Source organism: Diprion similis, chromosome 10, assembly GCF_021155765.1.
Source record: "Diprion similis isolate iyDipSimi1 chromosome 10, iyDipSimi1.1, whole genome shotgun sequence".
Lineage (NCBI taxonomy): Eukaryota > Metazoa > Arthropoda > Insecta > Hymenoptera > Diprionidae > Diprion > Diprion similis.
Window position 1 is genome coordinate 12,223,337 of NC_060114.1, and position 555,811 is coordinate 12,779,147.

The 555,811-nt window shown below is 38.5% G+C and overlaps 72 protein-coding genes and 1 long non-coding RNA gene across 168 annotated transcripts; 35 read left to right on the plus strand and 38 right to left on the minus strand.

The window, feature by feature from the left end:
* Positions 1-13,147: 13,147 nt before the first annotated feature.
* On the minus strand, positions 13,148-16,555 carry LOC124411314 (pyrroline-5-carboxylate reductase 2-like). Its single transcript, XM_046890387.1, has 6 exons — positions 16,304-16,555; positions 16,171-16,241; positions 14,636-14,809; positions 13,982-14,194; positions 13,733-13,898; positions 13,148-13,663 (listed from the first exon to the last, which is right to left on the minus strand). Exons 1-6 carry the CDS (start codon positions 16,371-16,373, stop codon positions 13,542-13,544), a joined length of 816 nt encoding a protein of 271 aa, XP_046746343.1. The 5' UTR covers positions 16,374-16,555; the 3' UTR covers positions 13,148-13,541.
* Positions 16,556-20,330: 3,775 nt separating this feature from the next.
* On the plus strand, positions 20,331-24,460 carry LOC124411961 (zinc finger protein 260-like). Its single transcript, XM_046891539.1, has 4 exons — positions 20,331-20,962; positions 21,044-21,388; positions 21,911-22,177; positions 22,313-24,460. Exons 1-4 carry the CDS (start codon positions 20,822-20,824, stop codon positions 23,777-23,779), a joined length of 2,220 nt encoding a protein of 739 aa, XP_046747495.1. The 5' UTR covers positions 20,331-20,821; the 3' UTR covers positions 23,780-24,460.
* Positions 24,461-26,475: 2,015 nt separating this feature from the next.
* On the minus strand, positions 26,476-34,042 carry LOC124411962 (transmembrane and coiled-coil domains protein 2). Of its 10 annotated transcripts, none has more exons than XM_046891542.1 (12): positions 33,995-34,042; positions 32,693-32,901; positions 31,490-31,685; positions 31,235-31,400; positions 30,877-31,105; positions 30,705-30,749; positions 30,417-30,499; positions 30,220-30,228; positions 29,685-30,013; positions 29,201-29,601; positions 28,514-28,674; positions 26,476-28,413 (listed from the first exon to the last, which is right to left on the minus strand). In XM_046891542.1, exons 2-11 carry the CDS (start codon positions 32,827-32,829, stop codon positions 28,518-28,520), a joined length of 1,752 nt encoding a protein of 583 aa, XP_046747498.1. In that variant the 5' UTR covers positions 32,830-32,901; positions 33,995-34,042; the 3' UTR covers positions 26,476-28,413; positions 28,514-28,517. The 10 variants fall into 10 exon arrangements, with proteins under 10 accessions (XP_046747498.1, XP_046747496.1, XP_046747501.1 ...); XM_046891540.1 differs by lacking the exon at positions 33,995-34,042 and adding an exon at positions 33,369-33,940; XM_046891545.1 differs by lacking the exon at positions 33,995-34,042 and adding an exon at positions 33,369-33,939 and having other exon boundaries at positions 29,685-29,974.
* Positions 34,043-34,949: 907 nt separating this feature from the next.
* LOC124411964 (GSK3-beta interaction protein) lies at positions 34,950-35,420 on the minus strand. Its single transcript, XM_046891551.1, has one exon. It carries the CDS (start codon positions 35,349-35,351, stop codon positions 35,001-35,003), a length of 351 nt encoding a protein of 116 aa, XP_046747507.1. The 5' UTR covers positions 35,352-35,420; the 3' UTR covers positions 34,950-35,000.
* Positions 35,421-36,442: 1,022 nt separating this feature from the next.
* On the plus strand, positions 36,443-38,731 carry LOC124411746 (F-box only protein 39-like). 2 transcript variants are annotated; one of them, XM_046891117.1, is made up of 7 exons: positions 36,443-36,809; positions 36,896-37,128; positions 37,206-37,370; positions 37,436-37,662; positions 37,798-37,956; positions 38,041-38,205; positions 38,290-38,731. In XM_046891117.1, exons 1-7 carry the CDS (start codon positions 36,618-36,620, stop codon positions 38,439-38,441), a joined length of 1,293 nt encoding a protein of 430 aa, XP_046747073.1. In that variant the 5' UTR covers positions 36,443-36,617; the 3' UTR covers positions 38,442-38,731. The 2 variants fall into 2 exon arrangements, with proteins under 2 accessions (XP_046747073.1, XP_046747074.1); XM_046891118.1 differs by lacking the exon at positions 37,798-37,956.
* A 392-nt stretch (positions 38,732-39,123) lies between these two features.
* LOC124411424 (gastrula zinc finger protein xLCGF3.1-like) lies at positions 39,124-40,260 on the minus strand. The gene is made up of 2 exons (XM_046890518.1): positions 40,250-40,260; positions 39,124-40,165 (listed from the first exon to the last, which is right to left on the minus strand). Exons 1-2 carry the CDS (start codon positions 40,258-40,260, stop codon positions 39,124-39,126), a joined length of 1,053 nt encoding a protein of 350 aa, XP_046746474.1.
* Positions 40,025-46,433, minus strand: LOC124411751 (gastrula zinc finger protein XlCGF62.1-like). Its single transcript, XM_046891126.1, has 4 exons — positions 46,410-46,433; positions 41,854-41,937; positions 40,498-41,407; positions 40,025-40,165 (listed from the first exon to the last, which is right to left on the minus strand). Exons 2-3 carry the CDS (start codon positions 41,889-41,891, stop codon positions 40,507-40,509), a joined length of 939 nt encoding a protein of 312 aa, XP_046747082.1. The 5' UTR covers positions 41,892-41,937; positions 46,410-46,433; the 3' UTR covers positions 40,025-40,165; positions 40,498-40,506.
* On the minus strand, positions 43,611-99,344 carry LOC124411743 (zinc finger protein 37-like). Of its 13 annotated transcripts, none has more exons than XM_046891099.1 (6): positions 98,961-99,343; positions 98,329-98,502; positions 97,340-97,694; positions 96,973-97,156; positions 55,810-57,458; positions 54,524-54,732 (listed from the first exon to the last, which is right to left on the minus strand). In XM_046891099.1, exons 1-6 carry the CDS (start codon positions 99,090-99,092, stop codon positions 54,662-54,664), a joined length of 2,565 nt encoding a protein of 854 aa, XP_046747055.1. In that variant the 5' UTR covers positions 99,093-99,343; the 3' UTR covers positions 54,524-54,661. The 13 variants fall into 13 exon arrangements, 12 of the variants coding, with proteins under 12 accessions (XP_046747066.1, XP_046747060.1, XP_046747061.1 ...); XM_046891102.1 differs by lacking the exons at positions 54,524-54,732; positions 55,810-57,458 and adding exons at positions 68,331-70,159; positions 70,226-70,413 and having other exon boundaries at positions 98,961-99,338; XM_046891103.1 differs by lacking the exons at positions 54,524-54,732; positions 55,810-57,458 and adding exons at positions 71,973-73,632; positions 75,340-75,627 and having other exon boundaries at positions 98,961-99,329.
* On the minus strand, positions 47,426-49,770 carry LOC124411750 (zinc finger protein OZF-like). Its single transcript, XM_046891125.1, has 2 exons — positions 49,648-49,770; positions 47,426-49,296 (listed from the first exon to the last, which is right to left on the minus strand). Exon 2 carries the CDS (start codon positions 49,203-49,205, stop codon positions 48,213-48,215), a length of 993 nt encoding a protein of 330 aa, XP_046747081.1. The 5' UTR covers positions 49,206-49,296; positions 49,648-49,770; the 3' UTR covers positions 47,426-48,212.
* On the minus strand, positions 59,557-61,772 carry LOC124411748 (zinc finger protein 37 homolog). The gene is made up of 2 exons (XM_046891121.1): positions 61,703-61,772; positions 59,557-61,057 (listed from the first exon to the last, which is right to left on the minus strand). Exon 2 carries the CDS (start codon positions 60,997-60,999, stop codon positions 59,920-59,922), a length of 1,080 nt encoding a protein of 359 aa, XP_046747077.1. The 5' UTR covers positions 61,000-61,057; positions 61,703-61,772; the 3' UTR covers positions 59,557-59,919.
* LOC124411747 (oocyte zinc finger protein XlCOF26-like) lies at positions 64,234-70,011 on the minus strand. 2 transcript variants are annotated; one of them, XM_046891120.1, is made up of 3 exons: positions 69,920-70,011; positions 64,589-65,716; positions 64,234-64,291 (listed from the first exon to the last, which is right to left on the minus strand). In XM_046891120.1, exon 2 carries the CDS (start codon positions 65,623-65,625, stop codon positions 64,615-64,617), a length of 1,011 nt encoding a protein of 336 aa, XP_046747076.1. In that variant the 5' UTR covers positions 65,626-65,716; positions 69,920-70,011; the 3' UTR covers positions 64,234-64,291; positions 64,589-64,614. The 2 variants fall into 2 exon arrangements, with proteins under 2 accessions (XP_046747076.1, XP_046747075.1); XM_046891119.1 differs by lacking the exon at positions 69,920-70,011 and adding an exon at positions 66,347-66,542.
* Positions 93,529-107,713, minus strand: LOC124411745 (heparan-alpha-glucosaminide N-acetyltransferase-like). 5 transcript variants are annotated; one of them, XM_046891113.1, is made up of 13 exons: positions 107,601-107,713; positions 107,078-107,269; positions 106,897-107,009; positions 106,438-106,541; positions 106,242-106,363; positions 106,070-106,167; positions 105,338-105,445; positions 104,953-105,232; positions 104,548-104,827; positions 104,326-104,450; positions 104,063-104,246; positions 103,771-103,976; positions 93,529-93,539 (listed from the first exon to the last, which is right to left on the minus strand). In XM_046891113.1, exons 2-12 carry the CDS (start codon positions 107,213-107,215, stop codon positions 103,795-103,797), a joined length of 1,734 nt encoding a protein of 577 aa, XP_046747069.1. In that variant the 5' UTR covers positions 107,216-107,269; positions 107,601-107,713; the 3' UTR covers positions 93,529-93,539; positions 103,771-103,794. The 5 variants fall into 5 exon arrangements, with proteins under 5 accessions (XP_046747069.1, XP_046747068.1, XP_046747067.1 ...); XM_046891112.1 differs by lacking the exon at positions 93,529-93,539 and having other exon boundaries at positions 102,956-103,976; positions 107,605-107,713; XM_046891111.1 differs by lacking the exon at positions 93,529-93,539 and having other exon boundaries at positions 102,956-103,976.
* Positions 101,132-103,120, plus strand: LOC124411749 (DNA polymerase beta-like). Of its 2 annotated transcripts, none has more exons than XM_046891123.1 (6): positions 101,132-101,413; positions 101,490-101,714; positions 101,845-102,005; positions 102,134-102,428; positions 102,514-102,709; positions 102,787-103,120. In XM_046891123.1, the coding sequence occupies exons 2-6, from the start codon at positions 101,499-101,501 to the stop codon at positions 102,879-102,881; spliced, it is 963 nt and encodes a 320-aa protein (XP_046747079.1). In that variant the 5' UTR covers positions 101,132-101,413; positions 101,490-101,498; the 3' UTR covers positions 102,882-103,120. The 2 variants fall into 2 exon arrangements, with proteins under 2 accessions (XP_046747079.1, XP_046747078.1); XM_046891122.1 differs by having other exon boundaries at positions 101,515-101,714.
* On the minus strand, positions 102,956-115,581 carry LOC124411754. The gene is made up of 2 exons (XR_006929707.1): positions 115,452-115,581; positions 102,956-103,794 (listed from the first exon to the last, which is right to left on the minus strand). It is a non-coding gene; the product is annotated as an uncharacterized LOC124411754 (long non-coding RNA).
* On the minus strand, positions 106,689-114,521 carry LOC124411753 (BLOC-1-related complex subunit 8 homolog). 3 transcript variants are annotated; one of them, XM_046891130.1, is made up of 3 exons: positions 114,146-114,495; positions 113,683-114,062; positions 106,689-106,700 (listed from the first exon to the last, which is right to left on the minus strand). In XM_046891130.1, exons 1-3 carry the CDS (start codon positions 114,195-114,197, stop codon positions 106,695-106,697), a joined length of 438 nt encoding a protein of 145 aa, XP_046747086.1. In that variant the 5' UTR covers positions 114,198-114,495; the 3' UTR covers positions 106,689-106,694. The 3 variants fall into 3 exon arrangements, with proteins under 3 accessions (XP_046747086.1, XP_046747087.1, XP_046747085.1); XM_046891131.1 differs by lacking the exon at positions 106,689-106,700 and having other exon boundaries at positions 113,460-113,802; positions 113,890-114,062; positions 114,146-114,494; XM_046891129.1 differs by lacking the exon at positions 106,689-106,700 and having other exon boundaries at positions 113,460-114,062; positions 114,146-114,521.
* On the minus strand, positions 108,489-112,611 carry LOC124411742 (protein inturned). The gene is made up of 11 exons (XM_046891097.1): positions 112,278-112,611; positions 111,850-112,192; positions 111,512-111,784; positions 111,355-111,426; positions 111,024-111,283; positions 110,827-110,916; positions 110,419-110,746; positions 109,977-110,317; positions 109,539-109,861; positions 109,277-109,446; positions 108,489-109,165 (listed from the first exon to the last, which is right to left on the minus strand). Exons 1-11 carry the CDS (start codon positions 112,499-112,501, stop codon positions 108,689-108,691), a joined length of 2,901 nt encoding a protein of 966 aa, XP_046747053.1. The 5' UTR covers positions 112,502-112,611; the 3' UTR covers positions 108,489-108,688.
* On the plus strand, positions 114,618-116,432 carry LOC124411752 (translocon-associated protein subunit beta). Of its 2 annotated transcripts, none has more exons than XM_046891127.1 (4): positions 114,618-114,745; positions 115,034-115,183; positions 115,782-116,096; positions 116,181-116,413. In XM_046891127.1, exons 2-4 carry the CDS (start codon positions 115,037-115,039, stop codon positions 116,295-116,297), a joined length of 579 nt encoding a protein of 192 aa, XP_046747083.1. In that variant the 5' UTR covers positions 114,618-114,745; positions 115,034-115,036; the 3' UTR covers positions 116,298-116,413. The 2 variants fall into 2 exon arrangements, with proteins under 2 accessions (XP_046747083.1, XP_046747084.1); XM_046891128.1 differs by having other exon boundaries at positions 114,627-114,749; positions 116,181-116,432.
* Positions 116,433-117,380: 948 nt separating this feature from the next.
* On the plus strand, positions 117,381-129,931 carry LOC124411741 (cleavage and polyadenylation specificity factor subunit 1). 3 transcript variants are annotated; one of them, XM_046891094.1, is made up of 21 exons: positions 117,381-117,549; positions 117,619-117,833; positions 117,904-118,214; positions 118,316-118,566; positions 118,674-118,855; positions 118,948-119,346; positions 119,445-119,618; positions 120,074-120,211; positions 120,312-120,461; positions 120,545-120,706; positions 120,825-121,060; positions 121,155-121,365; positions 121,450-121,616; positions 121,791-122,034; positions 122,116-122,301; positions 122,381-122,629; positions 122,718-122,870; positions 122,951-123,127; positions 123,222-123,495; positions 123,632-123,761; positions 123,879-124,601. In XM_046891094.1, exons 1-21 carry the CDS (start codon positions 117,381-117,383, stop codon positions 124,063-124,065), a joined length of 4,365 nt encoding a protein of 1,454 aa, XP_046747050.1. In that variant the 3' UTR covers positions 124,066-124,601. The 3 variants fall into 3 exon arrangements, with proteins under 3 accessions (XP_046747050.1, XP_046747051.1, XP_046747052.1); XM_046891095.1 differs by lacking the exons at positions 123,632-123,761; positions 123,879-124,601 and adding an exon at positions 129,918-129,931; XM_046891096.1 differs by lacking the exons at positions 122,718-122,870; positions 122,951-123,127 and having other exon boundaries at positions 122,381-122,641; positions 123,336-123,495.
* LOC124411740 (nuclear pore membrane glycoprotein 210) lies at positions 125,569-134,322 on the plus strand. The gene is made up of 15 exons (XM_046891093.1): positions 125,569-125,795; positions 126,031-126,302; positions 126,670-126,893; positions 127,162-127,302; positions 127,416-127,714; positions 127,878-128,168; positions 128,273-131,039; positions 131,138-131,473; positions 131,618-131,836; positions 132,289-132,544; positions 132,653-132,894; positions 132,991-133,143; positions 133,633-133,759; positions 133,869-133,925; positions 134,103-134,322. The coding sequence occupies exons 1-15, from the start codon at positions 125,614-125,616 to the stop codon at positions 134,297-134,299; spliced, it is 5,763 nt and encodes a 1,920-aa protein (XP_046747049.1). The 5' UTR covers positions 125,569-125,613; the 3' UTR covers positions 134,300-134,322.
* An 859-nt stretch (positions 134,323-135,181) lies between these two features.
* Positions 135,182-137,109, minus strand: LOC124411755 (mediator of RNA polymerase II transcription subunit 8). Of its 2 annotated transcripts, XM_046891133.1 has the most exons (6): positions 136,815-137,109; positions 136,487-136,732; positions 136,410-136,418; positions 136,018-136,188; positions 135,786-135,894; positions 135,182-135,605 (listed from the first exon to the last, which is right to left on the minus strand). In XM_046891133.1, the coding sequence occupies exons 1-6, from the start codon at positions 136,977-136,979 to the stop codon at positions 135,526-135,528; spliced, it is 780 nt and encodes a 259-aa protein (XP_046747089.1). In that variant the 5' UTR covers positions 136,980-137,109; the 3' UTR covers positions 135,182-135,525. The 2 variants fall into 2 exon arrangements, with proteins under 2 accessions (XP_046747089.1, XP_046747090.1); XM_046891134.1 differs by lacking the exon at positions 136,410-136,418 and having other exon boundaries at positions 136,815-137,104.
* Positions 137,110-141,251: 4,142 nt separating this feature from the next.
* LOC124411686 (TAR DNA-binding protein 43-like) lies at positions 141,252-149,251 on the minus strand. Of its 4 annotated transcripts, XM_046890961.1 has the most exons (6): positions 149,101-149,251; positions 148,792-149,039; positions 148,347-148,516; positions 146,181-146,321; positions 143,257-144,299; positions 142,094-142,236 (listed from the first exon to the last, which is right to left on the minus strand). In XM_046890961.1, the coding sequence occupies exons 2-6, from the start codon at positions 149,027-149,029 to the stop codon at positions 142,227-142,229; spliced, it is 1,602 nt and encodes a 533-aa protein (XP_046746917.1). In that variant the 5' UTR covers positions 149,030-149,039; positions 149,101-149,251; the 3' UTR covers positions 142,094-142,226. The 4 variants fall into 4 exon arrangements, with proteins under 4 accessions (XP_046746918.1, XP_046746917.1, XP_046746916.1 ...); XM_046890960.1 differs by having other exon boundaries at positions 148,792-149,250; XM_046890963.1 differs by lacking the exons at positions 148,792-149,039; positions 149,101-149,251 and adding an exon at positions 147,555-147,791 and having other exon boundaries at positions 148,347-148,482.
* Positions 149,252-149,894: 643 nt separating this feature from the next.
* On the minus strand, positions 149,895-155,527 carry LOC124411684 (transforming growth factor-beta-induced protein ig-h3). 3 transcript variants are annotated; one of them, XM_046890957.1, is made up of 13 exons: positions 155,118-155,527; positions 153,543-153,641; positions 152,853-152,917; positions 152,635-152,780; positions 152,304-152,483; positions 151,919-152,222; positions 151,607-151,816; positions 151,385-151,522; positions 151,123-151,238; positions 150,820-151,010; positions 150,546-150,726; positions 150,264-150,386; positions 149,895-150,123 (listed from the first exon to the last, which is right to left on the minus strand). In XM_046890957.1, the coding sequence occupies exons 1-13, from the start codon at positions 155,207-155,209 to the stop codon at positions 149,917-149,919; spliced, it is 2,052 nt and encodes a 683-aa protein (XP_046746913.1). In that variant the 5' UTR covers positions 155,210-155,527; the 3' UTR covers positions 149,895-149,916. The 3 variants fall into 3 exon arrangements, with proteins under 3 accessions (XP_046746913.1, XP_046746912.1, XP_046746914.1); XM_046890956.1 differs by having other exon boundaries at positions 151,123-151,241; positions 155,118-155,526; XM_046890958.1 differs by lacking the exon at positions 153,543-153,641 and having other exon boundaries at positions 151,123-151,241; positions 155,118-155,526.
* A 1,644-nt stretch (positions 155,528-157,171) lies between these two features.
* LOC124411685 (excitatory amino acid transporter-like) lies at positions 157,172-161,130 on the plus strand. The gene is made up of 9 exons (XM_046890959.1): positions 157,172-157,939; positions 158,501-158,636; positions 158,759-158,957; positions 159,135-159,348; positions 159,422-159,712; positions 159,793-160,026; positions 160,102-160,296; positions 160,377-160,511; positions 160,594-161,130. The coding sequence occupies exons 1-9, from the start codon at positions 157,875-157,877 to the stop codon at positions 160,811-160,813; spliced, it is 1,689 nt and encodes a 562-aa protein (XP_046746915.1). The 5' UTR covers positions 157,172-157,874; the 3' UTR covers positions 160,814-161,130.
* LOC124411687 (ER membrane protein complex subunit 6) lies at positions 160,925-162,521 on the minus strand. 2 transcript variants are annotated; one of them, XM_046890965.1, is made up of 5 exons: positions 162,357-162,521; positions 161,968-162,128; positions 161,763-161,855; positions 161,306-161,325; positions 160,925-161,225 (listed from the first exon to the last, which is right to left on the minus strand). In XM_046890965.1, exons 1-5 carry the CDS (start codon positions 162,394-162,396, stop codon positions 161,195-161,197), a joined length of 345 nt encoding a protein of 114 aa, XP_046746921.1. In that variant the 5' UTR covers positions 162,397-162,521; the 3' UTR covers positions 160,925-161,194. The 2 variants fall into 2 exon arrangements, with proteins under 2 accessions (XP_046746921.1, XP_046746920.1); XM_046890964.1 differs by lacking the exon at positions 161,306-161,325.
* Positions 162,522-162,767: 246 nt separating this feature from the next.
* Positions 162,768-165,754, minus strand: LOC124411166 (hsp90 co-chaperone Cdc37). Its single transcript, XM_046890113.1, has 5 exons — positions 165,542-165,754; positions 165,033-165,166; positions 164,455-164,902; positions 163,691-163,996; positions 162,768-163,525 (listed from the first exon to the last, which is right to left on the minus strand). The coding sequence occupies exons 1-5, from the start codon at positions 165,572-165,574 to the stop codon at positions 163,337-163,339; spliced, it is 1,110 nt and encodes a 369-aa protein (XP_046746069.1). The 5' UTR covers positions 165,575-165,754; the 3' UTR covers positions 162,768-163,336.
* A 670-nt stretch (positions 165,755-166,424) lies between these two features.
* LOC124410994 (ero1-like protein) lies at positions 166,425-170,392 on the minus strand. The gene is made up of 8 exons (XM_046889792.1): positions 170,260-170,392; positions 169,615-169,818; positions 169,374-169,531; positions 169,063-169,248; positions 168,910-168,956; positions 168,368-168,719; positions 168,001-168,294; positions 166,425-167,932 (listed from the first exon to the last, which is right to left on the minus strand). Exons 1-8 carry the CDS (start codon positions 170,368-170,370, stop codon positions 167,881-167,883), a joined length of 1,404 nt encoding a protein of 467 aa, XP_046745748.1. The 5' UTR covers positions 170,371-170,392; the 3' UTR covers positions 166,425-167,880.
* A 263-nt stretch (positions 170,393-170,655) lies between these two features.
* LOC124410995 (protein arginine methyltransferase NDUFAF7, mitochondrial) lies at positions 170,656-172,977 on the plus strand. 2 transcript variants are annotated; one of them, XM_046889795.1, is made up of 6 exons: positions 170,656-170,738; positions 170,835-171,058; positions 171,158-171,265; positions 171,724-171,987; positions 172,066-172,185; positions 172,362-172,977. In XM_046889795.1, the coding sequence occupies exons 1-6, from the start codon at positions 170,723-170,725 to the stop codon at positions 172,869-172,871; spliced, it is 1,242 nt and encodes a 413-aa protein (XP_046745751.1). In that variant the 5' UTR covers positions 170,656-170,722; the 3' UTR covers positions 172,872-172,977. The 2 variants fall into 2 exon arrangements, with proteins under 2 accessions (XP_046745751.1, XP_046745749.1); XM_046889793.1 differs by having other exon boundaries at positions 170,723-171,058.
* Positions 172,978-173,186: 209 nt separating this feature from the next.
* LOC124410949 (regulator of nonsense transcripts 2) lies at positions 173,187-177,338 on the plus strand. 2 transcript variants are annotated; one of them, XM_046889699.1, is made up of 2 exons: positions 173,187-173,334; positions 173,451-177,338. In XM_046889699.1, exon 2 carries the CDS (start codon positions 173,501-173,503, stop codon positions 176,999-177,001), a length of 3,501 nt encoding a protein of 1,166 aa, XP_046745655.1. In that variant the 5' UTR covers positions 173,187-173,334; positions 173,451-173,500; the 3' UTR covers positions 177,002-177,338. The 2 variants fall into 2 exon arrangements, with proteins under 2 accessions (XP_046745655.1, XP_046745656.1); XM_046889700.1 differs by having other exon boundaries at positions 173,207-173,252.
* A 174-nt stretch (positions 177,339-177,512) lies between these two features.
* On the minus strand, positions 177,513-179,934 carry LOC124410951 (methylosome subunit pICln). The gene is made up of 6 exons (XM_046889701.1): positions 179,653-179,934; positions 179,153-179,279; positions 178,680-178,825; positions 178,379-178,555; positions 177,959-178,048; positions 177,513-177,857 (listed from the first exon to the last, which is right to left on the minus strand). The coding sequence occupies exons 2-6, from the start codon at positions 179,269-179,271 to the stop codon at positions 177,769-177,771; spliced, it is 621 nt and encodes a 206-aa protein (XP_046745657.1). The 5' UTR covers positions 179,272-179,279; positions 179,653-179,934; the 3' UTR covers positions 177,513-177,768.
* A 231-nt stretch (positions 179,935-180,165) lies between these two features.
* On the plus strand, positions 180,166-181,628 carry LOC124410896 (adrenodoxin-like protein 1, mitochondrial). Its single transcript, XM_046889596.1, has 4 exons — positions 180,166-180,356; positions 180,448-180,499; positions 180,615-180,862; positions 181,404-181,628. The coding sequence occupies exons 1-4, from the start codon at positions 180,242-180,244 to the stop codon at positions 181,505-181,507; spliced, it is 519 nt and encodes a 172-aa protein (XP_046745552.1). The 5' UTR covers positions 180,166-180,241; the 3' UTR covers positions 181,508-181,628.
* A 2,996-nt stretch (positions 181,629-184,624) lies between these two features.
* Positions 184,625-189,041, minus strand: LOC124411603 (sprouty-related, EVH1 domain-containing protein 1). 2 transcript variants are annotated; one of them, XM_046890826.1, is made up of 7 exons: positions 188,202-189,041; positions 187,071-187,413; positions 186,781-186,949; positions 186,253-186,278; positions 185,500-186,074; positions 184,830-185,182; positions 184,625-184,737 (listed from the first exon to the last, which is right to left on the minus strand). In XM_046890826.1, the coding sequence occupies exons 1-6, from the start codon at positions 188,219-188,221 to the stop codon at positions 185,026-185,028; spliced, it is 1,290 nt and encodes a 429-aa protein (XP_046746782.1). In that variant the 5' UTR covers positions 188,222-189,041; the 3' UTR covers positions 184,625-184,737; positions 184,830-185,025. The 2 variants fall into 2 exon arrangements, with proteins under 2 accessions (XP_046746782.1, XP_046746781.1); XM_046890825.1 differs by having other exon boundaries at positions 186,253-186,314.
* A 748-nt stretch (positions 189,042-189,789) lies between these two features.
* On the plus strand, positions 189,790-192,720 carry LOC124411602 (general transcription factor IIH subunit 4). Of its 3 annotated transcripts, XR_006929688.1 has the most exons (8): positions 189,793-190,486; positions 190,878-191,002; positions 191,317-191,522; positions 191,635-191,808; positions 191,905-191,991; positions 192,072-192,287; positions 192,434-192,579; positions 192,661-192,720. XR_006929688.1 is itself a non-coding variant. In XM_046890823.1 (7 exons), the coding sequence occupies exons 1-7, from the start codon at positions 189,973-189,975 to the stop codon at positions 192,513-192,515; spliced, it is 1,404 nt and encodes a 467-aa protein (XP_046746779.1). In that variant the 5' UTR covers positions 189,794-189,972; the 3' UTR covers positions 192,516-192,720. The 3 variants fall into 3 exon arrangements, 2 of the variants coding, with proteins under 2 accessions (XP_046746780.1, XP_046746779.1); XM_046890823.1 differs by having other exon boundaries at positions 189,794-190,486; positions 192,434-192,720; XM_046890824.1 differs by lacking the exons at positions 192,434-192,579; positions 192,661-192,720 and having other exon boundaries at positions 189,790-190,486; positions 191,905-191,995; positions 192,072-192,245.
* LOC124411606 (cyclin-C) lies at positions 192,649-194,930 on the minus strand. Its single transcript, XM_046890829.1, has 5 exons — positions 194,710-194,930; positions 194,513-194,619; positions 194,207-194,413; positions 193,857-194,108; positions 192,649-193,251 (listed from the first exon to the last, which is right to left on the minus strand). Exons 1-5 carry the CDS (start codon positions 194,739-194,741, stop codon positions 193,049-193,051), a joined length of 801 nt encoding a protein of 266 aa, XP_046746785.1. The 5' UTR covers positions 194,742-194,930; the 3' UTR covers positions 192,649-193,048.
* Positions 194,931-195,216: 286 nt separating this feature from the next.
* LOC124411608 lies at positions 195,217-212,201 on the minus strand. Of its 2 annotated transcripts, XR_006929690.1 has the most exons (3): positions 211,886-212,201; positions 211,772-211,794; positions 195,217-195,228 (listed from the first exon to the last, which is right to left on the minus strand). XR_006929690.1 is itself a non-coding variant. In XM_046890831.1 (2 exons), exons 1-2 carry the CDS (start codon positions 211,977-211,979, stop codon positions 211,574-211,576), a joined length of 315 nt encoding a protein of 104 aa, XP_046746787.1. In that variant the 5' UTR covers positions 211,980-212,135; the 3' UTR covers positions 211,250-211,573. The 2 variants fall into 2 exon arrangements, 1 of the variants encoding a protein (XP_046746787.1); XM_046890831.1 differs by lacking the exon at positions 195,217-195,228 and having other exon boundaries at positions 211,250-211,794; positions 211,886-212,135.
* On the minus strand, positions 195,723-205,821 carry LOC124411601. 3 transcript variants are annotated; one of them, XM_046890822.1, is made up of 13 exons: positions 205,588-205,821; positions 199,357-199,495; positions 199,154-199,284; positions 198,790-198,924; positions 198,542-198,706; positions 198,347-198,435; positions 198,078-198,270; positions 197,772-197,997; positions 197,508-197,672; positions 197,209-197,366; positions 196,730-196,965; positions 196,400-196,616; positions 195,723-196,253 (listed from the first exon to the last, which is right to left on the minus strand). In XM_046890822.1, coding segments are annotated over exons 1-13 (2,106 nt in total). In that variant the 5' UTR covers positions 205,589-205,821; the 3' UTR covers positions 195,723-196,002. The 3 variants fall into 3 exon arrangements, with proteins under 3 accessions (XP_046746778.1, XP_046746777.1, XP_046746775.1); XM_046890821.1 differs by lacking the exon at positions 205,588-205,821 and adding an exon at positions 200,305-200,705; XM_046890819.1 differs by lacking the exon at positions 205,588-205,821 and adding an exon at positions 199,997-200,705.
* Positions 206,782-207,533, plus strand: LOC124411607. Its single transcript, XM_046890830.1, has 2 exons — positions 206,782-206,978; positions 207,121-207,533. The coding sequence occupies exons 1-2, from the start codon at positions 206,918-206,920 to the stop codon at positions 207,516-207,518; spliced, it is 459 nt and encodes a 152-aa protein (XP_046746786.1). The 5' UTR covers positions 206,782-206,917; the 3' UTR covers positions 207,519-207,533.
* A 535-nt stretch (positions 212,202-212,736) lies between the features above and the next one.
* On the minus strand, positions 212,737-216,502 carry LOC124411604 (chymotrypsin-like protease CTRL-1). Of its 3 annotated transcripts, XR_006929689.1 has the most exons (8): positions 216,343-216,502; positions 216,115-216,176; positions 215,943-216,037; positions 215,518-215,779; positions 215,166-215,312; positions 214,230-214,440; positions 213,541-213,624; positions 212,851-212,983 (listed from the first exon to the last, which is right to left on the minus strand). XR_006929689.1 is itself a non-coding variant. In XM_046890827.1 (7 exons), exons 1-6 carry the CDS (start codon positions 216,485-216,487, stop codon positions 214,237-214,239), a joined length of 915 nt encoding a protein of 304 aa, XP_046746783.1. In that variant the 5' UTR covers positions 216,488-216,502; the 3' UTR covers positions 212,854-212,983; positions 214,230-214,236. The 3 variants fall into 3 exon arrangements, 2 of the variants coding, with proteins under 2 accessions (XP_046746784.1, XP_046746783.1); XM_046890827.1 differs by lacking the exon at positions 213,541-213,624 and having other exon boundaries at positions 212,854-212,983; XM_046890828.1 differs by lacking the exons at positions 213,541-213,624; positions 214,230-214,440 and having other exon boundaries at positions 212,737-212,983; positions 216,343-216,501.
* Positions 216,503-217,815: 1,313 nt separating this feature from the next.
* LOC124411426 (probable glutamate receptor) lies at positions 217,816-221,974 on the plus strand. 4 transcript variants are annotated; one of them, XM_046890520.1, is made up of 11 exons: positions 217,816-218,236; positions 218,307-218,407; positions 218,482-218,565; positions 218,737-219,039; positions 219,457-219,563; positions 220,173-220,343; positions 220,427-220,656; positions 220,948-221,162; positions 221,268-221,524; positions 221,595-221,688; positions 221,782-221,974. In XM_046890520.1, the coding sequence occupies exons 1-11, from the start codon at positions 218,026-218,028 to the stop codon at positions 221,959-221,961; spliced, it is 1,953 nt and encodes a 650-aa protein (XP_046746476.1). In that variant the 5' UTR covers positions 217,816-218,025; the 3' UTR covers positions 221,962-221,974. The 4 variants fall into 4 exon arrangements, with proteins under 4 accessions (XP_046746476.1, XP_046746479.1, XP_046746477.1 ...); XM_046890523.1 differs by having other exon boundaries at positions 221,595-221,667; XM_046890521.1 differs by having other exon boundaries at positions 218,740-219,039.
* A 152-nt stretch (positions 221,975-222,126) lies between these two features.
* On the minus strand, positions 222,127-225,559 carry LOC124411461 (flavin-containing monooxygenase FMO GS-OX-like 4). Of its 2 annotated transcripts, none has more exons than XM_046890566.1 (6): positions 225,279-225,559; positions 224,568-224,709; positions 224,125-224,282; positions 223,646-223,849; positions 222,882-223,167; positions 222,127-222,611 (listed from the first exon to the last, which is right to left on the minus strand). In XM_046890566.1, the coding sequence occupies exons 1-6, from the start codon at positions 225,494-225,496 to the stop codon at positions 222,267-222,269; spliced, it is 1,353 nt and encodes a 450-aa protein (XP_046746522.1). In that variant the 5' UTR covers positions 225,497-225,559; the 3' UTR covers positions 222,127-222,266. The 2 variants fall into 2 exon arrangements, with proteins under 2 accessions (XP_046746522.1, XP_046746523.1); XM_046890567.1 differs by having other exon boundaries at positions 222,130-222,586; positions 222,878-223,167; positions 225,279-225,555.
* A 3,766-nt stretch (positions 225,560-229,325) lies between these two features.
* On the minus strand, positions 229,326-240,985 carry LOC124411531 (serine/threonine-protein kinase 10). 10 transcript variants are annotated; one of them, XR_006929670.1, is made up of 12 exons: positions 240,569-240,984; positions 240,305-240,469; positions 239,959-240,157; positions 239,709-239,839; positions 239,313-239,636; positions 236,649-236,733; positions 236,349-236,509; positions 235,573-236,156; positions 234,868-235,457; positions 232,303-234,617; positions 230,759-231,761; positions 230,186-230,404 (listed from the first exon to the last, which is right to left on the minus strand). XR_006929670.1 is itself a non-coding variant. In XM_046890692.1 (12 exons), exons 1-12 carry the CDS (start codon positions 240,725-240,727, stop codon positions 230,301-230,303), a joined length of 5,187 nt encoding a protein of 1,728 aa, XP_046746648.1. In that variant the 5' UTR covers positions 240,728-240,985; the 3' UTR covers positions 230,186-230,300. The 10 variants fall into 10 exon arrangements, 9 of the variants coding, with proteins under 9 accessions (XP_046746649.1, XP_046746648.1, XP_046746646.1 ...); XM_046890692.1 differs by having other exon boundaries at positions 231,383-231,761; positions 236,349-236,506; positions 236,649-236,727; positions 240,569-240,985; XM_046890690.1 differs by having other exon boundaries at positions 231,383-231,761; positions 236,349-236,506; positions 240,569-240,985.
* On the plus strand, positions 236,645-263,256 carry LOC124411545 (gonadal protein gdl). Of its 2 annotated transcripts, XM_046890726.1 has the most exons (4): positions 236,645-236,655; positions 236,857-236,864; positions 259,883-259,892; positions 262,451-263,256. In XM_046890726.1, exon 4 carries the CDS (start codon positions 262,532-262,534, stop codon positions 263,054-263,056), a length of 525 nt encoding a protein of 174 aa, XP_046746682.1. In that variant the 5' UTR covers positions 236,645-236,655; positions 236,857-236,864; positions 259,883-259,892; positions 262,451-262,531; the 3' UTR covers positions 263,057-263,256. The 2 variants fall into 2 exon arrangements, with proteins under 2 accessions (XP_046746682.1, XP_046746683.1); XM_046890727.1 differs by lacking the exons at positions 236,645-236,655; positions 236,857-236,864; positions 259,883-259,892 and adding an exon at positions 262,245-262,393 and having other exon boundaries at positions 262,480-263,256.
* Positions 242,569-245,503, plus strand: LOC124411547 (NADH dehydrogenase [ubiquinone] 1 alpha subcomplex assembly factor 2). 4 transcript variants are annotated; one of them, XM_046890731.1, is made up of 2 exons: positions 242,569-242,800; positions 244,145-245,503. In XM_046890731.1, exon 2 carries the CDS (start codon positions 244,180-244,182, stop codon positions 244,624-244,626), a length of 447 nt encoding a protein of 148 aa, XP_046746687.1. In that variant the 5' UTR covers positions 242,569-242,800; positions 244,145-244,179; the 3' UTR covers positions 244,627-245,503. The 4 variants fall into 4 exon arrangements, with proteins under 4 accessions (XP_046746687.1, XP_046746685.1, XP_046746684.1 ...); XM_046890729.1 differs by lacking the exon at positions 242,569-242,800 and adding an exon at positions 242,948-243,105; XM_046890728.1 differs by lacking the exon at positions 242,569-242,800 and adding an exon at positions 243,887-244,028.
* Positions 245,052-253,351, minus strand: LOC124411536 (poly(U)-binding-splicing factor half pint). 10 transcript variants are annotated; one of them, XM_046890705.1, is made up of 10 exons: positions 253,151-253,351; positions 252,774-252,840; positions 250,397-250,462; positions 249,844-250,055; positions 248,253-248,311; positions 247,441-247,654; positions 246,855-247,341; positions 246,515-246,735; positions 245,978-246,371; positions 245,052-245,782 (listed from the first exon to the last, which is right to left on the minus strand). In XM_046890705.1, exons 1-10 carry the CDS (start codon positions 253,169-253,171, stop codon positions 245,673-245,675), a joined length of 1,851 nt encoding a protein of 616 aa, XP_046746661.1. In that variant the 5' UTR covers positions 253,172-253,351; the 3' UTR covers positions 245,052-245,672. The 10 variants fall into 10 exon arrangements, with proteins under 10 accessions (XP_046746661.1, XP_046746666.1, XP_046746663.1 ...); XM_046890710.1 differs by lacking the exon at positions 253,151-253,351 and adding an exon at positions 252,292-252,430 and having other exon boundaries at positions 250,397-251,857; positions 252,774-252,819; XM_046890707.1 differs by lacking the exon at positions 253,151-253,351 and adding an exon at positions 252,285-252,430 and having other exon boundaries at positions 250,397-251,857; positions 252,774-252,819.
* Positions 253,691-255,929, plus strand: LOC124411542 (histone-lysine N-trimethyltransferase SMYD5). The gene is made up of 5 exons (XM_046890722.1): positions 253,691-253,955; positions 254,195-254,487; positions 254,564-254,885; positions 254,958-255,135; positions 255,231-255,929. Exons 1-5 carry the CDS (start codon positions 253,911-253,913, stop codon positions 255,569-255,571), a joined length of 1,179 nt encoding a protein of 392 aa, XP_046746678.1. The 5' UTR covers positions 253,691-253,910; the 3' UTR covers positions 255,572-255,929.
* On the minus strand, positions 263,177-268,172 carry LOC124411534 (lon protease homolog, mitochondrial). 2 transcript variants are annotated; one of them, XM_046890700.1, is made up of 10 exons: positions 267,737-268,172; positions 267,362-267,589; positions 267,099-267,271; positions 266,622-266,875; positions 266,350-266,541; positions 265,886-266,190; positions 265,663-265,802; positions 265,298-265,580; positions 264,315-265,218; positions 263,177-264,233 (listed from the first exon to the last, which is right to left on the minus strand). In XM_046890700.1, the coding sequence occupies exons 1-10, from the start codon at positions 268,021-268,023 to the stop codon at positions 264,003-264,005; spliced, it is 2,997 nt and encodes a 998-aa protein (XP_046746656.1). In that variant the 5' UTR covers positions 268,024-268,172; the 3' UTR covers positions 263,177-264,002. The 2 variants fall into 2 exon arrangements, with proteins under 2 accessions (XP_046746656.1, XP_046746655.1); XM_046890699.1 differs by having other exon boundaries at positions 266,622-266,926.
* Positions 268,173-268,551: 379 nt separating this feature from the next.
* On the plus strand, positions 268,552-269,873 carry LOC124411541. Its single transcript, XM_046890721.1, has 2 exons — positions 268,552-268,927; positions 268,998-269,873. The coding sequence occupies exons 1-2, from the start codon at positions 268,554-268,556 to the stop codon at positions 269,848-269,850; spliced, it is 1,227 nt and encodes a 408-aa protein (XP_046746677.1). The 5' UTR covers positions 268,552-268,553; the 3' UTR covers positions 269,851-269,873.
* A 313-nt stretch (positions 269,874-270,186) lies between these two features.
* On the minus strand, positions 270,187-272,428 carry LOC124411543 (very-long-chain (3R)-3-hydroxyacyl-CoA dehydratase). Of its 2 annotated transcripts, XM_046890723.1 has the most exons (5): positions 272,240-272,428; positions 271,978-272,094; positions 271,425-271,683; positions 271,155-271,259; positions 270,187-271,016 (listed from the first exon to the last, which is right to left on the minus strand). In XM_046890723.1, exons 1-5 carry the CDS (start codon positions 272,321-272,323, stop codon positions 270,451-270,453), a joined length of 1,131 nt encoding a protein of 376 aa, XP_046746679.1. In that variant the 5' UTR covers positions 272,324-272,428; the 3' UTR covers positions 270,187-270,450. The 2 variants fall into 2 exon arrangements, with proteins under 2 accessions (XP_046746679.1, XP_046746680.1); XM_046890724.1 differs by lacking the exon at positions 271,155-271,259.
* A 570-nt stretch (positions 272,429-272,998) lies between these two features.
* LOC124411548 (40S ribosomal protein S15) lies at positions 272,999-273,871 on the plus strand. Its single transcript, XM_046890732.1, has 3 exons — positions 272,999-273,021; positions 273,229-273,314; positions 273,484-273,871. Exons 1-3 carry the CDS (start codon positions 273,013-273,015, stop codon positions 273,830-273,832), a joined length of 444 nt encoding a protein of 147 aa, XP_046746688.1. The 5' UTR covers positions 272,999-273,012; the 3' UTR covers positions 273,833-273,871.
* Positions 273,872-274,089: 218 nt separating this feature from the next.
* On the minus strand, positions 274,090-277,238 carry LOC124411540 (NAD-dependent protein deacetylase Sirt6). Its single transcript, XM_046890720.1, has 7 exons — positions 276,778-277,238; positions 276,536-276,663; positions 275,819-275,937; positions 275,592-275,715; positions 275,290-275,463; positions 275,063-275,186; positions 274,090-274,953 (listed from the first exon to the last, which is right to left on the minus strand). Exons 1-7 carry the CDS (start codon positions 276,841-276,843, stop codon positions 274,351-274,353), a joined length of 1,338 nt encoding a protein of 445 aa, XP_046746676.1. The 5' UTR covers positions 276,844-277,238; the 3' UTR covers positions 274,090-274,350.
* Positions 277,239-277,305: 67 nt separating this feature from the next.
* On the plus strand, positions 277,306-281,972 carry LOC124411535 (nuclear cap-binding protein subunit 1). The gene is made up of 10 exons (XM_046890701.1): positions 277,306-277,588; positions 277,931-278,894; positions 279,053-279,224; positions 279,322-279,527; positions 279,678-279,781; positions 279,918-280,153; positions 280,284-280,462; positions 280,554-280,809; positions 280,919-281,032; positions 281,196-281,972. Exons 1-10 carry the CDS (start codon positions 277,549-277,551, stop codon positions 281,307-281,309), a joined length of 2,385 nt encoding a protein of 794 aa, XP_046746657.1. The 5' UTR covers positions 277,306-277,548; the 3' UTR covers positions 281,310-281,972.
* Positions 280,770-285,296, minus strand: LOC124411544 (fructose-1,6-bisphosphatase 1). The gene is made up of 5 exons (XM_046890725.1): positions 284,948-285,296; positions 282,804-283,271; positions 282,372-282,561; positions 281,911-282,113; positions 280,770-281,039 (listed from the first exon to the last, which is right to left on the minus strand). Exons 1-4 carry the CDS (start codon positions 285,121-285,123, stop codon positions 281,922-281,924), a joined length of 1,026 nt encoding a protein of 341 aa, XP_046746681.1. The 5' UTR covers positions 285,124-285,296; the 3' UTR covers positions 280,770-281,039; positions 281,911-281,921.
* A 1,133-nt stretch (positions 285,297-286,429) lies between these two features.
* LOC124411551 (V-type proton ATPase subunit e 2-like) lies at positions 286,430-287,756 on the plus strand. The gene is made up of 4 exons (XM_046890736.1): positions 286,430-286,624; positions 286,943-286,990; positions 287,211-287,298; positions 287,530-287,756. The coding sequence occupies exons 1-4, from the start codon at positions 286,527-286,529 to the stop codon at positions 287,548-287,550; spliced, it is 255 nt and encodes an 84-aa protein (XP_046746692.1). The 5' UTR covers positions 286,430-286,526; the 3' UTR covers positions 287,551-287,756.
* A 466-nt stretch (positions 287,757-288,222) lies between these two features.
* LOC124411538 (T-complex protein 1 subunit eta) lies at positions 288,223-292,085 on the plus strand. Of its 2 annotated transcripts, none has more exons than XM_046890714.1 (6): positions 288,223-288,376; positions 289,299-289,559; positions 289,837-290,166; positions 290,251-290,723; positions 290,808-291,077; positions 291,232-292,085. In XM_046890714.1, exons 1-6 carry the CDS (start codon positions 288,374-288,376, stop codon positions 291,521-291,523), a joined length of 1,629 nt encoding a protein of 542 aa, XP_046746670.1. In that variant the 5' UTR covers positions 288,223-288,373; the 3' UTR covers positions 291,524-292,085. The 2 variants fall into 2 exon arrangements, with proteins under 2 accessions (XP_046746670.1, XP_046746671.1); XM_046890715.1 differs by lacking the exon at positions 288,223-288,376 and adding an exon at positions 288,410-288,623.
* Positions 292,086-292,358: 273 nt separating this feature from the next.
* Positions 292,359-299,132, plus strand: LOC124411532 (insulin-degrading enzyme). The gene is made up of 14 exons (XM_046890698.1): positions 292,359-292,498; positions 293,762-293,961; positions 294,032-294,532; positions 294,661-294,863; positions 295,056-295,304; positions 295,410-295,802; positions 295,895-296,004; positions 296,247-296,391; positions 296,534-296,644; positions 296,775-296,895; positions 297,239-297,445; positions 297,541-297,833; positions 297,945-298,154; positions 298,264-299,132. The coding sequence occupies exons 1-14, from the start codon at positions 292,431-292,433 to the stop codon at positions 298,510-298,512; spliced, it is 3,060 nt and encodes a 1,019-aa protein (XP_046746654.1). The 5' UTR covers positions 292,359-292,430; the 3' UTR covers positions 298,513-299,132.
* A 2,074-nt stretch (positions 299,133-301,206) lies between these two features.
* Positions 301,207-309,276, plus strand: LOC124411425 (insulin-degrading enzyme-like). The gene is given in 16 exon segments (XM_046890519.1): positions 301,207-301,275; positions 303,528-303,557; positions 303,560-303,657; positions 303,751-303,917; positions 303,986-304,486; positions 304,617-304,819; positions 305,791-306,039; positions 306,216-306,608; positions 306,701-306,810; positions 307,053-307,197; positions 307,313-307,423; positions 307,534-307,654; positions 307,802-308,008; positions 308,141-308,433; positions 308,541-308,750; positions 308,879-309,276. Coding segments are annotated over 16 exon segments (3,159 nt in total). The 3' UTR covers positions 309,131-309,276.
* A 2,182-nt stretch (positions 309,277-311,458) lies between these two features.
* Positions 311,459-316,274, minus strand: LOC124411549 (astakine-like). Of its 3 annotated transcripts, none has more exons than XM_046890735.1 (3): positions 315,825-316,274; positions 312,989-313,161; positions 311,459-312,131 (listed from the first exon to the last, which is right to left on the minus strand). In XM_046890735.1, the coding sequence occupies exons 2-3, from the start codon at positions 313,128-313,130 to the stop codon at positions 311,872-311,874; spliced, it is 402 nt and encodes a 133-aa protein (XP_046746691.1). In that variant the 5' UTR covers positions 313,131-313,161; positions 315,825-316,274; the 3' UTR covers positions 311,459-311,871. The 3 variants fall into 3 exon arrangements, with proteins under 3 accessions (XP_046746691.1, XP_046746689.1, XP_046746690.1); XM_046890733.1 differs by lacking the exon at positions 315,825-316,274 and adding an exon at positions 315,608-315,765; XM_046890734.1 differs by lacking the exon at positions 315,825-316,274 and adding an exon at positions 313,493-313,581.
* Positions 316,275-316,438: 164 nt separating this feature from the next.
* Positions 316,439-320,186, minus strand: LOC124411539 (mannose-6-phosphate isomerase). Of its 3 annotated transcripts, none has more exons than XM_046890717.1 (6): positions 319,976-320,186; positions 318,807-319,140; positions 318,413-318,728; positions 318,166-318,333; positions 317,795-317,997; positions 316,439-317,718 (listed from the first exon to the last, which is right to left on the minus strand). In XM_046890717.1, exons 2-6 carry the CDS (start codon positions 319,122-319,124, stop codon positions 317,512-317,514), a joined length of 1,212 nt encoding a protein of 403 aa, XP_046746673.1. In that variant the 5' UTR covers positions 319,125-319,140; positions 319,976-320,186; the 3' UTR covers positions 316,439-317,511. The 3 variants fall into 3 exon arrangements, with proteins under 3 accessions (XP_046746673.1, XP_046746675.1, XP_046746672.1); XM_046890719.1 differs by having other exon boundaries at positions 319,725-320,186; XM_046890716.1 differs by having other exon boundaries at positions 319,699-320,186.
* Positions 320,187-321,145: 959 nt separating this feature from the next.
* Positions 321,146-323,583, plus strand: LOC124411333 (nucleoporin Nup43). Its single transcript, XM_046890416.1, has 7 exons — positions 321,146-321,368; positions 321,952-322,059; positions 322,207-322,331; positions 322,444-322,565; positions 322,691-322,842; positions 322,923-323,169; positions 323,307-323,583. The coding sequence occupies exons 1-7, from the start codon at positions 321,255-321,257 to the stop codon at positions 323,477-323,479; spliced, it is 1,041 nt and encodes a 346-aa protein (XP_046746372.1). The 5' UTR covers positions 321,146-321,254; the 3' UTR covers positions 323,480-323,583.
* Positions 323,584-346,590: 23,007 nt separating this feature from the next.
* LOC124411855 (putative pre-mRNA-splicing factor ATP-dependent RNA helicase PRP1) lies at positions 346,591-351,818 on the plus strand. Its single transcript, XM_046891352.1, has 9 exons — positions 346,591-346,764; positions 347,234-347,583; positions 348,158-348,852; positions 348,966-349,196; positions 349,271-349,490; positions 349,782-349,904; positions 350,207-350,397; positions 350,597-350,759; positions 350,851-351,818. The coding sequence occupies exons 1-9, from the start codon at positions 346,715-346,717 to the stop codon at positions 350,976-350,978; spliced, it is 2,151 nt and encodes a 716-aa protein (XP_046747308.1). The 5' UTR covers positions 346,591-346,714; the 3' UTR covers positions 350,979-351,818.
* Positions 351,819-354,989: 3,171 nt separating this feature from the next.
* LOC124411856 (glycerol-3-phosphate acyltransferase 4) lies at positions 354,990-365,608 on the minus strand. 7 transcript variants are annotated; one of them, XM_046891354.1, is made up of 10 exons: positions 365,427-365,608; positions 359,743-360,048; positions 359,170-359,310; positions 358,790-358,924; positions 358,421-358,657; positions 357,375-357,608; positions 356,495-356,610; positions 356,272-356,413; positions 355,874-356,082; positions 354,990-355,722 (listed from the first exon to the last, which is right to left on the minus strand). In XM_046891354.1, the coding sequence occupies exons 1-10, from the start codon at positions 365,577-365,579 to the stop codon at positions 355,635-355,637; spliced, it is 1,761 nt and encodes a 586-aa protein (XP_046747310.1). In that variant the 5' UTR covers positions 365,580-365,608; the 3' UTR covers positions 354,990-355,634. The 7 variants fall into 7 exon arrangements, with proteins under 7 accessions (XP_046747310.1, XP_046747309.1, XP_046747314.1 ...); XM_046891353.1 differs by having other exon boundaries at positions 359,167-359,310; XM_046891358.1 differs by lacking the exon at positions 358,421-358,657.
* Positions 365,609-366,364: 756 nt separating this feature from the next.
* On the plus strand, positions 366,365-367,307 carry LOC124411862 (ATP synthase subunit e, mitochondrial). The gene is made up of 3 exons (XM_046891365.1): positions 366,365-366,497; positions 366,815-366,971; positions 367,081-367,307. The coding sequence occupies exons 1-3, from the start codon at positions 366,444-366,446 to the stop codon at positions 367,113-367,115; spliced, it is 246 nt and encodes an 81-aa protein (XP_046747321.1). The 5' UTR covers positions 366,365-366,443; the 3' UTR covers positions 367,116-367,307.
* A 4,141-nt stretch (positions 367,308-371,448) lies between these two features.
* Positions 371,449-374,222, plus strand: LOC124411858 (tubulin alpha-1 chain-like). Its single transcript, XM_046891361.1, has 3 exons — positions 371,449-371,613; positions 372,298-372,520; positions 372,926-374,222. Exons 1-3 carry the CDS (start codon positions 371,611-371,613, stop codon positions 374,050-374,052), a joined length of 1,353 nt encoding a protein of 450 aa, XP_046747317.1. The 5' UTR covers positions 371,449-371,610; the 3' UTR covers positions 374,053-374,222.
* A 1,193-nt stretch (positions 374,223-375,415) lies between these two features.
* LOC124411859 (tubulin alpha-1 chain-like) lies at positions 375,416-378,701 on the plus strand. The gene is made up of 3 exons (XM_046891362.1): positions 375,416-375,573; positions 376,817-377,039; positions 377,552-378,701. Exons 1-3 carry the CDS (start codon positions 375,571-375,573, stop codon positions 378,676-378,678), a joined length of 1,353 nt encoding a protein of 450 aa, XP_046747318.1. The 5' UTR covers positions 375,416-375,570; the 3' UTR covers positions 378,679-378,701.
* Positions 378,702-381,382: 2,681 nt separating this feature from the next.
* Positions 381,383-383,891, plus strand: LOC124411860 (tubulin alpha-1 chain-like). The gene is made up of 3 exons (XM_046891363.1): positions 381,383-381,538; positions 382,037-382,259; positions 382,589-383,891. Exons 1-3 carry the CDS (start codon positions 381,536-381,538, stop codon positions 383,713-383,715), a joined length of 1,353 nt encoding a protein of 450 aa, XP_046747319.1. The 5' UTR covers positions 381,383-381,535; the 3' UTR covers positions 383,716-383,891.
* A 2,030-nt stretch (positions 383,892-385,921) lies between these two features.
* LOC124411861 (tubulin alpha-1 chain) lies at positions 385,922-388,622 on the plus strand. The gene is made up of 3 exons (XM_046891364.1): positions 385,922-386,099; positions 387,030-387,252; positions 387,362-388,622. Exons 1-3 carry the CDS (start codon positions 386,097-386,099, stop codon positions 388,486-388,488), a joined length of 1,353 nt encoding a protein of 450 aa, XP_046747320.1. The 5' UTR covers positions 385,922-386,096; the 3' UTR covers positions 388,489-388,622.
* A 1,649-nt stretch (positions 388,623-390,271) lies between these two features.
* Positions 390,272-395,968, minus strand: LOC124411091 (3'-5' RNA helicase YTHDC2-like). Its single transcript, XM_046889972.1, has 8 exons — positions 395,839-395,968; positions 394,743-394,971; positions 394,474-394,667; positions 392,265-394,350; positions 391,733-392,119; positions 391,222-391,472; positions 390,797-391,140; positions 390,272-390,522 (listed from the first exon to the last, which is right to left on the minus strand). Exons 2-8 carry the CDS (start codon positions 394,934-394,936, stop codon positions 390,511-390,513), a joined length of 3,468 nt encoding a protein of 1,155 aa, XP_046745928.1. The 5' UTR covers positions 394,937-394,971; positions 395,839-395,968; the 3' UTR covers positions 390,272-390,510.
* Positions 395,969-396,598: 630 nt separating this feature from the next.
* On the plus strand, positions 396,599-398,888 carry LOC124410999 (2-(3-amino-3-carboxypropyl)histidine synthase subunit 1). The gene is made up of 4 exons (XM_046889804.1): positions 396,599-397,248; positions 397,374-397,681; positions 397,759-398,142; positions 398,301-398,888. Exons 1-4 carry the CDS (start codon positions 396,933-396,935, stop codon positions 398,529-398,531), a joined length of 1,239 nt encoding a protein of 412 aa, XP_046745760.1. The 5' UTR covers positions 396,599-396,932; the 3' UTR covers positions 398,532-398,888.
* Positions 398,889-399,912: 1,024 nt separating this feature from the next.
* Positions 399,913-401,894, plus strand: LOC124411000 (protein dimmed-like). Of its 2 annotated transcripts, XM_046889806.1 has the most exons (3): positions 399,913-400,295; positions 400,704-400,942; positions 401,008-401,894. In XM_046889806.1, exons 2-3 carry the CDS (start codon positions 400,718-400,720, stop codon positions 401,323-401,325), a joined length of 543 nt encoding a protein of 180 aa, XP_046745762.1. In that variant the 5' UTR covers positions 399,913-400,295; positions 400,704-400,717; the 3' UTR covers positions 401,326-401,894. The 2 variants fall into 2 exon arrangements, with proteins under 2 accessions (XP_046745762.1, XP_046745761.1); XM_046889805.1 differs by lacking the exon at positions 399,913-400,295 and having other exon boundaries at positions 400,633-400,942.
* LOC124410998 (DNA polymerase delta subunit 2) lies at positions 400,045-405,014 on the minus strand. Of its 2 annotated transcripts, XM_046889802.1 has the most exons (7): positions 404,579-405,014; positions 404,106-404,407; positions 403,724-403,934; positions 403,355-403,589; positions 402,979-403,271; positions 402,731-402,876; positions 400,045-400,173 (listed from the first exon to the last, which is right to left on the minus strand). In XM_046889802.1, exons 1-6 carry the CDS (start codon positions 404,799-404,801, stop codon positions 402,758-402,760), a joined length of 1,383 nt encoding a protein of 460 aa, XP_046745758.1. In that variant the 5' UTR covers positions 404,802-405,014; the 3' UTR covers positions 400,045-400,173; positions 402,731-402,757. The 2 variants fall into 2 exon arrangements, with proteins under 2 accessions (XP_046745758.1, XP_046745757.1); XM_046889801.1 differs by lacking the exon at positions 400,045-400,173 and having other exon boundaries at positions 402,632-402,876.
* A 50,679-nt stretch (positions 405,015-455,693) lies between these two features.
* On the plus strand, positions 455,694-458,707 carry LOC124410864 (acyl-protein thioesterase 1). 2 transcript variants are annotated; one of them, XM_046889548.1, is made up of 7 exons: positions 455,694-455,937; positions 456,254-456,285; positions 456,792-456,857; positions 457,181-457,228; positions 457,390-457,636; positions 457,709-457,873; positions 458,014-458,707. In XM_046889548.1, exons 1-7 carry the CDS (start codon positions 455,890-455,892, stop codon positions 458,059-458,061), a joined length of 654 nt encoding a protein of 217 aa, XP_046745504.1. In that variant the 5' UTR covers positions 455,694-455,889; the 3' UTR covers positions 458,062-458,707. The 2 variants fall into 2 exon arrangements, with proteins under 2 accessions (XP_046745504.1, XP_046745505.1); XM_046889549.1 differs by lacking the exons at positions 455,694-455,937; positions 456,254-456,285 and adding an exon at positions 456,698-456,719.
* A 698-nt stretch (positions 458,708-459,405) lies between these two features.
* Positions 459,406-463,215, minus strand: LOC124410862 (ribonucleases P/MRP protein subunit POP1). The gene is made up of 3 exons (XM_046889545.1): positions 462,965-463,215; positions 461,243-462,700; positions 459,406-460,937 (listed from the first exon to the last, which is right to left on the minus strand). The coding sequence occupies exons 1-3, from the start codon at positions 463,086-463,088 to the stop codon at positions 459,892-459,894; spliced, it is 2,628 nt and encodes an 875-aa protein (XP_046745501.1). The 5' UTR covers positions 463,089-463,215; the 3' UTR covers positions 459,406-459,891.
* Positions 463,216-463,417: 202 nt separating this feature from the next.
* LOC124410865 (2-iminobutanoate/2-iminopropanoate deaminase) lies at positions 463,418-470,146 on the plus strand. Of its 3 annotated transcripts, XR_006929629.1 has the most exons (6): positions 463,418-463,641; positions 464,644-464,804; positions 465,058-465,126; positions 465,217-465,272; positions 465,586-465,756; positions 470,131-470,146. XR_006929629.1 is itself a non-coding variant. In XM_046889550.1 (5 exons), the coding sequence occupies exons 1-5, from the start codon at positions 463,574-463,576 to the stop codon at positions 465,649-465,651; spliced, it is 420 nt and encodes a 139-aa protein (XP_046745506.1). In that variant the 5' UTR covers positions 463,419-463,573; the 3' UTR covers positions 465,652-465,791. The 3 variants fall into 3 exon arrangements, 2 of the variants coding, with proteins under 2 accessions (XP_046745506.1, XP_046745507.1); XM_046889550.1 differs by lacking the exon at positions 470,131-470,146 and having other exon boundaries at positions 463,419-463,641; positions 465,586-465,791; XM_046889551.1 differs by lacking the exons at positions 463,418-463,641; positions 470,131-470,146 and adding an exon at positions 464,149-464,302 and having other exon boundaries at positions 465,586-465,791.
* On the plus strand, positions 465,897-473,094 carry LOC124410863 (FAM172 family protein homolog CG10038). Of its 2 annotated transcripts, XM_046889546.1 has the most exons (7): positions 465,897-466,283; positions 466,476-466,591; positions 466,777-467,109; positions 467,215-467,334; positions 467,536-467,640; positions 472,016-472,100; positions 472,273-473,094. In XM_046889546.1, the coding sequence occupies exons 1-7, from the start codon at positions 466,160-466,162 to the stop codon at positions 472,371-472,373; spliced, it is 984 nt and encodes a 327-aa protein (XP_046745502.1). In that variant the 5' UTR covers positions 465,897-466,159; the 3' UTR covers positions 472,374-473,094. The 2 variants fall into 2 exon arrangements, with proteins under 2 accessions (XP_046745502.1, XP_046745503.1); XM_046889547.1 differs by lacking the exons at positions 472,016-472,100; positions 472,273-473,094 and adding an exon at positions 467,821-468,137.
* Positions 473,095-555,811: the final 82,717 nt, after the last annotated feature.

Sequence of the window (555,811 nt, forward strand, 5' to 3'; positions counted from 1 at the left end):
TCCAAAGGGGTTAGCCTTACTGTTTTTGCGATTTTTGGAGCTGAAAATTTCTGGTCTCCGAATTGGTTTGTATGACCGTTCCTAGGCTAATTGGGACCCCAGGAACTCGAAAAACACATTTGAAAGAGCGTAGGACCAACAGCGGAGAAATGACGATGAAAATCTGCAGTTTTTTCGCTGTAACTTTCGATCCGTTGCTCGAAGCCTATTGGGACTGCGCTCAATCGATTTCTCTCGCAAAATTACGTCGGAATAGGGCCCCAACGAAATAATTGCAGCACTTTTCAAAGTCATCGAAATTTTTGCCAAAAATCCAAAGGGGTTAGCCTTACTTTTTTTGCGATTTTTGGAGCCGAAAATTTCTGGTCTCCGAATTGGTTTGTATGACCGTTCCTAGGCCAATTGGGACCCCAGGAACTCGAAAAACACATTAAAAAAAGCGTTGGACCAACAGCGGAGAAATGACGATGAAAATCTGCAGTTTTTTGGCTGTAACTTTTGATCCGTTGCTCGAAGCCTATTGGGACTGCGCTCAATCGATTTCTCTCGCAAAATTACGTCGGAATAGGGCCCTAACGAATTGATTGCAGCACTTTTCAAAGTCATCAAAATTTTTGCCAAAAATCCAAAGGGGTTAGCCCTACTTTTTTTGCGATTTTTGGAGCCGAAAATTTCTGGTCTCCGAATTGGTTTGTGTGACCATTTCTAGGCTAATTGGGACCCCAGGAACTCGAAAAACACATCAAAAAAAGCGTAGGACCAACAGCGGAGAAATGACGATGAAAATCTGCAGTCTTTCGGCTGTAACTTTTGATCCGTTGCTCGGAGCCTATTGGGACTGCGCTCAATCGATTTCTCTCGCAAAATTACGTCGGAATAGGGCCCTAACGAAATAATTGCAGCACTTTTCAAAGTCATCGAAATTTCTGCCAAAAATCCAAAGGGGTTAGCCTTACTTTTTTTGCGATTTTTGGAGACGAAAATTTCTGGTCTCCGAACTGGTTTGTATGACCGTTTCTAGGCTAATTGGGACCCCAGGAACTCGAAAAACACATTAAAAAAAGCGTAGGACCAACAGCGGAGAAATGACGATGAAAATCTGCAGTTTTTCGGCTGTAACTTTTGATCCGTTGCTCGGAGCCTATTGGGACTGCGCTCAATCGATTTCTCTCGCAAAATTACGTCGGAATAGGGTCCTAACGAAATAATTGCAGCACTTTTCAAAGTCATCGAAATTTTTGCCAAAAATCCAAAGGGGTTAGCCTTACTTTTTTTGCGATTTTTGGAGCTGAAAATTTCTGGTCTCCGAATTGGTTTGTATGACCGTTCCTAGGCTAATTGGGACCCCAGGAACTCGAAAAAAACATTTGAAAGAGCGTAGGACCAACAGCGGAGAAATGACGATGAAAATCTGCAGTTTTTTCGCTGTAACTTTCGATCCGTTGCTCGAAGCCTATTGGGACTGCGCTCAATCGATTTCTCTCGCAAAATTACGTCGGAATAGGGCCCCAACGAAATAATTGCAGCACTTTTCAAAGTCATCGAAATTTCTGCCAAAAATCCGAAGGGGTTAGCCTTACTTTTTTTGCGATTTTTGGAGCCGAAAATTTCTGGTCTCCGAACTGGTTTGTATGACCGTTTCTTGGCTAATTGGGACCCCAGGAACTCGAAAAACACATTAAAAAAAGCGTAGGACCAACAGCGGAGAAATGACGATGAAAATCTGCAGTTTTTCGGCTGTGACTTTTGATCCGTTGCTCGGAGCCTATTGGGACTGCGCTCAATCGATTTCTCTCGCAAAATTACGTCGGAATAGGGTCCTAACGAATTGATTGCAGCACTTTTCAAAGTCATCGAAATTTTTGCCAAAAATCCAAAGGGGTTAGCCTTACTTTTTTTGCGATTTTTGGAGCTGAAAATTTCTGGTCTCCGAATTGGTTTGTATGACCGTTTCTAGGCTAATTGGGACCCCAGGAACTCGAAAAACACATTGAAAAAAGCGTAGGACCAACAGCGGAGAAATGACGATGAAAATCTGCAGTTTTTTGGCTGTAACTTTTGATCCGTTGCGCGGAGCCTATTGGGACTGCGCTTAATCGATTTCTCTCGCAAAATTACGTCGGAATAGGGCCCTAACGAATCAATTGCAGCACTTTTCAAAGTCATCGAAATTTTTGCCAAAAATCCAAAGGGGTTAGCCTTACTTTTTTTGCGATTTTTGGAGCCGAAAATTTCTGGTCTCCGAATTGGTTTGTATGACCGTTTCTAGGCTAATTGGGACCCCAGGAACTCGGAAAACACATTAAAAAAAGCGTAAGACCAACAGCGGAGAAATGACGATGAAAATCTGCAGTTTTTTGGCTGTAACTTTTGATCCGTTGCTCGATGCCTATTGGGACTGCGCTCAATCGATTTCTCTCGCAAAATTACGTCGGAATAGGGCCCCAACAAATTAATTGCAGCACTTTTCAAAGTCATCGAAATTTTTGCCAAAAATCCAAAGGGGTTAGCCTTACTTTTTTTGCGATTTTTGGAGCCGAAAATTTCTGGTCTCCGAATTGGTTTGTATGACCGTTCCTAGGCCAATTGGGACCCCAGGAACTCGAAAAACACATTAAAAAAAGCGTAGGACCAACAGCGGAGAAATGACGATGAAAATCTGCAGTTTTTTGGCTGTAACTTTTGATCCGTTGCTCGAAGCCTATTGGGACTGCGCTCAATCGATTTCTCTCGCAAAATTACGTCGGAATAGGGCCCTAACGAATTGATTGCAGCACTTTTCAAAGTCATCAAAATTTTTGCGAAAAATCCAAAGGGGTTAGCCTTACTTTTTTTGCGATTTTTGGAGCCGAAAATTTCTGGTCTCCGAATTGGTTTGTGTGACCATTTCTAGGCTAATTGGGACCCCAGGAACTCGAAAAACACATCAAAAAAAGCGTAGGACCAACAGCGGAGAAATGACGATGAAAATCTGCAGTCTTTCGGCTGTAACTTTTGATCCGTTGCTCGGAGCCTATTGGGACTGCGCTCAATCGATTTCTTTCGCAAAATTACGTCGGAATAGGGCCCTAACGAAATAATTGCAGCACTTTTCAAAGTCATCGAAATTTCTGCCAAAAATCCAAAGGGGTTAGCCTTACTTTTTTTGCGATTTTTGGAGACGAAAATTTCTGGTCTCCGAACTGGTTTGTATGACCGTTTCTAGGCTAATTGGGACCCCAGGAACTCGAAAAACACATTAAAAAAAGCGTAGGACCAACAGCGGAGAAATGACGATGAAAATCTGCAGTTTTTCGGCTGTAACTTTTGATCCGTTGCTCGGAGCCTATTGGGACTGCGCTCAATCGATTTCTCTCGCAAAATTACGTCGGAATAGGGTCCTAACGAATTAATTGCAGCACTTTTCAAAGTCATCGAAATTTTTGCCAAAAATCCAAAGGGGTTAGCCTTACTTTTTTTGCGATTTTTGGAGCTGAAAATTTCTGGTCTCCGAATTGGTTTGTATGACCGTTTCTAGGCTAATTGGGACCCCAGGAACTCGAAAAACACATTAAAAAAAGCGTAGGACCAACAGCGGAGAAATGACGATGAAAATCTGCAGTTTTTTGGTTGTAACTTTTGATCCGTTGCTCGATGCCTATTGGGACTGCGCTCAATCGATTTCTCTCGCAAAATTACGTCGGAATAGGGCCCTAACAAATTAATTGCAGCACTTTTCAAAGTCATCAAAATTTTTGCCAAAAATCCAAAGGGGTTAGCCTTACTTTTTTTGCGATTTTTGGAGCCGAAAATTTCTGGTCTTCGAATTGGTTTGTATGACCGTTTCTAGGCTAATTGGGACCCCAGGAACTCGAAAAACACATTGAAAAAAGCGTAGGATCAACAGCGGAGATATGACGATGAAAATCTGCAGTTTTTCGGCTGTAACTTTTGATCCGTTGCTCGGAGCCTATTGGGACTGCGCTCAATCGATTTCTCTCGCAAAATTACGTCGGAATAGGGTCCTAACGAATTAATTGCAGCACTTTTCAAAGTCATCGAAATTTTTGCCAAAAATCCAAAGGGGTTAGCCTTACTTTTTTTGCGATTTTTGGAGCTGAAAATTTCTGGTCTCCGAATTGGTTTGTATGACCGTTTCTAGGCTAATTGGGACCCCAGGAACTCGAAAAACACATTAAAAAAAGCGTAGGACCAACAGCGGAGAAATGACGATGAAAATCTGCAGTTTTTTGGCTGTAACTTTTGATCCGTTGCTCGATGCCTATTGGGACTGCGCTCAATCGATTTCTCTCGCAAAATTACGTCGGAATAGGGCCCTAACAAATTAATTGCAGCACTTTTCAAAGTCATCAAAATTTTTGCCAAAAATCCAAAGGGGTTAGCCTTACTTTTTTTGCGATTTTTGGAGCCGAAAATTTCTGGTCTTCGAATTGGTTTGTATGACCGTTTCTAGGCTAATTGGGACCCCAGGAACTCGAAAAACACATTGAAAAAAGCGTAGGATCAACAGCGGAGATATGACGATGAAAATCTGCAGTTTTTCGGCTGTAACTTTTGATCCGTTGCTCGGAGCCTATTGGGACTGCGCTCAATCGATTTCTTTCGCAAAATTACGTCGGAATAGGGCCCTAACGAAATAATTGCAGCGTTTTTCAAAGTCATCGAAATTTCTGCCAAAAATCCAAAGGGGTTAGCCTTACTTTTTTTGCGATTTTTGGGGCCGAAAATTTCTGGTCTCCGAACTGGTTTGTATGACCGTTTCTAGGCTAATTGGGACCCCAGGAACTCGAAAAACACATTAAAAAAAGCGTTGGACCAACAGCGGAGAAATGACGATGAAAATCTGCAGTTTTTCGGCTGTAACTTCTGATCCGTTGCTCGGAGCCTATTGGGACTGCGCTTAATCGATTTCTCTCGCAAAATTACGTCGGAATAGGGCCCTAACGAATCAATTGCAGCACTTTTCAAAGTCATCGAAATTTTTGCCAAAAATCCAAAGGGGTTAGCCTTACTTTTTTTGCGATTTTTGGAGCCGAAAATTTCTGGTCTCCGAATTGGTTTGTATGACCGTTTCTAGGCTAATTGGGACCCCAGGAACTCGAAAAACACATTAAAAAAAGCGTAGGACCAACAGCGGAGAAATGACGATGAAAATCTGCAGTTTTTTGGCTGTAACTTTTGATCCGTTGCGCGGAGCCTATTGGGACTGCGCTTAATCGATTTCTCTCGCAAAATTACGTCGGAATAGGGCCCTAACGAATCAATTGCAGCACTTTTCAAAGTCATCGAAATTTTTGCCAAAAATCCAAAGGGGTTAGCCTTACTTTTTTTGCGATTGTTGGAGCCGAAAATTTCTGGTCTCCGAATTGGTTTGTATGACCGTTTCTAGGCTAATTGGGACCCCAGGAACTCGAAAAACACATTAAAAAAAGCGTAGGACCAACAGCGGAGAAATGACGATGAAAATCTGCAGTTTTTTGGCTGTAACTGTTGATCCGTTGCTCGATGCCTATTGGGACTGCGCTCAATCGATTGCTCTCGCAAAATTACGTCGGAATAGGGCCCTAACAAATTAATTGCAGCACTTTTCAAAGTCATCGAAATTTTTGCCAAAAATCCAAAGGGGTTAGCCTAACTTTTTTTGCGATTTTTGGAGCCGAAAATTTCTGGTCTTCGAATTGGTTTGTATGACCGTTTCTAGGCTAATTGGGACCCCAGGAACTCGAAAAACACATTGAAAAAAGCGTAGGATCAACAGCGGAGAAATGACGATGAAAATCTGCAGTCTTTCGGCTGTAACTTTTGATCCGTTGCTCGGAGCCTATTGGGACTGCGCTCAATCGATTTCTCTCGCAAAATTACGTCGGAATAGGGCCCTAACGAAATAATTGCAGCACTTTTCAAAGTCATCGAAATTTCTGCCAAAAATCCAAAGGGGTTAGCCTTACTTTTTTTGCGATTTTTGGAGCCGAAAATTTCTGGTCTCCGAACTGGTTTGTATGACCGTTTCTAGGCTAATTGGGACCCCAGGAACTCGAAAAACACATTAAAAAAAGCGTAGGACCAACAGCGGAGAAATGACGATGAAAATCTGCAGTTTTTCGGCTGTAACTTTTGATCCGTTGCTCGGAGCCTATTGGGACTGCGCTCAATCGATTTCTCTCGCAAAATTACGTCGGAATAGGGTCCTAAGGAATTAATTGCAGCACTTTTCAAAGTCATCGAAATTTTTGCCAAAAATCCAAAGGGGTTAGCCTTACTTTTTTTGCGATTTTTGGAGCCGAAAATTTCTGGTCTTCGAATTAGTTTGTATGACCGTTTCTAGGCTAATTGGGACCCCAGGAACTCGAAAAACACATTGAAAAAAGCGTAGGATCAACAGCGGAGAAATGACGATGAAAATCTGCAGTTTTTCGGCTGTAACTTTTGATCCGTTGCTCGGAGCCTATTGGGACTTCGCTCAATCGATTTCTTTCGCAAAATTACGTCGGAATAGGGCCCTAACGAAATAATTGCAGCACTTTTCAAAGTCATCGAAATTTCTGCCAAAAATCCAAAGGGGTTAGCCTTACTTTTTTTGCGATTTTTGGAGCCGAAAATTTCTGGTCTCCGAACTGGTTTGTATGACCGTTTCTAGGCTAATTGGGACCCCAGGAACTCGAAAAACACATTAAAAAAAGCGTAGGACCAACAGCGGAGAAATGACGATGAAAATCCGCAGTTTTTCGGCTGTAACTTCTGATCCGTTGCTCGGAGCCTATTGGGACTGCGCTCAATCGATTTCTCTCGCAAAATTACGTCGGAATAGGGCCCCAACAAATTAATTGCAGCACTTTTCAAAGTCATCGAAATTTTTGCCAAAAATCCAAAGGGGTTAGCCTTACTTTTTTTGCGATTTTTGGAGCCGAAAATTTCTGGTCTCCGAATTGGTTTGTATGACCGTTCCTAGGCCAATTGGGACCCCAGGAACTCGAAAAACACATTAAAAAAAGCGTAGGACCAACAGCGGAGAAATGACGATGAAAATCTGCAGTTTTTTGGCTGTAACTTTTGATCCGTTGCTCGAAGCCTATTGGGACTGCGCTCAATCGATTTCTCTCGCAAAATTACGTCGGAATAGGGCCCTAACGAATTGATTGCAGCACTTTTCAAAGTCATCAAAATTTTTGCGAAAAATCCAAAGGGGTTAGCCTTACTTTTTTTGCGATTTTTGGAGCCGAAAATTTCTGGTCTCCGAATTGGTTTGTGTGACCATTTCTAGGCTAATTGGGACCCCAGGAACTCGAAAAACACATCAAAAAAAGCGTAGGACCAACAGCGGAGAAATGACGATGAAAATCTGCAGTCTTTCGGCTGTAACTTTTGATCCGTTGCTCGGAGCCTATTGGGACTGCGCTCAATCGATTTCTTTCGCAAAATTACGTCGGAATAGGGCCCTAACGAAATAATTGCAGCACTTTTCAAAGTCATCGAAATTTCTGCCAAAAATCCAAAGGGGTTAGCCTTACTTTTTTTGCGATTTTTGGAGACGAAAATTTCTGGTCTCCGAACTGGTTTGTATGACCGTTTCTAGGCTAATTGGGACCCCAGGAACTCGAAAAACACATTAAAAAAAGCGTAGGACCAACAGCGGAGAAATGACGATGAAAATCTGCAGTTTTTCGGCTGTAACTTTTGATCCGTTGCTCGGAGCCTATTGGGACTGCGCTCAATCGATTTCTCTCGCAAAATTACGTCGGAATAGGGTCCTAACGAATTAATTGCAGCACTTTTCAAAGTCATCGAAATTTTTGCCAAAAATCCAAAGGGGTTAGCCTTACTTTTTTTGCGATTTTTGGAGCTGAAAATTTCTGGTCTCCGAATTGGTTTGTATGACCGTTTCTAGGCTAATTGGGACCCCAGGAACTCGAAAAACACATTAAAAAAAGCGTAGGACCAACAGCGGAGAAATGACGATGAAAATCTGCAGTTTTTTGGTTGTAACTTTTGATCCGTTGCTCGATGCCTATTGGGACTGCGCTCAATCGATTTCTCTCGCAAAATTACGTCGGAATAGGGCCCTAACAAATTAATTGCAGCACTTTTCAAAGTCATCAAAATTTTTGCCAAAAATCCAAAGGGGTTAGCCTTACTTTTTTTGCGATTTTTGGAGCCGAAAATTTCTGGTCTTCGAATTGGTTTGTATGACCGTTTCTAGGCTAATTGGGACCCCAGGAACTCGAAAAACACATTGAAAAAAGCGTAGGATCAACAGCGGAGATATGACGATGAAAATCTGCAGTTTTTCGGCTGTAACTTTTGATCCGTTGCTCGGAGCCTATTGGGACTGCGCTCAATCGATTTCTCTCGCAAAATTACGTCGGAATAGGGTCCTAACGAATTAATTGCAGCACTTTTCAAAGTCATCGAAATTTTTGCCAAAAATCCAAAGGGGTTAGCCTTACTTTTTTTGCGATTTTTGGAGCTGAAAATTTCTGGTCTCCGAATTGGTTTGTATGACCGTTTCTAGGCTAATTGGGACCCCAGGAACTCGAAAAACACATTAAAAAAAGCGTAGGACCAACAGCGGAGAAATGACGATGAAAATCTGCAGTTTTTTGGCTGTAACTTTTGATCCGTTGCTCGATGCCTATTGGGACTGCGCTCAATCGATTTCTCTCGCAAAATTACGTCGGAATAGGGCCCTAACAAATTAATTGCAGCACTTTTCAAAGTCATCAAAATTTTTGCCAAAAATCCAAAGGGGTTAGCCTTACTTTTTTTGCGATTTTTGGAGCCGAAAATTTCTGGTCTTCGAATTGGTTTGTATGACCGTTTCTAGGCTAATTGGGACCCCAGGAACTCGAAAAACACATTGAAAAAAGCGTAGGATCAACAGCGGAGATATGACGATGAAAATCTGCAGTTTTTCGGCTGTAACTTTTGATCCGTTGCTCGGAGCCTATTGGGACTGCGCTCAATCGATTTCTTTCGCAAAATTACGTCGGAATAGGGCCCTAACGAAATAATTGCAGCGTTTTTCAAAGTCATCGAAATTTCTGCCAAAAATCCAAAGGGGTTAGCCTTACTTTTTTTGCGATTTTTGGGGCCGAAAATTTCTGGTCTCCGAACTGGTTTGTATGACCGTTTCTAGGCTAATTGGGACCCCAGGAACTCGAAAAACACATTAAAAAAAGCGTTGGACCAACAGCGGAGAAATGACGATGAAAATCTGCAGTTTTTCGGCTGTAACTTCTGATCCGTTGCTCGGAGCCTATTGGGACTGCGCTTAATCGATTTCTCTCGCAAAATTACGTCGGAATAGGGCCCTAACGAATCAATTGCAGCACTTTTCAAAGTCATCGAAATTTTTGCCAAAAATCCAAAGGGGTTAGCCTTACTTTTTTTGCGATTTTTGGAGCCGAAAATTTCTGGTCTCCGAATTGGTTTGTATGACCGTTTCTAGGCTAATTGGGACCCCAGGAACTCGAAAAACACATTAAAAAAAGCGTAGGACCAACAGCGGAGAAATGACGATGAAAATCTGCAGTTTTTTGGCTGTAACTTTTGATCCGTTGCGCGGAGCCTATTGGGACTGCGCTTAATCGATTTCTCTCGCAAAATTACGTCGGAATAGGGCCCTAACGAATCAATTGCAGCACTTTTCAAAGTCATCGAAATTTTTGCCAAAAATCCAAAGGGGTTAGCCTTACTTTTTTTGCGATTGTTGGAGCCGAAAATTTCTGGTCTCCGAATTGGTTTGTATGACCGTTTCTAGGCTAATTGGGACCCCAGGAACTCGAAAAACACATTAAAAAAAGCGTAGGACCAACAGCGGAGAAATGACGATGAAAATCTGCAGTTTTTTGGCTGTAACTGTTGATCCGTTGCTCGATGCCTATTGGGACTGCGCTCAATCGATTGCTCTCGCAAAATTACGTCGGAATAGGGCCCTAACAAATTAATTGCAGCACTTTTCAAAGTCATCGAAATTTTTGCCAAAAATCCAAAGGGGTTAGCCTAACTTTTTTTGCGATTTTTGGAGCCGAAAATTTCTGGTCTTCGAATTGGTTTGTATGACCGTTTCTAGGCTAATTGGGACCCCAGGAACTCGAAAAACACATTGAAAAAAGCGTAGGATCAACAGCGGAGAAATGACGATGAAAATCTGCAGTCTTTCGGCTGTAACTTTTGATCCGTTGCTCGGAGCCTATTGGGACTGCGCTCAATCGATTTCTCTCGCAAAATTACGTCGGAATAGGGCCCTAACGAAATAATTGCAGCACTTTTCAAAGTCATCGAAATTTCTGCCAAAAATCCAAAGGGGTTAGCCTTACTTTTTTTGCGATTTTTGGAGCCGAAAATTTCTGGTCTCCGAACTGGTTTGTATGACCGTTTCTAGGCTAATTGGGACCCCAGGAACTCGAAAAACACATTAAAAAAAGCGTAGGACCAACAGCGGAGAAATGACGATGAAAATCTGCAGTTTTTCGGCTGTAACTTTTGATCCGTTGCTCGGAGCCTATTGGGACTGCGCTCAATCGATTTCTCTCGCAAAATTACGTCGGAATAGGGTCCTAAGGAATTAATTGCAGCACTTTTCAAAGTCATCGAAATTTTTGCCAAAAATCCAAAGGGGTTAGCCTTACTTTTTTTGCGATTTTTGGAGCCGAAAATTTCTGGTCTTCGAATTAGTTTGTATGACCGTTTCTAGGCTAATTGGGACCCCAGGAACTCGAAAAACACATTGAAAAAAGCGTAGGATCAACAGCGGAGAAATGACGATGAAAATCTGCAGTTTTTCGGCTGTAACTTTTGATCCGTTGCTCGGAGCCTATTGGGACTTCGCTCAATCGATTTCTTTCGCAAAATTACGTCGGAATAGGGCCCTAACGAAATAATTGCAGCACTTTTCAAAGTCATCGAAATTTCTGCCAAAAATCCAAAGGGGTTAGCCTTACTTTTTTTGCGATTTTTGGAGCCGAAAATTTCTGGTCTCCGAACTGGTTTGTATGACCGTTTCTAGGCTAATTGGGACCCCAGGAACTCGAAAAACACATTAAAAAAAGCGTAGGACCAACAGCGGAGAAATGACGATGAAAATCCGCAGTTTTTCGGCTGTAACTTCTGATCCGTTGCTCGGAGCCTATTGGGACTGCGCTCAATCGATTTCTCTCGCAAAATTACGTCGGAATAGGGCCCTAACGAATTAATTGCAGCACTTTTCAAAGTAATCGAAATTTTTGCCAAAAATCCAAAGGGGTTAGCCTTACTTTTTTTGCGATTTTTGGAGCCGAAAATTTCTGGTCTCCGAATTGGTTTGTATGACCGTTTCTAGGCTAATTGGGACCCCAGGAACTCGAAAAACACATTAAAAAAAGCGTAGGACCAACAGCGGAGAAATGACGATGAAAATCTGCAGTTTTTTGGCTGTAACTTTTGATCCGTTGCGCGGAGCCTATTGGGACCGCGCTTAATCGATTTCTCTCGCAAAATTACGTCGGAATAGGGCCCTAACGAATCAATTGCAGCACTTTTCAAAGTCATCGAAATTTTTGCCAAAAATCCAAAGGGGTTAGCTTTACTTTTTTTGCGATTTTTGGAGCCGAAAATTTCTGGTCTCCGAATTGGTTTGTATGACCGTTTCTAGGCTAATTGGGACCCCAGGAACTCGAAAAACACATTAAAAAAAGCGTAGGACCAACAGCGGAGAAATGACGATGAAAATCTGCAGTTTTTTGGCTGTAACTTTTGATCCGTTGCTCGGAGCCTATTGGGACTGCGCTCAATCGATTTCTCTCGCAAAATTACGTCGGAATAGGGCCCTAACGAATCAATTGCAGCACTTTTCAAAGTCATCGAAATTTTTGCCAAAAATCCAAAGGGGTTAGCCTTACTTTTTTTGCGATTTTTGGAGCCGAAAATTTCTGGTCTCCGAATTGGTTTGTATGACCGTTTCTAGGCTAATTGGGACCCCAGGAACTCGGAAAACACATTAAAAAAAGCGTAGGACCAACAGCGGAGAAATGACGATGAAAATCTGCAGTTTTTTGGCTGTAACTTTTGATCCGTTGCTCGATGCCTATTGGGACTGCGCTCAATCGATTTCTCTCGCAAAATTACGTCGGAATAGGGCCCTAACAAATTAATTGCAGCATTTTTCAAAGTCATCGAAATTTTTGCCAAAAATCCAAAGGGGTTAGCCTTACTTTTTTTGCGATTTTTGGAGCCGAAAATTTCTGGTCTCCGAATCGGTTTGTATGACCGTTTCTAGGCTAATTGGGACCCCAGGAACTCGAAAAACACATTCAAAGAAGCGTAGGACCAACAGCGGAGAAATGACGATGAAAATCTGCAGTTTTTTGGCTGTAACTTTTGATCCGTTGCTCGAAGCCTATTGGGACTTTGCTCAATCGATTTCTCTCGCAAAATTACGTCGGAATAGTCCCTTCAAAATTTAATTGTAGCACTTTCCAGAATCGTCGAAATTCTCGCAAAAAATACAAAGGGGTTAGCCTCACTTTTTTGGTCATTTTCGGAGCCGAGAATTTTTCGTTTTGGAATCGATTTGTGTGACCCTTTCTTAACTATTTGAGACCTTTAGAACTCAGAAAACGCAGCAAAACGAGCGTAGGACCAACAGCAAAGAAATGACGAAGAAAAAACCTGCAGCAGAGACATTGAGAAAAGGATTGTTCGATCTTAGGCTGCATCTCTTTCTATGTTGCTTGCAGCATATTCTGACGCTTCTCAACCGAGTCGTTTCGGAAAACGTCATTGCTGGAGTGCACCCAAAATCAATGACTCCTACTATTACATTTGACGCAACAGTTGCGCAGATAAAACAAAATTTTGTTGTTCTACAATCAACCTTGCGGTCGAGGGCCGCTGCGACTTGGGATTAGGACCGGGACCTCGTGCAACAGTTTTTTGCACAAGAAACGGCAATAGAATATCTGAAATTCTCAGTCACGTCTCTTGTCTAAAGAGATCCAAACCTTTTCGGAATTGACAAACTATTGTGATATCTGCAGTCCCAAAATCTCTTTCAACCTGTTTTTCTAGAAATTTTAATATAATTTCCCGACAGATTGTTCCGAGGGAGATTGCAGCAGTTGTAGTTGCTCATCATCTCTGTAGGTCAAATTCAACACATATAGCGTTTCAAAATAGTTTATTCTATAACCACCATGTCAATCATTATAATTTCTTTAGCAACAATTATGCCCTCTTAAGTACTACGTACATGACCTGCTCACACTGCACAATTAAACAATAATTTGAACCGTGTCTAACACTCATTCGTTAACCTCTACTATGTCATCACACCAACGGTCCCTTATGGCAGTCGAGAACGCTTGCAAAAGCCCCACCCTTCTGAAGTCACTGTCCTACTGCAGTATAAATAATAATTGCAATTTCAAGCGAATGTTCGTCGCGGCCTATAATAAGTAGGAGCTTCAAGACCCTCGAATATTCTGACTAATGCGATGAACGATTTCCTGAACAAAAAACGGGCGTTTTGCTCAATTCACGTTCTGCATTCATCCTTTACGAACGCTTTAATTCGGTTTAGCAGCCGCGGTCACCTCTCTACAGCGCTCAGTAGCAGCTTCAACAGCGCCAATGAGGGCAGACCTCAAACCATGTCGCTCAAGGTAGTGGATTGCCGTGATTGTTGAACCTTAAAAAAAAAACGAATTCTCGTATCGAACGTAAAAATATATCCGTCAAACCACCTCTTCTTGCTTACCTGCTGGGGATGCTACGTCGTCTTTCAGCTTCCCCGGGTGTTCATCCGTGTCCCGAACCATTGTCGCTGCTCCCAGAACTGTTTGCGCTGCTAATTTGTAAGCCAAGGGCCTGGTGAGGCCCATTTTCACCCCTCCGTCGGCCAAGGCTTCAATCATCATGTAGACCTGGCGAATACAGACCACTCGTATAAAGGACGAAACAAGTATGATGTAAACACAATACTACGGTCATCGATATTGCAACTCACGTAAGCGGGACCGGAACCGGCTAAAGCTGTGACAGGATCGATCATAGTCTCCGTCACCTCCTCGCATACTCCAACACTGGAGAAGAGCCGTTTCGCTATCGCGACATCCTCGTCGCCCACGTTAGAACCGCGTGCATATACCGTTGCACCGCAACCCACGAGCGCTGGCGTATTCGGCATCACCCTGATGACCGGGGTACCCGACGGCAGAGCCTGGAACATTAAAATAATGGCATATCGATAGGCTATTCAATTGGTAAAATAGAAGGAAATAATCAAATCCAATTTTGGACAATCTCGGATGAAAGTGTAATTGGCTTCGAAACTAACTCTTGAACAACTTGCTTGAATACGAATATTGGCCTATCCTGGTGGAAAAATATTTCCAACTCACAGTATTCCACTCACGTGAAATAAAACGGAATATTTTCCTAGTTAATTAGAGATTAGATTAATCAGACTGAAGTTAGTAACATTATTGTAATGATGTATCTTTAGAAAAAGTCGTTATTTTGCAATTTTAGAATTACATGAAATTTAGGCAACCGTTATTCTCTCCATTCCGTTCTAGTTTTCCACTATAGACATGTTGCGTTTCTTTTCTTCCTTTCGAAGCAGGATGATTGATAATAGTAATAAATAGATTAGGCAAACCTTTTCTAGGGCAGCCAAAGACACACCCATCGCGATTGAGAGCGTTAGCTTCCGCGGGCTGTTCTTCAACTCTGAAAGTACCGCAGGGGCAACCTGTGGCTTCACCGCAAGAATCAGAACATCACCGTGTTCAGCGATCGTCCGGTTTTCGAAGATAGCTCGCGCGCCAATATCCTACCAAAAAATCCTGTGTCATTAGTTATAAGCAGTCAAAAAGCTCAATAATAAAGTAACTATTATTGATAGTCACCATTACAAAAATTGCTATTTTATGATCGCAGTAACGTGTTGCACAGTCCCGGATTAATCGTAAGGCTAAGGCTATAGCATTGGGCCCTCGAAATTTTCAGCCCCTCAATTTTGACAATCAAATTTTTCAAAATATGTAGTACCAAGATTTTCAAACATTTGGATATTTGAACTATCAATCTTTGCCAATAATGGATTGCACGAATATCAATGTCTCGCTGCAATCCGATACCGAAAAATTTCCTGCATGAAGTTCGAGAACTTTGACCACACGTGTACAAAATATCGGAAGCCGCTAATTTTTGTATCGTATCGTAGAAAAATCTAAATGCTTTGTCCCTATTCAGCATAGAGGGTGAAATCGCTCTTGACATAGATTTTGAAAATGTAAAGGCTGATTTTGGCAACGTTAAGGCGCAAAAAAAAATCAAACATAATCACTTAATATGGTAATACCAACTGTGTTTCCCTATACAATTCTATTTTATACAAAGTTAATTATTACACATGAGAGAAATATAATAATAATAATGTTTTCTTAAGCTTACAATTAATCGATTCAATTTTCTGTAGCCACTTTTTAAATTTAACCTATTATACCATCTTGCAGGACCGAAATTCGGCCTTTTTTGTAGAGTAACTGAAGGTATCGTGCCCCCTTAATGCGGGCCTGGTGTTGCATCATAATTTGGAACAAAGTATTAATCTGCTATCATATCATACGATCATACTGCTATCCAATATGATAAACAAAAGAGTCCAGTGTCTTATCAATCAGAAAAAATATTATTGTTCGTTCGAATGTTGTACGAATGATACTTTCAACGTTGAATAATGGTTATGCACTATATGATTCACGTATAGTGAACATCACTTGGCAAACATACTTACAATTAAAAGTAGTAATCTATGGATAAACACCCTGAACCTAAGAGCCATAAATATTGTTTCACAGGGACTTGACATTGGTGAGTTCAATGTCATCGCGAATTTGAATCAAACTTAGTGATTAACTCCCAATAGTGTGCTGCTGCTCTGCACCTACTTCGTTTATGATACTAACTTCGATACTTTGCACTATTAAAGGCCAGTAATTTTAGAAAAAAGTGATTACTGATGAGACCAGAAGGCGATAACGTTTATAACAGATAATGTGAGTAACATATCACTCTAATTCAGCCGCTTCAGTAGATAGACTTCATTATCGGAGGATAAATCATTTGTTAATAACAGATCAGTAGGATAGATTACTCTGACGCAGTAGAAAAATCTAAAGACATAATAACCTGGAAGGCTTTTATGCTGTCAGTGTCGTTTGGGAGACAACTGGCCAAAACCAACTCTGCCTTGGTCAATCCTAGACAGAACAAGAATCCATTATGACTCGGTATTCAAGAAACGTTGAAACTTGGACCTCACCGGCTCCTATAAACCCCTTCACCAAAGCTTGAGCCATTTTACCGGCTCCACAGAACCCGATCTTCAACATTTTATAACTCAAATTATACTGATCGTAAACCAAAATCAATAGTCAAACACACGAGAACTGAGCGCTTCAGTAACAATTATTCTGAACGGGAGCAATAATCGTGTAGCAAGTAGAACTGCTCGTGGATAACTGAACCTCAAGGTCTGCGATGTGTAATCTTACTGTTGTGGAAACGCTGAGCTGCTCTGCTGCAGCAGACTGTAAAGTAGTAAATTCATCTGTTCGATGAGCAGCATCGTGTAGCTTGAGTAATTTAATCAATTCCAATAACATGATGATTGGGTAACAGAACATCGTCGTATAATGTAAAACTCACAAGTCTTGAACTGGAACTATAATATTATCAGGCAACAAATACAGGCCAAAATGTTTCCATTTCTATTTTAGCCAACATAGCTGCTCATTCTAAGAGGAATAATTATTCCTATGCAACCCATATAGCGTTACTCCATTATTTATCGAATTATATTGATAAGCTGTTATCTGAGAAAAGCGACGAGCAGAATTTTTAACCCAATGGACTGATAATGAGAGCCTCTGAGTTATCCGTTGTAAGGAACCCCTGCGCCCTCGGCGGGGGATTGCTCAGCGGTACACAGTTTAATGATACACATAAATAAATGACCGATGACATTTTGCCCCCGAGCAATGTGTTGCACAAAAATTGCTTTGTAGCTCGTGGAATTCTGGTACACTGGAAATATTGTACACGGTGACTGTTATACATGAAAATAGAATAAACTGAAACTATTAAATGCCAACTAACAATTTTTAGTTTCTACGTTCAAAATTCTCGCATTTTACCAAATCAATTTGTACAACATTAACGTCAAAATCATGCGTTATGATTTGCTTCTTGCAAATACAACGTACTCCGAGAGATTAAGCTCAATCGGTAAAATCAGAATCAGGCGATAAACATTAATGTCAAACACTAGGGAAACTTATACTTGGGAAGTTCGTAATTTTATGGGTAAAAATAATATCTGGGGCGGGGGTAGGGGCTCCTAAATGTTAATTATCGTTATAATTTCGCTATGAAATATTTTTATTTATTATTTTTATCGTCCTGTTTACTTTTTATACCATTCCAGATAACAACATGCGTGTAAATTTTGCCGCTAAAAAACATTGCTAGCAATATTAGAAAAGGTGTATTCTCAGTCGGTATCAAAAGTCAAGCAAATAATTTCAATCAAAAGCTCTCAGCAAAATATCTGCTGAATGCAAGCAATAGTTACTGTACATCAAAATAACAAACAATTATAGCTGTACATTTGCTGCACAAATATTACTCTGCAAAAATTTTCGGTATAAATGCAACGACAATCGCAGTAAGCAAAACAGACTTGTTGCACAAACACGCTTCGTTATCAGGGATGTGTCCCGTCTGTACGTAAATCCTAGCACTCAATTATACTAAGGCAAAGATCCCTTTTCGACACCACCCGATAGGACGAAAAAATCGGAAGCTGTGTTGGACATGAGTTTACGATTGGTTTGGTACCCAATAACGCTGGTGTGCAATCGGGTCGTGTCAAAACAGGCCCGGGTTCACTGATCGTTAATTCTTGTGGTCAAATGCCTTGCAAAACTTGCTATTTGAATAATTAAATTCAATGTAAGGCAATGAAATTGCAATTATTTGAACTTCTTAACATTCAAATGTTTGGATTAGAACAAATGAACTCGTTCAGTTCACGTCTTGTTGCGCCTTAAGGGGGGGGTAAGGGTTTCAGCGTAAAAAAAAAAAACACTTTTTTTGTGAATTTTTTTTGAAATTATGGATCGAGCAAATTCATTGAAACCTTTTGTACATTATTAAGCATACTTTTAACAATATTCTGTAATTTTTTCATGCAGAAATATTGCAAAACAAGCCGGTGACAGAGCTTGCCCCAGAACGTCTTAGAAAAAAAACCATTTGCGGTGTTCACTATATCTCGGTCGGAAATTATCTGAAATCAAAGTCCATTAAAACTTAGTCAAAGTATTATCAAATCCTCCCCCCAACGTTCTACGATTATTTCTTTTTTCATTTAAAAATTTTTGGTGGCCATCTAAAGTGTAAACTGCTATTTTCCACGAAAAAGTCTGCCATTTTGTGGGTGGGAAACCCCCTTAATGTAAAAAAAAAAAATTTAAACTAAACGTTGGGGGGAGGTATTTTATATATAGAAAATGTGTACCAAGTTTGAATGAATCGGTCAAGTAGTTTGTAAATGGCAGTGAACACGGACTTTGAAAAAGTAGTTTTGAGAAAAACGCGTTTAAAGTTTATTGAGCTAAAAAAGTGAAGAAAAAAAACTCTGTCACCGGCTTGTTTTGCAATATTTCTGAATTAAAAAATTACAGAATATTGTTAAAAGTATGCTTAATAATCTACAGAAGGTTTCAATAAATTTGCTCAATCCATACTTGCAAAAAAAATTCACAAAAAAAGTGTATTTTTTTACGCTGAAACACTCCCCCCCCCCCCCCACTTCAAGAGTTTTGCTCAGATCGACTTAAAATTTTGAGAATATATTCTTGAAATGTTTAACAATAAGATAAGACAAAAAAAAATTCGATTTTTCGAAAGTGTAAACCCTTACCCTCCCCTTAATCTAGGCAACTCAACATACATTGCTACGCATTGCTGAAGCAGACCAATGGGGCAGTCTAACCCACACCCTCTTGGACTTAGTCCACGAAGTTTTGTATCGTTGTTCCATCTTCGAAAATCATTTCAATTTTTTTTAGATTTTTTCTACCCCCAGACGCCCCAAGAGCTCCTCAAATGATATTTTTATAACGTTTGAAAAAACCAAAAATATTTCAACCAAAATTGAAGTGGATAGGCGAAAAGGTAATTTTTTATTCATTTTTCTCTAATGAATAATTTTTTTCAGTTATTTTGATTTTTTCCAGAATTTTCAGGGTTTGATATATCTTTCCTAATACAACAACAATATGGAAATTTGAATCGAAATTCAAAATTGAAAAAAACAAAACATCTAAGAAAAAAAAGTTACCCAAGTATTAATTTTTAAAAAATCTCAATTGCAACTTACAGATTGTTATTATGTTAAAATATTAATAAAAATAACCGTTTTACCTGCCTTCTTCAATTTTCAGGAGAATATTTTTGGTATTTCAATTAGGAGCTCTGTGGGCGCTAGAGGGGAAGTTAGGAAAAATCTGAAAAAATCAGAATGATGTTTGGATTTGGAACAATGTAAAAAAAATCGCGGACCAATCCCAAGAGATTAAGAGTCAGACCCGAGTCGAACTAATGTGGAATGTTAAATATAAGATACAATTTAGTTCGTACATACATTTTCAGAAGTTAAATACATACACCAGATTGAAAACTACGGCACATCACCTATGCTAACAATAAAATATATCTGTATCTTATGAATTACAGTACCTATCTTGTAGTGGCTAATATTCGTAATCATATACCTATTTTTCTACCACAATGAAAAAAATATATGATCTAGTTATTTTTATTTCCTCTGCTTTTTTGCACACATGAGAATTGAAATTTTCCTCGTCCGAACGGGGACTCTACTGAAACTTCGATAATGCCGAGTTTTTAATTTTTGAAATCATTAGAAATAGATTTACTGAAAAATTCCGTCAAGATTTAGATTACGCTAACATGTGTCCGAAAGTTTCAACCTTCTTGCGATGAATTGTATACGCAAGGAATTTTTAGTAGACTGCAGCCGTACGCATACACTTTCCGCGTAGATGACTGAAATTTTTTCTAAATAAAAGTTAATTAACTAATTGTTAACAAAATTTCACAAGAGACCCGGTGATTAGAACATGTGGCATAAGTAGAACGCCTGTGAGACCCGCTGAACACTACAAGCTATACATAGTTCAGTGGCGAGACCCCTCGCCACCGTCTAACTATCGAAAATGAGCTTCCTTTTATACCGACAACGCCCAGATGGGTATCCTAACCCTAGCCTTTCGATAGGGCGGTTCATCTTTTCACGGTATATAACCAATGTCTGCCGTCCGCGACCGATGTCCGTGAAATCGGAACCTGCATCCCTCCGTAAAGAATTTTTTTACTTGAGAGCACTGGCCTACCCGGTACCTCGTCGTCCGGTGCTTAGGAAAATTAAGAGGTCCGTGAGCCCACCAAAAGTATCATCAGAAAAAAGAAAGACCTCATGTCGTGAACGATATGAGCCTAGGTTGACAATTTGGCACATCGCAGACAGAGAATTTACATGCAGATACAATCGTGGGTTAGCGTGGATCGTCTGTCAAGTCTTGAACTGGGGATGAAGATGTTTTCCTCGCGCCGTCTTCGTCAGTTTGTGAATTATGGGCCCTGAGCGGATGCAAAGTCGGCTCTCGTTCCTGGTTCGTAGCCCGAGGACTGCGACAAGCGCAACGTTGAGAGGTCTTCCGAAGGAATTTCGTGTCTTGGTCTCTTGGTCAACATGGCCGTGATCGAGGAATTCAGCGAGCTTTGCCGGCTCTGCGCTGGTAAGACGAGCCTCAGCCTCGGTCTTCCGATTTTCGAGACTGAAGGTGAGATGCGGCACATAGACGAAAAGATCTCCGCCTGTCTTCCTGTCCAGGTAAGTGGCGACTTTGGCCGACCTGACTTCGCATTAGCGCCTAACCCAACTCTGAATTGCCCTAATTGCCCCACTCTCCAGATCTCCATGACGGACAAGCTGCCAAAATTGGTTTGCCAGGAATGCGCCTACAAGCTGGATCAGCTGTACAACTTCAGAGAGAAATGTCTTCATACAGAGGGGATGTTCGTCGCCATGCTCAAGGGTGTTCATGTCGACGAGAGTCATTTCAAGGAGGGTTGTGGAGAATCGGATCAAATGCAGGCCATGCAAGTGATGGATGATATGGATCTCGCCGGCGGAGAACAGGTAGTTTCTCAAGAAGAGATGTGTCAGCATGGCGGGGAAATTCAAGTTGCTGGTATAGAGCTAGACGGTGATACAGTACGAATGGTTGACCAGCACATACGTGACATGCAGGATGAGGTAGGTAGGAAAACATTATAACATTGAAATGCTCAAAACAGCTTGAAAAAGAAGTGGTTCACATCGAACAGAACTCTGAGCTATGCACTTTTTTCATCACTAATCACTTGTTGTATAAAATACACTTCCAGAAGTTGATTTCAATGTGAAATTTATTTACAATGACAGAGTAAATTATGGAACCACTCTGTTCCAAAATCCAAGTTTACATATTCCTCAACTTGTACTACTTATTATCAATGCCATTACTTAAGAAGCTACTAATAGGATTTCAAGAATTAGTTCGTTATTTTTTTTCCAACTAATGTTTTTCCTAGGATTAATTATTATTCTACAGATGCATATACAAAGAAATAAGGAAATAGTTTCAGAGTTCATTACGTAGCTCATACAACTTTTTTTTTAAATTCTGCAAATTTAAAGCTCCAACTCCCTACAACTACTATTTTTTTTTACTGATGAGCCAACTTCGTACTAATATTTGTTCAAGAAGCTTGGCAATCTTAAAACTACCCATTACAGGTCTCTAGTCAGCAGATTACGATGCATCTGGAAGGAGATGTGACGGTTGTGAGTAACCTGACTGTTGGGACCGACCTCAGCCAGCTGGACATAAACTATGTGACATCAATCAGCCCACAGAATCAAGACTGTCAGGATACATGCCAAATGGAACGGGTACAATTCTGCAAAGATATAAAATTTGAACCTGTTATTGTGAAGGATGAATATCACAGGCTGCAAGAACGACTCTCTACAGAATGTTCGACAGAAGCTAATGAGACTGACGTTAGTGTCAATAACATGGATGCACCATTATATGTACAGAAAAACTTCTCAAAACTTATATTAAATTTCAGTAATAAATGATTTTTAGAATCAATTGAAAATTTTCGAAACTTCATAAAAATTTTATAATTACAGGAAAGAGAAAATGGCATGCACCAACCAGAAAGTGATAGTGATAGTGAGGTGGATGCATCGGTCGAGAACGAGAACGAGATGGAGACACGAACTGAGGATGGAACTGAGGATCCCTTGCAATCCGGAATAGCCCCGTCAACAAGTGGACATAGTAATCTAAGTAGCAATGCAAGTGAAACGCCTGTGGAATATACTAAATCAGCTAAAGCATCACTGCTACAAGCAATTCTGACCAATCCTAGTATAGATGAGACAGGTAACAGTTGGTATGTCTGTCGTTTGTGCAACGAAGCAGCCACCGAACCTTCCAGCCTTGCGCAACACTTTGAGGTTCATTTTTGCAGCTGTGCATGTGGTATATACTACACAAGCGTCGAGGCTCTGAATATCCATAAGCAGCACTGCCAGATGAGTAAGAGCAAAGAGGTATTATGCACAACTGAGCCATGCAGTGATATTGCAACAAATCCGGAGGAACAAAAAAAGCCTGGAACAACAGCTAGGCAAAAATGGACGCCAAAAATTTGTACAGAGTGTGGAAAACAGTACAGAACTAATTACAAACTTCAAGAGCACATGCGAAAGCACACTGGTGAGAAACCGTTTCAATGCCTACTCTGTGAGAAGGCGTTTCGTAGTAAAATTGGTCTCGCCCAGCACACGGCAACACATACGGGACAGTTTGATTATACTTGCTCAACTTGTGGCAAAGGATTCCAGTGCAAAAGCTACCTCATAGTACACCAGCGTGTGCACTCAGACCTAAAACCCTATCCTTGCAGTACATGTGGTCAAAACTTCAAGACGAAACAGTCGCTGCTAGATCATCAAAATCGACACCTGGGTGTCAAACCGTACATGTGCGACATATGCGGTAAGGGATTCATAACGAAAGGACTGTGCAAAAGCCATCAGAAAATTCATTCAGGAAAGGATAATCGTCAGTATCCTTGCATGGTCTGCAACAAACTGTTTGTTAGTAAAAGCTACCTGAATACTCACCTTCGTATTCATACTGGTGAAAAGCCGTATAAATGTGAGGTATGCGGAAAGGGTTTCCTCACGCGGGTTGACCTCAAAATTCACTCCACAATGCACACCGGTGAGAAGAGTTTCGTATGTGAGATGTGTGGCAAAGCGTTTGCTCGTCGTGCGGCTCTCCGATGTCATCGCCGATCGCATACCGGTGAGCGGCCCTACAGATGCGACGTATGTGGAAAAACATTCACTCAGTTCAGTCCTATGGCGATACACAAACGTCTTCACACTGGTGAACGTCCATACGAGTGCGATATTTGTCGCAAAGCATTTGTATCCAGGTCTACTATGATGTGCCATCGCAAGAAGCACCATCTTCCATCGACTACAGATCAGAAGGAGGAGGTGTCTGACCAAGTCATGGAAATTATATCGACTGAGATTGTGGTCAGAGGGTCCCACGATGGAATACAGATAACTGCTGATTGAACCTGTGTACAGATAAACTGTAAAAAAAATGATACAAAAATGGGGGTGATGAGGGCAACAGCAAACTCATTGTCAGAGTCAACTCCATGTTGGAATCATGTCTCTAGAAGACTTCAGTATCTGAACGGAATTTTCTAGTAACGTGACTTTGCTACAATATGAACTATCATTGAAAATATCATCATGTTCAAAATAAGGAATTTGTAAAATATTGTCCTCATGTTTCTGCCAGAGTTTAAAGGTACTGATATTTTGGTTAGCCAATACTGAACAGTAAAAACTTATGCATATAACTTTCCAGATTGAAAATTTTTCTCTCTTGAGATACATATGTTGGCGATACTGTGTCCCATGTTCTTAAAAAATTATTTTACGAGAGATGTGACTGACGAATAATTGGCAATGGTTTTAATATACCGTGAATGTCTGTTGAAACAGATCCTGTTAAGTCACACAGTCACCGCAGTAACCGTGTGGCTTGGAATGGTCTATTCCAACAAACATTCACGGTATGCATAGAATGTTGCAGGAGTGGAGCTTAAAATTGGTAAACCTACCGCAAACCGAACACAAATTTCCCTGCCAAGTCTGCTTATTTTTATAAAAACCAAGTTGTGTGTATTTTCTACCTTCATATTATTAAAAAAAATTCTTATAATTGGACCTCAAACGTATACATATGTATAGTATGTATCGTAAATAACTCAAAGTAGTGAGAGAGTAAAGTAACAATAATAATAACAACAATAACAGTAATTTTGAACTTGCACATCTAGCGATAATCTCTAATATTACTATGGTTCTGAAAATCGAAAACATGATAAACAAAATAATCATAAAACATAAATGGCAAAACTACTGCTTATGGTGTGATAACTATCCACATTCATTATTTACTCAAATGATGGTGAATTGTTTCAGAAGACAAAATGAGATTCACTACATTTGAATACATAGGAATCTGTATACGTAAATTCCTTGTACGTACATACATACTGTGTACAAATGATTTGCTACACAAGCAAACAAACTCATCATAATACCTAATAGCAAATATAAATTCATAGAAATGGCTTCACAGATTTTATACTAGTAGATATTTTTTGCGCATATTCCCCGTTTGTTATCTTGCTAACAATATAATACAGTAGATTGTGTACCAAGGTGGCAAAGTAGGATTGTTAAGGCCAAGCATATGTTTACAATATCAGTGGTAGGTGAGCGTGTGCGCAAGCCGAAGACGAATATTGCAAATATATATGGCGAACAAGACTTTACCTCCATGGTGCTCACATTATTTTACGTAGCAAAAGTATGGTTTACAAATTGTTTTTTTTTTCATAGCGGGGTACAAGAAAGAGCACTTTCTAGTATTAGAACGTAAAAGTGCACTTTTCTGTACTCCAATGCATTTTTTTTTGGACTGTTGCTGAAACGATTATTTTACGTACGTAATGCAGGAAAAAAAACCGTGTAAACAATACTGTGTTACATAAAATAATTTTCATACGTCTATACAGTTAACGATATCACCTAAAAATTGGTCCCTTCAGGCATCGCGGTAGGATTTCTTTAGATTTTTTTTCTTTTTTCCATTGTTATCGTTATTTGTAACGCCAAATTTACGAATTGTAAGATTACCCAAGGCACAAATACACGGCTAATACCTGGGGCACTATATAAATTTTACGAACCAGTTCTACACTTTTTTCTGCTATCGCAAATTATGTAGCAGACATACATTTAAAATTGATAATGAAAATAAAGACTCGACCATGTACTATTTTTAAAACTACCACTGGTTTTTCAATCTTGTTCATTTGGTACATTCAATTAATAAAAGTTGCATTTTGTCTTTTTGTTCGAATTACAGATTCATCATATTCAGCGTAACAATATAGACGTATAGTAATGGAGATGATCAAATGTTCATAAAAAAATATGCAACTAACGAGAGAAAATGATGCTGAAAAAAATAGCTTCTCTCAATAAATTATGTTTATTTGGTGATAAAACTCAATGAACTACACTAACTAATATATTGATTTAATAATCGTCAACTTCTGGTCATACTTATCTACATTATCTTTAGGCAATGCGATGCTTTGTACAATGCTTTTTCTTTCTTTTTTCATTAAACATACACATGTATATGAATACATTTATGCCGCGTGTATGTATGTGTATAGGTGTCCATATGCATATTGTTATATATATAACATTTGTGCCACACGGTAATGAAGTGAACATCATATCTGAATAGGAGCTTTTAGCATCCAGCAACGCGATTCTGGTTTTCACTCTGGAGTTAACAAGTAATATTGCTAGTACGTAACATGCATTGTGGACTTGAATTAACATCGCTCACTATAGCATTAGTGTGATCCAGAGTCACAATCCAGAGATTGATGTTTGAAGGGTAGCTACTGTTGTTAAAAATATACAGGCCCAAAAATCCTTGCAATTTTCAATGATTTTCGTTGAATTGTTGAACAACCCCTGCGGCCCCTAAACATTCACGAAAATTTTTTACTACACTGCCTAACTGCATCGGTAGAACGAGTGTACATAGTCTCGTCCAATGGTGCAAAGTGCGCATAACTAATCACACTACAATGTACGACTTCCGCTTCTGATTAGTTTTGCGTGATGTAATGGGAAATGTGAAATTACGAAATTTGGTGTAAAACATTTCACCATTCTTTCTGGATATATAGAACGTGCGAGTCTTGATATCATATGTATATGCTCGTTTGTTGGTCCAGAAAAATAAATATCCTCACGTTGTCATTATTGATTTAAAAGTGGCAGATATTCATATTAAAATAGTAAATACTACACCCGGTATTGCAATTATTTAAAAATACGACGTAGAAAAGAAATTACGAATGTTTTGTACACTGGCGACAGTATGTTGGTAATCTTGTTGTTGAAGACCTTGATCAATATTTACTGAAACATGTTATGTTATAATCGTGACGCAACAACACAGCAATAACGTACACAAGGCAACACAAATGAATTTAAATACGTTACGCGAATCAACCGCGGGGTATGTAATCGGTAACGCAACATTAGCCCATCAGTCTTTCTCTCATTTCACTCATCTGTCATGGTTCATTTCCTTTTAGTACTCAGTCATATACCTAATACACGCGTATTTTATGAAAACTTCTATCTACAGCGACACTTGCCTCTTGCATACCTACATAAAAAGCTCCAGATAGCAGTGTTGCTCATGCTAGATTATACATATATCTATAAACTACTATGTGACACCGAATATATAAAATGATAAATCAACGCGGAGTAAATCTGACCGCGTATCACGACGACGGTGTATTAAAATATCCTAAGGATAATTGAATCTAATATAACATACCGGCGGCAAACACTGCTTTCCTGTTACTTTTCTCCTATACCTAAGTTTATGTCAAAGTATTACAGTCAATAGTCTTAATTTTCTATAACATGAATAATATTTTTACCTGAACTTAAACGTCTTATAATAACAGACAGTGAATACTAGTATGCAACAGTAGCGTAAAGTTGAAGGCGAGACTGAAAAAAGACTGTAAGTTGCATTTTTCGTTAACTGGCACTTACAGCCTTTTCAATTTCCTTTTCAATTTACAAAAGTCGTTGATATTACGTGTATTTGCTGATAGATACCTATCTTAATCAATGGATTGAAATGAGATTGTTTTACTTCATTCATATCATTTCAAGATTTATCAAATAGATTCTTCATAACGAACGCGTACCGTTTTATCGAAGATTGAAAGGATGCAGAAAAAAAACGTAATCTTATTTTTGAACGGCTTTCGTCCGCAATCGTAGTTATCGCTATAATGCATCGTAAATGTAGATAATTGAAACGTCAATCAATAGCAAATGAACTATGTTCTAAGGGAATGAAAATTGTTGACCTGTGTATGTAACTTAAGACATGCAGCTAACTGAAAAGCGATAAGCCAGTGAATTTTTTCATACGAACGGTACCGATCCTTGAAAAGATATTTATTTATTTAACGAATCAGCTTTAGTTATTTCAACCATTTCATTTTGTAATCTATAACCTCGTTCGAATGTCGAATTAGAATCTTTGAAAATATTCAATATTCCTCGAGTTGGGAGGATTCACTTCACTTGCGATCACCTACAACCATATTGTACAAATTATCATTATTACACCCAACCCGCATAAACAAATAAAGCTCCTACAAGTGATAATAACAATATTTAACTAAAACGACACAATTCCAAAAAAATTTCTGTCAATAGCGTCGCACCATAGTCTATCACGTTTCATCGAATCATTTTGTGCCCCGAGGATGAGGCACTCTACACATACATTTGATTCAATTTTTTTTGTTTTCATCGATACGATCAGAGAACCCGTGGACTGAGGTTGAAATCATTGATCTCAACGTGCAATGAACATTTAGTACTACATAACGCCCCGAATTTCATGATATGACGCAACAGCGTCACACGTCATTGGGCACCATTTTTATTGCTTGGAGAATAGGCCAGCAGAAATAGGCATTTACCGACGTGAAGTAGAGCGAGGTACGTGTTCCTTCTTCAATTCAGCAGTGGGGGATACTGGTGATTATATTGAGCGTGCTACCCTGAAATAAATGAATATAAATTCATTTATTGCATTTCGATCATGGTCTACTTAGTCTTTTCATTGCTAGATCGACCATTGAATTAAATTAATCAACTTACAATGCTACTTTACCGCCAAAGTTTGTTTGAGGCGTCGCATTAGATGACTACCAACATCGTGGACCTCTGGCCACTGCTTTAGTACGAATACAATTCCGAGAACGACGAGCGTCGTAGTCAGTATGCGCACCCTGCACATGAAACAATGAGGCTTAGTACAGCTGGAACAGACACGTGAAAATATATAGAAAATGGTAAAGGCAATATTCTAAGGTATACGACTGACGTTGAGTAGAGCTGTTGTTCTTGTTTTTTTTTTTTTTTTTCAATTTGCATTACAGTAGAAATTCTATAATTCAGGGACTATTAGGTTCATGATCAAAACACTTCATATTTTATGGGGATAGAGTATTAAGTAGGAACTGTTTAGTACTTAGTAAATGTATTTTTTAATTATTGATCTTCAATTTTTTGAACACAGACATGCTCTGTTTTTCTGCACCAGAACAGTAACTAGATTGTAATAAAATTATTGTCAGATGAAGCAGAACAGAGCAGAACAGTGCAAGCTGAAAATGCTATGAATGACGTACATGCATAACAGAGAAAATTTGGGTAACGATAATAGCAAGTTCTCTACAAGTTAAATTTCAAAGGCTTTTTTAAAGTACAGTGTCAGACTGAGAAGATGAGAATGATAACAATGAGGACGTAATTCAATTTAAAAAATATTTCTAATTAGTTTACCTGGTCCTCAGGAATGGCATCATTATGCCAGCACCTGTCGCAACGAGAAGTAAGACAACTTGTAGGACTGTAAGAACAACGTTTATCAATTTGACCACCAAAGCTCGTGCGTTGCTGTTGTCAAGCCCTTCCAGTGTGACGTACTGTTGGTGCTGTTGTTGCTGGTGTTCCATCTTCCAAATTTTCGTCTGACAACTTTCCAACATCTCGTGAATATCCCGCAACCGGTCTTCACTCTGATACTGAACCTTTTCTTCCATATCAGTTATTGTCTGCTTTAAATTCTCAATTTCGTTCTGATGGAGCTCAGTGAGGTCGTTAACTTGTTCTTCCAACCGCTCACATCTGAAGCGTTCCTCTTGAAGTGCATGCGATAGATATGCCACTTCTTGCTGAAGAACCTGTCAAATGAAATAAAGCTCACTATTACAAATGATCGAATCCCTGCATGAGAGAGTGTAAGGTTCACAAAATAGAAGCGCACCTTGAATCCTTCAAGCTTTTCTCGCAGCCTATCATAATTTTCTCTGTTTTCTTGAAGCTCGGAGAAAATCGGCTTGAGACTGAACGCAGCACTGTTGCTGTGGCAAGCATGTGGCTGCCCTCTGCTGCCGGGAGCGCTTTCACTGGTAACGCTAGAACACTCCGAGCCTTCTTCAGATGGGAATTTAATAGCAGCGGCACTATGCGTAGAACCCAGACTGCATCCGCCGGGAAGTGTTGCCGAACCATGGTGTGTCTTCTCTTCTTCGACACTACCGTTGTCATCGTTACCTGCACGTGGTGTATCGTTTACATAAAAAGTTGAGCCATCTGTAGACACAGAGGTCGACAGTTAAAATCTTATCATACACTAAAGGTCAATTTAGAAGATACAGTGTAAGAAAAGTACACAAGACAATTTACGAAACTTCTATACAGTCTGTTGACACGAGATGGCATGATCATGTAATATGATTAAAGAAGCGAATCAAACAATTCTAACATCAAGTCACTATACCCAATCGGATGGTACTTACTAGTTTCAACTGCCATGAGCAGCAAGAAACAATTATAATATATTTTAACGAACATTAACACACATTTAAAGCCGTAAAATCTATATTTTGAAGATATTACAATAAAGAAATATATGTACGCTAGTATAGAGTAGGAGAGTAAGAGATATAATCAAAAATGTGAGTCAGAAAGTTGCACATCAGCAGGTATTACTTACGTGATAATGTGTTTATGTTGTCTGCACTGCCAAACTTGTTTTTTATAAGATGTGCAAACTCCCGAGGCTTGGACATGACACTCCTTAAACAAAAACGAATAATTGAAATTATAGTAAAAATTTATAGATGAATTGAAAACAGCAGTGAGAAACTTAATGCATATTCGGATTGTAAATTTGAAGAAAATGCGACATAATATATCAAAAAGGTACCCATAATAAAAGGTCATAGTAATTTTGTGGGTCATGCAAAACCAGGTATCGTAATCTCGCGATTACCGTACTCACCCTGAAAAACCAGTGATTCCATCTCTAATATTACCACCCACATTTCTGAAAGATATTAGATCTCAAATTAGAAGCTATAAATTGAAATCAAGGAACTGCCACAGACGGGATCACAGTATCATGGATATCAGCCTAACAAATGCTGAATTGAAAGTAAAGATCTATGACTTACTTAAGCCCCTGTCCCATATCACGGAGAACTTCTCTAGGTTGTCTATGACTGGTCGGAGCACCATGAACTTCGTAATCTTTCAACTTCTTTGTATAACTCTCCAATTTCTTTTGCAGCTGTGATATACTATGCGCTGACTTTTGATTTTTCTTCTCAAATACAGCCTTGATTCTCATCAGCTGCTGCTTGTCCGCATTAGCAGCTAATTTTAAATACTCGTTTACATTGTCTGAAACAAGTGTGAAAGAAAAAAATTTATTACACTAATCGGTGTGCGCCTTCTTCACAATATACCGCACTGCATAATTCTTGTTTAATGACCAATTATGCTTAGCGTAAAGGATTCTAAGAAGCTCACCGTCTCGCGTCGTTTGTTCTATTCTTATCAACTCTCTGGTTCTTACAATTTTGTTTTGCAAATGCTCCATGGCTTGACGGCCACGGGTGCCGCTTGAGTCAACATCGTCGCTGATTAACTCCGATGATCCGTTCGAAAGGAAGGACTGCGTAGCATGGTACGCCTCCTAAAATTCAACGGAGACCGTCAGAATTGTATATTCTACATGCCTCTCTGGTAAATCTTCAGCCATATTTATCTATATCAATTTCTTACCCCTTCGTCGTCTGTTGGTGGATTAACATTCGATACAAAATCTTCTAGATCAGCTATGGTTCCGGTTGTCCCAGGATCATCTGTACCATCTCCCGAACGTGCAACCGCACCGGGAGATCTTTGCCGTACGCTGCCTTTCATGCCTCCGCCACCGCCACTACTGCCACTGCCTGTGCTTCCTTCACCCGAATGATGTCTGAATAAAAATGAATCTTAGTCATGACTATGAATGCTTTTCATGATTAATTCTTATTCAGTTTGTATCATTTCGATTTCCACGTTACTCTTGTTTTTTGTCCCTGATCAGATTAATTCGTCAACATCGTCTTGGATTTTGTGTATGAAAAAAAAAAATCCCCAGCTAGCACAAATTGATTTGGGAGTAAAATATTACAGCATTTACTACAAAATTAATAACACTTTGATGTTGCTTTTTGCCATGTTGCACCAAACCATTTCGCAATTGGAAGTTGAAATCTATAGTGTTTGTTTACAGTTTCAATTTAAGTTACTTAGAAAGTAGCTTGAACATTATCTATTGCTTAAATATATGTCTAAGTAGAGAAAAATGAGTATCTATGACGATTTCAACAAGTGATAACCACAGTTTCTATATAGATAAGAAATTGAATTTTCCCATCTGCCATATAATATCGCTGTTCTTATCTCAACGCCAAATTATATCTGTTAAGATTTTTTTTTAGTCTAGTAATACGCCGGGAGAGATGCCAAGAGACATATGCCAGCTTTAGCTCAAGCGTGTAAATGAAACATATATTCAAGTTAGAATACTTCCATTGTACAATGTTGAAAAGCGAAGAAAGACAACAACTAAATGAAAATATTTACAAAATCAAGTCTATTACAAATTTGGTGACTTTTCCAGATTTTATGGAAGCATATGAATGTAACAAACGCATTTATGCACATTTTGACAGAGAATATTCTACCGAAAGTAAGATTATAACACAGAATTATACGATCAATGTTTTAGTTTCGTGCTCAATATCACAGGAAACTATAAGATGATCTAAATATCATGACATAATTAAATTTTATCATAGAGCACTGCTCAGAAAGCATGTTTTTGCCGAATAATAGAAACAGTCTAAACTATAAACTGTGAACCAAATTTTCTGTGTACTCTTCGCTCGCCAAGTTTGCAACAACCTTGAAAACATTATCAACCAAAGCAAGACTCACGCAGCGACATTTCGAGACTTTGAAACAGGATCCAGGGTGACTGGGAGATGGTGACGCTGTGCTTGAGTAGTGCTTCGACTTGGCGAAGTGCTTCGGGAGCTGTTCTTGCTTGATGGGGCTACCGAGAGGCTAGCCATTCCTTTTTTCTATCAACGCAATCCTCGCCCATGGAAAGTTCATCGGGCCAAAATCGCGGGTACAACGACAACCTGAAATAACAAACAAAGATTACCCTCAGAGAAAGATGAAAAACAATACATAGCTAAGACACAACGTAAAAATACCGAATGCGGAATACGAGCAGTTCTCTTGCATCCGGATGATGATGATCGCGGCTCTTTAGCTGCGTGACAAGCCGCGATCTGTCATTACTCACAGCCTATTAGTCTTAGCAGCTCATAGCTCATTACTCATTTGTCAAATGCTGCGACAAGGGCAGGGGGGCGACTAAGGGGCGTAGGAATGTTTCGCGCACTCACAACGGTTCGTCCATTGTGGCAGTGCCCGTACACACATGCGTAAGTCTATACGATGCACGCATGCATTTGCGGAACGACGAGTACGCGTACATGGATGTATGATGACACGCATACGCGTGGTAAATTGATACCAGCGAGCAGAGAAACAAACAACGATAGTAGAGACCTACAAACTGAACGAACAACCAAGTGCTCACCTCGTATACTTTTGTCGCGCGCAGTAAATTTTCCTTCTGCCTACTTCAGGTTGGTGGACCCTTCCTTCCTTCCTTTCTTTTCTTGGGACGTGAAGTTCGCAACGAAATTAAATCACACTTACGAGTGTCAACGCAAACAACGCCCGCACAAAACAACGCCAGCCATATCAGAAACTGCAACAACACTAATGACACGCACACGCGGAAGGTTTTCACCCGCGCCCTCCGCGCCGCGCCCCGCACAAAAACACCGAGATATTATTTAGCCCTACCGATTACTTTGACATACGGCTTGACAGTTTATTGTTACTATTATTTGTATTGTTATAACTATCGTTTTCTTATCAACATATCGTCACTGTCACACCCCCGTTCAAGACGAAACGAGCACGAGTCTTATTTTTCTCGTCTTATTTTTCTTCGTCGTCTGTTTTTTCGCGTTTATATTTAATGTATGAAGATGTGTATGCACATAGTATGACACATACCAACCGAGTCCTCTTCTTGAACAGCCGATTCCAAACTTTACTACCGACAATCTAGCCACCTCTTCCTTTCTCTCTTACTTTATCTCTCTCTCTCTCATTCTCCCTCCCTTTCTTTACGTCTCTCTTTCCTTGCCTCACCTTTCGATCAGATTTCGACGAACTGCCGGTATGATTACGACTACTGATAGTGAGTGCGTTGAAGGTTGGATTCGAAATCGCAGTAGAGAGGGAGAACCGCAAAGTAGGCGGCAAACAAAGACGATCGACTCTATCGGGTTGGGGACAGTTTGAACAGAGAGGAGATCTAAATAAGAGGGACTGCCCTATTGGAAAATGTCCTCATGACGTCAGAGCCTGGTTATCAGCGCCACTTTATCACCACACAACCTAAGTTTTTGATTTCAATGGAGGTAAATCGTGATTAATGCGCGTAAATGAATGAAATGCAATCCATGATATACCTGTTCTATCATCCACACGCGAAAATACACGGTCAGCTGTTAGCCTGTTGGCATTAGTTTGATTTTTTTCTACCTGATAAGGCATCACTAAGTGACATTCCAAACACTCCCCGTGTCAAGTTCTGTAATTATTTTACCAAAATCCTCTGGCTCTCCGTCGGACGGCTCACGTGACGAAAAACCAGAATCTAATCTCAATTGCCCCGTTGTTGCAATATTATAAAGTGGGAAAGTGCTGGTGTTACCCGAGTACCAGCACGGATATCGGCATCCGGAAACACCAGTATCAAAGTTCGATGCTCCCAAAGACCATAATTTATTCAAAAAATGATCTTGACGAATTGTATGTGGGCTGTAACTCTTGCGTGGACACAAAATATTCAAAAAGACGCTTTAAATTTTCGCGGGCCGTGGCCTTTCGGCACATCCGACATCTGGACTCGACTTGTGAACTTTGGTAAAATAATCACAGCATCCAGCGCGAGTCAGACCGCCTGATTCTTACACCATGGATCGGGGAGATCTGCATTCTGTACCTTGCTTTTGAGGTTATGATCGACATGCTAACTAGTTATGACAAGGTTATGATGTAATTATCAAAGATTGTAATTGAATCAGCTTTGGACAATATATTCGAATATGATAGCTTTTATTTCGTACGACGGTACACGGTGTTTAATGCATTATTTATGCTGGATTTTGTCAAGTTTTTCGTGGAGCAGTAATCCAAAGGAACGTGTATATCCGGGGCTGATGTAGTTCAGCAGGCTGTAAGGGGTTTCGTAATATTTAGCTTCACGGTTCAAATCGCTGTCGTATGTAGTATCAACGATGCAAAAACCGAGGGGCGACAGTTCTATGCAATATTTTACGTCTTCCAGCGTCGTCAAGTTTAGATACACCCTGTTGTTCGTATTCGGTAGTTTGTCTGATAATTTCAATTCCTTAACGTGGCACTTAACGTCAGCTGTGACCGCTTCTGCCTGAAGTTTCCACTGCTCCTTATCAAATACTCTGTCGTCCCTACTTTCCATTTTAGCTTGTACCTACTTATTTTTAATTTTTCGCCTCCGCAAACGGAACAACAAATTTGACCAACAGACTACGCAACGACCATTGAGGTCAATATGGATTAGGTTAGGTTAGGTCAGGTTACTCTCCGGAGTTCCGATTGGTGAAGAAATACGAAGATTTTGCTGATTTTTCTAATATACGAATTACTGAAATAAAATTACTAATAAATTAGTACAATGAAAAAGAGTGTATCAACAGATATAAGACTTTATCCTCTAAGACTTTATCTTACTGATAAAAACTTAATAAAGCTATAACATAGTTTACTGATATTACTTTTTTTTAAACCCTTATCCTGCATTGCCTTATTTATCTGATGATAAGTGAAGAAGGTGAATCTAATAAGTTGATCTTTAACGGCGAAAGTTGTTAATAATGAGTAATAACTATGCAATGAAATTATTTACATTGCAGTCGTATCAGAGGGGTTCCCTGGTTGATTTGGTCGTTGACGTATACGGTATACATCTCAAAATATCGAAGTCCACGTATCTCAGCCGCGAAAACGGGCTCACATCCTCATTCTATATGCAATTCTCAACAAAAACAATCGAATGCATTTCCATTCGGCGCAAAAATAAAGAAATGGCACGAATTCTACGAAATTCCAATTGTAAATTCGGAAAATTCATGCCATTTCTTTATTTCTGCGTCGAATGAAAATGTATTGGAGTTTTTTCCTTGGGAATTGTATATGGAATGGGGCTGTCCGATCTTTGGAGACATACCTATAGGTCCGTGTCGAAATCGACGAGGACACCCCCTTAATGTAGATTTTCTCTTGTAAATCGTTAATTATAGTCGGAAAGATCAACTTTACTAAATGCAGTTTTATTCGAAAAAACGCTATTGCATTTCTAACCGCAAGAAAGTCGCATTGAATTATAAATTTACGTTCTTGTCGTATTTTTTACTTCACAATAACTATTAAAAAAGATAACAACTTAATAACTTGCCGATCGCTTCCTGTACCTTCATATTCATGTATTTTACTTGACATCACCAGCTACGTAATTACTTCTTTTTTTAGCAACATACTACTGAGTCACACTAATGTTTTTACGTCAAACTATAATTTCGTTCTAAGATTGAATTGCATAAAATTTAAGACACCTGGTACAACGAAGTGAGTAGATACAAATAGCAATGATAACCGATGACAGAAAAGTACTTCAGATGTAACGACGATGAGATGAGATGAGGTCAAGACAGATTGAAGCTGGGAGATGTGGGATCAGCTGCCGGAGCTGATACTTACAGAAATATTCAGGCACCTAAATAGCAGGGACCGGGCAAATTTGGGAGAGGTCTGCAAATCATGGAAACACGCCGTATCCTCTCCTATTCTTTGGCGCTCAGTGACAGTCCTCATAGATCGTGATCTGCGTGGTGAATTACCACTGGCAAAAGAGCTTGCGGTGCTTACCTTGCGCAATGACAATTTTTCTCAGAATTTTAGCCATCCCAATAATACATAAAAACATCTTCAATTTTTGGTCTCAAGGTCAAGTATGGGCAGCACATGCGTCGCCTGGAGCTCGCTTGGTCTAGGCCATATGTAATTCCAAGGGAGACACGGTTTGCACGTAACATTCAGGCAGAAGCGGGTGCAGATTTCCTCAATGTCATTAGAACAAAAGACGTGCAACTGAAGGAGCTCATCCTGGCTGACTGGGTATTCAGTTGCAAGTGGGGTAATCGAGGAAAGCTTTTATGCGCATTAGCTAATTTCTTAGGGTGAGCAGTGTAAAGAACCAATGGCAGGAATAAGAAATAATAAACCGTCTGTCACGAGACATTTTTCATCATCACAGCTGCCAGCACAAACTTGAGACTCTGGACCTGATGAATGCTAATTTAGGAGTCAGTGACGTTTTGAGAATTTTGGGTTCTGCGGTCAGAGCATCTGGGGATCGCCTAGCGTCATTGGATCTTCGAGGTGCTTTCAGGGAGTGGCAAGCACCTCACAGCAACCCCAGGTGATTCTTTTTCACCAGGTAATATAGAAGTGTCGTAAATTCGTTACGTCATATCTACTTTCCAGGTATCTGCGTCTACTTGGTCGACTGGGAGCTTTGGCCACCCTCAGACTAGATTATCCAGCTTTATCGGACAGTGTACTCAATGCTTTAACCAGTGCTGCACCGTCGGCCCTTCGCATACTTCATATATCTGTTCGAGACTCTGATTCCAGGCAACACACAATCACTAACAGAGCTTGGCATGAACTTGCCGTTGCATGTCCTAAGCTGACAGTCTCTTACACGATAGGTATGAAACATAATTAAAACATACATTTTTAAAATATACATTTTTAAAATATACATTTCTGATCTGATACATGATAAACAAAGTAGCGACTAGTTTGTTGCTCGCTCAGCATGAACCCAGTACTTGAATTTTCAGTGAACATCTCGCACTATGAGGACATGTGCTATTTGCTACTGCCCAGTGTTCCACTTGGGAGTTTTCAAATGTTTAGCGGCCATGTCTGGGATCAGAGCAGATCTCGTAACTTTCGGAGTACCGTTGGACTACTCATAACTCACTATACTGACACATTGTGTGCGTTTGATGTGGATAAAATGTTGTGAAATTCAGTTTAACTCACCTTTGAACACAATTTATTTAAATTATGTAAATTTACAGCGGAAGTCATGCTCCAGTTGCGAAACAATCGAGAATTGCTAGATGATTTATTAGTATCTCTTTTGGTTCGCTGCAAACAATTAACACAGTTGCAATACGACGGTGTTCTCAGGAGCTTGGACACCCTGCGAGATATTTGTGAACTTCAGACAGCCAGCAAGACTTGTATGCTTAAAAATGATTTTACGAATTTCATATATATGTGTTTTATTAATTTCTTATCACTATTTTCTTCACTGACGGGTGTAGGTTTTCAACGAATTCATGTGAAACCACGTAATGTAAGTTCACACAATCGTGCAATCTTGGATGACATCGGCTATCAGTACGATCATAAAATGGTGCAGCAAGGAGTTGATTTCTGTATTGAAGACCCTGCTTCAGTTTTGATATTTCACTGAAAATTTCTGTCTCTGTTAAATCTAATATCATTATGCTTTCCAACATCCAACAAAAAGTGCTAAACTACAAATTTGGCACACAAATGATATCTGAATCTGAATTGCAAAATTAGGTTGTCCGGAGTTTATCAGTGCCACAGTTGAACAATTATGTAAATTTAATACCTTCCTTGTATTGCAGTAATTAAACGTTTTTATTAACCGCATAACACATTATTTTGGAACAGTTCAAGTCTCACCACACATATCATGTAATGATAAAAAAATACATTCTACTATGACATTAGAAAAATTAAGTTAAATTAAAGAAATAAAAATAAAATAAAATTTAATGGAATAATGGAATGGAATTAATAAAATGTATGGAAGATTAACGGAAAGCTTTTACTGATAATAAGAACATCATCTGAGAAAATGTAAATATCGGATACATTGATACTAATGTCTTGTATGAAATATGCAATACATATGGAATTACAATAGAAACACATATATTGTTTACAACAAATCAGCTATATGACTTTTCTGATGTATGTATCAGAGTTTAAATAAAGGGAAAGCAAACATCGAATAATGAAAGAAACTCACACAAACTAGATATATAATATTAGTAATAACGTGAAATTGAAATGCAATAAAATTATTATATGAACTCGTTGAAATGAATATCATCTTCTTTCATCTAATGACGACGACTTTTAAGATGAAGATTAAGAATAGTTCGTGTTACAAATCCTTTGTTACATTTGATGCAGACATAAGGCCTTTCACCACTGTGATAACGTTTATGAACAACCAATGTTGATCTCTGTGTAAAAGTTTTACCACAGTCATCGCAGGTGTGCTTTCTTTCCCCGGAATGGGTAATATTGTGAGTTTTCAACAGACCCATAGATGCAAAACATTTTCCGCACACTTCACATGTGAATGGCTTCTCCCCGGTGTGAATTCTTCTGTGTACTTGCATGCTTGCAAGGCTAGTCACCGCCTTGCCACACAAATCGCAGAGGAACAATTGCTTCTTTCTGCGACAATTTTTTTCACCGTGTTCATCCTGCTTATGCCTATAGTACAATGGTTTATGGGAAAAACTTTGGCCACAAATTTCACAAGAATATTTCTTCACTGTATTGCTGGAACACATCTCGGGATGCAATGTTCTGACGTGACCCTTGACGTGATCTTTACTTTTAAATGACTTTCCACAAGTCGTGCACGCAAACGGTCTAGCAACTTCGTGCGATACCAGATGAGCCTTGAGCTCCCCCTGTGCTATGAATCCCTTCTCACAAATCTCACAAAACACTGAGTAATCTTTCCAATGATGTCGTTTCTGGTGAAGGCCGATATTCACCTTGTGCAACGACTTGTAATCGCACTCGTCGCAGCTGTAAACAATCTGGGCTTTGTGAATCTTTACATGCTGCTTTAGCTGCCGTGGTGTGCTGAAACTACGAGAACATTCATTGCATTCAAATGCCTTCGCAATTCCATGCACTATGTTGAGATGCTCTATCATTCGTATTTCATAATTCAGCTCAATATCACAGATGTGACACTTGGTCGACTTTTTCGCATTCTTGGACGTTTCAACTTTTGGCACTGATGTTGCGTTCTCCGGTTTCTCAATTCTGCTCACAGTCAACTGATTCACAACTACCTCCCCAGCTGCTTCGTCTTCAAGTAGCGCTAACTTCTCATTATTTGCCAGTGGCAAGAAACTTCTGTAAAACGACAATTACTATCAAACTCATTTGCACTAACATTCAAAATGGTGATAGTTTTGAAAATGCTGGTCCTGTATTTGCGATGTTGTCATTACGTAGACTGATTGAATAGGGTGGAGGTCAGAAGTTGTTGACAATTTGGATAGAGCTCTACTTAGGGTGTAAGACAAATGACAGCGCGTAGATTTTCGTAACGTCAGGTCACGATGTCATTGAAACATCAACAGAAAATATAACATAAAAGCTAAAAGATATTCACTACCCTCTAACACCAATTTTTATTTAAGTACTCGAAATGGAACGCGATCTAAGTGTGTCATCGAGCTTACCTGGTATTGTCAGTGACAGGATTTTAGATGAGTATTTAGGACAGTGCGAGTGACAAAACCCTTATTACATTTTTGGCAGACATACGGCCGTTCACCAGTGTGATATCTCTTATGCACAACAAGAGTGGATCGTTGGGTAAATGATTTTCCACACTGATCACACGTGTATTTTCTTTCACCCGTATGTGTAACGTTATGTGTTCTCAGTAACGTTTCACAAGCAAAGCATTTTCCACATACTTCACAGGTATAAGGTTTTTCACCAGTATGACTTCGGTTGTGAATTTGAAAGCCCTTCGCTGTTTTCAACTCTTTTCCACATAGCGCACAGAGATACCTACGCCGGGGTCTTTCATAATTAGGAATACCATGAACATCAAGCTTATGTTGCTTCAATACGGATTTAAACTTGTAAGCCATGCCGCAAATCTTGCATTTATGCTTAGAATCTTCAGTTTCGTCCTCTGCTGGCTGATTGAAATGATACAATCTGTGATGCTCCTTGAGAGATTCAACATCATTGAAGGTAATACTACATCTGTTACATTGTTGATAGTCGATAAAGTTATGTATAGCTGTATGCGTTACAAATTGTTCCTCATCCGTAAAAGTTTCACAACATACTTCGCAGTAAAATTTCACTTTTGGCACATGCTGTTTCTTCCTGTGCCTCTCTAGATCCGCATTCGTAACACATATGAACTTACACTGGTCACAGGAAATATTCTTCGGAGTGTGAGACTTTTTAACATGAGCATTCAGCATGAATTGTTGTGCGTATGTTCTCCAGCATGACGTACATTTAAAAGGTTTCTGAATGCCATGCGCTATTCTGAGATGTGCAACTAGCCGTGTTACAAAGTGAAATTTTTCATTACAAATTTCACACGCCTTAATGTTGCTCTCTGATCTGAAAATTTACATGAATATAAATAGACTAGGACGCATGTTAAGGAAATTGTAGAGAAACTAAATACATTTGGACAAGGATTGCTCTAGTATAATGTGAACTATAAGCATAATGCAAACACACGTTCAATTTCAATTTTGAGCATAACAACTAAACGGTCCGCTTCTCAGTAACCTGATTTTCTTTGCGATTTTCTTTTTTGTATATTTCGATGCAAATGAAATTGGTGTTAGAGCGCAGGTGATGCGCACGACTAACTTTTTACTTTCTAAATTAATCTGGAGAATTCTCAATTCTTCTTACACCCTCTGAAAATGATTGAATCCTCAAAATTGCCTACTAAAATTTGTACTGAAGTATAATGCTAAAGAAGGGTTGCATTTAAAAACCATTTGCAGCCCTGTATTTATCTATTATAAAGATGATGATAGGTTTGTTTTACTTACTTTACTTCGGTGGAGATAGGGTCGTTCTCGAGCTTCATCTTAAACTCGGTTTCATCAAACTGAATATGATCGGTGGACCACTGGCTGTAACATAATTTCACGTGACTAAGTATTACTTTTATCAACGTTACCAGAAAAAATTTAGGAATCAGTACCCTAACTCTCAAGCATATACACGTACGTTGAACGCGCATGTCATTAAAGTCTGATTTCAAGCACTCGGCTCTGAACAGCTCGCAGGTTAAACGCTTGTTCCAGATTATGAGAATATATTAGTCTCCTCTTAAAGTAAAATAGGTAACCGCTTGGCAGAAAATAAGAAAATTTAGTAACGTCTATCAATAGAGTCGGATATTAAAACAATATGTGGTAGTATACATTGGGTTGTTGTTAGTTTATTTTCATTCGACTCTATCGCCAGATATTTTTATTTATATTTGTGTCCACATTTATTGGACGGTGATATTTATACTACGACAAAGTAAGATTAGTGCTGTGAGTTTTTTGGTGCTTCTTGAGGAATGTGTTGGAGACAAATCCTTTCTTGCAAATCAAACATTGATACGGACGTTGCCCAGTGTGGTATCGCATGTGAAATACCAAAGAAGTTCTCTGCGTGAAGCCTTTGCCACATTGCAAACAAATGTGCGGTTTTTCCCCCGTATGCGTGCGTTGATGTAGTTTTAAATTCTCTCGAGAACTAAAATGTTTTCCACATATTTCGCAACTGACTGGTTTTTCACCAGTATGCGTCCTTCTGTGTGTTACCAAAACACTTTGGGAGGATACCTGTTTCCCGCAAAAGTCACAGAGGAAAGTTTTCAAATGTTGTTCTACCCCATGACATGATTTCATATGCCGCATCAAAAGTCTTTTGTATGGAAAATTCATGGAGCAAACGGCACAATTATATCTGTCGACAGTTTGCATCAATTCAGGGTGATTTACTCTTTTATGAACCAGTAAGTTATTTTTATAAGGATAGGACTTTGGACAAAGCTCACAGGCATAAGGTTTTTTACCAGAGTGAACATTCTTGTGCTCAACATACTCTTTCTTAGAGAGAAAACCCTTGTTGCACAATTCGCATTTATAAGCGTAATCTTTGGCATGTCTCCGCCTGTGGTATTCCAAATTCGATTTTTGATTACACGTGTAACTACAGAGGTCGCAACCGAATCTTTTTAGTCCAGTGTGTATTAATTTGTGTCTCTTGATGTTCATTGGACTACGAAACGCTTTGCCACACTGATCACATTTGAATGCACGTTCAATCCCATGCACATTTTTCAAATGTTCAATGAGTTTGGTCATGTGAAAAAATCCAGCATCACATTTTCTGCATTCGTGTATTGCTCGTTTGCTTGATTTACTCCATGAACTCCTGAAACAGAAAATAAGCTGAAATGGCTGTTCTTTCTCCACGTCTGTAGAATACCCTATATAATCCCTTATACTCTAATAACTGATCGTAAATATCTAATATTACCTAAAATAACTCTTCACAATACGTCGTGTATCTATCTGCTGCAGGATTATAATTCTCAAAATATTTTCGACAAGTTTGAAAGAGCCTAGGAAATATTTAAAATTTGACGAATTACGACTATAGGGTGTGATTTATACAGATTTTAATCATACCAAGTATATTATTACAGTGGCTTATTCGAACATGCAATTTTATAGTTATACACAATTTTAGGCAGTATAGTGATACCTCGCTTTTGCTATTAAATGAAAGATGTTGTATTTACAAGTCATTTAGTCTCTGGATAGTTTTTGAATTTGTTGATGCAATCTGCTTCAAACTGTTTTAATATTTCCTCAATATATAATGGCGGAAGTGGAGGTAACGGCCCTGGGTGTGTCTTTCTATGACAAATCAATCCAGGCTTTTGGGTAAAAGACTTGCCACAGATATCGCACACATAGGGACGCTGACCAGTATGAGTTAAGATATGCTGCCTTTGAGCACCAGAACGAGCAAAAGATTTCCCACACACAGGGCAAGGGTAGGGCTTGTCGCCAGTATGTGTTCTCATGTGAACCGCTAGTGAACATTTTTCAGAAAATGTCTTTCCGCACTCTTCGCATATCACTTTTTCATTATGCCACTGAACATGCTGGTCCAAATTTTCTTGAGATACCATTCGTTTTGGACAAATAGAACATTTAAACTGTGGCTTGTAGTGAGCAAACTTCTGGTGGACCTTCAAGGTGTGTTTATCAACACATGATCTTCCGCATACGTCGCATACTACAGGTGGGTTCCCGCTGTGATACTTGATCACATGCGTTCTCAGGTCATTTTTTATTTTATACGCCTTTCCGCATACCTCACAAGAGAAATTGTAAACGTCTGTATGTTTTCTTATGAAGTGGGCCTCAAGAATACGTTTATTCTTGCTGACATAATTGCAGACATTACAAGGATATTCCAACTTAACGTCTTCTTGTGATCCATGTGTCTTCAAATGCAGATCAAAATCAGTCTCATTTTTAAAGGGTTTCAGGCAAGTTTCACACTTGTATGTATGCATTTTCACGTGTTTAACAAACAGTGTTCGTTTTGCAAATTTAACACAGCAAATCTTGCATGAATACCTTTCATCGAGCGACTCAACCTTTTCTCCTCCTGCATGTTCAACCAGTTTCAGTACACCGATATCTTGGGGAACGTTACTGGGTGGCTTTTCATCTGATCTTATCAATATATATGATTTTGGCAGCACAACCGCATATTCAGGCGATAAAGGTTTTGGGAGAATCAACTTTGGCTTCGATTGTTTCCGTGTCACGACGGCTTTTGATCTCTTCTCTTGATGTTGTTTTCTTAGTAACAGTGGGTCAGGCATAGATATCCTAGAAAAACAAATTTTTTTTTATCATTTAAATCTATTTGTTGCTACTAGTAGTTGGCTCTTTAGTTGTAAATAGCTAATCAAATTTCGATCGGAATGTGGGACTGACTGCAGCTTATACCCATCCTTTAAAAATCAGATCATGGGAAATATTGGAATTGAAAGAGCATAATTCAATGGTATAAAATGAACCGAGATACATGGTTTTAGATATATTCATTCAACGTTTTATTGTACTGTACAAGAATATTAAGATCAAGACAAACCAAATAACCTTGGTATTGTAGCTTTCAGAATTTTTTATATTCTTCGTCGGTAAGCATGTTTTAAGCACGTGTAATTTGCCAGATGAAACTGTCCTTAAATCTATTCCAGTAGGCGCTGAGTTTATTACACTTCTGATGTACAAAATTGAATTCGAGCAGCTTTGAAAGTCACTAAATTACGTAAAACATAGTTATGTTGACTTCAACTGAAAAACTGTGTTTTTTAATATCGATCAAATCTCTCGTGGAATGAATAAACAAAATAGTGACATGCTTCATTTGACTGTATTGAAGAAATGATAGGTATTAGTGTTTGAAGTGTAGAGTAAATCTGGCATGCTTGGAGGTATTTCAGATAAGACTTTCAGAATCTAGATGAAAGAAAGTTTTGCTTATTGCGACCTTACTCCAAAATTGATCTTCATGAAATTAATTTTATAGATCATTTTTCACTTTGAAAAAAAAAACTTCAAAACAAGTTTTTACTTTGAACAACAATTTTTCAACTCGTTTTCTTCATTATTGTCACCTCCTACATCTGCCAACGAGGCTATAAAAGCACACATCACTCAATCTTGGACCTCTTTTGGATGATCTTTTGTATCCCTAGATAAACCCTGGAGAATGCTATCAATATAAACTCTGGGTAGTGGCGGATGAGAACCGGGATGTGATTTTCTATGACTGGTGAGCCCTGGTTTCTGGGTGAATGTCTTGCCGCATATGTCGCATACATAGGGTCGTTTTCCAGTGTGAATGAGGAGATGCTGTCTGAGAGTATTTCTGCGAGCAAACGACTGAGCGCATACGGTGCAGGAGTAAGGTTTAATACCGGTGTGCGATCGCATATGGACTTCCAAGTCGTACGGAATGTGGAACATTTTACCACATTGTTCACATACGACTCTCTCCTTGGTTTCGTGCCAGTGAAGGTGCTGCTGAAGCCCTTTTTGCGAGACAAGCCGTCGTTTACAAATTTTACAAACATGCTCTGGCTTCTCGTGTATATATTTTATGTGAGACTTCAGTGCGTGTAAATTTTTACTTTCATGACCACAAACTTCACAGACAATAGGTGGATTGCCACTGTGCATCTGGTTAATGTGTTGTTTTAGATTGTTTTGTATTTTAAATAGTTTACTGCAAAATTTGCACGAGAACTGATAGTTGTCCGTATGTTTTCTGACGAAATGATCCTTCAACGTCCACTTTTTATTACTCTTGTATTCACATACGCTGCATTCGTACATTTGTGGCCCGTGAATTTCCTCCATATGAATTTTAAGGTCCCGTTTCAGCGTGAAAGTTTTTGCGCATGTTGTGCATCTGTAAGCATGCTGTTTGATGTGCAATACAAGCTTATTTTTATTAAAATATATTTTTTTGCATAAGTCACATTGCAATCTTATTCCCTTCTTTGTATTCTTACTTTGATCCAAACTCATATCAGGTATTTCAAAATTCATTTCAGCCTTTCCAAGCATTACACTGGGCCTCTTATTACTCTTGTGCTTCTTTTGGTTTTCCATGGTGACCCGATCCATCATCCCAATCATCAATCCCGGTGTGCGCTCATTTTGCAAAAGGTGCACATTTGTAGCAGAAGACACTCGACATCGTGATAATGGAATGCTCAAGGGATCTGATGGTACCAGTCTAAAACAGAAAAAAGGCAGAGAGACGAATTCAGTTATAGTAAAGAATGAGGTTTAATGGCCATAAAATTTAAATACTTACTTGATAAATACAGTAGATATAATTAATCCGACAGTCATATTATACAAATTAATTGTTACTTCATTTGTCAACATATCGATTGATGAGCACCCATGGAAAATTGGTATTCTTAACACTGGAAGTCATATGTTCCAGGTACAGAGCTCAATTAAGGATCAACAAAGACAATATTGATAAAGCCACGGTTTTACTACAATATCACAGAGAGATTTTACGATAAGTGCAAACTTTTTTTCGCGGTTTATTAATAATCCAGATACTATGCCATACATTTTTTTATGGTGATAACAGTCAAAAATAAAAGTCAATTATTGTACCTTTTGCTTTTACAAATCAAGCCGGATTCCTACGTCAAAATTGATCACATGTGCTGCATGCTATTAGCAAATTACCTCTGTGAAACTGCTTCACGTTGTGCTTCAGATGGTTCACATTCGTATGAAATCAGTATTTAAAGATCCTTTCAAACTACGTAGTTTAAGTTTCACACACCACAATTGTATACCTGTGTCTATGTATTTGTTTTGTGTAAATTTCAAGTAGTGCTATCGACTAAGTCTTGATAGGAATTCGCAACTTGCATGTATGCTGTGTTATTGTTCCACGAAACAACATGATCTTAATTATGGAATATGTCGTTCAAGTAATTTTCCAATTCCCATTTTCAGTAGTAGACTCATTGATGTAGGGTTGGAAATTTGTGCCCTTTGCTGCCCAATTGTTGAATTTTAAATTTGTTAAAGTAATCAATACTTTGTAGGTTCATATCGTAAGTGGAAAGGCATGTTTGAGGAGTAAGATGATTTTTGCCTAAAACAAAGTCATTTGATGATTAATGTCATTGCGACAGATAGGGTGTTGATATGCGAAATGAATATACCGTTTAAACGATATGCTTACATACCCAATATCATACGTACAGTTTAGAGCCGTACTACCGTAAGTAGAAAGGTTGAAATTACCCTGGAAAACTATGAATATAAGTACAATCTTATCTAATAATAATACTACTACAGTAGAACAGTTGCAATGATTATACTGACTGTGTTTTCAGTTCGACAGTGATGCAATCGTCATGAATGCGTAACAAAGTGAATATTGCATAGTCTAAAGAAACTTGCTTTTCTCGATGAACATTTATTTCCATATATTTTTTTTTCTTAAGCATGTAGTTTCCATCATATATACAAGATACAAAAGCTAGGAATATTTAACAAAGATATTTCACTAGCCAACCACATAGCTGATTTACTTGCGAAAAACAAACTTAAAAAATGATCATTCTCAAAATGTTAATCACATTGAATGTTTATGAATTAATGTCTATTTATGCATTGGTTCGACAATGGCGTTGAAAACCATTCTATACGCATGGAGCTGCATCAAACGCGAGGAAGCTTGTTAGGATGAAACCTTGCGGTGTGAGAAATTGACTCCTTAATTAATACAAAGATGAACCGGATCAATTTCATCTCGTATTTGTAGCTAGGTGCGTTTATGTGTTCCCACTCAGATCTGCACTGCTGTTTTTGCCAGCATACTCTCTAGCGAATTCTGTAATGATGGTCTTAATGGAGACGGCTGGCAGTGGGGGCAAAGGGCCGGGGTGTCTCTTCCTGTGACATATCAAGCCAGGTTTTTGCGCAAATGCCTGGCCGCAGATATCACATATGTAGGGTCGTTTCCCCGTGTGAATGAGGACATGTTGTTCCTGAGCAGTCTGACGTCTGAAGGTTTTTCCACAAACTAGGCAGGGAAAAGGCTTGATACCTGTATGTACTCGTATATGAGAATCCAAATCACGGCCACGGAATCTTTTCCCACATGTCGGACAAACAATCTTCTCTTTATTTTCATGCCACGACAAGTGCTGCTTGAGATTCTCCTGCGTTGTCATTCCTCGCTTGCAAATATTACACTCAAACTCAGGTTTGTAGTGGCGATACTTCATATGTGCTTTGAGGGCATGTAAATTTTTACTAAAATGCCCACAGACGTCGCATACTATGGGAGGATTTCCACTGTGATTTTGTTTCATGTGGTGATTCAAAGCTTTCTTTATTTTAAACTGCTTGCCACAAGAGTCACAGGAAAAATTAAACGCACTGGTATGAAGGCGAATGAAGTGGTTTTTCAAAGTTCCTTTGTTGTTACTTTTGTAGTCGCACACACTGCATTCATACAACTGAGGTCTGTGTATTTTTTCAAAGTGTGTACTGAGGTATCGCTTCAAGCTAAAAGTTTTCCCACATTCTGTGCACTTGTGTCTATGCTGCTTCAGATGCTCTGCTAGATTGCTTTTTTTTTGGAATGTCTTCTGACAGGAATTACATTCGAACGTTTTCTTTGACCTTGTGACTCTTCTTACTGGCTTACTATTCCTTGTATCCACAATTGTATCTGGCTTTTCGGAAACAGAATCCAAATGTGTTTCCTTACTCAGCAACTTAATGTCGTCTCTGGCTGCTTGTTTTTCAGGCCATATCATATACTCAGGAGTGCATTCAATTCTCACTATTTGTCTTTTTTCCAACACCACTCCGTCCGATGAAACGCTCAAAGGATCGGCAGTTGATACCCTAGAACAAAGATATATTTATTAAACAGCATTTTCAATCACTCGAAATTACTTTCATCAAGCGGCACAAGCTCGAGCATGTCTACTAACTAGATCAGGGTTTAGTGTGTCATACTAGATTGCTAGACGATAAATGGTTCCTGAATTTCATTGAGTCAAATAAACACGACAACTTCCAGTTTAGAGAATATATATACATATATTTCTTGAGTACATTGAATCGTTTGATTTCGATTTAATCTCAGGCAATATCACGTACGTTGTTCCGCAATTCTACTTTTATTACACAGTATTTGATAATCATATTGGTTCCACAGAATGTCTTAAAACTATTTTTAGGCAAGAGACTTACCATTGTAACCCAAGCTAAAGCACATTTCTTTGTCCAGAAAGTATTAGTAATGAGCAACCGTCGAACTAACAGTCATTCTGTATCATTGCGATGTCTTTTTACATAATCTCTTGTGAAGTCGTTGACAATATTTTTGACAGATACGGCAGGCAGTGGTGGTAGAGGGCCAGGGTGCCTTTTTCTATGACATATTAAACCAGGCTTTTGAGCAAAGGTTAGACCGCAGATATCGCAAAGATATGGACGTTTGCCCATGTGAATCAAAATATGTTGTTCCTGTGCAGTCTGACGTGAAAATGACTTGCCGCAGACGGGACAAATAAAAGGCTTGACGCCAGTGTGGATCAGCATATGAACCTCCAATGAATATTTCTCACGAAATGTTTTACCACACGTAGGACAAATCACTCTTTCTTTGGTCTGATGCCGCAGGATATGCTGATCCAAATACTCTCGAGTCGTCATTCTTCTTTTACAGAGTTTACATTCAAATTGTGGCTTGTGGTGGGCGTATTTTTTATGGCACTTTAGGGCATGGATGCTCTTATTCGTATGACCGCATATGTCACAAACCAAAGGCGGATTCTCGCTGTGACTCCGGTTTATGTGGGTTTGCAAGTCGTTCTTGATTTTAAACTCTTTACTACAAACGTTACACGAAAACTTGTATTCCTCTGTGTGCTTCCTGACGAAGTGGTCATGTAGCGACCACTTGTTATTACTCACATAGTGACACACAGTGCATGGATATTTTTCTGGCCCGTGTGAGGATGCTACATGTGCTTTCAGTTCATTCCTCGTTTTAAATTTTTCGTTGCAAGCTTCACAAATGTATTTATGAACACTCATATGCCTGATAAGTTCTTTTTTCAAAGAAAAACTAACGTTGCATGTATCGCAGGAATAACTTGTGTCCACTAGAGCGGGTTTCACTAAGATCTTGTTACAAATTCTAGTTGCATTTCTTCTTCTATTCTTCAGATTGTGTGAATTACTTTCACCGTTACGTTTCTTATTCTTTGCTGTTTTCTCAGCAGTTGCTCGCTTCGATGAGAGTATCACATTCTCAGGGGTGCATTCAATTCTAATAGTGTTGCAAAGCAGATTTGAGATTCTAAAACACAAAATATAAATACCAAAATTAATAAGAGAATAAATATGTACCATGACCTTTCTACGTTACTTACTTTGGCTGTTTTTAACAGAATCATAAAGACTTATGAAACATATTTTGAATTTAAACCCCAATCTTGGTATGTGAAATGTTTCACAATTATCTTAAAATTCATATTCGAAAATTATTGAAGTCCGTACATCCGTATCAATTACAGAAGAAGCACACGCACAAATTTTATCGGACAGCCAGGCCCTGCGCTACATGGTTTCTATTAGAGGAAAATTCACAAAATAACGAAATTTATTTCAGCCATCAATTGGTACACACATTTGACAATGAACCGTCTTAAGCATCTATTTGCACTAAGGTGAGTGTATGATAATTATAACGTTTTCATGTTATAGTTGTTACGCTATAATAGGTAGTTATGTTTTTCCCAGTGCAGTTATGCCAGACACTGAAGAAGCAATCGCGAATACCTGAGAAGATTTATTTCAGATTCATTGAAGGAATAAGGAAGGAAGGAGTAAGTTCATCGTTATAAGTGCTCTCTTATCTTGACCTTCTTTTTCATAACTAACAAGGTATTGTCTGAGCACGCGTTAATGAAAATTGAATGACAAAATAAATTCATTTAAAGGCAACCATTATTCTGACATTGTATTAGTCCTGATTGTCCTTTTTAAACTCTGCAAGTTCGTTGACGATATCACCGATTGGCATCACAGGTAGTGGAGGATGGGTTCCAGGATGAGTTTTTCGATGACATATTAGGCCTGGTTTCTGTGTAAAAGCCTTGCCACATATGTCGCACACAAATGGTCGCTTTCCAGTGTGAATCAAGAGATGTTGTCGTAGTTGAGATCGACGAGCAAATGGTTTACTACAGATAGGACAGAGGTGGGGTTTGTTGCCGGTATGAATAGACATGTGCCTCTTAAAAGAGTCTTTTTTGTTGAATGTCTTTCCGCATTCGGCGCACATGATCCTTTCCTTTTTTTCATGCTGCAGAAGCAAATGTTGGTCTAAATTCTCCTGAGTTACCATTCGTCGTTTGCAAATGTGACACTCAAACTTGGGTTTGTAGTGTGCCCACTTCTGATGGACGTATAACGAGCCGCTGTTACGGCAGGATTTGCCACACAAATCGCACATTGTAGGTTTCTCTTTATGATGAAACCTGACATGAGTCGTGAGGTCCCCTTTCACCTTAAACTTTTTGGAACAAAATTTACACGGGTACTCGTAAGAGTCTGTGTGCTTTCGAGTAAAGTGTGACTGCAGAGAATGTTTGGACCTACAAACAAATCCACACGCCTCACAGGGAAATAGTAGTGATGATTTGGAGCGTGTTTCGTGTTGTCGCTCAAGATGAGCAATGAATGAAGATTTTTTTGAACTCCTGAAATCACATACGGCGCACACATAAGCCCCATTTTCTTCGATGCATACTTTCTTCTTGTGCGTCCACGCGACGTGCTTGCGAAATGCTATTTCCGAGTCAAAAGTTTTTGAACAAACCTTGCACTTGAGGGATCGTGTGATGAAATCTGGCATCGGAGTAACGTGTTCAGAAAAATACTGAGTGTCGGGTTCTTCTGACAATTCGTTATCTTGATTTATAGATTCCGTAACATTCTCAGCCAATTTTTCAATAGTGACAGTATTTCCCTCCATCTTTACTTGATATAAGTCACCTATTGAGCGGCCGTTTTGAACTTTATCGTCTGCTCTTTCTTCATCACTGAGAACAGAGAGCGGTGATTCTTGATTTTCAGTTACTTCCAACTCAGACTCATTCTCACTCCCTGGTACAGGCTCATTTGTATAGCTCTCTTCAACAGTGACATTGATATCATTATCAACTTCAGTTGGCTGCTTATCGCTTACGGTTTCAGAGAAACAGCTCGCAGGGAGAAAGGCGTAACAGGGCTTGTCATCAAATTCGATAATCTGCCACTCTTGCATAATTACAGACTCCTTGCCGAATATAAATATTCCATGGTGTTTTTCTGTGTCCTTGACTGATAAAAATCTGAAACAGAAGTTAAGGAAGTATTATTAGGATTCACATAATTCATATAGTAAAAGCAACTTACTTGTCGTATGAAAGGTACCAGCTTTGGATCAAGAGACGGTATAATATATACATATTACCTAGTGTTGATAATTTTATTTAAAAATTTATTGGGTAGTACAAATACCTGTGAATATTAGATCTCAGATTGGTATCCCAACTACAAAAGAGTTCAGAGTGCACCATCAATCCGGATCACAAATGTATGCAACATAAATAATAATTCTTTGAATATTTTACAAATTTTATTATTTTCATACATCTCTATAATGCGCAGTACATATACGAATCATAAACATAACCATGAGATGTGTAGAAATAATCCAAATGAGAAAAACAAAAAAAATTCACTGAAACATCAACGATAATGCTTGTCTATCATAAATTGTGATAGTAGCTCAGATTTAATCCAATAATGGAATCACACAAAATTGTTATGTTTGCTATAGAAAGTATGATACGCTATTTAATTCGGTTTAATATTGTATTTGAGCACATTCATATTAATTAAGATAAGATAATGTACGATCTGAAATAAAGCGTGGCCAGGCCATAGAACTGGTAGCATATTTATAAGCTACAGCTAATAATGTTGCACTATTTTTTCATGAAATCATTTATAATATGCTCAATATGAACAACAGGCAAAGGCGGGTGGACACCAGGATGCGATTTCCTATGACAAATTAATCCTGGTTTCTGAGTGAACGCTTTGCCACAAATATCACAAACGTAGGGTCGTTTGCCAGTATGAATTAAAAGATGCTGGCGAAAAGCTGTACGACGAGCAAATGCTTTACCACAAATCGTACACGTGTACGGTCTATCTCCGGTGTGAGTCATCATGTGCTGTTTCAGCCTGTGATTTTCAGTGAAAGATTTACCGCACTCCTCGCACACAAAGCTTTCTCGTCTTTCGTGCTGTAGTAAAATATGTTGATCGAGATTAGATTGGGTAACCATGCGACGGTGGCAAATGTGGCACTCGTACTTTGGTTTAAAATGGGCCCATTTTTGATGAACGTAAAGAGAGTTACTGTTCGAGCAGGTTTTTCCACAGACATCGCATATTATGGGTCCTTCTTTGTGCTTAAATCTTACATGAAGTCTCATATCACCCTTGACTTTGAACTTTTTACCACATATCTCGCAGACGTATTTGTAGTCAGCAGCATGTTTTCTCTCAAGATGTTCCTTCAATCGACGTCTACTCTGGCACTTGAATTCGCAGATGTCGCACAAATACTCCTCATGCTCCTTCTTACGTGTTGCATGCTTTCTTGCAATGTGTGAGTGAAGGGTCGTTCTTTTTTTGCATTCAAATTTACAATATGTACAGACAAACACAATAGGATCTTTAGTCTTCTTGTGTTCCATATCTACATGCATTTTAAATGCAATCAACGTTTTGCAAGTTTTCGGACATACTTTGCATTTGTACTTATGCGCTCGATGGTCGTGAACTTTTGTATTGTGCCTTCTCAGCATGATCTCGAGATCAAAATCTATGTTACACGTGTTGCATGAATAGGTACTCTCCAGTTCAACCACACTAGGAATTGCAATCTGTACTCTCGATGGCAATTCGGTATCACTTGAATTACTTTCAACTTTGACTTGGCAGTAATCACTAGGTTCGTTGAGATCTACGTTTGCGTTGCTTTCCTGATCGTTGCTGATAGGAGTGTCTTCCTTATCTGTCAATAACTTTTGAATATCTTCAGTTTCCTCATCCAGATTATGTTCTTCTTCGTCGACCGCAACTAAGTCCTTCAAACGATTTGCTGGTAGAAATGCATAATAAAGGCAACCTTCAAATTCTACAATTTGCCATGGTTGCATGAAGATCGACTCCTTCCCGAATATAAATCGACCACTGGTGCATATTTCCCTAAAACACAAAGACAGTAATTAGTGTTTGTGTATACAATGAGAAAAATACAGATTGTTGACGATAGCGTACCTATAATTTCTCATAAACGCAGATGTTAAGATGCATCTATAAGGATACACACAATAGGATCTTTTTAAACTTCAGACTACATTACCAATATAGGTATGTGCGTATCTTTTGAGTCAAATGGCCCGATTTGCTTATCACGTCCTATTCGAATACAAAATATGTATTAAGCATATATAACTAATCTACTAAGAAGTACACTTGTTATTCATCAATTATATTACATACTCATCTGAATAGTGCCTGACTAGTTCAAGGAATATGGATTCTGCTTGGACATGGGCATTTATGGAATTAATTAAATACCTACCTATTGACTCGTGAAAGACTTATCTATTTACAATCCAAATTTTATTCTTTATAAAACACTTATAATTTACAGCAATGCACGTGTGTAAAGTTCAAATGCTATTCGGAAGTGGATATTCTGTACAATCTGCGGGTGTATTGACACACTTCGCTACAACATCCAGTATGCATTTTTCAGTTTTGCTCATTATTTGTCATTATATCAAAATACTCTAGTCTTTAGCTCCAAACAGGGTACCTGGAATACCTGAAACTAGTGATTGTAAGTAAAGACGTTCGAAGTTCAAATATAATCTCATGAAAATTATTAATTTTCAATTGATTTTTAATCAAATAATTCAATAATTGAACTAATGCAAGTAGCAAAACTTCTATAATACCAGTGCAAATGGTACGATGTTCATAAATAATTATGCTCGAAGGGCAAATTACGAGATTTTTATGCTGATCAAGTCTAGATGTTGGGTCAGTTATTCATAACGTCGTTCAAGATGTGATCTATGAGAACTCTTGGTAGAGGAGGGTGGATCCCGGGATGAGACTTGCGATGGCTGATGAGCCCTGGTTTTTGGGTGAAAGACTTGCCGCAAATGTCACAGACATAGGGACGGATTCCCGTGTGTATTAGGAGGTGTTGTTTGAGAGCTGTTCGCCTAGCAAATGACTTGCCGCATACGTTGCAGGTATACGGTTTGTCACCAGTATGAATTCTCATGTGAACTTTCAGTCGGCTGTTCCGTGAAAACGTCTTTCCACATTCCTCGCATACAACGTTCTCCCGTTTCTCATGTTGTCTCAGCATGTGCTCATTGAGATTTTCTTGGGTGACGAGCCGCCTCTTACAAATATGACATTCGTATTTAGCCTTGTAATGAGCAAACTTTTGATGCACGTACAGAGAATTACTGTTCAGGCATGTTTTGCCGCACACATCACATATAACTGGTCCCTCCTTGTGATTGAACCTTATGTGATTAGTTAGGTCACCTTTGACCTTAAATTTTTTCCCACAAGTTTCGCACGAAAACTTGAAATCATCCGTGTGTTTCCTTGCGACATGCACTTTCAATTCGTACTTATTTTTATTCTTGTACTCGCACTGGTTGCAGTAAAAGTATTCGGTGACTTGTTCTATCCCGGCATCGTTTTTCGTCAGTACTTTGTGCTTCCTCTTGATGTGTGAATAGAGAGAAGTTTTTTTGGTTGTTTTGAATTTGCATTCGTTGCAATTGTAAATTTTCCCATCGATCTCTGCTTTGTGCCTACGCTTATGAGAATACATGGTGCTCTTCTTGAAGCACTTGAAATCGCAAACGTCGCATCTGAACTCCTCGGCAGCTTTATGGTTTCTCGCCGCATAAGAGGCTAACGTGACGCCTTTTTCGCACTTAACTTCGCAGGAAGTACAGGAGAGTGAAGGACCTTCGTCTACTACATCCTTGTGTCCTAATACATGGGCCTGGAGATTTTCCTTCTTGCAGGTCTTGTACGCACAGGTGTTGCAACAATACTCCTCAGTCATCGCATTCACAGTTTCTTCTTCACTTTTACGTTTGTGCTTCCGAGTCACATGAGAGGAAAGTGTACTTCTCTTGAATGATTTGAAACCGCACATCTTGCACGAAAGAATTGAATCGCTTTGACCGTCCCTATGTCTCCACATGTGAGCGTTTAAATTGTCTTTTTTTGAGCATCTGTAGTCACACGTGGTGCATTGGTATCTTTCCGTACAAGTAGCATCACCTTGCGTCTCATGTTTCCGCTTGACATGGGAGGACAAGGTTGTTCGTTTGTAGCATTTAAAACTGCATAAGCTGCATAAGTAAAGAACGTTTTTCTCCCTTAACCTATGTCTTTGCATATGCGTATTGAGATTATCTTTTTTCAGGAATTTAACATTGCACGATGGACAGGTATGCGTGGTCTGAGTTACATGTGAAAAATCCTTGAGTTGTGTTCCACGTCTTTTGTGAGAAATCTTATGCCTCTTTAGCATGTGTTCTACTGGAAACTTTATCCCACATTTTTCGCATGCATAAGATTCCATTGTAATTTGACACAGGTGAGCCAACGACTGTTGCAGGTATCTAGTTTCCTCGCAGGTAGGCTCAGCTACAGTTTTGGTTGGATTGACATCGACTGTGATCTCTTTCTTATCAGTCAGTAGCTCAAATTTAGAATTCTTGCTAATCCTCGCACTGTTTCCAATGACAGGTACAAGAGAATAGCATGGTTTATCTTTTACGTTTGATCTTTGCCACAGTTCCATTGCTACTGAATCTTTGCCGACAATAAACCGTCCATCAGAATCAGTTTTTATTATTCTGGGACCAGCACGTTTCTTGGACCTAAAAAAAAAAGAAATAAATTAAATATTAATTATGGTCAGAATATTGTGAAATGGTAGAATCCACAAGCTATGACCACTCTGTGCATTTATTAAGAGGTTTCAATGTACATAATTATACAGAAACGTACGAGCTGTAAAGTTTGTGCACAATGTAAATAAGTAAATTTAAGTACATGAATATCTAGTAGTCTGATAACAAGCATATGTAACATTTCAAAAATACAATTTATTTACAATCACTGAACAAATTACCACTATGCTGATACGGGGCTTCTAGAAAAGGGCAAGGAGAGGTAGGTGTAAGTCCCCTTATCAATAATGAAACCAAAGTACGAACATCTGTCAAGTGACACACTTTCTGAAACATACACGGATGCAGGTATAAAGTACAAATCGTTCTGTGATTTGGAGAAATAAAACCCACCAGCTCCACTCAATCCGAATGAATTTGTGCAGTTTTTTTCGAAGCTACAAGCCTCATTCGCTATAAGCCGAACGGAAACAAAGAGACGAACATTACATATATCAGCCCAGCTATATTTATTATACTGTACATTACATGTCATATTTCTGTATGTCAAGAAACGAATGATAAAACTATTTCTGCAGTCTTATTACGATTGTAGAGATGTACATGCACGTTAGCGTCTACTAGGCCGTGGATTTCGGTGCAATATTTCCAATATTTCCTCTGTTACTACCCAGTGGTACAGGCGGAGAAGAAAGGTGAGCATCGGGATGCTTTCGACGGTGTTCAATCATGTAATATCGCCTCTTGAATGCCTGACCGCAAAGATCACATATGTGGGGGCGTTCAGCCGAGTGAGTAAGTAAATGCGTATTCCGCATGTGCGAGGTACGAAAGTTTTTCTCACATACGTGGCAGGGATAAGGCTTGACGCCAGTGTGGGTCGTCATATGAGTAGAAAGGTACCGTTTTGAGGCGAATACTTTGGCGCATTCCTTGCAGGTGTATGTCTGGCTGTGTTGCAGCATGTGATTGTCAAGATTCTCCTGAGTCAGGAGTCTCTTGTTACAAACGTTACATTGATACTTGTAGTCATTAAGATGTGCAACTTTCCTGTGCTTGTACAGAGAGTAGCTACTTGTATAAAATCGTCCACATATGTCACACATATGCTGCGAGCTTCCATGTGTACCTACGTGAAACTTTAGATCCCACTCCATTTTGAATCTTTTCCCACAGTGTTCACATGAGAATTTGTAATCATCGGTGTGTTTCCTGATGTAGTGCGACTTCAGGTTATTCTTTGTCTTTGTACCATAGTCGCACTTATCACACCTGTGCAACATGCTAGAGTCAATTGTTTCATGAATCAACTTATGCGCCTTCAAGTCGCACTTGTACTTGAAAGCCTTGGAGCAAATAGAACACTTAAACGGCCTGTGAAAGCTATGTTTACTTGTTATGTGTCGCATTATTTTGCTTTTCTGTTCAAACGTCGAGTGGCATATATCGCACGTATAATTACCATCTGTTAATTTTTTGTAAAGCACGCCTCTTGGCTTTACATCTTCGAAACATGATTTATTACTATTCTTGATAGACAACTTTGAATTAGTCACATTTGTTTCATCTTTCACTCGAGACAGAAGACTGGTAGCATCCTCTTCCGTGGAAACATTGCAGGATCTCAATGATGGACCTTCAATTTCATTGGAATCTTTAATCGCCAATATTCTTCGCTTACAGGTCCTTTTCATTTTTATCCCTCTTCTCATGGGAATCTTTTGTAAAATTCCACTTGATTCTGACGTGTTCTTACTTGGCACGGTGCGATGACAATCCCTTGGCGCGTATACACAATTTGACTGGCTGTTCTGAGGTAATTGTTGCTGATGTTCACCGTTTGTTTCTTCACTTGCCAGCCGTTCTTTGACTGCCTTCCTAATATGGTTATGCGTATTCCTAGAACATCAACAACAAACATCAATAACGTCAAAAAGTTTCAGAACTAATAATCCTAACAAATACAGCAATACGTAATACAAGTTAAAGCAACTACTGTAACATCCATGTGTATGTAGAAATGTACATCAATGAAATGATGGCGTTTTTCCAGTATGCACAACCGCCAAGGAGGAAAATTGCTCCAATTGAATGTTATTTTATTTTTCAATTGTAATAAGATCAGTGATATATTCTCGAGAATACATTATTGTATGATACAGAAATTCTTGCATAACATTCCCTCTGCAGTCCATTTAAAAGATAACATGTTCAATAGACGGATTATAAATATCAAACAAATATCTACAGAGTACAGAAAAGATGAGAAATGAAGAAAAAACATGTAGCTCTTTGAAAATCCTGTATACCCAACTGTTTAAGTAAATAATTGAGAACTTTTTACTTCGGTTATCTGATTAATAAGTTACACTCTCTACGATTGGTCCTGTATGTATAATATGCACAAATGTTTGATATAACTCCAATACTAGTCGGCATTTAGCTTTATTGTCTTCAATATGTTGTTCAGGATGACCGGCGGGGGAGGGTCAATAGCGTCAGGGTGTTTTCTTTTCCAGTGGAGCATCAATGAAGACCTCTGGGTGAACTTTGAACCACAAACGTTGCATACATAGGGTCGAAGGCCAGCATGCGTTAAAAAATGTACTCTCTGTGTGGCCGTACAAGCGAAGGCTTTCCCACAGACAGAACAGCCGTGCAACTTTTCCTTGGTGTGAACACGACGGTGTTTTGTAAGCCCGTGCTTTCGAGCAAACTTCATTCCGCATTCCTCGCAGACAAACGTTTCCTCGTGTTGCTTAAGATGAATTTTCAGATTCTTTTCGCTTTGAAGCTTCTTCTTACAAACCTTGCACTCGAATGACTTCAGTTTGTTTGTGTGCTTGTAGTTTCTGTGATAGTAGAGAGAACTCTTGTTCGCGTACGTCAACCCGCAAAAATCACATACAAACAATCCAGTCTCATGGTCTGCCATATGGACTTTATAATCAGTTTCAACTTTAAATTGTTTCTTACAAAAGCTACATTTGAATTTGTAATCGTTGGTATGTTTTCGTGTAAAGTGTACTTGCAAGTAAGGATAGTGTTTAGTTGAGAATTCGCATATCTTACAAGAATATACAGGTGCGGTATCGTCGTGCTGATCTCTTACGTGTTTTTTTAAACCGGATTTATATTTGAATTTTTTTCCGCACACTTTACACTTAAAAGGTCGTAACTCACTGTGTTTCCTCATATGTTTGCTATACGTTCTCTTAAGCTTATATGAAACATTGCAAAGGTCGCAGCTGTATTTTAATCCTTGTTTGCAAATCCCAGCAGTTTCATTCGTGACATCGGCTGTGCCATCGTCAATCGCCACCTCTTCTTTTATTGCCAATAAACACTTTGATAAACATTTTTCACCGCTGACTTTTTCATCCTTATCAAGAGAAGTAATTTGTGACGGTTGACTCATTTTCAGTACTCTTCCCGATTGCCCTCTCAATTTCCATTTCATACTGTTCTTCATGCTAGCAAGGATTGTCCTTGGACTTCTCATTTGCATGCGTGCACGATGTGTCTTGTTCACATAATTGCAGTCAGATTTTGCAGAACTGTCAGACCTGGAAATAAACATAATAGTCATTTTAAAATGAGGTTTACAATTATCACAAACCGAGGGTAATATTTTACAGTCGACATATGTAAGTATATAATAGTCAGTGACACATGAAATTCTCTTTTACTTTTGTACAAACAATCCTGTGACACCACAGGAGCTGCAAATAATGAGATTAGAATTAAGTTAAATTCAACTTATAGCTAAATAATAAGAACATTTTTGCGCATTGTCGACGACTTGTGCAAGGTTTTAATGATAAGACAAATACTTACGCAAGATATCGCTTTATTAATAATCAATGTTTATTTACGTCTCAAGAGTCGAAGACTGGGAAAATTTCGAGTACAAAGTGTAATTTTTTCGTGTATAATCAACATACATGTCCGCGAATGTGGTATTGAGAAATGTAATTTAAAAAATATGTAACGAAGTGTAAGTTACTCGACAATGAAAAAGAATTTTATAGATATGTACAAATCATGATTACTCCTTCTTAAATTATATGTAACTATCATAACGACATGGTATTCAAAAAATACATTATATGCATCAATACATGACGACAATAATAAATATTTGATCTGAAATGAATTTCCACATATGGTCAAAGTAAACTATCGGACAGTACCAACTTTGTCGGTATCACCATTAATCAAGCAAAGCCCTGTCTGTAATTTGATTAAAAATTCAGTTTTAGTAATATCAAATTTTATGGTGTGTCTCCTCCTACTAAGTGCTGACTGAGAATGGCTTTTTGACAATCTTTTTTTGCATAAGGAGATTTTGCATTTTTTTGCATCGTGTTCGGCATTATTGAGCAACACATATTGCACACAGAAGGATCCCCATCGTGTGTTGTTAGATGTTTTACATTATCTCTTTTTATTCTGCATTTTTGGTCACAATTTAAGCAAACAAAATGAAAATAATTTGCACATTTTCTTATGATGAGTACCTGAAAAATAAGTTATTCGTTATATTAATACGTATGCAAACAGACGTCATACTTGAACAATATTTGATTGATAAAGCTGTACCCTGTATTGTGTATATTGCAGAAACACCTTAAATACGTATGTTTCCATAATTTATCAACTTACATCTACTAAATCTATACCCAGTTGTTGAATATGTTAGGTTGAAACCAACTAGTGTTTCACTAGTAGATTCTTATAGAAATAATAGTTGAGAATGCAACAGCGGTGGAGGTTTCGTCAAGTGAATGGAAGATACGCATACCTACAAATAGGAGAAGTGAATAGTTGTAAAACTGCAGATTTGGTACCCATATATTGGAGCTTCTCCATGGACTTTAATTTCATGCCTTTTTGTGTTACTTTCGTGTCGTGTTTCATCTTTTGCAAACAAACGTCACGCTGAAACGCACACAAATTGTTGTACTTGAAGCATGTGCTTGTTATATTCTGATCCTTTTACACTGAAAGTGATTTTGCAGATGTCGCAAGCGACTTTCTGCTTCTTCTTTTTCTTCAACACTTCGTTTCTACAATACGTTTGAGATTCTGATAACTGAACACGCAGTGTCAAAAGTGTATCATATAGCACCTTCCACGCCATACTTTCATCATCGCTGTTTTGCAGTTTAGGTCTGAAAAATTAATTGGAATATCAAAATTAGTGCATGTCTTTAAATAATAATTGATTATGAAACTTTTTTATCGACATAGCCCGTGTAAGCCCTTTGATAGACGGAACGCAAAAATATCTCGAAGAAAAAATGAGGACAGATATTATTTGACTCCAAAAATTAAGAAAACTATAAGAATGTACAAGCTTTTCGGAAAGGGAGAGAGTGATATAGCAAAGGCATCTAATATACCTATTTTAAGCCTTGTGGAACGTAACATACATGGAAGAATCTGTTGGCATTTAGCTTATCATACTTGAAAAGTTATCTTTAGCCACTGTTAAGTTTGGTATGTTGCAGTTATAGCATCAACATCTCTTCCAGCTTACAATTAGCTTTGTGGTTTCGAAGGGGCGAAAAAAATTAGTAGCACTCCAGAACTAAGCGTTAATGAAATGGCTATTCTGAAAATATTGATAAACTCTCTAAACACTCTGTTACACAAATAAAGAGGGTAACCGTAGTGTGTGAATACTTACTTAATCAACCATCGAAACCCTCACTACGTTCCGCAAAGTATATTGAGAGCTGGGTAACGATTACTTGCAGAATCTGTTTTAACAAGCTTTATTTAAAATATAGTGCTCTCGAAAAATGCAATCAAAAATTGAAAGAAAATTAATTTTCCTTATCTGGATATTATCGACGTTGTATTAACGAGTTAGAATAGACCTGGTCTTTATTTTCTTATACACTGGTGTAGCTATTTTGAGGATTCATGGAAACTTATGGCTATTCGGTAATTGCTTATTTTACCTCTGTTTAAAATAATTTTATCCTGAACATTTAAACGTAAATTGGCTACCTTTGTCAAAGGCAGGGAAAAATTGGTGGGCAGTTATTTCTTGTGGAGTAACAAAACGGAAAACTCGTCATGAAATTCTTTTTCTGCTATTTAAATAGAGTCTCAAATAAGGAGACATGTGCTACAGAATAATAGAATTTTCTACGAATGAAACAAATATATTTTTGCAAAATTATACCAGCAATTTCATTCAAATTGAATTTTGGTATGCTGCAGTCAATTTTTAAACACCACACCACGCCGTCCACATTTTATTTTTTTCAGGTTCTCATTGCCATCTGGAGATTTTGAAACTTCATAGTTATTTTTTTATAAATCAAGCAATTCGAACTTACTGCAGATTGTTAAATTCTGCGTGTAATTATGTATTAGCTGCAACTTTGTAATTTGTTTTCTATATTCTAAAATAATTTCACCATCTTGCTCATTTTTGCCTCTACTGTCACTTCGATTTTCACTCGTTTGTGTTCACCCTCATCTGACATTTCGTCCACTTTTTTCCTCTTCTTTATTCACTTCAAATGTTCTGGAATGTCACAATCTGCCCGGCTGAGTGGTGCTCGTGTTCGATCTTGGCAATCGTTTACACCATCGCAGCTTACATCCATTATATCAATTCCTGCATGAAGGGCTATGCATGTCACTATTGATGTGGAATATACGTCATATATAAGTCATTGTTTGTTTTCTTTGTTGTACCCAGAATTTTCGAAATTGGAAACTGCTCAACGTTGAGGTGCAGTCTCAGAAAAGATAGATCAGGTGTACAGAGTCGTTTCAACCTAAAAATTATAATTTTGTCAATATTTCCATGAAATACAGTTATGATCACTACCTGGTCTGGTCTTGTTTAGACTAGTATAAACAAATGAATTGTCACCTTTCAAATGGTGAAAACTATAGATAAGAGATTTTGAAATCACATTAATGCTGTTTCATGATGAAATAGCATATCTTATTCATTAATTGATAACTTGAAAGATGCTACGTATGGCATATTTGAATGATTAAATATCATCGGCATTAAGAGTCGAAACCAGTGTCAGTCGACTGATTAGTTGAAATTTCATCAAGCACACCTGTGTTATACTGCTTGAACATAATATTATTTGGTATTCTTGTTGACAATGATTTTATCTTGGACTCCGTGCAACAAGTTGGTTATTTTAATAGGTGGAGGAGGTGGATGTGATCCAGGATGCTTTTTTCTGTGCAGCATCATTGGGGACCGTTGCGTAAAACTCTGACCACACAAGTCACATACATAAGGTCGTTCACCGACGTGAGTGAGGAGATGGATCTTTTGCGAGCTCAAACAGCCAAAGGTTTTACCGCAAATGGCACACAAATACGACTTTTCACCAGAATGAGTTCTGAGATGTTTCGTCAGACCGTATTTAAACTTAAATTCCATTCCGCACTGCTCACATACGTATTTCATTTTATGAAGTTCCGAGTGGTTTTCCAAATTCTTCTGAGTCTTAAAACGTTTTCGACATGTCGTACACTCAAACTCCTTGACTCGAGTCTTGTGCTTGTAATGCTTGTGAAAGTATAATGAACTTTTGCTAGGATAAGATGTTCCACATATGTCACATACACAACAAGATTCGGTATCATGGTCCTTCATATGTGTCGTGTAGTCGGATTGTACTTTGAACATTTTTCCGCACTGTTCGCAGTTGAAGTTATAATCCTCCGTGTGCTTTCTGATATAATGAATCTTGAGATAGGGTTTTGTGCGGGCCTTGAAGTCACACAAATTACAGGAGTGCAATTTGGATGGCTCGTCATGTATCTCCATATGTCGGGCCAGGTAGGCACTAGTCTTAAATCCTTTGAAACATACAGTGCATTTGTGTGGCCGAGAATTACTATGCTTAAACATGTGACTGGTTAATTTACTTTTACTGTCGAATGATGTGTAACAAATTTCACAGCTGAATGATTTCTTCAGTTTCAACCGTTTCTGTTGGACCTTCTCCTCGTTGGGTTTTTTTCTGCAAACCAGAGGCGTATCGTCTAAGTCGTCTTCGTCCATTTTGACATGTGTCTCTTTGTTTTTAATACCACCGTTCGACCCTGCGTCATCACCCGGATTCGGCTCTTTCATCATAAACACGCTTAGAGACTTTGGAATTAGAAAATAGTCTTCACCTAGCCGCACTGTCAAAAAAGATGGGCCGAGAGGGTCAAGTGGATTGTACCTAAAAAATTATAAACTTGTCAATTACACCGGACAAACACAACAAACTTAATAATCGCTAGTAGCAAACCATGCATGACGTTCATACATCAAATATCTATGATATTCGGTGAATATTTGTAATCCATATTTTATAATTCTACGTACTACAATAATTCTTTCTTTGCGTTTAACTGATCAGCTGTTTAACAAGGAAATAATAATTATTAATCTCTTGTACAGTGACAATCAATAATCACCCTATGCAAGGTTTACCCCTGTCTAAAATCAACCTCACATTTCAAAATCAGATATCAAAATTAGACAGTGTGAACTGCTCAATTTCCATTAGTAACTGACATGATAACGCATTACTTAAGAATAATACCACACGATATGTAATGAAAAAGGACTATTAGCCATGGAAGTTTTATTTCGAGATGAAGACATCTCATAGATATACAACATTTTTACAATTATCTTTGAACAAATTATAATTTACATACTTTTTAGGTAAGAATAGTGCGTTGCGCGAGTGTATCACTTCAAAGATATAATAAAGCTGAAAAGTAGCGACCTCTCTGCGTCATTTTATATCAAATGACTTCTGGTAATGTTGAGATGGTCAGTCTTATCAGCCTTTAGTACCTACCCATTGCTGAAGTTTCCCGGCAGTAAAAAAATTCCTATGGATAATTGACCCGCCTGTTCCATTGTACAAGAATCCATAGAATAAGTTCCAGGGTTTTTCCTTGAGTAATGCTTTTTTGCGAGACGGTCTAACATGTTCATTGGCGAGCAGAAAAATTTCATCTTTCTGCTCAGCTGTGTAACATCTCAAGGTTTAATGAATCTCGTGTCCAATATTGCTGCTATCATTCATGCTGCCCTGAATCTTTGCGAGTTCCTTAATCTTAGGTTTTATACTTTTTAATAGAAAATCAAGCTTTATCGGAGGAACCGGAGGCAATTCACCAGGATGCTTGCGCCTGTGCAGCATCATTGAGTATACGTCGAGCCACATAACAAATATCACATCGGTAAGGCTTCACATTGTTATGTGTAAAAAGGTGAAGCTGTAGCAGACTGTGCATTTCAAATGTCTTATTGCAGACAGGGCATAAATACGGTCTGTCTTCCCTGTGTACATTGTGAATATGATGGGTCAGTGAATATTTTCCTGTAAATGATTTACCGCCATGATCGCAGTAACAGCTCTTGCCATTGTTATGCTGTTTGAGCCTATGAGCATCAACTGATTTCTGGGAGGCAAAACCGTTGGAGCAAATTCCATATTTGAAGTTTCTATTCCTCCTAGCGTCACCTACATGACGTGTTTTTTTATGATTGCATAGCGATTTGTAATTTGGAAGAATATTTCCACACTTTCGCACACCACAGCACCACAGTGAATCTGATTAATGTGAGTAGTCAGATCTCTCTTGAATCTCAACGGCATACCGCAAATATAACAGGAAGTCACATAGATGTCTGTGTGGCGTCTTACGTAATGATCTTTGAGACGCAACTTGTCTTTAGCATTGTATCCTCAAACTTTGCATGGGATTAATTTGTAGGATCCCTCGTTTATTATTTGCATATGCTTTTTAAGTGCGTTTTTCATTTTGAATGCCAAGGAACAAATTTTGCAGACAAAGGGAGGCGATGACGAATGTACAAATGTGTTTCGCAAGTAGGAGTGATCGTAACTTCAGTTGGTATCCCTTTGTCGATAATGGTCTTTGCTATTTTTGCAGTACCATTCGTCTTTTCGCGTATTAGATTCTTGCTCTCTTCTATGCTATTTGGGTATTTCGAAACTGTCAGTTTACTATCTGCAGCAATCTTTTCAACCCTAAGCGCTGGAGCCCACATCGAATTTTCTCCTCGCTGAACCATAACGAAAGTTTGCATTTGGAGGGGGTCATTCGTGTTTCTGAAACAAAACAAGTCAATCAGTCCTAGTTCTGATGGAAAACCATTTCTTCATTGACATTATCTACACAAAACTCTAAGTGAAATAATTGTAATAGATATGAAATAATATATATGGCTGGTAGCAGGATTCGTAATGTTAGTTGCGTTAGCTTTACTACAAAATTTGGTAATTTCCACTTTCTATGTTCTTATATACTTTAAAATCATATACCAATTGATGGAAAGTCGAATTGTTTCAGATGGCCTCTAAGTTATTGATAATAGTTAACATAACATTCTGACCTTCTTCAACTCCTATCGTAAATACCATTAAATGCTAGATGGACAGAGTGCTAGTATTAACAATTAATATATGATATTATATTAGAATTCTGATTTTTCTCCAGAAGATTTGGTTTTCCATGAGGCTAGCCACAGTAATCCTCAGTGCGAGATGAGTCAAGTACATTGTAGTCCAATACTAGATTCGATGTTTGTCCACCCTTGGAGTCTCCCATGTTTTGCTAGAACTATAAAACAATCAGAACGGACAGTGTAGTCAAATTTTCCAGATTCAATCACCTTAATCCGGTCTGCAATATTATTTTATAGTGCTTCAAAGGATTTTAGACTATTGGTGACGATAAATTTGACCGTGAAATTGCGAGCACAGAAAAACAGAACGTAAACAATGTTAGAATGTTAAGTATTTTCCCATCAATGAAGCAACACTTGTGGACATATTCGATTAATGAAGTTTATTCTAAAAATATCAACTGTGTCACAAAATTATATTGAAGTGCCTCTTATTACCACGTGGCATATATCATTTTCACATTTCTCAAATTAAAACAATCGTGAATATATTTTTCATATCTTTTCATTGTTGTACGACCATAAATATTGTTTAATGTAAATGTTACATGTACCAGTTAATTTTCCTCAAGCATGTGAAAGCTCTTAAAAATCTTTTACCTCACTTTTAATACATGTGATGTCATACAATCTGACCAAATTCGATAGTAGAAAGAATAGTCCTCAACGTGTAGCTACGCTTATCATGGTATTAACATTATGATTAGTTGTTCTGTGATGGTATCCTAATTTTTTGAGATCTCCTTCTCTTCAATATCTTTAACTATTGCGGTGATGTGAATAGGTGGGGGAGGCGAAAACCTTCCAGGATGACTACGCCTGTGTCGCATCATGCTGGATCTTTGGGTAAAGGCTTCTCCGCATAAATCACACTTGTACGGTCTCTCTCCGGTGTGAGTAAGGATATGCGTGCGTAAGCTGCCGTTGCTCTTAAATGGTTTATGACATATGGAGCATATACAAGGCGCCGATTGTCTATGCTTGTTGAACATGTGATAGTTGAGCCTCTTCGTGCAGTTGAATTCCATGCCGCATTCGTTGCAAGTGATTCCTTTTTCATGAACCAGCAAATGGTTGCTTAGATTATGCTCAGATTTGTATATACGCTTGCAAATATTACATTCAAATTTTTGAAAGTCCGTCCGATGTTTTCGCCTGTGAGAGCTCATCGCCGTTCCATTTTTGCATGATTTACCACAAATTTCGCACACCAACGAAGGTGCCTCGGTATGAAGAGATTTCAAATGAGTTGAAAGATCGCTCTTTATTTTGAACTGTTTACTGCACTTATCGCAAGTGAATTGATATTCAGTGTTGTCATGTTTCCTTATACGATGATGCTTCAATGCTTGTTTCGACTTAAATTTAACCTTGCATATATCACAAGTGTACGAAAGATTTTCGTCATGACAACTGGCATGCTTACGCTGATCGTATGCAGTTCTGAAGGTTTTTGGACAGTGTTCACATTTAAAAGGTCTTCGAGTATTGTGGCTTTTAATGTGCCTAGAGAGTTCCATTCTGCACCTAAACTCTCTGTCACATATTATACATTTAAGTTCACTCTGACTGTCCATAATGAAGTCTGGCTCAGGCAGCGCATCAGTTGGCTTAAATCTGTGTTGTGAGATAAAATTCTCCCATTCACTATCTTTGTTTAAGTCCTTGTCATCAGCATTGGGTGTTTTTTGCAATGCACGCAAGAGTAAACTTTTGGCACCCATGATGAATGGAGGATCAGAAGATTTGGAATCCGTATTAAGTTTCTGGTTCGAAGCTTTCTGACACTTACTTTCATCCGTAGCCAGCCGACGGCCATCTGCGTTAGATTTTTGTGGCATAGTACGAGAGCGTTTTCTTAGACTAGCCACCGAACACAGTGAGCGCGAAGTTTTGGTTTCTGTATCAAGTTTCTGTTGGCTGATGTTCTTACCTTTACAATCTTTCTTGGCGAAGTAATCACCATCTAAATTAGATTCCTGTGGTGGGGTACAAGAACGTTTATTTGGTCTAGCCTCGACGGATTCTGTATTGAGTTTCTGATGTGTGGTGTTTTTATTGCCATCATTTTCTTTGGCCAAATGACTTCCATCTGTATTAGCTTCCTCTGTCGGAATACAGGCATGTTCACTCGAACTTGCCTTTACAAATTCGGAACTGTGGGGTTCTTTATCTGTGTGAGATTTGTGTTGGGAGGCGTTATTACTTTGATCGTCTTCTTTGGCCAATTGAACGTTACCTGTATTAGGGTGTCTGGTTTGTAACCGTGACAAAAGTGATTTACTGATTATCACTTTTTTCCCCAAAGTCTTGCTCAATCCATTTGCAATTTGTAGCGCACAAGCAGTTTTAAAGTTAACTCCAAACTTTAGTGGATATTCTTCCTCTGGAAGTTTCCGCCGGAATTTAACACGCCAAGAGTTGACCCTAGAACATTAAATACAAGGTTACTAAATTATAGACAAGATAGTCCCAAATATCAATACAACAAACAATATTATATTCTATTTTCAATTATACAAAGTAAAGCCCTGCCAAGGAAAAGCTACCGGGTGATGTAGTACGATTTTATTAAGCATATATACACTTGACGTAACTTAATGCCATTCATAAATTTATAGTATAAACCGATCTATTTTCTATTTCAACATCAGCTACTGAATATCAGAATACTGACACACCGCAGATACTAAAAGCAATCGAATCTTTCTGAAAATAATTATGTAATACATTTGATTTATCCTTTTGTACATCTGCTTCGATTATATAGTAGAGATATTGCAGAGATCATAGCAGAGGAATCAATGAGAATTCTTGAATGTGAAACATCGCTGTCAGATGCATCTGCAAGTTTTATATCATACTTAATCGTCGACTGAAGACTTTTCCATACAATATTCATACCTGTGGAGCTATTCTATATTGTATCTTAGTGTTCTGAAAATATTTACATCACGTTAATATTTTGCTGTTGCACGATATGAATTCAGAAAAATGTTGGCCTTGGGAATCTTTCGCCACATTCTCAACGCCCAAGTCACTCAAATCACGTAACGCTCGTAGGTTTGATGATATCATACGACTAGTAAAGTCGTGACTGCACCTGTAATTCACGTGGCAACCATCTGTGTTTAGCCCTGTTGAAATGAAAAGTCATTTGAGTTGAACATTTTTACTAAATTTTTCTGATGGGGATCTGTGAATGGGCTGAAACCTCCTTCAAAAATTTTATTCTGTCTGTAATCTCGAGACAATATGTGTGGGCAATCTATTTTGTTCAAAATCTTTCAATATTACGTAATAACAGAGATTTTGTCTTCTCAATTTTCAGCAGTCACAGTTGTTCAGTGGCGAAGTTGTCTGGAACATTTGCAAATTTAGAACAAATTTGTTTAATTCTATTTTAGAATCAATGTCAATTTAAAATCTAGTACAGATTCTCAAGTGCAATTAAAAATCAGCAACATGATGTTTGCGATTTTAGCATAATAAATTTTCTAGTCGCAACATTTGAAAATTTAGATACAAGCAACGTGTAAATTCATTGCATTTGATGAAACTAGCCATAATAACTGTGGTGAGATCAGGGATAACTTGTTTAAATTCCCCTGAAAATATACAATTTCTAAGTAGCTTATGCTTATATTATTTTGGCATCAACCTGGATAGCACAAGAATCAATTTCATTCAGCATCAAGTTCAAACATTATTCATCGTTATCACACCTTGCACATTTGAATTTACCCTGATGCACAACATATAATGCAGTGTCAGAAACACATTTAGTTTTGTATATTGTAGTATCTCATGGCTAGTACATAATTTTTTTAATCTTTCATCAAGTCTTTCTATGTGAGATCACTATTCAATATTCTAACATGGACTTTAGTGTGACATGTCTTACCAACGTGACCGTAATCCGAATTTTTCAAATTAACAACTAAATTCAAGATTGAAATTCTCAGCTATGCACCATCATGCCAATTATGAAGGGCATAATTTTACAGCTTTTTAGTCAATTTAAAATTGAACATATCTTAAAATCTAAAAACTACTCTAATGTAGATAGTACAAAGAGCTATGTAATCCCTTGTCGTACTTCTTGCAAGTTGACGTCATTACAATCGTGAGATATACAAAATCTATTTATTATTTGAACTTCTGCTTATACATAATGCGTGTAATAGCAACGCACAAATCTCAATAACCAAGAATGATGAATTATAGGTATTTAGTAGAATGATAATAACTGATATCTATATTTATAAATCAATATGGTATGTTAATCAACATTTGAAATCAAGATTAACGAGTAAGTATACCTATAATATAATATGATTTACTTGTATAAGATTGTGATGTATGTTATATTATCATGTAACTCAAACGCAGGTAGATTTTTGATGGGCTGTAAGATTGCCCTGGCACGAAAAGCCACGATGACATATTTGACATACATAGGGTCGTTCACCGGTATGACCACGGCGGTGGATAGTAAGGGTTGATCTCTGGGAGAAGGCTTTGGGACATTGATCGCACTTGTACGGCTTTTCCCCGGTGTGAATGCGACGATGCATGCGCAAATTTTCCGAGTCTGTGAATCCTTTGCCACAAATGTCGCATACATAAGGTTTCTCTCCTGTGTGTATACGCCGATGCTTTTTTAAATGTTCGGCACTGCTGAGGCTTTTGCCGCAGTAATCGCATAGGTACAACTTGGTAGGATTGTGACTCTCCTTGTGCCGAAACAGTGATCGCTTCGTCGCCAATACACGCCCACAAATGTCACACGCAGTGCTGGTTACCTTGTTGGCCTTCATCTCCGGATGCATTCGTCTACAATGGGCGGAAAGTTGTCTCCTGAGATAAAACGCACTACCGCAGGTGGCACAAGTAAATGGCTTGTCCCCGGAATGAATGTTGTAATGTTCCTGAAGTTCAATCGCCTTTCGAAACCTTTTATCACATTCGTTACACTTGAATGGAAGGTCTGCTTTGTCCGTGTGCCTAAGCATGTGAATGCTCAAAGCAGCTAGAACCGTTGTCTCGTAGTCACACTCTTTGCACATATAACTTGGGTAAAAGTGGGTCTTTTCGTGTCTCGTCAAGTCTCGAAATAGTCGAAACTTTTTCGGGCAATGGTTACACGTGAGATCGCCAACAGTGTGCCGCAGTAGATGTTTCTGATAGTTACTTTTATGACCGAATACCTTGTTGCAAGTTTTACACAAAAACTCAACGTTATTCTTTTCCTTTTTCACCTTCATTGGTCGACCGACATTATTTCGCTTACTGCCAGCATGTTTTTTCATGTGCTTGCGTAGATTCACGTATGTTCGAAACACTCTTCCACATTGATTGCACGTGTTCTTTCTTTTACCCTTGTGTTCAATTTCGTGATTATTAAGTAGAGTTTTAGTTTTGAAAAATACGTCACAAGTTTTGCAGTGATACGCCAACGGCATGTCTTCCTCGTCATCGTTGGCATCTCGAATTTCTTCCTTGATCGGGCCATTTAATTTTTCCGTGGTCTCATCCAAGTTTTCACCTTTCTGCGCACCTTTTTCCGGTTCGCTCTTGACCAGATCAAGCTTCGATAGCATTAGCATTCGATAATAGTCCTCGGACAATGGAAGAGACGTAAATCTGAAATTAGAATTTAATATCGTCAGTAAGAATGAACACATGACATTTTTCACACTCGTTCATAGTCCAGTATATCAGACACATGTACGTACATACGTAGATTATATCGGACAGTGACATATATACACGTGTACTTAAGCGTTATAACAGCTATGATAATAAATATGCAACCAAGTTGAATTTTCTAAACATATAAATGAAACAATTCTAGCAATTCTTTGATATTTTTCTTCTACAAATTCCCTCGTTACTACATGAGTATAATGATAATTACACACAGAAGTTCTACAAGTCTTCCAAGTAATTCAGTGTTAATTATTACCTAATTTTCTTATATTTCAGGTTTTTTCCAAGCTGTAACAGTCACATGCTAGTCGCGAGGGAACTGATTTCACTAAGAATACCTAAAATTACTTAGTAGAGTTAGCTTTCTGCATCCACGATACGTAGAACGCAGTATTTTAATTTTAATAATAAATTTGACATTTTCGCAGGACTTTATTCATCATACAGAATTATAACAACGAGAATCTCAGTACTCTTCATTGCCTGTTTACACACTACAACAAACGTTTTTCACATTACAATATCGAAGGGGCATCTATACAAATCGTGACGAGTTCATTGCTTCTTTGGATTGATACTCTGTAGAGAAATCAATAAAATATGCAATGTTGCATAGAATCAAACATTTGCAACAAGTGACGTCTTGCACTCAAATGTTTATTCTATTATCAAGCTGCCAAATAATGTTTAAATAATTGTTGACATCACATGAATATTTATTGATTGGTGGGTCGCACTATCGTTATGCTTACAAGGTGAATTTTATTATGGGCATTCAATAGAGCCCTCGACACAAATGACCTTGTGCAAAAATTACACTCATAAGGTCTTTGTCCCGTGTGGTATCGTTTGTGAATAACAAGGGTGGAATGCTGCGTGAAAGATTTTCCACAGGTATCGCAGCTGTATGGTTTTTCTCCAGTGTGCGTTCTCTTATGAACGACCAGGGTTGTGCGTTTGTGAAAAGCTTTGCCGCACACATCGCATATCAGCGACTTCTCTCCTCCGTGAAGACGCAAATGATCTTGAAGCGAACCTTTAGAAGAAACTGATTTACCGCACAAGTGGCAGTCAAATTTATTATCACCAGTGTGGGATTTCACGTGAAGCACAAGGGAATTCTTGTAGGCGAATGTTTTACCACAAAATTCACACTGGTGTTTGATAGGCTTAAAATTTGGCTCGTGGATCTTCGTGTGACGTGCAAGAGTATGATTGTTAGGAAAGGCCTTTCCGCAACTCTTACACACATGTTCATTAGCTTCGTGTTTAACATTCATGTGCCCGTGAAGCTCAGCGTTAGTAAAAAAACCTTTGTTGCATATTTTACAGAATTTTGTGTACTTCTCAAAGTGCCTCCTATGATGCGTTGCCAGCTGAGATGCTTGGACGAATGATCGACCGCATACATCGCATACGAAATTACGTTCATGAGTGTGAATCCTTCTGTGAACTGCAAGGGTGTTCGTTCTCTTGAAGGCTTTGCAACATATGTCACATTTGTATGGTCTGGCATCACTGTGAGCCACCAAATGTCCCTCAAATAAATTCTTGGACCTAAAAGTTTTCTTACAAATCTCGCATTCGTAAGATTTCGCCGAATGGCAAATATCGTTTGAGCATTCAGTTGATAATTCGTACTTGCGGTTCACTTCTATAGTTTCTAATGTTGCACCTGTGCCATGTCGTGAGGTCTGCTGGGAATTTTCAAATTCTTCGCAGGTCAAGGCCAAATCATCAGAACTACACTTTTCGGCATTTGTACTTTGGTCATTATTATTATCCTGCAGTATGTCAGTTCGTACGAAAATTTTTCCCTCAGACTTTACATCGATAACGGCATCGCTGGACCCTGTGATCTCGATGTGCTGATTTTCCAACATCTCCATAGTGTCTGCGGTCTCAAACTTGGCTATCTTCAGCTTTAATCTGGAAATAAATGTAAGGTAAAGTCAGACGTCGCATTTACTTGTAGAAAAATTATAGTATCCGTGTGGAGTCAACGGTTCATGAAAATTCATTCAATTCTTATTGGTATCTTCGTTCTCTGGAATTAAAATATATTTCAACTAAAAAAAAGCCTGAATAATATTGGTGATAAAATTTACAGCCATGGAATATAGAACTAGTGGATGAGTAGATTGCATTGCAAGCGATAATTATGCATTAATATGCTTTCAAGCATAATAATCGTGTGTATCGAGAGAGTTGTTGTAGCAAATTTAAATAATCACGATTTACCTCGAAAATCATTTATTATAAATTATTCCTAAGGTATCACAATAAGAAAACTATCATTACAGGGGATGGGTGTTATATAAAAGTATAAAAATATTTCAACTACATCTTACCACAACATTTGTTTTATATATTATATATATTATATATATGTGCATAGTTTATAATATATATATAATTTATATAAATGCTGTGATCAAGCGAGCCAATGAGGCATTCGATACTCAACTATCACTCTAGACCCAGATATAAATAACACAAATCATTCTGTTTCCACAACCTAATGAAAATTTTTGTACCAGAACAACTGCCCGAGTTTACACACTGGTATTATTAACGCTATTTTACAAGGCTTGAAATACACTAAATAATTTTTCATTTGAAAACTAATAAGTATTTAGTACGTGACAGGTTGACAAATGGCGATGAGACTTCAAGCATGTCCCATATATTCGTTTACTCAGTTTTGCTTGGATCCCCTTTGCTCCCGGAGTTTGAGTTGACCTGCAGGTGATCCACACCCTCAAATATGTCAGGTACGAGGTCAACCATATGTGCACGGTTAACACATGGTTAGTGCTAAGCTTGAGGCTCAACAACAGGAATTCTGATGTAGTTTTAGCTGTGCCCCTGAAACGAATCCTTTTGAACAGGTTGCACATTGGTAGGGTCGTGCCCCAGAGTGATATCGTTGGTGAATGACCAAACTTGTCCTTTGAGTGAATGTCTTAGGGCATATGTCACATTTGTACGGTCGTTCCCCGGTGTGGGTTCTCATGTGAACAGTCATTGTTGACCTCTTTGTGAACCCTTTATTGCAGTAACAGCAAATTACTGGCTTTTGACCTGTGTGTAATCGTAAATGATCCCGAAGTGAGGCCCGACTACGAACCTTCTTACCGCACGTATCACACGAGTAACTTTTCTCTCCAGTGTGCTTGCCCACATGAATTTTAAGGGATTTTTGTGTTGCATACATCTTTCCACATATTTCACACTGGTTGGGTTTTTCGGGAATATAATCCGGTTCGTGGACCTTCAAGTGTTTTTTCAGGGCATTTTTGGAACGAAAAGGTTTATTACATGTTGAGCAAACGTGCGTACTTTCACCATGCTTAGCAAATTTGTGATACTTATAATCACCCTTTGTATAGAAACCCTTGAGACAATGTTCGCAAGTAAATTCGTACTCTGTGGTATGACGTTTTTTGTGGATTGTCAACTGAGCTTTCATTTTAAACGCGGTTGGGCAAATGTTACAAGTAAAGTGTTTCTCATTGGAATGAGTGTTACGATGTACTTTTAGTTCGTTTGATCTTTTAAATTTTTTATCACACAAATCGCAGCTATATTTATATTCCTCACTGTGGACAACTCGATGTTTTCGTAACAATTCTTTGGTAGTGCATATTCTATCGCACTTGTTACATTTCCACTCGCGAACTGGTGCAGTTCTTTTACGAGGTCGTTTTTTGGCCTTCAGTGGATCGACATCATGAATTTTGATCACAGGCTCAGGAGGATCATATTCATCCGGAATGGAATCCACGAATACCAAAAATCTCCCACTATTTCTCACATCAAGCTCGGGGCATGAAACATTTTCAGGTACATGTTTTTCAGAATTAAAATTATCACTTTCATTGGCTATGCTTTTATCCAAGCTGCAGGGTTCTTTCTTAAGTATTGAAGGTTCATTACGAGCCTTTGATCCATCATTTAATTCACACTGCACAAGTTGTGTAGCTGCGTACTCCTCGGGGTTATTCTCTTTGTGTTTTCTTGACCTGAAAATGAACGTACAGTAAATTAATCAACTAGCCAAGTTAAATAATCAACAGCACACATACATACATATGTACATGCTTAGAAAAATAGAGATAATAATAATGCAATAGCATCAATAACAATGTAGCTCCATGTAATGATTTGAGAAAAAGTTATATGAATTCAAGTGCTCATATTTCTTATGGATGGGGAAAAAAAACTGAGAAAGGGTATTTATACTTGGGTATAAATAGTCACCAATGCTAGATACAACAGTGATCGTAGTCTGCCCAGATTTCATCTGATTGAAAAAAAAATATTTTACAAACATCGGGGTCACAGATGTCGTTGTTGATGTTGTTGGGGTGAACAATTGTATAACGATCATTAACTACGAACAGAACGGATGGGGCTTACGTGTTGGCATTAGTGAATCTCGTGAGTCACCTAAGAACTACGGTACAAGATCACAGCTTCGAAGAATTAAGTGGAAACGTGTTGGGACTTCATGTGTAACTTCATGGAGCCCTTCTGAGTAAAACGTTTTGGGCATTTTTCACACGCGTAAGGTTTCTCTCCAGTATGGGTGCGATTATGTATGTGTAAATACTTCCGCGCACTGAATGCTTTACCACAAACTTCGCAAACGTGTGGTTTTTCTCCCGTGTGAATTCTCATGTGAGTTTCAAAGGAGGCCTTGGTCGAGAGACACTTTCCGCACACCTCACATGTCATCAGGTTCTCACCGGAATGTATCTTCGTATGCGTTCTCAAAGATTTTTTCCATGTACTTTCGAAGTTGCACAACGAGCATTTATATTTCACAGGTTGTTCGTGCGACTTTTTGTGTAATTTCAAATAAGTCCGACTTAAGAATGTCTCTCCACAAATGTGACATTTGAATGGTTTGTCTCCATCATGTTCCTGCTTCATGTGATTATTCAATGCCTGTATTGCATAAAAGCCCTTGTTGCAAGTCATGCAAAACATGTTGTACTCCTTGTCGTGCCTACTGAGATGTTGTTTCAGAGAGTGCTTAGATTCCTCCACACAACCGCATATATAGCAAACTACTCGTTGGCCATGTATCTTGGTGTGTTTGTGCAATATCGATTTAGTCTTGTAAGATTTTTCGCAAATCAAGCAGGAGAATGGTCGGTCTTTAAGGTGCATCGCTTTGACATGAAGATCCAGCTTGTCTCTATACCGGAACCATTTGTGACAAACTTGACATGCCATACGAACTCGGTTGACATGTAATCTTCGGTGCCGTGAGAACTGTCCTTTTTTTTCAAGTTTCAGTCCACAGAAATCACATTCGTACATTGGCGGGTCAGATGAATCTTGAGAAAAGTAAGTCGGTTTGTGTGCATTTCTGTGATTGAGTAAATTTTTGGTGTTTGAAAAAGACTGATCGCATAGTCCACATGGTTTCTTGTTTTTGCCACTAGGAATATAGTTAGCATGAAGGCGCATATGATTGCGCAGGTTTCCTCTCCAGTCCGTCTCAAAGGTACAATGATGGCATTTAAATTTCTGTGGTAAGGCAGCACCATGCACCTTGGACACGTGTTGCTTCAACGACGGACCTGATTTAAATCCACAGTTGCAGATTGCACATCTAAAAGGTCCCGAAGATCGTACTCGTCTTGCAGCTCGAAGGAATGAATCCCCATTTCCATTTCTTCCAAATCCCGCGAAAAAATGAAACCTGGAATTTTAAAAGTATAATCAAAAACATACGAACAAGCTAGATTCTTGAGAAACTTGACCGAAAAAAACTATACAATATTTTCGGTTTTCTACTATTTAATTATTTTAAAAAACACACACCAACATTTCATAGAAAACAATTAGAAGTTTTCATATAAATTGTACATTTATTTGTTTATTTATTGTATCCACAGTATCCGATTGATTGCTTGTTCAGATTGGGCAGTAGATATACATACACTCATGTTCGATCCTCGAATCACCTTTGTGTTATAATTAAGTATTATTATGTTTGTTTGAAAGATACAAGGTAAGCAATTTATCACTTTAAATACACAAAATAAAACGGAGTTCAGGAAATTCATGCCCAGAGACTATGAAGTTGATTCAAAGTACTCAGATGCGTAGGAGAAAAGTTTTCTAAGACCACTTTCCATATAAAAGGAAGCGTTTAATGCTTTATGTTGTTCGTGGGCAGAAAATTTGAGATACCCTGTACATAAAAATACATTAGCGTAATTTTGCTAACCACAGATTGCCCTTTTGTAATTACTTTGAAGACAAATTTGTAAGAGCATGAATTTCACGAGTTATACAAGATGACGATGATTTCATGATACATAAAGGTATCCCACAATATGCTCAGTAAAAACGACGATTATTTGTTTCCCTCGATGTGTGACTTGAAGTGAGAATTCATTGATCCTTGTTGCGTGAATCTCTTCTGGCAAATTTTACATTCATAGGGTCGTTCGCCAGTGTGTGTTCGCTGGTGAACGATGAGATACTTTCTTACGCTGAACGCCTTACCACAAACTTCGCAAATATGAGGTTTTTCCCCCGAGTGTATTCGCATGTGAACTTGTAGATAAGTTTTGCTTGATACAGATTTTCCGCAAATCTTACACGTTATTTGATTTTCGCCTGTGTGAATTTTAGAATGAACCTTAAGAGCAGCCTTCCAAAAGCTCTCAAAGTTACATACAGTGCATTTGTGCTTCTCCCGCTTTCCATGCGACTTCATGTGCATATTTAAATAGGCTGCGCTTGCGTATGGGGTGTTACATATCTTGCATGCAAACGGTTTCTCCCCTGTATGCGTGAGCAAATGTCGCTCCAATGTCTGATTCGTATAAAACCCTTTCTTACAAATTTCGCAAAAAGTGACGTACTCTTGATTGTGTTTTTTTTTATGAAGGCGCAAATCATACCCAGACACTTTCGATATGCCGCATATATCGCAGTTGAATCTCTTATTATGCTGTTTTAGATGCGTCTTCAAAAATTCTTCAGTTTTGAAACCCTTTCCACACAATACACATGGAAATGGTCGATCCTCTTGATGGACTTTCACCTTGTGCTTCTCCAATTTCTCATCGTCAGAAAAACCCTTATCACATTCTTCACAACGATTCTCTGATGATTCCCTGTCATGATTCTGCCTGTGTTTTGTGAAAAGAACGCTGTTGCGAATTTTTTTACCACACAGCTCGCACTCGTAGCAGGATGGTTGCGCAGGTAATGAAGTCGACCGGCGCTGCGAGTATTTTAACCTTCGCTTGCGGCCAGTACTTATCCTTTCAGTTTCAGTTTCTGATTTCACCTCGTCTTCTTTTAAAATAGTAAAGCCATTCTCTAGCTCTGATTCTAGTCTCAGTTCCAAATTTGTATCTACATCTGAACCTAGATCTGAATCTAGATCTAATTCTGGTTCTGGTTGTAGTCCTGGTTGTGGTTCCGTTTGTATTTTCGTAACTGTGTCTATAATCTGATGGGTTGTTAACTCGCAATATCTGTCAACGGCACATGCTTGTGTGGAAAATTCTATAAATTCATCCTGGACCAACAGCTCTTCAGACTCGTCTTTTGTAAGAACAGCCGTAACATCGTTGGCATCATTAAATTCAGACCTGTAAATAATAACAGTTGTCAATTTTTGTGTCCTCAAACTTGAGGAAATGTTAAAACAAAAAACTCCAAAAAAGTACTCGATAAAATCAGCATCAAAGTTTACAAAATTTCATTGAAATATTATTCTGTTCATCTCACCACATAACTTTCGGTAATTAGGCTATTATTTCATCAATCATGCACCTATTAAAGAACCGAGGACGACGACGACGCTGATGATGAGACCTTACTTACTAATTGTTTAAAGATAAAAATGAATGGAGCCAAGAAGTTGTAAAGTGACTCATAAGTGCTTACAAGATTGCAATTAGAATGACGGAGTGAAATGATATAAGGTACCACACGTTAATAAATTGAAAATTTCGGAGCTATTAGAAGATTTCTTTAATCAGTAGTGTCGCAATCAAGAAGAAATGACAAGACACTCAACTCACTCACAATCAGTTGCGCTGAATGCACTATATCTGTGTTTGAAACTTTTGATACTGTTTTCCATATGATTTGGATTGTCAATGACGCATTTTTTGTGTGAAGTATATTTATTTCTACATATCCGAGTAAACAAGTACATATTTTCAACAGAATGTTGAGAAAAGGTCGCATCATAGGATTATATAAAAATACTTAAATTTAAGTGAGCAATTACTTATAGGTATAATACTCATATACTCGATGGAAATATTTCACAAGTTGTTTGTACGAAGATCGGTCGAGTCCCTTCACTGGACTCGACAGGAACAACTTTCTATGTATACATAGAGATTAAAAAAATAAACATCATGTAATACAATATTGTAGTATCCAATATTGTCGTAGGAAATAAGTAAACCGGTATTACTAGAATTCAAAACCAATAAATTTCTTGTATACACATGCATTGCACCAGCTTAACTGACTCGTGTAGCATTCAAATAAATTCTAAGGAATGATCAATAAATTATACAAAAAATAAAACTTCACGATGTAATGAGCTCGGAATTAGATTGATATTTGTTTTCTACTTTTTCCTTGGATGTTTGTATATTTTCGTTAAATATAAGGAAAACACGGTGGCCATCTACCAATAAATTTTTTGAGTTGAACAACCCTCAAAATAATCATAGGATTATGTCTTTCATTTTCCATTTTATATTAACTAATCACAAAATTTAATATACCTGTGTGTACACGAATGTCTAAACTAATGGGTCAAATGACGTATTCCAATGAGACTGAAGTTAGTAACGTTGACGTAACGAAACATCAGGGAAAAAATCATCATTGCGCAGTTTCAGAATGACTATCAAGGATTTGGTTTTGCAAAATAGGTGTATATTTTATTCAACATGATTTACTAAATTTCAGACATTTTGAAGGTTCGTGGTATCGATTTTTTCTAAATACGCATCGTTGCATCGACAACTTTATTCTCATGCATTCCATCCATGTCATGATTATTATTCTCCACCTTTGTGCATGAGTTTGAGATGAATTACAAGCTTTCGTCGCAGATTGAATTTCTCGTTGCAAATTGCACACTCGAGTCGTCTATAAGTGTGAGTTTTTTGGTGCTGGACCAAAGATCGTCGAGAGCGAACGACTTTGTTGCAATATTGGCAAACTTCTGATTTATCATTAGTGTGACTACGCATGTGAATTTTCATATAATTTTTACGGATAAGCTTCCCACACACCTCACACGATATATGTGCTTCCCCGGTGTGAGACGACATGTGTAGTTTAAAACTGTGTTTGTAAAATGTTTGAAAATTGCAAGTTTCGCAGATGAACTTCCGCCTTGTTTCTGACTCATGTTGCAACTTTTCGTGACTATTGAGGTAGAATTGATTGTGAAATGATTTTTTACAAACTTTGCAAACATAAGGCCTTTTGTCTGCATGAGTGGTCATGTGGAGCTGCAGTGGCCACTTACCATAAAATCCCTTGTTACATATCTTACAGAATTCCGTGAACTCCTTATTGTGTCTTCTGACATGCACTTTTAAATAGTGCTGTGACCTAGACTTATAACCACATATGTGACAAATGTGTATTGCGCTGTGCAAATCTATGTGCACTTTCAAGTACTTAGACTTTTTAAATGTCTTGCAGCACATGGGACAGGGTAGGCGATCGGAGAAATTCGAATCAGTTTTTGATTGATTTTCAGCCTGACTTTTTGGTAATATACTGATCATGTGGTAGTTCTGACCCAAGCTTGGTGGTTTATCTAAATCAAAACTATGTGAAGAAGGTTGCGATTTGTCTGCACAGGCAATTAGGTTGATGCTTGATTTAGTTTCCTCTACATGTGCAAGATTTTTTTTGCTAGATAAAAGTGGCATTTCCGTCAAGTTCATTGTTTTTTTACTCGCTGAATGATTCGTCTCTTGTGATATACGCTCGGTATCCCGAGCACAGGCAATAACATTACCCAAAGAAATTTTATTTTCTATCAATTTTGCATCTTCAACTTTCCGGCGATCTTTTTTCTCATGGATTTTCAATAGATGTGCCCTCAAATAACTTTTCTTTTTAAATATTTTCTGACACTTATCACATTTTACAAGTTCCGAGATATCGCCATACAAAGCAATTTCATTTTCCCGAGAATAGTCAGGAACATAATTGCTAGACGAAATTTCATTTTTATCTAATCTCATATCTCCAATTTCCGCATCGTCTCTCATTTCATGTATCATATCTGCTGCCAACGATGTTCTTAGAGATGTGTGGCAGTTTAAAGGGTCTGACAAAATCGGTTCAGCTTTCTGTTGATATTCAACATGGTTTTTCTTTCGTGTAATCCTACGTGAGCCTTGCGCTGTATGTGGCTCAAGATCATCATCATTTAAGATTGGTTTGACTTCTGGGGAAGAAGCAGCAGCTCCGTCGATTGATGAAATTTTACCCCATTTCATATCTTCTATTTCCAAATCTGAGTCATGCAGCAGCATATGTTTCTTCAAGTATTGCTTTCTCTTAAAAACTTTGTGACATATGTGGCAAATTACACTCTCTGAGACGGTTAGATCAGTCTTAGGTGTACTATGAGTCTGTCCTTTCTTACGAATAGTTTGTTTCTGCTTTTGCAGACAAGAGCGTGATGGCATTTTTACCGCATGATTGGTAAAATGCAAAATATGCTTACTGACTTTGGCTGGAGTAGTTGCATTCTCACTAAATAATGTTTTAGTTTTAGCCAATGTTACATCTTCAATCCCTAGATGGTTTACCCTCTGAGAAACCGATCCAATTTTTTGCGTAATGATCACCTCGTTGCTGAGTGAAGTTTTCCTTTTTTCCAATCTCATATTCGAATGATCTACTTCCAGTGGAATAGGATCTGTTTCCTGTTTACAGACTGTAATGTTGCTGGACGAAGGTTTTGTATTTACCAATCTTGTATCTTCAATTTCTAGACAGTTTGTTGTTTGCAAATCAGGTTCGGTTTCCATGGGATCAACAATGACGTTGCTGCGGGATGACAATTTCGTATTTGAAAATCTTGTACGTTTAATTGTTGAAACGCTTATCTTGTGCGATACAGGTTTGGATTTTGGAACTGCAGATGCGATGTCAGATAAAAATTGTTTTCTCGCTAATATTGTATCTTTGATTTCCAGGAGACGTTTCGCCTTAATCCTCTGAGAAATACGCTTGGTATTCTCGACAGAGGCTGTAACATTGCTGGACCGTGTTTTTCGATTTGTTAATTTTATATCTTCAATTTCCAGAGGGTCTGTAACCCTAACCCGTCTTTTCTGGGAATTCAATGTAGTTTCCTGTCCAATGTCAACAAACTCGTAGCTAGATGCTTTATTCTCAGCCAATTTTGAATGCATAAGCAACGAAAGGTCTTTGACCTTTAAACTCTGCGTTACATGTTCGATTCCCTGGGTATGGGTAGCGACACGACCATTACATAAAGTTTTCATTTTTGCGATCCTTGGACTTTTTGTCGAAAGACCATCTTCTGTTCTCATTCTTTGAGAAATACATTTGGTGGCCTGGGTACAGTCTGTCAAGTGATCACTGGATAAAGTTTTCCTTCTTGATATCCTAGTAATTTCAAGTGACAAAGGGTCTTTTAACTTTGGGGTCTGAGAGACACTTTTGATTCTTGGAGCGCAACAAGCAGTACAGTTGTATTTAGATAAAGCTCTCAGTTTTGCCAATCTCATACTTCTGACTGCTGGAAACTCTGATAGTCTGTTCCTCTGCAGATCCGTTGTTCTGTAAAAAAAAAAAAAAAAATATTCAGCTGGATGAATGTTGCAGACAGAATTACAATCGAATTACTGTTTTCGCAGAATGAAAGTTCTTCTATTGTAATTTATACATGCATACCATGATATTTCTTTCACCGTGACAGAACCTGACCCACAGAATGAAGGTAATTTATGGTCGGATAACGGAAGTAATGAAAATCAAATCTGTATGCTATTTGATTTTTGTAAGTCTGATGTCCTTATACAATTACTTATGAGAAAATTAATACCAAGTGAGGAAAAATGTCTCAGTTTTTGCTCCTAATTCGCTTGTGATAATTCCGTGTCCGTGGTAAACTTAAATCAAGGTTTGCATACTTAATAGCACTTTGGGTGAGCGATTCAATTCTATCTTTTACAAATTATTTTTCAGAGATAGGCCTCGCTCAAAACCGACTACTCAACAAGGTAGTAGCTGTTATTACGACTGAAATACATCCAATGCACTTCACGTACTTGAATTTCATAGATGTGTTTCTTCCCTATATAGTTGTGCGCAGAAGTGTGCAGCATCACCTTCTCAAAAATTGCACAATTGCTTCGGACATGGCACCTAAATTGCATACGCAAACTATGATGCTCATGTAATGATGTTCATGTTAACACTTCACAAATGTTTACACCTGAACACCTGAACACCTGTGCACGCTTTGCAGGTGGATGAACTATTAGTTTATGATTCTGCAAATGATGATATTATGGTCTTTGGTGGATGGCATGTATGTATCGTAACAATATAATTATTGGCTAGTGGGATTTTTTTTGTGCTGCGCATCATAAATCAATTCGAAATAGCCTGATTATTGTCAAGTAATTCGTCTCCTTTATGATTGAACACATTGAAGTAAACTAAAGAAAAGTTCACCGCTATCAATCGTTATTATTGTTGCGAGAGCACAACACAGTTCTGCAACAAGAACGAACTTTTCTCAATTTGTTTTCATTTTTTTTGTTCCATTTTCATCTTTGAGTAACAAAGTATACACGTGTGGTTTTGTAAGTATGAGTTCTGTTAGAAAAAATAATATGGTAAAAAAAAAATGGACCACTGTTCATTGTAAAATTTATCAGGTTGCACCGATATAGCAATCTTGCTGATTGTTCAATTTTACTTAATTTATTTTACTCTTTGTTGATACAATTGTCTATTTGCAGATACATGTACCGGGAGTTAATCCACATAAAATATAATTGTAATCAAATTGATTAGAAAAATGAAAACACACGTAAGTTCTTGGTTCCGATGTAAAATTGATTGTGAATCAGACAATGAGATCTAAACAACAACCTTACATTTATGGTTCTTCAGCGAAGTCTTTTGAGAAAACGACTTCCGACAATGTTGGCATTCATATGGTTTTTCACCTGTGTGAGTACGGCAATGGACGAGTAAATTTTTCAGCTGCCTGAAGCCTTTGCAACATATTTCACACTCGAATGGCTTTTCCCCAGTATGAATTCTCATATGAATACTAAGATAGTGATTGCTGCTAACAGCTTGCCCGCAGATATGGCATATTACCTTTGCCCCAGTGTGAACTCTCATGTGAACTCTAACGGCTCCCTTCCAAAAACTTGAGTAACCACAGATTTCACAATGATATTTTTTCTCGCGTCCCTTAGGGTCATGGGACGTAGAATGAAGCTGCAAACTTCTTCTATCGGCATATGTAGAGTTACAAACTTGGCAAGTGAATGGACGTTCACCAGTGTGCGATATTCTGTGTCTATCTAATACCTTCCGAGACAGAAAACCCTTTGAACAAATGTCACATCGGAGACTATATTCATTTGTGTGTAGCCGTACATGTGTACGCAGACTCTTGTTATTTTTCGTTTTAAAATCACAGTACTCGCAATAAAAATCCTGATTCTCATAGTGTACCTTCTGATGCACTCGAAATTTGGCCAACTCAGAAGAAGTGAAATTACATTCCGTGCACCTGCGCACAGGCTTAGACTTAGGTTTTTTGTGTTCCGTATTTAGGTTCACTTCACGGGCAGCCTCTGTTCGAAACGTCTTGGGGCAATGACTGCCGAGCTGTTGAGAAGAGTGTGTTTTGCTGAGGTGAGTATTGCAGTCCTTTTTAGTTGTGAATACTTTTTTGCACTCTTTGCACTGATACAAATCAAGGAGGTTATCACGACCGCCGTTTACATGCACTAATTTGTGTTGTGCCAAGTATTGCTCGTTGATGAAAATCTTGTTGCAAATATCGCACCGCTTCGTTACTTGTATATGACCAATGAAGGCGTTGATTGACAATAATTGACTTCCACTAACGGTGACTCCTTCTTTTACAAGAGGGGTAAGCAAGAGATCCTGAACATGCAAGGGTTGAGATTGCCGCACAGACGAATCCCTGGTTGATCCTACATTACTCTCTTCAAGGCAAAGCCTGATGCAAGAAGCAGATTCATTTTCTTTGCCGACAAAGGGGAGTTTCACATCAGTGCCGTATCTGGAAATATAAAATATTCAACTACACTGTAGAGAATAACAAACGATCTCCCAATGTAAAAACCTTTGCACAAGTTTCCTTTTGAATCAGTAACAGATAACAAAATCCAACGTAAAAAATACTGCGCAATATTGACCAACAGGAAATGCAAGATGTATGTAAATATTCTTGGATGCAACTGCAACTGCAATTCTAATATTACACATCTATAATAGCATCATTCGTAGACTGCATTCATTATATGCACAGGAAATATGTTTTGACGCGGACCACTCAAAGTGATAAACAAAGATGGGTGGCGTAACTGAGGCAAGTAGACTTTAATTAAAATTAGTTGAGTGAGATTAAAATAAGTTTAAGAAGATGCGTGTTCTAACAATTAATTAACCAAGTCTACATCCCAAGAAAAAATATTTAATACCTCTTTGTGTGGCCTACGTCGGTAAATATTACCTACATGTCTAAATAACTACAAATTTGTCAATTTTTTCAATATCTAAAATTATGGCAAGGTAAATAATGTTTAAGAAATACATTCAAAATATTTTACAAGTAAAATCACGATGCTTTATTTGACCAATGCCAATACATATTCATATGATATTTGATACATAATTTCAACAAACAGGCTAGTTCGATTATGCCTTTTGATTATCATGAGGCACTTTCTTAACATGCAACGATTGTGATTGGTCGAAACTCGAGAGCACTTTGAAACTGCCCAGAACTAGATCGAAAACCACAATCGAACATGCCTAATATTGTACTTAAGACACATTTTAGTCTGGAGACTTTTGTAAGTTCTTCGCTTTATTCTGAACTTGAAAAAAAGATGCAGTTACTTTTTACCGTGAGCCAATAATTAACGAGAAAATTACTTTAAGCAACTAATAATATTGCTGAGCCAGCAGAAATTGGTAATTTCCCAACGATCCCATGTGTCATGGCTAATAATATTTCCAAAGTTTTCTATCGTAGTAATGGAAAATATGTACTTAAAATTATTTTTAGCTGATTAAGCTAACATAATCTAAAAACAGTGAAAAATAATAAATGATCTTAATAAAACAAAATATATACTGGAGTATGTATATAGAGCTTACGAAGAAATGATTTTTAACATGATTCAACAAGATAGTAAATTGATATTAAATAAAATGTGAATATAATTAACTCATAGGTAAACGAAAGCTGCTAGTTTGAACAATACTTGGATCAGAGCTAGGCCAAGTGTCTGCTTTTAAAATTCAGCACCATTTCTCACGATTTAAAAAATTTAAGATTTTTCGTTAAACACAAAACCTACATTGTGTCAGAAAACAGTATGTCTGAAAACATACCATCACATAACTAGCGTGCTGATTGCAAATGATAATTACTGAAATAAATACCTGCCATTTACAGTACAATTTAATGTCCAGGCTTATAATAACCCAACAGAAACGATAATCAACACTTCACTTCCCATTTCAACCATTCAATTAATTTTTGCTCAACTTGATTCACATAATTTTATATCGTCATAGTTGGTGAGTTATGTATAGGAAAACAAATTCATAGCGAAGATGGCATTACCAAACTCAATTTAAGACGTTCGTAAAAAATGTAAATTAATTGCTATATCCAAACTCTGATGGGAATAAGTATGAGAGCAACACATAAAGTGACAAGAACGTGTCAAATACAAAATTATTGTTCTACCACGTATCGAATTAGGATCAGACTTACTGAGAGAGAATCGTAGACCAAACATCACCAGTTAGTCACGTCAATCCAAAAATTCCAATTGTATTCAGTTATATTCCGCTCGTGTATCCCCCTCACTCTCAGTATGATATAATGGAATGAATGTAAGCAGGACATATCGTTTCCAAAATAGCCTCTCTGGCAAGGTTGTAATCAAAGCTAGATAAAAACACGTCAGAGTAAAGAAAAAGTTATACGGAACTACAACAGTAGTATATTTCTTTTCTTCTTTCATAGGAGGGGGTATCGACCAATAGTGCTGCAGTTATAAGCATGGACTGAATTTATAAGTGATAAGGAACACTTGTAGAGATAATCCGTAGTTAAAGATAATCGCATTACTTCTAGTATGGGACTATTCGAGTATTAGACATAACAAAATTATATTTTACATTGGTCCCATATACAATATCGAGTACCCACTTTTCTCACATCACGAATATTTGGTGCTAATAAAAAAAAAAAAGTCAAGTAAAAAATTGAAAATATACGTGAACTAAGGTGATAACGATGCATCTACGAGGGACAGGCAATGAATGTTGAAACTGAAGAAAAAAAAAATGATTAAAACAAAGCTCGATTGTTACTGAAAACTAAAATATCCTGCACCGAGTTAGTATAACTATATCATACGAGTCCGATGCGCATGTATAAATATGTCAATCCTGTTCAATTGTGCATCATAATATTGTCGGATGAATCTATTCTCTGTTGCTCTTGCTGGGCACGTGCATTCTGTTTAGCATGAGTTTTAAGATGTGAATTGAGCATTGTCTTTGAGGCAAACGACTTTTGGCAGATATTGCAAGGATAGGGACGATCCCCTGTGTGACCCCTCAGGTGAACAACGAGGGTTGTCCTTTGGGTAAACCGTTTACCGCAATGGGTACACTCGTGAGGTCGTTCGCCGGTATGAGTTCGCCTATGGACGCTCAAATAATTTTGTGATATGAAACCTTTGTTGCACAAATCGCATACATGGGGCTTTTCCCCCGTGTGTTTTCTTACGTGCACAGTAAGGTACGTTTTACTCGATACAGCCTTACCGCATATATGGCATACAAACTCGCTCTGTACTGCTCCTGTGCTGTGAGTCTTCATGTGAACAAGGAGGACCTGCTTACGAGAGAATCGTTTATTGCATAACTCGCAGTGATGTTTTTTCTGAGGAGGAACGTAGTCAGGCTGGTGAAGCTTAGCATGAAGCCTTAGCCCTTGCCGATACCTGAATGAAGCTTGACATATCTGACATTGAAACGGTTTTTCCCTGCTATGTATAGTTTGATGTTCCTGATAATTACTCTTCGTGTAAAACCCCATGCCACACACATCACATCGGTACTTGTAGTCAAAGTGATGACGTCGCTGATGATTAATGAGATTAGAACGATGGAGACTCGAATATCCACATGTTTCGCAAACATTTGTTTTCTCGCCATTGTGGATCAGCTGATGTTTCCTCAGTACCGAAGTGGTTTTAAAACTTCGTCCGCACTCGTCACAAGCATAAGGATATTTTTCATCATGCACCTCGAGATGCACGCTAAGCGCTTGTGTCGAGGCAAAACTCTCTCCGCACAATGTGCACAGGTATAGCCTTACGTTGTTCTCCACATTCAACCGATCGTGCACGGATATTTCATGATCCCCGGTAATTTGGGTACCGCTACAGTCCTGCGACATCACCACGCTACCAGGCAAGCTGCTCTTTGTAACAAAATATCTGCAAATAAGAGACACAGGGCATGAATGACGTGAGACTCAGCCAGCTTACCTGGAAATTTAAGTATTCAGCTTAATACTGTGGTGAGAGTATAAAAATAATATTTAGACTACGGACGCATGGCAATAGCAGCTGTGACAATGAAAAGCAGATTGTAGTCAACTCAATGACATTAATGTTCTGCTCACATGTGCACAGTCAAAGAATGTCATCATCCAGTAGAAAGAATTCCTCTCATAGGTCAACTTTATATGTCATTATCATAATCAGTAGTAGACAGTGGACTTCCCATAACTTCTTGCACGCAGACTTGCCAATTCAATTGGCTTTTGGCCCCACACATTAATACGTGTATGTATTTTACCACCAAACGGCAATAACAGAGTCATGGGAAGCGCAATGCGAGAAGCATTCTCAATTGACGCATGTCTATGTTCTTCAACGTTATGATTTTTGGCAAAGTTAGGAAACTAAGTGTTTGGACCCTCCAGCACAGGAAGTTATGAAGAGTCTCCTGTAGGACGATATACGAAAACATGAAAATAGGCAGTCGTACTTATGTGTTCGAAAATATATGACACACACGTCAACAGGATTCTTATTCACACTATTTCGAATCGGAAATTCGTGTAGCAGTGGTACAAGAAGCCATGTGCATTTATCCACTTCCAGCTCCTGGCGCAATGAATATTAATCAATTTTTGATAAAAAAAGAAAACAAAACAATGAAATTATTTTACGACACACCTTGCATGTAGAATCAGATGAGCCAAATAATACATTCTGCTCGCGATAAAACCCTTCGAATCTAAGTTCAAGTCCTTCATCGCACCAAACTCTGTGTGACCAAGGATTTAAATCCAAGCACGTTTCAATTGTCCTCCACCTCTTTGTCGCACCCATTTACAGTATGGTCTGTAGATACTGAAAATCTTGATATGATTACAAGACAGAACATTTTTGTGTAGGTCATTCCAGAATAGGACCTGCTGCCATATTTGACTGCGATTAGTCAGACCAAAAACTTGAACCACACAGTCCCTTCGAATTCTACATTGTTAATAGTAATGGAGCTAAGAGAGACTCGGTAAAAACGATGGATCTTCATCGTCGCTGCTTCGTGGCGCACTGGTGATAAACAATGAATATTTTTTGTCACCAAAATTAACTTACCATACTTGTTATATGTAGGTGGACTAGAGAATGCAATAGTCATCAGCTACTCCGTTACGCTGTTTGATTCTACTCTCAATGCAACAAAGGCTAATCTATTGAAAGAGTGACCATCTAATAGACTTCGTTCATTTGTTTCAGCTTTACTTTGTGGGGATCACAATTTGGGTCCAATGTTTAATATTGACCTAAATATGAAATAATAACTATGGAAGTGAATACACGGATAGATTAGTGTAATATATGGTTATATCAATGAAATACTTTTGAATGTAGTAATATTTATTATTCAACCTACAAGAAGTAAATAACAACAAATATTGATCGGTGAAATGTGATCGGTTCAAGCTGTTAATTTTGGGATACTATTTCTTCACTAAGATATATAAGTTTTGTGTAAAATTAATTGATAGGTAAGTTACTTAATGTAATGTGAAAATTCATAATGCCAATATAAGAATTACCATCCAAAGGAACAAAAATATTTTAAACTATATGCGAACTGTGAGTAAACTGTACTGATTTAATCAAAATTGTTCAATGTAATACTAACATCAGATGTGCATAAAAAAACCAATTAGTATCAGATTGTCTCAAGCATGTATTATAGTTAGATTCAGGCAAAATACGCAAAATATGTGACAAATTTACAAAATTTAATCTACTAAATCTAATATGGGAAAATCTGTTTAGATTGCTTAGTGTTTTTTCATATGATTGAGCATAATCGTACGGGTAACGAATCCTTTACCGCACTGTGTACAAGTGTAGGGTCGCTCGCCAGTGTGATACCGTCTATGTACGGTAAGTGTCGAAGCCTGAGTAAACGATTTACCACACATTGCACACAGATAGGGTCTTTCACCGGTATGTATACGTTGATGAACAACGTAATACTTGCGATGGGTGAATCCCTTGCCACAAACGTCACAAATTAATGGACGCGAGCGATGTATCAACTTGTGCGTAGTCAAGGAATCAAGAGATGGGAATTCCTGGGAACACACTTCACAAGGGAACGAAGATGATGAGGACAGCGCATTTGTGGAGGTAGTGATAGAAGAGACCTCAGCCAAGTTCATATCCCCTATTCTTACACTATCCATAGTGTCGGTTCGCGACATTGATTTATGAGATTTAGCGTGATGGTTGTAATTGTTCCTTGTGTCAAACCGCAATAGACAAAGAGAGCACGAGTAAGGTCTAGCAGTATCCGTATCATGCATTTTAGTATGACGATCCAAAAGTTTTTGATATCGAAACGTGGCAGGACATAATTGACAAGTAAACGGTTTTACATCCGAATGCATTGCCTCGTGCATTTTCAAATGATGCTGAGTTGTAAAGGTCTTCCCACACACAATGCATCCAAATTTTCGCTCCATGTGAGTCCTCATATGGTAATTTAATTTGAAACGATTAATGAATTCCTTCCCACATGTGGGGCAAGCATACGAAGTAGCTGGCAAGGACAAGGACATGTGATTACGTTCAAAAGTCGATAACTCTGGATAGTCACAGCGTACTACTGTGGCTAACGTAGTGGGTACAACAGCAACAGCAGCGTAATTACCACGATAACATAGCTGGTCATTAATGGATATCGATGAGACGGCTGCTTCACCGCACTCGGGGGATGAGGGTGATAGTATTTGTCGCAGCATCCCTGACAAACCCCCGAATACCTCGTCTTCCCTGAAAGGATAAACTCAAGAACAATGGCCGCGATACTGCTGCTAATTCTGACATCAACACGAGCAGGCGAGTGAGATGCTTGCGTTATGTGTTGTGTGGTTGTGCGAGTGCATTGCGTTGCCGTACACTATCTCAATGGTTCCGAGAAACTCTCAAGTATCCCCCACCACTATAAATTTAACGGCTTGCGCATTTCAATATTCATCACCATTTTCAAACTGTCGTTGCCTTCCACCGCAAATTCTGTTCTTCCACATTTTACCTTTTTTATCAGACATTAGAAATCACTACCAAATATGAACTACAGACGCTTGTCTGGTGCCTGTCTTGAACACAGCAGTGTGTCAATTCAGCATCACCACATTCACCTCAATCAAACGTGTAGTGATGCTTGACCATCGAAAACTAAATTCTCACTGATACATATAAGCACAACGTTTGAATATTAATTTTTCTTCGTGTTTCTTGACTTTTGTAACAACACACGTGGCATTGTTTGATGTTTGAGAAATCGGAAAAAAAACTTGTGACAATTCAAAAATTAGTCATTGGAGGAAAAGGAGGTAAATTGTAGGAATGGGATGTATATCGATGGTACCACCAGTAAGAATGAAACCTTAGTCAAGGTTAAGAACAAACAAATTTAATACTAAAAAAAGTTATTATATTCATCTCACCTTCGAATACTATCAGCGGATCTCTGCAGTAATTGAAGCAGTTCGAACATCTTCTTCTTATGCGGTACACCAAATCAAAGGATGAATTCTTCGGGCATAATTCATCACTTTAACTCCTGAATATGCTTTGTTGTAACCACACAAATCACTTCGTTATTTACTCACTTCCAGTAATTATTAAAAATATGTCACGAAATATTGTAGTAATTGATGGCTAATAGTGTGAACACCATCAAGATTCACAGAATATCATAGATTATCACAATTTCCATTGATTAAAAACGATAGATCTATGATGACAGCGTAAGGATGTCGCGCAATTATGCAGCAACAATGCACATGCACATGACATGGCACAAGCTATACTATTTAAACACAATAAACATAATCTCTACACCCCTCAAATTATACAAGACTGAGATATAAGTAATATAATGAACATGTGAAATGTAATAAAATTGATGAAAAAGGAAAGGTACAGGACTTCTAAAATGAATAAAAGAAATACTCGCCTTTTTCTAAATGTTGATATGGTACGTCTATCTGCATCCGAGATTCGTCAAAAGTTTTTGGTAATTGCTGATGACACAATTATCAATGCTGTGTAGATATCTTGAATACCTTCTTCTTTCTTCAATTTTCGTTACAAGCTTTCTCAGATTTTCATAGAAAATTCAGCTACCATTCTTCTTTCAAAATTTTCAACACACGTCTAACACACACATTATACCAGGAGGGACACGCGAGAACTCCGTAAAAATAGGGAATATTTTTCACTTGTATATGCAAAAAGGTTTTCGTTAAACTAAAACGCAACACCTACATGTGGGATATTCTTCGCAATGTTATCGAGGTACGACCGCATCGCGTCTAAATTAATCTTCACGGCAAAGCTCATCATTTTAGAAAAAAGTGTCTCGACCAAAATTGGTCATGTGCGGCATTGAGTGCCTTACATAAGCGTGGTAATGTTATATCGACAACACGTATATGAGATTGTTTTGTGGACAGACAAAAGTTTTAAAAACAATCGAATAGAGAGCATTTGCAATTGGATACAATGCTAGCAGAATTGAAATTGTCTGTCGATTAGATATGAAATTTCTCTGTCCATCAAACAATAATTTCAATATTTAAAGAAAAATAACAAAAAGAAAACTGAGTATACTCTTATGAAAGAATATACATATTCACATATACAGCATCAATTTACATACATTTTAAATATTCTCATCCCTGATCGCAAAAAAGTTTTGACCAACAATGTGCAGCTTGCATTATCTATGCTGTATAGCAACTGATTTCCTTTCATATAAGCATACAAAACCATGCTCTTATACTATGCATACATCATATATGATATAATAAAAAGCATTTAGCAATTTGTATTACCAATTCATTAATTACCTGAATATTAATTTAGTAGCACACGATTCAGAGACTCGACAGATAAAAAAAATGTACAAAGCATTGGTATAATCATCAACTTTTCTTTTTTTGCAAATTAGTATTTTCCAATTTAACAAATTGCTAAAGACCCAGAGCCAGAGATGGTTGTGAGGTGTGTAGGTGGACACATTTCATTTTGTGCCCTGTGCACCTTAACAATTAAAAGGTGACTAACTCTCCAGAGTACCCATCTAGATTGTTTGATCAGAAATTTACATCAACACTGACCGAGGAAAGTACAATAAAAAAAAAAAAAATAAAAAAAAAAAACCTATTCGATTTCAAAAGATGATTAAAAAAAGTTTTCAACTCGTATTGCCAGAATTCCCGTTGAAAAGAAAAAAAACAAAAAATAAAAACAGCCTAATTACTTAGAAGAATGAGTGTTTGCGCATGTGTGTGGATTTCACAACAGAACACCTTTGGCTCTCAATGGTAAGGGCAGTGAAGAAAAAAAAAGGAAAACTCACCCAGACTTGGGATCACCGTCAGTTGTCTGGGGCATGGCCATTTCTGGTATTTCCACGATTTTTTGCTGCTGCAAACCGGACGGACCAGCTTCGTCGCAAGCCAAGGATACATTTACAAACGTCGTAGGTTCAATCGTTCTACTATTATTAGGATCTTCTTCGCTTTCTTCCTTGACAGGTAAACCTGTATTAAAAACGAATTGTTCAGATTAAACACAGACTCCAAGTCACTAAGTACATCCGAACACCATAATAGTCAGTTTGATGCAACGTACATTATTAAAATTAGAAACAAATTCAAAACACATTGAGCATATTCTAAGAATTTTAAGACTATTAGGCAAACAAAATGAATTTCTCCATGTACCATCATCACCATCGCAATCATCGTCAGAGTTTTCTTCATCTTCACTTGTGTCCTCTTCCTCGTCCTGTTGATGCGTTGTTGCATTAGTTTGGGACTGAGTGATCTGTTCGTGTCCAGGTTGACTACTTGGACCAGGTACAGCCTGTTGAATGGGTTGGATGGGTTGGATGGGCCCGGTACTCGTATCCATTGGTACAGCAGTTAATTGCTGCTGGGTTGAGCTGGGAATAATTAAAGGCATGCCCAGTCCCATATTGTCTATTACTCCAATGCCAATGCCAGGCTGTACACCAGTCACCTGTATGGCTGCGCCTCCCAAGCCGCTGGAATTGTTTTCTTCTTGTTTCATTGTGCTCTGTGAATAAGAGTCATAATCACAATGTTAAAACTATGTATTACGGATAAACAAGGAATAACCAAGGTTAATTAGATTTCAATGTGAAACTAAACGCCGGCACAAGCTTTTGATTGAGTTTGCCAACAGATTGCAGATACCGAACACATTCGGAAAAAAATTGTAATATCTCAATACAATTTATTTCGTATTTGAAAGACCGTTCTCAGTAGCAGTGTCACGATCCCTTCACATACATGTTGATCTAACACCTGTTCTAGTTTGTGCCACTCTAAGAACTTATTTCTGATACAAAACCAGTGACAAAATTCTCAATAGTAAAAAGTTTGATGCAAAATCAGATTACTAAAGTTAATATGGACATAAGCCATTCAATTGAACAATCCAGTCCACTTGCCAATAAAAAAAGATAAACTTGATATTAATTGTACTCAAATGTTGGCAGAAGATATATCTCAACAATTATACTGCATTAATAGTTTAATTAAGAGAGTATAAAACATACATGTCCGAAATATTGTGGTCACTGTTTACAACGTTGTCAAGGTAAACAAGAAAAAAAATAGAAGAACAAATATAAATAAGATTGTGCTGTGTTCAAGATCGTGGTGTCAGAGCAGAAGAGTTCAATTACCGGATTTAGGACTCCAGTGACATAGCCTTGTTTGTCTTCCAAACCAACTTCGCCAAGCCATTGGAGTAGCTGCTTCTCTGCGTTTGCCGTCGTGTTCCAAAATTGGTAGAGTAATTCTACTTTGTAAACGCAATCGTCGCATATCTTTTTAGGTAACTTGTCTTCCCGTGCAACCTGTAATAAAAATCATTTGTAAAACACGGTTCGCTCCGAGTCACATCTATATTGATCTATTTATACATGGCATAGTTGATAGAACAATATTCGGCAATTAAAGTGGAATTATATACATAATTCACAGGAATAGAGCCGGAGACGCTGTAGCGTCCCTTTGTTAGGAATGGCGTCGGATTCCCTGCCGTAACGACGCGGCAAAAGCAACGAGGAACTATGACGGGGGGGGGGGGGGGGGGGGGGAGAGATTTAACAACTACACAACAGCAACACCGAAGCGGTATTTCACGTACGAGATAAGAAACTGTAATAGAGGGAACGGTGAGCGACAACCACGCTGTGTATTCGATACGTACGGGATCGATAAATTTATTGTAATTGGAAGGAGACAATAACCGTGACAAAATGGCGACCGTATAGTGGCTGGCGTAGAGCGATGGCGTAGTTTATAGGCTTACCTTGACCGGCAGGCAAGCCGCAATCTTTAAAAAAATCTGCCTGACGTCACCCTCACCCTCGAATATCGGTACGGACACACGATCTTTCATAAGACACAATCTGCACAAATCCAAGTAGTCGAGGGACGACATTGTTCCACGTAAAACGCCACTTCGAGACGCAAGCCGCGCCCGTAGACGCGTTCGTTCCTTGAACTTTCAACAGAGACCTGGCTCAGCGGTGGGAGGCTAGTACTGCCGAGCTGCCGGATCCGTTGACGAGTGTGGCGACACTGACGACATACCTCCCCCCAACCTTCCCCGGAACCGGCTATCGATCGGCCTGCGATGCTTACCGAGCCTTACCGAGACGTCTCGATGCCGAAACGAGTGTCGCGGGACTCGCGAGCGTCGGACTGTAGACGATAAACGGCGATAAGCGCGCTGGCGACTGCTGACGACCAGCGTTACGAGTTTGGTACCATTGTACTAAATCCCATACCTTTTTAAAGTATTTAATAGGTCAGTACGCCATTTGCCGATCTAGTACGCTTTTTAATTTCAGTACCCGACTACGAAAAACATTCAAAAAACGCATGAAACCCCTAAAGAGTAAACTCCTGACTTGCGCCACATGGAGACTGAAGATTGTTGCGTTGTTGTTGTTGAGAAAAAATAATGCGTCGAATAACAAAGCAAGCCAACCAATTCATCGAATGACCATTCAGTGCATTGAGTTGTGTTGGGTTGGAGGAACTGTTATTCGACGAAGTGTTTTAGATGAATTATTTTCGAATTTCCCGCACATCGAATTCAAAACATATTAGAAGTGATATATAAGCGTATGTGATAACTATATCGTTTTACTATATAATCTTATAAGCTAATGCTGTGGCTCAAACGATACGTTATAAATCACAACTGCGATGTTCGTATGGGATTAAAAAAAATAAAATAAAAAAAATAAAACGCCAACGTCTGTACTCATTTGTTATATATTCTATTTTATTTGAAGTGGCGGCCAATTTAGTACGAAAATTCGAAATCCGTTAAGGTGTAGCGCTACCGACTAGTACTAAACCAAGATAATAATATACCTATACCAAACCAGTAAAGGAATAAGGATAGCTCACTGTGGCAACATTGCTGGCGACTAATGGCCACGGCGTTGCAGTTGAATTAATTCATGTATAATGTCGTTGGTTTCGATTTGTCTCAACTCACAACCTCAATGACGCTGCCACTGCGGTATTCTGATGCCGAACAATTAATAATTTAGAGCAACAGGCATTCCGTCGAGACGATTGATCGTCTACTGTAGGTCTATTCGTCTTAGTATCTCCGATTACCGCCCTCAGACGCGCAATCAAAAAATTATGTCGCAACCGATATAGCGCTGTACACTTAATCGATTTCGTGAATTATTCTCACAGGAATATGCACTTGGCGACATGGAGATTAGATTAACACAATCGCTGGTCTCTCAACCCATCAATGCACCAATACGTAAAATAGAAATTATTACGCATGACGGAACATGACGACGCGATAATTGTACGTTTTGATGATCATCCCAATTATGATTCCTTACCCTATGTTCTCGCAGTCTGCTATATGCAAGTGTACAATTTGTTTCCTGAAAATATAGCGTATAGCGACACTGTCATAACTTTAGTCGTAGGAATTCCTCGTTGAAGTTGACCTTGCCAGGAGGCAGCAACTGACGGGCTGGTAAGAGATACGTAGTGCCTTCAATCTTTCGAATTCGTGAACTTTCAAAATAAAATAAATTTCTAATAAGCTGCAGTAGTTCTTCATAAAAATTTAAACGAGAAAACAGTTTTACCTACGTGATAACAATTATTCCATTTCGAATGGTATTATTCCAATAAGAATTCTACTTTCATGAAAAGTTGAATCCACTTCCTTCGAGTGTTTGAAAAAGTATTTTTTTAGCGCCGATGTCTGTAGTGTCAGCAACAAACAGATCGTGGTCATGCTATAGATTGTTACCGACAGAGTACATTAGTCATCGCCACGGATCTTCCGTAATTCTGTTACCGACAGTGTGTGTTAGTAAATGTTGTCAAAGGGCTTTCGTAGTGCCGAGACAACAAATATTGCCTACAGTTCTACACTTCGTCTACTACCATGGTACTCCTAGCTGACGAATACTTTTATGCATACATTTGTCATCTCCAGTCTATCGCAACCTACGTATCTTCATACTCTTGAAAAGGGCACTGCGACAGGAAAAAACAAGAATATAACGAAATTACAGCGTATGGTAGAATTGAAAACTATCGAGGTTATGCTCCAACTTGACAGTTCGTTTATTGCTTTCCACGCGATTGCGGACTAATAATTTTGAAACTACTGTCAAAATCGTGATCAAAGTACATGAAAGATGAGTAAACGAAAGGCACCCGACAACGCCGACAATCTAAACAGTGATCTCTCCGATTTTCTGATAGGTATACATCCCCTAGGTTTCATTGAACTTTGACGCACACTTACTGGATCAAAGTTTAATAATCATTTTATTCGAAGTGAAAATGTATGAAAAAATTTACAGAGCTAGCAAATTACGAGCGGAATGTTAGTAAAAATATCTACAAGTATAACGCCTACCGTAAAGCCGCTGGAACTTTGGCCGCGCTATCATACCGAGTAAAGAATGGTGAAGAAGCAAAAAAATTGCCAGGGGTTGGAGAGAAGATCGCAAAAAAAATAGATGAGTTCCTTCAAACTGGAAAATTACAAAAACTCGAAAAAGTAAGTTATCGTTCAGTCCTAATCTATAGTAATGTGTGTACGTCAATATCGATATCCTTGAACTCTATAGAACATTGAGATTTCATAGTGCAGCTGTATCAGGATACAACCTTGTACTTGTCATTTTCAGATTAATGCTGATGGCATCAGTGCTCCTATAAACTTGATGACCAGAGTATCCGGAATCGGACCATCGAAAGCAAAGGAATTGGTAGATGCTGGCATAAAGACTTTGGAAGAACTGAGAAAAAACCAAGATAAATTAACACATCACCAGAAAATTGGTTTAAAGTATGATTTTTACAGGATTTGGAATTTCCCCTACCATTCGCGTAATCTTGAAATAATTTTTGATGAAGGCATTTCAAGCTTTTTCTTCCTCAATATATTTGTAGTAATTTTTTTTACATTTTTGGCAGGTACTTTCAAGATTTTGAACAGAAAATTCCAAGGGAAGAGGTGCAGCGACTTGAGACGAGTCTCAAATCGGTGATTGCTGATTTAGACAAAGAATATGTTCTTACGATCTGTGGTAGTTATAGACGTGGGAAGGATGAGAGCGGCGACATTGACGTCTTGATAACACATCCAAAATTCACATCCGAATGCATGGATGCGAAAAAAAAAGGCGGTATGCTAAAAAGTGTTGTTGAACATCTTGAAAAGGAGGGAATAATCACGGAGACAATCTCTATAGGCAATACAAAGTTCATGGTATGTAGCTGTATTCACAAAGAACATCTTAATTTGCATCAACACAGACTTAAGCATTGTCAAAATTGGAATTGCTTTCAAACAGGGTGTTTGCAGAGATCCAACAGATTCGAGCAAACCATTTCGCCGACTTGATATAAGGCTTACTCCCAGCGATCACTACTACTGTGCCATATTATATTTTACGGGCAGTGATTTATTCAATAAAAATATGCGAGCATACGCACTTAAAAAGAAATTTACATTGAACGAGTATACCTTGAAACGTCTAACCTTGGAAGGTACGGATCAACAAGCAAAATCCTGCAATTAACTCTAAAATTTGGATTAATCGACCCTTTTACAATGTCTATTGAAGGGTTACCAGGGGATGCTGAAGTAATCACGAGTGAAGAGGATATTTTCAGTAAACTTGGACTTCCATACAAAAAACCGGAAGAAAGAAATTCATAATGCCAAAGATTCACAAAATGATGTGATAATTCCAGGCCATGAAATTATGCGGATCATAACATAGTGTATACATATATGTATGTAACGTTTATTATTAGTTCAATATGTCCTGGGTAGAAATCATGTTAGACCTCATCAGTGTTGAGATCTATATTGTTATGAAATTATTACAAACTAATATTTTCAGCCATATTCTGTATCACAAAGCGAATGCGTAAATATAAGCTATATCTTAATATCAATCCAGTTGCTCCCAATTCTTATTCTATTCTCTTTATATTTCTGTTACTGAAAGATCAATAGTACTTATTAGCTGCAAAGTCTCATTTCAACGATTTGGTTGAAAAAATATCTCCAACAAAAATGAAAATCCGCCACAAGCATATGCATACGTATGAATACGTAAATAGTGTTGGAGAATAAGATAAAATTAGATATGTTATATTTTACTCAAACCACGACCAATAACAAGCATTTGCCCAAACTAAAGGGGATTTGTCTAAATTGGTAAAATAATAATGACATCTAACATAAGTATCGTTCATTATCACGTTAAGCGTGGAACCGACTTTTCTGTGCTTTCCGTTTAGACGGCGTCCTGGGCCGACGCTGGCCAAATAAAAAGTTCACCGCCAGTCTCTGCGACCGACTCCACGCTTATCCTGATAAAAATGCCAAAATATCAGTCAAACCAGTTTGAATGAATCTGACGAACATGGTCGTTTGATAACTGAAACACTTTTCCGTCAAGAATTAAATCTTACTGATTGGAACGAGTCGCTAAAGTAAATCATTTGTGTGGGCTGGTAGAAACAGTGGGTGTATATTGCCCAAAACGAAAGGCTCAAAATTAGATTATCAATTTCTTCATTCCACTTAATTATTTGACTGATGGTTTCGAATTCTGAGTTGTCTATACTGTGAGAATGATTTCTTTCTTGTGAAGCACATAAGCAATAATGGCCCAAAGTGCCGTGGTCCACAAGTTTAGTGATAATACATTAGCATGCGTTCTAACTCCATTAATCGTCCAGGTCCATGGAAATACTCCCATTGTGAAGTAATGCCCCATATACAAGAATATAGCATTTGTACCTGAAAAATAGCAAATGAAATCAACACATATTACTCAAATGCAAAAGAAATCAGAATAAAGTATACCAGAAAAGTTCGTAACTTGCCTGCATAAAAGAATGGAGCTCCATTCCACCAATGTTGAAGATCAATCAGAACATAGAGAATTGTATTCATGGCAAATGCCATACTAGATGTTGCGAGCACATAAGACAACGACATCATCGATTTATTAACAGGAATAACGCCATCTTCTTTGCTGAAGTTGCATAAAATACCAGCCAAAATACCCTGCATCGCATAATAAATAATTCATACAAGTTTTTTTCAAAGAGTTCAGTATCTCTCTGATCAATAGCTGAAATCTTACCGTAACCACAGACCACAAAAGCCAACGAATCACTCGGGATTTTGCTTGGTGATATGTTAGCATAATTCTACCGGCTTGAACACCCATATAAACCAGTAATACGGCTGAAATGGTGCTCATAATTCCTAGATGAGAGATAAGAAGGAGAAAATTATAAACAGTCTGCACTTTGTAGGTGTGTAACAACGATTCATTCGTAAGTCAATAACTGAATATGCACACCTTCAGGGTCGTAGGGTGGGTGTGTTCCATAAACTCCGGACTTCTTCTTCATATATATATGGTTACCGAAAACAGTTCTGTCGATATAACCAGCTGCTCCTGCAGTACAATTAGCATGTGCTTCACGTTCATAAAGTCCACCTGGTCCTAAGTATCCCTTTGGACAACCAGGAACTGGTAGAAGGAACGTCAGGAGCAAGTGTGTTGTTGCAATAGCAATAATAACCAACCACTGCGCCCAAGCATCCAAAATGTCTTGGAGGAATTTTAGTCGATCATACTGCAAAAAATAAAATCCTCAATCACCAATGGTTTGTTAATGTTAGCATAAATATCTCAGCAGATCGATTAAAGATTCATCATGTATATTAAATTATTCGTTCAAAAATCGCTTTTAGAGCCAACCTGAAAAGTTCGTTGCGCCTTGGTGAATATAGCTTCAAGTGTCGCGCAAATAAAATATGATACTCCCAATAATTGTAAGATTCCTGGAAATCTAAGATCGCTGAGTTTTAGAATCCCATAATTCTCAGTTGTTCTACTTAGTGAGTTTATAACCAGGCCAAGAAAAATCAAAGTAACAGATCGACGAAAACAACGTAAAATAATCCTGCTTCGGGATATGGATATCCTAAGTTGGGTACGCAGTGAAATTATTATGGTGAATCCCATGATCCATGCAAAGCTGAAATCAATCACAATATTGGATATTATTCAAGATTTCACATAAAAAAAACCAATGTTGACTTAAAGTAAGGAGAACATTTGCAAAGGTCTGTTTCATGCTTACAATGGCAACACCAAGTCTGCTAGCGTTATTCCATTCCATGGGCTATGATTGAAAAACCAGTATTTACCCCCACCGTTGTTGACGAATATCATCAATAGAATCGCAATTCTGGGAAAAAAATTTATCCATTTAATTACATCAGGAAAAACCGGTTTGCCTTGAATCATTATCTAAATTTAAGATCCTTATACCTAACATAGTGCTTCGTAAGAATTTTATTTTTTATACTAGTGTTACTCTAAAACCAGTATTTATCCTCACTGTTGATGTATATTATGAATAAAAAAAAAATTCTTCCAACGAATTACGTCAGGAAACACTGGTTTGCCCTCACTCATTAACTAAGTTTAAGAAAATCTGTGTTCTTGCATCAAAAAATTCAGTGTTGAACATAGAATTTTCGGAACTTTGTAACACGGTGTTTTGTTTGGTCAAAATGTTTGTAGTGCTACAAAAATTGAGAAAAAATCGCCCCATCATGGACCGATGTCTGAATGATTGGAATGAAAAATAAGATGTTGCAGAATTTTTGTAATTTTCAAATAATGCTAATTATGATAAAGCTAATACTTTAAATAAATTTGAATAATCATCAGACAGTGAAATTAAGAGTTATAGTAAAATATTTTAGAAGTTCAGGAGTGCTTTTGTGAAATTGGAGAATCGTATATAAAAGGGGAAAAACATTGGTTGAGTTGAGACGGAATGCCCCATTATGAAATTATACGTTACCCACGAAAGGTGTCCAGAAATTTTGCTCTAGTGCTAGATCTAGTCACCCTCTCTATAGGCCTAGGTAAAGATTCGTTTTCTTGCAGTCTTCCCAGATCCTGTAAAATGAAATACCAAACATTAGTAATATTAAAGTATCATCGATCACTTCCTTCAGGAAATATGCACTCACACTCTGAACTTCGGGCACATCTCTCCTTAAAAATCTGGTCATTATGCCAGAGCGAGCGACATATGCTCCGAGTACCCACGTTGCCGAGAGGAAAAATATGAGCATGAATGCTGCCAAAATTGCTGCAAAAATATTTATGTACAGAACTTTAGGTTCTAATATAGTTATGTTAAAGTTGCAGTTTTTAATTCCTTACGCATATATGCATTTGGTGGTTGATATGTGGTATAAATTTCTGAGCAGCTATGATCCGTCAAGTTCATTTCGTAATGTCCATGCTCCTCGAATTTAAAAGTGGTACTGAAAAATCATACAGTATTGGAGAATGCATGGAAAATAACATTATGCACGTAAAGATATGGAAATATTTGTCTACCATTTTGAGTGAAATTATATGCATAAAAGAATTTTCACATTAGAACCATTATGTATGTAATTACATATATACTTTTCCTACACCTGGTAATTTACTGGTGCCTGTTGAATTACTGGTGCAGTTGCCCTGTATATTCTGAATAGTTTTTTAATCTTTAATCAATTCTCTACATTTTTTTAACGCTTACCAGTCAGTTATAAATCTCCTGAAATTTTGCTATATAACGGAATCTTGCTGAATAACGGAAAGCTTTAATAGCATGCTGCAAGATATACTCACTGGCAGAATTGAAGACCATCCTGCACATAGTAAACATGATACGGATGCTTTGTGTCCACTGACAGTGTTGTGTTGCTGTTCCCAGGTAAGACACTGCGTAGCACTCCATTGCACTGAAAAGCATTATGATAAGACAATGAGTAATGAATGACAAATTCGATTTTGCTGTTAGATTACATACCAAGAAGCACTCTGTTGTTTGTCCATAAAATTTGACGCTGTCGTTGATGTTATTAATGACACTCAAGCAAGCTACGTCTATTCCAAGAGTTTTGTCATTGCAAGAGAAGTTGCCATTTCTCCCAGCTAGAAGCCCCATGGTGTTCGAATGGTAAAACACAAGGGCTTCAAAGCTGATGTATCTTCTAGCTAGCTATGTGTGAAAATAGAAAAGAATTTGTTACGCATACTTTCTATGATTTCTAATACCCAAGCGGAGTTCCCACAGATCACACCTTGTTACAAAAAATATATGCAAAGCTTATTGACAGATTAAAACTGAAAATGTTATGTTTTCAATCAGGAACCAATAAGAGCGCAATAAACTCCAAACATGAATGGCAAAAAAATAAAATGTGTCATGAAACGTATCTTCGTAATGGCATGGAAAGTCAAATGTCGCTGCGTAACGTTAGAAATGCTTACAACCATAACTTGTCTCTTGGTTCAATTGGCCCAGAATTGTAATATTAAAAAGTTGTTACTTGCAAATTGTAATAACTTCCTCTGCAGCTATTCAGCTCTGGTTCTGCCCCAAACTTTCGTTACTCGGAAATACAATGATACAAAATCAAAAAGTACGAACCTGTCACTAATAATTCACGGATTTCGGTGAGCTCACTGACTCACACGTAACCAGGCTGTCACGGCGTAACTGTTCATCTCAGTTCATGTGTTCAGTGTTCACTGCAAGGCGTTGAGAGAGAGCTACACTCACACTTTTTGTGTCCCTGGGGTTTAGTAGCGCCCTCTAACAGCACGGTCTTACATGAAGAACTGGAAACTGGCCGCCTTTTTGGTGGGAGTGTTCGGCTTATGAGTAGCGAGGTTCATAGTTCGATATACGGCATAGAGCTTGCTGGAGAAATATGAATAATTGTTTACACTGTGAACACGGTTATACACCCATCCTACTACTCCGTGTATACACCACATATGTTTTGCAGCTCAGGGCAGAATTTCAATAGGAGGCAGTGAGTCCATTATGGAAGAAGATTCTAGGTGGCGCTGCGATCGAGGGATGCATAAACATAACCTACATCGTGCGTGTGAACTGCATGTTGCTTTTGTTTACATTTTCTATACTGTAATGTATTTCTTAGTCGCAGCGACGCTAGCAGCTTCATGCTCGAGTGACACGCATGCGTAACTATCGTCATGTCTAATTCTTTCTCGCATCGGGTATCCCCCGATTGCAGCGACGCTAGCGGGTTGGAACGTCAAAAGTGGAAATCCTCAGTTGCAAGCCTACGTGTCATAAGATATGTAAGACCGTAGCCGGCAGATACATTTTTATCTCCGCGCCCTTCTCCTACAGACAGCGCGCCAAAATTTAAATACTACATAACGTTTCGACATTGTAAAAATTTCTATTTTGAAAATATATTTTTGTCTTTTCAAAAATGATCACTAACATACATTACACATTCTGTCGCAATAAGAACTAACTACTATACGTGCAAAAAGTGTACTTCAACTTCAATAGGGTAACCACCTTCAACAGTTTGCATTTAACGGTGAAGCATAAAAAAAAGGTGTATGATAACTATACAATATAAATTTTTACATTGTTTTAGTTTGTATTCAACCTGAATGCCATTTCGATCAAACTTTGGGGTGCCGAGTCCCGATAACAGACATATAGTTCTCGAGGCTGCGGTGATGTATACGAACGTCCGACTACCCAATATGTGTCACCTTCGCACTCAAACAGGACACCGTGTTCCTTGATAGCAATCAAACTCTTGTTAATCACAGACTTGTCCGTATCTTGATTGAGCATTTTCTCAAATCTCACAGTTCTTTGAAGGAGTTTATGAATGACACGGGCAGCGCTGTTGAAGAGTCCAAGAACTTTTGAATCCTTCAAACTCCCGTCGATCCCGACGTTCGAAGATAATAAAACACCTTCAAGTGTATCTAAATGTACATAGTGAAGCAAAGTGTCTTCGGTACCAGCGCTCACCTTTTTTGGCACTATATATTCCGCCTGACTCAACAAATTTTGACGAATGTCTGTTATATCCATTGTACTTGGCTGGCTCTCATTCTATAAAAAAAAAATAACGTTTGAAAAGATCAGAATACGATTGCCTGAGCTCTTATGGTACTGCAGCTCATTATCAAAGCTTTAGCTATTTTTTAAACGCATCTGCCTCACCCGATCATAATCCATGTCGGAGTCACTGCAATCTGATTGTCGAGAATTCGTGTTATTTATTCTCTCCCTTGTTGCCCGTCGGCCTAGGATTGGAGCAACATCGTCACTTGCTTCACTGACTGCTCCAGTCCCCTGACTTGTAGAATCTTCAGATGTTTGCAAAGAATAGACTGTGGATGAATAAAACCACCTAAATTGAGAATATCCCAGAGCATGTATACTATATGAAAATTACACAAACAAGTGCATAAGAAATGCATACCAGACCCTGTGGAGACGGTACTCTGTTCTAGACTTCGTCTTTTTAAAATGGATGATACTTCCAGATTTTTTTTACTGACTACAGAGTTTGTTTTTGGCAGTGTGGAACGAGACTCGTTTGATTTTACCAGACCGAATAAATTTTCGGCGATGCTAGGAATAGATTTGTTGGCTGCCCCATCTTGGGTTAACTCAATTCCTGATCTAGTATTGGCCGCGATCCATTTCTCGGCCAATGTTGGTATACCGATTTTTTGTATATGTTTTAAAGTTTCCTGCGCCTCTTCTACATAAAATACATCAGGGCTGGCATTGTTTTCAAGTCTAGAAGATGTTGAAAAACAGATTTATTCACAAAGTGATGCAAAATGTCTTTCAAAGACAAGGCAGAAAAAAAATTTAACCAGCCCGTCAAACTGTAATCAAACATTATCCTTACTCCGCTGTACATCCTCCGGACTCAAGTAAAACAGCCAATAACTGGTTACCAAAACCAACAACAAGTAAGAACCACCTTCCATTGGGTACAAAGGGTTTGTCGTTTTCACCGTCAGACTGCAGATGACCGCGATTACACGACAAAGGATAGACTTCCTTCCAAACTATCAAAGATTTGACAGGTTCGTTTTTGATTAAATTCAGTAATCCTTTCTGACGTAGGAAGGAATGAATTTCAATTAGATCTTGATGGGGTAGATGAGATCCCAGAAGAAAATCTTTGTGATATAGACAACTTCCAAGAATTGTATAAAGGCGTTGACAATCCATAGGATCTTCATTCTTGAAAGAATTAATAAAATAATTAGTGTGGTAACAATATGACAGAAATTTGGTAAACATTTTCAATTTACAAGAGTGATTAAAATTTATGTTTCAATTACCCAATCTCTGTAGTCCATAGCCTCCATTTCATTCAAAGCTGCATCTATTTGGATTTGAGCATCTCTTGGCAATTGGATAAAACGTGCAGCTGGCAAAGTATCGTGAAAATTTGAAGCTTTTGAACTGCATGATAAATCGTTTTTTGATTCGTTTATGGAAGCGAGATTCGTCGATTCTTTGCTTGGTCTCCAAAACAGCAGTGCAAAGAAATGGTCTAAACTGGAATGATTTTTTTTTGGTGTGAAACACTCACCCAAAGTTCGATAACTAAATTCTAAAACGCGTACAACATCTTCAGTTATTTCCAATGTTTCTTGAAGACAGCAGCTGAAACGTATGCGTATTTACAAAGGTGTGTTAAATTAATAAAAAAAAAAACAATGAAACTGTTTCATCTTCCAATTTACAATTTTTCTGGCAGTGCGAGTAAAAGCAATTCTTCTCCCCTGGATACATAGGAAATATGGATCAATTCGTTCTCAAACCAAGTAGATGTGCTAGAACGTAAAAATTTGGTCAAACGTTAGATTACATTTTAATTTAATCAATTAATGGTCTCTTAAGTAAAGAAATCAAACATAATAAATAGTTACAAAAAAAATACCTTATTGGACGAGGACCAGATATTCCAGGAAGCATATGATCAAGGGTAGCGAAGGCTCCTCTTGCTCGGCACAGAATAGACTGAGTACTATTATCTAACGACCGTGGAAAGGTGTAGAGAACATCCTGTAACTCTGGTCCGGTTTCTGAAAGGCCAGTCGTCTTTACAAATGTTATACCAACAGAGTGTTTCAAAAGCAATTCCATCAATGGATGCGATTCCTCCTCCAATACCAAACGACGAACCATTGGCGATTGCGGCTGTATAATGGAAAGTATGCATCTCAGTCGTAATCAACAGATCCATTTACCTGCGTGAAATCATTTTTTACCTTTTCAAAATTACTTTCCAACGGAGTTTTACCAATTTCACTACCAGCAACTCTTTGCAGTTCTAATTTTACCTAAGAAATATGATAAGAATTGTAAGGATTTTGAACCGACACGAAATCAATTTCATGTATAATCTAAATGAATTCACAATCTTACATTTTGTGGCTCAAGAATCTCAGACAATAAGCTTTCCAAGTTTCCAACATTCACTTCTCTGCCATCCAGGCTTCTCAGCCAATCACCAATCTTTATGTTTTTATCTTTCATGGCTTCTCCCCCGGGAACAAAACCTGCCACCATGACTCTGACATTGTCAGAAAAGGCGCCTGGTGCAATGCCAAGGTAAGCTTCGCACAGAGAAGCTCGTCTTCCCAGCTTGTGTCTTTTGCCAGGATCAACTCTGACTGTAACTTCCTTGATCTCACCTGCCTGAAAATAGCACCTGTATGCTTATCAGGGTCAGGTTCTTTCGCTCAGCGTTTCATACTACTTACTTCACTGTCCCTGAATGTAACTTCCTTAGTAGTTCCTTGGCTAGTGCCGCCTCTTTGAAAGAACTTAGCTTCGTTCGCACCCAAAGTATGACCTTTCTCTCCAGTCACATCCCTTGTCTTTTTGTTCCTGACGCTACACCTTCTGCTTTCTCTTCGTCTTATGAGACGCATGAGCTTGCCAGCCCTGGTACTGCGTCTCCTGGTTAGCTCAGGTGACAGAGATTTGGACTCGCGACGAAGCGGAGAATGGTAATCGCGTGTATCGGTTAAAGTGCTGGGCAGAGATTCGATATAAAATACCTCTCCATTCCATTTGATTGCTGAATCCCACTCGACGATTGAACTGCAATTATACATTTTATCCTGTCTTCATATTGAGGTTATGAAACTAATCGTGAGGTGCCAAAAATCAGCCAACAATCAAATACCTATCATTGTCGGAATAATACGACCCAGTGCTCGAGGCGGCGTCGCTTTCCCACCAGTCATCCTCGTCTGCATCTTCCTCATCCCCTCCGACCTCGTCAACCTCTTCTTCATCGCCATTGTCCTCCCGTTCGTTATCGACGTTGATATCAATAACCACTTGTTGATCTGTAGCCGTAACCGATCTTTCAGATTTTCTCATCTGTTTACTATCCGCTTCATTCATGCTCGCTTGCTTAGTTGGTTTGTAATTCGTGACTTGTTCGCGCAATTATTCATTCAACTTTGTCAATGAGCGAATCTTACCGCCCATTCGCGTTTTTAGAGTTCATTGGCCAATTACGAGTATACATGGTATGCCTAGAAGACCTACGACACGCCCCTTTCTTCAAGGTTAAAGCCTTTAAGTGAGATGTGTACCAACTGTTTAAAGAAATCCCAATATTGTTAGGGAATTATTTTTCTGGCGAACGCCAAAGAGTCTCTTTGGCGAACGCTACCCAGCTCGCTAATGCCATCATGTCAACATGTGTCGTCCACAGATTTCTATATACATATACACACGAGTAGTTATGGTGTGAGTTATTTAAAGTCCTGCTAATTTTTTCCCCCATGCAGATTCAACGTCACAATAATTAATCACCACTGATATAGGGTATTTTAGCACCGATGGTAAACGTCTTACTTAAGTCCAGTCCTGCGCAAAAGAGAAACTTTTTTGAAAAAGAAGCTGTACTCCTAGGCACACCATGTATTGTTACACCTCGTTTTTGCCTGGAGTTGTGATTCTTTAATTGGGCATGTTGGCAATGCAGATTAAAATTCTTGGCCAATTAAGTTCATTCAAGCTGTTTGACACAAATTTTGAATTTTTATTATCTTTTGTTAATTGCCAACATCAATATAATTCGGAATTCTCAAACTTTCACAAGTTTAGACGATGAAAATTATATTTTAAACTTTGAACATGTCCGACGATTTTTAAGATTAACAACAGTCATTCCTCGCTTATACAATAAATTATGCCTAATAGGAGAAACATACTCACTAAAACCCACATCTTATAAAAATTTCCATTACCAGCTTTCATATCCCCTGTCAGAGAAGTACAGATTATGCGAATACAATGTAACAAAAACTATGAACTATTATTACACAGTAAATTATAACAACTATCGTTGTTACAACGAATCATATATTTTGAACACTAAGCAAGTAACGAGGATATAAAATAAGAACAATTCAAGTATCGAAGCAGATGATGCTCTGAATGATTTGGTATGTACAAAATTGAATGAAACCAGCAACAATTCAAAACAGAAATTATGAATTAGAATTCTTCGGAGCATCAGTGGAGTGTCTAGCATGGTTCATCATAGATTCAACTTTATTAGCCGTCTCTCTGACGACGTCTGATATCTCATCAGGTAAGTGTTCCAGAGTTGGAATGTGAGCTGAAAGCCTCTTGTAGACAGAGTCCTTGGAGCCATCTTTCTTCAATCTGCGCTGTTCCTGATACTTTAATTGTTGTTTGTAGAATATGGCATTCTTAATAAGATCCAATGTGTTGTCATAGTTTTTCCCTGCCCCCTCCATCGCTTTGATAGCGCTCACAGCATACTCGGCGTCGTAACAGCGCCCTTGCAGCTGTTGTTGAAGCGCTAAAACTTCAACACGTTTTTCAACCATAGGTGGCAATGCCTTCCTGACATGCTCCTGAAGGCGATAAAAGGCCAGAGACGGCTCGTTAGCCACTATATGCATATTTTCAGATATCCTCTCTGTGGCTGAAAAATGTAAAATGTAAAATATAACGCTGTTTTCAATTAAATTTTATCAGAATGATTGAGCACCAATTTGATTTGCATACCTTTTTTCACCTTAGTTTCAAGCTCCTGATCAGGTAGGTATACCTTTGCCATTTCAGAAAAAATAAGTCTGCGTCAAAAACAGTAGGAACAGGTTATCAACCTGCAGAATCGCAGCCTATGATAATGCGGTTGAAAAAAATATAACAAACATTTTTCTGCCTGAAATATTCCTCTGATTCTTTCTCTCTCTCTCTCGTACACCAACAAGTCTGCAATCCGAAGGAATCAGCTTTTGCGTAAGATCAATCGCATCGCACACCCTGTGTGTATTTATTTTGAGCATTCGCTGCAAATTCTGACATACCGACGGAAATGACACCTGTCAAATGAGCCCCTTGTTGTGGCTGTGTGGCCGTTGTGGCGGATCTACGTTACCGACGGAACACAAGCGTTAGGCGGAAGTGCGTACGGGCAAAAGTGAGCCGGAAAAGGCGCAAGCGTGGATATTTACCCCCGTTTGACCGGCTCGCAAGGAAACGTGGCAGGCGACGCGGCGCCGTTGGCACTTTCGACAGTTTACTTCTGCACTTTGCGGGACTGACGTAGTCGATCCAGTAATTCCATGGTCATAGGCTGGCCATCGTCTCCCTCCGTTAACAGTAAGTAGGGAAAATTACGTTTATCATTAATTATTGAATAAAATTGATCAACCCGTACGATTTTATTGCACGCTAAGATCTGTCTCAATTATTCAACGATTCGAAATAACGTCCCCAGTCGCTATTAGCGGCCCGAATTCATCACACCGATTTCACCACGATTTCGACCTCACCTTTCGCTAACATATGACATACGGACGCTCGCGTAATTTTAACGTATGTGGTGCAGTGAACTGCGGCTATTTTGCGACAAGTAATCTCACGTTTGATGCACTCTTCTTTCCTCAGAACATGAAGTACTACGCTGTGTTACTTGGGCTCGCTGCCATTCTGGCTATCGGCCACTGCGAAGATGAAGTAGATGAAGCTGCTTACCTATTGGTATCCAAACAAATTCTGAATAGGTATCTCGTCGAGACAATGGACATTGTGGTCAAGGTGAGGAACGCTGATCAACTTTTCAGTGTCTTTGGATACCATTGGCACTGACACCTATCGTTCTTCCTACTGTCAAAGGTCGAATCATCTGGCCTTTGAATCAGTTGATTCTTCTGACAATTGTAATGACTGAGCCATTTTACTAGAGGACACATTTTCCCTTGAATCAAAATATAATTAGGCATAAATAATACTGTTCAACAAAATTCTAATATCAAACAACCTGGCATTGTGTAGACTTTTTAATACTAAATGAAGTTTCGGCAACAGAAATCTTCCATCAGACTTTGTTTTGAAGGAAATAGAATTTGAATGAAGTGAAACATGATGTTTCATTCTTGGGACAACATAAGCTGTAGCAGTCATAATATTGCGAACTTTGCAACTTTATTTGGAATAATTATCACAGAATCTCATTAAATAATTTTTCTGAAATTGTGATGCAATGAATGAAAATCCTTCAAACAGTTGCGGGTTTCAGCATTCTCTAATGGTAGAGAATCGTTTGAAATAAAATAAAAAAGGGGAAAGAATTTTTTGAAACGTAAAATCCATGCTGAACAACAATTAATCAAGTCAACTTGTTATCTGATTGTAGTACACAGTTCACAACGTCGGTAGTTCTGCTGCGCTGGAAGTTGAAATAACGGACAACTCCTTCCATCCCGACAATTTTGCACACATTAGTGGGGAACTAAATGCTAGAATTGACCGTGTTCCTCCAGGCACAAACGTCAGCCACACAGTTGTTGTAAGGCCAAGGAAATACGGTTACTTCAATTTCACTGCTGCTGAGGTCTTATATCGCCGCACTGAGGATGCTCCCAGGATGCAGGTTGCCTTCAGCAGCGAGCCTGGCGAAGGTCTTGTTGTTGCTTTCAGAGATTATGACAAGAAGTTCTCTTCTCACGTAGTAAGTTGCCACCATCTGATTGTTCTGTCTCAAACTCCAATGATGTAGATTTCTGCTTTTATCTGACTGGATTTTTTTTTACAGATTGATTGGGTAGCATTTGCAGTGATGACCCTGCCATCATTGGCCATTCCATTTGCCCTGTGGTATTCTAGCAAGAGCAAATACGAGAAACTTTCAAAGAGCACCAAGAAACATTGATCCTCTAACATCGAACTACTAAATTCATTTCAATCGCGGTGTACAATATTTGTATAAACTCTGCGTGATTGTGAGAGGCATGACTGTTTCATTATAAATAATTAATTTTTTTTAAATAAACGCTATTTATGATAATTATACTGCTCGTTATTCTTCAGTGACCCTGTTATGAAATATAAAATTAGTATAGGGCAACAATCGAATGGATAAATCAAACATCAGTACTCAAATACAATGTAACTATCGTTTCTGCCAAATTCTACTATCCTATTTTGATATATTATAATAATTACAGCTCTTGTTTGCGGCTCACAATTGAGCAATTTGTATATACCAATGTTTTTACTGCATCGTCTAAAAGAAAGTAATCAGCTGACTACATAGCGGTATAATATTGTGTAAAAATTACAGACGCACAGCGAACTTCTTACAAGTTGCTAGAGTTTTTTTCTTACATTATGCCTGATACGAAGAATAAAAAATTAAATAAACCTATTGGCCCTACTCTTAGAATAGTACAAAATACGTCCTCACCAAATGGACTCTTTTGACATGTTAGGACCACGTTGGAGTTTCCCTTCTAACCGTATCCTATGGTCAAAGCTTATAATCTGAAGTATGCATCTAACGGCGCAAGTGGGAGTGAGAAAACCAAGCGCTAAAATATGCTATTTCTCTCATCTGCACCGTGATTGGCTGAGTACAAGAGAGATAGCATATTATTGCTGACAGTTGTCTCAGTCTCGCCAGCCTCTGATGTTTACCACCACTTACTATATAGATTTCTAGCATGCTGCAGAGTATAAACTGGTATAAATATATAACCTCTATGGCGTGGATGGAGTTATTGCGGCTTTAGGCGATATCAACTGCCGTAATAGCTAGAGATCGCTTCTTTCAGATTAATCAACGTAGCATACAATTAATGTTATAACGTAAAGAAGCAATAAAACTCTATCCAATCGATAAATCAAATTCATTGAATCGCTGTTGAATCCGTGAGCCGGCGGTCGCTATAACCTCAATGTTTGATTGTTGTTAATCGTACATTCCCCGATAATTTATCGGGACCGATGCGCAGAGATGTATTCAATTTGCAAAAGCACGCACCCAGCTACGGGTGTGGAACACGCGATCACCTGCTGCTTCTTTACTCAAACAGAAAAATGCCTCGTTGTAGCTGGAGCGAACATCATCAGAGCTTTCCGTTTAATACCGGACGTCGACGGCACCAAGAAAGAAAAATACACAGGTCGGTACTTGTGCCAAACCTCTACTTGGTATTACGATTTATACTGAAAGCTAATTTTTGTACCGATAGAATCGCGACCACCAAAAATGAAACTGGAATGTCTCGCCCAATACACACTACACGGCAACATAATGTCCATGCAGGCCGTTCGCCTTGTAGGATCCCAAAGGGATTCTCTTCTCCTGAGCTTCAGAGACGCTAAACTTTCAGTTGTTGAATATGACTTGGATACTCATGATCTGCGCACAGTATCGTTGCATTACTTCGAGGAGGAAGAGATGCGGGTGAATAGCAATGCTCTTGACTGCTCATATAAACACTTCACAGAATAAAATGTAACTTTAATTGATATAGGACGGCTGGACAAATCACCACCATATACCTATGGTCAGAGTGGATCCCGAGGGACGATGTGCAGTCATGCTAGTTTATGGCCGGAAATTGGTAGTCCTTCCCTTTCGCAAAGATCCGATTATCGATGATGGTGATCTGCTTGAAGCCCCCAAGTCATCATCATCACATAAAACTCCAATCTTATCCTCGTACATGATTGTCCTGAAAACATTAGAGGAAAAAATGGACAACATAATAGATTTGCAATTTTTGCACGGATATTATGAGCCGACTTTGTTGATCCTTTATGAACCAGTCAGGACATTTGCAGGGTATACAACTGATCTGCTAATATACAACTACACCGTTAATAAAAGTCTACAGATTTTTGTCAGACATAAAATTTGACTTGACATACTAAATTTCTGTTCAGGCGAATCGCGGTCAGGCAAGATACCTGCGCTATGGTTGCAATATCCTTAAATATCCAGCAGAAAGTTCATCCAATTATTTGGTCCGTATCAAATCTGCCTTTTGATTGCTGTCAGGCAGTTGCCGTGAGAAAACCACTTGGTGGAACTCTCATCATGGCTGTAAATTCTCTGATATATCTTAATCAGAGTATCCCGCCATACGGTGTATCACTGAATAGCATGGCAGAAACCAGCACCAACTTTCCGCTTAGTTAGTATCTGGTTTAATGCTTAGCCACTTAGTTCCATTTGTTCTCCGCTTTTAGCCAAACTTCTGCCTACTTCAAAAGTTGTACTATTTTTTGTTTTTTTTGACAGAGCCCCAGGAGGGTGTTAAAATGAGCTTGGAAGGTGCCCAGGTGGCATTCATATCCTCCGATCGTTTGGTCATATCATTGAAGAGCGGTGAATTGTATGTTCTGTCCCTTTTCGCAGACAGCATGCGATCTGTTCGTGGTTTTCATTTTGACAAGGCTGCTGCGAGTGTGTTAACGTCATGTGTAAGTTATGCCTAAGCATCAAAGGCTGAAAATCGATCTTGTGTTAGCAGTGACTTTTTAACACACAAACTAATTTGCTTTTAATTCTACAGGTCTGCACATATGAAGACAATTATCTGTTTCTTGGTTCTCGGCTTGGAAATTCATTACTGTTGAGGTTCACGGAGAAAGAGCCTGAGAACCTTACAACAACAACAACGACCACTCAAAGAGAGGAGATAACCCTGGACACTGATGACGAAAACCTTGACAGTGGAAGTGGTAATGAAAGTAAAGATCGGAATGTTCACAATGATACTGATGAAATTGATGACGATGGTGATGATAATAATGATGAAAATAACGGTGAGACGCCTGCTAAGAAACTGAAACAAGACTATCTTGGTGATTGGATGGCATCCGATGTATTAGATATCAAAGATCCTGAAGAGCTTGAAGTTTATGGTAATGAAATGCAAGCCTCTATTCAAATAACATCATACATTTTCGAGGTATGCATAAGTAGAAAACAATTTACTTGTACGTGATTACGAAAGAGTAATCAATCCGATAATATTTACTTCAATGGTATCACATAATTTATTTTTAGGTCTGCGACAGTTTGTTGAATATAGGACCTTGCGGAAATATATCTATGGGAGAGCCCGCCTTTTTATCCGAAGAATTTTCCCACAATCAAGATCCTGACGTTGAACTAGTCACGACTTCAGGATATGGCAAAAATGGAGCTCTCTGTGTTCTACAACGTTCTGTCCGACCTCAAGTAAGCAACACATTCTCACATATCAGCTACCGTATTGTTCTGAATATAAGTCAAGAACGATTTTTGCTGATTAAGTCAGCAACAAAAAACTTGTAATTATATTTGGAATAATACGAAAATATAAAGATCTCGATATTTTCAAATCTCAGGGTAAGTTAGTGTATAGATGTTATTATAACCACCCAACCAATCTTGTACATGATTGTTCTATCTAGTCTAGGTACCAGTTATCGTCCTTATCATGTTGAAACCTGTGAATTTATGTATTTAGTTATTTTTGTAAGTCTGCGCAAATGTGCCTCTTATATTATATGCACTCTTAAATAAGGCTACAAGCCTGTTGATCTAATCAAGTAAAAAAAAAAAAAAAAATAAGGTATATGGGTAATCGTTTCCAAAGAAATATTTAATTTTTCAAAATATGGATAGTAAGACGATACAATAATCATTTATAGGTTGTCACTACTTTTGAACTACCTGGGTGCGAAGATATGTGGACTGTGATAGGAGCTGTTAACATCGATGAACAAGCCAAAGCAGAGGCGGATGGAACCCATGCTTTTTTGATTTTAAGTCACGAAGATTCCACAATGGTACTTATACAAATTTCTCTTTAGAACTGTGAAATCGTTGCTGCCATATTTCTCCAATTGTTTCTACTGATATGCACTCTTTCATACTCTTCTTCCTTAGATTTTGCAAACGGGCCAAGAAATCAACGAAGTGGATCAGAGCGGCTTCAGTACTCAAGGCACAACAGTATTTGCTGGAAATCTTGGGGCAAATAAATACATTGTTCAAGTCACACAATTAGGTGTTAGACTAATGCAGGGACTGGAACAGGTGACATTAATTACAAACCCAATTACGATTTCTGAACATGTATCAACAATGACTAGATCATTGCCAGCAAACTTTTGTCACAGATTCAACACATACCCATGGATCTTGGTTGTCCCATCGTACACGCCAGCTGTGCTGATCCATATATAACACTTCTCTCAGAAGATGGTCAAGTGATGTTGTTAACGCTCAAAGAAACCAGAGGTGCGGCGCGACTGCATATTCATCCTGCTAATCTTCTATTTGTAAGTCCAGAATTCATTGTTGCCGTCGATTCAGCCAAGAAAAAGAAGATACTACAGGGTAATAAAGCCTGGCTTCAAGTCATTTCATGTTTCTGATACTCTCAATTCTTTTCCACAGAGACCACAGATCGATACCCTCTGTGCGTACAGAGACGTTAGTGGCATATTCACAACCCACCATCCTGACGATACTGACGACACTGATTCCAGGGAAGAAAAAGTAATCGAGGAGCCTATCCTTGCTGGAAGCGTTGATGACGAAGACGATTTGCTGTACGGTGATGCTCCCGCGTTTCAAATGCCAATTCCTCCTCGTACCAAAACTCAGGATGAAACTAACAAAAAATCTCCGTGGTAATTAGTCAACACTGTCCATTTTAAAGTTCTTCTAGTAAGAATTCACGTTAGTTAAACTTAATCTGTTCAACGGCTAACGCATGTTATTTAGGTGGCAAAAGTCCCTCCAAGAAGTAAAACCCACATATTGGCTACTGGTTTATCGATACAGCGGTACCCTAGAAATTTACTCTCTTCCAGAACTAAGATTATGTTATCTTATTCGTAATTTTGGATATGGACAATACGTTTTACACGACAGCATGGAATCTACAACCCTGCAAATGTCCCAAACGAATGAAATTCCTTGTCCTGAGATGCAGGTATATGCTCGTAGCTCCAGATCATCTCGTCAATCGAAACAAAATCAATTGCAATGCATAACAACAGATATGAATTTTATTTAGGTGCGAGAAATTCTAATGGTTTCACTTGGTCATCATGGGAGCAGGCCTATGCTACTCGTTAGGATGGATTCGGAAATACAAATTTATCAAGCATACAGATATCCCAAAGGACACTTGAAGCTGCGATTCAAAAAATTAGAACATTCCATGATACCAGGGCAGATAAGGTGGGTTCTTTTTTCTTCCGTCATATCAAATCTAATCTTTTCCAAGTGATTTGATATTAATAATAATCCAGGTTGACCTTGTACTTTTGTTTGTACTTCGGGAAACCTTCCCCTTAATTCATAAATTTATAAGAATTAGCAATAAGGTAAAGAATCTTTGACACTCGTTTTTAGGCCAAAGCCCAAGGAGGAAAGTGAACCTAACATAAGCACAACCAGAGTCAGTATGATGCGGTACTTCAGCAATATTGCTGGATACAACGGAGTGTTTATCTGTGGGGGATACCCACATTGGGTATTTCTTACAGGAAGAGGCGAATTACGAGCACACCCTATGGGTATTGACGGAGCCATAACATCATTTGCACCATTCAATAATGTCAACTGCCCACAAGGCTTTCTTTACTTCAATGGGAAGGTGGGGTAATTTTTTTTTAGATTATCAAACTTTGAATAGCAAAGAAGAGTTTGCAAGTATTATGGATTTCAAATATTTCAGGAAGAGCTAAGAATTTGTGTTTTGCCTACACATTTGTCATATGACGCTCCTTGGCCAGTGAGAAAAGTCCCGCTACGCTGTACTCCACATTTCGTCACTTATCATCTTGAGAGTAAAACGTATTGCGTCATAACAAGTATAGCAGAACCTTTGAAAAGTTATTACAAATTCAATGGTGAAGATAAGGTAATTACCGTTCATGCTAATTCTTCATTGTACACCACAGTAATGAGATTAACAATAATGAGAAATAATTATCGCTCAGGAATATACAGAGGAAGAGCGTGATGAACGATTCCTATACCCGGCCCAAGACCAGTTCAGCATAGTTTTGTTTTCCCCTGTTTCTTGGGAGACGATTCCTAATACCAAAATAGAACTGGATCAATGGGAACACGTTACGTGCCTGAAAAATGTTTCACTAGCTTATGAAGGGACGAGATCTGGTCTAAAGGGTTACATTGTACTTGGAACTAACTACAATTATGGTGAAGATATAACCAGCAGGGGAAGGGTAAGAAAGACGGTCTCCCAAAAAAAGATTTTACTTTTCCAATTCCGCAATTCCGAATAATCAGTTAAGCGTGTTATCAATTTAATAGATACTCATATTTGATATTATCGAAGTGGTGCCAGAGCCCGGACAGCCTTTGACAAAGAATCGATTCAAACAAATTTATGCAAAGGAACAAAAGGGTCCAATCACGGCTATAACTCAAGTTTCAGGTTTTCTAGTATCAGCTGTAGGACAAAAGGTGAGCTAAAGCTATGTTTTGCCAATAAATTATTAAATTACACAGATTTAATTATGATCGTCCATCGATTTCACTTCCAGATTTATATATGGCAACTCAAAGATAATGACTTGGTCGGGGTTGCCTTCATCGATACGCAAATATACATTCATCAAATGCTAAGCATTAAGAGTTTGATACTAGTCGCAGATGTTTACAAATCTATCAGTTTGCTAAGATTCCAAGAAGAATACAGAACATTGTCCCTTGTCAGCAGAGTAAGTCACTGCATTCCCATAATTGCTGAGAACCTAAGTAAAAGCTGTTGCCAGTATGTACCTTATTCGCATATTTTCTACATTATTATTCCAGGATTTCCGACCAGCAGAAGTTTACACAATAGAATACTTGATTGACAATAACAACTTGGGATTTTTTGTTGCTGATGGTGAATATAACTTGGCATTGTTTATGTATCAGCCAGAGTCTAGGGAAAGCCTTGGAGGTCAAAAATTGATTAGAAAAGCTGATTTCCATTTAGGGCAAAAAGTCAATACCTTTTTTCGCATAAGATGCAAACTTGCCAATCCAGGCAATGACCGAAAGCATTTTACTGGAGCTGATAGAAGACATATTACTATGTACGGTGAGTAAGTCCAATTCACCGATTGTCGCGATTTTCTACATTTTTGAGGGTCAAAGTATAGATTATGAATTTATTTATTTTTTATCAATATCGTCGGCGGTAACATTTTAGTGTGTTCAATATTTTTTTCTATTAGCTACACTGGATGGAAGTTTGGGCTACGTACTTCCGGTACCAGAAAAAACTTATCGACGACTGCTGATGCTACAAAATGTTCTCGTTTCTCACATTTCACATACAGCGGGATTAAACCCCAAAGCTTACAGGTAGATAAAGTTCAATCACTGTTGAACTAGGACTGAAATAGTCTTGATGATTCATCACGAAACGTGTATGGTAAACGTAATCAGTTACTAATAAGTTATTTATTCGACTTTCTGCAGAACTTATAAAAGCTACATTAGGATGCAAGGAAATCCTGCCAGGGGTATTATTGACGGTGACTTGGTTTGGAAATATCTCTTATTACCCAACAATGAGAAGATAGATGTTGCTAAAAAAATAGGTACACGAGTACAGGAGATAATTGAGGATATCACGGACATTGATCGTCAAACGGGTCACTTTTGAAAAGAAGACTGATCGTTAGGTGTTGGAGTAATTGTAAAAAAGTTGCTAAGGTATTAGCAATGGCACTACAAGATTTTTTACAAGTAGATCCCTGTAATGCAGTATAGTGGACTGGTACTTGAAATATTGTTCGTATATTCCATTGTCATGTATACAAATATCGACAATGAGTATGAATTGTATAACTGGAGTGAATCGCTATCCTATCATTCATAAAATGGAGCTTTATTCCTTCGGATTTGAGAACTCGATTGTTAAACAATATTCTGCGAATCAATTGAGTTCACACATTCACATAGTTCAAATTTGTATCTAACTGACGAGATATTCAGCGATAAAGGCACCAACTTGAACCAATCATGCATTTGTTGAAATATATTTGGCCTAACGCTGTTGATACATTTTCAGAAGCATGTGTACATTCAGTAGAACTATCTCTAATTTGCTATTAACAATGTATGGAACGCGAGTGACGGTACCCATAATATACGTACAAACTACATTCTACAGAGTCAATAAATGATCGATTATTATTTCATTATTCCTGTGTAAATTTCACTTTACACCTCTGCAATTCATACTGCGAGACCGAGTGAACCGAATATAACGTACCAATTAGAATAGATTTCCTTTCACAGCAGTTATATGGGACATAGTGGCGAAGGGCAACACTATTGGCTACTTGCATTAGGTCAAACCAATGATAAAAAAAAGTACAACCACGAAGTAAGAGTATTTACCCGGTTTGCGTCAGAATTGTAGGGTATTAAGTTGACGTTCGAAAGGTGTTACAATCAGTCAAAAAGAGCAGAGAATAAAACCCAAGTACCGATTATAGTGTGATTATGTCCATTATCAGAGTATCTGTAAAATCAATGCGGTACGCAGTTGCCACCTCAATTTCGAAAGTAAAAAATGTGAGAAAACAATTGTGTGTTACAATAAATATAAAAAAAAAAAAAATGTAGTAATAATGAATCACTGGTAAAACTTACATATCTGTTTCACCAAATCTGTTCAATTATATTCGATTTCACTCCACACAAACTTCTTAACATTAGAGATAATTCGTAACATTGCGGGTTGAAGGAATCTACTGTTTTTTTAGGAAGTACTATTCCTATAAACAATCACTGCATAATTTCACAACTGCACGACCACTTTCGCGCACAATCGTCAATTTTACTTGGTGAAAAAATTAAAAACTTTGGGCTCGCCGCAGAATCAAAAAAACCGCGAGCCGACACGATCGGGTCCTACCTTAGCGACTTTCCAAGATGTACTGAGGCTGGAATCGCTCAACGAGTCGGGCCAACGAGTCGAGCGCCACGCGGTGAAATTCGGAAGCTTTCGGAGATTTGAATGATTTAACCAGTTATTTCACCCACATAGCTCACCCATCTGTGAAAATGAATTATTTTAAGACCGCCGATTAAAGATAGATGCAAAAACGCTGGAGCCCGCGCAATACCAAAATTAATTTCCTCTGTGGCCGAAGGATATAAGACTATACATGCCAATACATGCCCGGCAGGGCGATAGGTGATAATGGCAAAATTGTACAATTTGTACGATAAATACTTGCTAGTTATACTGTGTGCTGTGATAACTTCGTTATCAATATGTGTAAATACTCAGCGACTAAACGTACCGAGAGTTCTCCTACCTATTTTCAACGATTTTCCCGTCAATTTTACCCTGGAGGTTACCGAAGGCGGGTGCTACAAATGGTAAGTTTTAATTCAAAATTTGATGTATTTCAAAGAGAATTTGGATCACGTATCGAATACCTTTTCCACTCTAACTCATAATTCGAATATAATGTATCTGGTCATTCTGAATTCCTTTCAAAACAAGTCAACTATTGCCTTTGATCTGTAACCTCATTGTTGGTGTTTTTATCATATATGAATTATTCAGGCATGATTTGCTAGGTTTACCAAGTAAGTGAAATATTGTTTTCAGGTCGTCATCCCGTTCCGATTTAATCAGATTAGTTCCACTCAATGAAAATCTCGACAAAACATGCTCATCTGCCGTGTTAGTACAGACTGTGACCAAGGATTCGACACGCAACACTGCCATAGTATTAGCCGAAGATGTTACCACACGCCAGTTCCTAAGGTGCGATGTTATTGTAGATGCCATTTTCGCATTCAATCTAGTCACAACAACTCGGGAATTGTTCATTGAAGAAGCACCTGAGGTCTTTGAAGTCCGAGCGAACGATGAACAAGGTAAGAATAGATAATTAAATTGAACTGCGTTTTTCTTCTGCGAAAATATCGCAGATACGTGCTCTACTTGATAGACGAGGCTGAAGCTAGCAGCCAGAATCAGCTAAACATTCTGATGTTTATTCGAATAAGGTAATGAAGTCTGAAATTAAAAATGTTGTGAAATACCACGAACCTTCCATACTTTTATAGAATTATGAGGATAAAATTGAAATGCGTTTGTCTTCTCTTTCCAAAAAGTTTAACACGTTTGGCTGTTAGCTCTGACTGCTAGCTTCAGTTTCATGCTTGTTACTCGGCATCACGGCGTGACACTTCATGCATGCAGTAAAACTTGTTATTCCTTGTGTGTTTCGTACTTTCAAAGGCAATGAATTCACGACACTGGCCGGTGTCGAATTCACATGGACTATTGGGAATGTGGACAAACATGGATCCCAGATAGATAGTAAACCGCTCAACAATGTCCTAAGGTTTATGACCTTTCAGGAATCACCATATGAGACCCCCCCAACAGTCGCCGAATTAGACTCTGTTGGGCAAAGAGGGCACATGACTTTATTGGAGGGAATCAGAACTGGCTCTGCCAAGGTTTGCGGTATATTCTTAATTTAGAACTAAAAAGATTTAGCTTCCTAAGATGTCGTTTAAGTATTTGTTCCATTTAGTAGACTTAAAAGGAAACTCTAATCTAAAATTTGAATGATCGAAATTTTAATTTGTATAAGAAAGCACATTTAGTTAGAAGTTACGAAAATTTGAATTCACTGAATATATTTTTATAAGAGAAGGAATTATATCTGACTATTTTAATAAGTCTTGACTTTGATTCACTTGTTTTTTCATAAATATGATTCAGGTCTCAGTGAAGTTGTCACACCCTGAGTACAGTCATGTACCCCCCATTGAGGTGGAATTGATTGTTATTGCAAACTTGATTCTCATACCAAGCGATGTAACGATGATGGCCTATGACAGCTTTAATTACAGAATCATGCAGGTATTCAGTTTTTCCCATAAATTGGAATAGGCATATTAATATTTTTTCGTTTTCTCCTGAAATCTTCAAAAATTGACTGCTAAAATCATTCTAAAGTATCTCCCATATTTAAGGTGCATCAAGGACGGCTGGAAGAGATCAACCTACCATCCAGCCAATACTATTTAGAGGCTGAAAATCCTGATATTCTGAAGATAAATAACGATCATGGCAGTGCCTATGCCGTTGGACGTGGGAAAACTAAGGTTTTACTGCATGACAGAAATGTTAATGAGGAGTATGGTATAGTTCTACCGTCTGCAACAGTCAATATAAACGAGCCTGCCTACATCACTCTGACAGTCTTACCGCATAGAAATTGGGGCCTTATTTTGGGCCATACACACGAGATTGTTGCAGAAATATATGATAAGTGAGTATTTCAATTCATGGTCATTGAAATATGCAACTGGTCAGTTGAAAATTTCAATATTGTGAATTTCTACAGAATAATTAAATTTGCAATTCAGAACTGTGTTCCACGAAAAATGGCAATTTGTTTCATTGCCAATTTAAGCGCTTCATTTATGTCGTAGCAAGGATCGCAAGTTCCACATAGGGGAAGGTGTTGAGGTCAATGTACAGATTGATGAGAAATACCTGAATGTTGGTTCGCGCACTCAGAACGGTACCCATGTAGTCGCCACACCCATAGCTATGGGTACGACGATAGTAGAGGCCAGTTTAATCACTATTATAAACAGGCAGGGAAAGCGGATAAATTTAACGCCACGGCTCACAACAAGAGCCGAACTCTCGATACATTCACAGGTCATAGTTGTTCCTAAAATTTTGGCCGTACCCTGGGATCCACGGAGTAAAGTGAGGTATGTTCTGTAAAATACTCACAACTAAGTTGATAGTGCACTACAAATAATGCATTACAAATGTGTAATTAAACTTTGTAAACGATTTAAACCAATTATTACAGGTCGGAAACTAGCTTAAAAGTAAGTGGAGGAGACGGTGCTTATATTTGGGCAAGTCAGCATCCTAATGTTGCCTCGGTATCTCAAAACGGCCTAGTCGGAGTTTTGCAAAAAGGCTCTGTGAAAATTATCGTGTCAATGGCACGAAATCCACATAACAGGGATGAAACAAGGGTACATGTATTGACGCCAGTACGGTTGGAAATAATTGATTACAACATGGAGGCCGCAGTTGGAGAATCTATCCATATTCATGTGGCGATGTATGGCGAAATGAAGAAAGAAGGAACAGATGAAGTGTACGAGATACCGTTTAACGATTGCCGCGATATACCCCTTGATGTTTACATTCCAGATGGTAACTTTGTGCGTAATAATAGCGAGACAGTTGAGTCAATTGGCATAGCTTGCACGACACTCCATGTTGTTGGCCTCGATGTTGGCATGTCTAGTGTCACAGTTGCGTACAACGATAATGGACAATATTTGATGGACAATGTAAACATATCAGCGTACAAGCCTCTCACTGCCCTTCATCCGTCAACCGGTGACACTCTACTCGCTGTAGGATCATCGCGGCGACTAGTATTCAAAGGTGGACCACTCCCATGGTTTGATAAGAATCAGGGTTACACAAGAGAAATAAAAATTTCAAATCTAGGTGTAGTAAGGTGGAAGGAAGAAGAGTATGTGTTTGATGGAAGTTCTGACGTTTATGTGTACGAAATAATGTGCGAAGCACTTGGCGATGTCACACTTACACTTACGATTTCAAATATCCCAGTATTGTCGAACTGTCGCCAAACTGAAGCATCCGCGTCAGTCCTAGTCACCTGTGGAAAACCAAGAAACATTTACCTGGTACCGGAATTCAAGGATAGTGAGAATTGTCCAAAAAGTCAAAGTATGGATCACTTCATGGCGCGTAGTGGAGAGGATTTTGAGCTGACAGTGATTGTAAAGGATGAGGATGGTAGAACTTTTGACAATGCAACGAGTTTGAATGTCGAATGGGCTTTGAACCCTGCTGAGTATGGCAGTGTGGAAAAAGTATCTGGTATCATGGAAGAGACATATCGGGATATGAATGTGATATTACATAACAGACACTATCAACGTGTTTTACCAAAACAGCATACTGGCATGTTACAGATATATGCCAGGGTAACGGGGTATCAGAAGCGTGCACTAGGGAAATTAGGAATTGTGCCAGAACGGCCACCATTTCCCACCCTAACTGAAAGAGGGTCGGTAGAAACTCCAGTGATCAAAAAGTCTATAAATGTGACTCTGGTAAACCATACGGTTATAACTCCAAACAATTTAAAGGTTCTCCTTGATCCAACTGAAAAATATCACATGCAGGTCAGTCAAGGATCAGGATTCTATGATCTTAATTTAAGCTCCAAGGATATTGCTAATGTGGATTATGTCGCACCTACCAAGACAATAACCATTGTCCCCCGGAATTCAGGTATACTACATATTGCTCTGGTTGATCTTTGTTTACCATCAAAGCCTGCTGAAGCTGCCGTTGAGGTGCAACAACTCGGAGGTATAAAAGTCGAGGTGATAGACAAAGTTGAAATAGACAAATGCATCCTTGCAGCTCTCACACTGCATGACACAAATGGTCGTACAATGGAGCTACCCTCGATTGAAGCTATTAATATAAGAGCAGAAATAGATAATGGGCGAATCGAAGTCATGCGTTTGCCAAACAGCGATCAAGGAAATCCTCCCTATCACGAAATTTTGTATAAGGTTCGTGGAATTAAAGAAGGCGCATCTCAATTATCTTTTGGCAGTGGTAAAGATGAGGAAAAAGTTCACAGTGAACCAGTCACTATTCAAGTTTTTCTACCGCTCAAAATTATACCAAAAAACGTGACAATCCTTGTAGGGACATTGTATCAACTGTCGACCACTGGTGGACCGTCCAATGCAGAGATTGAATTTGTTAGTAATGATGATAACACTCTAGGTGTTAGCAAAGATGGCGTGTTGGACGGTAAATTATTTGGTAGTGGAGTTATATCTGCAAGTGCAGTTGGGCTTACCCCGAATGGTAAACGTGTTGTGTATTCAAAGGATATCATAGAGGTTCAAGTTGTTCCTCTGGAAGGTATTAAAATCACGTCGCCGACAACCAGGATAAAAATTGGAGCTACCGTTCCTGTGTGGGCTTTTGGTATTCCAGACCAACTTACACCCCTTATAATAGGTTCGATGAAAACACCAATGAGATTCTTGTGGTCTACGAGTGGACATCCAGGAATAATAAAACTGAAAAACATGTATGAAGGTACTGGTATTAATATTGGATATGAAAATGAAGCATGTGTACGAGCTGAAGGTCTACAGCCTGGAATAGCTACAATTCACCTTAATATCACAACATCGTGCGAAACATATGCAAAATGTGACAAAGATACAACATTTGTGGCATTTTTGAAGATTGAAATATTCCAAGAGCTCCATTTGGTCGGTGTGGAGGACGGATATGGAAGGCCGGTTATACTGATGGCACCAAATTCAGCCTTTAAATTACAAACAAATCACGACAAGTACAGTTTAAGTTACAAAATTTTGCCACATGGAAGCTCTGGTGAAACGGAGGATTCAAAAGCTTTGAGTTTGACAAACAAGAATGTGACCGTTGACAAAAATGGCATAATAAAATCAGGCGAAGCGATCGGCAAAACTATACTATCGATCACAAGTGCCGAGGCTTATGGATTGAAGCAAACGTTGATGGTTGTTGTCGAGGTAGGTTGAATAATGAATGTTGTGTCGTACACGTAAATCATCAATGCAACTAAATAAATATTAATCACGAAAAGATATACCTAATCTGTTTTTGATAGGTCAAACCGATCCATTACATGATGCTTGAGCTAAAGTCAGTCATGCGTGTGAGATCAGGCGAAGAACTCTATTCCCTACCCAGGGGTATGACGCTGGATTATACTGTAGGGTATTATGACAACGTGGGATCTAAGTTTAACGCTGGTCAAACGAAGTTGTCTGTGTGGACAAACCGTGCTAATTTAGCCTCATTTAGTATGGGATCGGAAAACACAATTTCTGTCCAATTTACAAGAAGTGGACATATGGTTACTAAAGTTTATAATGAGAAACAGCCCACTGGAATGTTCGACTATGTGAATATGGTGATTGGAGATATCGTTTTCCCTTCAAAGGTTTGTAGCGTTTGCAAGAAGAAATGTGTGGAAATATTTCACTAACACTTAACATGTCAGCACAATTCTATATCCTCTGTGTATATCCCTACTTACGCGAGTGGTTTTAAATAAATTTATGTGAGCATATACCATGAAACACAGATGACATTAACGGTTGGTGACATAATATGCTTCTCCATGCCACTACTGTCGAATGATGGGGACCCTGGTTATTGGCAATCCTCAAACCCAGAACTATTGACTATCGATTCCTTGAGTGGTGTAGGCAGAGCTCTGAGCCCAGGACGCATACAGGTCAAGCATAGTTTGGCTGCTCTTATTCGTGGCGAGATTCACCTCGACATTCAACCAATTTCTAAGGTGAGTTTAAGTTATAATAACGATATATGAATATGTACGTATATATTAGGGTGGTCCTTGTTTAGGGTTGGAAAAAATTTTGATGCATTCGCCTCCAATTTGCCCCAGATTTTTTAGCGTCCATAACGTGATAATGAAAAATCTAAAGTGGCAGCATCATAAAAAAGCATTTTATTTAAATGGAGAAAAAAGGCCTCCGGGGCACCCCTTCCCATTGAGATAGAGCGCTGAGGTTTTACACAAATTTTTTTTTTATATAATTGGAACCAATCTGGGAGGCGAACGCATCAAAATTTTTTCCAACCCCAAATAAGGACCACCCTAGTACATACACGGTATAGCCTGGGTATAGAAATTCCCAATTTCTTCCACAGTATGACTGGATATGACTATGATTATGGTACGACACTGTCTCTAAAATGAAATTTTTGAACATTGTACTTACTATGCAGATAAAATTCGTTCTGCCGATGGGTACAAACATGACAGGAACGGAGGTGTTGGGGGTTCCTTTGATTTTGGAAAGTGCCAACGACTTTAACAAGGAGCAGAACATATTGGCGCGAGGGAAAGGTGGTTGTCGTACACATCACAACTATGCTCTGAATACGTTTCCCTTTACTTGTACTGTTCAATTTACTGGGACAATTCCATCTGTTGACATCAAGGACATATTCCTCAGTAAACCAAGCTTTAACATGGAAACAGGTAGAGTCCTTATACTAGGAAAATTTTATCGCAGATTCCATATGAAAATTTAGAATTCAACTGATATTGAAAATTATTGGAATTATGTTATTATGTCCGTTTCTACAGGGTTTTACTACTGTGACGTAATTTCCATGGGTTCCCCCTCAAAGGCGACTAGTACGCTGGATATTTCGCTTAAAATTGGGGCACAAAGTCGCGAAATCGTGGCTACGCCAGTGGTTGTACCATATTTACCAGCCATTTATGTTCCTGTGAAAGAAATTATATTCGCAGTGACACCAACGTCGTCCACTCCATCAGCTACTATTCAAGTACACGGAATCCCGACAGTACTAAACCAATTGATTGTAAGTGGCAGAACGCATCGTTGTGCAGCCCGATTTTTCAATGTGTCAAAATTTGGAATTGTTCAGTTTAAAATGTGAACTTATTATTCATTTTAGACCCATCTACCAGATGGTTTGGCCCTGGTAACCGGGTCACAGGACGCCTATGGTAATGTTATACAGTTAAAAATCCGTTTAACACATAATCACGATGAACTTCAGGGCAGCCAAATCCGGGTGATCAGTGAAATTACAAAGCAGGACATACATGTAAGTAGCTAGCAGTACGATATGGGTACCTAATTAAACCTAAATATATACCATTTTTCCCCATACTGACGTAATTTATTCATTTCTTTTTTATTTCATTGAAACCAAATCGTATAAATGAGATACAATATATGCAACACTTGGGAGCAAGGTGTAACATACACTGCATCCTACTAAGACACCTAGCAATAAAATTACCAGACCCCTGTGTGTAAATGTGGTTAATATAAAATTGAAATTAAAAAGAATAGGAAATAATGTGTTGAAAGCATTCGCGATATTCTTTTCATTCACTATCTTCTTATTTTTAATAATTATACTAGTTACTTTTAACGTGTAATTTTTTTTCCGTAGATTTAATTACATTAGTTGAGCTTACTTTGGCCTAATTTTTTTCCTTTTCTTCAATGAACTTATCTAGTAATTTATTTTGTTCATAATCATTTTCTTCAACAAATTATTCACCACTGTGTTCCTAAACAATTTCAGATACTTGTTCGAGTGTCAAAGTATGATCAGGCTGCCCCAGTCACTGGCATAAATTGGTTGGATTATGCTTACTATCATAGATATACATTTGGGACCTTTGCTGCTCTTGTAATCACCTTTTTCTACAGTGAGTCTAGTTTATTCTTATTTCGAGTAGTAACTTCTCAAGCCGGTTAATGTGAATGTAATATTTTGTTAATCTGCATCTTTTCAATCGTATATATATTTTTTTTCAGTCTATGGAAGTAAAATGATGAGCATCAACATTTCGGTGAAAAATAAATCCATTTTTGGTAAGTATCGCAACCCCTGTTTGTAACTCGATTTAAGTATTGTTTGGCAGTCTTATATGTCGATACAGTTTTATTTTCCGTCGTCTTAATTTACTAAGACTTACGGTTGTTCACAATTCTTGTTTTGTGACTTTTGTGATGTATAGAAAAAATTAATTTTCTCATTTTCATCAATAGCTGAAAAGTGTCCACCACCCATAAAGAAGACGTATACGCCATCTTCACCAAGTGGAAACAAAGTGACGAGCACTCCAAGTCCAGGGAGTGCAAACACATCGCTGAGACCTTTCTCAGCGTTTGAACCTGTATATGGAGATCCTCGGGGATTTTACACGCCTAACGCCAGGCGAAATCGATCCCTACTCAGCCCTTAGTTCTTGAAAAAAAAAAAAATAAACAACTAGAAAGGACCTTTTTCAATACTTTTATAGCTCACAGGTTTTTGAGTGATCAATTTATCAATATGATAGTTCGACAACACTGACGAACAATGAAACTCAGGCCTGATTGATTATGTAGTGAAATTTTCCAGTAATTGCTTACACATGTTAAAGAGTGAACCAATTTGATCTGATATTATTCCCAATTTTGTTTTTATCGCTTTCCTGATCTTATCTGTTGATTGATATCAAACTATTTTAATTTTCTTGTCTCGAACGTTTCCAAAATATTTTGTCTATGTCAAAAATTTCGGCTGATGTAATTATTTAATTAACATTGACGCAACACAACTTGGTAGCTTATGGGTCTGAGTTTCAAGTAGTGACAATTGTTGATCAAAAAGTGACGAATATGTGACTTAATTTTATTTATAATAGACTATATTTTCATACGACAATACACTAGAATATAATGAATGACATGTTGAGCGTCACATTCAAATGGTTGTTGTACTATTCTAAGGTCGTTTTCAAGTGCGTTATGTACGTAAATGTACGTATGGTGAAAAGTAATCGAAGTGTAAATACTTTTTGAATAGTTTTTGTATTGTATTTTAAGATGTATCTCAGGTAATCGAAGGATATATATTATTCTTAAGGAGTTGAATAAAACATCGGATTATAAAGTGTTAGATTTTCCTTCCATCTGACAACGCAACAAAGATAGATATGATATTCTAGTCAATCACTTTTTCATTAAAGTCATTTTTTTTTTTTTTTTTCATTATCGTTTTTAAAATTTGCAATATAAGTTTATTTTAAAATGAACTGATTGTACGCGCAAGACGGGCATCCGTGTAAGTTATACACTACACCTATATTTTTAAATAGATAACATGTGAGTCAGTATACATTGCCTGCAGTTTAGAGCATGGATAATTAAAGTAAAGATGCTCACGAAAACGATACAATATCTTGTAATATTTGCACATTCTCCTTAACCGGAAGGCTGAGACATTGTATATAAACGAAATATCAGCTTCAAGAAGAGAACTCACATTTTCACACTCTCTTGAATCTTTCAGTCAACTGATGAAATATCGATATACTGGAAACAAGGATATTTGCACCAAAAGTACTATGCAATAGGTTTTCCTTGTCTTTCTCATACATATGACATTGAATTGAGAAAAGCGTATAAACATCTCCCGACAAAACCTCTACCGTCCATAAGGATGAATCTGTGAAGCTGCTTTAATGTTGGTCTTGATTGCACTTGGAGCTTTTCCCATTTGCCCCACTGCAAAACATTAAATGTACATGGTTCTTGTTAATCAGTGTCGAATTTATCGTTAAAACAATAGCAAACAAGGTAAATTTAATCATCCAGAATACTGTTTCTCTCTCAGGATTAGAACTGCATTCGAAAATTCCAAAGTAATTTGAAGCATACAATAAAAGTAATGTTTAAACTGCGCACCTCCTATTTGCCCTTGGCCAGCAGCTTGTGCCTGGCCACCAGATCTCCCAGCCATTATACCCGGTGGTCCTGGACTCACTCTTGACTGAGCCATCGGTCCAGAATCGGACTAAAGAATACGATTGTGATTAGGGCGAGATACCAGTGATTGTTGCATTGCTCACATGATAATAAATAAGTGCCCGCTATGAGAGAAATAGGTTTGAGAAAATACTGAGTCATCAGTAATTACCTTGAGACCTTTGCCCATGCCAATTGCAGCAACTAATGTGTGAGTATCTGCAGAACTGCTAGTTTGTACCTGGGCAGCTCTGGCACCAGCTTCGCCCTCCCATTCCTCTCGGGTCTTGTAAGCGATGTCCCATACATGACTAACCACTTTGTTATACTGTGCTACTTGTTTCTGAAAGTCAATTTTGTTACCATTAATATAGACGGTTTAGAGCCAGCTGCTGGTGCGTTCCAATCGCCACATAGACCGAATCCTTAGAGGACATCGAGCTGGTAGATAGTTGCCAATCACAGCTTGCGTTGCCCATTTGATAATCTGCTTTATGGGTGACATCGGTCTAAACCGGATAGTACAAAAATGAAAAATCTGACCAAGTATTGGTGGTGGCTTACATTGGAATCCTACTTGCTGTTTGTAGTCCAGATAGCGAAAATTTGCATAGATCTGCACTTAGAATGAATAAATTTACCTGTGATGCTTCAAAAGTGAGATTGGAAGCCTTGAGCTCTAGGTGATTCATTTTCTGTTCAGCCATTGGCTCCGGTTTTGTTCTCAAATAGTCTGGCACTAAATCGTGGGCAAATGTTGATATTCTACCTTCCGTCATTCGGAGCAGATCCTCATCTTTTTCTGGACTCAAGAGGAGTGGCAATATCGTGAAATTTCTCATATTTGGTGCTTTATCGTGGCCAAGAATCTTTGAAAGACTCGTTAGCTGTAGATCAACAAAGTTTACGATTATTCATAATTTATTATCTCGGTTGAACGTGATCATTAAAATTCACGCAACTACTTACGTGACCCGAAATAATAGCGAAATTATCGAGAAAATTTGGCCAGCTCAGTGTCTCATATTCGTGCTCCAGTTTGTAAAGCATTCCGGCGATAGCAGATTTTAGATCACTGACTCGCAGGATGATCGCCTCCAGAGCAGCGTCCAACTGTTTTTCTTCCCTTTGCATTTCTACGGTAAACTTAAATTGTCGATGAACAGATTAATCGTAACAATTCACCGCCACTGTCAGTGACAAAACGTTTCTTGGTTAGAATCACAGACAACTTATAGGTTAGAATCACCGACCTGTACACTAAAATTTCTACAAGTGCTGTGGGAGTTGGGACAGAACAGCTGGTCGTGCTTTTGAGATGAAGGTGTCGCCATCTATGCTCAAGCAGTTGCAGTGTGGAACTAAAAGTCGCTCAGGCGTCAAATTTAAAGTTAGAATCTATTATATGCCATTTATCAGACATGAGTAATATATCATAGAAATAGAATTCACAATCCTCTTATTGCTTGACCAAATATTTTGAAAACCGAGACTCAGTTTCTCCCGAAGGTATCACTTATTTCATCTCAATTTTGTGACCATTCATTATAAAAAGTAACGTAAATGTCCAATCTTTTTACTCTCGGATATCACAATACATTGTTTTTTTTTTCTAACTTTTAGAGAGCACTGACAGTCATAAGAAGGAATATAAAAATATTACAAGTCCGTATGATATTGTTATAGCTTATAGTTATGTAGATGAAACGGAAAAGGTAAGGGTTCTTTTAATCTAAAATACAGTATTTACTTTATCATTTTTATTTTTTAAATCATATATAATCAAGGGATAATAATTGTTTCCAATTACAATTGATGCAAATTTCATTAGAATAATGGTAAATTACTTGTGTTTTTGTTATCATTATTATATTATACAGAACTATTTCAATTTCATCTTTCTCTTCGTTTGTATACGCTCGGTCAGATTGGTTCTCCCCGTAGAGAGTTTTTCAAATTAATTATACTGTCGATACGCTTTGTAATTACACAAGTGATAAAATATACACAATAATCGTTTATACCATTGGTCAACTTTGGCTACATATGCATACACACACATTTAACATATATTGTGTGTATCTACTTACGCGTTCACATGCATGAATTTCATTTTAAATCGTGATATCCTACGTCAATATCGTCGCATCCTCCACTGCGACGGACTCGTATTGATATCAAATAGTTACAGGTGTAACGTGAAGGCTGCTTTTTTTCACGCGGTCAATTTTGAAATGTCATCCAAAAATGAATAACTATGTTACGATCACAATTGAATGAGACTATCACGTACATCTTTCCGTCAATTAGTATAACCATGGCTACACGTATCATTGATTTCTTTGTGTACTTGAACGAATAATTTAACCACACAGTATTATACTTTCACCCAGGCGTCCACTATACCAAATTTTACCACACCCCTGCACCTGTAACGAAACAATTATCATTTTATCATCAAACCCGTTATTACGGCGTACACAAGTAAACCATTATCCACTATTATTATATTCACCAAATCGTACAAAACTTTACATAATATAGGCGCATAAATATTAATTATACTCTCTGATATAACCAGCCAAACCACATTGAAATCATTGTTATAACAAATACACTCTTTGAGATTTAATAATCTTTTGCACCCAATTGTCATATTTTCACCCGCACATAATAATATTTCTATAGCACATCCTATTACCCCGTCCGTCGCTACATACATTAGATATTATAACATAACATACGCTCATATTATAATTATAATTGAAATGACGTAGTTATTACGTTTTCCTCACGAATAGCTTGAATAATATTAATAATGGTCAAAATATCAACGATAATCATGACTACGGTAAATAAGCGCAACGAGGCACAAGGTACTAGTCATTGGGGTATATCGTTTTATTACAATGTGTATGCTTTGATTTAAAAACAAATCTAAATGGTGCCTATAGCAGGAGTATACATCAAGCAATTCAACACTAAATAAGATTTGTATAGAATAATTAGTAAAATTTGAATTTCCGAAGCACTTAAATTGGCAATATTGATTAATGGCATACCAGGTAAAGACACATGGCGATTGCAGCGTACCATCCACTAACTTGGGGGATTGCAATTTTGAAAATCTATTATCTTTGCGAGGAAATTCGGAGAAACTTACACATGTATTGTTTAAATTGCGTAACAGAAATAAAAAATCAACAATCGGATTCGAATTCATAATTATAAATGTATAACGATTGTTGGACAACGATAGACCGTCCTCTTTAATGTTCAATGAAGAACTGCACACTTTTTGGTTCACGAGCTCTTGGGTTTCCTTCGCACATGCGTACCTGATTCAAGTATAACGCAAGCATACGTTACAATACGAATTGCAGACGAGAGCTATGTAGATCTGTGTCAATTGGACACGGTCACATTTTTTCACTTTCATTTAATTTATTACTTCTGCTCAGCCACGCACCCACCACGCTGCACACGTGTCGTTCTAATACACACAATATTTACATGACGCGCGATGGGTCATGCAAATATTCGCGATACATATCAAGACATACATTGTTTACTTTATCATCTATCTAATATTGTGAGATAGCTTATTATACGTATATAATATATCTATGTGGTTTATTAATTAGTAATTACTTCACAGCAGTTTAGTTATGTATATTACGAATGATCAATTTGCAGAAATCCAAACGTACAACACACTCGCCAGTTATACACGCGTATACATAGGTATGTACATATAGATATACATACCATGTGTATTACAATAATGCACTATTATTACTATTACTACTACATACGGGTGCTGTAATAAAAACTTCACACTATGTATTCCCAGCATTAAAATTTATAACTGTTATTTCCACACATTTCCTGCTTACAATCGAAAAACACTTTACTCAACAAATATTCAACACTCAAAGAATCAGATTCCTTTCTATACACATGTATACATGTACAGGTAGGTATCTAGATACGAATATAATAGGGTTTATAAGAAAATAATCCGTACTCCATTTATATTTCATTCTTTCCTTCTTTTTTTTTCCTCCAACTACTCACAATGTATCGAAAATCTGAACAATTTCTCGTCAACAAATAATTTTGTTCAATTTTTATAGAAAGTGTACTGATGTTTAAAAAAATGTCCATTACAGTAATGTGTATTACATATTCTATTTCATTGAAACAAAAAAAAAAAAAAAAAAAAAAAAAAAACCAACAACAACAAACAAACAGTTAATTGCAATTTCGGCTACAGCTTATAGTATGAAACGTTTAATTGTACACTATAAACAGCATAGTTGACAGGTAGAAGGTGCATCATCATTTTTTTGTGTTTGCTTAAAATACCTTAGTATATAAATATGTGTACACACATCCAATATATGTATGTATCAGAGCAACCGTGTTTGTCATATATTAGAATTTTTTGTACCATATTCTAAGTGTTATGTAATAATATTTTCTTTGATATTCTCCATAGCTTATCATTTTCTCAAAAGTCACACTCAACTGTATTTATTCTTTACGCAAGATGTTTCTAAACATATCTATACGAAAATACATACATATATGTATATACCAGAGTAAACTGATTTAGACCCAAATTAACCACACACATTATTATATTATACGTTGATGTATAATGTCCACGCGTCTAGTTATCGCAGATTCAAACATGACACTTTCATCAATTATACCGTCTTAGAACTGCAGATTTATCATCTATATACATATGAAGGTACTTTAGTATGTGTAGCAAATGCCAAGCAAACAAGTATATTTAAGATGTTATACACACACCTGCAGATACTAGAGATCAAGATTTAATAAAGTGCCGTGTCATCGATTCTCGGCAAAATCAAATTTTTACAGATAATATAATATATAGATGATAGATGTTGTGTTGTATGCACGTATGTATGTATACAATGTGTACGCATATCGGAGAAGCATACTGTAATCTAAGCTATAACCATGGTCACGATCTATCGATAAATTCATTTTCAAATAGGTATAAATGCATATAGAACGCTACCTGATACACTCGTTGCATACCCTCGCCCCCGTATACATACATACATATGTGTGTGTGTGTGTGTATATATATATATATATATAATATATACACACATATATGTATACGCACAGGGTGATAATATATATATATACATATATATATACTAAAAGTGATTATACCACCCTCAGCTGCTCCCTTACGCATCTAGATTGACAGCGTTGACCATGAAGTGGCATCTGCACGACAGTGGTGGCATTAGGAAATCCATGGGAGGTAGGTAGCCTGCGATCGGAACCGTCTTTGCCCTCTCTCTATAGCAAGGCAGTTGCTAATTCGAAAAAAAAGAAGAAGAAAAAAAAAAAAAAAAATTTACTCGTACTTGAGAAATGTATTTGACTTTTGATCCCGTTGCCCAGGATGATTTTGCCAAGCGCCTTGCGAGGCGTTTGGATTGTTTGGCCCAGGACCACCGCCTCCGGCTCCAGGATTTCCAGCATTACCATCGCCCCCTGCTCCCCCACCTCCCCCTCCGCCCCCAGCTCCGCCTCCCCCACCACCCCCCTGATTCATCCAGCTGAGAAAACCCGAGTTACCGGTATTGCCAAGGGCATTATTCCCCGACGGCGGTTGACCCGGAGGACCTGGCTGGTTAGAATATCCCTGATCGTTTCCCTGGTTTTGAAGGTTTCCAATCAATCCCCATGATGCCTGATTCAGGGCAGCAGCAACGAGGGCTGGATTCATTGGAAGGGCGGAGAGGTTGAGACCACCCATTGCCAGGGGATTGGACATACCTCCACCGCCACCTCCACCCCCGCCGTTGTTCTGACCAGTTATACCAAGTGCCTGGAGATTCGGCATATCGAGATTACCGCGACTACCTGGATTGCTCCAACCGTTCGGCCCCATGTTGTTACCCGAATGACCCATATACCTGTTGCCCTGATAGTTTCCCTGCATGTTACCTTCGATAGGACCAGCTTGCATACCACCACTACCTCCTCCTACCCCCCCTCCTCCTCCGCCACCACCGCCACCGCCACTGCCTCCTCCTCTGCCACGCATGTTGGAGTTCATTTGATTATTAAAGTTTCTATTATTGCTCTCCGATTTTGGCGCAGCGTTTGATACGTGAACTGAAACGCCCTTAATGATATGATCTTCGCCACAAAGAGATTGAGCAACCTCTGGATCAAGGAACGTGACAAAAGAAAAGGCTCGGAAAGGTTTTGGTATGAAAACGTCGGTCACTTCCCCAAATTTGGAGAAATATTCTCGCAGGTCGTCGGCGGTCAGGTCCTCTGTACACCGTCCCACGAATACCTTGCAGGGTACTTGTTGGATCATTCCCTCCTACACACAAACACACAATCAGTCGTACGTACGTACATGTATACAATATGTTTATTTAAATCTATTTGCGATGTAAGGTGATGTAAGGAGATCTTTGATCTCTGGCAAAAATGAAGCAACGTGCTCGACGTCGTTCTTAGTATCACCGGATTATATTGTGATTATAGTATTTTTTGGACACGATAATATAATGCATATGTATACAGCTAAATGAATAATTGTAGCATTTGAATCAAGTTATGAAACACCCTTTGTAAGTGAAATGTTAAAATGCGATACGCGATTCAGTAAATAACAAACTGTGTCCCTAAGCTAAGGACATTCAGTCTATGCCTTAAGCATTAATCAGTATATACAAAGTGCGAAAATTAAGTATTTCAAGAATGGATGAGTAATCGTGGGTTTTCATTCCATATACTAATTAAATACATAATCGAGTTTATCGGTATAAAGTAGAATGAACAATGACTGTGAGCATGGTAAAACGAGAGTGAGAGATACAGAGATAGCGACAACAATTTATAAGGAGTTGGCGCATAGAATATGCACTTTTCCATAACATATCATTATTCCATACAATTTTACGAGGAACACACGTGTATATTTTATTCAATCTACGCAGACACGATTTTTTCATCCTTTGGTTGAGAGTGTAATGTAGAACAGATGATTTGTGTCCAACTAACTAGTTTAAGTAACTCCACGCATCATTACACTCATAACAGAAACAGGTGTTCAATAAAAATAATGAGAAAATGACGCATTTCTATACACTTGGCACTTTTTTAAAGAGGAAATATTGTGTATATGTCTATATCGACTATAACTATACATAAGTCTACCGAATACACCATGTGTGTGTATATATATATATATATATATACAACATACAAAAAGTGATGACGCAGTGAACGTTGCTAATCCATTCTGTGGTACTTGGATGTATCGGTGTCACGAAAATCTCTGGCTGGACGATGCTTGTAGTATCGGTCGTAGTAATTCTCTTTAACAACGTTGTACCTTCCTTCGAATCTGTTACTGCCATCTGAAATTGATCTATACCGACTAGACGAATTGTTTCTCTCATCTGACGTAGATGTGTGCCTTGAGCGCGCCACCTGTCCGTGATGATACTGATGGTAATGACGGTGTTGGCGTGGATACTGGGGTCCTCTTGCATCTGCCGTAGGAGACGAGGAGGATGAAGAAGTTGGCGCCGTTGTAGAGTACCTGACCTCTAGGTTAGAATCATTGCTGTTGTGGTATCTTGCGGTCTCGTTTGAAGGGTACGAGTATGACGTAGAGGAGAAAGTTGAGGCTCTCTCATAAACGGACGAATGATTATTACTATTACTGTTATTACTATGATACTTTCCCCGATCGGTATAATCGTTTGTTGCAATGCCAGATGAATAAACCTCAGAGTATCTGGGATAATCTGGTCCTGATTGGTGGTACGAAGGTTGCGAATGGTGTAGATGGGACGCCGATGATGGATTATGAGCATTCCCCGCAGATCTTGACTCGTAACTCGAACCATCATAACTATGCGGAGGCACTTGCTGCTGCGGCATCCCTGTATTCGTTGTATGAGTCATTGTCATTGCTGCTGACTCGTAAGACGAATACGACTTATCATAGAAATCTTCGTAATTTCCATACCCGTCGTAACTCGTCGCCGTTTCATAGTGCTTATCGTATTTTTCTTCATCACATGGATAATTGGGTGGGTATGAGGGGTATTGTGTGGGACGATAGTCGTAGGCTGTATCGCATCTGACATTTGTGCAGGGAGGTACAGGTGTGGATAGAGGTAAAGACATAGGTAAATGGGATGGTAGATTCGGCGGTCCGTTAGCCTGTCCGGCTCCACTTAGTCCGGTTGGATGGTTGTTCCTTGTCGTCATCGTCATAGTTCCCGTCACCGTCGATGCTGCAGAGTACGTCTTGGCATTAGACAAACGGCGATTCGTTGGTGTGTGGACCGGTATCGGGCGATAGTACTCAGCGGGGTAGTTATTGCTCATATCATACTGACGTGCCATCATAATACCGTCAATATTCTGTAACCAGACACACCACCGCTCGACAATCTCTTCAATTGTTCTCATCAGGTAATTGCAGTCTGTGTGCGACGTTACAGTTATGCAACTATCGATACAATAATACATTTCAACAACTGCAGATGCAACTCATTGTCCACACAACATTTATATATCTATGCATATAGGTATTGCAGACTTCTGTGTTTGCAAGCCGATGGGGGTATTTAGTTTGGAATTAATGCAAGGAAAAATCTGCAATTTTTTGATGAGATTTTAACATTTGTACATAACTTAGAGTTTAATCAATGATAGCCCGAACTGTTAGCAATTTTTTATACATTTTTATGTGAAGCAATTATGCAGAATCAACTGGGAATTCAGGTATAGAAACAAATCTATAAGTTTAAATTATATATTTCAAAGTAAATATTCAATTCCTACACCAGTCAAAACTTTGTACAGATGATTTTGCTAAAATACTACATATGCATAAATATATAAAGATATGTATTCGTATAAGAGCTTCCGTATCTTTCATCACAGGTACTAAGAAATAATTTACGAACAAAAAGGTCAACTTAGACAGCAAATCTGTATTCGAACCATGACGAAACAATAATTTCAATCTGTTGTTGCGAGTTATGACATGCTAATATTTCTCACGCAAGTAATTGACTCTTATTACGAATTTGAATCAGTGAGAACGTGATTTGTAAACGCGGCGTAAGTTGCTCAAAATGAATAACAAATATCACGAGCATATTAAACATTCATATTAGCACACACATACTGAATCATACTTGAAATACATACTACATGTAGTGTAACATTATTCCAAATAGCATATAATATGTAATGTTGCCTTGTACAGCACGCCCTGGTATACATACACGTATTGTTATAATGTATACTAAATATATATTGACGCACTCTACTGGATCTACTACTACCACCACTCTCCACCATACAAGTACTTGACGTTCTTTTTCACTCCGTTACTTTGAGTCATTAGACAATTTCGACAATAAAGCGCCGAGAAAGAACAAGAAAAGTGCCCACTGTCAGATTCAAACCATCCTTATATACTCGCATATATCCAATAATTTATAAACACTCAAAGTTCACTACTATACATGTATCCATATAATACGATCGCTGTTACGTGAAAAGAAGAGAACAACAGAAATGACTTTAAAACTTCTTTTACAACAGTTCTTAATAATGTCACTTGAGCTATGACTTCATCGTTGCCCTCATTGCAGTCCTTTATCGTCATTGTTAACCACGTTTTGCATACTTGATCTTGTTTTTACAAAACTGTTATACCAAATAACAATTATAATCACAACGAAAATGCAAATTGGTATTTGAAATAAAGGGAGTATGTAGGATGGCCTCTCATACCTTTGCCTCTTCCGAATCCCTGAACAAGAATAATTCTAAGATGCAAATAATAATCCAAAATTCGATGCTAGTTTGCTTAATCACCCACGTTAGAAAACAGTATTTTGCACTCAATATGAAGTCTTAGATATCACTTCACTGATCACTTTGTGTGTTACTTACATCCTAGTATAATATTAACTCTCTCACACCGTCACGCTTACTCCCACTACACGCAGAACCAGCCACTCGCGCAACTATCGAACTGTACAAAAGACTCTTGAGTATTCAATCGAACGTTATTCATACTATGACAATGATTACTACAAGAACACAATATTCCCCATTCAGGTTTGCCATTTCTGCAGAAAGTACAATAGTGAATTGGATTCTTTACGCACATCTCATTCTTTGAAAATGTACAAAGTAAACATCTAATGATTTATCTATTCCTGTCCACATCATATGCCTATTAATTCAATCACACTTGACTATATATGTAGTAAAATTTCTTACCTTGCTGTTTGGCACTTTAACGTCACACCACCTTCCGTCAATCATGTGCCGCTGAGCGAGACACCGTAGCTGTGATTCATAACTTCCGAACCTGATGAATCCAAAGCCTTTACTTTGGCCGGATTTCGCATCCTTCTTTACCTGTTGAGGAAAATTTTGAGAGGAGAAAGTCAGATATTAGTCGTTATGAAGAGATCGAAATGACTAATCAGAATTATACATGAATATAAATTAGAGTATCTAGTAGTAGTAGTAGGCTAACAAATTATTACAGTGACGGGGGTGTTACAGGCACAACCAACACATGTTACACGCGTTCTATATTAATTACATATACGAATGTATACATAATATCTAAGTCCACATACACTACCATCGGAAATTGGTTTGAAATACTAAATGAATTTCAGCAACGCTCTAAAATCATATTGAAGGTGAAATAGGTTCGCATTCGTGTCAAAGCAGTTTTAATGATTGCTGATATCGATGTATATGTATGAATATGTTGAAGAGTTTTGAGGCAATAATGACATCGATAAGGACACCAATAATATGTATACCATAGGATGTTTATGGTCTATGATGACGGTGGGAATCATGGTAATAGGACAGTTACAGCGTAGTTGAAATTATTCAAGTATTTCACACCATAATTATGTCATGGGCAACATTGGTGTCAGGGTCTTTGGTAGATATATGAAATTCAAAAGTTTATGATATATTTGTCGTATATTAAGGCGGTTGAGAATCGATAGGCACCCTGAAATGGTATTAGAATTTTGACCGGAGCAGAAAAGCGTTGCACCTTCTCTCCTCACAGCAACAGCATCCATCATTTTCCCCCGGTTCACAGCCATACAAATGAAATATTGTGGCCATATTCCAATTTATTTGTTCGATGTTTCTTTGAACTGTGTAAAATTCTTTTTTCCACCAACAATCCAACATCCCCATCATCCTCTCTATCTCTCACTCTCAATCTTTCGCTTATTACCCAGCCCCACCCTCTTTCTCTCTCGCTCTCTCTCTCTTTCGCTCTATTTCCATTTAATTTTCTCGACTATCCATCTTCACATCCTTGGTTCATTTAGCTGCTCTGTAGTGGACTAAACTCATGGCCGAGCCAATATTCAATTGGGCATTTTGTTGTGCGCGACTTGGCTAAGGCAAATTTTCGTACTCATATGCGTATCCAGTGTCAAAGCAGGATCACAGGTATATCATGTCACCCCCGCAGCAGACACTCGACAACCGACAAGCACGCTGAATATACATTCAAAACATGATTCGTGTGCATTCTTGCATAGTCACCCCCTTCTTTCGCAACATGTTCGGAGCTCGGTTCTCTGTTATCACTGTTCTGTGTGTGTTTACCAGTTCTTTGTCAGCTCTCGAGGAGATAGCAGCAGGATACATTGTTGAACATCCTCTATAGTGTCTTGGCTCTTTATCCAAATTCCACTTGTTTCCAAAGGATCCATCGAAGGTTGTCCCAGGCCATGATGAACGGTTTAACCTGAGTTTCCATTTTTTCTCACCCCCTTCGGAATCTCGAGTTTAAATACGATTACGGTCAGTCGCAGGTTGCTTACCGTTCGAATAGACTAATATCTAAGGATGTGAAAATACATAGGACATTATGGCAGCGGCATACATAATACGATAATTTGTAAATATTGTATGCTGTAAATGTTATAGAACATATATACACATATTCATGTAACGCAAGGAAGCATGATCACATTTTCCGACGGTAGTGTATATTGGTACTCAAGGTAATCCGACATCATAATAATGATAATAATAATAACAACAATGGCGATGGATGAGGATGATAAAAATAAAATTAATAATAATGGTAACAATATAAACAATAACAGTATGATAATTATAGCATTATTAATTATGATGATACTGAAAATTCTGACGCGTGCGATAATTTTAAGGTGTAAAAACATCGTGATAAAACAAACGGAAAGTCCCATGGCAATTTGTTATCTGATTAATAAATGAAGCTGAATAGTTATATTAGCAAACATAATCAACACGCGATTATTAAGGCATAAAGCGATGCGCCATGGTAACTCGGATTAAAATTTATAGTACACTTCAGCCTAGCTCTGGATGAGTAATAAAAAAAAAAAAAGAATCATTGTTGCGACTTACTTGAGCCATCAGGACCTCACCAAACGTCTCAAAATATTCGCGCAGGTTTTGTTCAGTCGTTTTCCATGGAAGACCAAGAACAATTAAATCGGTGCAGCGTAATTTTGTTTCCATTCGTTTCGTCTTTGCCGTAGAATTCTCCAAATTGTCGTCCGACTTGCGTTTGTTTTCTGCAAATTAACATCAGACTCACAATCGTATTGCGGAAGAATTTTACCCCGTCTAATTCTAAGTTTATAACTGAAAGGTAAGAATTCCATTTCTGGAAAAATGTATGGCAGGACTACAACTATGATACATTGTCTTCTCGGAACAAATTAAAAGGTGGTTATGCTTCGATAATTAAAAATTTCACAACAGTCTAGGGGTGATACGAAGGGGAAGAGAAAGAGAGAGGAGGGAGAGGGAGGGGAGTTGGAAGCGTAATTAGAAAGGGAATACGTACCTTTTGGAAAAACGCAAAAATAGACGGCCTTTCCCCATCCATTTTCGGGGGGGTGTAAGCGACCTTCGACGAGCCTGACGCCTCGCATAGCCCGAGACTCGGGGTTGCGATACTTCAGGCCGCAGGTCCCGGGGAACTGAGCGGACAAGGTAGTCAGAAGCAACGTACTGTCGTCCTCCGTAGGCAATTCTATCGGCTCCTCACCCTCGTCTTCGGCTACTTGTATGTACGACGACATTTTCACAAATCTACAACCCGATTTTTTATACGCACAAGAAAAAGTAGCACAACAAACACACACACACACACCCCAAGCAGCACTATTTCTCAATTCTCATCCTTCTCGTACTCTTCTTCGGTGCTGCTTGTGTAGCTGTGTAGAGTTCAGTCGATACCGGAAGTGGCCATTTTGTCCGTTGTCGTGTCGGGTTTCTTTCCGAGCGCCATTGACGCCCTCACGTGGTGTCTCGTGAAATACAAACCTGGAGCATATACCAATGGATGTACAGAAAGTGTAGCGAACAAGCAGAGAGAAAGCTATATGTTCGCTGTAATCTGTCTCTTTCGCTCTACACCTGAATGGCCGATACGTTTCCTCTCAGCTAATGAAATACAGAGTGAGAGAGACGGAGTAACATTACTATCTCTCTCCCTCTCTCTCTCTCATCACTTCGCCTTTTTTGCAGGTCTACCAGGTCGATGAGTGGATCCCGCCATACTTGTTTCATAAATCTATGACTTGTATAAGCCACTGAAATATAATATCGAGACAAAAGACGAACGACAAAAAGTAGCCTAAGTACCCTAAATACAAGTGAGTAATCCCTGAGTGTATCTTCAGTTGCCTATCTGCGGGCGAAATCCTTAAATGTCCCATAGTGCTCAAACTCGAAATGACAAGTCTCTGTTAGAGATTCGACCGGGCGCGGAATTTTCGAATTGAAATGTTTAAATATAAAATTAGCATTGTTATATTGGCACAATATATGCATGTGACATAGATGTTTCTTTGTTCAATACAAACATGAAAGGAAGGAGTTAGTAACTATTCTAAATTATTATTATTTGTCTGTTGCATAATTCATGCCTATACATGAATAATAGTAAAAGCAGAGGTTTTCAATGCTATTCGTCAGTTGTAATATCATGATTACGTAGAGTATTGGGACGCGAGGATGATGGTTGAATCCTATCCGCGCGTCGTGATCCACGATTTCTTCGCAAGTATCGGCGAGGGTGCGAATTATTTTCAGGTAGCAGGACCTTGTTTATCTCGTGTGCAACTCCGTTTCTACTCAACATATCGCACCTAATCAATGTGGCGTCATTGACCTGGAATTAAATCAACTTTATCACACGCTATACTATGTAATCAGTTTACTGAATCTTGAAAATATATCGATATTCGCGCATAATGTTGTAATTTACGACCGTTTCGTATGACCGATGAATTTTGAATAGTCGCAACTAACCATTATTGTGTCGTTTTTTTTGACTATGTCAACTGTGTTCTGCTCTGTCTTAACAGCATACCGAAGATCCCGTCGGAATCCTCCCGAAACCATCATATTATTCACAACGTGATTCTTTAGAGTCTGAAAAGTAAAAATATTTATACGAATAAAATTTAGGTAGAATTATTCACATATCAGGTTTCATAAAAAAAGGGTAATAGTGTTTACAACTGCTGCAACACCCTACAGGTATACATATATTAATTTTATACATTCATTGTCAGCATGTGAAATTTTCACCTTAGCTAAATATGTGGAATCGTTCATCAATCGGTCCAGCTTCGCTTGATCCAACTGTCGGAATGCTCCGTCTGATGGCACAAAGTAAGTGTAGGATACGGTGGACTCAGACGGCCGTATGAATTCCTGGAACTCTACTGGCTGAATTGTTAGAAGTTTATCCATTGCTTGCAGCCAAATACTGAAATAAATATTAATGAAATCTTATAGGCATCTTTGCCGGACGAATCACAGGTGAAGAAATAAATGCCCGCTTTTTTGATAAGTTGACAACCTGAAATTTCCATTTGTTTTTAGCACATCGTCCAGTGAATTGTTATTTGATCGAAGAACTTTATTAATCACGTGCAAAACTCCGTTGCTCCCCTGCTTGTCTGCCTTTTCTATCGCTGCATCCTCGATACCCACACTACCGCGATAAACTTGGAAACGAAGAGGTGTCTTTTCATCAAGACTCATCACCACCTTTAAATATTTTTAAAACAAAATGTCTCAGAGCAAATGCGCGAGCAATAACAAGAATGATCAGTGCAAAGAAACATTAAGATGCGTGTGTACAATGCAACTGTAGTCTCACCTGATTATCGTAAATAGAATCTGTGGTATGTTTGCCAAAAACAGCATGGTTGAGAACAAATTCCTTTGCCTTTTCGCGATCTGTTCCCATGTACTTCAACTCTGCTTCAGATATCGCTGCTGAAAAATAGTTTCTTTCAGGAGGACTTCAGACGATATGCATGAATGTAAGGTGTAACATAATGTGAAAAAAAATAATTTAGGCTGCATAAATTAAACATTGATTTAAAAGCGGTGAAAAAAAATATACCAAATATACGTACAATAAATCGCAGCTTCAGAGGGTGCCAAGAGAGTGTAAGAGTCAAAATTTTCGAAAGCGTCCTCTAATCCAGCGTTTTTGATCACTTGCATAAAAGTACCGAGCTTTTCATCTTTGGCTAACTCTGTGACAGTTTTGGCTGAAAGTGAGTAGCAAAACCGTGTATGGATGAATAAATCTTATATGAATACGTGAAGTTTAAATACAATAGCACTTGACTCACCTCTGTCGGGCAAAAGTACGTCGTCGATGAGGTAAACAAGCCCATCCAGACCATGCAAAAAGTCCTTCCTCAACCTTTGGCCTTCTACCGATCGCCCACGCGAAGTACAATCCAAAGTCAGTCTCTGTGGGCCAAGGGTTTTGGCATGATGTTCCGAAATAATTCCAGAGAGGCAAACAGCATGGGATATTATATGATTGGCAAGAAAAGCTGGATAAGCATGGAAACAATCCAAACATGTCGTTAAAGTAGCAAAATAACAAGAAACATTTATATCGTACATATCAATCAAGTACGGTGTACCAATTATACCTTCCAAAGTATCTTTGTCATCGAGAATCTTGCTCCAGCGACTCCATGGTATTTTTTGAAACGCTTCGTCACTTGGTGCAAAGAAGGTATGGGGCACATCACTGTTTTTAATACGTTCAACGATGGTGTCGCTATTATTCAGAGCCTTGGCAAGTACATTGAATCTTCCATCGGTAATAATCGCCTCGACTATGCCCATATTTTGATATCGATCTGGTATAAGAACACCGTCGATGATATGAACAACTCCGTTCGTAGCTTGCTGATTTTTTCGCATAACTGACTCGCAGTTTACGGTCTCCATCTGAAGAAATGATCTCATACCTATACGTGCACATTCAGATTAATATACAATGGATTGTCTTAAGGTCTTGTATGATCTTACGCCGTTGGAATATTTGTTGATGCGTATTTTGTGCCCAGGCAATTTCGAGTCGATTAATTTATCAGCTCCCCACTGATCGGACAAAAGTTTTCTATCCACCAAATGATGCATCGCCAGTTTTCTATATTTTTCTGACGTGATTTTCTCCGGTTTGATGGCTCCGTATGTTTTAACATAAGCCTAGAAAGTGTCGAAGTTGCCTTGATTACTGTACAACATAATGTTCATTCTGTTGCAAATCTTACTTATGAGGTCTAGAGGTACCGAAAATGATGCTATTACAACTCAGTATAACTTTAAAAGTAATAATGAATATCAGAATATATCGTACGTCGAAAGCTTCATCACTAGGAGCAAACAGCGTCACCGTTAGTCCTTGTCTGAGCTCCGTAGCCACTCCAGTCTTTTCTAAAAAATTCGCAAACTTTCCAGCACCAGCATTTCTCGCTGTTTCCACCACATCCGTCAATGGCGATACTGAAAACATATTCGTGGACGAGACGAGATTCTTTATGTATCATGTGAGGATATTTCACCGATTTTCTTTACCTCCTGTACATCCCAATTGGCCTGGCACCATCTCATATCCCTCACAACACTCGTACTTGATGATCCTGGGAAGAAAATAATAAGAAAAGGTGTATAAAATTTCACGCCAATTTTTAGTAATTAGATATGCAAAAGTGTCCGTGTTGGCAGTTTAAAAAACGATTGCACGGTCCTGAATTGGATGACTTCTGTTTATAATAATGGAATGGGCCGCATTGTGGTTTTCGAATAATAGAATTTCAAAATCTGATTTAACATCTCATTCGGAGATTCGTTCTATACTCTTTACTCCTTTTTCTCTAATCATATAAAAAATGTAGAGTTGTTTTACAAAAACCTAGAACGACATAACGGGAGTCATCTATAGGTATACGTATAATAAGTAATGTCTTCATCCAAGATAAATCTTTTTAAGAAATGTAATATTTGATATTACAGCTACTTATGAGTGTTGCAGAACTGCGATACACTCGACCTCTTCCTCAAAGTGACGCGTCAAAACTTGAACACTTTTCCATATGTATTGATGATTCAGGATAGTCGTGGGCACGCATAGCAAACGAGGGTAATGCATCGAACAGTTTCTTGAATAGTTTTAGTAATACTTTCAGCGTACACCACTTGTTTCAATTATTAAGTATTTAGTTATTTAATTAAATACGCGAGTTACAAGTGAATCTGCATACTAACGTTTCATTGCCACATATTGTTCTTGGTCGCCAATACTTGCACTCGGTATAATACTTCCTGTTGGTACCAGGAACTTGTTCGACGACGCAAACGTTCGGTCTGAAATTTTTTTTTGCATTATCAAGTTATTAATTTTCATCGTCATGTTAAGCTAGCACTGTTTTATTAAAGGTATAGTACTGAACAAGCTGGGAAAACAAAAACATGAGAAATTTTCAGTTAGGCAACGTTTACCTAATAAATCAAAACATACATATAAACGCAGGCTGATTCGCGATTCACAATATTTAAAATTAAAACAAATTGAAGAAAAATCTGGTCCTGCTGAAAATTTTTTAAACTTTGAAATAGCTCATATTGTTTTCGATCACACCTGCAGCATCAGAGAAGCCAACTTGAGTGAAAACTTAAATTATCAGAGTATACATCGTAATTTTTTTCGATAAGTGTGAACGAAAACACATAAGGTGGTAAATGATGAATGTTGAAAATACGTTTTAGCTATACTTCGAAAATGAAAACCAAAACAGAAAAAGTTTCAAGGTAATCCAAGCCTTGCAAGTATAAAACAATTTGTTCAATACGCCGAAAGATTTTGAGACCGTTACGTAAATACTTCCGAACCATTATCTGTTCGCATTTGATGAACCGAGAGACCCTTATCTCAAGTATATTTTCTTCCGACTTGATCCCTCTCTGAAATCAGTACCATTATTATATGTATACGAAAAATGGGTCGCCAGAACTTCGATGCTTGTATTATTGCTGCAGTATACATACACGGATGACTAGCGAAGGTTGAATCAATTTAGAAGAGTAAAATAATCAAAGCTATTAAGAAATTATGCAAGGTATATATTATATACGCTGTAGCACCTCGTTACGATTTCGTGAAAGAAAAAGAGAATTTGCCCTCTTAATATGGCTTCCAGGATAATTTTATTACCTCCATCTTGTGAAAAAAAATTCTCCGCAAATTCGAATTAAATTTAAATACACGATTGCGGACGATGATTGCGTATAAGTGTATATACGGCGTACACCAACATGGCCTGAAATCGGCAAATGACCCCTCGAGGCTTTCAGCGATAAATAATGTCACGATTACTGACAATCATGTACGCCATCATGCCCTTGTTAGAGAGCAGCTCTTGTCCAGCCAGCCCGCATTAGTTTTAGTAATGTATTTAACAATGAATAAATGTAAAACGTTAATTAGCCCCACTCTGGTTAACGTACACCAAACACGTCACATAGATTATAAATCATAACTAAATGAAAATGCAGACAACACAGGATGTTCGAGGAAACAAATTTTTTTTTAGATTTATCCATTTGCACTTACAAATAAAAAATAAATGCACGCAAAAAGAAATATTGAAACTGCTAAGTGGAAGATGAAGGAATTATTTGGCAACGCGTTTCTATAAGTTCGTATTCATCGGTAAATGATCGATACTTGAAAAAAATAATACGCATCATGTACATGAATTATTTGTAATTATGTGCGAGGTAATTATTAAATCAGCGAATGATTTGAGAATAGCGCTTTTGACAATTTCAAGTTTAACATACCCTTGTTTTTGAGCAGCCTTGATGTTCCACCAGGGTATACTCTGATTGGCAGAAACCACACCGAGCATTAATAAAAATGTAATTACAATCATGTTACCCCGATTATTCAGAAAATCGTGAAGGTGTGTCGAATGTTCGAAATTCAGTTTCAAATTGTAATTAAAAGTAAATTGGAATTTTGACAACCCGCAATATTACATTGTCGATAAAGTAAAAATTCCGAGAAGAAAATTGCGATTTCGGTACATCCGTTCGATGTCCGTTACGATACTGAACACACATGTGGCATATTTCTACTAAATACCGAATGGTGAGTAACGATTAAATATAGTGAGCACAGTCCGAGTGCCGAATATGCCGCGTCAAGTCATAATGAAATATCCAGATAGTGATAACAAGAAATTAGTACGACTAAAGCTATGCTCGTTCGGTCTGTGTGTCGCATTTTTACGCCAAAAAATCTACACCAGTTTATATTCAATTTCAGGAAAAAATTTTTATGTAAAAGCATGTAAACAGTTCAGCAATTGTGAAGATGATAGCCTCTCCCCCTTATTAAATTGCCGCAACAACATCACCTACAAATTTCACCGGCAAAGCTGTTTATCAGTATATTGGGATGACCATTCGGCAACTCGTCAACCGACACGCCTGTGGATGAACAACACGCATAACGCGAAAGCAATGCGTACTATATACTGCAGGCGTAGGACATGTAAATAGCGAAAAATTATGCCGGCGTGGAGAGCGCGGAATCTTTTTTTTTACACTACATCAATTAGAACCAATAACTAGGTCACATGTAGGGTCTGTAATTATTTGCAGTAAACGGTTAACCCAAGTATAGAGCTAAACAGGATATTTACATACTACGTGATAAACGTGGCAACATGCTTTGCGATAATGTGACAATATGAACTAAGAATCGTTAACATAACATGCGACTGATTTCATTCATGAGTTGTTGCTATACTTATATCAGTCACTTTTCCAGGATTTATTAATATATCTCTACTTATCCATCCTTTCAAGATCTTTTTAATTATATTTTTTTCTTATGCTAAGTTTTTTGAGATCTTTAGGTAGGTCATTAAATATTTTTAAATATATATTTATATTTTATTCTTATTTTACTTTATTTCAATAAGTATTGTTCTTCTAATAAGGACTTGTGAATACAGTATCTCGTAAAAAATTTAATCTGGGCATAATTTTCAAGGATACGCATATAATTTGGCAATAAGAGTCGAGGTCTAATTTCTTCAAAACTCTGCAGCTCTTAACTATCATTAACAAGTTGTGCAACGCAATAGAACAGATACGAATATGCATATATTAGCAACTATAGACGTTTGAAGAGCAATCTTTCAATTCCACGAGTTTAGCACGAATAAAGAGAAACGCTTTGCAAGCGTGCCAATGTAAAGGACCACTTGGTCGTATCAATTGAGACAAAGAGGATGGAATAACGGTGATATTGCAGCTAATGAATAACTATTGTCATAACGGTTCGCATTGGTGTAAAAATTCTTTGAGAATTAGAAAAAAAAAATCTACAGAAAATAAGAATTCCGGAAGTGTCCAGGGTCCGCAGAGGATGCATCCTTTTACATCCGTGCTGAAAGGGCACTCTGGTGAAAATGATTTCTACGATTTTCAACGGATTTTTAAAAGAATTCGGACATTTCGTATAATTCGGTAAAAAAAATTATTTTTCCTCAAAACTGTAAATATGCTGCATATCTTCTCATAAAAAATTGTAGATTTTCATGAAAATTTGTGTTCTTTCAGTATGAAATCTACAAACTATAGTACTATATTTTCAAAGTAAATCAACAATTCTTTACGAAAAACTATGCATATATACAATTTCATACGAAATAATACGAATTGTTCTAATTTCTGTAAAAATTCGTAATAGCAACAGAAATTTTTACCAGGGCAGGTAATAAGCTGATATGCGTATTTATTTTCGTAAAACGAGTTCCTGAGAGATCGAAGCTTTTAGTGAAGAAGGACAGCTTTAGTGAAGAAATTCCAATTCCGCAATGCCTCATCCAGCAGGGAGTAGAGGGATATAGCAGGTGGCCGGGAACTCTTCGCGATGAGCACCGACTTCCTGCAGCGATTCCCGTCGTTTATCTGGTGTTTGAGTCCCCCTTACGCAGTCCAACCACCAGCTCTTCTCCTACTATAATCAGGCCCTGGTTCAGGGGAGTGCATTATTCAGTCAGTGATAAACTTAAACAGTGCGAAGAAATTTTAGATGTTAGTAACAAGGATTGTGTTCTAGTTTGGGTAACAGTTCTGCATGCAGAACATATAAGTGGTGAAGAGTTTAATACCGTTCCAATTACCAAGACCTGTTTGTTCTGGACGATCTCCAGGTATTTTTTGCCTTTGAGTTAAATTACTTGACTGCAGATCAAAGTGTCGAGTAACATATTTGCGTTGCAAATAACATTAATATCCAGCGGATGGAAGAACTGGTTCAACTAGCGTGGGTGTCTAGTAGCGACTATTTCTTTATCTCCGGTCACTCGAAAGTCCTGTTCACCACTTCAAAAGCTTATTGTTTTACTACTGCAGTTTGAAGTTCGTGTTCTTTGGCACAGAATTTATGTTAGGATTTTATCGATTGAAGAAAAGCTGAAATGATCGTCCCAGTAATATTTGTCATCAGCACAGAATTAGCAGCAATGATTTCCACGTCTCGCTGAATTATCAAATTAAGGTCAGGTGTAAAACTACATTGTCATGACATCTGTGGGAACAAAGAACAACGGTGACCCAAAAAATGATAACGCAGAGAGTAAGACTGTGTAAGTTGCATAAAAATATCTTTACCTCAGTCTAATCGTAGGAAATCAATCAGTATCATTACTGTTCTGCATAGTCTCTTTTTTCTTGAAGTCGACTTTCATTCATCGTTTATGGTAGGGTGGTCGTCAGATGGATTTTTTTTTTGAATTTCAATGTTGAATGGTCGTAGATCGGTTTTGAATCTTAAAAAAAAAAAAAAAAAAAAAAAAACAAATCTATAATTTTTTCAGATTTCATTTCAAGTCCTGAGTCTCCCGATGGCCTTTTCTTTGTGCTAAATTCTTGAGCATTAGAATGGAATTCTCCATATATTCTCTAATAACGACGATTCGAAATTCAACGAAGAATAAAAATAGTATAAAATACGACGTTATGTAACTTGAAAAACGATTAAAAAATAATTGACTAAATTAGAACACCCACGACTCGTGCGGAATATACGATCTACAGGGAGACTAAGGGCTGAGAATAAAAAACTGAAAAAATTAAAGAGCATTTTTTCTACATTTGATGCCGATTTATGACCATCGTCAGCACATATAATTATTATGTGGTTTTAGACCCCGTGTTAGAGATATCGAAGTCCAGACGAAGAGCACAGAGGACGATTTACAGAATAATGACTATGGCGATACGGACGGCAGTGGCAATAATCGACGTGAATCCGAACGAGGACCTCTCGACAGGTTGCAAGTTGTAAGTATTGATATTCTGCATCATCTATGAGACGGGACTAAAAATTTATTATTTCAAAGATAGTCTGACTAAGTTACGGTGCATGTTTGTGCCTTCTTTAACTCTTGTATTCAATTACACAGGTAGTGGAATGGACTAGCAAAAACATGCTCCTGGTCCTTACCATTACTGGAATCCTGTTTGGCCTTGGATTCGGATTTCTGGGCCGCTTAGCTAATTTTTCCCCACCATCTATAATGATTGTTAGTTTTCCAGGAGAGATTTTGATGAGGCTTCTGAAGATGTTCATTTTGCCGTTGATAGTATCGTCGCTGATAGCTGGTAACAGATACATCGTAAATATAATTTTCATTTCCAAATAAAAAACTAATTTTGCTGGGAATCTTGAGAATTTTCACTTGCACATATCATAGCTCTCACATAGTCTTTTAAGATGTTTTCGACCCAATAGATAACAGAATACAAATGCATAAGCACTTGGTCGTCATTACCCTGTAGGTATGGCTCAACTCGATGCCAAGAGTTCTGGACGAATGGGTTTTAGAGTGCTGTCCTATTACATGGGTACGACCTTCCTGGCCACGATTGTTGGCATAGTAATGGTCCTGATGATAAAACCAGGCGATCCCAGCATCAAAACCAGCATTTCGACGCTAGAGGCTAATGTCGTCACTAAAATATCTACCCTGGATGCTATATTGGATATATTGAGGTAAATAACATCTCTTAGTTGACATTGCACAGGTCGACATCTGTAATCCCATTTACGAATTATAAAAATGTAGGAATATGGTGCCGGAGAACCTCGTACAAGCTTGCTTCCAGCAGGCACAAACAATTTACGAACAAGAAAGTCCCATCGTTTTTGATCCGCATCTAGAAAGGAATCTTGGCAAAAATCGCGAATTCAAGCCAACATTAGTCTACAGGGATGGTACTAACGTTATGGGAATGATAATGTTCTGCCTCGCATTTGGGCTTCTCGCTGGTCAGATGGGAGCCAGGGGACGGCTAATGGTAGATTTCTTTGTTGTCCTCAATGAGATAACAATGAAACTAGTGGGGGCTGTTATGTGGTGAGACAGGTGTACCAAATTGCTGATAGTTACCGTAGATTCACCAATTAAAAATAGTATAAATGATTATGATGTGACAGGTACTCGCCCTTTGGTATCGCGTGTCTTATAGCTGGCAAAATCATGTCGATAGAGAATTTATCAGTAACAGCGGAGATGCTCGGTCTCTACATGGCTACAGTTATCGCAGCTCTGATAATACATGCAGTAGTCACACTTCCGCTGATATTTTGGTTGTTTACACGCTCAAATCCAGCTGTGTTCTTTCGGGGTATGATGCAAGCATGGGTGACAGCGCTTGGAACGGCATCCAGGTACAGAATAAGACTTCATGTTACATTGCGCCTGTACTTATCCAGCATAATTAGCTGCGGTTTTTGTTTTCACAGTGCAGCTACACTGCCTGTGACTTTTCGCTGTCTTGAAGAAAACAACAAAATTGATCCAAGAGTCACTCGGTTCGTGGTATCTGTAGGTGCCACTGTCAACATGGATGGCACGGCACTGTACGAAGCTGTAGCTGCGATATTCATCGCGCAAATGAACGGCATCCCATTAGGTATGGGGGAAATAATCACGGTGAGGTGCGTTGGAGATTTAGGTCATTTATAAATTAATATTTTTTCACTAACCAACGTGTGACTAATCATGTAAAAATTCCCAGCATGACGGCGACTTTAGCAAGTGTCGGTGCTGCGAGTATACCCAGTTCTGCTTTGATAACTATGCTGCTCGTCCTTACAGCCCTCGGGCTACCGACTGATGACGTATCTCTGCTTTTCACCGTTGACTGGATACTGTAAGTCCGAAATTTAGAAGATAGACCGATATAACAGGGTTCAATGCAATATTCATATCACTCTGTTTTACTGTAATTGAAGGGATCGAATAAGGACATCCATCAATGTCCTAGGCGATGGTTATGGTGCTGGAATTGTTTATCATCTCAGTAAGACGGAACTGGATAAAATGGATGTGGAAAGAAAATTGGATGACCTTGAATCTGGGAGTGCTCCGGAAGCCGAAGAAATGCTTTCCTCCAAAGGCTTACTCCTCGATTCCGCAGGAAGCGTAGAGATCCATGTGCAAATTAATCAATGATTACATTAGTGATAAAATTCGCTGCTCTCTTTAGAATATATAGGATTATAGAAGCAGCCAAGATAACCAGATCCATAACTTTGATTATTAATTATCTTCCAAAATGAGAGATTTCGCATAGTACTTTGGTTTATTGCATGCACCCTGTACAAAATTCACATGAGCATCAAGAATTGCCAACTCTGTTAACATCAAGTTTGTTGTATACTTGATACTCAGGTGTAAGCAACACCGTACTAAGTAGGTGAAGAGTAACGGCATAAATACGTTTAAGTGTGAAAACATTTACAATAAAAAGTTACATTTATTTTAAATAACAATTGTAATTTATTATCCAGTTGTGAATTTCAGCGAGTTTCAAATACTCAGGACGCCTTTCCCTCAGTAGACATGCACCATACCGAAAAGGAATCTACATATATGTAGTTAAGAATCGTATTACCAATTCAATACTCGTATAAGATATTGGAATGATTTAATTTAAAAGGATACGTCCAGAATAACACGTACGTCTGTAGCAGCAACAGTTAATCCAGCTGTATTAAGGAAACTAATTGCAATTAATTGATGGTATTGACATAAAATTGTGAAAATTCAAAAAATCAGGGCTGGCAGCAAGTAACGACTCTCAGAAGGAATCTCAGCGATACTATGAGAAAATCGGATAGTTTTTAATAGGTCGACTTTTATACAATGCTGTAAAGTTTTTTCAAATTTATATCTACTGAACTGAAAGGTATGGAATAAAATGAAGAAAACTCACAAACATGTACAGTTTTTAAAATTATGTGAAATAAGATGTGGCTCGCCCTGCTTACTCACTGAATTATAAAGAGCATAATTTAAATGAAATATCAAGAAACATCTAAAATTCTGATATAAAATAATGTCGAGTGCAAGTAAAAGTGACTCGCGACCAGCTCTGTAAGTCATGTAGTAAAAAGGATACAAATAACCCGCCAAAAAAACCATTTGTTAGCAAACTTTGTCTACTTATGAAATATTTTTTCCATTGCCCGCCAGTTTTCATCATCAACAGTGCCTGTGAAAATAAACGTAAAAACGACGGTGTTACAACAGATTGATAAATACGTTGTAAATATGGAGTCAAATACAAGATGCCAAAGGATCGAATAAGAGCAACTGTATCTTACCCATAACCCGACAACGGCGAATATATAAAATCCAAAACCATAGAGTCCAGTCAGGCCCAAGAGTCCAGCTGTACTTCCAGATAACGCAGCCATGGATATCCTGCAGTATTCGACGACTGCCGAATTATTTCTCACCGCTCCCTCGCTGTAGGCGACCACCTCTGAAATAAAGAATAGTCAAAGTAACTTAGTAATCACGTGGCAGTATTACTGCAGAATATTTCGAATAAATTATATTAAATTGTCACATAAGTTCCGCTATGACAGATCATGTCATGAAACAGTGTGTAACATAAAACAAACATAACCTATATACGTAACCTATGCATTTCGTTAGTCCTAGCTTTTCAATGGTCTGATTGTTCACTGTAAAGTAGTGGAGCACTTACCGCCGGTTTTTTCTTGCTTTGTTCGTACTTTCGTAGACATGATTACGCTGCGTCAAATTGCTGTTTGAAGAGAAAAAATTACAATTCACGCCGAGGATTAATTCGCCTACCGACCAAACACAGGCATACACACGTAACACCTAACACACACGCGTGCGCCTTTGACGTTTTTATTTTATCACAATCACTAGTGATAGAAACTCAGAATTTTTTTGCCCAACGAACCAGTGATTTTCGGCTCGCTGATTGTTTGAAAAGTAATTTCATTTGGCTGAATAACGGTCGAAATTTTGTTAAACGATGTCCTTGTGATTTATCAATTAATTAATTTGCAAGTTTTGTCAGTTTAATCGCCAGACCGTTATTGCATATTTTAAATCAAAATTTTCGTTAAAGGACAAGGTCTTACACTTCAAGAATCGGCACGTATTTACACGGTTTATTATTTTCTAATTTTATACAGAGTAGAATGTGACACTGAAATCTCCCTTGTCAAGCATATTGTTCTTGAAATTGTGAATTGTTGAAGAGTCGACAATGAAAATAATATATAGCAGCAACATTAACAACAACGACGATAGTAATAATAGTAATATAATCGCAATCTTTTTTTTTCAATTGTAAGGAAAAAAAACAGCAGTTTTACAGCAGAAAGACAATACACGCAACGTAGAATGTCCACAGTTTACTTTTCATCTTAAATTTGACGTAACACTACGTCATCGCCAGCTCTTCAAATAAATCGGAACAATAATCTCAGACGAATAAAACTCTTTTCATATCTTCTAGCTGATATTTAGTCAACGTGACCAAGACGATGATTATTCTTCAGCAACGAATCATCAATTCTTCGACAAAACAGCAGCATAAGTAATACCCAATTATGTAATACATTACGATTGAGTATGAGGGCATGTTGTATTGAACGAAAAATAATTCGAGCAATAATTTTTCGGAAATTTATTATATGCTAGATATTATTATTCAGGGTCTGGAGTTCCGATAGCTTCTTCTTCTTCCTGCTGTTCCTTAGCGGCTTTTGCATCCGGGACCCATAGTCCGCTATCAATGCATCGTTTCATGTGGTACCTTGCTTCCTCTTCTGGCATCGATGCTATTGTCTGTTGCAACAGTGGTATATCCTGTGCTTCAAAGCACTTTTGTAAGGCCTGAAATGCAGAGTGAGAGCTCAGCGAGATCCTGAGAGCTGATTATAGAAACAGTAACTTAGTAAGAGAAAATTGTGAACAACAGTCAACAATCAGCAATAACTAGTAGATAAGAAGGTAGGCAAGATTTCAGGCACGGGGTAAATATAGAATTTGAACACCAACCTCGGGCAGTTCTTGAAACACTTGAACCGGATCTAGACCTCCGGGACCGAGGCGACTCTTTCTCTCTTCTTCTTCAGCTTCTTTTAGCGCCTCAGCTACTTTTTCTGCTGCTCTCTTGCGAATCCTTTCCTTGAAGGACTTTAGTTCGTCGTCAAAGGAATTCTTATATTCAACCTCAGCAATTTGTATACGACTGAAGAACGATCCAACACAGGCACGTGGGTCAACATCTAGCTGCTTGGAGAGTTCAAGAATATACTGCATGCAAATGCACTGGTGAGCCACATGTTCCATTAGGTCATGTTTCTGCAACAATAGAAATAAATTCATAGGTAACAAGTTCAGAACCAAGAAGCAGAGATTTTAGTTGTTACAGGCCAGAAAACAATGAGGAATGGAACCGGAACATTTCACCTAGCGCATGTAATTCAAGAGAAAAATTGCCAATATCACTAATAATGATGATATCAAGGCACAATCTTGTATTTTTTTCCAATTTGAATGAATGGGATTCGAATTCACCAGTATTTTGATTTGCGGATAATTGTATAATTTTATAATTCTAATCTAACATCTATATTAGCATATTATTATTCCTTGATTTTCTTTCTTTAACTGTACTAATCATAACGTGAAATTTGCTTCATAGAATGTTTCATTTAACGGCTATCGTGAATAATCATGCAATTTAAAAAGTCTGAAACATTCTACAAATTTGGAATACAGGAATTTGTATCAAATCGACATTTTTTATGTGTACAAACCTCTTCCATTTCCAAATTGATGCACCAAATGACCAAGTAATTTGCCGTATTTTCACAGACCAAATCTGGGTGGTCCTGGAGATACTTTTTACTATCGTCGTACCTCCGCAGCATACCAAATTCCTTCAAGGTCTTCTCATTACGCTTAACAAACTGCTTCATCCTGTTCTCTTTCTCTTCATCTGGCAAGTTACTCTCATCTTCCTTTCTAGCTGGCTTTGTGTTTATTACCGTCTTTGTGAAACCTGGCTGGGCAATTGTATCTACATTCCATGGTTGCAACTTTTCCTTCTTCTTCAACTCTTCCTCTTTATGCAATATCTCAGACTCTTTCATTTTAAGCTCTTCCAATGCCTTTTTAACAGATGTCAGGTCTTGCTGGTCCTTTTCCTCACCTTTTTCTACCTTGGTCAACTTTTCCTTAGCTTCTTTCAACTTTCGCGCAATTCTGCAACATGCGCATCATTTTTCACAAGATTTTTTATACACTTTTACACATGCCTAAAGTTTCAACAGAATGGACAAATCAAACCATTCTACGTTATCTGAAAATTTTTACTATCAGAAAACTGTCTTACTCCTCTTTCTCTCTTTCATGCTTTTCCTGTTCGGCTCTCTGTTCCTGCATCCTTTCCAATCTAGCCTGATGCCGCCACCTAAACAACGACGGAGTATCGATATTGGGATGGGTGTCATCTTCGTCATCGGATATCTGAGAAATTTGAAAGAATTATAAGTAGAGACAACGAACGAAGCTCGTGAGAATAGTTTCCTAATTCACCTTTTGTTCATTCAACGCATTCAACAAAAAACTGCTTTTTAACCCTATTTATACACAACCAAGAAGTATAAACATCATTCAATTGTCAAACTCAAGGCTAGGAAACTGGTAAACAAAGGCTTGAATTTTGCGCTTAGATAAGAATTGCGCGATGGAAAATTCCTGGCTGAACAGACCGATATTGACAAACATCGCGTTCACATGAGGTGAGATTCGGATTCGCATCTGCGGTTTCTCGAACCTTCCAAGATTCTCTTGTCCGCTCCGCCTCATCTGCTGGAGCCTTTGGGTTACGATAAGACTCACCTCTATGTTTTTCCACTTGCTGTAATCAACCATTGTTGTGTTTTACAGACGCGGTGTGGGACAGGGTCTTTGCCTCGTAGTATTGGTTAGGAAATTTGACAATTGTCAGGTGATACCGATCTCTGGTAAACGCTGGTAACCGCCACTCGCACAGCCTCCAGATCCAAGCGTGCAAGCAAAATGCCAATGCCATACGATACCAAACATTCCAGGCAAGCCGCGCGATGCTGTCGGCCTCTGTCGGATGCTTATGGCTGGAATTTGATGAACAGCAAAACGTTGCAGCAGCAACAGTATTTCCCACCATCCAAGTGTTCTGATTGGTCGACTAAGGTTACGTTAGGTTACTCAACTAATCAGAATGCTCGCCTTGACCTCTCGGATTTAGCCCACCATTTTTTAAATGATTATTCTCACTTTAAAATGCACTAAGTTTTTTTTTAGATTTTTTCAACAACAAGTAACATAAAATCATTGAAATCGTTGCTGAAATATAATGATGATGGAATCACGGAATTTTCATGAAAAATTTATCTGTAAAAATGTTTTAATTTTTATACGAATATAATTGTTTAAATAGAACTTTATAGAAGTCACGATTTACTCTACAGAGGAATTTGAATAGAATTTCTAGATTATTTCAGATAGTGCAGTAAAATTTCTGGACTTACCAAAGAATTTGTACTTTTGAAATTGTTCGTTAGGTACTCTGAAAAGTGCGAGAAAACATCCAATTTCGATACAGAAATGTAATTGGAAAAGCAAAGAAAGACTGAATTTTATAGTGAGTGAAAATACGTGAATAGACAGAAGATCGAAGCATACATTGATCATAAATAATGTTATATTGTTTCAATATTTTTTCATTATAAATTATTTACACAACTTTAAATTGCAATAAATATTTCACTTTGTTCGACTATAATATATATATATATATAATATAACAATATGCAATTCCGAAATTTTCACCTACATTTGAAGTATAACGCAGGTAGAAAGTTTTACTAAATTATTGTAAACATCTTAAATAAATTTCTACAAATATGTGTATACCAAATAATAAACGACTTCACCATGGCGTTAATCAAAGAACTCTGCTCATAATAGATTGGTAAAAATTCTTTAAGTCTCATTCAAATCTTGTATTGTATAATATGTATACAACAATAAAAATTCTTAACTTTTCAATGTTTTGAAATATACGGAGGTATATCGTTTTAGCTTGTAGTCTCAACTATGCAATTCCGTTGAAACTAGGTTGGTTAAAATATGGGATTTCATAATTTTAATATCTAATTTCTACATTGTCTGCTCCATAATATGCATGTAATATTGACAGTCATTTACATAGCTACATCAGCCGTTTTCGTGTCTCATGTTTCATATTTGTTCAGAGATCAAGTCCGGGCTTTGATATTATAATTATACTATATGTACTGTTTATGGAACAAATCATTCGTTATGAATAATAACTTTTCTAAATGGAAAAACGATATATGCGTTGAGCCTACTATTTTGAAATCGGACAGTTATAAACGGTAAGAATGTACATTGTATAATACACCGATAATCGTTACGCCTATTATACCCACCGGAGGAAAGTATGTATCACAGACAGTAGAGATAGATTATTTTACAGATACATTATGCTTTCATTCATTGTCAGTGTAACAGTAGCATAAGAAATAGAATGCTCAAGTCTGACGTCTCCTGTTACCCATTCAACTTATTACAGGACTTACATCTTTTTGTTCCTACTTCTGAAGAGTGATGTTTGTTTCCCCAAACACTTTCATTAGTAAAAGAAACGAAACTTAGGAATAATCATAAAAATATTGCAGAGAGCTCCAATTGATTCAATTTGTAGAGATAAGATTTCTCATCGTTAACTTGTTATAACGCTCTTGCATCCAACGTTTCCCGTACTAAATCGTAATTTTTTGTAAAATCCAAAACCCCTGGAAATCCCAAGTTACAACAGTCTCAAATACGATTAGAATTGTGCGCTAATTGCCGTTGGTAAATTTCTTAAACTCTACTTTTTACACCCGCGTATTGCATTTTCTCACTTATAACGAATTGAAGATACATATACCTAGAAAGCGTTATAACGAAATTGAACTCTATCAACGTTCACTACAGGAATGTCCATCCGTGCAAAACACATGTTACACCTGATCAAATTAACATATTTTTGTGACTGCAATGTGTACTTAATATACCTATATTATTCAAAGCTATTCTGACATTATTATTAATATTATAGAATCTACGTGTGATGTTTAAGTCTGGAAAAAAGCCAATAAAAATATTCACTTCTCAAGGTCATCATTGTGCTATCTCATCATTTGTCGAAACATTTCCAGTTCGAAAACACTGTCAGACAACCTGCGAATAAGTTAATATGTAATGATTTGAATTTTGGATTTAAAGAAAAAAATAGATATAATACAGACCTTCCAAAAGCATTGATCAACGCAACTATTTCACTTCTCTCAAGATAGAACTGTTGCTTGGTAATATGATTCAACGTTGGTTCCCATCTATCAAACTTTCCAGAAAATAAGATTTTCAATGCCGTTCCTAATCCATGGATCTGTAACTTTCCCCACAGTTTGCACTTGTCGCAACCGACGCAGTCCATAATCCTTGATATATTTCTAAAATGTTGTCTAAACTCTTCTTTCAACGCCTTATCCTGTGCTCCTCCATTGAACATAACACTTTCGTTGAAATGATCAGGAAATGACCTGAAGATGTTAAAAATTGCATGAAAATATTGAGCTCGTTATAAGCAAAGATGTAACACATGTGCGTATTTACCTTACGACATTCAAGAAGTCATTAACAGCCAATCTGGTATCACGGTCATCCTCATCATTACCAGTATAATATTCTTCTCTCAATAAATAAGGCGCCGCCTTTGCCAATGCTCGTAATTCAAGTAGATAAATGAAATACAAATTTTTCAGCCAAGTTGGTCCTTCACCCCCAGTTGTTTCCGGAGAAAATCTCCTCTGCAGTTCCAATAAATTTGGACCCCATTGAGCGCCAGCTGACACAGTTTCCAAGCTGTCCTTTTCTGACAATAAATACTTGGAGCACAAGTGAATGTTGATGCTCGAGTGTAAGCCTGATACAACTCTATAGAAGACTCTCTTCTCCAAGCACATTCCTGTAAATTGTAATGTTCTTGTAATACTCATAAAACTTGTGTATAAACTCAAGTAGAATACAAGGTTATCCTATTCCGTGAAAAATAATCAATCAATTATGTCTGTCAGAGTCAGTATCTTAAAATCCTATCCAAAGAATGATATGGAGATAAGGTATGTAGAAATGTTTGGTTTCTCAGTCAGATTTACCGTTCATCTTTGATGATTGTACAAAGTTGCGGGTCGACTTCTCGGGCCTAAAAGTAATTAACGGCTGTTGTAATACAGATCCAAAAACGTAATAGTAAAAGTTTAATAAAAAACTTAAATGACTCAGAAGTGAGCAATTTCAAAGATAATTACCTGAAGCAGTTTTCCATGTAGATACTCCTCCATATTCTGTGAGCACTGGGGCCCCTGTAGCCTGTGTACCTTTCAGGGTTCAGCAACAAATCAACATATTCACCAGGACTTGTTTCACTCACACAGAAATTATCGACAGCGTCGTCATGCTTTTGCCACATTTCGAATTCCTCATAATTTTTTACGCTAGAACAAAAATAACGTAATTAATCATACATCTATTATTTAATCTGAGCCTGTCACTGAGCTGTGAGTTCGTGTGGTATTTTTAACATTTCACAACAATTAGTTCATCATAACTACCCCTTTACCTAATGGTCGTGTTCAAATATCCAAGCTCTTTGTTATGGTCTTGAGAACTTCTTTCACAGTCTCCTACTGGTCTAGGAGCACTGTACTTATCGGCTGGACTTTCATTGTAATGATTATGCCTAGATACGTCTCCTTTCAATCCAGCTGGTATATCTTCCTGTAAAAAAATTCTCAATTACCCCCAAAAATTTCTGTATAACAGATATATACATAGTTGAATAAATAATTTACAACACTTACATCTTGGCATGGTTCTACGTGGCAGTAGCGTATCGCACATCTGCTGTCATCTGACCAGAAAGGACATTCTTGTTTCAAGTTGACTTTGTAAAATCTGAAGTAATCCTTTACCAATAGACTCCTTAGCCTCGGATATATTTTCATATTATTGAAATGATCGACTGTATCCACGCTGCAGCTACAGTCATCTATGGATCCTTTGAGCTAACAAGACAATGGTAATAAGATAGAATAACAGTAACAGTGTTTTTATATTTTCTCATCACATTGTACAAAAGCACTGGTTACAAACATAACGATTATAGACAGAAGAGTGAAAAAATTTTGGTAGGGATTTAAAATTTCGACGATAATTGCATTTTTGTTTCTATAATGTTCGTCAAAAAGTGACAATGATCATAATAACAGCAACAATAACGGGAAGTCTTGAAGAGAATAATAATAAGAACTTGAAACGCTCAATCGATCGATTGTTGGTAGCGTGAAAAGCGGTGTAAACAACACTGTTGTTATTTTTTGATTGCGTAATCAAGGTAGTACTCTGGAAATTCATTCAACTGACATCTGTTGTTTTGAGGTTATGTTAAGGAGGGAAGATATTTATCAGGTCAAGATCAAGGACGATGCTTGGGATGATCATCTCACCTTACAGAAACATTGGTCGTCGTTATCGTTGCTTGTCCCGAAGTAATTGGCGTCGACACTGAACGTTGCGAATAAGAACAAAATAACGATCATTGAATTTGACAGCCACATTGTGCTGCCAGAAGACTGATTTAGCTACACGTACGATGAGAATGAAATGAATCCGCGACGGTTGAATACTGAACGCGATTGCAGCAGGTGATGCCTTCTTAACCGACGTGGGATTTCCTCGTGATTAACCTCAACCGCACATCACGTAGTGCAACGTACTGAGAATCGCATAAACTTGGAAAGTTCGCAAGACAAGACGTGCAATACGTACGTTTCGCGAGGGACGTGAGGCGGTGCGCGTAGGACACGATAACGTTCTTCTCTCTCCGAAACGGGGAGGCGTAAATTTGTTGTAACGGGATTGATTTCACTTTCCCCGTAGAAAATAATACCAGTATCACAGACGCGTGACATGTTCCCGGTGTCGTGTAAGCAATTTATTGGTTCCCCGAAAATAGTACGACACTTGGTAGACCGTTATTGCACTACCGATCGTATCTATCGAGCGGCATCTATTTTGAAAGGTCGCTACGTTTCGACCGATACTAAGGATGATCCTCAAAAGGAAAAGTCGATTTTATACAGGCATCTTTACTCCCGAATATTGGCCGGCGGGCCCGTAACCGTTGCTGAATATATGAGAGAAGTTTTGACATCTCCAAGTGCTGGATATTACATGAATAGAGACGTTTTTGGCACTGAAGGTGACTTCACTACTTCCCCAGAAATTAGTCAGCTATTTGGAGAGGTAATCCAGAACGCTTACAAAGTCGCTGTCCCCTTTATCAGATGTTGTTTTTATTATTAATAGATATGCAGCATTGTTTAATTGTTTATATTTCGATAGATGATTGCCGTATGGTCTGTAAACGAATGGAGAAAAATAAGCAACCGATCTGTACAGCTGGTGGAATTAGGTCCGGGTCGAGGAACCTTATCAAAGGATATCCTGAGGGTGTGTCAAGAGATCACACTAGTCCAAGGCTTACCTTTGCTCGTTTAGTAGATCAAAACCCAAAAGAGAATCACTTTCTGCTGTAAAATTATCTTTAAGGCTTATAATTTTTGCCTCAAAGTATTGTCGACTCTGCCAAAGACAGCCAAATTACTTTAAATTTGCATAACTTATCCAAAGATTTTCAGCTCTTCAGTTGACTGGAAAAGTACAAGAAATATTTTAATGCTAACTTCACTTGGCACTCAATATTTGATCTTTAAATATTGATTGTGAGCCTAATGTTTTCTGATCTTTGTCTCATCTATGTTGATTAAACTTTTTACATGTTTCTATGAACTCGTCGACTATCTTGCTTACATTTTATTAGCTGGTCTGACTTTTATTTACCATATAGCGAAGCAAGAGCCATCCTCTCTCTTGTAGTATTTTTATAATTAGGTGTTTCTGTGGTTTAGGTTTACCACAAACTGGGATTATCCTCCAGAGTTTCATTACATTTGGTAGAGGTCAGCCCGACACTGTCTGACCTACAAGCAAAGAATTTATGCAAAACACATGAAGAAATTGACAATGACAAATCTCAATCGTATTACAAACATGGTACGACAGAAGATGGCGTCAGAGTATACTGGTATCGTACTATCCAGGATGTTCGTCCCGATTTCAGCATCATAATTGCACAAGAATTTTTCGACGCTATGCCCATACACAAGTTTCAGGTAAACTAATCTGAGAGCGAAGATAGAATTTCCAGCTCTTTAGTTACCAATTTAAAACTTTGCCCCTTCTTTTTGCAGAAAACCAACGAGGGTTGGAGAGAAATTTTAATCGACATTGATTCAGAGTCGAAAGAGAAAGAGAAATTTCGCTACGTCTTGTCTAGGTCAGCTACACCGAATACCAAGTTTTACATCTCTGTAAGCATTAGTGAGCGTAGGAAATATTTAACTTTCTGAAGCAAATGCAGATAAATTAAATTTGACGATGAATAAGGTTTAGGGAAATTTTAAACATCTGTGTAACATAGACAGTTTTAAATATAAGTATAATTTCGTGATTTATGTCGCTAATTCATATGTATCAATTTTTTTAGGAAGAAGAACGCAGGGATCATGTTGAAACAAGTCCGGAAACCGCCGTGACTATAGATTATATTGCAAATTTCCTCATGGAAAATGGAGGATTAGCGCTCATTGCTGACTATGGTCATGACGGAGATCGAACAGACACGTTTCGAGCTTTCCGTAATCACAAACAGCAGGATCCACTCATGAATCCAGGAACAGCTGACTTGACTGCAGATGTTGACTTTTCACTGCTGAGGAGAATAGCGTGCCAAAATAATCGTCTGATATCTTTTGGCCCCGTCACGCAGAGGCATTTTTTAAAGCAGCTTGGTATTGACACCAGGCTGATTATGCTGTTGAAGAAAGCATCCGACGACAGTACTAGAAAAGCATTAATTTCAGGATACAGTATGATTACAGACGAAGACAAAATGGGAAACTGTTTCAAATTCTTGTCTCTGTTCCCCTCAGTGTTGAAAGATCATTTAAATAAGTGGCCTGTGGCAGGTTTTCAACCAATTCATACACCGGTGTAGAATAGTTGAAAATTATATCGTTAGAAACTGTTTACTCTGAAGATGTGATGTAAATATTTTGTAATTTGGAGCGTTGTTTTCGTTGTATGTACATAAAAATGAGAATAAACTTTATGGTTGAGAGCTAAAAACTTGGATTTCGTTTTCCGTCGGCAATATCCAAAATATTTCGATTTGCAAAGATTGAAATTATGCGCGCGATTTTATCGTTTAGCGCCATCGTTGGGCCGGTAGCAGAAGCTTTCATTTTTCGTAAGAACACATTGCACTTATACAAATGCCACAAATGCGCTGTGGCGCATGGAATCTAAAGTCTGTGATCGTATCTAAATCATAGAACTGATAAAAACAAATCAAGAACGCAGAGTCAACAACGACGTGGTGGGTCGTTGTGTATAATTTTATTTTTCTGTATAGACCATGGATTGAAGATCGACCAGGAGTTTAGTGTCGTCTAAACAAGGTACAAGCTTGTAGCTAAACTGTGTCAATTCCTTATGAACTATAATCTTGTCAAACAAACCTAACCTCTTTTCTACCTTCTAACTCAAAATTCAAGAGACCATTTGTTACAAACAGAACATCATAAGCGAACACCTCTATCCCGAAGACAACAAGAGACTGCGGCAATGTCCGAGATTCAAAATGACAGTCAAGAGGCGGAAAAAGTGTCGCCTAAGGTCTCGGAAGCGGACAAGGAGTTTCTGATGGAATACATCAGGGAGGCGGAACAGCGCTTCTCCACAAAGGAAAAGATTCGATTGGCGAACCTAAATTTGTCCCGTCCACCTGATTCGCACTTCAGCAAACTGGATTCCAGTTTGAAAAAAAATACCACATTTGTCAAAAAGCTCAAGAACTTTTGTACAGCTCAGTTAGACACCGTCCTTAAAGATATGAGCAATTTGAATCTAACAAAGTATATAAGCGAAGTGGCGACGGCTCTTGTAGAGGCAAAATTGAAAATGACTGATGTCGCACCAGCTGTGAAGGTTTGCAGTTACCTGCACCAGAATTATGCTGAATTTGGTGCTCACTTCTTTGAGAATTGGCAGAGGATACTGAGCTTCAAAGTTGGCGACAAGATTCCAAATCCTAGTAAGCTAAGAGTAGATTTAAGATTTTACGCTGAATTAGTAAACGCCGGCATATTCACGCACAAGCAGGGTCTTCCGCTATTGGGCAGTGTGCTCACCGTACTCATTAATATGGACAAGGAAGACCACAACAATGTCACGATAATTTTGAGTTTTTGTCGTCATTGCGGTGAGGACTATGCGGGTCTGGTACCAAGAAAAATAAGAGAATTATCTGAGCTGTGGCCAGGTGAGCCCTTGCCAAAAAGCAAACTACTGTCCTCCGACAAGCAGCAGAATGTTCGAACACTACTGCGGGACTATTACAACTCTTTGTGCAAACATCTGCTCAAGGAACACAAGGAACTTCAGGCATTCGAAAAACAGAATCGAAAGATACTGCAGACCAGAGGTGAATTGAGCTCAGAGAGGAAAGAAAAGTTGGAAACCCTGCAAGTATCATATGAGCGTTTGTTCAATGGTGTGCAAAGCTTTTCAGAAACATTAGATGAAAGCATGCCTGAATTGCCAGTAGACATGGAGGTCAAGACAGAAGCAGAAGAGTCTTTCAAGATGACTTGCGAGGGCGAGGATAGCGGCACAACAACAGAAGATATGTGGGGCGATGAGGAGACTAAGAGATTCTATGAAGTATTCCCAGATCTAACGGTATTTTTGCCAGGTTCTTATTCAAAAGAAGCACCTGTGCCCAAACCTGACGAAAATCAACTAACAGAGGAGGCTCTGGACGAGGAATTGGTGCTGGATGAGCTCGAGGATACAGACAAAGTTGCCGAAGAGCCAGAGGCTGAGGTTGAAGAGACGCATGTAACGAATATCAGCAACAAAATATTATTGGATGCGTTTCTGACTCATCTCCCTAATTGTGTTAATAGAGAAATGATCGACAATGCGGCTGTTGATTTCCTTATGAATTTAAACACCAAGCACAATAGAAAGAAACTGATTAAGGCTCTGTTCGGTGTGTCCAGAATTCGGTTAGACTTGCTGCCCTTCTACTCACGGCTTGCTGGTATCCTTTATCCAGTTATGCCAGACGTTGCTAATGACCTCTGTTTGATGCTCAAGCAAGACTTTAAGTACCACGTTAGAAAGAAAGACCAGATCAACATTGAGTCGAAAATAAAAGTTGTTCGTTACATCGGTGAGCTTGTTAAGTTCAAACTGTACTCAAAAATTGAGGCACTTTACTGCCTTAAGGTACTGTTGCACGATTTCACTCATCACCATGTCGAGATGGCTTGCAATCTATTAGAGACGTGCGGCAGGTTCTTATTTTGTTCCCCAGACTCTCATCAACGCACAAAAATCTACCTGGAGCAAATGATGCGAAAAAAGGCGGTTACTGCTTTGGATTCGCGTTATGTAACGATAATCGAGAACGCTTACTACTTTGTTAATCCACCAGAGTCGACTGGCGGTATTGCAAAAAAAGAAAGGCCACCTATGCACGAGTTTATTAGAAAACTACTTTACCAGGATCTGTCCAAGGCAAATACTGACAAGGTATTGAGACTAATGAGAAAACTGGACTGGGAGGATGACAATATTTCTACGTATGCTATTAAATGTCTTGTAGCCGCCCATAATGTAAAGTACCTGAACATAAGGTGCGTTGGTAGTTTACTAGCAGGTCTTGTAGCGCATTATGAGGCTGTTGGCCCCTACGTCGTAGATGGTGTTCTTGAAGACATAAGACTGTGCATGGAGATAAATTTGCCAAAGTATAACCAACGACGTATTGCAATGGTCAAGTACCTGGGCGAATTATACAATTATCGCCTAGTCGAGAGCGGCGATATCTTCCGCACTCTCTATCTGCTCATAACTTTTGGCGTTGCCACCGATCATACAGTACCTACGATCCTTGATCCACCTGAGCATTTGTTCAGAATCCGTTTGGTCTGCACACTCCTGGAAACATGTGGTCAATACTTTAGTGGTGGTTCTAGTAAAAAGAAACTGGATTATTTCCTAATATTCTTCCAGCATTACTACTGGTTCAAGCGTAGCGATCCTGTATGGACTGTTGAAAATCTGTTTCCAGTCAGTGTTGATTATATGTATCGTGACACACTGACAATGCTTAGGCCGAAGATGCAGCTGTTCCAAAGTTTCAAAGAGGCTCGCTGTGCTGTAGATGAATTACGCAACACTTTGTACCCAAGTCTCGCCAGAATTGAAGTAAAGGAGGACGAGCAGTATTCAGGTGAACCACGCGCATCCGAAAGCAATAATGAATCTGAAGCAATGGGGGCTATACCTGAGGTCGATGAGGAAGTGACGACACCTACGCCAATAACTTCGGGTAACGGAAGTGGAGATGCCAAGGGCATACTGGAAGAACTGCACTTTGACGAAAGTGAAGAATATTCTGAAGCACAGTCGGAAGATGACTGGGCAACAGACGGTTACAGAGAAGGTAATCATGATACACAAGAAAATACTCAAGGGGAGTTCAGTCTGTCGGCAGGCGTGAGCGAGGGGGTCGTTATGGACCCCTCAGAATTGGATGCTGCGTTGCCAATGGCGCCAAGACGGGTTGGCTGCCCAGAAGATGACGATTTTCTTTCAGCCCTTGACAAAATGGTGTCTGACAATATCCAGGACCGGATGCGTGACTCGGTGAAGCCTCAACAAGTTGATATATCTGTGCCACTTCATGTCAAGAGCACAAAGAAGACATATGAACAACTACGCGAAGGACCGTCGGACAGTACGACTGTAGATTTTGTGCTGATGCTTAGGAAAGGTAATAAGCAGCAGTATAAAAATCTTGCTGTTCCTGTGTCTTCCGAGCTAGCTATGAATCTCAGGAATCGGGAACAAGAGCAGAAGGAAGAAAAGGAGAGGGTGAAGAGATTGACACTAAACATTACCGAAAGACAGGAGGAAGAAGATTATCAAGAGACTATAAATCAAGGCACTAGACCTGTTACTGTTAATCTGAACAGAGAACGTCGACAAAAGTACAATCACCCAAAGGGTGCGCCTGATGCGGATCTTATTTTTGGGCCTAAGAAAATTCGATGAGAGGGAAATAATGCAACCTCGGCAAGGTATACATATTGTAATAACAACACTTGATATCTGTTTCTTATGCCTGTGGTAGCCATACTACCTGTGATGATTTTTATGCTATATGCATAGGTGGTTACACACACACGTTACGTGAGTACATCAAACGTTCAAGTATGCAAAATAATGTACGCTGCTCTACAGATCTCAATTTCAAAACGGGACTGTGTTTCCAAGTGGGATCGTTCGATTGAAACCTTTCGACCCCAGTTTTACACATACATTACCAATAGGTATACGTGTAAACTCGGCATGCGCCATCAATTGAGAAATAAACGTTCCAGCGTTAAAATTACGTACAATAATTCGCGTCCCTAACACCACATATTCCATCAACCATTTCTCACACACGATAGATAGTTACTATAATCTTATATTATCATATTTATGCAAGGTTTACTTCTCGATCTGAAATCTCATTCCCATTAATCGCGTTAATGTGCAATAACAAAAATCAAATGCAATATTATATCTATATTTATATACCTATATTTTTTACCATAGGAATCGTTATCATGTACAAAATGAATATGAATATAAAGTCGAGCGCTTTGTGTCTTAGCTGACAGAAATTTACTTCAGAGTATTGTGGTTCGGTAAGCTTATAGAATTATCTCTACAACGCGCATGAAAATAAACCGCACAAACAAAGAGATATAGTGACGATTGACGCACGTTTTAGTTGACAGCGGAAAGTAGAATTTTTAAATACCACCAACTACCTAAGGATCTTCTTCAGCATCTTCAAATTGGCCTGCTTCAATATCCATGGCTTCATCTGTATCTGCGCCATTCTGATTATATGCTTCATCTGTAAAATTACCATGTCAATTAAATGGTTGCAGGGCCACCGATATATATAGCGAATTACATTCAATATAACTATTCTACAAAAACAGAGAGAGATCATACCCGATGCCAATATGTATGGAACAGCATCTGTCTCACCTTCCCAACATTTGAAAACATCATCCTCAGCATCCTCATAGATATCCTCTTCAGCTGTGAAGTTTTTTTTATTATTATTTTCTTTTAGTATAATTGTTTTTGTAACTTATAACTTGCAATTGAAATCTACAGGGTTCTGTAGTAGAGTTAAAAATGAATAAATTCGATCAATCGGGGTAGAAAAGAAAAAGATGGATTATACTTCCAGAGAAGAATAAAATAGTAATTACAGAGTAAAGTCAAAAGAATTGTCATGAATTTGAAGCATGACTATTTTGTCATTTCGATAATTTGACTAGTAGGCGTATGTGCAATTTTCTAAAAACTTAATAGCAGTAGTTTTGAGAACTTGACCGATCAGTCAGTTACTGTCAAAACAGCTACCTTGAGGGTCAGGGTGAAGTGCTTGGCACTGACTCATCGCTTGAAACATGGCATCCAAGCTATTTGGATTTTCTGGAACAAATCTCATTTCAGTCATCGGAGTTTCCGACTCATCGTCATCGTCCTCTTCATCGTTTCCTTCAGATCGGGCATCCACAGGCAGTAATTCTTGCATATCTGTCGATGTAGCATGAGACAAACGTATACGGATAATTCATGGAATATATACAAAAAACCCTCGATCATCAACCGTAAGAATAGTACATGTATGAGGAAAACAGTATCCTCTTTTTTCATTTACCTGCAGGGTCTAATTTTGCATCTACCATGACGTAAAGGTATTGGTGAGGATGTAGTTGTTGGTCCCTTGATATAGCATGCAGCGATATATTAGGATATTCCAATGAAAATCCTTGACCAGTTGTCCCACTAACCCATGACAGTAGGCTGAGAAAGTAATATTACTTATAACGCAGCCAATCAATGTTACATATGGATTCTAACCATTGCTGTTGCAAGAGACAGGTTCGAAACATCAAATAAAGAGAGAGCTGTGTTCCCCGAAACAGATACTTTTATTATCATGGTGTTATCTACTTTAATTTGCAAACATGAATCCAAAGTATATGCTGTATAAATTCTACGATGACAATACTAATTCTACCATCAATATTATACCAAAATATAATATAGTCATGAAATTAATACACGAATAAAATCTAGTGCACATCACTGCCCATCTAGGTCAGCAGCACGAAAAAAACGAAGAATTACCTTTCTGTCACATACAGTGTACCCTTTCCAACTTCTCTGTCATTTATGTACAATGTAGTGTCAGGCTCCTCGTGTCGAACACCTTCTTGCGGCAGTAGGAAATTGATCAGTACGACCATTTTACAATCTGCAAAATAACACCAAAAATTACATCAATTCTACGTTACCATTATTGTAAATTAGAACAAGTTTCGCTATTATAGGTTAGAGTTCAGGAATCAAAGGGAATCCTACTTTGTGCATTTTGCTTGATATTCGTGGCTATATGACTGATCAGCAATTACGGAGTCAAGAGCATTTGCTTTTCGTCGTGGACAGCCGGAAAAACTGTACTGAGGTAAAAACTTTTGACTACATATTTTCTTTGTGAAAATATACATCGCCTGGATGAATGCAGTACTTGGTATCCTGTCACATCTCGGTCCAAGATTCAAACACATCGCGCAACGTATGTTTGTACTCGGTAATAATATAATAATTACCGAACTGATCGATCTTACCTCGGTTTACCTGCCTCTGACGTATGTATGGTACTTTTCGCCGCAAGTATCCCTTGCCGTTAAGTGAGAAGAATAAGAATACCGGAAAGTATCGCAAGCGCTGGAAGCGCGGATCGTTCACCGCAGTTTTTCGGTCTGGAACATACACCCGGTGCACCCCTCGGGGGAGAAGATTTGACTCCGTCCCGCCTTTCTCTCTACTCTGTACCCACTGCAGAAAAGGAAAGCAATAGAAATTTTGACACTGCGTCGCCGGGTTTTCTCAACCCCTTATCTACGCTGCATACTCGTCGATCTTACGTATATATCTCGCTCTGCATCGTGATTGGTTGAGCGCGCTACCTCAGCCAATCACAGTGCAGAACGAGAACTCGGCGTGCATAGCGCCGCAGGTGCTGCCCCCTGGTATCCAGACTTCGTATTCATTTTGTAAACACGACTTGAAATTCCTTCTCTCACACGTATGTCATGTATACGTACATACATTATGACACACACATGTCACATCCGCGTGTTAATTGCAATTCGCCGCCGAGTATGTAGGTACAATACAGTTCGGTTTTTCTCTTGCAAAAGTTACCCAACCGAAATGACAGTATCTTTGCCAAACTTTTTCTCGAGGTTCTTAGTGAAGAGATTATTGTTTTCGTCAAGCTATTATCGCCCAAAAATATTTTCCAAGCTTGACATGCACACAACTGAGCGTAAGTCATACATCACGATTTTACAGCCATTCTAACCTCTCAACGGAACTGTATAATGTGTCTATACCATTTCCTATTTTCTCCCGCAAAGGATTAGGTCACGGAGAATACGAGTATCAGGATCCTACATCGGAGGACCAAGTGTAGGTTATTATATTCAAATTGCCTAATTTATAGTGAACTTCTAAATTTTCTACAAAGTCCTGTTCCTACAGTTTTGAAGAGCTGGATAGAAATTCTTCCTCTCTTATTTCGCAGCGTTAACGTGGTGTACATTACTAAACATGGAGAAAAGATACCAGTCAGAGGAAAAGTTGGTGACAATGTATTGTACTTGGCGCACAGGCACGGAATTGAAATGGAAGGGGCGTGCGAAGCTTCCTTGGCCTGTACGACTTGCCATGTCTACGTAAATTCTGATCACAGGGAAAAATTGCCCACAGCAGAAGACAAAGAGGAAGATTTATTAGACCTGGCACCATTCCTGAAAGAAAATTCCAGATTGGGTAGGCTTTGACAGTAAACGAAATTAAAATATCCAGAGTAAACAGAAAAATCCCTTACCAGTAGGACTCTTCAAATTGAGGTACCTCATTTTAAAAGAATCTTAGGATTGAAATAAAATTCTAAGACGTCTTGCCGGTTTTCCCTGGTTACTGTAAACAACATTCTATTTTCTTCACTTCTATCCTAAACCTGAAACTCACAATTTATCAAAGTGTTCATCTTGGTATAAAATATATTGTAAGAGTTAATTTTATACTTAGAAAAATTGTAATGTATTTCCCAAATTGAGAATTATTTTCATTAAGAAACTCGATATTAGATCACATCCAATTTTTAAAAAGTTTCAGTTAAAAAAAGTTACTTTTGCTAAAATGAAAAAGAAATCTTCCAAATTTAATAATTAACTTCTATATGATTTTTACCCCATTTCTTGGACTAACTTTCAATTCTCTGACATTGTTAGGATTTTTCTGTAACCACTGTCAGACTCCTTCAATGGATGAGCTGAATACATACTTCACTACTTTTTCATTCTTTCAGGATGTCAAATAATTCTGACCAAAGAATTAAATGGATTAGAACTTGAACTTCCAAAAGCTACAAGAAATTTTTATGTAGATGGTCACACTCCAACACCCCATTGAAAGCACGAAGAATTGAATCTCCTACATATTCAGAATCCTACTTGTAGACGCATCATAATGTATTGTATATATGATATATTGTACATATAACGTATAATAAAAACGTCATCTTTTTTCATAATAAATAATTGGTTCAACCACTCTCACACTGATGTCGATTTAGTCGTTCTATAGTTGCACAGTTCTATTTTTTGTTTTTTCGACATTGCCAATTTTACGTTTTGATTACTCACTCATGTCATTTTTGCTATTTTTACAATATGGTCTGTGGTAATTGAAATAATTTAATTTGCCATTCCCATTGACGATTGTTGATATTGACTACATTACTACCTGTTACACATCGAGCTTGGTTAATCGGGAGAATAATGTTAAAAACTGAATCATTTTCTCGGTACAGTAGTTATTTTTTTTTTTTTCTCGGATTATAATACATATCTCTCCAATTACAATGATACAAGATTTAAACATTTACGATATAATGAGTTAATGAATTAAAGTAATTTGATTTTTCAATATTACATATTTTCTCTTTTTCTTTTGCCTTACGTGTCAGACAAACTCAATGAATCGAGTTCGTTGTGTAGATATATATATATACATACAATATACGTATGTACGTGTATATATGTATTTTTTTTTACATACATACATATATAAATACATATGCATAAGGTGAAAATTTGTCACGATACAAGTAGGAGTCGTGGAAACTCTTTATGTAATTTATCGTAACTTCATCACATCTCCTGACTCTTCCAACATGCTACCCAATGTTCCATGGTGAACTTATAAGCGCACGTGTTTTTACATTTAGTACGCATATTTTCACCAACGAACCAATCGTATTTGTGTTTCTGTGTGTGTTATTATGTGTGCGTAAATACACGACGCACATAAACGTACTCATTTACTTATTTTGGGTTAATAATATTATTGTTATTATCATCTTATGAACTACAATATTTGTTTTTTATATTATTTATACTTTTTATGCTGATACGAATGATCAACGCGATCATGGACACATTGTAATACTTTTGCAAGACATTCGTCAACTTCCTCTTCCGCAGTCATTCTCTTTTTCTCATTCTCTCCCTCTCTCTCGTCCAACAATTGAACAATAACTTATGAATTAGACACATCATTCACTCAAACGCATTTTCTCCTACAATTGCTGCCGCACCTTTAGAGATGATTACACGCGTATCCTCATTTGGTAAGAATCATCACAATTACGGATGTATTGGGGATAATATAGCTTTGTACTTGTTTGTAATTTAAAAAAAAAAAAAAGAAAAAAAAAAAGACAAATCTTTCAATATTAAATAGCAGTCGTATATATATGTACATACATATTATATTCGTATGTTTACAAATATATACACACACACGCATGTATGTGTTCGTGTGTACGATATATATATATATACTATTATAAATGTAATAGTATGTCCATCAAAATGTATGCGTTGCCAGCTGTAATTGCAATGGAGGTTGCGATCGGCCTAACCAGTCGGCCAATCAATAATTTATTGTGTTATCATCATGCCGTTCGTATCGGAATTACAAAATTTGGATAACGAACGGTTAGAAAATTACACCGTATTTACATTCTCCATCAGATCATGTCAGCACTGCCGACGATGATCACCAATTCAACCATTTACTTTAGAATTTTAAAGAAAATTATTTCAAATCTAACGTCGTACCGCAGCAGCATTACAATGCTAATAACTTTTCGTGCGATATTGACATTCTCTGTCGCAAAGTTGGCAGGCAATACGTACAACCTCCTTACATTATTTTGAAAGTTCTGTCGCACACTTGGTGAACATGATATACGATAGAAACAACTTTGGTGACAATATAATAACTTGCCCCTTCGTAGGATAATAATAATAACAATAACAATAATAATAATAATAATAATAATAATAAAGATAATAAGAACTAATGGGTGAAATTTCTTCACTGGATATAAGATATAGGTATTATAAGTTAATCAAATAAATATACACATATATATATACTAACATATACATGTATACACGTATGTGTATATGTCGTATATGTGTATATATAAATATATCATAAAGCAATATTAAACCTAATCGAGCTATTCTATAGCAAAAGGTATTCTATGTGCTCCTCTGAGCCTTTAGGAACACACCGATACCTTTTGAATATACAAAACTGTAAAAAAGTCAATACAAAATCGAATACACTAATATTCATCCGAAAAAGCTTCTCCATTTACACGGTATACACACTTATGGGTATATTCACGACCATGCACACAGTCGCGCAACTTTTTCACTTTTTTACGAAAACTGCAAATCGGTGGAAATAGCATACGATTATTTCATACCCCTGCATCGGGGTTTTAGTTATTGGGACGCTTAAACGGATTACGAGCCGTAACAGCATACTGCCCAACACTATCGTACTGCAACCCTTTTGTATTCTCATATTTTGGCATAAAAATTTCGTGTCAATAGTGCAACATCCTCGACAAGTTGCAGTGCGATTTTTCAGTTCGACCACACTTGAAAATCGGTACTTCAATCTTGATAATGAGTGCGATGCCGTATATTAGTACGGTTAGTATTTTTTTTTTTTTTTTTTTTTTCCCAGAAATGCACAGAGACATACATATATATACACACGTGATTCGTCTTTAAACCTCTTTTATATCGCAGTTTAAGCAGATTCAATGATACGAGTATATTCATCGATTTCATCATACGTTCACAGAGTTCGATAATTTCAACACGCTGGGATTTTTAATTAGTATGCATGTACTATTGCGTGCTTCGTTCTCTGAAAAAATTGTATGCATATATCTGTAACAGAATACCAAACAGATCAAATGAACATTTAGAACTGAGTCTTGACAAAATTGAACGAGTCTGTGAACTAGGTAGAGTCCTATATCTCTGAAGACCGTAATCATTAGTCATCGTTATTCTCATCATCATTACCATTATCATCGTGGTTGTTGTCGTTGTGTCGTAGTTATTATTCGATCCAATTTTCAAAACGCGGACAGGAAAGAATGCTTGCGAAATGGAGCATATTTCCGTACGTTTACTTTGCTAGATGCGATGTGTTTTGTCTTCAAAGACGATAAGTACGGAATAAATTTGATCAACGATCGCATCTGCTGCTGCTTCAGTGATGCACACCTTCCTTCGCTGCCCACTCGTTGTTATGACCGACAGAGCACCCTGTAGATTCAATCAGATATGACGAACCATAAAGCAATAATACTATATTAATGTCTGTGAGTGAGCGGCATGCATATTATCAAAAGGCTAACCTTATAGGCGACATTGGTGTACAAGAGCGTGTACCGGGAGCTGCCTACCCCTCTGATATCTCTGACGCCGACCCATGCCAGGATCGTGGCAATGGTATACATTCGCAACAGCGACACCGGCACCACTGACCGTTGCAAGGCGTCGTGAGGCGTACTCGACGGAGAACGGGACAGAGATATCAAAGGGCTCCTCCAGTTATTCCATGGGATAATGGCGACCTCCGCACAACCCGCAAGACATTCCACACCAGTGAACGGCGCGAAGAGGTGGGTAAAACCACAAACAAGGAACAATCATCGACAACAGAGCCAGTCCGAACCATCGTCGACCGCAGCCTTCCTCCGTACTGCAGCTGCGAAACGATTTTCAGTTCGATATAACATAACTTGTATCACTGCGTCTTATTGCACAATTCCAGGAGACTCTGGGATTTTCAAAACGAGAATTGATATTTTCCAATGTAAAACGAACATGTTAGTCAGTAATCATGCGAGCGGAACAAAAATTTACGATATTTAGACAAAAAAAAAAAAGATCAGGATACAACCACAGTACTAGCAAAATCTTATACTTTAAAATTTCTTTATATACTTTATATATTTATATACTTTAAAATTTTAAATATACAAAAATGTAACGTTTTTAAGTTAGAGTGATAATGTCATTTACCTGCATGGGTTCTGTGCAAAATCCCCCTCAGCGTCGCTCATGCAGTGATAAAGCATGCACTGGGCACACGAGAGACACGAAACGGTGGCGATGCCCCGTCTGACTGGATCGGGTGCGTATTCACAGGAACCTCTCGGGTTGTGCTGCTCAGAATATAACTCCTGGCAATGTTTGCACCGTAGACGTACGCTGCTATTACGTTTCCCGCAACTTTTTGCCAGCTGTGAAACTATCACATCTGGCTTCTTGAGGGAGCTCGAAGAGCCACGTCTGTCGAACCTCCCACCTTTATGGTCCTCAATAACTGGGTACTGGTATTCATGGTTCAGGGTTGTCAGCTGTACGTACGGGTAATTATCTGTACCGACGTCCATTGATTCCAAGGGATGATGTGGCGGAGGAAGTGGCTTTGCTGAAGGGCCGCCAATGTAATGAATCGGCGGGGCCTTATGGGGATCCAAAGAAAAATCCGAGCATTGAGAATGATGATGGTGATGATTCAGCTTACGAACCGCGCCTCGCTGTGTTTCTGATGATGGGCGCGGATCTACCGGATCCACGGGCAGGTTTAATGTCTGAAATCGTTAAATGTAATTCAACCATTGTTGTGAAACTAATAAAACAATAATTCATTGAAGGGAGACATGCATTCGGTATTCCATGGTACCAGACGATGCGGTAATAGATCAATGAAAAGTAAATGGAGCAGTAAAGAAACAGCAGCTGAAGTGGCTATTCATGTTACCGGCTTACCATGAAAACATCGTCATCTCCAACATCTGATTGACCACAATACAAGGATGATTCCGCAAGACCTAGAACAATAAGTCACGTATATATTTTTTGCATAATAATCTCACCTATTTGTAACAAACTACGGTGATGTCATATACAAATGACATAGTTTTACTAGATATACTCACCACGGTCATTACAAGTCCGAGATAAGAGTGCAGCAAGAGAACAACAAGCATATCGTATGAATATTTTACTATACCATGGTTACTAAACATCTAAACATTTAATGTAAATTGCATACTTTGTAACTACATGAATGTATCTTTTTACGAAGATACCTTGAATGTATCTTTTGAAGAAAGTGCATAATTCATTGACACATTCAGAATGAACAAATTTCTAATTGCCTTAATCAGTGAAAAAAAAAAAATTTGTAAACCAGTTAACCCAACAATCAACAAGATGGGTAAGTTTTCTGATCAATAAATACTAGATAAAACTCGATATACTGAGTAAATTTTAATCAATCGAATGATAATTCACCTTCTAGCAATTCTTCAACCGCTGTCCGGACACCCTTGTCGAATGCCCTGGCATCCGCAGCTGTTTGAAAGGTTAGTCCAAATTTTTTCTCTCCCGTGCGCCAATGGTGAAATGTTGGCATAACTTTGTTGTATTCAAAATCCTTTTTTATTGTGCAGCTAAGAACGACCTGAAGGACAAATTTTTGTCAAAAATCTATCACAAGCTGATGGTTTCATTTGTATTTTTCAAGGAAGGGTTAGGCGTGAAACACATTTCACCTTAGCAGGTAATGTAAAGAAACTACTCACAGTCTGATCAGAGATTCGTTTGCCATAGATGAGATATTCGTGTTTGCCATCTGTTGCCCCAGGTGGGGAGGTAGTCGTCGAGTCATGAGACGTGGAGCCAAGGTTAGGGACGACGCCGGGGTGAGCTGTGCCAGAGGCTGACGTGGTAGGCACAGCGGTTGCTGAGGCGGCGGAAGGGATCCCAGGACTTGCGATGCCGACATTGGGGTGCCCCCCCGCGGTGGGGGGAGACCTCCGTCTCACAGAGACGTTGGACAATCCCCCGCCGCCAAGAGGCACCCAACCCCCGGAGCTGTCGTCCCTAGTCATGACCTGGGCCCTGACCCTTACCAAGTAGTTACCACTGGAAAGTGTTAAAAATCTTTTAACGGTTGTCAAGGAGTGAAGCTAAAGTGTGATTCTCTCTGAAAATCGTCCCTGCCAATGATTTTGACAAAGCTGAGAATAATCTCGAGTCCTTCTGAAACAGCGCGTGTGGAGCAATCGGCGAATTATCGGTCGCGTGCGGCGGATGGATTTCATGAATGGATCGTACAATGACAGCTGGGGAAGGGCTGGACGGACGCAAAGGAGGTGAGACACGAACATACGCGTGACAGACGATCGTGGAACAGTTTTCGAGAATTGATGGAACAACGGATGTAGGGTAGACGAAGGTTGACAGCATACGCGTACATACGTTACGTACATTACATGCGAAACAGGGATAATCGGCCCAGGGAGGAAGCGTGAATGACGGAATCATGCGTTGGCCGAATGACGAGAGGAAGGAATGAGTGCTGTGTTTTAGAATGAAATCCGAATAAAATGGTGGAAGCGATTGACGGAAGACCTAGCCCTGTGCGAAAAAAAGCATAAAACAGCCGCTGGAGGAAGGGTGAAATCGGTCGTATAGAGCAGGGTGTACGGTTGCATAGATATGGGCACAAGCGAGCAGGGACGTAAATGCGAATACGTGTATTTAACGGATTATATCTTAGTTAAGGTGCAATATTTTTGTTTCCGTAAGCGTATACGTGGGTTTAGGTGTGCGTGTCTGCGTTCGTGATCGTGTATCGTAGACGATGGAAGTATAGCACAGCAGGGCTGTTTGCTCGGTAGAATAATATGATTCGCTTTATATCTACTTACTCTTCCGACGCCTCTGTCATGGTTCGAGCTGTCAAAGCCTTTACTCGATGCCCACTTTTTCCCAAATTTCACCATTTTCGTTGCATTGAAAATACATTCGACCGCGATTCTACCGTGTGAACTCTCTTTTTACTCTTTTACTGTCTTTCTTTTTTTTAGGCTAGCGCCAACTACAGGAAGCGCCCCAATCCACCTCTGCCCCCCGAATAACCCCGCACGTCCCGCTTGCCCTCGACCGACGACCGACGACAAACCCCTCGCTCCGCCCCGCCCAGAGCCGAGCGATCCCTGGCTTATAACCCGTCGTCGTCGTTGATCTACCCGCGCCGCTCCGCGACGAGCCACGAGCGTCGTCGTTCCTTGTCTCCTTTGGGTTTTTACGGTTTTTAGGTCCTCAAGAACACCGTCGATATTTTGAAACACAATGAACTTCACATTAATGTTAAAGGAACAGTTCCCTCCACCACTTCGGTCATATTTTCTGTTTATTTATTCTTACAGTAGAACGCGAATGCATGTACAATAGCCATGCTCTCGATCGATGTTAATCCGTTTGTCACCACGACTGTAGGAATTAATAATTGTTATCAGGATGAGGCTGCAGATGATATTCGCTATGAGGCTCGAATAGAATCAGCCTCGCCATACTTGGCGTATGATTTATATTTATTTATTTATCTTGTATTCTTCATTCCTTTTTCTTCTTTTGGCTTAATAACACCTGGATGAATGAACAGGACCCGCGCTACGAGCCCATTCATCGGCTCACATTCACACGAGGATCGCGCGGGTCGGTTTATGCTTATACTGTATGAGACAGTCAATGGTGTGCGATCCCATCGCACGACACACACTGCACAACAGAACAGTAGGGGACAGTAAAAGCATGGATAGAAGGGTTTGCTGCAGTTTGACATGCTCTGTAGAGGAGAACTCCTATCCGTTCCCGCGAGAGGCGGGACTAGTTCTGTTTGGTTGTGTCGTTAAGTCTAAAAGTATACACAGACTGCTGACCTTATGCACTTTGCTCAGCTGGGCACGCTTGGCAAGGAGCTGAAGGGCCAAGGGGAAATTGCAGTGTTCTGCCGTACCGACTTAATTTAACATTGAGATCCCGGAAGACGGGTCCGTGTATATTTTTCAGTCAACGTGCAGGGTAATAGCGTTAGTAATAGGATTACCCCCTGACTCAATTGGACCCACCCATCCGGAGAAAATATTATCCCAGAGCTGAATGTCTTTACATATCTTTACATAAAAACGTGAGCTTGAGTTCCGACAGGTTAAACATTCTAGCATGTAGGAAAACTGGCTCTATCAGTGTATGGATCACTGCCCATTTAAATTTGGTCGTCAATCACTCTTGTAAGGTTGCTATCTTTGATAGAATTGAGTAACCTATGGTGAGAATTCACCCACTGATCTGTACTCGGTAAATTGACCACAGGAATCACGATTCACGTGGGCAACACATAGGCAGATGCAACGGCTGGCCGAGACATCGAACAGAGTATAATTCAGTATAAAGTATAAAAATATAGGTTATGTCATAGACATCAGTTTCCTCAGCCGTTTCAAAGATAGAAGGTTATGCAGTTATTCCCGGTCATCGGAGAGTTTGGTACTCATTCGGTAACCGAGCGTGTCGGTTGTGTTTGTAAAGTTGCAGAAAAGTAACCAAACAGACGAGATGTGTGTGTTGAGAGCCAAGAAAAGTTCTGGGGTCTATTCATAAGCTTGTTAATTATAGTGACGAAGACTTGACGCTAAAATGTCAAACACGATAAGTGGTAAGAATTTATTGCGTCCAACTGGACTGCAGTGCAAGGATCTTCACGAATATCTAAAAACTCGGCCGCCAGAAACTCTGAATAAACTGTATCACAACCCTCCGATTTGTCTGGCCGTTTTTCGCGAATTGCCTGAAATAGCGAGGCATTATGTTATGCGATTGCTGTTCGTTGAACAGCCCGTACCTCAAGCAGTCATAGCTTCGTGGTGTTCAAAGTTACATACCGACGAGCACCAGAAAGTTGTCAAAATTCTCAATGAGCTCAATATCTGGAAGGAAGCATCAATACCCGGTGGTCTACCGGGATGGATTTTGAATTCAACATTGAAGAAGAATTTGAAAGTAGTTTTGCTCGGTGGCGGTAAACCTTGGACGATGTCAAATCAGCTAGAAACCGACAATAAACCACGAGACGTCGCTTTTCTTGATACGTATGCCTTAGAAAGGTGGGAGTGTGTTCTCCATTACATGGTCGGATCCCAGCAGCAAGAAGGTGAGCCAGTTTGTGCTGTCAAAATGACCTCAAAGTTGCAAATTGCAATAACTTATCAATTAATGTATGTAAATACAGAAATCTGAAAGTTACAAAATCTTTCTAAGGCGATACACAAAAAATGCTGTAATGGCTAAGCTATGTACACAGCCAGAAACAAAAAAATTTGTAGAATAGAAAACTTGCTAAATAATGATTAATTTCGATAATGATTAAACCCACAAAAAAATGAAAAATTGCAATCTTCCAATACCTATTGCAATTTATTAACAAGTTTGAGCATAGACAAGTAGTATGAAAAGAAAATATAAATATTGGTTCTGAGGAACTGCGAAATCAGGAAAATTTGAATTTTGAATTTTTATGGCCAGCTTCAAATGATTTAACTTAGGAATATCGGCTGATGCGGTGAGAATACTGCTACATGCTGGACTGATGAAACGTGACGAAGAAGACGGCAGTCCAGTCATTACACAAGCAGGATTTCAGTTTCTACTGCTAGATACAGCGTCCCAGGCAAGATATTCTGTCTATCATAAGACTGTTAAAATTTGGCTACTCGAAAGTCAAAACAAAGGTTAATTGCATGTGGTGTTTGTGCAAGACCTTTTCTTACTTGACAATGTAAACGTTGTGCATGGTTTGCAATAGCAGCTGATAGGCCAGTCATTAATTTATTGTTTACTCTGTACAAATTAGCAGTCTTTCAGGATAATGTAATTTTTAGTTCATGTCAACAACTGCCCTGTGTATTATTTACTCTACCATACATAACCTGGTACCAACTTGTAATACTAAGTAGCAATTAGCTATATCTGATTACTTTTCAGGTCTGGTACTTTATTCTTCAATACTTGGACACAATAGAAGCCAGGGGTCTGGATCTGGTTGTTTGTCTAACCTTTTTGTTTCAATTGAACTTTTCGACATTGGGGAAAGATTACAGTACTGAAGGTATGTCAGAGGGATTATTGACATTTTTGCAGCACCTCAGAGAATTTGGTCTGGTCTATCAAAGAAAACGTAAGGCTGGAAGGTAATTATTTCAACAGACTGATGAACCTATTCCGCATTGTATCCGTGTGTACGTAATAAAAATACTTTATACATATATTAGCATTGCAATACCCTTTGTTTTATTTTCTCAGGTTTTACCCTACCAGGCTAGCACTAAACATTGCCACAGGTCAAAATAAGCCTCTGTCAAGTGACTTAGAGAAGGAAGGATACATCGTCGTGGAAACCAATTACAGAGTTTACGCATATACCAATTCTAATTTACAAGTAGCTCTGCTTGGTCTCTTTTGCGAAATGCTTTACAGGTAAGCATGAAAAACTTGTGTAAAGCAATATCAGTTGCTTCCACTTATTCAATTTCAAATAGTCAACTACTGATTCGTAATTTTGGCCTTCTCCAGGTTCCCCAACTTGGTTGTATCCATTTTAACAAGAGATTCAGTGAGGCAAGCCCTGAAGAGCGGCATTACAGCTGAACAAATCGTTGGGTATGTAGGTAATAATATTGGTATGCACACATTACTCGATTTTCCATTATTGCCCCATTCTAAAATGACTTCTTGTACAGTTACCTACAACAGCATGCCCATCCTAAGATGATTGCCTTAGGACCACCAACTTTGCCCCCTACCATTGTGGATCAAATCAAGTTGTGGGAAAACGAAAGAAATAGATTTGTATTTAGCGAGGGCGTTCTGTATAGTCAGTTTCTATCGCAGACTGACTTTGAAGTACTCAGAGATCACGCATTGACCACTCAAGTTCTAATCTGGCAAAGCGAAAGGTAATGTTATTATGTAAAATATAGTATTGGGATGTGCGCTTATTGTCTAACTTCTGTGTAATTAGTTTTCATTTATTCTTATTCAATATTAAGCAACGTAGTATATTCAAAATGGGTTAATCATTCTTTCACCATTTTGTTTACAGAAAGCGGACAATGGTTGTCACAAAAGCAGGTCATGATGACGTCAAAAAGTTTTGGAAGCGTTATTCGAAAGGAAGCAGTTGATTTCAATTTTTGCTTTGCTTTGGGCATTGCTGCCTGCTGGCGAGTTCTTCATCTTTTAACTACAGTATGTCTCACATGTTCAGACTGTGCGAATATTTTTAACTCCTGAATGAGACTACTATTTTCATTTTTCGAGCACTTGTACGTAAAATGGTTCCAAAAGTCTGCTACCAATCACTCTGGAATAAAGCGACATTGGAGTAACCATAATGCCCTTGATAATAATTATACTTATGCCATTGATGGTAATAAGTTACAAAGAACTGGAAGCTAATGGAATTACAGTGTCAATGAAATAAATAATTTCGATGATGAAGGTTACGAAAATAAGAAAATAAATTTGTTTAAATTTATCAATTTTTCATCATCTTCTTAATTCCCCAAATTTTCCTCACAGTCAATTTAACACAGAGCAAAATAATATTCTCTCATTCCTTACTGTCCAATAATTTTTTATAAAGATTAAGTAATTAATTGTACAAACGATCCTCCTGTCGTGATTCCCAGTTCAAAGGATCCGCAGGAGGTTGATGTCAGCGTTGCGGTGCAGCCTTTGGTTTCGGCATTTTGCCCAATAATCCTTGTATTTCTTTCTTCTCGTCATAAGTTTTCCACAATTCGTATAAGTTAATGATGTACCGGGCAATCTCCTGAATCTTTTCCATGTCTGCATTCAACTCGGCAAACCAAGACTTTAAATCTTTTTGCAGTATTACACAGGCAATTTGCAGGCAACCTATTCGTGCAAATATATTAAGCATAAGAAAAAAGGAAGAAGAAAAACTGCACTAGACCGGTCAATGCCGATACACTATACTCTGTTCAGCGAGAGAACAACACGCTTACAGAGCCAAACATGTCCAGTTTGGTCAGAACCTGCCTAATACGCCGCCCACTTGACCCATTCCACGTAACCAAACAGGTCATGCAACTGGCCAGACCCGGCTATAACCGACAAGGGTACCCAGGTACTCAAATCCAACAGTTAATTTCAAACCTAATGGTTGATTTCAAGCCTGACAATTCATTTCAAATCGTCGAACATCAATCGTTGCAAAGTTGCGAGTGAGTTCGGACATGTTAAATTCGAATTGCAGTTTTGTTATTATGATTCATTGATACATCTGATGGCAGAAAATTTGGAGTGGGAAGTAGAATAAATTTATTTGAGATATAATGAGACCGAGATGTTCATATTATTTCACCTATTAGTCTTTTTACAGCACGAGGACTTTTGGCGCAGGGCGAGTTCCGCTATCCCTGCCCGAACCTGTGCGCTGCTGTGTCATTCTCTCGTTGAATGCAGTATAGTTTCAAATTATGTGAATCAAAGTGTCTCACCTATGGCAATTTGGTATGGGGGATAGAGCAGACATACATCTGTACGCAAACTGTCATTGACTATACGCCATGCTAGTGAGAGCATCTGATCGTCTGGTCCAACATCTTGTACGAGTGTTAACAGTGGACGATACGGTTGATAGACAATCAGACAGCAGTCGAGGTGTTCCAAAAGATAGAATTCACATTCCAGGATGTGATTGGTTCTATAGGGAAATTCTTGAGAGTAGGCGTAGTTGAATTTGTTTTTTACTGTAATGAAGGTTATGGAGATTAGCCATTTATGAAAGTATAATGTTGAAATGATCTCTGACGTGTGTAGAGACTTTGCCATGTGAGGGTAAACTCACCGACAGTCTGACATGTCGTGATCAGTCTGGTGTTCGATATGACTCCAAATTCCTCCACCTTAGAAGCCAGAAACACGGAAGTTGGGGCTAACAGCAACGGGTCAATACATTTTAAACTGTTGCGGGCAAAGAATCTTTTAAAATAGACGGTGGCTGTCGCTATCACCTGTTGTCGAAGTTTCAATTGTTCACCCAATATCTGAATCACTATAAAATTAAATAAGCGCCAATATCATATAGTGTATTGATTGTACAAAGTATCCAGATTTTATAAGTTTCGACAAAGAAAGCCATGTCTTTACTTACAGTTTGAAAAAAAAATAAATAGTTTTTGATACTCTTCTTCAGATAAAATTGAAAGGTCGTGTTGACGTTCTCGAACCAAATCCTGTTTATCGAGTAACCATTGTTGGCTGAAAATCAAGAATTAAATAATCAATGAATTGTCAATTCTTGTCATTGTGCGTATGGTCTACCGGCGTTTTCAGGTTATTACAACTTACTGATGAGAACTGTGCCAAAAGTTTCCAGCCATACTTCTTCGATATATCAACGGCTATATTACCACTGAGCGGTATTTCGTACCTACTTTCATTTTCGTTCGTTAACAAATATTTTATCTTTGTGTTCTGACTCGTTTGTGTGTGCGACAATTGTATACAAATCATCACAGCCGAGATTCTATTCCGACGGTGATTTATTTTAAATACATCGAGTGTAAGATACGTGATAGGAAACTCCACCGGACCATTCTGGACAAATATATATCTAACCTTTCATTAGCACTGCACGCTTACCGACTGACATTTACCGACAAGCCAATAAACTCACGTTATCGGAAAAAATTTCACTATCGGTGAGGCATCAGAGTTGCAGATCTGGAAAATAAATAATCGTATATGTTTTTTCAATATGCCCTTCGTTCGTAAATACGTACGTAATGCATCTTTATTTTTGGTAATGGATATGCACGTGGTTTTCGTTCATCGTCGTTCAGTCACCCAGTTCACGTCAATGCAGACCTGCGGACAGAATATTTGAACTCTCGTGCGCTCATTCATGATTGCGTTCACACATTCATTCTCACTGAAGGCCACATTCCCCGTAGGTGTTCTTCAATGGAGGTTTTATCGAGTAGCAGCATCAGTTGGACACATTTCGAGGCAGAGCAGATACGAAATATTGCTAGTTTTGGGAGATGGCCTGTAAGGCCTATACCTAATGGTTTGAAAAAAAAAAATTGCCTGATTAGTAAGGGTAGTGAAGTAAAATAGTTAGCGTACATGAAATTTCATACTCTAATGATCTACGAAACCCGATAGGTACTTGAAGAAAAGTTTACATGTGCAATACCCAAGCCGTTACAACTTTACAACTTCAAGTATGATTGCATGCATAGTTTAATTATAAGTCAACAATGTGATAATCGATTATATCAATTATACCAAGTCAGAAAGCATATTATACATTTTTTGATTTTTTGTATACATATTGATGTGTATAATAATTTAAACAGTTAAATGATGAAAGTGGTTTGTTCATATTCCAACACTACATTACAATTCATTCAATAATACACTCGCACCTATATATTAGAACTTATCGGTTACTTTATCCGCGCGGTTTAATACGTGTTGATAAAAGGGTGAAACAACGACGATCTACGTCCGCTGCACGTTTGATCTGCACGTTATGTAAACGGAACGTGACGTGGAATCCGGAATGGTACTATCCCAACAGCTGGGAAGTCCCGAACTTCAGCTGGTACTTCCTTACTAATGATATTAAAATCGGCATCAGCTGACGGATGAACTGTTGTGATCAGCCCACCGTACACGTCGGGCAACTTCAAAATTACCACCGTGAATACCGTAAAGATGCCTAGCCAATATGTCGGCCCGATCCTCTTCGGCCCGACGAGCTAGTCGTCGGTATCGTTTTACAGCCACCAAACAACCGATCGTCAACATTATTTGAACGATGAGCCAGAAAATCAAGAGACCCAAGGCGAGGCCTGCGTCAACGCAAAGCAGCCCATCCAAAGATTCTGAAATAATCAAGATTTATGTCTGCTCTCAAAAAATTTCACAGTGTTTTAAGAATTCCAGAATAAAGTAATGATGATGATGATGATAGTATTAGAATCAGAACGACGCCATATAATGGGTGAAAGATAAAACGCAATGTACTTACGACCACCAGCAACGAGAATGGTGTCTGGTACTGAACCGTCCCGCGACAGAAGAGGATCTGGCGAAACTACGGGGCTCTGAACGAATATTGAGAACTGGAGAGGAAACTTATCGGGAATCGTCTTCGGTGTTATTTCGGTGACGTTGGCTTTTGTAGGCACAGAAAATATCTCTCTACGCCGTCTTCCATAAGAATATTCATCGTTGCTGCAGTGAGCCTTCATGCAAAGATAAAATAATGCCCATACAATGGAATACTTTTATACATCATAGGGTGGCTTACTGCCGATGAAATAATGTTTTAAATGGACATAATAGGGTAAATAAATACCGGCTTGCATCTTCCGGTGCAAAACTCTACGACCACGTTGAACCTGACTAATTGGCTGTTGGGAAACTTGAAGGCAGTGAATTTTGCAACGAGTGAACTGTTGTCTGTGACGTCCCGTACCAGAGCTGGAAAGGTGCTTGTGTCAGTTGGACATCCCATTTCGTCGAGAAGAAGATAGGATGAATCTCCTCCAGCACTGCTAGCGACCAAATGTCCGGCAAAAATATCAAACGGGCCTGAAATTTACAGTCAATTTAAAAATTACACCATATGATTTCAAATGAAATTCGTGAAAGTATACAGGGAGGATTTCCAGACACTCGCCAGTAGATAGGCAACCGAAGTTACATTGAGATTACTTTGCGTGTAATATGTCACTTCGGTTGCCTATCTGCCGGCGAAGCGTCGTTCGCGTATTCAACCTTCTAGGTAAAAGGAATACTCTCGATATAAATGTATACGTGAGAAGGATATGATACCGTCGGGTGGAATTATTTCGATCTTCAGAATCAACTTCTGTCCCAGCTGAGTGACGGTTGCGTCGCGCAAAAGGCTCTCATCAAGTATCCTCATCCTGACCATCGGAGCTTCCGATGATGAGTTTACGACGGTTGAAACGATCGGTGGTAAGCCAGCGCTTGGAAAATAATGATTATAAAAGAAGAACAGGTATTCGAAAAATGGATTAAAACTATAACCATGCTCAGGCTCTTATACTTATGGATTAAAACTTCCTATAGAGACACTATGAAAATAGAATAACAAGCACAATTCTCACTTTGGGTCAATAAAATGTACATCAGAATGTACTGTGATGTTTCTTGGCTGTGGGGGGTCGTCATTTCCATCCAAGGAACAACCAACTCTTACCGCCTGGTCACCAAGTCTCTGAATTATTGGATTAAACTGCACGACAACGGTGGCCCAAGCTATGGTGCGGCTCCTGCAGGCGTTCGAATAAATATCACTTTCAGTACAACGAAAGATCAACAGTTGCTGGACGAATGAACTAGTAAATTGCGGACTTGTTTATGAAACATACCGATTACGACTATTCACGGATATGACAGGGCTCAGTCCACATTTGATGGTTCTGCCCATTGTGAGATCCTCGCGACGCGGTAAAACCAGCTTCAGGGATGTCAGGTTTTTACCACTTCCTTGCACTCCGCAACGTTCACCCCATCCACTGACGTACAACCTGCCCCAGAAGGCGTCATCCGTGCTCAATTCGACGGTGAGGCTTTCGTTCGTACATCTGACTCTCACTTGGATGATTAAAAAGATAGCTACAGCTTTCACTTCGCGAATTCATTAATTTGCAAAGTATCGGTGAGCATTGACTTACAGTCTAAACAGGGCTCGCGTTCTTTGTAGATTAGATCGGGCACGTATATCAGAGAACTTGGTCCAACACTGATAGTATCGTCGGCATGGAGGAGGCACACCAAATTCGACACAGTCATTGAATTGTACGACCGATGTACTGTATACCCTCTGCAGTTGAACCCATCTAAACTGGCGTCGCATCTCTCTTCGCACTTAAATTCGAGTAGATATAGATTAAATGCTGAGTATGAAGGGGCATCAACATCTCTTAAGTATCATTAAACTCACCTGTGTTTCGTCCAGTCCAGGCAACCTTAGATCAGAGTACAGCATAGTCGCGTTTTCGAATTCCGAGTAAGAACAGTAATCAGCCTCGGCTGAAACCAACAGTTGATATCATGTAAGTATGCCGATAAAAATCTTTCCATCATTGTCACAGCTGTTTTTAACTGTATTTGAGATTAGAAGTTAAACTATACGGACACAAATTATGGCACTGATTCTGGAGATACTCGTCTCTGTACATGGAAGCTCTATAAGCTTGAGGTCTGGATCCCCTATCAAGGGTAGAAAGAGCGCATCTACCCTGCGTGTTTCCAATGCGTAAGTCTTCGGCGGCGCGATATCGCGCCGATCTGCAATTTTTACCTGTTGAAAGAGAAACTAGATAGAACCAGTTATTGGATGCTGTTGTACTTCCACGGGGGCTTGAAAAAATGCAATGTACGAACCGGCGGCGATACAGCTTTCGTAACACTGTTCTCTCGTCATGATTTCAGGCAGCCATCTGGCCGAAGGATCCACCAAAATCGCACCGAGCGTTCGTTCCACTTGCCAGAGCCTTTGGAGCTTGCAATTTGAAGGAACTGAAAAGTTACAATTCGAGACTACAGATGTTTAAAAAAAATTAGCATACAAATATCGAGATACATGTTCCCCGAACACTTGGAGGCATGCACCAGGTACTTTAAAAACGATGCACGACTCTTGAAGAGAATTAATTGCGAAAGATAGAGGATCATTCATTTATTTAACCACGTATTCCCTTTATTTGGTGTACAGTTCTGTATAGGTATAATGTGCATACGTCTGTACCTTTAACGCAAATTTGGTGATAAAAGGTGACGTTGGGTTCTGGAACAAGATGCTGTGAGCTTACTTTTACGCTGAAACAACCGGCTCTTTCCAGATCAATTACAAAGGCAGTGCAGTTCAGTGCGCTGCACCTGAAAATTTAAACGACAGTCAATAAGTTCAGATTCCCTCATGTCGCATATTTTTCGGGATTGATAACTTACTTTCTAAAACATGTCGTCGTGATTCCTTGAGAATTTATACCCTCGTGCAGAATTGCACTTGAGTCTACGGACTCTGGTCTCATTCCGGCGACTTTTTCCCATCCGGTACTATTTTGGTCACATTGCCGTAGACCAAGCACTGGAATATCAATCTCAAATGAATTTTTATCTTCGTATAAATCATACTGAGCGAAATATGACAGACGATCGGTCTCTACGTATCTTTATGAAAAAATCTTCGTTACTTCAAGTTCAAAACTTGTAAAAACTATCAATGGACCATAACAGTTCTGCAAGAAAAAGTAAGCTTCCACTAGTCCAGAATATCGAATTATTGTTTCTTTTTTTATTTCGAATAATTAATGTAGCTATACTTTGAGGTGAAAAAATTCATGAGTACTAGTCGCCCCATTATCTTAATTCAACCACAATGAAGTTGATCCCGATGAATTTATTTGGATAAATCGAGTTTCAACTGATGAGATCAAATTGTTTTTTATGGCTAACTGTGTAATCATAGCACATGTCTCTCGAAACAAATGGTGTTTTTGAAATGCCTAAATAGGTTCACTGGTATCCATAACTTTTTCTCCGACTTAAGTTTAACTTTTAATTAACAAGCCTGGGTGGCTGTACTCACCTGCACATATGGCACACAGAAGTAATATAGATTGGATGTAAATAGTCCACGACATTTTTTTACACATTTATGTAGTTTAAAACACGTGGATATGTGCGCATGCATACGTACATTTATGATTTTGATACACGCATGTGTGTAAAAATGTTGTTTGGATAAAACAATTGTGCGTGTGGATGTGTGAAGGAGAGTGCAAGTGTGTGTATGTGTTTGTGCAATCAAAAAAAAAAAAAAAAAAAAAAAAAACTACGGCGACGCACTCTTTTTCACACTAGGAGATGTTTCCATTCTTGCACAAAACCACCAACTCAAAGTTTCCAAGATGATCTGCCGCTATGAATACGAGTGTCTTTGCATCCGCCTCGCCATAGTCTTTCAGCTGCGGTATACGCGTCAATCTATCTTACATAACAACGTGTCGAATTGACACGTGTACACGCGACTTATACTCGACTGCATCACCATCGCATTGTCATATTTGAAAAACAAGGTAGCAAAACGTCGGATCCTGCCCGAATCTAGTTGCAATTTACACTATTTACACCCCTTTGTTCTTCCTGAAGACACCAATTTTTCCAGCATCATCGACGATGGTCTTAAAATGATGGTCCAAGTCTACTTCAAGTCATCAGTTGAGCACAATGAAACTTCAGTAACCATTTTTCGAGTCCCAACTTGCGGGCATTGTTCACAAAAACGCGTTTCTGTGAGTGCAATAGTAGCTGGAGTAGACCTTCAACAGGTCATCGCTGATATCACAATTAACTTCACGTGCTCGACCGCTATGGTGGTTTTTTAGTTCCCGGAGCAATTCACACCCTTCATCCGCGTGGAAAGAAATGGCATTAATGGCAAAGTTATAGTTACAAGATAGATACCACCTGACCGTATTTGAGCTCCTCGCATAGATTCGAATTGCGAAAAATCACAAACGATGCGGGATTGCGAGCGCGAAAAGTGCAGGCTGCTCTTCCGGTTTGCTCATACTCTGATCGCGTCAGAGTCGAGGTGAATACTGCGAGTCTGCATCCGATGTGGGTAAGCTTGTATATATCCGCATGCATTGTCATATGGCAATGATGTGTTATGCCGTAATGCGTAAAGGCAGGTATTCCTCTATACGCGGGGGAAGCGACGCACGGAAGGCGATATACATCATTGTGCGATACTTGGTAGCAGGTATACAACATATATCTACGCGGCATTGTTTGACACCAGAACAGTGTCTTGAGCGTCCTCCCCGCGGCCCCTGCAGTCCTCAAGCCCATAATCTGTCGCGGACAAGGCACACCTGACAAAAACGAGCCCAAGGAATGAAAAAGAAATGTGTGTCAATCGACCAAAGACGAACGTCGCTGACGGTGAAAAGTACAAGTGCTCGTTTTGGGTTCTGTATTATGGACGGACTGACGCTTCGGCGCATGTCTTGAGCCGATAATGAACACGCTCTGCGATCTCGCCGATGGAATGGGCACGCGGAGTAAGAGATTTGAATGAAAATGGAAGAAAAGAAAAACCAGAGGGCCTATCGATGGGCGGAAAACGTCGAGTATGACAACGAACACCAGGCACGACCGCATTAATGCCTGGTCCACGTTGTAATGGCCGATCCATTGTTGTAAGCAGAGTGAGGGTGTGGTGTTTCTCCAACTCTACGTCGTCGAATTATGCGCGAAATGCCTATTCACGCGTCCTCGTTCCGTCGACGGAATATTTCTACCATATTATTGTCATGTTAATTTACTTAATTACCGAGGCGGTACACACTCGGGTCCATGCGTTCAGCCGGAACTCGTGTCATCAAACGAGTCCTCTACTTCAACTGAGCTATGTTCTATTATCAATGAAACTTGGGCGTGTTTCGGTACATCGTACCCTTAATAAAGGAAAGCGAATATCACGTGCACGCATTATCAACTGTACATTACCTTATTTAGTTGTTAAATTTCGTTTTTATTGTACTTTTTACCCTGCATTAACACAGGAAGTTTACCAGAGTTCTTCTGCAGATACTCCGTATAGCCGTCTGATATCCCAAAATGATCCCGTCATGAGTTTCTTTTTGATTTTTATGACCCTAAATATCGTTAAAGGAAAACCCATGTACCTATATATATAGATTACCCCGACATTGTACGATATTGAACTAAAATAAGTTTTCGCAACTACATAATTCTATTGTATTACTAAGATCCGCTACTTGTAGGTACTATATCATTGCTGTACTATTATACGAATGAAGTTTCGCTCACTTTTAGGACTACCGATGCGAAAAGTAGGTATCCGCTTTTTAATCAGTTGAATTGAATTGTATTGTAGTTACACGTTTGTAAGCATGGACTACAATTTTTTCAACGATTGGGTGCTTAAATTGTTTAATTTCTCCCTTCTTGATATCATCGTAGAAAGAATGACAGATTAATTCAAGCTTTTCATTTGTTGCGGATATACTGGAGACGGAAAACGCCAAGTTTTTCCATTTCTTAAAACGAATTCGTAAGCGAATATACACGAGTAAATGTTACGCCACATCCTTGACTAAAATGCGAATGGTTGTAGAGGCATTCACGTTTGCGAAGCGAACAAATGAAATTGTATATGATAGCTATAGTGCCTTGTACACTTAAGAACAGGAAGTAACCGCAGACACTTACAAGCTTGTAGGAAGATTTCACTCGCTGTATATACTACACTCATTGCCCGTAGCCTGGATAATTTTTTTTTTCTTTGGTTGAAGACTATAATAATCAGAAACGTTCATCACATGACTGCAGAACCATTTTTCAGCGTAATTTTGCAATCTTCTCGATACCCTCTTCCGAATGCCTTTTAATGTCTGGATTTCTCGTCGTTGAGTAATCAGCATTGAACAAAAAGGATGCATGAACAAAAGAAAATAAGAAGACGTTGATTACGCTCTTTATCGTCGAGCTAATTCGAAATTCTTAAAAGCGCATTTCAGGGAAATACAGAAGGAGCCATCGATAACCACAATATGCTGCAATTTCGTGATTAAGTTTAACTCTGCGCTGCTAATATTGTTACAGACCAAGACCAACATCAATGCTGAAAATCTGAATGATTTAGAACACTTTCAAAATAACGTTTTTTTCGCTCATCTATAAGAGCTTTGCTTCGCAAGGCATTAAAAAGTGATTAGAAAGCGTGGAAGGTTAATTAATTCTCACGAATATAAATTAATCGAAAGGGTCGCTTTGTAAACGCTCAAGAAATTCATTTCAGGCACGACGAAGCATGGCAATGGGCAGCTTGCTCGCCCGTCATACATGCGTGGATTCTACATTGCGCCATTTACGTTGCCAAACAAAAATGAAGTAACGGTAATAGTTGTGGTCTACGATCACTGCTCTCGCTATGTCAGTGCGTAATTCAGTCAAACGCTGTATATTCTTCTTCCGTAAAATTATCCAAACGTGTAACAAATATAGATGATCGATGATCGACGAATAAAATTCCTCCTCTGACTCCTATTCTCAAGCCAGAATTTTACTCTACGCTATATCCAGATCATTTTCATATCAATTACAGACTTTCGAAGCTGCCGATTAATCGATTAATCCCACAGCAATAATTTTTATACACACGCGTCACTGATTTACCTGCCCAGATGACTGAGTCCTATTGTGATATACCGGTAACTACGTCATCCGCTCATGGTTGTGCCTGGGCACGTTATGGATCACACCCCCACAAGCGACTAGCGATATCACCTTCACTCATCTCCGTCCGGCCACGCAATTACCGTTTGTTTCCCGCAGAAATTAGTATACACTGACAACAATGATATAAATTACTCGCATATAGGTACCACATGCTGTTTCATGACCTTGAGAAATGCATAGAAACAAGAGGGTAAATCATCCACAAGCCACTGTCCTGGCGTAAGATCTCTTTTTTTATTTCAGAGATCTTTCACTATCTTTTGACGATACTTGATCTCGCTTCACGATTAAACTTTTTATAAATACCCAGCTATTAATTACTAGAATTTTAATGAACAATCATTTTCTTCGTAGCCAAAAGGATAACTTAAAAATGTGTAAGAACCGACCGCTTTTCTCTGAGGTGCTACCACATGAAAAGGGGGACGATGTGAACATATCGTGATTCCTCGATTGGCAAAACTGAATTAGAATTAAAAAGTATCTAATATGTTTTATTGTTCTATCGCAAATGCAGCGAGACAATCATTTGTCACATTCGAAACTGTAGTGCAGGTAAATAATACATCATAAACATATGAAAAGAATTGAATTATTCTCATCCTGGGACAAGTCCTTGATTTTATGTAACCGAGTTGTTTGTGTTTTCGTGCTTGACACAGTCGTATGAATGCAGGTTATTATAGGTGCACAACGCATTTTAACCGCGATTCGTTACGTTATCTTTACGAAATAGCACCGAAGCGGGCGTTCGCGATAACTCTTGCAATATTACAGGTATATGGGTTGGTAGAACACGCGTGGAGATACTCGCAACGAAAGCGAACGTGTTCCAAGTATCGAGAATCAGTATTGCAGCAAATTATTCGTCATCACAATCTAACCGAATTGAAAAATGTATGGTTTTTATTCTGGAACAAACGGATCCTGATGTAGACCTAATCAATTATAATTTATCTAAGTATTATTAAGAAACGAAACAGTAGAATCGAAGACTTCGGTGACTTTGTATGAAATCAATATATCTCTCCCAAACGATCCGATTTAGCTTGACACACATTTAAAAAACCAAATTCACTACTCGGTGAATTCATAACGTGGGAATAATCACCTGGCTAGAGAAAAGTTTAGAAACTGCAGCCAATTTTCGGTCACAGAATGCAGACCGGGGTTCTAAATGCTTTTTGCAAATCGATTTCGGCCCAATTTCCGGCCTAGCCTTTCCCCGAGCCGATTATTCATACAAACACATCAAGGTTCGCACTGCATATCTCCACATCCAACACACACACACACACACACACGCACCGAATAAAAGTATTCTATTCCTGAAGCAGGGACAGCGTGACGGTATCATTTCAATGACATGTTCAATCCTTCCATTATTTGCCAGATCAATTATCCATTAATCGGCTTTGTCAATGAACGATGAGTGGACAAAGGCATACCTGCTCAGGTTAACATATATGCACTATAATATACCTCTTGAAACCGCACAGCTTGGATCACACGGTATTAAATCGCGCTTATTTCCCGCGTCCACACATAGCAATACACATGCAACACAGAGACTGAATTTTCTTAAAAAGTTAGGCCAACGAAAGATAAAACCACACGCAAGAGCTTTCAATTTTCACAAATAATAATTTGGGGTCCACAAAAATGTTCTCTTATATATAATATTATCGAGTCACGACTACTTCGTGGTCAGCACGAGTACTGCACCAGACTGATTCGCGCTCTTTCACTATTTCACTTCTAATTTACTTTCGTCCTCACTCACCGACGCCTGATTTTATAACATCGTTACACGTATTGTGTTTTACCTAACATAATCATCTTCACTCATTTACGTAGAGTTGTGGGCACGTCTGTCGGCAGGGAAAGTACGATATACGAATGACTTACTTTGTAGGCTCGTTGGTGTTCGCGGATGGTTTAATTGCGGCTAGTCTTTCTTGCGAAATTTGCAGGAAACAGTTTTCTGATCGAGTTTCTGCGTCCCTCTTACTGCAATAATCAGATCATTTCGCGTTCCGCAATGGAATTGCGGCCGCATCATACCTCTACGCAATACCTACTCCTCTCAACTTCTTCAGGTGTGTTGTACGATTCATTCTCGATCACACATGACATTTATCACACTCGTTTTCCAATTGTTCACCGTATTTTTTTCAACAGGCAATTTAGAAAGCGAGATTCCATCGATACATGGAACTGTTCTCCGTATCAACAAGTGGGAATAGGTCCGACTATAGAGGACAAAGTCACGACTTAAACGACGCTGTCTTTGGAGACAAATCAACGAAGAACCCTTAATCCTCTTTCATTCAATTTGCACCTACAACATTGACACTATTTATTATATTTAGCATATGATTATCAACATAACTCAAACAATATTCCTTGTGGATTATGATTCACCACTCATAACGTAACATCATTCCGCATAATATATAATAGTAGCTGATAAGAGCGCGACGTTACTCATATTTAAATACCGAAGAGTTGGATGTATTATACCCTTATAACTATGATAACGAAATCGTATATTTATTCGTAACTGGTATTGATGTGTAAAAATTTTCTTTTAAAGTTCCAAAGTTGCTTGAATATTATATTTGGTATTGTAGTACACTCATATTACTAATTAGGCTGTTACTAGGCGACTACTGAAGACGCTTGCATTGAGATGAGAATGAATATAACATTTTGCTCAGAGCATCAAGATTGCGTTACTTGGAATCATTTCTAATTTTCTCTGCAGCTGCCCAAAAACGATCTCAATTCCTAAGGATTCTTGGCCCTTCCTTGAAAATGTGCAAAAATATTGAACCAAAATAGGATTCGTTATTGAAATATTCTTTCCATGGATTGGTTATACGTAATAATATATGATTGATCAACATATGCATTTACATGTGGTAGTACACGGGCTCAGCGTATAGAAATTTCCATCATTCCTGGCACTTGCGTAATGGTTGAAAAATACCTGTGTTCTACATGCAAACATGCCGGCGTTAGAATTAGCTACAAAGTTTGCGATAAGGTATTGGAAGGTTCAGTATATAGCACAGGACAATAGAGAAGATATGGTAATAACAAAAAAAAAAGTGTCGCAATCGTTATAGTTTATCCACGCCGTGAACGCTATATATCCAGTGGTTACAAGAGGTTGCACTTTAAACGTGTTTTCGCATTGTACAATCGTCATTTGACGGAACTGGAAGAGTACATTATGAAGCGACTAGCGAGTCTATTTCTGATTATCATCTTGACTGCAGAATACGCCAGTGCTGGTGAGCATTCGGATTAAACAGACACCATTGCGACTACTCTTGTCATTTGTTTACTCCATTTCATCAATTCAAAATCAGTTTGAAATATATCATGTATCCGCCACTCTCAATAATCATACAAATGACATTTGTCGACTTCCAGTATCTCTGCGAAGACGGAGAGATGCCAGCGATGAGAGCATGGAAAGTAGCAATGGTGTGAACAGCGCGATGATGGATCATGTTAGGCAGCTAATCAACCAGGTAGAAGGCTTTCCCTTCATCGGAGACATAGTTGAGAACGTTTTAAATCAGGTACTACGCATTACGATTCAATTGGACAATGCAACCAACGGAGCTTTTAGTCGGATGATGAATAAGGTAATGCCATGTACAATTGCTGTTGAGGGAAGTACAGTGTGCAGCGGAGATCCCATGGTATTACAAATTCGTGAGTTCACTATAAACGTGATAAATCAGTTCTTTCCTCCATGGGCAAGGATTGTGATGACCACGGTTATGGATCGCATAAATCCTAATAATTTCTCTGACAACCGCTAGCCTGGCTCTGTCCATCTGTGCGCAATATTGATATTACTGATATTATACAATTATCTATGTAACAATGCATCTTTACTGCATCTGTGTTTGATTAAAACGTGATCTATATAATGCATATTTCCTGAAGAAATTTCCATCCACCTTTATTGTTAATTATTCCTCATGCCACCGTGCACTTAAATGCGTGTAATATGTATAAGTATAATTGATAAAAGATCGACCTGGTCACTCATATTTAAATACCGATCAAGTGTACGAGAGAGCATTGCAGGAAAAAATAATTTGTTAATTTCCATCGTGGTACTCTCTGAAAAGAGAGTTTGCATGGGTTAAAAGGAAGATTCTCTCTAAAGATGAGTATTGTACGTTACGTCAAAGATGGTTCATTAAATTTTTCACTTTTCTTAAAAAAAGTTTTAAAAAAATGAAAAACTGAATGAGCGCCATCTTGGACGTAATGTACAACGCTCGTACCACGGTGAAAATTTGCGAATTATTTGTTCCCGAAGCATCCGAAGTGATAAACATGGTAATCGCTGTATTTGACACGTGGTATAAGTTTTTCCTGTGAGTAAATATGGCACAGAAAGTAGCTCGCCTTATGATTTCTAATCATTCGACCGGGTTGTCAGAAGTTTGTATCGGTTCACTTTTTCTAAAAAATTGAAAAATCGAATGAGTGCCATCTTAGACGTACAAAAATCTTTCATTCAACCCAAACAAACTCTTGAGAGGGTACAACGATGGAAATTCGCAAATTATTTTTTCGTCTAATACACTAGTAAACACTGTATGCCAGACGGATACACTCGGATTTGAATTTCGTCCACGATGATCAGATGTATAAGTATAATGTGAAGTTAATATCGACGCTCTAAATTATATACTGAAAGGAAAAAGTCTAAATACTTAAGACTAATTAATGAAACAATGTAGTCACTAATGAGTATTACTATAATTCAACTCAACTACACCGTTCTGTCCCATTCATCTTTATATCATGGCGGGAACGCGAATGAAGTTAAGGGTGCGTTTCGAAATTAGCTCCCAGTACTGTCAACAATCTTTTATTTCTTTCGTGATGCCGAGTTCTTGACAAGTTCTATAAAAAGTTTTTATCGCGGTTTTATCCAATGAACATTAGGAAAATGTGTTGAGTACATAATGCGTATAGTACACGATGAAAATAAGCTATAGATATTCAGAATAGTGAATTGATAACCGCAGGTAATTACTGGGCCACGGATTAGTATGTAAATGTATATTTTCTATTTAAATCATTTTCATTCCGTATTTGGTTTTCTACATAAAGTATGACGTTTGGAAGCAGAAAATGCAGTTTCTATTTTCCATAGTTTAGTTTTTCCAGTCTATATTAAATGTACATATTTAATACATATTCAACTGGGCCCTAGTAATTACAAACACGTAGACGTATGATACCGTCATAAAATAGAGGAGTCTGTATGGTGGAAGATCGTCTACACTTGAATGCCAAAGATCTATTGAAACAGTTGTGTACGATCCGTTTCTGCACTGCTCATGTCAAGTACACAGTTGACAAAGGCAAAGGCCCGTTTAGAATATTGTCTCGAGACTAACTGGGTTGCAGATATCCAAGAATTTTCAGCATTATGTATAAGGAGTGGGTAGACATTATTGCGGTATTCAGACTCTCCGGTAGTACTTCCTGACGCGCCAGTTTCACGGAAAATTCGTCCAATGTTGGCAGCATGAAGTTCTTCGTGATCCACCAGGTCTTAACCAACGCAGCTTCACTCACGTCCGATACTATCTTGCCTGTGACATTCATCAAAGTACGTTGCACTGCAATAATTATATTTCTGATCATCGCCATAGGTTCCAATATCAGCAAGCGCCACAGCAGAACCAACGGCATGCTGACGATGTTCATAATAATGCTGCTGGTGTTATCGTGGCCTGAAAAGAACGTTTCATTCGTCAATATCAATTTTTTTCGTTTATGATCCGGTATTGAATGATAAACCTACGATCATATTACCCTCATCACTATTGCTTGTCGTCTGCAGCTCGTTGGTCTTCGTATTAAGATCGACAGATCGTTTGCCCCCGGAATTGGAATTAGCTGCACGACCAGCAAGCACTTGTGGAAAGATGGAGTGGATTGTCAGGAAAATAGCGAGAAAAATGAGTCCCCTTTTCGACATCGTTGCGACTAGGGGCGCGTCACTTCTGCTGCAGGAGAGTGGAACCTGAGGATAATCAGCCCGTGGCAATCCCCTCTCTTGTGGCAGAAGATAACCTTCGTAATTAGGTTAACTATTCAAACTAGGTATGTTGGTGGCATATGCATACTGCATTTGCAATGAAATTGAGTGATAATGGCGTCAACTGTGACGTATTGGTTGACGGTATGATGTGCTAAATCGACAATAGACTCGTGGTAGGATTAAGAGGAAAACCAGCAGAAGGCGATTCTATATTTTTCAATAGTTCACACTGACAATTTACTGATTTATATGTCGCTTATTCACGTCACGTCGAAAGAAGGGCCATAAACCCACTCGTATAACGTTGTTGACAGTAAGAGGCTTAATTTATGTATCAGGAAAGGATTTACCACAAAGTCTTTGATCAGAAAATAAAGTTATAGAAGAAGTCTACAAATGGAAAGCTCGTCAGTTATTCATTACGGAATTTGATATTGACACACTTTGATGAGTAAGTGCCATAGTATCGCTTTCATTGTCAACTCAAAATTACTGTCAACGTTATGCACCGCAGGTGGACTGATGGATTATCGGAAAGATGCTATACTTGCAATATAGGTAATTGGTACGCTTATTCAGCATAATTATCTGCATATCTGTATGATAATATCAGTAAATAGCCTCGGACGAATTGATATCAATTTCGAGGGCGAATCAATCGTTGTGTTACGCACTATCCACGCAACGTTAATTGTGTTTTGTAAAAACTGCTCAACAATGTCTAATTAACAGGTGAATAATTCACGAGTCGCTAGTGATAAGCCGAACGGCTAAGGTCGTGTTTCATGTAATTAACCTGTGGCTTGTAAATAATAAATAAAAATTCATGCGGCAATCACATGTGAAATTTAAGTAATTTGAATTGTTCCAATAAACTGTAGACGAAAGCATAGTCGACAATGATGACATTGAATACGTACGTAATATGAGTAAGTCCCACGTACACAAACCATTAATTGGAGCGTCAAAAATTTGATCATATTTTAAGATTGGACGGTATAGAATTCTACGGCTGAGAATTCAGTCGATCATTTCGGAGGAATTTGCAAAACAGAAATTGAGCGATCGGTCTTGTTTGCGCCTATCGACATAAGTTGGTGTGTTTTTACAACTCTGATGAATAAAAGGGAGAAGAAAACCTGTGTACACACTGAAAAATATACCTCATATGACTAATTGGTATACTCTGTACATACATGGCATACGCTTAAATTTAATGTTAGACCTTCGCTTCGTATCGTACGAATACCTACAAGCTGATAACACAAGCCGGAACGTTTTAATATTTTTCTAGGTTGTATAAAATTTCTGATGCTTCATGTTACAATTACGAGACTTACTACCACTGAATAGATTACCACTTAAAACTGAATTTTTCATTCAACGAAATACATTAATTGCCACCGAATTAATCAAACAACTTATTTGACTAGACTGGATAAGACATTTTTTAGTCAGAAAATAATTAGAATTTAGTCTTGAGAGTAGCTGTAATATTTTCTTTCAACGATCAAATGGAGTCTTAAATTACTGCAACTAAAATCTGACTGTTCCCAATAATAAGAAAAAATAAAGATGGGATACTAGAAATAAGTCTTGTTGTATATTGCGTAATTATCAGCGCATTATTTATGAACAATAAATATGCATGATTTACATTCTACGTGTTATGCTCATTTATAGTAGATACGGCTGTCTATACAATTATTAATCTTCTCGTCTGTTAAATATTCGCATATAATGTGAAGGAAATAATTCATCGAAGTCCCGAAGTAAATTAACAGGCATCCGCATCTCGTTAGCCTACACATATGCGCAAGAAATTTCCATTGGCATAATGGAGAACACGGTGCAGGGAAATCTCTGTCCCCAAAAGGTTGTCATCAAAAAATCCATCAGCCACATAATTGGGATGACATTCCACAAGTCGTTGGACTCCGTCAGACCCGTGGAACTTTCGGTCGAGTTATCGTTGTTGATTTCGGTTGATCCCGAATCAACTGAACCTGACTCATTAGAATTATCTGTGGAATTTCAAAGTATGATATATGCGAAGCACTGTACAGTTTTGTTAAAACTCATGAGTTAACATGTCTGTATCGTTAAAGCACTTACCTGCCTCGCAAAAACTCGCGAGCACGAGGATCGTGATCATAGTGACTCCTATGAAGAAACGATGCAAGTTACTCGCCATTCTCAGTTTCACCATCTTGGATAATACCTCGACAAAGTGACGAAGGAGATACTGAATACCTAGTGCGTGTCCTCGATCATGTTACTTCTTTTATATACTTGGGAACTGTTGTTGTCTACATGAACACGTTGTAATTGGGGGCGTAATGGGTTGTGGCGACTTTACGCACCTTATGTTTGGAATTGTGTGTTCTTATCAGCCACGATGCGCGAATAATCTACTGCAGCTCGATTTCACCAACTTATTTCACAACGTATCAAGAAATTTTTTTGAAACTCAATGTTAATGCAATTTTATCATGCGACCGGGTGACTCAAGTTTCCTTACACCTGTACGAAAAGATATCACACCTGTAATTTAATGTATTTCCATTACCTGACTATGACATTATGTAAGTATAATTTTCTACTAGCTCAAGGGCTGTAAAGATTCTTTCGCCACTGCATTGGTGCATGTATTATAAAGATCTGGACATGCAGACCTTCTCCAACGGGGAAATAGCCTATCCAAGGAACAAGAAGAAGCAGAAGGAGTTATAAAAGGAGGGTTGTACATAATTGTTATTATCACGCGACAATCGCTTAGTTCTTATTTTATCTTTAATCCAGTTGGCATTTATATTTAGGATTCAAGTCGTGAATGAGTTGAACTCGAATATAGACTAATACATATTCCATGTTATTCTCACTGCATGTTTTTTCGCGTGACTGCGAAATGAACAAATTATATTTTCATCATCATCATTTCCATTAAGCTTAGTACATAGTACATACTGTGGTTAATTGTAAGATGTATGTATATAAAAGTGAAGACGGCCGTTATAATTTCTCCGCAGCTTGGCGAGCTTCGGCCATGTAGAGCCTGCCGAGATCGCTCAGATCGGCGGTTTCCTCTAAGAGCCAATCACGGTAGTAGAATACTCGTGCAAAGCCATCTGGTAAACCATTGGCGCAGAGATTTGCCCACGACACAACCCCAGCCAATTCTCGGTTACACACGAGAGGACCGCCAGAATCACCCTACGACACGTGTCGTATTTTATGATATTTCAAATAAATAATGCGATTATCGTATAAATGAGGATGCATGATGGATAGTTGTGCCATTAACCGACTAATTTAAACTACAAGCGAAGCGTTGGGCGGAAAAAAAACCTTGGACGGGAATATTTATCACATTACCGGTAATAATAACTGACCACGGCTGTCAATTTTTCGTAATCGAACTAACAATTTAGTGACAACTGACTTTTAAGATAAAAACTGCAAAACAATAACAATATAGAAATATATTTTACAAGCACATATGTGCATGCACGGAAATCATGAAATTCTCCATAATCGTTCTGGATCCACGATAACTTATAGCTTTCGATACGCCGTTTCCCGATAGGCGATTGTCGTTTCAAAAAGCTTTTATCGTTCGCTTCGAAAAAAGTTTATTGCAACGCGAATTGTATTTATGTACATACATGTCCATTAATTCCTGTGATTTAGAACTGTTGATATGAATTACGTGCAGCAATTTTCATTTCGAAAAAAGTTTATTGTAACGTGAATTGTATGGACATACATACATGTCCATTAATTCCTGTGATTTATTGTTAGAACTGTTGATATAAATTACGTGCAGCACGCACACCTACGTTAATACATATTCGCTCCGTAATAAATTGGTGAAATAAAAATTATACATCGGACCGTTAACAACTATGATAATAACATTTGTTCCGTTATGTCTGTGTAGAAATTATCGCTGTCAAGTTAATTTATGTAAGAGTTCAGCAATTCACGTCCCGCATGCAGGGCATCATATAGTGCTCTCCAAATAATAATCATGAGACTCATGAATGAACGAAAATGTAGAACATTATTTAGCTTTAACTCTTGTTTTCCTCTGATCTTGTACCACTCCCTTTTTAAAGACCCCTAGTTATAGGCAAATCAAAGTACAATCCACTCTGAGCAGCTCCGAGTTTCGCTGAGGCGACGTCCACATTCGCAGCCATGTGCAAACAAAAGAGCAGCGGAGCTGCTCAGAATGAATTGATATCATGATTTGCCTATAATTAGGAGCTGCTCGGAATGAACATGTACTACGTTTTGCTCATAATTAGGGGTCCCTAAGGGAGCACTTCACGAAAATAACAAGGTACAGGTATACCTAAAATTACTTCCGCGTTTACGCTGATCCCTGCCGCGATCATTGTCTCTATTTTGTATGATTGATTGTTCGGTGTGTAAAGATCATATAGGCAAATCTAACCGCTCTACTAGGCCCTCGAGGCGCGGCTGGCTGCAGCCTCGGCTGCATAGATTCTGCCCAGGTCGCTCAGGTCGGCGATGTTTTCGTTGACCCAGTCACGGAAGGCATAAACCCGGGCAAATCCGTCCGGTAAGCCGTTGGCGCAGGGGTTTCCCCACGAGACGACACCCGCCAATTCCCCGTTACATACGAGCGGACCTCCGGAGTCGCCCTGCAGCATTTTATTCCACATTGTCAGGTAGGCACCAGCCTTTTTATCCAGTGGTGCATATTCTTTTATTTTAATACAGCTAATCAGAGTCCCTAGGCTTAATGATTTCGAATCTTACCATCAACCCACCATAAAACCTAAGCTCTTGGGAGAGATACGAATATACAAATCAATCCATTTGAAATTTTGAAGAATTGAACAGCCCTTGGTCAATCATTATTGCTATCTTTACCTGCTGAAGGCGAGGCTTGATTCCTCTTGCGAGAAACCTTTCGTCTGGCGGCAAGCGCGGAACTATTCTGTTAATTAATGGCTCAATGATTTCTTTTACTACCAATAAACCGTGATCACCGAACGTTGTGGAAGTGGTGTCAATCACAAATATATTTTGAAATCGCACATCTATCTACAGGTATACGAATCTATTGAAGAACGTTGTTTTCCAGTAAATTCAACGCTTCGCTTTCTATAAAAGTATAATTCACGTGTGCAGAATGCGCGAGTTATTTTACACGCATGAATTTAAAGAGACGCTTTTATGTTAAAGAATTGGAATGATTTCATAAATATTTGTGATGCAGTCGTATGATAAGCTGTGAGTCTTTCGACGAAACGTTGAAACTCTGATGACAACGAATGATCTAGTTGATTTATGTTCCAGGTATTACGTATCCTATAGTCAACAGTATAAGCTTATAAATGCATTTAAACCAACAAATACTCACGCTGCACACGCCGTTCCCTCTCACGCCACCCACACACAGAGTGGAGTTGAATATCATCGAAGATGCCCAGTATTCGATGCACGTATCGCGAGTCATAGTAGCCATGACTCCAGACTGCAGTTGACTCGGCAAGGTGTTAGAAGGCGTCTGAAAAATATTTCTAACTAGAGCAGGAAAATCAGCGAATCCTACACGAAATGCTGAAAAAAATTCATCTGGATCGATTTAAACTTAATTGAAATATGCCAGATGAAAAAATCCGCTCCTAACCAATTGGGCAAATTTCTCAAATTTAGAATTCTTCGATTTAGTTTTCGTTATTGGTACTTTCATCAGCCGTCAGCCAACTTACGTGGTGTCGACCCCACCCGGAAATGTCGCAATCCTGAACTCCAACATCGGCACTTGCGATGGGTATCGGTTGTTCGGTAGCAGTGTATGGTATTGGTGTAGCAAGCTTCAATACCGCAATGTCATTTTCCCATGTGTTGCTGGCATTGTATTCAGGATGTATTCGCACTTCCGACAATCGCGTAACCCGTCCTCCGACAACGTTGCTTAAGTGGCCTGTAACGACGAATCTTGCACTCGGATCAACCGGCTCTGGAACATTGCTGCAAAAGCAATAAACGGTTTTCTATTTTTCAACACGCTTATTTTTACTGCAGTAAATTTTCAGATGAACGATCTAAGGTGGCATGGAACCAACACTTTCAGTTCATAATTATGGTAGCACTTTTTTATTAATTCAATAAAATTAATAATATATCAACTAACTTGGCGACGCAGTGAGCTGCGGTGACCACGTGCTCGGGTGTTACGAGGGCTGCCCCGCAAGTATGGGAAGAGCTAGTGCCAACGCGTAGAGACACCTTTAGACATACCATAATTGATTATTGCTGTTGAAATAAGTGACGAGTGATTAATTTTTCAACAAAATGGTAATCACCATGTACGGATATCTTCCATACACCGCAACATCTGCGTTGACGAGACGGTCTTCCGGTCTGGCTGTTAACAATCAGGCAAGAAATTCATGTAATAACGTATTATTTCAACAATAATTGCTAATAATTCATTATCACGTGGTACAAGCACTTGTGATTGAAGTGGGCATCTGATAATCTAATATTTTACATATCAAAATAGCTTTAAGTATAAGAAAATTTCAACGCACCCGATGAAACGGCCAGGGTGGCAACGCCGATGAACAAAATGAGCACAAGCCGCAACATCCTTGTAAAATTTGTGCACGAAAAATGATCCGCCATTCGGCTATATAGCCTCGGCGTATTAGTTATCGTATAGATAGAGAATTCCATTTGTCTTAATTAGGAATCCTAGATGACTGGAGAAAAACGAGAATTAAGAATCTGATGGACAGTCAGCGGGAGAATTTCTTCCGATAATACCAGACTAGCCGCGACGGCGATGATCGACGTGCCGGTAGCGAAGATAAGGACATGATATCGGGTGGCTAGAAGCTTACCAATACGGGTCAACCTCGATTTCATTCACATGTAAATACGGGCTAGGCTGTATTACGAAACTCCATTACGTACACCATCGATACGTTCGCAAGGGAGTGTTATCATCATCATATCATTTCCATGATCGTCAATAAACTTTCGGATTTCTAATTCTGTCCGAGCAGCACGCAATTATTGTATCAGGAATGGTATGAAGGTATATTCCTACATGGATTAATCTACAAATGAATTACCTGTAACCGGAATTGCCACACAATCACGTGTTGTGTCCACATTAAATATAAATGCACTTTGGCCTAGATCACTGGATGGTTATTATCAGATTACAGATCGAGTAATGGATTGGTACAGGCGTTATCGTAGCAGAAATATCGCCCGTTGTCTGTTACTTGCCAATATGCCGCATAAACCTGCATACAAATGGTTCACAGTTCACCGCGTTAGATATACTCGGGTTTAATCACTTCTCGATATGCCATATGCATACTGTAAAACGTCGGCGTTAATGAACAGTGATAATTATAAACACACCTGGAATGTGCGCAAAAATTTTGAAATGTAAGTGATTCGATTCTGATTCTAATGTTGTGATCGATTTTTAATGTCACTAACGGAACAGTTCACCAGATATTCTGATAAATCATTGAATAGGTGAACATTTACTCGGACTTTAACTATCTTTGGGTTAGATCAATTTGTTATATTATATATTTGCCGATTTTTTGTGTTATTTGCACATTATACTCTGGTTTTATGCCAATTTACCGAGCGATCGTACCGCTATGTGCAAATTCATTTACCGCTTGTTTGATTTAAGTTTATCGATTCATAAAGTAAATAATTTATCCAATAAAATCATCCGTCTGTAATACGGTCAACGTATTTCTACCTTCCACAAGGGTTCTCCAGTGTCTTTCCAATTCAGGTGCATGATCGAATATTCGTATGTAAAGATGTATCAGGTTTACAAAGCACATTTAAGCCTTTATGTTTCAGGTAAAAACATGGATGTATGGGGAAGTTCTGACCAGAATTTTGTAAAAAAATTGTTATAACGTCTTCAACAAACATTTTGCGTTCAAAGTGCCGGTGACTTGCGATTGTCAATGAGAACCACGAGCACTAACGTTTTCGATATGTTTACGCAGCCGAGTGACGAGCAAACGAGTAATTTCACGGTGAACATTTGCCTTTGGTCATCATCTCATGAATCATGGAACCAATTGGTGTTCAATGATCGGCAAGTAAGAATAAGTAAATTAGGTACCCATCGCTGAACGACATCACTTAGTTCGCCTGGAACAGAAAACGGGATAGTACCTACTAAAAAAACGAGAGCTGAAAGAGTGAAAACTAAGAGAAAAACTGAAATGCTAATGCTCGTTCGTAGCCTGTTAGGAACGATGTCGAGTTTCGTTGTTCTAGTTCTAATCGCGGTAAGTTTGGCCACGCACATTGCGAGCAGTCAACTAATCAGACCAAACCACGTCTACCAAAGCCTGATATCTGGTGTGCACGACTACTTCAACAGCACGTGCATCATACTGCTGCACGCGACGATTGATCCGATGGCAACGAAAGGTGAAAAATGCGAGAATCATCAATTGTCGACACACATACCTATATTATGAACAGTAATCCGTGTTTGCAGGAACAATAAATACCGTGCGTTTGCGAAATCTTCAGTTGTACCTTTCCCGAGAACGACAGACGCGAACTGCGATCATGGACCTCGGCACCTTCACTACAAAAGTAATTATTCCGTTGTAAGAAAGGTACACGTATTTACGAGATGGACGTGATGATCGTATTTTCTTAAATTCTAGGTCGGTCGATCATATTTTAACATCAAACGGCCACTGTTCGTCATTCTCAATGATCAAGGGAACGTACAACAGCTTCTGACAAATGTAAATGCTATCAAGTTTCGTCATAAGCCTAAGTTTAATATATAAGAAAAATCTCGTCCAGTTTTTTACTTCAGTTCTAGAATCCTGAGTAATTTTTGCACCCCCTTTGCCAAGTATGTTCAAGTACAATCCGTACGTGTAGGTATACATGTGGTATATTATATATAACAGCAGGTATCTACGTGGATAACTATGGCCTACCCAACGTGGATGATATTCTTGAGCGAAGGTTCCAGAGCGAGCGATTTCTTTTCTCGCATGGACATACCGTTTGACTGCGAATTCCTGGTCTCGGAAAGTAACGGGACGATGGAAGTAATTACGGAGGTGTATCGTGTCTCTCCAGGGGATGTGTTACGTGATTTGCCCTTTGGAACATGGAGCCCTACTGATGGGGTCAGGACAACGAGGCTGACCTTTTATCAACGGCGAAGCAATCTTTTCGGGAAGAAACTACGTGTCACCTCGATAGAGGTATTCCGATATGAAATCTATCAGATCTGTTATCAGTTATAAATGGTCACGCCGTGATAAACGGAGATTATAAAGTGCACCGACGAATGTCATGACCATCACCGTACAGAAGGAAGATATAGTTTTTTGTACGTCACAGAACTCTTTTTTAAAATGCTTTTCTCAAGTCTTTTCAAAATCAAGTCAACTTTCCAATGCCTTCAGAGTTTTCATCCTTTCAGACTCTTGTTAACGCTCAGACTCTGAAGAAATCGACCTTCGATTAGAAAGGCAATATATTTCAGAAGTAGGAGATGAATATATCGTACAGGGTTTTTTGTGAGACACTAATGACAACGTTGCATAGCACAGCACTCTCATGACATAAGCATATTTTTCGTATAATGTCGGATGATACATGGTACTGGATGATTGCAGAATCCACCGATGTCAACGATCCTAACCGATGAACATGGTGAAATGATTGGTGTTGGCGGGTTGTTCGGTCGGATCCTGGAAATACTTCAAGAAAAAATGAATTGCACGTAAGATATGCGTGATTATATATGTATGATACCGAATTGTACGTGTAATCGTTAAAAATGTTGGAAACTCACTCACGTAATTGATCATGAAACCAGCTAGGTTGAACCTTCATCACCAGATTTATCGTCAGTTTTTGTAGTGTCACACTCGTTCTTCAGACTTTTTTTTCCTTGGCGCTTTCTCAATTCCTCCAGCTGTTTTGCTGTTTCTTTCTTGAAGTAACGGTCTTGGCTTGCCGATCCCCTTTCTTCAAAAATATCCGTCTTCGTCCCATCGCCTTTCCGTCTCCTCCGTTCTGAAAATAACCTCTGCCCTCGACAAGTTCTAACCATTCGCCACAATCCACGTCGAATCATTTTCAAACCCTGCAAGACTGATTCACCACGTTATTTTTTTTTCAAGAATCCGTACCGCCCACCCCGACATATTTTCGTTTGCGTATAGATCAAACTTTAAGCCCGTGAGGTAGAAAAAAATGTTGACCAATACTGCCAAATATAAAACGGGCCATGGCCATTAACAGCCACAACTATATTCACGTCTTTGTGCAGTGTCGTTTGTTTTTCGCTCCTGCTTCTCTTTTTCCAAGCAATAATTTTCTTCAACAGGTTCGAATACATCGCGTGTGACTCGTGGGGTTCGATATCCCCGAATGGAACCTGGAACGGAATGATTGCTTTGTTGAATGAAAGAAAGGCCGATCTGGCTGCCAGTGAACTAGTGATAACCACGTCACGAACACAGATCGTTGATTTCACCATACCAATTGTATCCTCCAGGTAAGCTATACAGCTAAACAAAGCTGCATCAAACGTCGTGTATGGGATAATTAGAAATGGTGATACTCTACCGGTCGATACAGATTCCGTACCTACATCCAAAGACCATCGTTTGCATTTGTCAAGTGGCGAGGCTACACGGCACCCTTTTCAACGAACATCTGGATGACCGCTGGATCGCTGATAATACTTTCCAGTATCATCATCGTTTGGATGGAATATGCCGAATCATGTTTGAATCATCACAAAAATTTAAATAATTCAAGATTTACGGAGACCATTTTGTCAGTTTTTGGAGCTTTTTGCGGCCAAGGTTGTATCCCTCATCCAAGTTCTGTACGCAGGGTGCGTTATTTTGTGTCGAATTGCTTGAATTGCTATGCGTGCATCGTGAACGATACGAAATATTAATAGCTGCAGACTTTGCTTCTCTCCAGCTTGCTGATATCAGGACGTACATCAATTCTATTTCTTGTTGGTCCGAACTACATGAAAAATGGCCACAAGCAATCCAGCGCGAATAATACTGTACGCACAGGGCTGTTAGCATGATTCTAACAACAAGCACACAATTAAAACAATGGTGTTTTTTATCTTGCCTCAGGCATAATGCCCTCCTCGATGACAACTGCGAGGACCATTCACCTGGCGATTCACCTGACAGCAGTCATTCTATTAGCCGCCTACTCCGGAGCTCTGGTCAGTTTCTTAGCCGTCCAAATGTTCACGATGCCGTTCACGACGATGGAAGGTCTGTTGGAAGACGGTACCTACAGATTCGGAGTTGTCTCAAAATCGGCGGAGTACAATTTGTTCAGCGTAATAGTCAAATATTGGAAATTTCCAAAATTATCCAAAACTTATCAGCAATTAGTTCAATCACAGCACAGGCGTGTTATACCTACACTATAATTTTTCCGACAGAATACATCCGACTTAGTGCTTCGAGCGCTGTTTGAAGAGAGAATGGAGTCGGACGGACAGTTACCACGAAACTACCTCGAGGGGTTACAACGTGTTTGCGAACAAAATAAGTACGGTTTCATGATTACGGACACCATGGTCGAGGCACTTGAGAACCGAGTTGACTGCATAATCGAAGCACTCGAAACTATGCTGCAAACTTCTTTAGCCATGGCCGTGGCAAAGAATAGCCCTTACCGAGGGATCGTCAACGCTAAGTAAGTCTTTTTACGCATAACATATCCAAGAACAAAATATTAAGTACTTAAGGAATCATTACACCAACAGCATTCTAATGATGAGGGACAGCGGTATTCTGAATCGCATATTCAAGGCCGAGTGGCCGATTAAATTCACCAAGGTATACCAAAATACGATTAGGGTGAGACTTTATGCCGAGACTCTTGCGATTCGTCAAATAACATTTTCCTCGATGGTTGATTCAACGTTGTGTATTCATTGTTTCTTTACACAGGCTAAGCAGCAATGGAGTTCTGTTGAATTTGGGGATATCGTTCCGCTGATTCTCGTCCTTGTCTGCGGTATTATTCTTGGGAGTATTTTTTTTTGCGCCGAGAAATTTATCGCCTGGCAATCTGCATACCTCAAATACGGTAACGAAATACACCGCACCGAAATTAGGAGTCTTAATTGATTAAATCATATATTGTATGAAAATAAATATTGATCGAGCTAGTTACAGTATCATTGTATTATAGAATCCTTACATTATAAATAAATTGGTTCCCATTCTATATTGTTCGCTTTATTTCTTTGTCAACCACTATCGTACACAATCGTTCAATATTTTCTCACGCTGGCAGTAATGCTACTTAAAAAATCCGAAATTCGAACGGAGAGATAGATTAATTGTAAGCCAATATCTTAGGAGATAGCTTGATACTTTATAAATACTAATTTTTCTAGGATATCTTGCAAAGAATGTTCTAACTACTGCAGTCATTTAGACATCACAGATGCAGTATTATCGTACGGGATGATCTGCACGCTTTCGCCGTCTTCGTCGACGATGAATTTCGCATCCTTGTAGTGCATCAAGTTCCGACCTCTTTGGATTTTCCACGCCGAATACCCAGCTTTGTAGAAGGGTGGAAGAGTCTCAAAACCCCCGTCTCGAGCCAAACCGTCGTTGTATTCCCACTGATTGTCCGCAAGCCGATGCGCGTGTCGTTTCAACGGTGACTTGCACGACGCGTCCTGAAGCATGACTTCCTTCGATGGTAGACGCACGTTACTTTTCAGCAAAGCGATGAAGTATTTCACCTCAAACATAGAAAGAATTTTCTAAAAAAATACTATAATATTAATGAAATGAATTTTCCTCATTGCTATTAACATCTCTTCACAGAATTCCTGATTTTTTTCGTATGTCGTAAAGTGCACCAAGTCACCTTGCAATGAATTGCAATAAAATTTTCACTTTTCTCTTCTGCATGTGTCTCCATTTCCCTGAGACTTGATTTTCCTCTGATTCTCGAAGAAATCCTGATTTTTTGTAAATTTTATAGGGTATGTGTGAAGATGATAGATAAATTATAAATATTCTGCACGTACTTGTATATGGAACATTGGAAACGGCACAACAACCAGTGGTATCCCGATGAAGCACATCGTCGGATGTTCAACGCTTATCAGGTGCCTGTAAAGGGGGTGAACGTAGTTGTCGTCAACCGTGATCCCGCAGGTCTCGTCCAGGAAGGGGAAACTGTACTTGTACCCCGTACAGTACATGAATGCATCTGCTTCCACGCTTGTACCATCTTTGAGAATGAATCGGTTGCCCTCCACCCCGGTTACACCCATCACCTCGGTCATGTTCGCCGGTAGAGCCGCAATCAGTCTACAAGTAGAATTGAAATTTTTGACAGTTGAAACCCACTGAATCTTTCATTACGTGAATGTATATAATATTATTATTCACAGCTTCATGCTAAGTAATTATTTATACCAGCTAAGAGGAGATTAATGATAATTTTATTCAATAAGCAAAAAGAAAAAAAAAACCACTAATTCGTACAAAAATTGTATCGAAGAATATACGAAGGTGGTTTGGAAAATTTCTTCAGCTGAGAATACACGTCCTGATTAATAAAGTATACTAAAATTATTGAAGTGCAAAATTATCACACACAATTGAAGGTGTCAACTTTGTCATGTGAATTTTATTATTCATTTCACCTACAACGGAGCAGTGAAGACGGTACTTTCATTTTTTTGTCGGAAATTTCGAATTAGACCGTTAGATGACTGCATTAGTGGTTTTTGTCATCTTCATGAACAAGTCCACAGTATCGATGACACGTAGTAAATGAACTTACCTAGGATTGTTGTGGCTGAGATAAACGTGACGAGCGTATCCCGTCAGTTCCATTCCAATATCAGCGCCAGAAGAAGCTGCTCCCAAAACAACGACGGTTTTACCAGTAAACGGTTGTGGTTTGCGATAATCGTGACTATGCATCACTATGCCAGGAAAACTTTGAATCCCAGGTATAGGCGGAACGTTCGGTTCAAAAAAGTGACTGCATGACAAACAAGAGTTAAGTTATAGTCGTGTAAAACGGAGCAATTAAGAAAATATAATGCAATAGACTAATATTTGCAAGTGATGAACCAGAAGCGATTATGTAATATAAAATTTCAGTGAATTCGAACAATAATTGGAGAGAAATTCAGGCGAATTAATTCTGAGTAAAGACAAGCCCTTTCCAACGTGAAATCTTTTGAAATCGAAATTGCACAATGTGTTTCGGTTTATTGCTTTTTGGTGACTATTAATAGTTTGGTCTATGCATACCCGTTACAGCAAAATACAGCGTCGAATTCTCTTTCTTCTACGGTACAGCTTAGGACATTCTTTATTTTTATTTTCCAAGCTAATGAAACAGCCGAGATTGCAGGATCAGCACGCTGAACACTGCGTATGGGTCGTACAGTCTCGACGCTGGTGTTGAACTGAGATTACGAAAACGAAAATATAAGCATTAAACGATTTATTTTCACGCATAGGGCCTCACACTAAAAATCGTTATCAAAAGGTACTAAGCTTAGTTTTTAAATGCGTATTTTTATCTTTTGATATTTTTCAGTAATGTAAATAATGATAATTTAATGGGTAATGCAACGAACTGTACGGATTGAAAGGAAACGAAATCAATTTTTTTTTTTTTTTTTATAAATGATTGGTGCGAATCTGGATACAAATAATCGGGATGAACAAAATACGGGTAGTTTTGGTACCGTAATATATTTACGGAGATCAAAATGATTTGTGTAATCTTCTAAATAAGATAAGACTTCGGAGTGTGAGATGCAGCTTTTCTCGTTGTTGCCCATCTTCCTCCAATCAGGAAAGTTCATTATTACGCTTGGCAAATTTGTTCTGTAAAGGTATAGAAAGATAGTAAACTATTATCACTAATACAGCAAAAATACAGTCAAGGTGTTTCATAATACTAATGCGGGTATGAGTTGCACACAAATACGGGGGTTTGTAAATAATGGGATATTTTTACTTTAAGGAGAATCGGACATCACGAAATGAATTGCGTTTGTTATGCAAGATTTTCGATATAAATGATTAAAAGTTTGTTGGCGGATATGAAGAGAAAAACGACTCTTTATGACTGATTTCTAGACACTGTACCTGCACAACACTAGTAGTCACATGATAAATAAATTCTGCAAATGGTTTCAGATTATTGTATTCGAAAGGAAAAAAAAAATAACAGGAACCGGAAATTGTCGATTAAAGTAACGAAGAAATTTTTAAATACTACCATCGTCTTCGTGATAAAAAAACGAGAAAAATCAAATAAAAGTAAAAAAATTTCCGCCAATTATAACAATGAAAATCCGTTAAAATAAGTTTACTATTCTAGGGCTATTTGTTCACTTCCTGTAAAAACTTATAAGATTGAACAGGAATCATCGAGTCCGTGCGTGATTCACCTGAGATTTTCATACATGCTGGAGTGAATGGGAAGCTGATTTTTAGCGTTTACTCCGATCCTCTCGTTATAAACCCATGTGCCGCCGATGTGATCGGTCTGTTCGAAGGCTTCAAATTCGAAAAGCGCGGGCTCGTTCGCCAAATGACGCAGTGCGCAGAGGCCCGCAGCACCAGCACCGATGACGCATATGCGTAATTTCCTCTCGGCTCCAGGCATCCCGACCAAACGATTCCTGAATAGAGATTCCAAAACAGTTCCAAAAGAATCAGACGTTGCTTTTTGTTACGCGGAATACTTTCTAACGATCACGCTGTCACTATACACGTTTGATGATACGACAACAAATCCACTACGAATTTTGCAATGCTCCCGGCCCTTACATATGTGTATATATAGGTACATTTAGCATATGTAGAGTCTGTTATCACAGCGACAGGAAAATAAGTTAACCGCACGATGAATATATGACAATACTGTTCAGGGATCGAAGAAACCGCGTCGAGGTTGTGCAATTGCATAGGCGGAGAAACTGTAGCACGGATTTCCGATGAAACTTATTTTGCGTATAGCGTATATGTTGCGTTTATACATAGAATAATCATATCTTTGACCACTCCGCACGTGATACGGTTTATTGTTATCTACGACGATGTTTATCGTCAGCGGATTTGTTTGCCCAGACTACAGTGCTACAATCACGTTATTATGCTCGCTACGGGTTAATTAAAGGATAGAAATGCACGGACATATGCAATTTTCCATAAATTTTCCATAAATATGTATGCGCGTACAATATACGCGACATTATCTTATCCGTGCGGATATGGTCGACGCGGTCGACGCCTGTCTTTTCACTCTGAACAACATAACTCCCGGGGTTCATTTGTCACGCATAATTCGGAAAATCGTACGTTTCTCCGTCTAATGCAGATTCATTTCGAATGACTTGGGAATAATATTAATAATAATAATGTAAACGGCTGCCGCCAGCACTTCGAGCAGTTATCTGTCACATGCTTGATAAGCACAAAGCAAATCGTCAGTTTGAATTTTCCAAATCACAGAACCGCGTGTATCAAGAAGGCACTTACACAATGACTCATCAATTCTTAAAAAAAAAAAAAAATTCCCTTAACCTGGGAGGTGCCCCAGAGAGATTAGATTAAATTAGATAATATTTGTAAGTCAAGTTTGCGATTACGATAAAATTCAAGCCCATTTTCTGTACTTCGTTAATCAGTTGAATTCATCGTCGGCTATTCCGATACAATAGAGGAAATATTCATCGGATAACATTACACGTGGCTTACAGAGATTTTGGTCACAAGGTTTTTTTAGTTTTAGGGTAAAAGGAAAGTTCTAGCGACACGAGCCGGAATTTTGCTTCAGATGCAGAGATTGAATTGCGGAGAAAACGATCGCGATATACATATACGGTCGTGATTCTAATTTACAGAATAACAATACACCCGTATAAAAATATTCAACTCTGCGTTTGATTATAAATGACACTGAAAGGCGGTTCGAATGGATTAACATGTATGCGAAAATTAGACAGAATTTTTCCATTTCATAAAGGAAGGATTCACGTCGGTATAGTCGGCGTGTTACTAAAATTGAGACGAAATTGTTTAATAGCATTGAATTGTATGTTAACACTATATCCTAAGTAGCATACATATACATATGTATAATATTCAATTATATAATAATAATATACGATAAATTCGTTCCTTTTCTTTCACTTCCTGTTTGTAACGATTAAGAATTAATCCTTAAGGATATCCGTTTCTGAGCAATCATATAATTCTATACATATATATGTATGTATGCATGTATATATGTATGTATATATATGTACTATATGTCACAATGAATATTTCAAACACTGAGAATGATTCAATTCATTAATCATTGTTATGAAAGTGAGAAGCAAATTCAATATACATATATATGTATATACATATATATACAAACATATACAATATATATATATACACATGCATAATCCTATATGTATGTATATATAAAAAGCGATTCAGTTATAGGTATATACACCTATACGAATTTTACAATTTCTTATATATATAAATAATACCCGCGATCGAGAAGGACCCTCCTCACGCATGTTACTTTGCATGGCGAATGGGTATATTAGTATTTAGGCCGTGGTACAAATAATAATAACATTAATAGTAATAGTAATAATAATAATAATAATAATAATACGTGTAACAAAATGCAATTTTCTAAAACATACATTTCGAAAATAATTCGTAACGATATCAACAGTGGCCAATAATTTACAATAGAGGCTTACGATTAGCTCTGATAAGTCCCAAGAACTTGCCAAAATATGATCTGCCCGTTGCCGTGTATAATTGTGCAGATCAAACTCTGATCGGATCTAAAGTACCTGCTGTATTAAAATTATAAGAATAACACCGATAATAATAATAATAATAATAATAATAATAATAATAATAATTACAATTACAATTACAATAATTATAATAATGATGATAGTAATTACCATATTAATAATAATATTAATGACGGTAATGACGATGATGACAATCGTGATAATAACAAGGATAATAACCGAATATGCAAAAACTTAGAATGGAAATTTTTACCCTTGCGTATATAAGTATATATAGATAAGTATAGTGTGTGCGTGTGTTTGTGTGTGTTCAACTAATGTGCGAAATATATATATATATATATATATATACACACACACACACAGCATACATATTATACGTGTATCAATTGTATAAAGTATCTACACACGAATTCTATATCAGACAGAGATGAAGGTTCAGATTTGTCATGGCCATATAATGGGGATTATAAATTCAACAAGGGTTTCCAATTAAAAAATTATTGCAATCCAATGCAGGTATGGGTGTAGATGATACTATTATCGCTCAAATGTGGTGAAAGTAATAACGTTAATAAGATCACTATTGGTTCACTTTTTGCAGAATCCAGTGTACGTGTGACACTAGGAGTTGAAATTATATATTTACATTGAACTTTGATTGATACGTCGCCAGGCCAGATCTCAATCAGTTGAATAGATTGTTAATAAATATTCTAGTGTTTTGTGGCTCCTACTGAGATAAATTGAGTCTGTAGTTCCGCGAAAAATCGCTTGAGAGAAATTCGATTGAGTGAAAAAAAACGAGATGAAGAAAAGAGAAAAGGAAAATGGAGCTTGCGACCCAATAACTATTACAATAGTGCGTATTAATATTATATATACATATATATAATATATGTATAGTGTATATATAATATATGGGTATATATACAACGTTGATACCAAGAAGCCTCTCATTCTGCAAGATTAATGGAATATGTACTTATATGGTTCGATCCATATGGTTTACACTTATAAATTTAAGTATGCCGCATTTGTTTACAAAATGTTACGGGTAACGAAATCTAATCAAAGTTGAAGGAAACGTTTCGTTTATTCCTTAAACACTGCCGACATTACCATTGTTTAAAATCATATTTGGCAAGTATAACGATATATTCTATGAACAAATTTTTCGTTCGCCACATCGCTGTATTCAATCGACGTGTACAGACACATGTTTGCCCTGCTAAGTCTCTGCATATTTACAATAATGTATACTTTCCTCAATTCATTGCAATTATTGATTATCATATTTTAACTAATTGAAAATACATCAAAATTAGTACGCATGGTGGTTAGGTGAAAACTGAGCTTTTTACACACAAATACACATGCACACGCATCGGCTAGACTTTCCATTGTCATTATCATTATTTCACACGACGCCAGCTATACCCGCACGTCATTGTGCCATAGCTATTACATGTTCAAGAGATTCTAAACTCTGCATTATTCTAATCTGCGACAAAAAAGCAAATATTTGGCGTCATATTTTGATTCCTGGCGACAATTGTTGCGATTACATATTGTCACCGTGTTCAAATTGTCGAAAGTATGTATGGTAATAGTTGTGAATTACAAGGGGAAACGCGAGCAATGAGGGTTTAGCAATAAGTGCTAATTAAATAGTGGAGCACAAGATATTAAATCTCCCTCCATCTTTCATAGCATATCGTAGCCATTATTTTCTCATTCGAAACATCAAATACAAAACCAGCTATTTTATACTGTCCCTCAGCTTGGGGTTTTATCATTCAATCAATTCCTGCTCATAATTGGTTTACATAAGTGTACGAATTTCAACGTTGTTCGTTGAAACAATTTTTCACAGCCCGTTATTTCATTTGTTTTTTTTTTTCAACAGTAAAATTTGTTAATCCAAATCACCGGAATAATATATCATATTTGTCTCAAGACTTAGTCACGGGCAGGCAATCGATAACGCGATGCCAGTAATTAAGTTTCCAATTTGTGGTGATGACCGAAATTTGGCAAGACTTATCTTCTTCAACTATACGTAAATACATTATTGCAGTAAATAGTGCTTTTATAGAGTAAATATATATATATATATATATATATATATATATATATGCGTAAACTGCACAAAGCGTAAGAGTACATATATACATACGTACCTATAATCTTTGTTGGGAGAAAAGAATTAGAAAAATTGTATCGCCCTGCAAACTCCTGTGTTCCAAATACACGCACCAATAGTCCACGCACCACGCACTTGTTCGTTGAAATATTTCTATTGAACCGCTACATCGGGTAAATCGTTACAGTTTAATATTCGGTTCACTCGGGTGTTTGAAAATTATATTACCACATACTCTAGATTGTTGATTATTCATAATCACTTACATCGCGTGGCTATTCATCTATCTATCTATCTATCTATCTTAAGATCTACCTACCTGCCTATCTATTTATCTATCTGTTTTTTATCTCTCTACGCTAATCCTAAATGTTTCTTATCTCTGTATGCTAATTCCCCTAAGTCTTCTAATCTATCCTTCACTGACGGATGACAGAGAACTACGCGTCGAACCACCGGCCGCAACGGTATGATGGGTTAGATCTGGAAGATCAGGCAGATCTGGGAGGTCTGGTGGCAGGCATAGAGGCACTGCTGACGGTCCATAAATGGCCTCCTGCACCTCCAATTGTTGAGCGAATTGTTCTTCTAGTCTCTGCAATATAACATAATAAACAGTTGATAATAAATTAGATTAGCATATATGGAAATATTAGGTGTTCTTTTCACGTACACAAATTTTATTTCGTTATTCTTATAATAGAAATATTTGAGAAAAATTAGTCTTAAAAAAATTGAAACTAGATTGAGAATCACGACTATGAAGAGGTGTGTTTGAAATTTTACTGATAAGTAATTAGTTTTAGTAGATGTTAGTGTGAAAATGCAAGGGTGCATCTGAGGAGAATTCAAGAATTCGTTTTATACCCGCATGATTTAGGTAAAGCGATGGCAGCAGTTTGGTAATGCAATTCAATACTCATCAGAATAGAATTGATAAATAACTGACCTTTGGTATTCGAGTGTTAACGATTCTCGGACAAATCTTCTACCTGTACTCAATGCCACCAAATACAGGTGTTCGGAGAGGTATCAAAGGATGTGAATAGCGTACAATTTCACATAACAGAAATATATACACAAACTCATATACATATGTAATATGTATATACATACAAGCACAGACATTTCCAAACCACAAACCCTTGATGACACGATTTCATATAAATATACATGTGAATGTATACCTACAGATAGGGAAATGACTGTGTGAAAACATCCATAATTCGACAAACATAAACAACGTAAAGATATTCAGAACCAAAGGAACATGTTGAAATATTTAATGATTTGAATCACACTACAAAAATGGTAGCTACTGATGAATACAGAAACAGGATTTCTCGATTTGCATTGCTAGTACATGTGTGGCAATGATAGTGGACGAAACAAATTTAGATACTCTTCAGACCGTAGCCTGCGGAGTGCAGTATCGAGAAGAATAATAGGTGAAGACTATTACGGCAGCGGGAAATGCTTAGCAATGAATGGAGCATTTTCAAAAGACGATAAACGATATACAACAATGCAACAAGACTGAAATGACGTGAAAGAGTGAGCTAGGATCATTTACGCAAGGAAAGTGGGCGGAATTCGTTGGGATTTGCCAATTTTTTGTCAAGACTAGCACCCTCAAGTCCAGACAATGAAGTAGCATCCGCTTCGGAACCGGGATGTTTGAGTGATACACGAGGTAAACTGAATGCTGATGGAGATGGCTGAGGTTTGATGTAGGAATTAGCTCTGGAAGTGGATGCGAAAGAACGTGGCGATCTGCGCCAACTGTTGGACATGCCCGTAGTCGTTGTTATTTCAACACCCATGCCGACAGGACTGACACCGCGAGACGTGTCTAAGGAGATTAATGAAAGGTCGCTGAGACGTGTCGGTAATGAACCTGGATATCGTGATTCCAGGGCTTCCATTTCCGTAGCCAGTTCAGCCTCTATTTTCTACAACAATTGTGTAACACTGTTGTTAATAATTCCAGCACGATAAATCGTACTATAAGAATTACAATGATGACGTTAACGACAGCGAGCATTGCATGTGAGCTCTTTGCTTTGAACACAAGTCAGAAGAATCGATTGAGCCCAAGTTTATAAAATGTTTAAATATTTTCATTAACACGTAGAAAATGTGTGTAAAATAAAACTTAAAAGAAGCAAATATCAAAGTTAACACGTGAGATTTACATATTCAAGTCGTGAGAAAAACGATTTCATCTATTATTTCTTCCATGAACAGAAAAACCAAAAGCCATGAGAAGGAATTTCGTTGAATGGACATGCAAAAAATTACTGCTGTTATTTTCAGTCGATAAAATTCAACATATCTTATATCTACCTAGTATCAGTGTTCTATATAAATAGATCAGATGTTGTTATTTGATAATGGCATACATGTGGGCATGTGTAAACAGTAAGTGCGTGGATTTTTTTTCTTAAAATAACATGCAAAAAGTCTGTAAGACTTATATCATTAACGACTAACCTGCTTTCGTGGTTTAAGCTGCGCTTTCCACTCCCGAAGTTCCTTTGTGTAGGATTCCTCCTGTTCCTTGAGCTTCATTGTCTCATGTTCCATGAGCATTTTTCGCTTTTCATTTTGAAGTTGTTCCAACTCCTTGATGGAAGCATCGCTCTGTGCCCTCAATTCTTCAAGTTGCCTGGCATGTTTCAATTCAAACCTTTGTTGTTCAGCCCTGTATCTCTTCTTTTCATTCTCTTGGAATTTCTTCAACTTATCACGCTCAGCGTCTGGGTCAGGCGTAAGGGCGGCAGTCATTGATATACGCATTGATTCACGGAACATCATCTCCCTAGCCTTCATCTCTGTGCGTATTCTCTTTGGAAGGTTCCTACGTTCAACAGTCTGACGTTTGACAAGCTCCTCTTCCTTGCGCTGATTCATTCTCTTCATCTGCTCAAGCTCCTTTTCATGCCTTATCAGCATTTGGTGCCTTTGCAAAAAGAATATATCTTTCAGTTGTCGCTTCAGTAGTTGCTGACGCTCTTTGATTTGTCTCTCTTCAAGTTCCCATATCGCCGCCTCCCTTGCCCTCATGAGCTGCTGTTTCTGCTGCAAGAATTGTCTTTCCATAAGTGCAATCCTCTCACGGTGACTGTCCGATAGCCTCCTCAGCGACATCTCATGGCTCTCATTCAACTTTTCCAAAAATACTTTCTCCCTAGCTTCATGTTCGGCCTCGAGTTTATCCTTCCGCGTCTTGAACGCATTCTTTCGCCTCTCTTTAGGCATAAGGTCAACCTCTTGCTTGAGCAGTCGCAGCTCCTGCTTCAGCCCTTCACGAAATTGTTTCAACTCGCGTTCTTGCTCACTACGGATTTTTTTTGAAGCGAGCCTCAGGTCAGCCTCTTGTTGAGTCTCAGCCCTTTCAATCTGTTGACGCTGTTGTCTGGCTAGCGTATCAAGGTCACCTTCTGCTCCACGTTCCAACATAAGCCTCTCTTGTTCAAACCGCTTCTCCTGCTGATCCTTGGTGAATTGTGATTTCTGTGACAGATCCTGAAATTGCTTTTGTTCCATTTTTTGCAACATCTTAAGTTCCCGCAGTTCTTGTTTTCGAAATATCTGGTCGTCGTACACCTTGCCATTTTCATCATCTCCGTATATCACCTTTGATGTAGTAGTCGTAACTACAACGCCATCAATCTCAAACTTTCTCGTACGTTTTCGTGTCTTTTTCTTAAGATTCATTATCTGAATATCTTCCTTTGTCCTCGCTTGTCTCGGTGCATCTCTTGTGTATTCGGGAGGTTTTCTTCTGAGTACAACTTCGTCGTCAATTTCCGACGATTGCCGGGAATCTCTTCCCAAGTGGTTGTCTCGGCTTGAACCTCGGCTGTCCTGGCTTATTGTCGTTGATATAGATTCAGCATCCGATCTGTCGACACTCTTGCTAGGTGTGTGAGACCTGGTTGATCCTTCATCGCTGTTGGACCGATGCGACGAGTTTGCCTCATTACTGCAGCTACTGTCAGGTGAGATGCGTTTACCTTTTGATCCTTTACCTCCACTTTCTTCTCTTGATTCATTTGCATGCTTCGCCATCATTGGCCAAGGTCCTGCTGCTGTACCATCACCGCGTACATTTGCAATTCCATTGGGCATCAGCTTTGTAGGGCTAGCAAGATCGTCGACATCCGTTGACCCAACAGTAGTTCCAGCAACCATCACTGACATACGAGGTGGAGTTAGCATCTCGTCGCCGCTTTCGCTCTTTGAACTGGACCTCCTCCTTCTTCTCCTACTATTATTACTACTAATATGATCTGCCGTTGATGTGCCAGTATTACTATTCTTGCCAACAACTGATGAATCTTTTACTCGTTCTTTGTCATCACCAACAGTAACTACAGACACATGGCTAGTATCCATTAATTCGTCATCGACGATCGGACTTACTATGACAACTTCCGACTCATCCAGTTTCTTGCCTACACGTTTCGAAGTATCGGTGGCGCATATTACAATCGGCTGTTCCTGTGGCGTGTATTCGAGGCTATCTAAGCTTGTAAACCCATCGTCATCAGTCGAACTCTCATTTACCTGGGTTTTGTTTGTCTCATTTGCAACGATTACAACCTCAGATGTTGGGGACTGGCGACGAGGTGGAGGTGGAGTTGCCATGCCATCGATAAGTACAGGCGGATGTGTTGTTACAACGGTAACTTGGCTTACATTACTTGCCAAACTATTTGACGGATCAGGTGTATCTGGAGTTATTCGTACCATGGATTTATTGAATCGTGTATCTTCTTGATGCTCAGAGGGTTTTGATTTACCTTCAAAGGTAAATATAAATACATTAGTCTCTATTTAGGGGGACATACGACCTGGGGCTGGAGAATTTTATAAATTTGTCAATTGTCAAGAATATCACAGTAAATGCTCATAACAATCATGACTCTGCAAATAGTGTAGGATAGAGTGAGACACTTTAGCGGAAGATTGTATAGATTTCTGGCATAAGAAACCAATGAGTGTCAAATCTTAATTTCAAAAACAATGAACTAATATAAGCAAATATCTTACCGGTAATAACGACAACATTATCTCCACTGCCGCTTCTGGATACGCTACGGCTCCTCACTGGTGTTGATGTAACAACAGCGACTCCTGTCCCGGCAGACGAACCTCTCCTATGAATATATTCTGACCTGTCCACCGTATCACCGGAATTTTTTTCTTTTCTCGCTTGGTTTTCTCTCTTCCGATCCAGACTACTGTCCCTATAAATCTCACTGGACTGCGACCTCGAAACATTATTGCCAAACGAATCATTGGTCGATGCTTCTTGACTTCGACTCTTCAAAAGAGTTGTTTGAGTGCCAAGATCTGAGTTAACATCGGCAGTAGAGCTCGATTTTGGTGTACGTTTTCCAGAAAGTTGGGAAATTGTGCTTGCTCCTGAAATGCGCTTCAGTGTTTCGATCGACGCGTGATCGGAGTGCCGTTTTGCAGAATCCATCGAAATTCGTTTTTCAAGAACAGCATTCAGTTTATCTTCTACGGATTTTCGCTTTTCATCCAGACTTTGGAAATTTTCGTCTGTGACTGTTCGCGCATCGTGCCGTATGTCATATTTTGGTCGTTGATCCTCGATCAGTGGTTTCTTTTCATGCCTAAAAGTTGATTGATCAAAAAATTAGTAATTGAACGTGAAAACGATGAAAAAATTGCTAATACTCGATTAGCACATGAAGTTACGAATATTCGCCAGTAATATTGATAATTTACCTTTTACGCTCCTCCACCGACGTTTGTCTGATACAAACTGGTTCTTTGACTCCGTCAGGAGTGTGGACTGGTTTAACTGGTGCCGATTTCCGTTTGTCCTCGTTACTCAATTGTTGCTTATCTGCTGGGAGTTTCCTCTTTTCGTCCATTGATCTTCGTCTAACTTCTCCATCCACAGGCTTTTCTGGTGGTGGCTTCTTCTTCTCCCCAACTGACTTTTCATTGAGCACAGACTTTGGTTTATCCGAACCCTCCTCACTGCGACACGTCTCGACAGGAATATGATGGCTTCGTTCTTCACCAGCAATCTGTGCTGGAACTTTTTTGATATCTCTGTCATCACTGTCATTTTGAGAAATAGATTTTTTCTCCAATTTTTTATTAACAATAGATTTTTCCTTGTCGGTCATCACAGGAGTTACGGTATTGTTCTTTTCAGTAACCGATGGTTTCGGAATGTTCTCCTTATCGTCTGCCTTGCTGGTGTCGTGTCGTGTCGTGGTGCCAGGCGGTAAAGGTGCAGGACCCTTCTCCCTGGAGATTCGACGTTCGTTCGACTCGTTTGCCACAGGTGGCTTGGGTGCCTAAATAAATTAATCGACAATTCCATAAAAGTCCCTGAGTAATTGTAATGACATGTATATACAGAACACAGACAAAATTATGCCTCAAAAATGCAGCCATTCTTTAAATGCAGGCAATCTTGTTCGACACTAAACGTACAACAAGATCCTGATCTTTAGACAACGCTTCCCAGCAAAAGCTACATAACTTACCAACTTTTTCTCAGCAGATACAGGAATGTTCTCTTTGGAATCAGCTTTTCGCAACTTCTTATTTCTTTCTTCTTTTTCACCCTCGCGCTCGCCCTCCCTCTTGTTACTCTCTTCCCTTTGGTGTGGCACAGATGCTGCAGCGACATTTTCCTTCTCAGCTGCTGTAAGGTGTAAAACATACAAAATAGTCACACTTACTATTCATATTTTACAATTTTTAAAGTACGGGTGAAATTATAGATTGGGATAATATTAGATTGTTTAGAATTGTTAGAATAGAAATATGAAAGATGTGCGTACGTTTAACGTCGTTGTCGCTGCGCAGGGAGGCAGAGTCATCTCCAAGTTGGTCCAGCTCCAGCGGCAGTTGCGATGTGCGCTGCTCCTGGAATTCACCAGTTGGCCTTAGTATATGTATGTTGATATATCACATGCTTATTAATTATACAACTATCCGAGGGATCATAAAATGGCTATTTGCCCATCCAGAAACGTTTTCCATACACAGAATTAACTGTTCCAGGCGTTTCCTAGCCTGCAGCAGATAATGATCACTTTGACTTCCCTCGATTACAATCTTAAAATAATTCCACCGTCTTTCGTAGCCTCTCTTGTAATTACTCTCAAACCGTTCAACTATCCCATTACCGATATAAGAATATCTCGAAGATATTCAAAGGTAATTGCATGTAGTTTGAATCTTCTGATGCTTGATTCACCACCGAGATACTCTTAATGTATTCGGGACAAACAGCGAACACTCGCCTCTCTTTATACATCTATAAGATACACTCAAGTAACCTCATCATTCTTTTTCGACAGAATCCTGATTGTACTGATAACAATGAACACCAATGACAGTTTTTATAATTATAGAAGCAAAACAAGAATTTAGACTATATATATATACACACACACACACGCACATATACAGGGTTACCCAGGACCATTGCCTCACAGGCTATCAACGTATTCCTTGTGAAAATCTGTGGAGCGTATTTATTTTTTACAAGAAATTTGTAGTTTGCAAATTACAGTCGTTTGACATTTGCTGATCCAGCTCATGGCTCAAAACTAAGGGAGACTGAGGCTGACAGATCGTAATTTGTCCGATAGCAATTTTGTGGGATTAGCCAATTTCAAAAGGTTTTCATTCACAAACAACAAAAATGTCCTATCACAAGTAAAAAACGTTTCAATCGCGGATATTACGCCCATGAAGCGAAACTCGTAGGTCACCCTAGTACATAAATATGGATATATGTGTAAGTATGCCGTCATGTCTACTGACCTGACAATTGCACGAGGGAGAAGAACAGGGCTGGCGAGGCCCAGGACAGCCGCATGCACAGCCAAATTGTCAAGTTATACACAAGTGTATACAATACATAAAATATGTAGATATATTTATGCACACAAATGATACGGTTAATAATATTTTTACCATATGCAATTTGGAAGAAACACTACATTTCAACAACACAACTGTATGATTGTACTTGCACAGGTATGTAATAGGGTGACAGATTTAAGATTTCTTTTTTGTAATATTTTGTACAATTTGTTGACTTTATTCTGTTATACTTTTTTTCATTACTTTTTTATCAAGATCTTTGTGAAGTGAATACTATAGAAATATTTCACTAGTTAGAGAAATTGTTATTGTTTAAAAGATATTCATTTAAAATTTTAGCAAGGGACTTCTTGAAGAGAGTTGAATGAAATTAAATTATAGATCATAAGACGGTAGCTGATCTTAATCCTAATCACTCTAGTATATGACAATGAAATTCACACAGATTTAGTTATAAAACTTAGTAATTGCATAAACCCAGTCAAAACATGCATATACAGTATAAATCATTGTTCTTTCACATTCGTGCACACTATTGCATACAAGAATCATTCTCCGAAAAACCCATTTTCATGTGACGGATAACAATTGAGAAAAAGAAGCAGAACTGAGATTTGTATAGAGTAAAGTAGATGTTCAAGTGTTTTATGATCCACGCAAAGTACCAACGAAACAATAAAAACTACTTTAGTATTTTCAGAAAAAAGAAACGCGAGAAAGCCCAAATACAAGCTCGACAGAACAACATTTCTACTGCAAATCATGTAACTGCAGGTGGCCAGTCGCAAAGAGAAGTCAAATTTCAAGTATTACATTATTACCCATAACGCTTGGGTGTAACATGTTTGCGTCCAGTAGCAAAAAATATTATGCGTATTATTGCGGCACACCATTCATTTAAAGGTAACAAATTCTGGCATATGTTTCACTTTTGAGCAGCTTACCGATCCGTTGATACTGTTCCCTGTGTTTTTTTGCCTTCCTAGCCTTCTACCATAATGCAAGCATGGAATCACAGGGATATTATTTAGACGTAACTATGTGAACTTAATGGAAGTTTCTTTCGCATTTAGGGTGACACAACAGGCCAAGAGATGCTGTCTAAATTTATATGCTTCAGTGAAATTTATAACAACTCGCAAACCATTTTGAAAACTGTATGTTAGTTATAATCACGGTCACAAAGGAAAAATTAAGAAAACCACCGAAGTCTCTTGCATAGTTATAGTAGCTAACCGTATAACATTAGCTTCAACGAGCTAGGTATGAGCAGAAATCGAGCATCGTTTGAAAGTACATAGTCGTACGGTATACTTCTCACTCTCCGCTGAATATCAAATATCTGGCTGTATTTTCAATAAGCGTAATATTCTGTTAAAAATATATCACAGCAGTAACGCTGAGAACTATAAATTTTCCAAGAGGCATATGTAATTTTCCATTGTCTTATTTCTTTATTTGGTAATGTCTAAATTCAATGAACTATGCAGTGAAGACGATGATAAGGTTTACTGTGCATAAACGTGGATGATTGTGACATTATGCCAATTGTAGGTGCAGATGCACATTTTAGCCGTAGTGGTACAGATAACGTATAACAAAAGTCGTACCTCAGCGTCTTCGTCGAGGAGTTCCTCTTCAACCACATCGGCCTTATATTCGAGTAACAAGTCACGGACAGGCTTGGAATCCAGGGTACGATTGACAAAAGGATGTTTAAGTAATTCGTCAGCTGTAGGTCGTGCCGCAGGATCCTTTATCAATGCCTTGGCAACAAACTCGTTGAAATCCTTGCTCCATTTTCCAGGCTGATCAAGCCTTGGAGGATCGCTTTTTTGGATTTTTAGAAGAACTCGCATCGGTGACATCTCATGATTGGGTGGTTCCATTTGAGCAAATTCAATCAACGTAATACCCAGCGACCATATGTCAACCTGACAAGAGTTGAAGAAACGTTATATGTCAATACAGTTGTACAATGTTAGAAAATGAATTTTTTTTCTTACTTTGAAATCGTAAGGATTGTCCCTAAACGTTTCACACAGAACAACCTCTGGTGCCATCCAATAAGGCGTTCCAATGAATGTGTCGTGCTTCTGGAGAGTGTGCTTATTTTTAGCGGATACCCCAAAATCGGCTGTTTAAAGAAAAAATGTGCCTATCAATATCGGTGGAAAGTATATTACAACTCATTGTCTGATACACAATACAAATTGGCTGCTATCAATAACAAATGTACTTATGAACGAAACTCACCCAGTTTAACACCACCTGCCATAGTGAGGAGAACATTGCCAGCCTTAAGATCTCTGTGAATAACTTTGGCTTTATGGAGAAAGGCCAGTCCTTGCGTCATGTGTTGACATATATAAGCTATCTGTGGCTCGGTCAAAGCCTTTTCCAGTTCAACCATTATCGAATCCAAGGCACCGCCGTCACAGTACTCGATCAACATCTGCAGATTCATAGGTCGATTGAGATATCTTAATGAATTGATAAAGATGACAGTAATTGTGTTGTACAAATGACTGGCAAAAATCTGAACAAATGATAAATTTAAATGCCTTGATCTAGTGATCTAGCAAATGCTTTGTGTACACACCCACAGTTTTCCTTCCATAAAATAAGCCTCGTGTAATTCCACGATGTTTGGATGCTTGCACTCTGAGAGTATATCAATTTCAATCATGAAATCCGCAAGGTCATCCTCGCCTTCTAATGCGCACATTTTAGCTGCGGCCAATTGTTGAGTCTGTTTACTCTGGGCCTAGTAAGAATAAACAAGGAAAGTTCAAATTACTAAGTACTTTCATTTGTATTTTGTGTAAAGATTCAGGGATAGAATCACGATAACGTTGTTGTTTACCTTGTAGACTTTGCCAAAAGCACCGTCTCCAAGTTCTCCGATCATTTCCCAAAATTCTTCCGGGTCACAATCCATTTTAATATTATTGAACAACTTTTTTTTCTTCGCATCATTGCCACCAAAGTGGAATGCTTTTTTCAAATTTGATAAAAACGACATTTTGAAGTTATCGCACTCTACGGATCGACTAACAAATAAACTAAATTGACTTGGTCCATACAATTGATTGAAGCATGTCAGACTTCTGGCGAAGGACTTTGAGCCTTATATCGAATAATTAATACAGGACCTTGTCATATTATTTCATATAAAGCGCAAGACACTAATTATAATTAATAACAAAGCCGATTCATAACGCAGGCAAGAAAATGTCACATATGTTGTAAGAATATCATGAAATCCAACGTTAACACAAACATTGGTAAAAAAAAAAAAACAAAAAAAAAATTTTATACAGTCCAGTAAATTTAACTTTTCACGCGTACGAAAGTAAATCAGTAAACATCCTCGACTTGATTCCTGGACAGGAACTGAATTAAACCAATACTTGTGGTATTCAGATCCCCTCGACACGTCGAGGTATCGTCACAAATCTCTCCCGCATCTTGACAGATTTAATCTTCAATGGTGTCTAGCGAGCCAGTTCTGGCACTCGTCGCCAGTCGGTGTGGGTCGTTGAGGTATGGGCTAAGCCCTTCATTTCTTCCAGACATCCACGATTGAATGAAAAATTAACAACTTTACAACCTCCAAAATCTGTAACAAAGATATTCAATCATTGCAAAATTACATAATAACGATCTATAAAGCTTTTGATGCTAGGTTTTTAAGAACATTGGGTACTTCGGTTCATTTGGTCACTTCCCTAAGTGACTCAATTCTCTGACTAGACCACATTTGCAAGCCTGACGGGGCTGCTAATTTAACATGTGATATTAACTATGAGTGAGGGGAAAAACGAAGAAAAAGATAAGAAAGATAAGCATAAGCGTGAGCCAGTAACGGAAGGCGTATCGTCAACGGTGGTAAAACATACCTACACCCTTGGCCTTGATTCAAGCCAGGTTTCCAACACTGATTTAACAAATATAAGTAGCTGTTTAGACAGAGCAGTGAGATTATCAATGTCAGATGTATAAATATTAACGCAAAGCCATCACGTTGAACAATGATTCTAGGTATATATGTACATAAAAATGCATAGCATTAATGATTAATCCATCTGATCATAGGATCGTCATCGTTTGGTTAGACGTGCACCTGCGTATTTGCAAGTTATCAGAGAAGCAAAGCACCTGTTTCAAACGTCGCAGAACGGAGAGATTCTTACGCTGACGGCAAGAAGAAGTTGTTCCTCAAATGTCGAGAAACTTAAGGCCAAAAATACGTCTAAAAACGATCCGATACCGAATTCGTAAAGCAAAATTTTTCTGTCACGCTGAGTGTTGTTTTTGTTTGCCTTTTTCTTTTTCCACATACATTTGCGTCCCGATAAGTAGGACTAAACTACAGAACGAACACCGAACGGCGTAATAGTTTCTCAATCGATAACCGAGGTTATATTTCGGTGAAAGGCTGCGAAAATACAGTGAAAATAGTACCAAAATCTGCATGTAACACAGTCGCTCACCTAATCGACCAATCGGTACCAATAGTCATCTTATCCAGCAGCCTGTCGAAGACACAGCACTGAATAAATAGCACTAATCGGTGCACAACAATGTCGAAGTAATATCACAGAACTGAACCCGTTTCAATACGAAACGGCAAGCGAGATAAGCTTTGAAAATTTACGTTGGAAATTATATGGCTTGATATAAATCTGGTTAAAACACGGCCATTTTCAGCGCACACACGACTCCTGAAGAGACACGGACACACCACGCCTGGAAGTGACGTAAACCGCTGATCCACCCATGTTCAACCATAGAATGTATTGTACATGCATATGTATTCGTATTGGGGGGGGGGGGGGGGGGATGCACTGCACCCAACCTGCGTTCAACTTTGAACTAACGCGCGTATTTATCGAGGGTTAATTGTCAGGCTAGTCACCGATGACTGTTGCTGTTTGTAGCAATTGCACGGCCAACGTGCAGATATCCGCAGGTCGGTATGTATACAAGTACTCCCAAGGAATATCGAGACTGGCTATTGCCACGATACCTACCGCCTTTTAGCCCCCCACCCTCCATTGCCGTCGACAATCAGTCGAGTCGACAACCAAAGACTATATGTAGATGGAAACGAGAAGGAATAATAAAAATTCAGGTGCATGTAGACGTCGCGTCGCGTGTCAACAGTGTATGTACGTAGGTATCATCTGCAGAGTATATACGTATACATTTATTCTATTTCTGACTGTGATGCGCTGCTGTATGTATGTACGAATTTGTATTCGTAATTCTTATTGTGGACGGTATTTTTTGTCAACTGTTGTCTTCGAGCAAAATACGATTCGCGGAAACCAGACGCAGACTACCTGCTGAAGCTCAATTCTTCACTTCTTGGAGCAGACGCGTTACAGTTCATTTCTCGTATGTTATATTATTAAATTATCGTATAGCCTGCGAAGCCCTACGAAGAAAATCCTGTTATAGTCCACGGACATCGAACGCTCTAACGATTCAGATAATCGGTTAGGTTAATGTATAATTTGCACGTAAAGATGTAGTGTACGGGTGCTTCAACATTTCTCGATTGTAATATTCTCAGAAAAATTCTTCGTACAAGTCCACTAATTAAATTTCCAATATAAATTGTTATAATCACATAATTCGGGAAATTCAATTCACATACACTACATCATAGCTTGTTTCTTCAGTAAACAGACACTTATTTGAGCGTAAATCCTGCGGATTCCTTCGCAGTAGCAATCTGCATCGTAGCTTGGAGTAGAAGGCAGCAGGAATACGTGGGAAATCAAGAGAATTTTATTCTGTTGATTCTAATATCGAGCACAAGCCGTAGAGCAGCTGTGTATCGTAAATTCTTGGTTAAATTTGATTAATCCGTGCTTATAATGAACATTTTTTACGCATCAGCATATGTCTCCCCTCAACTTTACTCCGGCAACATTGTCCGACGGCATTAGTAGTAAACACTCTACAGTCACGGAAGTACTTTCATCTCTCTTGCTGGGATCGAGTCTCATTTGGTTTCATTTTCGCATAGCCGTTGCTGCAGACCACTAAAATATGTATACCCACGAAGTATCATCCAAATAGATTCTTTAAAATATATACTTAGAGCATATGTTACTTGGGGGGAGCTACCTAGCCATCGACCTCGCAAAAAATGCTTGCCAAAGTGATCAGAAAGAGATATACCATGTATTGGGGTTACACCGTCTCTCTCGCTCTGCATTTGATTGACTAATAAAAGCAAACTTATCTTCTACATGTCAAATTTTAAGTGGTTTTCTACACTTAACCCCAAAACTTGAGCAGGTCTGAGAAAGGTTAAAAATGAGAATGTGGAGCTTTTGGTTATTTCAACTTAAGACGCACAATTGATATTAACATAGCTCGGCAAAAGGCCTTGTAACAACGATAAGTGATTTAAATTGGTTTGCAGGGTGCAGATATACGTCAAGATATCAAGGAAGTGAGATGGCTGGTAAACCGACGCGGGGTGTTATTCAAACAATCTGGAAACATTTCACAGAGTCGCTTAAAGTGCGTAGATTTAAAGGAGATTTAGTAGGTACTGATCACTTTGGTACCAAGTATTATGAAACACCACTACATGCTACAACTTCAAAAACAAAACCACCACGCTACTTCGAGCCAGTGGACAAAGATGACTTTCAGCAAGAAGTACCTGCTGAGTGGGAAGCGTGGCTAAGGTATCGCAGAAAAGAACCACCATCAGAAGCTGAGGTGTTGAAAAATCTGGCACTGATGAAAACTAAGAAGACAAATGCAACCGAATTGGAACGTGTTGTAGAAGCTTCAAGATCCTCAAAGTCAAAAACAGCCCCACTGCCAGAGGCGATTGGATTTCCAACTTACAAAGAATATGAGTATCCTACAGGATTCAAGAAGGAAAAGGAATGATGTCATTGGTGTGCATGTGTAATAGTGTTTTTCACTGGCTACACTCCATACTGACTAAGTGTGAGTTTCCTAAGATTGCACTTCTGCTATTGTTTGAAAACTGGGAAAATTACACTTAGTGTGTGTGAAGTGCAACGAGTGAATAATATTATGACTTTAGTTTAATTCTTTAGCGAATTGTTAAAATGTGATCGCCGATTGTTTTCGTAACCTGTATATAATATTATCAATGTTATGTAACAGTTGTAGGTAATAATTTGTACAGTCACAAGAGAGTTGATTGGTAAAAATCAATTGTTCACAGTAAATTCGTGTCAATACTCGTTTTTAATAGAAAGCATAATTCCAACCCCTTTATCTTTATTCTACCTGATATTGTTCTCTTACTCTGGAGTTGAATCAAGATGTTGAGTAATCAATACATGTTTTAAAATGCAAAACAATTTATTGACGTTAAATATGCCTCATTGTGCATTGCGAGTAGTACATTCGAGCGATATGGTATAATATTATGTATCTACGTACCAATTACAAACTCGATTGACTACAAAGCGTGAGAATCCATCACGATATACTAATTAAAAATTCGAATTTTTTATTTCAGGATAAATATGTATGGCTCACGGTAAAGTTTCTCACTCGATTTGCGTTACTCATTTGTAAACTTCATCGCATCTAACTCATAGTTCCATTGCAGCTGCACTCCTGATAATGAGTGCGTGGTTACAGCATAGACGTGCCATCGTAAACTTGAACGGAATACTGCCCGCTTCGGCAGATCCGCCCAGTCAATCGAGAATGATTTAATACAAATTTAAATCACAATACATAAATGAACTCTGCAACTTGAACCATCGATCCTATCGCTTTGTATAAAGTTCAAATTTTCTCATGTACCATGAGAAAACCAAGTATGAATTCTATGGATTAAATAGGAATCGAACTGGTGGTAGTAGTGTTGATTGTTGTTCAGCTTCTTCTGCGGCAGGAGGTATCGGTCTGATAATTTACAATGCAGGTGACAAAAGCAAGCACCATTGTGCATGTCAACCGGAGAAATCATGGTTGTCAAACAAGGCCTGGTCATAAAGCTCTCCTTTAACCAGCCGACCCCCAAAATATCGACCATTCAGCGAATCACGGGCTCTTTCTGCTTCTAAAATAGGAACACAAAAAATTCAGTTCAATTTCGAATTCACGAAATAATCCGCAGATAAGGTATGATTATTTTGATGTGTTCTTTATCAGCTTTACACCAGCCATAACTAATTGCAAGCTACAATGACTCGCATGCATATGAACAATACCCAATACATATAACATGACGATTAACTATAAAATCAATACCTACCACTCATTTGTGAAAATTCGACAAATATTTTCACAATAATCTCGACATCTTCCTCGTCTTCTGATTGTCTCTCGTTATATATGATTACTCTTTCAACAACGCCAAACTTCGAGCATTCATCCTGGATCTCTTCCTGCAAACTCTCATCTACATCCTCAGGTGCGACCATATTTCTTAAGATAACAACTCTTGATTCCACTTTACGCATAAGCTTTTGCATTACGAGATGTCTAGCACTCTGGCCCTTGATCGACATGTTCTCTTGCTGTTGAAGTGTTTGCGGCTCAGTTTCTTCCAAGAGTTTCTTCTGCAATTCTTCTTGCTGTTTCTGGTGCGCTGCCTGTTCTTGAGCCCGCCTCACGACATCCACGCTAGCAGCAGTTGTCACTGGAACCTGTTGAGTACATACAGTCAATCAATGATTTACTCATTATTCACAGCCAAAGAAACCAGCCTATATAATATGATTTCAAGCTTATTTCTAGATTCAATGCTAATGACTACATATTATTATTATTATCGTGTATTTGTACTTACAAGAGGAGCCCCCACAGCAGTTGGCGTGATAACTGCTGGTGGTGGGATGACAACCGTAGGTTGACCAGGAATAGGTTGAATTATGGCTGGTGGACGAGTTAGTGTTTGTGGAATAGCAATTCCGGGTGGTGGAATGACTGCAGGAACCACAGCACTAGCAATGGTAGGAGGTGCCATAATAGTTGTGGTCGCTATTGCGGGTCTGACTATTCCAGGTAGGGCTGAAAATGATATGTTACACTTAGACTTATTCGTATAAACAGTATGATATGTCTTTGGCCTACACCCGCCTTGATTTTTCCAGCCCATCCATCGATACATTGTTTCAAATAGTAAATACCTTGGTTTATTATGGGTGGAGTGTTTGTGCCCAATTTCGTAAGACCCAAGGCAACAGCGTTACTCGCTACTGCGTCCATGGCTTGTATTTTGGCTGTAGCAGCAGCTGCAGCTACTGCAGCAGCCGTTGGCATCATACTTGTACCGCTCGGAGGTCCCATGAGGGCATTTGGTGGTGTTATGGCTCTGCCGACCCTCAAGTACTGACCACCAAGATCAAAAAGATTCATAGACGCTATCGCTTCCAAGGCTGATTGCATCGTCTCGTACTCAATGAAACCGTATCCTTTGTGTCTGTGGGGTGAACTTCCTTGCGCAAGTTTGCAGTAAGTGATCGGCCCGAAAGCTTCAAACACCGACTTTATGTCATCTTCAGTTAAATCCTGATGAATTGACGCTATATAGATTCTGTTGTAATGTTTACTCTCCTCAGTTATCTCATCTATGACGGACTGAGCCTGCGGCATGTTAGAAGGGCGTCCCACTACCTGTGTTCCAAGAGTGAAAATTGATTAAAACTACATAACGGCGGCAAAAAACTTTTCTAAGTGGAATAGGTTAATTGGATTTAGGGTGTGTAGCTGTACCTTGATATTACGGCCTCCAATCATGACGCCATTCATTTGTTCCAATGCAAGTTGTGCTGCCTCTGGAATCTCGTATTCAACAAACGCAAAGCCTTTGTGCTTTTGCGTTACAGGATCCCAGGACATATTTATTGACTTTATAGGGCCAAATGGAAGAAAAGCTTGACGAATGGTGTCCTCCTTCAACTCGAAGCTTATACTTCCAACGTAGACCCTGTTGTAGCGATAGGTATGGCAAAATTATTTACTGGGATGGTACGGGACAATGAAATAAATTTTTGTTCTTGGGTATCTATTGGCCAAATATATACTAACAGGCCAGAGGCATGAAATTCATTTGTATTACTTTGATTACAATGGATCAAAAGTGATTAACTATAATTTTACTCTTTTTCTTTGAACTTGGTGTTATGGCATATCAAACATTGAGATTTGACGGAATTTCTCCTGAATTTAATTTAACTTGTCAAATGTTATCTTGTATCGTAATTTCTATGTTATCAAATATAACTAGAAATCAAAGTTAATTTTTCTATTTTTACTGTGACTGTTCAAACAGTTTGCCTCTGGTGTTAAATTAGGAATATAATTTTGACAAAAAGACGAAAGTTAGAATGTATGAGATGTTATTGTAATTGCAGGATAGAGGTGGTTTATAGTTAAAAATGATTAGGAGCAGAGGCGAAGCAAATAAGTGATGGACGTTGTTATATACGGGAAAAGGATGGTTTTAAACCAGTTGGCGATAATAGGAAGGCAGGAGGAAGCGAGTGAGGAAGGGCAGGGGAATCTAAGGCAAAGAACAAACAAACCTGCACATGAGGGCGAGAGCCTGCTGTCTCTGCACCTGATTCCGCTGACTAGCCATTTGCTGCAACACAAAGGACCACAGGCCTTCTATTGGTATCCCTCCCCCTTACTTGCACCACCGTTTGTTCACATTTCATAAATCCCCCAATCTCATTGTCATTCCCACCTCTTTCCTTGACTATTCTTCTCCTTTCTTTAATTTACCATATCTCTGTGCTGCCCGGTATCAACGTTGAGAGAACAACCAGGCAATATGTGCATCGTTGACAGATTACATACAGCAGAAGCAGAAAACATGATGAATTAAACCATGATCAAATAGAGATAAGAAAAACGGAATGAGAAGTACTTTTTTTCCATATAATACAGTATTGACTTTAACGGTCATCCATAATATTTTTTATAGCTACATACAATGCTATAGATTGTTCTAGCGAGTGGAACAGAAATTAACTCAATTACGCACTCAGAGAGACGTGATATTTTCCTTTCGGTTGGTATCGATAAGGAAAACTAGATTTTTTACTGCATATAGAGAATAAGAGTCAAATAGTCAAGGATAGAATGGTGTAAGATGATACTTTCTCAAATCGCTCATAGCCCATGCAAAACTAATCCTCCCTGCGTTGGTATGGCTCCGCTCTGCTCTGCTTTGCTCCCGCCGACTGGTATTAAAAACTCTAATTTCGTTTACAGTTGCGATTTAGGGAAATGTTGAAAGGGAAAGATTGATTGTAAGGCAGTATTGAGTTTTTCCTTGATTTAGTTGACACTAACCTGCACATTAGCAATAATACTTGCTGCCGCAGGACCAACTTATTCTTCTGCGGGGGAGAAAAAATCAACCGATCAGACTTAAAGTTATATTCAAAAAACCATTCATTGTTTAATTTAACTTTTATACGTACTGGGATCTGGGTGCTGAATCCACAAATTTAATAGAGGTGTTAATACACGTCAGACGGATTGGCGATAGGATTTACATACCAAGAGAGTGATTAGCCTTGGGTCATTCGAAAAGAGAATCTGAAAGATCTTTTTCTCACATTGCAAACGGCAGAATGTTTAACAAACTGTTTCCGCAATTTCTAAAACCCAAGTATTGTCTAAATTTGTGCAGTCAGCCGAAATTCAAAAAATTATTAGCTGATTTTCATATTAAACTCGAAATAATACCCGTAAGGCAGTGATGATATTGTGAGAAACGAGCCTGACGCATAATCATGATTAATTCTTGTAAAAATGAGAAAAACGAAACAGTCCTGGTGGCAGAAAATCTCATTCTTGATGCCCCTTTGTCATTTAAATATTTGGATGGTTTAGAAGTATAATTTTATTCTGATTCACGTTACCATGCGAACTGCTAATAACTTATCATAATTTTTTATAGACCATACCTATAGCCGTCCATTTCCAAATTGTTTTAGCAACAACGAATTGGTGAAAACAATGATGCATTCGATTGTAAGAAACTTGTTACCATTTTCACTTTTGCCTAAAAATTCTCACGGGGTAAACTTGAATATGATAATCTCATCTCTTTCGAAATGCATGTTTATAGGTAGGTTGACGGTGGGAGAAAACATTTAATACCTCTTTAGGTATCGAACCGATTGCCGAGCCATAAACTTTTTGCAGTCTCACCTGTTGCTGGTGAGCTAAAGTCTGCTTCATCAGGACCATCTTGATGCTCTGCTCCATTGCATACTTTTTTGCTCTGTTCACTGCATCTAGCTGTTCTGATGTTACCTTGGGCAAGCCAGCTCCCAAAATGCCTGGTAGGCTCAGGTACTTTGCCCCAGGACCTGATCGGGATAATAAACAATACGAGCAAATTAGGAACAATGTTTTCTCAATCTTTTTACTTTCTAAACATCTGAGAAAATTGTCAGATCTTATCAGCACAGCGTCCACGATGACGGAGTCAACCTTTGGCCAAAGGAAACGGCCAAAGGGACTCAACGACTTTATTGTCACAAAATATTGATACATCATACTTTTGGAAATTATAATAACGAAAATCGTTTACTGAAAAATGTTAGTTATGCAAAAATGTTTGAATTTATAGAATGTGAGATGCATAATGTGGATGGGATTGCTGAAAAACTTTTTTTATGCAAAGATAACAGTATTATCTTCAACTTACCGGCGACGACTTGACCGGTCTGATTCAGATCATATATGGGGCCTGGCAAGAAGTCGGATGGATTTCCTATAAAGGAATAACAGATTAGAGAGTGTTTTCAATTAATGCAGGACCACCTTTACTACTTCTACCATCATGTAACATGATTCACTGGTACCATTTATAATAAATTTGAGCCATGAATAATTATTTTCATGAAGGTAGAAGCATTATCGATAGTCGGCTTTTTCAGAAATATTTGGGAATCATGGAAATATATTGCCAATCCTATCGTCTGGTTGGTATAACTTCAAGACAAAATAACCGATAAACTTCCTGATTTATTATTTTAGGTGTGTACTAAGTAAGGTCCAAAAATACGGCACGATGCTGTTAGATAATTGAATTTAGATTCAATAAGAAAAAACTGCACAGAAAGAAAACAGATCTTTGATAAAAATTGTTATTGATCGTAGCATTCAACAATTTTGTGTGGCAATGAATACTGATGTGAGCCAGATTTGTATATAAATTGAGTGGACGAATCGTGTCTGAAAGTACGCTGAACAATTTTTGGCTATATTATAGGAGACAGGGTGGTAAAAGGAATGTTGCCGTGCACAGCAGCTCCCCGACCCGGACCTTCCACCAAACTGTAAGTTTAAAGAAATTAAAACAGTCAAAGTAATGGCAATAGCATGATTGTCATATGATCAAAAATTAGACGTTTGTATCAGTACAAGCATGTATGCACGTAAATATATATACTAAATATGCAGGTATAAGTTTGTGTATGTGCATGCACATACACGTGAATCCTATATCATATTATATCGACAAATTAAGGAACAGAATCCTTAGTCGTTTCGCACGCACCATCCAAAACCAAATTGTAAAAATTCTTGTTGAAATAAATTAAGCTGACGATTAAAACTGCACGCCAGGTAATGAAACTTCATTGGGCTATAATGAATTTTTCTTAATATCTTTTAAGGAGGGCTAATAAAATTATTCTCTGAAACTAATTTCATGGATTCGTTTTGTGGATGATCTTCTGAATTTCTTTGCGAATGAGGTACGAAAACTATAATGATGCCCATGGCAGTGGGATTCTGTAAAATTCTTCTACTAGGCTACAAGCTGTGTTGTGTCCCTTATCCCTACAGAATGTCATTCAATTTTCAATGGTACGTGCTTGTTTAAAATTTGACCGAACGCGGGGCCAACTTAATATAACCAGCCTATCGACAAATGTAATTGTCGGATTTCATTCGTGACCAAATTGGTAGGGCTAGTCTCTGAAACAGAAATCAGAACACGTGTAACGTATCTTCTAAGATTTCTTTTGTTTACTTTGACATTTTGGCCAACGGTTGCCGCTTGTGTGCTCATTTTCATTCACTTAACAGCTAACAGAGCTCAGGGCTGAACAATGAAGGTTGCGCGCGCAATATATCCGACGGACCGAGGCGAGGCAGTAATCTGTAAGCACAAAGCAAAAGGAGAACTCTCTGAGTGGACTTCCGTCTGTTTTGCTTATTGTTTGCCTTCTGCAACTTATGTCAGCTGACTCACCGAGCCGAGGGCTACAACGTCTAGTCGATTATTTTAGCTAAGAATCCTGTTATGAGAAATTTTATACACGCTTTACCTAAGAATAAAAAATATTATACCCTCCGCTCCTCGCTTCGTACAATCTGTCTTTAGAAAGTCCTTAAAAACTTACCTGCCTCACCTAGGACTCTAGATTGAAATATTGTTCAAATTTTAGTAAGTGGACTTTGTAATCTTTCATTCCGTATTTACAGGCAAAATCTCGATAGCATGATGTTGAAAATAGTTTGATTGCGAGCTACCCTAGGGGTGAGTGCTGACCTAGCTAATATACATTTATATATGCATCGAGTACCGCGTACTCGGCACTAGACGTTGCGTAGGTAGTCGGAGGGAGTTTGAAACTCGGATTCTGTTCAACGAACGAAGGGTACTTTCTTTCTTTCTTTCGTTCAGTCTCAGCTCAGTCTCAGCCCGCAGACTCTGTACTGTGTCTCTCCGCTGTAACATCTCAGAACAGAAGGACAACCATACATTAGTTTTATTTGAGCCCATCGCCCAAACCTGGTTGACATATCGCCATACCATTCTCTTTTCAACAAGTGCATTGTACCACTATGTTGTAACATGTATATATTATTATAACTCGTATAATGTATTTTGGCCATAGAGCAATGAACCGTCAAACAGCTGAGCCCATTTCATTCTTATATCCTGTATGTATTTTCATACATTACCTAACAATTTCTGTATTTTAATATATTTGTCTCTAAACATTAGGCTGTATTTTCTCCACGATAAGTAATGTCTGATTCAAGATGACAGGCTTAGCACATTGTATTACCTTCTGTACGGAGTTTCTTGACTGGTGGCTCGGCGTTGGTTTGCTGTTGAGTGTTTGTAGGCGGTGCCTGGAATGCGAATTAATATTGGAAAATTGATAGGCCCAATTGACAGTGAAAGTTCATGCGATTTTTGGCGAGAAAACATCAAGGCAGAGTTGACGCCTTGGATGTAAGAATTGTAAGCATTTCTCGGAAAATTCTATTGTGCAACAGGTGAAGCTTTATATGATACAATATTTTTGACTAATTGGCGTTGAAACAGATAAACGCCATAATGCTAAATTCTAACGCGAACGTCCCACCGACGAAACGACCGATGATCTAAAGTCCCTCGCGGTATTCAGCATTCGATGAAGCGCGAGAAAAATATTCTTACCATGGCCATTGTTCCGTTCATATCTCAACTGAGCACAAGCAGGATACGGTACGTTGAATCGTGTAACGAATATCGTCCCACAGTAACGTATAAACGACTTCTCAGAAGTTATGGATCCTGGACCACCTCGATACGATCACAATTCACAACCCAAAGCGTCGTCGCAGATATTCTACTATGGCCGGTTTTCCGCTTCCGACGACTCCTCGATTCTGCTCGCTGTTCTTATAACCATCGTAACATGCTCCAAACAAAATGAAAATAGATGGCGTTGGTTGGTATGTTGATTTAGTTCAGCGCGGGAGATTCAAATCTCTAGAATGATTTTACGATTATTTTTACTTTTTCAAACAAGGCCTAATTCAATAATGAAATTATTTTCATAAAGTGAAAACAATCATTACATGGGCCTTGGTATGTCAACTGTAATCTGCTATTATTGTTGATATCAAACACTCGTGAGGTTAACCATCTTTAGCACAATTTACCGTTCAATTTGTTTCACGGCCGACTCTGCGCCACCCGCCTATCACACATAACCTTTGCACATAACCTGACATCCAGTTGAAAACGGGTTGGAGAAAAGCCACGAGTTCGGCTAAGACGATCAATTAAATTAGGCTCCCGATTCGAGAAAAAGAGGAGATGTGAAAAGTGAACTTGATCAGATCAGCACGTCTAATCTTCCGATACTACGACCTTGTGACAGTTAGCATTGTTTTTAGAATTCCCTTCACACGTGACAAATTTAAACTCAACAATGGAAGGCGATGGTTTCCAAGTTAGAATAATAGGCGAGGAAAAGGTATGGAATCTTATTTTTAAAATAATCCTCTCGCAATAAAGAAACATTCCCAAAATAGTTTACCACGTATGTCACATTGCGATTACTTGCCATCTTATAAATTTTCACTTCTCAATCAGTGCATGTTCGGTACTTCAAAGGCACATTTTTATTCTCCACAATGTTGTAATTTTTGTTCTGTTACTCCCTTGGATATTCCACACATTTATATATTAACAACAGTTTCTTCTATGCTGCAGGGTAAAGGCATCTTTTCTTTGAAATCATTCAAAGAAGGAGAAGTAATATTCCAAGAGAAGCCTATCGTCTGTTGCCAATTCTCATGGAATGCAGAGTATGGATACTCTGCCTGTGACAACTGCATGAGCCCGTTAGAAACAGCGGAAGAAAATGCTAGACGCCTTGCTGGCAAACCGGACTTAGTTCTGCCTTATCCCGAGTGCTGCCAAACCAAGAAGGAATCAATTGTGGCCTGTCCAGACTGTGAAGTAAAATACTGCTCAGCGGAATGTCAGCAGGAGAGTCTTAGCAGGTGGATTGCACGAATGGCTTTTCGTTTTCAGTTCGACTATTAAGAGCAGCTGATGATATAATGAATCAATCAACAGGTATCACCAATACTTGTGCCATAAGTCCCGTAATGATCCTGAAAACGACAGTCATCCTTTGGTGAGACTAAACGAAGCGTGGAAGCAGATGCATTATCCACCGGAAACAGCTACTATAATGTTATTGGCTAGAATGGTTTCAATGGTCGAGCAATGTTCAGATAAAGAGACGGTCCTATACACTTTTGGCCAATTTTGTAGACGTGCTGTTAACGAAACGCAAGAAATTTCTCACAATTTATTAGGAGAAAAATACATTGGGCAGATCGATATGTTGAGAGAAATGGCACAATCTGCTCTAAACAACGAGGCTGTAGCACATGTATGTGTAAATTCAAATTATGTTACATGCATTGTAGAGGGTGTAAGATGCGACTAATCGCTGTCATTTCAGTGGTTCACTCCCGATGGATTTAGGAGTATCTTGGCTCTAATTGGGACCAATGGCCAGGGTATTGGAACAAGTGCTTTTAGCCGATGGGTAAGAAACGTTTCAGCACTTGAACTGCCTATGGACAAAAGAATGGAAGTTGACAAATTGATTGATAGGATATACGACGACATGGAAGAAGGTAAGGTTCAGACTTTTGAATATTTTGATAGTTATTTATTTGCAGTTAGTTGAAAAGTTATGTTAACCGAGGTGTACCTGTGTGATTCTCAACAGTCGTCGGATCATTTTTGAATAACGAAGGCTCAGGTCTCTACAAACTTCAATCAGCTGCCAATCACAGCTGCGCCCCAAACGCAATAGTCGAATTTCCTTACTCTAATAGTACCCTGGTGCTTAAAGCACTCAGAGACATACGACCGGAGGAAGAGATTTGTATCAGTTATTTGGATGACTGTGCCTTAGAGCGGAGCAGGTACTCTAGGCAGAAAGCTCTCAGCTCACTCTATCTATTCGTATGCAGGTGTGATAAGTGCCTGTCTCAAGCTGACGACCCGAATGAAACTTCCGATGACTATGACGATGATGACGACGATGGTGATGATGTAGACATGTAAAAAATTAACATGTTTATCCATTAACATCTTGCGAAATATTGAGGCAGCTAATACTTGTCCTCTTTATTCAACGATACCGTTAAAACGCAGCAATAATTTGCCTACATTACATTTTATACATGCATGCTCACGCGTACTTATATGAGTACAATATATATCTACGCTAACGTTCACTTAGCAGACATTATATGTTAGTAAATATCCATACTTACATATACCGTATATGTATGCATTTTTGCGGTATTAATAACGTTTTACTAAACATATATTGATGTGGTATTTTGTACTTTATTACCGCTATATTTCTGAGTGAGATCCTATCCAGTAATAAAAACGACATGAAAAATATAAAAATGACTGTCGACTTTTCAAATGATTCTCCCGAATTTGAAATAATGCGTGCCACTGGGGGTCGATTATGTAATTTCACTCTTTGCATTTTCCATCATCCAAGCATTCTCATTAGTTGCCTAAACTTTTCAAACCAATCAGAATGCTTTGATGGTGAGAAATGTGAAAACTCGAAATTACATATTCGACCCACAGAACTATAAAATACCTGAAACATGTGCCTGCAATTCTACGGCATAAAGAGGCAGCGAGTAGAAAAAAATACATTAATAAATCAATCATTACTATAATAATACATTTGTTAAAATTTCATATAAATATAATAGTGACAGCTCGTTTCCACACCACCACTAGGGGTAGAGCATTCGGTGCGTTTTTTTTAACGTGGTATCCCCAATAGGCCTATTCCACGAAGAAGAAATGTAAAATTGATGTCAACGACATTGATAAATTTGATTTTGTATGCAATCCAAATAATGAGAGGAGAAAAAGAGGAAGAAAAATCCCAATCACTACAAAACGTAAGATCTTCAGAATTCTACAGTTCAATTCAAAACAAAAAATTCATCAAGGAGTATCAATAAAACCGATGATCAACAACTCGGGACAAAATTGTATTTTAAAATAAAACGAGAACATAACGAAAACGTCAGAAGGAAATCTTAATAAGTCTCTATGCACTTTGTGATCACTTTGACTGTGAGTCCAGAATTTGCGGATAGATTAATATTTGACAAATTTTACACCGTGAAAACGAAAATTGTGACTGACTCAACTACAGTTAGATTAATTTTTTTTTCTCCAAAATGCGGCAACCAACTAGATGTCAAACATTACAATATTTCACTTAAAATTAAACAAATGATGACAGAACAAAGCTTTATTTATTAGTTTGAGTCGTTGGCATTTAATTTTCACGTTGTAATTAATGACATTCCCAATGTTAGTCCACACTAATATACAGTTATACTACATACATACATACTAATAAACTATACATGTATGAGATAATTTTAATACAGGTTTACACCCAATATTCCTCAACCAGACCTAAACAATTAAATTTTGATTTTTCAGTGGAGCCAATTAAACTCAGTGACTTGGAACAGATGAGAATATAACTAGTATTGAAATAGACAAAAAGGAAATTAGCTTAGATAACAAAGAATTATGATTGGTGATAAGAAGAGAAAATTGATTAACTGAAACAGAGGAAAAGTTTGATTAGTTGAAACAGATAAAAGGTATAATTAGCTGAAACAGACAAAAGGTTTAATTAGCTGAAACAGAGGAAAAGTTTGATTAGCATAAATAGAGGAAAAGTTTGATTAGCTGAAACAGACAAAAGGTTGAATTCGCTGAAACAGACAAAAAGTTTAATTAGCTGAAACAGACAAAAGGTTTAATTAGCTGAAACAGACAAAAAGTTTAATTAGCTGAAACAGACAAAAGGTTTAATTAGCTGAAACAGATGAAAAGTTTGATTAGCTGAAACAGACAAAAGGTTTAATTAGCTGAAACAGAGGAAAAGTTTGATTAGCATAAATAGAGGACAAGTTTGATTAGCTGAAACAGACAAAAGGTTTAATTAGCTGAAACAGAGGAAAAGTTTGATTAGCATAAATAGAGGACAAGTTTGATTAGCTGAAACAGACAAAAGGTTTAATTAGCTGAAACAGAGGAAAAGTTTGATTAGCATAAATAGAGGACAAGTTTGATTAGCTGAAACAGACAAAAGGTTTAATTAGCTGAAACAGAGGAAAAGTTTGATTAGCATAAATAGAGGACAAGTTTGATTAGCTGAAACATACAAACGGTTCAATAAGCTGAAACAAAGGAAAAGTTTGATTAGCTGAAACAGACAAAAGGTTCAATAAGCTGAAACAGAGGAAAGGTTTGATTAGATGAAACAGACAAAAGGTTCAATAAGCTGAAACAGAGGAAAGGTTTGATTAGATGAAACAGACAAAAGGTTCAATAAGCTGAAACAGAGGAAAGGTTTGATTAGATAAAACAGAGAAAGTTGCTACAAGTACAGTGATAAAATATATGTCGAATTCAACTTGATATTCGCGGCAATAAAATTTAACTCGATTATTTTTAATAATGACGACAAATTGCATTTTTTTTAAATCATTATCTATTTCCGAGCAAGAGTTATTGAAATAAATATTTTGTTCGACTGGAATTTATAGGTATCAGTGTACTTGTAAGAAAAAATTGCTTTGTTGCCCTGGAAGAAAAAGTATTACTATGGCTAAAAAACAAATAATTTTGTACATCTCAGATATATTTCACGAATATTTAGGCCAAAGTTCTTCACCATACACTCTGCGATTTGTATACCTGCGCGTTGCGCACCGCCTTACATATGCCGCGCTTTCTCTCATAACCACAAAGTATCAAGTAGACGCGCAAAAGGCGCGGTCAAACTTGAAAACTTGTTTGTTCATAACAAAATTGACTCAACAGCTGAAAAATAAGCATATCAAGAGAGCTTTACTTTCCCACGTACTATTAGCGAAATCGATGCGCAAAAGGCACGAGCAATCGATTCGCATCATCAATTGTCGCATTAAAAGCGCGTCCGGTTTGAGTGATTACTTGGCGCACAAAAAGGCGCAATCGAATAAATTGTCAAAAAGTTTCTTATATTTAGGACTTGTCGTAAAAACTCTGTAGAAACCCAATCCACATCTACGTTTTTTAAATCAGATACACTGCGATGCGGATTGTTGTTCTCAGATACGAATCAAGTCCGGGAGGGAAGTTGGAGAGCATGCATTATTGTGTGGCGTGACGGTCGGCGGTCCTCTTCGACGCGACGTCTTCAAGCTCAGCATTTCTCCCCATCTAGCGTACCACGGAACGCGATAGATGGTCCAGAGATGCGTTTTGCCCATTCAAACGATCACAGAGATTAATTGAATGAAATAATGATGGATAATGACTGAATAATTGCATTGAATAACGGCTGATAAATAATTGCAGAGTAAGAAGAAATGGAAAATTCAACCTCCTTAATATTTAAATACTGACAAATGGTCTATAGATTCGTATACAATCTTTCAAGTGTTTTCGGAGAAAAATTTCTGTGATAGTTTGACGCTGTGGATTACAAAAGTTAATAACATCACGGTACATCGCGACCTTCCTACCCTCGCCTGATTCCCAACGGAACCACCCAACGGAAATGTTGAAAAAAGATTCACACGCACATCCACATCAAACCCCGCGACGGATCCCAAAACGACCACCTACCTCCCCGGTTACCTATATTCGATCTAAACGATTCTCCATTTTTTCCAACACACATCATTCTTCCTCATTCGCGCCGTGGTCACTGTCACTTACTTTTTCGTTGATTCCCTGTAGGGAGCAAAATGTTTTTGTACCATAGTCCGCCAACTCAGAATACAGTATCGCGGTTGTATCACGCCAACTCTAATATTGTATGCATTATTTTAGAAAATACTGGCAGACTATCGGTACACCAACCTTTTGTGAAATGGATTAAAAACATCCTGTATGCCAATCAGCATTTTTCTAAACGAGCTAAGCTTACATTTGACAGATATTTGTTGCTTGTTAAAAAATTGAAAATGATTCATAATATAAAATGCAATTTCATTACGTTACTTTATGCTGGACTTTGTAGTTTAATCAATTCAACAATAATGTGAATAATTGAATATATTCAGACCTCAGGTGAAACCACCACTCAAACTACATAATTGTTAAATTCAAATCTAGATTATTACATCAGTAGCGAAACACGATTCGATCTTGCGATTTGTGAATGAGTGATGGTTACCTGTCGCGATGCTCATTCCACATTCAGCAACGTGTAAAATTTCTAACTCTAAGTAAGCTCTGGTAAATGAAAGTGCAAAAAAAAAATTATTCAACTGAAAGTTAAGCATCGTTGCGATTGCGAATGAGCCTACCCATGCAGCTAAGAAATCGAAGATTGATGTAATATTATTGCTACCGCCACGCCACGTGACAGGGGAATACCAGGGAAATATCCGTAACCCAAACACATGCAAACTCACCAATTTTCACCTCCTCCGGGCTGCTCCACACTTCAGATGTAGTAGTTCTGGTAGATCCCAGGGTGAATCGTGAAGTGACGCACTTTTTACACTGCAATAAGAATATAACAGAATAAAACTCATGCAATATACTTGGATCAGATTTAGTTTCATTAGAAAGTGTCTATTTTAAACAATTTTTTTTATGCACCGATACATGAACCACAGAATCAATAATAGAAAGCATTGAAAATTTACTACAGTTTTCTTGAACGTCATTAAGGACTAAATAGTATTGAATTTCAACTAAAGGTCAGCTTTCTTAGAGTGAATTTAGCGTGATAGTGTAATCAAAAATGATCTCGATCATGTACCTGTTTTTTATTTTCCAACGGCACTGAGGCCTGGTTAGATTTTGCATTTTATTTTGCGATGTCTATTACTGGGCTCAATTCAAATAATCGCAAACCTCGATTAGTCATGCTGCAGTCTATTTCTGTAATCAGATAAAATAACACCAAATTTTGTTAATATTTCCAAATATTTATATAATATAATAATTAACATAATAATAGTTCATTTCCAAAATCCATGTACGTACAGTATTCAACACGTATATTTCAAATGTGTTGTAATATATTGCTTAATCTTTAAAAATATAATCGATTGCATTAAACGCCACTATTATGTATACAATGCATCCGTAAGCTCACCGACATTTTTTCACCTAACTTGTTTTCAATACGCAAGAATCGGTGCTAAAGTGACCTATACGCGACAATTGCATTTTATGGACCCGTGAGAGTGCTATTGTTCGACCAGAAATCAGAAACAATGATTCAAACGAAGGTCATCCCCCGCAAGGTCAGTTTTATCAACCCAATTCACCGTACAACCGAAGTATCTCCTCATTGCAATAAAAAAAATAATACGTATGTTAGGTTATTCTGAAGAATGATTGAGATTACTGTTGAAAAACCAATCTCTGCTGACTATTTGACTCGCTTACACTTTTGTAAATTCGGTATCGACGCAGGCCGGTGACCGTTAAAATCTACACGAATAATTCGTAATACGTACCTAACTTCAAATTGCTGATTTCATATCTAAAGTTTTTTCAACAGTCGATATTGAGTTAGTTACCAAAAATCCGCGGGCAAAAAACAAAACACAACACCCTACGGACGGACAGAGGCAACTTCAAGTTACACGTACGATGGTTAAATGCGACGAATGTAACTCACCTTCAACATTTGCAGGCTGTTGTGATTTTAATAACACTCTAATTTTTTGAGCCACTTTTCTGCATGTTGCGTAGTAATTACCGAATGTAAATTACCAGAAATATGCACTGATTATAACACTGCGATTTGGATTCTACCACGCTGACGTGCGCAACTCTCTTCGAGCTATTTGAATCGGAGCAAACTCTACTCTTCAATCCTGACTGCCGGCGAGCACTGACTGGACCCGAATGAGCGCTACGCGATCACTGAAACAGATTTATATTGGAACGCTTACTTTGGTGGTGGGGGTAGCTTTAGTAATTCGCTCGCAGAGAGAGATATGTACCTTCTCCGGGGATCTCTGTCCTTTTCTGTACACTCCTAACCAGAATGATCTCCCCGTAAACAAAACGCATACCTGTGTATTGTGCGCGGGGCTTGCTCGCCTTTTTGACCGGTACGTCTAATTGTAAGACCGATATCGCTCGGTCGGACTACGCTGCGCACGGCAGTTGCACACAACACAATCAGATTTTGCATGTCGCAGCGGCAGTCGTAGATTTGAAAACCACGAACGGTAGGTCGTGTGAATTTTTTGATTTTCCACAACCCATTGACAAGCTTGGATGCAATGAAATACGTGTTAATTAAGGAGTACTTTGCATGAAACAAGAATCGAAAACTTTATTTATTAAAACATCGATATCATAGGATTCAGATTGATAATAATGTTACCGACAATATCAACAAACTCTACCGGCACTGCAAAACACGACTACTGATTGACGCTACCGATGTTTTCGTTGGTTATGTTGATGGCATCAGCAACAAGTTAAGCCTAAATAGGATATTTGCACATTCAGAAGTACAGAGTACAATGAATTTTCGTTACATACATACATCAGGGCTTAGAGGATATACTCAAAGAGTGTAGGATCTTTGGATATACTGTAAATGCTCTAAACATCATGGCCATTGAGTAAATGATAGTTCATACGGTTGTTAGAAGGTGGCGAAATGAAAGAAAATGTTTCTACAAATGGCGTCTGTCAAGTGGGTCAAGTGTCAGTTTCGTGGTCGGTATTGATGTATCGTCGAGATTAAGAGTGTGATGAAAAATATATTTATTGTAGTTCATCATAATTATGAAATGATAGTAAGGTAATCGAGAAGGCCGTGCAGATCGCAGGGACTTTTCAAATTTCTGGAAGGTAATCAGATCATTTCGAGAATTATTCTGATGCGCACGCTCGTTGGTTGAAGATTCTTCGTCCATCACGTTCTCTAGAATAACCAACGCACGAAAAAAATACGGGATTGGGGAATGCGATGAACGCTCGAAATTAACAATGGATGTTGTAAATCCTACGCCACAGGATCTTCAGAGAAAGCTCTACTTTCTCGTTGAACAATTACAACACATGGCCAGCGAGTTGCCTCCCAAATATCAAATGCGTTTACCGTATGAACTTCTGTCTGGACTGGCAAATTCTTTGCTAAACGATACTATATTTGAAATAGTCAAAGGGTTGATGGAAATTCAACACGTTACAGAAAAACACTTGTTTCAACAGCGACTCCAGCTATTGAATCAACAAAAAATTGAAGTTCAAGAGGCACTGTCCAATTTACATGACGAGGAAAAATGCATCGCAGCAAAAATGATTTTACAAAAGAAACACAAAGATGAATTGCGACAAACTGATATGAAACTGGTGTTGCAATTAGATCAAAAGGTATCTGACCAACAAGGCATATTGGAAAAAGCTGGCGTTCCTGGATTCTACGTCACCAATAACCCCACAGAAATTCAAGTACAGATGAGACTTTGTGACTTCATAATACGGCTCAGTAAAATGGAAATTCCATGTTGACCATGCGCGTTCAAATCTTGTCCTATACCTAATGAACTAGCTTATACGGCAAATCACGAATGACAATTATACAGTAAAACAAAGTGATCAGTAACATTTTTAAGAAAAACTGCAATCAGATTTGTATCAGAACATCAGGCTTGTATTTCATGTACAGATGTGATGAAAATAACGTTGAATAGATTTCTTTCTCTATAGAATCAGTCTGTTTTTTTTTGTTTTACAACATTTTAAGCTTACCAAATACCACCTATATGTCTAGGTTTGGTCGATTGGTATATCATTGTAGTGTTAACGCTGGATTGATTTTCATAATTTTCAATTTTCGCAAAACTTGTTGCGATGATCTTGTTATAATATCAGGCCTATAATACCCCCAATAACAGTACAATGGGCATGTATAACATATTAAATGCATTTGTTTTTGCACACTATCAAATAAATAAAGTGGCTAGTGAATTTTATAAAAGTTATATGTAAACAAATTTTACACTCTAATATGTCGACTGGGATAATATATAATTGAGTCACAATCCACAAAACTGGTAGATTCTATTTTCAAGTATTCATTGTTTGTGATTCACTGCAACTGAATGACTTACCTCCACTCAATACGTGAACAAAAAGCGGCGATAAAATTACAGCCATGAATGCAAATAATAAATTCTATTACTAACAGATACATATACGCACTAGATTTCCTGACATATTTACAGTCTTTTCAGAAATTACGTTCTATTTCCAAATCGGTTACTAAGCTGATAAATTTTGATTCGATTTCGCATCAACATATCATCCACTAAAATAAATTTAGTTCCAGGGATTTCGAGAAATTTTCACGTAATTTGCGCAGCAAAATTGGTAACCCATTGAACCATTTGTACGTGTAACATTGTCACATTTTCCCCAACAATTTCAACAGTTGAAAACTTACAAAAAAGACCACTCAAGAAGTAGCTTGTGCAGTAGATGGGGTTTGAGATGAAATATTGGCGTTAAATTCGGTACTGGCACCAATCGGATCAGTGGATCCTTCGAGGAAGCAGAGTCTGTAGACGTCATCAAAATTTGATACGAAATGTACTTCTAGACCATCTGTAATGTATTTAGGAAGGTCGGCATAGTCCTTTCTGTTCTCCTCTGGTAATAATACACAATTGACGCCAACTCGTTTAGCCTGGAAATGAAAATTTAGTTGAGTTTCGAGTGAATTGATGTTTGAATCAAATCAATATTTCAAGTAGATACAACTACTAACTGCAATTGTTTTCTCCTTTATCCCACCGACAGGAAGGACCTTTCCCATAAGACTAAGCTCTCCAGTCATAGCAACATTTTGCCTGATTGGTTTATTTTTTGCAAGCGAAATTAGGGCTGTTGCAATGGTAGCTCCAGCGCTTGGTCCATCCTTCGGTGTTGCACCTTCAGGAACATGCAGATGCAGGTGAGCATCGTAAAGGAATGTGTTATTCGGATCTTCTTTTTGTAGGAAATTCCTAGCCACAGTCATTGCAATTCGTGTCGACTCTTTCATTACGTCACCCAGATGACCAGTTATTTCAAATGTGCCTTCCAATTTTTTACTGCCAACAGGCTTTCTCATTGTTATCTCTATGAATAGTGTAGATCCGCCCATGGCTGTCCACGCCAATCCCATGACAACACCAGGTGGTGTAATCGTGTACATTCTGTCATGAGCAAAGACAGGTTTTCCAACGAACTCTTGTAAATTACTGTTGGTTAGATCGATTTTGTCCGTTTCATTTTTAACAACCTTATACGCAACTTTGCGTGAAACTTTCTCGATGTGTTTCTGCAAATTTCTTACTCCCGACTCTCGACAATAGGATTTTATCAACAGACCTAACGCATCGTCATGGATTTTCAAGTGGTTTTCCGACAGTCCTGAGTCCCGCATCGCCTGTGGTATCAAATATTGTTTGGCAATAGCCACCTTCTCTTCAGCTACATACCCCGACATCTCAATCATCTCCATTCGGTCTCTCAAGGGCTCTGGGATAGTGTCAACAACGTTTGCAGTGCAAATAAATAAAACTCTTGATAGATCTACAGGTACATCGAGATAATGATCTAAGAAATTTGCATTCTGCTCAGGATCCAACATCTCTAACAGAGCTGAAGCTGGATCGCCTTGATGTCCCCTGTGAAAAGTTAATTGGTTGATAATTAACGTATTACACATAGTCAAACAGTTATTCTAACGATGAACAAAATACTCACTTTCCGATTTTGTCAACCTCGTCTATTAGAACCAATGGATTTTCAGTTTTCGTCTTTTTCAAACACTGAATTATCTTTCCCGGCATCGCTCCTACATAAGTTCGCCGGTGACCCTTGATTTCAGCGACATCGGTCATGCCACCGACACTAAATCTGAAATACTCCCTATTGAGAGCGCTGGCAATAGATCTTGCTATCGACGTCTTACCAACACCTGGCGGGCCATGAAAGCATAATATTTTTCCCTGGGTTGAGCCTTTTAGCTGACTAACAGCGATAAATTCTGCAAATTAATATCATAAAAATTGAAGGCAACAAAACGATTTTTTAATTACCATTACATTGATTTATTGTAACTGTTTTACCAAGAATTCTCTTCTTTATATCCTCCATGCCATAGTGATCTTTTTCTAAAACTTCACTAGCTTGGGTAAGATTCAGATTCTCTGGACTTGTCATTCCCCAAGGCATAGATGTTAGCCAATCAAGATAATTTCTCGTCACACTGAAAAGATGTTTTTGTTAATCGCGTGTTACACAAATACCTATATATTTTATTCAGGTATTCAATTCTGAAGCCCAACGTACTTGAATTCGCTGCTGTGACTCTCGAGAAAACTTAATTTGTTCAATTCCTCATCCAAGACATCCATGACTGGTTTTGGCACAACTTTCTGCCTTATACGTTCTCTGTATTTCTCCTCAATTGCATCTTTGTCATCCTTTTCCAATCCCAGTTCTTTTTTTATAACTTTCAACTGCTCGTGAAGTATGTACTTTCTGTGCTGCTGTTTCACTTTTTCTTCCACTTCTCTACCAATTTTTTGCTGCAGTTTACTAAGCTCACATTCCTTCTTAAGGAGTGCCAATGATAACATTAACCTTTTTGGAATCTGGAGGTATGAAAAAATATCATAGACGATAAATTTATATGAAAATTTCACCTATTACAAACCCTTCTACTTTACTCTGGACTGTAGCAATTTCAGTACGAATAATAATAATAAAAGTAATTCCAGTTGTTAATCTAAAGTAAATATTCTTCCACCTACATCCATTTCTTCGAGTACTTGTTGCAGCTCGTGAGCATCAGCTCCTGTAAGTGCAGCGCCCAAGTCGCTAAGATAGACAGGATTGTCAACGACTCTTTGACCTTGATGCAGCATTTGTTGAAGTGATTCTCTGTATAGCGGATTCATACTAATTATGTCTCGAATTGTCTTGATCACCTCCTGAGTTAGTGCCTGCAGGTTACAAATAAAAAATCATTTCATATTTTATTCACACAATAGAGAGACAGATGAATTACCGCCAGGTTAGCTACCTTTATTTCTTCTGTTTGCCTGAATTTTTCATGCGAAATATTGACAACTTCGACCATGAGCAATGGTTGAGTTTCAGAAGTGGCTGCACTTGCTTCTACTTTTCCTTCTGTAGAATCTTCTTTCTTCTCATCTTCTGGTGGTACAAGTTCGGTAGCTTCTTCAACTTTACTAACTGATTCAGTAGCTTTAGGTTCAACCCTTTTCCTCAGCATAGTCCTACGATGCTTTTTAACACCACCAGCTACCGTGTCTTCTATAGGGACGTTAATTGTGGTATTTAGTAGTGGAAACGTCAGTTTCATCTCTGTGTAAAGCAGGCAGCGCAATGGTTAAATAATACATTACAGATGCAATAAACTTATTGATAACAAATTCGGTAGATAGATAGACTCGACATCCATACTAGTTATTCTAAAAGTAACAGTGCATAATCTAGGTGTCTAACTTTGCCTTAAGTTCTTTTACAGATACCATACCTTGAGGTGATTTTGCAGAAAAGTCTTCTAGTATTTGACCAGTAATTTTTACTCTTCTATGGGCCATTACGACAAGTCTCAATCGATCACCCAAGTCCTGTACTTCGTGTATCTGAGCAAAAGTTCCAATGGAATACACCTCATCCAAATTTTGCACGACCTCAGCCTCATTCCTGTGATATGATTATTGATGTGAAAACGTGCGTGTGTTGGACAGTGTCTAATACTCTTTGAAGAACCGATAAAAAGGAAGGACTACTCACTCTTCGCTTTTCTTCAAAAATATCCCGACATACGGTTGGTTCAGTTTAACTTTACGACGTATAACATCTATCAAAATTGGATTGCTCAGTTCGATAAGTTTGATAAACCGTGGAAACACAGGATTCCTATTTATAGCTATAACCGGTAGATGCGGCCAGACTTCGGGAACAACCACAGTTGCAGGCAAAGCAGCAGCATAATCATCGGGGAGTTCAGGCTCGCTTTCACTGAGAACATAAAACAGTAGTAATGGTTATCAATACGTACTTGTGAATCGACAAGTTGATGATGCAACATTTGAAACAATGAAGTCGATGGTAATATTAGGATAACATTAATTGTAGCGATCAAGGAGTGACAAAATCAGGGCCTACTTGGAAGGTGGATCTTTATCCCCGGACTTCTTGGCTGAAGAGAACCCCCGAATGGCAATAAAGGCGGTGGTCTGCCTGTACCCTCGTGGAACCTTTTCCCACGCCTTGATAGGGCCAATCGTTTCTCCAGTAAGAATTTTTCCTCCCCATTGTCGCGTAGCGGTACCGGCAAATTTTCCTGCGCAATTCACCGGGCTCTGGACGTTAGAAAATGTTCGATTCCATGTAACTCGGTACCGATATACTGGTAACAATTTAAGTCGTAGCCCCGTTACGCATATTCGCATTTTGATCGACTACTGTTACGTTTATGTACCCTCCGATGCTGTCGTCTCAGGTGTCTGGGTCTCAGTGTATCTCCTTGCTATTCCCTGAGTGGTAGAAGCGCGGACCGAACTATCGAGAATTTACGAGGTTATGTATGGAATCTTGAGCGTGTCTGCAGTGTCTGTATCCGTGGTTATGTAGTATGAATTTAGCTGAAAGTAGTAGTCAGCGGTGATTGGCTGAGAGAATGTACTCGGCGAAAAGCAAGAGAGACAGAGTTACCGTAAGTGTTTGTATGTATTCATGTATTACAAGCTGTATGGTCAGAAGCCGTGACCACGTGACTCTTGACTCTTGACTAGCTTCAGACGACTCCACTGGGTTCAATTCAAATGATTCGAACTTGTCGTTGCGACAGAAATGAGTGTAAAACGGCGATTTTAATACGGAAACTTATCTCGATTCAAAACGATCCAACGCACGTTGATATCGAGTTTTTCATCTTTAATTAAACTCAATTAACTACGCGCCATTAATTCCCCGTGACGAAATGAGAGGAATTAGGGAAAATAGTCTAGAACACAATTTTGCACCACCAGTTGTTTTCGGAAGTGCCCGTCGCTTGCCAACTGAGAATAATAATAGCAACGGGAACAAAGACGTTATTTCATTAAGGGATCTGTCTATGCCAGAGATATGGAAGCTGGCTAGAGATCGTGTGAGGATCAGTGGTATAGAGAGACGATCCATAGATAATCCTTCGCACAAACGTATAGCTGTGTCTGAGACTGTGACGAGACGTCGCACATCAACTCATCAAATCATGTCTCGACGTGTAGACTCAACTGCTGCAAATGATGGAATAGACGATAACGAGGAGTTCTTTGCAAATTTACTGAAGAAAATGACCAAGGAACAATTCATGTTAGTCTAGTGCTTAGGTTTATGCAAACTTTCACAACGGTATGTACAGCAGAAAGTGCTTCTCTTTCAGACAATCCAGTGAAGTTAATAAATCGCGGAAGCGGCTGAGCCTATGGAATAAAGAGAACGCGAAAACCTCCGACCAAAGCAAGCGGACCAAGAGTAATGTCAACATGATTCCTCCTATTCCACCAACAATGGCACCGTTAAAAAAACGATTGTTGCCTCAACAGCACAATATTTGTTTGCAAGCCGTCGCAGCTATTCCAGTTCGATCTAGATCAACCAAAACAGAACAGCGAGATCAATCTGTTCCTCAGCATAAGTCAACTTTAAATCTGACTCAAGAAGACACGAATATGAAAGAATCTTATTTAAGCTTTACGGATTGTGACATATTGTCAAATGTGCCAAGGAAAGTCAAAGAAAATTGTCTTCGACAGAGGACTGAAGACAATGGTTTTTCTTCTTCCTTCTTGGAAACGTTGAATTTGCAACATAATCATGCTGTTGAGGCCGTCAATCACAATTCCAGACATGCTACATTGCAGGGCGATTACAGTTACAGTAAAAAATATAACCAGAATTTTTTAAACAGTCCATGTCTTTCAACTATTGAAGAATACCTCGAACCATCCATGGTAATCGAACCTTCGATCTATGACCCAAATGCTATGGAGTATGAACGCCACTCAAACTTGTCTATTCCATTCACTCCACCCTTGCCCACAGAATTTGTCAGTTGTAATGCTCATGAATTTGATGAAGGTTTTAACAATCTTGACGAGAATGATAATTCCCGCTCATTGTCAGCATTGACGATAACTTGCCCAAGTCTTATTTCAAACTGCGAAAGCAAGTATAACTACGAGATTATGAACCCGAAAACATTCAACATACGAGATGATAACTTGTTCAACTGAATTGTTCTTGCATCTTATTCACCATATTTGAGCTTCTTGAAATAATAATTTTTTTGATATTCATAGTTTAAACTAATGCAGATTTGATTACAGGACAAAGCTCTGTACGAAAATGTTTAAATAACTGTTAAAGATATCTCAACTCGAGTCAATCTGGTCGTTGTACATTGTACGAATAGGGCAATTCATTCTGATATACATTCATAGTATATAAGGATTATCAGATAGTTTGTAACTTCAGAGTGTAGGTGATTAAATGTTTATTGAGGCTACGAAATTTCATGCTGACAATTACATCAATAACGAGACAAGAATTTTAATGACATTACACACTGTACAAATTTCAATACTTTATACTTTCATTCATATGTACATCATTGATATTTAATGAGTATTTATATTGGTTATGCCAATAAAAATACAATTATTATATGGTAAAAGCCTATTCTCTTAATGGAGAATAAAAAGAAAGAAATCTATTTTATTTTATTTCCTTATGCTTACTCTAACAATTATTTGTAAAAAGACATAACGCGATGCTACTTAGTCCATGCTCAATCCAATTGTATTGGTATATTTATATGCCCAATTGAGCGGTAACTAATTGTACTTTCTTTTTATGTTCGTCTTGGACAGTTTTTGATATCTGACACGATTCATATGCGACATCATTATGTACATACCTGGCAAGCAGAGTAACAATAGATATATTCTCATTGCTGAAGGAAAATGAAAAGCGAAATTCCATTGGTTGGGCAAGGCAATCGTGAACCTGTTGGTCTCTTCAAAATACGGAATGTTCCTTAGTATTACTATACCTTCGCAGAGGAAACCAAGAGGATAAAGCGGCATCCATATTGTGTATCGTAACCACGTCAGAAAACTGAACTCTGTTTTAAACAGTTGTGTCAAATAGTACGGATATCTAACTATTTCAACGGAACTCCATACTACAAATAAGTAAAATACAACTGGCTTTGTTTGCATTCGAGGTTCTGATTCTATCATGCAGAACAATATAATTGCTCTGGCTCCAACTTGTAGTAATGGTGTCATAAATCCTCCCTTAGTATATCCAAATAGAGGGTGCATTACTTCCAGAAATTGTAGTAATTGTACAAATTTCATTGCAGTCCCAACCGATTCATATGTAGTCAGCATAGAGTCTGCAATTATGTGTAAATAATGATTTATTGTTATATTTATCTTACTTATTATGATACTCTACAAAAAAATATTCCAATCGTTCTGTTAAGTTGATCAACCATTTTGAAGACATAACACAACTATTGAGAGGTATTTACCTGGTCCATCCCGTGAGTATCTAACTGCCATTATCATTAATACGTAAGCGAATCCAACAAATTGACATAAGTTGTAAAAAACTAGGTAAACTTTTTTCAAGTCTTCTGTAAGAAATAAGGTTTCGTTAGACTAAATATTAACAAATATAGATTCATCTAAGACATTGAATTACCATTAGATGGATGTTATTTTAAGTGTTATTCATTAGCGCCGTAATGAGGACTTAATTATGTTAATTTTACATATCAGAAAATCAACTGCTCTATTACCTTGCCTATATCCAAATTCTTCTTTGTAAAGTTTATCATACATGTCTGGGTAATCTTTAGTAATATCTCGTTTTTCCTCTACATCTATCCCTGTTCCTTCATCTTCATCGCCATCACCATCCTGACTCTTCCACTTATCGAAATCAATTTTTAGCCAAGCTGGTTTTTGCGGTTGACTAGTTAGACGAGGCCACCAGCCACTCGATTTTTTACGCAGGGTAAAATCAACTTGTCGATCAATTACTTTAAAATTGCTTTCCTGTTAAACCATTTTAAATATTGTATTAATAACAATGTCTTGATTTTTGATACTAATGAGAATGGTGATGCACAGTCAAAGCTGCATCATAGACTAGCATCAATATAGTAAAATATAGGTAAAATAAAAATTTTCATTTCAAAGTTCAGTAAAAGTACGAATGTATATCAGTCACATAAGGAGAATAAATTACATAATAAGCTTGATATTGTAAAGCCAAAGCATAGCATGATATGGACTACCAATCAATGAGTGTCTACTGCATATAATGGTTTTATAAATCATATACTATGCCTCAGGATCAATTTCCGAATGAAAATCCAGGACGAAAGCATAGTTGTCAGGGCCTCTGGCACCTTGCCCGTAGGCAACGAATTTTAACTTCTTCTCGTGCAAGAAAACGCCAGGGGTCTGAAAACGGTATCAGATAATTAATCGTCGATCATTAAATCTCTAATTTTTTTTTTTTTGAACCATCAGGTACTGGTCTTCTGACCACGTCGCAATTAAATCTCTATTAATTGATCCTTCAGTTTAAAATATCGGAAACGCAAACCTTGACATCGGTTAGATCAACCTTAAGTGTAACTTGGCTCTCAGTCTGAGCCCAATACACGAAAGGTGACGGTGTCTCCGGCATTTTCGTAAATTTCAGGTAATCTCAGGTGTCCACTCCACGTTGATATGCGTTTAAACTGCCAATGGTCAAAAGTCTCGGTTGAATTATAAATCGGACCAACGAAAAAAAAAATACAAGCTACTCCAATCATGTCCAATCGTCACTAACTTACGAGCCTTGAACTAAATCATATTCTACTGGAGCGGTCACGGACGAAAATTGGGGTGCCAGAAAATTCAAATGGCAAGCTACTGACAATTCGACGAACAGCCGAAAAGTATGCATGCGACAATACCGGTATAGTCAACTGATCGACCGACATCGTTGGGTATCCTTTTCTATTCCACTGTTTGGAGGACGATGGAAAACCCAACGTTACAGACGAAACGCCTACTGAAGCTGATCGATTAGCACTTCGCTCACTTCGCTCCCCAGAACTAACATCAATATCACCCATGGCTGGATACTTTTTTATCTTTAATAGAACAAGGATACTCAATGGGCATATGGAATATTGCCTTGCGTGTTTCCGGCTTTTAATCTCCATGCAGTTTCGTCTCTGTCAACACCTTTTACTCCTTGCCGACATTGCTGACCCGACTAACTCTAGCGGCCAAAATGGGAAGTAAATAATTCGTGTCAACTGGGGACGGAAGTGGAATCGAAGCAGCGTGCGCAACCTTTCGCGTTCCCCACCAAGAAGCGCAAACATGGCAGAGGTGAGGTATTACGGATTTTGTTGAATAATCCACAAATATCTTTACGATCCGTAAAAAGAACGCTACTACCGTTAATTCTCTGGCTTTTCTCGATTCACCCTAGTTGTTTTGGATGTTATTTACGTCTGTTTAGTCGTTATAAACCTCCGCTCTAATATGACCTTTTCACCGACACAGGCTGACCGTTAATCGCTGATTTTGTTGCAGGTTGATGAAACTCAGAAGAAGAAGAGGGCCTTCAGGAAGTTCACCTTCCGAGGCGTCGACCTGGACCAACTCCTCGACATGCCCAAGTGAGCAAAATTCAAACCCACGCTGGCGTTTGCGAATGTCAATAACCGAGCTAACCTTACTTTTGTCATCGATTTACCTAATGTCAAAGTTGCTGCCAGCGATATGATAAACACTCGGAATTAGGAGTTAATTGTAATAATTAATCTTGTTAATTTTATCTTCTCACAGTGAACAGCTGATGGAGCTGCTGCACGCCCGTGCTCGCAGGCGTTTCTCACACGGTCTCAAGCGCAAGCCGATGGCTCTTGTGAAGAAACTCCGTAAAGCAAAGAAGGAAGCTCCCCCAAATGAGAAGCCAGAAATTGTCAAGACTCACCTTCGCAACATGATCATTGTTCCAGAGATGGTCGGATCCATTGTTGGTGTCTATAACGGAAAGACTTTCAACCAGGTGGAAATCAAGCCTGAGATGATCGGACACTACCTTGGAGAGTTCTCTGTTACCTACAAGCCTGTTAAGCACGGTAGGCCTGGTATTGGTGCTACTCACTCCTCCAGATTTATTCCTCTCAAGTAAATTGCTTGTATGTAATAAATAAAACGGCGTAAAATACCATTTTATGATTCATCGTTTTATAATGATTCACTCCATCACCAATTAGGTATTTCCATTGAAAAATCATATGCAGGGAATCTGGTCAAAGGGCAGATCCCGAGCCATGCACATCCTGCCGGTAGAATTTATTTGTTATGCTTACTATACATAAAAGTTGAGCACATTGTTCGGAGTCTGCTTTTTTCCCACTGATTCCAGGTATATTTGTACTTAATCTTTATAAACGGGAATAATTAATTGCCACTAGAAGACATTTATTGAAAGCAAGTTAATTCGGGTATAAAAATAGGAAGCTTTATTCATCACGTCCACAACAATTCTTTATGATAATAATTTCGTAATAATTAGAACTTAGTAATGCTGTCTTGGAAAAACGGGAGAACAATGTTACACAATCTAATATACACATACATTTTACACCATTCATAGTTTGGTTGCAGAGTAAACATTTGATTAGAATATTAATTTGAGGTAAAGTATTAAATCACAGAAGCTTTATTATTACTACATGAATTTGGATTGTTGTCCGACACACTTGGACTATTGAATGCAACATCGTTATCTGATGTACCTCTATAGGAAGATTTCCTATCTGAGGCAAATTCATCGTCATTAACCAACATTACGGAATTCTGACTAGTTTTTTCAACTATTTCTTGTTTGACTTGTGGTTCCATGTCAACATTTTCTTGCTTAACCTTATCCATCTCTATGATTTCAGTGTTTCCTGTCACAGACTTGGCGTCTAATTCATGGTCTATATTTTCTGTCTTCAACAATCTATTATCAGTTGCAGGTATTTTTTCTTTGATTAACTTTTTCGGAAATTCTTCCTTTTCTCTTTCATACATGAAAGTCTTCCGCTTTCGCTGCGTTGGCTTACAAACTTTTTTGTACAATATTTTCATCTCTTTGACACGTGCTGTCGGTATTGTCCAATCCATCTCATTGGATGTCATGTCTGTGTTTCTTGTTGGATCTAGTTTGCTGTCGTACTCTGGAATTTCCAGACCTAATTTCTTCATTACGATCACTATGATGTCATCAACCATACCGTTTATCAACAAATCTGCTTTTTTATCCTAAAATAATGATCCTCCATCAAAACATTTAGTTGAGAATTGTATCAAGAGAGAAGATTCAGGTTGCAGTTGAAATAAAATTTCATAAAGTCTATTCAAGAATTCTTACATGCTTCGTTGGCTGTAGATTGCAAATAACAAGTCTGCCACCATACTTCTTTGTATAAAGAGGCAAGTTCCCACTAGGTATTATTTGTAAAGTTGTTCCCAGGCAAATGCTCAAATCGGCAACGCTGTGATTGAAAAATCATGGACATTCTTATATATATTTTTCTCATCAAGTGCCAGAAATTAAAACGTGGTTGAAAAAATTATAACGATGGAATACAAACTGACCTGGCATGAAGGTCTGACAGTGCTAAGTCATTGTCGGGTAAGTTATGCTCCCAATCAAGTATCGTATCATGCATTCGCCCTCGACAAGGTCGTCCTCCAATTTGTTCAGATCGACATACTGTTCCCAAACATTTTTTTCCAACACTCTTTGTGGCAAGGTTGCGAATAAATTGTCTGTGAACCAAATTGGGAAGTGTGTTAAAATCTTGCGATAAATTATCGTCCAAATATTGTTTTACACATGCCATGAATCACACCTCTAACTAAGCATGTCAAATCTCACAATGTAAACAAACATGTACCTTCCACACTTATCGCACTGTTCAATGAACATATTTCCATGTAACTCTGCAAGATTCTGCCGCTGAACTCCGGATCGCAGGTGCAGTCCATCAATATTTTGGCTGACAATGAACTTGACCTTATCTGTGAAATTACAAAATCCGATTAGGTCCAGGTTTAAAATTTCATGTTATTTTCAAAGTCTTTTAATCAATTTTCCATAATCTTATGCTAGGTACACCCTTACTGCAATCAAGCAACTTCTTCAAAGCCATGTGAGTCTTGGTTGGCTTTGCTTCGTCAAATGATATATTCATTTCCGGTTTCAATCCTTTCTCCTCCAAAGTCCACACACCCTTTGGTCCTCTGTCCATGTAAACATATAATATTAATATTATTTTGTTCAAGTGACGTATTTTTTGCATTCATTTGAACTGGAAGTATTGCGTTATTATTCGATTTTCGTACACAAGTTTACCCAAGTTTAAAAAAACAGTAATATAAAAATATTGATGCTGATTTGATACTGCATGTTCTGAATATAAAAATAACTTGGCATGCAGAATAATCATTTCATCTATACATTGTGCATAATGTTAATAATGTTAAATTTAAATTTTGCAGAAGATGACATGACCATTAAATTCAAAAAAATAGCAACAAATCGAAATGATTCGAAATTGATTTTAAAAAGTACAAATGGGATTTATGTAATAGAATGAAAAGATCAAATCAAGAATGCAGTTGGAGGAAAAATCGAGTTTATCTAATTTCAAAAATCGATGAGTTAAATTTCCCGCTCGCCATAGTTATCACGGCATCGCCAAAGTATTTGACGAATCTCATCATCTATAATGTATGAAAAGATTGTATTGGGATGAAGTTATCCGTAAATCATCACGTGATTGCAATCTACCATTGCTGACGTTGGCACATAACGAGCATCCTTGAATGAATGAATTACCTAAAATCGGGAATACCGGCAGCGGTACTAATTCCCGCGCCAGTGTGAACGACAACATGACGTGCCCCGTCTATCCAATCAGCCAACAAATCGCATTTGATACGAAGGGTCTCGGCGCTGTCGAATTTCTAAAAAGCAGGAGAGTGGCATTGGGTTATCGATTCGCCGGGAGGATCGGCAGTTACTGCCCAATGGCCATATCGCGTAGCCAATTTCGGACCGTACTCAACGGCGAAAATTACCTCCTCGAGGCCAAGCTGACCCTTGTTCTCGTACGGCGATAAGCCATCCGCGTAGCTGCATGACATCGTCCTCCCCCCTCACGCCCTTCCACAGAGCGGCTAACAATGGCCGCAGAGCAACAACCCTTGTTGCCAAACAATAATCCGCCCCCCTGCCCCGTCGATGATGACGTAATTATTATCAAAAATCCACGTTTAAATGGTCGGGTTCGTGCGTTTCCGCCGAGCTTCGGTGATGAAATTTAATATAAACAATTTTAAAATTATGATTATGATTTGCCGGGAACTTCGCGATTGCTGATTAGACAACGGTAAACGACGAAATGTCGATGAAAATTTTCAGAAATAACTCTAACGTAGGTTTATTCACTATTTGGAATCCACGGCACACCACTAAAATCCACAACGAGCACCAGAAAAGATCATAAAACTACTCTTTGCGCAAACTAGGTTGCGCGTTGCAGCGACGCTCGGCGTCGTCTAACGTCGTCGCGGACACTCCTGCCACCTGGAAATCGTCGCCGAACTAATTTGAACGAACATTCGACGCTCTGATCGCGATTTTTTGACACCCAGCAGAGCAGCAAATGACTTTCAACGGATTGCCGTTGGCGAAGGTCCATTTTCTACAGGAGAGGTCGAATTCTCTGGATTGAGTTACGTTTTAGCATTTTTGGAGCTTCAGTTTATCCGAGGTTAATAACGGACCGTGGAAACCTGTTCTGTGTTCGACGTGTGTTGTTGGTTTCGTTGTAATCCTGCATCGAAATTATGAGTCGCAGGAGAGCACATGACGATGACGATGGATATGGTATGATTACTGATAGAAAATATACTCTCATCGCACCATATGTTAAACTATCGCACCTCTCGTAGCCATTTGAAACTACTCTGTTTTATATTGAATTTTTGACTATCGTCGCTAGTTGGTTTCAGTGAACCTAACCTTACTTAATCTAACCTCATTTTTGGCCCAATAATTCCACCCGACGCTTATTAGTCACATATGTATTACTGCTACCAATTTTCTTCTGTAAATGGATTTTGTGAAAAATTTTACTCGTTGGACATCTTCATTTGCAATTAATCAGATGAAATTGAAGATGAGTCTGAGAGTACATTGTCGTATTTCATAATAAACTTGAATTTGCAGACCGCGTCTATAAGAAGCGGAGGAGGGTGTCGGAGAATCAGGAAATTGAAGATCGCCTTGAATCGCTTATATTGCGAGTGGGTGAAAAGTCAACTTCGTCATTAGAAAGTAATTTGGAAGGTTTGGCGTCTGTGTTAGAAGCGGATCTCGGTGTATTTCGCACTAAGATTCTTCGAATATTGACTGATTGTGCTATAAAAATGCCAGAAAAATGTACTATCTACACAACGCTGGTGGGGCTGCTGAACGCAAAGAATTTCAATTTTGGTGGTGAATTTGTTGACTATATGGTGAAAAATTTTAAAGATTCTTTAAAAAGTTGCAAATGGAACGCTGCTAGATATTCGCTCAGGTTTCTTGCTGACTTAGTCAACTGTCACGTTTTATCATGCGGGTCGCTTATGCAGCTCTTTGACAATATGTTGGACACGGCAAACGAGGACAGTGTGCCTCAAGTCAGACGAGATTGGTACGTTTTTGCCGTTCTCTCAACCCTGCCGTGGGTTGGCCGAGAGTTATATGAGAAAAAAGAACAAGAATTGGATCACCTTATGGTTACCATTGAAGTATTTTTGAACAAACGAAGTAAGAAACATCAACCTGCTCTAAAAGTATGGTCCAGTGACACACCTCACCCTCAGGAAGAATATTTGGACTGTCTCTGGGCCCAAGTACGAAAACTGAGGCAGGATAATTGGGCGGAAAAACACATTCCTCGACCATATCTTGCTTTCGACTCTATTTTATGTGAAGCTCTACAACACAATCTTCCAACGCTTCTGCCTCCACCACACCATGAATCTTACACGTATCCGATACCAACTGTTGTATTTCGCATGTTTGACTATACTGACTGTCCAGCGGAAGGGCCATTGCTGCCTGGCAGTCATGCTATAGAGAGATTTCTCATCGAAGAACATCTTCGGCAAATTATTGACAATCACTTCTTTGAAAGAAAAGATTGGTAAGCTTAGTCTTTTGTTATTCTCATTTTCTTAATTACTTTTTTTTACTTACATTGTAATCATCTTCTGTTTTGGCTGGTGATACTTTGTTATATAATTTCACTTCAAAGTCAGTAGTACCTATTTTCAATAAGGCTATTTTAATCCCAATTTACAGCGCGGCACAATTGTTGAATTTTCCATACAAAGCAAAAATTCCACTGGATTATTGTATTGTCGAAGTAATGTTTGGAGAACTCTTCAGATTACCGTCTCCAAAACATTTGGAAATCTGCTACGGATCGATCTTGATTGAACTTTGCAAGTTGCAACCATCGACCATGCCACAGGTAATTTAAATGATAAATCCCTACCGAGTTTAACTGGTAACGATAATAAATTTTTCTGTGTTCTACTATCTTATGCACCCTGCACTGTGTTATAAAGGTTTTAGCACAGGCTACCGAAATTTTATTTCGTCGCATCGACAGCATGGCTGCGGCAGCATTTGACAGATTTGTTTGGTGGTTCGCCTATCATCTGAGCAACTTTCAATTTCGTTGGTCCTGGGAAGATTGGGATTCGTGTCTCCAGCGTGACCCCGAACATCCTCGGCCTAAATTTATAAAAGAAGTGCTGCTGAAAGCATTGAGGTAAGCAATACGATTTTTTCTCCTTTCACAAGACCAAAGTTCCAGCTAATGCTTTGAACAAGATATTTTTGATGGATCAAAGATTGAAAAATCAGAGATATTTCTGTAATTACCGTGCAGCAATACATCAAAAAACCCTTTTTGTTACAGACTATCCTACTTTCAAAGAATTCGCGATATGATGCCAGAAACTTACGCTGAACTGATCCCGCTGCCTCCAGAACCAATTTACAAGTACACTTCCGAAGGCGCAAGTTAGTATTTTTACACTCTGATCTTTGATGTCTCATTACAGTATCATCTCATCATTATAAACTTTGCTGTATATTAAAATGTCATCTTTTTTTGAATGAATCTTTCTAATAATCGATTTTACTTAATTTCTTTCAGGCACACTTCCTGGAACTGCGGCAGCCCATGAACTAGTCGTTTCAATACGCCGCAAGTGCACCCCAGAAGAAGTATTGACCGTTTTGAATACCTTACCAGGTCAAGGAGACAATGAGGAATCAAACACATTTAACCAATTGAAAATTGACGTATTTGTACAGACGTTGCTTAATCTGGGATCAAAGAGTTTCAGCCACAGTTTTGCCGCTATTGGGAAATTTCATTTTGTATTTAAGGTAAGGATCATCGTCTCTCATAAAATCATTATATCGAACTACATTATTTCAAAGCCATGTTAAATAGTTCAAAAACATTTTGTATCTTTGAACCTAACTGCAGACTTTCCCTTTTTTTTTTTTTCCGTAGGCTCTGGCTGAATCGGAGGAAGCACAAATATGCATTCTCAGAAATATGCATGCCCTATGGAAGAATCATTATCAAATGATGGTTGTACTCTCAGACAAATTCTTAAAGACTGGAATAATTGAATGCAGCGCTATTGCCAATTGGATATTTTCTCGGGAAATGGCATCTGAATTTACTAAGTGAGTCAATGCAATCTTGAACCAATTCTACAAACATTGATCGTAAAATTTAATTATCTCAGAAATTAATATCGCCCCCCATTATTTTCAGACTTTACATTTGGGAAATACTTCATTTGACGATCCGTAAAAAAAATAAACACGTCATTAAACTGAACACAGAAGTGACGGAGGCCAGAGAAAAGTTACGAAGGGCGGAAAGTAGATCTGGTTCTTCTTCGGAAGATGAGGACAGTACCAAAGATAAGTCGGGAGAAAGACCATCTGAAGACGTTGTAGAGCGGATGGAAGAAAAATTGGAAGCCGCTCAAGCAGATCAAAAGAATTTATTCCTCATCATTTTTCAGGTATAATTATGACTATTACATACTTGCAGTCTTGTTTGAACATCTTAGGTAAGCAGTGAAATGGCACGTATTTACAACACTTGATCATTGCGTTTTTTATTTTTTACAGCGTTTTATTATGATTCTCTCCGAACATCTTGTTAGGTGTGATACAGATGGTGTCGATTATAATACTCATTGGTATAGATGGACTATCGGAAGGCTGCAGCAGGTATTTTTGGCTGTAAGTAAGAAAAAAAACCCTCTACACTTTTGAGTAGCTATTTTGGTCTACCAGACTGCTCACTCAGAAGAGTGCAATGCATTATAGAAAGCTGCTGATCAGCTCGCAATTGCTATGATTAATTCACTACAAGTTGAGAGAGAAATTTTATTTCTGTTTTCAGCATCACGAACAAGTACAAAAATACTCGTCAACGCTGGAAACGCTTTTGTTTACACCAGATCTGGATCCACACATTCTTGACGTATTTCACCAGTTCGTTTCATTACGTGCATAAGAGGTTCAAGTCACTGAACGTTTCGTCTTCAAGGGATTGGTATGAAGTATGATATAAACATATATTATACACATACGAAAATATTATTTTATTGATAATTAACACAATTTCAGTCGTGGAAAATAGGTAAATAGATTTTTCGACTTTAATTTAAATGACATTTGATTATCCGTATTTATGTTAATGCACATCAAGTCTAAATTGTTATCGGATTTTTTTCAATCGGGAGCAGAATATTCAGTCCTACCTATAGTGTTGTATGCTAATGAAAGTCAGCAGTTTGACGCTAATGTACATGGGTATGTACATATATCTATACACCTGAATAATATTAAGTCATATTTATCTATTACCAATTCATACAAGCGAATGTAGAGGAAGAGAAAGGTTTTATTTTATTCTAATTAAAAATTGATTACTTGAACAGTTTACTTGTTTCAAATTGCACCGCCTGGGAGATAATATGACAGAATTTCACTGCAGACATGAATGGACCGTATGTAATGGGTGCTTATATACGGATAAGTATATTATCATAGGGATTCACAAGGGGCATATAGTTACTGCAATTGATATTCGTTCGGACATATACTTATGAGTGTGTATATCAATCTACTGAGTCTTCTGACGCTGCATATGAATCAAAATTTCTTCAACATCATCCTTTGACCCCAAAAATATTGGGCTCCTTTGATGAATAGCAGATGGTATAATGTCCAGTATGTTAATTTCACCATTTGTCGCTAGGCCACCAGCTTGCGTTAAAATGTATGCCATGGGTACGCACTCATAGAGGAGACGAAGCTAGCAACAACATCAAAACCATACATCTTATTTAGACATTATGAAATGCTGTTATTCATATTTGTTTGGGAAAAGTAGTTTAGTTATTTAGTTGATTATAGTTTCACTATCGTTACCAGTTATCATTTGGATTCTTCTACATCAGCTATTCAGTATCAATTCAATATTAGACCAAAATGTCAATGGGCACTGCTTCGGTATAACAAGCCTCAAAACTAATCACAATCCTAGAATAATGTTACTTAAATTGAATAATACCTTTCCCTTTGGACTCTCAGTTGTTGCTGGGTACATAAATATCCCTCCGTATTTGAGTGTCCTGTGCACATCAGCTACCATTGACCCCACATATCTGGCGTTGTACGGCTTGCCAGTTTCTGGGTATTTTTTTGAGTGGACATATTCCTTTATCGCCGGTGCCCACTTGCTTTCGTGAGCTTCATTTATGCTGCAGCATAGAAACAATAAATTATTGCTCACCACTTAAACTAACTTGATTTGACATGGTACGTTTAGCCCATAAAGAAAAGTACGTGTATAAACTAGGTATCATTTTATTCACCTATGAAGTCGATATATAATTCACTTGTTGCAACGTACACTTTAGGTACAAATAAAATAAAATTTGATTTATGACAGGTTTATCAGCAATGACTTTGTTGTTCTGTTATGTGCATATTCTAGGAATACCTGTAAATTTTTCCTCTTGACGGTATTCTCATATCCTGATCTGTTAATATAAATTCGCCAATAGCTGGATCGTACATAAAGCCATTGACACCCTGGCCAATTGAGAGCACCAGCATCGTTGCCGAACCATACAACGCATATCCTGCTGCTACCAGATTACGACCGGGCTGTAGAGCATCAGCAACGGTCGGTGCTCCAGTTGAGCTTTCTTGCTTTTTGTAGATTCCAAATATTGAACCAATGGATATTAAGCAATCAATGTTCGACGAGCCATCCAAAGGATCAAAGCAGACGATGTACTTCCCCTGTTTGCCAACTTCTACTTCGATCACAGTTTCATTTTCTTCGCTGACAAGGAGACAGGTCGTAAACGAAGACGTCAGCATGTTTATGAAGAGTTCATTGCTGAGAACGTCTAATTTTTTTACTTCTTCACCCTGAACGTTCGTGCTCCCAGCAATACCGTACCTTTGAACCAAGTAAATTACATGTACACATGTGCAACTAGGTACTTCATCGTGCAACATTATCATGTCGTTTATTAATTTGCATATTAGATTATTCAGGAGATTAATTTTTTGCCTGTACCAAGAATTAAACAATAATTTTTGAAAAAAAAATAGATTGAGGCAAAGGCTTTATTTCTTTCAGCTATAGCATAGTTTTCTTGGCTATAGCTACGTGCACTTATGATTTTGCCTACATGTACATACGTGTTTCGAGGTGTAATCTATATGTAACTGATAAGTGATAAACTAATTTGACCCCAGACACATTAAGCGGGCTCTCAACTACGCACGTTATATTGTGTTATCAACATTTCCTGACTCATCTTATTTTTATGACTCTAAGCTAGAGAAAGCGCAACCTTTGCCAGTAATTAAATCAGCATTTTCGGCTCTGTTGGTCAATAGTATGTAACTGTGACTCGGGCAACCCGGTGAATTAATCCACCGGATTTCGTAGTATTTACTAACAATAAGCATACGAATGGTGAGAATGTGTATAATACATAAACGTGATATACCGCGTTTTTAATGAACGGTTTTATCTGTTATAAGTATACTTTGGTCGTACGAACAGTAAACATGTTTCTTACAGCTATAATAAGTGTTTACAAACATACAGATACGTACGATTGAGAAATTTCTAATTCCGATAGCCCAGTTTTAAAATGAAACGAAATTGACAATTAATCAGTATCTAATAGAGTCCATTGTGCTTATCGTTAGTTTCAATTTTTTTTTAATTTTTTATTGTTTCTATTTTCTGACGGTGTATCTTATACACATGCGGGATTTTTTACTTCTAACGCGGGTGTTAATTTAACACGTTAATTATAAAGTTCTGTAAATTGAAGGACCGTTTGAGTTATTTTAGGAATCTACGGTAGCGTAGTTTTTTGATCGATATTATTAGGCTTTTTATTTCTGATCATGAACATGCAACTCTTTATCTGCTGCGATGATTTCAGAAACAAGTTATACATTATTCATCATGGTTCATCCATTCACGTCTTTTTTTCAAATATAATTTATCGCAATTTCACGTATTCATTCATCCGAATTCTGAATTTACATTCCTTCAAAATCTCCTGCATGTATTTTTCCTTACCGCATCGGTTAGTATCTAGTGTTCAAACCGTAAGATAGAACTACGTAATAATATTGGTAATAAAGAAAACTTGAGTGGTGATAAAATGCCCCGCGTGTTATCAGCTGGAGCGTTTATAATAAATTTTACGTGAAATTGTTGTTCCGACGGAAGAAAACATATTTCATGTATTACATGTAAAAGTAATCAACTTTTATAATCGCAGATTTTTCATTTATTTTACTCATTTCTGTTGTCGTCGCCAAGTTGAAGTTTACCCCCCCTCCCAAGGTATGTCCTAATCGGTACTCCGATTGTAGCAAATAAAAATTGACCCCAAGTTTCGCTCTGTTATACTTGTTTACAAAACTTTAAAGCAAAATAATAATTTAATTGCATCGAATCTAAATGCAATCAAGTGATGTCGCTAGTGCCGCCGATATTTATCCGCCAATTCGACCGGACATTTCGTACTTTTTGAATTGGCGCGAAACATCGAACCCATCTGTTTCTTACCAAAGTAATAAAGTGGTATAAAACTTAAAGCTTACATATTTGCGATGCCAGCTTTCCTTACAGCTGAACTTACAGCTTTGACTGCTGTTTGAATGCTGTTCAACAGCTGAGTCAAATCACCCGTTGCCGTTGGTACCTTGCGCTGTTCGGCCAAGACGAACCGCGTTAGGGTCATGCAATTTGAATCAAAGGCTGGACCGCTCGATGCCATTTTCAGGTAGTTAATCTACAAGCGTTACAAAATGCCAGATAAATTATGCTGTTTATCACTGCGAGTGAAGATTCGATACACCCTCACGTTAGTAAGGTACATCGACTACTGGCCGTTACCGAAACGATAGTTCAGTTTACTGATAGCTTGCCACGCAACGACTGAACTTTCACCGTAGAAGAATATACATACGTATACACATGACTGCGACCGCTTACACACAAGGAAGTATAAAGTCTGTGATTCGATTCTCTGAGGTAATGGTTACTACTTTACCCAATCCGCGCGCGATAATTCAACTCTGTTTAGACCGAGGTGTAGTTTTATGATAAAACTGATAAAACTTCGCAGCCAAATGGAAAAGTTTTGAACGAAAAATCAGAACAAAAAAAAATGTGAACAACAAAAAATTTATGCATTTTTTTAATAGTCAATATATAAACGGGGAAAAATACAATCGTTTAGTTAGGAAAAGTAATAAAGAAGAAAAGGTATGGGTTTGTCGGTTAAACATTGAAATTAAATTCATTTCTAGTAGAACCAGAAGTTCAAGTTGAACGGAACAATTACTGCAATTTTTCATGGCCATCATTTGCTTGTAAAATCCTATGTGTTTCAAATTTTTTCATCAAGCCGTTTCCGAGATCATCGCCAGAGTTTGTCGGACACACCTACAGGCCAACGTCCAGACCGACATTTTCTAGAAACTTGTTTCGTTGCCTGTTTTTCCGATTCTTGAGGTTCGAAGACGTAAAGATTCGTTGAAATTAGAAAGTGATTTTCGACCAATACTTTTCTTATATCACCAAAGGTGATGGAAAGTAAAAAATGATGAACTCATTACATTATAAATGTACGCATTTGTGTGCAGAAATTGTTCTATAGATTATCATACTATATTTTTTAAATATCGGGGACAAGCCCATTCGAATTGTAATTCTAAACAATTATCGTGGTTCAAGATCAGAAGTATATCAGGATGAGTGACGTCATTCGCGCGTCACGATCTGAGAACGGATTCAGAAATTAAACGCTTACTTCTATTATATATCGTTGACCATAAAATGTGTTAAAAATTAAGAAAAAATTACTGTTTCATGTACAAATAATTAAACTATACAGAAATTTGTCCATGTATGTATGTATGTATGTTTCTGGCATGCGCCCCCTAATCCTCTTTGTGCCTAACAAAGTGCATTCTAGTACCGCCATCGGTCGTGAGCAACGAGAACTAAGTGGGGAAGATGAAATCATCATGCGGTGTATCCCTTCTCGTAACTACTGCGTCAATGTTCAGTGCTCATGTGATTTAACACTCCTACAGTCAGAAGGCCATTTGCATTCTGCTGTAGCACTAGATTCGTTCAGCGTTTTTCCACTCTCGTGAACAAAAATTCGCGAAAATGGCTGCATCGGTCGTCGCTGTTTTAGTTTTTACGATTCTCTGGGGTGTGGTTGGAATTGTTCTCCCGTTTTTGGTACCTAAAGGTCCGAACAGAGGGTAAGGAAAATACACTTTGCACTGACGTATTCTGTTCAATAATGGCCCATCCCACTTTTTCGCATTTTATTTTAAATTTATGTATCAAAATGACTCCAGTATGTGTATCATATTCAACTCTTTTAGTTTGTCCAATAATTCTTATCGTTATGTACTTTTGATTGTCAAAACAGTAGCAGGCAATTTACGAAACATTAAATTATTTCCATCACTGGAAAGCCCGATTCTCATTATTAATCTACTAACAACATTAAATGTTCATGATTATTCTGTTGAACATGAATTTGTTAATAAATAACTCACCGTTTTTCATTTCAGAATTCTGCAAGCCATTTTAATACTGACGGCAGCTACGTGTTGGTTATTGTAAGTACATGTTACCGCCTCTCCCAACCCCTAACAAGCTTCAATCTTTGATTTACGACTCTCTGCTACTTTTAGTAACAATTGAAGTTTATTTTCTTTGTAAAATGCCATAAATAACTAAAAAGTAATCCAGACCTACACTTGATTACTAGAAACTTTGCGGTAGTGAACAATTAATTTGAAACTTAGTCAATTCTTAATGTATGAAAAATGTCTTCAGCTGGCTCTGTTGCTACATGGCACAAATGAACCCTCTTATTGGGCCTAAACTGGAAAACACGACTCTTCTGCTGATTGCAAGAGAATGGGTAAATATTATTCAATGATTTTATTTATACTTCAAACATTTTATCAATCGAATACCTCGCACCTGTAGCATATACTCCAAGCTGTGAGATTAAAATTATTGTGATCAATTTTGAAGCTGTATATGCTAGATAAATTGTTTTATCACCAATAGTTTGTCAGTTATGAAATCATATGAGAGGCCCTATTCATTGAATAAGATTTTATAAAGTGCAATATATTTATTTTTACAGGGAAATGAAGCCACCATCTAAACAGCTAACAACAATCCAATTTAACGTATTATTATTGTAAATAAAGTAAATGTGAGAATTGAATGATCCAATATTCCTTGTGAAATTGATATTTAATTAAGATTTCACTATTATCATAAATTAGACTAGTCAGGAATGTATAATTTATAAGCAGAGGTGGGGGTCGTTCAGTAAATGTAAAAAATACTATTTCCAAGCACGTAAAATGAAGATAAGTTAGTGTTCTGTAATCTTCCCTCAGTGTTATTCCTTAGTACATACATTCGCTAGAACTTAATTTAATACACGAATCGACGTTAATTTTCCTTCTCTTCTCTTACAAAATGAAAATTGTATAATACTATTAAAATCGTATCAGCATAGTATAGTGTATACGTATTACAGTTATGTTTTTTCGAAATAGACTTCGTGATATGTTATTAAATTATACAGTTTAGAAAAATACTAATTTATCTCTCTATACTTTTGGTTCATAAAAACGAACCAACAATGTGCATGTGCGAATTTAAAGTATCAAAGCATTTTGAAACTTCGCGGTGAATTACATTATTCTATTCATAGCTACGTTATATAGCTAAGAAATCGCATGTATGGACGTACAAAAGTGGTTTGGTATTGTAAAAGGGGGAGCCAAGTCGTATACGTAGAATATATGGAAGATTCTTTGTGTGCACAGTTTCAAGTGGTGTGCATGTAGGTGCGCACATGGAATGATCTCGAACATCGAGCGCCCCCTTCCAACGCCTCAGTATATTAGGAAGTAACCAGCAGGGTGGAACGTCGCCCATCGTTGAGCCGTAGGAGTCACGAGAAATATTTCAAAATGGTACAAAGTATTTATATCCAGCGATATTTCAGGCATCTTGAATTCCAGACGTAACGCAGTGCTGTGATATTGTGAATTGAATACTAGAAAACATTTGTGTTTAATATTTTATCATTCTACAGTACTCTGTTACTAATAAATACACGTTTGTCAAAGAACCGGTGTTTTGTTTGATATCATAGTTCTTTTCTTATTAATTGACGATTAAAATTGGAATCGAGGATTTTACCGTTCTTGACAAAAGATGGTAATGTGAACAATGTCCCGTGTAACCTATTCGACGGGTTGTCAAGAAACAATCGCATTCCCTGAAGCCGTCATAACCTTATAAGGAATTATTTTCCTTCATAGTCGTCGCAATCTTAATCCGCCCCCGCTATTCCAGAAACAATCATTTAACACAATAATTTATACCATTTACTGATCTCGTTTCTTGTTTGATAATTGATTTTGTTGTACTTTTATCCATTGTTTGAATTGTCACGGTAATATATGCATAAATTGGGTGTGTCAGGTATTGCCATGTAATTTGGGTAGTCGTTTGATGAATTTTGTGAATAAGTGAAGACTAAAGAAACAAAAGAATTTTACAAATTGACAATTGAAGGCGAAACAAAAAATTGGGATGTTACACGAATTTTGTTTCGTAATTGGCGATCAAGTTTCTCGGGATTGTAAAAGAAATTTGTTGACCATTCACTTTGAAAAAATCCATAAAGATGGGAAAATTCATGAGGGTAAATTAATATACAATTAATTCGGTCGATTAAACTGGCAAAGTAGTATTTTATTCATTTTATCGGCCTTGTAACAAAAATAATATTCAAATCTACTTCAATCACAAATCTACGTTACTTGAAATCGTAATGCTAAAGTTGAGATCTTTGTGGAATTGTCGAAATGTCGTTTTTCTTCATTTCAGCAACCTCAAATAATCTTGTTGAAAGAGGGGACAGATACGACGCAGGGTAAGCCTCAACTTATATCGAACATAAATGCGTGCCAAATGGTGGTGGATGCTGTCCGAACAACCCTTGGCCCTCGGGGTATGGACAAGCTCATCGTAGATCAAAATGGCAAGAGCACTATTTCGAATGATGGTGCCACGATTCTGAAACTGCTGGACATTGTACATCCTGCTGCAAAAACCTTGGTCGACATAGCCAAGTCACAAGATGCCGAGGTAATAATCCTTCCAATTCTTACGATCCTTCGACAAATTGAACCAAATCTCTCCATTGTTGAAACTATATGGATAATTTGAAAGATTAAATTGTATCATACAACTTCAAAGAGAGTAACATTAAAACTGAACTCATAGACTGACAATAACTTTGAGGATCGGTATTGTTTCAATAGAGTTCGTATATAACATTCGATCCATTCTATTCTCTGAAAATATCATTCTTCTGGAACTTGAAACATGAAATCATAATTTGTTGAAATTTAATCATGATCAGGTTGGAGATGGGACCACAAGTGTTGTCCTATTGGCTGGGGAATTCTTGAAACAGGTGAAACCATTCGTCGAGGAAGGTGTACATCCTCGAATTATCATCAAAGCCTTTCGGCGCGCAACTCAGCTTGCTATTGAGAAGATTAATTCTCTCAGTGTAAAAATTGAGAAATCTAACATCAAAGAGCATAGAGCTCTGTTGGAGAAATGCGCTGCTACTGCAATGAGTTCAAAACTTATTCATCAACAGAAGGACTTTTTCAGTAAAATGGTTGTCAACGCTGTTCTACAGTTGGACGAACTTCTCCCACTTAACATGATTGGTATTAAGAAGGTAAAAATTATCTGTAAAATGTCTAACTTATCAGAAAACGTTGGCAATATAAAGTTGCAATGCCAAACTGTCGTTCACTTATAGGTGGCTGGTGGATCTCTGGAAGATTCTCTCCTGGTTGCCGGTGTAGCTTTCAAAAAAACATTTTCGTATGCTGGCTTCGAAATGCAGCCAAAGACATATAAACCATGCAAAATTGCTCTATTGAATATTGAATTGGAGCTCAAGGCAGAGCGGGACAATGCCGAGATCAGAGTGGACAATGTGGCAGAATATCAGAAGATTGTTGACGCAGAGTGGCAAATTTTATATCAGAAGCTGGACAAAATTCACCAAAGTGGAGCTAATGTTGTGCTGTCTAAGCTGCCGATAGGAGATGTCGCAACCCAGTACTTTGCAGATAGAGACATGTTCTGTGCTGGCCGTGTTCCCGAGGAGGATTTGAAGAGGACCATGAAGGCTTGCGGCGGTGCAGTCATGACAACTGTTCACGATATAAACGACGCTATTCTCGGAAAATGTGAATCCTTTGAAGAAAAGCAAATTGGAGGAGAGAGGTTGGCAAATATTATCATTACTGTGGATTAAATTCGATTGAAACACTTGCATCATTCCACTAAAAACTTTTATTATTTCTCCAGATTCAACTTCTTTGCTGGGTGCTTGAACGCTAAAACTTGCACTCTCGTTTTGCGAGGAGGTGCTGAGCAATTTTTGGAAGAAACCGAAAGGTCTCTCCACGACGCCATTATGATTGTTAGGCGTACAATAAAGAATGATGCGGTTGTTGCCGGCGGTGGTGCTATTGAGATGGAATTATCACGCACCCTCCGTGATTATTCACGCACCATTGCTGGAAAAGAGCAGCTTCTTATTGGAGCAATCGCGCGTGCCTTGGAAGTTATTCCCAGGTATGTATTTCACGTTAATTCTACAACGAATGCAACCTACTAAATATAATCTAATACGGAAATTTAACTAGGTATGTATTTACCCATACCCAATTTCCTTGGTTTGAATTGCGCTTGTTCATTATTTACAAATCTCTGCCATACTTTTTTATAGACAACTTTGCGATAACGCCGGATTCGACGCTACAAATATTCTCAACAAATTACGACAGAAACATCATCAAGGAAACAAGTGGTACGGAGTGGACATCAACTCTGAGGACATAGCAGACAATTTAGAAGCCTGCGTATGGGAGCCAGCCATTGTAAAGATCAATGCATTAACAGCCGCGAGCGAGGCTGCTTGTTTGATTTTGTCTGTTGATGAGACCATTAAAAATCCGAAAAGTGGCGGAGGGGATGCACCACAAATGCCGGTAGGCCGTGGCATGGGAAGACCTATGTAATTATTACATTTCCGTGTAAAACTTGTCGACAAAAAACAAATCGACGATTGCAGCTACAGTTTGATAATCTTAGCTGTATAAGTTGTCTATCTATTCCATCATCGCGCTTATGAATTTAAGGAATGTTGTTTGAAGACAGTTTGCGCAAGGTGTCGAATCAGCAAGGGTATCAAATCAGAAATCATAATAAACGTTTCACAGAGCCAGTGTTATGTTCGCATTTCCATCACATTGGGGCTGTATTCTACTTAATCAACATTACCGCCTTCTCACTTAACTATTAGTTACAAAAATTCATTGCTTGAGTATTAAAATCTAGCATCAATCGTAGCACAAGGCAGGAGTTTATTTATTGTTCGACTGAACAGATATCGCATCGCATACTAATTGCCTGATGAATAATTCTTCGTGTACAGATTCCATCTATCAACTATCCAACTGATTGTAGGATACGCTTAACAAGTTTTTTTTAAATGCAACAGTAGTTGCATTTCATTACGTCTACTTTTATAGTTTGTACCACACCATAATTATTCTCAAACAATAAAGAGAATTTTAATATTCACTCTATTCTCATCAAATGCATTGTAATATTAAGTTTCAAAAAAGAGTAATCAAAATTTACCACGATTCTTTAATATGTTCCTAATACTCTATAATTTTATAAAATGATATAGATATTCACATATTCCTGTTTGTACAGTAAAAATATTTTGAATCATCTACAATCAACCAATTTTCAGATGTGTTACGAATTTTTCCGTTGGCGCGGTTCTTCGCGGGTGCGGACGTAAATAGAACCAAAGTAAATAGGTATAGAATACTGAAGTATAAAACTGTTCGGTAGCTAACGAATTGAGCTCTTTAAATCTAATATTCCTACTTAATAATAAAATATAATCAATAAATGTTTTCTTTGAGGGTGATTACATATAGGCCGCTCTATATTTCTCTATGTTCGTCGAGATTTGTCAGGTATTTATTAAACTTAAATACGTATCAGAAATTATAAATTAGAGGTTAAATTATAAGATGTGCAGCTTCGTGATGTGCAACCATCATAGATTTATAGTCTGTGGCTACGAAGTTGGACCATAACATGCGCAGCGATATTATTGGCGTCTGCTGTTAGATCTGATCTAATCTAACCAATGAAACGGCTTCGTATTATCTAACTGGAAATCGAATAGCTAAAAAACTTATTCGAGGTAAATTGAGTTTCACAGCGCGGCAATTCTTTTGACTTGTTCACTCATTGAACCCGATCACGGACGTAAGAAATATAACCCGATTGAACCCTGATTACCAAGCGCCAATCAGATTGCCACCCATATTACTCATGGGCGCCATAAGCCATTCTGGTGACCTGTTGAACCAGTGTTTGCTGCTTTTTGGCGGATACTTTTTCAGTTGAAAACCCATGTGAGATACTGCTCCTTTTTTTTTTTGACCTGCAGGTATTTGTCTTCCGACTATGACCCAAGACACTGCTTCATACCTCTACCCTCCATAGTTATTCACATTGGTTGCTTATAACGCGTTGTAGCTCATTCCAACTCATTCACGATTCTTTGATCAATCACGGCTATACCATGAAAACAACGTGTGCTGTAAACGGAGATGCACAGCAGCAAAGTCACGTGATACAATCATAGTTAAATATAAATGACGTCATGTGTGCCATGTGCAGGCACATTATTAATGGCTGAGCGGCAGTCGATGCGCAAGAGCCACCTCGTTTTCTTTCACCATGGGTATTAGGACCTTGACTTCCTTCTTTTTTGACTCGTCGCTTGATTCGAAGGACGCGTTTTTGCAATACGATTAACCCCGCGGGTTATGTTTAGCGATACATTATTTCTGTATTGTAATTATCATCAATAAGTGCAAAAGGGAAGAAACAAATTCAGGGCATGACTCTGCGCTGGTCCGTAGGCAGCACCTGACATTTTCACAGCGATAATCGTGAAATTTATCGGTGGATTAGCCAGCTGTTATCGATTTGTCATGTAAACAAATTTTCTTTTTTATCAATTGAAATACGAGTCATTATGGAGAACCTTTGTCAAAACGTCGATATACATCCTAACGAGGTTCCCGTATGCAAGTTAGTAAATATTTGCACTCTTGTTTGTTGTAAGACTGACTGTTTACCTATTTTTTAAGAGTTCGTTACCTTTACATTTATATTTTCATATATTCATTAAATATTGAATGATTGAATTGTATTTTTTTAAGACGAGAATCGTCAGAGGTAACCGCTTCGATGGCAACATCACCTGTTCAGACAAATGATACCATTCGATTTAATGACATAATCAAATCCCAGAATGACAAAAGGCTTTATAGGGGCCTTATATTACCCAACAGAATGAAGGTACTACTCATAAGCGATTCAACAACTGATAAAAGTGCTGCATCCCTCGACGTTAATGTTGGTAAGCTATCAACTTACTTTTCACGTAGCTCTTTACTTATTAAGTCACTATATCAATCAATTAATTTCAGGATACATGAGTGATCCTGCAGATCTGCCCGGTTTGGCACACTTCTGTGAGCACATGCTTTTTCTTGGAACCGAGAAATTTCCATTAGAGAATGAATATGGAAAATACCTTTCGGAACATGGTGGGGCAAGTAACGCAGCTACCTACCCAGATCACACGAATTACTACTTTGACGTGACTCCAGAAAGTTTGCCTGGAGCTTTGGACAGGTTTTCTCAGTTCTTTCTGAAACCATTGTTCACTGAGTCAGCTACCGAGAGGGAATTGAATGCTGTTAATCTTGAGCATGAAAAAAATATACCCAATGATACTTGGCGAATGGATCAGTTGGAAAAATCATCTGCGAATCCAAATCACGCGTACTCCAAATTTGGAACAGGAAATAAAGAAACATTGGATGTAATTCCTAAGAAAAATGGTATCAATGTCAGAGATGAATTGTTGAAATTTCACAAAAAGTGGTATTCTGCCAATATCATGTCGCTAAGTGTACTTGGAAAAGGTCAGTTACTTTCTTCTCACAGTGTTTCTGCTGCCAAAATACTACCCTAAAGTATTGAGTAATATTATTTTTGAAGCATTTCATTAAAGCAAGAAAGAGTTTGTACTTATGAAACGTTACTTCTGCAGAAAGTCTTGATGAATTGGAAACCTTAGTTACGAAACTATTTTCTAATGTTGAAAATCTTGACGTCGATGTACCGACTTGGGATGAACATCCATTTTCTAAGGATGATTTTCAAACAAGATGGTATATTGTACCCATCAAAGATGTGAGAAATCTGAACATGACATTTCCAATACCTGACTTACGTGAACATTTCAGATCGGCAGTAAGTTACTGAATTTAAGTACTCATACTAAATCTGCAATTAACATACCAGTTACCCAATTCTTTATTATGTTAACGTACTTAAATAGATATAACAGATTTTGACATACTGGTAGTAAATTCATGTTTAATTTCCACCTTGATATGTTTATAATATTTTCTGATAAGATAATTTGTATTATTTCGTTCTCAGCCAGCCAATTACATTTCACACCTCCTTGGGCATGAGGGTGAGGGTTCACTTTTGTCCGCATTAAAAGCAAAAGGTTGGAGTAATTCTTTGGTATCCGGACGACGTCAGGCAGCTAGAGGTTTTGGTTTTTTTGGTGCCTATGTTGATTTAACCGAAGAGGGAATCAAACACATTGATGACATTGTTACATTAACTTTTCAATACATTAATTTGCTGAAAAAAGAAGGTCCCGTATCATGGATATTTGAAGTGAGAACTCATTAATTGATTGTTGGAAAATTTTTGTTCCTAGCTACTAATAGAATCTCGTCTCGTTTATCGTTCTTAGATTTTATATATTGGTATTTGTTACAGGAATGTAAAGATATAGCCGCAATGAACTTTCGTTTCAAAGAAAAGTCATCACCACGTAGTTGGGTAAATTCAACTGTGCATTGTTTGCAAGAGTATCCTATGCAAGAAATATTGACAGGGCCACGGCTCTTGACGGAATGGAAACCAGAGTTGATTGAGATGGTTCTGGGTTATCTGACTCCGGAAAATATTAGAGTCTCTGTTGTAGCTCAGCAGTATGAGGACATTGCTAGTGAAAAGGAAACTTGGTATGGAACTCGGTATATAAAAGAAAAAATACCAAATGACATTATTGAAAAATGGAGAAATGCAGGTCTAAACCCGGATCTACGACTTCCAGCTAAAAACGAATTCATCCCAACAAATTTTGATCTAAAACCACAAGAGCCTGATGTGAGTACCAAAGTTGTTCAGTTAGTTGTTAATCTAGTTTTATCAGCGAAATCATTCGACGATTTGATGAAATTTTACAATTGGATTTACAGGCAAATAAATTCCCAGTAATTATTGAGGATACAGCGCTAATGCGAGTTTGGTTCAAGCAAGATGATGAATTTCTCTTGCCTAAGGCCAATCTTAGCTTGGACTTTGTTAGGTGAGCAATGTCTTTGATTTTACACAAAATTTTGATTTGAATGTCCGCAGTAAGTTGCAGAATTTCTACTGCACACTTGTAACTATTTACCCCATATCCGAATGTATTGAAAATTCTGACCAATGTGATTAATTAGATTTGTATCATGACTTCAATCTAACATTAGAATTGTTATTCAAAGATCTATGAATACTAATAAAGAAAACTTCAATATCAGTTTTTAGCATAATATATATTTTCAGTCCTTTGGCGTATATGGATCCAGTTAGTTGCAATCTAGCATACATGTTTGTACAGCTGTTTTGTGATTCATTAAACGAATATGCCTATGCTGCTGATCTTGCAGGATTGAAATGGGAACTTAGTAATAGCAAATATGGAATGATTGTGAGTAATCAGTTAATCAGTCGATATGAAATGTTATGCCACTTGCCATTACGATTTTTTTGCTTTGTGTTAGGTTTCAAAAGCTTATACAACTTATGCTATTTGATCACCACATCATGAGACTAGTCATTTTTTCTTTCAGCTAGGAATTGGAGGCTATAACGACAAACAACACGTTTTGCTTGCGAAAATTATTGATCGAATGGTCAGTTTCAGAATTGATGTACAACGATTTGACATTATAAAAGAAAATGTAAGTAGATTCATATATGATGAATTTCTTGTTTACAACAGCATTCGGTAACCAGTAAGAATATTATTAGTGCTAGTATTGCAGGCATCTTGATTTTCTGTGAATATATTTTTCATCGTATTGGTTTTAGTATATTAGAGGTCTGAAAAATTTTGATGCTGAGCAACCATATCAACATGCCGTTTACTATTTAGCGGTTCTGTTAGCAGAAACTGTTTGGACCAAGGATGAACTGTTAGATGCAACTTCACGTGAGTAAGATGTAAATTTCATTTGTGTGGTTACGTTAAAGACTGGACTACACAGTTTATCTATATCATTGTTGGGCATGATAATGTAATTAATTAATCAATTACAAATTGAGAAAATAATTTGTTATTATATCACAATCAATTACAAATTATTTTTTTAATTTGTAATTGATTTCCTTCCAATTATAATTTCCTTACATTACATCTGTAATTCGTACTTCAAATGTAATTACTTATGAAATATAATTGGATGCTACCCAATACTGATCTGTATAAGCTAATGAAAAGTAAGTTTCAAGCAACGTGGCTCAATATCAAAATACATAAAAAATTGTAATTTCAGATTTGACAGTGGAAAGGGTACAACAATTTATACCACAAATTCTAGGAAAAATGCATATTGAATGTTTAGTCCATGGAAATGTAACCAAGTCGGAAGCGTTAGATATTGTCAAGCTTGTTGAATCAAGATTAACTAATACATTGCCGCAAGTTACACCGTTATTGCCTCGACAATTAGTTTTACACCGGGAGGTGAGATTAGACGATGGTATGTGTAATAGCTGTAAGCATGGTATAGTTTGGTAATTAAAAATTAGTATATGATAACATGCGTGACACATTAATTTGAATTACGAAATTCAGGTTGTCACTTCCTTTACGAGATCGAGAACAAATTACACAGAAGTTCATGTGCCGAAGTATACTACCAATGTCATCTTCAGGCAACAGAATCAAACATGCTTCTAGAGTTATTGGTTCAAATTATAACTGAACCCTGCTTCAATACTTTGCGAACCAAAGAACAGCTTGGCTATATCGTATTTAGTGGAATACGAAGAACAAACGGTGCCCAAGGTCTGAGAATCATTGTGCAAAGTGACAAGCATCCTCGGCACGTTGAACAAAGAATAGAAGCCTTTTTGGAGTCAATGTTGGTGAGTTTCCTGGATTAAGATTACCGTTTGCTTGTCATTTCAGATTGATCTTTGTTTGTTTTGTCATTTACTACTCGAATTCCCGTATATCTTGGCTTTATTGCTTCTCAGGGTCAGCTAGTTGATATGTCAGAAGAAGAATTTAGTAGACATAAAGAGGCTTTGGCTATAAAGAGATTGGAGAAGCCAAAAATGATGAGCACTTTGTCAGCTTTGTTTTGGTCTGAAATCTCAACACAACAATACAATTTCGATAAAGCTAACATCGAAGTAGCCTACATGAGAACCATAACAAAAGAAATGGTTATTCAATTTTACAAGGTACGTTTCTCTTTCTTGCCATTTTAGTCAGCATCACTGTATTATCTGATGTCAAAACATGATTTACAGATTTATAGCTACAAAAAGTGTTATGTACTTTATATTTTAGGAGGCTATACACAGTTCATCCCCAAGTAGACACAAGCTTTCAGTCCATGTAGTTTCAATGGTGGAAGGTGGTGCTGGACATCCCGACGCGAACGTTGCAGACGAAGGATCAACTCCCTCTACGGAAACCAGTCCAAATACACCCCATAGAATTAGGGACGTGATGTCATTTAAATCAAGTCAAGCATTATATCCTCTGCTGAAGCCATTCATTGATATACCCAGAAAAGGTCGAAGATCAAAATTATAATGTTTGGGTACATTGGTTTGTAAATGTGATGCTCCACACCTAGTTTCCTAAAATATTATGAATTGATAGAGTCATGACATGTATTTTAGGAGAGGCATGAACATTTCCCATCTTAGGTTTATATGACATATCCTTGAGTATTATCTAATCACATTGATCGAACAGCCTTGAGTAATCGATTATGATATGGGATTATTGGTTAGCCACCCTGGTTTTTTTTTATTTTTCAATGTGACAGTGAAATTCGTTTAGTATTACAAGGACAAAATTTAAACGGAAAAATTATTTCGTAAATCCACCGTTTCACCAGAAAATTAAGATATGCACGTCTATCTGTGGTCAATATCCATCCAATTTATTTATGGTACACCCGAATTGGTAATAATTTGTAATTTTCACCTCAATCACAGTTACACGTTCAAAAATGGCAACAGGAAGGAAACCTTAGAAGAATTTCCAAATTCATCGACAGTCATTTGGTACATACATTGTACATACATACAGTAAATAATGTGCAATAGATTATTTGGTTATTTTTGCACTAGCCGTGAGCGATTCAGACGCTAATGAATTTTATGCAAATAAAGAGCATCATTACAAAAATATGATTCTTTCGTTATCAACCAGCCATTAATATTGTGTGCCAGTATAAAAAAAAAAACCATAAGTTTGAAAACGTTGCCACAGTTGCTTCTATGATCTCGGAGCAAAATTTATGAAAATTATTTCTCGCCGTTCTTGCTGTGTATTGCAATTTTTCAATTTTCAGAAGTCTTTCCCGGTTCTAATAGAGCTAAATAAATTTTATTTCTATCGCGCGTCTGGAGCATCTTGCTTACCGCTAGCCTGATAATTGCGACTGATATACACAGTTAGTAATTATCTTACTATTCGGCTGAAAAAGGATCGGCTTTGGATGGCCCAGTTCTCAACCCTATTTAGGCGTTTTTCTTGACTGGTAATTTTTTTATTCACCGAACCCCTCGAGATTTCTAGGGTTTCCATACTTTTGGTACACCCTGTATAGTTAATTCCCTGTAGTGTCAATTGATCGTTGCGTTGATACCTAGAGAAGGTCGTTGCCATTAAATTGAAATTATAATTCTATATAAAAAATTTAATAAATAATACTGGAGTATTTTGTTATTCAAACAATTTCTTAAACAAAGGTTACAAGAATAAACTAAGAGCGCATAGCACATTCCTTAGAGGACAGTTGTGTATACATAGCGCAAGAAAAAACTAAAAAGAGATCTGGACGCTTTTGTCGGTATAAGCAAAACGCGTTCACTTTCTTCTCTTTCCCGCACTCGTACTCTGAGCAGAGCGCTTCGACATACAACGATATTAGTTTATCCAGCATGTATACGCATGGGTAAATCCCGTGACGCGATCTCACGGCGTAAAGGGGTGAAACCCTGCCATTTACAAGCATTTCCTTAGCATCGTATAAGCGGCTCCTCCTTTCCCTTTTGATCCGTGTCTTACGGATTGTCGAAGAATTTTTTTCACCCACTTCGACGACTACAATATTCGCGAGAATGCAGGCCAAGGACGCCTCATACCTACAGTGGAGTACTATTCCAAATGTATAATGTTGTTGAAATGCGTTAATTGTCGACTGTTGTAAAAAATAGACAATAATAAACGGTACGCCTTATATTGAACGGAAGTTGTTCGGGCTATTTTACCTCGGAAGAATCGTTCAGGTCGCGAATATTCTTTCGATAAATCATAACGGGCTTTGATATGTGACAAAGAATTGAAAATTGCGCAAAAGTTGTTGAAGCGTCATACACCTGCATGGAACTAATGAGAAAGTTTTAAAAAGAGATACTTTTTGGTTCTACCAGGGAATTTCTCAGGAATATATTCAGTCAACATGTCACAATCGCTATACTATGCGCGCTTGTAGGAAAAAAACCATTAACGCTTACAGCTCTGAAATACCGATCACTCGATTAATCGTGTAGGAGAAATTCACGCTGAGTTTAGTGATGCTGCATTTAATGCTGTCATTTCATTTTTCAAGATGCTTAAATGTGACTGAATACAATAAATCAGAGTTTGCAGAAGAAGGATCCCCGGAAAACCAATTCTTGAAGCCACCGATCGTTGGCATGATTCAAACCAGGAAATAATGATTCCAGGTACATCGTTACACGCGGTCGACAGTCAACCAGGAAAATATTATTCTTGGAGTTGGAAATGTTAACATTGATCGTTATTTTCACGAGTAAATCTTTCCCTGGACACAAATTGTTTTATTAATATAGTTACACATAACTACACATTAATGGCTGTACATCTTGTCATTTCAAGTATATTTTCAGGACATAAACAGGGCTTAAAATCTGAAAAAAAATAATATGCAGACGTGTGAAAAAATTTACCGCGAAAGAAGTGATTTTCAGTTCGATAAGGTTGAAATATTTTTCCAAATTTTGAATGTAGAAATAATTAAGTGCGTGACCAATTTGTATTTCTGAGTTCATGGGTACATGGAGTGTTAGCTTTTTATGAGGTATAGAAACAATAATGGTGTGCCATATGCCAGGCAGTGTAACAGCTAATTTACTCTACGGAAAATAAAACTTCACTTCAAGTTACATTATTATTATTATTGTTATTATTGTTATTATTATTAGTGGAAGTCAAGAAACTGATGACGCTGTATTATTCTCTTTCAGTCTGATGGCATGGTGGGAGAAGGAAGATGTTCAGAATATTTTAGGATCCATCAGTAGAGTATATTTGGTGTTGGTTGGCAGTGACTGCTGTCAAACTTCCTCATGCAGGGGACATCATGTGATACGATTGTACGATCATTGCTTTTTAAGTTGTCCCGCGGATATTTGAAAACACTTCAATCGTTTCGAAGCAGTGGCATAAGCCTATATATAGTTTGTTCCTTGTAAGTTCATTTGGATTTACTTATTTTTATTCATAAATTGTGTGTGTGCAGTTCACCCGATCAGGATATATAACTATCAAAGCGTGACGGATTTTCGAACGTAACGACTGTACCAATTTTCGTAAATTTATAGTAATTGATTATCCTGCTGGGATTATGTGTTTTTCGTCAGTGTCTAACTTTATGTTCATGTTTTCGTGGAAGGTTCCAATCTCCCGATCAAGGCGATAATCTGGTACAAATAGCAGACGGCCAGTAAACCGGGCCTAAACGTGGAAACAAGTCATCTGGACGCCTATACGTAAGTAATTGACGTTGCAATTTATTCCTAAGATGGAAAAGTGCAACTTTGGTTGCCTATCTGTAGGCGCCGAAATAGCTTGCTTCCACGTTTCGGCCCGATATATCCCACTGCATATTGATTATGTTATATCTCATTGCAAGGCGAACTCGAATGTCATAATTGTGCGGGGGTTAAATTTTATGAGTTCTGGAATATATGTGCCAAATGATGTGGGAAACAGGTTGCTTTGGATAAAAAATGGCCTACATGCTTTTCATTAATCTTTTATTGGCTAAAAAATGTTGAAAAATCATTTGTGTCTAGCAGAAAAATATTGTCAAGTCACGAATTTCTTGCTCTGAAAACTACTCGTATGGAATTTTTAATAGTAATACAGACCTAACGTTGGGAGACGGAGCACTTTATTATTCAGAATGTGTGGAATGTTGATTTGTATTTTCGATGTTCAATGAAAAGTTCCATTTGAACTATAGCGAAGCTTTTCAGATTTTTTTTCCTAGCGGATAAAACAATGCGATATTTTATGATCGTTACTGAATCATATTGGCGATTTTAGAGCTCCCTATAATATTTTTAGGCCATTGAATTGTGATCAATGACCATTTTATTCAATCATTGGATATTACATATGGTATACTGATCGGCTGGGTGCGATAATATCCACAACGAAACTCAGTATTATAGTTTTACCAGCAGTTCCAGGAAATTTGATTAAAATCAGTAATCGTAATCACTCGTTTCACTGGTTAGAGAATGTTGCTACTGAAAACATCGCAAAATATGATGGAAATTATAAGTAACTTCGGAAAATTGTCTCCCCGTAATAAGGGCATTCAAACCGTAGAGGAACAGTTCTCATGATCGGTCGTATTACAAAAGAAAAAAAATGTGCCTTATGCAAAGAATTTCAATATCGTATGTTTAACTGCGACATGGCGTAGGCAGCACAGTAATGTTGATATTCCCATCCCATACAGCGTCGAGACGTTGCAGCAACATAACTTTGCAATATGTATTGGCAATGATTGTGGTTAGATTGAGCAATGTCGCTGCAATCTTGCTGTAATGTCTCAATATCCACCATTCATTGCATAGCATCTGCAATATTGCAAATTTTTTTTTAATTCATACTTGTGTATTATGTTGGTGAACATTGGTAAAATAAGTCATATACAATATCATACATAAAACTTTTATTATGACACTCATACTGCAACTGCATGTATAAATATCCATGTAGTCTTCTAAAACAGAAATTATTTGGAAATACATATAATTGTTTATTTTTAAATTGTCTTGTAGATCCAAAACAATTTGTATTTTGAATTTTTACAAACTTCTTGTCAAATTTCTCTGTGTGGAAGAGTCGCTTACCAGTTTGAAATTTGCTGTTACTTCACTTTGTGGGGATTTCAATGCCTTTAGTGTTGGTCCAAGAAAAAAGGTTCATTTCTTATAAGGTTAGCCTCTAATCACACCTACGCCGATGATCACTTTTTTCAAACGAATATTGCACATTTTAGGAAGTGTGGATTTGCAGTGCCGTCGATCCAACATGGTATTATATCCAGCAAAGCCATATTTTAAACGTGATAAAAGAGACAAGTTCGTTTCTTCTCTAAACAGAAACAACATTAATTCAGAATCGAGATTCCAAAAAATGATAATTAAAATATATTGTATTTCAAATATTCGTTCGAGGTTTCTTCCGTAGTTCACGAATTCGTCGTAGATTAACGCAAGCATGCATCGATAAGCTTAATTTCCGTGTACATAACTCATTTCGTGTTCTTGCAGACTTCCTGTTACTTCACGACACTCACCCCAGAGATATTTTCATTTTGTCCACTGCCGATCGGAGATCAATTATGGAAAAGCTATGTAAAAATATCAATATCAGTCACACGGAAACGGATCTTTGCTGCAAGTTAGTGAATATTCGTATTTTTATAATTTCACATACATGGTACCTTTCATCAAGTATTCATTAATCATTGGTTATAATTCGATATGGTTCAAGACGAGGGCTCCCCACGACAAACGATGCAATACGCTTTGATGACATTATTAAATCCCAGAACGATGAAAGGCTTTACAGGGGTCTGATATTACCGAATAAAATGAAGGTGCTACTGATAAGCGATTCAACGACTGACAAAAGCGCTGCATCTCTCGACGTTAATGTCGGTAAGTGAAAATTTTCTCATTTTCATTCAATTTACTCACTTCATCGCAGCAACTTTTACGCATTTCAGGAACTATGAGTGACCCCGCAGAATTACCAGGTCTGGCTCACTTTTGTGAGCACATGCTTTTTCTTGGAACAGAAAAATATCCAGGGGAGAATGATTATACAAAATACATCTCCGAACATGGTGGGGCAAGTGACGCATCTACCGGCGAGGATTACACGAATTACTATTTTGACGTGGACCCAGAAAACTTGTCCGGGGCGTTGGATCGGTTTTCTCAATTTTTTTTGACCCCATTGTTCACCGAGTCAGCCACCGAGAGGGAATTGAATGCTGTTGATCTTGAGCATGAATCAAATGTAAAGAACGATGCATGGCGAATTAGTCAGTTACATAAATCATTGGCAAATCCTAAACATCCGTATTCGAAATTTGGAACGGGAAGTAAGGAGACGTTGGACGTGATTCCGAGGAAAGCTGGTATCAACGTCAGAGACGAACTGTTGAAATTTCACGAAAAATGGTACTCAGCCAACATTATGTCGCTCAGTGTTCTTGGAAAAGGTTAGATAATAGTAATATTTCTACCGCACAGGTATTATATATTTATTAGCAAAGCACATTACTATTTTTCATCAAATTTCTTGTGCAAAGAATTAATTAGGCTTGTTCTAAGGATTAAACAATTTTACAGAAAGTCTCGAAGAATTGGAAACCTTAGTTACTACATTTTTTTCTAATGTGAAAAATGCTAACGTTGATTTACCAAACTGGGTCGAACATCCATTTTCTGAGGAGCATTTTCAAACAAAATTATATATCGTACCCATAAAGGATACGAGAGATCTAAGCATAATGTTTCCGTTACCTGACTTGCGAGAATATTTCCGATCTGCGGTGAGTTTTTAAATTTTATCACCTCTTGATTTCGAATTTTACGTATATACTGTGTATCGATGAGGAAAGAGCGCACCTGGAGCGCGTGCGTCAAGTCTTTTCAATTTTATTGGCCAGCAGTTATCGCGTGATTGTGCAGCCGAAGCGATCGCGACTGTCAGAAAATGTCCGTAGGAGTTCACAGCTAATGGTGGGCTCCTAGGAACATTTTCTGACAGTCGCGATTGGTATTGCGTCGGCTGGTCAATCAGGCGGTAATTGTCGGCCAATAAAATTCGAATGACTTGACCCACGCGCATAAGGTGCGCACTTTCCTGATACGGTCTAAGTCATGCACACACGGTATATGGGGTAGTACAAATGAACGTGAATAAGGTTCGACCTCGACCCCCACCAAATTGGTTGGCAATTAATTTTATACTTCTACCCCACCAAGTATACATCTTCCATAACTCGAACACTGTGCACTTAAGGAAATGTTGTAAGAGGGAAAAAATAATATTTTTTTCTGAATTGGTCGGAAATAATGTTTTCAGAATTTGGTAGGAACCGTCAATCCATCGTTTTCAACGAAGAACGCGCAAAAATTGATTTTTCCCAAAAGCTGCGATCTTGAAAAATTTGAAACTTTTTGCGAATTGTCTTTGACTAAAAAGTAATTTTTTTTATACATGACGGAAAATGGCCCGACCGTCGTTTGCGAGCTACGCAAATGACGGTCAATTTACATGTTATCGGATTGTAATATTTGGCCGCAATTTTTCTTCAATCAATTTTTCATATAACACACAATCCATTTTACAGATAACATGCACGTTCATTTAGATTACCCTATAAACGAAGAAATAGCTAAGATTTTGCCATTCTAGCTTATGTTGAAGTTTATATCAACCTTCAGCAACGATATCATCTATTAAACAATAAGTCTGATAATGTCGTCCGAAATGTACAGTTTTTATTCTCATTGCCAGCCGTCGTCTTATGTTTCGCATCTTCTTGGACACGAAGGTGAAGGTTCTCTGTTGTCTACATTAAAAACCAGAGGCTGGAGTAGTAGCTTACTAGCTGTAAGCGAAGAAGGATCTAGAGGTTTCAACTTTTTTGGCATTTATGTCGATCTAACGGAAAAGGGAATGGAACACATCGATGATATTGTCTTGTTGACGTTTCAGTACATCAATTTGGTGAAAACCCAAGGTCCTATTTCATGGATTTTTGAAGTGAGTGCTCGTTAATTTATTATGCCGAATTTTCTATTTCTTACCACGTTTTTATTAAATCGCTTTCATTTCTGTCTGTTTCTTTGCTTGTCTGTTCTGTAAAAATGTTGTAATCGATTTTTCCTGCCTATGAAGCAATCTGATTCCTTTATACATGTTGTATACATCTATTGTAGGAATACAAAGCCATGGGGACAATAAATTTCGGTTACCAAGAGAAGTCGTCACCTTGTGGTTTGGTCAACTCAACTGTAGGTTGTTTGCGACATTATCCCATGCAGGAAGTCTTGACAGGACCTCGGTTGTTCAAAGAATGGAGACCGGACTTGATTGAAAAGGTACTGAGTTATCTGACTCCGGAAAATGTTAGAATCTCTGTTGTAGCTCAGCAGTATGAGGATATTGCTAGTGAAAAGGAAACTTGGTATGGAACTCGATATATGAAAGAAAAAATACCAAATGACATTATTGAAAAATGGAGAAATGCAGGTCTGAACCCGGATCTACGACTTCCAGCTAAAAACGAATTCATACCAACAAATTTTGAGCTAAAACCACAAGAGCCTGACGTGAGTACCGCAGTCGTTCAGTTAGTTGTTAATCTAGTTTTATCAGCGAAATCATTCGACGATTTGATGAAATCTTACAATTGGATTTACAGGCAAACAAATTCCCAGTAATTATTGAAGATACAGCGCTAATGCGAGTTTGGTTCAAGCAAGATGATGAATTTCTCTTGCCTAAGGCTAATCTTAGCTTTGACTTTATTAGGTGAGCAGTTTCTTTGATTCTACACAAAATTTTGATTTGAATGTCCACAGTAAGTTACAGGATTTATACAGTGCACTTGTAACTATCTACCCATACCTGAATGTATTGAAAAATTCTGACCAATGTGATTAATTAGATTTGTATCATGACTTTAATCTAACATTAGAATTGTCATTCAAAAATCTAACAATTCTAATAAAGAAAACTTCAATATCCGTTTTTAGCATAACATATGTTTTCAGTCCTTTGGCGTATATGGATCCAGTTAGTCGCAATTTAGCACACATGTTCGTGGAGCTGTTCCGCGATTCATTGAATGAATATACTTATGCTGCTGAACTTGCAGGAGTGTGGTGGTCTCTTAGTCATAGCAACTACGGAATGACTGTGAGTATCTATAGTTGACGTTAAAATATGTTCCTCATTTTTTTCTTTTTTTTCATCGGCAATAACTTTAGCGGAGTATATCGTTATTTGCGCAATGTAATGATGTTTTCTTTAGTTGGTAATCGGAGGCTATAGTGACAAGCAGCGAATATTCCTTGAGAAAATCATTGATCAGATGGCCAGTTTTAAAGTGGATCCGCAACGATTCGAAATCATTAAAGAAAATGTGAGTATAAGACATCACGAGGACCACAATTTCTCCTGTACCATCAAGTAATGGTATTATTTACGTATTGTTATGCTTAATGGATTTATTCTTCACCGTGTTGGTTGCAGTATATTAGGAGTTTGAAAAATATGGATGCTGACCAGCCTCACGATCATGCTGATTACCACTTGCGGGTTTTGCTTGCAGAAACTAAATGGACCACAGATGAGTTGTTAGACTCAACTCCATGTAAGTAGGATGTGCGTTTTATATTATACCTAGCTGTATAAATGGTTGAATCCTACAGTTTTTCTGACTATATTTCGAAGCAGTGTGAGTCGCGAGTGACTTATGGTCCAATTTGAGGTTTCATCAATAAAATCGCCATGTTTTCAGTATTGACAGAGGAAAGGGTACAACAGTTTATACTGCAGATGTTAGGAAAAGTGCACATTGAATGTTTACTACATGGAAACGTGACCAAGTCGGAAGCGTTAGATATGGCTAAACTATTTGAATTTAAATTGATCAACACGTTGCCACAAGTCACACCACTATTACCACGACAATTACTTCTATGTCGGGATGTTAAATTAGAGGAAGGTCAGTGTAACATCTATTAGTTAGACTTCCTCCATATGTTATTAAAATTGTTTCTCTATTATAGTTTGATGTACATAACAGCTACTTAATTCCGGAAATGCGTAACTAACACTCTCATTTACAATATTGCAGGTTGTAACTTTCTTTACGAGGTCGATAATAATTTGCACAAAAGTTCATGCGTCCAAGTGTACTACCAATGTGATCATCAGGCGCTAGAATCAAACATGCTTTTGGAGCTTCTGGATGAAATAATATTTGAACCCTACTTTGATAACTTGAGAACCAAAGAACAGCTGGGTTACATCATATCAAGTGGAATACGAAGAACAAACAGTGCACAAGGTCTGATCTTTACTGTGCAAAGTGACAAACACCCTCGATATGTTGAACAAAGAATAGAGGCCTTTTTGGAGGCGATGTTGGTCAGTTTCCTGGATCATGTTGAGCCTCATATGCTTCTGTTTTTAAGCTTGTTTTGAGCTATTTGCTTCATCGTTTGAGTGTGTATTTTCCATTACTTTTACTTCAGGGCCAGTTGGTTGATATACCGGAAGAAGAATTCTCAAGACACAAAGATGCCTTAGCTACAAGAAAATTAGAGAAACCGAAAATGCTGGACGATCTGTCGAGTTTGTTCTGGTCTGAAATATTGGGCCAACGATACAATTTCGATAGGGCTAACATCGAAGTATCCTACATGAGAACTATAACGAAAGAAATGGTTGTCAAATTTTATAAGGTATGCACGAGTATCTTGCCGTTTTATTTGACATATTGTGGTGTAGTCTTACTTAAACATGAATGTACATTGTAAGAAATATTTTATCATGTATAGCATGTGTACAGGTGTTTCTTTCCAATTTTTAGGATGTCCTACTGTATTCAGCTCCAACTAGATGTAAACTTTCGGTACATGTAGTTTCAATGGCTGAAGGCGGAGCTGGACGTACAGAGGTCAACGTCACGGAAAATGGATCATCTCCGTCCTCGGAATCTCATCTAAATACAGCTTGTAGAATTAATGACGCGATGGCGTTTAGTTCAACCCAAGCGTTGTACCCTCTGGTAAAGCCATTTATTGATATCCCAAAGAAAAATATGAGCAGATGTAAATTATAATGATCAAGTATAATGGATACGATGCACCGGACGTGGGTATCCGAGACATATGTTATTAAATAGTAGGGCATGATTTCGAATGGATTGAACTATGAGATGATTGTATTATAAAACGATTGTTCACCAATCCCACGTACGTTGTTCAATGTGACTATAAAATTCGATCATGATTATCAAGACAGACTTTCAAATAGAGAAAAGTATTGACAAATCTTTTATTTCATTCATATAATAAGATACGTATATGCGTATCGCTGGTATGCATGTTACTTCTTTATCTTCACATATCTGGGATTGGTAACTTATACTTGTGATCTGTACAATCGCACGCGAATCCATCTCTTTGAAAATCACCGCAGGGAGCGAAGCGGTCATTTTCTAGATATACCAGTTATGGGGTCCTAGGGACATTTTCTGACAGTCGCGATTGGTATTGCATCGGATGCTCAATCAAACGGTAACTGTCGGCCAATAAAATTCGAACAACTGATGCACGCGCATGAGGTACGCACTTTCCTCATAGACACACGGTATAATATTATTAGATAAGATTTAATAAAATACTAGGTAATTTCTAAAAGTAGTAATCATTCACCAGCTAAGCTCTTTTTAAAAGCGTATAGTGAATTTTATGAAAATAACTAGCACGACTATCAAATCATATTAAATATTTCGTTTCTGTCAACTATCAATTCATATTATGTATTCATAGCCTAACTTACAGTATTTCCCATTTCAAAAATCATGAGTACCTATCCTTCAACCGAAGTGGTAAGAAACCATGAATATTACGTTCTCGAATCGAAAATTACTGAATCATTCGCTAATTGTAACAGTAATTTGCAGAGTAGCCAGCTGATTGATGAAAAACGGTATTAAAATCTCGATATCTTGAATAAATGGAGAACTGAATAATTATTTGGAAGATTGCTGCAAAAGTGGCTACTTTACCTTGTCAAGTGTCTGGGCTCAATTTTTCATGATACATTATAATCTTTATCCAAATGACCTTTGCGCGGGTCGAACCCGAAGCTGACACTATCAAAAGATGGAAAGACGTATGTATACGTCTGTGTGCGAATATTCCGTGTGCCGTACGCAAGTGTTAACTGGCGTGATATTGACATCAGACGTACTTGCGCTGATTTGCATATTGAACTGCTTCATTATGAGGAGATAACAAAAAATCGGTGGTACCACTTTATTCTTCACATTCATTATGCGTGTGTGAAGATTTCTACACACTAGAAACACATGAAGCAAGGACCCAGCAACTCGATCACCGCTAAATAGATGCGCAATATTATCTACAAATATGTGTTGGTTCACTGCCTCATCACATAAGTTGATCTCCAGTCTCAGGTTATCGCATTAGAAGCGAAAAATAAAAATAAATATGCGTATGTATATGATAGTATTGTATGCGCCACGTGTGACGAAGAAAATTCGTGAAGCTTGAATGAGTATAACGGTAACTGAGTTTTGTATTATATGGCTATTACTGGACGGTGAGTCTTTTACAGCCAGTTTATTAATTTATCACTTTCGACATTAGAAAACGCTTGTTACCTTCACAGCACAAAAATACTGTATGAAATGTCTGCCATGGCTGGTTGGAATTTTCAATCATAAATATACTCTAACGAATCGCTTTTAAAATAAAAATATTTGGATTCTAAAAGTCGTTAAAATGAAGGCTAACCCTTTGGGATTTTTACGGCATATTTTACCTGGTTTTAGAAAATTGTAGAATCTATGATCTAGAAAGCTATGGCTCTAAGTCGCTGCGGTGAACGCTTCAAAAGTTACAGCCAAAAAACGACAAAAAGCGAAATAATTTTGCTGTTTCGAGAAGTCTTTTTCGTATTACTGAACGTCCAGTTACTGGGAAAAGGGATGTACAGATCGATTCGGAGACATACATTTTTTGCGTCAAATAATCGCTGAGAATTAAGGTTAACCCCTTTGAATTTTTTTCGCTCAATTATGGCCAATTTTCAAAAATGCTTCGAGCAAATAATTGTCCTGCTATTTCGGCGTAATTTTGAAAAGAAATTGATTTATTGTGGTCTCGAGTCATTACGATCAATGCTTCAAAAGGAACAGCCAAAAGAAGGGAAAACAGTGACCAAAATTGTGCCATATTTTCTCAGCTGCTGATTCTACAATGTTCTAGATGTCTTCTTTGCATTCCTAAAGGTGTGATTGGAAAACCGTCAGAATCAAATTCCGGGACCCTCGTCTCGACTTCACCATAAAATAAAAAACATTTGAACGCGTAAAAATGACAGGAAAGATAATAGAGAATTCGAATTATTAATGTGCTTTTGGTGATATAAGTTTGTTTTTATTCGGTGTATACAAATCAATGTAATCTTCGAACAGGGTAATCGTTAAATAATTAATATATTTTTTTCTCATCTTGAAATGTTGTACCCTGGATCATAATATAATGTGTTACTCCTGGGACAAGGACTCTGGTAGTCTTACACTTATAGTTACAGTGCCGCACATGGTACATTTTCTGCCAACAATTGATACAAATGCTAAGATTCCAGCATTACAGGATTGGCACTTACATCCGTATTTAAATATAATACTATAATCACCGGTATTCCAAGGCATACCAGCGATGTTTTTGAACAATTTTTTATAATCCCTTATCCAACCAATTATCAGTGTTAGCTCCGCGATTAGGTAATTGTTGTCACGCATTTCTCGTTCGAAATTCAGCATCGCAATTAATCGTCCTCTGTACTTGCTTCTCCCAAAATGTCATTGAATCCTCTTTCGTGACTCGGATCTCGACATACGGCATCTTGACGATCACAACTCAGCCCATATCCGCACGGGCAAAACATATCGTGGACTTCGGTGAGTTCAATCTGAGATCCATCCGGGTACATCAATGTAGTATTTAGAGTTATCGGACCATCCGGTCGACAAGCGTCGCCGTTATCTTGCATCGGCTTGCACTGCGGGATGCTGAATTTCTGTTTTCCTTAATGAACACACGTGCAATAATTCAGTACTACAATACATATTGCATGCTTATATGAGTGTATGTTATTAATTTGCACGTCAAACTCTTCATAAAAATCGTTTTTGTTATACGTGCATGAAGCGTGGGACTTTGCGTAGCAGTTTAGAAAGTGGCCAATTTCACCTCGGTTTTGTAAAGATAGGTTCGCGCATGCGCAGTCCAAGATTGCTCACTTTCGTCCCTAGGGAGAAAAGATTGACACCTAGCGTCCCGAAAAACTGCCGCGCAAAACCCGCTACTTTTCATTCACTTGTTATAAAAACTATCTTGTTTGACTCGTGCCAAAGGTTGGTAATCGCAACTCGTGTGATTGCCGCCCTTGCTTCGGTCAGGCGCAAACTTCACATTCGTTTGAATCGCCAACTTTCGTCCCGTGTCATGCAATATATTAATCAAGTTTCCGTACAATAGAACAGAGTTCTTTGTATTTGACACTTATTATTAAATTAAGATCTTTACAATTCAAAAGCTTCGCACATTTATTCATTCCATGTATCTGTGCTATGCGATAAGAATTGCGAAGGCCTTGAAATGAAATTATCATATTTATGCTTCTCGACGTTTTTAATTTGAAAATAATCTTTTACTGAAAGATTTTGGTGGATACTTAATATGTAAGTTGATCTTCAGTAACAATTTATTTCGAAACACATGTCTTCGTAAAAAATGATAAATTCCGGCCGTTACATTGTTTTACGTGGAATAGAAAAAATGGCGCGTCCTTCAATCGATTTAGGTGTTTCTCTTACAGTTCTAAAGTGTTACGTTACGACTGCCGATAATTAAGATGCTTAAAAGTACAGTGTGCGTCTTACCGATTGTACAACAATGTCTGGGCATACAGTCTGAGTTACTTTGGCACTGTATCCACCGCGGCCTGTCCATGACCCTGGCGTAACTTATTTCACAGATTCCGACAGCCACGATGAGCACAATAAAGGCCAAAGGTTGAGTCATAGTGTGGGGTACTAGTCCAAGTGCAATGTTACTGAAACATGGTCATTACCAACCGTCATAAGAAAGTTGTCTAAATAAGAATTACGCCTTTTTATGAACGTGATTGCGCACTTTGTGATGTACACGGTATATTCACATGATATACATTCTTAAACGTACTAAAAAGCAGATAATAATTACAGTCCACCAGCACTAATATGCCTACTTAAATATGTGTATAATATTTATCACTACATGATATAAATATTTACGTATATTTGACCAACGTTGTAATTAATGGGATTTACAATTCTCAGAACTCGACTTACGAATGATATTATTGTTTATAATGACCCAGATGATATTCAGAAGTTCATACGTACGGTTGAATATAGATTATGGATTACTTTTCCAAGAATGAAGTGTCGATAAAGTGCGTCTGCGACGATTATTTTTCTAACTTTTAAAAATGTTAAGGTTTCCCGGTATGGGAATCAAATATTAATAAATCAAATACAGCATCATAGCTGATTATTCTTTTCGAGAATATAAATTTCGGTTTGTTGATTTTATTTGTGTCTTCTGGGGAACGTAATTATCGATACTCACATAAACAAAGGAAAAAACAAATTAATTACATGACATTTTAAATCCAAAGCTGATTATAGTAAAATTTTTCTTCTTGATCGTTGGTCTCTGAGTTATCGGGTTTCTTAAGTGTTCTGCGAACACACAGGGAAAACAAAAATACATATTTCAACAAAACAGCTTGTCACAATGAAATGGACCGCGTATTTTTAGCTCGTGAATAATTTAATTCCTATTCTCGTATTAGTCTTATTTTCACAATACATCTATTGTGTATAATAAATATAGAAGAACAATGCTGCGTTATTTTACATGGATAGAAATTGATGAGGTCAGTTTTACATCCGGCAGTAAAGGCTAAATATTCAAATTAATATTTTGCAATTCAAGATTCTTATATTACGATAGTCGGTCCGGTAATAATTTCTATATTTTTTTTTTTCTCAATTTATTTCCTACTTATTATAGCTCGGCAAAGGATGAACAATAACCGAAAGCTGATTAACATTGCTGTATAATACCGCGGCATATGTAATACATTGAGATAATTGCTCTCTCTGTACCTACGTATAGCGTTAAGTATGTATATCTTCGCAAGGTGAAGGCCAAAATGCAAATCCGCTGGGAATGTTGTATTATTAAAATCTATAAGCTGACAAAAAACATGCCAGATGGGAATAACCCGAGGCTGATGGTAGTCTTCAGTAACGTCGTGCACACCTAAATTGGCACTTGTACATAATAGCGATATGTAAATACGTAACTGTATCCTGATGAGTTTTATGCTATTTCGTCCAACCTTATGCAGTCACGACGTTCGGTCAACTATTTTTTCGGAAAAGAAACGTTCAACTATTCTTTTATGATTACTCACATTAATACAGGTAAATATTTTCTCATTATATTCCTGACCGTATAAGAACACATTTTATGTTCAGATGAAATTATTCTATTACATGCACGCTGTACATGTTACAGTAGTTAGTAACACCTGACGTGAGTGATCGTCATTGGTTTCCCGGATATGCGATGCTGTCTTAAGTCCTAACTATTTATACTTATGATAACTATACACAACTACAAGGTGTTTCATTTCAATCAGCCCAGGCCGATTACTCTAGAAACTGAACAAGATACTGAGAAATGTTTTCTACAAAATATTTGGAGTTCGAAGGAAGATAGAAGACAAGAGTGTCAGATTTTTTCTAAGTGGAATAGCCAAGGTCATGTGAAGGTCAACTTGGTTTTTTTTTTTCAATGGAACAGTATATTTTTTACAGCCATCTGAAAGCCCATCAAATTTGCGTCAAAAAGTACTATATACGTACTTATAGCAACTAGACTCGACCGGTGATGAGATATAAGCCAGTCCAGTTGCTACGAAGCAAGATATCGATAACTCGCCTCGTCCGTGGAAATACTCTTCAAGTATTCTAGTACCGGAAGCCATCAGAATAATTATCTACGTGGAGTTTAGGAGATTGGATAAAGGGCAATTGGTTTATTGGTATCGTATTTAATTTACTTGTTAGCAAAAAATATTGCAAATTTGTTTTCTATTTTCCAACTTTAGTTCAAATCGTTAGTGTCTATTTATCAGTATCTTGTTCTTGTCGTTCATGCTTCTCAGGACATTGATACTTAAAAAACCAAGTTGACCTTCACTTGACCTAGGGTGTTCTACTTTAAACCCTAAATATTTTGTGGGAAAATTTTTTTCGTATCTTGCATAGTTTCAAAGGCAATGTAGTAGTGCAATGAAACTCCCTGTATACTACAGATTGCTTATCACGTTCGTTTTTCGCCCGAAAAAACTCCTCCGAATAAGCTAATTTACATGAATTACGTTATCATTCAATAATTATACTTGTCGCAATAGTTTAGATGTTGAAATTGAATATTATACCAACCGTGCAATTAATGTAAGGTTCACCTCAGCCAAAAACCGTGGTCAATTCTTCAGTCCTCAACGTCTGAATGTGGAAATGACAATAAAATAGTTCACTAAAGATAGAAATTTGACTGTGCACCTACTTGAAGAGTAACTATTGTCACTATAACGATTCTTGAAACTCAATTTAATTCCAACGTTCGATTAAACTTTTGTAAGATTTGAGGAACACTAACTTGGCAAATGCGCAAAGGCATGTGATTGTTGAATCTGACGAACAACTTGTTTTATACCGCGGTTCAAGTCTTCCCGCAAACGAGGAATGGCTACAGCTGTGTGCGTCTTAGTATCGCACGAGCACACTTATCCGCGGTACAAATAAACGACTACAATAAAGCATCAGATTTTATTACAGCCATCTAATGAGTCTTCCGCAGGGGATTCCAACTCGCAAGGGTAGGTGTACGTACACGGTAACCATACATGGATCCTTATTACATACGTGCAACCTGTAATTACTGTACGTACATAGCGTGATGATCCAGTAGAATATTATACCTATTATGTCCAACAGCGGTAGAGTGATTTCTGACAATTGATTGCTGGTGAATAATACGGGATTACTAATCGTATAAACAACTTGGTGGATTAATATGGCACAAACACTAGCAGAAGAATTGATACGCACGTACCTTTTTGCAATGAACTTTACCATTAAGCATTACAGAATCTTGACCTAACGATAGTACGACAATTGTTTATAAAAAAAGACCCGGAAATACTGGATTAATTTGTATACCTACTGTTGTGGAAATTGTTGTTCAACTCTAAATTTTTTAATGCATTATGCTACACTTTTCACAATTGCGCTTGCTCGGACTCTGCAGTCATTAAAAACGGATCGTGATATGAATTGTTTAGTAGACAAATTTGAAAAATCTTCGTGTATGCTGACTTGGAATCGGAAGTTTCTTGACTACGACTCCGCAGCTGGGACTGTAAAAATCAACTAAACGGACGAAAATTGATGGGCATAATACTAGAGGTATATCATCTACAGCATCATGGGTTCAGTAATTCTTGTTTAATAGCTAAAAAAATATATTCTTACTGATAAGTTAATAGGTGAAGAAACAACCAAACCATGTCAATCACATTCTTCTCGAACAGCTTACATGATGACATTCCACAAAGCTTTCGTTGAAAATATGTACACAATTTACACGACGCTTAGACATTAGGACTTCTGTCTGTTTGATATTAAGACTCGCATTCTAAGTAGAAGTTATTATTAGATTACAGCAGTAAGCTTCCACTACTTCGATTTAACTGATCAATTGAACGCAACTGAAATCGAAAAAGTCTCGATCAAATGTACAGATAAATCTAAAGCTTTTATTTGAAATTTTGTCAATATATCTAGTAGTGAGATTGTAAAATTACGTTATACCCTCATCGTGAGTGGCAAGCTTGTTACACCAACTTATCGTCTGTATGTTACAGTATCAAAACGATTGATAGAGCAAGTTTCATTTCGAAAAACTTTCACAATTATCAGGTACAAACAAGCAAATTTACCGACTAGGAACATATTGGATGATCGAATTTGTAATCGATATGAGTTTTCCAATTCACCGACAACAATCGTTATGTAGAGACTCGAAGCAATATTATCGGTAAATTGAAAATTCGACAGTGTTGTGCAAGGTATGAATGCAATTGCTCTAATGCGTAATGTGGATAACAAATGTCACTTTTTTTTATAAGTTCTTTGGTGTCTACTAAATTTCCATATTTAGAGATTTTAACGAAGTATGGAATGTGCCTAGCCCAATGGTGTTCATTTACGAGACATCATCTAATGTCTTGAATATGTTCATAAATCGCATATGTCTCAATTTTATTATAAGGCGCTTGCTATCCTCAGAGATTGACTATTGCTTGAAACATGAGCATTGGATGACAACCGCATAGCACTTTGATGGTAATCTTCTCGTTAGCTGGTATAAATATCGCAGAGCCTCGTGTAAGAACTATAGACGGGCCGATCTCTGCCTTGCCATTGACAATAATTAAAATGCTGCCTGTGCTCCTTGGTATCAAATTGTATATTGCCCTTCCAGGTGGTATCTGCAATATATTTCGATTAAACTCATATACTATATTGATATTACGCTACATTGAAATAAAATAATAAATCACTCACAGTAATCTTTGCGACTGCAAAATCAGGAACTGGAGGTCTGAATATTTCTGTACACTCATCTTCCCGTGATGGTTGAAACCTTTTGGCAGACGCTGGCTCACAGTTGTATGTCAACATATCTACTAACGTATTTACATCTTTTGGCTTTGGGGTCAATCCTGCTCTTACAACATTGTCTGAGCAAGCCATACACTCGATACAATCTAAATATACATGCAAAAAAATTTTTGTGTTCATTATTCCCATATCAGAGCCTAGAATGTGTATTTACCAAGCTGTAAATATTTCTGAATTTAGAAATAGATATTGAAAAACTTGAAGTATAGAAATTTGGAATGACTCGCTCAGTGATAAAATATCCAAATACTTACCACCCGAAAGATAAGCATGAGGTTCATTAGGTCCAAGAAATAAAGCCTCCCCAGGCTGCAGCGTTACCCAATTAAACAAGTAAACACCAAAGCATCCAACGTCTCCAGGAAACTCAGAATGTAATTTTTCTATCAAGCTACCATTGAGGGCTTGCCTACCTGATTCATCTGGAAGAAGACAATTTCATCTGTGAAATCATGGGTAGTAGTTTCAAGATTACTTCAACTCAAATACCCGAATACCAACCTAAGTGCGATAGTCTGTTAAGTAATTTTTTGAGTTGCAACGCAACAAATCCTGGATCACAGGTCATAATATTTTTGAAGCAGTTTTTAAGAGCTGCCCGAAGACCTACTTCATCTGAATTAATGAGTTCCAATATTTTTTCTTCTCCTACAACAGCTCGGAATTCCGGAACAGCCTTAAAGAACTGCTTGATTTCAGATATTGGACGAAATCCGCACAGAGCCTCAAACGGGGTAAGAGCGATCGCCAGTTCTGGCTTATGATTTGGATCTTTGTAAACACCGGGATTCAACTTGTGAAGCTTCTCAGCGTACTCCTAAAACCAGTTTTATTACTTTGTAGAAGTGAAATTTGCGTTTCAATGGTCCACATCGGTTGGAAATTAAGTTTTTACCTTGTTGGGATGAGCTTGGATTGACAGAGCCTTGTTAATCGACAAAACTTTTAATAAAAATGGTAGTTGAAGGCCAAACTTTTCCTCTACTCCATTCCCCAGTACATGTTTGTGCTCTTCGATATACTCGCCCAATGATTTGTTCCCCTCCTTCAAATATGATGGTCCATTGGGATGTGTACCCATCCAAAGCTCTGCGTAAGGCTTGCTTTCATCTAAAGAAAAATCTGGATTCGCTGCTTTGACCAAATTTGCTACAGTACTTTCGATGCCACGTTTCCCCCACTCGTACGACTGGACCGAACACTTCAATTCCATTTTGTCACGTGAGTTTCTAAAAATTGAGACAAAAGACATGACAAATTAATATAAAAGTAATATTATTAATAACTGCGATGATAATTACAAAATAATAGACAGGCGGGTGCTTGGAAAAGTTTTAAAAGTGTTAACAAGCACACGTCAACACTTGAGAATGACTACGTGGAACGAAAGATAAGCTAATAGAGTACAATTACCCAGTTGAATAAATACAAGATTAAATACGCGGCTGGTTTGGGAAAACAGAGGAAGAGAACTTCAGAGAACATGGAAAGAGATGTATTAATATTAGCCAAAGAGAAGAATGACCGTAATGTATGTGTATAAAGGTATTCCAGAGTAATACTTTAAAGTAAGAATGACCAAGTGATGAGTAGGGAAATAGTGTTGATTTTTTTGAAAGTACCACAGAATTAAAGCGGACGGAATTTTGAAGTTAAATTGCAGTTAACGTTTCACGCATACGCGATGCACTATAAGGAACCAGAAATCGTTTACATCGATATAATAACAGTAGTATTACCACCGGTGATAAGATAACATTCATAAACACATTACATCCTGAACATACGTAAGGTTAGAGATCGATTGACTCACAAACGTGTGCTTCGTTACATACGTTCGCAATCGATCACAACAGTGTTGTATTATTAACAATCTGTCCAAAGTGCAATATCGAATGACAGACGGACGGTCATACATATTTCCACATGACGACTTGCATGTGATTGGATGTATTTAGTTAATTTACAGACGTTTCAATAAGAAGCAGGTTCATTTAGCATCTAGTTGCCGGAATTCGTGGTTGTAAAGTTAACATCTCGATGTAATTTCACAAGATCACTGACCTGTGCTAGGTCAGTGCTGCGTACGCTGATTAAAAACTGAGCTGATGGTAATTATAGAGCTGATTTACGCCGAAAGATAAAGGTGATAATGCGTTGCGAAAGCCGGAGAATATGTCAAAAAACGTTTCGATTCCCTGACCGCGGAACGCAGTCCGACGACCAACTCGCAACTACGGACACTGGGGCACACGCACGCAGGATTCCAGATGACGTATGCATGTATTTCTGTGTATGTATGTATATATGCCTGTAGCGAAGTACGCATACACGTTGATTCAACTCGCCTACGCTACGCCTCTACCTATAATACGTTAGCATAAATATATATATTGACTTTTATCCAGCGCTAAGTTTCAAGTTTTTGAAAAGCACGTCACACGCATGTATCGCGTCCCTTCACGTGTCGTGATGTCGTATGATAAGATCCTTTGACTGTTTATGATTTTGTTTCGGTGCCCCATCAGTTGAGTGGAGTTTTTCAAAATCAGTCAAACCTCATTGCTCGGAATTTGAATCGCGAATACTACTATATACATGAAATCGCTATGAATCTTCTTTTTTTTCAAGATTAAGAACAGTCCAACAAAGTCAGAATGTTAGTACTGTTCAATTTTGAAAATCTAGCTAAAATTTTCTACTTTTAAGATAAAACTGCTGGGAAATAAAGCGGATAGGGTGTATTTGCTAGATTTTACAAAGCATGTCAGTCATATGGTTGAATCTAGTTGGGGCACTGATGTATAAGTTGGGGGCGAGTTGAGTCAGGTTAAAGTTGGGTTAGCCTTATGAACTGGATGCGTATACCACTGGGAATTTCGAACAAAGAGGTTTAAGCGATACATACAGAAAGCATTGGTACTGATAACTTAGTATCAAATTTGCTACAACTATTTCATATTACATGCCATACTTCAGCCTGACTTTTAAAAAACCGACTACAACTCGACTCATCATCTGCTATAGAGGATCTGGGTATATATGTTTCATCTGCCACGTTTTGGAAACGCAACGCACGAAATGAAAGACTCGCGTGATTGGTCAATATTTGAAAATCAGCCAATCGGCAGCTTCTTTTAAACCTTTCATTTCCGAATGAGATCAGTGGGCACGAGTCATCCCTTACTAATGATGCGTGCGCACTTTTGTCGAGAGCCGACAGCTGAGCGGGAATATCAGGGAGAATCATCAGAGGAATGGTTTGAGAAAAAAGCGTTTTTCTAACCTCAACAATCCGAATTCAAATAAGCAGATACAAGATATCTGGGTTGTGGCAATTAAAATGAGTGAAAATATTCACGGAACATTTATTTCGGAAAAAGTATCAAAGATCAGATGGAAACCCGAGGATTTTGTTGAAGCAAAATCGTTTTTAACTGGAAGCTGGGATAATCCGGTAGGGTTAAGAGATAGGTTAGAAATCACACCGATCACCTTTTTATTATTCAGTATTTTCTTTTACACCAATTTAAAGTATTATTTACCTTCTTGGATACGATTTTCGATTTACAAATTTTCAATACTTATACGTATTTTTCTGCTGTTACTTTTTTTTTCATTTCTTGCAAATTAATTGCGACAGTCAAACAAACTGTAATAACGAAGACAAAGATACGGATTTTTTTATTCGATGTGGATATGTGCACGATAGAGTCACACGGTTAAGCTTAGGATTAATTTGCCCTTTTTTATACCATCGCCAAAATTGTCATGAACATCCATATTTTATTGCTATCCAAAATCACGACACATGTACGAGGTGTAATCTACACTGCTGGTGCGTATCATGTTCGCACGGTTCAAAACAGTGAAAATAAGGGTAAAACATGAATCCATCAGGGCGTATGATATTTTTAGCGTATATTGTGGGTTTTGGGTAATGTCAACAAGACTCATATGCTGTCACTCTGCCATGCAAATATCCATAATATTTAAAATTTTTCTTCATTCAGCTTTTATAATGTGATCAAATCACACAGGTGAACAACATAACATATTGGACATTCGACACAAACGAAGAAGACAACGAGTCTTATCCAGTGATAATATCATCCCATGCATTTCTCGGCGATGTTACAGAATTAAGGGTAATAAGTATAGATGAACATTACATTACGATAAGATATTTTAATATTATAAAAACAATTTAGTAAACTATATTCGGTACATCACCCAAAAAAAATGTGGTGTTACATTATTATTTGTTTTTATTTTCATAATTTTCTGTGTTCAAGTTCATCACTAAGGATCTGTTCGTGGCATCATCTTCTATTGGTACAGTACAATTGATACAAATTCAAGAGAATCCTTATGCACAATTCAAGGAACGGTTGTCATGGAATTTTTTACACAAATTTCCGTAAGAATTTTTTTTTCCCATTTATTCGATTCCCTTTGTTCAAGTATCTGAGAATCTGATATTTGATTGAATCTATTTATTAGATTCTAAACATTAAGTTGAACAATTTCAGAACAACAGATTACGCTTCATGTACAGCCATCTCAACTTTCGAGCAGGATATAGTCACAGTTGGAGAGGATGGTACGATCAACTTGTTAACAGCCAATCAAAAAATTCCAGTCAGAACAATTGGTAAGTAAACAGAAGTGGAAAAGGAATGTACAAGCTAAAATAATTACCAATGAAAATGCGTGTATTCATTTACTTGCCAAAATAATATCTAACTTGCAAAATTTTTGGCTACTTTTTTTTCTTAGAAAATTCAGATAGCTGTTCCCTGCACTGTGTTGATTTTCTGAGGCACAGTGAAGTTTTGACAGGAAATTTAGTGGGGCACATGAAAGTATGGGATTTAAGAAATAATCAAGATGTTCCCTCTACGACTTTCATGCTCTCTGCACATACCAAGGTAAGATTTAAAATTTTTTTTCACTAGTCGAAGTGGCAACTGATTTCATAACTCGAAATTTGTTCTATTTATTTTCTCAGACCGAAGCCACGAGTTTAGCACATCATCCTACACAGAGGCACATTGTAGTCGCTGGTGGTGGTGACGGTAGCCTGACAGTATGGGATTTGAGGCATAACACATATCCGATTTCTCAATTAAATGCCCATTCCAGCTCGGTCAACGAAATAACATTTCATCCAGACAGACCGGAAAATTTGTTTTCATGTTCGTCAAGTGGACAGCTATGGCACTGGAACAATGCTCAGAACACCAAATTGAAATTAGGTGATTGTATATAGCGTGCGAATTCGCAATTTTGCTGTTATTATAATTTGTTCTACTTTTAAGATTGGATTGTTTGTGATAACGAAATCAGTGTAATTTCTTTTTAATTCCGATTAATATGTAAAATTATGTTACAGATTCGGGGGACACGCATTGGCTCAATACAATCAGTACAAAAGGAAAAGTGAATGTAACGTCACTGTGTGCAACGCTCCACAAGCCAATAAATACAATCGATGTTGACAGATCCACATTACTCTTTGGGTGCGACAACGAAGCTATGTATGTCATCAAAAATATCACAGTGTAAATAACTGTGCATTTATGGTATACTTGTACAATATTGTATCTTATTTCATAATAACTGTGATTTAACGCTCCCCTCTGTATTTGTAATAAAATAAATACCAGTTTTTCAACATCACATTAATTATAACTATTATAGCACGCATATCCCTTTGTATTAAAATTTAATTGATAAATTATGTGGTTCACCTAGAATAGTATGATTGCGTCCCTCTGTACGTGCTGCTCGTACAATACATATACTATATCACACCAGCTGAAAATCTCAAATTTCTCGAATTCGGGCCAGGTTAAGCAAGGAATGTAAGCATCGCGTGGCCTCCAGTATTTTGTTGAATTCCTCTGCATTTACTTGTATTCTGTTCTTTTTGTGTCGAGTTTGTCAAGTCACATTTTCTCGCGAGAGCATCTCAATGCCCATTATTACTTCAGGTTGGATTTCCACGGGCATGAAATTAACTCGGTAGCACCACACCGTCGGCGGCAGAAAATCGCTCGTGAAAATGCGTGCCGATCACATTGACGCAACGACAAAATGCTGCATGTCGGACAATTGAGGCGAACTATGCGATAGAGTGAGTGATTCTGACTTGCGTTTTCGTGCTCGGAAATGAAAAATCTCGTATTGTTAATTGAAAGTCTGAACAAACGAAGAAAATGAAGAAGCGAGTAGGAAATCGAATGGAAAGGTAGCAGTTTTTCGGGGTGAAAAAACAATCTAATTCACTCGCGCTATTCCAATTTCAAACGTTTATTACCGCATGGGACATATTGAAAATCTTGCAGTGTGTTCAGGGCCACTCTTCTGAGCAGAAAATGATATTGAAAAAGATATCTATGCGTAATTCGTTTCGATTCGTTACCTGTATGACTATTCAGAATAATAAGAGTAAATCAGGTTATTTTCTTATATTTCGAACAGCTACTCATAAAGGTAGATAAGCAAGCTCTATTAAGCAACGTATCAAGAGTTACAGCCAACAAACGAAACACGTATTTTCTCAATTTTTCTGCTGCTGGTCTTTGCGTCGTAATTTCACTGCTGTTGGTTCTACGCTTTTTTTGTTGTGTTTTCTGAGTTCCTGGGCGTCCAATTAATCTAGATAGGGTCATACAAATCGATTCCGAGACGAAAAAGTCTCGGCTCCAAAAATGACCGAGAAAGTAAGGATGACCCCTTTGAAATTTTTTCGAAAATTTCGACGACTCTGAAAAGTGCTGCAATAAATTCTTTCAGGCACTGTTCCGAAAGAATTTTGCGAGAGTAATCGATTGAGCGCTGTCCGAATGCGCTGCGAGCAACAGATGAAAAGTTACAGCCAAAAAACGAGAGGCTCATTTACTCAAATTTCCTGCTGCTGGTCTTTGCGTCGTATTTTCTCTGCTGTTGGTCCTATGCTTTTTTTTGTTGTGTTTTCTGAGTTCCTGGGGGTCGAATTACTCTGAAAATGGTCATACAAATCGATTCAGAGACGAGAAAATTTCGGCTCCGAAAATGACCAAAAAAGTGAGGCTAACCTCTTTGGATTTTTGGTGTAAATTACGACGACATTGAAAAGTGCTGCGATTCTTTCTTTGAGGCACTACTCCGACGTAATTTTGCGGGAGGAATCGATTGAGCGCAGTCCCAATACGCTGCGAGCGATAGCTGAAAAGTTACGGCCGAAAAACTCATGATTTTCATCGGCGTTTCTCTGCTGCTGGTCCTACGCTCTTTTTGATGTGTTTTCTGAGTTCCTGGGGGTCGAATTACTCTGGAAATGGTCATACTAATCGATTCGAAGACGAAAAATTTTCCGCTCCAAAAATGACCAAAAAAGGAAGGCTAACCCCTATGGATTTTTTGCGAAAATTTTGACGATTCTGGAAAGTGCTGCAATAAAATTTGATAGGCACTATTCCGACGTAATTTTGCGAGAGAAATCGATTGAGCGCAGTCCCAATACGCTGCGAGCGATAGCTGAAAAGTTACGGCCGAAAAACTCATGATTTTCATCGGCGTTTCTCTGCTGCTGGTCCTACGCTCTTTTTGATGTGTTTTCTGAGTTCCTGGGGGTCGAATTACTCTAGAAACGGTCATACAAATCGATTTGGAGACGAGAAATTTTTCGCTCCCAAAATGACCAAAAACTAAGGCTAACCCCTTTAAATTTTTTGCGAAAATTTTGACGATTCTGGAAAGTGCTGCAATGAATTTTTATAGGCACTATTCCGACGTAATTTTGCGAGAGGAATCGATTGAGCGCAGTCCCAATACGCTGCGAGCGATAGCTGAAAAGTTACGGCCGAAAAACTCATGATTTTCATCGGCGTTTCTCTGCTGCTTTTCCTACGCTTTTTTCGATGTGTTTTTTGAGTTCCTGGGGGTCGAATTACTCTAGAAACGGTCATACAAATCGATTTGTAGACGAAAAATTTTCCGCTCCAAAAATGACCAAAAACTAAGGCAAACCCCTTTGGATTTTTGGCGAAAATTTTGACAATTCTGGAAAGTGCCAAAATAAATTTTTACAGGCACTATTCCGACGTAATTTTACGAGAGAAATCGATTGAGCGCAGTCCCAATACGCTGCGAGCGATAGCTGAAAAGTTACGGCCGAAAGACTCATGATTTTTATCGGCATTTCTCTGCTGCTGGTCCTACGCTCTTTTCGATGTGTTTTTTGAGTTCCTGGGGGTCGAATCACTCTAGAAATGGTCATACTAATCGATTTGAAGACGTAAAATTTTCCGCTCCAAAATTGACCAAAAAAGGAAGGCTAACCCCTTTGGATTTTTCGCGAAAATTTTGACGATTCTGGAAAGTGCTGCAATAAAATTTGATAGGCACTATTCCGACGTAATTTTGCGAGAGAAATCGATTGAGCGCAGTCCCAATACGCTGCGAGCGATAGCTGAAAAGTTACGGCCGAAAAACTCATGATTTTCATCGGCGTTTCTCTGCTGCTTTTCCTACGCTTTTTTCGATGTGTTTTTTGAGTTCCTGGGGGTCGAATTACTCTAGAAACGGTCATACGAATCGATTTGTAGACGTAAAATTTTCCGCTCCAAAATTGACCAAAAAAGGAAGGCTAACCCCTTTGGATTTTTCGCGAAAATTTTGACGATTCTGGAAAGTGCTGCAATAAAATTTGATAGGCACTATTCCGACGTAATTTTGCGAGAGAAATCGATTGAGCGCAGTCCCAATACGCTGCGAGCGATAGCTGAAAAGTTACGGCCGAAAAACTCATGATTTTCATCGGCGTTTCTCTGCTGCTGGTCCTACGCTTTTTTCGATGTGTTTTTCGAGTTTCTGGGGGTCGAATTACTCTAGAAACGGTCATACAAATCGATTTGTAGACGAGAAATTTTTCGCTCCCAAAATGACCAAAAACTAAGGCTAACCCCTTTGGATTTTTCGCGAAAATTTTGACGATTCTGGAAAGTGCTGCAATAAATTTTTACAGGCACTATTCCGACGTAATTTTACGAGAGAAATCGATTGAGCGCAGTCCCAATACGCTGCGAGCGATAGCTGAAAAGTTACGGCCGAAAAACTTATGATTTCCATCGGCGTTTCTCTGCTGCTGGTCCTACGCTCTTTTTGATGTGTTTTCTGAGTTCCTGGGGGTCGAATTACTCTGGAAACGGTCATACGAATCGATTTGGGTACGAGAAATTTTTCGCTTCCAAAATGACCAAAAACTAAGGCTAACCCCTTTGGATTTCTGGCGAAATCTTTGACGATTCTGGAAAGTGCTGCAATGAATTTTTATAGGCACTATTCCGACGTAATTTTGCGAGAGAAATCGATTGAGCGCAGTCCCAATACGCTGCGAGCGATAGCTGAAAAGTTACGGCCGAAAAACTCATGATTTTCATCGGCGTTTCTCTGCTGCTGGTCCTACGCTTTTTTCGATGTGTTTTTTGAGTTCCTGGGGGTCGAATTACTCTGGATATGGTTATACTAATCGATTTGAAGACGAAAAATTTTCCGCTTCAAAAATGACAAAAAAATGAAGGCTAACCCCTTTGGATTTTTTGCGAAAATTTTGACGATTCTGGAAAGTGCCAAAATAAATTTTTACAGGCACTATTCCGACGTAATTTTGCGAGAGAAATCGATTGAGCGCAGTCCCAATACGCTGCGAGCGATAGCTGAAAAGTTACGTTCGAAAAACTCATGATTTTCATCGGCGTTTCTCTGCTGCTGGTCCTACGCTCTTTTTGATGTGTTTTCTGAGTTCCTGGGGGTCGAATTACTCTAGAAGTGGTCATACTAATCGATTTGAAGACGAAAAATTTTCCGCTCTAAATTGACCAAAAAAGGAAGGCTAACCCCTTTGGATTTTTGGCGAAAATTTTGACGATTCTGGAAAGTGCTGCAATAAAATTTGATAGGCACTATTCCGACGTAATTTTGCGGGAGAAATCGATTGAGCGCAGTCCCAATACGCTGCGAGCGATAGCTGAAAAGTTACGGCCGAAAAACTCATGATTTTCATCGGCGTTTCTCTGCTGCTGGTCCTACGCTTTTTTCAATGTGTTTTTTGAGTTCCTGGGGGTCGAATTACTCTAGAAACGGTCATACAAATCGATTTGTAGACGAAAAATTTTCCGCTCCAAAAATGACCAAAAACTAAGGCTAACCCCTTTGGATTTTTGGCGAAAATTTTGACAATTCTGGAAAGTGCCAAAATAAATTTTTACAGGCACTATTCCGACGTAATTTTGCGAGAGAAATCGATTGAGCGCAGTCCCAATACGCTGCGAGCGATAGCTGAAAAGTTACGTTCGAAAAACTCATGATTTTCATCGGCGTTTCTCTGCTGCTGGTCCTACGCTCTTTTTGATGTGTTTTCTGAGTTCCTGGGGGTCGAATTACTCTAGAAGTGGTCATACTAATCGATTTGAAGACGAAAAATTTTCCGCTCTAAATTGACCAAAAAAGGAAGGCTAACCCCTTTGGATTTTTGGCGAAAATTTTGACGATTCTGGAAAGTGCTGCAATAAAATTTGATAGGCACTACTCCGACGTAATTTTGCGGGAGAAATCGATTGAGCGCAGTCCCAATACGCTGCGAGCGATAGCTGAAAAGTTACGGCCGAAAAACTCATGATTTTTATTGGCATTTCTCTGCTGCTGGTCCTACGCTCTTTTCGATGTGTTTTTTGAGTTCCTGGGGGTCGAATCACTCTAGGAATGGTCATACTAATCGATTTGAAGACGAAAAATTTTCCGCTCCAAAAATGACCAAAAAAGGAAGGCTAACCCCTTTGGATTTTTTGCAAAAATTTTGACGATTCTGGAAAGTGCTGCAATAAAATTTGATAGGCACTATTCCGACGTAATTTTGCGAGAGAAATCGATTGAGCGCAGTCCCAATACGCTGCGAGCGATAGCTGAAAAGTTACGGCCGAAAAACTCATGATTTTCATCGGCGTTTCTCTGCTGCTGGTCCTACGCTTCTTTCGATGTGTTTTTTGAGTTCCTGGGGGTCGAATTACTCTAGAAATGGTCATACTAATCGATTTGAAGACGAAAAATTTTCCGCTTCAAAAATGACCAAAAAATGAAGGCTAACCCCTATGGATTTTTTGCGAAAATTTTGACGATTCTGGAAAGTGCTGCAATAAAATTTGATAGGCACTATTCCGACGTAATTTTGCGAGAGAAATCGATTGAGCGCAGTCCCAATACGCTGCGAGCGATAGCTGAAAAGTTACGGCCGAAAAACTCACGATTTTCATCGGCGTTTCTCTGCTGCTAGTCCTACGCTCTTTTTGATGTGTTTTCTGAGTTCTTGGGGGTCGAATTACTCTAGAAACGGTCATACAAATCGATTTAGGGACGAGAAATTTTTCGCTCCCAAAATGACCAAAAACTAAGGCTAACCCCTTTGGATTTTTGGCGAAAATTTTGACGATTCTGGAAAGTGCTGCAATGAATTTTTATAGGCACTATTCCGACGTAATTTTGCGAGAGGAATCGATTGAGCGCAGTCCCAATACGCTGCGAGCGATAGCTGAAAAGTTACGGCCGAAAAACTCATGATTTTTATCGGCATTTCTCTGCTGCTGGTCCTACGCTCTTTTCGATGTGTTTTTTGAGTTCCTGGGGGTCGAATCACTCTAGGAATGGTCATACTAATCGATTTGAAGACGAAAAATTTTCCGCTCCAAAAATGACCAAAAAAGGAAGGCTAACCCCTTTGGATTTTTTGCGAAAATTTTGACGATTCTGGAAAGTGCTGCAATAAAATTTGATAGGCACTATTCCGACGTAATTTTGCGAGAGAAATCGATTGAGCGCAGTCCCAATACGCTGCGAGCGATAGCTGAAAAGTTACGGCCGAAAAACTCACGATTTTCATCAGCGTTTCTCTGCTGCTAGTCCTACGCTCTTTTTGATGTGTTTTCTGAGTTCCTGGGGGTCGAATTACTCTAGAAACGGTCATACAAATCGATTTGGGGACGAGAAATTTTTCGCTCCCAAAATGACCAAAAACTAAGGCTAACCCCTTTGGATTTTTGGCGAAAATTTTGACGATTCTGGAAAGTGCTGCAATGAATTTTTATAGGCACTATTCCGACGTAATTTTGCGAGAGGAATCGATTGAGCGCAGTCCCAATACGCTGCGAGCGATAGCTGAAAAGTTACGGCCGAAAAACTCATGATTTTTATCGGCATTTCTCTGCTGCTGGTCCTACGCTCTTTTCGATGTGTTTTTTGAGTTCCTGGGGGTCGAATCACTCTAGGAATGGTCATACTAATCGATCTGAAGACGAAAAATTTTCCGCTCCAAAAATGACCAAAAAAGGAAGGCTAACCCCTATGGATTTTTTGCGAAAATTTTGACGATTCTGGAAAGTGCTGCAATAAAATTTGATAGGCACTATTCCGACGTAATTTTGCGAGAGAAATCGATTGAGCGCAGTCCCAATACGCTGCGAGCGATAGCTGAAAAGTTACGGCCGAAAAACTCATGATTTTCATCGGCGTTTCTCTGCTGCTGGTCCTACGCTCTTTTTGATGTGTTTTCTGAGTTCCTGGGGGTCGAATTACTCTAGAAGTGGTCATACTAATCGATTTGAAGACGAAAAATTTTCCGCTCTAAATTGACCAAAAAAGGAAGGCTAACCCCTTTGGATTTTTGGCGAAAATTTTGACGATTCTGGAAAGTGCTGCAATAAAATTTGATAGGCACTATTCCGACGTAATTTTGCGGGAGAAATCGATTGAGCGCAGTCCCAATACGCTGCGAGCGATAGCTGAAAAGTTACGGCCGAAAAACTCATGATTTTCATCGGCGTTTCTCTGCTGCTGGTCCTACGCTTTTTTCAATGTGTTTTTTGAGTTCCTGGGGGTCGAATTACTCTAGAAACGGTCATACAAATCGATTTGTAGACGAAAAATTTTCCGCTCCAAAAATGACCAAAAACTAAGGCTAACCCCTTTGGATTTTTGGCGAAAATTTTGACAATTCTGGAAAGTGCCAAAATAAATTTTTACAGGCACTATTCCAACGTAATTTTGCGAGAGAAATCGATTGAGCGCAGTCCCAATACGCTGCGAGCGATAGCTGAAAAGTTACGTTCGAAAAACTCATGATTTTCATCGGCGTTTCTCTGCTGCTGGTCCTACGCTCTTTTTGATGTGTTTTCTGAGTTCCTGGGGGTCGAATTACTCTAGAAGTGGTCATACTAATCGATTTGAAGACGAAAAATTTTCCGCTCTAAATTGACCAAAAAAGGAAGGCTAACCCCTTTGGATTTTTGGCGAAAATTTTGACGATTCTGGAAAGTGCTGCAATAAAATTTGATAGGCACTACTCCGACGTAATTTTGCGGGAGAAATCGATTGAGCGCAGTCCCAATACGCTGCGAGCGATAGCTGAAAAGTTACGGCCGAAAAACTCATGATTTTTATTGGCATTTCTCTGCTGCTGGTCCTACGCTCTTTTCGATGTGTTTTTTGAGTTCCTGGGGGTCGAATCACTCTAGGAATGGTCATACTAATCGATTTGAAGACGAAAAATTTTCCGCTCCAAAAATGACCAAAAAAGGAAGGCTAACCCCTTTGGATTTTTTGCAAAAATTTTGACGATTCTGGAAAGTGCTGCAATAAAATTTGATAGGCACTATTCCGACGTAATTTTGCGAGAGAAATCGATTGAGCGCAGTCCCAATACGCTGCGAGCGATAGCTGAAAAGTTACGGCCGAAAAACTCATGATTTTCATCGGCGTTTCTCTGCTGCTGGTCCTACGCTTCTTTCGATGTGTTTTTTGAGTTCCTGGGGGTCGAATTACTCTAGAAATGGTCATACTAATCGATTTGAAGACGAAAAATTTTCCGCTTCAAAAATGACCAAAAAATGAAGGCTAACCCCTATGGATTTTTTGCGAAAATTTTGACGATTCTGGAAAGTGCTGCAATAAAATTTGATAGGCACTATTCCGACGTAATTTTGCGAGAGAAATCGATTGAGCGCAGTCCCAATACGCTGCGAGCGATAGCTGAAAAGTTACGGCCGAAAAACTCACGATTTTCATCGGCGTTTCTCTGCTGCTAGTCCTACGCTCTTTTTGATGTGTTTTCTGAGTTCTTGGGGGTCGAATTACTCTAGAAACGGTCATACAAATCGATTTAGGGACGAGAAATTTTTCGCTCCCAAAATGACCAAAAACTAAGGCTAACCCCTTTGGATTTTTGGCGAAAATTTTGACGATTCTGGAAAGTGCTGCAATGAATTTTTATAGGCACTATTCCGACGTAATTTTGCGAGAGGAATCGATTGAGCGCAGTCCCAATACGCTGCGAGCGATAGCTGAAAAGTTACGGCCGAAAAACTCATGATTTTTATCGGCATTTCTCTGCTGCTGGTCCTACGCTCTTTTCGATGTGTTTTTTGAGTTCCTGGGGGTCGAATCACTCTAGGAATGGTCATACTAATCGATTTGAAGACGAAAAATTTTCCGCTCCAAAAATGACCAAAAAAGGAAGGCTAACCCCTTTGGATTTTTTGCGAAAATTTTGACGATTCTGGAAAGTGCTGCAATAAAATTTGATAGGCACTATTCCGACGTAATTTTGCGAGAGAAATCGATTGAGCGCAGTCCCAATACGCTGCGAGCGATAGCTGAAAAGTTACGGCCGAAAAACTCACGATTTTCATCAGCGTTTCTCTGCTGCTAGTCCTACGCTCTTTTTGATGTGTTTTCTGAGTTCCTGGGGGTCGAATTACTCTAGAAACGGTCATACAAATCGATTTGGGGACGAGAAATTTTTCGCTCCCAAAATGACCAAAAACTAAGGCTAACCCCTTTGGATTTTTGGCGAAAATTTTGACGATTCTGGAAAGTGCTGCAATGAATTTTTATAGGCACTATTCCGACGTAATTTTGCGAGAGGAATCGATTGAGCGCAGTCCCAATACGCTGCGAGCGATAGCTGAAAAGTTACGGCCGAAAAACTCATGATTTTTATCGGCATTTCTCTGCTGCTGGTCCTACGCTCTTTTCGATGTGTTTTTTGAGTTCCTGGGGGTCGAATCACTCTAGGAATGGTCATACTAATCGATTTGAAGACGAAAAATTTTCCGCTCCAAAAATGACCAAAAAAGGAAGGCTAACCCCTATGGATTTTTTGCGAAAATTTTGACGATTCTGGAAAGTGCTGCAATAAAATTTGATAGGCACTATTCCGACGTAATTTTGCGAGAGAAATCGATTGAGCGCAGTCCCAATACGCTGCGAGCGATAGCTGAAAAGTTACGGCCGAAAAACTCATGATTTTCATCGGCGTTTCTCTGCTGCTGGTCCTACGCTTTTTTCGATGTGTTTTTTGAGTTCCTGGGGGTCGAATTACTCTAGAAATGGTCATACTAATCGATTTGAAGACGAAAAATTTTCCGCTTCAAAAATGACCAAAAAATGAAGGCTAACCCCTTTGGATTTTTGGCGAAAATTTTGACGATTCTGGAAAGTGCTGCAATAAAATTTGATAGGCACTATTCCGACGTAATTTTGCGGGAGAAATCGATTGAGCGCAGTCCCAATACGCTGCGAGCGATAGCTGAAAAGTTACGGCCGAAAAACTCATGATTTTCATCGGCGTTTCTCTGCTGCTGGTCCTACGCTTTTTTCAATGTGTTTTTTGAGTTCCTGGGGGTCGAATTACTCTAGAAACGGTCATACAAATCGATTTGTAGACGAAAAATTTTCCGCTCCAAAAATGACCAAAAACTAAGGCTAACCCCTTTGGATTTTTGGCGAAAATTTTGACAATTCTGGAAAGTGCCAAAATAAATTTTTACAGGCACTATTCCGACGTAATTTTGCGAGAGAAATCGATTGAGCGCAGTCCCAATACGCTGCGAGCGATAGCTGAAAAGTTACGTTCGAAAAACTCATGATTTTCATCGGCGTTTCTCTGCTGCTGGTCCTACGCTCTTTTTGATGTGTTTTCTGAGTTCCTGGGGGTCGAATTACTCTAGAAGTGGTCATACTAATCGATTTGAAGACGAAAAATTTTCCGCTCTAAATTGACCAAAAAAGGAAGGCTAACCCCTTTGGATTTTTGGCGAAAATTTTGACGATTCTGGAAAGTGCTGCAATAAAATTTGATAGGCACTACTCCGACGTAATTTTGCGGGAGAAATCGATTGAGCGCAGTCCCAATACGCTGCGAGCGATAGCTGAAAAGTTACGGCCGAAAAACTCATGATTTTTATTGGCATTTCTCTGCTGCTGGTCCTACGCTCTTTTCGATGTGTATTTTGAGTTCCTGGGGGTCGAATCACTCTAGGAATGGTCATACTAATCGATTTGAAGACGAAAAATTTTCCGCTCCAAAAATGACCAAAAAAGGAAGGCTAACCCCTTTGGATTTTTTGCAAAAATTTTGACGATTCTGGAAAGTGCTGCAATAAAATTTGATAGGCACTATTCCGACGTAATTTTGCGAGAGAAATCGATTGAGCGCAGTCCCAATACGCTGCGAGCGATAGCTGAAAAGTTACGGCCGAAAAACTCATGATTTTCATCGGCGTTTCTCTGCTGCTGGTCCTACGCTTCTTTCGATGTGTTTTTTGAGTTCCTGGGGGTCGAATTACTCTAGAAATGGTCATACTAATCGATTTGAAGACGAAAAATTTTCCGCTTCAAAAATGACCAAAAAATGAAGGCTAACCCCTATGGATTTTTTGCGAAAATTTTGACGATTCTGGAAAGTGCTGCAATAAAATTTGATAGGCACTATTCCGACGTAATTTTGCGAGAGAAATCGATTGAGCGCAGTCCCAATACGCTGCGAGCGATAGCTGAAAAGTTACGGCCGAAAAACTCACGATTTTCATCGGCGTTTCTCTGCTGCTAGTCCTACGCTCTTTTTGATGTGTTTTCTGAGTTCTTGGGGGTCGAATTACTCTAGAAACGGTCATACAAATCGATTTAGGGGCGAGAAATTTTTCGCTCCCAAAATGACCAAAAACTAAGGCTAACCCCTTTGGATTTTTGGCGAAAATTTTGACGATTCTGGAAAGTGCTGCAATGAATTTTTATAGGCACTATTCCGACGTAATTTTGCGAGAGGAATCGATTGAGCGCAGTCCCAATACGCTGCGAGCGATAGCTGAAAAGTTACGGCCGAAAAACTCATGATTTTTATCGGCATTTCTCTGCTGCTGGTCCTACGCTCTTTTCGATGTGTTTTTTGAGTTCCTGGGGGTCGAATCACTCTAGGAATGGTCATACTAATCGATTTGAAGACGAAAAATTTTCCGCTCCAAAAATGACCAAAAAAGGAAGGCTAACCCCTTTGGATTTTTTGCGAAAATTTTGACGATTCTGGAAAGTGCTGCAATAAAATTTGATAGGCACTATTCCGACGTAATTTTGCGAGAGAAATCGATTGAGCGCAGTCCCAATACGCTGCGAGCGATAGCTGAAAAGTTACGGCCGAAAAACTCACGATTTTCATCAGCGTTTCTCTGCTGCTAGTCCTACGCTCTTTTTGATGTGTTTTCTGAGTTCCTGGGGGTCGAATTACTCTAGAAACGGTCATACAAATCGATTTGGGGACGAGAAATTTTTCGCTCCCAAAATGACCAAAAACTAAGGCTAACCCCTTTGGATTTTTGGCGAAAATTTTGACGATTCTGGAAAGTGCTGCAATGAATTTTTATAGGCACTATTCCGACGTAATTTTGCGAGAGGAATCGATTGAGCGCAGTCCCAATACGCTGCGAGCGATAGCTGAAAAGTTACGGCCGAAAAACTCATGATTTTTATCGGCATTTCTCTGCTGCTGGTCCTACGCTCTTTTCGATGTGTTTTTTGAGTTCCTGGGGGTCGAATCACTCTAGGAATGGTCATACTAATCGATTTGAAGACGAAAAATTTTCCGCTCCAAAAATGACCAAAAAAGGAAGGCTAACCCCTATGGATTTTTTGCGAAAATTTTGACGATTCTGGAAAGTGCTGCAATAAAATTTGATAGGCACTATTCCGACGTAATTTTGCGAGAGAAATCGATTGAGCGCAGTCCCAATACGCTGCGAGCGATAGCTGAAAAGTTACGGCCGAAAAACTCACGATTTTCATCGGCGTTTCTCTGCTGCTAGTCCTACGCTCTTTTTGATGTGTTTTCTGAGTTCCTGGGGGTCGAATTACTCTAGAAACGGTCATACAAATCGATTTGGGGACGAGAAATTTTTCGCTCCAAAAATGACCAAAAAAGGAAGGCTAACCCCTTTGGATTTTTTGCGAAAATCTTGACGATTCTGGAAAGTGCTGCAATAAAATTTGATAGGCACTATTCCGACGTAATTTTGCGAGAGAAATCGATTGAGCGCAGTCCCAATACGCTGCGAGCGATAGCTGAAAAGTTACGGCCGAAAAACTCACGATTTTCATCGGCGTTTCTCTGCTGCTAGTCCTACGCTCTTTTTGATGTGTTTTCTGAGTTCCTGGGGGTCGAATTACTCTAGAAACGGTCATACAAATCGATTTGGGGACGAGAAATTTTTCGCTCCCAAAATGACCAAAAACTAAGGCTAACCCCTTTGGATTTTTGGCGAAAATTTTGACGATTCTGGAAAGTGCTGCAATGAATTTTTATAGGCACTATTCCGACGTAATTTTGCCAGAGGAATCGATTGAGCGCAGTCCTAATACGCTGCGAGCGATAGCTGAAAAGTTACGGCCGAAAAACTCATGATTTTCATCGGCGTTTCTCTGCTGCTGGTCCTACGCTCTTTTTGATGTGTTTTCTGAGTTACTGGGGGTCGAACTACTCTAGAAATGGTCATACTAATCGATTTGAAGACGAAAAATTTTCCGCTCCAAAAATGACCAAAAAAGGAAGGCTAACCCCTTTGGATTTTTGGCGAAAATTTTGACGATGCTGGAAAGTGCTGCAATAAAATTTGATAGGCACTATTCCGACGTAATTTTGCGAGAGAAATCGATTGAGCGCAGTCCCAATACGCTGCGAGCGATAGCTGAAAAGTTACGGCCGAAAAACTCATGATTTTCATCGGCGTTTCTCTGCTGCTGGTCCTACGCTTTTTTCAATGTGTTTTTTGAGTTCCTGGGGGTCGAATTACTCTAGAAACGGTCATACAAATCGATTTGTAGACGAAAAATTTCCCTCTCCAAAAATGACCAAAAACTAAGGCTAACCCCTTTGGATTTTTGGCGAAAATTTTGACAATTCTGGAAAGTGCCAAAATAAATTTTTACAGGCACTATTCCGACGTAATTTTGCGAGAGAAATCGATTGAGCGCAGTCCCAATACGCTGCGAGCGATAGCTGAAAAGTTACGTTCGAAAAACTCATGATTTTCATCGGCGTTTCTCTGCTGCTGGTCCTACGCTCTTTTTGATGTGTTTTCTGAGTTCCTGGGGGTCGAATTACTCTAGAAGTGGTCATACTAATCGATTTGAAGACGAAAAATTTTCCGCTCTAAATTGACCAAAAAAGGAAGGCTAACCCCTTTGGATTTTTGGCGAAAATTTTGACGATTCTGGAAAGTGCTGCAATAAAATTTGATAGGCACTACTCCGACGTAATTTTGCGGGAGAAATCGATTGAGCGCAGTCCCAATACGCTGCGAGCGATAGCTGAAAAGTTACGGCCGAAAAACTCATGATTTTTATTGGCATTTCTCTGCTGCTGGTCCTACGCTCTTTTCGATGTGTTTTTTGAGTTCCTGGGGGTCGAATCACTCTAGGAATGGTCATACTAATCGATTTGAAGACGAAAAATTTTCCGCTCCAAAAATGACCAAAAAAGGAAGGCTAACCCCTTTGGATTTTTTGCAAAAATTTTGACGATTCTGGAAAGTGCTGCAATAAAATTTGATAGGCACTATTCCGACGTAATTTTGCGAGAGAAATCGATTGAGCGCAGTCCCAATACGCTGCGAGCGATAGCTGAAAAGTTACGGCCGAAAAACTCATGATTTTCATCGGCGTTTCTCTGCTGCTGGTCCTACGCTTCTTTCGATGTGTTTTTTGAGTTCCTGGGGGTCGAATTACTCTAGAAATGGTCATACTAATCGATTTGAAGACGAAAAATTTTCCGCTTCAAAAATGACCAAAAAATGAAGGCTAACCCCTATGGATTTTTTGCGAAAATTTTGACGATTCTGGAAAGTGCTGCAATAAAATTTGATAGGCACTATTCCGACGTAATTTTGCGAGAGAAATCGATTGAGCGCAGTCCCAATACGCTGCGAGCGATAGCTGAAAAGTTACGGCCGAAAAACTCACGATTTTCATCGGCGTTTCTCTGCTGCTAGTCCTACGCTCTTTTTGATGTGTTTTCTGAGTTCTTGGGGGTCGAATTACTCTAGAAACGGTCATACAAATCGATTTAGGGACGAGAAATTTTTCGCTCCCAAAATGACCAAAAACTAAGGCTAACCCCTTTGGATTTTTGGCGAAAATTTTGACGATTCTGGAAAGTGCTGCAATGAATTTTTATAGGCACTATTCCGACGTAATTTTGCGAGAGGAATCGATTGAGCGCAGTCCCAATACGCTGCGAGCGATAGCTGAAAAGTTACGGCCGAAAAACTCATGATTTTTATCGGCATTTCTCTGCTGCTGGTCCTACGCTCTTTTCGATGTGTTTTTTGAGTTCCTGGGGGTCGAATCACTCTAGGAATGGTCATACTAATCGATTTGAAGACGAAAAATTTTCCGCTCCAAAAATGACCAAAAAAGGAAGGCTAACCCCTTTGGATTTTTTGCGAAAATTTTGACGATTCTGGAAAGTGCTGCAATAAAATTTGATAGGCACTATTCCGACGTAATTTTGCGAGAGAAATCGATTGAGCGCAGTCCCAATACGCTGCGAGCGATAGCTGAAAAGTTACGGCCGAAAAACTCACGATTTTCATCAGCGTTTCTCTGCTGCTAGTCCTACGCTCTTTTTGATGTGTTTTCTGAGTTCCTGGGGGTCGAATTACTCTAGAAACGGTCATACAAATCGATTTGGGGACGAGAAATTTTTCGCTCCCAAAATGACCAAAAACTAAGGCTAACCCCTTTGGATTTTTGGCGAAAATTTTGACGATTCTGGAAAGTGCTGCAATGAATTTTTATAGGCACTATTCCGACGTAATTTTGCGAGAGGAATCGATTGAGCGCAGTCCCAATACGCTGCGAGCGATAGCTGAAAAGTTACGGCCGAAAAACTCATGATTTTTATCGGCATTTCTCTGCTGCTGGTCCTACGCTCTTTTCGATGTGTTTTTTGAGTTCCTGGGGGTCGAATCACTCTAGGAATGGTCATACTAATCGATTTGAAGACGAAAAATTTTCCGCTCCAAAAATGACCAAAAAAGGAAGGCTAACCCCTATGGATTTTTTGCGAAAATTTTGACGATTCTGGAAAGTGCTGCAATAAAATTTGATAGGCACTATTCCGACGTAATTTTGCGAGAGAAATCGATTGAGCGCAGTCCCAATACGCTGCGAGCGATAGCTGAAAAGTTACGGCCGAAAAACTCATGATTTTCATCGGCGTTTCTCTGCTGCTGGTCCTACGCTTTTTTCGATGTGTTTTTTGAGTTCCTGGGGGTCGAATTACTCTAGAAATGGTCATACTAATCGATTTGAAGACGAAAAATTTTCCGCTTCAAAAATGACCAAAAAATGAAGGCTAACCCCTTTGGATTTTTGGCGAAAATTTTGACGATTCTGGAAAGTGCTGCAATAAAATTTGATAGGCACTATTCCGACGTAATTTTGCGGGAGAAATCGATTGAGCGCAGTCCCAATACGCTGCGAGCGATAGCTGAAAAGTTACGGCCGAAAAACTCATGATTTTCATCGGCGTTTCTCTGCTGCTGGTCCTACGCTTTTTTCAATGTGTTTTTTGAGTTCCTGGGGGTCGAATTACTCTAGAAACGGTCATACAAATCGATTTGTAGACGAAAAATTTTCCGCTCCAAAAATGACCAAAAACTAAGGCTAACCCCTTTGGATTTTTGGCGAAAATTTTGACAATTCTGGAAAGTGCCAAAATAAATTTTTACAGGCACTATTCCGACGTAATTTTGCGAGAGAAATCGATTGAGCGCAGTCCCAATACGCTGCGAGCGATAGCTGAAAAGTTACGTTCGAAAAACTCATGATTTTCATCGGCGTTTCTCTGCTGCTGGTCCTACGCTCTTTTTGATGTGTTTTCTGAGTTCCTGGGGGTCGAATTACTCTAGAAGTGGTCATACTAATCGATTTGAAGACGAAAAATTTTCCGCTCTAAATTGACCAAAAAAGGAAGGCTAACCCCTTTGGATTTTTGGCGAAAATTTTGACGATTCTGGAAAGTGCTGCAATAAAATTTGATAGGCACTACTCCGACGTAATTTTGCGGGAGAAATCGATTGAGCGCAGTCCCAATACGCTGCGAGCGATAGCTGAAAAGTTACGGCCGAAAAACTCATGATTTTTATTGGCATTTCTCTGCTGCTGGTCCTACGCTCTTTTCGATGTGTTTTTTGAGTTCCTGGGGGTCGAATCACTCTAGGAATGGTCATACTAATCGATTTGAAGACGAAAAATTTTCCGCTCCAAAAATGACCAAAAAAGGAAGGCTAACCCCTTTGGATTTTTTGCAAAAATTTTGACGATTCTGGAAAGTGCTGCAATAAAATTTGATAGGCACTATTCCGACGTAATTTTGCGAGAGAAATCGATTGAGCGCAGTCCCAATACGCTGCGAGCGATAGCTGAAAAGTTACGGCCGAAAAACTCATGATTTTCATCGGCGTTTCTCTGCTGCTGGTCCTACGCTTCTTTCGATGTGTTTTTTGAGTTCCTGGGGGTCGAATTACTCTAGAAATGGTCATACTAATCGATTTGAAGACGAAAAATTTTCCGCTTCAAAAATGACCAAAAAATGAAGGCTAACCCCTATGGATTTTTTGCGAAAATTTTGACGATTCTGGAAAGTGCTGCAATAAAATTTGATAGGCACTATTCCGACGTAATTTTGCGAGAGAAATCGATTGAGCGCAGTCCCAATACGCTGCGAGCGATAGCTGAAAAGTTACGGCCGAAAAACTCACGATTTTCATCGGCGTTTCTCTGCTGCTAGTCCTACGCTCTTTTTGATGTGTTTTCTGAGTTCTTGGGGGTCGAATTACTCTAGAAACGGTCATACAAATCGATTTAGGGGCGAGAAATTTTTCGCTCCCAAAATGACCAAAAACTAAGGCTAACCCCTTTGGATTTTTGGCGAAAATTTTGACGATTCTGGAAAGTGCTGCAATGAATTTTTATAGGCACTATTCCGACGTAATTTTGCGAGAGGAATCGATTGAGCGCAGTCCCAATACGCTGCGAGCGATAGCTGAAAAGTTACGGCCGAAAAACTCATGATTTTTATCGGCATTTCTCTGCTGCTGGTCCTACGCTCTTTTCGATGTGTTTTTTGAGTTCCTGGGGGTCGAATCACTCTAGGAATGGTCATACTAATCGATTTGAAGACGAAAAATTTTCCGCTCCAAAAATGACCAAAAAAGGAAGGCTAACCCCTTTGGATTTTTTGCGAAAATTTTGACGATTCTGGAAAGTGCTGCAATAAAATTTGATAGGCACTATTCCGACGTAATTTTGCGAGAGAAATCGATTGAGCGCAGTCCCAATACGCTGCGAGCGATAGCTGAAAAGTTACGGCCGAAAAACTCACGATTTTCATCAGCGTTTCTCTGCTGCTAGTCCTACGCTCTTTTTGATGTGTTTTCTGAGTTCCTGGGGGTCGAATTACTCTAGAAACGGTCATACAAATCGATTTGGGGACGAGAAATTTTTCGCTCCCAAAATGACCAAAAACTAAGGCTAACCCCTTTGGATTTTTGGCGAAAATTTTGACGATTCTGGAAAGTGCTGCAATGAATTTTTATAGGCACTATTCCGACGTAATTTTGCGAGAGGAATCGATTGAGCGCAGTCCCAATACGCTGCGAGCGATAGCTGAAAAGTTACGGCCGAAAAACTCATGATTTTTATCGGCATTTCTCTGCTGCTGGTCCTACGCTCTTTTCGATGTGTTTTTTGAGTTCCTGGGGGTCGAATCACTCTAGGAATGGTCATACTAATCGATTTGAAGACGAAAAATTTTCCGCTCCAAAAATGACCAAAAAAGGAAGGCTAACCCCTATGGATTTTTTGCGAAAATTTTGACGATTCTGGAAAGTGCTGCAATAAAATTTGATAGGCACTATTCCGACGTAATTTTGCGAGAGAAATCGATTGAGCGCAGTCCCAATACGCTGCGAGCGATAGCTGAAAAGTTACGGCCGAAAAACTCACGATTTTCATCGGCGTTTCTCTGCTGCTAGTCCTACGCTCTTTTTGATGTGTTTTCTGAGTTCCTGGGGGTCGAATTACTCTAGAAACGGTCATACAAATCGATTTGGGGACGAGAAATTTTTCGCTCCAAAAATGACCAAAAAAGGAAGGCTAACCCCTTTGGATTTTTTGCGAAAATCTTGACGATTCTGGAAAGTGCTGCAATAAAATTTGATAGGCACTATTCCGACGTAATTTTGCGAGAGAAATCGATTGAGCGCAGTCCCAATACGCTGCGAGCGATAGCTGAAAAGTTACGGCCGAAAAACTCACGATTTTCATCGGCGTTTCTCTGCTGCTAGTCCTACGCTCTTTTTGATGTGTTTTCTGAGTTCCTGGGGGTCGAATTACTCTAGAAACGGTCATACAAATCGATTTGGGGACGAGAAATTTTTCGCTCCCAAAATGACCAAAAACTAAGGCTAACCCCTTTGGATTTTTGGCGAAAATTTTGACGATTCTGGAAAGTGCTGCAATGAATTTTTATAGGCACTATTCCGACGTAATTTTGCCAGAGGAATCGATTGAGCGCAGTCCTAATACGCTGCGAGCGATAGCTGAAAAGTTACGGCCGAAAAACTCATGATTTTCATCGGCGTTTCTCTGCTGCTGGTCCTACGCTCTTTTTGATGTGTTTTCTGAGTTACTGGGGGTCGAACTACTCTAGAAATGGTCATACTAATCGATTTGAAGACGAAAAATTTTCCGCTCCAAAAATGACCAAAAAAGGAAGGCTAACCCCTTTGGATTTTTGGCGAAAATTTTGACGATGCTGGAAAGTGCTGCAATAAAATTTGATAGGCACTATTCCGACGTAATTTTGCGAGAGAAATCGATTGAGCGCAGTCCCAATACGCTGCGAGCGATAGCTGAAAAGTTACGGCCGAAAAACTCATGATTTTCATCGGCGTTTCTCTGCTGCTGGTCCTACGCTTTTTTCAATGTGTTTTTTGAGTTCCTGGGGGTCGAATTACTCTAGAAACGGTCATACAAATCGATTTGTAGACGAAAAATTTCCCTCTCCAAAAATGACCAAAAACTAAGGCTAACCCCTTTGGATTTTTGGCGAAAATTTTGACAATTCTGGAAAGTGCCAAAATAAATTTTTACAGGCACTATTCCGACGTAATTTTGCGAGAGAAATCGATTGAGCGCAGTCCCAATACGCTGCGAGCGATAGCTGAAAAGTTACGTTCGAAAAACTCATGATTTTCATCGGCGTTTCTCTGCTGCTGGTCCTACGCTCTTTTTGATGTGTTTTTTGAGTTCCTGGGGGTCGAATTACTCTAGAAGTGGTCATACTAATCGATTTGAAGACGAAAAATTTTCCGCTCTAAATTGACCAAAAAAGGAAGGCTAACCCCTTTGGATTTTTTGCGAAAATCTTGACGATTCTGGAAAGTGCTGCAATAAAATTTGATAGGCACTATTCCGACGTAATTTTGCGAGAGAAATCGATTGAGCGCAGTCCCAATACGCTGCGAGCGATAGCTGAAAAGTTACGGCCGAAAAACTCACGATTTTCATCGGCGTTTCTCTGCTGCTAGTCCTACGCTCTTTTTGATGTGTTTTCTGAGTTCCTGGGGGTCGAATTACTCTAGAAACGGTCATACAAATCGATTTGGGGACGAGAAATTTTTCGCTCCCAAAATGACCAAAAACTAAGGCTAACCCCTTTGGATTTTTGGCGAAAATTTTGACGATTCTGGAAAGTGCTGCAATGAATTTTTATAGGCACTATTCCGACGTAATTTTGCCAGAGGAATCGATTGAGCGCAGTCCTAATACGCTGCGAGCGATAGCTGAAAAGTTACGGCCGAAAAACTCATGATTTTCATCGGCGTTTCTCTGCTGCTGGTCCTACGCTCTTTTTGATGTGTTTTCTGAGTTACTGGGGGTCGAACTACTCTAGAAATGGTCATACTAATCGATTTGAAGACGAAAAATTTTCCGCTCCAAAAATGACCAAAAAAGGAAGGCTAACCCCTTTGGATTTTTGGCGAAAATTTTGACGATGCTGGAAAGTGCTGCAATAAAATTTGATAGGCACTATTCCGACGTAATTTTGTGAGAGAAATCGATTGAGCGCAGTCCCAATACGCTGCGAGCGATAGCTGAAAAGTTACGGCCGAAAAACTCACGATTTTCATCGGCGTTTCTCTGCTGCTAGTCCTACGCTCTTTTTGATGTGTTTTTTGAGTTCCTGGGGGTCGAATTACTCTAGAAACGGTCATACAGATCGATTGGGCGACGAGAAATTTTCGGCTCCGAAATTGACGAAAAAAGTAAGGCTAACCCCTTTGGATTTCTGGCGAAAATTTCGACGTCTTTGAAAAGTGCTGCAATTAATTCGTTGAGGCACTATTCCGACGTAATTTTGCGAGAGGAATCGATTGAGCGCAGTCCCAATACGCTGCGAGCGATAGCTGAAAAGTTACGGCCGAAAAACTCATGATTCTCATCGGCGTATCTCTGCTGCTGGTCCTACGCTCTTTTTGATGTGTTTTCTGAGTTCCTGGGGGTCGAATTACTTCAGAAATGGTCATACTAATCGATTTGAAGACGAAAAATTTTCGGCTCCCAAAATGACCAAAAAAGTAAGGCTAACCTCCTCGAATTTGTGGTGAAAATTTCGTCGATTTCGAAAAGTGCTGGAAGTGATTTGTTAGAGCTCTGACAATCGCAAACACGTCAGGCCAACCCTTTTAGATTTTTTAGTCGAAGTTCAACCGATTCCGAAAAATGCATACATCGCCTTTTTCATACCGTCTATCTACACGATTTCCGGAGATGAATCCATCATGCACAGTCTCGACGTGCTGTGAGCAACGAATCAAATCTTACGGCTAAAATACATCAAATGCGCACTGGGTTATCAAATAGGTGGGAGAGAATACAACCCAAACTCATAACTACAAAGTTACAATCTGATTCAGTCACAGTTTATTGAACAAGCCTTAACTACTTCTACTACAATTGTTTAGGTGTCAGTGTACACTACTTTACCAAATTACCGTGTAGTATAATTACCTCATTTTATACTAGTATATTATACTAAAACCGAATTATTATATCAATAACTAATAAAATACCATATCATCTGACATAATTAGTTTAATATTTCCAGTAGTATTTGATTCATAGCCTAAATAAATGCAATACAATGAATGAACATTACATAAAAAGTCTGCAACTACTATACGAATAAGGAAAAGAAACTGCGATATGCATTGCATACAGCAGAAGATGAACAATGTGTTGGATGAATTAGTTATAATTATTGTAATTTGGAAGCACAGTTTAAGTTCCGGCCTGCGTACAGGTGCAAGGCACCGCCACAAGATACGGGATGTATAATATTGTATTGATCATATTTTACGTAACCTGGAACAAAATAAATATTACGAATATAACTTTCTCCGTAATTCCTCAGGAACTGGTGCTATGCTCTTTTCGATGTCTTTTTTGCATTCCTGAGGGCCCAATGAGTGGAAAACGAGTCCCGTAAAACGATTGCGTGACGAAAAGTTTCCCAGCTCTGCAAAAATCGCACAAAAGCAACGCAAAACCCTTTTGGAGTTTTCATCGTCCCCAGTTCACCGATTTTGAAAAATACTCGCACTTAAGGCAATTCTTCGATACACTATATCGACGTAATTCCGCGAGAGGAATCGATTGCACGCAGTCCGAATACGCCAACAGCCAACCTCATCTTGATTCTTCATTTTCTCCATTTTTTACGTTCCTAATTGACAGTCCTAGATCTTTAAATTCTTCGAATCAAAATGCGATGTAAGATCCATCGACCTAACCACGTGGGTTTCGACGCGCGGCATACAGTCGTTGCATTGAAAACCTGTTTTCATGAGCGACTTTTCCCGCTGACGGTGTGGCGTTGCCACGGCAAGTTGCCGCTTGTTCCGTCGATTCGGCCCTAGAATAGATGGATTCGGCGTCCGTGAAAATCTAGCATTACGCGGGCCGATGACGTCACAGCTCTAGTTCAAGTAAATGTAATGTGTCGACGCGGCGACAAGTAAGCACCGTCATTTCTTATTCACTTTTCAACATACCTTTCAGCATTACATTATTAATAGTTAGTGTGTAAATTGCACACAAACACATATATATATATATATATATATATTCGTAATTACCAATAGGGACAATTTGAATTAATTGGTTGGTCCACAGCCAGCTAGATCTAGGAGTATCATCTTATCCGCGGAGTTGCCGCAAATACTGTGCAAGAGATTTTTAATGATCGATAAGGCACTGAGTTTGGATGTCCGCTGGTTTTGCCATTTTGTGACGCTGCTCTGCGTGTACATACATAAATAATTTGTAAACAGTACATTCGTTTTGCTTAGACGGTTAAATAAAGATTGCACGATGTCTAAGCGGAGGATTGAAGTGGTGGATCCATATATCAAACGAAAGAAGTAAGTAACTCGCCCGTCTATTATCTTGGTTAAACAACTGGAAGGCTAAATCTTGCCATGTGCATTGTTGAAATTTCATCGCGATTCTTCGCATTGACAAAATTTAATTTTGCATCTATTTGTGGTAACTTCTTAGTCACATATTTTCGACACTTAACTTTTTCTCGGATCTTTCTGGCACATTTCTTACTGTATTCCGCGATTTCTTTAGTTCTATTCGTCTTTCTGTATTAACAAGTAATGCTTTACATACATACAGTACATACATACCTGTAAGAAGTACTGCAGGGTGCTCAACTTCGGTTCCATGTCATTTATTTAAAACTGTATGTATGCTGATTATTTACAATAAATTCACTCATTGCTCATCATCCTGATGCTTTCCAGGTAATACCTAACCTAAAATTGTTTCACTGATAAAACAACGTGACAGTGATTGTTAAAATGATGTTGTCTTACTTCTTAACAGAGATGGAACAGTCGCCAATAACATGCCAACTTCAACGGCAGCCAAAAATCAGGTTCAGCTTAACCCATATACCGGTCTTCCATACACGCCACGCTATCATGAGTTTTACAAGAAGAGAATAACTCTACCAGTATTCGAGTACAGATCAGACTTCATGAGGCTCTTAGCGCAGCATCAATGCATTGTCTTAGTCGGTGAAACTGGATCTGGTAAAACTACTCAGATACCGCAATGGTGTATAGAATACTCAAGATCTATGGGTACGAAAGGTGTGGCTTGTACCTGCCCCAGAAGAGTCGCTGCCATGTCAGTTGCCCAGAGAGTGTCAGAAGAAATGGATGTCGCTTTAGGTACACAGATTGAAATTAACATGATTGTTATTGATAAACTCAGTCATATACCATATTTTCCAACATAAAATTATGCCTCATTATTGTAATCGAATTATAAAATTTAACATTAATTCAAGGGCAATAATACAAATCTTCACACAAACATTTCTAGTATCGCAAAGTTAGTGTTAGAGACAGTATCATGCTTTTGAGAAAAAGTGTAGGGTGGTTTCTTTATCATAGAACTAGAAAAACATGCAAAAAAGTACCATTCTGTCCTTCTTGACAAATTTATTCAATATCGTAGGAAGTATTATTCAAGCATAAAATACTTGTCTGCATATTGCCCCATGCGCTAAGGGAAGGCTCAAACAAAATCAACATTATTCCATAATTTTCAGTGCACTTAGATCACTTTCAAAGCATTATATTGGTTATGCCCTGATCCAAAATAGTAGTACGTTTTTCCATAAGTATACTAATTTTTCGGGCCAAACGAAGAATACTGGGTCTACAGTAAAATGGGAAAAATTGATGAGTTAAATCATAGAGTGCTATACTTTGTTGAAATAATTTCATTACCTTTTTGCAGGTCAAGAGGTAGGCTATAGCATTCGTTTTGAGGACTGCAGCTCTGCAAAAACTGTGCTAAAGTACATGACAGATGGTATGCTGCTTCGAGAAGGGATGTCTGACCCGATGCTAGAAGCGTATCAAGTAATCTTATTAGATGAGGCTCATGAAAGAACTCTGGCAACAGATTTATTGATGGGAGTCTTAAAAGAAGTCGTGAAACAGCGTCCAGATCTGAAACTGGTTATAATGAGTGCGACTCTGGATGCAGGAAAATTTCAACAATACTTTGACAATGCACCATTGATGAATGTTCCTGGTCGAACGCATCCTGTAGAGATATTTTACACACCAGAACCAGAGAGGGATTATTTGGAGGCTGCGATTAGGACGGTAATACAGATTCACATGTGCGAAGAAGTGGCTGGCGATCTTCTCCTATTTTTGACTGGACAAGAGGAGATTGAGGAAGCTTGTAAGAGAATCAAACGAGAAATGGACAATCTAGGACCTGAAGTTGGAGAGCTTAAATGTATTCCCTTGTATTCTACACTTCCACCAAATCTTCAGCAGAGAATATTTGAACCTGCTCCACCTACTAAACCCAACGGAGCTATCGGAAGAAAAGTTGTAGTGTCCACAAATATTGCAGAAACTTCATTGACCATTGATGGCGTTGTTTTTGTCATTGATCCAGGATTTGCAAAGCAAAAGGTAGTTATTTAATCAGCCATAGAAATTGTGAAATGTTGAAAAATATTGACATATATTGAAAAGTGACATACTAAATCCGAATAATCTAACAAATATGGTATCCGTTACCACAGGTCTACAATCCGAGAATTCGTGTGGAGTCACTGTTGGTATCGCCAATCAGTAAAGCATCGGCGCAACAGCGAGCTGGTCGAGCAGGTCGAACCCGTCCAGGGAAATGTTTTCGGCTTTACACAGAAAGAGCATACAAAAATGAGATGCAGGACAACACGTATCCAGAAATTCTTCGTTCAAATCTTGGCAGTGTTGTTTTGCAGTTGAAAAAGCTTGGAATTGATGATCTGGTAAGTGGTGCGATTCTTTCACTGCTAAATAAATGAAATTAACAATTACTCGAATGAAAGTTTTAATTTTACAGGTTCATTTTGACTTCATGGATCCTCCAGCACCTGAAACACTTATGAGAGCTCTGGAGCTGCTCAATTATTTGGCGGCGCTTGATGACGACGGAAACTTAACAGATCTAGGTGCAGTTATGGCTGAATTTCCACTTGACCCTCAGCTGGCAAAGATGTTGATAGCTTCATGTAATCATAACTGCAGTAATGAAATACTCAGCATCACCGCGATGCTTTCAGGTACTGTATTGGGGTTTGTTGATTCTATTTTAATTTTAGATTCACATAGATTTCTAACATCTCTGTTAGTTTAATGCCAGCTCCAAAATTCGCAAAGTGAAAAATTCTGTGTAGTCGAAAGATATTATCCAGACATTTTTATGTGTCTTTTATTTTTTTTAAGTTCTAAATCAGTTATAGTCTGTAGTAAGAAAATAAAAAATGCGTTGGAAGCCGACTATTTGCAGTAGATTCAAGTTAGAATGGTGGTGAGGTAACATGGTGGTGTATTGACGATTGACATGGTATTAGTCCCACAGTGTTTTGTGAGACCAAACGAAGCTAAGAAAGCTGCAGACGACTCAAAAATGCGGTTCGCGCATATCGATGGCGATCATCTGACTCTTCTCAATGTGTATCATGCCTTCAAACAGAGTAAGTAAACAAATTAATGTCTTCAACAATGCTAAAACCAATTGCAGCCTTTTCTCATATTGTAAATATATGACGTGATTAAGTGTTTAAAGCTTTCGTCACTAATTAAATCACTTTTGCAACTGATCATTCACAATCCATTTCTGTATTTGTGTAATTGATTGTCACTGGCTTAAAATATGGCTGTAATTTTTCAATAACAGTCTTTCTGAAACATGAAAAATTTCATATTATAGTCCGAATCGAATTAATCAATGTTTTCATTGTTCTGAGTGTTAATACAGAAGTTTAATCATTTTCAGATATGGAAGATCCCCAATGGTGTTATGAGCATTTTGTGAACTATCGATCACTTAAGAGTGGAGATAATGTTAGACAGCAATTAAGTAGGATCATGGACAGATTCAGTTTGAAACGTACGTCAACCGAATTCACGTCCAAAGATTATTACATAAACATTAGAAAAGCTTTGGTCAACGGCTTCTTCATGCAGGTAAGAAATCGAAAACATTCGTAAGGGTATTACTATACGTGTGATACGTCTCTTTTTAATTTACGAATGAAAAATCGTTGTGCAGATAAGAAGCTTGATTCGAGTTTCCCACCGATTTGGTTTTTTAACCCGATTTACTTTTAAGCGGAAAATGACTAAAGATTAATTCGATAATAATGGATTTTTTTTTTAAAACTAGGTTGCACATTTAGAACGGACGGGACACTATCTTACAATAAAAGACAATCAAGTTGTGCAATTACATCCGAGCAGTTGCCTTGACCATAAACCTGAGTGGGTTATCTACAACGAGTTCGTGCTGACGACAAAAAATTACATTAGGACAGTCACAGACATAAAACGTAAGTCCATTGCAAAAAACTAATCTATCTCGACGAAAAAGAAAAAAACTGAAAGACCGAATATTCTCACATGTATGCATATTTATTTCAGCCGACTGGTTACTTAAAATTGCCCCCCAATACTACGACTTGCAGAACTTCCCGCAATGCGAAGCTAAAAGACAACTTGAAGGTATTCAAACGCGACTAGATTCGAAACAGTATCAGGAAGGCTTCTAACGTCGTTCACTTTTAGCCACGTTACTAATCACAAACAATGGCTGTGACCAGCCCAGTCCTTCGAGCATGTAAACTCGGTTTTTTTCATTTAAAAAACCGAAATAAAGGTAAAGCATTTTTTTAAACGATCTTATGCCAAGTTCGTTTCCTGTTCCAACATAAACCTTATCTTCATAATTGGCAATGATATTCATGCAGAAGGACTGATAAATTCGATGTTTATCCTATTGCTCAGGATAAATCGACAGGATACTTATATCCATCAACCGCTGGATGTTACATTCAACCCAAAAAGTACTTGTGGGTTTAATTTATACAATTTCTAAAAAGTGTAGCTATGTAATGGTTTAAAAAAAAATACAATTACAAACAGAAAAGAAATTGTTGATAGGGTCATTCATAATGTATTTAGCCAAAGTTGATATACCTTACCGACACACCACTGCACTATAAATAATAACGTAATATCTGTCAGTTCGGATATTTAACGAAGCAAATGTTTTTGTTTGTTACTTTTCTTGTCACTCTCATCCCCTTCAAAACGCAAAATCAAGTTGTTGGCTGTACCTAAAAAGTGGGTACACTTCACATCGACCAATTTTGTGATCGATTTTTCATAGAAAACCACACCACCCTTTATGTATACTGTATTATACCTACTCAAATTGAAATGACGAATAAATTTTATTCAATTACTATCTAGCTTCTACTTGAAAAATTACTACACATTGGTGACTGTTGGTCAGAACACATTTCTAACAACAATGGCTGTGGTCTGTATTGAATTACCGTTGTTTCGCTCTGTATTATTGACAGGGGCACAGGAAAATTTCGAAAGAAAAGAAATTTAATAAGAACACAAGAAACGGAAATATTGTGTCGAGTTATTCGTTCAATGTTGATTAACGATTGTTGCTGTAATAGAAATTTGATTTATTAAAGTTGAGTTAAAATTTTGAGAGAAGAAAAAACCAACACCATAAGTGCAGACTGTTTTTTCGTTGAAACGTGATACCACATTAAGAGAAAAAGCTTTAGCTGACACAGTTTAGTGCGTATGTGTATAATTGATCATAATGAGTTACTTTGCCATTCAATTACCTATGTACACCAACGTGTATTACCGTAGTACCACGAGTTTACACCCCGTTCGAATTTGCGTAAGTAATTCTTAGTAACGATTATTAGAGTTTATCAAGTATTTTCAATACACACGTACACCCTTATATAGATAGGGTACATACGCATTGTTAATTCTCTTTTACATTAAAAAAAAAATAAACTACTAACCACCATGAGTTAATAGAACACATTATTAAGGTAATGTATCTAATTATGTTTTACGTGTTTCACGTCAGAAGATGGGTTGCTGTTTTCAAATTTTGTACATATAATAGCGTTTCATTATGCTGTATCACTTCATTCCAATAAAACGAAGTATACCTGTAACATTTATGCATTTTTTATCACTGCTATTACGATTTCATGGTTTTTACTTCTGCACGTTTTAATCATGTTGAATTACGTCTTGCTCGAAGGATGATGAGGTTTTGAAACTCGTCAAAGAATATTAGTTAACAATTTATTTATTTAATTATTATTATTATATATATGTATATATATATATATAGAGTATCAAAATTTGAAGAATAAATCAATGAACGAATACGAAAGATCGGTTTTGTATGTACAGCGAATACAGAATATTGCTCGGAATTATTCACATTATTGAGTTAAGGTATAAACAACAGATACACATATGTTGTGTATCCTACACTACTACGATATTCTACCGCTCGAAAATAAAAAATATATATTCTAACAAAACAGTTTCACTTTTGTTAAAGGAAAAATATTTTACTTTCCAATAACGCTTTATAATGCACCAGTCGTTAGTTGCTTGTATTCAGTGTTTTTTTCTCAATTTAGTGAAGAAAACTTCTGAGAAAAGAGCGAAACCCCGAGTCATTTAATTCTGTTATTATACAAGATTTTATTTCTCTGCTTTGAGCAAGAAAATGTGATCAATACTTCTGATCCATTGATAGCTGGAAGGAAACCAATGGCACATGTATTTATACACTAGAAGTTTATGGGTTATTATACTGTATAGGTACATTTTTATACAAATTACAACATTTAAACGATATCAAAACATCAAAAACCTTATTGAATGTCAATTCTTTTGTACCAGCTGTTATGATGTAGTACGTGACACAATTTTTCTTTTCTTTGCAATAGAAAATTCAAATGCATAACAAATGATTTTTGACATTTGGTGTCAGTCCTGGAGTCGAGTGACTCGAAACTGATCAATTGTTATTTGATTAACATCCTATCCAACCTTTAATACTTAACCATTAGTAATATGATTACAACAAAAAAAAATTTTGCAAAAATAATTCGCTTCTCCCTACTATAACAGTTTGCACATCTTTTGAGGGAACTTTTTTAATGGTTCACGCTACACCGTATATTTATATTATATATTTAAAAAGAGCCTACACATTTCTAACTTACAAAAATATATAGCTTGTTGTAAAGAGTAAATTCCAATTAAAAAACAGAACAAAAATCGGTTCTTTTCAAAAAATTTACGCCAACTACTAAAAAAATAAAAGAGAAAATACACAGCTTTTATCTCGCACACATGAACTAGATAACCACATTGACAAAAATTTTCACAATAAATTTAACAATCTTTCAAACCACGTTATTTTATTTCTTCATTCTATCGCACCTTCTTTCAATCACTACAAACTTCTTTGGTATACTATTTGCAATGATAGTTAAGGATGCTATAGATAGAAATTTGATTTTGATAATGAGGTATCAAGCATCCTCTGGACCAGTGGACAGAATAGAGATAAATGTATAACTCTATACTCGTCAATGTCAAAAAAAAGTGGATTTTTGAAAGTTAAGATTTCATAAAATTTAATTTCTTAAATTTTTGTGCACAATCGTGAGAAGAGGTAAATGAACTTTATGATCAATTTCATGCGGAAAGTCTTAAACATGCGATATGAGTGAATAATACAGATATTAAATGACTATGGTAGTAATTTGTTATGTATTTACAAATTTGATAATATCACTATTACAATATAAACTACAAGATAAGTAAAAAAGTGTGATGGATTATATGACTGAACTTCGTAATCGATCAAAGGTCGATAGTGATGATATTGATGACGACTATGATGGCCACAACAATAATAATAATATAAAAGTAGTAAAATACATTTGTAAATTATTTTTGGTTTTACGGGTAACGAATCATAATGGCAAAAGTATCAAGTAACCAAAAATTCTAACTAGCAACGTTCAAATCAGACTTCAGCAGATATATTCACAACCAGCTGCCATTGTAATTCGTTGATAAATTAATAAATAATTTTTAATTTTAACTTAGTTTTTTCCAATTCAATCTAGTTTGAAAATTTAGGCAATTTTTCAGCGCCCACTTAAACTACCCTTTAAGCCCATTACATCTTCAATTTTAATAAAAATAACGAACAATTGGAACAGCAATAGAAAACGAGAATTCTTCTTTGATCAACATTGATGCAACCTTTTCCGGATTTCCGTTTACCCCGTAATTGAAGAATAATTTTTATTGCCCAATTATATACAGATTATTATTATTATTTTTTTGTTTTTCATTGTGTCACAGGTTTTAGGATTTTAACATAATTTTCTCTTTTTCTTTTGTATAGATGTCAATTTTACAGTAGTATGACAAAAGAAAAAAGAATAAATACCACTATTCAGAATTTTTCCTACACAACACACACACGCGCATAGTATATAAATTTTCACACAACCTATAGTACGTATATGTAATAAAACATTAATTTATTAATGTTCTATTATACATAAATTACACTAACCATTCAACAGCAAATCTCCTTTTTTGCCTCGCAAATACTCCCAATACAATTATGCCAAGAAACAAAATTGATTAAAACTTGACATTTCATAGAAAATTTGTTCAAGACAACTGACTCCTTTTAGTGGTAGCTATTAATATGTGATGAAAAAGTTTCTTCCCGACTTTTTTTTTTTTCATCAAAATCAATGTTTCACAAGACTGTTTTGTGCTTGTTAGCGAGTTAGTTTCCAACGTATTAACTATGTATTAATTATTGACAACGAAGGAATAACTACACTCAATTCGCGTTTGGTTTCTAAAGAAACATAAATCGAGACAGTATTCACAAATAGTTATTTTAGTTAACAAAATTTTGTTAGATAGTGGTGTTGAAAAATTGTCAGCGCCTTGTTTTGAGGGATAAATATATGTACAATGTAATACATGTTTCCCTATACATTCAATTATATCGACAAAATTTCACATCTGAAGAAATAAGATATGAAAGTCAGAGTTTGCTGGTCGTACATCAGATAACATTGATGGAACAAGGAAATGTGAGTGCACGAAGTCGAATGACTTGAATAAGAGGGGATTCTTATTTTTTTTTTTTTTCCACAGATGCGTGAAAATAGACAGATTTTGCACAAAGGAAATTTTCTGCATTTTTGAAAACGTTTCCAATTTCCAAACAATATTATATCCTAAGATCTGATGGTTAAATCTCGCTCATTTTGTGCTAGATCTGAAGTTTTGTTTCGTCTTTTTTCTGCCTTAAATATTTAATCAAATTTTATTCGTTTACTAAATTCTTCTTGCTGCTTTTCCCTCCATGCTTTCTTTGGCTTTATTCTTTTCAGCTGACCATCCCTAAGATCATGAAAAAATGAGGCGCTATACATTTGTTATATCACAAGCAAAACATATAATATTCATTTCAAAAGCAGCATCACAATATTTATATGTGAGGTTTTTATCACGCATGAATATTAATATGCAAAGAAGATATTATTGAATTTACCATTGGAGATCGACAAGTCCGCCCTGCCTGGCGATTACAGCTTTAACTCTGTTAGCAAAGTCAATAGCACTCTCTCCATCCTGTCTGTACATGGGTGGCAAGTACCAAACATCACAGACTATCGCCCAGCTACTCATCATCATGTATAAATACTGGATCATTGAATATTTGCTACTGTTCCAAAAAGCATCACCAAACTTTGGATCGTACTGTAAGAAAAATAAAATACCTAGATGACTTCTTTGACTATTCGACACCTGTCGGATTGCATGTTCGTGAGTTTCTAGACTGTAACAATGACATCATTGCATTTGATTGAGAATTTATAAATATGTTAAGATAATTGAATTTTTAATTAAACAAAAAATCATGTGAGAGCAGACAAAAATGCGTTTTACCTTTATGGCAACAGGGTATATTACACCTCCTACTTCAAAGCTACCTTTTTTGAACTGCATTACAGAAGTGTTATTAATACAGGTTCCTTCAGGAAATATCAATATCGGTGGATTCGAAGGATCTGAGACATGCTTCTTTAACCTGTTGGAAATTTTTAACGTTTTATTTTTTTCTTACCCTTTCAGTAATTTATGATAAACATGTACAAGCATATAGCAATACCTTTTTGTAACAGCTTCTCTGTCTTTAACTTCTGATCTTTCAAACCAAATATGAGGGGAAGCTCGAGCAAGAGCACGTTGAAGAATCCCTAAAAACCCGCCATGTCGTTGACCTATCTGTAAGAATGGTTGTAAAGGAAATTAGGAACCTTATTTCGTCTGACAATGAAGTTCTTATGTTTCTATCAAGCAGCCAAGCATTAATCGAATGCATTAATTAAAACTTTTTACATAAACCTTAGGATCAATTCTTCTTTCAGTAATCTCAATGGTAAAAACGAGATTACAATTAAATTCATGTTTTGAATTACACGATTTTTCGAGAGAATTGATTATATTCCATGAGTGTTTACAACCAAACGAAATATTTCTTCATTTAAACAGAAATTATACACTACAAAAAAAACCATGCATGCAGCAAATTTTATACACAAAAAATGAATAAACGCAACTATCAAAAACAAGTAACACTAAATACATCTGCATCACTACCAGGATGTCTAGAAATAACGAATAATATTTTCCAGTGAAAAAGGAAAATAAACAACAAACCATAAAGCTATCGAGAAGAAAACAATAAAGCACAATAAAGGTTCATTAAAATTAAAAGAATAAAACGAAGCCAAAGCTTGGGAGAAGGATGGGAAAGAGAAATAAGAGAGTGAAGAATTAGCCACATTTGAACTACCCTTTGTAGATCGATGAGAGGGTATAACTTTAGAGAAGTTCAGACTGATTCCAATTCGAGCTTATAGAAATGGTTAGTGTGAAAATGTTATGTATAACAAATTAAAGATATAAGAATGGTTAATAGCTGGTAAATAGTAAAATATCGAAATAAAATTCTGTCCATTCAATCTTTGAGCAAGTAGGAGACGTACCAAAGAATAAGAGTTATCGCGCATGAGAACAAGCACGTCAATAGGTGATGTGTGATTGGCGACACAAATACCCCTCAGTGGTCGGTTCTCAGTGTTGTGGTAGTGGATAACTGAGGAAAGCGCACTGGATAGTACGCTGAAGCACATTATTGATACTCTGTGGTTCAGCCATCTTTTGAATCTACCTTCTGGCACATATCCCACAACCGCTGTACACGCCGTCAGCCACATCACCTGCAAATACAACTTTCACAACTTAGCAAAGCAGTGCACAAGATATTGCCAATATTTGGGAAGACATTTTGCAGAAAAATTACGGATCATCTTCTCGTTTCCTTTCTCTTTATTTAAGTAGCTGTTATACAGTTACTCAGTAAAAAGTAGTCGATAGTTGGTCAACTTGCATTATCAATTAGTTTTGCTAATTCAACTAGTTTATGCTGAAGTGGATAATTTTTCTTCTAAATATTAGGATAACCATGAGATTGATCATCATCTAATAGAAATTTGCTTGAAACTTGTACAAGAAAAAAAAAACGCCCCATTTTTTTTTGGATGATAATAACCTGATGTTCCAGTGTATATCCATATAAGTAGTTGTCCACAACGTAATTGGTTTTGGCATTTTGGTACAGGAGGATAAAAAGTTTATCTTGACAATTAGGGAATACTTTAAGAAGTGAGGGAAATGATCAACTTGGATTTCCAGAATTATACATAGAAAAATTTCTCCACATTGAACATTTACATCATTTTTACTACCCCTGGCAATCAAGGCTCATGGGAGTAGTAATTGTAATAACAAGAATCACAGTATATATACAACAGACACATAAATAAACGAGACAAAAATTTTTCATAACTCTCGCTGACCGGCAAGTGACAATTAAGTACAAAGCACATGTCATCTGCATTATATTTATCCCATACATAAACGCACGTACACATGGATGGAGGTGTAACTGGACATAGAACATTACCTATACCCCGTGACGACTAATGTAGCTCGCAATAACAAAGTTCTTTAATTTTTTAAATTGATTTACCAACGAAAATGTTGTCTGAGCAGACAATATTCCAACATCTATCGTTGACGTATGATTTGCAACGCATACTCCTCCTCCTTTCGGCATATACTCTGGATTGTGTACGGTTATAACGCCGGATACAGAACGTACAAAAATTCTGAACGCTATCAAGGAAGCGTGTTCACTTAGCCAACGTTTTATCACTCCGTCCGGCATAAAGCCAACAATAAATGTCGTCGCTACCAGCCACACTGCCTAAAGAGCTTAATCAGTATTAGTAGTGCCCAGATTGTATAACTCCAATTTCTATTCTCTTCGGCGTAAAAAATCAATGAGTTTAGCCATCATCAAAATTACGACTATTATTCTTCAAATGTGTAAACTCACCCCAATGAAACAGATGAGTATCCTTAAAGGGAGAAGGAAGCAGTATCGCATCAGGAAGCCAAACATCCATATGACTGTCAACTTCCAAGAGATGAATTCGTAGTGTCTATTGGTTCTCGTTAAGAGATTCCAATTCTGTAAGTGTAAAATGACTTCATAGAAACGAGTTTCTCGATAGCTAAGGGATAGAAAAAAAAAAAACCGAAATGCAAGGCGAAAAATGGTGAGAAATCTCCATGGACCAGAAACAATTAAAATCCATCATAACACTCAATACCTACTTTCGATAGTCATAGGTACTTGTGTGTACTAAGACTATCAGGGTATTGTTGATTAACCTCAATTATGATGCGATAATAAACATTATCGGTAATTCCCACCTTAAGTTCTTCGGCCTCGAACCTGGACGTTACTTCATCTTCAATAATCGCTTCGACGCCAGCCCTGATGTAATCCAGACAGGTCGATGTGTCGAATTCTCGTTTCAACATCTCGAATGAGTCTTCTCTAGGTAAGCTACTCTGAAATAATAAAAATATCTTATACTATATACACAATTTTATCTGATTATTAGGTTTTTAAGCATGTGCGCATCGATTGATAATGAGATTTTGATATTTTGTATTCCTAATTCAATGTCATATCGTATTTTGAAATAATTAATCTGTACAAGCAATCACCGAAGCTAGACAAGTCAAATCAATTTAAAAAAATTTTATTTCAATCTTCTAAAATTTTTCAACTTTTAAGGACATTACAAAATGTCTTACTTTTCTTTCGTTTGTTTTACAGACAGTGTATAAGCTGCTGTAGGAACAAAGTCTTGTATTCAAAACAAATATTTAGATTGTTACAATGACGACGTACGTATGTATGTTCACAACAAAATCCCAGGGGAAAATTACTGTCTTAAATTTAATTATCGCCTCCAATATCAATGGATAACATTTTACCTCTTTGTTACCGTTCACTTCCAGTGTATTTCCATAAGAATGACTGTGATTATCATGATTGATGTGATTTTTGTTATTCATTTCTGGTTCTGGAACCATAATTAGGTCTTTCGACCTGGCGATCACCGAATTTCCAAGTACTCCATTCTGTTTCTTCTCCGTCGCATTGTACTTTTTGTAATTTCTGGGAAAATTAGCAGATGTATCGTTTCCAGTATCTTCTGAGGCTCCGCTTTCATCCTCGCTTTCATCGGGTTCCCAATTTCTGTTGTTTTTCCTTACTTTTTCAATATTTTGTCTTCCAAACTGCAAGTCAGAAGAGGTAAAATTATTGTAAACTTATCACATAGTCATAGATTCAAGTAATCTACATTTCAAACAAAAATTTCAAAGTCGTCAGGCCATAGAATAAATTAATATGTGTGACCATGAATTCGGTACAGCTATGAAGAATTTGTAAAAAAATGTGACTTTGGGTGAATAAATAGAACCTAGAAATATATTTTGGGAGAAACACTGGCGTTGAGTTCATACCCATGAAAAAAACTAAAAATAGACTCCAGACGTCAACACTGACGATGAGTGCAAACTAACTTATGGCATAGCTGTTTATAGACTCCATACAACAGTTTCTAACTTCTGATAAATACAAAGATAATTCCAATCAATCTCGGATGAAGTAAGAATATTGCAGAAATATATCCACAAGAAGCATCTGAACTTTGAGCATTTTTTTTATGTGAATGGTATGAGTGATCAGTTTCAATTACGTCACAGATCAAGAAAATAATAAAGTAGCACATGCAAACTTAAAATGCAATTATTCTTTAGCTTTGGTATTGTCTTATTTATCAATTGTTCCAACTTGTTGTTGCTGCAAGATACGAGCACTCTGATATATCCAGATTACGAATTACGGTCGACAGAAAGATACATGTCCCTTCATATATTAATGAAACTCACACTTATACTTTCACTAACAAACAATGTAAATATCAAAGTTCACTGTTTCTTAAATCTGTCAAATTGAACGAATATTTTAGAAAACGCAACAATTATATTTATATATTTATTTATTTTTCTTTGCACATATTTTATTGTCAGGGTGAAAAGTAATTCAAATTTTAGAACAACTCGTGCAATTTGTCCCGAATAGAAAAAATATACCTTCGTCTTTGATAAAGAAGGAAAGACTGACAAGAATCAAGTTCCGTATGTATGTCAATGTAGTCTGAGCTAAGAATACCTTTTGATGAGCATTTGCTGACTTTTACTCTAGCTTGTTGCATAAGCTGTTGTTAATATTTTGTCGACACCTCAGCTAAGGTCTTCAAAACTGATTTGGACAAGCACAGAAAAAGGAAAGACAAAGAAAATGAGAAAAGAATATGCAATATCCAATGAGAATCCATGGTATGCATGCATTGATTGTGCAATGCACATTGGCACTCGATTGTCCCGTCGCTGCTCAAGATTATTGCGCAATTTCATTGGTTCCTAAAGTAATTATGGAATTACTATTCCATTTGCATCATCAGCTAAAAGTGCCATACGCCTAACATGTGTTTACGATCGCAGAGTATTGTTCAGGCAGTAACAAAACGGGATAATATCAACGCCTGTCGATATATTGACTTTGATGAATAAATGTTTCTATTTTTTCAAACAAATTTCACAACTTTGAAACAGTCTTGTAAACATTTATTATTTCTAATTACTTGCATGTGATTCGAACACTCATTTGTTTACCTATTTATTTCAATAATATACGGAATAACCCCATGACAACATGGAATAATAATACAGGTAGCACAAACACAAAAGTATAGAATCAATGATGGAGAAAAAGCCCAAACAACAATCAGTAATAAGGAAATGCATAATCAAGACTACATCAGCTATAAATGCGCAGCCTTTACTGGCAAGCGGACTCAAAAACAGATAATACAGCCGATTAATTAGAGCCAATCAAAAATTTTATTAAAAGTTTTTACATATTGCGACAGAGTTTCACGAAACAGATTTCAGAGTACTCGTTTAACGTTTAAATAATTTCCATGAAATTTGATCAAATCTGTAAATGTGTTCGAATTACGCAAAAGGAGTCATGAACAAAGTCAGAAGTAATCAGAGTCATTAAAAAATTACTCCGTATTTTTCAAGTATTTGTCCAAAAATAGTCAGATATATCTTTTCAGTATTGAAATGACTGCAATTGCATAAAGAAACACAAAAAACTGGTATCGCAATTTAGGCAAGCACACATTGTGATATCTTAACAGCAACAAATAAAGACATTGCACACATACTTGCTATTTAACACAATAGTGGAACAAAGTACACAGTCTCAAGTGAACACAGTAAATTGTTACAAGAGTGTCATCTATCGACAGCTGAACTGGGGTAGAGTGTACATTTGAATATTTTAATATACGACACAGGAAAGCATGAATAATCGCAGTCATTCAAGGCGATTGCAAGTCAAAAGTCATTCTCTTTTCAATTCACCACAGAAAAATTTATCCTGATCGATAAGATTAGCAAGCGTTGAGTTACAATTATTTGTCGAATAAATACCCTCGCTAAGAATACACCATTAATTTAATTAGATAAGGCGATGATGATATATCGCCGATAGTAATGGTTTGTCGTTGTTCAAAGCTCAAAAGAGATAATTAAAAACAACCAGGTGCAAGGGGTACTCGTTTATTACAAGCATAATGCATAATGCCCTTTGAACAGTAGATAAGAATGTTATCTTATGAAGAAAAAAAGATTACCGCCAGAGTTTAATAGCAGTGCCACCTGATAATTGTTCTGTTAAAAACCACAACCAAGTTTAAAGTCTCTCGTAATACTTTATGAAAAACAAACATGAAGTTTTATAATGAATTAAGAACGAGCTAAGAGGTTGGTCAACTTTTTTTACTAGAAATTTTTTATTTTTTAGTCATTCTAAGCATCTAGACTAAAAGTCAAGTTGTAGAAGTAGATAATAAAGGCGAGGTAATAAAAAAAAAAATGAAGTGATTGATGAGGAAAGGCTTCATAGTCATCAATTACTGATGATATTAAAATGTCAATAATATACATAAGCAGGCAATAATGCATAACTCACAGTCAACGGCAATTTTGAAATAGAAGGCAAACTTGTTTATCTCTAAAGAGAAGTTACTGGTGAAACGAAATCAATAAACGGAAATGAAATGGAAAACTTTGGTAATACAGTAGTGAAAGTTTGTAAACGCAATTGCACAATATTATGACGTATAAAATATACAAATGATGTAGAATTGTCCCTTATCACTCTGGCCACATGGTCAACAGCTGACGGAGAATTTCAAGCAACAAGTGTACAATGACTTTAGCAAAATCAAGTATGCATGCCAAGAAATATCGGATATCTGACTGATCTTTTTACAAGTAATTGTTCATCTTGTGCCTTATATTTTGCAAATATACACACTTAGATGCAGACCAATTAGACGTATGAACTCAAGAAGGTTAAAAGAAGGGAAAAAATACTGATAGAAACTTTAATTAAGATTCTATCTAAGCGACTGACGAAAAAACTATGTTTAAAGAACCTTAGAAGAATCTTTATTAGACTATGCAAATGGGTCAAGTTTTATCAATCGCGATTCTGAAACTAAGTGAGAAAAAAAAACTGATAACAAATTTTTTAATTCCGCATTTACGATCGTAGACGAAATAATTGATATGACAACTATATCAATTTTACTGTCATTTATTTGCAGCACCTTATTCTCAAAACTCAAGTGTACAGTGCTATTAAATATTATAATTCATTCAGTACATAATAGGTAAGGATTTACAGATAAACAATAACTCACTAGAGCTATATATATATAGGTGCCTTAATAAGCGAAATTTGAATAATAATTAATTAGCAAGTTACTAACGGAATTAGTGAACAATCGAGAATTCTTATTTAGTAGCAGAATGTTGCGTAAGATAAAAAATTAACCGGTAAAACAACATTCTAGAAGAATTAAAAAAAAAGTTTTTTCCTAACGGTACTGACACTACACAAACGATACTTTATACGATATTCAACAAGATATACTAACAGCTTGGCAGTAGATACAAGGACACAATAAATGGGAGGACAGCGTGATTTCTATTACGAATTATTGCTGGATATTTTTTTCCGACCTTTGCACAGACTTGTTACATACATAAAACACGTATGGACCTTAGCTCACCGCGCGTGTCGTGACTACATGGTGTTTATAAATTAACTTCGATTTATTACAGAATTAAACTTTCTTTCAAGCGAATTAAAAAAAAAAAACGTGGGTTAAACTTTGCGACAATAGCAGACGTGGAACGATTAACTTTTGTTCGTTGCTATTATCGCAAAAAACGAGTACATTGTCGCATTAGAAGCGTGAAAAAAATTTATCATCACGAAACGAGATCCCGACACAGATAATCTGTTCTCTTCTAATTGGAAATTAATTTATACCTATCATGTTTTCAAACCCAAGCTCATTTACGAATGCATTATCGACAACTAATACGCACGGATTTAGGCCGAATTCCTGAAGAATTACTCATTTTCACCTGATAAAAATAATATACGTACCTACGTACTTGTAGTACGTACGCCGAAGTTATAAAACGTCACGAAAGTGTGCGGCGAGGATTGCGTAAACATTAGATCGCGAGATAAAAACACGAGACATGAGACAACATGGAAACAGTTGTAGTTGGAAGTAGGTAAAGCTCAAAAGGCTCAAAAGGCTCAAAATATGGTGTGACACTGAAACTGCCAATGGAATGTATAGAAATCAAAGAAATCATATCATGGCGATGACGGATGTCATCACTGCCCGTGGCGGTAATTTATTCGATTGAATTAGTCAAACGGAATTAAAGTCCGGAAGGTGAATATACCTAACCGCATTCAGATAGGCATAAAATGTGAAATTTGTCGGGCAATCGAAGCATGGCGGTAAAAAAATTAATTTCGTAAAAAAATCTATGTCTTGGATAAATTCAAGATCGAAAAACGGCTGAAAAATCGAACGACATGAAGGACAAACAAAGATCATGTTGAAGTTAGTAACGTTTCATGATGAGGAAAAACCGTTATTTCGCGATTTTAGAATTATCTGAAATTCAGTAAACCGTAATAAAAGATAACGCGCTGATATTTCGAAATTTTAGTTTCCTCAAAATCATTGTGAAATTAAGGCAATAGTGATCTTATCCCCAATGTTTCGTTACTATAACGTTATCAACTTCAACCTTGCAATGAAAGTATAAATTACAGGAGACAAACTTCGCTGTAAGCGAAAAAAGGGCAAGACGTAAACAAATCGTAAGCCAACCATGGGTTGAAATCGAATTGGTGAAAAAATTTAAGGACTATCGTATGCACCATAGACAGTACGGTTACGATTTGACAAAGGTTACGTACAAATGCGGAATCGATTGCTCAGGTGTAGGACACTCGTTTGACAATAATTGATGATCATCTATGACAGTGAGTATTATTGCCGGAAGGAAATGACGGCTGGATTATTCGTTTGGTCAATTGGACTTTTAACAAGACTGATTCAGCTTTATATCGAAGAGTATTATAGCCCTATGCATTGGGAATTGTAGGCTGTCTCACGTTTATGAATACATAAAAATAGACCCGCTTTACTATTTACCTCGAAAATTGCTAGCAACAATTTAACGTAGAGCCTCCTGACACCTAGTGACTTTCCAATCGATGCCAAAAATAGGACTGCCAGTAGAAACATCAAAAACGGCGTCAACAGCAGCGAGAAACCCACCGACACCACCGACCACAATAACGCCATTTTGATTACTGAGGTACTGAATTTCTAAAGGCAACTGACCACGGAGAACACGAAGTAGACTAGACGATATCTCGCTGATTAGCGAGTCGAGGGACTTTAGAAGGGGGCAGGGATATAGAGATATCTAACGGAGGAAAATTGAACTTTTTCAACTTTTGACCGACCATGCACCTCGAAAATTCAATCGGTTATACGGAACATTTTCAAACTGTATCAGATTCTGCTATATTTGTGCCACTGATCTCTAATTTGTGCACGTAGTTTACATTATCTGCTCTTCATTAAACACCGTTTAGGAGTAACCTTGAAAATCTGTAATCAAGATAATTACAGTCGGTCAAGAAGGTGCAAGGCATTACCGTCAGGGCTGATTATTGGAATCTCGGTCGTACTAACTCATAGAACTTATACTACTACTAACTATACTCTTTGGTACTAAGAATAGAAAAATCGAACAGTTCGTCAAATATATTAACCTACTTAAACTTTACTTTAAAACTTTGGAACCCCAGGGAGGGTATCTAAATGACGTCGATAAGATTAGAGATGAGTCAGACAGAACTTTCGGTTACTCCCAACGGCAATGCACAGCACAAGATTCAAATTTACCGCTCCTGGAAACGTACACACTGCTATAGCATACAAGGCAGGTTACAACACGTTACAGTGGAATCGGCAGCAGTAATTGGTACTACTGTCAAGAAGCCGCGACGGCCGAGGTGTGCGAAATACTAAGACGGGTGCCAGCTTGGAACTGGGACTCCACCGATCTGTGTATATAGAGATCAGTGGTAGGCTCTCAATGTCGACCAATGAATAGTCTTTTCTCGCTGGAAGTGCGGTAGTTACATTTCGATCAGCAAAATGTCGACCGCAGAGCTGAATCCGAGGCCCGTCCGCGTTTCTCCCCTAATCAAGGTATTCCGGTATTAGTATTAGGGCCATAATATTTCGTGCTTAAAATTCTGTGCAGTGGTTTCATTCCGCTAATTATTTGTCATGGATAACTGACATGAATCATGTGTTTAGCAGACGATACTTTTGTACTCACAGTAGTTGCATTGCACCTAGCGTTACATAATTATTCGTATAACGTTCGAATAAACAGTTGAAGAATTGACAACTTGTTTTCATTATCTCCACGAAACAGACAAAAACGCAACGGAGAGAAATAAACACACACCTGTGTTGTAACTGTAGTAAGTAATTCTGTATAATTTTTTTGTGTCATATAGTTCGGGCGATGGACCTTCCTTATTGCTGGTATCTCCTGGGGTATCTACCACCAGAGAAAATTCACAAGAATTGAAGAAAATTTGCGAGAGATCGAGGCCAGGGAGAAGCCAATCCGTGATGCAAAAATAGCAGCGGAAAAGAAGCGCCTAGCTGACAGTAATTATCTAAGTTTTAATGTACCATAAAGAGTAACGGAAGCAGTAGAATGTTTTCTACTGCCATGTACTCATATCACCTGATTAAATTTAATGTACGTAATTTTCAGTGGAGATGGCGTCGCTAGAAGAACAGATGAAATGATCACCCGAACAGCCACATCTCATCCGCTCCTAGTGTACATTGGTCATAATTTAACTGTAACATAACCGATAATCGGATTAATGTCTCTGTGCTTCTCATTGTATGCAATACGTACACCACTGAAAAGAAGCTTTTAATGGAAGTTATTCACCAATTACTGTTACATATGTTTAGTTAATAAATCAAACTGAAGGAAATCAATTCGTCATTTACTTACATCTGTAGATATTAATGTACACTTGCACTTTCGATGTCTGTCCGGCTTACTTCTCATGCCCTTGCCTATTATTAGTTCCAGTATTCAATATTCACTTAAAACTAGCTTGGAATACATAGTCAAACCCCATTTAAAAACTGAAAGATATACAGATTTGCAACAAATTCATTTATTTCAAATTTCGAGGACCGGACAACAATACATTTGATTGTATATTGTTTTAGTTCACAAGTGAGTTCATTTCAATTACGGACTTGATTGAAACATAGAATTTTTGTTAAATCGGATAGCCGAAACTCTTATTTCAAAAAACAAAACTAAAATTTGTAACAATCCAATTTATTGAATATAAGTTTATAGGATTCAGCTGAGTCTGTCTTATCTTTCGTCGATAAAAAGGAAGGACTGTAAAGTAAAGCTGCTTAGTACGCTGCATCACCTTCAGATATCACCGCTAATCTATGAGGGATTTTTGTGAGAAGAAATTGCAGCTCAAGCGTGCAGAACCGGCTTCTACTCAACCAAGTTCTCAACCTCTTTGCTAAAGAATGTCGAATATCCAGGAGTAGCCGTTTCCAAGTTCTTTCGTCGATACAGTCGGCCCACTCAGCGAAAATCGTAAATTTGTAAAAGAATTTTAATATAATCAAAAATAGGACTCTGAATCAAAAATTTTAAAGCAAATGTTAAACGTCAATTAACTCGTGTCCATAACGGCCTTGGCCCATGGACCTCAAGAATTAACGTAAGCCAGCGTACAGTTCTTCCAGCGCTTTGTATACGTTACAAACTTACAATGTCGTCACGACGCGATAAGACCTCTCGGTTGGTTTTCAAACATGTAAAGAAAAAACCATAATATTTTCGATACGTACGTACAAAAATAAAATCAGCTCCACTCTGTACCTGGCAAATGTAATATTAGCGCTACTTTCAAACACCGATCTCGGTCCAAGATTTGCCTGTATGCACCGCTATGTGGCCCACAGAATTTCTCCAACACAGACACACCGGATATACATACACACGTGCAGAATGTGCATGTGTAATATGCACAGAGGGTAAGGGCGATCGAACCGCTGTGTGAAAGCGAATACATGCAAATATAATATCGACATTATTAAGTAGGACCAGGAGCCTGACCACCGGTACTGGGGATAATTAAGACTTCAACTGCAATAATGATAGAGTACACTAGTTAAGTACTTGCAAAAATGCAGCTATACATATATGTATCAATCAAAATTCAAAATTAAGTGTTAAAACAATGCGCAAGTTTCATGTCATGTACATATTGTATGTATGCTTTATTGCTTCATCCGACTACTGGAAAACCCTCAATAATTCCTTGGATACATGGTTAAAGAACAACAAATACTGCTAAACCTATATACACGTATTTTCTCCCTGCAGTTTAGCTATCTCTTCCAAAAATTTCAATGATATTAGTATATTAGCTAGCCATCCTGTAATAAAACCTACGGTGAAATGTAGCCTTCATATGTAGTGCAGAACATTGAGGTATAAGAGATGGGCGTAGGCGCGATCAGTACACATACGCACGTATACTTAGTGTGAATACGTACAATACGAGGCGGGAGAAAAGTCGAGTGCACTCTCATCGTTGGATATACACCAACCAAGTATACGTGGATGTTGTCACGGTTTCTCCGGATCGCCTTTTATGGTGAACGAGGTATCGCGCCTTCGTTCGAAGAAAATAAATCTCCAATTCACACGTATACGTATATACGCAGGTATACATTACATGATCCACTTATTGCGATCGGGAGACAGAAAAACAGTCACGAGTATGCCTAACACGACTATATGAACAATGAATTTCTTGTTAATTTTGACTCGGAAGCGCCGACTGTGTATATTATAACTTATTATTTTCTGAGAATGTGAATTCGAAGCAGATGTAGCAACCGATCCACTAGAATTTGGTGCATCCAAATCGTTTATTATCTAGGCTCTAATGTCTAGACATTTAGTGACGTATTCTTGTATATCCAGAGTCATCGAAGGACTCCCTAATTAGTCCCATTATACTGCAATAGTTACGTCACTGGCACAGTTCGTGCCACAACAGGCATGAGTGAACAGGCAGGTACATACCTCGTATCGCCAGACCAAACTCACTTTGGCGAGGACGCCTTCTGGTAGTGAGCTCATCGCCATTTACGGTTCATGGGACGTGTGACGTCACTCGTCACTCAATATGTGCATATTATACAATTCGTAAATACACGCGCCTGCGGCGCGTTCATGCCTGGCGATCGACACCTGCTTCTGTTGGTTTCGACTATCGTAATTCGGCCACAAGCCTCATTATAGCTTATCTAATCTGTGTATATGCTTATACCTATGTTTGTTCAAACATTACGCACATCAATACTACAATATGGGTCCCAGGCGCCCGCATTTTCATGTGAAAGCATCATATTCGCATGAATTGCGGCTAATAATACGTTCTTCGTCTTTGTTTCAACACCATAATTTTATACTTACATTTCACCTGTTTTTCTATCTACTAGCTGTTCTTTTTGTTTCACTATTTTTTCTTACCTTTTATGTTTACCGATCGGATATGTATAGATCAATTATTGTTTAAGGCGTTGGGTATAATGAATGAATGAATGCATGCTGAATGGTTCAGCAGCAGGAACCATCAACCGGACGTAAAAGGCTCCGACCTCTAAAGTATCACCCACGTTTGGTACGCCTACAGACTTATCTACCCACAGTTGAGAGTAATTAAAGTATTTTATACCGAAATATATTACCACAAAGTTCGATTTTTAGGATTATAACATTCGCAATATGTTCAACACAAAAACATTGAATTTTGTATAGATACGACAGAATATATCAACGATATCAACATCGTTGTTCAATTAATTTACGACAGATACAATACACGTAATTATATTGACGTATCATATATACCGTTAGTATTATACTCGATATACTTGAGCGCGTTTTATGATCAATTTGAACAATATTAATTTCAGTAAAACTTTCTTGCCAATTCTTTTTTATTTATTCGTACCCAGAAAGAGAGAATATAATGGTAAAAACGAGAAACTATACCTACAACGAGGCGTGGTATAATATGCACGTTGGCAGTAACGGACAGAGGGCAATGCACTCGACAAGACTTAGAATACCATGGATATTTGAATTTCGAACACGTTGTAGCGTCGATAGACGACTGCAAGAGATCGTTAATTGACAATTCTTTAGTCGCGTAGGTATACACGTGGCATGTGATTAATGATGAAAATTTAGGAACATACGATCTAGACTACATTGAGATAGGTATGGGAATTCCGCAGCATTCAGGTTTGTAGTCCCCAAGACGACGGGGGCACCGACGAGACAAAGAAACGACGAGAACCATCCCCCAAAGCTAACCTATAAATACAAGAGCCCACATGTCGAGTCTGGTTGAAATAAACCACCGCTGCACGACAGAATGCGTATGCTAAGGTTCTACAATCTTATGCTGGAAGTATTATAATATAACAGATCCGCTATGCGTTCAAAATACGAATGCATATAGATTGCAGGACGAGAAATGATAGATCAGAACCATTTGAATCGTTTTTCGTCAGGGTTATAAAGCAATAAATAACAATCTCAGCGTTTAGCATTAATTTATTACACTAGGTACACGTGTAACTATAGTTTGAAGGCACGGCTATTACTCAGGCTGTAGTATACATATTAAAGCAAATGATCGATAGACGCAATGAGGTATGCACGCATTTTAGCGCCAGATCGCGAGATCTTTGATATACATCGATAGGTAGTTCGGCTTTAAGCTTCTATGAAACTTGAATTTACTGTCTGGACATCAACTTTAAGTAGCCGGTATATACCTTGACCAAAATCTAATTTCTATTTAACGTCTCGACGAACGATTAGCCCGATATTTGTGGAAAAGGTGCTAACTTGTTGCGTAGCATCGACGGAGATTGTGGAGTTGGTCGTTTGTCCGTACGAGGAGTAAAATTCAGGGAGTCGAAATATAGTCCGTAAGCATCGCAGCGTGAATTCTAAAGGCGATGACTCGGCTCCGCGTGTCGGGAGGACCAATGGGCGCGGAGGCTGACGGGTCTATAAAAACCCGTGATCACCGGTCGGCGTGGCCATAACCGCTACATCGTTTAGAGGAGCTCCATCGCCAGCTTCCTTGAAAACGAACAAAGCCTTACGAGTTAATTTTCGTTGCATATCAGTGACCCGTGTTGAACACATCAAGACTTCAAAATGGTAAGCATATTGGTGAATTGCCCAAGTAGTATCGTCAACTTAATAACAGCTGAAAAACGTCGCTTCGTCGACCGGCTAAATGCACTCAGATGCAACGCTTACCGCGGATTTACTCTGGAACGGCGTCTAGACGCGCGCGGCGTAGGGCGTTGCGTAGACTTCTAATCAATGAGACTAACTCAAAGCAATCCGTGTCTTTTCGAAACTGTGCGGATTTGGGGAAACAATAAATCTCGCCACCAGCTGAGAAATTTCTCTGGCTTATACTTTTTATTCCGTTGCTGGGCAGATATTCGTGTCGCGTGAACCGGCGGACTACTTTCACGCGCGCAGCAGCCCGACCCTGATGACGCGGCTAGATGTGCCTTGGTCGTGATTCACGAGAATATGACGTGATCAATTAGTTCTTTGAAGGATAGATTGTTCGAGAAAGTAGGTAGTCGGCGACGTTCGTAATTCTACAGATTTGAGGTTGCAGGCTGCAGGCTGCAGTTTTACGCCGCGACGCGAAATGGCCGCCGGCAGCCGGCATGCAGCAATCTTCTTTTTTTTTCATTGAAGTGACTGTCGGTGCAGCAGCAAAACTATTGTCCGTGCTATCATTCCTGAACTGAAAAATTTATCGTGGAATGGTTTTAGCGTGTTCATTATGTTATTAAACATCGTCATTATTTTGTTTTTCAGCGTGAGTGCATCTCTATCCACGTTGGACAGGCCGGAGTCCAGATCGGTAATGCGTGCTGGGAACTCTACTGCCTTGAGCATGGAATTCAGCCTGATGGACAAATGCCGTCTGACAAACTCCTTGGAGCTGGGGACGACAGCTTTAACACATTCTTCAGCGAGACTGGCGCTGGAAAACACGTGCCCAGGGCCGTGTTTGTCGACCTGGAACCCACCGTTGTTGGTACGTTGACTCCACCGACATGTATAATTTATCGGTTTTTCAAATTAACCAAGCAATCATTTTTCGAGAGGAAAACTTTGAGGAAAGGAGCAGATTTCTCCATATTTTAATTAAGACTTTCTTGTCTGTTGTACTATGTTTTGCACTGAGTTTGTGAAGCACGTTTTCAATAAGTATAAACAAAACAGAGCATGTACATACATTGCACTTTATATATCGCGATATTCAATTTTAATCACGAGGTTTTATCAATTATGCGTTGTATTTAATGCTAACTTTTCGACGATGTTATGAAAGATTTCTATTATTATCTCCGTCTTTGGGTTATTTGTTTAGGGACTCTTAACAAATTCATATTTATTGAGAAAAAAATCGAATATATTGTAACAATTTTTTTTCTTGCAGATGAAGTACGAACGGGAACATACCGCCAGCTCTTCCACCCTGAACAGCTGATCACTGGAAAGGAGGATGCCGCGAACAACTACGCACGTGGTCACTACACCATTGGCAAGGAAATCGTCGACCTTGTGCTGGATCGCGTCCGCAAATTGGCTGACCAATGTACTGGGCTACAAGGATTCCTGATCTTCCACTCGTTCGGTGGAGGCACTGGATCCGGTTTCACCTCTCTTCTTATGGAACGTCTGTCCGTCGACTACGGAAAGAAATCTAAGCTCGAATTTGCCATCTACCCAGCCCCACAGGTTTCCACCGCTGTTGTCGAGCCATACAACTCAATTTTGACTACCCATACGACTCTGGAACACTCTGACTGCGCATTTATGGTCGACAACGAGGCTATTTACGACATCTGCCGTCGAAACCTCGATATCGAGAGGCCAACGTACACAAATTTAAACAGGCTCATTGGACAGATCGTATCCTCTATCACCGCATCCCTGAGATTCGACGGTGCTTTGAACGTCGACCTTACCGAGTTCCAGACCAATTTGGTGCCTTACCCCCGTATTCACTTCCCTCTGGTTACTTACGCTCCCGTCATTTCCGCCGAAAAAGCCTATCACGAGCAGCTGTCCGTAGCCGAGATTACCAACGCCTGTTTCGAGCCAGCTAATCAGATGGTCAAATGCGACCCTCGTCACGGTAAATACATGGCTTGCTGCATGCTGTACAGAGGTGACGTTGTTCCAAAGGACGTTAACGCGGCCATTGCCACCATCAAGACCAAGCGCACGATTCAGTTCGTCGACTGGTGTCCCACCGGTTTCAAGGTCGGCATCAACTACCAGCCCCCAACCGTGGTTCCGGGTGGTGACTTGGCCAAGGTGCAACGTGCCGTCTGCATGTTGTCCAACACCACGGCCATTGCCGAGGCCTGGGCTCGTCTTGACCACAAGTTCGACCTGATGTACGCCAAGCGTGCCTTCGTCCACTGGTACGTCGGCGAGGGTATGGAGGAGGGCGAGTTCTCCGAGGCACGTGAAGACCTCGCCGCTCTCGAGAAGGATTACGAAGAGGTCGGCATGGACTCTGTCGAAGGCGAAGGCGAGGCAGCCGAGGAATACTAGACAAGATTCCAACCTATTTCAGCTCACATGCATATTCTGTTGTAAAATCATTATTTTTTACATTCATTCGAAATTATAAGTCTGAATATCAGTCCCCGATGTCCAATTGTGTTGTCATTAAATTCTGAATACTGTTTTCAATAAAACAGCACTTTTATTTTCCTACATTATTCATGTGTTATTTCGTCATCCTCATCCCTTCACGCCGTACCCTTAAGTTGCTTTTCCTTCAAGAGCGTAAAGTAATATTCATGATTCAAATCGATCTGGAAGTAAGTTCTTCCCACTGCAATGGCTGTTGAATCAATAGCTCCGAAATGCAGCACTGTCTGCAATTCATTCGATTGCCCAAATCCAGGTTTGAAAATTAGACGGGCTCATAGTCATCTCCAGTATCGGTACGGTATGTATTGAAAAGTTTTACGTTTGGGCGTTTCTCGAAAAAGAAAAACCACAAATTCAATTTCGCAACAAAATTTAAATACTTGTTTTCCAGAATATTGCGCAGCTTGCAACACCGTTTGCCCTTTTATGGAGGTAAAATTACGAGCATGTAATGTCTCTGCAGGACTACGCCATCACACTACGGTGTTCATATCCTATGATTTCTGAAGTTACAATCCTTAAATCGTTGGTAACAGCTGTTAATAGTGATTGTGCATCGCTTCACTCCTCCCTCGTTTTACGTGATATTAATAACGAGCTGTCACGAGTTACGTTTGATGACTTCATTGAAAACCGCAGCGCTTCAATCTCTCATCGTGAAACTGATGTATCTGTAGTTCTTATCCGTATTCACGAAGATATGAGCGTACAGCAGATAATATAAGCACAGATTAAATGGGCGTAGGGCTTTCAATTTTAATTGATTCTGCCCAGTATGTGAAGAATGAATATACCCCATGTACTTGTGTAGGCGCGTTCAATTACTTTATTGCAACTAGCGTGGGTTTGACATGATATCCAGATCCAAACAGCAACGGCCGAGCGAATGAGATAGGGATCATTTGAATAGCTAATTTTAAAGCTGACGTGTCGATTATTCTATCCTTATATAGATATGAGGCGATTTGTCCCACAATCGACGTGTTGATTCGACTCGTCGGTAAATGCGTGCAACGTACTGTAGTCAGCATAGATACCCTAGAATTATGTACTTTCTGAAAAATCCCGACGTAGATGATCTTCAAATTCACAATCGCGTGTCGAATATTATTTGAAATAATGGCCCGCGGTTAGGGCGGGGTGATTTCTAGTTATGTTACTCGACGTTCGAAACAACGTGCCATGTGATCTCGTTGAGCCAATCAGAGCTCGCTTCGCAACGGTAGGACCAAGGCGATAAAAGGATCGCGCTTTCTCGGATGCCGCCACATCTCCGGGATCGTTGTTCAGACCAGCTTCATCGCCAGCTGCTCTAAACTATTCTAAAATCTACAGTGCCATCAGCAGTCGTTAGCAAGTTCTCACGACTTTTTCTCTTGATACTTCGATAAACTACATTATCAACTTTCCAAGATGGTAAGTAGAGTAGCCTAATTACATATATTTACACCGAAGTGCGTACATACGTGTACGTATCTGCTGCCGCACGGACTGCACGATCTGATCTCTAAAAATCGGATAGCCGGACGATATCGATCAGGCCTCTTATTTCGGCCTGGATTATTCTCCAAGCGAAGTGATCGACTGTGTACAGTCAAGTAATTTACTTGGGTATGGCGTAATAAAATTGTACTGATCGAAAGAAATGTGAAAAAACGTTAAACTTGTATCCAATTGTTATCGTAACGGTTTTCCAATCTAGCGACGGCTGGACACTCACTGATTGTGGGCTAATTTATCATCGAAAATGCGCGGTTCTTATTTTTTTACTCATGTATAGGGTTTCAATAATATCATTTTTTCCACCCGTGTGAGTCGAGATCCGGCTTAATGTGGACTTAAAATTCTAGACGAGTGTAAAGATGGATTATGTTAATTCGTCGATGGCGGTCGCCAGGTAGAAGTTTTGTCAAGATGAGGAAGAAGGTGTGCTCGACGCGGCCATTTGCCGCGGCGGACGTCTCTCGTTTTTTTTCCTAACGGCGTTTGATGGCGACTTGTGTGAAAGGGGGTTACATCTCCTTTTCTACACTAGCGTACTCGTACCGAAAATTCATTTCAACCATTACCTTTAGAAGCTTTCAAATCATGTTAACGGTTAGGTTAGTTTTCGATATTTTGTCTACGCAATGTGTCGAATCGTTCGAGTCTGTACAAAACACCGTGGATTACCATTGCCTATTGTTTATTTATTTTTTTTTCAACACGTTGAGTTATCAACGGAATGCTTGTATGATCCGGCTAGACTGAATAAAGACAACGTTAAAGGGAGCTTTACGAAGTAATTGTTTGCGAATGAATAAATGTTCGAAATTTGAAATCAAAGGCGTTTCGATTAATATTACTGTGCTCTAACGTCTGAAAATATTTTGAATCCAGTGCAATTCAGTGTGCAAATCAATGCCATGTCACACGCATTATACTTCCGTCAATAACAATGCGTTACAATTCAGGAATCTGTAAATGTCGGTAATGTCGGTATCCGACCAACAGAACGTGGGTACTCTCTCCGTTCACTTTGAAGCAACGAAGGGGGGGGGGGGCATGGTTCGCATTTATTCAGAAAGAAGCTGATTATACGTATTTCTTGTGACTGCAATTCGAATATTTTTTTCCACAAATCAACCCATACCAATATTAATGTGTTAATTTTTTTCAGCGTGAGTGTATTTCAATCCACGTTGGACAAGCCGGAGTCCAGATTGGTAATGCCTGCTGGGAACTTTACTGCCTTGAGCATGGAATTCAGCCTGATGGGCAGATGCCGTCCGACAAATTGCTGGGAGCTGTGGACGACAGTTTTAACACTTTCTTCAGTGAGACCGGAGCCGGCAAACACGTACCGAGGGCCGTGTTCGTTGACCTGGAACCTACCGTTGTCGGTATGTCCAGATTTGGATTAGACATTTATAACGTGTTTTAGGAAGTTTGAAAAACTAGCTGTAAAATCGACATTTTCCGTGGAAATTTTGACCACCTATCAAATCAATTCAATTTTTTATGCCCATCATTTGAATATAAAGTCCTATAAATTTCGGATTTTTTCAATGAGCTGTTTCTACGATTATCGCGAGAGTTTGTCGGAAAAAACAAATGGACAGACGTCTTCCTAAAAACCTGTTTTTCGAATACTAGAGGCCCGAAAAGGTTGATTTGTTGAAGTTAAAAAAAAGTCACTGTCTATCGAATACAATACATTTCTCACATTACGATTAGGTGAGGGAATGTGAAATGGATGAAATCTTTCGCTTGCATTGTTAGATTTTATAGTTTCCAAACATTATTAGAAAAAAAATCCACGTATAACTGGGAAGTGTAAAATCTTTGTATCGATAATTGTGCTCGTTACATTAAAAAATATAATCAAATGGGTTTTTTTTATTTGTATTTGTAGACGAAGTACGAACTGGAACTTACCGTCAGCTGTTCCATCCCGAACAGTTGATCACTGGTAAGGAGGATGCTGCGAATAATTACGCTCGTGGTCACTACACTATCGGTAAAGAGATCGTCGATTTGGTACTGGACCGTATCCGGAAGTTGGCCGACCAATGTACGGGACTGCAAGGATTCCTAATTTTCCACTCATTCGGAGGAGGTACCGGTTCCGGTTTCACTTCCCTGCTTATGGAGCGACTTTCCGTCGATTATGGAAAAAAGTCGAAGCTGGAATTCGCCATCTACCCGGCACCCCAGGTTTCCACCGCCGTCGTCGAGCCATACAACTCGATCCTGACAACCCACACAACCCTTGAGCACTCCGACTGCGCCTTCATGGTCGACAACGAGGCCATTTACGATATCTGCCGCAGAAATTTGGACATTGAGAGGCCGACGTACACAAACCTGAACAGACTCATCGGCCAGATCGTATCCTCCATCACCGCCTCCCTGAGATTCGACGGTGCCCTAAACGTCGACCTTACCGAGTTCCAGACCAACTTGGTGCCCTACCCTCGTATCCATTTCCCTCTGGTCACTTACGCTCCTGTCATCTCCGCCGAAAAGGCATACCACGAGCAGTTGTCCGTTGGAGAGATTACCAACGCTTGTTTCGAGCCAGCTAACCAGATGGTCAAATGCGACCCTCGTCACGGCAAATACATGGCTTGCTGCATGCTGTACAGAGGGGACGTCGTTCCAAAAGACGTTAACGCGGCCATTGCCACCATCAAGACCAAGCGCACGATTCAGTTCGTCGACTGGTGTCCCACCGGTTTCAAGGTCGGCATCAACTACCAGCCCCCAACCGTGGTTCCGGGTGGTGACTTGGCCAAGGTGCAACGTGCCGTCTGCATGTTGTCCAACACCACGGCCATTGCCGAGGCCTGGGCTCGTCTTGACCACAAGTTCGACCTGATGTACGCCAAGCGTGCCTTCGTCCACTGGTACGTCGGCGAGGGTATGGAGGAGGGTGAGTTCTCTGAGGCACGTGAGGACCTCGCTGCTCTCGAGAAGGACTACGAAGAGGTCGGCATGGACTCCGTTGACGCCGAAGGCGAGGGAGCCGAAGAATACTAAATATGATCATTTCAGATAGGCTGGAAAATATACCCTACTGCAATAAATTATAAATTCCTATTTTGAAAATAAAATGTTACAAGATTTTTCCTTTGAACTGTAATTATTTTCTTGTTGAATTTGATCCTTTCGCGTCACGATCGAGCGACTCAAATCCCCAAAACTACGCATGTAGTACCGAACGAGATTATCCACTTGTCCATGTGGGTTATTCTGTAAATCGTCTAAATTAACCTGCACTGTAATAATTATACAAATATCAGGTTCCTCATTTCCTCTTTAATACTTTCAATCATAAATTCATGTTCGTCCTGAATCCAACGTATCCTGAAGCTATAAGTTGAAGCCGTTGTCTGATACAAAACCTGTTGCACAGTAATTGAGCTTAAATTATTCGCCCTGCACCATGTTACATGTTTCCCCGACATCGCGAAGGGTCAGTTGATATTTACTACCGCATCGATTCCTCTCCCCTGCATTACACAATCAGTTGAAACATTTGTTTTTATTTCCTGTTTGTTCTACCATTTTCCCCCGAACATTATATACAGCTTTTTTACTATTCAGAATATTAATTCTTCGTAACAGACATCACGAATCTGGAACACAGTATTTCAGGGCCGTGCGTTCGATTGACAAAATATGTGTTTAATCGATATCTGCTTTAGTAAATCTTTCAGCCTCGCACTAAAAATAATTCTTAAGCGTATAAAATTTATTCAAATCAAATCCATCGATTGTTCAAAAAGTTATACGTGAAGATACTGAGCTATCGTGTCCGGTGCTCGATGTACAATATATTTACGTAACATATGTATCAATGCAGGGTGGAGAGAGAAAACAGTTTAACTGGCGATAATGATCTATTATTAAAATTTGTGAGGTAATTTTCAAATTGCCTAAATACGCGTAGGTTTTAAATACATGCCTGCTGTAGACGAACGTAGGTTTTCGTGGCGAGATTGCTGCGGGAAGTTGCCGCCTTCATGTCGTTAATCAAACTAATTACGTTGAGCTTTGTCAGCTACGTTTACAATTACTCAAAACTGAATGATGCAGAAACTTGTCTTGTCGGATGCGATCTTTGAACGAGTGCATTTGATATCGTAGGTGAGTAGAATTGATAGATTACGGTTTGTACCCTGCACGCGCAACGAGTATCGTAGGTCGAATAAAACCCTAAGTATTGATATATTCGTACTTGTATTTGCAATATGTAGTCTCTTCTCGAATTTGGAGGAGAAAAATTGGAAGGGATTCGAAGTGTATTTGCTAAAAATGGATTTAGGGTAGGGAAGTTAACGAACTCCGTTTACAAAATGAAAAATTTTGCCACAGTTAGCAGATTTAAAACGGTTATTTCAATCAATTGAATAAATATTTTTCTGATTTATCTCAGTTTCTGAGTCATCACATTTTTTGCCTGCAAATCTTCAACGTGTCGCATGTAGGGTTATCTGAAAATTAGTCGTTGGATGAGTGTGTAATCATTACATAGAAGTTGCATGATAATTCGCAAGCCTGAGGCGAAGGTCAAACCTAATTTATTTTCAATTAGCGAATCAGCAGTTCGATTCCCGATATTGGAACGCACTACCACACATAACATAAACTAATTGTGAAAGAATTAATATTGATCCAACATCAAATTTTTTATGAAACAGCCGCTGTGTATATAGCTATGTGTAGTATTTCGCGGAGAAGCACATCGATTATGGGGACCTCCACGTGTAGTTTTCTGCGTTCAACTTGCCGATATGGATACCCTCGCACAAACGAATATCGACTTTATACACCGCGGATATCCGTACTGCGGATATTCAGACATGACGCTGCCTACCCCAACACCTTCGTACGGAGCTCGATATTATAATGCAGTCAGCGACATGCCTCTGGTTACGGTAAAATCTTATCATACAATCGCGTGAAGAATAAAATGAGATTTAAATGATATTGGGATCTCGGTTAAATTTTTTTACCATGATTATTTTTGTTGATGCTGTGAATGAGTAATGATGAACCATGCATGGTTTGTGGCTGAGATTTCTGAACCACAAGGTACATCATGTCTCGAAATTGAATCAAGAATCGAGGGAAAATTGTCGTCAAGCTCACATGCCTATTCTTGGTGTTCGTCGTCTGGGTCGCATCATCACTTATCTGTAACAAAAACGTTAAGTAACATTTGCGGCCACTCCAAGATACGCGTGATCGCACCCATACCCAGTGCCGTAGCATGAAATTTTTACAATAATTTTAAGTGCTTGGCATTTTTCAGCGTATGGTCGAGGTATGGAAATGAGATCAGAGAAGGAAAACCACAATCGAATTCTCAACATTGTAGATTGGTTAAAAAGTTCTGTAATAATCTTTTGACTCGTATATCTTAAACGTTGATTGAAGAATATTGACGGGGTTCGAAAATGCAAAGGATCCTAATTCATCTGATAATATGGATTTTCTAATCCAAAGAATTATTTCCTCTTGGCTTTCTTCTTGGCATCGACTAGGATAATTACTTTCTTTTTTGAAAATGCTACCAAAGAATCTGGGGGTGCCCAAGGCGGAGTACGTCATTGCCAAGAAGCCATCCTAGCGAGACACCCCGTATGAGAATGAGCGGATTATTGATCGGGCAGGATGCATGAGTCAGAGCGCCCGCGCCCATCGTCGCATGGTTCGTCCGGATGGTAGGGTGACCGGAGTATATATTGCGGCTGGGTGTGCCGGCGGGGTGCTTCTTTCACGAGTGCTCGAAACCTGCAGAGTTTAGGGAAGCTCCATCGCCAGCTTCGTCTGAACCTCTTATTTCACCTCACTGTAATACACGTACCGCGACTTACCGCGAATAATCAAAATGGTAAGTTTCTTTCGAAAAATCACAACTGTTTTGTGAATTTCATTGCGCTTCGATGTAATAATTAATTAGCAGCCATTGCAGATACAATTATTCGTTGAAATTCACGTAGCAGTGTATTGTTGAACTTTGATTAACTTGAGGAGCTTTACATTGTGGTTCATGTAATTTTGAACGAGAATTCTTAATTTCTTGGAATTGATTTTTTCTCGAGACAATTTTTTTTAACAGAAAAGAACTATGAGAAAAAATAAATAACATAATTGCTGCAGCTCGTTAAAGAGCTCTTGTTACCGTACAAAGGAAATTTTGAATTGAAAGTGCAGTTTTTTTTTATATAATTCAATACTTTTATGGCTGAAGTTGTTAATTTTAGAGTAAGACTGATCCGTGGCGACGGTATTTTCTTAATCATCGATGGGTAGACTGATGGGAATTCTTCCTGCTCTTCACTATTAAAATAAAGTTGTTTCATCGTGTCATTTTTCGTGCAATTTCTAGCGTGAGTGCATCTCCATCCACGTTGGACAGGCTGGTGTTCAGATTGGTAATGCCTGTTGGGAGCTCTACTGCCTTGAGCATGGAATTCAGCCCGATGGACAGATGCCATCTGACAAAACTATCGGCGGGGGGGATGACAGTTTCAACACCTTTTTCAGCGAGACTGGCGCTGGCAAACACGTTCCCAGGGCGGTGTTCATTGATTTGGAGCCAACAGTTGTGGGTAAGTCTAATGGATAGCTGCAGGTCTGAGGCACGGGCGAAGTTTGTGCATAGCATAACGAAATACATAAAGTTGTATGGGAATATCTCGCATGGTGATGCGTCAGTGAAAATATTCAGGCAGCAGTTATTCGTACGTAGTGCTGGTATAAACCGTAATAATTAAAAGCGGATCAATCACAATCAATATTGCATTGAAAGTGCGATTAATTTATTGGATGTGTACTTCGTGTAGCATATACTCTGCATATAGAAGTAGTAAACCTAATAATCGGATGAATTTCGATGTGGTAAGCTCGGAGTATAAAGAGGCTTTTATGTTTTTTGTAGACGAGGTTCGAACCGGGACATACCGCCAGCTCTTCCATCCGGAGCAGTTAATCACCGGGAAAGAGGATGCAGCGAACAACTACGCACGTGGCCACTACACCATCGGCAAAGAGATCGTCGATCTGGTACTGGACCGCATCCGGAAACTGGCCGACCAATGCACCGGACTACAAGGATTCCTGATCTTCCACTCATTCGGAGGAGGCACCGGATCCGGCTTCACATCTCTGCTTATGGAACGTCTCTCCGTCGATTACGGAAAAAAGTCAAAGCTAGAATTCGCCATCTACCCGGCACCCCAGGTTTCCACCGCCGTCGTCGAGCCGTACAACTCGATCCTGACAACCCACACAACCCTCGAGCACTCCGACTGCGCCTTCATGGTCGACAACGAAGCCATTTATGATATCTGCCGCCGAAATCTGGACATTGAGAGGCCGACGTACACAAACCTGAACAGACTCATCGGCCAGATCGTATCCTCCATCACCGCCTCCCTGAGATTCGACGGTGCCCTAAACGTCGACCTTACCGAGTTCCAGACCAACTTGGTGCCCTACCCTCGTATCCACTTCCCGCTGGTCACTTACGCACCCGTCATCTCTGCAGAGAAGGCGTACCACGAACAGCTGTCTGTCGGAGAAATAACAAACGCTTGTTTCGAGCCAGCTAACCAGATGGTCAAGTGTGACCCTCGTCACGGCAAATACATGGCTTGCTGCATGCTGTACAGAGGCGACGTCGTTCCAAAGGACGTCAACGCCGCCATCGCCACTATCAAGACCAAACGGTCAATTCAATTCGTCGACTGGTGTCCCACCGGTTTCAAGGTCGGTATCAACTACCAGCCCCCAACCGTGGTTCCGGGTGGTGACTTGGCCAAGGTGCAACGTGCCGTCTGCATGTTGTCCAACACCACGGCCATTGCCGAGGCCTGGGCTCGTCTTGACCACAAGTTTGACCTAATGTACGCCAAGCGCGCTTTTGTCCACTGGTATGTTGGTGAAGGTATGGAGGAGGGCGAATTCTCAGAGGCTCGTGAGGATCTTGCGGCCCTTGAGAAGGACTACGAAGAGGTCGGTATGGACTCCGCCGAGGGAGAGGGCGAAGGAGCAGAAGAATTCTAAACCTCCAGCTAAATCTTGACAATTTTCCAAGAGTTGAGCGCTGCAACTGTATCACAGGCTTTATACTGCACGATAACAATCTCGTTCGTAATGTCTTACGACGAAACTCAAGCTATCGTTTCTAACTCGTGTAACGCTGAAAACTATTGATGGAAATAAAAACAATTCTAACCCAATTCAAACACTATCAATAATTTCTTTCTGCCCCATTCATTATACCTTTTAACTGTATTTTCATTGATGCCATCCAGCTACAGATGAAGAGTTTTCATTGGGACCTTCTATTATACTTTAATTCTTAGGTATTATAGCTACGCAAATGTATAACATAAAATAATATTTGTGTAGTCATATATCTACGATAAATGAACTGAGCGAAATCACATAAATTCTCCGCGTTTTGATCACAAGTTATTCAAGGAACGCAAATAACACAATCTTGTAATTATTAAATTCCATGCAAATACAAAAGAGCTGCTCACAGTTGTTACTTTAGCTCTATAGAGACTCGTGGAAGTGAGGCCACAGAATTTTTAATTACATACTCGTATCTTCCGGTCGTGCTTACACCACTGTGAATCTTACACGTGAAATGCAATATGTGTAAACTATATGGTCACCGACAGCTTAGTACGCGTGATCGTTCACTCCAAACACGGTAAGTCGACCGTATCCGTAGCGCAGAGCTATAAATCGGCATGACGCATTTTATGTTTATTTGGAAGATGGACGTTCCTCACTTCGAGCTATCCATGCATTCGCAATGACGATAGAAATTCATCCCCATAATTCAAACATAATTTAAAACGCCAGGAGTGAACAAAATTCAGTTGGATTGATATTGATCAAATATTCGAATGCTTCAAAACTGATGAAACGTAACACAAGCCATTTACCGTACGTAAAATTGGGAATGGTCACGCCAGTGTCTCTTCAAGGTTGTGTATGAACTTAGGCGACCATTGTTAATTCGTTAATTAGTTCAACCTAGCAATAGAATCGCGCACTCGGGTTAGCAACGTTCGCACAGGGATGTAAGTCGTGTATTATACGATCAGGCAAGACACGCAACACTGCTCGGAAACGCTCGATATTGAAATTAATCGTTACAAAGCACTCTCGTCTCTTACAATATACTTCCACCATAATAATGACGCTGCGGCAATTTTTATTGTAGAAAACACGAAACAGCAGAGATATTTTTGTGAATTTAACTGGGCTCATTTGTTATTCAACAATACCAAATCGTTCGAATACCTTTTCAACGAGAAAACATATCGGTTTAACAGTTTTAAATTTAGTCCACCCCGATAAAAGATGCTTGAATTACATATTACTGCTGATTTATTAATCAGAAAACTTTGAGAAAAATTATATGTGGGGAATAAAATAAAGTGTATAATACTGTATATAGCATTATTCAAGCACCCAAAGATAACGTGTGTCTCTAAGATGTAGTTGTTTAATTTCATTTCACAGGTTAAAGTAGGCTAAACCGTTACGAGATAGCAGTTTCCTGGTAAATTAATATCGTCGGTTTCCTGTTAGAATGGAACGTTTTAGTATGCAGGTACTCAACACACGTAAATGCCTATGCCTACGGGTGTATATGCACGTGCCATGCGTGGTGTACCATAATACAGTGTAACAATGTGTATGCACTACATTACACATGAATATGCGGCCAGAAGAATAATTGTTTTGAAATCGTACGAAAATCTAAACTAAAATGGGCATTATAAAAGTGTACATAAAATGTGCAGCATAATTGAGCCGAGCATCGTGTACCTCGGTCGACGCCCTTTCAGCGGTCGATGTGAAACCCGGAGATTCGTACACGATACTTACACAAACACCAAAACGAGCGGTGAATTGCCCCGTATGTGTATAATATACGTTAAAACCTGGGTAGCGTTTGATCCTCGGTTTGATCGACGGTGTCGAACAACGAGAAGAACCGATTGAATGTAAGATAGTGAACCATCTTACCCTCAACGCAATCCTGGCGATATGTACGCTAAGTACGTAATTTTCGTCAGGCAGAAACGTCCAATTTTTTTCAAAAATCGAATCGTCGATGACGGTTGAGAGGACTACTTTTTTCCTGGTGTAGGGGTCGCGCGCTGCCGCAGCTGCGTTCTGCGGACCAATCGGAACGTGACGTCGGCGTGGAGGGGGTCAAGTATAAAGGTGAGTGGCAGCTGCAATGCGTCGAAGTTTGTTCTTTCGAACCATTACGTTCACAGTCGTCGACGGTCGTTGGACTTGCGATAGCCGTTTGTAGAAGCTCCATTACCTGCTTCCGCTAACTCTATTGAATCTCCTAGTCCTTCAGCTGTCTCTTTTCGCTCTTCCGACAAGCACCAATCACTTAATTAACAATGGTGAGTTGTGTCAGCTATTTGACCGCAATAAAGATTTATCCAGCTCGCGATTCGGCGCCGGTTTAATTTCGAAGCCTCGTTGCCGACCGCATTGCCTCGCCATTTTGACAAGGGAAATGCCGGCCGGCTCCACCCTTGCTGAGCGGATGATGAGTCACGATCGTGACCTTATTTGTCGTAAAATTTCTGCCTTCACTTCGTCGTATGACAATTGTTTTCACTTCCTTGTTCATTTGTTTATGTATGTAATACATTCGAATCATGTAAGTTGAAATATACCCGTGCTTTTTGTGGGATTTGAATTTGCAATGATTTTGAGGAATTCATTCTCGCATCACGTATTGATTATACTGAATTAGTAATCTTCAAAAATATTTTGTATCATACCGAAAGGCAGCTTTTTATAAACTCTTACACTGTAGTAAGGTTCATGTCACAACGATAAAATCAGAGATAGTTTCAAACCGATTTTCCGTTGCTGTGGTGTTCCTTTAATAGAGTTGGGAGGTCATGCGTGCAAACGCGTATCCTGTAACGGAAACGCGGTTAACGGTTGAATCGAGTTACATATCATTGTGGCGCTGGTAAGATTGTTGTGAAATGTAATTGTACGTTTTATACAATTCTCAATATTACGACTTTTACTATAAGATGGGGGTGGGGGGTAGTAGCTGAAAAAATAGGGGGAAGTTTCCCGCTATCAACATTGAATACATTAATTTTTCAAAAATCGAAACATTTGTCCAGTCTTAAAAATGTTCTTGTATAAATGCTAATGTGTGATAGATAAAATATTGCAAATAAACCAAGAGATCGATCTTGTATGTGAAGCAAAAAAACTCGGGGAAAGTACCATTCGGTCGGTCGTTGTGTCGTACATACTTGAAAATTTCCGCATTTTCATGTTCCGCTGATTCTCTTCTGTTTTAGCGTGAGTGTATCTCAATCCACGTTGGACAAGCTGGTGTCCAGATTGGAAACGCCTGCTGGGAACTTTACTGCCTTGAACATGGAATCCAGCCTGATGGGCAGATGCCATCCGACAAAACAATCGGTGGGGGAGACGACAGCTTTAATACCTTCTTCAGTGAAACTGGAGCTGGAAAACATGTTCCTCGAGCTGTGTTCATCGATTTGGAACCAACAGTTGTTGGTACGCATTTTTTAAATTCTAATTTATCAAGTTTCTGGCATTGGATTACACGACACAGTCGAGTTATGTATCTTGTAATAACCATTTCGAATTCGTTTGAATGTTATAGATGAAGTCAGGACTGGAACTTACCGCCAGCTTTTCCACCCTGAGCAGTTGATCACTGGCAAAGAGGATGCTGCGAACAACTACGCACGTGGTCACTACACCATTGGCAAGGAAATCGTCGACCTTGTGCTGGACCGTGTTCGTAAATTGGCTGACCAATGCACTGGTCTTCAAGGATTCCTGATCTTCCACTCGTTCGGAGGAGGCACTGGATCTGGCTTCACATCTCTGCTTATGGAACGTCTGTCCGTCGACTACGGAAAAAAATCTAAGCTCGAATTTGCCATCTACCCAGCCCCACAGGTTTCCACCGCTGTTGTCGAGCCATACAACTCAATTTTGACTACCCATACGACTCTGGAACACTCTGACTGCGCATTTATGGTCGACAACGAGGCCATTTATGATATCTGCCGCCGAAATCTGGACATTGAGAGGCCGACGTACACAAACCTGAACAGACTCATCGGCCAGATTGTATCCTCCATCACCGCCTCCCTGAGATTCGACGGTGCCCTAAACGTCGACCTTACCGAGTTCCAGACCAACTTGGTGCCCTACCCTCGTATCCATTTCCCTCTGGTCACTTACGCTCCTGTCATCTCCGCCGAAAAGGCATACCACGAGCAGTTGTCCGTTGGAGAGATTACCAACGCTTGTTTCGAGCCGGCTAATCAGATGGTCAAATGCGACCCTCGTCACGGTAAATACATGGCTTGCTGCATGCTGTACAGAGGTGACGTTGTTCCAAAGGACGTTAACGCGGCCATTGCCACCATCAAGACCAAGCGCACGATTCAGTTCGTCGACTGGTGTCCCACCGGTTTCAAGGTCGGTATCAACTACCAGCCCCCAACCGTAGTTCCGGGTGGTGACTTGGCCAAGGTGCAACGTGCCGTCTGCATGTTGTCCAACACCACGGCCATTGCCGAGGCCTGGGCTCGTCTTGACCACAAGTTCGACCTGATGTACGCCAAGCGTGCCTTCGTCCACTGGTACGTCGGCGAGGGTATGGAGGAGGGTGAGTTCTCTGAGGCACGTGAGGACCTTGCCGCTCTTGAGAAGGACTATGAAGAGGTCGGCATGGACTCTGCTGAGGGAGAGGGCGAAGGGGCAGAAGAATACTAATCTTGTTCCTAGAAGACACAACGATATATTTCACTTGCTAATTTTCACATTCCCAGTTTTCTTTTCCATTTTATTTTTATTCTGATTCTCACATCTCATGGTATTTTCTGAAAATAAACAGTTTTTGCATCCAATATCTTGACTATTACATGAATCTTGTTACAGCCTTTCCCATAAAGTCCCGCTCAAATGATCCCGGATAGATACACCACTTCATTGAACATATTGAAATACTCAATTCATAAAATTGATTTGTATATCGAATTAACATAATATGTTCAGGCTTTGAATTTTTGCGTCTCATTTCCTTAAGGATCTGCGTCTTAAAAATCACGTCTTTGTAATACGACATCGCGAAGTTTGTTACGAAGGAACCAGATTATGATAACTATCAGTCCCTCGTGAATATTCATAAGCAAATTTCACAGGCGTAATTAATGTTTAGGCAGTCATCTGAAGCACTGGAAGTGATTTCATGATATGGGGTTGCAGATCGGACATTCTATTTAAAATTTTTCGTAATAAGTTGGTAGTTTTAGAGATGCTGCTATCGCTTAAAAGTGTTTCAACAAAATTAAGATTTGTGAGAGTTAAAATTTGTCAATTCGGCACGAAATGACTCATATATTTGCGAATTCTAAAGACCTCTCTGAAAAAGTAATTACTTACAAATGATTTAGTCTAGGACCCATGGAACGTTGTGAATAAATGGAAATTACAGTTTTTTAAGCTGTACAGTACTTTAATTAAATTGGGGGGCGCGATATGAAATTTTAAATTTATTATCGTTAGATAATTACTTACTTGTTTGAATTTCACACAGGCGTTGACGTATTGCTAGAAGATAGCTATTTATTTGGTATGGCGGTAACGTTTATTGGTGCATAAAATAGTATCATAAATTTACAAGAAGCTGGAAAATAATACAGATCTCAGGACATATTATGTACGGTTACTGAGTTCTGAACAGAGGCCAGTATAGTCTTGAAACTATACATATAAGTACACGCCCATATAAAACAAAGTAGTATAAATGACCGTTTAACTTATAGTGAATAATGATTTAAAATTAAGGGGTATGTAATGTAAAAATATACTTTCCATGCGATTGTTATAAGACCCGTTATTAAAAACCCGTTGAAAAAAAAAAAAAAATGAAAAAAAAATTGTAGCTCTGCTAAAACCAACTTTTTAGTGATAAGAAAAATAACGTCGAATCGAAATGAAAAATTAACGGCTCACCACTTTCCTTAGCATAATGTTAAAATTACGATGATATCACCGCACAGAATCACGACGACAGGTTTTCAAAGTGCACACGTTCAATTCCATATACATTTATGGGTCCTATAGCATACAACCTTAGTTCCTAGCTGTCAGTACTCTGAGCTGCTGGAAAAAAAACAATCATTGAATGATCCGAAAAATTGTTCCCACTGCAGACGCAGCGACCACTTACCTTGCCACTTTTACCCTATCACACCCTCTTGTTGTAGGAATCAAGAGGGTTCAGCCAACTTCTAGTGATATGAAAATTACGCTCGTTAAATTTTTCTTTCCCCAGGCATTCCAGCTTCGACAGTTCCACGATTTTAGATCAATGAAAATTACAAAATTTTGTAGGCATTGTCACTACGAGATTCAGCAATGACGCCGAATCTGTGCTTAATTATGAAAAAAAATATGTGTGTGTGAAACCTTTAGCCTTAAATTATTCTCGTGTATCCAAAGTCGCATATTATCTTTCGGTTCATTTTATAGGCATGCCCCGCACTCACCAGCTTGTGAAGTTTTTCCTTGTTCATCCTGAGGTTTCGTTTTCCAATTATTATCAAGAGGTCCAATTTCTCAACATTTCTCACATGCATAGTTTGATTTTATGATAGAGTATTGCTTGGTGGAATGAGTAGAAGAATAAAATTTCCAAGTGAGAAAGTTTAGAGACACAGCAATCAGTCTATGGAGCAAAGGAAACTGGAATGGAAAGTTTCTCCATCTCCTGAAGTCTTTGTCGCCAAAATTCTAGAAATTTCTCTGAAATACATAATGAGTAATTAGTCTTCTAAATTGAATTTCTAAACAAAACTCAATAGCTGCGAATTCGAAGCTATAAATCGAAGTTACCGAACGCATCTTGCAGCGTAGAATGTAGGTTTCAGTGATCTTATTCTTTCTTGAAAATTTTTTCAAAAGAAATTGAGATTTGGCAAAAGATTTTATTCTCTTCGCAAAACGTACTGACAAGTTTTCAAATCATTAGTTGACCAAGAAAACCATTAATCACATTTAAAAAAAGAAACTACATTACCTCTTCGTAATCATCCGCCCGCCTAGCGCTGGCTGGATAATAGTCAACTATCAAGGGACGTGGTCTTTGCCCAATTCCAGATGGTTGATGAAGACCACAGGCTTGTTCTTCATTAGTAACTACAGCAACTAGAGTTCTGACTACTTGTTCATCGAGCTGCGACATAGGCTTACTTGGAGTTTTCATTCGTCTGAGGAACAGAGCGTTCCACTTCTGTCGCAGGTGTAAAATAAGTTGAGCTGCTTCTGGGTCCAATTTAAAAACTACCCAGTCATCCAATTTCAAAATTGTTGTTCCCTCTTGTGCCTCATCTGCCTCGGAGTCCGACTCACTTTCTGGAACAGCTAATATGTAGAAAATTATTGATCAGCTCTCAATGTCTGAGAAGCAAACGAAGAAAAAATTCTAAAAATTTTACGCCTTACTTTCGGCTTCGTAAATTACGTCCATTGGTAACCGTGCTGGTCCACTAAATAATGCAACTGTGATAGGATTCACAAGGGTAACTGTTTTGACGTGACAGAAACGTCCGGAGCGGCTCATTTCTTCGTATAGTAACCAATCGCATGGTAAAGCATTAACATTAGCAGAATGGGTCTGTGCGGATGTAGTACGAGGTGATTTTGGGTTATCTCGAAGTGTGGAGGAAGGATGAAAGACTACTTTGACTTCTTTTCTGTGAAATTAACATATTAAGCGAATTACTTAAAACTCAAGTCTTCGTGTTGGTGATGATTGCAACAGCAGGAGAAATAGAACTCTAACAATTATTATTAAAGTGAGGATAAATTAGTTATTTCAATTTCATTGTGCAGTATTATGATAAATAAAACATTGAAAGGAGTTGATTTTAGATGGCTGCTAAGTAAAATAATTAGGTACTGATTTGACACTGACTTTTGTCTTTAATTAAAATTTAAGAAAAGGGAGACTTACTGCGTTCGAAGCTGAGAATGTTCTCTATCTACCCTGATCAGATTAGGGTATAGTCCAGCTGTAAGTGCTGCTTTCACCACGGCCCAATTCTCAGAGTTCGAGTTGAGGTCGCGGATATCACCAGAGCCTCTTGCTCTCACAAATCCAGAGGCTCTGAGTTGTCCAAGAAGCTGAGTGCGCATTCCAACGACCATTTCCATTGTCGCAGCAGAGATAAAATTCTTTTCACAAAAGAGCCGCTCCCTCCCACTTGCTCTGGCTGTTTGCCAACTTTGAAAAGCTCGCAGAACAGCCATGTGGTCTGAGTATGTACCGGCTGAAAAATCCTTACGCGACAGAGTGGCTGCGCGCTTTTGCGATGGTTGCGAAGGCAGGAGAAACGGATCCCTGAGAGAATGATCAAAGTAAAGAGAATTTTCTTATTTCATTCTGAGTGTGCAGTACTATGATAAATAGAACTTTGAAAACATTGAAAATGATTGATATTAGAGGGCGAGTTACTAAAATAATTAGATGCTGTTCTGACACTCACTTGTAAGCAAGACTGCAAACAATGGTGAGAATTGGATCAAGGCATTTTAGCACAACTGCGTATAAAAGCATTTTGCCAAGTCGAGGTTCGACAGGTAGATCTAAGAGGTGGCTTCCAAGCTCTGTCAGATCTTCCCACGGATCTAGAGCATCTATGGTCTTCAGGAGCTGAACAGCATTGCGGGTCACAGCGTTAGATGGCGGTTCCAATGCTCTGTCTAAGAATTCAGCTATTGGAGTATTCCCAGGAGCCAAGTGTTTGGTGTAGAGACACAATTCCTGTAGCGGTAACCTGAGTATTTCTGGGGTTTGGTAAGGCTGCATGGAATTGAATCTGACCGAAGAGAATAGACGGAAGCAAATCCCATTCTGACATCTGCCAGCCCGTCCTTTACGTTGCTTGGCACATGCCTGCGATATCCAGTTAGATCTGAGCGTGCAAACTCCAGACATCGCATCAAAAGACTTCTCCTTCACTTTTCCGGAGTCAATGACATACACAACATCATCGATTGTTATGCTAGTCTCTGCTATGTTGGTAGACAGTATTATCTTCCGGGTTCCCTGAGGACTAGGTCTGAAAACTCGCTTCTGGTCGCAAGTCTGCATGTTGGAGTGCAGGACAAACAAATTGTAGCGGAATCTTTCAGTCATCCTCTTCTCCTCGGCGTTTATTCTATCTCTCATAGTCACTATATCGTCGTACCCAGGCAAAAAAACAAGAATCGATCCGTACGGCATGTTCATGTGTATGTGAAGAATCAGAGAAAACATCAAATCGTAATCGACATTCTCGTCATTGAATGTGTGATGGTAAACGTCGAGGAGCATTTTGTCTTCTTCCGAAATAGGGATGTTCTTATCGTGAGAAATATCTTCGTACGCCGTTGCACAGTCGTACGTCTTCATATAGGCCTCTATAAGCTCCGCACATTCGACCTGGTTCATTTTTCTTGCCCAGTCCAAAGCCGTCCATTCATTTACCGAGCGTATATTGAGATTTGCTCCAAGATTTAAAAGACGCTCTGTCGTGTCAATGCACCCTCTTCCTGCAGCGACCATCAACGGCGTTACGGACGTCTTTGAGTGCTGGTAATCGACAGAAACATTTTCCGACTGTATGAAATACAGTAACTGTGTGAAGTTGTCTTCACCACCACACAGCCATGCTTCTGATATCGAGCGATCCATTTTATCTACCAGCCTTGGTTCAAGCTCAACTTTTTCTGGTATGGGTTGGTTTTGCTGGCCCAGAATTGGTGCCGGTATTAAATTTCTTTCAGATACGTAATTGATGGTCGAGTTTACAGGCTTATATTGGGTCCAAGACTCTAAAACTTTCTTCTGGTCCTTTTTGTTGACCATTTTTTCCTTCTTAGCTGACATATCCTTAGTCATGTAGTTGGTCAGTTTGAGAATATCCTCGAGATACAATACCTCGACATCAAAGAGTCTGCCAGGGACGTTGATTACTGAGCAGTGGTTGAAGTACTTCAGAAATATGCTTGTATCCATTGTAGCACTCATTAGGATGACTTTCAGAGATCTAAACTTGACTAGGGCATCCTTTAGCGCGATTAAAAGAAAATCACAAAACCTGTCTCGCTCGTGAATCTCATCTACAATTATATGCGTTATTGTAGCCAATGCCGAATCACCGCCCATTAATGTTCTGAGCAGAACGCCATTGGTGCAATAAGTGAGCAACGTTTTAGGCGATACTCTGCTTTCCAGCCTTATTTGATACCCAAATGTTTGCCCAATTTTTTCATCTCTTTCAAAGGCTACTCTCTCTGCGACTGAAACCGCGGACAGTCTTCTAGGCTGAGTGCATATTATCCTGCATGTCTGATTCCTTTGCTGACAGTAGTCTAGAATGAACTGAGGAACTTGCGTTGTTTTTCCACTTCCCGTTTCTCCTGCTATTATAATTACTTGGCTCGACGGCAGAACCTGCATTATCTCCTCTCTCATATTATAGACTGGTAGACATTCGCGAAATGGTAAAACATCCATATTTGTTTTAAGCTGAGGTACCTGCGGTATTCCACTATTCAGACGGCCCATTGCTTTCGTATTCGTGTTGACTGTTAGTAACATTAATTGGGAGATGATGTGTATTGCAATAGCATTTAATTAAAATACATTAACAGTTTGCATGGAAAATTTAGATTCAAGATGTATGTTTGAAAATTACTAAGTAAATTTACCTTCTGTGTTAATGATGCGTTCCCTCTCTGTGGGCGGGAGTAAATCTTGTCTCTCCTTGTTGCTCAGTGGAAATTTCTGTATTAAATTATAAATCCCTTGTCTCGAGGACTTTTGTAGCTTTATTATTGCATCTGCTTGAACAATAGTAGATCCTTCTCGTTTGTAAACAGTTAAAAACCTGTTGGTTCCTTTCCTATGGCAAATAATAAAAAAAAAATATGATTTCCATCTACACATACATGTTTTTCAATATTTGTTCTCTATTTACCCGCGACTTTTTGATTTCAGTCCATGTTCCCTGGCAAGATCATGGATATAAGCTCTTTCCTCGGCCGTATAAGAAGACGGAAACTCTAATTCTTTTTGTTCCGGCGCAGCCAGAAGCTTTCTGATCGTTAAATTCACTGCGATTCTGGTATCTTCACCAATCGCTGGTTTCTTCTGTTGCTTTCGTCTTGGCATCTTGGATTTTACAGAATTAAGACAGGATGAACTATCTGGAAAAATAAAGTTGGAATTTACCAAAACAGAAAATTCATGAATTTTTGTCTGCGTTGAAAGAGAAATTGTCGTAATAAATGAGCAAAATCAAACACTGTGGTAAATGTAATTTCTTACTTCCAAATTTAAAAAATTACAGAAATTACAAATAGTCAGACATTAGGTAAATAAGATATTGCAAATAATGAGGATTGCAACAATAATGTAAAGTTATTTGAAACCAACAAGATATGTTGATCTTTCTTTCAGAACAATTTATTTATTTATTTCAAAATATTCAACGGGCAAGACTGCCCTATATACATACAAGGTAAATAGTTAACCTATTATCAATAGATGCAGATGCCATAACATAAAATACCCAATATGCATCACAAAAGCATTTGACAAAAATATGACGTATGTTCTATAACGAGTAAACAAGCTTCGTCAATCACATATTCACTAATACTATACACCATATATTAAAATTTTCCAGTATAATTCTACCAACTACTTTTCAAGCGGTACGTAGTGTCACAGTTCTTAATGTGGGTCGGCAGTCAGTGTGTTCAAAGTTTTCGAAGAATGGCAACATTCTGAATAAAAATAATGTTTTATTCCTATCTAGTCAACACGCTAAGATGCGATTCTTAAATATATTAAACAATAATGAGAACAATTGTAATAAATACTAAGCAATTTTGGAAAAAAATTGGAGGCAGAACTAATAAGACATATTGCTGGAAGCAGAAAGCAAGTATATGGGAACAAATGTATAATCGTACAAGGTACAAGCGACACTGATAAAATAATGAATCTGTTGAACGGATTCGACCAATTTTTGAAAAAAGAAAATAAATTTTCGATTGTTAGCTACATACCTCACAGCAAAGCTGGCTTAGATGGTAAGACGGATTGCTTCGGAATCGAACAGCTGAACAGAACAAGACTTATACCTAATGAATGAATCTTTCGGTGTTGCTACATCGGACCATTCCTAGAACGGCGTGCTCATGTATCTAGTTGTTGTAAAGCTGTGCACGACCTTTCAGGTGCACGAAGTGAGGTAATTTTTTTTGTAGAGAACCGATTGTTGCCATGTAGGCTGAAAACAAAAACAGAACCGAGAACCAAACCGGGGTTCGAGTTTTAGCAACAAAACTACGCACTGCGGCGCATGCGCACTGCGGATTTAACGGAATCCGAACTAATTGTAAGCCCCGTTCTTCTTTTATTTTTTTTATCGGGAGATTATACGTATTGAAGATATTATCTAGATGCTTGTTTGTAACCACTAGCAGAAATTTTACCGCTAATCAAACTGGGAACAAGGGCAATTCTACTTGTATTAATTTTGCGTATAAACTTTGAAGAGCGGGAAAAAAATGCACCTTCTATCTAGAAACGTAGAACAGGGTGAAAAAATCGATTCTGAGGATAAAAAATTCATTTATGGCTGATAGATGTAAATAAGCATTAAACAAAGGAAATTAAGCAAATGCAAACGACATCTTTCTTCTCACTTGTTGCATAACTAACTTAAATGCGATTCGCGGTTAAGGTAGAAACTGACTTGACCACGTTTTGTGGTCCAGTTTTGGAATCAAGGCGGTCTTCTTCTGTCTGTTTTTCCGGGATGAAGCTTCCTAACCTAATCTAACGACGAATATAACGTCAAAAAAGCAAGTAGTTACATCTTAATTCGTGGATTTAGGGGATTAGTTCGAAGTGTAAAACATGATGCCCGAAGTATTATCGTAATGCATGGAAAAAAGGAGGAAGAACGTAGCGCCTACAATTTGTACGCAGACTGTGGATAATAAAATATGAAAAGATAAGGAAAATTGACAACTTTAACGAAGCATCGGTAACAAACGTAGATGAAGTTTTGATAAAAAAAATATTTAAAGTAGCCAATCTTCACTTTGGCTACAAAAAAGTGCACAACTACTCATTGACATCGTGAATTATAACAATGAGTGAGCAGGGTGAATCCACAGTTGTAGTGGTCAAGGCGAAGCCAGTAAGACGGGTTTATAAGGCGCCGGTCAGGGTAAATAAAATACCCCCAGAGCAGCTAAATGACCCATTGTTAAATGCCGCCATTGCAGCTCTGCCGACAAATTATAACTTTGAAATTCACAAAACAATATGGAGAATAAAAGAACTCAAGTCGCAAAGAGTAGCTCTTCAAATGCCTGAAGGTCTCCTCATTTTTGCCACCACCATTTCTGACATTATAGAAGAATTCACTTGCGCTGAGACCGTCATTATGGGCGACGTTACTTATGGTATGATTACAAGTAAAATTGTTTTTGATTGGTGTTTTTTCAGTTTTCATTTGCATTCGAATCTCACTTTAAGTTTGACTTGATCTCCGAAATTTCGAACAATGACGGTGCATATTTTCTTTCAGGTGCCTGCTGCATTGACGATTATACGGCAAAGGCTCTCGGCGTCGATCTGCTTGTCCATTACGGTCATTCCTGCCTAATACCAGTTGACAAAACAGCGGGAATCAAAGTCCTCTACATATTTGTTGATATAAAAATCGATGCGATGCATTGCATAGAGTCTTTGCAGGCAAACTTGTTGGTAACAACGAAAATAGCATTGGTCAGCACTATTCAGTTTGCCTCAACGCTCCAGGCTGTCGCTGTCGAGATGAGAAAAGCTGGATATGAAGTTACCGTACCACAAAGCAGGCCTCTCAGCCCTGGCGAAGTAAAAGCCTGAAAATAATTGACTAGCTGTAACATATCGGTGAATCAGTCCATTAATTTTTTTCATTTTTTAATCAGGTGCTAGGGTGTACGGCGCCTCAGATTCGCTGCGCAGATGCGGTCATATACTTGGGAGATGGTCGCTTTCACTTGGAGGCAGCAATGATTGCGAACCCTAAATTGCGGGCCTATCGTTACGACCCTTACGACAAGAGTTTGACGGAGGAATTCTATGACCATGAAAGAATGCGAAGTAATAGACGAGCCGCAATTGAAACTTCTAAAAGAGCGGAGAAATTTGGACTTATACTAGGCACCTTGGGTCGACAGGGAAATCCCGATGTATTGAAGACCATTGAGAAACGGATCAAAGTTTTGAAGAAAGAAGCTGTTATTATTCTCCTTTCAGAAATATTTCCCGACAAACTCAAGTTATTCAGCGATATTGACGCCTTTGTACAGGTACGATATTCAGCGCGATACGGAAATTAAACAATGTGCGTTTTTTTCTTCAGATATGTATTCAATTTGAGATTATCTTTCATTTGAGCAAAATTCGGGGATGTTCAAGTTATGCGTGTCTAACATCTGTTTTCTTACTTACACACTTTGTTTCATAGGTCGCATGTCCAAGGCTGAGCATAGATTGGGGTACAGCGTTTGAAAAGCCATTACTGACACCCTATGAGGGCTCAGTTTCTCTGAAACTAGCGGAGTTGGACAATGACAGACCGTATCCTATGGACTTTTATGCCTCTGCAAGTTTGGGTCCGTGGACACCAAACCATAAGCCTGCAGATCTAGAAAAACAGACTGATGCATGCTGTGGAAAGTGCAAGGAAGTTAAATAACGAATACTTGATACGTGATGAAAAATAAATGTCTTTTCTATCCTATTCGATACTTGTATTGAAACGTTAATATATAGTTTTAACAAGGTATCTAGTGAACGCAGGATTCGGAGCAATTTTGTAATTACTGGGAACATAGACCGAGATACCCTGATAAACTGTATATTCCTCAGATCATTCGAATTTTTTCCCGTTCACTCATCTGACACTTGTATGATTAACTTTACGTAATCTACGTCATTATCTAGAAAATAAAATGGAATAGGATTTTCACTCCTTGAATTGAAAAATACTTCGAAATTCAAGATTAACTTGACATTCCTAGTGTAATTTATTGTCGGTACGCGTACATTATTTACCTCCTAAGAACCTATTTCGGTATTTGGTCAGCCGGTACCGTCTCCTAACAAATAGTCTTGTATTCGCAATGTAATATAAAAAATTGCGGCATGTTGTTATTGAGAGTAATAAACATGACTTTGAAACGAACTGAGTGAAGTCCCTAATTTTTGAACTCTGGTTGCTTCGTTATCCCAAATGCGAAAGCGATTCAAAGCCAAAGCTAAGCTTAAGTTTTTGTCCCCCATCTCGGTAATCGATTTCTATTCGAATAACAATATCCGGCAACAGGTGTGGCGGAAAAAAATTTATCTTCATTGGAAATTATCCCTGGCCTCGCCTAAATAGCGGCGCGTTTGCGCCTCTCGACACGCGCAGCCGCGCGAATCTTCGACGCGTCGCGTCGCATCCTTCATCCTCATGTTGCGGGGATGTTGTTGCGATAATGGGTACAGATAAAGGTGCCGCGTGGGCGACTGACGTCATACGCCCACCTGTAGGCACGTAAACGCTCAACGAACCAACCCCTGTATTCTCCCACATATCGGGTGTCCGATGCAGGAATGTAGTTCGCGTCGGATTAACGGTGATAGAATCCGCGTAGAATGTCGATCATGATTCGATTCGTGTTGACATAATAATGACCACAAGACTCGTCGACACGAGGAACACGCTGTTTTTAGGGATTTACGTAATTTTTCGAAACATTTTTTGAGAGGATGTTATAGTTAGTCGTATTTACCGACCGAGTAAATGTCACTTATTTTCACTATTATCAAAGTCTGTGACACTGGTGTGAAAATGCCGCAGTCAGCGCGATTCTATATACAATACCGAATACAGATATCGAGAAAAGGTTTTGTTTTGCGGAACAATAATGGCAACAAAATGTACTCCTTTAACTGAATTATTACCATTTGCTGCAGAAATATATTTTATTCTCGTATGAAACAAAGAAGTTTTTTATATTTCCGTTTCGCGTTGCACGTATAATTGTGCTGACTAATAAGATTTATATAAAGTGACATTTTACTCGGTCGGTAAATACGACCAATCTAACATCTTCTTAACTTTGGCCGTTCGGCCGATATCGTTCGAACACTTTTTGAATTTCGAATCGTCGTATGGTCGTAGCTTTTTAAGACACCCCTTGTGTGCAGCGAGGGATATGGAAGTGTAGGTGCGCTATATACAGCCCTCGAGTATATAGTTCGCGGGGGTGAAAGACGGCGCCGGCCGCACCCCGACGTCGCGACATCAGTCGTCGCCTCGACGGTGCTCAACAAGTTTCTTCCGGGACTTTCTGGTTCAAAAATTACTTCTAGTTATTTCACTGTTTCATTTTAGATAGGATAAAACGTGTAGACAATTATCTTTAAAATTGAAAAAAAATCATCCACATCTTATCGCTGATTTTACACGCAGGTGAACATAGTTACGTATAGTTATTTAAATGATATCGGTTTTATTACCTTTTTACGAATATACCTTATCCAAAATTCATTTATAAAATTGGCACAGTATTTTTTGTTGTGTTTATCAATTAACGAGATGTGATATAATTTTTTTTTAATAACGCACTGTTATTTTTTTTTAAACACTTCGTTTAGATTGCATGTTAATATGTGAATTTAATAACTTTGATACGCTGTTTTAAATTAAAGTGTGTAAATATTGCACAATTTAAGATCAGTTCAAATCGTTTACTTTGATTCGTTTATGATTATATTATTTAGTGATATTTGAAATTTATAAGATAGATAGAAGAAAGTTTTAGTACAAATGTGAAAAAGTGAATGACAAGATAAGAAAATTTTTTTTTTATGTATTCAGTGGTTTTAGACAAAATGAAGTCTGGACTGAAACATGAAAATAGTTTGGAAGAAGATTGGCCTTCAACTAAGGCAAACGGGAGTAAAATGATACGACGAACGTCTAGGAGAACAGAAAGGCTGAATTTCAAATCATCAAGGGCTTCCCGAACCACAACACCGAGAGAAAAAACACTTAGAAGATTGGAGAGTAATGAAAGAGAAAGAATGAGGATGCACAGTTTGAATGACGCGTTTCAGGTGAGATTTCTCTCCTTGGTTGATTGTGAATTGAAAGAAAAAACGTATTTTCGATCATGTTTCAGTCTTTGAGAGAGGTGATACCTCATGTCAGTAAAGAAAGACGTTTATCCAAGATAGAGACGCTTACTTTGGCCAAAAACTACATAGTGGCTCTGACCGACGTGATTTGCGCTATGAGGAACGACGAGCAGTCAGCAGATCAAGAAACACCAGAGGGCCCTGAAGAAGGAGGGTCAAACCAAACAAGAACAACGGTTTGCATAAACATCAACACGCCAAGTTCTTCGAGATCTTCGAGTCCAGGCATACAGAGTTTTTACGAAAGCAATGAGGACAAGCTATCATGGGAAGAAAACTCGGACGGTTGTCACACGTTTTGAGAGAACGATCAACGATCAATACTGACTGCTTGAATATTTTCAACTTTAATCAAAAATGAGATGCTAACGACAAATTTAAGGTATTATTAATAATTCAGATGTCTCGCAATTTCGGGATGTAATTCTAGTCCTAGACCATAAAGAGAACAAGAAAAATATAATATTATTCGTATATATTTTAGCAAAATGCACTCAAGTAGTTCCATTAGTAAATATATATAAATATATATATACTATGCCTCGTTTGTATCAAGTATATATTGTTTAAAGATGTTGCAACGATGGCAGATTGAGTTGAAAAATAATTTACACACTCCTTTTTTTCATATTGTGTTACGTGATTTTCACCTAAGTGTGATAATGATTTGATTTGTAGCTAATTAATGAGAGCATTTTGCACTACTCATATGTATATTTTAGAAATATAAGGCGTATCACAAAAGAACAAGAAATGTTGAAAGATAATAATATCGTAGCTTAGTGTGTAAAATCAGTGCCAAAAATTGTATGAGAAAAAATTATCCAATAACAGTATTATTGTAAGCCATTGAAAATGAAGACACTAAGAGAAAAGAAAAGATACAAATTCTCATATGCAAATACATAAAACAATATTTTTAGACAAATTATAGCTATTTTAAGCCAGTTAGAAATGTGTGAAGAAAGTATTCTAATTATAATTCAAATCCAATCAACCTTCCATATATGCTTACTGATATCAAGTATATTAAATTAGAATTCAAAATATTCTGCATGCATACACATGCATGCACTGTGTCTATACCTGTCAATACCCAAAGGGTTGACAAAAATATTCTATTAATTGTATCATTAAAGCTTCAATTGAGAGAGATTATATTCTGATTAATTGGCGTTATGTGTCAATTCGATCGTGATAATAAATACATGATTTATCGCATGCTGGAATTGACAAAATTCTGTTCATAAATTTCATCAAAAATTTAATCGTACTGCGCTCTGTCTCCGTTATATTCAATTCGGTAAATTTTCATAGCTTAAGCATATGGAAATATTCGCAAGAGATTTATCTAACGATTAAAATTGATCAAAAGTGTTAATCAGTAAGAGATTACATTTACACTCGGTGAATGAAATTAGAGTGATAACTGATTCGATGAAATACATTTGTGGATTTTTTCACGCCGACATAGAGCCATTATTTTAACGACACGTAGAAAGGTGTATTTTTTTTCTTTCGGACGTTAAAAGAAGTAAAGTTAATCTATGAGGTGGTAAAAACTGATATACAAGGTTGAAATGGTGGTAAATTAAACGTACGTAAAAATATTTACAAAACTAATGAAAAGTTTATTATTGTTAAATCACCAAACATGATACTCAGGAAGACTGTAACATTCTAAATTGGAAAAAATAAGGCACTTACTGGTGAATATGATCATGATGTAACAAATCAGCTTGAGCCAAATGATATAGCTTGAGCATCCAACGTGTCAAGATCAACTAGAACCGCAGTACCAGAATCACAGAATCGAGGTATGCAAATTAATCTCACTGTTTGTCCGTCCTCACCTGGGAAAATCGTTAAGAAATATGTCAAGCAGCGTGAAGAGTACGCGTCTATGCGGGACATTTAGAACATTAATGAATTGATATTACCACACATGACATTACCTTTCCATAAACTGCTTTCGTACTTTTCCATATTGCCAGCAAAATATATATCTGGGCATTCCTCTATGATAAAAGGGTCTTTTTCATAATACGGATAAGACGATAGGGTGTCTGGTGCCGTGGGGCAATAATGTCTCCAAGTCAAAGTTCGCTCCAACCAAACAAGCGGCGAGACATCGGATACGTCGCACACTTTCATTATATCTTCAATAGGTTGTCCACTTGTACCGCACACAACGCGAGACCCGAGTTTACCGACCCATGGATTTGTCACCCCTTGCAGGCTTTTGAATCTGGAAAACGGACCACAAAAACATGGCTTGTTTTTATTTGGGGCTCTTTTCTAATACATGCTAATTTAAAGATAAGAAATTACCTCGCTGACTTTGGTAGAACGCACGGATGCAACGGTTGTTGAGGTATCATGTGATTGGTCGGATCAAATTGACCTGGCATTAGAGTGACACAGCAGGATTCGACAATCCGGCTCAAAAACGTATCGAACCTCTGTGCAGCCAATGCCGTTTCTTTAGCTGCTGTCGAATCCTGCGCTTTACCACCCGAATGTCCTTTGCTCGTGTGTATCTCAGCGCTGCCTCTGACACTGTTCCCTGTTCGCGTTTAAAAACCTTGAATTATTGATTTGAATTTCAGGTGATTTCACTAAGGGCAAGAAAAGTTTCATAAATATCAATAAGGTAGGAAAAAAAATAAGAAATGGATAATTTTATGTTTCTTTAATCACCGGCTATGATCACTCTGACAATCGAGGCTTCCTCTTTTTGAGTGGCAGGATCCCCTATCATTCCATCTATCCATTCGATCAAAAGATTTAAAGACATACTTTCTGCTCTGTTTGCCAAATCTAATCCCGAAATAAATAATAATTTGCCAGTATTTTGCGAAGCTGAGATGGTCGGTCTAGGCACACAGCCAGGAAAGCACCAATCTTCTACCTGCGGAATAGTTATGTAAATGCATATATGGACTATTCCAGCTAATTTGCTGTCAAAAAAATTTCTGTTATAGATTCTAATTATTTCTCTTCGCGAAATTTCACATTAAAAAGATTGATACTGGCATGTAATTGTCGATGTTGAAAACCGATTTTTATATTCTTATCTTACATCAAAGGTACCGTCCTCATTTTCTTTGCCTATAATAGCACAGACAATTCCAGTAACCATATCCTTGATGTCAACGTGATTGCCGACAATTTTTATCCTTAGCATTTCATCCTCCAAAAACAATTGGTCTTTGTTGGAACAGTAATTAACTCTGGGTGTCGGGGGTGCCAGCTGCTGTTCTTCGCTGAGCTCACGCAATATCGACGGTTTTAGTTCCTGGTGCTTATAGAGTGTTCCGATTACAACAGCTCGTTTACCCTGAGCTTCCTCCAGGTCGGCGAGCTTGTAGATCTTGACATTCCCTATCAATACACGAGAAGTTTTTTGTTAAGACGATATTCCAGTCATGTCTAAAGCCAAACCACATTAATCAAAGAAAAATAAAAACGTGCGATTGAATTCAGCCAAATTCAGTAAACCATTTCCAAGCCAATACCAGATCCGAATGAACAATTTGCGAAATTGATCCTAACCCCATTTCGCCTTGGCTCTTTCGGCGAGCGGTTCCGTCAGAGCTTGAAGTCTGATGGAATAAACGTGGAAAAATTGTTTGCTGAAATCTTTTGGCCCGTGTTTGAACCTTTCGGACAGATCTTCGTACTCGACGATTGTTCTTTCGAAGACGACGGGTTTCTCATCGCTGGGCTTCGACAGCAGGGTTGTAGAATCGCTGGATTGCGTTGCGTGAACCATCATGCCATGCAGTTATGAGGTGAATAATTATGTATGAAATGGAAAAGGTTATTCGATTTAAAGTTCGTTCTATTGTGTACGTTGTAATCAACTTTCAATCAATAATGTGTCCCACATGCTTGACGCATCGTGTTGTAAAAAGCGCGGACAATGAGCAAAACACGTCTAATACGTCGCCATGTTGTAAACACAACTTATCTCTTCCGTGCGTCTCTGCACTGATCTGAAGCCGTAATTAGAATGAGAGCTACAACTCAAGCCGGACCTCTCTGTTGCACGATCAGAAGAGTGTCGAGCGGCCGTTAGACTTGTATAAGCTGTTTTTTCTAACAAGCCGAGAGAGCCAGCACCAGCTATTGCGCTCTCTTTCCAATCACGACTTTACCTAACTGCACGGACCCCGTAGTCTGCCTCTGTTAAAAGTCTCTGTTTGTAAACAATGATTATTTGAGAGTGACACCGATTGTAGGGGTTTGTTCGTTGACTGAAGATTGCTAAATATAGCAAGCAAAAAGAGGAATTTTTAAGGTCATGAATAAGTGAGGAACAGCGCGGAGCTGTGGTGTAAGAATTTCGAACATCTAAGCATTCTGATTGGTTGACTAAGGTTGGGTTAGGTTAAGCAACCAATCAGAATGCTTGAATGGTGGGAAATGCTGCTGCTGCTGCTACTTTTGCCGCTCATGGAATTTCAGCCAGACCCTAGGATTACAGAGTTACAAGATGGCGGATGGTAGGTAGTGGAAGCTGTGGAAGATGCCGATTGCGCGAAAGTAGTCGAGCGTGTCGAGTCTTGTGCGCCAGACAGAAGTTGCTCGAACGTCGAGAAGTTTGGACGGTTTTCCGATCGGCGGTATATCGGTTGATTGACTCGTTAAAAGTTTGCGATTTGTTTTCGGCAGGCTCATATCCTTGACAAAAGACTCGCGTGTGATAGTTGATGCGCATTTGTTTCTTGCTAAAGGAGTTTGCAACGCAGGAAGAGGTCCGTATTTTTTGTCATTTCTACCAAATCAAATGCCAATATTTGTTTATTCAGCTCATGTGTTTAACCGAGATGCGATTCCTGACGTGATTCATCAATTGTGACTAACGTAAGTAAAGTGCTAAAAGTGTTGTGGCGAGATTCAAGAGCGTTTGCAGCCTGACAATGCGACAAGCACGAGAATGCAGCTACGCTAAGGGGTCTGGCAACATTCTGTCGGTGTTTGGTGAGTTTTATTCATATCCACTTGAATATAAAGCTTTTAGTGCACAATAATGCGTGTGTAATGTAACAAACGAAATGAATTAGCCCTGGAAGAGCAAGAGTCTCTTTGCTAAAAATCTGCCGCTGATAAAACAGAATTTCAGTTGATACGTGTCTCGAAATTTTGTGATGTTACTCCGAAGAGCTAATTGCATTAGGTAATACATGTAAATACCTTCGTTGATTTTTTTCTTCTATAGATCGCGCTTTTGCGCGTTGATGCCGCTAAGTTTTCTGACGTTAGGAATTTAGATATTTCCATTTTATCGTCAACCTTTTGCCCAACACGGGTGAAAGTAATGTTTTATGCGAGAGGACAAATTCTAGTCGTAGATCATTCTTGACTGTTTTCCGTTTCTTCCGTTATTGGAAATTATGGTTCTGGGTACGGAATGAAAATAAAATTTGTAACTGTTACAAAAAGGCTAACTAAAAATTTTTGATTTGTGACTGTATGTATTTGTTTTTATATTTACGTGTATCATATTCATTTTCAAATGAATTTTCAAATTTTCATTTGATGCAACGATAAAGAAATGGCACGAAAACTACGAAATCACAATAGTAAATTCGTGGTTTTTGTGCCATTTCTTTATTTCTGTATCAAGTAAAAAATGAATTCGAGTCTTTTTGTTCAGAATTGTGTATGGGATGGGGTTGTTAAACCTTTTTTTACGTTTAAAATACGTGGACTTTGTAATCTGAAGATATGCACGATAAAATTAAAATCGACCAAGTCATCCGCTTAAAGAAGCAGAACTTCCAGTTCTTAGAAAATCCAGTATTGACACGAGGCTGAAGTTAGTAACGTTAACGTATCGAGACGTTGAAACGAAGAAGACTATTTTGCATCCTTAGAATACCTAAAAAAGAGGAATTTACAAAATCTGAGTTTGTTGATGCTGTACTAGTGGTTTGCCGAGTTTCGAGTAATCCTAAAGTTGCAGAATAACTTTTTCCAAAAATTCATCGTTACAATATCGCTACAAACTTCAGCCTGATGTATTGACAAATGTATTAACGTTTGACATTTATTTATACCACTTTTCCTTGCAATTTTAACAATATCTGAACAAGTCATCGCAACAATATTAGATACACAATAAATTTCTGGTTACTGAAATTAAATCAAATCAATTACATATAAACACTTCAAAGTTCATTTCTTTTTTTACCATATTTCTGTAGCCTTTTAACGGTTGCACTGATTCAATGTGACGTGTTTAGTGCGTGGACTTGATACCTTGCGATTCCAAGGTAACGCCACGATATCTCTTAAGTTATGGCGGCGCGTGCGCTTTTGAATCTGTACATACCCTGTGAAACATATGGAAGTGAAATACTTGTGGATAGATAATACTTGCATATATGTCTACACGACGCGTACGATACCGAGTTAACATACAATGCAGATATTTAATTAATTTAAATTTCAATTGTTCAGGCATGCCAAACCGGTGATGAAAATTCAAAGACCCATTACATAACGTGATGAAAATTTTGCGCGTTACGTCACTTTATTCAGCTACAATAATACGAAGAGTAGTCTCAATCGGTGGGTAGTCAAATACAGTCGAGTTATGTTTTTTGATCGTAAATGTTTGTTAATTTCCTGTTAAATTTCACTGTGCGGTTATTTTTAGACAGTTTTGTTTATTTTTTTTTCTTTGTTGACGTAATTTTTCATTCGTTATTTTATTTCGAATTAATATCAATGCTTGATATATTCGATAACAAGTGTTGCCACTGTTCAAATTATTTACCTACACAGTGAGCATATTTGCATTCGTGTGTGTTCATATTTAGTTGATGCTAGATCGTAGTGAAAAATGTTGTGTGTATTTCAAAGAAAAAAAAGACACCCAACGTTAGTGGATTTTACAAATGTTTTTCAAGCAACAACAAAAGGCGTATTAGGTCAAGAGAGGTAATAATTCAGAATTTATTTCGGTGTGTATAGGTCTGAGTTAAAAAAGTTTTATTGGTGTATACTTGAGTAAAATTGGTAACGGTTTGATAATATGTGTTTAAAATTCTTCGGAAGTTATTTGCAGGAAAAGAAAGAAAAAAAAAACACCACACAAGAAACTTCGGTGTCACTGTAAACTGCGACTGATAAAACTTTTGTGCTAAGACCAGTTATGATTGCAATTTTATCGCAAAGGCAGTTAAGTAAACACGTTTAAAAATATTGCAGAAGATGTTTTATTTCCTGTTGTGTGATATTTAAATTGCAACATTTGATGATTGAAGAATATGAATGGCAACAGTTTGCACAAGTCACGACTCGCTTGTTATACATTATGGGTGGAATATTTTACAGAATCAACGACGATAAAGACTCGACGATAAAGACTATCTGTTTTATCATTGTTGCGGTCATGACATCCGCCCATTGTATACAAGCTTTTCGCGTCGCGATGTCATTTGAGTTCTAATCACTCTCAATGATATGCATTTTTATTGAAATGTTTCTGTTCGCCTAATCATTATAGACAAATCGTTGGTCAATACCAGTTATGCCTTGCTACGCCCGGATTATCTGATCAAAAATTAGTATATTGTTTACCAAGAGCGTAAAGCGGACTTTTTACCCCGTGTAGTTGCTCCCATTCGTCCCGCAATCTCCACACTCGGTTTAAAAAAATCCGCTTTACACCCTTGGTACATAAAATATCTTTTGCCATACGTATGCGTAAAATGGGATTCGGCGCACCGTTTTGCAAGTGTAAAATCCCATTTTACGTACCGGTAAGTGTAAAAAAAGCACCTAGATTCTCTCAAATCGTTGTTTCCGGCACTCATAGTTTACTCAGGGCGTAAAACCGTGTTTTATGCACTACATACGAAAAGTACTATTATATTCCTTAAAAAAATGCCAGTAATGTTCTGTGTGTCGGCAGGTATCTATATCGGCACGTTGTTTGCTTGTTGTCGCTGTAGATAAGGTGTCCAACTGATTTTTTATTTCTTATTTCTTGTACTCTAACCGCACTTACCAACGGTTGATAATACTTTTGTCGGTAAGAATGGTTTCTTGTGTTTTCATTCATTTCGTGTGTGACAAGGAGTTCATCGTTCTTCTACTGCATCGACAACCGCCATGTTTTATCGATGGTAAGAAGGACGAAGGATAAGTTAAGAATTCTTTTTATTGAATGTAGTAGCGCGAGCATTATCGAGTTATCCCGCTGATAAGATATCCTGAACTACAGGGTAAACTGGATGAAGAGGATTGAGCAACGTTGATGCACGTTAAAACTTTGAAGCTACTTACTTTTGAATTTTATAAAAAAGAAGCTGTATACGAAATTTATTCAGATAAGATACAGATTTAACTCAAATTACACGGAAAGAAACAGCTGTAGAATTACGTCGAAACATTTCTGTCGAGAAGAAGGATGAAAAATATGGCTTAAGAGTCTTTTAGATGTCACAAATTTAAGGGGGAACTTCGGTGAAATTTCGGTGATGTCGAGTTTTTTCTTTTTCAAATGACTAAAAAAGATGTGATCAAAAATTCCTTCCAAAAAAATGAAGATTATGGTAGTATGTGTCCTGAAAAAAAAAATGTCAATCTTCTGCGATTAAAGTGTATATGTGCAAGGAACTTTTGGGAGCGGTACGTTGAGAATTTTCTGCCAAAAGTTCCTTGCGTATCATCCTACACTTTCATCGCAGGAGATTGAAATTTTTTTTTTCACGACACATGCTACCGTAATCTAAATTTCGTTGGTAGGAAAATATTTTTGATCACATATTTTTTAGTCGTTTCAAAAATTAAATACTCGATATTATCAAAATTTCACTGTAGTCTTCCCTTTAAGTATAAGTAATCGGCTTATAATATTTCATTATGGGTGGAAAGTGAAGTTTTATATTTCTTTTGATGAAGATTCTATTTTCCAAAGATTTAACATTAATTTGAAGAAATTTTTGAATGATATCTTTTGCGACTAATAACGAAACCTTTCGGGACGTGTTGGAATATATTGGGAAATGTTAGGAGATGTTTGCATTCTAGTCAAATCGTTTCTTTTATAAATTTTTTCTTCCAAAAGATTACCGAACGCACTCTGATTGCCCCAGACATCAAACGTTATCTCGTTAAGACCTGCACTCTAAACGGGTGCAGTGCAGCAATTGGTAACTGACATGGAGGCGGGACTAAGAAAACATGGTTGAATATTGCGCGCGACGAAAAGTTCATCAGGTTATTGGTATACTACGAGTGTTAATTTGTTCAACTTCCATAGTGGGTATTTAATACAAAAAATTATCTGCCTTTTTATTATATTTAAATGAACGTCGGGTTTTAATCACTTATTTAAATGTGAACTATCTTCAACTTATCGTTAGACGAGGTAATGCTGTTCATTTTTAGAAAAATTCCGGCAAGTGGCGATTTGTTAAATAGGTCATTGGTGGCTAGTTTCACACATCCTTGTTAAAGGTCCTACGCGGCGCGCTGACTCGGAACGATCTGGTGTACAGGCTGAGTCGGCTCGCGTGTTACGAAAGGGAGGAGCTCGGTCGACGCATGTCACGCCCTTTAAGCCGATCGGAGGAGAATTCAGTGCTGGACTAGAGACAGAGAAAAAATGAAGAAGATACCAAGATTGGTCAACGTTCAAAGGGAAACCGCAATGAATAATATCCGGTTTGTATTTAGTTTTCCTCAATCTGCACGAATTTCTCAAAGTAATACTTTCTATTGCGATACTTTATTTTAAATCAATATACACGGTTTTTTCTCATCCAGTACCATGAGAATTTCCATAGGAAACAACCGATTCACTTATTTTCAAGATTCCAAATTTATGCCGGGTTGGATCCAAACGACAGGAAGAAGGCGACAGAAGGCCAAGACGTGAAGGGAAAGTTAAGATTTTTCGCAATCGAGGAACCTGGACTCCGCGAAGTCTCGCTCCGTCTCCTATTTTGTCCAGGATTAGAGGAGATTTCACTTTCTGTGTACGAATCGACTCATCCCGTCGTGAAGGTATTTTCCTACTTTGGTCGGACAGTTTTGCATTGTTAGAAATGAGTGTTAAGTGTAACGTGGAAAATAATCTGTAGAAGTCCGCGTGATGCTTGAAGGAAATTCAGCATTCCCAAGATAAATGGTTGAACGGATATAAAAATAATTAATTCGCACAATCGGAATTTAGAATTTATGATTGCATTATATTTGTTTTTTCAAATACACTGTGTATTCATTTTTTATTTTATTTTTCTAACATATATTTTATTTATATAAACAGTTATCGATGTATAACTTAATTGGTTACCGAAATCGCTGAGATCAAACAAGCTTTTGAGTATCCATTATTACGATACTTAAAATTATATAATTATCATCTATTTTCGCACTTCATTAATACTGGTAAGTTGACGATTTTGGCGTTTCAGTCTAAAACGATATAATGATTTCTTTTTCCTTGAGATGAAAACACCTTAACATATAAATAACAAACATTTGTACGGCAGGGTGATAATAAATAGTTGAATGAATAAATAATAAATTAATAAATAAATAAATAACGAATGATTAAATATTTTTTTGGCATATAATTAAATAAATAATGTTCTCGCAATCGAACGATGAAGTAATAAATATTTTCCATAAATACTTATAGAGACAAAATCAAGTTCGTCGCGATAATAAGTCTCGATGAGGTTGAGGACGTTGTATAGGTGGGCTGATTCGATGCTTCTTCTTCGCTCGATGATCCTCCCGTCGACGATACCGATTCAACGTTCCTCCTGTCGCTCTCCTTGTTTCCCGTGTCGTTTATTTTAACGCGAGGCGTGAATCCTGTACAGTTTTTTTGGCATCTCCTAATTAATTGATGTCACATTGTCACGACGAAAAATGAACACTCGATCAGCACCTTCAACTTTCTCCCGTAGTACTTGGTAAATACGATTCTTACAATGCTCCACTATGTTCTGCGGCATCTTACTTGTTTCTAACGCACACAATAGCGACACTCCCCGTTTTACCATATAAATAGTTCCGTTTTGAGATACAGGGACGATGTGCGAACACTTTGCGAGAACGCCGAATACTGCCGCGATTACGAGAAGAGTTTTCATGCCAGCCATTTTCTTCTGAGTTACTTCAAAGGTTCGCGCTGGTACTTCAAATTATTTTGTTCAATATTCTTGTATATTTATTGTATTAGCGCTTCAACCGATGCGGAGTTCAAGTTGATTAGCCGGAAATCGATTACCGATGTCTTGTAGGCGATCACCTCGGTTACGAGCTCTTTGAAACTGATTTTGTTTTTGTTTTCCTGCCGGTTTTATACTTCGATCATGTGCAGAACGCCCCGCACTTCTTTGAGCGGCTGTTTGATTGGAGCTCTGATTTGAGTAACCTGCTGCGTCACTACTGCCGAAGTATTAAATATAAAAATGTATACGTCAATAGTATTGCGTCCATAGACTTTCCTCGTTTTGCACGGGACTGGACACCCGACTCTGCCACTGCATAGTCTACCACGAGCACACGTTACCAGCATTCCACAAATTTTATTACTCGTCGAACATCCTTGTTTCGTAATCTTTGTATGACTGTCATTCGACGCAAAGTCTTCGAGCCTGGAGAGTTTCGATAATGAATCGAACTTTGTACCTTCATATAATGTAATTGATTTCAAATCGGAGGTGTGATAAATACGGACAAGGCATTGACCTCTTGCAGTCATAACCTGAGCTCTCCAGGAGCCAAAATGTCTGGCAGAATTTCGTTGAACGCTGCTTTTCTTCGACTTTGACTCGAAACGTATCAATGAAAAAAACTGCTCTGATAAACGTAATTCCTCTAGTTATTGACAATTGGGCTTCATCGCAGTTGAAATTTGAGAATTCAGATCTCTCTGTATCCTCAGGGGATGATATTACTATTACTGTTGATAGCCAAACGCGGCACGGTTGCGAATCATTGGCAGCCGCAGTTAGAATCAAAAGTTTAACGAGGCGAAACACCTCCAACAATATTATTCGCGCCAACGAAGTTCAACGCGGATGAAAAGATTTCAGTAGTCGAATGTTCGATATGCTTAGAGTCTAATGATTTTGATTCGACTACGGTGTTTTCGAGCTCGTTTCGCTGGCCATAAAAATCTCCAGAGATCGCAGAGAGACAGGAATTTCAAAAGTAGTTGAGAACAGATTTGGGTAAGAACGGCAGAACATGCCGAGTTGGTCAACATTCGAGTTTTTACATTAATACTACACTACGATGTAAGATTTCTCGGAAGTTTCTCACATGATTTGCGGATATCTGGTCAATAAGCAGAATTTCGTCACCACTCGACCGAACGATAGTGGTCACAAATTCTTGAAGTGTATACGATCAGCTTGAATGAAATTGGTGCACTAGTTTTTGTATTCCTGTTAGGTGAATACTAATTTACGTTAGTGCTGTGCCATTAATCGATTGATTAATCTAGTTTTCGTGTATTCGGGAGTGGTAAAAACCCCAACTCGTGATCCAAAAATTGTAAATCCCGATAAAAGACATGTTTCTTGTATATTATACAAAATACTTAAAAATGAAAAAATCGCTTTCAGTGAGAACAATACGTAGGTCGGTTCGGTGTAGATATGAAACGGATATTCCGTGTAGGAATTGAAAACTGCTATATCGTATGAAGCGAAACACGGTATGAACGTTGTACTTCAAGAGAATACAAAAGAACGGAAATCGCGAAATTGATTAGACAAAGGATAAACGATATAATCGAATAGACGCCGCGTGCGAATCCTTTATGTGGAAATAAACACGCGCCGCGGTGATTTCGAAAAAAAGTTTATAAAACTGTCCGTCGAATTAGCGATCCAAGATTTGTGCTTCAATATTTTTTATATACATTATAAGGTGCGTTCACGGAGGGAACGGATTGTTTAAGTCAAGTGATATTCGCTCGATGCAATTAAACGCGGTAAATCCATAAAATACTTTTGTTGGTGTAAAGAAAATTTGCTGAATCAATTAAACATTTTAGACCGATAGATCGCTAATTGAGACTAATAAATATTTATTTCGACCCCCGTGTCCACATATTTAGTCCATTCGGGTATCCCTGAAAGTCCCGAGTGTGAAATTACCTGGACACCCATGCACTTTACACGCATTCCGGTAAAAAATGTCACCAAAATAAGATGTCGGTATGTCGGAACAAATTGAATAGATTTTTCAACATTTTGAATAAATGATTTGAAACTAATTTATCCAACAAGAAGAGTATCATCGGATCTCCGGATTACAGATTCTGCTGAAACTTTGAGGGTGTTTTTTTATTCGAAAATATGTAGCTTCAAACGAGTAGTTTCATCCTGACTGCAGTGCACCAGATTCTCGTTAGATTTTTCTTTTTTTTTCTTTCAATTTTCTTCGCGTGGGCTCGGGAACTTCAAGGATCTACTCATTTTTCATTTATCGATCCAAATTATACCTATTCGTAATGGAGCATTTCACGTGACATTCACACGACCCAAGTCTTCGTAATTTCAAATCCTATTCGCCACTGCAGTTTACTTCGCTCTCATTTGTTATACTAATAAAATTTCGCATTTCACGAAAAACATCATAATTATACCTCTGATAAAAAACCGCAATTCAGTTTAATGGTTTATAACATCTCTTAAGTTGGAATAACCGACTTAACCAAATCGAAAATGACCTATATGGGGATTTAGTGTTTTTTAGTTGCTAATTTGTTCCCCAAATATTGATTTTGTTGTGCCAGTAGTTTCGCCGAAATCGAGGGCGATGTTGAGTTTAAAAAATGTTGGCAAAGCCTGACCAATGGATGACGGAATGATAACGAAAAAGTGATTAGAATTTGTTCCTTGAACAATACACTCATTTAGAACCAGAAAAATCAACCCCTGGACTGAAAACCACCCCCGAAACTAAAAAATGAATCGAAGTGGGTCTCAAAATTCGGTAAAAATTGAATTTTGAGATCCACCCGTTCTGTCATTTCTGTAGGTATACCTTCGTTGGCGTGGGGGTGAATTTCAAGTGTTAGGGGTTGAGCAAAAAAATTCGTGAGACGTCGAATTCACTTCATTCAGTGATTCATACATTGAAAATAAAATCTACAGCACATTTCATTATATTTCAAGTGTATTATTTGTACGTGACGACTCGGGGGTGGTTTTTCTGGTTCCAAATCTGAGTGTATTGTTTAAGCAACTAATTAGCAAACAAATTCTCATCATTTTGCCAGCTTTTTTTAATCTTGAGATCGCCCTCAATTTCGGCGAAACTATACTGGAGCAACAAAATCAAAATTTGGGGAAAAAATTAGCAACTAAAAAGCACTAAATTCCTATACAGGTCATTTTCGATTTTGATGAAATGATTTTTCCAGCTTAACAGACGTTGTTTTATAAATAAATTACCAACAGCTTCATTTAAACGATTGTTTTTTTTATCCGAGCTCAAAGTACAGCAGCTTTAAGTTACATTCCGCATATTGAGGTCACAGTCTCTTCTTCTGGCACGCTTACAACAGGATGTAAGTATTACGCCTTCGGCAGGACAATTTTTTTCCCCTTAGATAACGAGAATTTTATATCTGTATATGACTTAAAAATTGCAGTCGGCAGTATAGGTACGTCACAAACCACACACGAGGCAAAATATTGATGACGTGCTCGTGACGTTGTTTCATTCATTGGTTTTAAACACTGCAGTTGAACGTTGAGAGTTCAAAGTACAGCAGCTTCAACCTACATTCCACATAATTGAGGTTAACATGTATCTCTTTCTCTGGCACGCTTAGAACAGGATAAGTTACGTCTTTGGCATGACGATTTTATATCTGTGTATATATCTGATTTCAAAATTATCGGTATGATAGCACGTCACAAATTGCACAAGAGGTAAAACATAAGTGACGTGCTCGTTACGTTGTTTCATTCATTGATCAAAACAATGCAGTTGAATCTTGAGAGGAAATAATGAAAAATTTTAAGAATTAAGTACTAGTTTTTCCATTCTTTTATACGATTTGGTAACGCATCTGCAATTCAGAGAACCAAAGACTAATGTGCAACGGTAAGATAGGCACCTCGATACACGATCAAAGATTTTAGGGTGGCGCAAAAAAACCAACAATTTTTTTTTTTTTTTCTTTTTTTTTCTATGAGTCTCGTGTGACAAAATGTTAGTTTTTGATGTTTTAAGAGCCCACTCCAAAGGACAGTTCAAAAAAAAAAATAATTTTCAAGAGGTCGCTCCACATTTTTTAAAACGTCAGAAATGGTCAAAAAACGATTTTTTTTTAAATTTTTTTTCTCGTTACGGTATAATTTTATAGACAAAAGAAGAAAATAAGTATCCGAAAGTTTCAGTTTAAAATTTGAATTTTGAAAGGTCGCTCATAATTTTTTTTCAATTTTTTGGTACATCTCTTTAGATCTTTTCGAGCTACCTTTTAATATTCATATCAAAATTTCATAAATTTTTTTTCTTTAATTTAGTAAGAAAGAATCGATAACAATACACCGCGACATGAATTAAAAATCAAACAAAATACTGAAAATATAATTTTTTTAATTTAATTTTTTGACGATTTTTGACATTTTAAAAAATTTGGAGCGACCTTTTAAAATTTTTTTTTTTTTGCGCTGTCCTTTGGAATGGGCTCTTAAAACATCAAAAACTAATATTTTGTCACACGAGACTCGAAAAAAAAAAAAAAAAAAAAAAAAAATAGTCTGTTTTTTTTGCGCCACCCTACTATTTAAAGTACTCGGTACAATCCGTTAATGTTTGAGCATCGTCAGTAGATCAATAACGTAACAAATAAACGTAGTGTAGAATTTCTCTCATCGATGAATGGATTCCCGTCCGGAGAGCAGCTCCTCCCTCACAAATCGGCTGTGTGTGGAAAAAGATGACGTCAAACCGAGCTGCAACCACTCACCAGAGTTCCTGAAGAGGTCTGAGAAAGCGGGGCGGATCGAATAACGTCCAATCGGCTAGTCTCGTTCATATATGATAATTCAGAAGTCATTAGAGTTTCTGATCAAGAATTTTATAAATGTAATCACTGATAACCCCATCCCCTGAACTCGAGGAAACCAAAATGAAGATCCAAGTGTCCGTTCATCAGAGTTATCATGATTTAAAGCACGGATCATCTGTCAACAAGTGTTAAAACTAGCTTGCCAAAAATTTGGATTGAAGACAGTTTCGTTATATTTTATTATGACGAGATCTGTAGTCTCGATCATTAAATTGTTAACGATAAGATCTTTGGATTTACTAAAGAACCGCCTTATGTGCATTAGGGTGACGCAAAAAAACGGACTTTTTTTTTTCCACGTTTTTGATGTTTTAAGAGCCCACTCCAAAGGACAGCTCAAAAAAAAAAAATTTTAAGAGGTCGCTCCAAATTTTTTAATATGTCAAAAATCGTCAAAAAATTAAATTTAAAAAAAATTATATTTTCAGTATTTTGTTTGATTGTTCATTCATGTCGTGGTGTATTGTTATCGATTCTTTCTTACTAAATTGAAGAAAAAAAAATTATGAAATTTTAATATGAATATTAAAATGTCGCTCGAAAAGATCTAAAGAAATGCATCAAAATATTGAAAAAAAATTATGAGCGACCTTTCAAAATTCAAATTTTGAACTGAAACTTTCGGAAACTTATTTTTTTTTTTGTCTGTAAAATTATATCGTAACGAGAAAAGAAATTTAAAAAAAAAATCGATTTTTGACGATTTCTGACGTTTTAAAAAACGTGGAGTGAGCTCTTAAAAAATTTTTTTTGGACTGTCCTTTGGAGTGGGCTCTTAAAACATCAAAAACTAACATTTTGTCACACGAGACTAAAAAAAAATAAATAAATAAAAATAGTCGGTTTTTTTGCGCCATCCTAATGTGCATGTTATAGGTTTTTTCAAATACAGACTATACAATGTATTTCGAGTAACTTGAATTTGAAGTGCGCAAGCGACAAGGATATTAAGCCACAACGTTATCGCCGGAAGTCTTTTACACAGGATATATTTATAAACAGTACTTTTTCCTATTACCCGGCACGCGAGCGCTACAGAATGCATTCAGATAAGACTCAATTTTTCCCGAAAGTATCAGGGACGTAATTCCGATGCACACAAACACCCGTATAAGACATATGAAATTAAACTTTGAAGGGGGAAAATAACGGCTTATATAGCCACAGAACCGGAACTGCGGTGGTAATGGAGATTGGACTTCGGGGTTTTTTTTTTTTGTTCAATATTGTTTATTGTCTCGATTCCGGATGAGGCGTAAGCAATTTCGAAGAGGGTCATATTCTTGAAACCATGAACAATGGAGTCCAATCAACGCACGTAATTACCTTACGTCACACGTGAATTTAAATTTCACGCCGCAAGAGAACAGCCTCACGTTTTCGATTGGAGGACACCGATGATAATTGAATTTTTTGGAAGTTACGCAAAAAGTTTATAACTCACGTCATTTTTTTTATTAAATATGATTAATTCTAGGTCGACGGGAAGTATATGTATACTGTAGGTTATGATGAGTAAGTTTGCGAGTGTCAAAATATCGCCGTATCTTATGATTTCGTTCACTTACAATAAATATCAGTTTGATATGTTGTAGAACACTGAAAACTAAGAGACACGTATTTTTTTTTATCTACGGAAAAACGGTTTACAGGGGTGAAAATCACATAAAAAAATTGACACCCAACGAAGTGATTTCTTGATGCACTCGATGGATTTTAATGAAACTAACGCTCAAGTTTTCCTATTCATTAAAAAAAACATTCCAGTGTTGGTTCCATTCAAATGCATGAAACGCGTCAAGAAATCATCCCGTTGGGTGTCCATCTTTGGAGGTCGTTTTCACCCCTCTAAACCGTTTTTTTACAGTAAAAAAAACACGTGTCTCTTAGTTTTCAATGTTCTACGACATACATGAGACTCGTTGTCAACGAAATCAGAGGGGGAACACCAAACTGATGTTCCTTGTTAGATGCTTGAACTTTTTACACCTCCAATGGACTGTAGACTTTAGGATTTGAGATTAATTTCAACTTGATATCACCACCCAGACAGACAGACAGACAAACGGATAACGAAATGATCCTATAAGGGTTTCGTTTTTTTTTTCTGTTGGGGTACGGAACCCTAGAGAAAGGCCTCTCCGATAATCCTAACCTCAATTGCAGCTGCAACCCGACGTTACAAGGTACAAGGTCATATGTGGCTGAAATTCGAAATGTTGACGTAACGCGATGAGCCTTTCAGAAAACAAATTACTCACAATTTTTAACTGCAGGTTGGCCTGAAATACAAAGTTGCAAACTCATTCATACGAACGGCAATTCGTAAATGAGTTGAACCGGTTATGAACTTATAGGTATACAAAGTCTGTTAATTTATGCAAGTGATTTTTTGTTTTTGTCCAATTTCATTTTTTTTTTTTTTTTTTTTTTTCCCACCACAGCGGTACGACGTTCATCGTAAAAGAGGAAAAAGTGAAGAGTTCACGAGATCATCGGAGACAGTTGTCGGATATACCTACCCACAGACCGACATTTATTTAAAAACCTGTTTTTCCGTTCCTGGAGGTTCGAAAACGTGAAGATTTTATCCTGAAATTAGAGAAAGTGATTGTCAAACGAAACCAATACTTTTCCTGTATATCAGGAATGGTGACTGACGAATGGTAAAAAACGGCGCGTTATTTATGACGGAAAAAAAATTGATGCAAAAACGTTTTCCTTCCATCATCGTCAAACCGTTAAACGTGATCCTATCCCAACGCAACCGCAGTAAGTGCGGCAAAACGGAAGTAAAGCGCGCGGACAAAGTATCACTTATAAAAAATTCAAATTCTTATAACGACCGCAGGGTAGATACACAAAAAGAGGCATCACATATACACATGTAACAAATAAATAAATTTTTTTCCTGGACGGTTGTTAAACCACTGCAGTTCACTATGTCTTCGGTTTCGATTTAGCGCCTTATTCGCATTGGTAATGTCAAAAGACACAGGACTTCTTGCAAACTGACACCGAAATCCAGATCTCGATGACCACAATATACATATATATTAGGGTGGCGCGAAAAACCGACTATTTTTTTTTTTTTTAAGTCTCGTGTGACAAAATGTTAGTTTTTGATGTTTTAAGATCCCACTCCGAAGGACAGTTCAGAAAAAAAAAAAAAAAATTCAGAGGTCGCTCCACATTTTTTAAAACTTCAGAAATCGTAAAAAATCGATTTTTTTTTTCTTTTACATTTTTTTTTCTCGTTACGGTATAATTTTATAGACAAAAAAAAAATAAATAAGCTTCCGAAAGTTTCAGTTCAAAATTTGAATTTTGAAAGGTCGCTCATAATTTTTTTTCAATTTTTTGGTGCATTTCTTTAGATCTTTTCGAGCGACTTTTTAATATTCATATTAAAATTTCATAAATTTTTTTTCTTCAATTTAGTAAGAAAGAATCGACAACAATACACCGCGACATGAATGAAAAATCAAACAAAATACTGAAAATATAATTTTTTTAAATTTAATTTTTTGACGATTTTTGACATTTTAAAAAATTTGGAGTGACCTCTTAAAATTTTTTTTGAGCTGTCCTTTGAAGTGGGCTCTTAAAACATCAAAAACTAACATTTTGTCACACGAGACTCAAAAGAAAAAAAAAAAAAGTCTGTTTTTTTTGCGCCACCCTAATATATATATGTGTATATGCACGTATGTATGTATATTGTATATAATATTCGCACGTGAGTAGTTTCAACAAATGTGTGTATTTCATATAGTTTGGGCGACAGTTCGTGTATTTTTAGAACACTTTCTTTCACGATCAGTGGCATTGCAACGCATTCCGGGAACGACGTTGTGGGTGACAATTATTTATCGGTATATATAGGTATAAGACTGAAAGTCCTTATGACGTATGTTCGCTTGCAATTCTAGAAGGACTAAACCGATTTACCACTATTCTAACATTCGTGATTGGTATTACGTCGGCTGGTCAATCAGGCGCGATAATTGTAGGCCAATAAAATTTGAGCTAGTGACGCACGTGCTCAAGATGCGCACTTTCCTCATGGACACACGGTATACAAGGTTGTCCGGAATTTAATGACACTAAAATTAATCAGATTTCTTATGTTCAATTTGGCAATACCTATCAATCAATTATCATTACGAATCTGTATAATTAATTTCGTAAGAATGACGCGCATACATGATACGAAATGAAACCTAACCTCTAACGATAAAAAATAATTACACAGCAGAAATTAGATTGTGAGTTGAGTAATAAACTGTATAAGCAGATTATGTTACGTACTAGACTGATGATGCACAGGTTAATAATATCCTAGTTTTTTTTTTTTCGCTTGAAAATCATTATCTACAGACGTCTAAAGACAACGGCATTCCCATAACGCGCGTAAGTTAAAACGAGCACTGAATCTTTTTGCGTAGGTAGACGTCCGAGTCACTCCCTCTTGAAGATTCCTCGTGCGTAGGTAAAATTTTTCACGCTCACACGTGGGTATAAAGATGCGGGTAAATTTGACGTAGACGTATTTGCATTTAGTATCGCTTGCGTCTTCTTGTAGTGTATATGGTGTATGGAGAACCTAAGCTATATAGTGTCTGAAGGCTATAAATACGATTTTATACAATGTGAAAAACCGGTTATGAATACGAGTTATTCTAATTTGGTACAAAACGTGATATTAACGATCAGCGGTGTTATGGTTGATTGTTTTGGAATGTACACCAGGGCCGGATTTAGGGGGAGGGTAACAGGGACTCAAATCCCGGGGCTTTTGGAATATAAATTTTTAGGTAAAACTTGATAACAAACCGTATACAAAATGCGATAAAAATCACTCTTCCGATAGAAAAATTTTTTTTTTACTAGTTCAGTTTGTATCGATTTATTCGCAAAGGACTGTCCTAAAAAGACCAATTTAAGGAGCTATTCTATTATTAAATTATTGAAAATCAAAATTTCAGAGATACTTTTCTAAACATTGATATTACATTGAGAATTCACTTAGTCTTGATGGTATCGAATTGCACTGGATAGCGCTCATTTTCCAAAATTAAGATTATTAAAAATAGGCTACGAAATACGATGAGACAAAAGGGCTTATCAAAGTTATCCGTACTTGGCATTTTACCAAAATTATTGATGATATTTCATCAATATTTTGAAAATAATTACCGGCCTCTACATCTTTAAATCCGACCCTGATGTACACTATAACTATACAGATTATGAGGTGGAATATTGCGGTGCGGTTGAAAGCAAGGACTGAAACTTTATGACGAAAAGAGAAGAAAAAAGATAAGGTCACACCAGTTGCCTCTTCGCGATGCGTGTTGTCTTTGGTACTTTTAGATTGATTCGGATATAAATTATGAACTAAGTAATACCACCAATCAACCAGGTGCGTTGTCCAACCACCTTAACGATTTCCGTTCTTGTATCCCCTTATACCGTGTTTCTCTTCGTACGATATAGCAGTTTTCAATTCCTACACGAAGGTTTGTTTTATATGTAGGGTCGAGTGGTGACGAAATGAATTCGAATTGCGTAAATTAATTGTATAAAATCTCGACAAGGTGAAAGAAGGTTTTTAAATAGTTACAAAGTGCAAAGTTGTCGTTGATCAGCTCTGGTATTTTTGGATTGATTCTGCTTATTGACCAGATATCCGCAAATCATGTGAGAAACTTCCGAGAAATCTTACATCGTAGTGTAGTATTAATGTAAAAAATCGAATGTTGACCAACGCATGTTCTGCCGTTCTTACGCAAATCTGTTCTCAACTACTTTTGAAATTCCTGTCTCCCTGCGATCTCTGGAGATTTTTATGGCGAGCGAAACGAGCTCGAAAACACCGTAGTCGAATCAAAATCATTAGACTCTAAGCATATCGAACATTCGACTAATGAAATCTTTTCATCCGCGTTGAACTTCGTTGGCGCGAATAATATTGTTGGAGGTGTTTCGCCTCGTTAAACTTTCGATTCGAACTGCGGCTGCCAATGATTCGCAACCGTGCCGCGTTTGGCTATCAACAGTAATAGTAATATCATCCCCTGAGGATACAGAGAGATCTGAATTCTCAAATTTCAACTGCGATGAAGCCCAATTGTCAATAACTAGAGGAATTACGTTTATCAGAGCAGTTTTTTTCATTGATACGTTTCGAGTCAAAGTCGACGAAAAGCAGCGTTCAACGAAATTCTGCCAGACATTTTGGCTCCTGGAGAGCTCAGGTTATGACTGCAAGAGGTCAGTGCCTTGTCCGTATTTATCACACCTCCGATTTGAAATCAATTACATGATATGAAGGTACAAAGTTCGATTCATTATCGAAACTCTCCGGGCTCGAAGACTTTGCGTCGAATGACAGTCATACAAAGATTACGAAACAAGGATGTTAGAGAAGTAAGAAAATGTGTGGAATGCTGGTAACGTGTGCTGGTGGTGGACCATGCGGCGAAGGAGTCGGGTGCCCAGACTCGTGTAAAACGAGGAAAGTCTACCGACGTATTACCAATGACGTATTCAATTTTATAATTAAACTCCAGAGGTAGTGACTCAGTATGGGATCAAGTTGTAACCACAATAATGCAGCTATGGCACGCGCTCAGTGAAAAGAGTGGGGATTCCTGCACGTGGTCGAAGCATATAACCGGCGGGAAAAACAGGCAAGAAATCAGTTTGAAGCAAGGAGTTCACAACCGAGGTTATCACATAAAAGGAGCCGGTAATCGATTCTTCCGACTTGTCAGCTTGAACTCCGTAACGTTTCTGAAACGCTCATAAAACAAAATATACAAGAATATTGAACAAAGAATTTGAAGCACCAGCGCGAACCTTTGAAGGAGCTCAGAAGAAAATGGCTGGCTTGAAAACTCTTCTCGTAATCGCGGCAGTATTCGCCATTCTCGCAAGGTGTTCGAACTGCAAACCCCTATTCTCGGCAAGACAGATTCTTGAAAAGAGAAATGGTGTTTCAAAATTGTGTTCGTTTAAAATGGGTAGCATGAAGAATGACACGGTGATAAATTGTACGGATCGTTCTTACGCAGCAATACTGGAGAAAGATGGTAAGAATGAAGAACTGTTCATTTTTCGTCTTGACGCGACGACAGTTCCGTCTTAGAAGATGCCAAGAAAACTGGGCAGGATTGACGCCTCGCGTTAAAATAAACGACACGGGAAACAAGGAGAGCGACAGGAGGAACGTTGAATCGGTATCGTCGACGGGAGGATCATCGAGCGAAGAAGAAGCATCGAATCAGCCCACCTATACAACGTCCTCAACCTCATCGAGACTTATTATCGCGACGAACTTGATTTTGTCTCTATAAGTATTTATGGAAAATATTTATTACTTCATCGTTCGATTGCGAGAACATTATTTATTTAATTATATGCCAAAAAAATATTTAATCATTCGTTATTTATTTATTTATTAATTTATTATTTATTCATTCAACTATTTATTATCACCCTGCCGTACAAATGTTTGTTATTTATATGTTAAGGTGTTTTCATCTCGAGGAAAAAGAAATCATTATATCGTTTTAGACTGAAACGCCAAAATCGTCAACTTACCAGTATTAATGAAGTGCGAAAATAGATGATAATTATATAATTTTAAGTATCGTAATAATGGATACTCAAAAGCTTGTTTGATCTCAGCGATTTCGGTAACCAATTAAGTTATACATCGATAACTGTTTATATAAATAAAATATATGTTAGAAAAATAAAATAAAAAATGAATACACAGTGTATTTGAAAAAACAAATCTAATGCAATCATAAATTCTAAATTCCGATTGTGCGAATTAATTATTTTTATATCCGTTCAACCATTTATCTTGGGAATGCTGAATTTCCTTCAAGCATCACGCGGACTTCTACAGATTATTTTCCACGTTACACTTAACACTCATTTCTAACAATGCAAAACTGTCCGACCAAAGTAGGAAAATACCTTCACGACGGGATGAGTCGATTCGTACACAGAAAGTGAAATCTCCTCTAATCCTGGACAAAATAGGAGACGGAGCGAGACTTCGCGGAGTCCAGGTTCCTCGATTGCGAAAAATCTTAACTTTCCCTTCACGTCTTGGCCTTCTGTCGCCTTCTTCCTGTCGTTTGGATCCAACCCGGCATAAATTTGGAATCTTGAAAATAAGTGAATCGGTTGTTTCCTATGGAAATTCTCATGGTACTGGATGAGAAAAAACCGTGTATATTGATTTAAAATAAAGTATCGCAATAGAAAGTATTACTTTGAGAAATTCGTGCAGATTGAGGAAAACTAAATACAAACCGGATATTATTCATTGCGGTTTCCCTTTGAACGTTGACCAATCTTGGTATCTTCTTCATTTTTTCTCTGTCTCTAGTCCAGCACTGAATTCTCCTCCGATCGGCTTAAAGGGCGTGACATGCGTCGACCGAGCTCCTCCCTTTCGTAACACGCGAGCCGACTCAGCCTGTACACCAGATCGTTCCGAGTCAGCGCGCCGCGTAGGACCTTCAACAAGGATGTGTGAAACTAGCCACCAATGACCTATTTAACAAATCGTCACTTGCTGGAATTTTTCTAAAAATAGACAGCATTACCTCGTCTAGCAATAAGTTGAACAAGGAATAGCGCTATCTCGAATATATAGAAATGGGGAAAGCTCGGTAAAGCTTCTATCGATAAGCGCCACACGTACCATTGTATCAGAATTGTTCTTAGCTGCTGTAACGCGTTATGCGATCGTCGATTTATTAAAACCGAGAAGAGGAAAGGTGACGTCAGAAATTTATAGCAGACGACACCGGTGGCCTTGAATCGGTCAGAATCAATCTCCCTGTGTGTACCTGTAGAATTCACAAGGATATTTCTAAAAGTACTTCTTTCCACATTCTTCTCCACCAAACGGAGACTGATCAGAATCATGATGATGTTTCTATAATACTTACGAGTAGCACGTATAGACATACTTATAAAACAACGAGATACGATGCACGCGCGATGCGAGAGGAGACTTTAATGCGGACACGTGGGAGCTGGAGTTTGCGAAGTTACTGTGGCCGGCGAGGCGAAGGTATAAATACAAGGTGTATTGAAAAATTCAATTAATCGATTAATCAGGTAGTATTAACAAAAACCCAAATTTTTAATGAACAGTCGGATTATCGGTTAGTTTTGAATTTTTCTCACGATTTAATTTGTTAGAAAACCGAAAATTCCCAGACTCGGATGAATTCAGGCAAGCTTTTCGTTTAGAAGCTAAAGGGGAAAGAAGTTTTATGAAAAGTGAGAAAATAACATGTAAAATATAAATTTATACTTTTTAAATTTATATTGAATTTGATTTTTCTCACTTTTCATCAACTACCTGTTTCACCCTAAGCTAATTCTCTTTTAAAAAATACGATAAAAACGAATATATTTTTGAGAGAACTGGTGCATATGGTACAGAGAGAAACAAACGAAAAAAAAAAAAAATATTTGATGAAAGAACCATAACAAAAAAATTACTGGATCATGATTCTGATGGGTTTTATGGTTTTTCTCAAGATGTTTCACGTTGGTTCACGATTTTGACTTCAGGTGCCTGTTCAGCGGAAAAAATTACACAAGAAAAGTATAGTTTGGACTCTCAGTATACATAAATTTTTTTTCTTTTTATTGTGGACCTGTGTTATCAATGAAAGATATTTATATTCATAAGGCGCTATAAACTAATCAGCTTTTTGAAAATTACTAAATGACTGTTATCAACTATCGACTAACCGAATAGCCAGTACGACGGAATAACATTTCAAAAGAGAGCGTTTTGATTGGTATTTTAAGATAATGGGTTCTACGAGAAAGAACTTAAGTCATCGATTATTTTCTACCTTACCATCAGATATTCAATTCAGTTGGAATAAATCGAAAAGTCATCACTCAAAGGACGATTCTGATCGACTTGAATCGACTAGTTTCAAAGAAAGTCTATTTCCGAGTGAAGTCAGAGTTAATTTTTCCTTTCGCAAATTGATCCAGAAGGATGCTGTATTAGGTTTTCGAAAGTGACCAAGTTGTTTTTTTTTTTTTTTTGTTTTTTTGTTTCAAGTAGTATAACTTTTATTACACGTTACGTATGACTTGCAGCTGGTTTTCATAGATCTATAGATCGTGAATTTCAATAAGTGTATATGATCTCATTACTTCGATATTATATGTATACCTTATAAATATAACTTTTCGAACAAGTCTTAAGTTTTAAGAAAGTTTGGGATATAAAATTTATCGAAAAGGAAGAGGAAGAAAATGGATCGAATTTTTACACGATATAAGTAGGTACACGGATATACATAAAATTGATTTTTTACGATTGTAATGAATAATCTATACAATCTAGAGTTTATTTATATTATAACAATTGCTTGCATAATTTTCGTTACATTTTTTTTTTCTTTTTTTTTTTTTTCTTCTCTTACGTGCAAATTATCTTATTTAATACTTTGACTTATAAATTATTGGTGAACTTACAATGTTTGGAGAAAAAGATGACATTTGCGATTAATAATACTCCGTGTAAATACATTTAAATAATCCGACATTGGGTTGGTTATAAATTAAATAATGCGAATAAATAAAAATAAATAAAATAAATAATATAAATAATATAAATATTAATAATCAGTGCCAACACCCGCCATATCCTATAAGATATGTCCTTAGGAGGGTCTTTTTCTTTTCGAGAAATCGATGATTTTTCGTTATCGCACGCTACGCGAAAAAGTTTCAAGTATATCGTTGCGGATTAATAATAAGGATAAAGAAGTAGGTCAGCCACTTTCCTCGATGAACGTCTCTCTTGCACGTTCACTTACATCGGTCCCCCCGACTTCTGCTTGTTCATCAGCAGTACGTAGACATTGTTTTCGACTACCACGTGGAAAAATAGGTGGCACTTGTTACCCATGTACAATTGGATCTCCATGTTCTCGGTCAACTGCTGCTCGCAAGGGTGTTCGTCCAATCCTGGCGTGGTAACCGCATGGCATTTACCTTCGATTCTACTAGATTCGTTTCCTGCGTTACTTCGATATTCCTCAATCATCGCGCCATCTTTATTTCCCATAAGCGATGCCGCGGTTGTTGATTCGGTGTAAATTACCGTCAAAATTACCAGAACAATCGTCAGACTGGTGAAGACTTCGGTCGGCCTCATTTTCTTGTTGTTGTTGTTTTTGTTGTTTTTCAACAGATCGTTGAGAGTTTTTGTTGTCACTGTTTTATTTTTATACGAAACGTTGTGTTATTGTGAACGATGAGAATCGAGATTTCGTAGGGATAATAATTTTTTTCACAATCTGCGAAACGAGTTGTTCAAACACTTTGTGTTGACTGGATGTTTACGGCAAAGATTGATCCATTTTTATACCCTTGCCCCCCCCCACTTGCGTGCATTGTATTATCGGATCTTACAACCGCATTGCGTAAATATTTTATCGCTCAGAGTGCGTTGTTTCCTTAAAGGGATCCCCAACCTTTGATTCTTGTTACGTGAAGTCACAATGTCGCGTATATATTGAAAGATTTATTTCGGGGGGTGTATTTTTTTGTCGTGATATTAGAGAAAAAGACACGGATACGGAAGTGATTTTTATTTTTATTCAGTAACAAAAATAAAAATAAAAAAAAAATTCTTTTTTTTTTCTTTTATGTACACAATGCAAGAATAAATTCTTCAAATATGTGACATCGTCACTTCGTATCGCCAGAAATAAAAGTCAGGGATTCTTTTAAATCAATTACATTGATTGCAAAAATTATTGCAATTTGCCTTCAGTATTATCCTTATTGTCATTATTGTTGTTATAGGCTTAAGGTACATGCTGCATGTATGAATCACTGTTATTTGCAATGAAATGAATTTTATTCTTATTGCAAAAAAATTCAATCAATTCTCTTCACTTAATGGTTCACGTGTTATATCATTCTTGATTTAGTATAATGGATAAGGATGTGTAAAAAGGAATCAGGATATTTTAATGAAGTTCGGTGTTGTTTTGTTTTTTTTTTCTACTAAATGTTAATCTTGACCCTTAATTTTGTATACATTGTTATTATTAAAACGATTTCGAAAAGGCACGAATGGGTCAGTCTGATTAGATTTCGTGCTGAGATTTTAGAAAATATAAATTTTTAACACCTTTAATTAACTGATGCTCACCGTGACGTTTCTTCCGTTCAATATATATATATATTTTTTAACTATCCCTGCAGGTTATAGAAAAATTAGGAACACTTTCGACGATTAAGAATAATAATGTCTTGATTGAGTGCAAATAATAATTCATTTAATTTTTTCTTTGCTCAAAACAGTCTAGGATTGGCATGAAAATTCGAGATTTATCCTACGACAAGGATTCGTGAACAAAAAGTCACCCCCTGAAAGGATTGATGTAAAAATTCTTTAGTAGTAATAATATGTTTATGTTAATATTGACACTAGGCTGGCCGTTAAAAAAAAAAAAGTTCATGCCCCAACTTGAAAAATCCTCGAGTTTACCCCCCAAAAAAAAAAAGATCCTGAAAATTTCAATTCAACAAAGGGGTGCCGGCAGATTTTTTTTTTTAATTTTTGTTTCCTCTCATTCGTTCTCCTTACAAAAGAAGATTTCATTTTTTTTTACTCGGATACCGATTTTTTTGAATTTTATAACAATCGTAAAAAAAAAAAAAAAAAAAAAAAAAATATCGTACGCTAAACAAATAAATCTGGGATCAAAAATACTTCTTACACAAACATCTTCAATTTTTCACGATGGAATGAACAACATGGCGTGTAAAAAAAAACACATAACCGAGAAATTGGTAAGTAAAAATTTTCAGGGATGACTCGGATGAAAATTAAAAAAATCGCAGTAAGTAAAGAAAAAAACCAAAAAAAAAAAAAAAATTATGTCAAAAATCTGCCGACACCCCTTAATAGTCAGACAGAGCATTGAAACTGTCGGGAAATTTTTTTTATTTCTTCAAGCTGAACTCGAGATTTTTCAAGTTGGAGCGTGAACTTTTTTTTTTTTTTTTTCATCCCCATAAAATAAAACAGAATTATCTCTTACGTTGCATAGAAATTTGCACCTATAGGGAATGAATTTGTACATGTTTACTCATAAAATATAACAAGTAAAAGAATGTATGTTACGGGAATGAATAAATGTTGATTTTGTTTTTTTCTTTCTTTCTTTCTTTCCTTCTTTTTTTCTTTCTTGATCAATTTTCTTCAAACCGCGGTAGGTCAATAAATCGATCTTTGAACGGCATGAGGATCGGCGACAGGCACGTTCGACGATGTATTGTTAATTTTTCAATTTTATCCGCATTGAGTGACGTGCAGTGGACGCGGGCCGCGTGCCTTGGAACACTTTTGACGTGATGCTAATTGAAAGAAGAAACGGGGAAAATAAAAAGGCTTATCGTAACATCCTGTCGAGCGCGTGCATAATACGGATGTCTTGAAATGACTTTTTTTTTTACTTTGTGTAATGGCTATTAAAATATGGAGAAATCTAATCTTCCGCTAGAATCATCGAATTTTTATACATTTTTCAATTTTACATCCGCCATATTGGATCGTAAATCTTCGATTTAGAAATTATCATATTCTTGCTTCGGATTCTCATCGGCAACCTCAAGAATCTACGAGTCACAGTATTCGGGCAAAAATGTTAACTGAGTGGAAAAATGGCTGACGGAAAATGTTAATTTGCTATTTTTATTTGTAATTATTCATTTTTATTCACCAAGCGGATTATTATACGTAGGTATACAAAAAATGATTGTTCAAAAATTATTGTTCAAAAACAAAAACCATTTTTACCGTGTTACTTTTGAGGAAAATAAAAAATCGCGATGAGGCACCTCTAAATATTAATATTCGGAGCTAAAAATTGGACGGGATTCATTTTTCGTCATTTGAAAGAATATTTTCAGGATATTTTTTGAAAAAAAAAAAAAAACCGTCGATTTTTTTTATACAGTTTATTATGTACCTATATATATGTACTGTAAAAGTATGTCAAAGAATTAATGTAAGAGAAAAAACGAAATTGTTCCTTTATCGTCGGATTTTTTAAAAAACCTTCTTCCGAAATGTCCAAACAAACAAATTTCACAAACTTTAATTCAAGCGATAAAATAACTCGATACAACGAAGAATGAACAGTTTTTCCTCCTTGGTTCTTTTCTTTTTCCTTGCTTTCTTTTTTTTTCTCTTTTGTCTTTTACAGGTACTTTTCTGAAATTCCGGATTATATAGAAGCGACAAAAATTCTTTGCAAATAAGTTTAAAAATACATGAAAATTTCCGAGCAAGCATATACCGTAAATACGGTGTCTAGTTGTGGGGAAAAGATATGACGTAGGTATGTATGAATGAATGTTGAATGAATCGCTTGGAGAATAACTGACCTTTAATTTTTTTTTTTATCTTGTCTCGTTTTCCTCTCGAAACATTCCTGTAACTTCATTATGACGCATTTATGATGTGTATATTTTTGATATCGCGTCGCGTGACGCGTCACGAGATATTTCCCTAACTCAGTTCTAGTTGACTCTAGCAGTAGCATAGAAAAGGCGGTTAACCGCCTTCCTTTTCAGCAAATTATGGCGTGTGTTACGTTTCTGGGTATTTACGTTTAACTCTAGAATAATTCCCCGAATGGGTTATTTTAGTGTGTTTTCCGAACACCTGTACACAAGGGCGTATAAAGGTATCCAGGGGTATAGTAAATAGCTATTTATGTGGCATGCCCGTAAACCGCCTGTTTTTTTTGGCAAGGATAAAGATTTCAGGACGAGCTGAAGGCGAGTCGGAAGCGAGTACTGAAATAATCCGAGCCAAAAAATGGTTTACGGGCGTGCCACGTGCAATATTTCTTACGGTATGGGCATTGAAAAGCAAAACGAAGAGTGAGGTTATGTCGCGATCTGTTCGACGAAGCTACTTTATTCGGCAGTTTGGGATGCGCACTTCGAACTGCGCATCAAAACTGGGAAATAAAGACTTTATTCCGCAACTTTGTTCGCTACTGTATAAAGCGTCACTTTACGGAACGAAAACTGCCACAAAAAGTGAACTTTTCAATGCCCATGCCGTAAAAAGATATTTTTCTGGAGCCTCCCCTCCCGCGATCAACAAATTTGTTTTCGACAAAACAGTTAGATATTTGTTTATCGTATTCCGTTCACTGTAAACTGAAATTATCTGAGAAGATATCTTACATTTTTTTACTATTGGAAAATGTATTGATGACGTCAGAACCTGGTTGTTGGCGCTATTTTATCATCGCATAACCTAAGTTTTTGATTTTAATTGAGACGAATCGTTATTCTTCGGATTTCAAATTACTCTTGTCACATAAATTAGTGATATGTAATTAATTATATACCTGTTCTAACATCCGCACGCGACAAGACACGGTCAATTGTCAGCTGTTAGTCTGGTTGTATTAGTTTGATGTTCTTCCACCAGATGACGCATTGCAAAGTGATATTCCCAATACCAAAGTCCCCATGAGTGAACTTTTGGTCGTTCTAACTGCCTAATTCAATGTAATATGGTAGATTATTAACAGTTGTTTTTTTTTTGTTCTTTTATTTCTTTTCAATATGCTTACATTTGTTTTAGTACATACATTTAGGTTGACAATATAACACACGAAAAATCTGGGGAAATATCTTGATACGTATAACATATATAGGTATATATAGGTGATGCATATATCTATAAACTAATTTTTGGCACGCTACAGTATTTTTGTATTCTAAAAGTATATCCTTCTGCTCGTGTTTCTATAAGTGAAAGATTTTCAAACGGTTGCGAGAAACTATATCCGACGTAAGATTTTGACCAATTGTTGTAAATTCAGCTGGCTAAAAAGGTTAACTTATGTTTGATTAAGTCTTGTTTTTCTGTTTTTTTTTTTTATCTCTAACAAGGTTTATTGAATTTGGTTTTCCATATACCTACTTTTGATTGCATCGAGACAAAACTTCATTTTTGCTAGTCACTACTGTAGTTTAGGTACACACTTATTTTACTTCATTATTTATTTATTTTTTTTGTTTTAAATTAAACGAGAAATTAGCATCAATTTATTGTTGCAACTGCAACGTCAAATTATTGCAGTTATAGTTACAAGAAAATATAGCGCTAGCGAAAACGATTGATGTAGGAAAAATGTACTAACTGTGCATAATAAATTTTCTGGTTAGATACAGCAATGAAATTCATTTTCATTTTATACTCCGCAGAATTAAATATATACAAAATTTTTGCGGTGATGGAAAAAAAAAAAAAAAAAACAACGAAAATACTTGACAATATTTTCTTGTAATTTTTCTCCATGTAATCTTAGATTTTTATGTTGAAAATTACACGATTGCACAAGTACAATCATACGTACGTAGAGTTTTCCTCGAAAGAGAAAAACCGTAAGCTCGTAGAGCCCGCGATTCAATTTGCCTGATTTTGATTGGTTGACGTCGATGCTCACAGCCTGAAGCAAACCTTTCACCGATAAAAAAAAAACCCTAGAATCGAACGGTTGACAAGTGACAGTCAACCATAACTTCTAACCCGTTACGAACGGCGCAGCCGGTATCCACTACGCATCGGTAACATAGTAAACCTCTGTCTACCATGATGGTAAGATTTTTACGAAATTGGCTACACTTATGAACTAGACGAGTTGCAATTGTCAAGCAGGTCCATTCAAGAAGAACTCACGGGGTATAATAAAGGTGTAAAATAATAATATGTAATAATCAACAGCTATAAAACACATGTATACTGAAGTATATATATATATATATATATATATATATATATATATATATATATATATATATATATATATAACGAACGATTCTTCACTTCATTCGTGCATCCCGTTCGTGAATTTAACGTGTGGTTCGCAAAATAAATGATCACCATTCATGTAAAACTTTAGGAACACATCGCACTCAGAAGTAGTACGGGAGTCGTACAGTTTGCAGATGCTGTGCGGAATCTTATTTGGCTCGTTCGCAATACGGCATGATGCTGTCCAATCTTGTAATGTTGGAAGATTACACGAGGGGACATCTGTATGGTATATCAACCGATTATCCGTACCCAACATCGGCGATACGAGGTTCCTGTATTCACGTTTGCCACTTGGAGGCGGTTCGATGAGTTTAATCATGTCATCGTGATCGTTTCCGGTATCGTCGGTCGCGATCAATCGAGGATTATACATTAGCGGATAATCATTCCACAAGTCTTCGTCAAGCTGGAGACTCAGACTCCTCCAATAATTGTAAGGAAAGTTGGCTTCTGATGTCGATGACAATGTGGCTATAATCATGGCGGCGATGAATAGCCTCGTAAAAGACATTCTCTTGGGTGTTTTTGTCCGGAGAACAACAACGACGACGACGACGATGATGATGATGATGGTGGTAGATGGTTTCAGAGGCTTCAGAGTTTGATGATTATTTTCGTATAGTTTAACGGTATACTTTCGAGCTCTATACGCGTTTGCAAAGTAGACAATGACACTCACTCGTTGGTCAGCTGCTCGATACGGATTGCCTGTTTCACGAATTTTTCGTCTCTTTTATATCGTTCCTGCTTCCTGGTTTTCACACATTGGGTAACCTTCACTCTCTCGAGTTACACCCTTGTAAATAATAAAATTGAATCATATGACAATATGTGGTGTTATTATATATATATATACATATATGGTATTGTTGTTTCTATCCTTGATATTATATTTCAATTTATACAAAATCGATGTTTATTTTATCACACAACCAGTTGAGAGACCGTCAAATGAATCACATACGTAAATTCTCTTGTATGCACAGATCGTCTAACAATTCGAACATCACGAGTATACCACTTTCATGAAATTGAAAATTTTCTTTCGGAAATTTTTTATTGGACTATTTTTTTGTTTAATTTTCATTTAGCGTGAAAAAATTACAACGGGATTTTGAAATATACTATATTCAGCCGTTAGCTGCGTAATGGTTTTTTTTTTTTTTTTTTTCGTTTTATTAACGAAACGGTGAACGTTTCGACTTTAACGTTCGTTTTCTGGCTTAAATTTTTTAACACTCTTTTTCAACCATAAAAAAAATAAATATGTAATTGAATAGTGAAAAAAAAAAAAAAAAAAAAACATTTGCAACGGCCGAGACAAAATGTAGAAAAATATTGTATGGTAAAACGAATTTGGTAAATATTGATCGTCTAGTTTTCGAGATATTCTGGGTAAGGATGCGAATTGTCCGCAACTTTTACAATTTTTTAGACTTCATCGTGCAATTTAAACAAAAGGTACCGATATTGCACATACTAAGCCAACAAAATGGCGGCGACACTACGTCCGGCAGTGGCAAGGCGACGATTTCTCGCTATGGTGAGGTAGAAAATGTCAGCAGAACCAAATTAATAATGTTTTGCTGATTTAAGTGAATATTAGTGTTGGATGCTGAATTCCGGACGCGGCATTCGTCAAGACGACGTTTGGAATTTTGAAATAAATGAAAATAAAGAAAAAATATGCGATCGTCTATCGTTGACAAACCGAACGAAACGCTAAACGGTTCGATCTAATTGTAAGCTTTTTTTTCTCTCTCAGGATTTTATGAAATAATATAAATAATAAATAATAAGCAAAAGAAAAAAAAAATTATTCATTTTTGGTGAATTATCTTTCGTCGTTAATGAGTATACGATTAAAAAAATAATTATTACGAAGGTGAAGCTCTTTACTTACGTTTTATATTTACTCATTTCAATGATTCGATGTTTTTGAAATGAATATAACGAAACCAAATGAAGAAAAAAAAAATGTAAGTCAGATACGACCATGTGTCATTATGCGAATATTAATACAGAGTCGAGTCTCAGAGCAAGGCTATTCATATTAACGATCATTTTGGAGAGTTAAAAGCAACCGATAGGTACGTTTTTTTATTTTCTTTCTTCTTCGGATGAAACCTGAAAGAACAATCTTACGTATACAGTCTTAATAATAAAGCAGTGGGAGATTGAATGGGATACGGTGGCTTTTTTTTTTTTTTTTTTTTTTTTTTTATTATTTTTATTTTTCAATTTGCAACAAATTTTAATATCATTTTTTTTCTTCTGATCGTTTTTTCGTTTTCCTAGTTATAAATAATTATACAAATAATCACAAAAGTATTAAGAATCCAGTTATCACGCTATGCATCACACTGTATCAAACATGCTTTCAAAGAGCGTTTGGCAATTACAAAAATCGCTGAGATCTTATATTTATTATCAACAAATAACTGATGTCTGATGATCGTTCATTGAACATAATATGCGTACATAAATACTATGTTGTGATACTATTGTAATGGCTGGAGTGCGAAGAAATACTTGTAACAAGTGTAGGTGTTGAAAATATCTTATAAATAAATATAAATATAGTAATAAAATAAATTATTTGACAAAGTGAAGATGGTCATTAAATATGCATTAATAAATTAAATTTGACTGCCTTGAATTCCAAATCTGATCCAGTAACCGCGGAACACTGGGAATTGATGGATTCTTCACAATAAAATAAGACTAAAATTATTTTTGACAATTTTTTTTTTTTTTTTTTCTTCAAAGCAACGGTTTTTGAGTTAGAGCCGTTTGAATTGACCGCTTGTTGTGATGTCGACTGGCGGAACTTTTCTATTGGTTCATCCGAAAACCTGCGCTGTAGCACACCTTACTCCTTACACTATTCAACTTCCACGAAGGATTCGAAATTAATGAAGCACCATTCCCTCTTCTCCTCTACATCCACAGCTCTGAGCTTCAGCCGCCACTCCAGCGTACAGTTTTTTAAACTTTCCCAGTCGTAGATCTTGTTCTCCTCCAAACGTGGGCGATATGTTGTATCACGTTTTATCCTTTCATCCGAATCCCATGGTCTACTTGATGTCGATGCAATCAAACCGAGAAGAAGGATGACGATTGCTAGGATTATCCGCTTCATGTTGATCTTCGTTTTTGTCGCCACACTTTTTAGGATTAATCAAAGAAGGATATTTTCTTCCCTTATTTATTTCTTATCTTCTTACTTTTTAATTTTTTCAAAATTTCACTGACTGTTCAGATTGTTTCAAATATTTTCAAACGTGGGTTCGATTTTTTCAAAAATCTCACAGGCACGCAATACTGCACTTATGTTTCAATGTATGGAAAACGAACAATCGCAGAATCGTGTGTATTACACCTCTTGTTATCGCAGGATTTCAAACTATCGATTATGAAGAACGATTTCGGGTTCTTTGTAACTCGAAAATTCGATTGTCTGTGTCTGTCAAGCCCGTGGCTTTAATTTATATGTAAATTTTCTTCTCCCACTACATTATCCTCCCACTCCTTCGCGATCCTACAATAGTACGCAATCAAAAATAATGTAATCTATACAGGATTTTCCTACCCGAAGTAATTGGCAAGTTGCGTAAAAAATAATCCGGAACGAATTATTTTCCTGGAAAATCGTTCTACATAAATTTTTTTCAACGATCTGTTTTCTGGTTTCACACATTCAATATTATTTCTCGTTTGGCACAATATACAAATTCAACACACACACACATAAATTCAAAATTTTTATTAAATTAAATTGAGTTGAATTAAATTAAATCAAATTGTAAGATATTGACGATTAAATATATATTATTTTGACAATTGAGGTTCGATCTTACTGTAATCTAAACTGTACTTTACTGTAATGGTTAGTCTGAAGTAAGATAATTAAAAAATTTTGATTTTCACTTTTTTTTTCGTTTTGATTATTTTTTTTTTTTATTATCATTATTATTTTTTTTTTTTTTGCAAAAAGCGGTGAACAAGCATACAAAAAAATTTTCTTCCTTTTCTTACGTAACGTATTACATATCTTACAATTAGGAAACAGTTGCGACGCGGTGTATGTTAATAAGCTGATATAATATACGTTCACAAGTGAGGAAATTGCGGTTTTCAGGAAACGTCTATCCCATCTGTAAACAAGATAAATTGCGAAATAGCACATCCTGGTGAATCAATGTAAAATGCTGATAACCCTGCATTACGCAGACCTGATTGTTTTTATAAACTAATCTGCGGGCCAACTTTCATCAGATTCTGGTTGACCTAATGTATTTTCAATATGGCTTCTAAGCTGCAAGTCGTCTTTAACTTTTTTTTTTTTTTTTTTTTGTTTTACGCTCCTCACAAAATCAACGGATCAACCATTTTTCAGGCGAAAGAAAATAAACTGAAATTTCATAGTTGCATAACTTTGCGACAAATTTACGTAAAGATTTGTTTGAAGCATCGATTTCGAGATATTTTTTTTTTTTTTTTTTTTTTTTTTTGAAGCAGATTCGATCTTCATTAGTATTTTTCATTTGAAATTACGCCATTTTGAAGCAACACGTTTCAAATCTGTAAAATAAACTTCGAATTTACGGTATTGCATGGAGCACAGTAATTTTTTTATACCGATCTTTGAGCTGGATATTTGGAAGATTTGCTGCAAAAGATTTTTTCTTGTTCTTCGTGTTGATTTATTAACCATTGAACGAAAAAAACGATGATAAAAAAAAAAAAAAAAAAAAAAAAAGAAAGAAAAAAAAACCTCGATCAAACAGGCAATCGAATCATCGTAGAAGGGTGAACCTTAAATCTTCATATCTTCGACAATATAGGGGAGGGTGGGGCAAAGTGGACCCCTTAAGAAAATAATGCCTAAAATCAGAATAAAATGTTTAGAGTAATTATGATTTCCGAATAATTGGTATTTAAGGAGACATGTGCTGTCGTTTATGTTACAGTTTGCGGTTTCTTATCGTCCGCGGATTGTAAAACGTTTCCTGGAAAATTGAAAGACGGATTTTAACGAGTAAACTAACAGAACTCATGCGTCTATATACGTAATTGAAAATTTTGTAACATCCTGATCGCCGTGTTGTGTTCACCTGCCGATTTTTAATAAACGTACCTATTATAATAGACAATATTTTCTTGTTTTGTTCAACGCTCTAAATATTGGCTCGACAATTGGATCGCTCATTTGATTACGGCTGTGATTTGGATTTTTTTTTCTTGCGCCACTAAAAACTTTGTTATTTCTTACTTCCTATTCTGCGTATAGGCAAAAGTACGTCTGCAGATCCTGAGATATATCGCGTTACTAATGCCAAAAGGGCATATCTCAAAATATTGATTTTTTTTTTCTTCTCCAATCAACTTCAAAATACGTACAATGTATAAATTTGTGGAAAAATATTTGAAATTTTTTTTTCCAGACACACGCCCTTGTGGCTTTGAGAAAAAAAAATTCTTAGAGCCGAAAGGGCGTATCGTTTTTTTTTTTTCATCTTATTTTTTATAAATGTTTTTCGGTTAACATGTCTTTACGTGAGAAAAGAATTTTTGAGAGTCATTCGGAAGAGTAATTTTGAAGAAATCATTTAAAAAATATGTCGATCTTGAGAATGTTGATGATTCTAAAATTGCAATATACTTTTCAAAATTCAGGGATTTGAATTATTGCTGTACGTCAGGTGACGATATTCCAAAATTTTAGCCTTCAGCGATGATAATATTTTATAAATTTATTATACCATTGAGCTGTGTTTTTAAAATTTAACGATTACAGAAGATAATGATAACGGAGATGGCATTGGTATATATAGTGCCCATTTAAATTGATGTTTTCATCGTTTTTTTTCATTTGAATAAATATTTTTTCAAATAGATTGTGTTTTCGAGTCATTATTTTTACCAATCTCGTGATTTTTTTCGTCTTTTGATCTAACAATTGATAATAAGTCTATATACATATAATTGAGAAAAAAAAAAAAAAAAAAAAAAAAAAAAATGATACACTTTGAGAATTTTTTTTCTTAATGCCAAAAGGGCGTATATCAAAAAAATAATTTTTTTTTTTATATTCTATTCTTAAATTGATACGCCCTTTCGGCATTAGTAACGCGACGTAAAATACTTTCGAAACAGTCGTACGTCGGCACGCTTACATCCGCGTGTACTGATAACGTCTGTGGGAATATAACGTCCTTATATTTCTCAATTCACACGAAAAGGAGGATAAATATGAATTTCAGTTAAATGATCCACTGTGCATCCCCGTCGCGGTTTGCGAGACACGCGTCAATTGAACAAATGTTATCGTCTCTGAGTCAAATAACTATGTTTCAACATTACTTTAGCATTTTTCCGCAAGTCAAAGTCTGAATTTACAGAAAACAGAAAAGAGGCTGCAAAAATATTTTATAGGGTTCCTGAGGGGGGGGGGGGGGGGCTAATAAAACCATTATTGCGTAATATTTCAATTCGAATCGAAATTTATTTAGAAAATTCACCCGTTCAGCCCGGACGACGATTAATGATCTCAAATGGAGCGACTTTTACTCTTAATTCAATGATTTCCTATAACTATAGATTGTTTCAGATCTATATATAGTCGTTGATTATGTTACGCAAGTTGTTCCTTGTTTGCAGTTTATCGACTTATTCGTTTCCTTATTTTAACATTGTTTCAAATCTTACCTCTAATTGTAATACGGATTTTCCAAAGTTTGAATGATTATTTATAAAAAACACAAAATCTATGATTTATGTCAAATAATAACGTGTTTCGGTGTAGCTCAACCTTTTCTAACGATACTTAACTATTCAACGCTTTTCAGGGAAATTCTAGGTAAAATCTTAATACGTAAGAAGGGTGGGGGGGGGGGGGGGGGGGGAGGGGGAAATCTTACGTGTCCTTACCTTATGGGGATGGAGGGTCAAGAATGGCCAAAATCGTCCTTACGTAATTAACGAATGGCCTCTAGCACCTGCATATTTTATTTTTGATTTTATTTTTATTTTTCTTATTTTTATCTTTGCTCGAAAATAATTTGATATAATAAAACGGCAGGTATGATTTACCTGCACAGCCCTAATTACGAGTACATTATACCCTCGAAATTCTGACTTCCGTATATTGTTTAGTATATTGTTTAGTATTATATATCTACATTCATTTATCGTACAATTATACGGATAGCGAGTTTATGAATTTTCAACTATAGAAAATCTGTGCAATTATGAGAGTTTGCTTTCCAAGCTTTCAGGGTTCAGTTCACAGCTGATAAAAGTACGAACGATTGTATGAATGAATGAGTGCATGAATGAATGAGTAACGGCCTAACGTCTTGCTTACTTTGCGGTCTATCTGGGTACACGATGCATATCCGCAAGAATGTTATCCTTAATACGTCTTTTGTACAACTGGTTTATTTATAACATCAGCGGTTTTCTACCTTCCTTTATTCTTTCCTCGTATTGGATTATCTCCTGTAATTACTACAAAACTATAATTAAACGCTTTTCATTCATATACAAGACATTAATGGTCGTCTTAAATTATAAGCAGCGGAAATCCTCGACCGATTCTGAAAGGTCAAATTTCTTTCTCTTGCGTGTTATATAATAATACAATAATATTCTCACGCTGTGGGTTTCAAGTTAATTATGCATGATATTGCAGTGGTTAGATCTTATCGAAGACGCAGAGCTTGACACGTGTGTTGCACGTAAAGTTTGAAATCGTTACGCGGTTTGTGCAATATATTCTGTTATGTATATATATTAGACTGTATCAAAAAATTGACTATTTTATTTTTTTAATGGTTTACTGAAAATATTGTTCAAGATATTAGTCAATTTTTCGATACAGTCTAATATATATATACACCTACTATCACAAAAATGAATTTCAGTACAACTGTAGGTATGTAATTTCCTCTCTCTAGTAATATTTTTTATAAATTATTCCTACATTCGTGATCCCGTTAGAAGGAAAAAAAAAATCTCTTCTTTATATCACAGGGTGGCCACACGCCTGGAAAATCTAGAAAACCTGGAATGTCGGAAAAAAATTGAAAATGTCACTTTTCTATTCAAAAAAAGGAGTTAGAAATAATTTTTTGATATAATAAGTACACTTTTTTTTCATAGAGAAAAGAAATTGGCTCAAACTGACTTTTTCTTGCGTTATATTTTTTATAATATAATTCGCAATTCGAATTAAATTGGAATCGATTATAGAGGTAGTAAGCTTAACGATTTAGGTTTTAGTAACTTACTAGAACTGGGAAAGTATCAGGGGAAAACTAGTTTTTAGATTCTGGAAAAACTGGAAATTTTATAGAATTTTTTTTCAAAAAATTTATTCCCACCCTGTATCATTTTCATACGTAATTCAAAGTTTTCTCACATTACACTCATGCATATCTATATCATACAAGATTCCGTCAATAACACTGCATCGCGCAAATAATGTTAGAAAAAATTTGAATCTTCACTGATTCTCAAAATTTAGCATAAAATACTAAGCGTCAAAGTACAGCAGGATGCACCTAATACTATTCGTTGAATTTCATGCGCTTAACCACGACGCCGTGCGCCGTGCGCCGTGCGCCATAGCTTGTCATGCCTTTTGTCAGTCTCCGGCAAGCAATGCGCATGCGCAGTTGCGCCAGCGAACCGCTTGCGCGACTCGCTTCTTCAGTTTCGTCGGCCTCGTTTCTCGTAGGTGAATTACGCTGCTCGAAAGAGAGGGAAAGCCATTCAGACGGCACGTCGCGCGTCGGTTCGTCCGTGGGTCGTTTGAACATTACGTTCTTCATCGTGAAACTGTTTTCCACCTCTTTAAGGAAAAGGAGGAGGAGCTAAGCCGCGTGTCTCTAGCCAGCACTGACATGTTAGTATAGGTATATACCTACACACCATGTATATTAATGGTAACCGAGAACCGGATCCTCGCGATTTCCCCAGGCTTATTATTATTATTAAAATGTTATTCTTACGTGACGTCTTATTTTACTTCTTGTTAAGTAAACTTGACCGTAATTCCAACTTTGTAGCAAGTTTCTCAGTGTCAAAGGTCAATTATTGAGACAGTAATTGTTTTTATGTTTTGGCCTTACTGAGAAGGAGACTTATCAAGAATTAAAATACATGTTCATTGTTTAATATACAACAAAATTCAAACCTTACTGATGAATGAAAAGAATGATTGAAAAAGAAAAAGGAAAATAGCGGAAAAACGAAAAAAATCCCTACCGAACAACGCAATCTTAGAATATCCATAAAAAAATTATACATGAACTTACTTAATTCGATTACAATGACAAACCGCATATAGACAGCGGTCAGAAGTATAAACAAACAACAAAAAAAACATCTATTGTCAATTTCAAATCCGGTAACTGGCCAAGTCGTTATCTGTAACGATAGGTTATGTTGACCAGTCACTTCGTAATCGAAAACAATCGAAAGTTTTTAATCAAACAAGTCATCGTTACTATTTTTTCAATATTAACATCCTATACGTGTTTATCATACGGAGTGAATTCATTATCGACCGCGTCGTTCGTTGTTTGCTAAAATTCAATGCGCATGCGCTATACAATCTGACCAATAATCATCATTTATCGAGACGACGATTCGCCGCGATGTATCTAATCTTGGAGATTTTTACGAATTGCGGTGTGGAGCACAACCAGGAAGGAAACGGGACGAGATATATCTTTGCGTTACAAATGTGGACTACATTCTAGTTGACAGTTTTATCGTTCCGATAGCGCCAATCACAGCGCTGATTTCGTCTATTGCATTGAAAATTTGAACGCGCTACACGTGCGCAAAAATTGGACGCCATCTCAATTGCGCTTTGTTATCGGAAACTTTGAACCTATTGTGTTATATTAATTGTCAGTAATTAACCTCTTCGCAGTACTGTGCAAAAAAATTTTTATCAATTTTGTAATTTAAAACATAAATTTTTATAAAACATTTTTTTTTTTCTCACAATGCAGTTTATATATAGTCGTAATGTAGTGGATTTTGAGATAAAAAAAAAGAAAATAGAGTTCTAGTGATAAAAGTTGTTGAGGTTAGTTGGAACGTTGGTTGAGGTTACATTACTTACTTGTTTTCTGTCGTTAATTTTGTTTTTTAAACGCTCGTCAACGTATCCTCTCCGACATCCGCGTGTGTGAAACCCTTTGTTCAAAATCTCTTCTTGATTCCTGAGCACAACTGCCAACGAAAACTTTTAACATTTTTAGGTTAAGTTTATGACGATTGGTTATCAGTGACACACACGCGTCAGGAAGTTTATAGTGTAAAACATAGAAATAGTGATAATTAGGTAACGATAATTAAAATCTAAAATAAAACCAATAATGAAATAATTGATATAATTAAATAATAAACACACGAAAACCTGAGGTAATCGGCAAGAAATCAAACTGACGTTTTTTTCATCAATATAATTTAACAATACTTGGTATCTCCGAAATTTTCTGATCAGTGACATTGGATTTTGCCTAGATTGCTATATTGTACGCTATATTGTTGGTCCTTGTAGAAATTGGAAAGGTGACTTCATTCGCTTACCTCTGATTGTGAAATCGGACTCGTCGCCTTAAATTAGTATACATCGCTAGAGTTTAGAACACAATTAAAAAAAAAAACAAGAAATAATATCAAAACAAAATCACACTACAAAAGCAGTCGAGAGTTTTTTTTTTCAATTGTTTTTATCGATCTTATAATTCAAATTTATGCACTATTACAGTATGTATAATATAAGCTTGAATTAGGTTTATAATTCGCAATTTTTGGCTAAAAAACAAGCTAATTAATTATGATACGGTTAATTGAGTTGGACGAATTAAGTGTAACGCTAATCGAAGGAGAAAAATGAACAGATGATAGTATAAAAAATACTTTAACTCCCCAAGGTTCTTTAGAATAAAAACGTAATATCAGCTTATTTCATTAGTTTTTATTCTTTTTTCATAACAGTTTAATGATCGGTAGTTGACAGAGAAAGGAGAATTTTATAATATAATAAAACTTATTAAACGGAAATTTTGAATTAATCTGATCAATTATATCGTTGATCTAATTCCTGTTTAATCCGCATATTAAACATAAGCGATACTATTTCGTACAAGTATTTAGTTCAATAAATAATACCATTTATTATATCATAAATGTATAGAGAAATACTGTTTATCAAGTTATTTTAAATACTAATACATATTAACTTATGCGTTATACGTATAAATAAACAAGAAGATTCCTTCACATTCGATAATGGTATACTATAACTCTTATCATAATCGGAAATATTAATTACACCGTAGCATCATGTACAATCTAATATGTAATTAACATTCCCATTGTAATGATTATCAGACGTATAAATAATCATGAATTTCGGAATCATGATATAAATAAATAAATAAATAAATAAATAAAGAAGCACAATGAAATGTGAAACTTTTACGAAAACTGTCTCTTGATAGTGTCTGAAAGACGATCTCCGAATTTAGTATCCGTGTCGAAAGTTTGTACAAAGTTACATGTGATTCCATTTTTGCTTGTTGGTTTCCCACAATTGAATATTAGATGTGTCGTCTGTGGCACTTCTTCCGATGTTGAAGCCGGGCACATCGCAGCTCCCAAAACTACGATAAAGATAGTCACGATGAACAGGCTAGTCGGTCTCATTTTCTCCTTCTTCTTACGGATTCGATTGACCGGCTTTATTTCCCTTCTTTCGCTCTTGCTTCTACTCGAAAGATTTTCTTCTTTAGTCGAAGAAAGTATCGCTTCTGATCGACAATATTATTCACTCTACACGTTCGATATATTTCTGTCGATTAGAATTATGCAGTTAATCCAGTCTATAACCGAATGCGATGGTTTATAAACTTTTTCCTTCACTACTTAGCAGGTCGATACTTAATGTGACTTGGAACACTCCTGAGGTCCGTTATATATCTTGATATTTACTGGCTACCTTTTTCCTCGATCGTTATCGTTTTTTCCCCCACTTTTTTTTAATTATGGCGGGAATCATGACTTTGTACCCTGTGTGTACGATGGGTATCAATGTATGAGGGAAAAAGTGATCTTGCGGTATATTGTGCGTACAATATAGTGTAAAATTACAACAGACGATGAGACGCGAAGATTTGATTTGTCATTGATTTTCACTTTGCAAGAAGTTTTTCTTAACATTCTTACATCAATATTTTAGATTTATATAAATTTATGTACATACATATATTGGGAAATGTGTGATTGGCAATGCTGTGTGTATGTATGGGGTATTCCATGCCAACCTCGACCAGTGTTAAACCCCGACCATCTAAAAATCATTTCATGTTTTTTGTCAATATTCTACTCTGTAGACAACGCGATCTGAATTTTTTTCATATTTTTTTATCGAACCGTTTAGTTTTTATAAATATTTCAAGTCGATCGGTAATGCCCATTTTTGAAAATCTGAAAAAATTCTCAAATATCCAGTGAATGACACAAAACACAAGGAAAACTTGGGACGAATTTTTTTCTATTTTTTTTTTTTTTTTTTTTGTTTTCACATCTAATTTGGAATTTTTGAATTTTTAAACCCAAAATTAACACAGGATCAAATCGTAACCGTCAAAGAAGGGTCAATTCACTTGTAAATGTTCGGTTTTAATTAGTCCTAAAGATAATTTTGGGTTTGAAAATTTGAAAATTCTGAAATAAGTGATTAAAAAATAGACAAAAAATTCGACCCACGTTTTCCTTAAGGGCGGGTGTTTTGTGTCATTCACTGGATATTTGAGAATTATTTCAGATTTTCAAAAATAGATATTCGCAATCGGTTTCAAATGTTTATAAAAAAAATAGACGGTATAATAAAAAAATTTGAAAAAAAATTCTGTTTGCGTTTTTTAGCGAGTAGAATGTTAGAAAAAAACATGAAATGATTTTGACTTTCGGGGTTTAACACTGGTCGAGTTGGCGTGGAATAACCCATATACAGACCCTGATATGTATTCATAATTGAGGAATATTTGGAATCATTTGACGATGTTATGGAAGAAAAGTTTTTATCTTCTTTTCTTTTTTCAATTTACGATAGGAATAACCGAAATTTAATACGTAATAAGTTTTGTAACATTAACAACTAAAAATAATATCGTTATGATGGATTTGCGGTATATGAAAGAAAAAAAATCACGGGAAGGATGGTCTCGGGTGATAAATCGTATCTGTGAATGAAAGTATTCTGCTTCAACTTTCCATTCATTTTTAATCGTCGCCGTTTCCTTCCTCGTTCTTTTTTTTTTTTTTTTTTTTTACGGATTTCATTCACGTAAAAATAACAGTCTTCCGCACGTATCGGAATAACTAATCAGCCGTATGCTAAATTTATAGCTTATATAATTATATGACTGAACCGTGTGTTATAAACCTATCCAGTCATAATTATTGTCCGTCTGTTGAAAATTTTTTTCGCCCGTGAATTACCTTCGTCTATTGCAAATATATGATTTTATATAAGGCTGTATATAGACAAAGTTTTTACACCGTTTCGAACTTTGAATTTTACGGAAGTTACATGGATCTTTGTTTTTTCCAGTTTATATATTAGTACGTAGAATAATAGACGGAAAAATAATTTCTTTGAATTGATTCAACGGGTGATTGATCAAAGGTATGTTGTTTGACGTCAGCTTACAGGATATTATGCTGAAGCGTATGATAAACTGGTTAAAAACATAATATCAAAAACAGTGATTTTCGAACACGTACAACTTTTCAAATTGTCGTTTCTTACGGGAATGAAAATACACATCAGTATTGTTTAAAAATATTTTGCTTTATATGCACAAGGTTAGAAAGTGAAAAATTTTTATCCCGTTTTCAAAATTTCTCATTACAAAAATTCAATTCACTTGACATTCCGTGTATGTTTTAAACCGTTGCATTATACTACGGATCTCTGGAAACTGTTTAAGTATATCTGTAAAATTTCCCGGACATCACAAAACTGTAAAAAGTCGTCAAACCGATGTCCAAATGATATCTCACGACCCGTTTTTTGATTTTGAAAATTAACGACAATGATCTTTTCAATTTCAACATACCACGGAACTTACCGTCGTTAAGAATTCACTCTGTATATGTACAGTAATTTTCATGATTAGGTTCTCAGTGGCTAACTATTTTTTCGAATCAAAAATGAAACTCGTTTACTTTCTAATCAAATTTTATGTGCCAATGACTTGCGACACAAATGATACGTACGGTCATAGACACAGAAAATATGTTTCAGTTTTGATTCGAAAAAATAGCTAGTCACTGGGAACCTAGTAATGGACATTACCATACTTATAACTAACTTGTTTTCGGTTCAAAACAAAGTGCGACTTTGATTCTATACGAATTATGCGACAACGACTCTCAATCTCTCACGCCGGCTGCATCACCAGTCATAGTCACATAATTCGTATAGAATCGAACGCGATTCTTGTTTCGGACCGAAAACAAGTTAGCCGAACATCACTGTACATGGCCGAGTCGATATTCAGTGTCTACATTTGACCCATTTCGAAGGAAACTGAACTTAGAAATCCTTCATTGACTCGAACTCCTAAAAATTTGAAAAGAAATCCAGATTCCAGAAGCCCAGATTCAATTAATCACCACCGATCTAGGGTATTTCGGCGTCGTTGGTACACATCTTACTTAATTCTAGTCCAGCGCGAGAAAATATTTTGGAGAAAGAAACTACACTTCTAGGCACACCATGTATACTAATCATACTTTCATTCATAAACAGGAATAAATCTTATCAATGACAAAACTTCACGCGTGGGCTGCAAGATGACGTCTTATTATATTTACTCATGACGTGGAATTCAAAGTTACGTCACAGATAAAGTCCGGCAAGGGAACTCTTATCGATATTCAGTCTTTATCCGACTCGCGTGCCGAGACGAGGAAATCGGTCGGCACGTAATGAACCTTGCTCGTGACGTGATTCTGAATTACTCAGTAGTATACAAGGTACAAACGTATCGTATAAAAAAAATGTTGGATGACTCGAATTTCACGTCGCGTGCCACCACTTAGCCGCGTTCTTCCGTCTCGGTCGCAGTCAAAAATAATTCTTATACCACCAATATCGATAACTCGCGGGTATGGCACAACCGGCGTATTTATACCCAACAAAATCATAATTGAACACGCTTTTATTTATCCTCGATCCTCCGGAAAATCCGGTTCCATATATATGACGATATTGTAATACCTATACATCAAAACGTTTTGTACACAATTTTTATATTTATACTTAATTTACTCGATTTTTTGACGGGGCTATGAGATTGATTTGTTTAAAATTTTTTTCTTTTCGCGTAACTTTGAAAAAAAATCGTTTTATTTAAAAGAAACCTTTTCGAATTTCATACTTGGACGGCACAAAACATGTTCGGTCTTAAAAGTGTAAGGAGACTAGAATTTGATGAAAAAATTGTTCAAAGTTTTTGTCGTAAAGTATGTATTAATAAATATGTAAAACTTATGGGATTGATTTTCATATATTCGAATGCACATAATGATGATAATGTGTGATGAGTAGAAGCCGAATCGGAATTTTTTACACCTGATGGCTTACATGTATACTGTTTTCATTGATTCCCATGATTCGGGATGGTCATCATTTCTAGGGATATCGGAATGGAGAGCCGACTTCCGATCCTTACTATTTTTGATCTTTTGAAAAAAAAAAATTCCTGCTATTGTTCCAACTCTGAAACAGTATCCTGAATTATTTTTTTTGAGTTTTCTGGCCAACTCTTTAATTATTTATAAATATTTATAGTGCTTTTGAAAACAAACATTTTTCAAATTATCCAAAAATTCTCAAAAACTGTATTTTCTATTCTATTCAGAACATTTCAATATCGGGCCCATAATGAGCGTAAATTTATGGCAATTTTATCCGTTACAATACGTATATGGGAGTAAATCCATGAGAAACTGATCAACATTTTTCTCTATTTATCTTCTTCTTTTTTTTTTTTTTTTTTAGCATTTTCAACTTTTTTGATCAACAAAAACATAGTTTAAATGGTCTGAGAAATTTTGAAAAAAAAAAAATTTTAAAACTCTTATTTTCCGCTTTCAACATTTTTAGACCAGTTACATCGTGGAGTTATTTAATAAATAAAAGTTTTAACTCATTTTTTATAATTTTCAGACTGTTCAAGCTATGTTTTAGCGAATGAAAAAAAAATTTAAAGCGCTAAAAAGAAAGAAGAAAAAAAAGAAAAAAGAAAAAATTGTTGGTCGGATTCGAATGGAATCGCATTTTCCCATACCCGTATTATAACGGATTAGTGAATTGCCATGAAATTTAACTAGCACATGACCACACGTATTTGCTCGCGGTGTAACTTTAACCGCTCTAATATATGTAAGAGGGTCTAACAGCTATTCTAATTAATAACACGATAGATAACTCATAATTAATATATGTATACAATCTCAACCACAGCCTGGTTACTCACCGCAAATTGGTGTATCACTTTGTTTATTCAATTGTTATTATCCTCTTTCTTACATCTACATTTACACTTAAATTTTTTTTTCATTCATATTAGGCATTCCGCGGGTATAATCGACTCGATCAGAATCCTCATTTTCTTTATGCGAAAATTTTGAAATTTTTTCACATTTATTTTGAAAATCGGTAAGATGTTCGTATTTTAATTCAATACAACTCGAATACAAAAAACAAAGAAAAAAAACAAAAATAATGTTACAGTCGTCAAAAAACTTTAAAAAAAAGTTAGAATATACCCAAAACAATATTTCCGCCCTTGATAGTTGATAAAAAATCAAAAATACCCTGTTTTTTTGACATTTCTCGATAAATATTCGTTCTTTGTTGCTGAAAATTTCAAAACAATAATCCTCCGTTATAACCGTAGTAGAAAAACGTTGATAAATTTCATCATTGGATTAATTAAGCTTATTAGCAGATAACAACTTTTGGCAAACAAGAAAAGAAACGAAAAAAGAAAAAAAAAAAAAAAAACACGCAATGAAATATAACAATTATTAACTCAAAGAAAACAAAATTTAGGTCATGTAAAAAATACAATACTAAGTTTAAATCCGAAATGTCGTCATATAGGATGTTTTTTTTATTAAAACTGTGTATTTTTTTCGAATACCTCGTGCGTAATTATGTACTTTCTTAAAGTCCCTACGTTCGAGCAATCACGTACTTACTTTCTTTTTTTTCTCTTTTTTTTATTTTTCGTGAAAGTCCAACCGGAGACGGAAAAGATCAATGATCCACATTGCGAACTTTTCCAGCAATCCCATTGGCCAATCTAGTTATGGCGGTGATTTTAGCCAGCAAACAATCCAGAACTCGATATATTGCTAGATCGTACTTACGCGCGTCGGTCGCACGACTGTGGTTAAGCATACGTAGGAACATTGGACGTATGCTCGAGTGGGAGAGAATCGAGGAAATTGTTTGTTTTTTTATGAACTCTTTGATGTAAGCAAGTTCTTAGTTTTCCAGCCTTTTTTTTTTCTTTCTATTAATCATCGACGGTTCATCAACTTATTATTGTTATTATAGGTATAATAATAAATTTATTTTGGATGACAAATTTTTTACTTCAATCATTATTTTGTTATAATTTATACACCGTAGTCAATATACATTTTGTCAGGTCTCATCGACTAAACGACTTGTTCGTATTGTGCGATTGATTTGATTGAAAATTTGATAAGTTCAAAAATATTTTGTCTTGCCAAATCGATGATCAGGTTGAATGCGTGCAATCGCTTCAACTAAACATATTTTTTTCGTATAAGAAATTGGTAAACAAATTGATTTCGTCAAACTAAGTGATTTTCATTCGTTCCGTTGAAATTTGGACATTTTTCAATATTTATCGTTGAACGAATTAAATGTGCCTTTTGTCGGGAACTTTTGATGGATGAAAGAAATAATCAAATTTTTTGTAGCGCAAAGAAACCTAAATCTTGTACGTATGCTTAAAACTTGTTTCGTTGATCCAAGTCAGTGAATATAATTCGACTTGTAACTGAAAATTCTTTTCTTGATTCAAATCTATGTATCAATCGGAAAAACAAAGAAAAAAAAAAATGTTTCCATACAAATATTTCAAATTATATTAATAAATTTAACTACTTTTGGATATTTTGCTGGTCGAGAAAAAAAAAAAAAAAAAAAAAAAAAAATCCACAAATGTTCAAAGCGCGTGTAAAATAGCTGGGAAAACATAATGTTAATAAAATCCAAGTTTACGGTATTCTGGACGAATGACATGAACGAAATATTTATATCGGATAAATATTTTGTTGATTGGGAACATTTTATTCGTTAAATGAACTTATACTTCGTCAAATTTTTCACTGCTCAAATACTGATGAAATCTTTGTGTTTTTCAACAACATCTCTTCATGTATTGTGAGATAATTATATATCTCCTCATCTAAGTGAGCAAAAGTTAATCCGAAGTCTGTGCGATAGTTTAGCGTAGTGGGTACAGATTTACCTAAGACTAGTAGCTTCTAATCGGAAACGAAAAATGCGCCTTTATCCGAATGGCAAAGAAATATTAATTAATATTTGCGTTGCTGAGAAATTTATCAACAGCCGTAATTAGGCTAAGAATTTCAATTTCATTTTTTATCACAACGATTTCAAATGATTGGTTAGATCATCGGGTCCGATATACCTGGGAATCCCGTTGTAATGGATTAATCATCACGCGTATATATATATATATATATATATATCTACATATATATAATGCATTATACTTCGTGCATGTCGTTAATATTCGCTGGTAAAACCGTCAAGCGGATAATGGCACGCGCAGAATGAACTGCGGTAACTCGAAGCTACTTGTACGCTGCATGGTTCTCGCTATGGGTTGTTCCTATTGCGTCTGCGCGTCACACGTGTTACACAATGTATGAATTTTTTTGACGGAAATCCTTTTTCACCACTGCAACTTTTTCTTATTTTACTCATATTATTATTGGAAATTTTGTTCACCGTCAAATGCTACAAATGCGGTCTGTAATTAATTTGCGTCTAATGCTCTTTATCCTTATGATGAGTCCATTGTCAGAGGCAGAATGCAAATTAATTATTTAACCAAATTTCTCATCTACCACAGAGTCAGTTTTTCTTGACGTTTTCTTTTCCTTCGTATAACGTTCGATTTTGATTTAACCTGTTACATCTCTCTTAGCATTATTATTTACCAGTTTTCAGAAATATATTATGAGTAGAATTCAAACAAGTATTGTGAATAAAGAAAGGAAAGAGAAGAAAAAAAAAAAAAAAAAAAAAAAAAAACTTATCTAATCATTCAACGTGGAACATGCAATACGAGATGCAGAGATTTAGCGATACGCGCGGTTACTACGCTTTTTACTACACCACATTACGTTCGTTACAAATATAACGCGATAAGGTAATTTATGAATGAAACCTTTGTTCGCGTTTTATCTACCACTTGTGGAATTCACTTTCCGGCTCTATATGAATAATGTTTACATGTGTATACACGTGCAGATTTATTTTTATCGTGATATTTAACGCTGACCGGACAGCATCTATATCGTTCATCTATATACCGCTCATTACGTAACGTATTTATAATTGAGTATATACGCAAGAATATCTCACATATCTGCTACTTCCTGTAAGTTATTGAGATAAATTTCCCAAGACTTGGTTGACGTTAGGTAGTGGTTTATACTTTACAATAATCACCTTGTTTTCCTCTTCGGTTTGGCACGTTGATTTACACGAATTCAGATCTTTCGCTTTCACCTGCATCTGTACACGAATTTCGTTAGCGTAGATACGGTAGACCTACTGACTGAGAAAATTTTTGAATTTGACTTAATACGTGCGCAAGTTCATCGTACGTGAAATGCAATACCGTTGTGGTTGGTGATAAACGATTGGTGATGAAAAAGTCGAACTCGAACGACCGGTTTACTCTTAAATGTGTCATTTGTGTGAAGAAGTTGTTATTCACAAACGTCGAGTATGTGTGTATATATCAGTTCTACGAGTCTTATTCATAATCAGCGTAGTAATCGTTACAGCAGTTTTTTTTTTTTTTTTTTTTTTTTTTTTAACCTCGACTTTCAATTCCTTCATTCATGAATTCAGTAATGTTTGTATAATTTGTTTCGTCCTCTGCTATTATTGGCATATTATACATATGACTTAACCACTTAAGCAATTAGTGAAAGACCCTGACCACCGACATTTATTTATTTCACACACCTTGAAATTGGTATCGATATACCAGAATATCCAGTTATCTATAGTAGTATCATACATATTATAGTAACGTTCCATTTTCGTCGTCGGGGATTTTTTTGCGAAACGAAAGTGTAATGTATGTATTTACACGTCTAAATTGTATATATATTTTATATGCATAATAGAGGTTTAATATATGTATATGAAATGTAAATGATATACTATTTATAAAGCACGACTATACCTATATCGTATTATAAATACTTTTGATGCGTTTGATTTGCCACTAGTCGAAGACCAAAGAGTAAAGATGCCTTCGATTGGTTGATTCCTGAATACCGACCAATCAAACACATATCCGCGATCTCTTTGATGCGAAAGATGGCAAATGAATCTTACCATTAGATAATTGTCAATTTGGAAGCGTAACTGTCAGAATCACATCCGCCGATGGGAAATTCGCAAGGTCTGTAAATTGTCACTAATTATACGGTATTTGTACCGTATCTAAATTACGACGGAATTGATCCGCGAGTATCGATTACTACAATAAATCGTCACCGCGTCTCGCATGTGCTTCGAAATTATATAGGATATAACCTTGCGACTATTACTTCGATGAACGATAATTTCCGCGATAGACATGTAATTTTTCAGCAATATTTGTATATGGTCTTGTATTCGAAATATCATTAATATAATGATAATTTACAAAATAATAGCATAAACAATTCGTCGAACCATGCATAGTTATTATATGATATTCGATGACATTAGGACAGAAATTAGTTATTATGAATGAATTGTAATCAATTCGATATTCTCGCATCGTTTTCAATCAAAATTAGACACACGGTTATCGTTCAGGCAGTCTAAAACAGCGCTCTATCTTACCGGCAATATACTCCAAGAGAAAACATATTTGAAAGAAGTGAATCGATCTGTATACGTCGTCTTTGCAAGTTTTTTTTATACTTTCAGATAAAACGCTTTGAAATTAATTCATCGCCAGTAGTTTGAAGTTTTTTCGTTACCGTGCTTTTATCATACCACATACATTACCACCGTACGTATCCCTGAGTTCTTATCGATGGTTTTTATTTATCCCCTCGGTAGACGCTTGTCCTTTGAGAGTAAATCAGACGACGGTAAGACTTTAGGCTTCTGTCAATTGTGTTGGTAAATGCAACACACTGTAATAAGGATATATTACCCTGCAGTCAACGCTTGCGATTAGGTTTATTATCGACCGAGTATTCCGTGCTTCGGTTGTTTTAAAAAATGCCACGAGCTAGCCGAGTCGAACGCAAAGCGCATTTAGTTTAGTCTCTTAACAAGATGTCAACTAGCCTGGCTGCAGTGATATACATACAAGTGTAGAGACACACACAGTAAAAAAGGCGACGACCCGTAGCAGCATTCAGTTTCCGCTAACATTCAGGTTCAAAGTACCTCTGTTGTAACATAAAACAAATACTTCTCTCTGTACAGTACGAGAAAAAAAACGACGAAAGATGACGACTCCGGTTGTAATTGCCGCAACGGCTCGACACACCGCAACGGTAAGGAACAACTCATTCCTTAATTTCGAACCTCCCGATTTCTTGGTTATAATCATCCACTCGGCAACCCCTGACCGCTGTAGATAGCTGATAAGTAATACTTAATAACCTTCGCGCGGCTCTGATGAAACCTCTTAAGATCGCAGAGTCTGGACTGCCGGAAACTACCTGCTATCAGAGTTACGCAATTTTATGATCTATGTTTCCGTCGGAAAATATTCCTGTTTATGACTTTAACCTGATTTTATTCCTTTGAATTCGATCTTACGCGTATCTTCTACGACGGATATAATTATATTCTCATTTATTGTTTCAGCTTATATTTCTCCATGGACTTGGAGACACGGGGTGAGTTTAACTCCTTTTTTTTTTATCTATTTTCTTTCATGTCTTTCAATGATTTTTTTAAAGATTTTTAATCAACTTACTATTGGTAGAAAACTCCAGAATATATTTTTATATGTAACTCATACATGACTGAATAATTCATTTTAATTTGTGTTCTTTCAAATGTATTTTTTGTTGCAACGGTGTCTGTCATATCAGTGAATTTATTGTACGCAACAAGATTTAAGAATTTCAGCATCGCTATTTAAACGGAAGACTTGTGATTGGAGTTTCCTTCTTTGCCACAGAATGTGGCATTGATTACGAAATTAAATTTTTTAGTCATTCAAATGTAGTCAACCTTAAAATATTATCCATATAAATTTACATTTGCATGCATCATAAATTTCAGAAGGTTGATTTTGCCAGAACACATAGTAAGTTATAATCTTCTTGTGCTGCGAATAAGTTTTCTGTACTTAAAAATTATTATTTTTATAATTGTCTGAATATATTATATTTTTCAGACACGGATGGGCAAGCTCGATGGGATCCGTGAGATCTCCTCACGTCAAAGTAATTTGTCCAACTGCGTGAGTATGATGTTTAATATATATATAAAAGAGAATGACGCTAGTGTAATGTCGAGCTGTGTTAAAATCATATCTATGTATCAGAAAAATTAGGTAGTAGTTTGAAATCAATGTACAAAGTCTACTATTCAATTGTCTTATACACTATAGATATGCCCTCCTAATAAACCTATAAATTTTAAAGTTAAAATTAGGATAGCTTCTGTGCAAAGCTTTTGTAAGTTTGCCTTTTTGTCGATAATTAACTAGCATAAATAATTTCAGAAATATATGACAAGTATTCATTAAGTACCATAATTCTAAACAGTATTTTTAATTTTTAGGCCAACTATGCCAGTGACGTTGAACGCTGGATTCCGAATGCCTTCATGGTAAGATTGAATAACTGCACGAAATTTGGCTAATTTCATATTTTTAATATTGTTTTTCAGCCGACTTATGATTTATATTTTCCATATATTTCATTAGAATGGAAAGTGGCGTAGCGCACCGCGTTATTTCACATGTATTTTAAAATTTTTTAATAATTCAGGTTTGACCTGAGGTCGCTCGATCCGTCCGGTCCAGAAGATGAGGAGGGTATTCGTAGGGCGGCTGAAGTTGTACACTCATTGATTGCCCAAGAGGTCGCAGCTGGTATACCAACGAAGAGAATTGTCATCGGAGGATTTAGTCAAGGTGGCGCTCTGGCGATGTACAGCGCACTCACGTTTCCAGAGCCTCTTGCAGGCGTCATAGCTTTATCCGCTTGGCTCCCTCTGCACCAGAGGTTCCCTGCTGTATGTTGAAACAAATTGCAATAAGATGCTATATCAGCAGTTACATTATATATTTATTACATCTTTTTCCAGAGTGCGGTTGGCAACAAAAATGTCCCGTTGCTGCAGTGCCATGGTGATTGCGATCCGATTGTTCCATATAAGTGGGGCCAAATGACTGCCTCGTTGTTGAAGCAGTTCATGACCAATACAGAGTTTAAAACGTATCGAGGAATGATGCACACGTCTTGCGACGATGTAAGTAACCGATTTTTTGCTTTTTATGTAGCAGTGTTTTCTATTTACATGATGTTTAATCTCTGCAGCTTGTTGAAGATAGTTTTACTACAGGTCTGAATATAAGAAATCAATTGATTCCGTGCAATTGAAATTTTCAGGAGATGCGCGATATGAAGATGTTCGTTGAGAAAGTTCTCAAGCCATAATAAACTAAATTAATTGTATCAATTAATGATGGTACTAATAATATAATCATTATTATTGGTATTATTATTGAGAGTAACGAATATTATTATAAATAAAATTAATAATTCCAATGACACGTTATTTTTAGTCGTTAATTAAGCATACTAGGGAAGAAAAACAAACGGAACGGGAAAAATCAAAACCGATACGAAATTGAATTGTAGTCGACAGGTGTGGTAATTTCTACCATTCTATTCAGTAGAAAACTACTAGTCTACATAAAGATTTGCGGTTTTATTAGCACGTTGCAATAAAAAAGAAAAACGTGTATTTTACATTCGTGAGTGTAAATTTGAGCAAAATCATTGTAATGAAGAAAGAAATTAGAATTGAATCAATTAAAGAATCGACTTATTAATCGCAGAACTATTTAATGAAATGGAATAGAGCGATCCTGTTAAAATATACCTAACTGTATTATAGTTAAAAAAGATATCTGTCATAGGACAAATAATTAGAATATCCTAGCAATTGAGGAAAAGCTTTTTCGCCCAGAAACCTCAGTTTATTCTTTCCATTTATTAATTAATATGGGTAATGAGTAGCTATCCAACAATTTAATCTATTTTTTTCGTTGAATTTACTCCTCGAAGATTCTTAAAAACTTTACTTTCACAATTTATTCATCAATACCTTGTTCTGAATATCTTTTTGAAGAAAAACTTGTAAGAATTCCTAGAATTTTTTTCCCGTGCTTTCTCAAACCGGTGTTAGAAGCTACACATTTACACTTCCAGCAATTTAAGAATTCTTTTCGAAACAGCTTGGTCACCACCAGCTGTTCTGCTAATCCTTTTAAAGTACATATTTGTACAGTACTTATTTAATTTATTTCAAAGTATCCTTATTGGAACCATCAAAGTTGCTGCATAGCAATCCTACTATCAAAATTTGGGCCGCCGCTTTATGGTCAAATAACATAAATGTGGGTTATTTGAGTATACATTAAATCATCAGCGGTTTAAAGGATAATAGGATCAAAGTTGTCTGATACATATACAGATTCACAGCGCCAGCACGGGGTTATTACTGTTTCCAACTCGCATACGTTTAGATTTGTGGTTAAAAAAGTATTATCTTTCGAATACCTTGTATAGTAGCAATAGGTATACAGTACGACTCCTGAGTTTTGCTGGCAAAACGAAGAAAATAATAATAATAAAAGCACTAGTAGATATAAAATAGTAACACGTACGCGTACTTGTGTATTTTATTGCATGTACGCACATGTTTATGTGCGAATATAAGATCGAAATGATAAAGTAAAATAAAAATCATGAATAAAATGAAGATACGACTTTTTGAAATGTACTGTAAAACACGGGCTTTTATTCTGTTAGACTTGTAAACGGGAAAAACTTACTTTGTTGATATAATTCCAATTACTCACACGTGCAATGTGAAACTACTGATAACAGTAATAATAATAGCAAGCAACAAGAACTGCCAGTTCGTTTATTGTTTGTACATTGCACTGGCAACTAACTGACGAGATTTTAGACATTTTTCTTCTTCACTCTAGAGAACATGATGCTTTTCCCAATATACTATACATTTCCGACTATGGTAGGCGATAATTTTATTTATGAAACATAATAATTAGCGCATAGCCTGTCACAATGTAATAGTTTTAGTAAAATAAAATATTCAAATAAATCTCTCAGAGCCACATTCAAATGGTGAACTATTTAAGAATTTCCAGAAGAAATCTTTGATTTATATACATTTGTACGTTACTCTCTTAAACCTAAAATTAATCATCTATAATATATTTACATGTTAATAGTTATTTATGTCAGTACACTAAGTCTGGCGAGTCTGTATTGTCTAGACCTTGTGTTTCTGATCAGAACTACGTTACTTTTCTGTTTAATCAGGCTAAACAGAGAGGGAAATGTTACGTATCCCAGCCCGATTCCCTTCGATTCGGTAAAACTAAAGTCACCTTTAACCACGTACCCCATAACTTCTCGATCGCAAGAGTTTCGTATCGTTTTGCACTTTGGCAAGTAGAGATTTTTCATCTTTTCAGCCTGCAGATCGACAATAGTTTGAGCTTTTTTCCTTAAAATCTTTTTAGACATTGCAATGCTGGAACTGACTTTTGGCTCAACCGATCTTTTATCACTACTCTCCATTTTAAGCCGCTGTTTTACTCTTTGTCTTCTCAAACGTTTCAATAACGCCAAGTGACCCCTTCTCAAAGTTTTTCTAATCGATTCGTTAGGGTCTTTCCTTAGCTTAGCTACGGGTCCTTCCCAGGTTCTTTTTTGGCCCCATTTTTCTAAATCCTCAGAGAGGGGTAAACAGATTATGGCAAAATCTTTTGGACATCCTTTGCTTTCCATGAAAATTTTCACAGTTACTAATGTATTAGCGTCTTTGAACATGGTTTTGTCGAAACTTGGTTCACAAAGCTGTTGATACTTTTTATTCCGGTTCAATGGTAATCGACTAGAGATATTTTCTTGTATTATATGAAGTAGTTTCTTATCTCTGAGTACATAGAACGTTGCCATATCTGTCCATTCCTTGACCAGTAAATTCCACTCGCAAAAGAACGGACTAGAAATACCAAGTTTCACGTAGTTTGATCTTCTGTTTGGAGGATATCTGAAATACTTTTCCATCAGACTAGTCTTTCTTTCTAAAGCTTCTTTTACGTATGCTTCTGTATCTGGTGGATTAAAATCAGGTGAATTCAACCTAAAATTTTCAAATATAATTGATCTTGATTCCCTCAGACCTCCTGGTTTGGCACAACGAAAAATAAATGAGATCCAAAACGGAGTTGCCCAACCAGATGGTAAAATTACGTCGATCCCAGAACTGAATCCTGAAAATAATAATCCAGTTAATCAATTGAATTTTTGAAGTGTAAATTTAAAATTTCAGTTTGATGGAAGAAATATATTTTGGTTTTAAATTTTTACTTGTCTTTCATGTTTTGTTCTGGCAGTTTTCGTGCAGAAATCGACTAAGTTTCTTTTCCACAATACATCAATCATAGTAGTAGCAGTTTTTCTGTTACAATACCAGAAGCTCACAAGTCACATTCTTAAAAACTGCCATAACTAGATCCAGAATGACTAGAGATAAATTTTAAATAACAATGGAATGAATGCAATTTTCATGGCTTACCAAGGCTTTTTTCTCCATAGCCACATCCAGGCCTTTGAATAAGAAGAATAGGAACTTTGGCAATACAACCTTGGTCATATTTATCGTCATTGTCAATACCTGGAACTAGATTTTCACTTCTCAGTTTGTTTATTTCAGTTGTAGTTCTGAAGTTTTTCATCACTGATTTTCTGATCCTGGGTTCCCATATCGCACTAACATTAACGAGTGTGGGAGGAACAGGAATTGTCTCAATGGTCCTCGCATTTATCTGAGCTTTGGTTCGTTTAGTCGGGACAAAATATCTCGGATCCAAAACTGTGAAAGCCATAACTGCACATGGGGGAAGCTGATTGGGTGAGTTAAGATCCCTTAGATGTTCGAAAACCTCTTTTTGAACTCGCAATGATTGAATATTTTCTGAATCCCTATAATATTCCAAATACCATGATTGGGCAGTAGTTTCAAGTGATTCATCGTTGTCATCGCCATCAATACAAGAGTTGCTCTCCACATCCATTGGTTCAATTTCCTTCTTAGAAACCTGAACGATTTCAATATCACTATCCGAATCACCACATTTTTGCAAATCCGTTTCCATGGCAATATGTGACTTTAATTCAGCTCCTTCTCCCTCAGGAAACTCTTTCGCTTCTTCAAGAGTTTTTCCTATCTCTGGCAGACGTAGGGCAGTCGTGAGCACCGACAGACTCAATGGGCCGCACAGTCTGAACCTGTTCAAGGAATTCTTGAGTAATACTAGTCTGCAATTATCAGCACCGAAGTACTCTCGATCTGAGGAATGGCACGGAGACTCTAGTTTAAAATCAAAGCTGCTACAAATCTCCGACAATATTAGCTGATAAAGTGAGGGATGAACCCATATCCACAAAGTTTTTAGCTCAGAGTTACCGGGCCTCCAAATGAATTCGACAGTTCCCACAGGTGATGCTGGGTATCCGTTCTTCTTATAGAACATCAGATTCCCTTCCCTGCTACCTTGGATGTAGGATTTTGCTGTGAAGCTCAGGTTGCCAGGGTCGCAGTGATTCTTGAGCATTTTTTTCATCGCATTAATCGGTCCGGTTAACTGAATACACGAATAATAAGATATGTCCTGTAACAGGCAGTGTTTAGCTACTGCTCTGTAACTTGCTCTGAAACAGCGATCATTTGAGTGCTCAGGGAGCCTGTGACCCCATTTTTCAACCATGTGAAACCTCTTTGCGTGCCACACGTGTGTTTCAAGCCAGGCATTTTTTACCTGCCTGCGCTTGTATTCTGCGATCAAGTTCTGTGGCCTTCGCCTGTATTTTCGGGAAGGTCTTTTTGTTTTGGGTGGCAAACCTGACTTTGACATTTGGTGTATATGGATCTCTCGCAGTCTCCGTGGCATACGTTTTGCATTATGGGACATTATTCTGCGACGCATGTGCATCGGTAGTTTTTGGAATATCAGTTTTGTTTGGTGAGGATTATCTGCAATATCAAGGCACAATGGTTATTCTTTGATAAAATTCAAAATTCCCGCGCAATTAGCTCTCAAGTATTATAAAGTTTATGGCCTTGGAAAAAGGGAGAAAAACCTGGGGTTACGTCTGAGAAAAAGATTCATATTCGGTAGAAACAACCAGGGTGGCTGAGTTAAGCCTTGAGAAAATTTAAACTAAAGCAGGAGTTGGAGAGGAAGGAATGTCTAGATTAGGTTAGGTTTATTTCATAATGGACGGGAAAATACTTTACCTATGGAATAAGTCATCGCGGCGATTTCATTCGCCCTGGCCGATGCCAGTTTCATGATATGTACTTCGGGAGGCAATTCCTGGGATCCACCGAGGAATATGTCAAATTGAGACTTTTCCGCCATATTTTAAGCTTCCGCGACAATTCTTGTTCGAGAAATTGTAATTGTACTCTAATTCAAGCAATTGCACCTTCCAACGAACACTACTAGCCGATATTTTGAAACTTGTTTGAGGTTATGTTCAGCATTGTTTGAACCACGTGTAAGAACGAATTCTGAATGATTCTGGTTGTCTAACGTAAGGCGTAGGCAAGAAAATTGCACTTTTAGTGTCTCATGTCCACGCATTTATGCACAATCTCTAGTATAGGAATTGCAGTGTTAGGAATGTTGATCATTGATCGGCCTTCGATTTTTCTTCTGAACTGATAGCACGAACAGAAATAAATGATGAAACGCAAGTACAATAGCAGAATATTACGTTACAATTTGCGCGTATTGAAAATTTGGACTCCGTCCGAATCAGTCATCATTATATCATCGAACGTAGTTTACGCGACGAATCTCATACCTAAATTTGACAATATTGAGTAAATCACATACTAATAATGGCGATGAAAATTATTCGCAAAATCATATCAACTGCAAGGGCTCCAAAATCGGCGGGACCATATAAGTGAGTTGTTATTACAATGCATTTTAATATAGACACTAAAGTAAGAACAGACAAAATCACAGTAATTTATATTTGTCTAAAATTTTGGGGTCGAGATTTTGCTCGAAAAGTTTTTAACGAAGATTATTGTAATCTTTCAAATTTAGTTTTTGGTATTTAGAGATCAAAGAATTCTGTTCGGACATGTTGCATGATACGAATAAATTCGCATACAATCCAGAAATTGCTGATATTTGATAGTTTGTCCGATTACGTGGTGTTGGTAGATTCACTAGTTCTGCTGTACGTTTACTAGCATAGCTGTATGTGTACGTCACTGCCATTACACACAGGTCATAGTTCACAGAGTGTATCAATCGTCGCCATTTACAAAGCTTGTGAGCTCAGAGCTGCACACAAGTCGGACACGAATTATATATAACACTACTTGCAAAATAAGACAGCGACACAGTTGCTTATATTCTACGTGCATGTGTGGACGTATCTGTAGTAGTGATTGAATTATGCCTGTATACAAATAAAAAGATAATACGGTATTAGAGAAAGCCGGTCAGTCGTTTATACACTTAGTCCACTACGGTTTGCCCTGAGAGAACATGGCCTCTATAATACGGAAAATTATTACTGCTCCAGCAGCGCCTAAACCCGTTGGTCCTTACAAGTGAGTTCAAATATCAGAGTAGCTGTATATATACCCAACGAAAAGTCTTTGGATATTCAATAGAATTTCTTCGATTACTGCCGAATTATTGTCACATCTTGTTCTTTATTAAGAATGGATACGTGTAAATATGATTTTTAGTATCAATATTAACTGGTCTTACTATCTTTCCTCTTATTCACCACGTTTACTATATATTGGTTTGCAGATTAGAATGTTGAATTGATACTATAATTGCATTGCCCAAACCATGACGATGCACCTAACAAAAATCAAAAGTACTCTTTCCTTTCGCAAATTTTGTTTGAGATATTGATTATTGTTTTTCTTATTGTTAATAGTCAAGCCATTTTGGTCGACCGAACCGTTTATCTTTCTGGAGTACTTGGGCTTGATAAGGAGTCTGGGAAGCTGGTGGATGGTGGGGCAGCCGGAGAAGCTCGTCAGGCACTCGTCAATATGGGATGTATTTTAAAGGAGGCGGGTTCGGACTTTGAGAAAGGTTTTTATCTATTACTTTATACTAAAGAAGTACAAAATGCTAAAAAATATATTGTTAGTTTTCGGTGAAGGATCTCAACGCAAACGATATTTCGGCGGCAGATAGGCAATTGAAGTTACATCTTACATGTAATAAGTATCTCAGATGTAACTTCAATTGTATATTCGCCGGCGATAAGTCGTTCGTTTCGGGACCACAGGTCAGCAGATGAGAATCCGTATATTAAAAAATTGTTCGTGTTTTATTGTTACAGTTATAAAGACGACTATCTTGCTCGACAGTATCGATGATTTTTCTGCCATAAACGAAGTTTACAAGGAATGTAAGTTGGTTTATTTTTACATGAGTTTTTTTAAATATAAATATATGCTCTAATCGATAATAAGTTTATTGTCGTTTAATTTCATGACAGTTTTCACAAAGGATTATCCAGCAAGGTCGACATTCCAGGTTGGGAAGCTACCATTGGTAAGATCTTTATTTGAATCATTTGTCACTCGTTTGAGTAATATTAGCTCGCTTTCAGTAAAGAGCATGTTTGATTTTTACAACATATATCCAGTAAGAATTGTACACCATACTTATGATATTCTTAAGATTAAGAAAAATTTATTTTGTACAAATCGTTCACTCAATTAATTGAGGCACTACTGTACGGTAATATTTTAATCTAAATATCTAATTGTTCAAGAAACATGGAGTGCAACCCATCGTTAATTCATGATTCATAATCAAGGCAGATTCATCAAAATGAACTAAAAATATAATCACTCGTTTTCAGGGAGCGAAGGTTGAAATCGAGGCAATTGCGTTGACTGGTGAAGTAAAAACGGTCGGTGGGTCTTAAAATGCCAGTTGACTGAAATCAGCAAAACTCTGAATATGGGAAAAAATCTGACGCACACATTTTTTGAACGTTGTTTTCCTAGGTTTTATTTTTCTGCATTACGTAGTTACAAGAAAAAAACAATAAACTGTATACAAAAAGATTAATTAACAACAGTAATAATAATAATAATAATAATAACAATAATCATTGTAATAATAGAAACAATTTATGTGCTGTAAGTTTTTGCCCCGTTGTAGGGAAACATTTTTCACAAAATCCTCAATCCTCATATTATGCAATGAGATTCGAAATGAGTGTTTCAGGTGTCAGATTTTTCAAATGATGGCAGCAACCCGACAAGCACTATGCGCCCAAGTATCGTCGGTCACGTCGTCCACTTTGATGAGCGTGCGATAGGAGCTAGTGTGGGGACTCGCTCCACGAGGTGGCTCCATCTCAAGGGGTCTCCGAGGATAAAAAAGCGCCAAGACGACACGCCAGTATTTCTGTGGCATTTTTCAGTCTCATGTTTAGGGTGATACGTCGCATTTTTCGCAGTATTGTGAACCGGAAATTCACGAAACTGACAGCAATGACTGATACTGTATTTCCTACATCGCTGAAAGGTTTTGGATACGCTTTTGACGAAGGTATGAGTTTTGCGTGCTATGCACCCAATTGTATGTATGTACATACACCTCTGATATTCACGTATCGTGTATTTGTTAATCAACAGTTGCCTGCCATGCGCATTCAATGCTGCAATCGATCACAGCGCCGCACTTCGCCCTGAAATGCAAACTAAAGGGCTTAATAAAATGTCGCTTATCTTGTGTTTACAGGCGGGAAACTTCGAAAGCTTGATCAAAGTACCGGCCTCACTACTGACGATGGATTCGAGTTTAACGTCACTGAAGACCATGCTTACAATCAAAAACGATACGAAGCTCTCGGCCAGGTAGATGAAATTAATCCAGTGAATGTACATGTATTATATACCTTTTATAAACAAAAGATTGTGATTTTCCGCCTATTACTATCTCTTGATGAATGTAAAAATGAATAAAAATTTAGCACGCTGTTTTTTTTTTTTTTTTTTTTTATTTTGCTTTAAAAAATGTTGAACAAGGTTTACTGTTGCAGGTAATTGATTTGCACATCTACGATCTCCTAGAGAAAGAAGGTCTGAAAAAATTGTTCGTGCCGAAGGAGGCGCCTTCAAAGGCACCAGAACTGAAGTCGTTCATATTCGTTAGCGAAGACGCATTGCTGAATGACAAGCTTGTGATATTGATACATGGCAGCGGAGTTGTCAGAGCCGGTCAATGGGCAAGGCGATTAATTATAAACGACAATCTAGAGACCGGCACACAATTGCCTTACATAAGAAAAGCACGAGAGCTTGGATACGCGGTGATGGTTCTCAACACAAACGACAATTTCCGTACCGTAAACGGAAAGCCGACTGAAATACCGGTAACGATGATTTACACTCACTCGACGAAATTATGCTTGAAGCACCCTTAATGCAATTCACTTCCTAAATCCAGATGATTCTAATCTATGCCTGTTTGGTTTCAGGGTAGCAAGGATCCTCATAGTCACGTCGATACCGTCTGGAAGCAGTACATAGAGCCCTCGAATGCGAAGCACGTAGCAATCGTTGCGCACAGTTACGGTGGCGTTTGCGTCGTTAAATTGGTAAGTAGCGTGTATAATGATTTGAAAAATGATTCTCGAATTTTCTTTCTCTTCAGCGAGTGGTTCATGTCTGATTTTCAATTAGGAATTGCTTGCTGCTCTTTTTCACTTTATATCGTATCGATTCGTTTCAATTTCATGTACACTTATACTTGACTTTTTTGTAAATCCGATGGAAGATATTTGACGATTTGTGTGCAGGCGGTAGACCATTCGGAAGAATTTCGTCGCAGAGTATTTGCCGTCGGGCTAACCGATTCTGTGCACACGATTCCTGCAGCAAAGAACACGAAACACATTTTGAAGGTAAGTGGAAACTACGCAGTCCAGTAAACAGCAATCGGTACATTACATCACACAACGAACTCTAAGAAATTGGACAAAAAAAAAAAGGGGAGACGTTAACAGTACAAAAAATTCCTGCCATTCCAAGGAGAAACTATGTTTATCGTCGGTAAGAAAACGATCTCCCCCAATTGTAATTAGCATCGAGTCGGTGCTACGTTCTCTAGGGATAAGGACACCTAGGGATGGGGACGCGATCGATGCGGGGGTTCCGTGATTGGGGGCAAGTTACGCGGACTGTTTCTTCAAATGTCAAAACGTAATTGCAGAGAATTTGTGACGGAAGACCTTTAGACGGCATTACAGGTTTCGTCCCCGTGTAAGCAGCTGAAACGCGATGATATGCGATAACCATGTAACGTACAACTTGTATAAGATGCATTACATCACGGCACGAGCCCAACCTTATCGTAACGGATTTCGGCTCATATACCTACTTCATCCTATAACACCGTTGCACCAACCATCGCGCATATGTGCCGCGTATTGTATTGTCATAAACAACAATGAAACCGCATGACTTCCTTTTATTAGCTTCCTCCGTCGCCACCGAGAGCTCTCGTTGTGTAGCCTCCATACCACATCGCACTGCTTGCTTAGTGTTTTCAGTGTTTGCCAATGATATCGAACTCCCAGAGACCACTAGTGCACAGTTAACTCTTGACGTATGCCAACTTGAATTTATTTAGTTCTATTTTTTCCTCAAACTTCACCCTTCATTACAGTCAAGTTTGAATAATCGGATATATAAATTCACCAAATAAACCTACGAACTACTCTTATAATGAATCTTTTTACTCATATTTTTTTTTTAATGTGGACTCTTCTGAATCAAAAAGTCAAGATCGATTTGAGATGAGGTGTCTACTTCCAATCAAATGCAAGTCGATTCGACTAGGAGTTTTCCGTTAAAGTCAACCTAGCGAGTCAAACACAAGCTACTTTTTAAGTATTTAGGAATAGAAAATTTAGCTATGTTTGCCTATGTGCTGGCGTTGATCGGTGAGTTTCACAAAAAACTCCCGTCACAAATACCAGAGAAAAAAGCGTTGGCGAGTGAGGGTTGGGGAGGTGGACGAATAAAGGGGCAAAGTGATACCCAATTGATCGAGACCATTAAAATTGAGAAATTTTTAGTCAACTTGTCCATCTGTGAGACTCGTTGTCCACAATGTGGGGCGGCACAGCGTGACTTCTAGTGTATTAGCCTTCTTCGTAGGCAAGTGCACCCCGGGTATGTACGCTTTGTGCTGGCTTTGTCCTGCTGCTGCAGGGAAGTTGATGTATATAGATATGTATAATGTACAGAAGTACGAGGCGTACGAACTCGATTTTGACGGGCGAATATATCTATTTTTTTTGTTCTTTCGTTTTCATCGAGAAGGCGGGTAGCCGAGTGAATATAAGGCGGTAATTAGGAACCGCACGGATTTACAAGGGTAGATAGGTATAGTAGGTACATTTATATACAAAGCAATCTCTCAAGGGAAATTAGACCGTATATTACAGGAACGTCGAAATATTTTCGACCATGGGAATTGGACGCGAAAATGATTTTCCGAAAAGCATATATATGGGTATAGGTGTATTGTATTGGTTTTCAACTACTGTAGGCATGCATACAACGAATCCCACGTGTAAACGGCACAACTTACTCACGTTTCTACCGAAAGTAAAATAAAGTTGCGGTTCAATGATTATTGAAAATTTGACTAGTTAGTCGTACTTTCATTACACGATAATCTTAACCTACGTCATAAGTCTCTAGCCAATGATAAGTAGGGCTCATTTTTACCAGCGTATCAAAGTGGCAATCATTTACGCGCCATTCATTCAAATTATCAGTTCCGAGACTAACTATAACGCGGGTAAACGACTTTTAATATCGGCAGAGTCTAACCACTCAAAGGAGGACAATTTTCTTTCAATAACGAAGAAAACCTCATTTCCGTTGAAGTCCCGATTATCCAGCAGGTTTACTCTTAGTAAACTCCTAGATTATGAGTACCTAGTTAATTTCCTATCGGGAATTATATCCGCGTTAAGAGAAATACCCGAAAAACGGGGTACAGGTATCAAGTTCCAAGGGACTTTCCGGGTGTCGAGTTACGTTCTCCGTTGCCGCAGAGGCCGCACGGGTGGCTCTCGGGATATGGTTCATCGGCTCGTTTACCTCTCCTCGGGACTCCGCAGGTCTCGTTTTAGTATAAGGCGATACGTGTGTGCATCTGGAACGGATAGATGTGCCTGGCATATAGACACCGGCGTTTTCGCGAATAGGGGATGGGTGAGGAGGAGAGGAAGAGGGATCCGATATGAATGTCGGGCGCTGACAATGCCCGGGACGCTCTTCTCTTCCCTTCTCTTCTCTTCTCTTCTCTTCTCTTCTCATCTCTTCTCGGAGTCGAGTCGCGAGTCGAGTCGAGTGGAGTGGCTGCTTCCCTCGGTGAGGTTCCAAGAGATCGGAGTGCCCGAGTGCCGGGCTCGCCAGGAACTAATGTTCATCCACCCGACGACTTGGTCCGCTATTTCTATAGAGCCCACTAATGCCTAATGGGATCTCTCGCTCCTGAATATCACCGACGGCACTCTCAACCCCGCCTGATGTGCACCCGGGTGTACGTGTGCACAGCTTATACACGCCGACTTGGAAACATGCGATCAACCCGGAAGCGGAAATTGTCATGCTGGGTTAATTGGTAGGTCAGAATGTATACTATCGATAGTTTCGAGCGGGGTTTCACTAGAGGAATTAATTGATTTAACAGCTGAGAATCAAGTTGTAGATCAACGGAATCCAAAAATTGCATCATGTATGGAAATCGATGAACGTCTTCCGGTGAATGACAAATGAGTTTAATTTATTAACGTATTTTCAGTGCCTAATTCTATCTAATCATGTGCTTCCGTCGATTGCCAGTTTACCAAGTGATTTTTATTGATTTACAATGATTTTCCAATGTTCTAGTAGGTTGTTTTCCGTGGCTCGTTGTAAATTCCTGTGACTCTACCAAATCCGGAAATCGTTTAAAATATTTTAGAACGGTCAGGAATCATTGGAAATCAGAAAATTGGTACATAGAGAATGTGGAGTGTCTCAAAAATCGGTTCAAATCGGAACTCACGAAGGTTTCGAATCATCCAATTTCGATAGTCACGAACAGTCTTCGTGAAGGTTTATCAACAAGTGTTTAAAAATGATGAATCCTTCAAAAGTATCCGATTCTTCATTCAAATAATTATCCAACAGTTTTCCTGAATCCAGAATATATATCTTCGTTAAAAATTGAATATTCCGAAATAAGCAAGATATTTTTATTTACATTATTACATTATTTGTTGTAGTTTGGATAACCCAGCTGCTAAACTCTCGATCGGCATTAAATTTTGTATTTACCAATCACGCAAATCGCATGCGGTGAAAATGTTTGTCACAACGAATATTGCACACGGAGAAAACGGAGTGCAGCCTAGCGTTTTAGCAACGTAAATGTACACGTAGATGCGTTTGTGCGGGTTAGGGAAGCTGCCGAGCTGCCGTGTTTGTACGCGAAACGGACAGCGTAAGGTAAACAGATTTAGGTACACGACTGGGACACTCGACTGTGTGCAATGCTCGTTTAAATTTCAGATATCATTGCATACTCAGGACGTACGTGCATATTATACATTTAATTCTATCCCGTATCTGGGTGTGTAACTTGTGTGTATGTATGTATGTATGTATGTATGTATGTATGTACCTACTCACGTCGTACGTATCCCACGGGAAATGTACGGATTGTATTTACTCAAAGTATGTACCAAAGTTTACGTCTCCTCGTCACTGTGGACTGTCGACTAACTGTTTACTTCGTCACTCTAATTAATTGGCCAGCTAGATGACGCTCTGATATTAAACGGCAGGTATCCGCCCACATTTCATTGGCTCTGCATCCATATTGCCTCTTCCATTCTCCGTGATATGTCAATTTGCCCTCCCTTATAATTCTTGAGAGATTCTTTTTTCAACGAGAAGACTTTGATTAATTATCGTTTCATATTACATTTCGTATCTCCCGCCATTCAATTCTCAGATTTATTCAACAGATTGATACAACTTATTCCACCGACATGTGCAATTACACATCATCCTGTACGTTATACATGTATCGAATGAACGAAAGACTGCAGGAAAAGGAAACCGTTGACCGGTCTGTAATATTAAGGAGGAAAGGAAGAAATTGGAAAAAAAAAAAAAAAAAAAAAAAAAAAAACAAGAAACGTTCGAAGGATGTGAAGACTCAGAGTCTTCCCCTTCTTGTCTTGTTTCAAAGTTGCGGTCTTGCGGTTGCAGGTGGCGCGAAATTGGGTATCCTCGGAGAAGCCCCTGGACACCCCGGAGCGCACGCCTGACGGTGACATCGAACGGCGTTCTGCGGGTGAGCGGTCATCCTTGAACACGTGCCACGTGCGCAGCAAAAGATTTTTTTATAGTTGGCCTGCGTCGTTGTTTTCATTTTATTTAATCTGTAGTATCTTTTTGTTTTTTTTTTTTTCTTTTTATTTTATTTGGCTTTGATAAATTTTTTTTTCCTGTTTCTTTTTCTCCAGGACATCCGACCCACGAGATGACGTCGTACTCCTGCATGGAGTCCCTTTTCCAATTCGTAGAGGAGAGATTCAACGAGGCGAGAGGAAAATCCGATCTCTAAACGATTCAAAATCTCCAGTTTTACATGTTTTTTTTATTTTTTACTACAATGTTGTGCGTATTTTGTACTTATATCAATAATCGTGACAACAATTCACACACGTGTCTGTGGGATTTTGATAGCATCTGGATTCGACGAAACATTTAACAAATTCATGAGCAAATATTTTTTCAAAAGTGAGGAAAATTGACGAAAATACTTAGTTGTGGAAAAATAATAGAAAAACTCTATTCATTTTCGTGCAGATTCCTTTCTTTACCATCGTTACCGACACAGATGAGGGCATGGAGAGAAATATCAACTGTGTACTCAACTCAACGGCGAAACTTAGTGGTAACACAAAACAGTCCTGCCATCGTGCAAGCGTCAAAACGTAATTTTGTTATGGGGTTGTAATTGTATTACCGACGTTCTAGGCCGGCGCAAATTATAGTGTCAATGTAACGACAACGGGGTTGATGTAACGCAATAATAAAATGATCGCCAATGCCGGTGACAATAACCTTCCGAAAAACAGACCGACTCTGTTCGTTAAATTAGTTATACGTATAGTGATAAACATCCGCATGTGACTTGCGAGGATTTAATTATCTATAAAAATTGTTACGTACATGCAATATTTATCTCTATATGGAATCGACATTTTTTCCCAAATCGTTTTTAAATGATGAGTGATAACAAAGGAACAAAAATTTATAATTGAAATCGAAATAAGATAAAATATTTTATTGCATTCTAAAAAATGCAATCATTTTTAACAATCACTACGAAATTATCCGAGTTTTGATTATAAATATAAGGCATCGTGGCTTCTACAACTGCAGGCTACCTACTATTTCGGATCTTTGCTGGAATAGATATACATCATAATTAAACAGGCAGTTTCGCATGAGTCGAGATAACGGGAATAAACTGTTATTGCCAGAAGAGTGATAAAGCCTGGTTTGAGAGAGGCAAAATCGAGGAAAGACAGAAAGACTAAAAAGAAAGAAAAAAAAACCCACAACAGCATGTAAGGTATACTGCATGAAAACTATCGCGGACAATGGCGAGGGAAAGAGAGAGAGGGAAGTAAGAAACGAGGGCGTAGGAAGGGACAATTTCCCTTATCAGTAGCCATAAAAATATCATCGCTCAGCAACCAAAACTTTCCCCAAAAAACGGAGAAAATGAATAAAAAATAAAAAAAATAGTGACTGGGGAGGGGGAAAAATGAAACCAAAGGAAGATGGGGAGGATGGAGAAGAAAAAAACTATTCCCAGGCAGGAGATACCGATCTCATATTGCCTCATATATAAATGATCCGTAAGCCAGAAGCGACCGAAACAACCTTATAAATATATCTACGTATAGGTATACATATCGGAAAATAATATCGCGAATGGTAAGAGAGAAAAAAAAAAATCTTGCCCCCATTTCATCGGCAAGTAAATACAGAGAGAAAAAAAATATTACCAAGATATATACAGGCATACGGCATAAATCGTTGGATTTATCTGGGAACGACCATCCAGGGATCGACGTCACTTACTTGCAACAGCATTAATTTTTTTATCGGTGTAGTTTAGTTATATATATATATATGCGCGCGAAAGATTAGATTTTATCGCTGTTACTGCTATTCACCTGGATACTTGTACTCTTTGCTCATGTGTACCGATTATTATACGGATGTGAAGTATGCATGGCGTAATTAAAGAGAAAATTAAAGGACTGCTATAAATGTGCAAGACCTATAACATATATAAGCTGTGATCATGGTCGAGTGAGTTAAAGCCACTTTACCGATCTTTCATTAATATTGCACACTAGATTGGTCAGGCTTCTGCATTGCAACAGGTCATCTTCTCCTTGTACATCAATTTGTGTGCAATCATGAAGCTAAAGCGGCTCGTACAGTGGTATCTGGTACAATAACGATTACACGGTTTACTTTGCTGCAGCAGTTGCGGTCGAAGTTGAAAAAAGAAGAAAGTATCGAGTAACAGTATGGAAATGAATGAACAACGAATTTTTAGATTTTTACTTGCAACGTGAATGTACTTTAAATTGCATCGAGTGGAAGATGGAGAAAAATGATGCGAAACAAGTTGAAATTAACAAAAATAAAATGCTTGGTGCAGGGTATTCGATGTGGCGTGTTCGAGGCGATGGATGATAGGTAACGGTAATAACTTTTCGAGGGGTTGCTGCGCCCGGAGGCATAGAGTGCAGAGCTAAAAATGCGCCTTGACGTTACTGGGCCATCCATCACCCATGCGACAACCAACAAACCGTAGCGATTAACTTTCGTGGGGTGTTCGTATTCCCTTTTCCTATGTGTCTTCCATTTTTTGTCCTCACTTTGTCACGTGCATTCCGTAAAGTAAGCAACAACGTTTTGTACCGACAGTGAGAAGCTGTATGACAAACGTCGAAAATGAATTGTATATTGATGCCTGGTCAATATTGTGGGATTGAAGAATTATCGATGGGTTGAGAAAATTTTTTGCATTATTATTTTCAAGTTGATCAATACCTCTGGCAAAGTACAAAAGTCTTTTAAAAATGAACGATGACACGCAACTTATTCTTTATCAAAATAAGTTAGAAGTACCTATACATCAAAAACTATTTAAAAAATCTCCAGCGGTGTTATTTAATTGGGTCGGTGATGGTGAACACGAATGGAAGAAGAGTACATTTGTTATAGAATATAAGAATCGGATCAAAAACACCAGAGCTTATCAATTTTGAGCGTTCGAATTACAAACTCGTTTATAGAATTGCCGATATCTCTGATCTTGTGCTACCCGAAATTGCTCACAATCATTTCTAAATCACGTATTACATATAAGTTTGTATATTCTCTCATTTATGCTCACCATAATTGGTACCTACAAGTAAAACCACTCCAGCTGATTATTTGAAAGTTTTCGTTCTCCATAGTCTTTTTATACCGACTATGCGTGCCATTAGATCCTAAAACAGAAATGGGACAAAAATTTGTGACGAACGGATCATTAAAACATGAAAACATATTGAGCTGCAGTTACGCATAGCCAGAGAGACTGTGTCGTCGTTAGTTCCAAATATTTGTCAAGATGTCAGCTCAGTTCAATCCTGTTACTAAAATTCCATTTCTTAATCACTCCCATGCTACGTACCTATCCATAAAACCGAAAACCCTTGCACTGACAGATCAGTTTTCAATTTCAGGTCCAAAGAAAGCCCACGAGGGAGAAGCCCTTAACGGATTTTCTTCGCCCTGGAGGAGATGACCTCAAGCTCATAACAAGACGTCATTCGGAGACGCCGGTTCGATAGGCGCCGAGTCGGCGACCCCCGATTAACGGCGTCGCGACGCCGTCCAATGGCAGCCGGGTACGCGGTGAGTGACAGGTATAACTCTGGCACACAGAGTCACCTGCTGCGTGAGTGTGGCAAGAAGTGAGGCGTCTCAGTGGCGGATCAGGCACCTCGCGAATCGCGTGGGAGGTCGAGGGGGTAACAGGGTAGGTGAGGCGACCCTCGACCCGTCGCCAATCAGGACTCTGCGTTGAAACCCGCTCCGCCAATGGGAGACACGAGGGGTGACCTGGCCGCGACCCTCCCGCGTTACTCCATCGCCAAGAATCCTTCAACGAGGGCCACGGATTCACAATCAGCCAGGTATCGTAATGTGGTGAGAAGTTTTCGGTGAAACTTGCCGCTCAGCGCCAGTATATAGGCAACCGCAGCGATCTTTTCTATTCCCGTATATTTGAAATGTAGCTTGCATTGCCTACATGCTGGCGTTGAGCGGTGAGTTTCACAGAAAACTCTTGGTAGAATTGACTTGAGTTCAATTTCAATATGTTCGTACGTTTGTGAGCACTTTTAAAAGCTGTCTTATCACTGTGCAGGTGGTTTCTGTTTTATCGAGAATTGTCTGTTGGATTTTTGAATGGTCGGAAGAAACGTATTTAGGGTGGATCGATCTACTAATATCAAATAGAGCTGAGGCTTTGTGTAAATCGATTTAAAAAGCTGCTGCGTGAGTTGTGATTATCAAGATTGTTCCCAAAATGTTATTCCGACCTAATAAATGTTAGAATTAGACAGTTCTCGAGTGGTTTTGGTAAAAAAAAAAAAATTGGTCTCCAACACGATGAGGTCGATTTTAAGAGGAAAATCAAATGCTTACATTGTTGAAATAGAAGAAGCTTTAATTTTTACGTTCAAAGTTTTAACACTCAAGCACAAGTACACGACGGATTTGAGGGTAGTGCAGTTTTTTGCAAAAAAACCCATTGACAGAAAAAAAAATCACCGATTCACGTATTCTATTTTCGTATCCTGCAAACTTTTTGGACATTCTTATTACTGGGTCGAGTGCCCGATCTCTTTTCCTCTCTCTTAGCCGCTATTTCTTCTGGCGAATCGTAGGTGGGTGAGACCTGAGTGATAGGAAGGGGGTTCAGGGTGTAAATCCCGCTAAGATTTTCGAAGGAGTGAAATCGCATTACGGATAACAGAGCCAGCGGTTGGGACCCTCGCCTTTCGCGCCCCCGCCGTAGGAGATATCATCTGTTCTAAAACGGGGGTGTGAAACTCATGTAAATCTCTGGCAGACAAATTCCAAATCCTCTACCAGATTTCTTAACCCACACAGACATCTGTTATACCGCACGTCCGCGTATACGTATCGTGTTGAAATGTACACACAGATTTAGACGTTCGTGTGGTATAAGTCACAGAAGAGAGAAATAGAGAGAAAGAGAGAAATGGAGAGTATGGAGGGGAGGATTGGAAAAGGGATGAAGATCCTTAGATATTCCACAAAGATTATTGAACCCGGAGTCGATATCGATCGCTTATTCCAGCCGAATCCCTTGATCCGGTTACAAATCTCTACGTAAATATAAAGATTTGCTAGTATGGAAGTTGGTGTACACAGTGCAAATTAGGCGAACGAATGTGTTTTTCGAATCATCACATGTATCTACATGACTGATGAACTGAATCTGGGCTGCAACTCTGGGTGCTTGACTATCTCACTGTATATGCACAGGTATACATACGTCTACCTAAAAGGAAACAAAATAATAGACTGAAAATAAAATAGCAGTCGTCATTGAACCGGCGACAAAGTAATGACTCTGATATAATTGCCGTTGCCATATGCTCCACTCGCGTTACACACTGACTTCTGTTACCAGCCCATCCTACACGTGCAAATGGCCTCTGTATGACACACACGCGTAACCCACCTTCGTGTAGTACATTAGACGGGGTGGTGGTTGGCCGACAGGAGCGTGCAGTGCAGTGTTATCGAGCGGGGGTGGCTTCGTAATTACTTCCTTGGGGCAAGAGGAGGAGGAGGAGGTGGAGGTGGAGGTGGAGGTGGAGGCGTGCGCGCGCCCCGGGGGCTGGGTCATAGGTCACCCCCGGACACCCCCGCCCGACCCAGCCGGTCCAGGACAGCCAATCAACGCGCCAGGCACTTCCTGTCTCAGGCGGTTGTGGCACCCCTTGCTTTCTACCCCACATCGTGACGCACCGTGAACCCAGGAGTTGCAGCCAGACCAACCGAGTCTATAAGTTTTCCACACTCACCCGGAGACCACCAACTTTCAGCAACTAACTGCCGTAGAACGTCAGGATCTTGTATCCACAACATAACAGCGGTGAAGAGTTTGCTTGATAGATCTGGCCTTTGATGTGTACTGAGGGTTATTTTTCTTCATCATCTTCCTCTTATCAAAAAAGTCTCAGAGTACAGTTTTCGCCACAACGGGGCAACGGGAATGTTGTTAAACCAATTCAGAGATCTACAGCTTCTGGAATCAGGTTGTCAAGTATCATTAGACCTAACACCAGTGAAGAGTTTTCTTCCTGCTTTGATGTGCATTGGAGGTTATTCTTCTTCATTATCAGTATATGTCTCGATGATATATTCATATCCTACATATTGATCACTTAATGGGGATGTTTTTGATACAGTGATCAGTAACTTGGAGAGCATAATGCGATTGTTCACAACGTTGGACATGGTCTTCGTCTTCGTCATCCTGACATCTGACTTCAGCATTACGTTCTCTCATACTTCTTCCTCTTCGTCGTCCTTCAAGACAAAGATTTCATCAAACTGTTTAAAAATGTTGTTGCCTTGGGCCGTAATGTCAAGTCCGTGCCTCTGCAGGGTGCGAGAGCATTGTGGAACCAGTTTCTTTTATCCAAATGCGTGGGTTTCTAGGCGTAGGATTTAATGTCAGCTGAAGGGTTCGTACCAACGTTGGCACTTCGTGGGGTGGTTTGAAATGTCGGGACCTTTCGGTTACGCCGTTGCTTTGCCTCACTCGTTTCTACTTCCGTTAACTTCCGCATTTAGTTTTGCCCTCGTTAGGGACTTTTTCGACTAACCAGTTACATAAACATGATAAATATCTTTGTCGACAATTTCAATTTCGATTTCCGTTTCCCCACAAGCTTTCCACAGTGACACAATTACCTTCAAGATGGCGTGGTATTTTCCAGATACCTGAAGTCATTATGTGATTCGTTAATTCGATACCATGAAGACGAATACCATGAAAACGAGGATCAAGACAAGCATGATCGAGAAACGGTTCCGGATGCACGTGGAAAGCCTCTGACAAGGTATAATAGGTGCCAAGGCGGACTTCACCTACGCGTGAATACGACCAAGGAACGATGAAAGCCCGGAGTTTGACGGACGTTGAAAAATTTGTCTTTCTCAATTCATCCGGTACATAGACGTATACACGTAGGTATACAAGCATCAACACAGTTTCGAACACGGTTACACAGAGTGTAATTCCGAAAGGTGATTTCACGTTAGGGTCCGCACATATCGTATACTATATAGGTACGTACGGGGTCGAAAGAGAAGATGCGAGGAGATAGATATCCATTTTTCAAAGGCATATAAACGCGAGTTATTAATATGCTCGTATTATGAGGCACAAAGGAGGTAATTAGCGGTGCGTTCATCAGTCATTCGGCCATCCCCACGCATACCATACCTACAACCGGCAAAGCGGCGAGGAGGATGCGATGGCGAGATCGTGGCAACCGGGACTAGAGTGGTCCATCTCATCACCCGAACTCCGAAACGGACCAACAAGATCGGTTGTTACTCTCCGGCTGCACCAAGTCAGAGGGGCGCGCAAGACACATTAGAGGGCTAATGAAGTCCGGCTAAGACAGGAGAGCCGAGGGAGATGAGGGTGAGTGGGAAAAAGAAGCAGCGGAAATACTCGTAGATAAAAAGTCGAAAATAAGATGGAAAAAAATATTCTCGACTCCGATTAACTCGCCTTATATTTTATACCGCCGGGTTACCTGACTCCTAAGATTTTTAATTAGATGGACCGCCAGCCCATCTATCACCTACCGTGATGAGCCCTAGGCCAGCTCTTCTTATGTTTATACGCTCGTATTATTGTATAATACCTGCAGCTCCCAACACCGGCACGCGTTTTAACTAGATCCGCATGACGTTTATACACTTACCCGTCTTTCTTTAATGCCCGTTTTTTATACACTCTCATTTATTACCTCGTGATAACGATTAATTACTGGTAAGTAGATTTTCGATCGTTTGGCATGTGTTTCATGGGAGTTGCGTCGTGCATCCATCACACGTTGTACAATGATTCAGGATTTAAGGTGTGATAAACGGTTTCGATGCCGTTCCTGAACAAATTGCAAGACCAACTTAATTCAACTGAACGGTAATGATCAGTAGTTTCTTTCTCAAGTTGATTATCGTTCTGAAATCGTTATACTATGTCAAATGGATCTCTTTTTCGATCAGCATTCACGTGTGGTTCCGTTGTATCATCCTTGTTTTTTCAGCCGCTCGTCTGCCCACGGTAAGCCTCGCGGCTTTACTCAAATGATACTTTAATAGCCTTTCTAATAATCACTGTGATCTAGTACCGTTAAACCATCCACGATCTCGGTGATGACACGATGGTACGACACACCTAAACACACACTTGACTTGTAGAGGCGTGACGAGATCCATTTAGGGAATGAGCTTGGAAGAGAAAAAAACGACTTTGCTGCCTGCAGGTATCGGTACTCAACATCTCAACGCTGCTCTGTAGTAATATTCGCGCGTAGTGGAGAGAAATTGGAAGATCAAAGTAAGTCTCGACTTTACCTTAGCAGGTAGGCATCTACGTAGCTTTTCAGATCTTGAATAATCAGTTCGAAGGATTGGAACACACGTCGAGTGTCTGCACGAATTCGTTTGTGAACAAATGTGTGTATGTGTGTAGGTACATCATAGATAGGCGGTGTCGGTGTGGCTCGGGCAACCGAGCACAACCTTTGTTTCGCTGTAATGCAGTCGGTTTTCCGGCTCTCCAGCACTCTGGTCATATTAAATGTGGAGAGCAGACCAGCAGTTGAGGGCGATGACAAAGCTCTGCGGTAAGCTCAAAGCTCCGCCCGATGGATGCAGGAAGACCTGCAGCATCAGGCCGGGCCGAGAGGAAGAGGCGGGAAAAGTAAAAGAAAAGTGAAAAGTGACAACAACTGAAGGAGAGGAAAACAAAAAGAAAAAAGAAAGCAAGAAAATTTCAGCGTCCGTCTCGATAGCCGCGCATGCACCGCCATATTATCGCACAAGTTTCCGCAAATGATGATGTCCAGTTTTACCGTCTAGGTTAGATTCAGGTGGGGAAATGCAGGGAATAAAAGAAATGGAAGAGAGCCGAATGGAGGCGTGGAGAAAGGAACGGGGTGGAACCTCTGAATTATTCCAGTCGCGAAAGTTCCTGCGTCTGCAAGTTGCTGGTCGGGCGGTTTTATGTGCCCGGATCATTCGCCTCGTCCTGCCACAGGACCTCCACCTGAGTTCGTAAAGACCGGGGACTCGACCCCCGGTGAACCCCCTGAAACCGTTGAACCTCCCCTTCAGCCACCCGCGGCCCGTTGCTTCTGGCCTCCACCTTCGCGGTCGGAGGTTGAAATCAATACTCGACTCGTCCACACTCGCCGACGTCCCGACGTCTGCTGTAATGCACCTTGGCTTATAAGCCAACTTTCATCCCTGGACGTTGAGCGTCTCTGAGTCGTGTTAAATGCTGTTGTTTGTTCGGTGAATCGGGGGGCTGATCACTTGGAAATTAAACAAATGATTTTAATTCATTAACAGTAGCTTCAAGTGATTTATATCTTATTATGAGATTTTGCTTGATGTACAGTTTTACCTTTGATTTTCGAACGCTGTAGACAATTTTAAATCATATTCGCAATGGCTCTAGTTATGACTATTGATTTCTTGTTATTTTGAATTTCAAAGAATATTTCAACCATTCAAGTTTCTTTGTCGTACAATTTGATTTCCGACCGTTAAATTTATGACTTTCTTGAGTGAATGGTCCCTTGGGTGACTCGAGGTCTTCCTGAGTCTGTCGGGGAATCGGCACACCGATGATTAATCAATCGTGGTGATCATCGTTGTCGCCATCTTGGGGCTCATCAGACCTGAGGTACCTTATGCTGCATGCTTTGCCAATGACACATGAACAGAAATCCTCAGAAAGTTGGGTCTGTCGGGTCAATCTATCCTTCGAAACTTGAACCCCTGTTTTATATACTACAAAACAAGTGTAACGAGTTGTTTGATGTGCGTTAATTCAGACAGGAAATATCATTGGTTAAGATTGAGATTATTTCGTTGAATTCAATTGAAAAAATCTTTCATTTCAAGGATCGAATACGTCGGAGATGAAAAATGGAAACTTAACAAATCTTCTACCTTAATTCCTTTTTGGTTTTAATTTTATAAGACGTGAAAGTTGACGCGGGGTGATTCGTTGCAGCAGTTGCATCGATAATTACCTACGCCGAGGTGTCCGTCTTGCAGGACTAATAGGTAATAAGCATCTAATAAAGGCTGGGCTGCCTGCGAGACCTGGTTGAATGGTAGCTGCGGGTATTACAAGCTCCATTAATCAGCCGGCTACGTCGAGAAATTGACAGGCCATACGCAACGAGTCTCGACCAGGGATTCGACGAGACTTCAAAGGCGTATTAGGATCGTGCTGCGGGCCTCGCGACCGCCCCGATTAATCTCCGTGTCTAGGCCTGGACTTTGAATATACCCGATATGTACGCCGACGATGAACCGCAGACATTGTTCATTTACGTGGAGCACTGACAGGAAGAGGTGTATTTGAAAAAAGTAAAGAAGGCGTGCATCGATTTGGTAAATTGTGGTATGACTTTATTAAATGATTCGTTAATCATTTCCCTTTCTGCTCAATTTCGCAGTATAACTTGGCGAGAAATAGCGTTGGACAGATCTCAAAAAATAAGTATCAAGTTTTGGAATCTTTGCTTCAGTGTCATTTTTTTTTAATTTGTTCAACACGGAATTCAGCTCAGGTTATTACCATGATAGTTTTGAACAATAGTGCGAAAGTTTTAGTGTTTTCAATGGTTGGTGTGTTCGTCTTAGAACTCAGGAGATCGACAATTTTAAGAGTTTTGATCCTTCAAACTTATTCAGGTTCGGAGTCGTCGAATTTCGAGGACTTGGAGCTTTCAAAATTTCTATGTCTGCTAGTACGCATTATTTTTCTTTCAAATGATATGAAACTGTCAGATCCATGATTCAAAGATTCTTTCGTTGTAGTCTGAGAAACAAAAAACAACGCCAAGGAACAAAATTTACGCCTAAAAATTTCAGAGTCAGCTGTTTTTGGTTCGTTTTTAAGCTCGTCGAACTTTGGATAGGTGTGTACAAAAAAAAAAAAAAAAAAAAAAAAAAAAAAAAATAATCCAAAAGACTTAAAATAAGTAAAAAGTAATAGAAACTTGTAATGGAGGCCAAAATCTTAACAAGAATTGTCAAAAGTAAGGACTGAACTCATATAAACTCCTCAATATTTCAATCGTTTGTAATTTAGAAATGATTCCGAGCAATTTCACTCTCAAGTAACGTAAGGTTTCATTGAAACTTGTTCGATACTCTGTGAACGAATTTTATCGTTTCAAACGATTCCTGCAGCAGGGTAAAATACGGGGGATTTATCAATACGGGTAATCGGTTGAGCCTGGAAGGGAGGGATCACGTTGCGGCGGATTCACCTGGCCGCGCGACAACCGCTAAAGTTGAACAATGCGGAATCCGGAGCTTGAAAACAATGCCGTGCGGGAATGACCAGCACCTGGAAATCCCTGCGGGCGTTTAATGCCGGCAGGCGAACTGCGAGCATTCCGGATATTAAACTTCAATAATACCGAGCTCCGGAAGTAATTAGATCAGCCTTTAAGCAGCCCCGGAAACACCCCCGATATAAGGGATTGGGGCGTTCCTCCTCCGCTTCCCCCCTTCGCCTCCAGCCCTCTTTCTATATCTCCAGTGATTTCACACCGTGATTTTTGGCTGTTAACTTAAACGTGGGAAAACATGTGCGGCCCTTTATCGTGTGTTGAGTATTCAGTAAATTTTTTATATTCGTATTAAGCTGCGAGGATTTAGTTGAAGATAGAGAACAATGGAATTATGAAGGAAGGATTTTGAAAAATAACAAAACCGTATCATTCGGAATTCTATTTTCTATGAAATCAATGATGCACTTTTTATTTATCTATAAAACATTTGGCCGATATTGATTACGATCGATAAACGACAGAGAAAAGTTTTGTTTCTTCTTTAACAGTGACTTTGTAGGAAATAGTTGTGTAAATAAAATGATGATCCATCGTAGTGTGAAATATATCAAACAAATCTACTGAATTTCTAAACATTTTAAAGTGATTTGGACGAGGCATCGATATGCTTCTAATTACAATCTCAGTATTTTTTTAGAGAACTTCGTATAGCTTGCGAGTATAATAATTTGGTAAATACTCGGTGGGCGGGTATTCCATGATAAAATTAATAAAATGCATCTATTTTTGACCAACCAACCTTCTCAAACGTCTTAAGACGCAAGTAATTACTCAATGGTCAGAGAAGCGAGTTCATTTGGGCTCAGGGCCTCGTCTTCCTCATCCTCATCCTCATCCTCATCCTCGTCTTTGCCGTCATCCTTTCCCACCTGATCCTCCCACTGCAAGCTGCCAAGGATTGTTACCTCTCGCAGACGAGAAAGGCGTTACTCACTCACGGTAGCTTCAGTCAAGAGAATTAAATTATAAACGCTAATGGAGCCGGTCGAAAAGCCTGGACTTCAATCGCCAGCAAAATCCAACTAATTCCGACATGAAAAAAAGTAAGTTCTTCAAAATAGAAAACGTCCATGGGTATTGAAAATTAAATTTTTTATTCATTTCGGTGAAAACATGTATTGTAGAAATCTGAAAAGTATACCTAGAAATTGAACTTTTTGTGCCAAGGAATTTTATTGAAGCATGTTATTTATAATTATTGTTACGGGATTGCATCGTGCATAAACCCTGCTTCATCCATCTTACTTAGACACCAGTAAAAACATAGCAGGCGATAAATTTTTCTTAATACTTTTCGTTCCTTTTTTCTCAATTCTTTCTTTACTTTTGCACATATAGGTATATAATATTATAAATCTTTAGATCGCAGGGACGAAATTTGTTACGCGAGAAATATGAATTGTTAATAGAAGGTAAAAGCAATTTTATGTCACTCTACATAACGGGGATGCCGATATACATATATATTCTTCGGTCCTGCAGGATGAGAGGTCCTCCTGCTCTTCTTCATCGTATCATAATTCCGCTTTCTTTCTTCCTTTCTTTCCTACTTTCCTCGAGCAGGGGGTATGTAAATGTGAATCTTTCTCACCCCCGTGAGAGCCCCTCTCCTCGCGTCCCGCATACATTAGTTTTTATCTGTTTCATTTTTTTCCTTTTGTTTCCTTCCTCTTTTTTCCGCTAACTTCTGCCTCGCCTTTTTCGTTTTTTTTTTCTCTCACTTTTTTTTCACCTTATCGTTTTTTATTTGGTGCGATAATTTTCATAAAATTTTCTCCTCGTACCGCCGCATATTCTTCTCCTTGCTTACTTATACCGGAAGCTACTGTAGTATGGTACGTAAATCCCGTGCTGTAAAGTGATATTTCCAACTTTACTCCCTTCATTTATATTATTTATACCTTTATAAGTAAGTCAGTAAAGACGAATTGCGTGTAGAATTTATGCACAATTTTTAACGCTTTTAAACTGTTTTACCGTGTAACTACAAATTCTAAAATCAGTATAATAATTACGTATAAATCGTAAAATATTTTTGTAATATTAATTGTTGGGCGTGAATAAGAAAAAAACGTTTGAAAAAAATTGTAAAATTGCACCGGATTCTCCATGAGTGAAAGTGAAATAATTATTCGCGTTAATTTCATGATTTTCAGATCATCGATTCACTACCATTAACTTAATTTTTCTTCTCCCTTATCTTTTTCCTCTGTACCTAATCGGCACCCCATGGAAAGCGATGAAAAATTTAATATAGAAACGGGCCTTGGGATGATCGATGCAAGATAGTTGCTCGCGGGACCGACGAAGATTAGGATAGGAATAAGGTATATATAGTGGGGCGATTCAGCCCCCGACTCGTTCCGGGAGCAGAAGATGAGCGATCGCCCCCAAGAGAGTCGAGAGTCGGCTGTCGACTTGCGCAGCCTCGTGAAAACGTGCAGCAACGGCGCCCCTTTCTGCCCCTCTTTATCATTTCGAGTCTATTGTTTAGTTTCGAATACACCGTTATGTATCTCGAAGTCTACGTCATCGACTCGGATCTGCACGATGATGCATTTCCATCAATTTTATGCACCTATACCTTCGTTCGTTGGACGCGTAATGTCCCAGATTTTTACGCGGAATCGACTCTTGATCGAATATGTTTTTCGACTTTTTTGTCGCTCCTTTTTGTTCGCTTATTTTTCGTCTCATTCCTATCCAAATTACGTTGTTTTTTAGGTTATTTATGGTTGTCGAAGTAGATTATTTCGGGCAAAAGTTTACGCATGGACTGATTCAGCATTATTAACAATAAGCCTGCATTTATGCAATTCATAGTACATGTTGTAGACAGTTGCGCCTGTTTTCGGCAACCAAAAGTACATATTTACTTATCGACATTTGTCTCAGCGAGACAAATGAGGATCGCTAAAAGTGTATTGTCAATTGCATTATTGAACATATTGAATGAATCTAACGAATGACTTTTGTAAAAATGAAGAAGAAGACAGGAATTTTCTTACAGTTACAGCGTTTCGCTGATAAAACAGATTCTTGCTACACATGCAATAATTATGCCGCGCAATTGGTTCGTTTGTTCGAAAATGGAGTGAAAATAAAACTCCCACGAAGTATATAAAGTGTATAGGTCTAATAACTGGGCGATGAACGAAGATAGTGAAAAACGGTTGAGGTCAACAGAAAAAAAACGACAAAAAAAAAAACGACAAAAAATGCATTATTTCGATTATAAATTATAAGGCGAAATAAAGGAAACACGTAATTTTGCCGCTGGTTACAGAGGCGTGTCGTACAAGTTTCTATCTGAAAAATGATTAGTCAGTCAGGCTTGCAGGATCGTGTCGTGCGACTGTATCATCGAGGCGATAACAATAGCCCAAAAATGTGTGTAACGTAGACCTGCAGACCGTATATACGAGCAGCATACGGGATTCGAAGAACAATCGAAGAGCTCACAACAAACCGCATCAGCGCGGTAGGTACCAGTTGCACATATTATTCACGCGCAGGGGAGAGACAATACACAAATGCGCAACGCGGCCGATGGGATCGCGATTAGTGGATCTAAACAATCGAGGGGGCTGGCAGGTGCCTCGCACCCCCGTAAATCACGGCTGATATACCTGCCCTGTATCTGCGTAGCGGCCGATGCAGATGGCTAAATCACCGCTCGTTCACACGCCGGTTATACGCCCGGTTTATAGGCAACCGTGAGTGTTACTCAACAGCTGGAAACACCTGTGCGCAGGACGCGCATGGCACGTATCACCACATTGCCTTTTGACTAGACACACCTAACTCGGTGTTTGTTCGTTCCGCCGTGCCGTGCAGACGGGGCGTGGATCGTCTATTTGAAATTATATACCACCGGTGGGAATTATTTGTACGATACAACCGTTTTTGAACGATCCCCAAAACGAAGGGGTGAAAACATCCTTGTTATACGTATTCTAGCAGCCGGTTGCGGCTCTGTACGCGAATATTTTCAAATCCTTCTTGTGGCTAAACTTTTGGACGTAGTCGTATGCTGTAGCGGAATTTTTTGTGGAGCTTGTTGAGACCTGACAGAGAAAGGTTAAGTTTTATATATGAGAGATCAGATCATCTGTAGTAGTTGGACTTTAGACTAAAACAGCGGCTTGTTGACGGAACAAAATGTAATAAATATAAATTTCAATATAAAAAAATAATCGAACTGTAAATCAAAGGAACTTAAATGAAAGAAATATTTTCTGAAAATGTCATTTTAGAAAAAAAAATATGGCACGAATTACAAAGGGTGTAACGACGAGCGATGAATTTGTATGAATTGATGAACAAAATATGCTACGCGGTGATCAAATATCTTTATTTCGAATTTCGAATTATTTCGAAGAGAATTCACTAAATATTCTGAAAACGAGCATCGAATCGTGAAGAAAAAAAAAAAGAATTCTAAAATATAATGCGATCCGTATAAATTGGCGAGCAGTTGCGAGTTTTTCAGAAACTCGATTGGAAGTTTTCAAGTTGTTTCCAATTTTGAAATTTTTTAAATCAACAAATTAAAAAAAAATGTATTGTATCCAAGTCAATTCGATGAAGAGATAAGGGATGAGAATGAGAATGCGAATAAGCACGCTTGTAAGAATGAAAATTAGAAGGGTGGCGGAGCTTTTGTACATTTGTAAAGAGGAGTCGGTGGTGTACAGATAGCGAGTGATTCATCTTTGACGACGCTACCCCCTGCGGTAGAACGGTTGTAGGTATTATTGACGTAACATAACGACGAAACAACAAGCGTGCAAAGAGCGAAAGAAAGAGAGAGAGAGTGAGAGTAGGTGAAGGGGGATGCAGGCGAGGCTCGATAAAATCGATTCGATCTCTCATCCCGCCGAAATTCCATACAACGTGACAATCGGGGCGTCCGTCAGCAACTGGGAAATGAAAAAAACGTCAACAATAAAAAAAAAAAAAAAAAAAAAAAAAAATTGAAAAAAGAAAAAACTAGAAAAGGGAAAGAGCGCTCGGAGAAGAAGAGAAACAGAGAGAGGTAGATGAAAAAACGGAATGGGAAAAAAGAGAGAGGGAACCGCTTCACGGCACCGCGCTACTCGAGTGGTGTGGATGCCGAGAATCGACAGGGTGTTTTAAAACGAGTGCTATCGGTAATCGAAATCGCTCTGGGGGCTTTTGCCACCACCCACGAGGGCGCCGCCCGACTGCTGTTGCAGGGGATGCTGGGTGCTCAACCGCGAACATCCCGATAGCCTCCTCGTGATCTTTGTCTACCCTCTCGACTCCCGACTCTCTGTTAAAAATCTCCTCCACACCGCAAACGACATCGTCTACCTATGCTGCAAATCGCTGTTCTATTGTTGCTACAATATTTCCATATACAGGGCCGTGAATTTCTAACAACTGAATAGTCTGTCGTCTGTTCGAATTTAACGCGCATGCGCTACAATTCGAGAGCGGCTGTTTGCCAGGGTGACCAACGGTCATAAATTTAGACGACAGTTTACCGCGATTTATGTAACCTTGATAATTTTGACACATGTTATCGGTGTTGAACACAACTGCCAGTAGTGCCAGTGACAATTGTTAAAAATTTTTAGGTTTGAGCGTGACACTTAGTCACCCTGGCAAACAATTTCTCTCGGATTGTAGTGCATGCGTATTTAATTGTAACAAAAAAAAAAAAAAAACATTAAACACCGAAAGAACACAAGAAAATGGTGTTTTTCAAAAGGTCATGATTTGTTGAAATTGCGATTAAATGTGACCGTTTGGAACGCTATCGGACCGTTAAGACTTGTTTCGATTAAGATAAAGTGTGAAAGAATTTGTATACAGGAAAAATCTCTACATATATTATACGAACGGAAGGATAATTGAAATCGAATAAATGTACGAAATTGTGTTTCTCCCCGGGAGGAACATGCGGGCAGATAAATTAATAAATCCCCTCATGCGTTTGCTTCCGTTTCCGTATATAGTATATTTTGTGCAACGGGTTTCCTCCTTGGTTCTCTGGCATGTAAACGCATTCATGAAGAAAGAAAGAGAGAGAAAATAAATAAGGAGCTAGTCTGCGTCACTTAATTCACCGTTCGAATTTACAACGGCAAACTCATGGAATCCCTTTCGGTAATTATCATCGTCTGGATGTGGTGGCTGCGAAGGGCGATGGGGTGAATGCGCTCGTATTTAATAATTCCGTGGCAGGATCATAGTTGACTGGCTACAAGCTAGGCGAAGGGCGTTCTGCGTTCTGTTTTTCTCCCGCGTTTAATAAAGTTAAATTCAGATCACACATGACTGACTTTCCTGCATGCCGCCGCAACGCACGAGGGGTGCAGTTTGCTCTTGCGTGAACCGCAGGTTCGACACCTCAAATGTGCGCCTGAATTAATTAAAAATATCCTGCCACCCTCTACGCGGAGAAATTTCGGCCGTTACGATAATCGGCTGACAAGTAGCTAGATTTACCCATTTTTTTTTTGTATTCTTTTTTCAACAGGTTATACAGGTGCAAGAATATTCGGTTTTTTCAAGCTTGCTGCGGATTTTTGAACGGAAGTTAAGAAATTGTTAAACTAGTAATGTGCGGCGGTAATTTTTTTTCCAAACTATGAAATGAATACTTCTTTCGGAAATATGTATTTATTTTGTGTCTGAATTGCTCTGCTTATTTTAAAAGAAAAAAAAAAAAAACGAATATACCCTCATTCGTATATTCGGAACGATCAGTATTAAAAACAAAAAACATTCCACCTGTATTGAATTGAAAAATGGTTATTATTGGAACAGAAAAGTATAAATTTTCAACATTTTTCACCGATTTTTCGATTTCGAAATCGTACGAGGGTAAAATTCTTTGTTTATATGGTACAAACATGTAATTGAAGGGGTTAAAATTTTATTTTCAATGATTTCTTAATGAATAAGTATAATGTACTTGTTGTTAGTCATTTTTGCCATAATTTTGTTTCTTCATTTCTTTTCTTCTTGATTTTTTTTTCTTTTTCATAAATCCACTAGTACGTCAATAAAATTAGTATGTATGTCGATATTTAATCCCGAGAAACGAATAGAGATTTAAGTTTCACTGCTGCATTATGCTCTGAACGGTATGCCGAGTGTTTTTTTTTTAAATTCCAGTCGTTCCTTTGCAGTCTCACTGCAGTTTTCTTTTTTTCTTTTTTTTTCTGCGAAAGCACAGAGGGAGAAATCCCTAAGATAAGAAGAAGGAATTTCTTGGTCGAGTTTGTGTTATATACGGGGTAGGAAATGATCCGGGTTAAATGTAGCGCGCGGTTGTAGATAATAAACAACAATAATAACACAGTACGCATCTGCAGAAGTGAATAACTGCTTCTGAGATTCCTTACTCCATACCTTTGTACATAAGGATACACAGTCACACACACACACACACACGCACACACACGCATACATTGTAATACACACATAGGGTGAATATAAAAGTTTCCGCAAACATTGCTTAGGAGACATTCGTCACGACGAGAGGTCATCCCCAAAATCGTGTCTTCTACCCTGTACCTACGTAGCTACTCAGTCTGGAAGAGCAATTTGCCGTTCCGGGAAATCGATGGATCTTGAAAGCGGACCTCAAACTATCTGACAGCTTCAGCCTGAGGTCATAAATAAAAACGAACGGAATAACGACAACGAGAGGGAAGAAAGAAAGGGAAAAAATAAGAGGATCGTGTAATGATGGCCATGAAGACGGTCCGAAAACTTGTAGCAATTGTGTGCAGGGTGAAAAAGATAATGAAAAACATTTTTCGTCCTTACGTATAGTGTCGATATTTCATTTCCTTGACGAGAATTTTTTTGAAACTCCATAACTTTGCTCACATTGTCAGAAGTTTTACAGAAAATTTTTGCAAACTCGTTTGAAAATTTTGTATGAAATTTAAACAATATTTCAGAAAGCGTGAGTTGAAAAGCTGGAAAGCAACGCGAAAAATGAAAATATAAGTGATCATTCGAACTCGAAAGGACGAGTTGGCTTGAGATCCTCAAAGAATTTATATCACATTAATGCGAAGTTGAAGCGAGAGAACGTTCGTGGTTGCAGGATGTAGTAGCTCGAGGACGAAGATAGGAAATGGAATAGACGGGTAGAAAGAGAGAGGAAAACGGGAATAAAGGGAGGGGGGGGGGGGGGGGGGAGGGGCGAAGGTATTAGAGACACGGTTCAATTTGTCAGGGTACCGTGAGCAAATAATCGCGTCAACCAAGTTTGTTTGCTGAATCAGCCGGGCGCATTGGATGGATGTATGTATGTACATACACGCTGTACGTCGTCTATGCGTCGCGTTGCAGCGAGGAGCTTTCGCTTAATTTGTATAAAGCTCCTCAGGAGGCTGCAGAGGATCCGATCCGCGAAGATCGAGCCTTCTCGCTTCATCCACAAACATGCGGGGTTCCCGTGAGCAAATAATTATTCTTTGACTCCTCATCCTCGAGACTTCATCGCCTGTAAAGCCGTCCTCACGAGGAGAATTCGCGATTTAGGAGAGGTCGATTTGAGCTAAACAATTATTGTGACACATCTCAGAGGGAAAAACAAGTTGGAATTGATGATAATTATATTACTTGAAATCGTTCTAAATAATTTATAACTATGTAAGGCAATTTTACGTCCAATTTTAGTGACGATTGATTAGAAGGAAATTGTTAATTGAAATGACAACGGCTATTTGCTATTTCCTACGCAAAGAACTGCAATTCGAATTAGAGTGATTTGAAGTCGCGCGACAATCGTGACTCGCCGTTTAGCGCAACGGCCGTTAAGCCGCGGGACGCCACCGTCAGATGGCGCGCTGCGCAGTCGGTCTGAAGCCTTTTGTCGTCGGTCGGTGTCGGTAATCGTGTGAAATCACTCAAAACCAGTGCGAAATATCTTCGAGATCGAAATGAAGTGAAATCGGCTGACATCGAGTGAAAATACTGAGAATCAGGTGAGTTTATTGAAAATTTGGAATCGTTTGTCAGTAATTTGTGTGTGAAATTTCACTGAATGGTCATTTTCTGGAAAGATAAAGAATGTTTAATGGCCGCTAATGGGCTGTTTACTTTCTTTCAACTGCAGCGCTACCTCGTACTTTTTAGAAAATATCGAATACAAGTTGACGATATTTTTTTTTGCGATTTTCCCTTGTAAGCGCTAAGGAATATCGATGTGTACATATTTGCTCTTGCGTTCGTAACGATTTACGGTGCGTTCTTGTTTGATTCGGACGTTTCTTTGAAGCCAGTGTACCTAATTTTATTTAGACAGTGAGAGGAGGGAAGAGGGAATTAAATTGGTGGGATCTTTTTACACTACGATACTTTAAAATATGCATAATAAGGAACAATGACGAAAGCTTATGAAAATTGATATTGAAATCAGCCGGTATGTAAGCTTCTCCAGAACTTTTAATTGAATCGCGAACAAATAAAAGTAGGTGAATAAATGAGTTAATGATTAGTGAATTTTCAATACATCCACTCGTTTTTACATCCTTGTGACCATTGACAACAGCCATTTTATTTCCACCTACATACGAAAATTAATGAAACGGTTTGCGTCGAATTTTCAGAGTGAATGAAAATGTTGTATTGATTGAGGTTATGTAGATCCTTGAGTGAGAGACGCCTTTTGACAGATTGCGTTTGATATCTCTGATAGTATTGGCCAGTTTTTGCTAATTGTAATGCATGTTAAGTGTTGGTTAGTCATATTTTTTGTGAATATTGTGTTAATAAGTGCGACTTAAATTTATCGGAGTACCAATCGATGACAAAATCAGTTCTGCAAGGAGGGCGCTTGATTTTTGCAAAATTACGCCGGCCGTTTGCAAGGATAAATATAAGCAGTAGGATAATCCTGACAATCGATTCTCGAACAATGAAATCATGCAAATTAAAAATTAAAAATTAGAGCATCATCTTGCGTAAATCCTTAAGAAGATGCTATAGTCAGTCCTTACTGCAAGTCTACATGTAAAGCCGACTATACAGATTTCCGCAATAAGTTTCTTTTTTCGCAATAAAAGTGTTAAAAAATGTATTAACATAATCGAATTACTATTTATTGCAGAAATACATTTCCTGGAGTCATTTTTGCACGAAATAAAAAAGTTTTTCGACAGTTTCGGGTGTGAAAAAAATTGCGTAAACAAATGTTTCAGAATTAGAACTTCCCTTACAACGATTACTCACTTTTAGACCGAATATTTTCGTACCGTACAATAAAAACGTTTCGACGAATCTCTCGTTCAGGATTTTCCGATCGATTTTACTTGGCAAATTAACGAAATACTTGCGTTCCATACCGAGGTACAAAAGCAGGCGAAACACCCTGAAAATTATCGACTCGTTTTCTTTAAATGTGTAGCAGTATAAGCAGCACCGAGAGTGCGGGGGTTTGAAGGGCGGAAAGGGGGTGAATGGTGGTTGCAGTCTGAGATCTTTGCGGTGGAAAATCCCGCCTATAAACAAGAAGGCTTAAACGTCGAATCCCCCGGAATGACCGAAGGGTGCTCAGTCAGAGAATCTTACATTCAAAATGCCCGCTGGGATAAGGTTGAGTTTTGGGGTTGGACCTGGGGCTGCAGGCTCGGCTGCCGGCAGTAACATGCAAATTTGAACCTTAAGGGTTTTATGTCGGGTGATATCTTTGAATCGTTCCCCCGGCTACAAGGTAACCCGGGTCTCCCTCCTCCGCCTATCCAGACCACGCGGATTTCTACCATCTTATCTGGATCAAACGTCTCTGTTTCTCCCTCTCCTCGATTTTTCTCTCTATAAAAATGATAATAATTTTTATACATTTTATTACGATGCCGGCGTACGTTGAGTATTTCTCAAATTATTAATATCGCTTCAAAATGCTTCAAAATGCTTAGAGATCTAATCGATCTATTCATTTCATATAAATTTACGATGGCTCATTTTATTCGGTAGCTTATTTTCTACGAAGATACTGACACGGATTTTTTTTTTTTCAGCATTCAATTCGATTCTGCTACCTATTTGGCAATCGCAATCCATATCGGTGAGTTTTTGTAAAATTAAATATTTAACGATATCAATATGATATAAATAAAATTGTTTCAGTGAATTTATAGAAAACGGTTGTCTTCTGAATAAAATTAGCCATCGTTGAGTGAAATTAAACGAATTTACTCGGTTTTGAACAATTTTATCGACATCTGTGCCTTTATTAGGAAATCCACTATTTTCTGTTTTCGGATGTTCTATTTCCGCGCCGGAGTCATCCGGATAATAATTTATCATCGCAAAATAATCGTCTTTATACGATTCTTTAAAACAACCGCGATTTTTCCGCAAAATAATCAAAAAATTATTATGAAACTGGTCGTTCGTTAAAATAATCAGAATAATGAAAAAAATTGAGCATCATTAAAGTCGATTAATATCGTATATACCGAAAAAACAAATTTGAAATTTTATTTGTATAATGTAGACGTTTGAAAAGGGTCTCGAATTTCCATAAAACTGCACAGCGAAGCAATCCGAAATTTTTAATGAATAGTCAATTTCGTTCATAATCGTTGATTTTACAGCGGTGAGTTTTCATCGGAAGGGGATTAAAAATCTGCATCCTTTTCCCGCCCTGATGTACAGGTGCATAAAACACGTTATATGCACGACTCCTGTTTACACAACCAGTTTCACGCAGTATCGGCTTGCTCCACCGATTCAATTTAGATCCGAATCTCGATTATCCTGGAACGTTCTCCGGATGCAATAAAAGTGTCTATATACAGGTATATCGATATACACGCCGCATTTTACGCCAACGCGATGTATCATTACCGCAAAATTCTCCCACCAATTGAATTATTATCCTTTCAAAATGACGATCCGCATTACAATCTTTTAAATTATAAATCGGTCCAAATATTTTCTGCCACGGGACATGGATTTCGGATTTATTTTATAGTTTTAGATTCCGCGACAGAAAGTTTGCGTCGTGCAAAAACATTTATCACCGTTGCAATATTGACATGTCTTTAAATAAAATTGCGAGCTGTTATCGGTGAGAAACTTTTATGGCAAAAAAAAAAAAAAAAAAAAAAATAAAAAATAAAAAATAAAAAAAAAAAAAAAAACGTTGCTTTGCAGTTGAAAAAAACGTTAAATATTCGAGAGTGGAAACAGTATCCATTTGATATAGAACAGTAACAAAAATTTGCACACTTAAGGGCTTTAACCTCGAAGTAATGGGCGTGTCGTAGGAGTCCTAAGCACACCATGTATATATGTATACTCCATGTATACCACAGTAACAACATACGTACAACTAAAACCTACTCGCCTCTAAGACCTAATTTTTCTGATCGACTGTGACTGCACCCCCCATAAAAAGGGATGGAGGTTTGGGGGGGTAGAAAAGCGCGACAGTTGCGTCCAACAGTTTGGTCTTAATTTCAAGATCGATCATACGATCACGGGATGAATTTTAATGTCTAAACAAGTAGAAGTACTTCATGCTCCGATCCGAGTGGTGGGAACGGGGGCGTCGGGACGAGGCTGAATTGGTAGTCAGTGAGCGGCCGGGCCATTCATCATGCTTGGAGGGGTGGTAAGGCCGCAAGGGCGAGGCGTGTGATTAGAATCAGTTACCCTTTACTTGCTCGTTGCGGCGGAGATCGCGGAAGCTCGTGACGTCCTCGCGTCCTCGGGTCCCTCTGCGAGCCCTTGATACCTTCCCCCGGTCGAAACCTCCCTCGGGTGCCATCTGCCAAGGGATGCACCCTCCCGCCTCCCGCCTCCCGCCCTCCGCCACCTATCTGCCGCCCAGCCCGCGTACACAGAAATTAATAAGCCGTTTCGAGCGGCGGAATCGGAGAACCGATTCTTCGTTTTTGGAAGGAAAGGTCAGCGGTAGATTTTTATGAATTTTTTTCTTACACATTCCTTAGTCGAAATGGAGAGAGACCCGTGACTCGGGGTTTTAGTGACTAGTCACTTGCTGGGGAGAAAAAAAAATTTGGAATAATTGTCGTCGTTGCATTTTTATGAGAATATTAATATTTCGTATATGGTTTATGGAGGAATTTTGGGAATTGATGTTTTTGGATACTGATAGATCGTTGAAAGAATCGATGGTATATAAAAACTGAATATTAAATTGATGTGTTTCTTTCTCCGTTTCTTTTATTGTTTATGGAGAAAATTTAATTTTTTAAGTTATTATAGATGTACATCAATTTATTTTTTACAGATTTTTTGTAAAATTCTTTGTACAGAAAATACTATTTATCAATTAGTTGTTTTAGAAAATAAAATGACTAGTAATCGATCCGTAGTTTTCGGAACTGTCCAACTCAGAATATATATGCGATTTCCTTTTGTCAGAATACACAATTAAAAGCCAGATTCCTTCAAGTTTGAACAAATTAATGACGGTTAAACAATAATGATTAGAGATAAAAATCTTGCAGAAAATTTCAGCACATTTAATTGTTGTAGCATTGATATAAGATTCTGCCATTTTTTGTCGGTCTTCAAGTTTTTTATTCACTTTTTCAGTTTCGTGGAAATTTTTTACATTCTCTCTTGATTACGTGTTACGAATAGATTGAATGAATCCCCATAAAAATATTAAATTAAGAATTTTGTTTATTCGTTAATTCATTTCGCGAATTTTGAGTACACAAAACTGTCAGTCTTAGCGTGACTAAGGAATTAAAAAAAAGACCCTGAAAACGATTACACAAAAAAAAAAAAAAAAAAACTCATCGGGTGCACGTGAATTTAAAAATTGAGGCCTTAGGAAAAATACTAAAATATAAATTATTTTCAGGAGGTAAGCATGCGGTAGGTACAGAGAAATAGGTACGATAGTAACGCCCGCGGGTTGAGTGACCCTCTGGAAGAGAATTTATATTTTATGACAAACCCTGGGAGTTTCTATTATGCCCAACCACTTTGGCCAACATCGTAAAATCTATTATTTAACCGAGCACATCGCCGCGGCAACAACGCCCGCAACAAGATTGCATCTAACTTGGCTCGAAAAACTCGGAAAAATAACAACGTGTCCCTCTTTTCTCTTCCTCTTTCAAGTAATTTCATTCTCATTTTCCTTGATACATGGAGTATACTTGCGGTTTTTTAGGATTTCGTTTTTCTCCAGAGAAATACAAGCAAAGATCGAAATTTCGGGTGAAGTTTACAAAACGTAAATCGGTTTAATTATATTTTATATGCATTGCTCAAAGTTACTGGAAAGAAAATTTCACTTCCATCGCGAGTACAATTATGTTACAAGTTTATATGTTGAAATGTTTATTTTTTTATCCATCCATTCAGCATTTAATTCTATACAATCAAATCCATCATTTTACTTTGTGCAACGCGATGTGACTTGATTTTTCACTAACAAGAAAAGAATATTTATTCGTAAAGAATGCTTTTGAATCATTTTCTTTAGACTTGATTCTGTCATTGAATAATCTTAGCCGTAATTTTGATTGCAAATTTTTTTTCCGTACGTATAACGTATATAATATCGATACTTTGAGTAAAATTTTGTAAATTGAATTATACTGCTACAAGATGATTTATTTTTTATCTCATACCGTCTATACCACGCACACTGCTCCTCTCTAAAATCGTCCATCAACTTCTTTTTTTTTTTTGTCCAATTATTTTTATTTTCGTTTGAAGCAAATTTTTCCGGCTTTCAGTGTTATTTTTCCAAGGATGAAATTGGGCCGCTGATTCGTCGAGGGGTGGTGAAAAGAGAGGGAATTTTTGCACCACGATAATGGCGATAATGGGACAGTGGAAAAACAATTTTGGATGTAATATACGCAAGAGGCTTCGAGGCTCCGCAGAATCCGCAGGATTGTAACTCGATTGACGCATCAAAGGGGTGTATTAATATAGATATAACATTTTGCCGGTGGTGGAAGTAAGGGAGGGGGGGGGGGGGGGGGCGGAACTTTAAACACGCAGTCTTTTTGCTCTTATTTATTGCGACATGAATAAAACACAAGGGAAGAAAACGGGAATGCGTATTAAATGCGGTATAATTTTCAAATTTCAGGGAAATAAATAACGGGTAAACGATACGCGGACGGGACCCGGCGGCACGGCCGCACGGGGATTCCCTCGGCGGACATAAATCCTCCCTCCCGACTACTTCTTCTCCTACAGGAACTGGGGTTCGGACTCGGTCTCGACTCCTTTATACGCTCAAGCGTACATCACCATGCGCCGCAAACCGAACGGGTTTTTTTTTTTTTTTTTTTAATTTTCCGGATTTTTCCTACACCCGAATATACAACGAGGTGATTTTTTTTCAATTTTCTACAGGTATTTAATTCGATCAGGTGATTTTGATCGAAGCAGTCGTATTGGGATGTATTATTGAAACTAAGAAAATTTCAAGTAATGATTGGAGATAATTTCTTTCCATTTAATTCGACAAATTTATTAAAAAATCAAATTATTTAGATCAATCATCATCAATTTTCACCCAATTTAGTATACTGTTTATAGGTTATAGAATTAAATAGTGTAGCTCGATTCTTGATCAAAGCAAATGTTATTCAAAACCAATAGTATAAGTGCTACATTGAAAAAAGCAGAAAACTTTTTTTTTTTAATCGTAAAAATTGAGTTAATAAAATCTGAATCAAGGTGGAAAAATGAGCGGAAAAATTTGTCGACTCGTTAGAAAATGTGTATACATATCAAAGCCGTTGAAACATGAGCAAAGGAAATTTTTGCGAGGTTATAGAATATATTTGGGAGTAGTGGACAGCCTGCCAGGCGCTGCAGGTTCCTTTAATAGGGGGGCGCATTAATCCTTGCGTAATTGCAACACCGAGAGAGCGTCTTGTGACTGGGATATAATGTTTGCCCGTAGGGATAAGCTCGCAGCCTTTGATGGCAGTGGCGTAGGACGACGTTTAGCGGTTTCGGGCCGCGGCGTCTCTCGCGTCCCTTCCAATCTAGCGTCGACGCCGCTGGGGATTCTAACCCTGAGAAGCAGTAACCGCCACCCGCCGCGCAATTAGTGCGCCACTGGATGGAGTGGCCGAGCCGGACCTTAAAACCATTACAGACAGTTTCATCGTACGGTTAACGAACGGTTAAACGCGCACCTACTACGCCGCTCCCATCGACCGACATTAATCTAATTGTTTTCCATCGGCGCGCTGCGAACCGACGCCTCAACGAGCTGGAGAACATCCACCCTGCATGGAATCGCGATGCCTGCACTTTAGTCCAGTCAATATGGGTCTGACAATGAATTCAAAATATTCGATTAGTGCCAGCATTTTGGTTTACAGGGGTTTTCGATCCTGAGGAATTCAAATTTGAAGTCATTTTTGAACTGCGTAGCCGGGGTTTCGAGAAAAAAGCCAAATTTGACGTTGCTTTGCATTTTATTTAAAAACCGCGGTTGATAGATGAAAAATGACTTGACCATCGCGTAGAGCGGAAAATTCTACATCGAATTATGTCCTCATATGTCGAAAACTGAGTCGGATTAACACTTAAGGATAGAGAAATTATTTCACAAAAATTTTCCAGATGCCGTCGATAAGTAGAATTTCTTTTTTCTGCATTTGTTAATCCAACTCCGTTTCTGATATATGAAAACATAATTCGATGTAGAATTTTCCGCTCTACACGATGGTCAAGTCATTTTTCATCTACCGACAGCAGTTTTTAAGGAAAATGCTGAACAAAATTTAATTTGGCTGTTTTCTCGAAACCCCGGCTATGCAGCTCAAGAATGACTTCAGATTTGAGTTTCTGAGGATCAAAAACCACTATAAACCAAAATGCACTTTGTATTGCAGAATTGTTTTCTTTTCGTCTAGTTAGTAACGATTAGACTATTTTCTTTATTTCTCTAGTGGATGATAATCTTAGTAAGGATTAGACAGTCTTTTGATACACTTGTTGAGATAGTTTTCTTCCTGAATAATTCACCTCAAGTTTTGGATCTTTTTTTTTTATCAGTGAATTGAAGATTTATAACAAAAGCTAAATTTTTTTCTTTTACCAAAGTTTTTGTTTCCCTGATTAAAAGTTTTTAATCTCTCGTAAAATTCTGCCGTGCATATGTTGTTCCTGCATTTCCACTTATTATAAAAAACTAAATTCACCTTCTTAATTAATTAATTAATTAATCTATTTATTTTCAAATTACGATGTTAGCAAAGAATTTAATAACGACCAGGAGTGGGTACTGAAGGAAAATAAACGAGATAGGCGGAGGCTCGCAAACAAGATGTGTGTACACATTACACATACGTGTATCGTAGATATAATATATATATATATAATATGTAGGCATACATATACTTATAACGAGGGTGCAATCAATAACGAAGATGGCCGCTACACCGTGCCCGTTCCCTGTAAAACACCTTCTTCCAGTGTGTTTAATATTTCAAACGGTGAACTAATGCGCCCTTTTCCTTTCCCTCTCTTTGTCGTCTTAATTCAACTCTTCGCCGTGTTCGTGTTTCGACCCTAAGTCTATCCGCAGATATAATATGTAAGTGGAAAACACGTATAACGTAGAAATGTTCAATAATTTTTGTTTTATGTTATTACGAGTTTTATATATTTCAAGTCGTAGCTCAACTTCGACAGTATTTATATCAATGAATTTATTACACTTCAAAATTTCGACTTTGAAAAAATTTCAATTTCAGTATCACTTTGATAGAACTCCGATGTGTCGATTTGAAATAATTAAAATATGCGATAATTTCCATTAAAATCATAATTTTCAAAATAAATTATGCGTAATTCTAGTTCCGATTTTAATTCCAATTAAAAAAAGACCAAATAATATTCTAATCCCGATACGAATAGAACAAGATTTTTTGAATATAAAAATTATGAGAAATCATTGAAATTCATAATGGAACCTGCAGTGTTTTTCTTCTTCTTCTTCATTAGTACAAAAAATAATTCATACAAAAAATAATATATATTTATATCTTACGATTAACTGACAGGGACAACCAGCTCAGGCTATTTATGGAAAATGGAAAGAACTGAATCGGCCGACGCATGCTAGGCCAGTTCGCGTGCCGCTATAACTTCAGCTGTAATAACAGCCTCGGAATTGTGAGTACAAGGGAGAGAAATTGAGAGAGAGAGAGAAAGGTGGGGGTGGTGGTGGAGAATGAAAAGAGGGGGGCAACTGTGGCGAGGCGTCATTAAGTATTTATGCACTTTCCATTAGCACAGTGGATTGTACTTATCAGGGATAAAGTCAAAGGGTTCTTTTGCCACGTCGGGAGCAGGGAAGGGGGACGCAGAGAGAGAGGACGGGGGTGGGGTGTAGACTCAAAATATGAAAAAGTAATTTGCCGTCTAGCTCCGCGATAATGTGATTAAAAGTTTGGAATTTTTGTTTCTTTCGTCTGTGATTTATATTAATCAAAATATGCGATTTTTTTTTCATTTAACTGATTTTCATTTTTCTTAGGCGCGCAAATTTTATCTTTTGTTCTGGAATTATCAATATTGATGAGGCGGGGGAGGAGGAGGAGGATTTACATGTGTAATTAAAACGTTCGTTAGTCGGTGAAAATTGTTTAAAAAAATATCTTTCATTCGTATCTTAATGTATACTAAAAATTTTCATCAGTTACGTGAGTAAATGTTCACGTCGATCATGTAACATTTTTTAACAGGTCAAAATTTAAATTCACATTCACAAAAATTCGTCCATATTCAATAAAAATCATTTTACGCGCAACCTATATTTTTGTAATTTGTTACGGATGTGGTAACCGAAAATTCAGTTCAAGTGCGAATTGAAATTTGTGGAAAATAGTTTTCTGAGTAAAATTAACCATCATAGAGTGAAATCAAACGAATATTATTCGATCTATAAACATTTTAAGGCGATTTCAAATCAAGCATCGATATCTATAAGCTTTTATTTCAAATTCCAATATTTTATTTTATTACAATAAATATAGATTTATGGCTACCCAATCAATCTCCAAAAAGTCTCAATTGCATTCGATTTCTCCATGCAATTAAAGCGTGCAATCGAAACGGTGCTGACTGAACTGCGATCAGTTACTCGCGGGTGTAACCCGTGTAATAGTTTAATTCATATGCAAATTATCGGCGGTTGAGAGGCAGCAGGGTGGTAAAAGCAGAGGGCGTGTGAGAGCCCGAGGCCTTTGAGTTCTGTGAGGTACGAGGCGCAGAGCGCACGACACACTTGCAGAAACGACCTCATAAATCTGCAACCGGATACCTGTTGTCCGTATGAAAAGCGTAATTGTAATAACTGCAACGGCACCTAAGATTTGCACGCAGAAACGTCATTCGTCGCATTTCCACGTCAAGAGAAGCCATTTTATAAAACAATCATTTCAGGTCTGGTTGTGCTTCGTTATAAAATGACTTTGATTTTTTTTCAAAACTACTGAAGTTCGTTCATTCTCTAATCTTCTAATCAATACCAAGAAAAACTTGTAGGTATGGTTACTGTTATACAGTTTTTGGATATTCTCATTTTTTTCTTTTTTTCTTTCATCATATTCAAAAGATATAACTTTGACTACAAAATGAAGTTTGTTGATTATTGCTGTGAACAGAAAATTAGGTTAAAGAAAATTAGAAAAAGTAGTTGATAATATTTAGGAGTTTTTTTTTTTTTTTTTGAAAAAACCGTGCAACTGATCCTTTCAAAAATCTTAGGGCATTTTATTGTAAGTTTAAACGAACAGAATTACATTTTTTTTTTTTGGTATCAAAAAAAGGTTATCACAGTAACTATAAATTGATTTATTTTTCGCAAAAAATATGCCAAATTGTACCAACGGAGACCCTCGGTAGAAAAAAAAATTCCATTTTATGTGTTATTAGAAGTGTTAGTTCAAATCATGAGGAAAGTATTAATGCAGACGCATGTCAAAAAAAAAGTCAATCAGATTAGTAGTTTTTAAGTTATCCTGCACGCCAAATCTCGCGCGAACGGTTTTGGGCCAAAGAAATCAATTTATAATTACTGCGATAATCTTTTTTTTATGTCAAGAATAAAAATGCATTTGAAAAAAAAAAAAAAAAAATTGACTGTGTTCGTTCAAACTTACAATAAAATATAGTAAAAATTTGAAAAGGATCAATTGTACGGTTTCTTCATAAAAAAAATCCAAAATATCACCTTCTTTTTAGCGCGTCACGTCAGGGTCTCCCCCCCCCCTTAAATAGCCACTTGTACAAAAGATTTTGTAAGTGTAATTCGAACGATATTTAAACAAAGAATTTCATGATAACTAGAAAAGATAAAATTTTTTCCAGTTTGAGTTCGTTTCCTTCTCTTTCCATTCTTCGACTTGGATGTCAACCCATCGCCCATAGACTTCTGATTATTTAAATTCAGGCCAGCGTGCGGGGTGTGTAGAACAGGATGGGTGGACAAATAACTAATTCAAGGGTCGCCGGGTGCGGAGAGGGTGATTGGCGCGTATAGCTGGACCTGGACACACCGCGTACGGGTGGCCGTTTAATTGAAACAAATAGAGTGATCGAATTGGGGTGCCGCATGCAGGCGGAGGAGATGCGGCGGCGGTTATGCTCGCGGTAGATTTGCGGGGACTTTGAGAGGGCGAAACCCTTTCAAGGGATTATGCGCTCGAGTAATGTATGGCAAACATAAATCACGACGTCCCGCCACTGGCTCCTGTATAAGGTAGGTGTACACCACCTATACCGATGTCACTTCCCTCCCCTCTCTCTCTCTCTCTCTTCCTCCCTCTCGGCCCTCGAGATGATCTGCGGAACCAACTGCACACAGCTCGGTAGACTAATTGGTCGCTTGCCACTAGGTTGTTACTCTAGCGAATACACGAGTGAGACATTTTTAATCAGAGATAGAGAGAGAGTGAGAGAGAGAGAGAGGGAGGGAGGGAAATGGTTTTTAGTACTTGGAATTAAACTTCTCGGTTTTTTTTTCTTTTTAGAGAGAGAGAGAGAGGGAAAGAGAGTTGAAACACTCGTGTAAAGTCGTTTGGAGTTAATGTGCCTTTTGAGCTAGTTTCTAAAAAGTATACGAGCATAGGAAATCGTCATCTTTTGTCGAGACTATACTGAGAGAAGATTCTTTTTGTGTAGACCTGTATTAGAGATCCGGGGGGCTACTTATTTCGAAACGGAATTAATGATTTGAACTCAGTAGCATTGATTTGAAGTGATTTCTACCTTGTACTGTAGCATCACAGAAACCACAAGATGGGAAATCATTGAAAATCAATGTAAATCACTCGATAAACTGGATATTATCGAAACTACGTGATAAAATAGAGATCAATTATAGAATTTTAATGAATCGAAACCATTTGGTAACTTTATCGCAAGACTTACAACAATTTACAACGTTTGAGTGAATACCTACTTATTATATTGTTCTTTCAGTCTGGTGAATATAACTCTAGATTGAAAGATTTTCAGGTATCTCACTATACAACAACATTTTACAATTCATATAAATTTATTCTTATCAATGCCTACATTACACAAAGTGTATAGTTCAAGCATTCAAAATTGTGCTGGGTTCGTTGCTTTTCCAATTACGATTCAGCGGTTGTACATCCTACATGTGAGTTTATGAAGTTGGCCTTCGGAGAGACTCTGCGAAACTCGGATGACGGTGAAGGGTCGATACTGGAGGATAGATTTACAAGCTTGGATGCTACCGGTGTTGGCAGATAGTTTGTAAACTCGTTACTCGTACCTTGGGTTCGCACGTAAGTTTGTGTAATTGATAGCTTTGTGCAGGTCTGTTTGTATAGTTTACTTTACACGGAAAATCGGAATGGAAGTGAACGTCAAGGTCCTGGAGGTAGAGCTGCAGGATCAAAGTCTCGCAGTTGAGAAGAACTGGCAATGAGCAACGTTGCAAGTATATGAATTAATTTCAAATTGCCCTAAACTTCAGCACGTGACTTCAGTTGTGCAATTTGGCCTCCAACTTATTGTGATAATCTAACCCCTCGACTGTTCGCGATTTTTGAAAAGAAATGGAAAGATATATCGAAGATTGAGAAATAGGATGCGAATGTCGTTGAACACAGAAGTAGCGGAGGCAAAACTCACGCAGCGTTTCTTGGCTTCCCTTTCGCCTTATTCTCTGCGGCGACGTAAGTTACGAGGCAACAACTTCCTCTACTTAGCCCGTGCACCCTTCTTTACACAGTGTTACAGTGATATTTCAAAAAACCGGGATTCTAGCCCAACCCGGTCCCCGTTGCACCGACGCTCTTTCTCTCTCGCGGCAATAATAAAAACGCATCAGATGCAGAGATAGACTCGATTCGAAGCCGACTTGGCTGGTGTGCAGGTTTGTGTCTACATTGGATTCTTTTTTAAGGGTGGAATAACAGCGATTTTATTTATTTATTTTAACTTGATAACGCATAAAGGCGACACGCGTCGTTTGCCACGGAGTTACGGCTCCTCTTTTCGCAGAGTAACGGCGGGAGGGTTGGGAAAAGAGAATAAGGGATGCCCGTTGAGTTTTCCACTTCTCAAGCAGCACCGGCAGCTCCCTTGTTTGATCTCCCTCGACGACGACGACGACGACGACGACGACGAGGTTCTTCTCCGCGAACGTCTGCCTCACTTTAAAACGCGTTACTTTGATTGTAATGCCGCTATTCACCGCGCTATCGTCTCTCGGTGTTTTCTACTACCCCTCATACCTACAAACGTATACACCTACCTTCCTCGGCTCCCTTATCGCAAATGACTGTTTCCTACGGAGGAAGTCCCGCCATTTAGGGGTCGTAACTTCGAACGCTTTAGACCGCTTATTATTCCCCATCCCAACACCCGGGATACACGGATACACACCAGCTGTGCAGATGCTGCTGCTGCTGCTGTACATTGACGGTAAAAATCAAGAACACGACGTCTTCCGGTGCTCAGATTTTTTCACCCTCTTTTCCTCTATACATTCACCTTTATTCATTTTACAAGAAAAGCTATCTCATTTCAATTTTATTCATACCACGCTCACTTGATATCATCGTTTTATTCATTTTTATATCGATTACTTGTTCCAAAAAAAAAACTCATTTCAATTTTTATACTTCCGTGATGAAAAACATCGTACAATTATCTTTCTAATTATACTACAATTTTTTAATATGAAGCTTATAGCCAATTTTTCATCAGTATTCACATACGCAGATTTTGCGTCGTATTTGCGCAGTATTATATTATCCATAAACTATAAGGGATGCTCACAGTATATGTTGCGAAAATGTCAGTGACGGTCAATTTTCTCTCAAACACTGTCCGAGTGAAGGTTTGTAACGTGGAAAGAATGTGAGAAAAAAAGTGACAGCGAAGTATTGGGAAGGGTTGAGAGTCGCTGCGAGGGTTGCTACCCTTGGGGTGTCGGAGGGGTTATACCCTTGCGCATGTGGCATGTTGGTTCTAATCGTATAAATAACTCACGGTGCGGATAAAGGCGCGAGTGGGACTCTTCTGCGGTAAGCCGCTGACAGAACGAGCAATGGTCGTACATCTATACAGAGAGAGAAAGAGAAAGGAAATCTGTTTTCATATAATCTTCTACACGTACAAAATTTCCCACTTCCGGGATTAGGACGGATCACCGTCGTACTTGTGGTGCTTTTTAACCCTGTTTCATCGTCGCGGACTCGATTGCAAGTGCTTGCTCTTTAGAGGTTTCAATTCCTCCATTTTCTTTTTTTCTTGTATCTCAGATAGCGGAGAGATTTGAAAATCGTAAAGAAGACATCTGACGGAGGTCTTAAGAATTTATCTCGGCAATATCGACCATTAACATACTTAACAACATCGTTTCTTTCTCGTTATTGATCTTGAACAAATTCAACGAGTCTTTTACCCTATCATTTATTCGTAAAATATCTGCACCAAGCTTCTATTTAACGAAGTCATCGAACCATCGCAAGGATGCCATTTTCTTAGGGCAAGAGTACCAAGAACTTGCATTGATTTGTCTGAGCATTTAGAATCATGAAAGTGGTCTAAAAGAAACGATTTATTGACACAAAGAATAGTTTCGAAAGATATTATTCCTAAACCAGACCCCATTGCTGGTTCCGGGGCAAGTTCAAAATAATTATCATAGTTGTATCTTTTTGTTGATTACAAGGTCGATGACTACACCCAAAGGTTTGTGCAAATCTCGACTTGAAACCGTCCCTCGTAAACTAGAAGCTTCCAGGAAAAGTAGTTTATCTAGTATAAACCCATTTTTGATGTTGATGTACAATTTAGTGGTTCACACTGTCAAGTGTCAAACACCTCGTACAGAATAAATATTTTTTTCATCGGTATACCTAGGTCCAGACAGTTGACGGAGAATGACACCTTACCAGTGAGGAATGAATGGGGTAACAAACACCCAACAGGTTCAACCCCTATAGAATACAAGCCTCGCCTAACTCAACACTGTAGGTATTCTCACACAGTGATCTGTGAAACTAAAGAGCAAAGCTTCACTGCTGACAGTGAGAACGATTGTCAATTCGTCAAAACCCATCATCACATCCCCGTGTACGATAAGCTGAGAAGTTTGTCAATCGATTTCGATCGTTTATCGAAAGAGAGAGGAAGAGGGAGTATTAGAGATAAAGAAAGAGAGAGTAAGAGTCAAAACGGACCGGGTGGAGAGTTTTTTAGGCATCAGCATCAGCAGCAACAGCAGCAGCAGCAGCAGTAGCGTCCCTTTGGCGTGGCAGGAACTCGCGCCCCAACGGCACCCCGAAGCTTGGTTTGTGGGGCGTCGCGCTGGCAATTCCCTTAAATGCCCTGTCGCCCGCAAAAAGCACTCCGTCTAAAAAACCCTCCTCGTCTTCCACCAGTTCGCCGGTCGATGCCACTCAGGCCTATTGCCTCTGCCCAGCCGAGATTATATTAGCCTTTATGGTTCCAATAAAATGCAACATCGATTTATACGGCTTGTCGAGAAAACGGGTTTCCTCGCACTATATACCAACCTTCTTCGTACCTCTACCTACGGGTCATTCGCTTGATCAAAGTTCACTTGGACGAACGAACCAGCCGAGGATCGAAATCCATGGGTTTTCCTCAGAACTGTTGCCGGTACTAGAAGAACTTCTTTTCTCTTCTGCATGACTGACTCACGTACCTATAGAGTGTTGTGTTATACGGTCAGTACTCGGTTACTTGTCCGAAATTCACTCAGGATGAGCAGAACAGTCGGACCACTACGAGGAGTCCAAATGTTTAACGAACCTTGTCCAGTCTTTGGTACTCCGATAAAGTGAAGACCATTTTGATAACATCCGAGAGAACTGATAACGACTCTTCAACGAAATCGAGTTTCCATTTATGAGTCCAGAGTTTTGGAATCCTCAAAATTATGTCTGACCGCTTCAATTAATGCCCAATTCTGACCTGTATTCCAAGGTTTTAGTGAAAGAGCCTAACGAGAATCGATTTTGTCCATTTCATCAGTAAACTTGCATTTATCACAGCCGATACTGGATATTACGTTGTAAAAATCTGTAGTATCATCCATAGATTATAGGATAAGGTTGACCGGATTTTTTTCATACGACTTATGAAACTGTAGGATAAAACGATCAAATTGGCACGTGAATTGAACAGAGATCACCCTGGTTGGTAACGCACATGCGGCGACCGATAGATTTCCAATATTTGAAAATAGGCCGGATATCGCAGTCGCTTCAGGAAATGAATCGTGTTTCTAATTTCCAACTTCATCCCTCGAGTCGCTGCTGCTCTTATCCTATACTACAGTACACAGTACCGCGTCAGCTTTCGAAGTGTGATTATCAAGAATTTCTGCGAACTTAATAACGTGATGTAGGGGCATGGAAATTCTAAGGAGACGGTTAAATTCAACTCATCAAACTCAACATTGATCTTAAGAATGAATAATAACAACAATAATAGTATTAATAATAACTGTGGACAGTCTGGGTTTATTCCACTCTAAAATGAAAAAGATTTGATATGTCTGGCAAAAAATGAGTCTCAAAAATGATAAAAAAAAAATTGAATCGATTGATTAGAGAAAAAAGGTTTTTCCAGTTAATTATTCTGCTGAAAATACATGTAGGTACAGGATGTGCGTAGGTACGTTAAGCCTGAACGGTGCATGTGCAGGATGGGTGGACGTCATGATCCATAGACGTGATAAACATGCATGACGAATTCATCGAAAAAGCACAACTCGACGGTTTAATCCGGGCGTGGAAATTGAAAAACCTGTGGGGAAATTTAATACAGCCACATTACATATGTTCGGCGTAGGATGTATGTGAGGTAGAATACATGGAAGAATCGAGGGAGGAATTTTTCGATGCAAGGAGAAACGAAACGCGTATAATATATAATACGTGAATGCACGAGTCCCGTCACTATTGATAGATATTCACCTATACTCGTGTAGTTGTATATTTTTCCCTATACACTCGGGTTCGCGACGTATTAGGTATGCGAAATGAACGACGGGTCTCCTCCTCCTCCTTCCCCTCCTCCTCATCCTCGTCCTACCACCTATACCCGTGTATCGAAAAAATGTGAATAAGCTTTCCAATTTCCGATATTTTCCCTGACATTTTTCTATGAGAGGAGATTTAGCTATGTGTTTGTGTATATATATATATATATATATATATGTACACACACACTTATGTATGTACGTGGGTTGTTGCAGGGAGGGGGTTGGAGTTTCAATGAAACGTGAAACATACAACGAAATCCCATCCGATATAATACTGCCATGGCCGCTACCCGACACGTGATTTTACTCAATACACATACGTCACGGATGTTGCGGTATTGGAGGCTTATTCAAAATTCTTTTGCGGTGCAGAATTCCAATCGCTCGCAATATCCCCGCGCGTTTACAAAATATGTTGTACTTATTTCAGGGCGGCTTACGAACAGAGTAAAATCCATTAAAACGAAGAATCGAGCTAACGTTTCACGCTTCAATTCTTCTTTTTAGCTTGATAAACAAATCAGTATCAGGCAGTTCTCAATGGAGTTAAAGTTTCTTTTACTTTCAAGAATAAAGCTCATAGTTTAGTACATTCAATGAGAGTATTCTGAAAGACAGAACCGGCAAAGTCCAAGCTCGAAAGCTTTTTCTTCCAAGGATTATGTCAGATCAACCGCACTCGAGTGTAATGATAATAGAAGTTTATACAGAAGATAGGAAGATACGGTTTTCAAAGTCCGGGTGTAGTTTCGCAGCCGTTCGAAGTTACAACTTAAGTTGGTGAAGTTTCGGTATAAAATTGAAGTAAGTAGGTACGTACTTGCAAAGAATCGAATGGCTCGATAAGACGTTCGTTCGTTCGTTAGAAGGTTCATATTCTGCGAGAAGGGCTTGGAGGTAATAAAAACCGGTGCAGACTGGGTATCGAACTTTTCAACGAATCTCTGTAAATCCCTGGAATTCAGTCTTCGAGTAAAGGTATAATACGAAATTGCAAAAAAACTTTGGCAAATAGCCGTGCAACATACATATAATGTCTGGTGTATAATATTGGTGTGTGATGCGGATTAATTTACACTCCGTGAATTCTCATACGATTAAACACGCTCGTCGCTAAAGCCTGTGGAAAATCCTAGGAGGAACTAAGTTTCGCGGATTTAGCGGTGATGAAACGAGGATATCGCGGCATTCGTCTATCTATTATGCGAATGTACGACACACTCGTCTATTATGCATATATCTGTGCTTGTCTAAGCTGCGATGCTTTCTTAACATCAAAGTTAAGAGATTCGCCATATTTTACTCGAGATACGCCTCGCGTTGAACCCTGCTGCAATCATGCGTTTGCTTTTATACGGAATGTGGATTATTTACTTCATTATTCGTCTTGTTTCGAAGGTTTTTATAATTATATTGATATACTTTTGGGACAGGTTCGTGTATGAATATTTTTCGATAAAATTTGAATACGTGTTACGAAAGTTTCGATTTTTTTTATCCGTATGCACAGAAGCGATTTATTTCTCTTTCTCGGTATTTTGTAGGAATTTATTGTTTTTACCGAAACGATCAGTAAATATGGAAACTATAGAGTGCAGTGTGTTTATTTTTTTAATTACAAAAGCTTTTGTCGTTTGAAACAATCGCGATTCTGTTTTTGATCTTTCTATTTCGATTAGCTTTTTGTTCAAACTGTTCAATTATTTAAAATTTTAAAATTGATTTTCTTTATGTTTCTATACCTGTAACAGAATTGCTTCAAGAGGTGTGAAATAATTGCATTTACATATTTACAGAATAACACATTGGATTGAAATTTATAGAAAGAGAAAACTGTAATACGATACACTTTTCTAATGAATATTGAAATTTGTGAACATACACGTGGAGAAAATCAAGCTTTCGATTCGCACCATTTCCTTAGATACTTTATCATTTCTCAATAAGCAGGTACTTTGTAAGAGTAAAAAAAACAAAAATTCTTTAAAAAAAACAGACAAGTCTATCAGATTTCTAAACCACCGTTGATATACCGACCAGAAAATACAATCAAAAAACCATAAAAAAAAAAAAAAAAACGACATAAGTATAAAACAATGGATTTGACGCGGTGAATGAATTTCGAGGCAACTGTAAGACATAAATTAGGCGAGCGTGTTTCACCGCTGCACAGAGGCGATGAAATACGGGATTGCGTCGCCTCGGACGAATTGCGATTTAGGAGTGGTAAATCGTCGAATCGCACAGTAGCTTTTCGCAGTGGAGGCTGGTGGGTAGGTGAACCCTCGACTTAGCAATTCAGCCGGCAATCTCGCACGTTTTAGGGCGCCGATGTTTAAGGGTGGTTTTATAGTGTCCGGCGCAGAGGTCAACCTGGCCTAAGATATATCAACCCCGCCTCTTCCCGGCTCCTTGATGGATCGAGGCTTTCGGTTATATGGCGGGGGAGGTGGGGAGGTCGGGCGAAGGTTCCGCGCCCCGGAGGCCGCAGGCCGCAAGCCGCAAGCCGCAACCAACCCGCCACTGCGGCACATACAATATTCAACTTCGATTTCTCATCCCGCGGACACGTTATGCCTACATATTACACGCGATTCATCATATTTCAAGTATCGTCTTTCCGACCCCCGCAGCTTATAGTTTCCATCCACCCTCTACCTTTCCAGCTCTGTCGATTACGTGAATTCCTCGGCCCTACCCCGTACAGTCAGGTTGATGTACCTCCACGAGAAGCAGGAATTGAATCTCTTTCTTTCCAGAGAATTACTGCATTTGTATTGCATGCTCACAGCACACTCTCCGTAACTTCCTGTCCTCGGGGTTCTGAGGGTCGAACTTTTTCGAGATCAATTGAAAAGTTATGCGGAATTGGTTTTCCTGTAGAAAAAAAAATTTTTGTTTCAGTTCATCAATCATATTTATTTAACCCAATGCAATATTTCTTTCGGTGTATATTCGATTGCGTGTTTGGTAAAGTCAGCATATCCTTTCTGATTCTATTCTTATAGCACTGCCTACTAAACCGAACACTCTGTCATGTCAGCTTTTCATTTCTTACTCGATAATTACTCAAACGTTTTTAATGCTTCTCAAATGGCTTTGCTTTCTTCAACCACTATTGCATATCATGACTGACGCGGTATGTTTATGTTTAACGGTAGGTTGTAAATTATTCTCAGTAACAGGTTAGGCGGTAGAGTATTGCTGAATTCTCTATTACACAGTTATTGTTGCGCCTATTATACATAGGTATAATATAGTAACGACAGCCGCGTCGGCTGCATTGCTGCTGCTGCTACTGCAACAGAGTTAACGGTGATATGATCGTTACAGTAGTTTAGTGCAAAATAACAAGCCGATCAAGCATTTATCTGCGTAAGTACCTCCGTACATAAGTCCTCTTTTTTATCTACGTGTAACGATCCACGAGAACTTAAACGTACTTATAAGTATTGCCAGAGAATGTCAATATTTACCTTCGCAAATGCACAGACGAATGTCTTTTGCGACATTGTGTTCATCGTCATTTGGAAACTCAAGAGAGTTTCATACTTAACGTCTATTACAGTGGTTTTCAGCATTAGGTATAGTTAATTATACTGTGGTTGTTTATCCGAAGGTAAACACCGTGCAAGTATTTTAGTTGAACGTCATTGGTCAAGTGTCAAGTGAATTCTGTCACAGAAGTTACATATAAATTTTAGAGCCCTTCGATGAATTTTCAATTTTTCTTAAACTTCACTGGATCTCAACGAATTCTTGATGGTTTCAGGTCACTGCCAATTAACTATCAGCGATCATAATCTTATTCTGATCGGTTCTCCATGATTTCTTGATGATTTCCTACAACATAGCCTCTCAATAACTTCCAACGATGTTGTTCTATATCCCGAACAATTTTTGATAACACCCTCAATAACCTAGGTCGATAAGACAGTACCTTCTCCGCGATAAGCTTGGTCTCAAGTGACTTCGCACACCAAAACACACCATCAATTCGAAGCGTGTACGAGTCGGCAATCTCGGTACTGCACCAGGGAGTGAACCATGGGCATAAGAAGAAGCAGAACAAAAAGAAAAGAAGAAGATGAAGAAGGGGGAGGAGAAGGAGGAGGAGGGTGAAGGTGATCGTGTAGGCAGCCGGTCTCGTCAGCGAGGTCGGGAGGTAGGTAGTAGGTATGGGTTTCGGACCGAAGAGCGGAGTGACTTAACATCTGAATTCAGTCGATACATCACGCCTCTGGAAGCTGGGCTCCGCCTTCGCCGCCCTGTCCTGCACCCTCGCCTGCACCCTCGCCGCCCCCGCAGCTCTCGCCTCCCTGGCACCCTCACCTCCCTGGCCTGCCTCAACCGCTCCGTATGCTCCGCCCAACTCCTTTGAGCGGGATTCACTCATCTCAAGCAGTCGGCATCGGTGAGCCGAGACGGGGACCCGGATTGCTCGCTACTCTGCATTTTTATGCGATTCTTTTACCTCTTCTTATTTTTTTCTTTTTTTCTTCAAACTACAATTGCATCCGCTGCAGGTAGAGCCAGGGATTGCAGAGGTAAAACACACCGGAATTGTCTGGATTCGCTGTAAGGTTTGATCCTCTTGCAGACCATGTGCTACGTACTAAAGACCCATGAAGATTGGGACGAAGAAACAGAAAGGCGGAAATGGCGGACTTTAATGATTGGACATGTATAGTTTAATCACACTTGATCATTTATGTACTCGAAATATGGACAGGACAATGAGAAAGAAGAGGAATTAAAGTGCAGAAAACGGTGATGAAGAATATTTGGAAGAGGATGAGTTGATTACCTCAAACTTTGCAACTCGCTTTTGCACTGTTGTTACCGAAAGGTTTACCTCGATTTCTGCTATTCGTTACAAGTTGTTGAGTTTTGTTTACTTTCCACCTGGAGAAGTAGATTTTATCGAATCCATTCACTCAGATGTCTTGTAAACTGGTATCATTTCTCTGCAATGATCAATGAAATAAGATCCTCTGGTTGACAATCGACATGGACGAGAGATACTATCTGATGGACTACTGACTTCATCTAAGGACGAACTACTTCCTTCGTTCCTTTTATGTTATTTTTTCCATACACTGCAGTACGGTGATCGTACGATGAGACACGCGACTCTCTAATTGTCAACTCGAAAGTTTGCAGTGAGGTAAGAGAAGAAGGAAGAAAAGGGTGAGAGAGAACTGCTGCTACTGCTGCTGCAAAGCCACGAGCATTGAAGAAGAAGACAATCCTATCTTAAAGGCAAGTGTCTTCCTCAAGATGCGGTAAACTTTCCAAGTTCTAGGTAGTACCACCTACTTTTCCGCCCGCCAGCTCCTTTTGCTTTCGCAGAGTCCGGGAGAGCCATCAGACAAAAGCGGGAACTTTTGTAATTAAAGTTGCGCTCGCGGTGAGGCTAACTTGAGGGAAAACTTGTCGAGACCACCGAACCCCACGAGTTCCAAGACTTAGACCTCCCGCACGCACTACGTTCATATATTCACCTTCGACCTTCTCATCGGGAAAAAAAAACATCCGCAGGTTAAGGAGAACAGGAAGAACAGAATTCAGCAATGTCGCGGATGTCCTTCCAAGCATTCCCACGGTGTATGCACTCACCACCGATGATTGCGATCGCATGATCGCCTCGTAGCTGCACGATGACGATGTTCAGTTCCAGCTTCATCTGGTTTCACTACGCGGATTGGCGTGTCCCACGCAATGATTGCGACAAAAAGCAAGAGACGAGAAGAAGAGGCGGGGATAGACCGAGTTGGGAGATGTTTTACAAAAGCAGTTGACATCAGCGCACGCGACCGGCAAAAAAGAGCCAGTCTCTCTTCTTGGTAGGAGGCTTAATTATCTTGTTAGCGGACCGTTCCTGCCGCCGCGGGTCTTTAAAGTGCCCAACACCAGGCCGTCCCATCACGCTGAATGGCGATGGTGCTGGTGCACTCCTTCACCGGGCAGCTTCTTGTCCCGTCCACCCGTTATGTATACACCCGCACTTGCTGCCTGTAAATTGGTGCGCTTCTTGTCCTTGCCTTAAAACACTCGGTAAACTTGTCCATCGTACCCCACTTGTGTATTTATTGATTCTATTTAACCGATGACTTGTCCACAAATGATGATTCAATTGCCACTTATAGACCACAATCAAAGGTTAACCTTGTTTCATCCATTTCGGATCATGGAATCTCCGATGTATCCAAAATTGTCGAGGCATTCGAAAATCGAATGGTGCTGATTTCATCGTTTGGGAACAATGCGAAGGTATTTTGATTTGTTGACAACGGTTTTATAATCAACTTTTTACCACTGAGGAACATCAGATTCACCGATATAGGATAATGGATGCAAGTAAGATTCTCTTTTTGGATTGGTTCTACTGTTACTAGCAATGTTCATGCTACGTCAGTTAGTGAACTGGAATGAATTGATCTGCAGTTACGAATGAAGATGTTGAATCGGAAACGTCTCGATACCATACAGGCTTCGATCAATTTCGCGAATGTTTCAATACAAAATGAGGTAGAAACGTAGCAACAAATTGCTTGCAACATTAATTAATTGTGCTCCTCCGATGAATGAATTGGGAGTATCCAGATTGGTTTGGAAAAGTGAAAAACACTACCTGGGGAGTAATGAAATATCCACGAGATTATTGGCTTGTTCTTTCAACGATCGAACTTCGTACACGTCTGGAATTAACCTGCAGCTATACACTAAATGAAGCGAGGTTCTTGTCTAGCGTGCAGAGACCTCGTTAGAAATACCATACATAGGAGAGCTCTTTCGGCGAGGTATTCAATTGTTGGTTTAATTCACGTCTAAATTGACAGACAAAGGTCTTAAGTCGACTGCTTGCTAACATATGTAGACGACAGACCCCTTCAATTGGCGACCACCCAATTCGTCTGCTCATTCGGTCCGTGGCACGTACGCTCCACGTATCCGGACTGATTGCCGCGATTAATCTTTAATGCTAATCAACCATACCTTGCAATCAACGATGAGCTCTCTAGCGAGGACTTTGAGTATTCTCGATGAATTTCTGCGCATCCCCGCGAATCAGGAATCGTGGTGCAAGGCTTCTAGAACTTTAGTGAATTATCATCATCATTCATGTAGGCACTTGACTTCTTCTAAGGACTTTGACATCTTTACTTAAAATTTTGTTTCGTTTCTCTCTCGTCTTTTTCCCTCATCCCTTTCTCTTTGTCGCCTTTCTAGCTCTTTCTTCTTCTCTGACACGTTTATCTTTATTACGGAAGTCAAGAGCGAGATTGTTGGTGGCGGTTATATTCGTCGCGCAGCTGCAGTCAGGTTAAACTGGTGTCGGGTTAAAAATCCTGGATTTTTAAAGACAATCCCGCATGCAGGACAATTAGTTGAGTTCAACCGAGGAGCGCAATTATGGGTCGACGACCTCGTGAGAAAATTTTATATAGTCTACATATACGTATATTTATGTATCACGGCATACAGGGTGTTTCGTAACAATGGAATGACCTCTGATCATGCCAACGCTTCAAACATGAATTGACGTATCTCATTATGGCTGCCAAAATCGATGCAAGCAATAGAAGAGATGATTTAATTTCTTTAGGAAAATATTACCTAACATGTGTGTTCATAAATATTTCACTTGATTAACTGCATTTTACCAGATATAATAAGTCGAACTTCATCTATTGGAGAGTCGAAAAGCTTGTTTGATTGTAATTTCAATCCATATTTGAGTTATAACTCCCAATTGGCTATCAATTGTATGCTTTTTTGGGAAAACGCAGCTCTCAATTTTTTTTTTTTGCGTTATCTTGAATTCGTTCATCAGGAAAAGCTCACTACTGTTTATCACAAATAGAATTTTTGTTACACCCTGTATATTTCATATTTCCGAATCAAGATATAACTACTAGATAAATTGAAATAACTATATTGTGAAACTTGTGAAATGCATCAATTTATAAAACAAAAATGTCACACCTGCAACAATTGTTTTCAATGAGGACACCCCTTATAACTGACCATGGGTCGTTCCGAGTATAGCATTAGTGTTTCACTTAACGACTAATACTTTATTGCCCGTATGATTTTAGCGCCATGTATAATACACATGGAGCGTTTAAGCATGTGTAGAGTGTGCAGGATCAAAAATGCCGACGCTTTACGCTACCTACCAGCATGTGTTATTTAACGGGGTCGGCATATTTGTTGTAATATAATGTATAATACATGCAATTATCTCCCTAGAGCATTAAAATATCACCTCATTGGAATTCGACTAGCGAGGTTATTGTTTTTTTCTTCTTTCGCGTCCTCGATTCCTTGCTTGGAATTTTTTATTTATTTTTTAGAGTTTTCTTTTTCAGGTCTTGCCTTCCCGCCGTACATCGCTAGACAAATCTCAGCTGACGAGAAAACGTGTCTGCGTTCTACGGAAACGTACAATTTAGGGAAACTATGCGCTTGGATTTTTAAAAACTTGAATTTAACATTTATGTGGATGAGGAGGTCTTTGTTTTCGCCACATTGTGCGATATTCTTATACATCCACGTAAGATTGCAGTAAATAAACAATATGGCGGCCAAAAGAGAATCAGCTGATCATTTGAGGTTAATTATGAAAATACGAAGGGCCAGAAAAATCCGTGCAAGCTGTCAGGCATTTATTTCGTCACAATCGGGTGACGTGGCGTAAAAATACGTTACAAAATGACTTACGTAATTAAATCTGACTGTTTAGAAGTTGTCCTTACTTCCTAATGGATTCCTAATCCATTGAACCTCAATACCTTAAACAGTGTAATTCGTTAAATTTCAAACTTCCATTCTACTTTATCATAGTGTTATAGTAATTGGGAACAAAATCGTATTTATTTATTTGCCACACTGTGTAAGACCCTACAGCGTCCCATGGCGCGATGTATAAAAAGAAGCGCGTGAAATATCGATTATCTGTCGGATGATTTGGAAAGTAAAAGAAAAGCGTGCTCCTGGGACCGTCAAGAGCTGGACTCAGACAGGGGCGGCAGAGCGATACACGGGAATACTTCTAGTCTCAGCAGCCCTTAGCTTTCTTCCTTCCTCCGAAGTCTGGCTCGCTCCCCAGACGGAGACGGGGGTTCGGATTTGTTTGACTTTTCGATTTAGCGTCAATATAAGCCTCCCACTCTTCGCGGTTACCGCAAAATCACTGCAGAAAAGTAGCGCTCGGATTTCGAGTCGAGAAACATCGAACCCACCGTTAGAAGCAAAGGTCGAAAAGCGGAGCAAAACTGAGTATAAAGAAATAAGGACAGTTTCTCTCCCCGCGCTACTTTGTACCCGCCTCGTTCTCGTCGCTCGAGATACGGATCTGACTCGCTCTCGCGGCTGCAGTGCTCAGGCGAGTTTTTAACCTGGCGCAATATAATCAGTCTTGGTTTCCCACTGCACCGCGAAGTCAGTAGCAAGCCTCTGGGACAGTTATGACGCGCGAAGAAGGAACGAGCGAGAAAAGAGGAAAAATAATGTCCGCGAGCTTTCAAAACATAACAGCAGCAAACGACACACACGAATCATGTAAATGTTGAGGCTTTCATGCACCTACAGGGTGTGCTCGAAATCCGTCAATCGTTCTTCCACCCTATTCCTCTCAAAAAACCGCGGCGAAATCATTGCACTGGTTAACTTAAGGCTCGAATACTTTTCAAACTAGAGCGAGTTCAAGTCTTGACCAATCACGCGGCATTTTTCGCTGCGCACTGCCCAGCGCGCAGGTGACCGTTACTCAAGTGCGACCCGCGATTGGATCGCCGCCATTTGAAAGTTGTCGTGTTCTTCTCTGTTTCGCTGGAGGAAATTGGTATATTGTTTCGCGAGTTTTCCCCACCGAGAAAGAAACGTCTGACACACCCTGTGCCGTACGAGCGTCTACCTTTTGTGGATGTACAAGCGAAGAATTAACATTCAGCGGCGACTCTGACGCAAAGGTGTATCATAATACCCACAGTAAGTGCACGCACTACGACTCTGCTTCGCCGACCGCGACTAACGCGTGCATACGTACGACACATATCCCGGCAGTTTCCTACTCGTGCCTACATGCACACGACTCGCTTGCTCGCCAGAGCCCCACGTTTGACCCATAATCTTTTTCATCTCCCTAGCAATAAAATTAATGAGCGACTCTCCCGCGTACCCGGTACGTGCGCAAGGCTTGGTGGATGCTGCATTTACGCACAGTTCTGTGCTCTCGTCTTTTTGTCGTTTTTTCCGATGTGTTTGAATGATTTTTTCTAAAAGAAAATTATCGTGTTTATTGGCTATCTACGGTGATCGCATGTGAACCGAAGGCTTGAGAATTTCAAGAGCTACTTAAATTACGATATCCTAAAAAAATTTCAAGCTTTAAGTATAGGTTGAGTAATTTGATTCTAACTTTGCTTCAAAGCGTTCAACTGCAACGCATTCCGATTTCCGAAATATTTGCCAATGGAATAGGACAGGTGCGACATTTATGGAATCGTTAATAGCTGGATATGAGTGTGACGAACTTTGGTGGTCTAAGGTGAAGAGGGTGGGGGTGAAAGTGACGATTATAAGGTACAAGATACATGGATATATACAAATATGTGAAGCTTGCACGACGAGATTCGAAAATAAACACACGTTATCTGGGTATGGGATAGGTGGGAAGCAAAGTGCGTGTACCTATGCTTACGACGTGAAAGTGTGTGAAGTGAGTCGGGACGCTGTAAGCTGACTACCGCTGCATCCGAACGTGACAAGAGCCGACGTTGTTTTCTTAACTGAAACGAAAATAAACCTTAGCCAGTATAAAAAAGAAACCGCAGAGGGATAGAGAGAGAGAGAGAGAGTGGGGAGGAAATAAAAAATGTGTGAAAAAAGAGGAGCGAAGAGAGGCAAAAAACACCTCGCCACTGAAATAAGTGACCTATTGACCCGATGGGGTGTCTAGCGCCTTATAACAATGACGTGTTCAATTTGGGGTGCCGTTTCCAAAATAGAAACTCCGCCGCAGTCACTGCTCTACGTAAAAAAGAACCAAACTGTGAAACAGGGGTGTTAATTTATACATTGCTCCGGCTCCGGTTCGAGTGTGTTTATGCACAGTGATGGCGGAATGACAAGAGTCTCTCGTGTTCTGTATCTGAGGCACTTGGCGCCATATATCAGAATGCGGTAAACGATTTGAAATCCATGGTCCTACTAACGACCAACGACATTGTTGTTCGACAGTGAATTACGTGATAGTAATTTCGTGAGACTTAAAAAAGAAGAGACGAAAGAAGGGAGAGATAATTTGGTCTGTTGAGGAAGGAGGGGAGATGCGAGTATCGCAAGGTGGAAGCAGCTATTGCGACGCCTCGGCGCACATGTTGGTAAGATGTCAGTGGACAGATGCGATATTGCGGTCTAGACCTAAAGCCGATCCTGACACTTCCTGCGACGGTTTGGCATGGCCATGGCGGGCACGGAACTCCACCCTAATTCCCACAGGACTGAGGAAATTCCTCGCTCCTCATCCTCATCCAGCTCGCTTAGTAGTCGTCGCTCCTGCCTCCTCATCCCCAAAACATTATCATACACTCCCACGACGATTCGCCTCAGGTTTTTGCCGCGCTCTTTTACCTCCTAGAGCTGGGGGAAAAATGATCCCACGCGACCCGGGTGTCGCGCCTTCCCGGAAACGAAATACACGCGACATATTTCCCTCGTTATTCCTTAAACTACCCGCATCGTTGTCCATCGCAGGTCCCCGAGGGTCGATCATCACTTGGAAAGCCGTGGCGTCGAAGCATAGATTTCTTATTGTCACTCGCTCTGTTAATCGTTCAACTCAACGTCACTTAAACCCACGCCATTCACAGATTGACTTCAGCTCATCGCACAGTTTCTTAAAAATCATATCTTTGTAGAAAAAGTCTTGATGAAAGTTAAGACTTGAGAAGGAGGGAGAAAAAAATGTATCAATGGCATAATTGGCAAGTTGCATGCGTCGTTCGAGAAATTGCGAGGTATTTGAACAACTGGTATAATGTCTGCATGGATCAGTAAAAGTTTTAAAGTAATGGTGAGAAATAAAGTGCAGGCAAACGAGAAAAAAATCAGTGACTCGCGTCGGATAACGAGAATAGTTTCCGGTTGACTAGGCAGGCATGCAATGCACTAGCCTTACAGCTCGCTAGACGGTGTGTGGTTGAGGAACTGTGGAGGTAAAATCGTACCTCCAGAGGAATCGGATGACGGTGCGGATCGAGATCGGCTACCGCGTCGAGTCAATTGCCGTCTGCGCGACCGTTACGGATCGGTGGATCGCCCCTGATCAAAAGTCATCTGGTCCCAATCGAGTCGCGCGGGCATATATACCTACAGAGTGTCAGAACTATGCAGATAAGAAGCCGCGGATCGAGTCGCCATGCCACGCCAGCCCGCATCGACTGATTCGAATCGGTAGTTTTTGTCCGCAAAAGGGTAGATCATCTCCGCGGTTCGATGCGGTGTCAAAAATCGAGGATAGGCTCCTCTCTTCCTTCTCTTTCCCTGTCGGTACCTTCATCTCTCCATCTCGCTCTTTCTTACTCCGGAACTTTTTGCTCCACAATTCGACAGGAACGCAGACAGAATGCGGTCAAGCCACGGCATCATCGGATGTCTCATATACAGGGTGTCCCACGGAGGTGGTCTTAGGCTCAGCATTTCCTGATCTAAACTCCGGTGCAAAAACTATCCTTGCGAGAATTTAGTCCGGTCATCGGTTTTCATCTTACAATCATAACAATTTAATTTTTTCTTCAAAGAAATAATCATTGCACAGTACTTAGTACGCGTGCATCGTGCAGCTGATGTTCAACTGAATTAAATGAGCCCAAAAACGACGATTTTGGACAAACTGATCGAGAGATATCTCCAGTTGAAGTTTGAGCGTAGCGCGAATCGCGAATATAACCTACGAGGCCGGTGACAGCAGCCACGCTATTCGCGCGATCTGTCTCACGCGAAACGGCGATATCTCACGATCGGCTTGTCCAAAATCCACGTGTGAGGGCTCGTTGGATTCGCCTTGACACCTGCTACAATATGGACCGCATTGAGACGGAGTTCTTCTCTTGGTCATGTTCTGAAAATTACTCGAATAATAATAATAACTACTTTTAATAATAAATTTTTCATTCTGGTTCAGTTGAAGTGATCGGAGTTCACATTAACGGAGGTGTTTCGGAGAGACGCGATGGTGAGGGGGATATTTGCTGACTCAAAATACGCTGAGGACTGGCTGTCGAGGTTGAAGAAATAATTGTTTGAAGTATGTCAAGAATGGCGGGCCCATATGCCACGGACTGAGAGTAATAGACATATGGGGTGTGTAATGAGAAACATCCCTCCTCCGTTTGTAAACCCGCGGAAGGCGTGACCTCGCGGCCTCGCACACGCAGTTATATTCCTCCAGGCTATTCCTGGTTTTGGTCGTCGCACTTAAGCCAGACCAGGAGAGGGAAACAGACGCATCAGGATCCGTAACTGTAGCGCATTAACGCGCTTATGCACACGGAAGTTGAATATCAAAACGAGTGGTCGATTTATTTGGTACCGAAAAAAATTTAACGCCGTTTGTTGCTCCCGTTTTTTGACCAGATTTGATAAATTTTGAATCATAGGTACTAAATTTTTGAATTGTGCGTGAGATTGTTTTTTTCTGGTATGTCTAATTTGGAGTCTTTCGAAAGTTGAAAATCGATGTTAGGTACAAAAAAAAAATAGTAAAAAACATTAAGGCTGCTATTTTTCCTCTATTTTTGGACGAGACTCGATAAATTTCAAATCTTATGTACGAAATATTCAGATTGTACGAGATTGCTTCTTTACTTACGATTTTTCAAATTTAGCTTTCAAAATCGACGCTCTCAATTTTGGTAGACAATTGATAATGATATAGTTTAATTTTTATCCATGAGACGATAAGGTTTGATTCTTGTACATACGTGTTGGAAAATTTAGAATTGCAATCGTTGGAAAAATCAAGATTACATACACTTGGGTATATTTGAAAAATCGAATGGGAGAAAAGCAGTGTCCGACAAAATTAAATAATAATAGTTGACCGAAATACCTATGAAGTCATATTTTTCTCACAAATTCTTAAATTTTTCAATAATTCTTTGAACTAAACCACCAAGTTGATCTGTATAAGTTTAAAAACCGAGTTCGCAGAAACGTAAAAATTCCAGAATCGAAAAGGCCCTGACTTTCCAAAGTCCCTCAATTTCACCTGGCGCATATCCGATATTTTTCTTACCGTTCCATCGCCTGCACGTAACAATCGGTCAGCGTACATCCTTGGTTTGAAAAGGGCGGAGATCTCGGCGGCTGCGAGAAGAAGTGAATCTGGGTTCGGAACGCGGAGGCTGCAGGCAATAAAAAGCGCATAATAATAACACACATCCCTATTCCAGGTGCGATTTTCTTCGTGGGCGTAGCCGATTTCTCTGGCGCACGCGCCGCGGCCCAGGTTTAACAATCGGCATAAATAGCATCTAAATACAAAATTTGACAAAGGTTTTTGCCAAGCGCCAAAACCGACCAGAAAGTCGACAATGTGTGCTGCAACATAATGCCGCGGTTAACCGGCGGCGACAGGCGTGTCCGAAGCTCCCAATCGCCGATTTTAAATTGCCAATTGACAATCGGCTCTATTTCGCGCCCATTTACCGTTCTGTGGGCGTAACGACAACCGCTTTGTGCTCGTTGCTTCGGCCACCGGTCAGCTAGCTTGACCATGACGCGCCTAACGTCTCACTTGTTTGGCCTTTCCGCAACGCCCAAATCCATACCGATCGCTACGGATCGGAGCAATTAGGCACCTACACCTACTTTCCCTGTCACGAGCATGTGCCGACTATTTGTTACTCTTCGTGGGACGACGGTCAGTCAGCTGGACCCTCCGCATGGTCGAAACTCTCTTCGTTTTAGGTGAGAATTTTTGAAATTTAATAACTTAATGTGAAATTATGTCAGATATTTAAAGCTTTACGAAGCTGATTAACCTGGCAATTTAAGAATGTTTATGATTTTTACCGACAAAATTTAACCCAAGATAAAATCTCAAGTCCTTCTTATTTTGTTAATTAATTTATATGTGCATCATTGATTCGGGTTCTTTGTTCTAGCAAATAAGTAGAAAAAAGGAGAATTTTTTTAACCGAATTTGCAAGTATGAATCGACATTCTTTTCGTTGTTTTTTATAATAGCGTTGTAGAACTTCACGCAAAAGTTGTTCAATAATCTATACGCAATAACCTTTCTTAATACGATTTGTTTAGAGTTTTTTATGCTCATAATCTCTAGTTTAACCGTTACAACTTTTTACATATCATATTATGCGATGTATTTAAACAAACTTTGGAAAAACGTTGGTAGCTCAACTTCTTAAAGGCGTAGAGAGTTTAAAAAAAAAAAAAAAAAATTTGATTAAGGTGGGAATAAAAGATAAACTTTCGAAATTGATTGATTTATTGACAAAGAATTTAACGATAGAACTATCTATATTACCTTTATAATTCATGTTTAATGGTGAATGTGCCGCGTCTTGTATTTTCGCCATTTTTCCATTCAACTAGACAGTAAATTAGCTGCACTTGTAAACTCTTGATGTTTTATTGCAGACATAAAATCCTTACACATGCAAGTATTACAGTAAAACATGAAGTTGAAGACACTAAGAAATCGCGGTGTTTCCGCGTGACCGTTAATTATCGCAGAACCGATCGATGCTCGATTACCTTATCGAAGTAATTTTAAACTTGATAGACCTGACGGTGATCGTGAGTTTATCATTGTTGGCCGAAGGTAACTCGCGTTTCCCGGTCGTCACTCCTTTCAAAGCCGACCAAGTCACGGTGTGTTCGTCGATATTTCAATCCCGCATTCAGCCCAGCTGCGAACCATTCCACCACCGCCTTCGTTCCTTCCATGCTTTCTGTAACCCACGAACAGCACTCACCCCCACACGTGCATACACGGCGTTTACAAAAACCGGTGAAAATGCTCCCCGTAACACATACAACTAAATTTCATTCCTCTCTTCACGGATTCTGTCGCCTTCACCATGTCCGAGTTTTACGCCTCTGGTCCCACGTTATCCAGTTTCCATTCAACTCCTGCATGCCCACCGTGCACTTCGGTAGCCTTCTTACGTGTTTCTCCGGTTACGGAAAGATCCTCGCTTCCTTCGCTGGAATACAATCGTTTCATTCTGTATTGAGAAATTTAGAGACAGGGCGATGCTTCGCTCCACGTTTCGCCCGCCAGGTAAAAATAGAGAAATAACATAGAAGAAGAAATGTACCTATTTTACCTCCGAAAAGTAAATGTCAGAATTTGTCCCGTTCGGTGAGATGCAGGAAACAAATGCACAGGTCGCGAAGAAAGTTAGGCACAATCGATAGCTGGAACGAGAAGACAAGAGTTCATGTTCGGTAAGCATATATCGTTAACGAATTTTATTTGAGAACAGCCGGAATCTACCCATATTTTGTACTCTTGAGACGAGTCCCGTCGTTTTTGAATAGTTTTCCAATTTCTTTGGCATGTATGTATCCTTAAATGAAAAATTCATCTCAACACGAAAATGAAAATTGATTTTAATACCGCGTTAATTACTGCGACAAGTTCTCAGATCCGGAGAGATTCTCTTTTATAGTTTGCAGATACATACTCACTCACTATTTACGAAACGGTAAAATCCTCGTCCGAGTTGAGCGTAATAAAAGTGGTTGAGTAAAACTCTACTTGAAAGGCATACGTACTATTCGTACGTGGTTATACAGGACCTGCGCATACTGTATACATATATTCGCCTATCTGCTCGCACACTCTCTTGGGCCTACATACGTAGGGCATATACGTAGGACACACCAACAAGGCGGCAGTAACGTTGGTAAGCGGATCACGCACCCTGCTGAGTGCTTTACGGCATCGCTTCGCTTTTCTCTCCATTCTCTCTCGGTCTCGCTCTTTCAGCCCCCTCGCATACCTCCTTCGTTCTCTTCGCAACTCCTTCCTGCTTCCTCTTTCTTTACTTCCTTCCTTCCGGCCTTCAACACTAACCAACGATGTTTTTATCTCCTCACCACCCCTCACGGCTCTCGACCTTCACTCCACACGCCATCGGGGTCGATTACGGAACTCTAGCAAGTTTTCTCATTTTCAGATTTTCGCCACGCGTGAGTATGAAAGATACGTGATCGACTTCGTGAACTCACCCTGCAGTGATACTTCAACTTCTTCTTCTTCTTCATCCGGCAGGTAAGGCATCTAGTATTTATTTCTCTTGAAGTATCTCTTAGTATTGACAACGTCGGGAGACCAGTTTTATGAACTGGGTTTTATAATTCTTACTTCTCTTCGTCCGTTCTATTTACTTCCTATTCGATTTTTTTTATACTTTTCCTTTTTCCACGGTGTTATTCGAATTTTATTCCATAACTGTAACGCGCCTGGTGGTTGGCAGCAGAAGATCCAGCCATAAAGCATGGAGAATCCTTCGGCTTTATTTTATTTCATTCAATTCTTCACGCGACCGGGGGAACCGTTCTGAGAATATGGAATCAAGTTGTTACTTTTTCTCCTGGCAAGTGGGGCTCCGTTGATGCGGGGGTGCGGCGTGTGTCGTATTCCTTTTTGCCTTATACACTTTCGAGAAGGAAAAGGAGGGGGAGGGGGGAGAAGGAGGTGGAGGGAACCAGAGGACACAGGGTGGCTCTGCCCATACGTGAGCCGCATTTGCGCCGAGATGGATATTCCTCACTTCTGTATCAGCCTCCTCGAAAAATATTACCTATTCTCAATACGGGATAATTCAACACCCGTGTCACACAGCTTGGTGTACAAAACAGTCACGGAACTCGAAGTGGGGCACTTTTTGGGCCTCGTATCACATTTGCATTCGGTTCACAAATCTTCATCAGGACATGAATCTTTCGAACTTGTATTCGCGATTGTCGTTGGCAACTTGAAAGACAGTCAATCGATCTCAAGTGTCGTTTGGATGGATTGACCTCAACCGTTCTTACCAAAAGAATAATCCGTGGTCTAATGGAACCATTTCAAGTAATGACCTTTCAAGACCGTCCTCACGGAAGTCACTTCAGGAAAAGACGAAGATGTTAAGTTTGAAACAATTTAGCAAAATATTGTTCCAGTCATTGTCAAAACGACTGTGAATCGTCTTGTAATCAAAGTTGAAAATCGTTACAAGTGCTAATATTTAATATGTGAAGTAAATTATTGCTAAACAGGTTCTCACATTAGTCGAAAATTGTAAAACTAACCTTATATAATCTAAATCGCTATGGTATCTGCGCAACTGATTATACTCTGAAATAATTTTTCAGAGTGAATGTGAATGATGGATAATCCAGCGTTAAAAGTGAAGTAAGTTTTAGAGTAGTTTCATCCACCAAATGACAAGACGGTGGCGTATCAGACTGGTAGAACGATCCGGCGGCTGAAGAGTAACGGAGATTTTCGTATGCCGGAGGATATTAGACGGGAACACGTGGATGTGAGTTACAAGTCTTCAACACGACTGAGACAGACGTTGTGAAAGTGGAATGACATTACCTGCAGAAGCTGCACACGGAAGGCGAGTTTGATATCGTGACTGTTAATCTTCACGGTGTGTAGATATAACGTATTGCAGAGGGATAAAGAAGGGAGAGGAATAAAAGCCGGCGGTAAAGATATAAATACTGTAACTACCGAGGTTTCCGAGAAGAATTCTCGGAGAAGAAATCCCTTCCTTGTCGACGCCTCGAGCTGCACCAGGGCGCGAAGTGCACCGACTGCATGTTGGAATCAAGGTAGAGACATCTCGCATCATCGTACCTTAGCTGCGTCGTAAAAGCGAAGACCATAAGGAGATGGTATCCCTTCGAAAGAGGAAAAGAAGCGTCGGTCGAATGTGACCCTGGACCAGGGTGGCAAGGAGAAAGGGAAGGGGGAAGCGATCTCTATCTACGTGGGACAATGAAACAATTAAATAATTATATACGTAGGGTGCAGAGCGTCGAGTGCAGGCTCGGTGGCTTGGTACTAATAACAATAACGCTGGAAGAGATGTTTTCTGTCGCTTACGGGGCGCGGCCATGTTGTTTAATAAGTTAAGTGACGACGCAGCTGCCGGTCTTAATGAAACATTAGTTTACATTTGCCCGTTGGCTTGGTACGATCCGGCGCCCAGTCGTTGCCGGGGCGTTAGACTTGCGCGGGGAGATCAGCCCCTTAGACACTCGCCCGCTATCGAGTTACGCGACATATTTTCTCAGCGGCGGTTTATTTTAAGTTATATACCGCACCGGAGTGTCACAGTTACATAAACCAAGCAGATGAAACAAAAAATACATATTACTAAACACGGTCAATTAGCCTTCTAGGTCGTTCCAATCAGCGTTCGGCGGTTCAATCTGACCTCTTACGCTCATCATCACTCTCAACCCCTTCTGCTTCTTCTTCTTCTTCTTCGTACTCACTCCCTGCAGACAGCTACCGGCTGTAATATGTTACACTCAATTTTTCAAAACCTTCCATAAACGTTCATTCATCGTCACTGCTTCAGCATCATGATGGTTTAATCTTACTTATATACTCACTTACATTACTACATCAATTATTGACCACTTGCTTATTGCCGCACTCTACAACTCGACGGACATCTGTATAATGATACTCTCTGTGTCGATCGTTAATGAGAAAACTGCAGAGCATTTAATTACCGATTCAGTCATGCGAATGGTCATCAGTCTTCTTTCATTTTAACGTTTTAATGAACACTTTGCCAAGAATATTAAAATTTCCAAAACGTTGGTAAACTGAATAGCTAAGTATGTTCATATTCCGCAGAGACCGTGCCATTCAATGATGAATGATCGGTGCTACTTGAGAGAACGAGCCTTAACTAGATTCCTGTTACTACTCCATGCCCAGGAACACCGAACATCGTTCAGTCCTAACCTCAAACGAAATGGACCACTCGGTAATTGAGACGACATTTTTTGCGCTGTGGTCACGATGTTGACGAAGAAACGGGGCTGGCAGTCACTCAGGAGAGTCCGGCATACCGGAGCGAACTTAATACTGCCAAAGAGAGACTGATATTGGACAAGTTGAAACAATTGAGAGGAGCGTGGGCCAGAGTTCTGAGAATCCGATATAACCCCGCCTTCATCGCAGCAAAGATCTAGCCGGCGTCTATCCAGCAATTATTGCCAGTTTGCCGGGATGCTGCTGACGCGTGGTCGTGGCGCCTAGGTGTTCTTATCGTTGTCAAGATGACGCATACCTACACGTATGGCTAAGTCGGTACACAGATCGAAAGGCCAGAACTCGCCTCAGCTCCTTCGCTTCGGGGTGGCGAGGCGCATCAGCATATGTATGAAAGAAGGGAAAGGTGGTGCGAGCTATTATCGATTGCCCGAGGCTTCTGACATTTCGCACCCGCCTCTCTTGGCCGCGAGATTTGGTACGCAACACAAGTGCCAGAAGTGGCTGTGGCGACGTGGGGTGTGACTTGTTCTGCGGCAGTGGGAGACGAGGGTACGGATAGATGCGTAATTCGACGTCATATGTACTCACAGTAAAAGCTGTGCGATGCGAGGCTGCTTCCTCCTCCAATTTTCCGCACTCGCCGAAATTGCCAACGTGCTGATATACCGTAAACCCTCGTGTCTTTTGCTTCACGTTACTCTCCGAAAAAAACCGAGACGAATCTCTCCGATCGCGAAGGTCGAACGTCTCGCCGTTTTCAAACGGCAGCGGTTCGAAGTTTCCACCAATCGCGTGCGCGCCTCACTTGCGACCGTTACTCAAACGCGCGTCGGGATTGGTCCGTGCGTTCGATTCGCTCTCGTTTGAAAATGGTTAGACTTACTGGATTCTAACCGATACGTTTCTTCACGGTTTTTTGCGGAGAATGATGTGAGCTAAGTGAAACATTGCGAATCTCATTCGCGTGTCCTCCGTGCGCTTGCGCGTAATTCGAAAGACATGGCGTCGAGGAAGATAGTATCCAATTGATATAGGCGCACACGGTGCAACCAGGCAAGGTTAAACGAAGGTCAGGTCATTGCGCCGCTGCTGTACATTCCTTGAAATAAACAACACGAAACACTGATTGAATTTTATTGAAGCGAATGTGAATGGGATTTATGAGGGACCGTAGTCACACACATCGTATATATGTATGTGTTTTTAAGTGTAGGTGTTGAACGAGCGTATGTTCATCTGTATGTATGCATATGCGTGATAGAGTTAATTACGTGATTATTCGACGGGATGAATGTGAAATGAAAATGTGCGAGAATTCTTTTTTTCTGCCCAACTCAAAGTTCGGATCTCCATTGTGTGACGGATCGTATCTGACTGTCGTTAGATTTAATATTGTTTCTCCCTCGAAATTTTTTGAACGCTACCTCTCTTTGCAGAACGATTCGTTTTTCAATTAATCCAACAATACGACTTTTATCATACTTCGTCCAAGAAGACCACGATTATGAATACGTAATATCTTAACTGAATTACTCAGATAATTAGAAAAAGGCGATTTATATTTATGAGGCTGGCGGGGGAAACTGAGAACGAATATTTTTCGATGGAGATCCAAGGTATTCCGCGCCGAAGATCGGTATTCTGGTTTTGTGATTTATTTTTTCCAACCAGTCCAATGAAGAAATAAAAATGTCCACGATTTTTTCAAAATTTCGATTTTCTAAAAATTTGCTGAGAACGTTGGGGGGCACATAGGCGAGTGCAGGTGGCCTCCCAATTTAAAAAGTAGCTATCTAAGCGAAAAATGTAATTTTCCAGTCCCGATTATTCTCGATGTAGCTAGCAGCTGAAGTTTATCGTGCGCATCTCTTCATCCGAATTGAGTAGTATACATCACTTCGGACGACGAGAGTTTGGGGGGGAGGCAACGGGGAAAATTGGGGGGTTGGCCACGTTGGCGACGGGGGTGTCGTAGGTTATTAGCATATTAATTCCGCGGAGAGTGCGGAGCGCAGATAAAGCATCTTACGTTGCGAACTTCAGTGATGAATCAAGCTCAAGGCGTAATTATTCAGAAAGTTGCGACCGCGCCAAAGCCTCGCGCTAAAATCGCCCTGCACGTAGCGAAGAAAAATATTTTCTTTTCGCGGAGTACCCGGACCTAATTTTCACTCACCCTCAAGGCACGACACGTTCCAGAAATTTTCCGGTATCAGGTGAACTTGATAGTATCACGATTTCACATTGATTAATAATATCGTCGAGAAGAATTCAGTTTACTTTTGAACATGAATAGCAATTTTTTAATTTGCTGTTATAACGTGTCTCTTAGATAGTCGCAATGAATTAAGAAAGGAGCAAACTTAGAATGAAGAGTTTCCGGTGACAGCGGTGGGATTTGGAGCCTTGACTCTGACACGATAATATTGAAACATCCGGATTTTCACTGAGAATCTTGCAAAGCTCTGCGAGGGTGTAAAATATGAGAATATGAAAAAGATGTGAAAGTGTAAGAGAAGAGAATAAGACAAAAAACGTTCACCCCTCACTGCAGGGGAGAGAATCCACCGTTCGCGTGCAGAGAATTGCCAAAACGATATCTGAGAGCGAGAAACTCGTAGATATTATTGGGGCGAGTGAGTGGGTTGTTATACGTAACGTATACGTATATACCGAATAATATCTGGCGGTCACTCGATTGATACGCTCTGTCAGCACTTTGAGTTTGATATATATCGCGGTCAAGTAAATGGACCACAAATCGTCGAGAGTCCTGCTGCGGAAGCGGTCCGTGGGGAAAGAGTGACACGCCGAGGATATAAATACGGCGAAAGACACGTGCGAGAAAGATAGAGGATGATGGAAAGCGCATTTTGATTGTGATTGAATAACCGCAGACGTCGCCGGTGGGCATAGAAAATGCAGCGAGTCAATCGATGCTCCATAAAAGAAAGAATGAGAACCGTACGAGGACTTTGGGACGTGCGTCGGTGATTTGTCATATGTTCACTTCTTTTGCCGATGCTTCAATTTCAGTTTTCAATAGTCACGTTGCAATTGCGACGCTAATTAAGAAGCAAGTGGTCTCGTTACTCGCTGTAGCTCAGCGTGAGGCAGACGGGCAAACAAGAGGAGGAGATAGCGCAAAAAGAGGGGAAAAAAGTGTATCTTAGGTCTGGGAACGGAGTTGGGCATCAGGCTGAAACAATGTTAATCTATTTACTCGCGACGAGAAAAGCGCCCCACTGCCAGGACCTAAAACTCTGGTTTCCTCCGGTTCCCCCTTTATCAGAGTCATATTTCATCACCAGCGTGGTTTATAAGCGAGCAAGAAATTAACTTTTTCGCTAATTAACTCCCCAGAGCCATACTGTGGTTATAACGAACTGTAACCAACACGTTGTTACCTTTCCTCTCCTACATCTCCTACATCTATCTCTCTTCTGTCTGGATAATGGAGAGCTAATCGTCGACTGAAAAGAGATCAATGAAAAACGACAGGCGAATCGAAATACCACGAATTTGGGCCTGCTATCCTTTTCTCTGGAGCCTTACATTCACCTACAGATGTATAAATTACTATGCGTGGGCTGGAAGGGCGATGAGGATTAGTTGAAACAGCATGCAGCACAGGCCATAATCCAGCCGGGTATTTAACGTTGGCTAATTACGAAAGTTTGGTGGGGAACTCGTGGTTGTCTCCAACCGAAAAGCCAAAATTCGAAGTATCTGTCTCGGGTGTGCCTAATGATTCCGTTATTCGACTTGAGTTCGTCGCGATATTAACACGGGTTATCTCGAGCTGATTCACCCCTTCCTGAAACCCTCGTCGCATTTTCCTCCCGCGTCTCACAACATGTGTACGGCAATTCATCATCCTCGTTCCCCAATCGGAGATGCTTCCGCATTCGTACCTTCTAGGGTGCAATAATGTGCCTATCAATTGTTCCCAATGTCGGTATTCTCACAAGGCATACCTAGTACAATACGCCAAGAGACATTACACACTTCGACGATCCCGTAATTGACATATCTCGTCCAAATTACCCCCTCTGGTTAACTTATTCCAATAAGATGATTATACTACCATTCCGAGTCCAAACATCCGAAAACGCAAGGCGCCATTAATGTGCTAAATAAAGATTTAAGTCGTCATGATATGGAGAAAATTGAGAAGATTAAAGTTGAATTGAGGAACGGTATACTGGGAAATCGCAACTACCAAACCTTGATATGACACGGAGAATATGGAACCAAATGAAGAGAGTAAGTAGACTAGATTATGCTTAGGATGCTCCGATGGATAAGTACTAGCGTCACTTGTTGGTGTTCTTACATTAACTAATGAATCCAACACTCTCTCGCTCGTTGATGGGCTCTAGTGCATCGTATTCCAAAACTCACAACTCTGGCACAACTTCTGTTCTATGAGTAAAAATAAACGTGACCATCTTTCGCATGTGATAGATGGGGCCTGTGTGAGTCAATTTTGATAAATGGGATCAGTCGAATTGTGACAATTATTCGTCAAGGGACTACTCGTGTTGGTTTTTTAAAGTGTATAAAGGAGTTTGGTAACGCAGAGACGTCGATATAGACATCCATGTGTCCAAACAAGGAAAAACAAGAGTGAAATCGAAGAGAGACTTGAAAGATCACGTAAAGAAGGTACAACTTTGAAACGTGAGTCGTTAGTTTACCCTTCGCTAAAATTTAGCGTTCGACCTCGCCCTAACGAGTATCGCAGCAAGGGTCGTCGTTCGTCGTTCCCGCTGCATTGCAGTACAGCAAGAGGAAAGGCAATTTCAATAAATTAGCGTCTGCGGTAGCTGCAGCGACAGTGATTATAGAAAATGTAAATTAAATAATTAAAGTAATTTACAGTCATTGTCTTGTCGCCGTCTCTCTCACTCGCTCTATCTCCCGCATTCTCTCGTCGTCAGATGTTTCAAGTTTAAGTGCATTCTCAACTATCCGAACGTGGGCGTACCTCATCCAAGTTACGCACTTAAATTCGCATTGGAAAGTCATACAGACTTAAACGTCGCGAGTACTTGATGAATGTAATACTATATTCTACATAATGCAGCATCGCATTTCGTCGATTACAAACTCGATGGAATTCGATTACAAGTAACAGTCGTTGGATCGAATAGTTCGTGTTACCAATGGTTTCAGCTGCAAAGATTACACAGCCTGAACGGTTGAAGCGTTACCCAGCTTCGCTGATTACAATTTTGTCGTAAGCTCGCAATGCATCACTCGGACACTGTGCTGTAAATCATACGGCACGGATTGGGGTTCGTCTCGTCCAGATGCGACCGACCCAACGCTTTCTGCTAATTTGTAACGCCAACCCGTCTCCGTCAATCCCAATGGACCCACCCCTTCCCCCCCCCCCCCCTTTATCTACCTTATTTTTCATCTCTACGGCTGAAATGACAACCTCACCTTGCTTCAGCAAATGGGACCATTGTCAAGAGTTGAAACTTGCCAGATAGAATTAAAATTGGTTCAAACGGGCAACAAAACGGCATACAACAGGTAAACGAGGGTTATTGGACGTGACTCTAAACGTTACAGGTGAACAGGAGTAATCAAAAATCCTACGGTCGTTCATCTTTGACTCGTAAGTGCGGAACCATGAATAATTCTGGAACCTGGATCATGCTTTGCGTTTGTTTTATCAGTAATATACGCTTTCAAATCATTAAAATTGTACGATTTTAGGTTGTAGGATCGTTATTAAGGACCGAGACTTACATTCTAATTTCGTGTTTCTAGATGCTATGTTAACTCTAATTGATTGAATCATAAATGACAAAGTTTAGTGCCTCTAAAAAATGATAGGAGGCCCAAATGATTGAGCCCCAACAGTAACAGCATCGCGATTGACTTCTGGATGAGAAAAAACGGGCGTAGGAAAACAGATAAGAAAGATTTGAGGCACTCGTACCCACCGGCACAGCGGTGTTCGTCGAGGCGAGACGAGACGGAGGTATAAGAGGAGGTCTGGACAGGTAATCTCTTTTAGGTACACACGTAGGTGAGCCGCGTCGGTCGATGTGTACGTGAGGAGTTTGAGACTTGACTGACTGTCGGGGGAATGACATAGGTGATTGCTTGACTCGCTTGCGAACGCGGTTATATTCGCAGCCCCTTGCCTTGACGTTAGGCACGCCGTGAAGGTGAACCTTCGGGTCGTAACTCGCTAATGGTTTATAACCGTTAGACTTCGCACTTAGGTTCCTCGGCCCGTCTACCTTCTGCCTCTACTGAAGCTGCGGATCTTTTACCCTAACGACGTTGTGCAGGAGGAAGCGAGAAGGAGTGAGGGAATGGCGAAGGTTGTCCGAAAAAAGGGTGCAACGAACGCTAGGAAATTTGTGAAATACATTCGTTAAAGGGTAACGAGATTGGGAAAACGGAAGAAATGCACCATTTTTTTTTTTTTTTTTTTTATTGTGGAAGAAAAGGTGGTTACGTAATAACATTTGAAGAAGTTATTAGGCATATATTTAAGTGTAATATAAAAAATTGTTATCAACAAATATTCAAAAATGGTGAGACTGGAGCCCATCTCTCGAGACATGCGGCACTCAGTGTAATTGGTGCAAATTTGAATTTGGAAAAAAAATCACTTAATCTACATATTAATAGCTACAGAAAAGTGTAGAGGATTTTCGATAAGGTGATTTAAACATTATTTATTTATAAAAAAAATATGTCCTTTCTTTGATCGAAAATCAAACATTTTTATTCAAATTTTCGCCAATTACACGAAAATCAATATTCTTAAAATCCCTTAAGTATTTCTCTAGTTATAGATATGCAGATTGAGTAGTTTTTCTTCTCTAGATTGCGGCATTCGGTAAAACCTTCTTATCGTCTTATCACATGTTGTTTGAAGAGTCGATTTCATGTCCCTGATCATTCGAATTCGGCTTGTTTTTTCCATTTTTCGTTCGTCTTAACGGGATGGATTTATTATACCCGGGATCATCGTCCGTCGGAGTGAAAATCTTGGGGAGAGTTGCATAGAAAGGCTCGTCAGCGTATCGCGTCTGGCAATTTATAAGACCACCGTCAATGCATGTGCCACGGGATAGCGGGAGGCTGTAGTCGATGATTTATGAAACAATCAGCGCCGCCGCGTTGTACTTCACAGCTCGCAGCTTTCTTCTCCCGACCGCGATATCAGTGTGAACGTGAAGATCCTCGCCAATTTACCTTGTTTCTAATACCCAATAGATGTACATACAAGCTGGTTCTCTTTATCGGCACTTCGGAGCCAACAGCGTTGGTTGGTACGTGGCAGAAGAAAAGTGCCAACCTACCAGACAGCCGGCCAGCCACTAGGCTTGTTAGAAATTACGCGATATCCTCGCTGTCTCTTAACTCACTAGCGATCCGAGAGCTCTTGCCCCACACTGCAAATTACTAGCTCTGCATTACGGCTGCAGTGCACGAAGCGCCTCTGCACTGTAACCTGTAGGAGGCGCACATTGAAAAGCCGTTCGACAAGAAACGACGCATAAATTCACGAATGAAAGAAGCTACGCAAGAAAGTAACATTCGATTTTAACGACAGAGCTTGAGTGATTGTTTGATTGAGGACGCACATTCATCTTCAACCTTCGTAATTGCCACATATTTTCCATCGATTGGCCCGAGGGGGGACGGATTCGATAGTCAACAACGCGTTCTTCGATATCAATCATCAGTGCTCGTACGTTTCTTTCATTTGGACGATTTTAACGAAAGTCGAACTTCAAATTTCACAATAAAAACAATAAGTGTTGGTACAATTTTTTATACTTTTATTTCATTAACCCTTATTGATGAGAAAATAGTTGAAATGTTTTGAACACTCAAGAGACGCGTGGATCTCTAATCGATATATTTATTTCCAGTCAGCGTTCGCTGGAGCCTTAAGAACCAAGAAAGGGTTTCATCTTAATTGCGCTCTGCGAGAGCTGCATGCTCCTCGTGACATTGAAATGCATAAAAAATACAGAGATGAGCGAAGTGAAGAGAGCAGCCCACCTCTCTGAGTCAGGTTTTAAGAGCGCAGTAAAAATCTGGAGGTTGTATAATGCGAGATAAGCGCAACCTGCTCCAGGACTCAAACCCCGTGGCTCACATTTTACTCCATCGCAACGAGGCGATGGTGCAGTGAACACGTAATCGTTAAGTGTTGAACCATTCCAAGAGAAATCCCTTTTAAACTACCGTTAACTTGGGACTACTCGTTAACTAATACTCGTACCACAACTATCTCAAACACGTGATCAAGGTGCCATGACAAGAGATCTAGAGGAGTGGAATGAAAGCTTCAAGGTCAAGCTCAAAATTGCTGGATTCATGGTGAATACGAACAATGACGAATAGCTCTGAGCCATGATGAGTAATGAATGCCATAGCATACGGCCATCGTTCAGTGTAAATCGATTACTGTCGAGTAACCATTCAAATTCCTAAAAAAAACAACACTTTTAGTCAGTTATGGAAGTGTAGATTTGCAACAAGAGAACAGGTGCAGGAAATGTTTTGTAATTATTCTGGAATGCAGAGCTTTTAATGGCGATGTTCTCTCGCCACTTACGTCAGCTAGGAGTAGCTAGCAACACCAGTGGTCCGTTAACCGGAAACATCTTCGAAAAAGGAACTCCTGAGGATTATTTCTGATCCTTAACCGACAAAACCGGGTGATTCTGCGACCGAGACCGTAAGGATATAATGAAAGAAAAAAGAGATTTAATTTCAGAGCACGCGTATGCAAAGGTGTTTGGTGCTCGTGCTGACTAACATGGACGGGAATACCGTCGGGCAAGGAAACGATCACCTGCCCGCGGAGCTCTGACGATGAGTTCGTTCCGAGGCCCCAGGCTCAAGGAGCGCGAACGACCAGGGCTGCAGGCCAGGTCGCGGACCGGACAAAGGTCAGCAGGGTCGTTGCACCCGCGGGTGGGTATTGGGTGGCTCTCGGCATGCTCTTCCCGCCGACCATCAGCCTTCAGCCCTAGTGCCTTATGCACCTTGGCCGGCCCTCCTTCGACGCGCTTTTCATTCCATACTAAACTGTTTCGTCGGCTTATAGAAGGTGTTCCATAGGATAAGTTGTACTCGATTATTTCTGGTCAAGGCTCGCAGGTAGGTGCAAGGTACCCACGCGTGTAAACGATATCCGTGACATCGATCATGGCTTCTCTTCTCTTCGTGTATTTTTTTTTTTTTATCTTTATCCTGTGATTTTTTTTTTACGGCATGGGAATTGAAAAGTCCACTTTTTGTGGCAGTTTTCGTTCCGGAAAGTTACGCTTTATACAGCAGCGAACAAAGTTGCGGAATAAAGACTTTATTCCGCAGTTTTGATGCGCAGTTCGAAGTGCGCATTCCAAACTGTCGAATAAAGTAGTTTCGTCGAACATAACCTCACTCTTTTTTTTGCTTTTCAATGCCCATACCGTAAAAAAAATTGCACGTGGCATGCCCGTAAACCGTTTTTTGGCTCGGATTATTTCAGTACTCGCTTCCGGGTCGCCTTCAGCTCGTCCTGAAATCTTTATTCTTGCCAAAAAAACAGCCGGTTTACGGGCATGCGACATAAATAGTTAGTTTTCACTATTCCTTTCGTTATTAACTACCGCTATGAATGTCTGTCTGTAGCCTCTCCCCACGAAAGGATCTTGCCGATGGCGCTGCTTTCGTAATTTATTATTGCTCGTTGGTAGATGTGTGTCAATATGGAAAGCGTCCTTCCATATTGACAGCAATTTGTCCTGATGATGACCGATCGCTCATACATTCTATTTTATGGACAATGTTGATGCATCGAAATGCACACGTTCTGTTTTATTAATAACTGTGAAATTCGCATTCTCAGCATGGAGAAAATTTGTCAAGTGAACAAGCTCTGTTTTACAGATTGTGAAAATAGACATTATACAATTGTCTCTCAGTGATCTCTCGGTCATTCCCAGATCATCCAGAGCATTCAATACAAGTCAAGAAGTTGGAGGTGAGGTTTTTCTTGCACTATCCATTCTGCTCTGGTTACTGGCGAAGAGAAAGAAGGCGTGGAGCTAATGAAGCTTGAAAATATTTCGAGGATCGGGTATTTCATCACGAAGCGTCCAACCTGACGGATGATTTGCCTAATGCCGTGCGAGATGGCGGATAGCAAAGGAGAGACGTTGGCGGTGCGAAGCGACGGGGTCTGCGGAGCAAATCGAGATTCTCGGACGCATCGCGAATCGATTTGATCACCAGCGCATCTGGACCTTGAAGCCCAGGTCTAGCTGCCGCTGCAGTCGCCGAAGTGGATTGGCAAATTTCTGCTGGGAATGATAGCCATTTTGCAAACGAGGTACGGGCTACGTGACTTACGCGTACTAAGAAAGCGACCCCGCAACGTGGATCAGAGTATAACGGTGTCGACTCGCGAGGAATTTTCCTCCCAACACCTGGGTCGAAGATGAGCCTCGACTTCTCGGCCATAATCAAACGATGAAGATAACATCGTGCCGATCGGCGAGGATAAAAGTCTCGCCCTACGTCTCACGCCGCACCGATCACGCCGGGATACAATGGAAACGGACAATCGGTGATCTCGAAGAACTCCTAGAGGCAAGAAATACTCTCAGATCGTGTGATTCTATACAGGGATTTCTCGGCTCTCTTGGTCACCTTCGTCACTGGTATACGAATCAATTAGGGACAGTAAAAGGCACTCGCGCGATGAGCTACCAGCCTTGCGGAGCGATGTAGTGCGACACCGTAACACCGCAGGCATGGATAGTTCTGCAGCTGACTCACCGATGTCACAGTAGAATGGAGAATGAGAATCAGGATAATTGGCTCTTTGAAATAACGTGATTATGTTGTTTATTGTCGGAGGACTGGAGGTACCGGTTAACAAAGTGTAAAAAGTCCTTTCTTTCCGGCAGCTAGTTTGTGCGTTAATATATTGGATTGTGTGAATCGGAAGAGCATAAAAAGCTCAATGTTTGACATTTGTTTCAAGTGCATCGCGACCAGCTATTCGAATGCACTTCTTCATGCATCTGCAAATATATTTATTCGACGTTTATTCATGTCGCTGGTACATTCGCTGTAGTGACGATAGTATAATCAAATAAACATTCAATCATGGCTATGATCACTGGATTGACAAGTGTGTTTAGAATTACAATTTCTCTGGGCTCATTTTACCAGTGCAAGACATGAATGTACAGTAAATCATTTGTATTTTTCAATTAGGTGATCACTGGCTAATATGGCTGCAATTTGGATGTGGCAACAGAATACATGGTGGTACGGAACGTTTAGTTCTGCTAACATTCATTAGTAGTCATAAAATCTGAACTTAATACTGATTTAGAAACTGTTTATGTGCTTTCCATCCATTTGAAAGATCTCTGGGTCTTTTTACTGCAGTTAGGTAACGACTTTGATTTGACATGCAATGGTAAGGGGGGATAATTTGTGACAAGTAAAGAGGAATGGATTGTATCTCGCAGCAATCAGTGTTGTAGCAATCTCCACGGAACATCTGAACAGTCATTGGTCGCTGGGTAAGTGTCCATTGGATATCTGTATGCATGGGAAAATAAGATACCGCACAAAAGGTGTATAAAATAACATGAAATGAATTAATCTTCTCTCACTGTAAATGAAACCTAATGAACCTTCTTTATTCAAAATCTTTCCTAACTAATTGTCGAGTATAGGTATAATTCTTTCTTTGTACAAAGAAGAGCTTCGTTTTTCTGAAATTTTCGTAGTAACGATCGTAAGTTGATACCCCATGAATATTCAACATCAGCATTCAGCTGTAGCCAGAATTGCACTATTCACTTCTTTCCGAAGTAGGTACCTACGTTGAATAATAGACGGGCTGAATACGAAGCCAACATCCCGACGTTCTAAAGTTTCGAACTTGTTGCAATTAACTCTTACGTCTCCCGTTACTGGGAAAGTTAAGAACCGCGCTACTTCCGAAAGGATAAAGTTTTTGCGGAGGAAGAAAATCAGGAATGAAGGAACGGCAGCCAAGTCCACGTTGGTTATCCTCCAGGACGTACCTATACGCATACATTCCCTGGGTCCCGCGGAGTCCCAGTCCCAGTCCCAGTCCCAGTCCGGGTCCGAGTCCCAGTCCCGAAGGCACGAGCCTTTGTAACAAAGGGCGATCTTATCTGGCACACGGATCAAAACGAGAACATGGCCCCGGCATAGTCGGCATATCCGACATACCACGGTACTGGGCACGTGTATTGTGGGCGCCCCCGAGGAGCTGCTCGGTTCGCGGCGTGCACACACGTATCCAAGGTATAGAATCGTTCCGACTCCCAATGCACGAGACATAATTCCATTGTGCAGTCGAATCTCTTTACCGCTACAGCCCCTCCCAGAGCGGAGAACGGACTTGTGTTCCACCGTTCCTTGTCCTCCTCCTCCTCCTTTTGCTCTTCTGCACTGCAGACCGTTTCTTTTCCCTGGTTTATTATATATATCTGGTCCAGTTCGGGAGACTCCCCGGAGTTTTTCGGGGCTGCAGATGGAGATTCGGAAACGACGTTTGTAAAGTGAATAATCTCTAATTTCACGGGATGCGCGGGCTCCTTAGCTCGCCTAATCTCAACGGCCGATCTTCATTCCGGTATTCGACGATGCAAATAGTAAAGGTGGAAACGAAGTTCGATGTGATTGGTAACGGAGAGGGAGAGGAAGGACGGGCTATTGGGTTTCATACCCTTCGCTGCGTCTCTATATTGACCAACTCGTGTTGCATAATGCCAGCTTGCGCGACACTCGGGCATTTCCTGTTTCAACGGAACGTTCCTCAGTTCGGTTCGTTTTGGTGCACCGCGTCTATCGCTCGGCGGTCAGTCGACCTCCTCCACCTGACCAAACCTCTCTCAAATATTTGAACAAACGTTAAAGACAAATATTATCATTTGCAGTCCGCTCGTTCATACACCGCTTCCTACGTCCCTTAAACTTTTACTTCAACCGGCGCGGCAAACGAGCACCTTAAATCGTAGTTCACGTTTCATCGGTCGTGATTTTGTGCTCCCGAGGCTCTTGAGGAGTCCAATTTTTGTCACCATATAGCAGTCGGCTGTCTGCTTTAGTCGTCTGGCTTATTTCTCATTTAAACGCAGTCTCGAGCTGTCGCATCGATGGCAATGCAGTAGCAGTCGTTTACGAGTAACCGCAACGAAGGTATGCGCTCATTGCTATGCAGTTTCACGTTAAAGCTCTGATGGGACAAGGCAAAATGTCCAAGCGTTCATCTTCGTTTCCTCTTTGCTTCACTACGCCGGACGTAGGAAAACATTTCCTCGTTCTGGGAGTCAGAAAAGATCTTAGGAACCACCATTATTTGATGCGGTTACCTTGTGAACCGCGGAAATCCGATTAACTAATTCGCGAAATACCGATTTCTCGATTTTCGAAGCTTTTATCAAGATTGTTGTTTGCACATGCATTTGTTGCGGATCGAAAATTGGATCGTTATCTGCATTTTGTGAAGTCAATTCATGATCTTTGACTTTGGGTAGTTTTGAAAACAACCTATTGTATTCTATTCTTTTGATACTCTTGCCAATTTACTTAAATATGACCGTTTCGCAATTCAAACACTTTTGTTGCACTGTTTCAGGAAAGGATGCGGTTGCAGACTCATTCACGGTCTTAGAGTTTGAGGTTACCGGATGAGGGGGTTTTGCTATTCTCAAGATCCGAAATCAAAACCATCAGTAACCGGCTGACAAAACTTCGACAGCTGGAGTTGAGAAGTGATATGGTATGTACGTACATTTCATGTCTTTCAAACATCAAAAAACAACAAGCACAGCAAGTTGCGTTGCATCATGCGGAACTTATCATCATAAATCTAGTTTCAGTCTTTTATAGTTCCGCATTCATTTGGAAAGAATGAAAAGAAAAGTCTGATCGACGATAATTTTTTTTCGGATAAGGTTACATAGCTTCTGTCAGCTGTATTACTCTGCTGACCTGCAAATGTGTTGTACTCAAGCACAACAGATCAAAATAAATGACACGAAAAAAAAAAAACTTGATGTGAATTTGTCAACACTATTCTTTACTCTGGTATAATGATGTAATATTTCGCTTCCTTGCTACCCTTGGATATTTAAAAAAATGCGTCTTTCAACGCCACGTTTTGAAGTATTATATCAATTCGAATGCTCAACGGGGAGAAAAATTTTAACCTAAACATCCTCTAGAAAATCGTATAATGCACACTCGGCATTATCACGGTTATCCTGGACCCGTGGACGGCAGGGTGAAATAGTTGCTAGTTGGTCAGGGCGAGCTAGGCGGGTACAAGAGCAGAGGCTGCAAGCGCACGACATGCGGCGGGGCCGAGACCGGCTTGGGACTAGAAAATTATATCGCACGAGATCTGAGGGCAGCGCACGTTAGGCGCATACCTAATGAGCCCCGAGAAACGCACTGCCGCACGCATGTCGCCGCGGCGCAGCGCAGCGCAGCGCGCGAGTTGTCGCGTAGCGAGTAGCGCGTGCGCATGTACGTCATGCGTCGCGCGGTGGCTCGGCTACCTGGGCGTAACACGTAGGTTGTCATCTACGAAGCCAGGCAGAGCGATACCGAGACAGATGCGCAGGACGAGTGGTCAGGAAATGAAAAAACGAAACGCCGCCGGATATGAAGAAATCTAATTGTTTCACTCGCGCATCGCGCTTTAACGCGGCAATTGCTTCGTTGTGCGATTTTGCATTTGAGATCTTCTCACCTCGACATCACGTTCAGAGTACTGTTGGGACGCTGGTTGGATGGGCGGGTGGAAAAAACTCACCACCTTGACGTGGGCTTCCAAAGTTCACTTCAAGTGAACTTTCAACACGATGGTTGAATGCATGGATGAAGGACAAGAACTCGTTCCTTCACATACGTTTCAACATCTCGGTTTAAGTACTGTTGGGATGATGGTCGAATGGATGGATTGAAAGGGGGTAAATCGAAGGATTCAGTTGATCTGAGACAGTTTGGTAAACCGTATCAACCAGCCTCTGAAATTCACTACCTACATGATACTGAATGCTTTACCGAATGTGTTGCTGTACCTATACCACAAGGAAAACATAGTTTTTGATTTCCCATAATTCTCAGCGTTCAGAGTAGGTATGGATAGGTATTAAAAGTATGCGAAAAATGATGCGCATCCGTGTCAAAGTGCATCGAAGATTGCAAAGCGGGTCTATAAAGGGAACTTGACGTGCAACAAACGCGATTCGACGCGGCTAGCGGATACCTGCGCGACTTACCGGCAGCATCGCAAAGCCATAGCATCACCGGCGGGCACGCAATGAATCCTTGAAATCAGAGTGTAGCCCGTTTTCACCTTTATTGCTAATCGAGATTTTACTACACGTATATATTAAAAACGGTGTAAATAGAGTCTGTTTATTGCCCCTGTTTACGTCTTTACACCGCTTCAGCATCCGGTTTTTATACTGTACGTTTATTGCGAACAACAATTATAATCGTGCAGGACATTGCAAATTTGGTTGCTTGCAAATGTCCACGAATCTTCCCCGGATCGTTCCTTCTCATTTTGAAAAAGGGATGAACCATGCGTGAGAGAGACTTTTTCATGTCTGTGGTGGCGAAAATTGGCTAGGTTGGAGGTAAGTAGGTAGGTTCCGTCACGCGGAGGAAACCATTCTTGCAGACCGTGAAGATTTTGCACATTTTATATGCGGGATGCGAGCTGCGATGGTTAAGTGCTTGTAATGGCAGAAACTTACGGTGTAATTGTTGTATAATAATATCCTAGCCCGGTATGCGCACCAGGTGCACTGCTCACCCGTCTACCGGGTGTCCCTCCGGTCATAAATTTAATTCGAAAACTCTTCCGAGCTGTTGTTCACTTCAGTTGTATAATTACGGTCGAAACCGAATGGTTTACTACGCCGTGAAATCCAGTGCACATCTACCTGTTAGTTACTGGTCAAATCTTTTAAAGTTCAACGATATTTTGTGAAATCTATAGAAGTTCCTTGAAATTCTGTGCTTCTTTCAAAATCCAGTGAAATGTTGTGAAATTTTTGAAACTTATGAGATTCCATGAGATCTTTTGAAATTCATAAAATCCTGGTAAATGTTTGAAAATATGAAATCACATGAATTCTTTTGAAATCCAGCAATCCTCAAAAGTGATATTGGTGCATCCATGCTCATCACCTGTAGCCTAATTATTAAATTAATCATTCAATTACCGAACTGATAAATCTAAGTACCTGTATGGAATACTGGCAGTGAAAAGTAACCTCTCACTGTTTCCAAGACAATGTATTCACGTGCTGTAGATTACTATTGCCACAAGTCATGTAATTGAGACGTAGATTTACATTGCAAGTGTGTTTTCTACAGGTGCTCGTCACTAGCTAAGCATACAATTAATCATTACCGAATGGCTGTACATACAATTGCTTGACGGACCGGGGTGACTGTACGTATAATAGAGAACGTTGGAACAGTATACCACTCTGTCAGATTTTGCAAACTACAGTACTTACACAGCACGTGCCGAGCTCGAGATCGAGCTGAAGAATATCCCTCGTAATAATGCTCGGGAATTACGACACGTTGTATGGCAAGCCAACGCGAGTTAAATGGCTAAATGGTCGAACGGCTAATGGAGTCACGGGGAAAAATAACGTAATAACAATTCTTCATCCTTTTCTCAGCTCTGATCCAGGCAAAGAATAAAGAAAGAAGGAGAGTTTGATTTTTGGACGTTTTTGTAAAAGCACACTTTACATCGGGGACCATTTCAAAAACTTATCAGCCTACGTTGGAATCTTCAGGGTCCGATGACAATTTCGATTTTTCACACCTGCGCGTGGATGTGTTGTGGCATGTTCGGGGTTGGGCCACCCCGTAAAAAGCCTCTCATGGTGGACGTACGAGGTGGACTTTAAGCCGGTCTTCCTCGAGCAGTACGATTTACATGACGCACTGGACGATGATTTACGCCAACGTCAGTTATACGAGGAACGCGGACAAAGAAAGAGACACGCCAGCCGCGATAACGTCTAACAACGTACGTCGTTGGTCGTACTGACCGCGGGATCGTGAGAGAATTCACACAAAAACATTACGTACACCCGGCGTGTTGGAATCTGAAACCCTCGAATTAGAGTCTCTTGGTTAAAGTCGGTAAAATGGACATTTCGGGCACTTGACTGGTTCGAAAAATTCCAAACTCACTTGTAGCCTTAAGAACCTAGAAGCAAATTTACAACTTTGCATGATAGCGCAGTTTTTGCAACCATATCTTAGGCTCGGCCCGAGAAGACCGAGTTTGCCTACTTGTAACACAATTTCCTTTTTTCCTTTCTCATCCTTATCTTGAAGTAATTTTTCCTCGACATGCTTAACGTTTATCTCACGTTCCATATCACGAAATAATTACTATACATCAACCCCAACGATTCGGATCAAAGGATTTTGAATATGTTATATGGAAATAATCATCAGATGAGAATTATTATCCTGCTACTTCAGAGGTATTAAATCGGAGTATAAAAATCACGGGACGATTGCGGCAGCGGTTGGCTGCACAGCTGCATCGCGTCGGGAGCTCGGCAAGCTCGCGGTGCATACGGTGATAAGCGACCTACACTCAGCGTTGCACACCTCAATAATTGGCTTTCAATATAATCCGTAACGAATTATAACCTTTCTCAGTTATACAGTACCGGCTTTCATCATGCCGAGTTGTAAAACCGTCCTGGGTAGTCTAGCAGAGATATTTCATCCTCAAACATCTTGCCATGCATGGTAGGTAGCAACTCCTCGGTTGCTGTCGCAAGAAGAATCACTTGTAACAGATTTTCTCAAAGAAAAAATATGGCCTTCTGCAGCAGGTTTAATGGAGGATTATTTCACTAATTGTAAGCTTAATAGAAATTTTTTCAAAGTTCCAAAAACCAGAATTTTACCTCTGCTTCTCACCGGTTCCGACTTGGCTTACAAACATCGTTTTTCGTCGAGCATAATCAGGGCATCAGGAGTAATTTCCAATTAAGGGAGTGGAAGGGGGATCGGAGCGAATTAAACCTACGGTTTTACAGCGCCGATGGTTCAGCGAGGGTTCGACTAGATCCCTTGAGAGTTCCACCCGGTGTTTTAATTCTTTGGTCGCGAGGAGTGACACCGACTAATTATGTTTACTATTTCGTTAATTTTCCCGTTCACGCTTAGCGGGTTGGCAAGTAATGCGTGTGTACACAATCATCCACAAACCGAGCCCTCGAAGCCGCAGGAGTTGCAACCGAGCCGCATTGCGCGGGACGTTTGCAGGCGTGCAAAATTCCCAGTCAAGCATTTCGTGCGGCGGCTCGCTTGTCGCAATTCGACCCGCGAAGCCTCCGCAAAGTTGATTAGACGCGTTCGAAACTTAGAATTAAAAATGAGAAAGACGTCAGATTACAACGGGGTGGTAAAAGCTGCTCGTAAGATTCATTGAAGTGGATTATTTTTGGTAAATTTACGGTAGTTTCGGCCATTTTTTAATCCAGAAGTAAAAGGTACTACAGGAATATCTGCAAGCTCTGTGACATTGGTATCTATTCGGTAGAAAATTGAAGAAATAAAAAACGAGGCGATAGTTGTATGCATGATAAAATAAGTTTCTCAGATGCGGATTAATTGGGTCAGGAAAATTATAGACGGGTTTCTCGCCGCCGTCTTAATAATTCTCTTTTTCTGTTATTCTTCAATTTTACTTTTGTCCCTCCAAGTCGAGCGGTTTATCGCTGCGAGAACGTGCGTAAAATACGGCCGCGATGTGTGTATTATACAGACGGAATGTGCATCATCAGGCATCCGTTTAATTGAGCTTAATGGTCTGATATTAGAACCAGCGCCTTTGGTGTCGAGTGCCACGAGTCGCTTTACACGCCTCATCGTCACCGCGTATATAACGTTTGTACATAAAACCAATACACGGATACGATTGCACGAAGCTTTCCACGCCGACCGCGATTCGAGCGGCCACTTTTTCGCCTCATGTTACACGGTCGTTGATTTTTCTCCATCAATTTTTTTCTCCTCTTTTTTTTTTCTTTTCTTCTATCGTCTGCACGAACCTCAAGTCTGATGCACAGTTTGCCGGCTCGTCCGCTTGCAGGAATTTCCGAAGAGATTTGATCCGTTCGATTCACACTTGCACTGGAATGGAAATTTTTGTCGATATCTATATTGTAAAAGACTACAGTAACCGATACCGCGATCGGCAAAAGGCTGATTTTCCAATTAAATTTAATAAAAATAATAGAAGTACAGCTTTTACTAGACTGCGTGTAAACCAACTTTTAATTGGTATTTTACCATTTCTTTTTTTACTTCCCGGACCGAGTTTCAACTTTTTATAATTTTTTTTCACGACGAATTCGACGTAGACTGTAATCCTGTAATAATGATTTTGATTCACTATCTGAATTGGGCATTTTAGGAGTCCCGTGATCGATTTTTATACTTTGACTTGCTTTTCTGTCTCTTAGCTAATCAAAATAACGAGCCGTACATGAATATAGTTAATAATTAACTAAGAACTCGGTATACTTGAAACAGTTCAAGCTTGAATTGTGTCCCAAATTTGTTTTTCCTAACGAAATCTTCTCGTTCTTGTATTAATTATTCACACTAATCGATCAACGAATAAAAAACGCATCATAAAAACTGATGTAAAATAACCTTGGATCACTGAAATCGTTCGCGTGAGTTTCGATACTAGTCCAAAAAATTACCAATATTCAACCCCATGGCCCGAATAATATCTACCAAAATTTTTTCATGCCCTGTCTCCATCAAGTTCGTGGTTAAAAATCTGTGGATGGGGGATTCAACGCCTATATCTACGTTTAGTTTCGTCTGCTCGAGGCTTGCATGTGTGCACATGTGGCAAGAAAGCGTGTGCCAGCAGAAAGTCCGCGTAACAAGATTCGCAATCAGAGCCCGGTAGGAGGAACAAGTTTTCAACGACCCGGGAACTATGCTGTAGCGAAATTTTGTATTCTACGTACATATTCGATGCCGAGAACACATGGTTACCGAAGGGTTTATTAGATCATGTGAATACCGAGCGAACTGAGTCACGGATTGTCACGGTTCTTTGAAGTTTTCACTCTTTTATTTTTTTTATATTTTTCCTTTTCCATCATGCCGCATAAATCCGATCATCTCGTATCACCGCGGTCTCTATGCAATACCTTCCATTTACATTTGCACGTGTGTAGAAGGTGCGACTTGCGGGAAAACGAGATACGATTTCGTTATTGCATGAATCTCGTGTTACGAACAGATCACGATTTACACTCTGGAAGCTATGCTAGGAATAAGCACATAGCAGCATGGTGTAATCGGTTTTCATAATTTTAAACGCTTCATTTGTTCCGAGGATGTTCGCTCAACTTCGTGTGGGTATTATTTTGAAGTTTAACGACGGATCGATCAAGTTGAAGCTTAGCAAAAATCATCTCATATAATCACCCGCCCGATAATGTAAAATCAGTAATTTCAAATCAAAGATGAATCCATACCGCGGTTTTGATTTCGCGGTATAACCAAGCTGAAACAAAACAACGGAAAGAGATGAAACGATAATACACTGTACGAAACAAGCTGCAGAGAATTACGTCCTCGAAGTTTCTTTGCTCGATAAAAGTTTTCGCGAAGAACATCGAGCCGGTGCACTTGAACGTAGAAGAGTGAGTAGAATCGGGATGAAAAGGTTACGGAGGCGAAGGATATACGGGAGTAGTTATCCTTGTTTACGAGTAGGTATACCGAAATATGTCGAGGGAATAGTAGCCGTAGATAACGGAGACGAGGGGCCGGTGTACGAGTTGTGTGGCGGATCGGCGCAAGACTGCACCACTGCAGGCAGTACGCATGACGCAGAAGACGAGGGCTACGGGACGTCGTAATCATCAATTTTGTCTCATGAATTCCGAGCATCGTCTGGCCCCGTCCGCACGCGCGAGCAGTCGCTGTTCCCTCCGCAAGAGGGTCGTCTGGCCGTTGGCTAAGGCCGCGTATTCCGCTGCACGTTGGCCCCGACCGCAATAAGAGAACCAGGGTTGAAAACAATCGCGAGTAAGGCTTCCAGCGGCCGGTGCGCGGCGGGTGCAGCACCAGGAGTTATGGTTATGGCCAGTGAGTATAGCATGGCTGCAGGGCGGGGACGAGGAGGTGAGGGGCAGAGGGGGGAGGGAGGAGGCTGAGAGCCAATGCAACTTTATTGTTAACTTATATCGCTGTCACGCCGCGGAAGAACAATGCCGAGATGTTCGCGCCATCTACTCCCGCCATCTTTCTTTCGGTCGCGGAAATATCTCCAGCTGTATTGTGCTTATAGCCACCCTCCGATTCTTCTTCTTCTTCTTCTTCTTCTTCTTCTTCTTCTTCTTCTCATTCTTATTCTTCTATCGACGTTGCATCTGCATCGCTCGAACTCATCCACACGTGCGCACGGCGTACCCAACCTCCAATATGTAAACGAGTTATCGCTCGACGTGCGCATGCCTGGGGGAGAGAAAAGAGAGGAGAGATCGAGCGATTAGCCGCTGGGGCCCACGCGGATGTCACGAGACGATTGGAAGGGCGCCACTTGCACTCGGGCCGCGGAATTGATTGACGCCCAAGGACGCTGGGCATTATTTTTCCGTGATCGAGGGGCCTGCGCACCGCTCATTTAATGATTGGGATGCTTGAGGCGATTGCAAAACTCGCTGGTGACACCTTGCGAATATTTCATTAGTGTGGTGGATGATCTTTGAGAATTATATATTATAATGGTAATCGAAAAGAACTCGATGTCAATTAACGCTGAATAGATTGTTGTTTGAATGAAAAAAGTGGGATAAAGCTTAATAAAGTTTTCTTTCTGTAAGGTACAAGAAGAACGAAACCAAGACGAATTGTTCTGAGCGTGTGTGCAGTGACCTTGAAACCAGTCGAGGAGCTTCACGACATTCAATCCAAGACTGTTCTGATTTGGGCGGATGACGATGACGTCAAGAAATTGCCAAGATTAGTCTGTCACAATGCAACACAGGGTGAAACTCTGAACCGAAGTAATCATTATGGTGCTTCTAAACGTTTATGATACTGTTTGCTTACTCGATTTTCTTCCATCCTAAGTATTCTTGATATAGGAATAAGGGAACAAATGGCGAACTGTACGAACGTGGAGCATATTAAAATATTAAAAACCAAAGCAGAGTGTTGGTCAAATGCGTTTTCAATGTTTAATTCTAATGGGGGCTACGTAGGGGTAATTTTTGAGAGTTCCGTGGAAACAAATTTTTCCTGTAAGGTTTGATATATTTTTTGCATTTCTTGAGGTCGCCGACTGCGACAGTATTTGGCTTGTTAAAAAACTATACACTGACACCCAAACAGTTGTATTAGACCTAAGGCATAGCCAATAAAGTAAAATAGTGACTATACGTCTATGAATTTGTGATTTATCTTCCCCACCTATTCGGAAATCCAAATGCTGTGTTCATGTTGTTTGGCCGTAACTTTTGATGAGTTATTCACAAAGTGTCGGGACTGCATACACCAGACTCCATTCGGAGCGATACCGAGAAATCTCTGAGTCAACCAGAATTCGATCTAAAAATTTGAAGGAGTTAGCCTTGCTTTTTTGCGATTTTCAGAGCTCGAAAATTTTTCGTCTCAGAATCGTGTTGCAGGACTCTTTTCCGAATAATTGGACCGCCAGGAACTCAAAAAATTCATAAAAAAAAGCGCAGGACCAACAGCACAACAGCTTACGAAGGACATGACAGCAACAGCAAAACTGACAAAACCAAGCTTTCGTTTTTTGGCTGTAACTTTTGATCTGTTGCTCGCAGCGCATTCGGACTGCGCTCAAACGATTTCTCCCGCAAAATAACGTCGGAGTGGTGCCTAAAAGAATTTATTGCAGCACTTCTCAAAACCTTCGAAATTTTCGCCAAAAATCCAAAGGGGTTAGCCTTAGTTTTTTCCTGATTTTCGGAGCCGAAAATTTCTCGTTTCCGAATCGATTAGTATGACCCTTTCTAGAGTAATTGGACCACCAGGAACTCAGAAAACACATGAAAAAGAGCGTAGGACCAACAGCAGAGAAATGGCGATGAAAATCTGCAGTTTTTCGGCTGTAACTTTTGAGCCGCTGCTCGCAGCCTATTGGGACTGCGCTCAATCGATTCCTCTCGCAAAATTACGTCGGAATAGTGCGTCTTAAAATCAATCGCGGCACTTCTCAAAACCTTCGAAATTTTCGCCAAAAATCCAAAGGGGTTAGCCTTAGTTTTTTCCTGATTTTCGGAGCCGAAAATTTCTCGTTTCCGAATTGATTAGTATGACCCTTTCTAGAGTAATTGGACCACCAGGAACTCAGAAAACACATGAAAAAGAGCGTAGGACCAACAGCAGAGAAATGGCGATGAAAATCTGCAGTTTTTCGGCTGTAACTTTTGAGCCGCTGCTCGCAGCCTATTGGGACTGCGCTTAATCGATTCCTCTCGCAAAATTACGTCGGAATAGTGCGTCTTAAAATCAATCGCAGCACTTCTCGAAACCTTCGAAATTTTCGCCAAAAATCCAAAGGGGTTAGCCTTAGTTTTTTCCTGATTTTCGAAGCCGAAAATTTTTCGTTTCCGAATCGATAAGTATGACCCTTTCTAGAGTAATTGGACCACCAGGAACTCAGAAAACACATGAAAAAGAGCGTAGGACCAACAGCAGAGAAATGGCGATGAAAATCTGCAGTTTTTCGGCTGTAACTTTTGAGCCGCTGCTCGCAGCCTATTAGGACTGCGCTCAATCGATTCCTCTCGCAAAATTACGTCGGAATAGTGCGTCTTAAAATCAATCGCGGCACTTCTCAAAACCTTCGAAATTTTCGCCAAAAATCCAAAGGGGTTAGCCTTAGTTTTTTCCTGATTTTCGGAGCCGAAAATTTCTCGTTTCCGAATCGATTAGTATGACGCTTTCTAGAGTAATTGGACCACCAGGAACTCAGAAAACACATGAAAAAGAGCGTAGGACCAACAGCAGAGAAATGGCGATGAAAATCTGCAGTTTTTCGGCTGTAACTTTTGAGCCGCTGCTCGCAGCCTATTGGGACTGCGCTTAATCGATTCCTCTCGCAAAATTACGTCGGAATAGTGCGTCCTAAAATCAATCGCAGCACTTCTCAAAACCTTCGAAATTTTCGCCAAAAATCCAAAGGGGTTAGCCTTAGTTTTTTCCTGATTTTCGGAGCCGAAAATTTCTCGTTTCCGAATCGATTAGTATGACCCTTTCTAGAGTAATTGGACCACGAGGAACTCAGAAAACACATGAAAAAGAGCGTAGGACCAACAGCAGAGAAATAGCGATGAAAATCTGCAGTTTTTCGGCTGTAACTTTTGAGCCGCTGCTCGCAGCTTATTGGGACTGCGCTTAATCGATTTCTCTCGCAAAATTACGTCGGAATAGTGCGTCTTAAAATCAATCGCGGCACTTCTCAAAACCTTCGAAATTTTCGCCAAAAATCCAAAGGGGTTAGCCTTAGTTTTTTCCTGATTTTCGAAGCCGAAAATTTTTCGTTTCCGAATCGATTAGTATGACCCTTTCTAGAGTAATTGGACCACCAGGAACTCAGAAAACACATGAGAAAGAGCGTAGGACCAACAGCAGAGAAATGGCGATGAAAATCTGCAGTTTTTCGGCTGTAACTTTTGAGCCGCTGCTCGCAGCTTATTGGGACTGCGCTTAATCGATTCCTCTCGCGAAATTACGTCGGAATAGTGCGTCTTAAAATCAATCGCAGCACTTCTCAAAACCTTCGAAATTTTCGCCAAAAATCCAAAGGGGTTAGTTTAGTTTAGTTTAGTTTAGTTTATTGGATATCTCCCATTTCGGTGAACACAATACATTTTTCAAAAAATACGCTACATAGTTATACTTGTAATTTTATATAATGTTTTTTTTTTTTTTTTTTTTCTTTTTTTTTTCATTTCTGTCTGCGTGAAAATTAACTTATATTCTACGATGTGTACCTCCATGTAGAGTGCGTCGCCCTTCCCCACATAAGTTCGGAAACTTGTGCGTAGGGTGTCAAGGGTTCGGCTTACTTATTTTCCTTATTTTGTTTGTGTTGTCCGTCCTGTGTTCTGATTTGTAGGTCTTATCTGTTTCATTCCTGGCTTGTAATTTTGTTGAAGTATTCTCTTCCTCTGCTGAAAATCCATTGTTTCATGTTTTTTTTGAATCTGAGTGTTGGTTGTTTCCTCATTTCGTTATCGAGTTCGTTATATATTTTTCGGCCTATGTAGTCAGCTTGGTGTTGTCCTTTCGTTGTGTATGTTTTCAGGTTTGTTACCTCTTTGTTGACTCTTGCCCTTGTATCATGCGCGTGTACGATCTGGTATTCTTCGTCCGTTAAGTTCGATTTATGAATCTTTATTGCTGGCGGTTAGCCTTAGTTTTTTCCTGATTTTCGGAGCCGAAAATTTCTCGTTTCCGAATCGATTAGTATGACCCTTTCTAGAGTAATTGGACCACCAGGAACTCAGAAAACACATGAAAAAGAGCGTAGGACCAACAGCAGAGAAATGGCGATGAAAATCTGCAGTTTTTCG

Bases quoted from the DNA above. Each gene is read 5' to 3' on its own strand.
- LOC124411314 (XM_046890387.1), bottom strand. From the start codon at position 16,373: ATGTTGAAGATCGGGTTCTGTGGAGCCGGTAAAATGGCTCAAGCTTTG. The intron at 16,242-16,303 runs GTGAGGTCCAAG...TGTTCTGTCTAG, and splicing joins GAAGGGGTTTATAGGAGCCG to GATTGACCAAGGCAGAGTTG. The intron at 14,195-14,635 runs GTTTGCCTAATC...TTAATGTTCCAG, and splicing joins CTTTGGCTGCCCTAGAAAAG to GCTCTGCCGTCGGGTACCCC.
- LOC124411961 (XM_046891539.1), top strand. From the start codon at position 20,822: ATGGCCGTGATCGAGGAATTCAGCGAGCTTTGCCGGCTCTGCGCTGGT. The intron at 20,963-21,043 runs GTAAGTGGCGAC...CCCACTCTCCAG, and splicing joins CCGCCTGTCTTCCTGTCCAG to ATCTCCATGACGGACAAGCT. The intron at 21,389-21,910 runs GTAGGTAGGAAA...TACCCATTACAG, and splicing joins TACGTGACATGCAGGATGAG to GTCTCTAGTCAGCAGATTAC.
- LOC124411962 (XM_046891542.1), bottom strand. From the start codon at position 32,829: ATGGCTAGCCTCTCGGTAGCCCCATCAAGCAAGAACAGCTCCCGAAGC. The intron at 31,401-31,489 runs GTAAGAAATTGA...GTTGAATTTTAG, and splicing joins CACCAACAGACGACGAAGGG to GAGGCGTACCATGCTACGCA. The intron at 28,675-29,200 runs GTAAACTAATTA...TGTCTGTTCCAG, and splicing joins ATGCCATTCCTGAGGACCAG to CTGTACTAAGCCTCATTGTT.
- LOC124411964 (XM_046891551.1), bottom strand. From the start codon at position 35,351: ATGGAAAGTAGGGACGACAGAGTATTTGATAAGGAGCAGTGGAAACTT.
- LOC124411746 (XM_046891117.1), top strand. From the start codon at position 36,618: ATGTGGGATCAGCTGCCGGAGCTGATACTTACAGAAATATTCAGGCAC. The intron at 37,129-37,205 runs GTGAGCAGTGTA...TCATCATCACAG, and splicing joins GCATTAGCTAATTTCTTAGG to CTGCCAGCACAAACTTGAGA. The intron at 37,957-38,040 runs GTGCGTTTGATG...GTAAATTTACAG, and splicing joins TCACTATACTGACACATTGT to CGGAAGTCATGCTCCAGTTG.
- LOC124411751 (XM_046891126.1), bottom strand. From the start codon at position 41,891: ATGAAGCTCGAGAACGACCCTATCTCCACCGAAGTAAA. The intron at 41,408-41,853 runs GTAAGTAAAACA...GTAAATTTTCAG, and splicing joins CCTATCTCCACCGAAGTAAA to ATCAGAGAGCAACATTAAGG.
- LOC124411750 (XM_046891125.1), bottom strand. From the start codon at position 49,205: ATGATATGGCCTGAAAAACAAGCAGCCAGAGACGACATTAAGTTGCTG.
- LOC124411748 (XM_046891121.1), bottom strand. From the start codon at position 60,999: ATGCAAATGAGAAGTCCAAGGACAATCCTTGCTAGCATGAAGAACAGT.
- LOC124411747 (XM_046891119.1), bottom strand. From the start codon at position 66,507: ATGAAATTTTTCTGCTCGCCAATGAACATGTTAGACCGTCTCGCAAAA. The intron at 65,717-66,346 runs GTAGGTACTAAA...ATAATTTTTTAG, and splicing joins CCGGGAAACTTCAGCAATGG to GTACAATCCACTTGACCCTC.
- LOC124411743 (XM_046891098.1), bottom strand. From the start codon at position 99,092: ATGTCGTCCCTCGACTACTTGGATTTGTGCAGATTGTGTCTTATGAAA. The intron at 97,157-97,339 runs GTACATGGAGAA...TTTTTAATACAG, and splicing joins TGATTGCGATGGTGATGATG to GTTTACCTGTCAAGGAAGAA. The intron at 57,459-96,972 runs GTGAGTTTTCCT...TTTTTTTTTTAG, and splicing joins GACGGTGATCCCAAGTCTGG to GTCCAAGAAACGTGCTGGTC.
- LOC124411749 (XM_046891122.1), top strand. From the start codon at position 101,347: ATGAGTAAACGAAAGGCACCCGACAACGCCGACAATCTAAACAGTGAT. The intron at 101,414-101,514 runs GTATACATCCCC...AAAAATTTACAG, and splicing joins TCTCTCCGATTTTCTGATAG to AGCTAGCAAATTACGAGCGG. The intron at 102,429-102,513 runs GTATGTAGCTGT...GCTTTCAAACAG, and splicing joins TAGGCAATACAAAGTTCATG to GGTGTTTGCAGAGATCCAAC.
- LOC124411745 (XM_046891113.1), bottom strand. From the start codon at position 107,215: ATGGGGCTTCTAGCTGGGAGAAATGGCAACTTCTCTTGCAATGACAAA. The intron at 106,542-106,896 runs GTGAGTATATCT...ATGATTTTTCAG, and splicing joins GATGGTCTTCAATTCTGCCA to TACCACTTTTAAATTCGAGG. The intron at 104,247-104,325 runs GTAAGATTTCAG...TATGCGATGCAG, and splicing joins TTTTGTGGTCTGTGGTTACG to GGTATTTTGGCTGGTATTTT.
- LOC124411742 (XM_046891097.1), bottom strand. From the start codon at position 112,501: ATGAATGAAGCGGATAGTAAACAGATGAGAAAATCTGAAAGATCGGTT. The intron at 112,193-112,277 runs GTATTTGATTGT...GTATAATTGCAG, and splicing joins TATTATTCCGACAATGATAG to TTCAATCGTCGAGTGGGATT. The intron at 110,747-110,826 runs GTAAATTGGAAG...CATACGTTTCAG, and splicing joins CTCGCACTGCCAGAAAAATT to CTGCTGTCTTCAAGAAACAT.
- LOC124411753 (XM_046891129.1), bottom strand. From the start codon at position 114,197: ATGGCAAAGGTATACCTACCTGATCAGGAGCTTGAAACTAAGGTGAAA. The intron at 114,063-114,145 runs GTATGCAAATCA...TACATTTTTCAG, and splicing joins TGAAACTAAGGTGAAAAAAG to CCACAGAGAGGATATCTGAA.
- LOC124411752 (XM_046891127.1), top strand. From the start codon at position 115,037: ATGAAGTACTACGCTGTGTTACTTGGGCTCGCTGCCATTCTGGCTATC. The intron at 115,184-115,781 runs GTGAGGAACGCT...ATCTGATTGTAG, and splicing joins CAATGGACATTGTGGTCAAG to TACACAGTTCACAACGTCGG. The intron at 116,097-116,180 runs GTAAGTTGCCAC...TTTTTTTTACAG, and splicing joins AGAAGTTCTCTTCTCACGTA to ATTGATTGGGTAGCATTTGC.
- LOC124411741 (XM_046891094.1), top strand. From the start codon at position 117,381: ATGTATTCAATTTGCAAAAGCACGCACCCAGCTACGGGTGTGGAACAC. The intron at 120,212-120,311 runs GTACTTATACAA...CTTCTTCCTTAG, and splicing joins GTCACGAAGATTCCACAATG to ATTTTGCAAACGGGCCAAGA. The intron at 122,302-122,380 runs GTAATTACCGTT...ATTATCGCTCAG, and splicing joins AATTCAATGGTGAAGATAAG to GAATATACAGAGGAAGAGCG.
- LOC124411740 (XM_046891093.1), top strand. From the start codon at position 125,614: ATGGCAAAATTGTACAATTTGTACGATAAATACTTGCTAGTTATACTG. The intron at 126,303-126,669 runs GTAAGAATAGAT...GTACTTTCAAAG, and splicing joins CCGAGCGAACGATGAACAAG to GCAATGAATTCACGACACTG. The intron at 133,926-134,102 runs GTAAGTATCGCA...TTTCATCAATAG, and splicing joins GAAAAATAAATCCATTTTTG to CTGAAAAGTGTCCACCACCC.
- LOC124411755 (XM_046891133.1), bottom strand. From the start codon at position 136,979: ATGCAAAGGGAAGAAAAACAGTTGGACGCTGCTCTGGAGGCGATCATC. The intron at 136,733-136,814 runs GTAAGTAGTTGC...GTTGATCTACAG, and splicing joins TCGCTATTATTTCGGGTCAC to CTAACGAGTCTTTCAAAGAT. The intron at 135,895-136,017 runs GTAATTACTGAT...CGTATTCTTTAG, and splicing joins GCATGGGCAAAGGTCTCAAG to TCCGATTCTGGACCGATGGC.
- LOC124411686 (XM_046890961.1), bottom strand. From the start codon at position 149,029: ATGTCGTCGTACATACAAGTAGCCGAAGACGAGGGTGAGGAGCCGATA. The intron at 148,517-148,791 runs GTACGTATTCCC...GTTAATTTGCAG, and splicing joins TTTTTGCGTTTTTCCAAAAG to AAAACAAACGCAAGTCGGAC. The intron at 144,300-146,180 runs GTAAGAAATTTT...GTCTGGTTACAG, and splicing joins TTAAAGTGCCAAACAGCAAG to AATATTGACGGTATTATGAT.
- LOC124411684 (XM_046890956.1), bottom strand. From the start codon at position 155,209: ATGATTGTAATTACATTTTTATTAATGCTCGGTGTGGTTTCTGCCAAT. The intron at 152,781-152,852 runs GTAAAGAAAATC...ATATGTTTTCAG, and splicing joins CCAATTGGGATGTACAGGAG to TATCGCCATTGACGGATGTG. The intron at 151,523-151,606 runs GTGAGTCAAGTG...ACTCACTTTCAG, and splicing joins CGTACTTTTGCCCGACAGAG to CCAAAACTGTCACAGAGTTA.
- LOC124411685 (XM_046890959.1), top strand. From the start codon at position 157,875: ATGACATCTGTGGGAACAAAGAACAACGGTGACCCAAAAAATGATAAC. The intron at 158,958-159,134 runs GTAACAGATACA...ATTACCCTGTAG, and splicing joins AGTATCGTCGCTGATAGCTG to GTATGGCTCAACTCGATGCC. The intron at 160,027-160,101 runs GTACAGAATAAG...TTGTTTTCACAG, and splicing joins GCGCTTGGAACGGCATCCAG to TGCAGCTACACTGCCTGTGA.
- LOC124411687 (XM_046890964.1), bottom strand. From the start codon at position 162,396: ATGTCTACGAAAGTACGAACAAAGCAAGAAAAAACCGGCG. The intron at 161,856-161,967 runs GTAAGATACAGT...TTATTTTCACAG, and splicing joins TCGCCGTTGTCGGGTTATGG to GCACTGTTGATGATGAAAAC. The intron at 161,226-161,762 runs GTATCCTTTTTA...ACATATATGTAG, and splicing joins GTTTTTTTGGCGGGTTATTT to ATTCCTTTTCGGTATGGTGC.
- LOC124411166 (XM_046890113.1), bottom strand. From the start codon at position 165,574: ATGGTTGATTACAGCAAGTGGAAAAACATAGAG. The intron at 164,903-165,032 runs GTAAGACAGTTT...CGCATGTTGCAG, and splicing joins CATGAAAGAGAGAAAGAGGA to AATTGCGCGAAAGTTGAAAG. The intron at 163,997-164,454 runs GTTTGTACACAT...CTATTGTTGCAG, and splicing joins TCAATTTGGAAATGGAAGAG to AAACATGACCTAATGGAACA.
- LOC124410994 (XM_046889792.1), bottom strand. From the start codon at position 170,370: ATGTGGCTGTCAAATTCAATGATCGTTATTTTGTTCTTATTCGCAACG. The intron at 169,532-169,614 runs GTAAGTGTTGTA...ATTTTTTTACAG, and splicing joins ACGTAGAACCATGCCAAGAT to GAAGATATACCAGCTGGATT. The intron at 167,933-168,000 runs GTCTGTATTATA...ACTTATTCGCAG, and splicing joins TTGATCAATGCTTTTGGAAG to GTTGTCTGACAGTGTTTTCG.
- LOC124410995 (XM_046889793.1), top strand. From the start codon at position 170,723: ATGTTCCCGGTGTCGTGTAAGCAATTTATTGGTTCCCCGAAAATAGTA. The intron at 171,266-171,723 runs GTGTGTCAAGAG...TCTGTGGTTTAG, and splicing joins TATCAAAGGATATCCTGAGG to GTTTACCACAAACTGGGATT. The intron at 171,988-172,065 runs GTAAACTAATCT...TTCTTTTTGCAG, and splicing joins TGCCCATACACAAGTTTCAG to AAAACCAACGAGGGTTGGAG.
- LOC124410949 (XM_046889699.1), top strand. From the start codon at position 173,501: ATGTCCGAGATTCAAAATGACAGTCAAGAGGCGGAAAAAGTGTCGCCT.
- LOC124410951 (XM_046889701.1), bottom strand. From the start codon at position 179,271: ATGGTCGTACTGATCAATTTCCTACTGCCGCAAGAAGGTGTTCGACAC. The intron at 178,826-179,152 runs GTAATTCTTCGT...TTACTTTCTCAG, and splicing joins ACACTGTATGTGACAGAAAG to CCTACTGTCATGGGTTAGTG. The intron at 177,858-177,958 runs GTATGATCTCTC...GTAATTTTACAG, and splicing joins TCCATACATATTGGCATCGG to ATGAAGCATATAATCAGAAT.
- LOC124410896 (XM_046889596.1), top strand. From the start codon at position 180,242: ATGACAGTATCTTTGCCAAACTTTTTCTCGAGGTTCTTAGTGAAGAGA. The intron at 180,357-180,447 runs GTAAGTCATACA...TCTCCCGCAAAG, and splicing joins TGACATGCACACAACTGAGC to GATTAGGTCACGGAGAATAC. The intron at 180,863-181,403 runs GTAGGCTTTGAC...TCATTCTTTCAG, and splicing joins GAAAGAAAATTCCAGATTGG to GATGTCAAATAATTCTGACC.
- LOC124411603 (XM_046890825.1), bottom strand. From the start codon at position 188,221: ATGACAGAGGCGTCGGAAGA. The intron at 187,414-188,201 runs GTAAGTAGATAT...AACACTTTCCAG, and splicing joins ATGACAGAGGCGTCGGAAGA to TGGTAACTACTTGGTAAGGG. The intron at 186,950-187,070 runs GTGAGTAGTTTC...TTTGTCCTTCAG, and splicing joins AACGAATCTCTGATCAGACT to GTCGTTCTTAGCTGCACAAT.
- LOC124411602 (XM_046890823.1), top strand. From the start codon at position 189,973: ATGTCAAACACGATAAGTGGTAAGAATTTATTGCGTCCAACTGGACTG. The intron at 190,487-190,877 runs GTGAGCCAGTTT...GATTTAACTTAG, and splicing joins CGGATCCCAGCAGCAAGAAG to GAATATCGGCTGATGCGGTG. The intron at 191,809-191,904 runs GTAAGCATGAAA...GGCCTTCTCCAG, and splicing joins TTTTGCGAAATGCTTTACAG to GTTCCCCAACTTGGTTGTAT.
- LOC124411606 (XM_046890829.1), bottom strand. From the start codon at position 194,741: ATGGCTGGAAACTTTTGGCACAGTTCTCATCA. The intron at 194,414-194,512 runs GTAAGTAAAGAC...TTAATTTTATAG, and splicing joins ATTTATTTTTTTTTCAAACT to TGATTCAGATATTGGGTGAA. The intron at 194,109-194,206 runs GTGAGTTTACCC...CCTTCATTACAG, and splicing joins CACGACATGTCAGACTGTCG to TAAAAAACAAATTCAACTAC.
- LOC124411601 (XM_046890819.1), bottom strand. From the start codon at position 200,063: ATGTGTAAAAAAATGTCGTGGACTATTTACATCCAATCTATATTACTT. The intron at 199,496-199,996 runs GTGAGTACAGCC...TTGATATTCCAG, and splicing joins TCTGTGTGCCATATGTGCAG to TGCTTGGTCTACGGCAATGT. The intron at 197,673-197,771 runs GTATGTTTCATA...GAACGCCTGCAG, and splicing joins TCCGTGAATAGTCGTAATCG to GAGCCGCACCATAGCTTGGG.
- LOC124411607 (XM_046890830.1), top strand. From the start codon at position 206,918: ATGAAGCGACTAGCGAGTCTATTTCTGATTATCATCTTGACTGCAGAA. The intron at 206,979-207,120 runs GTGAGCATTCGG...GTCGACTTCCAG, and splicing joins TGCAGAATACGCCAGTGCTG to TATCTCTGCGAAGACGGAGA.
- LOC124411608 (XM_046890831.1), bottom strand. From the start codon at position 211,979: ATGGTGAAACTGAGAATGGCGAGTAACTTGCATCGTTTCTTCATAGGA. The intron at 211,795-211,885 runs GTAAGTGCTTTA...GAAATTCCACAG, and splicing joins CGCGAGTTTTTGCGAGGCAG to ATAATTCTAATGAGTCAGGT.
- LOC124411604 (XM_046890827.1), bottom strand. From the start codon at position 216,487: ATGGAATTCTCTATCTATACGATAACTAATACGCCGAGGCTATATAGC. The intron at 216,177-216,342 runs GTGCGTTGAAAT...GATTGTTAACAG, and splicing joins CACCCTGGCCGTTTCATCGG to CCAGACCGGAAGACCGTCTC. The intron at 215,313-215,517 runs GTAAGTTGGCTG...AATATTTTTCAG, and splicing joins CCGGGTGGGGTCGACACCAC to ACGCCTTCTAACACCTTGCC.
- LOC124411426 (XM_046890520.1), top strand. From the start codon at position 218,026: ATGCTAATGCTCGTTCGTAGCCTGTTAGGAACGATGTCGAGTTTCGTT. The intron at 218,566-218,736 runs GTAAATGCTATC...TATATATAACAG, and splicing joins TACAACAGCTTCTGACAAAT to CAGGTATCTACGTGGATAAC. The intron at 220,344-220,426 runs GTAAGCTATACA...CGGTCGATACAG, and splicing joins ATACCAATTGTATCCTCCAG to ATTCCGTACCTACATCCAAA.
- LOC124411461 (XM_046890566.1), bottom strand. From the start codon at position 225,496: ATGCCTGGAGCCGAGAGGAAATTACGCATATGCGTCATCGGTGCTGGT. The intron at 224,710-225,278 runs GTGAATCACGCA...ATACCTTTACAG, and splicing joins AGCATGTATGAAAATCTCAG to AACAAATTTGCCAAGCGTAA. The intron at 223,850-224,124 runs GTATGCATAGAC...TTTGTCATGCAG, and splicing joins GCTGTATTTTGCTGTAACGG to TCACTTTTTTGAACCGAACG.
- LOC124411531 (XM_046890688.1), bottom strand. From the start codon at position 240,727: ATGTCGTTTTTATCAAATTTGAAAAAAGCATTCCACTTTGGTGGCAAT. The intron at 240,158-240,304 runs GTGTGTACACAA...ATGAATCTGCAG, and splicing joins TTATGGAAGGAAAACTGTGG to ATGTTGATCGAGTACTGTGA. The intron at 239,840-239,958 runs GTGAGTTTCGTT...TTCTTTAAACAG, and splicing joins GGCAGGTGGTGTTAAACTGG to CCGATTTTGGGGTATCCGCT.
- LOC124411547 (XM_046890731.1), top strand. From the start codon at position 244,180: ATGGCTGGTAAACCGACGCGGGGTGTTATTCAAACAATCTGGAAACAT.
- LOC124411536 (XM_046890705.1), bottom strand. From the start codon at position 253,171: ATGAACGGAACAATGGCCATG. The intron at 248,312-249,843 runs GTATTAAATGTT...TTTGTGTTGCAG, and splicing joins TCGGTTCGATACCTAAAGAG to CAAATGGCTAGTCAGCGGAA. The intron at 247,655-248,252 runs GTTTGTTTGTTC...TCGCTACAACAG, and splicing joins GCTCTCGCCCTCATGTGCAG to GGTCTACGTTGGAAGTATAA.
- LOC124411542 (XM_046890722.1), top strand. From the start codon at position 253,911: ATGGAAGGCGATGGTTTCCAAGTTAGAATAATAGGCGAGGAAAAG. The intron at 253,956-254,194 runs GTATGGAATCTT...TCTATGCTGCAG, and splicing joins GAATAATAGGCGAGGAAAAG to GGTAAAGGCATCTTTTCTTT. The intron at 254,488-254,563 runs GTGGATTGCACG...ATCAATCAACAG, and splicing joins CAGCAGGAGAGTCTTAGCAG to GTATCACCAATACTTGTGCC.
- LOC124411545 (XM_046890726.1), top strand. From the start codon at position 262,532: ATGGATGTTGTAAATCCTACGCCACAGGATCTTCAGAGAAAGCTCTAC.
- LOC124411534 (XM_046890699.1), bottom strand. From the start codon at position 268,023: ATGCGAATATGCGTAACGGGGCTACGACTTAAATTGTTACCAGTATAT. The intron at 267,272-267,361 runs GTGAGTAGTCCT...ATCATATCACAG, and splicing joins TTTTTGAAGAAAAGCGAAGA to GAATGAGGCTGAGGTCGTGC. The intron at 265,219-265,297 runs GTGAGTATTTTG...AACTTTTCACAG, and splicing joins GAGGTTGACAAAATCGGAAA to GGGACATCAAGGCGATCCAG.
- LOC124411541 (XM_046890721.1), top strand. From the start codon at position 268,554: ATGAGAGGAATTAGGGAAAATAGTCTAGAACACAATTTTGCACCACCA. The intron at 268,928-268,997 runs GTTAGTCTAGTG...CTTCTCTTTCAG, and splicing joins ATGACCAAGGAACAATTCAT to ACAATCCAGTGAAGTTAATA.
- LOC124411543 (XM_046890723.1), bottom strand. From the start codon at position 272,323: ATGCCGGAGACACCGTCACCTTTCGTGTATTGGGCTCAGACTGAGAGC. The intron at 272,095-272,239 runs GTTTGCGTTTCC...TACCGTTTTCAG, and splicing joins TTGATCTAACCGATGTCAAG to ACCCCTGGCGTTTTCTTGCA. The intron at 271,684-271,977 runs GCATAGTATATG...ATGGTTTAACAG, and splicing joins ATTCGGAAATTGATCCTGAG to GAAAGCAATTTTAAAGTAAT.
- LOC124411548 (XM_046890732.1), top strand. The intron at 273,315-273,483 runs GTGAGCAAAATT...ATCTTCTCACAG, and splicing joins CAACTCCTCGACATGCCCAA to TGAACAGCTGATGGAGCTGC.
- LOC124411540 (XM_046890720.1), bottom strand. From the start codon at position 276,843: ATGTCATGCAGCTACGCGGATGGCTTATCGCCGTACGAGAACAAGGGT. The intron at 275,464-275,591 runs GTACATGTTTGT...TTTGGTTCACAG, and splicing joins CAGTGCGATAAGTGTGGAAG to ACAATTTATTCGCAACCTTG. The intron at 275,187-275,289 runs GTCAGTTTGTAT...TTTCAATCACAG, and splicing joins CTGTCAGACCTTCATGCCAG to CGTTGCCGATTTGAGCATTT.
- LOC124411535 (XM_046890701.1), top strand. From the start codon at position 277,549: ATGAGTCGCAGGAGAGCACATGACGATGACGATGGATATG. The intron at 277,589-277,930 runs GTATGATTACTG...TTGAATTTGCAG, and splicing joins TGACGATGACGATGGATATG to ACCGCGTCTATAAGAAGCGG. The intron at 278,895-279,052 runs GTAAGCTTAGTC...CCCAATTTACAG, and splicing joins TTCTTTGAAAGAAAAGATTG to CGCGGCACAATTGTTGAATT.
- LOC124411544 (XM_046890725.1), bottom strand. From the start codon at position 285,123: ATGGCATCGAGCGGTCCAGCCTTTGATTCAAATTGCATGACCCTAACG. The intron at 282,562-282,803 runs GTATTCCTAGAA...TCTATGCTGCAG, and splicing joins TCAAGAGGAAAAATTTACAG to CATAAATGAAGCTCACGAAA. The intron at 282,114-282,371 runs GTATTATTCAAT...TGTTGTTGCTAG, and splicing joins CTGAGAGTCCAAAGGGAAAG to CTTCGTCTCCTCTATGAGTG.
- LOC124411551 (XM_046890736.1), top strand. From the start codon at position 286,527: ATGGCTGCATCGGTCGTCGCTGTTTTAGTTTTTACGATTCTCTGGGGT. The intron at 286,625-286,942 runs GTAAGGAAAATA...TTTTCATTTCAG, and splicing joins CCTAAAGGTCCGAACAGAGG to AATTCTGCAAGCCATTTTAA. The intron at 286,991-287,210 runs GTAAGTACATGT...AAATGTCTTCAG, and splicing joins GCAGCTACGTGTTGGTTATT to CTGGCTCTGTTGCTACATGG.
- LOC124411538 (XM_046890714.1), top strand. The intron at 289,560-289,836 runs GTAATAATCCTT...AATCATGATCAG, and splicing joins CCAAGTCACAAGATGCCGAG to GTTGGAGATGGGACCACAAG. The intron at 290,167-290,250 runs GTAAAAATTATC...GTTCACTTATAG, and splicing joins ACATGATTGGTATTAAGAAG to GTGGCTGGTGGATCTCTGGA.
- LOC124411532 (XM_046890698.1), top strand. From the start codon at position 292,431: ATGTTTTCTTTGAGGGTGATTACATATAGGCCGCTCTATATTTCTCTA. The intron at 295,305-295,409 runs GTGAGAACTCAT...TATTTGTTACAG, and splicing joins CCGTATCATGGATATTTGAA to GAATGTAAAGATATAGCCGC. The intron at 296,645-296,774 runs GTAAGTAGATTC...TATTGGTTTTAG, and splicing joins TTGACATTATAAAAGAAAAT to TATATTAGAGGTCTGAAAAA.
- LOC124411549 (XM_046890735.1), bottom strand. From the start codon at position 313,130: ATGACTCAACCTTTGGCCTTTATTGTGCTCATCGTGGCTGTCGGAATC. The intron at 312,132-312,988 runs GTAAGACGCACA...GTGTTCATTAAG, and splicing joins CAGACATTGTTGTACAATCG to GAAAACAGAAATTCAGCATC.
- LOC124411539 (XM_046890716.1), bottom strand. From the start codon at position 319,829: ATGTATGACCGTCCGTCTGTCATTCGATATTGCACTTTGGACAGATTG. The intron at 318,334-318,412 runs GTTGGTATTCGG...GTCTTCTTCCAG, and splicing joins TAACAGACTATCGCACTTAG to ATGAATCAGGTAGGCAAGCC. The intron at 317,719-317,794 runs GTGAGTGATTTA...AATATATTGCAG, and splicing joins TTGCAGTCGCAAAGATTACT to ATACCACCTGGAAGGGCAAT.
- LOC124411333 (XM_046890416.1), top strand. From the start codon at position 321,255: ATGAGTGAAAATATTCACGGAACATTTATTTCGGAAAAAGTATCAAAG. The intron at 322,332-322,443 runs GTAAGAATTTTT...GAACAATTTCAG, and splicing joins AATTTTTTACACAAATTTCC to AACAACAGATTACGCTTCAT. The intron at 322,566-322,690 runs GTAAGTAAACAG...TTTTTTTCTTAG, and splicing joins AATTCCAGTCAGAACAATTG to AAAATTCAGATAGCTGTTCC.
- LOC124411855 (XM_046891352.1), top strand. From the start codon at position 346,715: ATGTCTAAGCGGAGGATTGAAGTGGTGGATCCATATATCAAACGAAAG. The intron at 349,197-349,270 runs GTAAGTGGTGCG...TTAATTTTACAG, and splicing joins AGCTTGGAATTGATGATCTG to GTTCATTTTGACTTCATGGA. The intron at 350,398-350,596 runs GTAAGAAATCGA...TTTTAAAACTAG, and splicing joins TCAACGGCTTCTTCATGCAG to GTTGCACATTTAGAACGGAC.
- LOC124411856 (XM_046891353.1), bottom strand. From the start codon at position 365,579: ATGGCGTTATTGTGGTCGGTGGTGTCGGTGGGTTTCTCGCTGCTGTTG. The intron at 359,311-359,742 runs GTAAAATGTTAT...TTATTATTTCAG, and splicing joins AAGTGAACGGTAACAAAGAG to AGTAGCTTACCTAGAGAAGA. The intron at 356,083-356,271 runs GTAAAACGCATT...TTTTTCTTACAG, and splicing joins TATACCCTGTTGCCATAAAG to TACGATCCAAAGTTTGGTGA.
- LOC124411862 (XM_046891365.1), top strand. From the start codon at position 366,444: ATGTCGACCGCAGAGCTGAATCCGAGGCCCGTCCGCGTTTCTCCCCTA. The intron at 366,498-366,814 runs GTATTCCGGTAT...TGTGTCATATAG, and splicing joins GCGTTTCTCCCCTAATCAAG to TTCGGGCGATGGACCTTCCT. The intron at 366,972-367,080 runs GTAATTATCTAA...CGTAATTTTCAG, and splicing joins AAAGAAGCGCCTAGCTGACA to TGGAGATGGCGTCGCTAGAA.
- LOC124411858 (XM_046891361.1), top strand. The intron at 372,521-372,925 runs GTACGTTGACTC...TTTTTCTTGCAG, and splicing joins CCTGGAACCCACCGTTGTTG to ATGAAGTACGAACGGGAACA.
- LOC124411859 (XM_046891362.1), top strand. The intron at 377,040-377,551 runs GTATGTCCAGAT...TTGTATTTGTAG, and splicing joins CCTGGAACCTACCGTTGTCG to ACGAAGTACGAACTGGAACT.
- LOC124411860 (XM_046891363.1), top strand. The intron at 382,260-382,588 runs GTAAGTCTAATG...TGTTTTTTGTAG, and splicing joins TTTGGAGCCAACAGTTGTGG to ACGAGGTTCGAACCGGGACA.
- LOC124411861 (XM_046891364.1), top strand. The intron at 387,253-387,361 runs GTACGCATTTTT...TGAATGTTATAG, and splicing joins TTTGGAACCAACAGTTGTTG to ATGAAGTCAGGACTGGAACT.
- LOC124411091 (XM_046889972.1), bottom strand. From the start codon at position 394,936: ATGCCAAGACGAAAGCAACAGAAGAAACCAGCGATTGGTGAAGATACC. The intron at 394,668-394,742 runs GTAAATAGAGAA...TATTTGCCATAG, and splicing joins CTGAAATCAAAAAGTCGCGG to GAAAGGAACCAACAGGTTTT. The intron at 392,120-392,264 runs GTGAGTGTCAGA...TCATTCTCTCAG, and splicing joins GTTTGCAGTCTTGCTTACAA to GGATCCGTTTCTCCTGCCTT.
- LOC124410999 (XM_046889804.1), top strand. From the start codon at position 396,933: ATGAGTGAGCAGGGTGAATCCACAGTTGTAGTGGTCAAGGCGAAGCCA. The intron at 397,682-397,758 runs GTAAAAGCCTGA...TTTTTTAATCAG, and splicing joins GGCCTCTCAGCCCTGGCGAA to GTGCTAGGGTGTACGGCGCC. The intron at 398,143-398,300 runs GTACGATATTCA...TTTGTTTCATAG, and splicing joins ATATTGACGCCTTTGTACAG to GTCGCATGTCCAAGGCTGAG.
- LOC124411000 (XM_046889805.1), top strand. From the start codon at position 400,694: ATGTATTCAGTGGTTTTAGACAAAATGAAGTCTGGACTGAAACATGAA. The intron at 400,943-401,007 runs GTGAGATTTCTC...ATCATGTTTCAG, and splicing joins GTTTGAATGACGCGTTTCAG to TCTTTGAGAGAGGTGATACC.
- LOC124410998 (XM_046889802.1), bottom strand. From the start codon at position 404,801: ATGATGGTTCACGCAACGCAATCCAGCGATTCTACAACCCTGCTGTCG. The intron at 403,272-403,354 runs GTAATTTCTTAT...TCCGTTTTCCAG, and splicing joins GTTCTACCAAAGTCAGCGAG to ATTCAAAAGCCTGCAAGGGG. The intron at 402,877-402,978 runs GTAATGTCATGT...CGATTTTCCCAG, and splicing joins CGAAAGCAGTTTATGGAAAG to GTGAGGACGGACAAACAGTG.
- LOC124410864 (XM_046889548.1), top strand. From the start codon at position 455,890: ATGACGACTCCGGTTGTAATTGCCGCAACGGCTCGACACACCGCAACG. The intron at 456,286-456,791 runs GTGAGTTTAACT...TATATTTTTCAG, and splicing joins CATGGACTTGGAGACACGGG to ACACGGATGGGCAAGCTCGA. The intron at 457,229-457,389 runs GTAAGATTGAAT...TTAATAATTCAG, and splicing joins GGATTCCGAATGCCTTCATG to GTTTGACCTGAGGTCGCTCG.
- LOC124410862 (XM_046889545.1), bottom strand. From the start codon at position 463,088: ATGGCGGAAAAGTCTCAATTTGACATATTCCTCGGTGGATCCCAGGAA. The intron at 462,701-462,964 runs GTAAAGTATTTT...TTGATATTGCAG, and splicing joins CGCGATGACTTATTCCATAG to ATAATCCTCACCAAACAAAA. The intron at 460,938-461,242 runs GTAAGCCATGAA...TATTATTTTCAG, and splicing joins CTATGGAGAAAAAAGCCTTG to GATTCAGTTCTGGGATCGAC.
- LOC124410865 (XM_046889550.1), top strand. From the start codon at position 463,574: ATGGCGATGAAAATTATTCGCAAAATCATATCAACTGCAAGGGCTCCA. The intron at 463,642-464,643 runs GTGAGTTGTTAT...TATTGTTAATAG, and splicing joins AAATCGGCGGGACCATATAA to TCAAGCCATTTTGGTCGACC. The intron at 465,127-465,216 runs GTAAGTTGGTTT...ATTTCATGACAG, and splicing joins AAACGAAGTTTACAAGGAAT to TTTTCACAAAGGATTATCCA.
- LOC124410863 (XM_046889546.1), top strand. From the start codon at position 466,160: ATGTTTAGGGTGATACGTCGCATTTTTCGCAGTATTGTGAACCGGAAA. The intron at 466,284-466,475 runs GTATGAGTTTTG...TTGTGTTTACAG, and splicing joins TGGATACGCTTTTGACGAAG to GCGGGAAACTTCGAAAGCTT. The intron at 467,641-472,015 runs GTAAGTGGAAAC...TTGCGGTTGCAG, and splicing joins ACACGAAACACATTTTGAAG to GTGGCGCGAAATTGGGTATC.